The following is a 553626-nucleotide window of genomic DNA, read 5'->3' as shown; positions in this document are numbered from 1 at the left end:
CATTGACTGAAAAAAAAGAATGAATGGATAATGTCTTCTATGTTTGCTACACCTTGAATGAGTGCAGCAATTTGAACAAAAGGAGAGTATTTAAAGTTCAATGTAAAGAAAGAACCAATAAACAGTAATGAGATGAATTTAGGTAACTAAAATATTAAAAACAGTAATACGATGATTTCTATTTGTCATGGAAATAAGGCTGATTTGGGGTTAGATAACCAACAGCACTTACCAAACCCTCTGTATACATGCGACACTGAATCTAGTTGTTACTATCACATGGAATCAAGTTTGAAGTAAGAAAATGATCTCAGTTTCATTCAACACTCACTTGGATACTATTTTCAGCTTAAGGCACCTTTTAAGTTTTCAAATTGGGAAAGGTACACCAACGCTTTCAGGAAGGCTACATATTCCCAGGCAGCAATAAAAATAAGTTTACATTTCCAAGAAAAAGAAGAACTATTCAGCTGGGCCAGAGCTGTGGAATGAAAAAGGTGTTTAGTTAACATCTTTTCCAGGCATTAGCACAGAACCAGAAGGCATTTTTTCCTCCCACATAGTAAAAACACCTGGAAATATTAGGAGTCTCTGTGATGAGAAATATTCTTTCACTTTTCTGAATATTTTTGCAGTTCTAGTTGATGCTGAAGGGAAATTTCAGGGAAAAAAAAAGTCATTTTCACTGACTTCAGAGGAAAAGAAATTGATCCCTTCAATATTATTTTATCCCACAGAATAGACCTTTAATTCTTAAAGTAGTGCTCAGTTGCTAATCAATTAATAACAACAGGGAGGACACAATCAGGAGTAGCTAAGTGAACTATGAGGCCAGAACAGTGAACTGTTTGTTAAGAGGTGGGGTTCTGTGGCCAACTCAGCCATCTGATAGCTGCATGATCTTAGCTGTGCCACTTAACCTCCCGACTTTCAGTTTTCAAAGTGGCATGGTTGGAAGGAATGTTGGTTCTTTCCAATTCTAAATTCCTAGGATTATCCATTTTTTAGTTATCTACCTGAAGTAATAAAGGGAATAGGGATATATATAATACATATTTTTAAACCTGCATAGGCTCATATATTAGACATAGAAACAGTGGAATCTCACATTCAATCTTTTGATAGCAGGCATTTATATAGAGAGCTATTTTACGTAGCAAAATTTCTAGAAGTTAAGAACATATTTCATTCACACACATTTAAATTTTATCTCTGCCTCCAGGTATTTCTCATTACACAGGCTGGTCTCCTAAAGCTGTACTCAAGGAACTGGGACCACTCAACTTCCTCCCCATTGAGGCAGCTCTCCAGGTCTTGTTGTGCAGTGTATACTCTAGACGGCTCTGTTTTCCACTACACTCAAGATTATTCCAACTATGGCTTGGATCCATTCTACATACATCAGAAGAAACAGTCAGAAGAGAGGTCATCTAGGCAAAGAGAGATGTGTGGCAGGTGTCTTACTGATGACTGAGTCAACAGGCTTGGTCTTATATGTATCATCTGAGAAACTGATAAGTTTAAAGGGAATAATAGTAACATATAAGAACCCATATCAGGGCTGGACATTTTCCCATAATAATAAGCAACTAATACAAAAAAGTTAGTGCTATCATAGAAATTATAAGGATTGTAATTTATTCCACTAGGCAACTTGTCATTAACATTTTCTTATTGTAATGAAAATTGCCAGCATGACAGTGAAGAAATTCAATACTACCAACAATTTTATTTGATAGAAGCCTGGTAACCAATCTGAATAACTTACTGTGAATTGGATATGGATTAAATTGCCTTAGATAAAGGGAAAATGGGTAAATGAGATCCTGGGCCAATAACCACAAAGAGGAAAACCTGTGAAACTTGAGTGACACCAGGAATGTTAAAACTAGTCCTTGAAGAGACTACAACTCCTTAGCTCATCTCTGGTTAGCTCAGTCAATGACCACTTCTCCTTTCACCTTCTGCTTAACATTTTGTTTTTTAACATTTTTATTGAGAAATCTTGACACATGCAGTTCATTTGCAGCGTACAATCATCACATAGTTGATGGCTCACAATCATCACATAGTTGAGTTTTCATCACCATGATCATTTTTAGTACATTTACATTACTCCAGAAAAAGAAATAAAAATAAAAAATTAAAACTCATACATACCACACCCCTTACACCTCCCTCTTATTGACCACTAGTATTTCAATCTATCCAGGTTTTTAACCCCTTATCCCCCTATTATTTAATATTTTTCCTTATTTTTGTTGAACTCATTCTTTCCTTTCACCCACTGCGACACCATACATCACACTTCCTTTCCAGCTTTGCTTGAAATAGTCAAATTACTTGTTTCAGTCCCCAAATAAGTCATTTTGGCATTCTACATCAAATTAAGCTTTATATTCAAAAGTTCCTGAAAACATATTATTAGCACTGCCCCAGTGTACTGAAAAGAAATTTAACACAATAGGAACAACTTGTTCATTGTTTTATAATTGTTATCATAATTTTAATTAATTCTCTCCCTAGGATTATTTGCAATTAATTGGATATGAGTGAGAAACAGAGAGAGGGTATTCCTTCTGTTAAATATAAAGCTGTAAAATGGAACAAGAGGATATTAATTAAATAATTTAACATATATAGTCTTATTTTCATTGTGTTCATTCATCCAAAGCATTATTTTCTTTTTTTTTTTTTGCATGGGCAGGCACCGGGAATCGAACCTGGGTCTCCAGCATGACAGGTGAGAACTCTGCCTTTGAGCCACCGTGGCCTGCCCCAAAGCATTATTTTCAATGATTTAATGCCAAAAATTCTTTAATATTCATGAACTAATACATAACTGAAAAATCAAACTCATTCACTTTCATTCTGAGTAGTTGTTGTATCAGTAACTTTCCATAGAATATTTCATCAAAGACGCCATTCTTTATATGATGCATTATGTTACATACCACTGAGAAAGATTTTTTTCCCACACAAGGTTGGAATTTGGAATGTTTCAGCATCATCGTGACTGCCTTGGCCAACAGAGACTGCAAAATGCCATGGATTGTAGTGGTTTCAAATTCATCAAAGAAACTGCACAAAATATTTGCCTCTTAGAATCAACAATCTATGATATCTTACCTTATTAGTCCTTCAAACAATTTCACTAGGTAGAAATAAATCACTCACAAAAGCCAGGCAAATAAAACCAGATACGACTGCTAGTAAATTACAGAGTTGGTATTTGTGCACAAAGTCAGTTTCTTCTTTCAGCACAGAACAAGGTCAAATGGCAAAGAAGGAGAAAATTTCCTGTGCTCCTTCATCTTCTGTTTCAGTTATTTCTTCCCTGCTATTTGTTCTCAGGTAACCCAGCTTTCTTTGATTTAGCTTGAAGCACTGGATTATGCCCATGTACTTACTTTAGCAACAAGCACCTGCCTGGAATCACTCGCTCATTCAAAACACGTGTTGTCTTCTGTTCAGTGTTCTCAAAAATAATGACAGGTTTGAAATTCGAGGAGAAATACTCCAAATGATGTCAGGCTTGGTTGGTGCAGAGTGTGTCAGGTAGGCATAGCAGTTCTGATGCCTCCCCACCCCTGCCCCTCACCCCACCCAACATTGCTTCCACTCTTTTGCTTTCACAGGTGTTATTCCCCATAAACCTGCTATACTCCTAACTTAGCTCAACATCTGCTTCCCTGAGAACCCAACCTGTGACATCTTGCTATTTTGTCCACTTGAAATGCCCTTTCTCTTCTCATCCATACGATTAAATCTTCCACATTTGTAAAGACCTCCCTTAGACTGAGGGTTTCCACAACCTGTCCTGTTTCTTCTAGTCCATATGAAAAATCTTGACAGTCACAATTTATGTTGGACTTATAGTCACAACTATTTAACAAATTCTTGCATAGCGCTCTAATTGTTTTGTGTTTTGTAGGTCTTAGCTGCAGTTTCTCGACAGCTTGATGGCATCTGCCATGGGTGCCAGACATCACTGGTGCCCTGCCTTGGTCCCCTCAGATTTCTTTTTGCAATTCCCATTGCAAGAGGTAGAGCCCCTTTGGTGTACTTTCAAAGACCAGTGCTTGCAAACCTCCTTCAAGGCACCTCCTCAGGCTGCTGGAGTCGCTTTGTTCTCTACACAGGTGCAGAGTCAGAAGTCCCTGGATATTTTTGTCTACTCCTGCCCCCATCCACTTCCCCCTCACCGTCTCTCCCACTTGCACTCCTGAAGCCATTATCCAATCACTGCTGTGTTGAAAGCCCAGACAACTCTATAGTGTAAGTTCAATTCCATCCTTCTCCTGTATAATCCAAATAGTCCTACTCTCTGTGGGTCTTGAGCCTAAAATCACACAATTACTTAGATTTTCCCACTCCCTGTCCTGCTTCCTATACTCCCATGTTGGCATTCCCTTTTAAAATCAGCGGCTCACAAATATTCACCTCAAAGTATATTTCTTGGAAATTCAAACTTAAATAGCATATATTTTCTATGTACTGCAATATCTGGTATTATATGGGATACATTAGTTTGAACCATCTGAAATTATTGCTATTCAAATTTTTAACCTATAAAATGGAAATCTCATAAGATTCATTCATTAGTTTCTGTTCAATATTGAATTAAGAGGAAGGAGTTAATTTGCAGGAAAGGTAGATTAGGCTAGATTCAGAAACTGCCTTTGTAAATTTAAAAATATATATACATAGTAATAGTATATAGGCATACACACAAAAACGTGATAGAAATCATGATAAGTACCCACTTTATTTTCACTTATGATTGATGAGGGCAGGAAACAAGTTTAAATCAAAGGAATGTACATTTCTGGTGACTTAACAGGAAAAAATTATTATACTTTTGGATCACTGGAAGGAATTTACCAAGGCTTTTCCTACCAAGGAAACCATTAATTAATTCTGCAAAATAGTTACAAAGATCCATTACATGAATTGCTTGACATTATATAAATTCAACAACCAGAGCTTGGCCATCGTTTTTATTTCATTATATCATGTTCTAAAAGTGTATAAATAAAGCACTTCTTTGTTTTCACTGGAGATTTTATTCCCTCTTACGCATGCCATCCAGTTCACTTACCTTCAAAATGTAACTTGAATACCTGCACTCCATAGCCATTGCTTCCACCCAGGGCTAAGCTTCCATCAGCTGTTGCCTAGATGATGGTAATAGCTCCCTAATTGTTCTTCCTGCTTCCACACTAGATTCCTTTCCCTCCAATGGTTTATTCTTCACACAGACCAGGAAGTCAAGGGCATGCCTAGTAGCCATCTCCTAGCCCTCACATACCCGCCCCTTCTTTTCTTCTCTTGATTTTTTGCATGCACCTGTTTCAGTATATTTCCATTCCAGCATGAGGGGGTAGGAGACATTAGGTCTCAACCATGAAAAACAAGCTATCCAGAAATGGAATGGCCTTACTGTATCTTGAATCCAAAACCAAACGCAAGCGGCCAGAGCTGCTTATCAGGGTGAGAACTCTGCACAAAATTTACTTGATACATGCTCTGTGCTCAGTGGCAGAGCCCCCCACCTGGGGTGTATAAAAACCCAGTTCATTGAAGATGTTTATATAAAAAAGGCAACTTTTAAAAAAAAATAATTTATTGATCATCCTGCCTAGAAGTAGCTGATGAATCTAATGGTCTCTTGGGGCTTCTCTAGTCCTACAACATAAAGGCTGTTTGGAAGACTGAAGAGGATGTACTTTCTCAACATCATCCTCTATTTTACTTTCACACTAAAATAAGAAAGTTTGGTTCCCTGGTGATTTCATAATTAGATATTATCACAGCTGTGATTGAGATTGATCTGTGGTCAGGGAATGGAACATTCTCAATTCCTAATATAAAAATAGTTGACTGTCTCACTAAAATTACCCATTGCATCAATGGGAACACTTCAAATAAAGCATTTGTCTGGAACAATTAAATTTATGAACTAATTGGTATTTAGTTAATTGTTTCAATAAATAATAATTGAGCACCTTACTGGGTAAAAAGTACTAGCCTAGGCAAAATAAGGGATGCAAAGGTATACAAGGTTAGGTGACTGTCTTTAAGAATCTTAAAGATATGTGTTTTTGGAATCACTATGAAAGACATATCTGAAAAAGTAGAGGCCAGATTTATTCACTGGAAAATATTAATGTAGAATAATTTATCAAGTGAATATAATTCTCATATTCGTAAGTTTCCCTTGGGTACATGTACTGTTTAAGAAATAGTATTGAGACTTCCAGAAAGGTGTCGGAGCTAATTCACTCTTGCTCTGTGGAGTAGGTAAGGGATGGGGAGATACTGACTTGGACCGTGGTCCCGCTGGGTGAGTAACCAAAGCGGGTCTCCAGGGTGTTCTGGGGAAGGACAGAGGGGAGCTCAGGACAAGGAGAGCAGTGTGCGTTGGATCCACTGTGATCCCCACTGGGGATGGGCTGTGTCGCCCATTGAAGGGAACTGACCATCCCTCCCCTCCAACCTGCCCCAGGTGCTGGCTGGGGAGACTTCCTCCAGTAACTCTGCAACCAACAGCATCCATGGGGAGCCCAGACATGGGCACGGTCCCCAGGCGCTGAGAGCAGTCGCCCGGCCAGGTACCAGGAGTAGCCATTCCAGTGGGCATGGTGTGTGGCAACTGAAGCCCCAAGCCATGCGTGCCAGCCATCTTGCAGCCGCCACTGCAGTCAGGGAGGCATTGGCCTGAGGGCGGAGTTGCCTCAGGAGTGTCACCTGCTGGTGAGAAGGGGTAAGTGCAGGCCAGCTAACTCCTATCTGCCTAGGCTTTATTATTATTATTATTATATTATTATTTTATCTTTTCCCTTTTTAAAAAATATTTTTCTATATATATATTAGTAGTAGTATTGCTACTTTTAGTTTTTAATTTGTATATATATATTATGTATTTATGTTTTTATTGATTATTTTTTATTTCTTATTTTATATATACTGCTTATTATAAAATAAATATTTTATTTATTTATTCATTTTTATTTTTTAATTTTCTCTCCATTTCGTGGGCACCATCCTGACTTCATTCCCAATATATCTTGGGGTTCCTGATGTTGGCGCCTACTACTATTGAAGTGTGTTTGTGCTGTAGCTGCTGTCGTTGTCGTTTCATATTTTTATTATATTATATTATATTATATTTTTTTCTTTTCTGGGAGTGCATAGTCCAGAAATGAGCCCAAGTCTCCCACATAGTGGGTGGCCATTTTACCACTGAAATACCCATGTACCCTGACCTAGCTTTTAATAGACCCTCAAATTGAATTGTAGCCCCTGCCTGAAATCTGGGCCTTGGTTTGGCAGGGAATATCTGACAAGCTAAGTGCGAAGGAAAACTGTAACTCAAGACCAAGTAAATACAAACCTTTAGATGAGTGAAGGAAACCAACTTGCAAAATAACCTTACTAAGATAATCATATGCCCCAAATACAAAAGAAAACCACAAATTGTAAAGATCCAAGCAGACATGGGCCAGCAAATGACCAAATCAAAACTCCTGAGGGGACACATAACATAGAACAACTACTAGATGATATTTATAAAAATGTAAAAGATATCAGGAAGACACTAGAAAAGCATAAGGAGAATTCAAAAGATTAAATAGAAAAATTGCAGATCTCACAGAGATGAAAGATACAGTAGACCAAATTAGAAATATACTAGAGATACACAAGAGCAGATTCGAAGAGGCAGAGGGAAGAAGTGAGCTAGAAGACAGAACAATTAAACTAGAGCACACAAAAGAACAAATGGAAGAAAGATGGCAAAAGTGGTACTGAATCTTAGGGAAATGATAGACAACAAGAGGCACATTGGTGTCCCAGAAGGAGAAGGGAAGAGTAAAGGGCTGGGAAAGTTAGTTGAAGTTATAACTAGGGAAAACTTCCAAACCCTTATGAAAGAGACAAATATGCAAATCAAGGAATCACAATGAACTCCAAATAGAATAAATCCAAATAGGCCTACTGCAAGATACACACTAATCAAACTGTCAAATGCTGAAGAGAAACAGAAAGTCCTGAAAGCAGCATGAGAAAAGCGATCTACTACATACTAGGGAAAACAGATAAGACTGAGTTTGGACTATTCAGCAAGGCACCCTGGAAGCAAAAAAGCAGAGAGATGATTTATTTAAGATCAGAGCGACAAAGGCTTCCAGTCAAGAATTCTTTATCCAGCCAAGTTGTCCTTCAAAATTAAGTGAGAAATTAAAATCGCAATCAAAGACTGAGAGAACTAGTCAATAACAGATCTGCCCTACAAGAAATACTAAAGGCAGTCCTGTCAGCTGAAGAAAAAGACAGGAGGGTGAGGTCTGGGGGAGGGCAAGTAAGAATACCAGCAACCGTAATTTAAAGGATAAGAAGAGAGAGAAGGAAAAGAATATAGAGATCTGACTACTAGAAGCCAAAAGATAAGATGGTAGATTCAAGAACTGCTTTTACAGTAATTTGAATGTTAATGGATTAAACTCACCAATTCAAAGATACAGACTGGTAGAATGGATTAAAAATATAATACATGTCTATGCTTTTTTTTTTTTTACAAGAGATGTGTAATGGATCTAAGGACACAATTAGATTGAAAGTGAGAGAATGGAAAAAGATCTTCTATGCAAGCTGTAACCAAAAGAAAGCAGGAGTAGCAATACTAATATCAGATAAAATAGACTTTAAATGTAAAGTCATAAGGGAAAAAGAAGGACACTATATATTAATAAAAGGGACAATTTACCAAAAAGAAATAACAATCATAAATGTTTATGCTTCCAATCAATGGTCTCCAAAGTACATGAAAAAAACATTGGCAAAACTGAAGGGAGCAATAGATGCTTCAACGGTAATAGTGGGAGACTTCAATACATCACTCTCCACTATAGATAGAACAACCAGACAGAGGGTCAACAAGGAAATATGGAGACTTAACAAAGGAATAAATGAATCAGACTAATAGACGTGTATAGATCATTATACCCCCAAAACCAGCATATACATTCTTCTCTGGCACGTATGGAACATTCTCCAGCATAGATTATATGCTGTTATGCAAACTGAGTCTTTGTAAATTTAATAAGATTGAAATTATCCAAAGCACTTTCTCTGAACACAACAGAATAAAGAGGAATTAATAATCACCAAAGAATCAGAGCTTTCACAAACATATGGAGATTAAACAGCATACTCTTAAATAATCAGTAGATTAAAGAAGAAATTGCTAGAGAAAGCAGTAAACATCTGGAGACAGATGATAATGAGAATACAACATATCAAAACTTATGGAATGTAGCAAAGGCGGTGCTGAGAGGGATATTTATTGCACTATATGCCTATATTAAAAAATAAGAATAAGCAAGACTTGAGGACTTAACTGATCAGCAGGAGAATTTAGACAAAGAACAGCAAAACCTAACCTCCAAGCAAATTAAAGTAGAGAAATAACAAAGATTAAAGCAGAAATAAACAAACTGGAGAAAAATAAAAAATAGAAAGAATCAACAAAACAAAAATTGGTTCGATGGGAAATCAATAAAAATGATGATGGATAGGTCTAGACTAACAAAGAAAAAAAAGAGTGAGGACTCAAATAGACAAAATCAGAAATGAAAGGGTTTCTTTACCATGGAGCCTGAAGAAATTTTAAAAATCATAACAGACTATTAGGAACAACTTCATGCAAACAAACTAGACAACTTAGATGAAATGGACAAATTCCTGAGAACACACAAACAAGCTACACTGACTCAAGAAGAAATAACAGATTTCAAGAAACCGATTACAAGAGATTCAATCAGTCATCAAAAATCTCACAAAGAAAAGCCCAGGGACCAGATGGCTTCACAGGGAAATTTTATCAAACATTCCAAAAAAGAACGAACATCAATCCTGCTCAAACTCTTCCAAAAAATAGAGGAAAAAGGGAAGCTACCTAACTCATTTTATGAAGCTAACATCACTCTAATACCAAAACCTGATAAAGATGTTACAAGAACGGAAAAATACAAACCAATCTCTCTAATGAACATAGATGTAAAAATTCTCAACAAAATACCAGCAAATTGAATCCAATAACACATTTTAAAAATTATATGTCATGACCAAGTATGGTTTATACCAGGAATGCAAGAGTGGTCCAACACAAGAAAATCAATCAATGTAAACAAGCACATCAAAAAATTGCATGATGTTGAATGAAAAGTCATTCAACAAAATTCAGCATCCTTCCCTGATAAACATACTTTTAAAGGTAGGAATTGAAGGAAACTTTCTCAGTATCATAAAGGGCATATATGAAAAACCCAAAGCCAGCACTGTGCCTAATGGTAGAAAGTGAAAGCATTCCCCTAAAATCAGGAATGAGACTAGGATGCCCATTGTCACCATTATTCAACATTGTTCTAGGAGTCCTAGCTGGAGCAATTAGACAGGAGAAAGTAATAAAAGGCATCCAAATAGGAATGGAAGAAATAAAACTTTCATTATTTGCAGATGACATGATCCTATACTTAGAAAACCCTGTAAAATCCATGATAAAGCTACTTGAACTAATCAGTTCAGCAAAGTGGCATGATACAAGATCAATGTATAAAAATCAGTAATGTTTCTATACACAAGTAATAACCTATCTGAGGAGACAATTAAGGAAAAGAGTCCATTTAAAATAACGACCAAAAGAATTAGGTATCTAGGAGTAAACCTAACTAAGGATGTCAAGGACTTGTACCCAAAAAATTATAAAACATTGCTAAAAGAAATTAAAAATGACCTAAATAGAGGGAAAGACATTCCATGCTCATGAATAGGAAGTCAGTTAAGATGTCGTTAAGATGTCAATTCTATCCAAACTGATCTATAGATTCAAGGCAAAACAAAATCCCAACAACCGACCTTGAAAACTTGGAAAAGCGAGTCACCAAATTTATTTGGAAAGGAAAGACACCCCAGATAGCTAAAGATATCCTATAAAAGAAGAGTGAAGTTGGAGGACTATCATTTACTGACTTTAAAGTTTTCCATAAAGTCACTGTGTCAAAACAGTATAGTACTAGCACAAAGATAGGAGAGTCCATCAATAGAATTGAATCAAGAGTGCAGAGATAGACCCCCAAATCTACAGACAATTGATCTTTGGGGAGGCCCCCAAATACACTGAATGGGGTAGAGAGTCTTTTCAATAAATGGGCAAGGGAGAATTGTATATCAAAAGCTGAAAGAATGAGAAAGTAACCCTATCTTACACCCTATACAGAAATTAATTCAAAATGAATTAAAGACCTAAATGTAAGAGCCAGTACCATAAAAGTTCTAGAAGAAAATGCTGGAAAACATCTTTAATTGCTAGTAATAGAAGGTAGCTTCTCAAACTTTACAGCTAAAGCACAAGCAGTGAAAGAAAAAAATAGACAAGTGGGAACTCCTTAAGTTCAAGAACTTCTGTGCCTCAAAGGACTTTGTCAAAAAGGTGAAGAGGAAGCTAACTCAATGGAAGAAAATATTTGGAAACCACAAAGATAAAGTCTTGATATCCTGTGTACATAAGGAAATTATACAGCTCAACAACAATTGTAAGAAAGGCAGAGTATATGATTAGACACTATTCTGAAGAGCAAATACAGATGTCTAAAAAACACACAGAGATGCCCACTTTCATTACCTGTAAGGGAATTGCAAATTAAAACAACGATGAGATATTACCTCACACCTATAAGAATGGCTGCTATTAAACAGAAAACTACAAATGTTGAAGAGGGTATGGAGAAACTGGAACACTTATCCACTCTTGGTGGGGATGTGTAATGGTGCAGCCATTGTGGAAGACAGTTTGGTGATTGCTCAGAAAACTAAATACCGAGTTGCCCTATGACTGGCAATACTAATACTCAGTATATACCCAGAAAAGCTGAAAGCAGTGATACAAACAGACATTTGCACACCGATGTTTATAGCAGCACTATTCACAATTGCCAAAAGATGGAAACAATCCAAGTGCCCATCAACAGACGTGTAGATAAACAAAATGTGGTATATACATACGATGGAATATTATACAGCAGTAAGATGAAATAAGGTCCCAAAGCACATGACAACGAAGATGAATCTTGAGGACATAATGCTGAGAGATAAGTCAGACACAAGAGGACAGATACCGTATGACTTTGCTATTATGCTCAGGTAAAGGTAATCTCAGAGTTTACACTGTAGAATATAGCAGACCCAGAGGTACACAGAAGCTAGAGATGGAGGAAAGACTATCCATAGAGGTTGAAGTTAAATTCAAGGGAACAAATAGAAGTGAGGGTAACTAATTAGGGGGGTTATAAGTAACATTGTCATATTGAAGGTGCATATGATTGAAAAAGGATGCATAGTGCCATATTTCCCACTGATTAAATCTACAATTATAAATAAGTTCTCACATGAACTATTTCAACGGTTCGATAGGGGACAAAGAGTCAATAGTAGAGGGATGCAGGAGGAAAACTAAAATGTATGCTATGGCCAATAATTAACAGGAAGACATCAACAGTACCACAGCACTACCAGGGATAACTAACTGGGGTGGGGGGGAGACAAGTGATAAGGGGTAGTTTTGATTTGATACCAGGTGACATTGTGTTTGTCAGTTTTTTGTCATTATGGACCGCGAAATGAAAATAGTCTGAAATAGAGGGTGCTGCTGATTGTGCAACCAAGCAAAGATTCTGTCTGACATGGTTTGTTTATTTTAGACATTATCCGTATTGCCTACTAGATGGAGGGAGACGAAGGACACAATGACTGAGAAGCACAAGGGCGAACTGTGATGTATTTATATGATGGAATATGGTGTGGCTACAAAAAGAGAGGATGTCAAGAGGCACACAACAAGCTGAATAAATTTTGGGGAAATGTGTTGTGCAAACTAAGCCAGAAACAAAGGAAAAGATATGCTAAGGTCTCTCTCAGAAAATATTTATAAGAAAATGGAAGCCTAGATTGCAAGTCCTTATAGCACACCTAGTCTGAAGTTGCAAATATACCATAGACCCTGAGACACTGACCTAAATGTGCATCAGCTGGTATTTCCCTGGAGCTTTGAGTAACTCTGTGACACCTGAGACCCAGAAATGGAGTGCTGCAGCCCTGAAAATTAGCATAGCTATATATAATAACAGTTAAAGTAACCGGAAAAGAGAGTAGGCCTCAATTAGAGTCTGAAATGAAGCCAACCTGACTGAAGCTCAGGTAAATTAGAATGCAGGGTAAGAGATGACAGTGTGTGCACTCTAGACTTTCATCTAGTATATGAGATGAAAGGCAGAGAGATTTATTACATTTAGAACCTAAATTTTCTGTAACACATATTCTAAATCAACCTTTCTGGATAGTGCATTTAAACAATTCAGACTCCTGGAGTTCAGAACAGGAATGAGCCCTTGTAATTCTGTACAGCTTAATATAATATCAGGATACATCTCAGACTATGGTGGGATGATATTTAAAAAGCATTGGTATTCTTGCCTGCCATGCCGGAGACCCAGGTTCGATTCCCAGTGCCTGCCCATGCAAAAAAAAAAAAAAAAAATATATATATATATATATATATATATTGGTAGAGTCCCTTCAAGGTCTGAAGGGCCATATATATATATATAAATATATGGAACTATTAAGCTTTCCCATCTGGGAAACCCTTAGTATACTTTCAACCATTGGGGACTCCCAAGGAAATAGGCTAAGCCCTGGATTTTAAGGCCTGCCCTTATGAAACCTATTTCTATAAGGGAGATGCTAAGACTACCCATAATGAGGCCTAAGACTTGCTTGCAGGAAGCCTCTTTGTTGCTCAAATGTGACTTCTCTCTCTCGAAGCCCATATCTGCAAGGAAAATTGTTGCCTTCCCCTCTACGTGGCGCAAGCCAATCAGGGGGCGGAAATCTCCCTGACAATGTGGGGCATGACTCCCAGGGATGAATCTGGCCCTGGCACCATGGGATCGATAAACCCTTCCAGACCAAAAGGGGGAAAAGAAGTATAATAAAATAAGGCATTAGTGGCTAAGAGATCAATGGAGTTAAAAGGCTATTCTGGAGACTACTCTTATGCAAGCTTCAGTTAGACAGTACTAATTGCCATGATTTGCTAAATCCCAATCAACATCACTCCTTTTGACTCTTAAGAACACCTAGGGCTCTAACTAAGACTCTATAAAGGTTTCATTCACTAGGTTTGCCTTCCTGGATCCTATAACTCCCAGAGGGTTCCTAAGTCAGATAAATCCTGAAATGCAGAGGGACCAGCCTCTCCAAGATTATCAATTAATCAGATCCCCCTATCCTTTTATGTTGACACCCCTTCTCAACATGAAAAAGTCAGAATGGACATTGCCCAAAGATCCCTATAGACTGGGAGAGAAGACAAAGATTCCTATAGATTGGGAGGTATAACAGGAAATAGGATATGGTAAATGAGTATGACTATTGAATCACTATATTAATATTCCTTCTGGCTTCCAGTGTTTAGGAGCAGTTGGAAGGAAAAACTTGAGATGGTGGATTGGTAGCCCATGACAAATTCTGGGCTCTGTTCAGTAATTACTTATTGAAGTGTGCTTTGAAAAATATTGCTTTTTTCTTTCTCTGCTTTGTATGTATGTTATAGTTCACAATAAAAAGTTAAGAAATAATAATAATAAGTGTTGGCAAGGATATGGAGAAATAGGAACCCTCAGACATTGTTGGTGGCAGTGTAAAATGGTCCTGCTGCTGTGGAAATCAGTTTGATAATTTTTCAGCACATTGAGCAGAACTACCATATGACTCAACAGTTCCCCTTGTAGGTACATACTCAAAAGAACTGAAAGCAAGGTGTGTGAATATATCTCAATAACGTTGCATTAAAGAAAAAAAAACTTATAAAATAATAAAAGAGAGAAATAGCATCAAGTATTGAATTGTTAGATTCCAACTATAAATATTTAAAAACCAAACTTCCAGATTATCATTGGCTGTTAGTGAGGGTGACTAATTTCAGGGCTAAACCATGATGCATATTTCTCAAAGAACCCTCTTACTTATTTGATGTGTTTCCAAATAGCTAAGTCATTTTTCCCTCTTGCTGATGCATTTTTTTCACTTCTCACTCTAGATATCGTCCACAAACAGAAACGCTATTGAAGTCTAAGGAATCTGTGTTACCACAAGCTATACTGCTTCACAAAAACACATGGATTTTTAACTTTTTAAATTGTGTTATTTATTTTTACTCCCAACATTTGCACATATGTAATACCTGCAGGAATGATGGTGTGTAAGATCAATGAACTTTCAAAAATATTGTGTTATTCGCCACTTTAAACTAAAAACCCTGGGAGACACTAATTGCATAGTCATTACTTCTACTCAATCAGCTGAACAAGACTAAAAAAATGCATCTCATTTTTAACTTATGATCAATATTTTCAAGTGAGTTCTTAAGACTGCCAGTGTGCATACTGTTTTCTCCCAGCCCAACCACTCCCCTACTTTCCTAGTTGATTATTTCATAACTACTTTTTCCTCAGACATCAACACCTGCTTCCAAATGCTCACCCACAGATGAGGAATTTCTTCCTAGCTCACTGAGTTAAATTGATATCAGTTGGAAGATAAATTCCACAAGCTCATGTCACCAAAACTGCCCATTTCTCTACCTTCTTTCCTGCTAATATGGATGTATGGATTACACATCTGTGTTTCTAATTGAGGCTGATCCTCCTAGCCCCACTCATCTATTCAAGGACAATGCTCTTTGTATTCTCCCTTCTCTTTTGGACTTAATCAAGTTTTCCTTATCCACTGGCTCAGCATCAAAACATGCTAGTATAGCTCCCATCTTTTAAAAAAAAAAAGTTGTCGCTGATCAACTTTCCCTTTCACTACCACACTTTTTGACTCCTATTTATAGAAAATTCCTTGAAAGAGTTGTCTGTGTATATGATGGCTCCATTCTTATCTCCCTGATTTCTAAACACTGTGTGTCCCAGACTCCATTTTGGACCATTTCTCTTTTATGTTTACACATAGATAAGAGACCTCCTGGGTGGTTTCAACCAGACTCTAGGTCTAAATACCATCTCTATGCTGAAGACCCTAAACTTATAGTTCTAGCTCCTCACTGTCCAAGAAATCATATGTGTGCTGTATGGTTTGAAACTTTCATGTACTCTAGAAAAGCCGCACTTTTTAATCCAATCATATGGACCAGACCTATTGTGGGGTGGAGGCTTTTTATTAGGTTGTTTTCATGGAAATGTGATCCACCCAATTGTGTGTGGAACCTTTTGAATAGATGGAAATGTGGCCCGGCCTATTCAAGGTGGGTTTAAATCTGCTCACTGGAGTCCTTTAAGAGATGGACATTTTGGAGAGGACACAGATGCTTGGAAATGCAGACAGAAGCGCCCTGAGAGATGCTAAACAGGGATCTGCAGCAACTGAAGGAGCCAGAACCTGGAGAGAGCCAAGGGAAGCAAAAGATGAAATCCAGAGTTTGACCTGGAAAATCTAAGAGAGGACCCACAGATGCTTAGAGAGAGAAAGCCACTGGAATCAGAATCTGAAAGCAATGGACCAGAAATAAGGACCAGCAGATGTTGGCCATGTGTCATCCCAGCTGGCAGAGGTGATCCAAATGCCAGCAGTATTTCTTCAGAGTTCAGGTATCAACTTGTTCTTAATTTGGACATACTTGTGACTTGAGAGCTGTAAATTTGTAACCTAATAAATCCCCTTTGTAAAAGCAAATCAATTTCTGGTATATTGCATTCTGGCAGCTTTAGAAAACTGAAACATGTACATACATATGGGTATATATGATTTATTTAAACATAATTAAGTGTTACACTATATACACTATTGCCTACTCAGAGTCTTTTCTTGGATGTTTAATTGGGACAGAAAATTTTACATGTCCAAAATCAAGTTATTGCTATTCCCTTACCCCAATAAAACCTGTTCTTCTTATAGTCCTCCCCATCTCAATAAACAGCAAAGCCATTCTTCCAGAAGCTCAGGCACCAAACCTCAGGATCATCCTTGATTCCCCTCTTTCTCAGTCCACATTTTATCTATCAATGAATCCTATCAGATCTACCATCAAAAAATGTGCAGAATTTGAGTGCATCTCAACATCTCTACTATATCCCCAATTTAAGCCATTGTCTCTTGCCTGGATTGCGAAAGCCACCTAATCAGGTCTCTCCACTTTTGCCTTTATTCCCCTATCTCTATTCTTAACAACGTAGCCAAAATAATTCTTAAAAGTAATGAATTTCCTGCAGAGACATAAAATCTTATTTTAAATGACCTGCAATGAACTTGCATTTAAAATGACCTTGTATAACCTGCAACCCCCCCACCTGCTTTTCTCTATTTTTCCCCTTTAGACTCTTCTCCCCCTTGCTCACTCTGTTACAGCTACATTGAACTTTTGCTCTTTGTCCAAATTGCCAGGTTTACTCTCACTTTAGCCATTTTGCAATTTTTTTGTCTCCAAATATAATTTTTAACAAATTAAATATTAAACAATATCGAACTATAAATGTCAATAATTTATATATCTTTACATTCATAAAAGTAATGATTCATTTTCTAGATGAGGAACTGAGGCCCAGAAGTTAAGATGGTTAGGGATTCTCAATCTCTGCTGCACTTAGAATCAAGGGTTGTCATACCCAGGCCACTCACATTAGAATCTATGGGAGCGGGGCCCTTGTGTTATCTTTTTTCCAAGCTCTCCAAGTTAACTACCTTGGAACTACCTAAATCATCAAACTACCCTGGACTAACTAAATAAAAAATCACTGTGAGCTTTTTTTAAAGTTCATGATTTTCATGCCCAACCTATACTATTAGGAGGGAGCTCTCTAATAGTATGCCATATGGTATGTCCCTGGCTCTACTTGGTTAAATTATAGGGTAGCAGATTCCAGATTAGGATGGAAAAGCAACTTAAAAATTTAAAAATATCTACTCAGCAATACAACAGTCTGCTTTAAAGCAGTGAACTCCCTGTGGCTGGAGGAATGAAGAGGTTGGATTATTATCTGCTGGAAATCATGTCAAAGGATCCCTAAATTCATTAGGTAGTTGAACCACATGATATTTAAGGTTCTTTCCAACTCTTTAGTTTCTTTATCCAGAACCTGTAACAGATCACTCACAGTGGATATTCATATTTCTATGAAAACTCACAATTTTACCAAAAGCATGAAAATTACTCTGCCTCTAAAGCAAGTTGGAATTCAATAGTGTTAATGGAACAGTTTCACTGGTATCAGTATTTTTTAGAGGAATACTTTTCCGTACTTCTCATTAGGGACAAGGGAACTTCTTAGGAGAGAGAAGTATGGGAACAAAAGTTCTTTGGATCCTCATCTACTTTTTCCCATCAGAGAGATGTCTTATGTGATTGATGATATTGGGAGAAGAAACTGAGCATATTCCACAACCTTGAGAGCTTCCTGGTCTCATACTGCAGAGATGGGACCTCCAATCAGGGAGAAACACTAGAAGCCTAAATAGGGGACAATCTTGTTCTCTATTTCAGTTTCATCACTAATAAAACTGTTATTTTGATCTCCCTCTGACTCCTGTGTCTTATCTTTCAATTTGTTCCAAAGTAAAATGGTGAAGAAGGGAGTCACCTATTGGTGTCCTTAAATCCCACAAGCATCACAGTACAGTCATAAATTGTAATTGACCACGGCCATGCTACTTGCACTCTGAAATAGCATCCCATTAGTTTTCAAGTCAGTGAACAATTATATCTTCCTAAAATGCAAAAACAATAAAAAATCATACTCATATAAAGGCCCTCTTTCTTGATTGGCATAAAAAAATTAGGGAATTCTGATTGCTCAGTTGTCTGCCTCTAGGAAACATTAACATTTTTCTTGTTTCTACTTTATTGAGAATAATTTTAGTCATGATCTGCAGAAGTTGGTCCAGAGCAATTTGATGTTAAATCTTCTTTATTGTCAGAGACTGTTCTACACCAAATACAATGTAGATGTTCTTCTCTTAAGTAATAGTCAATATTTGCAATTTTTCCAGTATACTTAAATCTTCACTCTTATATTCACCTCCATTATGTTCTTTTTCTTCCTCTTCTTCATTTTCCTGTTCAGGCCTCAACCAGTGCTATGCCTCTCTGGGAACCTGAATATCCTTCTGAGTATCTAATTGGTGACGGGCTTGCTGGCTTCTCTTATGATCTCCTCCTAGCTTCATTTGGTTTTGCTTATCTTAAGTCTCATTTGAAATTGTTCTGCAGCTTTTTCTTCAGCTTGGTTTCTCATACAAATCTTTCCTTTGTAGCTTTCTAATTTTTCCTCAGCTTTCCATTTTAATAATGCTTTAAGACCAATTTCACTTTTCCCAATGTATTAGGGTTCTCTAGAGAAACAGAATCAAAAAGAAATACTCATAAATATAAAATTTATAAAATTATCTCATGTAACCATGGGAATGGAGAGTCCAAAATCTGTAGGGCAGGCTGTGAAGCTGATGATTCTGATGGAGGGTCTGGATGAACTCCACAGGAGAGGCTCACTGGCTGAAGCAGGAAGAGAACCTGTCTCTTCTGAATCCTCCTTAAAAGGCTTCCAGTGATTAGATTAAGCATCACTCATTAAAGAAAACACTCCCCTTGGCCGATTAAAAATGGAATCAACTGTGGATATAGCCGATGTGATCATGATTTAATTCTATGAAATGTCCTCATAGCAAAAGACAGGCCAGCACTTGCCCAACCAGACAAACAGGTACGACCACCTGGTCGAGTTGACACATGAACCTGACTATGACAGTCCACCCCTTGTCAACTAGGCAATTATACTTATCACCTTAAACCGTACCTAATTTCTAAATAGAAAACAATAAGACAAAAAAATTTTTTTGGTTTGTTGATCCGGGGGCATGAGTAGCCCAAAGTTGACCAGATGACAGTCTTAGATTCCAGTTCAATGGAATCATTGTTGTTTCTCCTGGTGGAAGCACTTCCCCTTTTGGAACTAAAACCTGTAACCCAATTCAGGGTTACAGGGACAGGAATAAAAATTTTTCCTAGTGGATCACTAGGGATAATAGTGGGTGGTGCCACTCCCATTTCCACCCCTTGGTTCCTGGACCCATGGATCCTGGCTATGGGAGAAACAGCACCATACAGCGGACACTGATTCAGAGCATATACTTCTTCCTGGAGAACATTACCCCAGCCCTTAAAGGTATTGCCACCTAGTTGGCACTGTAATTGAGTTTTCAAAAGGTCATTCCACCATTCTGTCAATCCAGCTGCTTCTGGATGATGGGGAACATGGTAAGACCAGAGAATTCCATGAGCATGTGCCCATTCCCGCACTTCATTTGCTGTGAAGTGTGTTCCTTGATCAGGAGCAATGCTGTGTGGAATACCATGATGATGGATAAGGCATTCTGTAAGCCCACAGATGGTAGTTTTGGCAGAAGCATTGTGTGTAGAGAAAGCAAACCCATATCCAGAGTATGTGTCTATTCCAGTTAGAACAAATCACTGCTCCTTTCATGAAGGGAGTGGTGCAATGTAATCAACCTGCCACCATGTAGCTGACTGGTCACCTTGTGGAATGGTACCATATATGGGGCTGAGTGTGGGTCTTTGCTGCTGGCAGATTGGGCACTCAGCAGTGACTATAGCCAGATCATTCCTGGTTAGTGGAAGTTCATGTTGCTGAGCCCATGCATAACCTCCATCCCTACCACCATGACCATTTTGTTCATGAGCCCATTGGGCAATGACAGGAGTTGCTGGGGAAAGAGGCTGACTTGTATCCACAGAATGCGTCATCTTACCCAGTTGATTATTAAAATCTTCCTTTGCTAAAGTCACCCTCTCGTGCACATTCACATGGGACACAAATATCTTCATGTTTTTAGCCCACTCAGAAATATCTATCCATATACCTCTTCCCCAGACCTCTTTGTCACCAATTTTCCAGTTATGTTCTTTCCAAGTCCCCCCATGACACCTGGTTTTGACATTGAGAGGAATCCGTTCAACAATGTCATCTCCAATCTTGCCAAGAGCCTGACCACTTTTATAACCCCTCATCTGGAGCAAAGCAAACCCTTTGCTTTCATTCCCTGGTGCATTCTACAATCCAATGTCATGTCATTCTTATTCTTATTCTTTTATACACTTCTGCCTATTTTTCAAATTAGTCACCAGTTACTTTTCTTCTTTTTGACGGGCCTTTTGGATTTGCCTCAGCATTGGCAATCCTGGTCTGATATCTTCTTGGACATTAATAAAGGAATTAGACATGTAGTCCTCTTTTTCTGCTGTGTCCAACTTCATATAGCAATATCACCTAGAAATCAAATAGATGTCAATATCGTCTGGCATCTCCACTCACTCTTAGCCCAGCCACTTTGTACTTTATATACTTTCCATGAGGTATGTTCTTCCCCTAAATAGCTGAAGCTCCCCCCACTGTTGAAATCAGTTTGGTTGTCCCTCAGAAAGTTGAAAATAGAATTATTATATGACCTGACTATCCCATTTCCAGGTATAAACCCAAAAGAATTGAAAGCAAGGACTCAAGCAGACATTTAATATACTAATGTTCATAGAAGCATCATTCACAGTAGCTAAGAGGTGGAAGCAACTGAGTTGTCCATTAATAGAAAAACGATAAACAAAATAGGGTGTATACACACAATTAAATATTATTCAGTTATAAAAGGAATGAAGTTCTGATACATGAGACTATTATGGCTAACACTTGAAGACATCACGTTGAGTGGAGTCGGCCAGATACAAAAGGACAAATATTATATGATTTTTTTATCTGAAATAGCTGGAAGAAGCAAATTTCTAGAGAGAAATAGTAGATTACTGGTTACCAGGGGTCGTGGGAGGGGAGTTATTATTTAATTGGTGCCTAATTTCCATTTGGGGTGATGAAAAAATTGGGGTAATGGATATTGGTGATAGTAGCACAATATTGGAAATGTAATTAATATAACTGAATTGTACCCTTGAAAGTGGTTAAATTGGGAAATTCTGAATTGTACATATGCTACTAAAGCAAAAAGTTGTACAAAGAAGCAAAACATATGGTCATTTATTTCCTTTAAAAGTAGAAAAAGCATATAAAACATGACTAAAAGGGTCTTTTTCACTAATACATTAGATTGGGCCTATTTATTTTCTTTAAGTTTATGTGCACTTCTAGACCTCATTTATACCAATTGGTTCTTGGGGTGCTTCCAATCACAGGTAATTGGAAAACTAATAAAAGATGGCATAAACCGTAGTCCACAAAACAGTAAGTCTCAAGATATTGAAAATTCAGGTAAATCTTAGTGGATCAGCAATGACATCCGTCATCCTTTCTTTTTGTGCCGTCACCCTCACACTTTTGGCTTGGGTCTCAAGCTTGTCCCTTCATTGTCATGAGATAGCTATACCAACTCCATGCTTCACTGACTTATGTAACTCACCTAGAATGTCCTCAGGGAGTAAACTATGTCATTTACTCCCTATGAAGAGTGAAAAGAAAAAATTTCAGAAGCTCCCTGCAGTCTTCCTCACAATTTTCATTGGCCAGATATATGTTGCATGTCTATGTCTAAGCAGCTATTGGAATTGGTACTGTGATTAACATGGCTGTTAATTGGCACTGTTAATTGCCATTCACCTGAGCATATGGTCAAGAAAAGAAGGAACTAAATCAGTATTTGTCAGTACAGAATGGATAAGGACAAAGAATTTGGTTGGGCAACTGTTCTAGTTTGCTAGCTGCCAGAATGCAATATATCAGAACTAGAATAACTTTTAAAGGCGGGAATTTAATAAGTTGCTAGTTTACAGTTCTAAGGCCAAGATGTTCCAATTAAAGCAAGCCTACAAAACGTCCAAATTAAGGCACCAAGAAAAGGTTACATTCACTCAGGAAAGGCTGATGAAGTTCAGGGTTTCTTTCTCCACTGGAAAGGCACATGGTGAACATGGTGACGTCCATTAGCTTCCTCTCCAGGTCTGTTGGTTCTTGAAGCTCCCCAATGGCGTTCTCCTTCTTCATCTCCAAAGGTTGCTGGCTGACTCTGTGGTTCTGTTGTCATTCTGTCATGGTTCTCCTGCTCTCTCCTTATTCTCAAAAGGCAAATTCTCAAAAACGTCTCCTCTTTTATAGGACTCCAGTAAACTAATCAAGACCCATGTACAATGGGTGAAGACATGTCTCCATCTAATCAAGTTCAATATCCACAGTTGATTGAGCCACATCTCCATGGAGATAACCTAATCAAGTTTCCAATCTATAGTACTGAATAGTCATTAGAAGAAATAGTTGCTCCCACAAGATTGAGTAGCATTAAAGCATGCTTTTCTAGGGCACATAAATCCTTTCAAGCCAGCACAGCAACCAACAATACATTCTAGAATGTGTTTAGAAGGAAAATTCTTGGAAATCACAGAAACTTCTGCTAAGAGATTTTGGATAAGACTAACTCCAAAGCCTATGGCTGTGTCAGGATCGAATTATTTTTCTTGTGAAAACAAATACTTTTCTCCAAATTTTATTTAATTGCATTCGACAAACATTTGTTGAACACTATCACTTGCCAGTCCTGTTCTTGGTGCTGGGGATACAGAAATGAACAAACTTTATCTTGATGTTTGCCCTTAAGGAGACAACATAAAAATAAGTTGAACACTTTTTTACGCTAGTGTTAACCTTTGACAATGTTATATATAATAGGAATGAAATTCACCATGAAATGTCTTCTGTGGAAACATTTCATCATAATTCATCTCTGGTGCCCATTGGTTGAATTGATAATGGACAAAAAGATGTTGAATATATTCTTTGTCAATCATTCTACACCACTGGGATGCATGTAAACTTCAATAATATCTAAGATTTTGAAAGTGGATTTTCACTAAAAGTACAACAAGATAGAACCACTCAAGAGAAAAAAGTATTTCTTCTATATGTCACATTAAACTTGGCAAATAACAGCTAAATAGAATTTAGAAGAACTAAATACTTCTATAATGCATGTGTTAAAAAATGTAGCCATATATTACATAAGCTTATAAAACAGACTTCTTTTCTGTGTAAGAGTAGTAAGAAGCCTGGATATATATTGGGGAAAATCAAAAGCTGATGGTTATCCAATATTTAAAATTCCTAGGAATAACTTATGCATAAAATGTATGAAATCTACATAAAGGAAAATATATTAATGTGAGTCATCGAATTAAACATCAATGAAAAGAGGACAGCCTACACAATGGGAGACAATATTTGGAAATGACATATCAGATAAAGGTCTAGTATCCAGAATTTATAAAGAGATCGTCCAACTCAACAACAAAAAGACAGCCAATCCAATTACAAAATGGGAAAAAGACTTGAACAGACACCTCTCAGAAGAGGAAATACAAATGGCCAAAAGGCACATGAAGAGATGCTCAATGTCCCTGGCCATTGGAGAAATGCAAATCAAAACCACAATGAGATATCATCTCACACCCACCAGAATGGCCATTATCAACAAAACAGAAAATGACAAGTGCTGGAGAGGATGCGGAGAAAGAGGCACACTTATCCACTGTTGGTGGGAATGTCAAATGGTGCAACCACTGTGGAAGGCAGTTTGGCGGTTCCTCAAAAAGCTGAATATAGAATTGCCATATGACCCAGCAATACCATTGCTAGGTATCTACTCAAAGGACTTAAGGGTAAAGACACAAACGGACATTTGCATACCAATGTTTATAGCAGCGTTATTTACAATTGCAAAGAGATGGAAACAGCCAAAATGTCCATCAACAGACGAGTGGCTAAACAAACTGTGGTATATACATACGATGGAATATTATGCAGCTTTAAGACAGAATAAACTTATGAAGCATGTAATAACATGGATGGACCTAGAGAACATTATGCTGAGTGAGTCTAGCCAAAAACTTAAGGACAAATACTGTATGGTCCCACTGATGTGAACCGACATTCGAGAATAAACTTGGAATATGTCATTGGTAACAGAGTCCAGCAGGAGTTAGAAACGGGGTAAGATAATGGATAATTGGAGCTGAAGGGATACAGACTGTGCAACAGGACTAGATACAAAAACTCAAAAATGGACAGCACAATAATACCTAACTGTAAAGTAATCGTGTTAAAACACTGAATGAAGCTGCATCTGAGCTATAGGTTTTTTTTTTGTCTGCCTGTTTGTTTGTTTGCCTTTTTTTTTTCTTTTTCCTTTTCTTTTTTTTTACTATTATTATTTTTATTTTTTTCTCTATATTAACATTCTATATCTTTTTTCTGTTGTTTTGCTAGTTCTTTTCCTAAATCGATGCAAATGTACTAAGAAATGATGATCATGCATCTATGTGATGATGTTAAGAATTACTGATTGCATATGTAGAATGGAATGATTTCTAAATGTTGTGTTAATTTCTTTTTTTTCTTTAATTAATAAAAAAAATTCTACCAATCTAAACATACATTTACATATTTAAAAAAAATGAAAAGAGGACTGTGCATCTTTCTGGATGGAATGATTGAATACTACTCAGATGACAGTTACTCTCAAAGTAACTTAATTGGTTAATGGAATGCCACTCAGAGTCTTCATGTGTTACTTTTTTGAACAGTATAAAATGATTCTGAAATTAATTTGCAGAAATAATTATTATAGCTAAGAAAAAATAGAAAAGAAGTGTAATAATGGGAGCCAAAAGTGGACTTTTCTTTCTAGCTCTTTATGTTTTACAGGTAAAATACTTAAAATGGAGTATATTTTGTGTTAAGAGAAGATATTTACATCATACCACAGAAATGGTAGCTCAAAGTCAGGCCTCATATTCTAAATTCAATACATTTTAAAGATGATGTGCCAGGTTGAATCTGTTGTGTACCCAGAAAAGCCATATTCTTTAACCCTCATTCAATACTGCAGGGTGGGGGCTTTTTGATTATCCATGGAGATGTGACCCACCCAATTGTGGGTGGTAACTTTTGATGAGATGGTTTCCATGGAGATGTGTCTCCACCCATTCAAGGTGGGGTTGCCTACTGGAGCTCTTTAAGAGGGAACCATTTTGGAAAAAGCTTGAGAGCCATGGAAGCCCAAGCAGCCAGAGACCTTTGGAGATGAAGAAAGAAAATGCCCCCAGCAGAGCTCATGCAACAAGAAGCCTGGAGAGAAAGCTAGCAGATATTGCCATGTTGGACATGTACCTTTTCAGTTGAGAGAGAAACCCTGAATGTCATCAGCCTTCTTGAACTAAGGTATCCTTCCTTGGATACCTTAGATTGGACATTTCTATAGTCTTGCTTTATTTTGGACATTTTCACGGCCTTAAAACTGTACAGTTGCAATTTAATAAATTCTCCTTTTTAAAAGCCATTCCATTTCTGGTATATCACATTCCAGCATTGCTAACTAAAACAGGTGGCAATGGAATAATTAGCCAACCATATTCTAAATTAAAAAAAACTATGTAGGGCTTTCTGATACCAAATACTAAGTGAGTTTTAGATGCAATAAAGACAGATACATTTTAGAGATAGAGGTATACTGATAGATAGATGGTATAACACAAAATGAAAAAATCACAAAGGAAAAGGCTGATAAAGTTTACTGTATTTTGTATACATCAGAAAAAATAAAAATCATACAAAATTGGGAAATATCTTTTAATTTATGAAAAAAATTAATAATCCTTACTTTAAAAGAAACTCATACAAATAGGCCAGAAAAATACTAATTGCTCAATAAAAATAAACAAATGATAAGAAAAGACAAGTCATATAATTAATAAATACATAAAAATGGAGTTTAAAAGTTCAAATTCACAAGTGAGCCATGAAATGTAAAAACAGTAAAACAATGAGATATCATTTTCCACCATTTGAAATGGAAAAGGCTTTATAGACGATAATGTTAGGGAGGGTAGGTTCCCCGGTACGCTCCTGGTGGGCATGTAAGCTGACATATTTCTGGAAGCAATTTGCACATAAGGCTATCACATCTGATTATATAGGATGTTCTTGACCAAGGGGAAGAGTAGGGTAGGGACTGATATCCAAACTTCTCTCCATTTGTGCCAAGCCACGATCCCTGACATACTTGAGTCATCCCATCTAAAGGGATGCCTTTTAGCTCACACAAGGGCACTGTATGGGCTAATGGTGCCTCCATCTAAAATATGCACAGTTCATATATTTTGTGACAGTAAATGATTAATAGGGAATTGTTCTGAATCATCCTGTAGTTAGTCAGAGACATATCTATATGAGGATGTTTATTTCAGCTATACTTTTTTTACATTGCTTCCTTTCTCCCTACACATTGCTCTTTGAAAAATTAATTTCAAGTTGCCCATCTGGATATGCAGCTTAAGCACAGCTCTCACCTTTTCCATGCAGAAAATCACTTGCTCAGTTAGCTAAGTAGCCTATTCAAGGAGTATATAACTGTAATATCCATATGCATGATTTAATTAATTCCACAAATAAATATTGAGTTTTTACCATATACCAACCTCTTTTTGAAGTTGGAAATACAGACATGACCTAACTGGACAGAAATCCCTGTTCTCAAGAAGAACATATATTAGACTAGAAAGGTAAGGCTATGGGAGTAGTGTATGAGTCCTTTGGAATACCACTTATGGTTTATACCTCCAGGGAAAGTATAATCTCTCCTTCAACTGATCTGTTTGTGCCCTGTAAATCAAGTATACGGTATGTATGTAAAAGGACTAAGGAATAATTTTAATAAAGGAAGATGGTAAATAGGTAATATTAGATTGGGTTGAATAACATTTTAGATAAGGTAGACAATGAATGTCTCACTGAAAGGATGGCATATAAGAACTGAAAGGGTGGGAGCCTGCCCATGCAAAAAACAAATAAACAAAAAAGAACTGAAGGAGTGGGTGAACCAAGCATATTTCTGAGAGAAGAGTATTCTAGACAGAGGAAAGAGCCATTGCAAAGGCCCTGATGAGGGACCATGTCTACTATGGTCAAAGAAGAGCAGGTGGATGAGTGTGACTGGAGTAGAATTAGTGAAAGGGAGTGTAGTGGGAGATAAGGTCAGAAAAGTAATGGGAGGAAAGGGAGCCCATCATATAGGTCACTGTAACAGTGAAAACTTTGAATTTTACCCTGAGTGTGATGGGTAAGCTCTCCCAGCATTTTGAGAGGTGGATTCACACAACCAGATTTATTTACTGCTCTGGTGGTTGTGCTGGCATAGATTGAGGGAGCAGAGGAGTGCAGAAGCAGGGAGACCAGTTAAGAGGTTATATAAGTAATCCTGGCAAGAGCCGGTAGATTTGAGGTGGTAAAAAGTATTCAAATTCTAGTTATATTTTCCCTAAGAATTTATTCTGAAATTTTTCAGACATAAAAATTGATAGAACTTTACAGTGTACTCCTATAAATCTGCCATCTCAATTCTACCATTAATAGTTTACTATACTTTTTCTATCATATACCTATGCATCTAACCTTCCCTTCATTCATCCACCAATCCATCTAATTTTTTGCATATCTCAAAATCAATTGTGGGCATTCATATACTTTCCCCTAAGTAATTCAGCATGCATATCAACTAGAGTTCAATATATTTTACAGTCTTTTCTTTTTATATGAAATATCCATAAAATAAAGGACCTTTTAAAAAAGTAGAACAATCACCCCAAAACTGTCATCCCCAAAACTTCCCTCATGTTATTTCTAGTCAATTCTTCTATCCCAAAAAGTAATGATAATTCTAATTTTTCCACCAAAGATTATATCTTCCTAATCTTGAAATTTATATTAATGAAATCATACAGTATTTACTCTTTCATCCAAGGCTTCTTTCACGAGCATATTTGTGAGATTCTTCCATGTGTTGTATGTAACAGTTTCATTCTTTTCCAATTCATTGGTATAAAACTATGTATCCCACAAAAACATGTTCTTAAATTTAATCCATTCCTATGGTGTGAACTGATTGTAAGTAGGACTTTTTGATGTGGTTACTTCAATTAAGATGTGGAACTGACTCAATCAGGATGGGCCTTAATCCTATTACTGGAATCCTAGTGAGCAGAATGAAATTCAGATAAAGAGAGAAAGCCATGACAAGCAAAAAGCTGAAGATCAACAGAACCAGGAAGAGAAGGGAGAGGCCAGGAGAGACCACACTGTGCATTGCCAAGTGATAGAGGAGCCAAGGACCAAGGATCATTGGCAACCAGCCCCAGGATGCCAGACTTTGAGAAGAAAGCATTGCCTTGATGATGCCTTGATATGGATTTCTCCTAGCCTCAAAACCATAAGCCAAGAAATTTCCATTGTTTAAGGCAACAATTATTGCATGGTGTTTGCCTCATCAATGAGGAAACTAAAAAAATTGGCTTGACCTAACTCAATAATTGTAGAGAAAATTCAAAACATTTTCCTAAAAGATATGGTTATCCAAAGTAGCCTGTAGAACTAAGTTATCATTTTTCAAATTACATTGTTCTTTAAAAATACAATTGAATGGGGGTTCAAGGGTAGTTTAGTGGTAGAATTCTTGCCTGCCATGAGGGAGATCTGGGTTCAATTCCCGGTCCATGCTGTTCCCCCAAAACAAACAAGCAAGAAAACAAACAAAAAACCCAACCAAACAAATAGAAAAAAATTCAACAAATGGTGCTGCACTAGCGGGATACTCACATGGAAAAATAATGAAATGTGGTTCCACTATACAGCATACAAAAAAAAGTCACAGTTATCTTTTGTGAAATAAGTAGTCCCAGATTTAGTGACATTATTAACTGATATCTCCGTAGATTCTTTTGAAACAAGGAATACAACAAGGCTTATTAAAACCATTCATCCTCTATTTTGTGAAAAAGCCTACTTATCCTCTATTTTGTGATCCCAGTGATAATTATATTCATAACTTTATTACCTGTCATTTATTTCCAAGGTTCTTTAAAAAATATTATTTTTACAAAAACCAAACAATTGCAAAACACTATTTCAATGACCCACACTTTTGAAGTGGCCAAAGTAGAGTTTAGAAGATCCTTAATGGAAGGGATCAGATCACTTTGTTTGGTGCCCCTTCCCTAAAGAGGCTGGTAAAGACAGGGTTTGGTACAAAAGAGACACTGTCCACAGGCAGCTCTTCATTGACTCTACTAAGTAAGTGCATGCAACACATTGTTTGAACACATCTTTAGCTGCAAATTATAAACTAGGTTTGAAAGGGAGTCAACACCTTTATTTAGAAGATGATTTCAACCTGAAGATGCTAATGTGCTTTCCTAATCAGAAAATCAGAATAATCGGTACTTCAGAGTCAAGAGCAGATTCCAGATGTCCTGATTTCAAGTTCTGTGATGGTGTTTTCAGAGTGCTGTGAAGTAGCAGCTTTTAAGCTATAATGTACAGGGTGGCTTGAAAGTGCTATACAAGAAAACTACATGTTTTTTTTAATGTTTTACAAAAACTCTAAATTGGCTTATTTCTCCCGTATGGAAATGTTTTGTTTCCCATGACTGCTGAGTACACAACCCTGTCTGATAATGACCATTAATCACTTAATCGGAAGATTTTACCTTGAAGAAAAAAGGTGTGACTTCTTGCTTTGATCCAGATAGAAATATAAACTCTTTTTTGCAAATAAAATTCTTTTTTTGCAATTGTCTGTTTGTTCTACTCATGTGTTTGTATGTTACTTTGAAGATTACTACTCAAGATGAAGCTAAAGATACTTTGGAAATGAGTTAGTCATTTGTGTGGCTGTGTCTGTGCTTAACAAAGGCAGGTTCCCTGCCATGGATGTATGTAACATAGTGTTTGTTGCCAAGACAATAACAAAGCAGAATAGAACACAGCATGATTGACCAGAAAATATAATTTCTTATTCTTAATTTTCAGACAAATCTTAATTTTCTACACAAATTATAAAGCAAAGTTACCACTAACTCAAAATTACCATGAGTTCAACACTATTTTAATTTTATTTTCCAACGTACCATGTTCTACATTTTGCTAGTAAATATCTTTTTGTCACTAATATGAACTGAATTTGCCTGAACTAAGCATATTTTGATTGGCCAGGTTAGCGGAGATCATTATGGAACCTATCATTTAGAGGAGAGAAATCAACCCAAGATTTTTAAAACATCTGTGAAAAATTTAAAGATGTTTAATGACCTCCATTTCTGGGAATGAAAAGTGGGCTAGGCTTTCCAGTTATGAAAGTTAGACCAAATTTTTAAAACAAAAGACAAAAATTTTCCTGAAAGCATCACGGGGCTGAGAAGATAGTAAGGAATTGTCAGGCTAAATCCAGATGAAAAAGAAAGAAAGCAGAAACAGAGTGTGAAGCCATTTCTATCACAAAGATATTTGCCTGTCCACGTGAAATTAAATTTTTGTTTTTCAGTTCATGGGGAAGGGGAACAGAAGGAAAAGTCTCAATATTTCCCACAGAATTCCATAAATCTGCAAGGCCAGGGACCTACAAGGAAGTTTTGCCTTGAAACTGCAGGAAGGAGATGTTATCCCAAAGAACTTATAACTCAAAGCCTAGCACTGACACAGATATCTGGATAACTTGCCTTCTCATAATGATACATAGAACCACAAGTTATGAATTTTGGCAAAACTTGTATGTAGTATCCCTAGATGCCTGACAAGTACTAATACAAACTCTCTCTAGAGAAATGATCTTTATCCTAAGCCTCAAATAATTTTGTGGAGAAATCATTTCAGATAGAACTCCTAGCAAAAAATATCCAAGTTACACAGAGAAAATAAGATACCATAAGGAAAAATCAATAGAAAAAATTAACGGGAAGAAACAGTCCATAAAATCTTCAGATACTGGAATTATCAGACATATATTATAAAGCAACTATATTTTTACTTTTAAAACAATATACAAAGAGCAATCTAACAATTATCTGTAGGAAAAAGAAAACTATAAAAATCGAACAAGCCATATTTAGAAGAATCCAATAGTATTTCAAGAAATAAAGTAATAATAAGAAGTTCAGAACCAAAACAATTTGTTTAATAGCAGATTAGACTCAGCAGAGTAGAGTAGTGAGTTGGAAGATAAACCAGAAGAATTTTTCAGAATGCATTATACAAAATAAAGAATAGGGACATATGAAATGTAGATTCAGAGGCATGAAGGATAGAGCATGGAGATCTAAAATGCACCAGGTTTAGAGTCCCAGAAGGAGAGGAGAAAGAGAAGGAGGCATGAGCTAATACCAGTCCATAGGTTCCAAAAGATGAATAAATCCTAAGCAGGATAAGTAAAAAAAGACGTCCAAACATAGACTCATCATAGTAAGCTAGAGAAAACCAAAAGCAAAGAGAAAATTTTAAAAGTAGACTGAGAAAAAACATGGATTAACTTCAAGAGCGCAACATTTACATTGGCCATTGACTCCTCAAAATCAAAAACATGTGTCAGGAGATAGTGGAATATTCAATATGCTGAGATAAATGAGATACTCATCTAGAATACAGCATATAAGTATAACATTAACTTTCAAGATTTAGTGATTAATGACATTTCAGGCAAACAGGATATGAAATTGTCTGCTATAGCAGGCTTTCTCTAGGGGAAATTCAGGCAGAATATAAATGGCTAAAATAGCTCTAGTTAAAAGACATATATTTATAAACAACAAAGTTTCTGCTGGGGGTGATGGAAAAGTTTTAGTAGTAGATGGTGCTAATGGTAGCACAACATTGTGAATTTAATTACCACCACCAATTAAATATTTGAATGTGGCTAAAAGGAGAAATTTTATGTTGTATGAATGTTAGAAAAATAGAAATTAAGAAAAAACATAGGCCTGCATGACACAGCGAATTTTAATGTAAACTATGGATTATAGTTAATAGTATAAATATAATAATATGGTTTCATCATTTGTAACAAAGGTGCCACACTAAGGCAAAGAGTTAACAGGGGAGCGGTGAGGGGTTCTCTCTGGGAACTGTGTATTTTCTGCATTTTTTTTTGTAAACCTAGAGCTTCTCTAATTAAAAAAATATACAGAAGATTTGAAAGTTACAAGATAAAAGTATGGGGTGCACAGGTGTTTCAGTGGTAGAACGCTCACCTGCCATGAGGGAGACCTGGGTTCGAATCCTAAACCATTTAACACCCCCCCCTCACACACACACACACAAAAGATAAAAGTATACAATTAGATAGAAAGTAAAAACTTAAAATAAAACAAAAGAAAGTAAAATAATGCAAAATATGTAACAGAGTAGAGCTGATGTAGCTATATTGGCATCACTTCAAAGCAAAGAGTATTGCTAGATATAAAGTACCTTCAGAATTACACATTTTTTATTTCACTAGGAAAATATACCAATTTTAAATCTGCATGCACCTTATAGCATAGCCTCAGTTCATATGAGGCAAAATTTGCAAACTACAAAGAAAACTAAACAAACTCTCAATTACAGTGGGGAGTTTTAATACAAATTTTTCAGAAACCAATAAATCAAGTAAACAAAAATTGACTAAAGTTGTAGAATATCAAGCTACATGCTTAACAATATTGACCAAATTGATATATCTAGGATACTGTGCTGAAAAAATTGAATGGTGAACCATATACATTCTTTACAGATTATATGAAGCAGTTTACAAATTGATCCTATCCTGGAACAAATCAAAAAATGTAAAAGAAAGAAAATTGTATATGAGCAGCAATTAGCTAAATATAAGACAAGAATACAAGGATGATCAACAAATCCAGAAATCAGTTCTTTGAAAAAAAATAATTGACAAATCTCTGGCAATTTCAAGCACAAACAAAGAGAAGGCACAAATAAGCAGTATCAGAAATGAAAAGAGGACCCTAATCTAGAGATGTGGAGACATTCAAAAATGAGAGGATATTATGATCAAATTTATGTCATTAAATTTGAAGATCTCAGTGAAATAGATTTCACCAAGAAATAGAAAGTACTATTTATAAAATCTGACTCAAGGAGCACAAAACCTGAACAATATTAAAACAGAGAAATTGATTTAATAATAAACTTCTTTCACACACACACATGCACAAGCCAATGGGCCCAGATAACTTTCCCTTCCAGTTTTACAAATAATTAAGCAGCAAATGATTCCAATCTTTCATCATCTTCCAAACAACTATAAAAAGGAATATTACCAATTTATTTTATAAGACTAGTATGGCCTTGATACTAAAATCTGACAAGAATTTTATGAGAATGAGGAGGGAAGATGGTCAGCTTTTCTTTCTTTTACAACTTTTTGATATATCACATTTTATTAAACTATATATTGTGAAAGTCAACCCCTCCCCTTCAATTGGTGGTACAGAAAATAAAATTACCCACTTATAAATAGTTTCTCTGCTTTCACCTTCCCACCACACAACTTTATTTTTTAATATAATATTTTTACTTATATATTTTTAATATTTTTATTGAGAAATCTTCACGCACATACAGTCCATACATGGTATATAATCAGTGGCTCACAATCTTATCATACTTGAGTCCTCATCACCATGATCATTTTTAGAACATTTGCATTACCCTATAAAAAGAAATAAAAAGAAAAAACTCATATATCTAATGCCCCTTACCCTGGCTCTTATTGACCACCAGTATTTCAATCTACCCAATTTTTTTATCCTTTATTCCTCCTGCATTATTTATTTATTTTTTATCCTTATTTTCTTACTTATCTTTCCATACCCTGGATAAAAGGAACATCAGACACAAAGTTTTCACAATCACACAGTCACATTGTAAAGGCTAAATCGTTATGCACAGTCGCACTGTAAAAGCTATATCGAAGTTGAAGTTTTGAAGTATGGACCATATATCCTTTACCTTGTATTCTAATTTACCTCAAGATACAAGGCTACTGGAATGCAGTTTCAGGTATTTCCCTCCAGCCATTCCAATATGCCATAAACTAAAATTGGTATCTATATAATGCATAAGAATAACCTCCAGGATAACCTCGCGACTCTGAAATCTCTCAGCCACAGACACTTTACTTTTTCTCATTTCTCTCTTACCCATGTGGGCGAAGAAGGCCTTCTCAATCTACTGATGCCAGGTCCCAGCTCATCCCGGGAGTTCTGTCCCACATTGTCAGGGAGCGATTTACACCCCTGGGAGTCATGTCCCACACACTGGGGAGGGCAGTGAGTTCACATGCTGAGTTGGTTTAGAGAGAGAGGCCACATCTGAGCAAATAAAGAGGTTCTTTGGGAGTGACTCTTGGGCCTAATTTTAAGTAGTCTCAGCCTATCTATTGTAGGGATAAGTTTCATCAGGACAGACCCCAAGATCAAGGGCTTAGCCTATTGATTTGGTTGTCCCCACTGCTTGCATGAATATCAGATATTCTCCAAAGGGGGAAGTTGAATATTCCCTCCTTTCTCCTCAGTCCCCTCAAGGGGACTTTGCAAATGCTTTTTTTATTCACTGCCCAAATTACTCTGGGATATATTGGGGCATCATACTAACCTGGGCAAATCAACAAGATCTCAAGCCCTATTCAAGATTCCATGTACTTACGGTGTTCAACTAAACTGACCATACAAGCTATCACACAGAAGTTGAAGTTTTAAAATATGGACTATGTCATCCTGTACCCTGTATTCTCATTGACCTTAGTCCTATCCAGACCAGCTTCATTCATATCTCTAGTCAGTCTGATCACTTTTTCAACTTTTAAAACAATTGCTGTATGGGGTAAGGTTGACTTTCATAGCTTCAGAGCTCTAACTCTGAGTCCCAGGTGTCCAATAAATACCTGAAGTTTCTGGGAATGAGGGAAGGCCAACTTTTGACTAAGAAGCACAAATATATATTTTTTTTCAGAATTAACAAACAACTGTAGCAAAATGAAAACAGTATAACAAACCATGACCCAGTTCATCTTATTTTCTTCAGCAATGTAAGTGTCTTCATTAGAAGTTCAACTGCTGTCATTCACAATGCTAATAGATTGAAGGAGAGGTATCATGTTTATCTCAATAAATGCAGAAAAAGTATATTTTAAAAGCCATTCAAGATTTAAAAAAAAAATCTCTTAGTAAATTAGAAATAAGCTTATCTGATGAAGGTATCAACCAAAAAATCTATAGCATATATCATACTTACTGATTAATAACTGAAGTTTTCCCTTTGAAATGCAGAACAATCTCTCTGTCTAATATCATCAAGGTCTCTGCCCAGCACAAAAAAAGCAAAGAAAAAAAATACAAGGTTGGAAAGGGAAAGGAAACCTGTCATTTTCCAGAGATAAAATAATTACATATGAAAAAAGATTAGAAATAATCTATGCTAAACTTTTAGAATTTGTAGGACTGAGATTTAGCAAGGTTTCTAAACACAAAAATGAGTTAGGAAATGAAATGTGCTAACACCTATTACAATGGAATACAAACAATGATATTGTCTTAGATCGGTTCCCTAGAACCAGAGCCTGAGACAAGGATTAGGTGCACATAATTTTATTGAAGGGGTGCTCTCAGGAGAAAAGGGAGTAAAAGAAGCAGGAAGGACAAGCAGAAAGAGCTAAGGAAGCATGTTGTTTCAGATGGAGCTTAACTTCAGCCTGCACATATGGAGAGCTCTGGAGTTGGTCCACCTGGAGGCAAGAGGCTCAGCTTTTTGTGTAACTATGTCCATTTGTCACCAGCTGCCGACTGCCTCCAGGGCAGGGTTCGGAGTCTTGTATTCCCAGGTGAAGCATCTCCCACTCTGAAGACGGCAACTGTCTGGAGACAGGGGCAGTTGAGAGAAGTCAGGAGGAATACTTACAGCAACAGGGAATGAGTGCACTGACCTTATAAAGACAATCTGTGCGAGGCACCAGTAGGGCCCAGCATTGTCTACCCTTCCTGCTTCTTTCACTCCTTTTGCTTCTCAGGTGCAACTCAGATCTACTTGCTGCTCATGTGAAGTTCATCTAATCAAGGCACAGTTTCCTCCCTATTTTTAGTCCCAAATTCTTGATTTTTAAAAGGATTAGTGAGACGAACAACAGCCTCCACTGCTACAGTTGGTCCCGAGTCCGTAAGTGACACGCATCAGCTCTCTTCTCTATCACTCATTCTAGATTCCCCTCCCCCTCAGCTAGCACTTGTTCTTTTTGGATATCTCACCTGGTGGAGTGACCCTGCCCATCAGCCCTAAAGGGACTGTGCCCCAGTTATCACACACTGACTAAGATATTTTATAAAATAAATGAGATCTTCACGGTCATTTTCAGAATTCAAAGATTTACTCTTATTTGGCAGCAGATTTTATTAAATAGTCAAAAATCTGCATCATTTTATTACTGAGCAATTCATCTGAAACATGACCTTTGTTGTCAGAAGTCCACCGGCTCCTTTGGGTGACTGGATTAGCAGCCATCCAGCACAATGGCACCTCTGTTTTGCTCCCAGCACGACTGTTTAATTGGCATTACTGCTTACTCCTGATTTCACAGTCTTCCCTTTTTCCTTCTGAAACCCAGTTTCTTCCGAAAACAAAATACTAAAGGAGAACAAAATGGTGGGCTAGGAAACTTTTTCAATTACCTGCAAGGTTTGCGTCTGTGAAGTCCACCCTTATTTCTACACAATGTTATTTCCTAGGCCTGGTTTGTTTGTTCTCTGCAATCCCTTTCTATGTCATTCGGCAGTTTATTTTTCCATAAGTTAACTCAATTGCATTTCTTACACCAATATACTTTGGCTGAATTTAGAAGTCCCTGCTTCTGCTGTTCTTGGAGTTTAAAAATCATCTTACCATGGTTTTCCTTCTTTTCTTTTCTGTTGAAGGCAATCCTAAACCTATTTCCTGGAGCTGGCTTCACTGCTAGTAGGAACTACTAGAAACCTTATGAAACCATATGAGAAATTTGTAAAGACCTCACATGTAACTCAGCAGACGGTCTTTTATCACCTAGTTGATATCACATATTTTTTAGTGTTTCAGTTAACACAGCAAGAACAAAAGTACGGGCACACCAGGATTCCAGAACTGGCCCAATGCCTATATAATAATGTCCAGAACTGGCCCATGGTCCATATGATGACGGAGATACTGAGACTTGGAGGAGAGGGTAGATGTATTAGTCAGGTGCTCTAGGGAAACAGAACTGACAGCTTATATATGTAAATAGTAAGAGATTTTTATAAGAATTGTCTCATGTGACTGTGGGTGGGCAAGTACAAATTCCGTAAGGCAGCCCACAAACTAGGAACTCCTAAGAAGGTTTTCCATGAATTCCCCAGGAGAAGCTGGCTGGTTGAAGTGGAGATGGACCGTCTCTCCTCTGACTGCTGAAATCATCACTTCTTTTAAAGCCTTCAACTGACTGGATGAGACGTCTTTCATTATTAAAGCAACTCAGTTGATATTATATGTACTCAGCCATAGATGCAATCAATTTACTGATGATTTAAGTCCATGAAATATACTCACAGTAGGAATCAGCCCAGTGTGTGCTCGACCAAACAGGACTCCATAACCTGGCCAAGCTGACACATGAACTTAACTATCACAGAAGGAAGGGGAGTGAGTAATGTTACCCTAGGCCTGTTAGGAAAGGAATTCCTGTGAATAGATGCCAACTACAAGAACCAGCCTGCTCAATGTGATATTTGCTTTACTAAAACAGATTTTCCATGCTTGCATGTCACATCTCAGAGTTTCTGAATTAGAATCTCCATGAAAAATATTTAAGATACCCCCAGGTGATTCTTACTATCTGATCAGTTTAGAAATATTGCCTTAATGAAAAGGTAAGATGTAAGGCACCTCCAGAATCTTGTCACATTTAAAATGATTAGAGTAAGCAGCAATGAATGATTTATGATGGTCTGGAAATACTGATTCATAAAAAAACAAGAACTTTTTAAAGGTTTCCATCTAGAATACTGTGGGTGAGAAAAGACCACCAAGCAGCAGGTCTTTCCTCCATGGAAAACAATTGTATTTGTTAACTCTTTCAAGATCAAAGATAAGGCTAAGTAACATGAAATAGGCCTTTGAAGCTGTACAACTTAGCAGTATCTTTTTTGGTTATCTCTTCCCTTTCCCTAGAGACACTCAATACTTTCATGCTTCCTGCTATGGAGGTCCAGTAAGCACACTGTGTTAAAAATATCCCAAGTTCTCTATTATCAAAAAGTACCTCTTCCACAGTTTGTTTAGCCACTCGTCTGTTGATGGACATTTTGGCTGTTTCCATCTCTTTGCAATTGTAAATAACGCTGCTATAAACATTGGTGTGCAAATGTCTGTTTGTGTCTTTGCCCTTAAGTCCTTTGAGTAGATACCTAGCAATGGTATTGCTGGGTCGTATGGCAATTCTATATTCAGCTTTTTGAGGAACCGCCAAACTGCCTTCCACAGTGGTTGCACCATTTGACATTCCCACCAACAGTGGATAAGTGTGCCTCTTTCTCCGCATCCTCTCCAGCACTTGTCATTTTTTGTTTTGTTGATAATGGCCATTCTGGTGGGTGTTGAGATATCTCATTGTGGTTTTGATTTGCATTTCTCTAATGGCCAGGGACATTGAGCATCTCTTCATGTGCCTTTTGGCCATTTGTATTTCCTCTTCTGGTAGGTGTCTGTTCAAGTCTTTTTCCCATTTTGTAATTGGGTTGGCTGTCTTTTTGTTGTTGATGGAATATTATGCAGCTTTAAGACAAGATAAACTTATGAAGCATGTAATAACATGGATGGACCTAGAGAATATTATGCTGAGTGAGTCCAGCCAAAAACTAAAGGACAAATACTGTATGGTCCCACTGATGTGAACGGACATTCGAGAATAAACTTGAAATATGTCATTGGTAACAGAGTCCAGCAGTAGTTAGAAACAGGGTAAGATAATGGGTAGTGGAAGCTGAAGGGATACAGACTGTGCAACAGGACTAGATACAAAAACTCAAAAATGGACAGCACAATAATACCTCATTGTAAAGTAATCATGTTAAAACACTGAATGAAGCTGCATCTGAGCTATAGGGTTTTTTTTTTTTTTTTTTACTATTATTACTACTTTTATTTCTTTTCTCTATATTAACATTTTATATCTTTTTCTGTTGTGTTGCTAGTTCCTCTAAACCAATGCAAATGTACTAAGAAACGATGATCATGCAACTATGTGATGATGTTAAGAATTACTGAGTGCATATGTAGAATGGTATGATTTCTAAATGTTGTGTTAATTTTTTTTTTCTTTCCGTTAATTAAAAAAAAAAAAGTACCTCTTCCACATAGACTAAAGTCCATTTATGTTAGTCTGTGTTAATAAGGTAGCATGCACTAGATACCTTCTAGTTAGCCTGTGTGTCTGTAAATATATATGTGTATTTAAGCAAGTCTTCTAGACCTTTACTTTCCCTCCACAAAATATCTCTAACAGAGCAAACTCATCATATCAATATTTGGTGGAAAATGGGCTGTATGTTAGCCCTGAAACACACCATATATAAGCAAGCATACACAAATTAAACCAATCTTAACAAAAGTCTTTTTAAAAATTGGAAAGCCTTGGGGGTGGGCCACAGTGGCTCAGTGGCAGAGTTCTCACCTGCCATGGTGGAGACACGGGTTCGATTCCCGGTGCATGCCCATGCAAACAAAAAAAGGTAAGAAAGCCTTGGTCAGTTACCCAGGTATAAACTGCCTATAAATCTAATCTAACAAGATCTTTTTTCCAGTAGAATTCAGTGTATATATTACCACAGAATACTTATTGATTCCCCCTACCCCCAATGGATTTTACAAAGCTGTCAGCTCATGTCGATATCAAATAGGATACAATTTTTGGTGGGGAAAAAACAGTAGGAACAGATGAATTAGTGAGAAACAAAGATCCTGTTTTCATAAAATCCCTTCTATCTCACAGTTAGTGCTTACTTCAACCCAAAGAACTAGTTGATTTATGTATACAAATTTCTCCAAGCCATATTTTACATTGCCCTGGCTTCACTCTCTGTGTTATCAAGTTCCTTGTAGCTTGTCTGTTTTCTCTGTTTAGCAATGCCTCTTTTCCAACCTAATCACACACTCAGTGTCTCCTGGGATGGGTCATTGAAGTAGCCTGGGGAAACTAGGACAAATGGGAGACATAAGTCACTTTAAAAGAGACAGCTTTTACATCAGCAGCTGCTCTTGGTATGGGGAAATGTAGGCCTGACCCGACCAGATGTCCCTATTTTTCAAGATAAGGTAAAAATCTTGTGGTTTTTAAAATTTTGGTAGCTGATCGTAAGATTTCAAAAATATTTTGTTAGCCAAAGAAAATACACCTGTGAGTTATACTGAACCATCAGGACTCTTTCACTCGGTTACCAATTATTATAATTACAGAACCTGTTGAACCTGAAAAATACATTTGACCTTACTTAGTCCATCTTCCCTAATTTGTCTAAGAGAGTAGATGGACTGATGAGCAGATAGAAGGTTTAAGGTGATATTTGGGACATACATACCTGCCTTTTGGGAAGGTTGTCTACTTCCATGTACAGTGAGTTTTACAGATTCCAGGATCATGGAGCCTTGTCACACAGCGATCCACAATCCACATCCATCATGGACCGAAGTCTTGCAGCCATCAGCTTGATGTCCATCCTCCTTGATACCCTCCTCCTCCATGTTGTCTGCTACCTTCCACTGAAGGGTTAACCAGTACCCTGATTCTCAGGGGCAGATTCTTTAGTGTTGTTTACTTGTCCACCCAATTAGCAAGGGCTGAACAGGTGTCTCCTCTCATGAGTACTAGGGAGACCAAGCCTGCAGATACCCTCAGACTGTTTCCACCATGCATGGAATTACATGATGTCTAAGCATGGATTATAGATACTTAAATAAAGGCAGTCAGCCCTTGACAGAGAAGGGTCTGGCATGCCTATTGGGTGAGGGGTGGTGCTGAGATTAGTGCAATAGCTTCATTTGGTTGCTGTCTTTTATCATTTCATTCAAACATTTATAAATGCCTTGGTCCTTAAATACTGTGTTGATATGATCACCTAACAGATCATTTTAACTTGATGAATCCAAAGAATGATAAGTAGTTCTCTTTAAGAAACAAACTGAAATAAATTAGTATTTAATTAAACAGTTGAGAGCTGTGACTTAAGATGATCAAATTGATAGTTTTTCTTAACAAATTGGTATATAGATTTGTCACTTTCCATATTGTATTATGAGGAATATTATGATGCAGTTTTATTTTCATCATTTTTAAACTTAGTTTTTATAAAATTGATCTTTCTGAAATATTCAGAAATTAAAAAAATTCCACATAGTTCTGTATTTAAATACCCATTAGTTTTAAATTTTGTGTAAACAATCAAAAAGCACTAAAATGGGAATGGCTTGTGAATGGTTTTTTATGGTAACAATTAAATATACATAAACAGAAAATACGTTTAAAAAAATTTTTGGTGTATGTGTAATTTTATTTCCATCCCTAGTGGTATTTTGTAATATAGAATTGTTCTGTTTTAGGAATTCTCATTTTTCTTTTAGAGGGAGCTTCATTCAGTTTTCTCTCTCCCTTTATTTATGTGCCTGTGTGAAGGATATCTAATTATAGTTAATGGTTCCTTGGTGGTTTTAGTATCTGACTACATGGCAAGACGCCAACCCACAGTAAACCTTTCAGAGGGTGCGACTGAGTGTGGGGACGCCCACTGGGCCTTAGATTGATGCAGGGAACGAACATCTTCTTAAACCTGCTCTATTTAGCCCCAGGAAACATCAGATGCAGCTTCTTGTCGGGGTATATGCTACAGGGCAGGGTTCAGTCTTATCCACAGTAAACAAACAAATTTAAAAAAAGCTTTTTATTTTAAGGTAGCATATCAACATATTTAGAAGACTATCATAACTGCGATGCATTCATGATTTCTCAATCTCATGGACGTGATGAAGCTCGTCCACACGCTCAGAAACCGTGTACAGTAAGGTAAGACCGCCCCCCCCCGCGCGCGCGCGCACAGACGCACACGGACGTGGCGCTGCTTGCTATCTAGGCGCGGGCGTTGCGTGTACCCCATGTGTGCTGGTCTCCTGGGCACACGGCTGGCCGTGATTTGTGAACACCAGAGTCTACAAGAGCGAGTCCATAGAGTAGACCCCAGCTACTGCTATGAGGCTGACTGCCCGTGGCAGCCAGAGAGAAGGACCATGTTAGTTCCGACCCTCCCCACCCTCACCCACTGCGGAGCAGCCTTCTCTGCATTTCCTCCCTGCAGCCCACGGCATCACCGCAGCCTCCGCAGCACGGCCACCTCAAAAAAAGGGAGGGGAGGGGAGGGAACCTCAAATCTCTGACCCCCTAAAATTCTTGATCCCAAGTACCCCTCCGCCGTCCCTGTGGGAGCAATACATTAATTAATAAAATCAAAGCAGAGGCGCGGCCACCAGCCCGGGTCGAGCGCGCAATGACGGGAGCTGTCATAGGTAAGGTGCCCGTGTCTCCGCCCGGGTGTGGGTGCCGCGCCTCTGACTGATCCTGCCCGCCGCGCCGCTCGGTGTCGCCGCTGCCGCCGCCGCATGTCGCGGTCACCATGACCGTTATGAGCATTAGGGCTACAGGTTGGTTACTGCCGCTGGTACCTGGGGAGACTGCGGCTCAGCGGGCCGCGGTGCCCAGCCCAGGAGGCCTGGGACGCGCCTTTGCTAGGCTCTCGCCAGGCTTGGGCCGGAGCAGGGCGGGAGGGGAGGAGGAGGATGGGAAAGGAACTGGGGGAGAGAGTCGCTCCCACCTCGTCGTGGGGCGGGGGACTCCCCATCCGCCAGGCCGTGGCGCGAGGAAGGGGCGCCGGGACCCGCCATGCGCCTTCGCTCCCGCTGCCGGGCGGGCGGTTTGGACGCCGGCAGCGGGATTGCGCTTTTCCTGGCCTTTGAAGGGCGCAGGGTGAGCGCTAGAAGCCTAGGGACCGCCAGATTTCGGCCTGAGCCACTGGGCGTCTAGCAGGTGTGGGGAGCGGGGGTAGGGGGAGCAGGTGGTTGGGAATGAGGTTGATGCACCTCGCCATAGCGGCTGCACGGGCCTCCGTCGGAGCCGCGGCTCGGGTAAGCCTCAGGGCAAACGCGCAGGTGTGGGGGAAGTCCTGCCCCAGCAGGTTTCAAGAGGGGCCCTAGTCTGGTCCCCCGTTCCTACCCCCATGCTCCTGCGAATTGTTATTTGCGTAATATCCCTCATTTTATTAATTGGCCTGCTGAGCAGCCATCATTAGGGTAGCCACACAATAATCAAAGCCGTGTCCTGCCAAAGCAACACCATTTGGTCAATTGAAACCAGACCACGGCTGCGAATCATTTGGCTCGAATCCTAAGGCCTGGTGGGCCCCCGAACCCTGAGCAAAGGGTTTTCTTTCTGTACCTTCTTCTTTCGGGAAGGTGTGATAACTCTGAACCCAGACCCTAAGTTCTTGAAACACCACAGGATAATGTCTTTCAGGCATAACTGTTGAGAGAATATATGATTAAGGTTGTGTGTACACACACACACACACACACACACACACACACACACGGATTCAGGCCTTCCGTTAATCTTCTGTGTGGTCAGCCAGATAGACCCAGATTTTTTGGTGGTGAAATAGGAGCTGAGTATTAGTGACTGCAGTGTATTAAGAGGCCACGCTTGGTAGAGAAAACCTTTAATATGTGTTCAGAAATAAACAGGGGGCTAATTTTCTTTTTGAGATTAATTATTGCTATTTTCATAGCTGCATCTGTGGTTGAAAATGGAATGGGAGAGGAGAGGGTGGGCTACCGCAGAATCCCTAAACCAAGGATTTCTGGAGGATTGGCTTTTTTACCTCAAAGATTAAATCTGAACAGTTCTAAGTAAAAATCATGGCTTCTTTAACCTTTGCAGCAACAACAAAAATGAATTTCCTAGCTGACTGGCTTGTATTCTGTGGACTTTTCTGTATTGGGTTTTTCCTAATTGTGCAATACATTTTGACCCAGCCATTGCTAAAACCAGATAAAATGAAGAAAATATCAGGCTTTGGAGAAAAACTAAGAATTTGAAAGGCTTTGTGGGCCTTCTTATATGTTCAAAGACCCAACACCTCGGCAGAACTGGTCTGATATTACCAATATGCTAGAATCTCTATAAAAGTTGAAGTAATTTATTACAAAGTGGTGGTAAGATAGTTATCATTTTGCTATAATTTCTGAGATATTCAAAAGTGGAAAAATACTATACCTTAAAATGAAAAAAAAAATCTACTCAAAATATTGCAATTTGCTGCAGTTTAGAGAATTGAAGGTTTGATTGGCATTTTCTTCTTTGGTTATGGGTGTTAGTTTGAAAGGTGTTCCATCTGCCTCTTCTCTCTTTCCTGATTACATTGTCAGTGTGTGGGTTACATGTATGTTGAGCTAATTTAAGAATTTTCATATATTTATGCTTATGCATATTTATGGTTGTATATATTTGTCCCAGGGCAGAAGATTCATATGAGGATTTTAAGTTTGTGAAGATAAATTCACATCTACCCACATCATTATATCCTAATATAAGCCAGGCATTGGGTCAGGAGATCATGGTTCAGAGTTGAAAAGAGATGCACCCAGAATCTCTGAATCTATCAGGAAAGATACGTATGTAAACAAGGGGGCACACCAGGATTTTGAGAAAAGGAAGTGTTTTATTGTGAGGTCGACCATGAAGGAAATGGAGGCATGCTCAAATATGTCTCCCCAATCCAAGAACTAAGGAAGATTTAGAGGGTGGAAACAATGGGTGGTGAGGACAGTGATGGGGCTCCAGGTTGTTTATAGTACTATATATATATATATGGTAAATATGTAGTAGAAATATGCCAGCAGCCACATCCTACTTCCCCTCTGAAGGTCCTTCACATTTTATTTGCTTCCCATGACTCCTCAACTCTGTAATCTTGGTTCCGACAAAGGTGATTTTTCTTCCTAGTTTCTCAGGGGTTGTTGAATAGGCAAGGGCACAATGTGTCTGTGTCTGGGCATGCTCCGTCAGCAGCTGAGTCTGACTGGCTAAGTTTGACTCTGTAAGACAAACTCAGGAAAGAATTTTAGTAATAGGAGAGGAAGAAATTTTGATGAGCAGCAGGCTTGGGCCTGAATCTTGATTATTGTTAGGACTCTCAGCTATCTCATCCTCACTTTCAGAAATGAAACATCTTGCTTCCCAGGAAGTCTGCCTTCCTCTTCCAATTTAGTGTTATTTCAGTTTTTCCTATTATTGGGTAATGTCAAGGGTTCTATTTTTCCATACAAACTGTGAGGGAAAATCCAACTGTGGAAACAGTCATATGAAAATGATTCTTAAAACCCACATTTTCAGGAGTACTCTATTTTAAATATTTTCTGCTATTATCATGTCCTATATTCTGGTTTTTCATTTGGAGATTGTGACCTTTATATTAAAGAAATTATGAATTGTCCCACAAAAATGGAATCAACATCTTATACTTTTACTGTCATGTTATATGGTCCTTCCCTGTCTCAAGGACCTGTGCAAGAAATTTTCACAATTTCAAAACTCTGAATACAAACTTTAAAATTTTTAAAATTATTTTTCTAATTTTAAAATAATCATCAATAATGTTATAGACAAAATAAAGATCCAGAGTTTGAACAATCCAATGAAAATGATTGTAATATTTGTATTTTTTCTGTACTCTTCTTAAGAGCATGGATCTTTGCAGTTATAGTGTTGAACAACTTTATGCTGATTTTTCCATTTAATATTAAATTTTTCTATTTAATATGAAAAATAAAATTTTCCATGTTCCTATATAGCTATCTTACTTAAAAATTGAAAATAGCTGCATAACCCTACACCTGTAAATAATCTCACTTATTTAACCACACCTCTATTATTGGCAATTGATTATTTCCTGTTCATTATTATTAATAATGTTTTGATATATATTTTTTGGCATGGGCAGGCTTGGAAATCAAACCCAGGTCTCCGGCATGGCAGGTGAGAATTCCACCACTGACCCACCGTTGTATCGCCCTGATAGGTGTTTATAGTAAAGAGTAGTTTTTATTTTAGGTTATTTTTCTTCATAATAAATTCCAAACAGTTGTACTCCTGAGGGTTGGGGAGTAAGCAATTATCTAAATTATTATGGATCATTATACATATTTATATTTTACCAAATTGGCTTTCTAAAGGATTCAAATTATAAATTTGAGTAAGATGCTCTAATGCTTTCTGAGGTAAATCTGCCTTCATTTAGTGTTTTTGGTTCACCTTGCCTCTTTTACATCAGTGAAAGAAGGTGAAATTGTAGCTTGCACTTAAGATCTTTGCACTATATAAAGATCTGACCTTTAACAAATTCACCTAAAAGCCACATAATAAAATACATCTCTTGAGTAAAACCAAAAGTGGGAATGCTATAAAAGTTGAAAGCTGAAAAATAAATAAATAAATCCAAAGCCTTACAGGAAAAACTAGTTTGAGCTCAAGAGTTTAATGCTGCTTTCTGATTTCCTACCCAGACTTCAAATAAATGATCAAAGGAATTTATTGAGCAAGAAACCTGTATTCCCACTGGCAAAAAGAGAAGAAAACTATTCCTGTATACAGACTCAAAGCCATGTCTGGTGGATTCAATTTAGGCAGAGTTAGACTGAAGGGCAAAATTGAGTTTCAGTTCACAGTTTTCCTTCTAAGAACGTTGTACATAAATGCAATGTGGAGCAAGTTGCTGTATGGTGACTTGTGGGAACACAAGCTTAAGCACAACAGAAACTTTCCAGCAAATGACCACCTTATTAATTACATAGCACAAAGAGTCGAAAAGGGCAGGGGTAGAGATTCCATCGTGTCCCAGGAGAGCAACTGCTAGAATCCCCTACTTGGCAATGGAGAGAAGGGCAGGGCATTTATATAATCCCAGGAGGAGGGGTCCTTGCCACTGAGAGTTCTTACTCTGATAAGCAGCTGGAACTGCTATTCTCAGCTTCCTGGTTTAAGATATGGTCAGGCCTTTTCATTAGATTTAACATCTCCCCTGGGCTGTGGAATGGAAATACACTTAAGCATCTGCACACAGTATAAAAGGAGGCAGGGAGGTGAGGGGTGCGAGATGGCTTGTAGTAATGGCCCTGACTTCCCCAGCCATTGGTAATAGAGTGCCTGGCAGAAATCCTTGTTTTGAATGGGTGAAGGCTAGAGTTTGGAGTAGACTCTCGGTAGGACAGAATTACTTGACTTAGATACTTTTTCACTCCTGTGGATGAAAATATTCTGCAACAATTTCCCCATGAGGCCCCAGGGCACACGCAGTCCCAACCTGTGGAATATTCCTGGATGTCACGAACTGAGCTCATGGCCCTAGAGGGACAGAGGGGAGAGATAGGGAGGGAGTGGAGGGAAATTATAAGTCAGAAAAACCAGAATACTGCAGCCAAGTGAATCGTTTATGTGGAAATCAAGAGTGAGAATTATCTCTAATTATGCAAAGGAAAAAGATTAAAAGAGAACTTTGTTTGAGGAGAGGATGATATGTATGGAATATAGCCAGGGGAACCTACCATACAAATAAGCAGTCTTCCTGACAGAGAGAACAGAACAAATGGAAAAAAAAAAAATAGGATGACTTTTTCTTTTAGATTAAAAAACACCTAAATATGCAGATAAAAATAGGCCCTCATGTGCCAGGAAAAAATAATAAAAAGGAGCCATAAGGGGGTGCAAGGGTAGTTCAGTGGTAGAATTCTTGCCTGTCATGCAGGAGACCTGGGTTTGATCTTGGCCCATGCACTTCCCCAAAAACAAGCAAGTAAAACAAACAATAATTCAACAAGTGGTGCTGAAATAAGAGAATATTCACATGGAAAAATAATAAAATGTGACCCCCTTTATATATATATATATATATATATATATATATATATATATATATATATATAAAAGGGAGCCAAATATCCTGATTAACACTTTGAATTTGAAAAATAAATAAGGAAAATACTCCACAGTATTCTGACCAAGCTCAAAAAAATGTTACCTATCCAAAAAGTGAAAATTTAGGTTGACTTTGTGTTACCAATCAAGAGCTCACTGCCCAATGAGCACAGAAGTCAGTGCAATGACATTAGGATTTAGAGAAAAGAAAGTGCTTTAAGGCAAGGTTCACTGTCAGGGAGACAGGAGCCCCACCTCAACTCCCAGATTAAATCTGTCTCCCTGAGTCTAAAGAGATTAGGGCTTTTATGGGATTCAAACAAAGGGAGGTGGAAATAGTGACTTTATTTAAGTCGACATATGCTGATTGGTTATGTTTGGGTTTTAGTTAATAGGGTGTGTTTCAAGAGCTAAGAAGCTCTTGAAAACTGGCAAAAGCCAGCTAGGATAAGCACAAGGTGGCTATAAAAGAGGACATCTGGTTAAAACAGCATTATAAATTGCTCAGATAACGTAAGATAACAAGTAAAGGAATGAAAATAAACTAAACTAACATTTGCAATAAAAGTGAAATCATTGTGGTCAGTGGTTACAATCCCCCCCTTATCTTTGTTCATTTCTCAGTCTTGAAGGATTTGGAACATGACCACTCTGGCTGCCTCAGGCTGAGGAGGGACGTAGATATTATGGGACAGAGGATTGTAAGTGCTTTGCTTGAAGTGAAGACATTTTGGAGTTTTTGATTGTTACCTCTGGGCCTCAGCACTCAATCAGCATAGGAATTCCAGGAGGCCCTACTTTCTGAAAAAACAACTTAAGGGAATTTAAAGTTATAAATTTGAGTAGAAAAAATAGAAGGATTATGACTAGACGATTCCAAAATGACATATTGGAAAATAGCTTTTCACAGATTCCGAGGTAAGAGCTTGGAGTGTTGACTCCATGTAGCCATGTAGCTTGCTTAGGATGCCTTTGGTTTGCAGGAACAATGTTGCTTGGCACTATGGTACCATGAATACTGAGACCTACGTAACAGTAACCCCCAGAAGGCCCTCCCCCATCTATTTGAAATCTCTTAGCCATAGAAACTTTATTTTCTTTTATTTCATTCATCATTTCCCCCTTTTGATCAAGATATTTTTTTGACAGCATTGTTGATCAATAATTGGTGCTAATCCCATGGTGCCAGGAAGTTTCATTCCTGGTAGGCATGTCCTATGTAGGGGGAAGATAGTAAGTTTATTCGCAAAAATTTGACCGAGCATGAAAGCAGAGAGTGGTATGAGTGGGTGGAGCACATTTGAGCAACAAGGAAGTGTTCAGGGGGTTACTCTTATGCATTAAGTATAACTAGACTTAGTTTGTCATTATGGAAATAAATATTATAAATACAAGCTTTAAAATTGAGAGCGCTTGAGTTCTTAGCATATTTTTATGTGGCAGGATTTATATGGGCGAGAATTTATTTTCATAGGTCTCCCTGTTATGAGTTTAGAAGGGGATTAGTTGTTTCCTAAAAGGAGTAGATTTTAGCTCTAGACTTTGGTTTTTTTTTTGTTTTTTTCCCCCTCCATGGGCAGGCACTAGGAATCGAACCCAGGTCTCTAGCATTGCAGGCAAGAACTCTACCTCTGAGCCATCATGGCCTGCCCAGCTCTAGACTGTATTTTTTGTGCTTTTAGTAAATTGGGAGCCCTTATAGCTTGAGAGAACAGCAGGACTTCTCCAGGTAAGAAAGTGATCATTTCATGCTTTTCTTTCCCAGTTCCTTAAGGGATCTTACAAATAAATAGTTTTTTTTTTCATTTTGTGCCCAAATACTCTATAAAGTATCAGAGTATATGTTAACTTTGTCCAGAATATAAGTTTCATGTTAAATAAAACTGAGCTAGGTTGTCTAAATAAACTGACTATACAGGTTTCTAAGTGCTACAGAAAATTTAAATTTTGGGACAAAATACATTTTCCCTCCTTTGGTCTTACACAAAAATTAAAGTTTCAAAATACAGACAATATCACCTTTTATCTTGTATTTTAATTTATCTTGGTCCTAACCAGATCAGCCTCCCTTATATCTCCAACTGAAGTTTGATCCCTTTTCCAGCCTTTTTAATAGTTGCTGCGTGGAGTCATATTCTAGAATTAATGCAGCTCCTTCAGTACCTCCAGAGCTGGAGAGCTCCAATTCTGAGTCTTAGGTGTCATACGGACACCTGAAGTTCCAGGAAGCTACCAGGTCACACACAGAAAGCAAAGCTCCTTGAAATTTAGAAATAACAAATAAAACCCAGCAATAAATTTGACTGCTGCAAGAGTTTATTATTTAGGCCCTTATTCCCTTGTGAGTATTTTCCAATTGAAGCTATTTGTAGAAACAAAAACATTGTGCAATTAACTTATATTGAGGTTATGTAAGCAGAAGCCTTTTCTGTTTCACCTTTACACTTTTACCAGGGTCATATTAATTAATAGATAGAACATGGTGTATATACTTGCCTTGTTTCTCTTTTGAAGTCTGCTTTTATTGAAGATGAAATTCTGACCTAGAGTTGACTGCATGCACTTTCAGAGAAACCACAGACTAATGTGACTCATGAGGAAATTTGGTTGTTTCTGAGAAATGTAACATTAAAAAAATAACTAACCAAAACCATGACCAACACCACCATGCTGTTGTTTAATATCATATAGATCAGTCTCAGGACATAATATGAACAGTGAAAACATTGACAATACTCTAGGAATTTTATACATTCATTAAATATTTATATGAACATTTCACCTATGCAAAATTAATTAACAGAAAGAAAATCCTTTTTAATTTTTTTTTTGATTGGGTAGTCACCGGGAATCAAACCTGGGTCTCTGGCATGGCAGGTGAGAACTCTGCCTACTGAGCTAGGCATGGCCACCCCCTTTTAATTTTTATAATACCTTTCTTGTAACTCATAACACATCAAATGAACCTGACTATTTTTAGCACCTCATTTTTTACAAGGTGAAAGGACAAATCTTTTACAACAGTTTGAAATTAAAAGATATCCTTTAAGGTTTGGTTTTAGGTAGGCAAAATGTTAAAAGTTGTTAGGTTTGATTAGTATGTTGAATAGGAAAATGGGCCATTAGGAAATAATAATTTTAATCAAAGTGACAATAAAAGAGTAAAATAAGAGTTAATATGATTGTAAGAAAAACACAGTTCCATTAAAAGTGAAAAGACTTTTCTTTTAAAACAATAAAGGATAAAGTTAACATAAACATCAGCAAAGATATTTTGATATGACTTAGAACCTTTGTCTTCTAGGCACAATACTCAAAAGGTTAAAAAAAGAACATTTTTATAACCCCACATCAGCAGCAGACTGATAAACCAATAAAATTGTATTATTTTAACAGAGAAAACTAAATTTCAGTTTTGCATGAATATACAGTTTGATATGAAACCTCCTAAAATATATTATAAATAAATATATCAAATCCTATTCAGAATCACCCACAGAAAATAAAATTCATTTCCACAACCCTTCACAACTTTCTGTATTCATCTAGCCTTTGTCCTACACATCTTTGCTTCTCATTCTGTGAAATCCAGTCATTTTACTTTAGGACAAAGCTATACTCTTTTCCTTAATAAAATATATTTTGAGTAATTTATATACCTGCCTACCTTAAGTTACTAAAAATATATTTGAAACTTTTCAAACATTCTATAAAACATTTTTAAAATAAAGGTTTTCAAAATAATAATTTTCATTAAACATAATTTAACATTTTTCATCATCTTAAGGTCTAATAGATATAATGCTAGCTTATTTTATCAATAAACCTGTCTAAATTTAGGGAGAACATAGAATAAAATTGTATGCTTGTATTGCACTTAGTGATAATAGTTTAGAGGACATAATAATTTTAGGGGATGATTTCCAGAAATATTACTTTGCTCAATTTGCCATTTTGCCAATATTCCTGTGAAGTATATTATGAACAATTTCCAAACAAGCTTTCTGGAGGCAAGTAGGGATGACAGGTTTAAAGCCATGATTTATTTGCAAGCTTATAAAATCAGCAAGCTTTTAGCATTCCTTTTTAATATTTCCAATAGAGTTGTTTGGTTCAAAAGTCATCACAGAAATAGGAATAGGACTCGACCGTTTTGCAGCAGTATTTACCTCATGGTTAACAGTGTTTCCCTCTGTATCTGTCTAATAATGAACAGGAATATTTATTATAGCCAATACCTTTGGTCATCCAGCAATTTTTGATGTAAGAAATGTTTTTCATTTTTCCTCCACTGGAAGTTTAAAAAAATCCTCTTTGTTTCCGTATCCTATACGAAGAACTCCAAAAGCATACTGACTAACAGGCTTTGGAGAATATACTACAATTGTTTAATTTGTCCCAAGCGTAATTCAGGAAAACCTTTCCATAACTATCAAGAACATTTTCCTTTACCTATTGGGCCTTTTGAAATTTGGCTATTGGATTTTATTCAATAACCCTCATCCCAAGGCCATAAATATGTTCTAAATACTAATTTGTCTTCTGCAATGACATTTGCAAAGGTACTATTAGGAAAAAATAATTCCAAATTGCGGAATTACCTTAGAACTCCACAACATGCAAAACATGGCTTTCTCTACAATACTTCCTCTCTGCCTGTTACCCCGAACCCCCAGGCCCAATAGAAAGAACTTTAAACCAAATGCATACCTCCCTCACCTTTCTCTACCCAGCCCTTTACCCATAGCTGCCCTGACTGGTTTGTTTATTCTAGAGGAGGGACTTAATCCATCCCACTTTAAACAAGGTATATGAAATAGAGCCATCAAAGAAAAACTGGGAATTTAATGTTTATATTATCTTGCAAGGCCAAATTTTTTTTTTTAATTGATGGTTTTGGTCCTGGGAGAAGGGAGAGTTATAATGCTTTGGATTTGGCTAAGGTTTAGGAGAAGGCTCTAGAGGAAGGGATAGGTGGCTAAATGGGTCGGAAATAGTATTTAAAAGAGGATGGAATTTAAAGTTTACTTCTTTGACTGAAAGGATGGGAATATGTATAGAATTTATTTCTTTAACCTGGTCTGTTGAATCTGATTTTAAGAGTGCAAAGGAGGGCAGTGAGATTTAAGACAGATAAAGTAGTTCTGGTATTAGCTAGAACTTGTATGCTCTGTTTTAAATTATCAGATCTATTGTTCAAAGACATGACACAGGCAATTGTAAAAAGCCTTTAACCTTTCCAGGAGCAGCCCTTCTTAGGAGGCAAAGAGCGTTAGAGAGGGGTTCTGAGAGGCCTTTGGGGAATTCTAGGCAGTTTCTTCCTAATGTCCAGGTTGTTTACAGTAATTACAAGTACTAACACTCTGAACTTTAGTCTGAACTCTAGTTCCTAGAAGTATTATTGGGGCTTATATAGCTGGGGAGGAATTTTGGTTTTTTTTTTTTTTTTTTGGCTTAATATTTTTTCTATCTAGATTTCTGCATGACCTTCATTATTATTCCTGTAAATTAATTGATAAAGCGCTGAGTATCCAAGTTCATAAGTCTGAACTGATAAGATTGAAATTTTTCCAAAACTCACTGAGCTTTCAGTAGGCTTTGGGAAATCTTACCATTATAAAAGGGGAGATAGGCTAAGTCAGGACACAGAAGGAACAGGTAGGAGGAATTCAGAGAGCACAAGAGACTCCTTTTCTCCAATTTCGGGACTCCAGGAGTACCAATTTAAATATAAGCACTTATTAATCTTTAAGCAATTTGAATAGAATTTTTCTAAGAATGATTTTATTGGTTAATTTGCTATTACCGTGTACAGATAGGAAAATACAGGTCAAAGAAATAGACACAAATGGGAAGTGTGTAGCTTCAGTTAGAATCTTTACCCATGAGTTAGACACAATAAAACTTATTAAACCATAATTTTGTCGTTTTTGTAAATTATCATTCTGATATAAAGACATTGTTCCAGCCCAGTACAACCCTGAGACCAAAGAATATACTACACAAATAAATTTAATTAGGGGCTTAGGGATGGAAGAAAGATCTTCCCCTATTATGGCTGGCTGGGAGATGAAAGTCTGCACTCTGCCCAAAGTCAAGAGAGGAAAAGAGAGAGAGGGAGGTAGGTCCAAGAATGGCTTATAAAATTTAGCAGTCTCGTGAGATTTGGTTACAATGGCGTTCCAGCAGATGCTCATGAGTTTTGTTTATTGGGGGAGAGGCTTTACATCCTTGGACCTTTAACATCTATCCTGGCCATGTAGGCAGCTCTGTGACTTGCTCTCAAAATGGAGCAGGGGCTGGGGCCCAGACCCTGGATCTTACAGACCTAAAAGATTGAACATTTTGGATTTAATTCTATTTTTTTTCTCTTTTGCAATATAAACCTAATTGAAGGATATTATAATTTTAAAGTTTATTTTTAGTTTAGTGTTCCCAGATTAATTTATAGTGGGGCCAGGTTGTGTTACAAAAAAAAAAAAAATCTTCTTTTTCATTGGACTAAACATAGACAATTATTTACAATGCATTTGAAAGGACTGTAGTTAGATGTACTTCTAACATTTCCCATGATTATCTAAAAACACAAATGATTTTATAATATTAACAAGTATTGTTTCAGACACAATGCCACAACTTTACAGAGATCGAAATAGCCCAATAAACAGACCAGAACCAGATCAGATACAGAACCCAACAGCCAGACAGGACCAGATCAGATAGTGAGGTGGGGCAGAGGAAGTTTTGGAAGATGAAGGGATGTGGGGACTTTTAACCCCAGTTTGGGACTTGAACCCTGGGTAACCTTCCTGGCCACAGTTCTATATTCCCCCTTACTCACTGATGAGACATCTGTTCCCAAAAGTTTCTTTCCTAACAATAGACGGTAACAACAAATGATCTGGAGCTTTGGCCAGAGCAGAGGAAACCCCCCAATCATTGAGCCTCTAGACAAAAACAGGTCTAGGTGGCTATTTGGGGTTGGTAAGGGGTGGCCCACACCCTGCCAGGGCTGCAGTTCCTGGAGAAGGTGTCTGGAGCCCATTTGTACTTTCATGGTCACCAAATTGCTACTGAACAAAGGCTCACTGTCTGATGTGCACAGAAGTCAATGCCATGACATCAGGATTTGAGAAAAGAAAGGACTTTAAGGCAAGACCAACTCAAATTTCTCTTCCCAAGTCTAAAAACTTTTGGGTTTTTATGAGATTCAAACAAAAGCGGGTGGAGATGTGATGTTATTTAAGTTGGCATATATTGATTGGTCATGTTTTGGTTATAGTTAATAAAGAGTATGAAAGTGTGGGCCCTAGAAGCCCTTGAAAACTGACAAGACCCAGCTGGAATAAGCACAAAGTGACTATAAAAGAGGGCTGTAAATGAGGGGGCATCTGGTTACAACAGTGTTGTAAATTGCTCACTTGACATAAGATAATAAATGAATGGAAATCAGCTAAAATGACATTTACAATTATAAGTAAAACTGCTGTATTCAATGGTTACATTTCTGTAACCTCTCCAAATATAAATATCAGCAAACAACGATAGAATATCTTGAGGACATGTAGTCTTGAAAAATACTAGGAGACAATTCTCTTATGATATTAAAATAGGTCAATAATGAAATATAAAGGAGATGGAGAAATTACATATTAGGCAATCACTACCAAAAAACTATTGCTCAAGAAAAAGTAATTAAATGTGAGCAAAGACCTTAAAATTACTTATCTCTAATAAAGTTATAATTACAATCCTCCTATATATACTAAATATATACTATGTATAGCTGAAATTAACCTTGTCAGTATTGATGTTTGGAAGGTGTTGCCCATCTTCTCAAAGGATTCTGTAACCTATAATGGTATGAAAAATCAGCATTACTGTTTAGTAAATTAATGAAAAAAAGAAAGAGGTAGAGAGAAGGTAAAAATTTTAAAAATTAAAAAACTGAACACATTCATTGTAAAATAGAATAGCTCTAGATCTACAGCATTCCAGCCTTTAAGTAATTAATATGTAGCTATCTACAGGATGTTTTCATAAGCCAGGAAATGATGAGAAATGTGGGATCAGTGAAAGAAGGTACTAGAGAATCCCAAACATAAAATTGTAAGAATGAGGAACTGGAAGCAAGCTGTTGCAATGGAAATGTAGAAGTGAATGGAACAGATTTCCAACCCAACCCAACCCCAAGACCAAAGAACACACCAGGCAGAAAATTACTCATGAGTAATTAATTTAAACGCATTAATTTAAACTCATTACTCATGAGTTTTAATTTAAAACTACTAATAGAAGATTCTTCTCAATGGTGGCTGGTTGAGAAATGAAAGCACTCCAGACAAAACCAAAAGGAGGAGGAATGCCAAGGGACAGCTTATAAGTTTAACAGAGTCCCATGAGGTTTGGTTAGAATGGGGTTTCAGCATATTCTCATGAGATTTGGCTCAGCAGCTGTGAGAGCTGGTTACCAACAGTGATTAGGAGAGGAAACCTCTAATGTCTGTGCTCTGGTTAGGCAGGTAAAGAGCACCCGGCCCCAGGTGGCAACACTCTTCCTCCCACCCTCTGCCTCCAAGGGAAACTCACCCTTTCCACATGTATGGGTGTGTACACTCTCCTGGTCCAAAATTTCTTGGCTTCAGACCTGAGCTTCCATGGTTCTGCCTTTTGAAGTATTTTTTTCTTCAACTTGTCCATTTTCTGTCTCTTTTAGTCCAGACTGGCTGTGGTTTATATGGGTCTTGCAAGAAACTTGTCAGTTTTCCATGCAGTATACATGTATCATACCCTTGGATAATAGGTCCTCCCATAAATCCTTTCTGGGTAACTCCATTTCCAATTCTGGCTTTTTCAGAAATGGCTGACTGGTTTCATGTTTGGTTAAATCCTCATGTAGGACACTATTAGCTGGGATCTCCCTTTCTGAAGTCCAGAATTTACCTGACCATCAATTTCTGGCTTCTTTGTACCCAAGAGTACAGTTCTCAGCTTATCTCTTTCCTGTCACATTTCACTATAAGCTGCAAGGAGAAACCAAGCTGCATTTTCTCACATTTAATTTAGAAATATCTTCAGTTAACTATCCCATCTTATGGCTTTTAAATTCTCTTTCATCTAACACCAGTACTTAATTTTGCCAGTTCTCTGCCACTTTAAAACAAGTGGCAGAGAATTGGCAAAATTCGTCCAGTTTGCAATGACAGATTCCTCATTTCTGTCTAAGGCCATATTGGAAGTATCTTTAGCATACATATTTCTACCAACAGTCTCTTCAAAACAATTCAGGCCTTTTCTATCAAGCATATCACAGTTTTTCCAGAATCTTCCTCTTATCTATGTAAACAGACATTACAGCGTGTTTGGTATTTGCAAAACACAGCACCCCACTTCTCTGGTACCAAAATCTGTTTTAGATTGCCAATGCTGCTGGAATGCAATATGCCAGAAACAGGTTGGCTTTTATAAAGGAGATTTATTAAGTTATATGTTTACAGTTCTAAGGTCATAAAAATGTCCAAAATAAAGCATCCAGAGCAAGATGTCTTGATTCAAGAAAGGCCAATGGCATCTGGAACACCTCTGTCAGCTGGGAAGGCTCATGGCTTGCATTTGAAGTCCTTGCTTATGGTTCATTGCTTTGTATTTCTGATTCTGGTGACTTCCTTTTTAAGCCACTTTGGGTCTTGTTTAGATGCTCCAGAGCAAAAGTCTGGGCTCTAGATTGCTTAGCATCTCATGGGAAGGCACATGGCGACATCTGCTGGGCTCTGCATCTTTTGCATCTCCAGATGTCTATGTCAGCTCTGACTCTTTCTTCCCCCATGAGCTCTCTCAAAGACACCAATAAACTAATCAAGACCCACCTTGAATGGGTGGAGTCACATTTCCATATAATCAAAAGGTCACACCCACAGTTGAGCATGTCACATCTCCATAGAAGTAATCTCATCAAAACATCATACCCACATTAAAGGGGTCCCTCTATCACTGTCAACTTGTGTGGAGACCCTGAAGAATGCACTTATCTTTGCTAAACAGTACATTGTAGCTCTTTGGTTAGCTTTTCCTACTGGGAAGGGCAGCAACAGTCCAGTGGCTATGTCTATGGCTGTAAAACCATATTTTGACCTCTGGATAAGGTAAGGGGCCAGATATAATCTAGCTGCCACCTGTGGCCAGAATCTGCTCATGGCTGATGTGATTGAGTTCATGAAGAAGCATCCTTGGGCACCTCAGTGAACAAAAGAGGCAGACATCCATGATTTCTTTCAGTTGTTGTCTGATGATGGGTAGCTGGAATTACTGTGCCTGTCTCCACAGAGTCTGGTACCCTTGGTGTCCTCTCTTACTCTACAATCATTAAGCAGCCTCATGCAATGTTGGCTTTAAGTAATGATTTTTTGCTAATGTGTCTGCTTCAATATTGGCAGGTAAAGAATTAGTGTTATGGGAAGAGACATGAAATACAGTTACCTTTCACTTGTGACAGGTAGTTCACATATCTTCCCACATTTCTTTCTCCCATAAGGGTGGCCAGAAACAGTCCATTGCTCTTGCTTCTATATGGCCATCCACACTGTCAGGCCTGGGGGGACTGCCAAATTGTCAGCACAAATAGTTAATGCATCTCTTGGTTCATGAACAGTAACTATCCATACAGTCCTTAGTTCATCCTGTTGGCTCCTTTTCTTTCTGATAGTTTCCCACCATATTGTCTGTGCTAGCTTGCACGGCTGCTGCCATCCAGGTGGCAGGTTGCCCATGTGCTGATCCTTCAGTATACCAGGCAGATTCAGGTATACTGCAACATCTGTCAGTGGTGGGCACAGTAACAGCCACATTAGGAGGATCAGCAGGGAGGGGCAAGCATTATTCTTCCACATAGGAAACTGGCCTCAGGATATCATTTAAGGGGCTGTTGTTGAAAATGTTGCATTATAGCAGATAAGCTTTCCATTTTGTTAATGTGCTTAATTGTGCACTGCCAGAGTGAGGTTTAATGGCAGTGACACATATCCACCCCTGTGTGGTGATGCCCATTCTTAGTTGAAACTACTAAATTCACAGGGCATTTTTGAGTCCTTCAACTGGCGCTTTGGTATACAAGCAGCATACAGTTGTTTTTCTAAGAAAGTGTGCCACAGTTCAGCTCCTTTCCAAAGTTGAAACCAAAAGCCAATGAGGACCTGCTTTTGCCTGTTGAAAAAACTGGTATCAGTACTGACCATATCTAGTTCACAAGGCACATCTGGGTCCATTGCCTTAAAGCCTCAGCCAGTGCTATAGCCCATTCAGCTTTTACAAAAGCAGCCTGCTAGGAGATATTCCATTGTCAGGATCATTTTTCCTTATCAAATCATACACTGATTTTAATATTTGGGCTAAATCAGGAACAAAACATTTCCAATTCCCTAACAATCCCATGAAAGGTATTACTTGTTTTGGTGTCTGCAGCATAGGAAAACATTGTACCTCATCAATTACTATAAAAGGAATAAATTTTGCTTTTCTCAACCATCCAATACCCAAGAATTTGCAACAGTAACCAAGGAATTGCACTTTATCATGATTAATTTCCCACCCTAACTGTGCAGATGAAATAGCAATGAGCCTAAGGCTTCTTTTAGCTCTGGAAGAGAGTTACTGGCTAACATGACATCATCAATGTAATGAAATCGAGTTACATTTTTACACTTAGCCAAATCCTTTGCTATAAGCCTGTGGTAGATGGTTGGACCATGTAAATAGCCTCATGGGAGCACGATGAAAATCCTTTGTTCTCCTTCCCAGGTGAAGGGGAAATCGGGTTGACTGGCCTTATTTAAGAGACTACTAAAGGAGACAATTTGATAACAACATAATTGAATGCTAATTCCTTGTAGTAATGAGGCAGCCTTGGGAACTGCTACACACAAAGATGGTATTACTTTATTTTCTACTCCCAAACCTCTTCTTTTTTCTCCTTTTCCTCATTGGATGAAAAATCTATGGAATACTAAGCATTTGGGTCTGAGTCAAGGGAAATCAGGATATGCCTCACTTGCTTTTTGGTCTACATACACCCTCTTACTCTAGCATACTACCATGCCAATATTTCTAAACTGTCTACATGGCATAGCCTCTCATTTGATGCATGCTTAAAATTCACTGATTTCTCTGTCTTTCTGAGACAGTCTGCTGTATCTGGCCATACCATACACAATGACCAACTGACTAAGTGTAGTCAAGTAAGTGGTTGATCTCTCCCCACATCAAGGAAGCAGGCCACCGTGGGATTACCCTGCAGAGTGTCCTTTCCCAGTATTAGGGGTTTACATACAAGAGAAATCATTTCAGGCCATCCCAGGGTTCCCCCTGGGCAATCTTCCTTCCCCATACTCATGCTTTTTACATGCTTTTTACATGCTTTTTACATGCTTTTAACAGTAGGTGGCTCTTTGGTCTCCTGGCTGGTACACCAAATGTTCCAACCCAACCCAACCCTGAGACCAAAGGACACACCAGGCAGAAAATCACCCATGAGTTTTCATTTCAAACTTATTAACAGGAGAAGATTCTTCCCAATGGTGGCCGGTTGCAAAATGAAAGGCAGCACCCTGCCCAAAACCAAAAGGAGGAGGAGCATCAAGGGAGCAGTTTATAAAGTTTGACAGAGTCCTGTGAGATTTGATTATAATAGCAGGAGACTCCATGAGATTTGGTTCATCAGAGTCTCATTCAAGATGTTACCAACAGTGATTAGGGGAGGGGACCTTTAATGTTTGTGTTCTGATCACGCAGGTGGCTATGTGCTTAAGGCTTCATTTACTCTTTCTCCCTAAGGGAGGGTACCCAGATCCTCGGGTTGCCATAGGAATGGATGCTAACAGGTCTTACTGAGGAATCAATAGAATGAAAGGGAAGGTTACATTAAAAATAAATGCAGGACTTCAAGCTTAGATGATTGCTGATAGTTTTGTTACATATTTTGTTACGTCGAGATAAAACAACTTATTACTTCTTAACCTTTCACTTAATCTAATTTAAATGTTTTCTTCATTATATTTTTCTTTTTGTTATCTTTTTCTTATTATTATGAAATCTACATGAAATCATCTTCATATCTCATTTGAGGAATAAAGGAAAGAACTTCTAAAAATTACTTATTTCTCAAAAGTACAAATTTTGAGAGCACTGTATCAGGCATGGTATTAATCAGTGATGGTTTAAAATGCTGTTGAATATATTGAATTTTGCCTGTGTGTAAGAAAAAACTCTAAGTTATGTAGAACTGGGATGGGAATCTTTCAAGTGCAAATACTTGCTGAACTGTTTTTCCCAGGAAATGAAGTTCAGAGATTAAAATATATACTGAAAATGAGGGATTTAAGTCCTCAGGAATGGAATTTATTGGATTTGGAAAGACCTTTCCTTGAAAATGAATCATTTTCACTCTCCTCAATTCAATATATGTCAATATTTTTTCTTCTTTTAACATTCTTTTATTATGAAATATGACTTATACACAAAAAAGCAATACATTTCGAAATACATTGTAACAAGTAGTTATAGAACAGATTTCAGAGTTTGGTATGGGTTACAGTTCCATGATTTCAGGTTTTTCCTTCTAGTAGCATCAAGACACTGGAGACTAAAAGAAATATCAATATAATGATTCAACGGTCATACTCATTTTTAAATCCAATCTTTTCTGTTATAACTCCTCCTCCCTTCTCCCACTCTGTAGAGGTATTTGGGCTATGCTCATTTTATCTTTTTCGTGTTGGAAAAGGTGTTGACAATATGTGATAGTGCAGATGGAATTAGATAGATGTGGTTGGAGAGGCTGGCCCCTACAATCTGGAGATTGTAGGTTTCTGGAAAATAATCTTAGTGTATGAGACTTTTGTAGACTCTCAGGTCGAGTACTAGGTGTTCTTTAGACTTGACAGGAATGGTGTTGTTTGGGTTTGGCAGACCATGGTAATTAGCAATATCTAAGTGAAGCTTACATAAGAATAGACTCTCAACTCTATTTGAACTCTCTCAGCCACTGACAACTTCTTTTGTTACATTTTTTATTCTCCTTTTGATCAGGAAGGCATTGGCAATCCCAAAGTGCTAGGGCTAGGCTCATGACTGGGAGTCATGTCCCACATTGCCAGGGAGATTTTTATCTTATATGTCAAAATTTCTTGGAGAAAAAGATATTGAACTATGGAGAACATCAAATACCATTTTCTACTGTTAATTAAGTAAAACATTAAAGCCATTTTTAAACCTATTTCGTTGAATGAGACAATTTGTTTTCGTTTTCGTTTTTTTCCATTGAAGATATTGAATAACCATTTCAAACGTACAGTCTAGACTAGATAATTATAGCAGAAAATCAAGGAAAAAAATTTTTAGCCTTTTTCCTAGAAAATAAAATTTTATTCTATTATATAAAATATGTTTCATTTAGAAAATTCTGAAGTTATCTGAGGAAAACATAATAATAAATACCTACCTACATGCAGTTATAAATCTGAATTGATGTATCAGATTTATTTATTGCCTGTGTTGTTTATGCCTAGACTTTTTTTTTTTTTAATTTCTAGATGACCAGTCCTGTCTATGAACTGGGAACTCTGTAGATGTTAGAGTGTCCATCTCAGCATGTACTCTAGTGAATCCCATCACTCATTTTGAAACAGTATGGGGAGAGGTGGATAAAAATCACCTGGGGAATATTTTTGAAAAATATCACTCTGCATACTCCATCATTGAAGATTCTAATTTAGTATATCTGAAGTGAAGGAGGCCTGGCAGTTGATTATGTTTAAAATCCTCCTTGGGGGGTACGCAGGTGGTTCAGTGGTCAAATGCTCACCTTCCATGTGGGAGACCCTGGACCGTGCACCCTCCAAAGTAGTTTTAAAAAATCTTTCCTGGGGACAGGCAATGGTGGCTCAGTGGCAGAGTTCTCACCAGAGACCCAGGTTCAGTTCTGGGTGCCTGCCCATGTAAATAAAATAAATAAATAAATAAATAAATAATAAATTAACATCTTTCCTGAATGTATCAGATTTATAATAAACAAATCTAGAAATTATTATTTTAAACAATTGCATTCTTTGTCCAAATTTTGTGGATTCATATTGCAAGATTTAAAAACCAGAATAAAAACAGATAGCTCCTTTTCTGTTTATTTTTTACAGTATTTAAATGATAGTAGCAGTTCATTAAAATAAACTACCTGCCACTGAACTATTGGATGATGAAAATCATTGATGGTTCTGCCACTACATGGAGGATGGAGGGGCTTTTAGGGAAACTAGGAGATTAAGAAATCAATACAAGACTTGTTTCTAGTCTTACAAAGTCACGTGCTCAACAACCCTGATAATCATTTCTTAAAAATATCTGATACCTATATTGTACTCAGAATAAGTACAAAAATTATAAATGTATACATACACACAGATATGTGTGCATGAATTCTTTCTAAATGAAGTGAATGGCAGGTGCTTGTTATATGGATTAGTGGAACTTTCTGAGTAGTGGCTGAATAGAGGCTGCTCACCCTGTGTGTGCCATCTGATTATCCCAATTTGTAATCAATACAATGATTTAGATAGCACAAACACTGCCTAGTCCTTCTCCTTCTACTGGGCTGTTTTAGTTTTCCATGCAGGCTGCAGTGATAAAAAGATGTGGGTGCTTCATAGTCTGAATTCCTTTACCAAACTTCATCATTTTTAACAATCAAAGGAGAATTCATTTTCACAAATAAAAAATGAAACAGAGCTGAGTTTTTGGCCAAGTAATGACACTGTTTTGGGGTGATTGTAGAGCCAGGGGAAAATGCTGCTTTTCTTGGGGTTTTAGGAAGAAGAATTGGAATAAAACTGGGATTAAAACTAGGGAAACATTTTCTGGTTTTAATCAGTATGTTGACAAAAGGAAAAGAGAAAAAAACAGCCTGTCTCTAGAGATGGTCTTTGGAAATATTCGGTTTCCTCTGTTCAGTCCCCCGTCTTGGGTGGCCCTTGCAGCACTGCTGGGACAGGGTAGTACAAAAAACACTGTTTTTGCAGAACTGCATCCTAACCTAGTGAGACATGGAAAAGTAAGTACCCTAAATGAAAAGTGGCATTTGGACAGAGAGAGGGTGGGGAGAGGGAGGCAGGCAAACAAAATAAATTAAGACATTACTTTCTTACAAAATCAAGTAAAAAAATCAACCACAGCAATTCTATAACTCCAGGAGAAAAAAAAAGAGACAGCTGTTCCATTGCAGAGAAAAACAGTGCTGCTTTGTCCCCCAGGAGTCGATAAGTCAGTGATGTCTTAGTGCACCTGAAAAGGCGAGTGGTTATGCTGTGTGTGCTGGGGGACACATAAGGACTTCAGACCACACTGAGGAAAGAAAACCATCCAGCTGCCTGCCTCTCTTTCTCCCAGGTAGATGCCAGATTAGAGGAAAGATGTATATATTTTGCTCATTAACGTTCATGAGCAAAAGATATTCGGAGTACAGACGAGAGGCTTGATTTTGAGTGACTTGGAAGGACTGCAATCACTGTTCTAGTGGCAGGCATGGCTTTTTTAGTTCACTGCTTAGATATGGGAAGGGCGAGGACTTGGAGCCTGCCGGTCTGTATTCTCTGTGAAGGAGCAGACTTTATTCACAAAGCCATAGAACAGTACAATTGAAAGAAAATATAGATACCAGACTATCATTATAAAAAAAGATCCATAAGACCCAAGCTCTCTCAGGCTTTACCACAAATGATCTAAATGAGCTGGGTGGGGAATTTACCTTCTCTAAACCTCTGTTTCAACAGAGATACCTGCCTCATGGGGCATGGTTAGAAGGAGATGAGAAAATCCTTGCAAAGCTCTTAGTCTCCCACATAATAAACCCTCAGAAAATGTTAGGTATGATATGCTTAAATTTTAAATTAATTAGTTTGCATTTTATTTTTTAGAAGCAATTACAAATGAAATACATCAATGTTACAAAAACATTTGAAGAGTTTAAAAGTTCTTAAGGTTCAAAAGTCAAATTCTCCCTCCCTCCCTGTTCCCCATTCTCCCAACAAATCAGACAAACCCTGGGATTTGTCTGGGATTCAAACCCTGCCTCCACCTCATGCAATTCTGAGCCTCAGATTTTTTTATTAACTTATTTTTTATTAGATAAGTTTGAGATTTATAGAAAACTCATGAAGAAAATTCAGAGTGCGCGTATACCCACTCCATGCATGCCATTTTTCTCTGTTATTAAGGCTATGCGTTAGCCAAATGTACCTTTAGTTACAATTGATGCAATTAAGGCTATGCATTAGCCAAATGTACCTTTAGTTACAATTGATGAAACAATATTGTTATAATATTACCAATAATCTGTAGTTTACATTTGGGTACATTTGTGTTATTCTGTCATGTTTTTTTCATGTTTACTCTAGTAACATATGTACAACCTAAAGTTTCTCCTTTCAACCACATTCAAATATGTAATTCAGTGGTGCTAATTACATTCACAATATTGTACTACCACCACCACCATCCTTTACCAATAACTTTTCCATCGTGCCAGACAGAAACTCTGTTAATCAATTAAGCATTAACTCTTCATTCTCTACCCATTCCCTGCCCACTGGTACCTTATATTATAGATTCTGACTCGATGGATTTGCTTACTTTTATTATTTCATAGCAGAGAGATCATACAATATTTGTCCATTTGTGTCTGGCTTATTTCACACAATATAATGTTTTCAAGATTCATCTGTGTTGTAGGATGTATCAGAATGTCATTCCTGTCTAGAGCTGAATATAGAGTCTCTCTATATTTTATAGAGATATAATTACTTTCTTATCTATTCAATTATTGATGGACACTCACTCAATTGCCTCCATCTTCTGGCTATTGTGATTATGCCACAATGAACATAGGCATGAAAATATTGAGTCCCTACATTCAATTCTTTTGGGAATATATACCTATAAATCAGCTTGCTGGGGCTTTCTCAGCAACTGCCAAACTCTTCTCCATAGTGGCTGTACCGTTTTATATTGCCACCATATCCTCTGCAATACTTATGTTCTATTTTTTCTTTTTTATTTTTAAATTTACCCATTCTAGTGGGTGTGAAATACCTTTGATGTACTTTTTCTGAATGGCTAATGATGCTAAGCATCTTTATCATGTGTGTATTGGCCACTTGTATATCTTATTTGCAAAAATGTATATCTTATTTGCAAAAATACTGTAAAAGTATTTTCATATAGTACCATGTTGTTTTGATTGCAGTGGTTTTGTAATGAGTTTTAAAATTGGGTTGCGAGAGTCCTCCACTTTGTTCTTCTTTTGTGAGATGGTTTGGGCTATATGGGGCCCCTTACCCTTTCATAAAAATTGATGATTGGCTTTTCCATTTCTGCAAAGAAGGCTGTTAGAAATTTTATTGGAATTGCCTTGAATCTGTAGATCACTTTAGGTAGAATTGGCATTTTAACAACATTTAGCTTTCCAATCCATGAACAGAGAACGTCCTTCCATTTAGGTCTTCTTTGATTGCTTTTAGTTTTGTAGTTTTCCATGTATAAGTAGTTTACAACCTTGGTTCAAATTATTCCTAGATATGTGATTATTTTAGTTGCAATGTTCTAGCAGCTTTGTTGTGGACTTTTCAAGATTTTCTGTACATAGGATCATGCCATCTGAAAATGAGGAAGGTTTTACTTTTTTCTTTCCAATTTGGATGCCTTATATTTTTCTATTTCTTGCCTAATTGCTCTGGCTAGGATGTCCAGTATAATATTGAATAGCGTTATTGACAATGGGCATCCTAGTCTTTTCCTGACCTTAGAGGGAGAGATTTCAATCTTTCATCACTAGTATGATAATAGTGGTGGGGGGAGGGGGTTCCTATATGCCCTTTATCATCCTTCTATTCCTAGTTTTCTAAGTTTTTTTTATCAATATATGTCTGAATTTTTGTCAAATGACTTTTATGCATTGACTGAGGTTATCATGATGTGGTTTTTTTGTTTGTTCTATTTTATGTGATGTGTTATATTCATTGATTTTCCTGTATTGAACTACCTTTGCATACTTAAAATAAATCCCACTTGATCATGGTTTATAATTCTTTTACCGTACTGTTGAATTCTGTTTGCTAGTATTTTGTTGAAGATTTGTACATCAACATTCATAGAGGACATTGATCTATGATTTTCCTTTCTTGTGCTATCTTTATCTGGACTTGTTTTAGTATGATACTGTCCTTATAGAATGAGTTCGGAAGTATGCTACCTCTTTAATATTTTGGAAGATATTACACAGGATGATACCAATTCTTCCTGGAATGTTTGGTAAAATTCACCAGTGAAGCCATTTGGTCCTGGGCTTTTCTTTATTAAGAAGCTGTTGATTCCTTATTCAATCTCTTTCCTTGTTATTTATCTGTTGAGATCTTTTCTTTGTTAATCTTCTTATTTTTGTGGCACTGGTAGTAATGCTCCCCCCTTTCATTTTTTGATTTTGCATCTGCTCCATTTTTTTCACTTTGTCAGCCTAATTAAAGTTTTGTTGATTTCAATTGATCAACAAAAGGGAACAACTTTCAGTTTCGAAGATTCTCTTTATTGTTTTGTATTCTCTATCTCCACTCAAATTTTTGCCAGTTCCTTCCTTCTACTCACTTTGCATAAAGTGTGCTCTTCATTTTCTAGAACCTCCAGTTGTGTGGTGAGATTTCTGATTTGAGCTCTTTCTTCTTCTTTAACATAAGCATTTAGAGCTATATGTTTCCCTCTCATGCTGCCTTTTCTGTATCCCACAAGTTTTCATATGTTGTTTTTTGATTTTCATTCTCAATATAATTGTATTTCCCTTGTTATTTCTATTTTGGCCATTAGTTAAGAATGTGTTGTTTAATTTCCACATATATGTGAATTTTCGATTTTTCCCTATTATTGATTTATAGCTTCATTCATTATGGTTAGAGAAGATGTATTGTATGACTTCAAGATTTTTGAATCTCTTGAGACTTGTGCTGTAAGCTAGCATATGGTCTATCCTGGAGAATGATCTATGTGCACTAGAGAAAAACATGTATTCTGCTGCTATTTATTGAAGTATCCCTTATATTTCTGTTAGGTTTAATTGATATATAGTATCATTCAAGTGTTCTATTTCCTCATTGATCTTCTGCTAAATGTTCTCTCCATTATTGAAAACGGTATATTGAAGTCTCCTATTATTAGTATAGGGCCATCTATTTCTCCCTTCAAACACGTCAGTATTTAGTTCATATCTTTTGTGGCTTTGTTATTAGGTACATATGTCTTCATAATTGTTGTATATTCTTGTTGAATTGACCCCTTTAGCACTATATAGTGGCCTTCTTTGTCCCTTTAGCAATTTTTGAGTTAAGGTCTGCTTTATCTAATATTTGTATAGCTACCAGGTTTCTTTTATTTCTTATGTGCATGATATATGTTTTCAATATTTTCACTTTCAGTCTCTTTGTGTCTTTAAATTTAAAGTGAATCTTGAAAGCAGCATATAATTGAGTTATATTGTTTTATTCATTCTGCCAATATTTGCCTTGGACTGAAGAATTTAATTCAAGTACATTTAAAATAACTCCTGGATGCATGACTTTCTTCCACCATTTGCTTTTTAGTCTATTAAGTCTTATATTTTTTGTTCCTCAATTCTTCCATTAATGCCTTATTTCATATCTATTTGATTTTCATAGTATAGCAGTTTAATTCCATCTCATTTTTTCTCCTGCATATATTTTTCCTGATGTTTTCTTTGTGATTGATTACCTTGGGGCTTAAATTTAACATCTTAAATTTTATAACAACCATATTTGATTTTATACCAAGTTAACTTCAGTAGCATGCATATACACTGTTCTTTTATCCCTCCATTCCCCAATTTTTTTTGTTGTACTTGTTATAAATTATATCCTTATTCATTGTATGTCCTAAACCATAGATTTATCATTATTTTTTATTTATTTGTATTTTAGGACCTGTAAGAAGTAGACAGTGTAACATACCAGGAAATGTAACATTTAGTTGTGCTGGTTTGAAAGTGTTGTGTACCCTAGAAAGGCCATGTTATTTAATCCTCATTCAATATTGCTGGGTGGAATCTTCTTTTATTGTTTCCATAAAGATGTGACCCATCTAATTGTGGGTGGTAACTTTTGATTATATGGTTTCCATGAGAATGTGTCTCCACCCATTCAAGCTTACTGGGGCCCTTTCAGAGAGAACCATTTTGGAAAAAGCTTTAGAGCCAGAGGCCCCAGCCAGACATCTTTGGAGATGCAGAAGGAAAATGCCCCTGGGGATGTCTTATGAAATCAGATGAGAAAGCTAGCAGATGTCACCATGTGCCCTCTCAGCTGAGAGAGAAACACCAAACTTTATCGGCCCTTTCTTTTGAATTAAGGTATCTTTCTCTGGATGCTTTGGTTTGGACATTTACATGGCTTTAGAACTGCAAACTTGTAACTTAATAAATTCCCCATTTAAAAGCCATTCTATTTCTGGTATATTGCATTCTGACAGCTTTAACAAACTAAAAAACAGTACTAGCATTTATAATTACCATGTGTTTACCTATATCAGAGGTCTTTATTTTTTTATGCCACTTCAACCCAACTGTCTACTATCCTTTCTTTTCAGTCTAAAGAGCTCCCTTGTCAGCTTTTCTTAAAATCTGAGAATGTCTTAATCTCTCCCTCTTTTATTTTCCCCTCATTTTTAAAGAAAACCCTAACAGAAATAAAATTCTTGGTTGGCAGTTATTTTCTTTCAGGACTTTAAATATTATATCCCACTTCCTTCTTGCCTCCTTGGTTTCTGATGAGGAATTAGTAATTCATCTTATTTGGATTCCCTTGAATATACATGTTATTTTCTCTTGTAGTTTTCAGAACGATCTCCTTGTTCTTGTCTGAGTATACTTCTCTTTGAGTTTTTCCTGTTTGTATGCTCATTGGGATCCTAGAATATGTATGTTCATTGCTTTCATTAAATTTGGGGAGTTTTCTGCTATTATTTCTTTAATCAGCCTTCTGCCATTTTCTCTCTTTCTTCTCCTTCTGGGATTATTATAATACATATATTAGTACACCTGATGATGTCATTCAGATTCTTAGGTTCTTCCTACTTTCTCTCATTTTTTTTCCTTTCTTCCCTAGCCTGAATCATTTCAGTTGTCTTGCTTTGAGTTCATTGATTCTTTCTTCTACCAGCTCCAGTCTATTGTTGAAACCTTCCAGAGAATTTTTCATTTTGTTTATTGTAGTCTTCAGTGCCAATACTTCTTTTTAGTTCCTTTTTAAAATTTCCATTTCTTTATTTAGATACACATATTGGTCATTCATCATTTTTCTGATATAGTTTTGTTTTCTCTGTTTTCTTTTACATCTTTGATCACATAGAGGATCCTTTCTGAAAAGTCTTTGTCCAGTATCCAAAATCTGGTCTTCTTTGCTGGTGGTTTCTAGATTTTTAACTTTTTTCTTTGGGTGGGTCATCACAACCTTTAGATTTTTCCTTGTAATCTTTTATTGCACACTGTACATTTTAATATTTGAAAGTGTGGACCCTGGGATTTAGACCCTGAGCAGTCTGTTCCTTAAGTTTGTATTAAGCTAGTGATGTGTAGAGATTTTCTTGAGTGCTAGGAGCTAACAAAGACAAAGCAATTAAAAAACACCTCTCACAATCTTTGTAAATTGGCTCTGTGTTGGCTCATTCTCTCTTTCAGAATTTAACCCTCCTATCAAGAAGGTTTTCCCAAGATGAAACTGATGTACAGGGTCCTCTCTGTTTTCTGAGCCTGTGTCTTGTCATGGGTTTTTGTTTGCTTCTGGCCTCAGGAATTCCCCCACTTACAGGAAATGAATGTCCTGTCTAGTTGCTATGAAGACTTCTTCTCCTGGGTGCTCTATTGGTTTTCTTTAAAAAGTAGGTAATCCTTTGCTCAGGTGGACATTGACTTAATTGTTTCTTACACTGCTCCAGCTGTCTGCAAGCTATTTTTCAGACTGCCACTAGATGGATTGGGACCAAGATACGGGCACTGCAGTATGTGCACAGGGGTTACTCTGCTTCCTTCAGAACAGGGTCAAGGACCCAGAATGGCAGCACAGGCTGGCTCCGTACTGCACCACGGAGGCATTGGGGGGTGGCAAATATGTCAAGAGTTTGTATTATTTTTAAATATGTTTTTTCTTTATTCAGCACTTGTCCAGTTGCAACCTTTTAACTGTTCTCCAGAGTTCTGAGGAAGATGGCTATGGCAGTTCTTGTCAGTTTTTCAAAGATTTTGTGGGAGAACAGCACCCTGGGGCATTATGCTGCCACCATGGTTGACTGGAAGCTGTAATGTCCTGGGCTTCTTATTCTTAATGTATATAGAGGGGATAATGCTAAAAACTATTTCAGAAGAATGTTAAGTATTTGGAATAGTGCCTGACACAGAGTGAGATTTCAAGAATGTTTCCTCTCATTATCTCTTAGTGAGAAAAGACGAATACTCAATATTTAAGTTCTGTTCCATTCTAAAATTATGTATAGTGATTTATAGAGCATCCCCTATTCTAAAATTAATAAAATGCACAAAAATATGAACAACTTCAAGAGTCTAAATTTTATAAATGGAAGTCACTGTAAAGATCGTCTATTGCAAACTATCAGATAGAACAGAAATCCTATCCACAAATTTTACAATGTTTTGTCATTCTCTCTGTGAGCATACAGAATGAAGAGGGTAAATCCTGTCTAGATAGCCTAATGCATTACTGGAAACTCCTTTAGATCAGAAAATTCTTTAAGTTGAATAAACAAATACCTCTTGATAGCTTTTTATCAGTAACTTCCATTTAATTTCTTTCCTTTACTGGATACAACAGAGGATACTAAAATATAAATTATAATATTGATTGTGTTTTGACCTTTGGATTTTGAGTATCACCAAAGAAGAAGGTTCTCTCAATAAATTCCTTCTCTCTGTCCTAGTACAATCTCTGCAGAAAAATATGCACTCTGTTAAACGCTTATAATAAGTGGAAACTATTTTCTTTCTTTTACATTAATAACATATTAAATCAAGGATTTATGAGACTAATGTTAACTCTAGGAAATTAATAAATCTGTCTTTACTATGTGACATGAGATTATGGGATAAAGGTTAGTAAAGCTGTTTTTCTCATTTTTTTTAATTTAGAGAAAAGATAATAAAAGCTTAATAGAATATTTCTAGAAAAAAAGCTGGATAAATTAATAATGACACTGAAACTTGAAACGACAATTTAGATTTGATGAAGTTTATGATTTCATATTAGAAAAAAGATGAATTTTTATAAATGTGTGGTGGAAAAAGGTATAAAATGAACCATTTCATAAAACAATTCAGTTAAAAAGAGGTAAGAGTCCTGTCTGAGGTGCTGTAGCTTCTTAGCTTCTAAAACAAATGCCATACAATAAGTCACCTTAACATTAGGAACTTATTGGCTCGTGGTTTCACAGGCTAGATGGCTTGCTTCCTCCCAGGGCTGGTATCTTCTGGCTGGCCAACAATCTTTGTGACTTCTTGTCTTTTCTGTCACATGGCAATGCACATGGTGTAGGGAGGGGGGCGCTCTTCTCCCTTCTCTTGTGAGTTCTGTTGACCTCCAGCTTCTAGCTGCTCCCTCTAGTATTTTCTCTGTCTGATTTCCATTCTGCTTAGAGAGGACTCCAGTAATCTTGATTAAAGCCTAACCCGATTCTGTTGGGTCATATACCTTAAATGAGATGACACCTTGAAGAGATCTTATTTATAGTGGCCCACACCTGCAGGACCAGAGGTTGGAACCTGAACATGCCACTTGTGGGGGACTACATTAAAACCCAACGGATGTAGTGAAAAACTGGGGTAATGTGTGTAGGTGATGGTAGCACAATATTGTGAATGCATTGAAATTTACTGAATTTTACACTTGAAAGTGCTAAAAATGGAAATTTTTTGAATTGGACATATGTTACTACAGTAAAAAGTTTTATAAAATGTAGGCAGCATGAAAAAAGAAAGAGAAAGAGGCTAGCATCCTTTTTATAGACAATAACTGATTCTGAAAAAAGTTTATAATTGTCAGGTTGTATGATTGAAATATATTGCAGAAGTTTTATTTTTTATTTTTGTATCAATTAATTATTTATTAATTTATTTATTTGGGGGAGTGCAGGGTGTGGGAATCGAACTCAGGTCTCCTACATGGAAGGCGAGCATTCTATCTGAGCCACCTTTGTACCCAGTTTTTAATTTTTAACTTTTTTATTATCTATTTTATGACATGCTTAATTTTTAATTAAATAATTATGTAAGCCATGTTGTATTGGTTCATATCCTGGCTCATCTCTATGCCAACGTTTGCTCATTTTTAAAATGGTTATTGTAAGAATTAAATGAGATGATGTATGACATGCTTGGAACAGAGTCTGGAACATGTTAAGGCCTCAATTAATATTTTTATTGGAAGGAGTCTGTTTTTACATGGCAGTAAACATAATTTGGAAGGAAATCAACTTATGAGTTCACTATTTTACCATGAAAATTTCTGTGTCTTGCAAAGCATTTAATCGCATTTGTTTGTGGTATTCTTTGCGTATATGTTCTACTGAGGGTTGCTTTCCTTTTTATAAAGCACTCAGATTGTGAAAAACCTGTTCAGTTTTGCATCAAATTCTATTTTAAACTTTTTACCTTAGAATATTTTAATTTTTGAAATCAAAAGAAAATTAACTAAGCAGCTACTTAAATGAGAGAAACTCCAGCTCCCTGGAATCTGGTGTGGGCAAGTGTCATGTGCAAGGTTATAGAGGCAGTGAGAAGTGACCTTACGGAGGCAGCTGGTGAATGTCAAGGGAGACCAAGACAAGGAAGTCAGGATTCACGGCAGTGAAATAAGATGGCTCTTCGATGACATCTGGGCCTGCAGATTGAGGGGAATTTCAGTTATTAAGATGAACTTAATGTGGGATATGACTCCCAGGGGTGTGAATCTCCCTGGCAACATGGAACATAAATTTCAGGGATGAGCCAGGACCCAGCATCATGGGATTGAGAAAGTCTTCTTGACCAAAAAGGGGAGGAGAAATATGAGTTTCTGTGGCTGAAAGATTTCAGAGTCGAGGGGTTATCCTGGAGGTTAGTCTTATGCATTATATAGATATCCCTTTCTAGTTTATGGTGTAATTGGAGTGGCTGGAGGGAAGTACCTGAAACTATTTAACTAAATCCCAGTAGCCTTGATTCTTGAAGATGATTGTATAACTATATAGTTTTTACAATGTGACCGTGTGATTGCGAAAACCTTGTGTCTGATGCTTGTTTCATCCAGGGACTGGACAGATGAGTAAGAAAATTAGGATAAATAAATAATTAAATAATAGGGAGGGGAGGATAAGCAATAAAAAATGATTGCGTAGATTGAAATACTAGTGGTCAAAGAGAGGGAGGGGTAAAGGGTGTGGGATGTATGTTTTTTTTCTTTTTACTTTTTATTTCTTTTTCTAGAGTGATACAAATGTTCTAAAAAATGATCACAACAATGAATATACAATTATATGATGAAAAAATGTACTTGGAAATTTACTGCTTTTCTCTATATATGTTTATATTTCACAATAACAATGTTAAAAAAAAGAAGGAATGAGAGGACATCCAACTGGACAGAAGGAGGTGCAGTCATGAAAGTGTCTGATACAAAAATGTACGCTGAGAGCTGGAGAAAGTTTGAATAGTCAGGCAGGTTAAGCATCAGTTGGATAACAACTGATAACAACTAGAGGAAGTTGGATAACAGAAAGTTACACCAAAATAGTGTGTGTTTCCCTCTAATTTAAAACCATGATATAAAATATATTATGCTATATTCATTTGTCCTGAATGGACTTGTCTAACTTTACAGAAACAATGCCATTTTGCTGTCAGAAATAATCATCCCTTTTTGTCTTCAAGTTTTTATTATAATATACTGAATTATAATTAAAAATATAAAAACACCTTTGGGAAAAAGACAGGAAACTTGTGTTCATATATAATTAGGCATTAGTGTTTTGCTGGTGAAGTTCTGTGGCTACTATAAAAAGGTGGGAGGAACTAGCGGTACTTGAAATAAGAATTAAGATTGTGATACTCAAATCAACAAATTGATAACATCAATCTGTCTCCCAAAGCACTGGGTTTGCCACCTTTCTCAGCTACAAATCAACACTGTGGTAACCTAATCTACAGAAATATGCTTATATCTGTATAACTTTCAAGGCTTGGCATGTTTAAGAATGTAAATAGGCTTAACAGCCAAGAAAGACAAGGAATGAGCACAGATGTTTGAAGGTGGTATTTATTTACAGTTGGGATTTTCTGTGCGTGCGTATTTATTAACAGAGAAAGATGTTCACAGAATGCTGCTGCATGAAAATCCTGGCCACAGAACAGTGCGCAGGCATCCATTTAAAAATACATATGTGCAAAGACATAAAAGCAAAAGTCAGGGATGAGGAGTGAGGGATATTTAACTTTCTTTACCCTTAATTACCTTCTCAAAGTGTGACAGGGAAACAACACAATGAGCTAAATGCCCATTGTTGAGTATATGTGTATGCGTGTATGCATGTATTTGTGTGTATGTATCATGAATAGGATGGCAGATAAATAATTTCACTTGTATTCATAACAGCCCCACAATTCGTGTATGTAAATGATCAAAAGAGTAGTTGTTGATGTTGATGTGTTGACAATTCTAATAACATAGAATAATTAAAAATAAATTACTGACTTCTGTCTTCTCTAAGGGCTTCTTAGAATAAAATAAGTATTGTGAATCTACTAAAGTGGTAGTTTCTCCTAGTCACATGCTAATTCCTAAGCATTAAATCTTTTTGTTATAACAAACAAATCAAACACTCAGACAAAAATTCTTCATGAGTTAAGTTAGGGAGTTTGGAAAACCTGATATCAGATTGGTAGTACAGAGGCCACAATTGGAATGAAGGATTTGAAGCAGAAGAGAATAGGTTGGAGGATGGCAAATAATGATATGTTTAACCAATTCAAGTGGATCATGTGGATGTAAGTATGAAAGAAAGTGAAGTAAAAACCAGTGGAACTAGTGTCCTGGAGTCATAAGGCTAAATAAAACAGGTAATCTATAGACTCCAAGAATTGTTGTTTACTGGTATATCTCCAGTGCCTAGCATAATACGTGATACCATAGTGAATGCTTAATAATCACTGTGTGAATGAATGAATAAGTGAAAAACAAGTGGGCCACCGGAGAGATAGTGTCAGTGTATTGGGAAGTTGATTTTTTATATATGTCCTTTAACAGCCATATTAAAATGGCTCATGTTTCTGGCAGTCCAGATGTGAGGTATCATGACCAAAAAAGACCCTAGTAAGGAATAAATTAAAAGAAGCCATTCGACATACATGGAATGAATAAGAAGTTATCTTTGAGAATAGGTATAAAGGGTGTTTTTGCCATCCTTCTGACTGCATGTGGGGGTGGGTGGAGGGGCAAAAAATTATGATGCAATAAGGATCTGGGAATTTATAGAAGAGCATAAAGCAGAAGGATATCTGATTTTATGATGCTGAGTTTTAAGGATGATAGTGTTGATATGGCCTGTATCTGAAGGAGAAGCAGCACAGATATGTGACTCATTAATAGTAGCTGGACACCAGCTGATAGTAATGGAAACTTTAAGAACATATGATGGCATAAATATAGAGGATAGGCACAAGAGACAGCAGGAAAAGGACATGCTGTAAACTATAATTTAAAAGATAGAATGAGACCATTCAAAAGACTTGAATGTGTACCCAGGAGAGTTACAAAGAAAGGAAATTACCTGTAGAATTACAAGCACCTCACAGTTAAACAAAACTGAATATTGTAGCTTTTGTTTTGTCAAGAAAGAGCTTAATGATCTAGAGAAAATATATGCCAATAGAAATAAAATTGCTATCATAGAATACAAAATCTTAAAAGAGAGCAATGAACCAAAGTTTATTTTCTCCCCAAGTTGCTATAAGCCATTTCCAAGTGAAAGATTTATCAATAACCATATTGTAACCGTGCAGCCTCTATCTCACTATTGAATTATTTAAATACCAATTTCTTTTAATACATGTGAAAAAGCTGTTAAAAGCTGTATTTTTCAAATTTAGTGCACTGCCTTGTGAAGGATACTTCTATAAACAGAAAAGATATATTGGCTTTTTCATACATAATAGTGATAAGACTAGGATAACACAGAGCAATTTCCCTTCAAAATAATGAGCTTACCTGGGAGACTTAGCTATCCTTACCGGTCCTTATCAGGGGAAAAATAGATTTGCTGCAGTCAATTGTGTTGATTCAACATGTGTGAATTTTTAAAACTACACTTCTGTGTGCAAAGGAAAAGTATTAAAACAAACCACCTCACATCTATTTGGATTCTTTAAATGTTTGTAACAAATTTATTTTGCTACTTGAATGCTTTATATGAATTATATATAACTTAATCATTCAAGATTTCTCCAATTTAGGAGATAATTGCTGAGTTTTTTTTATATATATATAAATTAACCAAGTTCCTTTGAAGTTTGTAAACATAGTGTCTTTGACACTTTTTGATTTGGTAGCACCTTTGCTGCAGATAAAATGAGGGTAAAAGTGGGTGAAAAATAATATCATTCATTTATACTTGTACTGACTTGGTTATATATTAAATATAACCAAACTGAGGACGTTTAAAAGAAATTCTGCGTGTGTCCTTCTCTAGGTAAGCAAATCAATAAACGAAATCATTTTTGCTTCAGGTGGTATATTCATAATAAAAGGTACATCAAATGCATGTGTTAAGGTGACACTTTGTACATCAGAAATTTTCCTGACCATAAATGATTGCCAGATCATTGCAAATAAAGGGCCATCTTGAAGTCTCTACTCCTGGTGAAGGAAGTATTGTGTCTAGGCCTCTAAAATTTTCTCCTCTAATCCTTAAACAACATTGTGAAATTTATTTTCTGTTCTCCACTGTTATAAGATTTCTTTAAAAAATTTACATCCAGTCTTTGGATACAGGGAAGACTGTTGAAGAGGCATCCCAAATTGGCACCACCAGATTTTTACCACAGTAAATCAGAGAACAAGGATCATTTGAATATTTTGCTTATATTTACATATCGGTGTCAAAAGTTGCTAACTCCAATTATGTAAAATAAAATTAATTACTGCAGCTCACTGCAAAGCCCATATTCAAACCCAATATTCAGAGCCTGACAGACTTCAAATACCAAGCATATCTGAAAGCCAATAGCTTGATTTCATTGGGAATTGGAGGGCCAGGCAGCCCACATGGATTAAGAAAAACACAGAAACAGAGGAGGACACTCAAACGTGGGGAGACAGATTCAAAACAGCTTTGCCTTGAGCTTCTGCATTGTCATTTTTTCCCAGTGAAAATTGTGATTACGCACATTTATGCATCCTGCACCCTCCTATACCCATGTGAACACATTCTTGCTTTTTTGTGTTCTGGTAGGTACTGACTGGCATTCTTGTTCTCAGTTAGTTTTCTTCCTCTAGTTCCTTGAAGCAGCAGAGAACAAGTCTAGCTTCTTGGTGTTAGAATTGCTGTTTTCCCAGCAGTGCGTTTCCACAACTGTATGCTAGCTGGAAAGCCCTGTCCGTTTCCTTCCCTGCCTTTAGAAATTCTTCCAGTCAGTCCTCAGAATCAGCGTGGTTGACTATAACCAGCTTAGACTTTGTTGTAAGACAGGGCTTGTTTTAAATTTCAAGTTTGCTTAAGTGGGCTTGGTCAAGTTGTGGCCTGCTTTGAGGCTGGGATTTCTTGTGCATCCATACAAAGGAGAAATATTGCCTCTCCAAGGACTGTTACAAAGAATAAATAAAAGATCATTGCTAAGTGGCCAAAACCTAGTTTATATTAAAAAATCGTTTCTCTCCTTCCTTTAAGTCTTAATTCAGGTGTTAATCAAGTGAGAAGTCTCACTGTGGACTCGGGTAATAAGGTACCACCCCCGCAGCTTTTATAATGTCTCTTCTCACATTAAACTGCACTCATTTGCTATGGATGTCCTGAAGGACATATAACAGGCCCTCCTTCAATGGCTACTGAGTTCTGGAAGGTAGTGATGATGGTCACAGGAAGGTGAAAGATGTAGCAGGATGCATATTATACAAAATTGTGAAACTTAAACGACAAGCGGGTGTCTCAACTCCCTCTGCAAAGTAATTTGATAAGGGATTTACTTCAGAGTAGCTAGAAGTTTCGGAATAATTATAGCATTCAATAAAAAAAAGTGGAGGAGGCTAAAGTGGAGGAGGCTATGCCCCATTCTCTCTGGACCCTTTACTCTTGGCAAGGGTGAAATTGAGAGATTAATTTGGGAATACCATCAGAATAGAGAGATGTCTATGAGCGCCATATTAAATTAACTCAGGAGAAAACCCTGGGGGAGCTATATGTATTTCATCTGGATTAGACAGTACACTGGCACAGTCCACATTTAAATGGATATAGCTCCTGGTATATGTACACATACCTCAGCATTTCCTAATAACACATGTGCTCTAAGAGGCAAGCATATTTTACTCTAGCTGGGCTTGACCAGTGCTGTCTTAACTGGGATCTACCAGCAGGTGCACAGGTGGCCTGTTGGATTGGGAAGGAAAAAAAATGAAAGCTTGTGTGAATATTAATTTTTACCACATTCTTTTAAAATTTTGATTTGCATGTGTTTTATTATATGCAATATAGTAGAACATGTATATATACTCTATAAATGCATAAACATGTATAGGGGACTCCAACTTTGTTTGTTGATAAGGGTAAAGATGGTTCGAATGACTAATACAGCTTTCTCTTTCCTTTCCTAGACTGTTGTTTTGTACTTACTAGCCTAAGCTAACTTCAGCATGCTCAAAAGGAAGCAGAGCTCAAGGGTGGAAGCCCAGCCAGTTACAGACTTTGGTCCTGATGAATCTCTCTCAGACAACGCTGACATACTCTGGATTAACAAGCCAGTAAGCTTCTTTTTTGAAGTATAGAGGAGCACATGCTCATATAAGGAAAATTTGATTCATATAATTCACAGATCATGTACCCTTGGCTTTGAAATGTCTCTTTGAGCTGTGGTAGAGTAGGATGAGATTTGGGGTCTGGGGGCTGAGGAAAATTCAAATGAAATTGAGGTGTCACTGTGAGTTACTCATATGGGAACATATGTGAGGCACTCTGGCTCCCCCCTCCCCCATCTGCACACCCTGTCCCCAGGATCGCATGCCAGATAGAGAATATACCACACCTCAGGCTGGTCCAAAGCTGGAGGTCAAGGTGAGTAGCCTGTTCTTCACAAACTTTCTTTACTCATAGCTTGCAACCTGCATAAAAATCTGTGAGAAAATAATCAAAAGTGTGGAATTTAAGGTCTCCTTCTGAGGTGCAGGTTTGACTACAAATAAAGGTTAATGAATTAGCGAATAGTGTCAATGAAGAACTTTGTGACTTTCTCTGATGAGAAACTGGGTGAGAACTTGAGGGGAGGATCTGCTATAACAGGCATCGTTGTAGACTAGACAGTATAACAACCAGAACTAAGCTGAAATGGCACATTAATGGGTCTTGGAAACTCGGCTCTAAATACAAAGTAGGAGCAACTTAATTATTAAACTCATAGTGGAGGCTGAGGTAATGAAATGACAGAACTGCTACCATTCTCAGTCTCTTTCCCCAACTATGAGAAATGCTTCATCTCCCTGCCCTTTCTGAATCTTTCATCCTCCAATCTTTCTTCTAGATTACTTCCCCACTTGACTGAGATTTCCTTCTACAACCCAGATTTTCTCACATTACCTTCTGCTGTACAATCAGTGAAACATCCCTATTGCTACATTGTAACATTAAATGTGTTAGTATTGCATTCAAGACTCTTTTTCTCTGGCTCTCAGCTGTCCGGTGACTGCCCCTTTCCCTTATCTGTACAGTCTATGCTTGAGTTTCCTCAGGTGACTTCTTATTCCTCCAAGTTCTCAAGCTGTTTGCATTTGCTCCTTTTGCTCATGCTGTTCCCTTGCCTGGAAAGCCCTTTCCAAGCTCCTCTGATGAGTGAAATCCTCTTCATCCAATAAGGCCTTCTCAGATGTTACCACAGCCTCAAGTCTCTTTGAAAGCCTCCTCACTTCACCCTCCTCACCACAGATAAAATGAACTTTTTTCCTCTGCAGCAATTATTCTATTTTATATTTGCCTATATGTAATATATATATATATATATATATATACATATATATTAAAAAAAATATATACACACACACATATACATACACGTATTTTTTATTAGACTATGAAATAGTAATGGGTCAGAACTGTGTTGTTTCCATTTCTATGTCCTCAGAGTCCCACATAATTTCTGACACATAGTATAGGCCTTCATTTATAGAAAATTGAAAGATATAGAGAATAAAGGGATCAGAGCCATCAGAAAATAGGACCTTCCACAAATCCTTTCTTAATAACTTCATCTCCAATCCTCACTTGTCCTGTAATGACCGACTGGTTCCATGTTTGGTTAAATCCTCACATGGAGCACTATTCTCTGCAGTTTCCCTTTCTGGAAGCCCCAAATTTTCCAGAACATCAATTTTTGGTTTCTTTATACCCAAAAGTTCAGTTGTTAGGTTATCCCTTTTTTGTCACATTTCACTAAAAACTGCAAGGAGAAACCAGGCTTCATTTTCTACATTCAGTTTAGAAATCTCCTCAGGCAAGCATCCCAGATCATTGAATTCAAATTCTCCCTTCCATCCAGCACCAGCATTTAATTTTGCCAGATTCTCTGCCACCTTAAAACAAGGGTCACCCTCCTTCCAATCTGCAGTGACACATTCCATATTTCTGTCGAAGGCTTCAATGGAAGTATCTTTAGAGTTCATATTTCTACCAACTATCTCTTCAAAGCAATCTAGACTTTCTCTATCAACCCCCTCATGATTCTTCCAGAATCCCTCCCTTATCCATTTAAAAAGTTGTTCCAACATGTTTGGTATTTGCAAACACAGCAGCACCCCACTCCTCTGGTATCAAAATCTGTTTTAGTTTGCTAATGCTTCTAGAATGCAATACACTGGAAATCGGCTGGCTTTTATAAAGGGGATTTATTTAGTTACAAACTTACAATTCTTCAGAGGAAAGGCAACTAGCTTTCCACTGGGTTTCTCTGTCACATGGAAAGGCATATGGCAATGTCTGCTGGTCTTCCCTCCCAGCTTCTGGGTTCAAATGGCTTTCCCCAAGGCAATTCCTTTCTGCATCTCCCAATGTCTGGGTCTAAGCTCTCTTCTTACCACTCTGTTTTTAGCTCCCAGCTAATTAAATCAAATTTCACTCATTGTGAAAGGCACTCCCCTTAGCCGACCACAGATGTAATTAGCTATAGATGAATTTCACATCCTGATGATTTAAGTCCATTGCGGCAGAGCAACTGGACACCATCCCCTCACCAGTTTGGCACATGAACCTCAATATTACCCCATATATATAGCTTTCTGAGAACTTCTGAAGAAAATTGTATTCTAGCTGTAGCCTATGAGTCACTTACTAAAACATTAATGCTTAATTTTTAATTCTTCACATTTTAAAACTGGATATTATAGAGAAGAATTCACCTTTGAAGTTCATTCCTATAATTAGATCCATTATGTTGGAAACCCTCATGGTGCTAAATTCATACACTGATTTTTTATTTAGAATAAAGAAAAACATTTTTAATTGTGAAATATAACAAATATGCAGAAAAGTTTTAACTTTCAAAGCACAGTTTAACAAGTAGTTATAGGCAAATTTCAAATTATGTTATGTTCCACAATTTCAGGTATTTCCTTCTAGCAGTTCTAATATACTAGACTAAAAATACATATCAATGTAATGTGTCAGTAGCCATAATCTAGTCAGTTACACCTCCTCCATCTCATTTGATCCTTCTCCCATTGTTCAGGTATATTGGGGCAGTGACCATTCTAACTTCTTCATGTTAAAAAGGGCACACTGATGTTTTTTGAAGCTCTTTCATACTGCATAAAAAACATCAACTCTTAAAATCGATTAAATTACCAGTGACTTACTTGGTAAGGGACTAGTAGCATTATCTCTTCATGCAAATATTATAAATTCCCGATAAATATTATAACCTGCTCACCATTATGAGAGCATGAGTTTCCTCAGAGTTCTTATGTTTTCTATCATTTATCTTGGATGCTTACTGTTTTTCATAGCTGCAGAGTTAATGTCCATCTACTAAAACTAAGTTAAAACATCCATTTTCAGGAGCAGCATAAAGAATTAGCATGACTGCATATATATCCAGAATAAGTGATAAATAAAATATTTAAATTGTTTAAAGGTAGATTTTCATTGTGCTGGAATAATTAACTAGTATTATCAATTGTGTGGTTTTAGCATATAGATACAAGTAAGTTATTTTTTATCCTAGGTATTAGTTTTAACAATAAAATACTATATGTAAATGATTGTATTTCCTATACATGTACACATACATATTTATATTTTTAATTTCTACTTCTTTATGATGGAGTTAAGGAAAATTGTCAGACAGTGGGTTTGCAGCTAGGATTGCATAGAAATACTGTAAAAATTTGGAAGCAATGTCTGGACTAAATTTGCATAAAACATGTCCTACAAAATAAAAGGTGAAAGTCCATTTATTATCTTTTTAACATGTAAGATGAGATAAGATTTAGAAACCTTATTTTTATACAAGATATTACATACACATTAGAAATAAAAAAGAAACCCCTACATATGGGAAATGTTATATATCAATCCTTTTTTTTTTTTTTTTTTTTTTTTATTTTCTTATGTTGAACCATCCTTGCATACCTGGGGATCAATCCATTTTTAAAAATTTTGTTCTACTTGGACAGGCCATTGTGCAACTAGATTTCAAGGAAGTTACCGTAAATATAATATGGTCTCTGACTCTGAGTGCTCATACTATATTTAGAAAGTATAAAAATAAGAGCAAATCAAGTTTCTCTAGGAGTATACTAATACATACCATATTGAATCAATGTCTTACCTGTATCCCAATGCATTAGAAAGTATTAGACAGAGCCTTTGTGGTAGCCTGACCAGGTTCAAATCTAGGCTTTGACTCTTATTAAGCCATGAACATTGGAAAGTCTTTTAACCTTTCTGAGTCTCAATGTGTTTATGTGGAAAATGGTTTGTTTTGAATGTGTGAAAATATTTAGCACATTATACACACTTTACAAACATTAGTTTCCTTCTTTCTTGCCTCTATATTAGAAAAATATTTTAATCTCAGTTTTATAATGTTCCCCAAATAGTATGATTCATAAATACAAGTTTAAGATATGATTTTATGGTGTCAAATGATAATGTTGGACTATTATTGCAGTGGGTTCACTCTTTGCTACGCATCTGTGCCATCATCAGTGTCATTTCTGTTTGTATGAATACGCCAATGACGTTTGAACATTATCCTCCTCTTCAGTACTTGACCTTTACTTTGGATACTTTACTGATGTTTCTCTACACAGCAGAGATGATAGCGAAAATGCACATCCGCGGTATTGTCAAGGTGAGTGTTTCCATGTTATTTAAACTAATAACCAAAATGCACTGAAAACCTTACTTTCCATAATAACTTCAGTAAAACAAAACATCTCTAGATTTTGTCACTTTTGAAATCCTTTTAAAAAAAAAGTCAGGACTCCAGAGATAGGTTAAAGTATAATGCTTAAGAACACCAAAAACCGGTAATGTGTGACATAAAGCACACAACCTTGGATTATGAGGGTTAGAGTTAGATGCCTAGATTGCCTGCTTTGTGAAGACCAGTGTCTTTCTTGTCACCTCAGGAAGAGCCCATGACCTGATATAGTGACTGGCCCAGAGTAGGAACTTTGTTATTTATTTATAGAATGCAAAATAAATGTTACATGATAAAATTAGAAAGCAGTGATTCAGCAGAATGTCAGTTACCTGAGGATTTTAAAGATATGAAGGGATAAAAATAAAGGACATGAGGTTGCAAGCAATTCCAGGACTATAAGAAAAGAAAATCTAGTATGAAATTAGAAGATTTGGAAGACTCAAACAAAGAAAAGCAAAGGAAATGTCCCAGGATATCTCTTCTTTCTGAAGCAATAACCTTATATAGCATTTAAAAATATGTAAACTATTTCAAATTGTACTGTTTAGGGAGAAAGTGGTATAATAAAGCAGCAGGATGACAAATTTACAAATCCTGTATCATTGATTTACTGTAACTGTATCATCATCTCAAGTTAGTAACTTTGGTAGAAAGATGCCTCATTCTTTACCGGGATTTGAGAATTGAATGAGATCATGCATAACATGTAATTATTGATCATTTCACTTGCTTTCCTACATTCACTTTAAGCTGTTCTTTAAAAAGTGTGATCAGAGACCAAGTGTTAATGTGCTCATCTTTTTTTTTCTCTTTACTTTTTAATGGGCACTTTTACACTATTAACAATAGTCTATAGCTTACATTAGGTTTTGCTGTTTGTGTTGTATGCTTCTTTTTTTAAAAAATTTATTCCAGTAACAAAAATTCATCTGAAATTTCCCCTTTTAATCAAATTCAAATATGTAATTGAGTGGTGGCAATTACATTCACAATTCTGTGCTACCATCACTACCATCCATGGCCAAAAATATTACATTACCCCAGTGGAAACTCTGTAACAATAAGCATTGACTCTCCATTCCCTACACTACCCCAGCCTCTGGGAACCTGCATTCTAGTTTCTGACTGCATGAATTTGCATATTTGAATTATTTCAAATCAGTGAGATCATACATTATTTTTCCTTTGGTATCTGGCTTATTTCACTCAACGATATGTCTTCAAGGTTCATCCGTGTTGTAGCAAATAGCAGAATTCTATTCCTTTCTATAGCTGACTAATAGTTCATTGTATGTATAAGCCACATAAGCCACACTTTCTTTACCATTCATCTGTTGATGGACATGAGCTATTTCCATCTTTTGGAAATTGTGAGCAATGCCACTATGAACATTGGCATACAAGTATCTGAGGCCCTACTTTCAAGTTTGGAGGGATATAAGTAGAAAAGTCATATGGTAATTCTACACTTAACTTTGAGGAACTACCGAACAGTTTTCCACAGCTGATGCAGCATTCTACATTCCACCAAAAATGAACAAGTCTTCCTATTTTTCCTCGTACTCTCCAACCCTTATTTTCCATTTTTAAAAATAATAGCCATTCTACTGGGTGGGAGATTATTTTGACTTGCATTTTCCTAATGGATGATGATGATAATGAGCATCTTACCGTGTATTTCTTGGCCATTTGTGTATCTTCTTTGCAGAAATATCTACAAAAATCATTTGCCCATTTTTTAATTGGTTGGTTGTTTTGTTGTTGAATTGTAGGTTGCTTTGTATTTTCTGTATAAGGGAAAAAAATGTGGATTCCAAATACTTTCTCCTGTTCTGTGGGTTGTCTTTTTACATCCATGATAAAATTCTTTGATGAAAAACTAGTTTACTATTTAAATTTTGATGAAATACCATTTATTTATTTTTTCAGTTGCTTGTGGATTTGGTATAAAGTCTAAGAAACCCCATTGCCTAATGCAAAGTCCTGAAGATGTTTCCCTATGTTTTTTTTCTAAGAATTTCATAGTTTGGGTTCATATAATAGGTCTTGGATCCATTTTGAGTTAATTTTTGTATATGGTATGAGGTAAGGTCCATCATCATTCTTCTGTATATGAATATCTAGTTTTCCTACCACCATATATTGAAGACTTTATTTTCCCATGAATGGATTTGACATCCTTGTCAAAAATCAATTGGCCATAGATATGAGGGTTTATTTATGAACTTTTATCCGATTCCACTAGTTTATATCTCTATACATGTGCCTATATCATGCAGTTTTGATTACTGTAACTTTGCAGTAAGTTTTAAAATCAGGAAGTATAAGCCCTCCAACTTCCTTCTTGTTTTACAAGATGGCTTTGGCTATTTGGAGCCCCTTACCCTTCCATATATATTTGAAAATTAATTTATCCATTTCTGCGAAGAAAGTTTCTGGAGCTTTGTTTGAGATTGTGTTGAATTGTTGGGTAGAATTGACAACTTAAATATTTATTCTTCCAATCTATGTACATGAATGTCCTTCCATTTATTTAGATTTTCTTTTATCATTCAGAACTGTAAATTTGCCTCTCGGTACTGCTTTATCTTCATACCATAAGTTTGATGTTACATTTCATTTTCATTCACCTCAAGATATTTTCTAATTTTCCTCGTGGCAGTCTTCTTTGAAAAATTCATCGTTTATGAGTGTGTTGTTTAATTTCCTCATATTTGCAAATTTTCCATTCTCCCTCTGTTATTGATTTCCTAACTTCATTCCATCATGGTTGGTGAAGATGTATTGCATGGTTTCAGTATTTTAAAATTTATTGAGACTTGTTTTGTGTCTTAAAATATGTCCTATCCTGGAGAATGACCCAGATGCAATAGAGAGCAATGTGTTTTCTACTGCTGTTGTGTGAAGTGTTCTATATATGTCTGGTAGTTTAGTTGATTTATAATATTATGGCTTTTATATTTATTTCCTCATTAATCTTCTGTCTAGATAGTCTATCTATTGATGAAAGTGATGTGTTGAAGTCTCCTACTATTAATGTAGAACCGTTTATTTCTGCTTTACAATATGTCCTTGTTTGCTTCATATACTTTTTGGCTCTGTAGGTCTGCACATGTTTGTATGCTCTAACATAATCTGGTAACCCTGGAGTATTTGTCTTCGGAAATTTGGTAGGATTCCTCTCAGAACCCATCCAATTCTAATTTGAGGGTCAGAGTTTCCTTTATACTACTCTCTACTATTCTTGAGATTCCTAAATATGCTGCTTCATTGATTTCTTATAAGAACTATTGCTGCTGACACTTGCTTTGTCTATTATCTTTACTATTTTGTAAAGTATACTTTTCTAAGAAAATATCCACTAGGTAGTTTCTTTAATTTTTTAACATAGGCTTGCTTAAAATTGCTTTAGTTTTCTCTGCTTGCTTGATATTTTATCCTTGTCATTTGTCCTTTTTTTGTTATTTGACTAGTATTTCTTTTAGTTAGATTGGCTAGTAGAGCTTTTTGGTTTTTGTTTGTTTTTCTTGTTAGCCAATTGGTCTACTTATTTTGTTTTGTTTTATTTTATTAAATTATTTACCTATTTATTTATTAGTTCTCCTTCACTGATTTTTGCTTTATCTTCATTAAAGTCTTCCTTTGCTTTGTTGGTTTCCTTTACTGGTCTTTTCCAGCTTTTTTGAAGGTCCTTACTCATATTTGCATTTCTTGTGATTCCTGAATATCCTGCATCATTACCTTCTCACATGAAATGCTGTTGCCAGTAACATTGTTTCCCTTCTAAGTCACTTGATCTTTTCCACTGAAAAGAAAGACTCTTCTCCTTTCTTGTTAAAGTCCAGATGTTATACTAGAATATATCTCTTCGATGATTATTTGGGTAGACTTTACTGTATGCATCATGTGGTAGTTATTCAGTTCTAATGCTCTGCTTTTCTTCTTGAAGACTCCTTTTATATTCTAATTAGACCAGGATCTTCATTTCGGTCTTTTATTTCCACAGCTTTCTTCTTTTTCTAAATTTTTATCTTTTCTAAATCCATTTTCCTTACTGTATTCCTCCACGGTATCCATTCACTCTTGTGTCCTTCTAGTTTACTCTTTTTTCTAAAATGATTTTTTTCATTTCTTTCTAATTTTCCAAGCCCTTTCTTCTCTTTCCCCCATCTCCTATTATTTAGACACCATTTATGTGCTATTACATTTTAATTATGTGACACTTTTATATATCCTATTTTCCTTACTTTCCTTTGGGTAACTTTTAGTATTCCACTACAATTTTCATCTTTTTCATGGGGGTCTTTTTGCATGTCTTTTTTGCGTGTCCTTTTTATATGTGGGTACATTATTTGGTTCGTTTTTATCTGTGGTATGGCTATTAGAGTCTGAGCATAGTTTTTTTGTTTTGCTGTTCTTGTTAATCATATGAAATGAGAATTTCTCTAGCAGAGTGGGTGGAGTAGTTTTTACCCTCAGTTTGAAGGTTGCTTCCTCTGTAGTTGTCGTGAAATGTATAGAAGCACAACTTCTCTGTGTTTTTTTCCTCCACTCTGAGTTCTGCATTTTCTGGACAACTGTACCTGTTTTCTAACCTTTTTGATCCTTTGTCCCCAGTGTCCCAGTCCTACCTTATTTGGTTTCCAAGCCAGGAGTTTTTCTTCCATATGGGTCCATGTGTTTCTGCACATGGGAAAGGAGTTTTTGTTGGATATACTTGTGAGATTAGTATGCTCCAGTACTTCTGATTTTCAGACAGTTTCTTGTTGTTATTGTTTGGGTTTTATTTGATTTTTGTTTTTGTTTTTTATTCACCTGTGATTTGTAACTAAATCTACAAATTTTGACAGTTGTTCTCAGGTTAATTATCTGAGGTGTTCGTTAAGTGTTCCACTAAGAATTTGTTGATAATTTCTGCATTCTGGAATTCTTGAAAGTCAGAACTTTCCTATACTCTTACCTCCACAACCTCCCCATCCCTGCAGTCTGGAGGGGATCCCAATATTATCATGGTCAGGTCTTTATTTGGGGGTACTTAGTCACTTATTTATTCAACTTGATGTCCATGAATATTCCTCTTTTGCTATCCCAATTGCTTTATCTGTTTTCTTAGGATATTTGGGAAGATTAAAATAAAGCACCACCAAGATCTCACCCAACTTTCTCTGAAAGATCTTACATTCTAGGTGGAGCACTTGGTGATTGAAATGAAAAGGTGCTGATTTTTTAAGTTTCCAATATGAATGGAACACATCCATGACATGTTCCTAGAATAAAACTTTTGTTTTCTAAGTTATTTGATGAATTATGAACTTGGATTTCGCATCATAAAAATGATAGTAGGTACCACATAGCCTAACAATAAAAAGACCAGAGGTGAACTTGATAGATAAATTATAGATTCATTCCACATGAACCCAGCACTAAATGAACAAAGGTTTCAATAGTTGACATAGTAGAAGTTTACATAGTAGAAGTTGAAGCAATTATTTTAAAATAACTTAATTTAAAGCCAAGTTATTTTCAAAATTCTATAAATGAGCCATTTCCAGTATTTTTAGAATTTCAGCAGTATTTGGATGAGCTATTTACTAAAATGAGAAATGCTTCTCATATGTACATTAGGCAAGAATTGAAAATTAAAAGTTGTCAGATATGATTTTACTGGTTTTAATTTAGGAATAATTAGATTACATACTAAAGTAATGCATATTTTTATAATATTGAATTGTAAACACTATCTTGATTTAAACAGCACAGCTTCATATCTCATTAAATTGATATTCAGGGTTTAAGTGCTGGCTGAAGTTTTGTTTAAATATGAAGTCTGATTATCATAAACCAGTCTTTACATATATCATCTCACTGAATTTTTACCATATGGGCCGTAACAAAACTCATTAAATTATTAATATCATTTTGGTACAATATACTTGAGCAAAAATTAATGTTATGACATAGACACAGATTAAAGAGCAAATTAAACTACTTTCTTGTATTTTAAACTTAAATTTTTAATCAATTTTAACAAAAAGCCATCTGTCATCTTAAATTTATGCTGTTAATTTAAATCTTAGTGGCTTTGAATTTTTATTTGTAAATTTGTTTTAATTTTATAGTCGTATGAGAAATATGGCCATATTGTCGGCATTAAATTACCTCATAATAAAAAATTAATTTTATTTTAAAATACTTTACAAAGTATTTTTAAATTCCTTATAAACATTTAAGGGCTCTATGACTCAAAGAGGACACTATGACAATTTTTAAAGGGCCTATTCTTTTACTCAAGTTTTTTGCTGTTCTCTCCTCAAATAAACCTACTATAATTTTTGAAACTTTTGTTAAGCAACTTCCTGATAAAAAAACCTACTTTTCATGAAATATTTCTACACTTTTTATACCTTTTTCATCTGTCAACAACACCACAGTTACTTCTCACTCATTTTTCTCCTCTTACCCAGAATAATTCAGAAATATATGTTTGTGTTTGTTTACTTCTAGGACTTAAGCTTACATTTATTCACACAGGTATAGGCACTTAATAAATATATATGCATCCACTTTGTCCTATTTCGAGCACTGGGCTACACTTTTAAAATAAATTTTCACATTGTTTGAACAGAGTTTATCCAAATTATTAAATATTTACCATGCTTTGGTTTTCAACTAAAATATTTCTAAGAAACAGTCAGATTTAGTAATTAAGCAAGTAAAACTAGTCCTTTGTATATCATCTTGTGGAGCAGTATATGAGTTGATATGTGATTTCTGAGTGATTTGGGGAATCCTGGTCTCTAATGTTGAAAGAGTGTTTTCCATGCATACAAATATAGCAACCCATAATAAAATATTTACAGGAAGAAACCAGTATGTTGATGCCCATCCACCATATACAACTTTAAAATTATACTTAGCCTGGTTTGTTATGATACAACTAAAATTCACATTGAATGCTTAAAATACTGTGATCTAATAATATCTACTATACAATTATGTGCAACAAACCAAGCCCAGAAACTATTTTTCAAGACAAAAAGTCCTGATTTTTTTCTTTCATTATTTTCTAGACTTGATCAGTAATTTTATGAACTTAGTTGTCTGCCAGATGCATTCACATGTGTTTCAAGAGAAATTTACATTCCCAAGCACTGATCCAAGATTTCCCTTTAATCACTCAGCAAACATTCAGTGAACTCTTTTACTATGCTAGTCCTGCCCTAGGACAAGCCAGCCCCTGCCCTCGCAAAGGGTACCTGATCCATGTTGTGAAACAGACCCAGCGCGTGAGGCACTCCTTTTCTGAATCCAATCACTTCCTAAAAACATGCTGGATAGCATATTTTCAGAGAATAGAAACCCATATTTCATTAATTTAAATTTGCAAACTAATGATCCATTGCAACCCCAATGAATTTCTCCAAAGAACAAGAAAATACTCTTTCACACCTACAGAATAATCCATCAAATGTTCTGCATGATATGAAAAAAAAGCACTTAACACCAATTGCTCAATTATTTACTGTTAATGAACACAGGAGTTGATGTTTTGTATGTAATACACAAAAACAGGAACATGTCCTATTCTGTAAATTAGCAGATAAATACTAGGTTAGAGTACTACCTGCCATATTCCATTGAATCTAAAATGCCTTCAATTTTAAGATGCATCATTGCTTTATATACCCTTAAGAAAATGCTGCTAATTACATTCTGATGATAAGATGTAAGATTATAATTGATGTGTCAATTACAAGATGCATCCTAACTTTGGAAATGTTAAACCTCACAGAAAAAAAAAAGCGATGCCTTATAATAGATGGAATGTGGTAAAATGGACATGGATTGGTTGACTTAATCAAGTACTAGGTTAAAGAAGAGGCTAACCTTTAGGGAAAAAGTGGGGAGTAAAGAGTAGTGGCTCGCAATATAGTTAAATAACACCATATATAAGATTTAACCCAAATGGAGAACAAGCTATACCTGCAATGTACACTGCACTTTCTTGTCAGGATTCATGCACAATAAGTTAAAGTTTCCATTGGTGCACGTGCAGATTCATTCTAGTAGTCCTTCTGGTCACACAGTGGTTTAGGAGTAAATATTTTCTGCAAATACAAATAGCAAATATTCGTACAGTATTCAGAGTAAGAGATAGACCTACAGTGTTTTGTGAAAATGCTATAATAGTGGTCAATATAAGCTATGATGGGATGCAAAAAAGAGTGAAAAATCCCACTTGGTGATATCAGAGGAGTCTCAAAAAAAAAAAAAGAAGAAGAAAGCTAAGTTGTGTCATGAAGGATGAGTAAGTGTGGTGTTTGGCAGGATGGTGGTGGATGGAAGCAAAGTATTTCACAAAGAGGCAGAAGAAATGCTCTGTGGCACACAGGCTTGGGAGGAGTCGGTACTTTGGATTGCTCCAAGTAGTCAGTAGAAGTAGCTGATGGGGTGTGAGTAAAGAGCAGCTGGAGAGGCACTGCCTCAAGGAGGCCTTGCATGCCCCACTGAGGAGTTCAGACTTCCTTTGCAGTCAGAAAGGAGGCATGGAGGATTTAATTCTGAGAGTGACATGATCTGTGTTTGAGAGCTTCACTGTAGAGGTCAAGTGCTTCATGCACTGAAGGAGAAATTGAAATAGAAAGTCCTTCAGGCAAGAAATGTCTTTATAAATTTTTGAAAGAATAACACATTTGTTTTAGAATTTTACATCTTTTATAATGTTCCCCAAGCTTGTAGGTGGCTGCCAATTAATTTCTGCTCCTCAGTAATTTGTTGCAAATTGCCTAACTGTCTTGACCCAAGAAGCATTCTAACTCACCAAATCCCTACAGGTAAAAATAAACCATTTGGATGATGTGTGTTTTTGTTGTTGCAAAGCATCCTTTGTATTACCAACTGTGAATTCTTCAGACTATTTTCAGTCACCTGTTTTCATCTGGTACTAGACCTAAGTAAACGTCACGTACACTGTCTGATCACTGTTGAAGTAATAAATAATAACGCTAAGACACAGTGACAGATGGGCCCTGGGAACTTACAACAATAAATGATGTGTTCAGGAAACTAAACCAGTGCATATCATTTTATAACTGAAAAATACATCCACATAAATGTCTTCAGGTAGATGTGCTTGGTTTCTCTCCTTGTTAAATACTTGCATGGCAATTTAAACTGCTCTCTTATACTGTGTAATTGATTGGCAGCCTCCAACTATTTAGCTTCATAAAAATTGACAGACAGCTCTTGAATAAACCATCTCCTCAGCCACCAGTGAAATAATTTCTGCCCCTAGCTCAAGCACTCTCTGTCTTCTATTTCTTGTTGATAAAACAGACCTTTCATTCATATTTGAGGCATTAAAACTTCTCAGACATCACTGGGCATTCATGGGTGCTTCAGCCTAGTTACTGTCTCGTTTCAATCTAGTTTTGGAGACAGCATAATTTATTATTTGCAAATAGGATAATTAGGACATTAATATCATAGGATTATAAGAGGATCTAGACATAACTATAAATTGAGGCACAGCCACTTTTAACCAATTATGATGTGAGAAAGAGATGATTTAATAAATATGCCTGACACAAAATGAAATTGATTTAACGTGCCTGGTTTCAAGCCGTATTCTATTTATTAAAATGTATTTTAAAGTTATCAAACTTAAATATTCATTAATAATTATTAAAATCATAATATTATCCATTGATGTTTGCATTACATTGGAGTGCACAAATTATATAAACTTTGTTTCTGTTTTTATTTGTGTGTCATGTTCAACTCTGCTTGCTCACTAATTCTGGAACTATCCAAATGTCATCTACATACTCACCTATAGTCTTTCCATTATCATAGGAGAAAAAGATTTGAACTTAAAATATTAGCCCAAAAGATACATTTTTTTCTCTTTTGTAGAAGGTAATCATTACTTTTCTGAAACAACACTAACACTTTCAATGAAAGGATGAATGAATGGACATATTCATTAAGCGTGTTAATTGTCCCCTTGCTGTATGCATTGTGTCCTACAGAAGCTCTCTAATACATGAGTCGTGCTTATTTAATAGTTCATTTAATATTCATTATTTTTCAAACACTGTCACACATTTATTTAACATCCCCATGTGTCACACACTAACTACTGAGGATAACACCCTAAACTGTCCAGTTTAAGTTCTCAAGATGTCACCCATGTTCAGAACAAATTCACATATTTACAATGGGAAACAGACTTTTATTTTTCTAATATAACAGCAGAGAATACGTTCAGCGAAGTTTTAAATAGGAAACCCAAATTCCACAACTAGAGCTGATAAATTGGAGAGACTAAAATATAAATTCATAAAACATCCACATTACAAGGGAAAGGAATATTCTGTAAGTAGCATGCTTACAGTATGAGTTAAGGCAGTGACCACAGAGGGCTTGAGTGGTAAACATATAAGAGGCTGGAAGAAAAATTCAGCATCGACCTGGGAGGATTTTTCAGGAAGAAGGAAAAGCATGAAGAATAATGAAAGTTGAAGAGCAAAGAGAGAGAAAAAAAACAGGATAGGGAAATGCTGTTTCTGGTCTTTGTATCCCAAGTCACTGTGGTTATTGCTTATTAAAGGTTTTTATAAATATCAAATGAGTCTGGGGAACATGAGCCAAATAATAATATGTAAAACATATGCCCTGTGTATTGTTTCATACTATTTTACCAGGAAAATGAAAATAGATCAATTTTAACTATCTATTACATTACACGCCAGCTAATCTGTGGGGGGCAAATGCCATTATCAATTTCTGGAGAGTCTAAATCAGAAAACATTCCAAATGATACGATGACAATTACTTTCTAATTCAAAAATAGTTTTCTATGTAATAAAGCATAAGTTTTGATAAGTCAGTTTTCAAAAACGAGGTCATTTGATTTTAGAAAAATTTTGTATATGCTTGTTTTATTCAGCATCATCATTGAAGCTTCTAAAACTTTAAAATAATCCATCTTTTTTATGTAGCTCAAAATATACTGTAGACAAAACACAGTGGCACTACTGGAAGAAATATCACAACATTACATTTTTATCTTAAAAGACAAGCAAACTTTCAGGGTTGATAAAGGAATAAGCTTGTTTGAGACTGGTAATCTTCTGGCAGTTCAGAAATATCTGGATATTTCTGGAAAGTGTAGAGAAGCTCTTAGATTTTAAAAATATCTCAAAATACATTTAGGAAAAAAATTGTAAAAGTTCTGCTTATAAGTTTGTCTCCAAATAAAAGAAACTTATTGGAGTACGTTTGCAGAAGGAGTCTAAACAAAAATTATACAGCTTATTAGAATGCAGGAATAGAGTTCTAAATTTTAATTAAAATTATATATATATTTTATATATATATAAATTTGTGCTGATTTCGTAATTGTGCAGTTTGTTTAGTTTTTCCTTACTTTTAAATTCCAACTTAAAATTGTAAGGTTTCAGAAATACTGAAAGTTTATCATGTTTAAAAATAGAAAAGCATGAATTCAGGCTTTAAAATGATTTTTGAATTTGTATTTTATATTGTTTTATCTATCTGTCTTTGTAAGCAGTCTTTAGGTTAAAGATACTTCTAACAGGTTACAGTACATTTCCTCTGTATATAAATTATATGGGATAATAGAATTCATAAACCATAATATTCTTTGAGAGCTAAGCTTTAAATTTTATTTTGTGTCCTTTCACAAATACATTTGTGTATAACAGAAAGTAGCTACTTGCCATTTTGACATCAAATCATTTGGGGAGGCTTAGGCAACCAGACATCGTTTAAAACAAAATGTTAACTTATATTACATATGTATCTATCTTTTGTCAGAGGTCTGTCTCTCAGTTCTTGATGTATATTATTTTAATCATTCTATGCCTTAATATGCTTGCAATAAAAGAATATTCAGATGTGTGAACATAAATATATATTTTTTGAGAGAAAAAACCAATAAGCATTGGGCTGTGGTAGCCAAGAGCTATAGGTTAGCTAAAAGATCAGGATAAAATTCAATTATTTTCTTAAATCATATTTTTAATACAAGCAGAACCAGACTTGTCTAACAGACTTTCCATCCACAAATATTATGTGCAAAAAACTATTGCTTAGTTGTCTTTCACATTATTGCATTTGCTAGAACTGCTAAGAGGACTGTATATATGATTTTAAACCTGAATTAATTAAGTTTAATATCCTGATTAATGTTCCCAAAAATGATCATTATAGGACAGTCTTGAAAGCCTACCTGTTGGCCATGGTGTGTCCTTGGTTTTTGTGGGAAGAGAGCTGGATTACAGCTGAATCTCCCTATTCAGTTGATTGGCCTTTAGTTCCTTAAGTGGTAGGCTTTATGTGGCAAACAGAAAAAAATGGGTATATTTTCCCTTTGAATTAATTTAAAAATTTATGACAAATTTCTGCAATTCCTCATGCTTCATAAGTTGTTTTCCTTATAAATAATGTCATTGGACAATGCTAAAAGTATTGCTTTTGAAAATCTGTTCAAGTATGATTCAAAAATGGTGGCAAGTTTTGACTGAATTGACACAACTATTTCCTCCACAGATACTCTTTTAAAAAATTAATTTTGCCTGATCATTCCATATGAATCTTATTTTTAGGGGGATAGTTCCTATGTGAAAGATCGCTGGTGTGTTTTTGACGGATTTATGGTCTTTTGCATTTGGGTTTCGTTGGTGTTACAGGTAATTATGTACTTTTAAATTATGAGATAATTTCTGAAATGGGTGTTATTTTGCATGAAAATCTAAATAGAAATATTAATATACATATAAAGAATTGTATAATTTCATTCAATGTTATGTTTATTTTTTATAGAGAAAAAGTCTAACTGTAATATCATAAGTCACATTTATAAATTCTCAATCATAAATGCGAACCAATATATGGGAAATTATTTCTGATTAAATGGATATAAAAAACTATATTCATTGACATAAAGGAAAGAATATGGTGTGAGATTTCTGTATATAGATAATCAATGGAATTAAAAATAACAATTTCAGTCTTTTATGTGGCTAACTCCTCCTGAAAAGAACAGCTAAGTAGAGATAACTGGGATATAAAATAATGTAAAATACTATATCGCAAGTATAAAATGCTTTACCAGGATAATTAGAAAGCATATTTGTAAAAGTCTAAAAGGACGAATTTTCGTCCATTTTTTGGACATGATTTTCCATTTAATTCAACTAAAAGAGTATATTCTACATTAAAGATTTCAGAATAAAAGAAATTCAAACTCTATCCTGCCAAATTATCATAGTGTCTATTAATAAGCTGTACATCCTTAGTTTTTATAAAGTTCCCATCTCCAAAAATCTAATTTTATCCTGTATATCAGGTGTTCTTTTCCATTTAATAACTATTGTGTGATAGGCATCCATTTTCTTAGTTATCATTTTGTGTGGTGTGGTAGGAGAAAAAATGGTATAACTCTTTTTTATATTTTTATAATATTTTAACCCTTTTCCCATTACTTTATTTTCTAGATATTAAAAAGAGTCCACCAAAGCATATCATTAGTAAGGAGCACTTAGCATAATTATTCTGTATCCTAAGTTGGCACTTACTTTTGTAATAAAAGCTGTATCTTGGTAAATTATGTGGGCAGTGAACAAGATTAATTGTACTTTAATTAGTTTATGTATTTGTTTCTATGAAGATAATTATATCTTCATAGTTTGCTCCAAAGAAAATTGATTTCAGCGAAAAATAATGTAGAGCTAAATTTAGGATAAAGGGTACACTTCCTGATGCTATTATCAGTATATTCCATGACTACAAGAAATGGTAAGGGAAATCTAAACCTGTTTATTTATCTTTTCATTTATAGGTATTTGAAATTGCTGACATCGTTGATCAGATGTCACCTTGGGGCATGTTGCGGATTCCTCGACCACTTATCATGATCCGGGCATTCCGGATTTATTTCCGATTTGAACTGCCAAGAACCAGAATTACAAATATTTTAAAGTAAGCATTGCTTTTCCATAAGTTAACAGTAAAAGTTTATGAAAGTTTTGTAAAGTTAACCTGTTTTACCTATTTTCCCCCCTAGGCGATCAGGAGAACAAATATGGAGTGTTTCAATTTTCCTACTCTTCTTTCTGCTTCTTTATGGAATTTTAGGAGTTCAGATGTTTGGAACATTCACCTATCACTGTGTAGTAAATGACACTAAACCAGGGTAAGTTATTCTACTAATTGTATTTTAATCTACATGGTTATTACCAGGATGTTTCTTCAATTCTCATGAGAAACACCTTTTTTTTTAAAAATGGGTACGTAATTTCTGTTCTATATTCTCTGTTCCCTCAATCTTGTTTTGTACAATTTTTCAAAACAAGCATTCAAAACAAGCCAGGCTGAAAAACGTAACCCAGCAGAAAAGTAATTAAGTGACTTGAAAGTGGACATGTTGAAACCACTGTAAGAATGGTAAATGAGAATGCACTAACACGATGCCGATAAAATGTTTCATGCATTAAAATGGGTTCCGTGTAAGAAAACAAAACCTAATTTTATATTAGCTCTGGTGATCCCCCCTAAAACAGTTCCCTAAACAGTTATTTTATAACATCATTTCTCCATAGGACATTAAAGTCTGTTGCATTTATGCATAGAAGAATGTAGGTCATATACATACGGGTATTTTAATTGCCTATTATATGTTGTGCAGGTAGGGGATCTGCCTCTCCTATTGGGCCAATTGTTGTTAAATTACAGCCCAGGGAGCAGAGTTATGGGAAGAGAAAACGGAGTGGGATGATGATCCAGAATGTTCCATTAAGTGTTGACTGGAAATCAGACTTTGGGACAACCCAGAGATACAACAGAAATGGCTGTGCCATACTTCAGGACAGTGGGGGAGGCAGAGGTATTAAAATTGAACTCATTTACAAAGTGTTGAAAGAAAAATCTTGATTCAGATCATAAAACATAAAACATAAATTTAAAACACTGTTTATTAAATTCAAAAGGTGATCAGAAATAGCTATCATCCTTAAAATATTGTAATGTGTCAATATCTATTTACACATCAATGTGCTATATTAATATCATTACATTCTTAAAAATATTGAAATGTTACTTTGTGTTTTCTGTACTTGGAGAGTTTTTTCATAAAGCACATATATGTATATGTATGTCTGAAAAGTAGGTAACCAACAGATAAATGAATATCCCTGTGAGTATATACATCTTGATAAAATTTCATTTAATTTCAGTCTACCACTTACTAGTTGCATGACTTTGCATAAATTTATTTGGTTTGCTCCTTTGTGAGGTTGATATCACAACAGAAACTACTTCCCGGAGTTGTTTGGAAGATTAATATTGAGGCAATGAAGGCAGATTTTAGTAATTTATTAACACGTAGTGAAAGCACTTGCTATATGCTAGTTATCATTGCTTCTTTGTCATAAAGAGACATATACATAGACTTATATCCTAGTAACATGTATATTCCATGTTGTAAGATTGTGTCCTCCAAATGAAAGATAAAATGGTAAAAAGCAGAGTAAAGATCAATAAAGTAGACCAATTTTTGAACTTATAAACATGTAGAAGGAAACCATCTCTGAATGATTATGACAATACTATTTTACTAATAGAGTAACTGAATTAACTTTAAGTTCATTTCAAATTTGTCATGGTCATCTAGCTTCTCCTGGAAATAACCTATTTATTAAGATTTTTATTTCTAATTTATGCATATACAGTAGAATTTTATTTATAATAATCAGTTCAAAATCCCCAAAATGATTACAATTGACAGAACAGATAATAATACAAAGATGCATTCTAAAATATTTGCCTTTAATCCAGACAGTTTGATATTAACGTAAGTTCTGAATAGAGCCTATCATTCCATATACAAATGGTAAATCATATTAATATTATTGTCAGCCATATGTGAAGCTGTTAGGGCATTTGTCAAGGTAAGCCTCTATTGTCAGAAGTCTAGCCAAAGGAAATTACTGTTAGTACATCTGGGGAAAAGAACGCAAACATTAATCATGGGCCCTTTGAGCATATGGGCAGTTTGGCTTAAGCTACTATAGGAAAGTTTTCAACAATGAACTTGGATTCCCAAATGGGAAATTCCTCCTAAATGTTGAGCAACTCAGAAAACAGGAAAGTAATATAAAGTATAAGCAATTTTGTCCCGTGTCTTCTCTACAGTCCTTTATTGCTACCTCCTTCCCTCCATACCACTCACACAGAACTACTATTTCATGAACTTTCTAGACTTGGTCCTACCTCAGAGCCATTGCTCAATCCCAGATAGGATGATCTTCCTCCAATGATCTGCCTGGATAATTCCCTCACTTCCTTCAAGTCTCCTCTCAAATGAAGAGCTCCTGATCTTCTCATGACAATTTCCGTTCACCCTCTCCTCCTGCAAAGCACATTCCATAGTTTTTATGCTGCTCTATTTTTTTACAGCACCTATGAACTTCTAATACACTACATAATCTACTAAAAACTAAAAAGCATGTTTTTATTTACCATATCTCTGCCCCCAAAGAATGTAAACTTTTCAAGGATACAGATATTTTTCTATGTATCTCCAGACCACAGACTTACACAGAGTCCTCAGAAAATATGTATGAAGGAAATAACTTGTGAAAGCGTCAGTATCTTTTCATTAGTCAAATGTTAAACAGCAGATCACTACCTATTTAGTCAATGTTTTAATTATTTTTATTTTGTTTTAATTTAGAAGGCATATGCATGCATGTAACATCCGTTTAGAGAAATTTCCCTTAGGTGCATATAAGCGTGGGCAGAAACCATACACAGGCATAGTAATTTGTTAAAGGGAGAAATCCATTAATTTTGTCTATTAGAATTAAATGTAAAGAATGCTTCTACTTACTGACATTTATGATGATTCTCAAGGGAATTTTTTTCTCTTTGCATGAGGTAAGAGTCAAAGTACATTCTTTTTCCATGTCTAGTGATGAAAGTAGACATTAGTATCTTGTTTATGATCTTAGAGGAAAAGTTCTCAATCTTTCACTTAAGTATGATGTCAGCTATAGATTTTTCAAATGAAAAAGTAACCTTTAATTCCTATATTGCTGAGAGTTTTCATCATGAATGTGCATTAAATTTTTAAAATGCTTTTATATTGAGATGATCTTAAAATCCAGATATTGATATGATAATATGGTTTTTTCCTTTATTCTCTTAAATGTGGTGAATTACTTAAATTTCTGTTTTTCACCTGACTTTTATTTTTATTTTATATTTATTGTTTTTATTATCCATTTTATGGGTTGCAAGATTTAATTTGCTAATATGTTGTTACAGATTGTTGCATCATTGTTCATAAGGAGTTTTAGTCTATAGTTTTATTGAAATGTCATTATCAGGTTTTGATAATGAGATAATGTTGACCTTATAAAATAAGTTGGAACCTGTTTCCTGCCCTTTAATTTTCCATGGAGTAGAGTTCATGTAAGAATGGTATTATTTTTTTCCTTAAATGTTTGCTAGAATTCACCAGTGAAACCTGCTGGGCCTGAAGTGAACTTTGTGAGGTTTTCCTTTAAGAGTTCAACATTTAATTCATATATGGTTATTAAGTTTTTTTTTCTTGTTCTATCAGGTTTGGTAAGTTTTGTTTTTCAAGGAATTTACTTACATCTAATAGATTAACAATATATTGGCATAACGTTGTTTATGATACTCCTTGATTATTCTTTAAAATCTCTAGGATCAGTGGCAATAAGCCATTTTTTATGCCTGATATTAGTAATTTGTGTTTTTTCTCTCTTTTTGCATCATTCCTGCTTTTGAATTACATTAATCTTTTCACATAAAGTACTTTTGGCTTATTTACTTTACTGCTAGTCTGTTTGGATTGTATTTATATTATATCTATTAAAGTTCAGAAATATAATTCTGAACTTCAATTATTTCTTTATACTTTTTGTGTTTTCGTATGCTCTCTTTTGTTTCTTAAGATGAAACCTGATAGCAATGTGTTTAAACATGTCTCTTCTCTGATACAAGAATTTAAAGTTAAAATTTTACTTCTAAGCACTGACTTAGTTTCATCCCCCAAATTTCAAACATTGTATTTTCATTATTGGTCTGTTAAAAATATTTTCTAATTTTGACTTATTCTTAAGCCCATAGGTTATTTAGAGGATGATTTTTGGAAGGGGGTTTTTCTAAAAATATTATCATTGTTAATATGTAATTTTATGCGCTTGTGGTGAGACAAAAGTCCCTGCAGGATCTAAACATCTTGAGATTTATTAAGAATCCTTTTAAGGACAAATTTAAGGTCTACATTTGTGAACATTCCATGTAAATTGCAAAATAATGTATCTTTGGCAGTTTTTGAGTGTAATTTCTTTAACTGTCATCTAAATCCAGTTGGTTGATAGTGTGTACGAATATTTTCATTCACTTTTGTTTTTTGTCTAGTTGTTATATCAGTTACTGAGAGAGCTGTATTAATATTCCAAATATGACACAAATCAATTTCTCCTTTCATTCTATGAGTTTGGGCTTTATACAGTTTGTAATTCATAATTAGATGCATAGACCTAAAGTGTGGTTATGTGTTTCTTATGAACTGACCCTTTCATCATTATAAAAAACCTTTTTTCTTTCAATCTTTAGTCTTGTCTTAAAGTCTTCTTTGATAGTAGTATATTAATAATAGTTCTTTTTATGATTACTGTTTGTGTGCTATGCAGTTCTCCATTCTTTTCCTTTTTATCTGTCTCTGTATGCTTACTATATATGTCCTTACATTCAAAGTGCATCTCTTTTTGTCAGAATATAGTGGGTCTTCCTATTTAAATCCAATCTGATAATTTCTGCCTTTTATACAGATTTAGTCCACTTACATTTAGGGTAACTATGGATAAGGTTGACCTTAATTATATCATTTTATTATTTTTCTATTTGTAGCTTCTTATTTTATTCTCTGTTTCTCCTTTTCAGTCTTTTGGGCTAAACAAATATTCTAAATATTTCCTGTATTTTCTCTTTCGCTTTATCTCTCTGTATTAATTTTTAGTGGTTGCTCTAAGGGTTACAATATGCATCTTTACTTATCACAGACTACTTAGAATCAATGTTATACCATTTTATGTAAACATAAAAACCTTGCAATGGTATTTTTCTGTGTACTCCACCACTATTTCTTCTATTGTAATATATTTATTTTACAGGTACGTATATTATAAACCTCTTACTACAATGTATGTTTTTCTTGCAGGCAGTCAGTTATCTTTTAAAGAAAAAGGAGAGAAAGAAAAATAATCTTTTGTTATTACTTATATGCTATGATTACCCAGTGACAAACTAAAGTCTGAATATAGGCTATTGCAACTGTGGCTTCCTTTTGTCATTTCATTCTTTAGTCTCATCTATAACACTTTATTTATTACATTTACTTAGATTATAATTAGATATCATTATGCTCATGAAAGATGATTATTTGGTGTAAAATAAATTATAGATAGGTGGGAAATATTCGGTTTAAATTGAAGGAGGAGCTAAAAAATAAAAAGAGTACTTAAACAATTAAAGCTGAATGCGACAAGTAATTATTCTGCTTCCTTAGTAGAAAAAATTGGTTAGCACGTTTCCAGAAATTATTTTGTAAAATAGATTAGAATGTAGTTTTTGGAATCCTCATTCGAATTTAAAGCATCTGGACTATTTTAACTGTTTAAAATATATTTGAGACCTAAAACTACCTTTGATTTTTAATTTTGTAATTAAAAGTTAAAATGAAAAATGCATTGGATAAAAGCAAAGAGGATGGATTTCTTTTTCTTCAGAAGCAATTGAGAGTAATTTATAATCTATCATACAGTATTATTTTTACTTTAGTATAACATTAGGGAAATTTTTCCTGTGAATTTAATACTATTTTATCTGCTCTACATCTCATTTTTCTGAAGATAGTGATGTTCTGTCCTTTTTGAACTCACACGGTTCACCACGCAGCTCATCACATTTCCTTTCAACTATTATCAAGTGGATCCATATGTGATTTCATTCATATTGGTTCTGGTATGAGCTAATGAACATTTTAGATTATTCTTGATTTACTTGTGGTCATACATTTATGTTCTTAAAATACAGAAAAAATAATACCAAAGAATATAAGTTAATTTAAAAAAGAAATTGGCAAAAGTGATATATCGGCCTCCTGTTACTTGTCACTCGTTTTATACACAAACTTTTCTTTTGATAGAAGTGAGGTATTGTAGAAACTAAAAAAATAAAAAACACGTGCATCTGTTTTAAGTTGAAAATCTCCACAAGTGTAATCATGCAAATAGATATACAAATTGAATCATAAATGCATATATGAGTTTATCAGACAAGTATATAAGACAAAATTTTGATATATTAGTAAATGTGTTACTGTGTTCCAGTAGTTGTGCAAAGAGAAATACAATAATTACAGGACACATATTTTATAATTTTGAAGTTTATAGTTTGAAGAGATATACTATATACATGCATACAGATTTCAAGGGGTGTGACAATCCTGACATTTATTTAAAAGTATATGTATATATTAATTACAAGTAAATGTATATATAAATTAGATTAGGAGGATTATTTAACTATTTGGCTAAAATATACTGAATTAATTTTATAGTTATCTTCTCAATTTTCTGGGACTTTTGTCCAACTTAAGACTGTCAAATGTTCCTGACTAGAGCAGCTGAAATAAAGTTAAAGTTTAGGCATCTTATTTTTCTGCCAAAAAATGCAATATATCGAGACTTCACCATCTGGTGATATAAACTCATGATTAAAAGCCCATTAATATATATCTTTATGCATTTTCACATTTATGAATAAAATTTATGAAAATGTACTGTAATATTATCAGTCTCTATTTAATTTTAAATATTTAAAACTTGATAGGTATATATTCCTTCAGTTACCAACTGGTAAAGAGAGATCATCTAATATAAATTTGAATTTTTTCACAATTAATGTCTGTGCAGTCAGTGAATGCGATGAACCAAGAACATGATCTTTCAAATTTCCTTTGAAAAATAACAATTAGATTTTATGTTAAAATATTTGTTATTTTGATTTAATGAGCTTTTATCTTGCTGTCCACAATTACTTAAAAGTAAGTGCACTTTAGACTATTCCTAGGCTGACAATATAAAGGAAGCATATGGCAAATTCTGAGTTTTAAAGCATGAAGCTATAACTGAGCTTGGCCTGGTGTCATGCAATTAAACTGATTAAGGGTGAAGTGGAGATTCCGTGGTAGTGGAAGCTGGACCAACTGGTCAGGTGGCCCAAATGACACATCTCATTCCACAGCTAAAACCTTAGGGCTTCTGTGTTTTTAAAAAGAAGGAAAATGAATTCATCTATATAACCAGTAAGTGTCTGCCAAATTTATTTTGCCCTCCCTAGCAATGTCTAGTAAATAATATTAAGAATGAGGAGTAGCTGGAACTGTCCTACTCTGCTCTTGGGAAAGTAACTACTTTGAACAAATTTGTTAGATTCTTAAGAAGTTGAACAGATACTTGTCATTGTCCCATTCATCCCTTCCAAGGTATTTAACCAAGAGAAATGAAAATATATGTCTACCCAAAGATTTACACATGAATATTCACATCAACTTTATTCTGAATAGCCCCAAACTGGTAACAATCTAAATGTCCATCAATAGGTAAATGGATTAAAAACTATATATTGTGCTATATCCATGCAGTGGAATACAACTCAGCAATGAAAATGAATGAGCTATTGATAAATAAAACAATCTGGCTGAATCTCAAAATAATTATGTTGAGAAAAGGGAGCTGGGTGAAAAAATTACGTATTCTATGATTGCAAGTATATAAAATTCTAGAAAATGCAAGCTAATTTATGATGGCAGAAAGTAAATCAGTGGTTGCCTAGACATAGGGGTTGAAGTGAGAGGAAGTGATTTCAAAGGGGGCAGTAGGACATTTGGGGGGGAATTTGACATATGTCAAAACTCATCAAACTCTATACTTTAATATGTGCAGTTTATTGTATGTCAATTATACTTCACTAAAACTTTAAAAATCTTTAATGTGAAGTAGAAATCTAATGTTTTCTTATGGTTACTTAATTATCCCAGCACTATTTATTGCATGTTATTATCCATTGAGTTTAATGCCACCTTTGCCATTTACTGAATTTTGTATATGTTTGGATCTGTTCCTATGGTCTCTATCATATTTGATCTATCTATTTGACTCTGTCCTTGGCAGTATCACCCTGCTGTGAACACTGGTGTGTTTCAGTAAGTCTATATTATCCAGATAAAAAATTTAGGGCACACACTTTTCTACTTTATCTTCCCTTGATGTTTCTCCCTCTGCTTCTCCAGCGTATCTTTTTACTCCATTTTCTCCATCTTTACTTTCTCCTCCCCTTTCCCCCCTTCTCATCTTCCTCTTCGTTTTCTCTAAAGAATTGTCTTGAGTGTTTTGGGCTCATTATTTTAGTTGGTCTCTTGATTGAAATTTCTTTGAATCTGTTGAAGGAATTGGGGAGAATTTTCATCTTTATGGTATTTATTTTTCATCCATATCCTTGGCATACTTCAATTATTTTTTTCTTTTACTTTGACCTATCATGATGTCTTCTACTTTTCTTAAATATATGACAACAATTTTAGGTTTAGTCTCAGAAACTAACCAGGTTTGAAGCTGCTGTTATATGCCTACATACTTGTATATGTATAATATATGTAATGTTTCCCATTGCTTGTCTCTAGTATAGAGGAAAATAGTTTATTTTGTACATTGATCTTGTGTCCAATCACCTTATGAGGCTGATTATATTAACATATATTAGTTATGATATTATAGTATATAATAGCATGTATTAGTCTCTTCTAGAATTTCTATGTAGACAGTCTTTATGTATGCAAATAATGACACATTTGTTTTTGCCATTCCTGTAATCGTGGCTTTTATCCTAATAGAAATGTGGGGGCATCGTTTTGTTCCTAACTTTAAACTATTGCTTCTGGTATTATACCATGAGATAGATGTTCAGTAGCTTTGCTTTGTAGCTTAATATGTTTCCTGAAAAAATTGTATTTACTTTAGTTTGTAAGTACAGAGTTTATACCTATCCCCTGGATCAAGCTCACTTATTTTTTGCTAAAATCTATATGCCTATTTAATGTGTTTGTCTGTTTCATTAATATGATGAGAAATGTTAAAATTTCCGACATTGATTGTGGACTTGTTAATATAACCTTTGAATTCTGTCACTCTTTATTCATCATCCAGTGAGTTCTTTTTTCGTATTATGTAATGTCTCTATCTCCCTATAATGATTTTCTGTTACTATATTCTCTTTCTAATATCTGTTTCTTAATAAAGCCTATGTAGCCCTATGATTAAGTCTGATATATATTTTTCATCCTTTTTGTTTTGATTTTGAATGTCATTGTTTGTAGGTGAATCGCTTGCATTCAGTATATCTGTGGTTTTTTATTTTAATCTAATTCAAGATTGTCTGTTTTATAATTAGATTCATTTACATTTATTGTGAAAAATGGTAAGCTTATACTTTTGGTACCACCTTAGTTTGTGCCTTACACTTATACGTTTTCTTTGCTCTTTTTTTTTCTCTTGTTCTGCTTTCTACTGGCTGTCTTGAGTAGTTTTCCTTGAGCCTCACTTTGCCCCCTCTAGTGGTTTGTTACTATTCTGTCTGGGGGAGTTTGAGTCATAAAGTCTGTCTTTGTATTCTTGAAAAACGTCTTGTTTAGCCTTCACTCTTGAACAACAGCTTAAGTGAGGATAGATTTCTCGCTGGGCAACCAGTTTTCATCAGATCTTTGAAGAGATTTCCCATTGACCTCTGACTTCTGCTATTGTCATTGCTTATAAACCTGGTGTTATTTTGTTGGTAACCTGTCTTTTCTCTCCAGTTGATCTGTTCTTTCTTATTCTGAGGTATTACCATGATGTTTCTAGATGTGCTTTTTTGTTATTGTTTCTGGGTTTTTTTTTTTGTATGCTGTGTGGTGGGGGTCACATTTCATTCTTTTTCCATATGAGTATCCCCTTATGCAGCACTATTTGTTGAATTTTTTTTTGTTTGCTTGTTTGTTTGGGAAGTGCGTGGGCTAGGAAACGATTCTGGTTCTCCCACATGGCAGGCGAGAATCCTACCACTGAACTACCCTTGCATTCCCATAGATGTGGTTTTATTTTTGTTTGGTGTTCATGAACTTGTTATTCTTAATTAGGAAAATTCATATTGTCTTCAATTCTAGAAATTTCTTCGGTACTGGTCTCTTTAAATACTGGTATTATACCATGTAATGCCTTTATCTTCATTCTCTCTCTATGCCCTTCTTTTTAGTTATAACGTGGCTTTATTCATGGGGTCACATCCCCAGTTTCCACCCTTACTGGGACCCTATATTCTGCCCAGTGTGGGCATTAAAACCCAAGTTCTGAGATGCTAGATACTCAGCCCCCATTCCTGCTGCCGTTTGGTCCACTCAGGTGCTTCCATCCTTAGATTTTAGTTCCCACTTACCCTTTGACATTGTGAAATTTACTTTTCTTTCCTGTGAGGTGAGATATGCACTTCTAAATATTATATTTTACCCAAAAGACCTAGTTATTCATAGCAGAGGAGTGGAATTTAACATAATTCACCATTTTGCCATCAGGCAATCACAGCTACTTTCTTTTCCTGTTTTTTTCATTATACTGTGAGTTCCCTGAGGGCAAGTATGGGTAAGTGGGGAAAGGATACTATCTACATTCATCACTTTATCCCCAGCATTTAGTATCTTAGCACATGTTAAATACTTAGCAACTATTTATTGAAGCATTGGTGATAATATTTCTTTTTTTTTTTTTTCAATACATGGGCAGGCACCGGGAATTGAACCCGGGTCTCTAGGAAGGTGGGTGAGAACTCTGCCACTGAGCCACCGTTGCCCCCCCCCAATATTTGTCCTTTTGGCAGATAGTAATGACACTATGATAAATTGATAAAGAAGAGGAAACAGAAAATGAAAGAGGAAGAAAAGCAAGTCAATAAATAAAAGATAAGGGGTTACAAATAGAAAAGCAATATTAAAAGCAAAGAAAAGCAGGGAATTCATACAAATACAACAGGGTAGGAAAATATTAGGGAAGCAGTGAAGAAGGGAGGTGTCTGTGTGGGTGAGAGAAGAGACAAATGTGCAGAAGAAAAACTGTAGGTAGTTTTTTTTTTTTTTATCTTTCTGAAATGTCTGTAGGTTGTAGAATTTGTCTAAATTGTTCCATGAATGAGTATGAAGGTGGAAAAAGATATCGGGTGGGTGGAAGACAATGGATATGGTGGTGAAGAACAGAGGTTTCTGGATAAAAAAGCAGTTGTGCTATAACTGTAGAAAGTAACAGAAGGTAGGTTTAAAGTTACAATTTTGTTAAAACAGAGTGTGAAAATTAAAAAACTATATAGGTAGAAGATCAGGCATCATGCAGGAAAATTAAACTTAACTTTGATACAAAAAATATAACACATATTAGAAAGGGTTCCATGAATGCTTCCCGAATTCAGGGCCCTTAAAACACTTTAACAATTGCTCTATACTAGCTCCATCCAATACTCAGTACTAAGAAAAGAATGTCACTGAAAAAATATTAAAAGGCCTCTTGTATCCTGAATACTAGCATCTCCTCATTACTTTATCCTAAAAATAGAGTTCACAGTCTAGATGGAGCTAAGGAATTTCATAGCAAAGTGTTAGTAGAATTTTCAGTTACTCGAGACATAGCAGTTATGAAAGGCTGCATTTTTTTCTCTCTCCCATATTTGCAAATTCTGCTCATTAGCATTACGTGCATGCATACATTTTGCCTTCTTTTTATGTGACTCTTAATTAACTACTTGAGAAGAAAACACTGGACCAGCCACATGGAATAACAATTATCGTACATTTGATGATTCATTTTAAGAACCAACCATTTAAACCATTTTTCTTTTAAATTTTCATGGAGTTTGAAAGTTCTGCAAATAAGAGAAAATTGTCAAAATTATTTTACCACTAGTTCCAACCCAGACATCAGTCTGTTTTGTTTTTAGTGATTCAGAAACTATCCAAAATAAATGAAAATCCCAATTAAAAATAAATGCCAGTGCCTGTCCATGTAAATAAATAAATAATAAATGCCAATGTTTTTGTTTCCTTTTGTTGCTTCTCAACTAGGGCTTTCTCATAAACATCCATGAATCAGAAAAAAAGCGATGGTATGGTGGGGTGGTTTTGTTTCTGGCGATCAGTATTGCCAGTGGCTGTCCTGACCTCACTTCTCTTAATCATTTTCTTTTAACAGCTATTGCAACTTCGCTTACCGATTTGCATGTGCTATAGCCTAATAATGGGAGAGTTTTCAGACAAGAGTCCTGTTTCTTCAGAGACTTGCATATATGGGCTAGTCTAGAACTGATTATGTTTAAGCTGTAAGGCAAACAAAACAGGAAGCAGCTCAATATATGGCAGTTTCATTTTTAAATGGAGCTGATTTCTTTTAAAGCATAGTAAAGGAAATCTTAGCTATGTCTTCAGTAGAATTACTCGAAAAGGTTTAGATTTTTCTCTGATAATGAATGATGACCTAAGGTAATTATGGAACATGAAATGAGATTTGACTATGCAAAGCATTCATATCCTATGGAAATTTGAAAAGAGCAATGGACTGTGGCAAAAACAGGTGTTGCGAAAATGCCAAATGTGATGGCAGAAATTTCTTTGAAGCTAAAAAAGGAAAATGTGAAAACGAGCCAGTAGGTGAAACAGGAAAGAAGACTTGACACCTTATTATCATTCCTGAGGAAGAATGGACATTTCTTCAGACGTTACCAAATAATGAAATCTTATTGCTAAGAGTAAGATAATTAGAAAAGAATTTGCGTCAAGTACATTTAGATGCTAAGTATATAAAAGTTCAATGTGTAGAGCTTAACTCAGCCAGGAGTCAGGGAAAATATGTTTGCTGACTGGCCCGTTAGCGTCAAGACTCCAAGGGATGGTGTCATATCATAGATACCCAACATCAGGATGGCGAGTACATTATATGGTCACCCCAGACAGGGCAACTTCTAATATTTTATAAAATATCACCAAAGTTTGTATCTGAGGCAATATAGAGTTGGATTATTAGCACTTTGCTATTGCTGGTCCAAGTAAAATGTTTATCCTTTAGGACACTTGGCAAATGAATTATTGCTTTATAAATTCTGCTCATAAATAGTGAGGTTTTTTTAAATGAAAAAGTCAGAAGAAGTAAAAATAGACAAGAAACTTGATGGAACTTGGAATATTAATCTTTAATTTCTGTACACTTTATCAAGAGAGAATTTTGTAAAATATGTAAAATCATAAGTGCCTTAAACTCATGCAAAGGCCTATAAAATTTTCTCAATTCATATTTAAAATTCTTTTGGAAGGATGAAGACAGATTGCTATATTTAACTTACAGGGTTTATCCACAGACATCTGCCAATGCGATATAAAGAACTTGCCTGGAGAATTAAACATTGGGAATTTTTCTTCAAAATATTTAAATAGGAAATGAAAAGATTGATGATGCATGCAGATTTCCAATTAAATTAATGGTGTCATTTGTTGATCATCTCTTATATTCAAATAATTTTTCTTTTGTAATTAATTTTTAGAACAATCTGAAAGATAGGAATTATTTCCCCCACTTTGCAACTGAGGAAACAGTCCTGGAGAGGTTAAATAGTCTGGTCAGCTGGCAAGTGAGAGAGCCAGGATTTGAAAACAAGTTTAACTTCAGAGCCCATGCCTTTTCATCAGTTGAACAACATCTGCAATAACATAATTGCATATTTATAAGTCTTTGTACACATACATATTCAAATACATATAATAAACTCTGTATAATATATAATATTAAGTAGCATATCCCCTTTTTTATAGAGACAATTGAAGTTCATATTACCTCTGCTTTCCATCTCTCGTAGATGTTATGCTCCAGTGGATACAATCTCAAATGAATGTAAAAAATAATGATATGTAATCTATATTTTATTACTCTATATTATAATCCCTGTTTAAATTATTTTGCATATCCATCTCAAAGATATGAACCACTTGAGCCACCAATACAATCTTCCATGTCAGATAATAATTAAAAAAAATAAATCTAAGAATTTATTTCAGAAAGTCCATCTGGAAACCAATACCAGCATGATTTTCATCAGAATAGCAAACGCATTGGGAGAGCCTTAATTATAGAAGAAAACCCTACAGTTTGAAAATGCATCTAAGAGAAATCAAGTGATTTTCTTTGATCTATTCCAATACAGCACTTTTTAAAAAATTTTATGCTTACTTCCTAAAACGGAGTTAGGATTATGTGCTAATATAAGACTTTTGCTTATTATTAATAGTAAGTAATCTTTAGTGAGCAATTTTTATCTGTTGTTTTCTCATTTAATTCTTATAGCAATGCAATAAGCTATGTTCTATTTTTACCCTTTACATTATAGCTAAGGAAACTTAAGCTCAGTAAGTTTAGATAAAATGAACAAGATGAGGAGTTTATTAGTTAGAGAGGAGGACTTAAGCCCAGTTCTCCTTGTCACTATTTTTCTTTTTCTTTTAAATATTCAGTTGTGTCTTGTTCAATATTCTGAGATGATCTTCGACATTTGTGCAAAACAGTATCTTTGGACTGAATGTTTAGTTTTCTTTTGGTCTCCAGAAGCATGTACTTGGGTGATAAGTTCTAAATGGGGCATTTCAGTAAGTGTTTAAGATTGTTTATTTTAGAATTGAGTCTGTACTAGAACGTCTGAAAATGCATGAATGTGAAATGTGGCCCAACAATTAGGTCTCTGGCGAATAGTATTTACTCTATTTGCCTCAATAGAAATCATATTTACTTTCATTTTGCTATCTGACAAGCCTATTTTTTCTCATCATAGAAACCATGATAACGCAACTATTGCAGGGCTACCAGCAAAAAAGTAAATTTTGTAAATTGGTTTCTAGGATGAAATCTCTTTGGAAGAAACCCACACCCATCCAAGCCCCCAGAGAACATTGCAAGCTGGATTTCTAGATTCTCATTTATAACCTGGGGTTCTCAGAATCAGCCAGGTTAAATATCAATGACTTAAAACCTTAGTTTTATATTAAAACTCTCAAAGATAAGGTATAGAGTAGAACAGGAAATCTGGATGGCTTTTTAAGAGAAACATTTTGAGTCTTCAAAGAAAAGTTGTGCTTTTAGCTAGCAGCTTGAGGCTGTGCCTGAGGATAACTTGAGTTTCCTCTTCCCTTAAGGGAATGTCCCTAGAAATGTCTGAGAAGCACTAGAGGAAATTAAAGCCTCTTGAATTCTCCTGGCAAAGAAGCAGTTTTCTCTCTGTGTTCTTGGAACTTCAGCCCAACCCTCTCAATTTCTCTCATTCAGTGTGACTTAGGTATTTTGGGGGCTAGCAATTGAATTAGATAAGCACAATTTATGATTCAGGGGCTGGGGATTGGAAAGTGAGTGCTCCTTAAATCTTTCCCAAGGCTTGACTTTTCATGTAATTTTATTTTCTAGCCATCATGGAGCCCTTCGAATTGTGTAACTATCCCCAAAAGGACAGAAGCATTTGAGAGTTGGAAAATTTGCAGCACTCCAGCCACACAACTCAGTCAAACCACACTCAGTAAACATAAATGTATTTTGAGCTCCTAATACGTGTAAGACAATGTCTACACATGATTTCTAATTCATAAGGCAATATCATAGATATTATGGTCCCTATGAGAGAGAGAAAAGGGAATAGATTCTTGCCACACATTAATTGGTGGAATCACCAACCAAAGTCCTGTATGTCTGGCTCCAAATTCTGGTGTCTTCTTTTCACCAGGCCACATGACTCCCCTTACAGATAACTTCTCATTCAGGTTCTTTGAGTCCTGAAGCAAAGGGAGAAGAGTTTCTGCTTAAGGAGCTGTTGGCCCAGTTCAAATTGACAAGGGTAGTGCACTGTCAAATAACCTCAAAACAGTGTTCACATGTCCAGTTCAGAGTTGATCACTGCATCCTCTGCATCCTGATACTTTTTCCAGATACATCCATATACCTCACATTGCCTAATCCCAACCCAGGTTTGCTGGTCTACCAAGCTTCATTGAAACGTTCCTCTAAAATAAAAATTATATATTGCCATTTTAATTTCAGTCACAAAACTTGAACAATATTTAATTTTACCAGTTTTGCACACCATGGCTACAGTTCTTTACTGCTTTTGTTTATTTAGCCATAAAGGGATGGAGGAAGGAATGAAATATCTGTATTGAAATACAATAGAAATTTGCTTCCTTCTAATTCCTTAGAAAGTGTGCCAGATTAACTTGTTTATAAAAAGAGGTGTGATGTCAATATTATTTTCTGCTTCAGACTATTTATCTTGTTTTGCAGCCCTTCTAAAAGCCCAGGCAGAGCAATTAAGTGCTTTCAAAAATCAATAAATAATTTCATTTCTGCAAAAAAGACCGTTGCTTTCCAGGGTGGGATTAGTTTCCCAAAGCATTCAGCGTTAGAATTAACCAGGCAAACTCTCGGAGTTTTTAATTAACCCTGGTAAGAGAAGGAAGGCTAAATAAGGCTCTAAAGGAAGCCAGATAATTCTCTGGAATGAACTCCAAAAGCAGGAAATAGCCAAAATAGGTTTGCTGTAAACACATGCAAACAGAGAGATAACCTCTAAATGGCAGGGATAAGCTTTTTATTTATTTCTTTTAAATATCTTCGATTATAAATGGAATATCTGTGTGACATTGGGCAATTCATTTAGCTTTTCAAAGATGTCTGAAACTGATATAAAATGGGAAAAGTACCTAGCTTTGGGTGGTTTTGTAAATACTAAAGGAGATAAAATATTTAAAACATTTAACCAAGTTCCAGGCATAGTATAGACATCCAATAAATGGAAGAGAGTAATAATTTAATAAACTATATGTCTAATTCTGATGATTATTTTAAGACCTTTTCCACAATAGACAGAAGGGAATATTTACTAATATTGAGATATTAGTAAAATATTAAAGTTTGATTTAGTAATACATAGACAAAGCAGACAAATACATTCAATCTCATTTCTTATGAAAATTAGGGTAGCAAACTATAAGAAGTAAGGCCTAAGTATGTACATGAGGAGAATGAAATTAATTATTGCAAAACAAATTATCTGGACCTCTGTTTGCTTAAATACAAGGTCTACCGGAAAGTATTTTGATCTTCTAGAAGCCTAAACTCTTGGAAGACAATATTAGATCTGATCTTTAGTTTCAGAAAATAAACCCTTGGCTCTGTTTCTAAAGCATAAATAAAGAATTAAATGGTTAAATGATTAACATGAGTTCAGCAAATATATGCAATTACATGTTTTACCTTAATTCATGCCATTATATAATGGCTATCAAATAATACACATAATTGACAGATTTTGCTTTCTCTTGTCTGTAGATAATGTTAGGGTAGACAATGAGAAATATCCTTTATATCTCTCAATATATGTATTGTATTATTTACATTTTTTGAACTTTTTTATTGTATGGTATAACATATATACAAAGCAAAGAAATGAAAACACCATAGTTTTCAAAGCACTCTTCAACAAGTAGTTATAGGAGAGATCCCAGAGTTTGTCAGGGGCCACCATACAGTCTTGTCAGATTTTTCCTTCTAGTTGCTCCAGAATATAGGAGGCTAGAGGGATTAGGTATTTTTTTATTCTTCACAATCAAATTTTTTTCCTTGTTTTTCTGTGAAAAATAACCTATATACAAAAAAGCAATAAATTTCAAAACACAGCACCACAGTTAGTTATAGAATGTATTTCAGAGTTTGACATGGGTTACAATTCCACAATTTTAGGTTTTTACTTCTAGCTTCTCTAAGATACTAGAGACTAAAAGAGATATCTATTTAATGATTTAGCAATCATATTCATTTGTTAAATCCTATCTTCTCTGTATAACTCCACCATCACCTTTAATCTTTCCATCCCACTTTTTAGGAGTGTTTGGGCTATGGCCATTCTAACTTTTTCATATTGGAAGGGTTTGTCACTAATATGGGGTAGGGAGATGGAACTTTCTGATGTTCTGGAGAGGCTGGACCCTCTAGGTTTCAGGACTTATCTGATCCGGGGACCCATTTGGAGGTTGTAGGTTTCTGGAAAGTTACTCTAGTGTGTGAAATCCTTTTGGAATCTTATATATTGCCCTAAGTGTTCTTTAGGATTGGCTGGAATGGTTCTGTTTGGGAGTTGGCAGGTTATGATAGGTAGCAGTGTCTAACTGAAGCTTGCGTAAGAGCAACCTCCAGAGAGTAGCCTTTCGACTCTATTTGAATTCTCTCTGCCACTGATACTTTATTAGTTACATTTTTTTCTCCCCTTTTGGTGAGAATGGAATTGTTGATCACATGGTGCCAGGGCCAGATTCATCCCTGGGAGTCATCTCCCATGTTGCCAGGGAGACTTTCACCCCTGGATGTCATGTCCCATGTAGTAGGGAGGGCAATGATTTCACTTGCAGAGTTGGGCTTAGAGAGAGTGAGGCCACATCTGAGCAACAAAAGAGGTCATCCAAAAGTAACTCTTAGTCACCCCTATAGGTAGTCTAAGCTTCTCTGCTACCTATATAAGCTTCACGAGAGTTTTAAGCCTCAGGATTAAGGGCATGGCCTATTGATTTTGGTGTCCCTAAAGTTTGACACAGTATCAGGGGATTCCCTGACAGTAAGGCTTAATAGTTCCCTGTTCTTTCTCCCATCCCATTATTTACATTTTTGAGGTGTTACTGTATTTTTTTTTTTAGTAGAGAAGTTATGGATTACAGATCAATCATGCATAAAATACAGGCTTCTCATATACCACTCTATTATTAACACTTTGTATTGGTGTGGAAAATTTGTTACAATTGATGAAAGCACATTTTTGTAATTATACTATTAGCTATAGTCAGTGGTTTCGTTTAAGGTTCCATGTGTTGTGCAATTACATGGACTTTTTTTTTTTTTTGCATGGGCAGGCGCCGGGAATACATGGACTTTTTAAAAATTTTTCATTCTAGGACCATATATACGATCTAACATTTCCATTTTACTCACATTCAAATATGTAATTCAGTGCTGTTAAAAACGTTCACAATGCTATATTACCATCACCACATCCATTACCAAAACTTTTCCATTTTACCAAATAGAAACTGTACATTTGAAACCTTAACTCCCTTTTCCCCATCCCCATCCCATCCCCTGGTAACCTATTTTCTAGATTCTGATTCTGTGAGTTTGTTTATCCTAATTCTTTCATATTAGTGAGATCATAATATTTGTCTTTTTGTGTCTGGCTTATTTCATCAACATGATGTCTTCAAGGTTCATCCGTGTTGTCACATATCAGAACGTCATCCTTTTAGGTCTGAACAATATTCCATTGCATGTATCTCCTGCATTTTATTTATCCATTCATTGATTGATGGACACTTGAGTTGCTCCCATCTTTTGGCAATTATGAATAATGCCACTATGAGGATCAGTATGAAATTATTTGCTCAAGCACCTGCTTTCAGTTCTTTGGGGTATATGCCTAGAAGTGGGATTGCTGGGTCATATGTTAATTCTTAGCTTAACTTTCTTAACTTTCTAAGGAGTTACCAGACTATCTTCTACAATGAATGTACCATTTTACATTCCTAGCAGCAGTGTGTGAGTGTTCCTATTTCTCTACATTCTTGCCAACACTTGTAATTTTCCTTTTTTAACAGTAGCCATTCTAGTGGGTGTGAAATAGTATCTCATTGTGGTTTTGATTTGCATTTCCCTAATGTCTAATGATGTTGAGCATCTTTTCATGTGTTTTTTTGCCATTTATGTATCTTCTTTGGAATAATGTCTATTCAAGTCTCTGTCCATTTTTAAAATTGGGTTGTCTGTCTTTTTGTTGTTGAGTTGAAGGATTTCCTTATATATTCTGGTTAAGGGATAAGCTTGTGAGTAGAAAAATGGACCATTTTCATGTCTCCACTGAGAGCTAGACAAGCACCATTTTCACTATATTCTTACATACAAAAGATTCTGTGTATGTGTTTATATCTACAACTCAATCCATGAGTTTAACTAGAAGTATGATCTTTAGTGTATGATTACTATCTGGACGCTGAAAATACAAATACCAAAAAAAAAAAAATACTTATGCAATGAATAACAAAAATGTGTGTAGTGTTTTTTCTATTGCACATGGATTTGTTGTGTTATTCACTTTCTTCTTTGCATCATTGACAATTTGTCACAGAATGCAAACTTCAAAAATATGTCATATCTTGGCCTCTCTGAATATCTTTCTCAACAAATTAATAAAATTTGGCTATTGAGAAGTCAACATTATCTTATTTATCTTCGATGGAAAAACAGTAACAGTATAAACAAAATTTCAGTCTATAAATTTCCATCATAGGTATATTTGTGCTCAGCTCATAGTCTACCACCCACACAGAGTCAGTTTGGGGAAAGCATAGATCTTTTTTCTTGTTCCCCAACCTGTAAATCTCTAACAGATGTGTTTTCAAAATGGTCTGGTATGAAAACAATCATCTATTTACAACCACTAAGCAAAAAGTATTAACAGTATGCCTCCCAATAAGAGGTTACTATCCTTCTCTCTCTCCCTTTCTCACAAATAAATGTTTTGACATTTCTACTTCCCAGAATACTGTTTTGCATAGTCTATCCCTAGAAGTGGTACCTACTTGTCCTTTAACAGTCCCACTCCAAGCATCTACCTCTACTGGAAGATTTTCCTAATATTCATTACCCACCACCATCGTCATACATGGTGTTTCCACTCTGTGCTTCTGTAGCACCATGAGAATAGAAATATCTCTTAAAGCATTTGTCCCCTCTCCTATAGTCATTATTTTTCTATTCTCTCTTTCTCACTAGACAGTCAAGTCCCTGAGTTGGAAATATCTTCTTAGTTGTCTCTAGTTTTAGCATGTTGTGTGGTGAAGAGTAAACCTACCAAAAATGATGTTTTTGAATGAATAAACAGACAAATGAAACAGTTGCCCTGCTAAATACTTGGGAAAACAATTCCTGAAAAGAAACTAAAAAATAATAGGCATTGTTATTTCCATTAAAGAAAGTAATTACAAAAGGCCAACACTAAATGCATTGCAACAATGCAATGCAGGGGTAGTAGGTTGACTTCATTAGAGAAAAGCAACATTGTGACTAGTGAAAAAAAAGGATTTGAATATCAAGTCTTGAGCTATTACACTTTACAGTGAGTCTTGTATACAGATCTGAAGAATATACAGTGATGCACATTTTAAATTATGGGGCATGTGGTTTCACTCTGATTACTCCCCCTTCCCTTTGTATGAAAGTATACTGACATCATTCAGCAGCGTTATCTTAAATCCTTACCTATTTAGCTGGAAGGTTTCTTATTTTGCAGATGAGGAAATGGAGGCTTAAATGGTTAAAGTGAATTGCCCAAGGTAATAAAATTGGTTAATCGATTGAGATGATAATTCTTGGGTTCGATTATACAGCTCAGTATTCTGCACCATCAGTAGTAATGATCTACTTAAAACCATAACGTCTTAAATACTGAGGTATTGTTTGGGGGTGTTATTATAACCAATTTTAGCAACAAGCTCAGAACATATTTTCCTAGATCTCAAACTCCTACATAATGTTATTTGTAAATAGGAATTTTGTTAAGAATTCAAAAAAATAAAACATATGCCAGGCAGATAATTAAAGCCTTTGGAAAAACAATTAACTGCTCCAAGGGATTCCAGTAATCATTTTGAAACATGGAAACTACTAAAGCCAGACATTTTAAAAGTGAAAATCCATGCCAATTTCTAGCTGTCACAATAAAAAGAATGCATAAAAAGAACAGGACCCACTTGTTTAGCAGTTGCTTTTCGAATGAATGAATGAATGAATGAATGGCCTTAGATATAAATAATATCTAAGTGGAAAGACATATTCACTTTGCTTATTCAGAAAATAATTATAAAAGCATCTACTAAATGTCAGTTCCTGGGTCACACTTGGGAACAGGGAAAAGTTGAAAATTTTTAAGTTTGGGATCAAGTTTGGAAGACATCCAAGGAACAGATAACCACACAGACATGAATTACACTTGTCCCAAGTGCCAGAACTGAAAAGTGAGAGTACTTTAAGAACTTATAGCAGGGAAAACTAACCTAGCCTGAGGGACTCAGGGTGGCTTCCCTGAGAAAGTGACATTCAGGCTGTGGCCCAAAGGTAATAAAGGAGTTAACCGAGGAAGATACAAGAAGAGATTTCCATGCAGAGGAAAAAGGCTTTTAAGCAGAAAGGAGAAAACTGGGAGAAGGTCAGCTTGTTGGACACTTGGACATTTGGGAAAAGGGGGTGCAAAAGGATGTTTCACGCATAAGGAGGAGTGAGTTCCTTTAAAACCTTGTACAGCATGTTAAGTACTTGGAAATGTCTTAAGATGCCACTGATGACTTAAAGCAGGACAGTGACGAAGAAAAATCTCAATGCTAGGTGGGGAATGGACTGGAAGGGGTAAGAAAGGCTGCAGGGTGGGCAGTTAAGAGGCTACATCATGGTAAATAGAAGGTGGAGATGTACAGAGGTGAATCAGCTCAAAAGATATCCATGGAGATCTTGGCAATAGGTCGTGAGGAATAAGGAAAAAGGACATAAGTGCGATTTCAGTATTTCAAGCTTGGTAAACAGTTTGGATGATGGTGCTATTTGTTGTGAGAGAAAGTTGGTGAATGAGTCTGAATTCAGTTGGTGCATTGTGGCATTTGGTATATCTATATCTGATGTTCAAACGAGATGTTTGGGATGAGGGGGAATTCTGTTTGATATTTGCATTTTTAAAGATTATTCAAACTATGGAAGAGAATGGAATTGGTACAAAAAACAGAGGAAGGCCAACCAACCAAGTTCAGAACAGCTTGATATTAAACTTGGAGGAGTGTCAAAGGAGACTGGCCTGAGAAATAAGGATACAAGTAGTATCATATCACAGAGACCAAGTCTTTCAGTAAGAAATGATTGAACAATCGTGATACTTTCTTTTTGCTACTGTATCAAATTATCACGTTTAATAACTTAAAGCAGCACAAATTTATTTACTTACACTTTTTCTAGGTCAAAAGTCTAAAATGGATCTATCTCCATGGGCTAAAAATGAGTGTGTCAGCAGGGCTGCATTGCTTTCTGGAAGTTTTGGGGGAGGATGTTTTTCCTTGCCATTTCCCACATTCCTTGGCCCATAGTCTCATTCCTCAAACTTCATGGCCAGCATTATGGCATTCCTCTGTACCTTTTTTCCATGGTCACATTTCCCTCTCTAACTACACCCAGGAATAGCTCTTCTCTTTTTAGGATTCCTGAGGTTGGATTGAGCACACCTGGATAATCCCCCCAACCCAAGCTCCTCAGCAGTAATCACATCTGCAACTTGAATTCCCTCTTGCTATGTAATATGGTTGCAGGTCCTGGAGATGAGGATGTGAATAATATTTGGGGACCATTATTCTGCCTATCACAAAAGCAGCTGTGTAGAATGTTTCTCAGAGATCAGGGAAGGTAAAAACTAGAAAATTTCCAATTGGATGTAGCATGTGAAAGCAAATAAGAACAATTTCAGTGGACTGGAAATCAGGGGGATGGGCTGAAAAAAAAAACTTGGGAGAAAACAAGTCAATGAAATCTGTGAATATAAGCAGTAAGGCAAGTCTTGATGTCCACTTAAATATGAGTGGATGTTTCTTATGATGGGGGGAATCCTGTCTCTTTATGGGGTTTGCCTGGTTGGAGCAAGAGTTCTACTCCCTAATTCCAAAGAATCCCTTGTTCTGTTCTTAAGATCTGAGGGGAAAGGATCAAGGAAGTAATTATTATTAACAAATCAAAATAGAATTCAAAAGATCCTTATTCACTGAGAAAACAAAACTCTGATAAATAGCAAATATATATTCAGAAACTTGACGTTCATTTCAATTCTTTAAAATTACAGTTACCATATGGTTTTAGATACATGTGTTTCAGAACGATTAATCATCTAATAAATGTGTCTCTAATAAGCATTTGCTAAAAGCTTGATGTTGGCAAAAATAATCTGTTTCAAATCGGCTGCTTCTGAAGCCAAAAACTAAAATAATATCTTTGCTCTTAACAGGTCTGCTTAAAATGAGAATCAGTATTAATCTGGAAGAATAAATAAATGGAGTTGAAAAAGGAAAAAAATACTCATATCTAAAAACTAATGGAAACATAAGCATAGTAGTTAATTACTAAGTGATTATCTTGTTTCAAGTACTATTCTGGACATTGTGCGTTAAGTAATTTAATCATTAAAACTCCCTATGAGCTAGCTGAAATTATTATCCCCACATTAAAAATGCAGAAACCAAGGTGGTATATGCCAGAGCTAGGTTTTGAATCTAAGCAATCTACAAATCTCAAACTAACAATAACAATGGATAACCTAGCACATGCTTCCACACACCATTGAAAATATTTTACAGATATAAGTCATTAATTTTTCACCACTGCCCCATGAGGTAGGTGTTTTCACTCCATCTTACAGATGGGGAAACTAAGGTACAGATAGGTGAAGTCACACATGGAGTAAGTGGCTGAGGCAGAATTCACACCCAGGTAGTTTGGCTTTGGAGTCCAGAGTCCCGATTCTCTATCTAAATATCTGAAAAGTGGTACATCATGTGCACAGATTATTTTCTCAGACATTGCAGCTGTTTTTGTTTTTTTTTAACTTTTTTTATTGTATAGTATAACATGTATGCAAAGCAAACAAATAAAAAAGCAATAGTTTTCAAAGCACTCTTCAACAAGTACTTCCGGGGCGGATCCCAGAGTCTGTCATGGGCTACCACACCATCATCTCAGATTTTTCCTTCTAGCTGCTCCAGAATATAGGAGACTAGAAGGCTTAAGTTTTTTTTTTTATCACCACAATTAACTTTTTTTCTTTCTTTTTTGTGAAAAATAATATATATACAGAAAAGCAATAAATTTCAAAGCATAGCACCACAATTAGTTGTAGAGCAGTTTTCAGAGTTTGACATGGGTTACGATTCCACAATTTTGGGCTTTTACTTTTAGCTTCTCTAAGATACTAGCAACTAAAAGAGATATCAATTTAATGATTTAGCTATCATATTCATTTGTTAAATCCTATCTTCTCTTTCATCTTTCCATCCTGCTCTTTAGGGGTGTTTGGGCTATGGCTATTCTAACTTTTTCATGTTGTAAGGATCTGTTACTAACATGGGGTAGGGAGATGGAACTACCTGTGTTCTGGAGAGGCTGGATCCCCTAGGTTTCAGGACTTATCTGATCCAGGGACCCATCTGGAGGTTGTAGGTTTCTGGAAAGTTACTGTAGTGTGTGGAACCCTTGTGGAATCTTATATATTGCCCTAGGTGTTCTTTAGAATTGGCTAGGATGGTCCTGGTTGGGCTTGGCAGGTTATGATAGGTAGCAAGGTCTACCTGAACCTTGGATAAGAGCAACCTCCAGAGTAGCCTTTTGACTCTATTTGAACTCTCTCTGCCACTGATACTTTATTAGATACATTTCTTTCCCCCCTTTTGGTCAGGATGGAATTGTTGATCTCATGGTACCAGGGCCGGATTCATCCCTGGGAGTCATCTCCCATGTTGCCAGGGAGACTTTCACCCCTGGATGTCATGTCCCATGTAGCAGGGAGGGCAATGATTAAACTTGCAGAGTTGGGCTTAGAGAGAGTGAGGCCAAATCTGAGCAACAAAAGAGGTTATCCAGAAGTAACTCTTAGGCATGCCTATAGGTAGTCTAAGCTTCTCTGCTTCCTACATAAGCTTAACAAGAGTGAGCCTCAAGACCAAGGGAATAGCCTATTGTTTTGGTCTCCCTACTGTTTGACACAGTACCAGGGGATCTTCTGGTGGTAAAGTTTAATTGTTCCATTATTTTTTCTCCCATCCCTCAAGGGACTTTGCCAATACTTTTTGGTTATCTGCTTAATATACTCTAGGATATATCCAGAATTAAGCTACACAGGATTAAAGGACCTCTTTCTTATTCTGGACCGCCTATGGTTCAATTGTTCAAATGAGCTATACAGATGGGTTGAGTTAGATTATGTGCTATAGAAAATTTCGGTTCCAGACCAAATAAACCTTTCTTCTCAAAGGCCTCAAAGGGTATGTGGCCTCAAAGAATATGTGAGGTTCTAAAATATAAACATTGGTCTCAAAGAGTATGTGGGGTTCTAAAATATAACGATTGTCTTCCTTACCCTGTGTTCTTAATAACGTTAACCCCAACCTGATTGGCTTCATTCTTATCTCTAAATATCAGGTTATATATGCATATATACAAAACAGCCTCTCAAAATCCAGAAATAATAATTACCATTCCAGACTAAACATGTCTGCTATAAAAGCTTAAAATAAAGGCCCCTGTTTTCTTGTAAGCATTTTCTGAAGGAGACGATACCATTGTTGTTCTTTTGTTTCTAGCTTATTTTGTCTCAGCAAATGTCCCACATGCTCATTCACATCATTGCATGCCTCACGACTTCGTTCCTTTTTTGTAGCAGCACAGCCTTCATTCAGAAGTCTACACCATTGTTCGCCAGTCTACTCCATCAGTGCATCCTTCAGCCACCTGCATTCATCGAGCATCATGTAGAAGGCCCAAAGTCCACAGTCCATCAACATTCTCAATTTTAGATAGTTTCATTGGTCTCAAGAGAAAGCAAACACCCTCGCCAAATAGGAAATCTAAACTTCCTTTTAACTCTTGTCCCCTCCCTCATTATTTACCCCTGTTGTTGCTGTGGTAGTGCTGATGGTTTCCTTTTGCTGTTGTTGTTTTTAAAGTATTTGAAATGAAAAAAAAAATTATTACTATTGGTGGGCTAGTACATTTGACCCACTTTGAATTCCATCTCACCTTCCTCATTATAAATGAAGAACTAGGTGATTTTCAAAGTTGCATTCGGGGCCAAAATTCTGTGAACAAAATGCTTTCAGAATCATTTGACGAAATATCTTGTCTTCTTGCGATAATTTTTTATGTCTTTACATGCCAGGATTAATGCCACGTTTTTATTATTGTAAATGACTACTGCTAACATCTATCAGGTACTTGCAATATGCTTGATGTTATGCTAAGTTCGTTACTTAGCTTATTTTACTTCTGCTTTTAATTATGATTGTTCTCCTTATTTTATGGATGAAGAAACTGAGTCTGGAGAGGCTTCGGACCTTATTCAAGTCACACAGCCAATAAATGTCTGGGGTCAAACCCAGGAAGCCTCGCTCTGAAACTCTGAAGCCCAGCCTCCTGACTGCTTTGTTCTAATTTTGTGGGTCCCAAATCAGAAATATGGAGTCACATTAGACATAAGTGAAGATGGATTGTCTGGCGTATATATTAGTGTGAAATGAGGATAATTAAGCAGCATCCTAAAGACATATTTTTCTGAGTCACCTAAGTAATAATTTCCACAATTAAGAGCCTTTCCCTTGGATGTTGCATTCTGGAATCTAAAGGACTGACTTAGAATATGACTAGAGGGAGCAATTATTTAACCACTTATTCCCAGAAAACTGTAGACAAATTAGCTTTCTTGCAGCTAATAGAGGGCAGAATCCTGAAGGAATAAAGCAGGGTATCTGAATTAAATATGAGGCTGCTTGAGGTTTGTTAATGACTGAGAAAGAATTGGGGGAGTTATCATTGGGTGGTATGTGTGTGTGAGAAACTGTGTAGGTGTGTATGTATGTGTGAAATTGTGTAGGGGTGTGTGTGTGTGAAATTGGGCAGGTGTGTGTGTCTGTGTGTGTGTGGTGGCCTTAAGAAGACAAATGATTGTGACGAGGTAGGCATTAGACTCTAGAGAAAGAATATAACATAAGGGGAGAAAAGAGTCAAATTGAATGTAAGATGGCATTAAAGAAAAAAAAATTAATACAAAAGTTGTCTGAATTTGGCCATACTGAGGGATGGAGATGCCCTAGGGCTTAGAAATTTTCTAAGAAATGCTTAGAGACATTGATGTCATGGAAAATGACTACAATAAAACCAGAGGTTTAGACGGCTTGTGAAATCATATAGCTTAGGTTTGGCCTCCCCACTATCCATTGAATTACCTCAGATAGCAGTCATTTGGGGCCCATTTTTAAGATCAGTCCAGAATGAGATTCTGCAACAGCTATTCCAATGGTTACCAGTACTTGCTATCAAGAAAGTTGTTGCATATCTAAATCTTTCTGTATCACCTTAATCTCTAGTCTGTCCTTACGAAAGATAAAAAGGAATTATGTCACTATCCACCTAGAAGACTTTACTATTCTTGGAACTGCTGCTAAATCACCCCATACTCTCCCTCTTTCTGATGTGATACATTTAGGTCCTTTAAACTCTCTGTAGAAATATGCCTGGTTTTCTTTCTGAATGCACATCTGGCCAACATAGCAGAAAGTCAAGTATAACTATTGAGACTTAATATTTGTATCATACAGTAGATGACCATCATCCTGTCACCAGGTAATGTGATTAGGAAGTGAAGAAGTAAAAAATCAAAACCCACAGAGGACAGGTATTTTTGTGAATATCAAGGAGGGATCCCCAGACAAGTTAACATGTTGTGCCTATCTATAGGAAAATTCCTTCACTTATCTGGGTCTTGGTCTTCAAGAACATTAAAAGGATCATAATATTCTTATAAAAAGCTATTAGGAGGATGAATCATGTGGCATTTGAAAATATTTAATATGTCATTAATGTTGTGAATACCATTCATGGATCATGAATCTTATATCTGTGTCCACACACAGCAGTTACTAATGAAGAGTGATTACATTATTCATTTTAACCAATGCTTGCTAGTGTCGAAGTTGTCTAACCCTTTTGTGTGTTGTTCACAGAAATGTGACCTGGAATAGTTTAGCTATCCCAGATACACACTGCTCTCCCGAACTGGAAGAAGGCTACCAGTGCCCACCAGGATTTAAATGCATGGACCTCGAAGATCTGGGACTTAGCAGGCAAGAGCTGGGCTACAGTGGCTTTAATGAGATAGGTCTGTCTTACTGATAAAACACATTTTCAGTTTCTATTTTTAAATGTTTATGAAATGGAGAGAATGGTTGCTTAATTGATACTTTATGTTCATACGCAATATAGTATTTTAAGAAACACAAATACAAATTTTAATTCTGTAGCTGTACTGTAATGTATTCTACTCTATAGTCTGCAGCCCACAGGCTGTGCCTGTGTATATGGCAGCAAAGTCTTTGCAGAATAAAATAGCTCTAATTTCAAACTATTTTGATTCTTAGTTATAGCACTTAAAAATATTTGTGGAGCAAATCTCGGGGGTTGGTGATTCAAAAATAAGCAACATTTGAACTCTTTCTTCACATAAATATACCCTAGTGGGAGAGATAAATTTTAAATAACTGTCCTATTAGGCAGTGATGCATGTATGAGAGTTGAAAAGTGCTCCTGGAACAGAAGATACCTAATACCTTAATAGCTAATAAAATGCTTCATGAATATGAATTCACCTATATAATAAATGCCTGAGAAATGCTTATACATGAATATGATGTGCTAAAATGAATATGTTTCTCTTGGCTTATCCTATTAAGTCCTGAAATGTGCCATTACACACAATAATGAAAGAACTTAGTGTTTTAATTTATTTATATGGTTTTATTATAATTCTATGCAACTTGCACATATTTCATTATTGAAGCAAAAAAAAAGCAAAGCAAAACATGGAATTCAAATAATTATTTTTTGCCTGAAGAATATTTATGAATTTTTTTAAAATGATTTTTCCTTCAAGTTTCAAGTCCCAGATACACTTAAAAGAGTTCTGGAAACCTTTACTGAGGGTCTAAGAGAAAAATCCTCCAAGAAGCTGGTTGTGATTTTTAGAAAACCAAATCTATTTGCTGACTTTTAATGTGGTTTTTGCACCTGTGGGGCAGCTGTGTGGTGGAGGTTTTCAGAGCCGGGGAAGACAGCTTCAGCCACTGTCCACTCCGGACAGGGATGACTGTGAACCCAGCCAAGGAACCTCCCAACATCAGAAAAAGGGCCCAATAAATTCTTATTCCCACTCCAGCCATAATACTGTAGCGGCTCCAGGATGGTGTTCTGCAGGATGATATATTGAGCTCCAGGCTAAGTTTTGGACTCTCAGAAAGAATATATGAAGGTCTTTCATTGATTCTGGTATAATCTCCTGATGAATGAACTGAGCGACACGGCTATGGCCTGGATACAGAGTGTAGTACTGAACTTTGCCTACAAAGCACAAATAGTCAGTATAGAGAAACAAAACCAAATTTTGCAAATACCATTGTAAAATTTTTAGTCTTATTTTTTAATATGCCCTGATACAGGAAGCAACATATGTTTCTCGCATTGTAGTAAGACAATACTCTTCCATCTCTTTTAGCTAATGAAACTGTTTCCTGTTTCACAGAGAAACTAGAAGCCGTCAGATGTGAAGCATTTCAGTTTCAATTTACTGCACTCTCTTCAATTTATCTGCCTTTAGAACCAATCTGACATCCTTCCCCCATCACAAAAACACAAGGGCCTCTTACAGACTGTACCAAATGACTGTGAGGGATGAGCAGGGAATCACTGAGGTGGCATGGGAGATGAGATATATTGATTTGGTAGGCTGTGTTGAACAAGATCCTGCAATCTTTGTATGTAAGGTACAGACTAGAATGCATGGCTTGCTAGAGCCCACAATGCTTTATTTCAGGGGACTAACTTGGCATATCCACATCTTATATGAACAGATAACGGCATTCAGGGGTGAGGCTGACCTTGCACAAGAAACCTCCACTCCTTTTATGTCATCTTGCTAAATTAAATCACATCTTGACCATTTAAAGCAGAAATTGTGCCTCATTTCAAAAGGCTGCATGATAGTCAAGTTGCGTCTTCTTTCTTTATTGTGACTTGTAATGGCTTCAACTAATTTAGGGTAAAATCTCTCTTTCAGAGAGAAAGTCTTAGAGAGATCATGGGCTTGAAAGACCTGTTCCGGGGGAGTTGTCCTGGGACAGTGGGACTCTGCTGAAGCAATTAGCTTACTGTAGCTGTCCTGTTTATTTGCACATTTCTCTCCCAAGGATTGAAACGACTTGAAAATAGGAAGGGTGCCCTTTCATCTTCATGTCTCCTGGGCCTGAGGCAAGGCCTGGCTCACAGAGAGACCTCCATAAATGTGTACTAAGTGACTGAACAAAGTTTCTATGCTTTTGAATTCACTGGTAACAGGTCCAGATTGGGTTAGGAGGTAGACATAATAGAAAATTAAGTTGTTTTCTTGCTGTTCTATACCCTGAGTTTGTCTGATTTTTGTGGCAGTGATTACTATTCCTCATGGCTTCCCCTTGTATGCAAGCTTCACTGGGTCTGTTTGCTTCTTTTTCTCAAATGATGACTGAATTTATCTTCATTATGTGGCCTAGAGCTAGATGATGAAATGTTGACTATAATCAAAAACTTTAAAAATGACCACCATAGTACAGGTTACAAGTGATAGCTACTTCCTGGTGTTAAGTACCTCTGAACGTACACAAACTGCAGTTTTAGATTATTTTTAAAGTTCTTACTAAAACAAAAGACAATGTTTCCTACAAAACGAGAGAAAGAAATGATTTCATTAGACCTGTTAGTCATCTCTTTAAGCATGAAGTTGAATTTAAGATGCAATTAGGTACCTAATTGTGTGTATAAATTGTCTGATGTACTTGTATATGTAAGTAATCACTATTAATTAAAAGGAACCACATTTCTTTTCCTCTTTTTATTACTAATCAAATTGCCATTGAATTTCAACTCACTTATAAAACTTCATTCATAAATAGCTTTATGTCTCATTAAAATTTGATAGTAATGATGTTGAGCACTCAATTTTAAAAATATTTTAAAAGCCAAAGTCATTAAGTTGAAAAATTAGAGTCCCTATTGTAAAGTTACAGGGTACAGACATCTTTGCCCCACTGCATCTCTCAAATCAGCTGAACATTAAAGAAACGGAGAAATAGAACTGCAAATTCCGTCTTAAAGGATAATCAAAAACCTGTAACTATAGACCACAACATTAAAGGACCAAGACTTTGATAGTTCAGGGATTAGAAAACTTCCTGAAAGGACTCTGGCTACTATGGATCTTAGAGTTGGGAGAATTAGAATACTGATATTCTAAAATAGCAGATTGGACTGGAAGAATACAACAGTCCACTATGTGAGACAAAAAATCTGAGTTTGTTTTGTGATAAGTATGTTTGTATATGTGCATGGCAAATATATTTGTTTTCTTCCCTATCTCATCCCCTTATCATATGAAATAAGTTGTGTTAGCTTCATGCCATAGTATTTAAGTTATAGTATATCAGTTTTAAGAGTGAAAGCTACCCAAGGACTTGCACCCTATTTGGGGAGGTTTTGTACATTTCCAGTTGTACACAGGACAGTTGAGTATTAGTAGGCAAAACCGTAAGTTATTGTTTTTATTTAGAGATAAAGTATGGTTTAAAGTGCTGTGTATGTTTTCCAGGTTGATAAGGGATGGACTGTGAGGTTAAGTTCATGTGCCCACTTGGCCAGATTATGGTGCCCAGTTGTTTGGTCGAGAAAGCATTAGCGTGATTGTTACTGTGAGAACATTTCATGGACTTATATCACCAGTAAGGAGAGTGTATCTAGGGCTGATTACAGCTCCAATCAAGTGATGAGATTGCCTTCCACAATGGGAGGTATCTCATCTAATCAGTTGAAGTTTCTAAAAGAAGTGATGATTTAAACATTCAAAAAAGAGATACTTCATCTCTACTTAAGCCAACCAGCTTCTTCTGGAGAATTCATCAAGGACCTTCATCAGAACCTGGCTTGCAGCCTGCCTGACATAGTGTGAACTTGTGCATCCCCAAAGTCATGTGACACAATTCTTATAAAATCTCATAATATTTATAGATATCTTCTGTCAGTTCTGTTTCCCTAGAGAACCCTCACTAATATGGTTAGTAAATGGATGTAGAGCAAATCACACTGAGACATATCCAAATATAGTTGCTAGAATTCAAAGCTCAAGTTTGAGTATTGAGAAAAAAATGATCAAATCAACTCTAAGAGGGAGAAATCAGAGAGAGTTGAAAAGTCTTCAAGTCAATAAATAACTCTGGGATGTAATAATACACAACCACAAAGACTTTAGGAAAGAACATGCCAAACTGTTTCTGAACACTTTAGAAGAGGCAAGAATTCACATTACATTTCACATGAAATCTTCTTATAGAAACTCAGCCAATCAAAAGACGAAGGTAATTCATCTGTAAAAGGGACTGGTTCTGAGCTTAGTATCTATTCTATGTAGGAACAGAGCCAATACAACTGAGGGATTTAGAGAATATGATGCAAATATAATAAATTATGAATATTTAGAATAGAGCGGAAGACAAACAGGGAGGTGGTGTAATGATGTTGGTGGCCTTAATGTTTATACTTAGCCATAAAATGTGCATCATTTATACAGTACATGAAACATTTAATGGAGGAATATGTATATGTGCCATGTGAATATATTAAAAAGCCAAATATTAATTCTATAAAGTAAATCAAAATAATGTTAGCTATGCTCATGACCCAGAAAGTCATTTCCATAAGAGTAAAAATAATGGAATCAAGTTTTCTTAGACCTTGATTTTGTCTTTCAAAAGAAATGTAATATTAATATGTTTTTAAAATCTAAAGAATTGTATTCTCTTTGCTACAGTGTATTTGAAAAGAAGACGAGCATAAGACTCCTTTTTAGTTGAGTTCTGCTCAAAGCCCAGAGGTTCAAAGCAATGGTTCTGGGGTTTGGATCATGGTTCTGCTATATGGTGGTGTGGTGACCTTGAGAAAAGTCATTAACCTCTCTTGCCACAATTTCTTCATCTGCAAAATGGGGTAATAGACCTAACACAGAGGTTATACGGGACAGTGTCTAGTCCAGAGCAAACACATAATGGGCTAGAAATTAGAGCCACAATGGAATTCATAAGTGCATCTTTGCCTGTGATTTGAAGAAAAACAACTTTATAAGGGAGGGCAGGATATAGAAGCTAGCAGACTAACACGCCAGTGTCTGATGTTTCCTTTTGCTTACAGCAGTTTACTACTCAGGGTGTTTAGGACTCCCCAGCAAGAAAGAGTAGAGAGGAAAAGGGACAGGGGTTCTTAACCTTGTTTTAGTCCCATGTTAATGACTATCCCAAATTATATTTACTTCTAATGAACGCATAGAATTCTAGAGGGCAAATTTGTGGTGCTGTTTGGTCCTCATTCATCAATTATTTCTCTCTGGCCACTTTCAGAAATGCCCTCTCTTCTGTCTTTATCTGTCTCTTTAGAATCTTAACATTTAGCCTGGCCATTGAATTTTCTATAGTTTCCATTAAGTCTCACAGGTATTTAATTTTATTTATTCCTTTGTATTTGAGGTAGTGATCCCTTTCTTTTAGCAGCCTTGCAACAGGCCCTCCTACACAGAGGGATAGAAAAGTGCCTGTTGGGCACTGTGCAGAAGCCGAGGCCAAGCAATTTCATAAAGCCTGCAGTGCTCAGTGGTTTATTTTCTGGTGTCTCTTAAATCATCATGCCAACCAGAGATGCTGGCTCTGATGGTTAGGCTCTGGGGTCAGCTTGGCCAAGCGATGATGCCCAGTTGTCTGATCAGGCAAGCACTGGCCTGACCATTACTGCAAGGGCATTTTGTCATTGGTTGATAAATCAGAAGGCTGGTGTGTTAAATCTTCAGGTAGTCGATTGCATCTGTGGCTGATTACATCTGCGATCAACCAAGGCTTGTCCCCTACAAGATAATCAATTATTTGAAGGCTTTTAAAGAAGAAGAGAGACTCTTTCATTGCTTCTTCATCAGTAAGCCTCTCCTGTGGTGTCCATCCAGACCTTTCATTGGAGCTGCCAGCTTCACCACGTGCCCTATGGATTTTGGACTCTTCCATTCCCATGGTTGCATGAGACACCTTTATACATCTCATATTTACAGATCTTTCCAGTTGGTTCTATTTCTCTGGAGGTCCCTAACTAACACACTGGCTATTTCTCTATTACTCCCTTCCATTTCATACACCCTTCTGTCCTTATTTCTGGGTATATTCCCTATGGCTCATTCTTAAATATGCTCAACTAACACATTCTATATAAGACATTAGCCTATGAACTTAAAATGTCATATCTCCCAAGTTCCAAACCCACTGAGGAATTTATATTATTGAAAAATATTTGGAGATCTTTTCAGCAGATGTTCACATTCCATGATTATTGTGAGCTTGTGGAAAAGTGGGGAGTAATCTTAAAGTGAGAAGTTTTGGAGACAGGTGAAACCAAAAAATCACAAGAAAGATGTGAAACCAAAAAATTACAACTTATCCTATTTGGAAATTTTGTCCTACTTCCATTTTCTGAATGCTACCCCACTTTGAGCCTCTCACATCTGTATTATTGCATGCTTAGAAACATGTGGAACATGCAGCCAGCATAACAGAGAATTCATTGAAATTTTCTGTACTAGCACTGAAAATGAAATTACAGGAATTTAGAACTCTAAAAGATGATACAATCATGTGGTTTAATTAAACAGTTTTATAGTTGGGGAGACAGAGCACCAGAGCAAATGACAAGTTACAGCGAACTTAGAGGCAATTCTCATGATACACAGATTTTTGCTATAACTTGCTATCTCCCCCCCCCCAATTTTTTTACATTTCAAATCAATGTTTTATTATGAAGAAAATTCAAATATAATTTTCCAAATTTAGTTTTGTCCTTAATTTTGTAATAGGATATTTACATTTTCACCATTGGTGGAATACTGATGGAGAAGACAACTATCCAAACAAATATGATATTACAGTTAAAAAAATCAACAAATCTACCTGGGAAAGGAATCACAGCAACATCATTAAATTGGTAATCTTCTTGTCATGCTCTTTCAAAAGAAGGTAAGAAATGTGGTACAGGAGATCAGTACAAAACTAGTTGTATTTTGAACTACCCATTGATTGTACAGTCAGGTATCTTTGAGCAATTTAATGTCAGTTAGTGATTAAACTAACCCTGGGAAGTCACTTTCAAAGTAAATACATATCAGACATTTTTCATTAATCATCTTTAGAATCTTAAGGATAAAAGACAAAAGCCCAATTAAAAAAAAAAAACCAGAATAAATTAAACCTGATTGAAACAACATACACCAGATAAAGGAAGCACATGAGCAAAATCAAACTATAAATCAGGAAATTCTGGACATAGCAAATAAAAAGACATTTAAATTATATTGCTTTTTAATATGCTTTTAATACTACATGAACTGTATATAGTAGACTATTTTCCCTATTATTTACATATAGTAATCAAAAGTAGGTAAAGCCAGGAAATAACAAACATGATGCATGTTCTTACGTTGACTATTGTCCAACAACCAGTTTTTATTATTGTAATTAGTATCAGTACTTATGATTCCCACTGCTGTCATTTATTGATTGCTTGCTATGTATCTGGCACCAGGCAAAAGGCTTTCTATGCCAGTTTAAAACTACTATGTACCCCAGAAAAGCTGTGTTTTAATCCTGACCCAATCTTTCAGGGGCAGCCATTTCTTTTAATCCTGATTCAATACTATAGGGTGGAAACTTTGATTAGATTATCTCCACAGACATGTGATGTGCCCAACTGTGGGTATGACCTTTTGGTTAGATGGAGATGTGACTCCACCCATTCTAGGTGGGTCTTGATTAGTTTACTCAAAGCTTTTAAAAGGGGAAACATTTTGGAGAGCATTCAGAGCTGATGCAGATGCTTGGAGAACAGTTGCTTCAGAGCTGACAGAGACAGGATGTTTGGAGATGCTTGGAGTGCTGACAGAGAGAGCAGATGTCTAGACATGGGCAGAGCCCAGCAGACACTGCCATATGCCTTCTCCAGAGATGCTAAGCAAATGGGAACAAAGAATTGTGTCCCAGAGGAGCTAAGTGAAGCCTACAGATACTTAGAGAGGAAACCACTGGCATCAGAAGCTGGGAGCAATGGAACCAGGAACAAGGGTCAGCAGATGGCAGCCACGTGCCTTCCCAGATGACAGAGGTGTTCCAGACAGCATCAGCCTTTCTTGAGTAAAGGTAACCTCCTGCTGGTACCTTAGTTTGGACATATTCATGGCCTAAGAACTGTAAACTAGTAACTTATTAAATTCCCTTTTTAAAGGCCATTGCATTTCTGGTATATCACATTGTGAGCCATTGACTGTAACCATGTCAAGAATGTTTGTATGTCGAGAATGTTTGTATGTCAAGAATATTTGTATGCTTGTTCATTGTTTGTAATTAAAATATTTTTTTAAAAAAAGGCCATTCCATTTCTGGAATATCACATTCTGGTAGCATTAGCAAATGAATACACTTTCCATCCATTATATTTTTAATTCTCAAAATAAACTTGTAAGTTATCATTATCCTCAACTGATAAGTGAGGAGAATGAGATGATAAAGAATTAATCTGTCCAGAGTCACCCAGTGGCCACATACAGGTGCCGAGGCTTAGTGCTTGTGAGCTCTCAGGCTACAAACACACCGTTGTTTATGAAGGCCCCAGTGGGTAACCTTCATTCCCTGCTGTTTGTCAAGGAAGCTAATCTATCTTAGAGTCAAGGAGAAGAAATATGTCCTCCCACATAATAATCTATCATCTGCCTTTGCCTTCTTCTCTGAAGTTTTTGTGCAGAGGCATGATTCCAAAGGAGAAGGGCAACTTCCACTGCAAACGAAGGAGCTCTGGCTGCGCATCTACCTAATACTTTGCATTCCATGTGACAGACAGTTGGTACATAATAAATACTGCTTGCATATATGAATCTAAATATAAATAAATTATATACCTGGAAGATGTGAAGTTTTACAAGATGATGTATTGAGTGTGGGCATTTGGCAAAGATTAGAAGCAATGGTAGAAGAAATGAATCACTTTGATTCAGAAAGAGATGATACATAATATAGTCTAGAAATATCGAAGAGAATGTGTTGAAAAAGAAAAAACGTTATTTGCTATATTGGAATCAGGCTTACACTAGCTGGTACTAAATTCAAATTTTAATTGTAAGATATATGTATTTACTATATGTAATCTGTAGCTCCATGCATTAATTTCTTCTGTTTTTGAATTTAATCTCTCACTTTGATATATAAATATTTGATTTTATTTTCTAAATACCTCAACTAAAACAGAGTATGATTATATGTACTCTGATTTGAAAAATACGTATTATTTAATTTCTTTATTAGAGATGTGATACAAAGAATATTTATCTTATTAGTCCTCTTTATTTAAATAAAAACATGGTTTTCTTAAAATTTTTGGTAGAGAAACTATAGATTAGCTGTTTCACAGATGTTAAAGTGTGGATTTTTAGATATGTACACAAATTTAAAGCAATGACTTGTAATCTTTCTACATATTTTCTGAAGACTGTAAATTAACTAGGCCTTAAAGAAAATGGGAAAATCCGTGTGGTCTATAGCCTGTGAGATTCCCATATACTCTCAAGTCATTTTTGAAAAAGGCTTTTATGGACATTGAAATTTGGCATTGGCCTTTTTTTTCCGAGGGGAAATATATCTAACTGTTGCTTTTTTGGTACTTTCCCCCTTTGACCTGGGTAGTATTGACTGTAAGATATGACTCAGCTCTCTGTGGGGGTTATAAATCAGTTTTATTACATATTGATGAGAAATAATAGGTCTAATGTTTCCGTTTTAACCCAGAACATGCTTCACCTAAAAGTTCATTCCTGTGTATTTTTTCTCTTGGCATTATATTATTTTTAAAATGACTTGTTTCTTATTACATCTGATATTAAATAGGGTCATAAAATATGACAAAAGAAAATTACTTTCACTCAAATCATAATAGAACATAACTTAATTTTGTTGGTGATGCTATTAAAAATTTACTCATCAGATATGAACACCAATGAACCATACCTCATATTGCTATATGTGGTATCAAATGAGAATTTTAAGAATGAATATAAAATAGAAAATTATTGCATATCTATAACTGTGATTCATACAGAATGTACAATTTTATTCCATTTACAAAAAAAAAAAAACCACAGTAAAGACTAATATGTAACTATGTAACTGAGATTTGTAATATTTTCCGAGAAAGCAACAAAGCATTGTTTTGCCTGCATTTATGTTTCATGTTGCCACTGGAATCACTTATTGATTTTTATGAAAACACTTATGAAAGAGAGAACTAGGGCAATAGAATTCAACAAAAAATGCTTTCTCTAAACTATGATAATTCTATATTTAATTTCTGAAGGAAATCCCTTATCATGGACAAGGGATATATGTTTGTTCAATAGAGATGAAAATCAAGAAATTTCACACGATGAATATTTGTGAGACTCATTGGTCAAATCCAGGGGTCTTATCCCTGGCGCCATGGATTGGTAAATGCCTATGGAGTGTATACAACAGTGACTGTTCAGACATTTTTAAGAGACTGTATTTTACTTTCATTAGATTTTCGAACCAGGTCAGACTTACTTAAACTGAAGTTAAATGTGTGAATATTATTCAAAGTGTTTGGAAGAAAGGAGGCTTAAGGGTAGAAAATGCAAGGTGATTAAAAAAAAAAAAGGGATATCCAATGCCTGGTGTCTAGCCACAGTTCAGGAGTTCTTGTTAAATGAATTAGAAAAGACAGCTGCCGGAGTGAGTTTTTCATCAGACAATGACAGAAGGAGATTTTTCAAAGTGGATTTCTGAAGGCATAAAGTAATGATTGTTTTCATATTATATATAGAAGACAATATTCATTAGCAATATCTAGGGATTTCCAAGAAAGCATGTACATAGTTATATTTCACATACTTGTAAATTTCAAAAGTAATACTAAAAGTAATATAGAGGTAGTTAATGAAAAAAGTAATAAATTCTCCTATGTATATTTCCCCCCATCCCTCCCTCTTTTCCTTTCTTCTTTCTTTCTTCTTTATCACTTTCATGTGTGCCTTCAATTGCTCCTTTGTTGATAGACAAGTGGTTTTCAACCTTTTACTGAAATAAGCAATGTGATGAATGCACACTTTACAGACACACACACAGAGATGACTTATGCATATCTGTAAGTATTCTTTGCAATAGATTCTTAGAAGTTGAATTTCTGGGTCAAAAGGAATGCATAATTTTGACATAATAACTGCTGGTTTCTTTTTTTAAAAAGTTCTAGAAATTCATAGTCCTCTCCATATTTTATGGGAATGAATTAAAAATATATACTAGGTATTTTTTCCATATACATAAGTAAAAAGAGATGCTGTCTGTACTCTGTATTCTTCTGAACACCGGTAGGTCATTCTCTTCTCCTGGGTTGTTTGGACCACTTCTCCCGGAATGCCTCCTTCCTCCTCCAGGCCTGATACCCTCTGCCTGCTGCCCTCAAGTAACTTCCCCCACCACATCAGCTGGGGTTTGTTTCCCTGCCACCTGAACTGTGGCAACAACATTTGTTATGAAAGTCAACATTTCACTCTGTTTACCGCTACCTGTTGTTGCATGCGTGCGTGTGTGTGTGTGTGTGTGTGTGTGTGTGTGTGTATTACCCTTGTATTCCCAGTTAGCTCATCGCATCCTAGGTGTCTTAAGGAGGAAATAAGCTTGATACACATCTTTTGGTGTCTCTGCTAAATTTCAGTGAGCTTCATGTACCCTTGAAGACTGTTGGATTAAGTTTGGGAGAATTTTACATTAGCTATATTGCTGTATTTAATCATCACTCTGTGGAAATTTTGTGATTGAAAATGTAAATACAACTCTGGTATTTTAAATTCTTTGTTCATTTGAAATTACATGGCTTCTACATTAAGCCAGATACTCAAGTGAAACAAATGTGAATAGATTAGCACAGATTTTGTATTGACAAACAAAACTTGTTCAAGAATCTACTGAAAGCAAATTACAGTCTCTTTAAAAATGCCTGAAGACTCACTGTTGCATACTTCCTGTGGGCATTTACCAATCCCTGGAGCCAGGGATAAGGCCCCTGGCTTTGACCAATGAGTATCACAAATATTCATCCTGTGAAATTTCTTCATTTTCATCTCTATTGAACAAAAATGTATCAGGTTTCCCTTGTTCCATGATAAGGAATTTCCTTCAGAAACCAAATATAGAATTAACATAGATTACAGTAAGCATTTTTTGTTGAATTCCATTGCCCTAGTTCTGTCTTCCATAAGTGTTTTCATAGTCCCATGTGGCTCAGGTTAGAAGCACTTATTCTAGAAAAGTTTCTCTTATGGGGTAGAGCGTCTTCCTTTCCCCAGAACAATGTTGGCTAAGCTGGAGCTAATTTGTTAGGAGAAGGCAGCAGCAGGAGAGCCAGCAGTCACCCCCACGTTGGCCCTCATTAGCCTTGAGATAAGAGCTGTGCCAGAGCTTTCCTAAATGACATTATTCCTTCTTGCCCCACCTGATTAGTTGGTGAAATTGATTCAATTTCATACAGTGTCAAGGGAATTATGTTCCACTGACTATCATTACTAGTTCTAATACAGGACCAGAGATGGATGGCCTTATATATTTTTTTCACTTTATTAAAAATCATTCTTATTTATAAGTTGATTTCCTTATAAAAGGTGAATCTGATGGCTTATTTCAGGCTTTGGAGCACCAGTTGCATGATTAAATTTTTGGCTAGCCTTAAAGATTGTACTAGATTTCAAAAAATAAATTGTCAAACAGGATTTATCATTGAAAGTTTTTTTTCCCTTGTAAACAAGAATTATGATTAAATGGCAGATCAAAGAAATAAGGTAGATAGACTTTGTCAACACAAACTTGTTCAAAATGGAAGTGTGAATCATAACATTACTGAGGTAAATTAATTATCGGGACCTAAAGGGTGCTACAATTCAACTTAAAGAGAGACATAGCTAATGAGAGGCCACAGAATTCTAACTTCTATAACATTCTAATGAACCTTATATTCCATTCCCAAGTAGGAATCCACAAACTGGTACTACGATGGTTGCATCGTCCCACATGCACAGTATATTTTACTAAGTGTGAGGTAGGACCTAAGAATCTATTTCTTAAGTAATAAGCTTTATTTTTAGAGTGGTTTTAGTTTACAGAAAAATTGTACAGAGTACACAGAGTTCCAAGATTGGCTCCCCATCCCCTCCCTCACATGCATAGTTCCCCCTCTTAGACACATCCCTATCCCCACACTCCACTAATTATTGAGTGTTTGCAAAGGAAACTTGGGTGGGTTATGGGAACTCTGTATTTTATGTGTGATTTTTTTGTACATTTACAACTTCTCTAATAAAACAAAAATCAAATTCCGGGGAAAAAAGAGAATGATTTACAACATTATTCAGCCATGACTTCAGAATTTTGTCTAATGACCTATTACTGAAAAAAAAATTCAGATAAAAATGTAGGATTTTGAAGTGATGTGGAACGTTGAGTGCAGCCTTTTGCAAAAACAGCAATAGACCAGGTGATCAAAACTTTTTTCAATAGATTAATACTTGCAAATACATCTGATATAAAAGATGTTGCTGCTGAAAGTTCTAAAACAAAAAAGAGGAACCATGTAGGCAAAAATAAAATCTAAACTGCGTTCATTACTAAGAAGAGATAATTTAGGCATCAGCAGTTTGTAAAATTCCTTTTTTTTTTTTTTTGTCTTTGATCAAACTCTCAAGTCAAATAGATTTCTAAACCAAAATTGTTTTCCTCTCTTAATCAGTTTAGAAGGAATGCCTTGTGCTGGATTTCATTGTTGATAGCAAACTGACTTTTACAAAATTCTGGAAAACAATGCTAGAATTAACAGAAATGAGTCAAAATAGTGTATGACATATCTTGCATGTTCATACCACCTTGTGTCCTAGCCACACCACATTTTAACCTAAGGGGAGACACCTGGAGGGGTTAATTAGCTTGCAGCTGTCTATGATTACTCTGCAAAAGCAAAAAAAAAAAATCAGCTATAAGAAATTCACAAGTGGTGGCCTGGAAGATGAACAAAGGAAAGGAGCAGCTGGTGGGGAAAAGCGTTTTGCTGAGGCCATTATAGAAGGATTGAGAGGGTTCTGGGCCAATGACAGTGGAACCTCACAGGAAAGTCTTGATGGCAGATAGTATGGAATAACGTGGCAGAAGCTGCCTGGTTTGTTTGAGGAGCAGGATTCAAGAAGATTTAGGATTGTTGGGTTGTACAGTGACCATTAGGCATTTTAGAAAGTGGAGAGGAATGAACATTTATTAAGTGCCTCCACTGTGCCAAGCTCTGCAAGAGGTATTTATCCCTAGGTTAGTTAACATAATATTCAAAGCAACCCTTTAATGTAAGTATTAGTTCCTACAGGTAAAGAAACAGGCTGAAAGAGGTTAAATGCCTCCCTTAATATTATCCACTTTGATGAAAGAATGACAGTTAAAGCACAGGCCTGTCTGATGCCCAAAACAAGCTTTTTTATTCCCTTGACAGTGTCTGTCCTATTTGGAAGCATATAACTAAGGCATAGTTTTGCAAATAAGGTCATAGTTCAATTTTCAGAGAGAAAAGTTTTGTTTTCCTTTCAAAGATGTGCTCAATTATAAGAAAGTAAGTTTGGCAAGTGTAAGCTCCTTTGGTCAACTCCGTTTATACATGTGTTTGAGATATTTTACAAAATCAACCTATTTATTAATCTGTAGTCATCACTGTCTCATGTGGAAGATGCATTTGTTTTGAAGTTTTCCAAATAGATCAATAACTAGAGGGTTAAGCCACCATGAAGCTATGTGAGATGTTAATGTTGCCAGGAACCAGATGTCCAGATGTTTAATCTTTTGAGGAAAAGTATAGCAAGCACAATATCCATTGTTGAGAAAGAGAGAGAGAAAGTGTGAGAGTGTGCTGAGAAGGGGGAAAGGAACAGAGAACAAAATTTATTTACTAAATAACTAAAAAAAAATTTTTAATTCTGGCATTAAGTGTTAATGGCTTCTTATTCTTTTTAGAAAAGGAAAGCCCACTAAAATGTTACACATTAATGTTACTGTGTAATTAATGTTACACAGTAAATGAAAAGAAATTTTCATTTACTTAAATTAGAGTCGAATGCTTGCATAATGATATGAATTCCATATTTATCACTTACTCTTCTATAAGTCAGTTGAGGTGTTTTATGAGTTCTCAAATTATTTGAATTGGCCAAAAGTTATGGAATTATCACGTATGTAGTTAGTTTATCTTTGGTAATAAGACTTGACTCCAGGGTTGCATAATTAAATAGAATTGTATTGAAATTCTATTTCCCAAATGTTGATATCATATAAAAATTATTGACAGTTTACGTTTCACTTACCCTTATGTGCCAGTGTGAAGCGATCATGTACCCCAGAAAAGTCATGTCCTTTAATCCTCACTCAGTATTTCTGAATGGAATCTTTTTATTGTTTCCATGGAGAATCAACCCACCCAATTGTGTGTGGTAACTTTTGATTAGCTGGTTTCTATGAAAATGTGTCTCTACCCATTCAAGGTGAGGTTGCCTATTGGAGCCCATTAAGAGGGAATCATTTTGGAAAAAGATTTAGAGGCCACAAGAGCCACCAGAATCAACAAAGCCAACTGAACAACACAGCCCCGGGGAAGCCATGAAGAGAAAGCCAGCAGACCTCACCACATGCCTTTCCAACTGAGAGAAAAGCCCTGAACGTCATCAGCCTCTTGAACTAAAGTATCTTTCCTAGGATGCCTTAGATTGGACATTTTTATAACCTTGCTTTAATTTGGACATTTTCATGGCCTTGGAACTATCAACTTGTAACTTAATATATTTCCTTTTTTTAAAAAGCCATTCTGATTCTGGTATATCGTATTCCAGCAGCTTGCAAACTAGAACAGATTTTGGTACCAGAAGTGGGGTGCTGCTGCAGTTTGCAAATACCAAAATGTTGGAAGAACTTTTTAAATGGATAAGGGGAAGATTCTGGAAGTGTTTTGAGGAGCTTGATAGAGAAGGCCTAGAATGCTTTAAAGAGACTGTTGGTAGAAATGTGGACTCTAAAGATACCTCTGGTGTGAGGTTCTAGACAGAAATGAAGTGTGTGTAATTGCAAACTGGAAGGAAGGCAATCCTTGTTTTAAAATGGCAGATAATCTGGTGAAATTGACTAGTGGTTCTAGTAGAAGGCAGATTTTAAAAGCCATGAACTTGGATATTTATCAGAAGAGGTTTCTAAATTAAATGTGGAAAGTGCAGCCTGATTTCTCCTAGCAGCTTATAGTGAAATGTGACAGGAAAGGGATAAGCTGAGAACTGAAGTCTTGGGTATAAAGAAACCAGAAGCTGATGGTCTGGATAATTCTGGGCTTCCAGAAGGGGAGACCCCAGAAAATAGTGCATCACATGAGGATTTAACCAAACATGGAACCAGTCAGTCATTTCAGAAATAGCCAGAATTGAAGATGAAGTTATCCAGGAAGGATTTGTGGAAACTCCTTTTGTCTGATGAGCATGATCCTTGCCTACTACATAGAAAGCCAACAAAAGTGTTCTGGGATCTGTATAAAAGGAACTACTTCCAATCTGGACTAAGAGGGGCAGAAAAGGGACACATTAGAGGAAAAGTAACTTCAGAGGCAGAACTATGGAAGCTAAGGTCTGATAGTTAAGAAAACATGGACCAAGAGAGTGGACCCACCCAAACACTTGGACAGGGTGAGTTTTGCCCCAGAGGCAGAGGGTGGGCTTTCCATCTCATTGCAGTGGAAGAGTTGTGCAACCTCAGGCCGTGGACAGGGTGGAGCACATTCCTTGGGGAGTGGGAAGAGCCTGGCTACCACCACATTGTTGTGGAGGGATTGAGTGTGTACCCCAGAGATAGCAGAGAGCCCAGATGCAACCCTGATGCTTGAAGAAGGTGGAGACTAGAAAAAGGTGGTCTCCCCAGTGTCCCCCATGGGTTGCATTCAGAGTGAGGCAGACTGCTGTATATGCCTTTGGAAAGGGTGGGACTGCTGCTTTCTAAAGCCCTGAAGATAAATGATTCTCAGACTTTGAAATCTGATAGAGTTTGCCCTGCAGGTTTTTTTCAAAACTGCTTGGGCTTGGTGACCCCTGTGTTCCTTCCAATTTCTCCCTATGAAAATGGGAATGTGTATCCTATGACTCTCCCTCTTTTTTATGTTGGCAGCAAATAACTTGCTCTGAGTTTTAGATGTCCACAGCCAGAGGAGAATTTTGCCTTAGGATAGATCATGCCTATAGCTGACTTTGATGAGATTTTGTACCATTTCTGGCCTTGTATTGTCTTTGTACTGATACTGAAATGGTTTAAGGATTTCTGATATTGTTTTGGAATGAATGTGTTTTGCATTTGGAAAGAACATGTCTTTTTGGGGTCCAAAGGTTGAAATTTGCCAGTTTGAAACTATTATGCATGCCAGAAAGACATCTTTATTCAATATTTCTGGGTGGAATTTTTTATTGTTTCCATGGAGACATGCCCCACCTAATTGTGGGTGTTAACTTTTGAGTAGATGGTTTCCATGGAAATGTGTCTCCACCCATTCAAGGTGGGATTGCTTACTGGAGCCCTTTAAGAGGGAACCATTTTGGAACAAGCTTTAGAGTCATGAGAACCTACAGAACCAAAAGAATGGACAGAGCCCCTGGGGAAGCCATTGAAGAGAAAGCTGGTAGATCTCACCATGTGTCTTTCCAGCTGAGAGAGAAACTCTGAATGTCATTGGCCTTCTTGAACCAAGATATCTTACCCTGGATTCCTTAGATTAGACAGTATAATAGATTTGTTTTAATTTGGACATTTTCATGGCCTTAGAACTGTAAATTTGCAACTTAATAAATTCCTATTTTTAAAAGCCATTCCATTTCTGGTATATTGCATTCTGGCAGCTTGCAAACTAGAACAACTGGTTTGCTGGATGATGGGGTGTTTTGATGGACCCAAAGTTACAACTGTTCTGTGCAGATATGTGCTACTATTCGATAAAGGGGCCTGTCTCAGTCACTGCTCTATCAGGCTACAATGAAATGGCACAACAGAAAATTTGGAATTTGGGAGAATGCCATATTTTACCAAACACAAGTCTTCAAACAATATATAGGTATCCAATCCACAATATCAGTATTGTAGGAAAGAGATCACCTGAGAACTATTCCCCCATATTATCCCTGTAAGTGCATCAGCAGTCATGAGAACTACTTGTTCCTAGACTGCTAGAGTCCATTACAAACATTTCATTTTTAGAGGTTGTGGATTGTAATCGATAACTTAGCTGACTATTTCAGATTGTAGACAGAGGGTAAATTTATAAGCGAGATTTTGCTGCTCTTTGGATTGGATTCACTTTTTGAGAGTGTTATTTTTTCCCCAGTTATTGGCTTTAAAACAATCATCATGCACTAAAAAAATTAAATCCTAAAATTAAATTTTGAAAAAGATGGAATATGAACAGAGGGTCTGTGGAAACATAATCCAAGAACATGTTGTACTTTTGCTGAATTAGCCAAATTGCATTGCATTGTTCACATTGAGAATTGTTGAGTACGGATTGATTGGTAATGCCAGAAGATTATTCCACTAAAATTGTAGTTTGTTTAGCAAATCTTGACATTGCAGAGACATTTATTCTCCTTAAGACAAATGGCTGAGGTCTATAATTATGAGTTATTTAAGCCTCATCATCTGCTAAGAAATTTGGCAAGTTCGTTATTTATAAGCCTTTATGTGACTGCCTACTATACCAAATTAATTATTTGTTTGACTAATGTTTAATATATTGATACATTTAAAAGTAAGTTGTTTCTGTTAAGTAAGCATATACAAAATAAAATCACAATATTATTTAGATTATAAGAAACTGTTCTTAAAAATTGTGAGTTGTGTTTGCTATTTTGTTTGAATATACTTTTAGGTTTGTATTAAGATTTATCTGACAAAATGGACTTGTCTTATTTACTTAGAGATTCTTAAGTATATTATTTTCAATAATTGTATAGCAATTTAACAAATGGTTTCTCTATATCATAAATTATAGAAATTAGAGATAAAACCAAATAGATCATCAATTTCATCCTTCTGCTAAGGCATAAGAGACTTCAAGTAAAAAGTACATCAAACATTAAACAGATGATTTATTTCATAAACTACTTAAAGATAATTAATATACCAAAAATATTTTTAAATTACTGTTCATTTGAGAGTGACATAAAAGACATCTACTTTAAAATAAACAGTTTGTACAGTGATGCTGTTCTAGTTTGCTAGCTGCTGGAATGCAATATACCAGAAACAGAATGGCTTTTAAAAGGGGGAATTTAATGAGTTGCTAGTTTACAGTTCTAAGGCTGAGAAAATGTCCCAATTACAAAAAGTCTATAGAAATGTCCAATCAAAGGAATCCAGGGAAAGATACCTTGGTTCAAGAAAACCGATGAAGTTCAAGGTCTCTCTCTCAAGTGAGACGGCACATGGCGAACACAGTCAGGGCTTCTCTCTCGGCTGGAAGGGTACATGGCAAACATGGTGTCATCTGCTAGCTTTGTCTCCTGGCTTCCTGTTTCGTGAAGCTCCCTGGGAGGCGTTTTCCTTCTTCATCTCCAAAGGTCACTGGCTGGTGGACTCTGCTTCTTCTCATGGCTGTGTTGTTCTGCTCTCTCTGAATCTCTTATTCTCCAAAAATGTTTCCTCTTTTATAGGACTCCAATAAACCAATCAAGACCCACCCAAATGGGTGGAGACATGTCATCCCTTAATCCAGTTTAACAACCACTCTTGACTAAATCCCATCATCCAGGGAGATGATCTCATTACAGTTTCAAACATACAGATTGAATAGGGATTATTCTACCTTTATGAAATGGGATTTATATTAAAACATGGCTTTTCTTAGGGGGCATACTTCCTTTCAAACCAGCACAGATACTGATGAAGATATATACTATTTACCCTAGTAAATGTTACATACTTAAAGATGCACCTTATACATTCAAATGACTTGCATACTATTTGCATATTTTATATTTGTTCATTGTCAATTCATTAACACACTTAAAAAGACCAAAGTAATATAATTATAAATATATTCATGGAAATTCCCTATATTCTACATATGTATATGCACTTACATAAACATACACAAATACTCCCCATGAAACTAGCTCTAAGTAATGTATACAAGGATATTCCAATTAAAAAATAAATTGATTGAAAAAATCCTATAAACATCTAGCTTACCCTGATAGGAAATTCTAATTTGAGAATGGTTATTATTTTTATACCCATTGACTTATAAAGTGAAGGACTTGTATAAAACTAGTATTAAAGGGTATCTGCCTTAAAGCTCATGTAATTCTTGAATTAAACAAAAATCCGTTGCGTAAGGATTAATCTTATCCTCTCATTAAAAATAATAAAGAGCAAAAAAGGGTCTTTTTTCACAACTACTTCCAATTTTGGTCCCCTCTCCAGATTCTCTACGGTAATATTACTATGAGTTTGATCTGTTTCCTTTAAGATGTTTAAATTCATGCAATTAAGTATGCATATGTATGTATAAATAGAATATTTGGAGTGTTACTTTGCATGCTACCTTTGCACTCTATTCATATGGATAAATATAGTTCTACTTCATTTAGTTAAACTGCTGTATACTCTCATTTCTATGGTTATAACTTATTTTATTCAGTCACACCATAATCTTTGAGCATCTTTCTCATTTTTTGTGAGTGTTTACTGACATTGGAGTACTAAATATTCTTGCATGAATTTCCTTCTGCACAGTATAAATGTTTGTCTACAGCTGATATCTGGAAATAGAAGCGCTGGACATGCACATTTTTATTTTTAATAGATATTCCAAATTGTTCCCATATATTTCCAGCACACATTTGGAGAGTATCTGTTTTTCTTCCAACTTGTCAATATTTGATATTAAATTTTAGCCAATTGAATCAGTCTGAAAAGCATCTCTACACTTTTCTAGTAACTGGTGAATTTATGAGTTAAGCATCTTTTCATGTGTTTACTGGCCAATCATGTTTCCTCTTCTGTGAATTGCCAGTTCATATGCTTTCCCTATTTTTCTCTTGGATTCTTTTTCTTATTCTCATATATATATATTCTGAATATAGTATTAGGCTTTTGTCTGTTATTTGTTGTAAGGTTATAGTGTTCAGAGTTAATGCAACTAGGAAACACTAGAAGCTTAGAACTCAGAAATGCACATGTAATTCTGAGCCGAAGACACATTCCAAATAAGGTTTTGGCTTGTGGGAAAAAAATAAAAGGAGTTTGGAGTATGATGGATGAAATCTTAGTACTATGGACAACAAAAATCAAGAATTACTTTTTCATAGCATGGGTAATGTAGAATGATATTGTCATCCATATCATATTCAAGAAATTAACAGTGATGCTCGCTAGACCAGTAAATCATGTTACTCTTTCTTCTCACCCTGGAGAAAATATCCCCAGAGTCAGACAAGATAAGGGATATAGGATTACTTAAAAGAATGTTAGAATAAAAAAAGAATGGAAATAGTAAGAGACAGACTTGATATCTGTCTCCATCCCAAGAATGAAAAATAAAAATAATAATGGGTAAGTTCATCTTGGGTGCCTGTCAGGAATAAGGATAGAACTCTGAAAGCTGATTGCAGTCAGTAACAAAAAACCTTTGAGACCAATTCCAGGAACCCAAAGGACTGGTAATGGTCCATTCCTTACAATCAGTGTCTTAAAAGGCAGTAAACCATCTAATGGGATATAAAAATAGAGCTTTTTCTTCTCCCACCCTAATATTCTCTTACAAAAAAAAAAATCTAACTTTATATCACACTGGAAAATAATAGCACACAGCAAGAGCTACACTTTGTGGCATTATTGAGCATCTCAAGTGTCTAAAAGGTACAGAGCTGTAAATCAAAAGCCTCCAGCATGGAAAATGTCCCAGAATTTGTGATTTTGACTTCTAAAATGGAAATGGAGGGGGGGAAAAACCCTTAATCTACAGTCAAACCTAAAATGACAACCAGCAGCTTTCTAGTTTGTATTTTATTTTAGAATACCGAGAACTTGCAATTTCCTCACATTTTAAGTTTAATTTTAGTGAATTGCAATTTGAGAAACATGAGAAATTTTTATAAAATCCTTCGTAGCTTTGAAGTTGTCACAGACACATGCAAAATTTGCTCTTTTGTTGTGGTTCTTTTATGTTTTGTTTTGTAAGCTGAATATCTGCAGGTACATTTTCGTAGGTTAAATTACCTTAATAAACACTCTACACTAACAGGCATTGAAAAAGATGGGAAATAGAACTTATAGAACACCAACAAGTGTTCTCATTGTACCTTAGTGAGAAATGAGGTGGGCAGAAAGAACAAGAGCCAGTGACCATCATGAGAAACATAGAAGGAATTTGGTCTCAGTGATTATTTGCTTGGGGTCAAATTGAAAATAAACAGACCTGTTTTCAAATCCAAAGATGCCTAGGAAATATAATAGCTATTTTTAAGAGATCATAGTTTTTTAATGATAAATTTTCACAGCAGTAGGCCATCTACTTCATATAAAATTAAAATTACAATTAGATATATTTCCTGATATTATTAGAGTCTACATTTTAAAAGCCTACTTAAGTCCAGCCTTCTCTGTGATATATTCAAGAATATCCCTTTTCCACACTAATGTTGAAAATGGTTATTTTCTAGCTAAATGAGTGCTAATGTCTGTATAAAATATACATGGCTTCCTGATTTTAAATATTTTTTCTCACTACAAGAGTAAAAGACAGGCTTTAGAGGAATGTTTGAAAATGTGAGTATGTTAAAAAAACGATCACTCTGAAATCATGGTTTCTATATTTTCCTAAAATAAGATGAAATATAACAACAAATGTTTCAGGCCAATATTCCGAACATGATTAAGACTCTTCAATTCAGAAGGCAATCTTTTTTTCTGAGTATTTCATTATTCAGAGCAAAAATGTCTCATCTTCCAGAAGTGTAATGCTGGTCTGGAAGGTCTGTATGATTGAGTCAAATCAACTCTCACACCATCGCTGGTTCTGGCCTGGACAAAAGACTAGGAGGATCCAAGACTGCCAGGCAGGGGAGGCTGGAGAAACTGAGAGGTCCTGATGAGGTTTACTGGATATAGCAAAGTAAGACTGAAGAGCCCTATTGCCAACAGAGAAAAGAGTTTCTGCACACTTTATGTATCTGCTGCACCTCCCGGAGCTTCCTCTGCTTTGGTATGGACTTGTGAGGTGTGTGCCTGCTGAGAGGTGCTCCTAACAGCACTGCACTTCGCCTTCATGTTTGGTTTGGGGTGCATTTGATCGGTGGATTATTTTCCCTCTTCTTGTACCCAGTTTAATATTCCCAATCTATATAACTCACAGAAACATCCACCAACACTTAAGCCGGAGTGGGATATTCATTGGGTTTTTATTGAATTCCCCTTTTCTTGGTCCAGGTTTTGAGTTTGAAGGACAGGCAGGTATTTCTGTTTTTACATAAAACCTTGTTCAAGTCCTCTAGGTGTGAAAATAATCTTGCCTCATGCCACATTGATTTTTACAAATGCCTTACATTTAATTGTACCCACCAAGATTTTTAAAATTTAAACCTTATCTTGGATCTCTTATTGGTGACTTTCGAATACTATGCTTTCCCAAAGAGTTCTTTAGTCTAGACTGCATTCATTGCATATAATTCTTGTCTCTTTATCCTACTCAGGATAGTAGAACATTTGATAGGGTTATATATATGTTTCTTAGGTTAAAGTGAATTTCTTGGGTTAAAGTGCATTTGGGGGTTAAAACACATACTTTTTGTATTGAAGTATATTTTTCTGTTCAAGTGTCAAGTCATTTTAAAAAATCAATGTCAAATAAATTTTTCACAGCTAAGGGTGCTGGATGCTACTTCACAATCATATTTTCTCAGATCAGAAGCACTATTTTCTGATTACAATGGAAAATGACAAATGTACTAGCTTCACTGTTTTCCAACAGTGTCCATGTTTAAGAATCATGGACTTTTTCTGAAAGAGCAAATGGAACAACACAACATCATACTGCCCTTCAAGTATGAAGCTGTCTTAGGATACAGCCTATCATCACTTACATTTTTCAAACATGTATTTTGATATTTTGAGCATTCAAGCAAGGATATATCCTGTGGATGGAAGGAAGAGTAGGAATGGAAATAGAGCAGATTAAGGAATTTATGATTTAGTTGGCAGATAGATTTATAAGGAACATACATATGTATACTACTAAATCACAAAGAAATGAACATTTTTTCCCTTAACTATCAGGGAATCACCACAAAGACTAAGTACGGGGTGGTGCTACAGTGGCTCAGTGGCAGAGTTCTCGCCTGCCATGCTGGAGACCTGGGTTCGAATCCCAGTGCTTGCCCATGCAGAAAAAAAAAGATGAAGTAGGAAACTGTTAGTTTTTTTAAATAATGGGATAATTAATACATAGAAAAAGAATAAACATATGCAACATATATGTTAATTAAGTGAACAGATGTAGACATAACAACAAAACCAACATTGGTGAACCCACTTACTGAAATTCCCTACTGAAGTTCCTAGAATGCCCTGCCCCTGTGGAGGCGGAACCACTCTAGGAAACGTTGTGAAAGGTGGAAAAGGGAAGAAAGGACATTCCACGTTTCAGGAATTATCCAACTCAGAAATTACAATGCAGGCATCTTTAAATGATTAGTTTGATGGGCTGTATTACAGGGAATCTTTAGTGAAACAGGAGCATAGAAGGCTCAGTAGATAAGATGAGACAAATCATGGAGGGCTATGCTGAGTAATAAAGTGTAAATTAGACAGGGAGCCACTGCTGGTTACCAGAGTTACCTGGACCTTATCATATGGATTTAAATCAATGATCTCACCTGGGGAAGTCAGCTTTTCTGAACAATGGCCCTCGCACTCATTTTTCACATGTAAATTGGTAAGGCGGTGCCTGATGAGTGAATCAGACCAAAACTCTTGCTTACTGATTTTGTAGCATCTCCAGAAGATACCTAGCTCATGATTAAAATTTCTTACCTTCATGAAATAAAATTAGTCTTAGAGTATCATCACTTATAAAGATTTTCCATATTAAATATTAGTGTTCATATCTTTGAAAGGACTGACTTTTTAAAAAATTAACTAAGAGGAAACAAATGTAAATATCCAGAACAGCCTTCTAAAATATTTGGCTAAACAATATCAGAAGCTAATATAAAGCAGTCAACTTCCCCAACTGAATTTGAGTTTGGTTAATTTATAGAAAGCTGTAAAGTGAGGTTAGAAGGAGGAAAAACATTGAATGATGTGCATTTCATTAAGGTTTTTACAGAATGTAATTAGAAAAAATAAAGTTAATTATGCAAGTAGTTATATCTTATTAAAAATGTAAAAAAAAATTTGAACAGTCTAAAAAAACATATCAAATACCTCTATATTTATCATTACAAAATTCAATTATCAGGCAGGCCATGGTGGCTCAGCAGGCAGAGTTCTCACCTGCCATGCTGGAGACCTGGGCTCAGTTCCTGGTGCCTGCCCATGCTAAAAAAAAACCAAAATTCAATTATCTGCTTCTATCAATGAAGTAATTTTTCTCATAAGGTCATTCCATAGTAATGCACACAATGAAAATTTTAAAATTAACAAGAACTGTATCAGTCACCTGGTGCTAACATTTGAGATCTCTATAGAAAGTAGGGAACATATAATCTGAATGTTCATCTTTTCTATTGAAATGTGTGCAAGAAACTAAAGGAAAACTTTTCCAGGATACAGATATAAAAGAGTATATTATTTGCAAGAAAGCGTGTTGCTGAAAAATGGCTAAAAATTCCATCTAAGAAAAATTTGATATTGTGGAACTTCAGAATCTCATATTTGAAAAATTTCTTGGCAGGACCCCACATAATATTTTCAATGCTGATTGGAGGTCAGGAAAGCCTAATGTGGAAACTAAGTGTCTTAAAGAATGCTTTAAATAGGTAATTTTGAGCAGTTACCAAGTATATCTGTCCAATTCAATATGGAAGGCAGCATTAGTCTTCCGTGTAGATGGAGCAGCTCTTTGTAAGGTTCTCATTCGAGGCAATTTCTGGAAGCAGAACTTTTGCACCTACACAGAGTTGTCTTCCACCCACTAGTGGGAAGTTTGGTGACTAATAGATACACCTTCAGATACGAACATAAGTAGAGACCATCCAACAGATCTTCCAGGCATCCAAATGATGCATTAAATGTGAGCTTTGCTCACCTACCTTTGTACAGAATCCTGCTGCTATTGAGTTTAAATGGGACTTTAAAGAAGGGCCCACACTGCATTAATGGGAGGGTCTTTGATTTATGAAATTCACCTTGATCAATATGATTTGTGATTTGTGTTCAGTTGAGAAATTGTTCTGTGGTTTACTCAAGTAGAGAGAATAGGGAATTGAGTGATTCCTGGGTATCTGTTGGTGATGATATTGGAATAAAATGGGCTGGCTATACTGTAGCTGCCCTCTGGATATGGTTGCATTATACTAGAAACCAGAGAACTCATAGTGAGGGGACTCGGCATGCTGTGATATATAGACACCATCTGCCGTAGAGAGGATGTATTAGGGAAATGCCACCTGCTCCTACGTTAATCTGGCTGCTGTCCCCAAATTTCACATATATTCATATGTTTTGTTTGTTCCTCTTTCACTATTCATACTGCTAGCTAATGACTAATGAGCTTTCTGTGCATTCCACACATGAGATTCTAGTTCAGTTCAGGTTTTTTTTTTTTTCCGGTGTATGAGTATGTGAATGCTTTACTGTTTTCTATCAGCTCTCTTTCTGGCCAACCAATTATCTGAGAAAATATTTTTATTCATTCAACATACAATAGTTATTTTATGAGTACCCACTATATGCTAAGAATTCATTCTCAATAGTAAAAAAAAAAAATGCTTGTCTTCATGAAGCTTAGAAATTCTAAAGGAGAAAGAAAATTAAGATAAGCAAATATCCATCTTGACATTTAGCACATATAGCGATCCGTGTTAAGGAGAAAAGTAACACAGGCCCGGGGGCGGGATGTTGTGAGGTGAGGATGCAATTTTAGATAAGGTGGCCATGGAGGCTTCCCTGAGAACGTGATATTTAAATAGATATGATATGTGTTGGAGCAAGCCAAGTGGCTACCGAGGGAAGGTCCCCGAGCAGAGGGATTGTCCAGCGCAGAGGCCTTGAGGAAGATCAGCCTGATATGCTCCCCCTGATAGGAGGAGGCCAGGGTGGCTTGAGTGAGGAGAGGGAGAGCCTAGAAGGGAAAGTGGGCAGATGGGCAACAAGGAGGCAGAGCAGAGAGAGCTTTACATTGCAGGTCAATGTCATGACTTTGGCTCTTGCTCTTAAGTGAGATGGGAAGCCCCTGGCATGTTCTGAGAAGGAGCAACCAAACTGATGAAAATCGTGCTTCTTGCTGAGTAGAGAACAGACTTAAGGAGACAGCAGGGGTAGGAGGGAGATCGGTTAAGAGATTGTGGCAGTAATCCTGGTGAGAGATACTGGTGGCTTGGACCAGGGTCGTAACAGTGGGTGTGGGGGAAGATTCTGTCTGTGGTTTGAATGTTGAGTTAATGGGATTTACGGATGGATTGGCTGGGTGTTAAAAGTGAAAGATCACTCTAAGGTGTTTGGCTTGAGTGATTAGATGGAGTTGTTCTTCACTTCCAGAAGAGTTGGGATTATATATAAGAGCATGTTTGGGGGAAATATGAGAATTCCAGTTTCTGTCACATTATGTTTGAGATGTCTGATAGACATCGTGATGGAATTTTTCAAGAGTATTATAGATTTGAATGCTGTAGTCTGTGGGTGTTTATTCTTTTGTCTTTTACTTTAATACAGAAAACTTGATTAGACAATGCTTAAATTTAAATAACTTACCTTTTTTTTGACCCAGCAGTGAGTCAGTGAGACTGATTTCATTTTGGTCAAAAATGCAGTCAGCACGGTGGGCCACAGTGGCTCAGTGGCAGAGTTCTCACCTGCCATGCTGGAGACCCGGGTTCGATTCTTGGTGCCGGCCCATATAAAAAAAAAAATGCAGTCAGCAGTGGCTGAGAGAATATTTCTGATAAAATAAAATTATCAAATATGCAAAAGCTCGGCTAAATTATGTGATTCTCACTTAAACCACACTTAATTATCCTAGAGTCTTACTAAAAATCATGAAAAATACTGTTCTAAGAATTCTTTGTTAATAGATAGAATAAATACAGATTGGTTGATATTCTGAAATAGCCAGTAAGTATTTTTGAGTGACAAATAAGAAAATGCATCCCTATGTTTCATCAAACTATGTAATGTCAGATATATGTCCCTTGGAGTTAGCCATCATTATGATCATACATTGTGCATCCAAAGAACTTGCTGTGCTTGCCCAAATACTTTCTGTTTTAGTACTAAAAATTTCTCATATTTCCTCATATTTCCTTTTGGCAGTCATTTCAAGTTTGTGAATTTCTGTGGGTATGTTTTGATTTTAATAATGTTGGATCATATGTATGTGTATTATGCTTGGGACTTTGTCTTTATCTTAACATATTTCTAGTAAGAAATAGCTCTCCTTTGAACAACTTTTTAGAGTATTGAAATGAGGTAAATTAAAGAATAACTGCTCATTCTTGAGAATAATTTATGGCTTCATATTGTTGAATCATACTGTTAGTCAGGAAATTAAAAACCTGTATTTAAAAGGTAACAATCTCATGTTTAAAGTATCACCTTTGAACATTTCAGAGAATCATAAAAATGTATTTATGTGACATTAAATTGTATATTTTACCTTGTTATTTTAGATCTATGGATATAATTCATTATCTGGGCTAAAAGTATATGTAGGGTATTAATGCCAATAGTTCAACATGATAATAGTAGAGGGCAAAGTTAATAGAGTAGGTTTTGTAAGAAAAAAGCTGTGTTTTGGAAACCTTCTTGAACTTTCCCTTGTTTTGTTTCTCTGAACTATCAAATCTACCTCATATATTTGAGTTAGAACCTGTCTTTATTAGTATTTAGGGGGCATTTTCTTTCCAGACTGACATCCCCCAAAGCCATCTCAGCTACTTCTGAGAATGATGCCCACGAAACACAAGCTACTTTGAATATGATTTCAAAATATTGAATATATGTATTAGTTGGAAAAAAGTAAGATCTATAGCAGAGAGCCCAAAAGGCAATGGCTAAAATCAGATGAACGTTAATTTTTATCTGAAATTATAGTTCTGTGTGGGTGGATGAGTGAGTTTTGCCCTTATATATCTCGAAGTTCAGGCATGTGCAGCTTGCCCTGGGCGTCTCTATTCTAGCTGGTTGGAAGGGAAGGGAGGCATAGGTCCAAGGAAAGTGTCTTTATAGATGTCTTGGAAATTGCGCTTATAGGGGAAAACTTGGTCACAGGGCCACAGCTCATTGCAGAAAGTTCAGGAAATAAAATTTTCTAGCTCAGCAACCAAATGCCCAGGAAGAAAAAAAAATTAGTCTGGAAGGTCAACCAACAGTATCTGCCACAGACTTTAAGTAAAGGATAAAATTCCTGGTCTAAGATAAATACATTCCAAAAATTTACCGTGTAAAAAATCAAAATAAGTTTACTTTTATGTAAGTAATTTATCTTAGATGCCATACCTCTCCAGTAAGTATATAGTATTGGTATCACAGAATGCAAGTCACAGTTATAATTTGGTTAGTATTACTAAATAAATATATGGTATACACAACAATTAAATGAGTCTCTTTTGAATTTTATGTTGTTCTGATTTACCTCATAGCTTCTGCTCATTAGTGAAAGTAATTCTAAGTTTGCTATATTCAAAGTTTAAAATCTGGAGCTATGGTTAGAATTCTGCAACTATCTAAAACCATCTCCACCTACTCTTATTAGACAATAATATGGAGAACATAGATGGAAATGGAGAGAAAGCAGAGAGATAGTTCTCCTCCACCCCAAACAAAAATACAAAAGAGCCATTGCTAATCCAAATGCATAGAGAGGAATTTTTACCTCCTCTCCCTTTTCCTGTTTAATTTTATGAGCAGAATTTTTTCTTTCACAAAGTATCCCAGAAAGGAATTTGTTCAAATTCCTCAATGCCCAGCCAAGAAAAGTTTCAGAAAGTTCAGACATGCATGGCCTAGTGGAAAGAAAATAGTTTTTGGAGTCAAGCACAGAAGCACTATACTACAGCGCCAACCACACACTTCTGAGTCAATGTGGAGATGTTTCTTAGCTTAATTGAACCACAGTCTCTTCCTTTATAACATTGGGGGATAAGAATGACCTTGTGGGTTCGTTAATATATAATTGACATGTACCAAGGGCCTTGCTTGTAATAAGACTATTCCCTCTGATCATCTGTGACAAGTCCTAGAGAGCCCCAGGTCATTATTCTTTTGCATTTCTTGCCAGGAGTTGTCTGTGGTTTCCTGGTTGGCACTGTCAGATGAGGCCTAGACTGCCATTGCTTTGCCCTGAGACAGACTCTCACTGAGGTATTATTTTTTCCATGTGACAAGAGGAAGCCCCACACTCAAGTAAATGGAGCTGAGAATGCTCTTACCTCAAGTGCACACAAGGACGGCCCACAATAAACAGCTCGCATCTGCTGGTTCTTATTACTGGAACAGCATAAACCCAAAGCCTGCCTAATACTTGGTTCTTCCAGCAATTGAAGGACTCTCTTCTGAGGCCCACCCTTTACCTCAGAAACCTGCAGGAAGGAATGTGGCTTCTTACAGGCCAAGAAGCTGTACCTAATATAGCACGTGAGTTGCTCCAACGCAAGGAAAATTAGATAGGAATAGGAGTTCAGGCATTAGTTGAGTGAGGGGGGGATCAACACACAGTGCCTCTACACCGCTGTGGGGTTCAGGCTCTTCCTATCAGGAAGCCTAGCCCATAGGGGCACGCCTTTTCTTTCCCCGAGCTGGAAGAATTCTTGTGAAGGGAGATGAACCTTCTACCTCCCCTCAATATGAGGGCCACCCAGTCTCCCAAAGAGATATCAAAGGGCAGGGAAAGAAGATATCTTTTCAAGTGTCACAGTTCTGATCATCCCCAGTAGGCATCCAGGCTATGGGAGCAAATGAGGAAGAGAAAGCTTCCCCAGGGGACAGCCGTGTTCCTGAGGTGGGGAGATAAAGGCTGGTGCTTAAAAGAAAGTAGCAGTGCCCTGTGAAGTTGGGGAGCTCAGGAGAATGACTTCTACAAAGAATGTGAGCTCAAATCCCACTTCTGCCACTTCCCGTCATGTGACCTTCGGCATGTTACTTCACTTGTTTCAGCTCTAGTTTCTTCATCTTCAAAATGCAATTAAGGGTGGGCCATGGTGGCTCAACAGGCAGAGTACTCGCCTGCCTTGCCAGAGACCCAGGTTCGATTCCCAGTGCCTGCCCATGCAAAAAAAAAAGAAAATGCAGTTAATAGTACTAAGGTAGTTGTGAAGATAAAGTGAGTTAAAGCCTGGTCCACGTTGATCCACTAGAGATGTTAGTAATGTTTGCCCTCCTGAGGTGGGGTAAGGCAGTATCCTGCAGCCTGGTGTGTATCATTAATATGCTGAAGTCACAGAAGCCACAGACCTAGAGATAAAAGTCAGCATAAGGGCCAGCATAAAGGGATCCATAAGGCAAAGGTGGACGCAAGTCACAGACCAGAGAAGATCTGTGAACACCTGTTCTACTGGACCTAGAGGAACTTAGTTAAGTGGAGAATAAAGCTGTGGGTTTGTCCACATCTCTGAGAACCCATAGGAGGGAAGGGTCTCATGAGGCAACAAATTATGGGTCTACAGAGGAAATGGAAGCCAAGAGACTGGAAGGATGTTGCTAGCAATAACTGACTCTCTGGGGAGGTGGTGGGGAGTAAATCAGGATGTCTAGTCAGGAGGTGGCTGTGTCTGGCAGTGATGTCCATGAAATATCATTAGGCAAAGTGGGTCTATTGTCATGGGCATCGAGAGCTCTGGCAATTCATGTGGCATCACCACCAATTGGCCCCTGGCACCAACTCTTCACAGAAGTTAATACAGACACTCCAGGTCTGTATTATCTGGAGCCCCTCCAAGATAGCAGATGAGCATACTGGCTAGCTTTCAAAGTCTGTTGACCTCTATAATTACTGTTCGTCTCATTATCCAAAACACTCTTCCCTTTATGAATGTTTTCTCCTTATATGTTTCCACCAGCTCATCTCCCTGAACTACTTTCTGCTTTGTTTCTCATTTATTCACTTAAAATATATTTACATTTTTGCCCAAATTACCATTTCTTTATAATTTGTGTGAGGCACTAGGAACATAGCAGTGAGCAAAACAAAGTGGCTGTTCTTCTGGAGATTACAATCTCTAGGGAAATAGAGAAAATTAACAGACTTTAAAACAGAGGAAATGTTTTAAAATATTGCATTTTACAAATGAGATGAAATAAATGATATATGATCTACATTGCAGAGGTTTAATACAATCCTCCAAATCAAAGTGTTGGGGAAAGAGAAGACGAGATATTGTTGAATGAGGATGTGTCATGCAAGTGACATTAAACCTTAAAAATAAATCATTTGAGTACTGACTCTTTTTAAAGTAAGAAATAGTTAGGAATTCTAGGTCAAAATATAAGAGAAAAATGTTGTAGAAAATAAATGGGCTAAATGAAGTAGCCTTCTTACCAAAACACCTATACAGATGATGAAAAGTCCTTGCATCCCTTTAAACTGCAATAATTTGGTCTGGAAATGTGATAGAAATCCATGAGGCAATAGCAAATATATTCAAATTTAAGAAAATTACATGCCACAGTTACCATATGTATTACTTATTTCTAATCCACAAGTAACCACTGTTGGTTCTCAACCATTGTTGAGAAGGCAAAGAGTGACTTGGGGTTAACTAGATACTCCATTTCCTTATCTCACAAAATAGGCCACAGATGGAGATTCATGAAATTCTCTGTCAATGGTATAATGCTGGCTTATATTAAGAAAAATACATATATACTAAATTCCTTTAAAATTATTTTAGATATTTCTGTACATCTTTTTTTTTTTAACATGGGCAGGCACTGGGAATCGAACCCGGGTCCTTGGGCATGGCAGGCAAGCACTCTTACCTGCTGAGCCACCGTGGCCCTCTGTACATCTTTAAACTGAGGTTATTAAAGCACAAATAATCGGTATAAAAGTATTTATAAGTCATACACACACACACATATATACACATTACACAAAAAATTCTGAATACCTTACTTTAACTGATAAGGAGGAACAAAGAGTCAGACTTAAACACCTGCTAAATAATGAATTAAATAAAGATAACATAAAGCTTTAAATGACCACTCCATCTTTCAGACATAATTCTCTGTGTGGGGAGTGTTAGGTAGCATTTCTGAGGATGATTTCACTATGCTCTCCTGGCTAGGGATAAAAATGTTACGATCACCCCATCAGCCACAGTACAAATGCCTGATTGCTCTCTCCATGTCATTAGCCCAGATACCTTCTAGAAAGATATGATTGCTGGCCCGATGAGCTCTGACCAGGTGCGGCAGTCTTGCCAAGATGCCTAATGAGAGCACGGAGAGCCACTTCATTCCAGGCATAAACAGGCAAGATAACAGCTGCCCCAGGCTCAAGGCTTTGCTTCAGTTTGTTGTGCTATTATATAATGGGCCTTTGAACCACATCCCATGAAATGCTGGGTGTGTTCTTGTTTTTTTCCTTTCTCATTTTCCACTGTTTTGTTATCAGCAGTGTCTTTGTCTTCTTTTGCATAAAAGTCCTTTTGTTAGTCAAATAAAATAGCGGGTAGATATCTAAAATATGAAGAGTTATTGGGAGGGTGGGAAGGAAATAGAGCATAGTAAAGATTGTGACACAGTTGCTTGGGGGTAACCAGGAATAGTTCTGCTATCACAATCCAGCCTTACCCTGTGCCGATTCTGGCCTTTACATGAACCCATTCCTGTTACTAGTTGCCCAAGCCTAATTGTGACCAGGTAGCCTAGATACTACCTGAAAGCAGAGAATCATAACTTTGCATATGTTAATTTAAGACTAATTTATTTGACAGTGCTCATTTATCCATACTATTTCTCGTTCATATCTTAAAAACAAAATAAGTTAATTTATTGCTAATCTTTCACGTTTTTGTCGTGCCCGTGTAGTATTCTGGTTTATTATGAAATGCTGTGCAAGTAGGAATTCATATTAATTTTCTCCCTTGGTGGCATAGTTTTTAATACGTGAAAATATTTTTCAATCAGTATAATATTAATAAACCTAAAACAGAACCTGAGACTCATCCAATAAATAAATCTAAACCAGTTGAAAATCATGTTTTAAAACATGGTCCTAGGCTTTAGAAGTTTATGGAAGAAAACATACAGGAATAACTCCCTGGATGTTTTTGCACACACATATATAAATGTAAAGGTATAAGACAAAAACTTTTTCTCCATATATCATTTTTTTAATTTTGCCAATTCAGTTTTAACTAAATTTCCTATTTGATAGAAGCCATTAAATTATAATATTAGTAGGAATGACTTTAGAACTTGTCCTTGTTTTTAGTTTGCATTACCAATGTTAATTTTCAAATTAATGCAATTAAACCTTCATTGTAAATAGTATTTATCACAACACAAATGAGATGTTTATTTTGAGTGAAATCCATATTTCAGAAAAAAATGTTGTTTGTGTATCTTACCTCATATTTATTGAAAATTGCAATTGGTCAATATCACTCTGGCATCCTTAATCCTTTCCCCCAAACTTGAAATCAGAACCTCAACAGAGATCTCTCTCAATTGAGGGATGACTCTGTAAACAAATGCCAATTACTTATTTCTGATCATGACTGGTCTTTGATCCTTACTATTTAGAACAACCTTAGTATTAACAATAAAACTTGGTATTCTGGCACTTAACCATGAACTAACCAAGTCTACCTCAAAGTTAATTTTTATTTTCTTTGTTTGCCCATGATAATGCAGAAATATGAACCATGTGTATCCCAAAATATGAAGACACTAAAGTCTTAGTAGTTTTTCCAAAACTTGGTTCTAATTTTTTGGACTATTGTGAAATTCTAATGTTACATGAAGTCCTGGACTTTTGACATTGATTTCCTTTGATTGTAGTTCCTAATACGTCTTTCAAAAATGGGTGACAGCTAAAGCATTTTAACTGAAACCATATTTCTGGCATGATATTTTTTGCTTCCTTTTTTGAGAAAAATTTCAAAGCTGTTATTGAACACTTATTTAGTGCTTTAGTAGTTACAAATCTTATTTCTTCCTTGCAGAAACCCAACTACTGGCAGGTAGCATCATTCTCTTAGTCTATAGATGGGAAACTAAGATCTAGGTTGTTTAGCTGGCTGATCCAATGTCACAAGTAGTGGACAAGTAGTTTGAATGTGAGAAAAAGTAAATGAAAGTGAGTGATAGCTAAATGTAGCTTCTTTGAAGTCAACTGACAGAAATAAATTTGCAAGAATCTCTTTTCAACTAAAATCACTCCTCCTCAAAAGTAGAGAGGTAATTGGTATCCAGCATAAACTCTCCCTTGCTACTCTATTCCCAGCTTACCTGGATATTGCCCAATACCAAAAGGGAGGAAATGTTTTAACTGGCATGTGGGCTCAGCATCCTTGGAACTGTTCTTCTTTAATACCTAAACTTTCCTGCCAATGTCAGCATTCGGCCTTGTCAATACTCCTTTTCCATTTATGAATACTATAGTTAAAGCATTCACCTCTCCTTTTCTAGAGATGTTTTATATCTAGAATTTGGGAGCTTAAAATTTTTCTAAGTTTGAAAAAAAACATCTTTCAACTAGGAATTTTTGTTATTTATAAAAGTGTTTATTTTTTTAAAATATGTAAATATACATATGGTTTTTGCTATATTACCTTTGATCTTATTGCAAGATTTTAGCTCTACAAACAGTGACGTTTAAGATAACAGCTGTGCAGACAGTGAAGTTTAAGGTAACAAAGTGATCTTACCAGTGAGTGAAGGTTGTACCCAAAAGTTGCTTAAAAATAAAACAAAAACAAAAAATTCTCTATGCTAAAATTCAGCTCAAAACATAAAATGAATAAATACACTTTAAAGTATTTAGAATAAAAGTATGTCCTTCTGTCTGTTTGTTCTCTGCTCTGGGACAGCACTTTTTTTTTATTCTACTGCCACACGCAATTCACAGGCTGAGTGTGTGTTTATCATTAGTTGATCATGTGCTCAAGTCGTGTTGACAATCATAGTCACAGAGTTACATTACTACCAGAGATGTACTTGTGTTAACTATTTTGCTGTTTGTTAAAATGAAATATTAAACAAAATATCATTTATGAGAGTTTGTTTGAGCAGATTACAATTCATCAATCGGGCAACATCCAAACCACATGTGGAAAGGAGCTCTGCCATCCAAGTGGAAATGGGAAGTGTCTATAGACCAAATGTGGAAGCAAGTGAGAAGATGTTCTAATTGGCTGATGTTAAGTTTCCATTTTACATAGGGGGTCTTACAAAGTGGGGAGCAGATATACATGGGATAGTGTGGTATGCTTGTCCATTCTGAAAAGCTATCCCTGCTGGACTGAAACTGGTTCCCAGGTGTTGCTTATCTGCAGCTCTGTAGGGTATGTTCCATTATTCCTTTTTCTCAGAAAGCCCCTGCATGTCAGTTGTTTTTATCTTCTGGAAAATCCTTTCTCAGAAAGGTTCCTGACCAGCAGTGCCCAATGCAGGCAGCCATTTTATTTTACTTAACAGTTTTTAATTCATTAGAAAGGTGACATCATCCCTAATAATTTAATGCTGGTTGATTTGTTGTTCAATAAATCACACTACAATTCAAGTTCTGCATTTTCTTGCTGACACTAGTCTACTCACCTTAATTGCACTTGCTGTGTGTTGATCCATCCAGCCTCAGTGCAAATGTTTACTATATAGAATCCAGGTATCAACCTTTTGAATAAAGATCTCTCAACAGAGGGACTGCGAGAAGATGGCGGAGGATGGAACTCCAGGATTCAGTCCTTTCACCAGGACAACTATTAAACAGGCAGGAAACCATCTGAGACAAATGTTTGGAAACTCCAGTGGTCAGAGAACACTGTAGTGCAAGCTCAACTTGAGGAAACTGTGGAAGAAGCCCTTGGCACTCTAACTGATCCTCTTCCCAGAGTAAGTTGGGGCCGGTCTGCCTTCCCTGCTCTCAGCTGAGAAACAGTGACTTGGAAACTTCTTTCTGGTGTGCCCTTCCTCTAGGAATTTGCCCTCCAGGTGAAAGCAGCTTGAGACAACAAAAGATGTGTAAGAAACTATAGAAGTGGACAGTCTGCAGAATGTGTTTTCAGCTTTAAACACCCAGGTTGCCTCCTGGGACGAAGAGGGGACAACCGAACACTTGTAGCCGGGGAACTCCAAAATAACTAACAATCAAAAACCCAGGATAACACACAGGCCAAGAAAGACAGGGAAAACCTGCACACTGCATTTTCCTTGGGCAGACCTTCTTGGTAAGAGGGCTGAAGCTTAATAAAATCCCTCTTATCACCATCCAGATACAAAATCAAGAAACAAACATCTCAGGGAACAAATTCTAGAGCTAACATTTTAAAATATCAAAATTTATATAGAAGAGTACAAGACAAAGAAACAAGAAAAGAGGGCTTATCCAAAGGAAAAAGATATAAATGCAGAGAACAATTGAAGATGAGAATGTGGACAGACCAAAGTTTTTTTTAAAATTATCTTTATAATGCTCAAAAAGATTAAGAAAAATGCAGAGAAAGAACTAAAGGATATCAGAGAAACAATGAATGAACTAGGTGATAATCTTAGTAAAACGATAGACATTTTACAAAGAAACTAGACTGAACTACTAGAGTTGAAAACCACAAAAACTGAAATGAAAAATTTCCAGGAGGGTTACAAGAGCAGGTTTGAGCTGACAGAAGAAAGCATCAGACCTCAATGAAAAAATCCTTGAAATGAGCCAGGCTGAGGAGCAGAAATTAAGAAGTATTGGAAGTAAAAATAGTGTAAGCCACCTCTGGGACACCATTAAGTGCACAGATATAGGTATTATGGGAGTCCCAGCAGGAGAAGAGGAAAAAACAGAAGGAATATTCAAAGAAATAATGACAGAGAGCTTCCCAAACTTAGCAAAACATATGAATATGCACATCCAAGAAGCCCAGAGAACACCAAACAGGGTAAACATGAAGAAAAATATAACATTCAGTATACTGACCATACCATCATCTGCAAAGCTCCAAGAGAAAAACAATGTGTTATGTAAACAAGCGCCACAACTAGTGCCAGTTTCTCATTAGAAACCATGAACGCAAGAAGGCAATGGGTTAAAATATTTAAAGTGCTGAACAAAATCAACTGCCAACTAAGAATTTTATATCTTGTGAGAATTTCTTTCAAAAATGAGGGAGGTGGGTGGGTGACGGTGGCTCAGCAGGCAGAGTTCTCCCCTACCATGCTGGAGACCTGTGTTCGATTCCCAGTGCCTGCCCATGCAAAAAAAAAAATGAGGGAGGGATTAAGGCATTCCCAGATAAACAAAAGCTGAGGGAGTTTATCACCACTAGACCTGCCATACAAGCAATGCTAAAGGAAGTTCTTCAGAATGAAAACAAGGACATTAGAAGACAGTGGTTCTAAGCAGCATAAAGAAATAAAGAGCTGCAGTAAAGATAGTCATTTGGGTAAGTATAAATACCAATATTATCGTAGTGTATTGTTAAGTAACTCCCCTTATTTCCTACATGTTCTAAAATGCAAATACATATAGAGTAATGATAAATTTATGGTTTTGCACGTACAATGCAAAGACAGAAGTGGTAATAAATATATACAAAATACATGGGGGGGACACATAAAGTATATGTGTATGCTATTGAAGTTAACTTGGTATCAAACCAATATGATTATTAAATATTTAGGATGTTAAATTTTAATCCCATGATAACCACAAGGAAAACAGATGAAAAATATATCCAGATAGGAAAGAGAAGGTACTCAACATGGTACAATACAAAAAGTCAAATAAATACAAAAGAAGGCATTAATGGAATAATTGAGGGACAAAAAAGGTGTAAGGTATACAATGGCTAAATAACAAAATGACAGAAGAAAGTGATGCATTATCAGTGGTGATTTTAAATGTAAATGAATTAAACTCTCTAGTCAAAAGGCAGAGATTGGCAGAATTTATTCTGCCAATGATCCATCTATATGCTATATATATCCATCTATATGCTATCTGCAAGAGACTCACCTTAAATTCAAAGATACAAGTAATTTGAAAGTGAAAGGATGGAAAACAATATACCATGTAAGTAGTAACCAAAAGAGAGCTGGGGTAGTTATAGTAATATTAGATAAAATAGACTTCAAGTAAAAAAAGTTGTAAGGGTCAAAGACGGTCATTACATACTGATAAAGGAGACAAACAAGAAGATGTAATAATTATAAATGTATGTTCCCCTAACAGCAGGGCCCCAAAATGAAGCAAATATTGACAGATTGGAAGGGAGAAATTGACTGTTTGACATTAATAGTTGGAAACTTTCATGCACCACTTTCAGTAATGGGTAGAACATCTAATCAGAAGATCAGTAAGGAAATATAGGGTTTGAACAATAGTCTAAACCAACAAAACCCAAGAGACATATATAGACCACTTCACCCAATAAAAACAAAATATATATTCTTCTAGAGTGCATATGGATCATTCTCCAGATTAAACCTTAAATTAGGTCACGCAAGTCTCAATAAATTAAAAAATATGTTGAATCTGCTCTGACCACAACAGAATTAAACTAGAAATCAATAACAGAAGGAGAAATGGAAACCACATAAATATGTGGAAGTTAAATGGTATAATCTTAAACAACCAAAGGGTTAAAGAGGAAATCACAAGCAAAATTAGGAATTATCTTGAGGTGAATGAAGATGAAAATACAACATATCAAACGTTGTGGCTGAAGCAAAGGCAATACTGAGAGGGAAATTTATGGCTCCCGATGCTGACCTTAAAAAAGAGACTTCATATTAGAAACCAAACCTCAAAACTGGAAGAACTGGAAAAATACGAGCAAACTAAACCCAAAGCGGCAGAAGGAAGGTAATAACAAAGATTAGAGCAAAGATAAATGAAATGGAAAAAAAAAAATAGAATCAACTGCCACCTTTTTTGGTCGCAAACATATTTTAAGTGAATTTAAAAAATCAACCAAGCATCCTAAAGTCTATTAACTAAAAATCATTTCTTTTTGTTCCCAAATCATCTGTATGTATTAGTCAGGGAAACAGAAAGAATGGGACACACACGGTCACACACACATATATACATATGACGTGACTATTATGAGAATTATTATAGGAATTGGCTCACGTGATGGTAAAGGATGTGAGGAAGTCCAGATTCCAGAAAGCAGGATGCAAGCCCGAGAGCTCCTGTGAAGGTCCTCAATGAATTCTCTAGGAGAAGCAGGCTGGCTGAAGTAGAAATGGAAATACTCTCTTCTGGCTGCTGAAATCATCAATTCTCTCTTTAAAGCCTTGAACTGATTGCATGAGACTTCAGTCATTCTTGAAGGCGATCTCCTTAGCTGATTGTAGATGCAGTCAGCCATAGTTACAATCAAATTAATGACGATTTAAATCTATAAAATATCCTCACAGTAACAATCAAGCCAGAACTTGCTTGACCAAGGAACTAGATATCATAACCTAGTTAAGTTGACATATGAACTTAACCATCACTCTGTGTAATTTTTGTTTTGAAGAAAGATTGATTGAAAAGGAAAATAATTAAGCAATGGCTTCATATGACTTAATACTATATGGTCATTCTTTTATTTATTAATGGTTTTTGAGTGCTTCTAAATGCCAGATGCAGAAATGAAAGATACAGTTTGAGTTTCAGAGTGTTCTTACCTAGTAAAGGGGACAAACAAGGTAATAATTCAGTGTAATAAGTGACCTGATAAAGATAAGCATTGGGTCCTCCGGCAGTGCCAAGGGCTGGGACCTAGTTTGCCTGAGAGCAAAGGATGTCAGCTGAGACAGCCATGGAGAGTCTAAGAGAAAAAGCAGAGATATCAGGATGTTGAAAAGCTACAGATTTTTCTCAGGGCTGTCTTACTTCCCAGGTAAAAAAGAAGATCATAAATTTGATTTTTGCCAGCTTAAATATTAGGCAACAGCTATTAAAATCTTTTCAAAAGTAACTTTCTTTTCCTCTTTTTTGCAAAACTAGCAGTAGGAAAGTGATGAGGAAAGATTGTCTTATTCAATTGCCTTTGCTCCTGCAACTGGAGAATCATCTTTAAAACCGACTTACCTAGTGTAGTTCATATATATGTGGGAAATACTTTTTTCCAATAGTGAATTTTCCTTGGGGAGTTTTCTGGTTATGTTTTCACAAACATTTCATCTCTTTTTAACAAAACCTGCTCTTTGAGCTTCACTGTGGTTTTCGATTTCTTTTTCATGTCAAATTAAGGAAAATGGAAGTAAAAGCTTCAATTTACTTGTTGAACATCCTATATTTTAAATTTAATTCCAAATAGGATCTTCCCTGTAGAGTGTAATAAAGAAAGATGTAAACTAGGCGAGAGAGGAAATTTTTCAGTGTTCCTCTCAAATTTAATCATATATTGAGAATCCCATATTTACCTAAAAATGGTCAATTGTAAAGGTGTTAAATGTTAATGGTAATTCATAATGGATTTCTGCGGCAGTTTTCTGTTTAGTTCAAATAACTAGAAAAAATAAGGGACATAAATTACTTATTTTACTTCAAAATTGTTTTTCTTATCCAATCCACAAAAGCAAAAAATGTACATTTTTTACATATGAGTAATTCACAGGAACAATCTTTTCTATTTTCTGTTGGCCTTTTGTTTATTGCACATGCTGCCCTTCTCTGGACCTTATTTTTTTTTTGCATGGGCAGGCACCAGGAATCGAGCCCAGGTCCCCAGCATGGCAGGCAAGAACTCTGCCTGCTGAGCCACGGTGGCCCGCCCTTGGACCTTACTTTTGAAAAATCATCTTCTTGTATGAGTTCCTTGATATACTATAAACTTAGCAGTCATAGTGGCTCAGAAAAAATTAATTTCATTTGAATTAAGAGCAATAAGAGAAAATGATAACTTTTTAGTGTCTGCATCTCAAGCAAGAGAAAATACATAAGTAAAGATAAAAAGATTTTTAACATGATAAAGATAAAAATAACTTAAGGCCTGGGACCTGATGATGTCAGTTTAGTTTCCAGTTCTATCACTTTCTACCTCAGGCAAGTTCATTAAACAGTGACCCTCACTTTTCTTTTCTGTAAAATATGATTGGTAGTACCTGTCCTCGTACCACCTACCTACTTACCCACCTACCTAATAAGACAGATTCCTCTGGAATTTAAGTATGTAAAAGAGCCTTGAAATAAAGTGTTACATTGCCAAGTGGTACGGCAATGACTTACCAATATACATGGTATGATTTTGAAAATGAAAGGCAGGGCATATGCAATGTTATGTTTTATATAAAGTACTTAGCACATACTAGTGGCTAGGAGGCCATCACAAAACAGTAACATGCTTTCCTTCTTTCTCTCATCTTTTCTTTCACTCCTTTTTATTTCTCACTTGTGCTTATTCACTGCTAGGCTTTTTGGTTTTTCTGCCTGCCTTGATGCTCATTGATGCTCTGATTATTCTTCTCAGAGGGAAAGAAAGGCTCAGAAAGACTCTGCAAGAAACAGCCAACTTAAGCTACTCCCTCCTTACTTTGGACATTGTGATCATTACACATTCTAGATTACAATTTTAGTTTGATTAGAACATATATGAGTGGATATTGGTTTTATATTCAATGATAATTTAATAATTAACATAACATAGTGTTATAAAGCATATAAAATTGTTTTATAAACTACTTTAATTCAATACTATACTTTTTAACAACATACTTTCACAAAATATTGTGCAATTATTTTCAATTTTTTTAATAATAATAATGATACCTAACTTAATAAGCACTCACCATATGATAATGCTTTATAGACATTAAATCGGTTAATCCTCTCAACACTCTGAGGATTTTTTCACCATTTTACCAATGATGAAACTAAAACGCATTAAAGTTAAGTAACTTGCCAAAAGGATACACTGATAAAAATTAGAGAAACTGTAATTGACCCAGTCTGGACTAAGATCCTATACACTTGAATGTGATGATATCCTACCTCTTCTACTTATGTTTTCATAGCAATAAACTTGTCCAGTATCTTCACATAGTCTATATTTTTCTAAAGTTCATAATTTACTATTTCATATATTCTGTATGCTATGGATGATAGAAATATAATGGAGTTATATTACTTTATGTCACCCAAATAAAAGAAGGTATTATATCCATTTACTGGTAAAGAAAAGTATAGCAATAGGACATCTGTCCACAAACATACAAAAATTTAGTGATTAGGAATGCAGACCTCTGAAGCTGTAATCTAGAGTTCTTTCTACTATGGTATGATGAAACCATCTTAGTCTTTGACGTCTGAAATGCCAATTCTATTTCCAGTTTCACCATTTACTAGCCATGGTAACTCAGATAAATCACATGATCTTTCTATGTTTAACTTATACCCTAAACAATGAAATAATTAAAGCACTTGGATGAGTGTATGTGTGTGTGTCTGTGTTAATACATGGTGTTGCCTCTTTTATCTGGAATATAGCCTAAAACAAATGATGCAATTTCCACTCAGTAATATAACATTATTATATGGAGAATAATAAAACACCCTTTTATTTGAGTTCCTGCCTATCATTCCCTAGATCAAATATTGCTTGCTCTCCTCTTCCCTCGCCATGTGTCCTATTTTCCCTGCAGTGTGTGATACTCAGTGAATGCGTGGGTATTAACTAGGCAAGAGCTAAGCTTGTGCTATTTGATTGTCTTATTAGAAAACAAAACTCACGTATGTAGGAAATAGTCAGCAACCAGAACCAGATTCAAGTAGATGAAGAGCCAGCCCCCATTGTGTGTTTGCTTCCTCGATTGGTATTTGTTTTGCTTTGCTTTTTTTTCCCCCACAAATTTGCCCTAGCCTTTCTGATGTCTAGTAATTTCAAGTTTTTCCTATATGGCATTTTAGATTCTTTTAACCAAATATTCAAAAATCTGTCAGTGTATCATTAGCTTCTCTTTCTTTCCACTATCAGAAGTATTTTCAGGGAGACAATTCTCCCAGCAGATACAAAATACTCTTTGATGATTTATTACTCTGCATTTTGGTTTTCAGTAACCACCACAGAATCCAAAAGACAGACTCTATCATATTAATTTTGGGAAACTAAGATATTTCAGTCTCCCAAGGAAAAAAAAATATTTCAAATGAAACCCAATTCTTCAATTCTCAGAGTTTCATTTTGTTTAAAATTGTAGCAAGTGCTTTGGAGCACACTGAAAATGTTTAAGCCCCAAGTGGCAAGCTTACATGGTATGCATTCTTTTCTTATTATACCCATACACAATTTGAAAACTAGTTCCCGTTTCTCAACTGCACTTAACTGCCTGAAGATATAAAAGTATTTTATTGCTACAGATATTGAAAGTGCCCTTGCTTGAAGTCGGAGACAATTTTATCAAGATCCTAAGAATAAGAACAATAGAATGTTAGGTATGATTTTAATCTTGTTAGAAGAGCTTTGTCATTGAGAAAATGAGCATGGATAAGCACTGATTATTTTTCTGAAAACTGTTTTCTCGTTTCAATAGTCAATTGTAACTCAAGCTGCTCTTCTCTCTGTTGACAGGCACCAGTATATTCACAGTCTATGAGGCTGCCTCCCAGGAAGGCTGGGTGTTCCTCATGTACAGAGCAATTGACAGCTTTCCCCGTTGGCGTTCCTACTTCTATTTCATCACTTTAATTTTCTTCCTTGCCTGGCTTGTTAAGGTACTGTAACAATTCACACTGATGAAGTGTAGGTTTTGTTGCAATTTCTGCAGATCTTTTGTTTTGGGTTGCCTACCACTTCCTTGTTCCCAGTCTTTGGTAAACGCGGTTTGTAATTTTCTTTCAGAATGTGTTTATTGCTGTCATCATTGAGACATTTGCAGAAATCAGAGTACAGTTTCAACAAATGTGGGGATCAAGAAGCAGCACTACTTCAACAGCCACCACACAGGTACAGTATAAGCAAGATGAGACAGTAACCCTCTCAAACATATACATATTCAATCCTCAACATCAGTAGAACTCAAGGAAGCCCTGTTAGAATGTGTTATAATGGGCTTCTACAGTCAGACTCCCTTGTGGAGCTCTTGGAAACTACAGGTGCCTGGGCCCTGTCCCAGAGCCACCAAATCAGACTTTCTGGGTGATGAATCCAGGGTATTTGCATTTTTAATAGCTCTATGGGTGGTTTTGATACAAAACCAGGATGGCTGATCACATTCATCATGTACCTGTGATTTAATGCTGTCATCACAAGTCCTCAAATGGTTTGCAGATATGTATATAGCAACTGTGTAATTCCTATTTTTATAAGTATATATTCACATTATTGAGAGCATATAAAAGGGCCTATTTATATATAGGATTCAAATTTTTTTAATGGAAGATGTATTTAATTCAGAACTAATCAATCACAGTATAATAAACCCTGAAGAAGACCCATTTCCCCCAAATGCATGCTTCTGACTTTTATGAAATTACAACATATCCAGAAGAGTTCCCTTGTACTTCTGAGAAACTGAAAGTGTCCTAGAATTTGACTAAAAACAGCAGGAAAGTTATTACATAGGAAGGTAGTTTAGAACCTTCTTCATTTTGATTTTTGGTTTTATTTTGTATATTTGTTGTGGGGGGATTAGAAAGAGGGAGGACCGGTTTACTTATCATTTCCTAGTATGAACTTGAGAGCAAATAAAATTTCCAAAAGCAAGGATGAAATAGTTTAATACCTTGTTACTATTATTTTAATATTAAATTTTAAGAGAAATATTGCATAAATTTATAAGTAGTTATATAGGCCCATTGTAACAAATGTATCCATGAAAGATGCAAAGCAAATTTAACTCAGGAAACCTTCAAATCGAACTTTTAGTATTATGTGATAAAATGCTACTAAACATGCCAATATTTGGGAAAAGCCTTATGCAGCATCTTTACGATGTTTTAAAAGTTTGAATTGCTTAACCAGTTCATTACAGATGAAACAGTGTAATTGACATGGTGGATGAAACAACTATTCAGACTTTCTTATTCCCATGAAAGATTTTTTGAAAGGTTAGATCATAGAAGTCATCTGTTCTTATTTCTTCTCTCATCTCTTTTAGCAAACTGTGAACAATAATAAAGTTCCAAATCCATTCTGACATTTCTTTTAAGTAGGACAGAAAATGACCGAAGAGAAAAAGTTTCTTGTCTGGTCATCACGTGAAGACCTACATGGTAACATAGTGCTGTGGGCTGAATGCATATTTCCCTTTGGTGCTCCTGAAAGATGACCTAAAATGTCTTTAAAACAATTGATTGTTATATTGTGTTTATTAAGTAGCTCTTTTATATGAACCACAGCTGGAAGAGGAGTGTTTAGAAGAACCACGAAACCAGTCGGCAGCTATAAAAGAAAGGAAAATGTGAGGCGAGTTTGAACAAAGTTGCACAAAATCATCTTGATGCAAAATTGTTCTTAATCAGGAGGAATAAGTTAGTAATTCAGAGGGAAGGCATCTAGATATTCAGCAGAGGTAATCACACAGAGAATTGTGGAAAACCTTCATTAAGAGGAAAGCTGTGGCTGAGGGACCCGGTTGCTAAGCAACCAAAGCTCCTGCTGTCAGCCTCTTGGTAAAAACACCATTTAGGCTGCCTAGCAACCGGGCTCCAGGCCCCGCCCCACACCTCACCAGCCACTGGCAAGTGGCCCTGGATGTTTTTGTGTGTGTGGCATGGAGAGACATTATTTACCGTGCTTCTAATACATTTGTAAAATCTGACAGAACCGTGTGCACAAGGAACTCTATTTAAATGATTTCAAACTGTCATCAAAACAATTTCATTAGAAATCAGAAATTTCCATTTCCAATAAAACAGATGAGCTTTAAGAAGATGAAAATAAACATGGCTATTGTAATGTAAAGAACATAGCTTTTCAGAAATGGAGCCAATTTTTGTCTTTCTCTCTGTGTGAAACCTTGGTAGTTGCTCTACGTATGTAATTCCTCACAGCTGTCCTAAGACAGTGTGTGGCGGGCTAAACATGTTCATGTCTGGAAGTCTATGGCCTTCTCATTAGGCCCATATGTTTAGAAAGAAAATGATACAGGTTAACAAGACAAGGAAGGTGTTTTCAGACATCTCAGGCAGGTCTATAGAAATTGTCTCCAATATTATGGATCAATCAGAGGCAAAGAGAATTCTTTTAAATCGCAAAGCAGCATTTTTCAACTGAATGTTCATCACCAAATGCCTCAGAGTCACAGCAGTAAACAAATTACATAAAAATTAATAGCAAAGGTGTTATGGAGACCATAATGCACCATGCAACAGGAAAACAAAGGAAATGATGTGGAAAATTTCAAATGAGGAATCATGAGTCTGCGTGAACACTGTGGGGATTGTGACTTTTATGTGTGCATAATTATTAGAAATGGGAAACTGTCCATGAGCTCAGCCATGTGTTGGGTTAAACTGCAGGAAAGCCATTCATCCATGATGTAATGATCCTTTGTGTCAGCGCATGGTGGGACGACTCATGCCACAGCACTGGGTGCTGTGATGTGCAGATGATGTGCTAGAGGAAAACGTTCCAGGCATAGCACGTCTCTGGCTCAGCCTCTATTCCCGTTCCTTAGATGCCTTATTCAGGTACCTGTTGCCTGTCCTGTTGTTCTCTGCTCCAAATTGATTCATTGTAGGGATAAGCTTATTACACATTGCCTAGAGTTGGATTACAAGAACTACTAAGTTTTAGGACCCACCAAGTATAATTTTCTGCTATGGATACTGATGAAGCAGACTTCTGGCAATCAATATGTGGATCCTGATCCAACAGGGTCATACAGAGGGGGAATGGTAAATAAATATTTTGACCATATCAAGAGCAGTAATTTCTCATCTGTCATTATCTCTCATGAGCACACTTGCTCACACATGTTTTCCTAATTAGTATCCCCTAATTGAGATAGAAGACTGAGGAGGGTAGGGCTGAGTAGGGAAAAAAAGGAGATTTTCTTCCTTTATGGCATCATCAACATTCCTAGGACATTGATGCCTAGAATGCCTAAAGCAATCTTTTCATAAATGTGCAATGCTGGATTAAAAAGCAGAAAGAAATAGATGGAAATATACTTAATCAAAAGTGGAAAGAATTAGTCTATGTATAACATTTATAGCATTTATAATACTTTAGTAAAATTTAATTTTTACTGCATTCCAAGACCCTTCATTTCCATTTAATGTATATATATCTATACTATGTGAGAAAGTAATTTAATACATGCTATCACTGGGAAGGGCCATTCTAACACGGTGCAATGGTGAGCTCCTTCTATTAAGAAACCGTAGTAATGGAAAATACATTAATCACAGGAATTAAATTTTGTGAGCATGAGTCATTAGACACATTATTTAATAGTGAAATCAAGCCAGGTGTCCACTTTCATTATTTTGTGTAATAATAGCTATCACACAGTAGTTTTTGAAAGAGCCCAAAAAGCATAAAAATTCCAAATAAATTTTAAAATTATCATTGCATTATATAATATATATATATATATTTGGCACTTTTCCTTTTGGTTTGGAATTTTAATTCAGTTGCTGGTGGTCTCCCTTGTTAACAAGATTCTTTCTCCTACCACCTCCCATTAGATAACCCATTGTTATTAATGATGACAATGGTATTTTGCTATAATGGAACAATTCCAAAACATTTTTAACAAATTTGAAAATCATTTACCCTTTATAAAACCCTAATGGTTGCAAACAGATAAATCTGAGATAATCCTCAAAACTTAAATCTTGATGGGTTTCCAAGTGATTGTACAAAGTGGAGAGCTCATGGCATTTAATTTGTAGTGTTATTAGTATTGCACTAATCCATAGCATCTTATGACAGTAACGAACATAATTGAGCCACAGACATGCTAATGTCTTTACAAGTACTCTTATTTAATCCTCACAATAGTATTGCAAGTTATATACTATTATTGTCTCTGCTTTGCAAATTAAATTTTAAAAAGCTTAGAAAGTCAATTATCTTTCCCGATATTATATTACTGGTCTTCAAATTTCAAGAGTCTCCAGTTTTACTTACTAGGAGATGACACTTCCTTATAATTCACCCCTTACAGGCCCTGCCATTCACATCCTACCTTTGTTCTGGGCTCTTTACTTAAAAAAAAAAAACCCTCATTTTTGGCTCAGAAATGGAGAAGGAGGCACTCTGACATCATTAGTAAGTGTGTAAAATGGAATATCTTTTCTAGAAACCTGTTTGATATAATATGGATCAGAAGACTTAGAGTATGTACAATTGACCAAAACATTCTACTTCTAGGAATTTATTCTAAGAAAAAAAAATTGGATAATTTTCAAAGATGAGCATTCAAGTATGTTTATGAATATGTATTTTTACATTAGTAAAAATTGGAACCATCCTGAATTTCTAACAACAAATTACGAAATGGAAATAAAAGAGGCCACTAAAATCATGATTGAACTTTCTATATTTGACCTGAAAATATGTTAATAACATATTAGTGCAAAAAAAAAAAGAAAGATCCCATGTTGTTCATGTGTGTGTGCATTAAATATCTAAAAGGTTAATTTTTAGCTGGTAATTTGTGTTTCTGAGGGGTGAGTTTAAAATTTTGCCTGATATACATTTCCTAAGTGTTTATCAGTAGACAGGCATTAATTACAGAGTGAAAGGGCAAAGTTGTATGTTTAAATTGAATGGTATCAATGAAGAGTCGGTCTGAAATCACCTGTGTTAATTAAGTTTGGTTCAGCTGCGAGGAGCAAAAAGCCCAAAATAAGTGGCTTGAGTAACATAGAATTCCTTCCTCTCTCATGTAAAGTTGGAGGCAGGGTTGGTGTGATGGTCTGAATTGCCACGGATCTAGACTCCGTTCATCTTTTCTGTTCCACCTTGCACAATTTCCAATCCCAAAGTCACTTTGTGGCCTAAGATGACTGCTGTAGGAAATAAGTCAGACACAAAAAATATTGTATGAACTCGCTGATTTGAAATAATTAAAATAAGCAAACTCATAGAGTCAGAATCTAGAGTACAGATTCCCAGGTTATGAGTGAGGACAGGGAATGAGAAGTTAAGGTTTAAAATGTACAGAGTTTCTATCTGTAATGATGAAAATGTTTTGGTAATGGATGGTGGTGATCATAACATGACATTGTGAATGCAATCAACATGAAATATTTATCTGAATGAGATTGAAAGGAGAAATGTTATGTTCTGTGTATGGTAATAGAATAAAAATTTAAAAAACAATCCAGGTACCTACACTATATAAACAGTGAACCCTAAGTTAAGCCATGGACTACAGTTAATAGTACAGCTATAGAAATGTGCTATCATCAATTGTAACAAATATTTCACCCCAGTGCAAGGTATTAATGATAGGGTGGTATGTGGAAATGCTGTATTTTATGCATGATTGCTCTGTAAACCCACAATGTCTAAGGAATTAAGGAAGGAAGGAAGAAAAAGATGACAGCTGAAGTTTTCTAATCCTCACATTCATATTCCAGAGAACAGGAAGGAAAAAAGTAGGATGAAAGGGAAAGTTTCTGCTTACATCTGATAGACCAGTATGCAATTACATGACCAGGCTGAGCTTCAAAGAGGACAAGAATTAGTCTTTATTCTTGGTAGCCTCGTGTCCTAGTAAAAACTCTCTATGGAAGACGGAGAAGAGATAAAGAGGGACACCTGGCAGTCCCTGACACACTTCTCTTAGAACTGTGAATGTCTCCCTCACAGATCTACTGTTCTATTAACCAGTCTAATTGCTGTTTTATAATTCAGAGGACTAAAGAGAAATCGAACATGGTTTCATTTTGCTTCTAAATGATTTTGACAGCACACTTTTACTAACAAATATATAGATTTATTTCATTTTGGTTTACTGGAAAAAAATGATATAACAGGGAAAATTAGTTTGCCACTGATCAAAGCAAATAGGTACGTCAGGGATTTTTTAGTGCCGTGATAAGAGAATATGTGATACAATAGAGGGTTTTAGCTAGTGACTGACAAGATTGATTTTTGTCTTTTGTCCTTAAAAGGAGCATTCCAGCATTTTGACAGGAAATTTGAAAGGCACTTTAAAAGGTTTACATTTCAGCCAATGTATGGTTTGTGTTCTCAAACTGAGCCTATTTATGAAGGATGGGCTGTGCTAGATTCTACCACTAAGAATACCTTTTAAAACTCATTCTAAAGGTATAAGAAGCCTGTAAATGGACAGCAGAAAAAAATAATTTGTAATTGGCATCTTTGGTCAAAGAAGCTTTGTGTAGATGTGTACCTGATTTTTTATATATATGGAGTGTACATATACATATATATGTATATTTCTTTGCACACATTGATACATGTACAAACACACCCCACACACACATGTATATGACTTTTGGCACTCCTCTATCACCACCTAACATATTTTATAGAGGAAAGTTTTCTTTCATAAAATGACCTACTTCCTCTATTTTGGGGAGTTTAAAGTTACAATCATAAATCCTTGATCACGGAATTTTAGTGTCATCTCATTGTTCTATCAATATTACCCTTTTGAACACACGGTTAGACTAACAAATGATATAAGTAAGAGTGGTAAAGAAAATATTTGCATTTATTGAGCAGTGTCCTTGGGCAGGAATAAAAACAGTAACTGCTATTTAGTTAGCATCTTTACTTATAAATATAAAAACCCTTAATTCCACCCTATCCCACTACCACCTCTGTCTGCACATACATACCCCTAAGAAACTATAAAGAAAGCATATTGGTGAGAAAATATAAGTGGGATATTAGTCTTCTTGCTGGGTATAATATTGACTAACTTTTTAGGGTAATAGAATATGCCATAAGATAATAACCTAGACATCCATTTCAAATAATTTCAGATTTTAGCAAGCTTGTTGTACCCTGAATTTCATCACCTATGTCCTGTAAGCCTGGAGAACTACTTGTTCCTTTCATAACCATATATATAAAATTTCTGCTGAGCAAAATCTGGTTAAGTAATTTCCCAAAGTCTAGTAATTTTATGTCAATCTCCCTCCATTAAAATAAGACCAGTCTCTTTCTCTGGGCCACATCCACACTTCTATTTATCTTACAAATATTTTAAAATTCACCCAGCAAGGAATGTCTGCTAAATAAAAATTTAAAAATTACCACCTGTAGAAAAAACACACTAAATACAATGCTTTGGAATTATAATTTTCATTTTCTCCAAGCTATAATAAGTAATGATCTATATAATGGGGGTAAAATACTTACTTTAGAGTCTTGTGGAAAAGTATAGTTGAGCAATTGTCGGCAAAGCGTTTGCAAGGCACAAGTGCCTGACACATAGTACGTGCACAATAAATGCAATCTATATATTGTCATTATTTTTGTTATTGTTCATATTATTAATTTAATATTTGAGGGTTAAAATGAACATGATTGAGAGGACTCATGTTCTAAACAAAAATGCATTAAAAAGGCAGTTATAATTTATACATTTATAAAAGTATAAAATGCTGGAGACATGAAGTTCGAGTTCCCAGTGTTCCTTGTTAAGTGTCTCTGACTCATCTCCCTCTTTGTCTTGAAGATGTTTCATGAAGATGCTACTGGTGGATGGCAGCTGGTGGCCGTGGATGTCAACAAGCCCCAGGGACGCGCTCCAGCCTGCCTCCAGGTGCAGTACGATGCTGTTTTTAAAATCACCCAGCAAAGGTCTTTCTTTGCCTATTATTTTATACATGGAAATCCACAGCTCTCCAAGCTCAGGAGTTGCCCAAATGTATGATTCTGATGTCAGAAACAGTATTTTATTCCATTTTATATTCCCAGGGCCTAGCATTTTTTCAGATAGTTGGGATTTGGTAAGTTTCTGACAGATGAATGCAAAAAGGTGATTGCATTCCAGCAGAGTTGGATAAACGAAGAATTTTGTTGTCATATTATATCTTTTCAAGCTATTCTTCTACAAAGGCTGACTTGTTTGTTGGAGGCAGGGGGATCGGCCACAATTCATTCAATTTAGTACCTCAACAAGTACCTGGGGAGAAAACATTTGTTGCTGTGTGGCTCATTGCTTTGCATTTGCCAGCTCTCAGAGCTATATGATAGAGAGGCATTTCTTCACAGAGTGCACCCGCCGCAAACAGGAAGGGTAGGCACATGGACCCTGAGTCCTGGAAGGATTCTCAGAAGAACGTGGCCTCTGGTCTGGGAGCTTTCTGGACTCGTCATTTGCTCTGAGCTCTTCATGAGGCCAAATAAACACCTTCATCTCTTTTTCAGTGGACCGCACTGGCACCTTCTCTTACTCTCCTCCTCGCCCACACCCCACTCCCCCTAATACTTTAACTTAGTCTAAATAACTTCAACTTAGCAAGAGATGCATCTGAAACATTTCATAGTATTTCCACTCTTTCCATTCCCCCTCCTCCTTGAAGGTGCAAAATCAAGCAGCTCCACTCATGGAAACAGAGAACTAGTTCTTCTTCCTGGGGAATTGTATTTCCTTCATGCTTTTTTGTTTTGTTACGAGTCCTCTTCTCACAAGGGGCTGATTTTATAATTCTTCATATTCCCTACCATAATTTGGGGAAGTATTATGCATCTGTTTTGGGGTAAGAGCATACCTTTGCACATTTCAAGGATTGGTGTGTGGGAAGCAAATCTTTTACTCTGTGTCATGACTGTGGACAACGCTTACAAGGGCATTTTGTTTCTATGAGCTGAAAGGAAAGAGGAGAAAAATGAAATCGTTTATAATTAATATTTAATATATATATATATTTTTTCCCCTTTCTTATATTTTAATAGTGACAATGCTGCTAATAGTAATGTTATAATTTCTACTGTAAGTAACAGTAGTAACAAATACAGTAGTATCTGCTTGCCTAAAAGCACCTTCTATTACATTATTCATTAATCCACTCAACTGATGTTTACTTGAATACCTATGATGTTCTATGATACAAAGTATTATGTAGTCCTGAATAAAATAAGCACAGTTCCTATCCTCATGGAGCTCACAGTGTGCTTGGGGTTGGCAGTGAAAAATGACAATGTTGAACTAGCAATTACAAGAGTAATGAGAGTTTTGAAAGGAGAATGCAGGATACTATAGGAACGTGTCATTAAAAGTCGTCTCTCTTAGTTTGGGAGGTCAGGGAAGGTCATCCTGGGTAAAGATATATTTAAATTGGGACCGAGAAAATGAGAAAGAAATACTCAGAATGAGATTCACTACCACCGTGTGATGTGGAAAGGCTGGAGTGCATTATCTGCATTTATACATGAAAAATCTAGGTTCAGAGGGCTTAGGCAGGCTTCCTAACGTTACTCATCAGCCAAACAGAGAAACCAGGACTTGTACCTAGGTTTTCTGGTTCTAGTTCCATGCTTTATTCAATTGTAAAAATATGCCAAGGAAACATAAGTTTGTAACAGAAATCAATTATCATGATTGCTATAAATACCAAATCACAGTTTATTGAACCCAAAATGCATTTTTTAAAAATCTATTAAATGCTGGTTAATAGATGCTTCAAGATCGCCTCCTTAACAAAGATTTGAGGATGGCAAGATATAAATGGCAAGGAAAGTGTGATAGAGCAGACAACACTGAGCAGGGGCTCAGCAACATAGTGTACTGGGGGGAAGCTAGCCTTGAGGTGTGAGGATGTGGCATCTGAGAGAATGTAGTTATGAATATGGCAGCATGCTTGATAATCTTTTTGATATTTGTTTCATTTGGTTGGAAATTAAGGGAAAAGTATGCCAGGTAATTCAGTCAGTAAGAAGAAAGTTCCATTCAGCTCAGTTTCACATTTGACCCTAAATCAAGCTTTCCAGAAGGAAAATGTCATTTGAAAGAGAATGGTTAAACAATGGGATGGCCAAGATGCAGTCTATTTGTAGTGAGCAGTGACTGTGAATGGAAAGAGCACATTTCCATGTCTGAGCCAAAAAGATAAATGGCATAATAAAAAGAATGAAATAAAGAATCATATTTAAGATAAAATGGTCTTGAATTACTCACTGGCTTTCATGAACCATTAATGCTCTCTAAAATAAGCAACTAAACTTTTCATCGGAAACCACCCTTTCACTGTCTTGGATTTCAATGCTATCTCTCCACCAAGGACAAATGGCAGCGTGTACCATTTCCTTTAATTTTTAAAACAAGAAAAATATGGATATGTTCTCATTAAAAAATTAGAAACTATAGAAATAAAAGTGAAAGTTAGTTTACACCCCTCTTCTACCATATCCCCCATCATTACCTTTCCCACAGGTAACCACAGTTAATGTTGAGAGCCAATTCTTCAAGACCTTCTGCTCCTATATCTGTCATAATATATAATTTATATACATTATATATATAAGTATATATACATAAATATGTATAAATTATGCATACGTAATATATCTGTTATTAAAAAAAATCTACTTTCTCTTCCTAGAAAATTCTTCTCTTCCACTCACCCTTGAAAACTCAGCTCAAAAATTTTTACCTTAAAGAAAACTTCCTTATCCTCAAACAATAGGTCAAATATCCCTATTATATGTTTCCATATAATCCTATACTTTTCTTCTGTGCTTTTAATAATCAGTTTATAGCATAATTAATTATTTCAAGTCTACTCAAACCAGAGGGCCCTCTCTGACCGTAGGACCCATCCCAGTCATGGTCATGGCGAAAATTACATCTTACATCTGGAAGATGTTCAATATGTGTTTATTAAATGAGAGAATGACCACATGAAAGAATGAGTCAGCACTTCTTGGCTTGTGAAAACAGTTATTTGATTTCTCACTTAGAAGCTCCTTTTATTGTCCCCTCGGTCTTGCCGCCAAGAACTTAAAATAGAGTAGATTGTGGCAATGACACCTTTACTGTAAAAACATTTCTTCCATATACATGTCTTTGGGTTATAAAATAAACAATATAGGTGGAGTTTGTTTGCAGAAAATACCTTTCAACTCTTGCATCGCTTTGGGTAACTTTGAGTAATTTTGCAAGCACATCTCTTCTAAAGCATTGTGGTAGAGGCTTCATAGAACATAAATCTACCCTCTGTTAGATTTCCCCTCTCAGTAGTCTTTTTAGCTTCTTCAGCATATGAAATAAATAGGCCTATGCTTAGAAATATGTCTTATTTAGGAATAACATGGTTGAAAGGAACTGAAACCATTTATATCTTAAGAGAAAAGTAGAATTCATTGGAATGAAACATTTGAGCACCTGTAATTAAATTCCTCATAATTTTGCAGTTGTTTAAAGAAATTAGATAATTTAGATATTGAACAACTTCTGAGGAATGGCAAATTGGTGGCCCGGAGTCCCCATTTGACTTTTAGAGATTTTCAGATTTTTTTTTTCTTAATTTGACCCAAAGTTTAAAAAATAGATTTCACATGAAAATCCACATTATCTTCTCCACTTGTAAAACAGGACTCTGGCAATTCCAGGTCCAAATTGCCACACAGCTGTAACTGGTTGGAGGAGCATGGTGGTTGCCCCTATTAGCCTGGACATTCATTCCCCATTTTGCCTCAGTCTCCCAACTTCATTATGGTCTCCACAGCACTGGAAACGAGTGTTTCATTTATCCATGGAGTTGCCCAATTAATTTTCTTACAGTAGAAAAATGTTTCTCAATATTTATGATTCTACCAATGGTGGAAAATGATAAATGGAAAGATGGTAGATAGATAGATAGATAGATAGATAGATAGATAGATAGATAGATAGATAGATAGATAGATAGATAGATAGACAGACAGACAGATAGATAGATAGATAGATAAGTAGATGATAGATCATTTTAAGCGCTTCTGGGTCCACTTTTTTCATTTATGTTACGTACTGGTCTCAGAAGGCTTTTGTATAGGTGACTCATGATTTAAGTGACTTTAGATCACAAAGAAAAATAATAGTAACAAATAGTACATAAAATTTAATTATCCCAAATAGTCTTTCCATATTTTTTTATTTCTTCAGAACTTCAAAATTCTAAAATCATAACAGTATAAATGGAGACTGGCTGAACTTGTTTTAGCCTAAATTGCTTCTGATTCTCTCACTCTTTTCATTTTCATTTTCTTTGTTTTTTTCTGATTCTTATCTAGTTTATTGGAATGAACATCTCCCTTCCCTGCTAACTCTAAATAATTAGGTAATTTTATAAATAAGAGTTACTGATGTGGCGTAATCTTCCCCATAACTGTTAAATTAAATTAAGATGTGACTGATACTTCTATGATATTGTGGTGTTTGATGTGAAATCATTTACTATTTTCATCTAAATATATTTAAGTTTAAATAGTAGATACAAAATTTACATATATGTTTGTGTATATATATTTATATATGCAAATACAGGATTAAATCTATTAGGATTCCGTATATTCTGATGAGCAGTCCTGGGATCTGAACATTTCCCTACGTTTATACCTGCACACACACACATTTTACCTCTTCTTGAATATTTCAATGATTGTGGCATTTCTGCTTCCTTTTTACATGTATCAAATTATGGAGATATGCAAATTAATTAGGAGGTCTTCTTTCCTTTCTACAGAATAATAGGTCCTATTCATAGAGGAGAAAATAGGCAGATTTGCTCTGAAAATTGAAACTCCACAAATTTCATTTTGTGCTCTGAGATATAAAATATAATTATGGCTATAATTATAATGAGAGTAATAGGCAAGCGTGCAAGGGAACAATTCAATTTGGTGCCCTTGGGGTGGTCTTCTCCGTTTTATAATAAATGAAAATACATATACTCTTAAATTTAATTGCAAAACCACAAGTTCAGAGTTGTAGGAGGACAAGTAGTAATATAGTATTGACCTGGTAGGTTATGTGTAATGAGCAATTTCTGAAGCCACTTGAAATTTTTAGTTAATGATGTTAATTTTTCCAAGATATCTTCATGTTTATCCAGTTATGCATGAAAGCTATACCAGGTTTAATATGAAATTTAGCCATGATAAATATGTGTAAGTGCTAATAAATGAATTCCTAAGTTAAGGACAAATAAATGAATGCCTTAGCGAAGTCCTGTCCTGCCTGAGATGTCTTTCTGTTGCTTTATCCACATCGTTATGCACTGCTGATATTGTTGTCAAATAAGATGCCACCCCTTTCCAATTTTTATGCTACCTTTGGTCCATGCTAGGGAGACAGAATGTTGGTAGAAGATAGACATACTTCTGCTGTGCAAGAATATATATATCTAATACAGTCATATTAACAGTATGACTTTGGAAATATTTCTGTAAAATGGGGGGGTGCTTCCTTCATGGGTTTGTAAAAATTAAGTGAGTATTTATGTCCTGTTAGGAACTTTTTGGTTACAAGAAATATACCATATGTTTAAAGGGGGCATTCATTACACATGTGATCAGACTTGCTAGTTGACTAAGCTTTCTTTGCCTTTCTCTCACTCTCTCTGTGCTACATGATTTCTCATCTTTGTTCCTGTATTTTCATCCACTTCTGTATTTTTTCTCCTTGAAAACTAGCTTTTTTCTGTTTCTTACATATTGCCCAATCATGGTTGATTGTTAGTGAGTGATTAAGACTAAGCAGAAAACTTCCTGAAGTAAAGATAAAGCTGGGAGAAAATACAACCGTATAGCAGGCCACCCAAACCTGGAAACATTGGTCAGAAGCAGTAGGACACCAGAATTGAAATGGAACCAACAGGTTCACTTAAGCAAAGTACAGAAGAGGGTTTTCCTATAACATGAACCAAAAGTGATTGTAACCTCCTTTCTTAAACCCCTCTGGAAACTGTGGTGTGTCCTCATCTGCTGGAGCCACTATTCAACCACTCACATCAGCTTCATAGAGTGGGTAGAGGATAGAAAAGGGACATAACTGATCATATTGAGTAGTGGGAAGCTGTATTAGTTATAACTCAGAGAAGTTTTCCTTATTAAGTTTTCATTTTGTCTTCCAGCAATTGAGAAGTATATTTTGGGCCAAATAGGCAATTACAGTCTAACCTGAGGATCAAATCACGCATATAAGATAGTTTATTTGGAGACACATCACTCAGTCTCCATGCACCCATGAGAGAACACTTTGTGAATTGGGGCCATTTGATAATATAAATGTACAATCATTTCCTTGCATTTCATTATTTTTAACTTTTTTTTTATTGTATAGTATAACATATATGCAAAGCAAAGAAATAAAAAAAAGCAATAGTTTTCAAAGCACTCTTCAACAAGTAGTTGCAGGACAAATACCAGAGTTTACCATATGAGCCTCTCATATTTTTCCTTCTAGCTACTCCAGGATATAGGAGGCTAGAGGGCTTAAATATTTTTTTTTATCACCACAGTCGAAGTTTTCCTTCTTTTTTTGTGAAAAATAACATACATACAAAAAAGCTATAAATTTCACATCATAGCACCACAATTAGTTGTAGAACATATTTCAGAGTTGGACACAGGTTACAATTTCACTATTTTAGGTTTTTACTACTAGCTGCTCTAAATTACTGGGGACTAAAACAGATATCAATTTAATGATCCCCCCATATCAGTGACAGACCCTTCCAATATGAAAAATTTAGAATTGCCATAGCCCAAACACCCCCAAGAGAGGGATGGAAAGATCAAAGCTGATGGTGGAATTATACAGAGAAGATAAGATTTAACATATAATTATGAATGCTGAGTCATTAAATTGATGGGCTTTGGTTTGTTTCCATCCTTTGGTGATTGTGAATAATGCTGCTATGAGCATTAGTGTGCAAATGTCTGTTTGTGTTGTTGCTTTCAGCTCTTCTGGGTCATACCAAGTAGTGCTATTGCTGGGTCATAGGGCAAGTAAATATTTAGTTTCCTAAGAAACCACCAAAAAGTCTTCCTTAGTGGCTGCCTCTTCACCTTTTTGACAAAATCTCTTGTGGTACAGAAATATTTGATTTTGAGGAGTTCCCATTTATCTATTTTTTTCTGTGTTGCTTGTGCATTGGGTGTAAAGTTTAGGAAGCTAACTCCTATTACTAGGTATTGCAGATGTTTCCCTACATTTTCTTCTAGAAGCTTTATGGTGTTAGTTCTTATATTTAGGTGTTTGATCCACTTTGAGTTAATTTTTGTGTAGGGTGTAAGATAGGGGTCCTCTTTCATTCTTTTGGCGATTGATATCCAGTTCTTCCATGTCCAATTATTCAAAAGACTATTTTGTCCCAGTTCAGAGGACTTGGGGGCCTTGTCAAAAACCAGTTGACCATAGATTTTGGTGGTCTGTTTCTGCACTCTTGATTTGATTCTATTGGTCAATGCTTCTATCTTCCGAATATTGAAAGTAGGGTCTTGGAATTTTGATTGGTACTTATTGAATCTGTAGATCAATTTAGGGAGAACTGACATCTTAACTATATTTAGCCTTCCTATCCATGAGCAGGGAATGTCTTTCCATCTATTTAGATCTCCTTTGATTTCTTTTAGCAATGTTATGTAGTTTTCTGTGTAGAAGTCTTTTACATCCCTAGTTAAGTTCATTCCTAAGTATTTGATTCTTTTAGTTGCTATTTTGAATGGAATTTTTTCCTTAAGTGACTCCTCAGCTAGGTCATTGATTGTGTATAGAAATGTTACTCATTTTTGCACGTTAATTTTATATTCTACCACCTTGCTGAATTTGTTTATTAGCTCAAGTAACTTTGCTGTAGATTTCTCAGAATCTTCCAAGTATAGTATAATATCATCTGCAAATAATGAGAGTTTTACTTCTTCCTTTCCAACTTAGATGCCTTTTATTTCTTTGTCCTGCCTGATTGCTCTAGCTAGAACTTCTAGCACAAGGTTGAATAATAGTGGTGACAGTGGGCATCCTTGTCTTTTTCCTGATTTTAGGGGGAAAGCATTCAGTTTCTCTCCTTTGAATACAATGCTGGCTCTTGTTTTTTCATATATTCCTTTTATCATATTGAGGAAGTTACCTTTGTATCTTATCTTTTGGAGTGTTTTTTTTTTTTTTTTTTCAGAAAAGGATGCTGAGTTTTGTTGAATGCTTTTTCGGCTTTATTGATTTTTCCCTTTTGATTTGTTAATGTGCTGTATTGCATCAATTGATTTTCTTGTGTTGAACCAACCTTGCATTCCTGGTGTAAACCCCACTTGGTCATAGTGTATAATTCTTTTGATGGGCTGTTGGATTTGATTTGCTAATATTTTATTGAGAATTTTTGCATCTGTGTTCATTAGGGAGATTGGCCTGTGGTTTTCCTCTCTTACAGCATCTTTACCCAGTTTTGGTATTAAAATGATATCAGCTTCATAAAATGAGTTAGGTAGAATTCCTTTTTCCTCAACTTCTTGTAAAAGTTTGAGCAGGATTGGTGTTAGTTCATTTTTGGAATGTTTGATAAAATTCCCCTGTGAAGCCATTTGGCCCTGGGCTTTTCTTTGTTGGAAGATTTTTTATGACTAATTGAATCTCTTTACTTGTGATTGGTTTGTGGAGCTCTTCTATGTTTTGCTGAGTCAATATAGTTTCTTTGTGTGTCTCCAGAAATTTGTCCATTTCATCTAAGTTGTCTGGTTTGTTGGTGTATAATTGTTCATAGTATCCTCTTATGATTTATTTTATTTCTTCAGGGTCTGTGGTAATGCACCTCTTCTCATTTCTGATTTTGTTTATTTACATCCTCTCTCTTGTTTTCTTTGTCAGTCTTGCTAGTGGGCCATCAATTTTATTGAGTTTCTCAAAGAACCAACTTTTGGTTTTATTGATTCTTTCTATTGTTCTTCGTTCTCCCATTCATTTCTCTCTGCTTTAATCTTTGTTATTTCTCTTCTCCTATTTCTTTTTGAGTTAGTTTGCTGTTCTTTCTCAAGTTCTCCAGGTAAACTGTTAAGTCCTCGATTTTTGCACTTTCTTGCTTTTTAATATAGGCATTTAGGGCAATAAATTTTCTCTCAGCACAGCCTTTTCCACACCCATAAGTTCTGAAAAGTTGTGTTCTCTTTTTCATCCCTCTCTAGATAGCTACTGATTTCTCTAGCAATTTCTTCTTTGACCCACTGGTTGTTTAAGAGTGTGTTATTTAATCTCCATGTATTTGTGAATGTTCTCTTTCTTTGGTGGTTATTGAGATCTGTCTTCATCCCATTGTGATCAGAGAAAGTGATTTGAATAATTTCTGTGTTCTTAAATTTATAAAGACCTGTTTTGTGCCCCAGCATATGATCTATCCTGGAGAATGTTCCATGAGCACTAGAGAAGAATGTATATCCTGTATTTTGGGGTACAGTGACCTATATATGTCGGTTAGGTCTAATTCATTTATCAAGTTATTTAACTTATCTATTTCCTTGATGATCTTCTGTCTGGTTGCTCTATCTGTAGAGAAGAGTGGTGAATTGAAGTCTCCTACTATTATTGTTGAAACATCTAACACTCACTTCAGTTTTCCCAATGTCTGTCTCATGTATTTTGGAGATCCTTGATTGGGAGCATAAACATTTATGATTGTTATATCTTCTTGATGAATTGACCCTTTAAATATTATATAGTGTCCTTCTTTGTCTCTTGTGATCTCTTTACATTTAAAGACTATTTTGTCTGATATTAGTATAGCTACTCCTGCATTCTTTTGGTTACAGCTTACATGGAAAATCTTTTTCCATCCTTTCACTTTCAATCTATTTGTATTCTTGTGTCTAAAATGGGTCTTTTATAAGCAGCATATAGCTGAATTATGTTTCTTAATCCATTCTTCCAATCTATATCTTTTAATTGGTATGTTTAGTCTGTAAACATTCAAAGTTATTACTGAAAAGTCATTTCTTGAATCCACCATCTTATCTTTTTTTATTTTATTTGTCAGATCTATATATTCCTTTCCCTCTTTTTCTTTGTATTCTTTAAATTACCATTAGTCATACTCTTCAATTCTGTGCCCTCCTCCAGACCTCCCTCTCCTGTCATTTTTGTTTGTTTGTTTTCAGCCGGCAGAATTCTTTTTATTATTTCTTGTAGGGACGGTATCTTGTTGAAAAATTCTTTCAGGACTTCTTTGTCTGAAAACTTTAATCTCTCCCTAAGTTTTAGAGGAAAGTTTGGCTGGGTACAGAGTTCTTGGCTGGAAGTCTTTCTCTTTCAGTATCTTGAACATATCATACCACTGCCTTCTCACCTCCAGGGTGCTAGTTGAGTAGTCTGAACTCAGTCTTATTTGCTTTCCCTTGTATGTAGTAGATTGTTTTTCTCTTGCCACTTTCAGGATTTTCTGTTTCTATTCAACATTTGACAGACTGATTTAGTATGAGTCTTGGAGAAGGCCTATTTGGATTTATTCTGTTTGGAGTTTGTTGGGCTTCTTTGACATGTATGATTATGTCCTTTATGAACATTGGAAAATTTTCCCCCATTATATCCTCAACTACTCTTCCTAGCTCTTTAATTCTCTCTTCTCCTTCTGGGACACCAGTGATTCTTATATTTGCTTGCTTTATTTTATCTATCATTCCCCTGAGATCCAATTCAATTTTTTCCATCTTTTTTGCCATGTGCTGTTTTGAGTCTTCGAAGTCAGCTCTCCTGTCCTCTATATCACTTATTCTTGCTTCTGTCTCTTCAAATCTGGTGTTGTGTACCTCTAGTATGTTTTTTATTTGGTCAACAGAGTCTTTAATCTCTGTGATATCCACTGTTTTTCTATTTATTCTTTCAAATCCCTCTGTATGGTTTTCTACTGTCTTCTTGATCTCCTTTATGTCATTTTCTATCCCACTTATTTTATTAAGTAGAGTTGTATGAACATCTTTGATTAGTTGCTTCATCTGTGTCTCCTCTGGTGTTTTGATTTGGTCATTAAGCAGGGCTTTATCTGTCTGCATTATGATATGTTTAGTGATCTTCTGCTGTCTTCGAGATATGTGAATATCTTGACTGATTTGCTTTGGGAGTTGATTTCTTTCAGTAGTCTAAGGTCTTGAGTTTGCAGGATGTTTGTACAACAGGGAACAGGGCACGGGATGGGCACTCAGTGTGGTGATTTGTTTCAGGGCAGGTATGGACGCAGGTTGGGGATATTATGCTGATGCTTGTAAATGTGGACCGCCAGTGGCCATGGAGGATGTAGTTGTGTGGGTGCAACGATCTGGGGGACATAACCCTGGTGTGCACTGATCTAAGGCACAGGGCCCTTTGTGTACATGCGTAGAGCTGTGGCAGCAGGTCGGCATTATGCCTTCATGGATTGGGGGCAGATGTGACCTGGCAGCACAGGTCAGCACTTTCTCAGAGCTGAGAAGTGTGGCTGAGGGCTGTGCACATGCATGGTTCTAGGGCTTCTGTAAAGTCCAGTTCCCAGAGTTGAATGATGTGATTGGGGCCTGTGCGCATGTGTGGACCCAGGAGTGTTGTAAACTGATGCGCAGAGCTCAGTGGGGGTTGGGTGAGGCTGTGTAACATTATGTGCGGGGGGCAGGTACAGCCTATTTATGGAGGTTAGTGCCCACAGCCTTTATGCACTGGCAACAGCCTGCAGGGAACAGGGAGGGAGAGGTAGTGCTCAGGAAGAGTGCAGGAGAGGTAGGTTGGGCTGTACTTGGGGTGAGGGTGTGGAACAGCTATGTGCACTGGGAACTGGTGGGGTAGGGGTGCCTGGAGCATGGGGAATGGATCAGGAATAGGGTTTGGGTGCATGGCGTGTGGGGTGCGTCGACAGTCACAGGGCTGTGCTGGTGAGGGTAGCACACCCAAGGAATGCAGCCTGGCTTACTTCCTAGTCTCTGGCTCCCTTTCATGCACTCCCGTGGGCTCCACACTTCCGTGCCAGGCTCCAGCTTTCAGCCCCTCAGTTCTTCGGCCTCTGCAACCAGGATTCCCTATGAGATACAGAAGGCTCTCCCAGGTCAACCACACTCCCGAATCACCACCTCAGTCACCCTCCTGTCCCTTCTCTAACTTTTCCATGGAGCAGGGCTAATCTTGAGCTACTCTATTAGGCCATCTTCCCAGAAGTCTGCATTTCAGCTTTAAAATATATTATGAAACAATTTAGAAATACAGAATAAAGAATACCAAGATGGGCGCACAGGTAGTTCACTGGTTAGACTGCCTGTCCTCCATTCAGGAGACCTGGGTTCGATTCCCAGACCATGTACCACCCTCTCCCCCCACCCCCAAAAAAGAGAATACCTATGTACCCACCATTATAAATAACAAATAATAGGTGACATGAATTAACTACAGGATATGTGCCAGGTAAAACGTGTTTTATATGTATTAAATTATTTAATGCTCACAATAATGATATTGTGATTCAGCCATTATAATCTCTTTTTTACAACTGAAGAGATTGAGGCACAGAGAGGTTGTTACTTGATTAAACTCACATAGCTGGTTAATGTTTGGGAATACACATTTTACGCCTCTAGCATTCTCAAAAAATGTTGTGATTCTCTTGTTTGTTATGGGCAGACAAGCTCATATTTTTAACCACATCATTTTCATAACTGTATATTTTTCCACTATTAAAATATACCACTTTGTTTGTTTGTTTGTTTATTATTCTCCTATTTCCAATTGTTTTTGCTATTTCAAAGAATTCTCGGGCAGGCCATGGTGGCTCAGTGGCAGAGTTCTTGCCTGTTATGCCAGAGACCCAGGTTCGATTCCCAGTGCCTGCCCATGCAAAAGAAAAAAAAAGAATTCTACTAAGATTCTTCTTCTGCATGCCTTTTTGTGCATGTATGTGAGCGTTATTCTAGGGTTATAGCTAGAGAAGCAACTGTTGGGCTGAATACCTTCAAGTCTATGTGATGTTGCCAAATGGCTCCCAAAATGATAGTGCCACTGTTTACTCCTACTAGCAACTTGTAAGTTCTCATTGCTTCCTATATCCTTGCTCATACTTGATGTTATCATTTCCAAGTGTTTAACACTTGGTGGGTGTAAAATAGCTTCTCAAACTGTTAAAATTGCCTCTCCCTGGTTATGACCTATGGATGTTGCACCCTTTCTCATGTATTCATAGATCACACACATTTTCTTTTCTGTGGATTGTTATTCATGTCTTATGAGCATTTATCTGTAGATTTTTCTTCTTGGTTTTCAGAACTTCTGTGCATTTCTGAAGAGCATGTTTTCCATGTCTGACTAAGTAAACAATAAAATATTAGATAAGCAGATAAATCCAAAATATTACTGCTTGACACATGAATATGCATTTTACGTCTCTAGCATTTTCAGGGAATGTTGTGATTCTTTTGTTTGGTATTGCTCAAACCATCTAGAAAGTTTCTTCAATGGATACTTAAATATGAGTCATCTCAGTGATGCAAAAAATTATAATTGACTCTTTTTACATCAAGCAAGTTACTTAGCTGTTTACTTAGCTGTTTAAACTCTGTTTTAGCATAAGCAACAGCTGTGTGAAAGGGTCACCCTAATGCACAATAAATGAAATTCTATTAAATTGGAACGTCATTCCTCAGCTGCTGCTGCGACAAGCCATTCTTCCTTGCCTCTCAGGTAAGAGTTTTCATTTTTTGACAGTTTGACAAATGTGGCTGTGCAGTTTTGAGCCATCTTCTAATGCATTCCCAGTGATCTATTATCTTGAAGGAAGTCACTGACAAGGAAATGAAAGCATACATAAGACCTGACATGCTGGAGCTCAGTTTCTCTTTGGTAACTTCCCATTGTATGCCTCCTCCTTTAAAGAATAGAGATAACAGGCTCTTACTATAAGTAGGTCAAATTGTTGCAAAACTATTACTCTAGTGTTTTAATGTTCTTTGAGAACATTTCCATTGAAGGTGAAGATCGGAGGGAGGTGAACTATCTGATATGCGAGTTTCACATGATAAAGTGACATCCTAGTCAATTCTTAAAACTTCCGTCTTCTTAATGAACCTTTCTACAAACTCAAAGAAATTTTCAAGAATTTATTTACCACCTGAGAATTTAAATTCTATCCACAAGCTAAGCTCTTCTATGTTTTCAGGCTAGTGTGAGAAGACAGTGTGGTATGGCTAAGACTGTGACAGAGCAGAACTTCAATTTTCTTCATCTCTCTGAGCCTCAGTTTCCTTACCTGACAAAGGGGGATGATATAATCTGTGTTTTAGTTTTCCAGCAGCTAAAACAAATACCATATGAGTTGGCTTAACAACAGGAATTTATTCAATGTTGGTATCTTCTGACTGGTCAGCAGTCTTCGGGGTTCCTTGGCTGTTCTACCACATGGGAATGCACATGGCAGTGTCTTCTCCTTTCTCTTCCAGGTTCTGTTAACTTCCAACTTCTGGCTACTCTTTGTGGCTTCTCTGTCTGTGTTGAGTTTCCTTTGTATATAAAGACTTCAGCCATTTCGAACTAAGGCCCACCCTCATTCAGTCTGCACACTCCTTAACTAATAGCATCTTCAAAAGTCCTATTTTCAAATCGATCCATACCCACAGAAACAGCAAATATTTGCAGTACACATATATATGTTTTCATGTTCAGACTACACAGTCTTACATAGAAGCAGGCACAGATTCTTAGTCTCCCTTTTTGCAGTTGCCAAATTATCTTTCCCCAAACACATACCAATACACACACACACACACACACACACACTCATTTCCCAATTCCCACAGCAGAGCATTATACAAAACTGGCTTGGAGGAAAAGTTTTGGGGGGAAAAGCAAATTTTAAAACAATTATTTTACAGTTACTTGGAATGAGAATTAAAAACAGGAATAAGAAAATAGGGAATAAGAAAACAATACAAAGCAGGTATAAGAAGGGAGACTAAAAGACTACTTAAAAATGACCCATTGTAGTCTTGAAGCCAGATATGACCAAATAAACTAAAAAGAGGGATCAATTGTATAAATCTTTATTCTAATATTCAGTTTCATGGGTTGAACTTTGAAATACATTCCAATTGTAATGCCACTAATGTGTCTAAAGAAAAGGTAATCCATTCACTTGGTGTGTGTGTGTGTTGTATGTAATGATTATATTTAGAATAGTTAATAGAATGTCAGACATTTGATAATAAAAAAAGATAAAATCATTACTGCTGATTTATTTATTTGTTTAAATAAAATTTGTTTAAAAAAATAAAATTCTTAAATGGTTTTGCTTCTTTGATTTTTTAACCTATCAGAAGAAATCTTCAAAACCTTTTCAATTTACTTGCATTTCAGATTATCTTGAACTGGATTCCTGTATCATTTTATATTTTCATCTGCTAGTTTGAGTAAGCCCTGGGTACTCTCTCACATTTGTAATCATAGGAATCAGGAGACATTGACTAACTCATGCTAGGCATTCACAGTATATTCTTGGAGACAAATTTCCATCACAGATTTGTTGTATTGTCAGTTTTGGAAAAAATTAAAGATAAATTGTTTTCCTTGCAAGCCTTGATTTCAGGGTTAAATATGCAACCCTCTTTATAACCTTAAGCCAGGTTTGAAATTACCATGTACTTTCTCCATGTTCAGCACAATTACTGCAATAGAAGGGGTTAGAGGAGTAACGCGACTTCTTCTGTGCTATAAGGCTGATGACAGGTTTGAGTCTAGTCAAAACTTTTAGCCGCTTGGTATATTTCTCACAGTTCAAAACTTTAAATTTGTTTTGCTAAGTGCTTTGGCTACATCAAAATGAATTTTCCACTTCATGCTATATAGATCAAAAATTAATTATTTATGCATTTAGAAAATATCATAAGTGACATATTACATTGCATTATATATGGTGTGTAAAAAGGAAAGCTTTGGGTTTTTTGAGGGGTGCATGGTCCGGGAATCAAACTGGGTGTCTCCCGAAAACGAAAGTGTCTTCAGGGATCTTAAAACCATTATGCTTTTAAGTTTCCCCTGACCAGCAGTTCTGCTGAAACTCTCTCCACCTCTTACAAAATGCTCACGACAACAAAAGAAAGCAAAAATTCACAACACTGAAATTCAAGAAAAGCAAAAATTCACAACACTGACAGCTAAAACTGAGTAAGCACCGTTTGTCATATAAGGAAAAACTATCCAGTAACTAAATAGTTGAGCTCTAGTGAGAAAAACATAAGATGTGAGGGCCTGCACTCGGGCATTTCACTGATGATAGGTTATGATTCAGAATTCAAAGGATAGTGTGGTGGGGCACTCAGGTGACTGTCACTGCCAAAGGCTGATGGCTGAGATACTCCTCAGCCTCTTCACTCTTGGTCCTATTGTGGCCAGGACTGAAAGATGCAAATAATTAATATTATCTGAAACTTCAGTGCAAACTTGCGTGTCCTACTTTGTTTTACTCACCTTGAGTTAACACACTGTAAAATTGGCATCAAGGGGTGAGGTCCTGGGATCTTCATCAGGTTTCGTGTGTCTACCTTCTCAGAGTCCTTGCCAAGCCACTCAGGGTAACTGCCTTTCTTGAATCTGTGGTTGACCCAGCCAGTTCTGTCAGGAGGACCTGTTGCATTCATTGAATACGGCAGATAGAGAAGTAAAGACAAGGTCTCTGTTTCAGTTTGCTAAAGCTGCCAAAATGCAATATACCCAGAAATGAGATGGCTTTTTCTATGGGGTTTTATTAGGTTACAAATATACAGTCCTAAGGCCATGAAAATGTCCAAGTTAAGGCATAAAGAGGAAGATACTGTTTCTGAGGAAAGACTTCCGGCATCCAGGTTTCCTCTGTCACATGGTAAGGCACATCACATAATCAGCTGGTCCTTCATTCCTTGTCCTGGTTTCAATGGCTATCTCCCAGGGTCCCTGAGTATTTCCCTCTCTCTGTGTCCTGCACTTGGTTTCATCTGTCTCTTCTCTGTACCTGTGTCTTTGTGTCTTCTACCTTTATTCTCTCCATAGAGGACACCAGTAAAAGGATTAAGATCCACCTTGAATTGGGTGGGTCACATCTCCATGGAAACAACCTAAACAAAAGGGCTCATCCTTAGTGGGTCTGTACCCACAAGAATAGATTAAAAGAATATGGCTTTTCTGGGGATACATAACAGCTTCAAACCAGCACAGTCTCCTTGAGACTACTTTCCTTAGAAGAAAGCCACTTTTGGGGGAGACTGTCAAAAATATTGTTGAATTACCATGTGCCCAGCACTGTAGAATTTCAGGATTGAAGCCTATAGGAACACTTGGCTAAATGCAATATGGTGTGTTTTCATTTTCTTCTTATACTACTCTTCTTTCAGGCACCAGGGAACATATTATGGAAGAACTAATACTTTGCTTATTATTATTATCCTTGATCAGCAAAATAAGCAAGGTGAGCACTGTGTTGTTGAAAAGTCAAGATTTTAGCATTGTCCTTTCTGATTTTTTTTTCCAAATGTCAATAATGAAGTCATGGGGGGGCTTTAAATTCTTAAATCTAAAATTATAGTTTAGCTAATTGAAAGGTTTTTGTATGTCTTCATTTCTTCTCTCTCACTAATGCATAAATATATTGCCACAAAGGGTGAGAAAACAAGGAGATATTAAGTAGTGTTCTGTAAGTTAGTTTAAATGACGATATTCGCTATGACATTGTACACTGGAAATTGCACATTGTCCTTAATTGAAGCTTTCGTAAACAAAATGTACAATGGTTTAAATCATTTCAAGAAAGACAATATTATTGAACAAGTAATAATAAAAGCTCCATTTTGAAGATTCCTTACTTTAACTGATATAGTCACATCTCTGTAGTCTTAATGACAGTCTCCCCATATCCAATAATGGCTTTTGTGTGCCTTATAACATCATATCTATTGTGGGCCTTCTAGCATTATATCACATCATTTATCTGTCACATCATATCTATGTGAGTGCCATGGCATTAGGGGCCATGGTGAACCCTAAGTATCATAACAGGACTCTATATGTATATAGAAAGACCCCCAGTTTGACAAGGGTTGGTGCCTTGAAATAGCCCATTAACTGGCCTAACTTTCCCACAAGGATCATTATTTATGTTTAAATAGGAGTTTTAAGATAGGCCACAACACACTACAACTTTAAGAAAGTGCCATAAAGAGCCTGGGCAGCTGGGGTGGAGGACAATGCTTTGCTGATAAACGTTTAAAATGTTTAACAACCACATTGAAAGTGAGGGAGCCCTGACTGATAGTATCTTCCAATTTCCCTGGTGTAAATACTCCCACCATGGCCAATTTCAAGCTAACAACTTGGCATTGCTAGCTTGAAGTTGAGGAGAGTTGCACATAATTGCAGCTCCAGCACCCCACAGGTTGGAGCATATCATGTTCCATACTGTAGTGGTTAAGTTCAGGTGTCAACTTGAACAGATGATGGTGCTCAGTTGTTCTGTTGCTGTGGACTTAAATCATCAGCATATGAAATTCATCTATGGCTGATTACATCTAAAGTCAGGTAGTGCCTTCCACAATGGAGTGAAATTTTAATTTGACCATCTGGAGGCTTAAAAGGAATTCAGAAGTGAGAGTGAGCTCAGACACAGGTTTGGAGATGCAGAAGAGAAACGCCTCAGGGAAAGCCATTTGAACCCAGAAGCCAGGAGAGAGTGCCAACAGACATTCTGTGTGCCTTCCCATATGACAGAGGAACCCAGAGAAGTGTAAATTTCTGACTAAATAGATTCCCTTTATAAAAGCCAATCCATTTTTGGTATCTTGCATTTCAGCATCCATAGCCAATAAAATACATACCGTCTTCAATCAGAGATGTATATATATACTGTACCTCTAAATGCATTGAGTGCTTTCAAATACAATATAACTAGAATTATGGAATGCAAGTAGCTTTCTAGGGGCCAGATTCTACACTGCATAATGTCATTTGTACTACTACACTACATAGCTTATTACAACCTAGAGAGATAAATGTTATCAGACCCATTCCCATTGGGAAAAAACTGAGTCACAAGGGGGTTAAATCATATGCAGATCCAAGATTTATACTCAGCTCAGCCTGTCTTCAAACTTGACATTTTACCATTACACTGTGATACTCTTGTACCTTTCTATAAGGAACTGATTTTTTGAGCTTTCAAATATAGATCTGAGTATTTATTCTTTCTATTGAACAACAAACACTTGAATGTCTCCAAGCTTACAAAGGAGGGAGAGTAGTGACTTTACCATCAACTCCCATAACTAGGCAAGTCTGAGTGGAGGTAGGTCCAGAGTAGGTAGGCTTAGGAAAGAGTAAGTGGCTCTCTTTAAATAAGAGCTCAATAATCTTACCTGCCATGTCAAGTGTCACCAAGGCTCCTCTAGGTTGGTGGTCAAATGTGAATTCAGCTGAGCCATAAGCAACCTTGGGCACCCTCACTCTTCTTCACTTGCCTCAAGCAGGGCTCTGTGTGCTTCCCTCCCCCTTCAGGAGACAGTGCAGTCTCTGGGCCCAATGCTCATGTTGCTGAAATGGGTGCCCAGCAATATCTGACCTTTCTAGGAATGCAGTCTTACATTTGTGTTCTAGTTTGCTAGCTGCCAGAATGCAATATACCAGAAACTGAATGACTTTTAAAAAAGGGAATTTAATAAGTTGCTAGTTTACAGTTCTAAGGCCGAGAAAATGTCCCAGTTAAAACAAGTCTATAGAAATGTCCAATATAAGGCATCCAGGTAAAGATACCTTGGTTCAAGAAGGCCAATGAAGTTCACGGTTTCTCTCTCAAGTGGAAGGGCACATGGCAAACACAGTCAGAGTTTCTCTTTCATCTGGAAAGGCACATGGTGAACACAGTCAGTGTTCCTCTCTCATCTGGAAGGGCACATGGTGAACACGGCATCATCTGCTAGCTTCTTCTCCTGGCTTCCTGTTTCATGAAGCTCCCTGGGAGGCATTTTCCTTCTTCATCTCCAAAGGTCACTGGCTGGTGGACTCTGCTTCTCGTGGCTATGTCGTTCTGCTCTGCTCTCTCTGAATCTCTCATCCTCCATAATGTTTCCTCTTTTATATGACTTCAGAAACTAATCAAGAACCACCCAAATGGGTGGAGACACACTTCTACCTAATCCAGCTTAACAACCACTCTTGATTAAATCACATCCCCAGGGAAATAATCTAATTGCAGTTTCAAACATACTATACTGAATAGGGATTAGAAGAAATGGCTGCCTTTACAAAATGGGACTAGGATTAAAACATGGCTTTTCTAGGATACATACATCATTTCAAATCAGCACAATTATTATATCTTTTTTGGCTTCCACTGACATCCCCTGAAACAGGACTAGGTTTTCCTCTTTCTCCTGAGTGATCTCCCTTAGCTTATTATAGTTAACTGGCTTGGTGGTACATTTTCTCCATGCCTTTTTAGCAAATAAGTTTTAAAAAGGGATTGTCAAGATTTTATTTCTAATAGAAATTAAAACATGGGCATAACATAAGCAACAAGTCCCTCTCAGGTTCTTGTCTTGATAGAGAGCTATAAATACATCTGGGCATATGGAATTTTTTACTACTTTTCCTGTCTTATACAGACTGGAGAATTGTATTGTAACTGAGATTCCCATTGGAGAGCTGCACTTCCCCATCTTTTAGCTTATATTGACTGATGGCACTTCCCATTTTCTCTGGAAAAGGAAATAGAGGAGCCTCATTAATCCCAATGTGGCCGTGTGGCATCCCAACACATGTCAGAGCTGGGCGTTTCCCTCTCCACCAGCCCAGTCTCTTGGAAACATGGGGAATAAGGTCATTGGCTCTCCCCAGGATGTGTCACTGGGCATCCCTGGGATGTTCCTCCCAAGGAGATGTCTGGACCTATGCTTCTGTTGGCACAGGGGCTCCACTTGAGTGGAGTCTAGGACAGTATACTCAGAAATACCTTCATCCTCTAGTTTCCTGTCTCCTGAGGACTAAAAAGGGAGAATGTTCTAGAAGAAGGAAAGGTTTATGTTTGGCCACAATGGATTTCAATAGAGACAAAATGATCAAAGCCTGGAGGGGAGGAACTCCCATAGGAAAATACCCAATTCCATGAGTGTGGACCAGAGGTAACTCCCTAGGCTGTCAAAGAGAACATCTTATTTGGTAAAGAAACTTAGCCCAGAATCCTGTTTTACAAAAGATGGAATGTCTTAGAAGGCACTGAAAGCCAGACAGGAGAAAGAAGGAGATTCTCATGGTGGCAGGAGCCAGGACTTCTGTCAAAGAGGTGAAAAGAGGAACAGATTCAGCAGGTAGAAGGGTCTGGATCCCCAGAGGGGAGAAAAAGGAGGAATTGGGTAAATCTCTGAGAACTTGGGGTGGGGGTGGGGGCATGAGAGAGACAGACAGACAGACAAGGACTTGATTTGGCTTCCATTGAACTCCTGCTTGACACGGGGAGAAGTCTCTGGTCAGGTCTCCAGAGCAATATCACCTGCTGCTGAGTCTCCTTGGATCTGCATAGTTTATAGATGGGCTTCTGCCACCTCTGAGGAGGTAGCCAGAGACTCAGAGTAGACTGAGTTTATGTCCTGGGGAAGCCAGATTAGAGTCCCTAGACACAGAAGCTAAGGAAATGGTGAAGTCTTAGAGAGCCGAGAGAAAGAGAGAGAGAGAGAGAGAGAGAGAGAGAGAGAAAGAGAGAGAGAGAGAGAGAGAGAGAGAGAGAGAGAGAGTTGCATGAGGACTTAGGAAAGATAACAATGAATCAAAAGAGAAGAAAAAGTGAAAGCACATGGCCAAGCCTCCCAGTCAATGGCCATGATTTACCAGTCCAGACAGTTGTAGAGAAGTATCTCCTGGCTGGCTCACCAAAATATGTTGTTGGATTCTACTTCCTATGTTCTTGGCCATACCAAAAGAAAGAATTCAAGGGCACAGCACCGCCTAGAGTAAGCAGGTCAAAAAATGTATTAGGAAAAATGTATTAGGACATGCGGGCACTCTCAAAGAAAATGGAGTGAAGAAATGAGAGGCTTTGGTTTCTATTGAACATTTTGACTGTTCAATAGAAGGGAGAAGAGCACTAACTTTAAAATAAAAAATCTCTAACCCTAAGAGCTTGAAAATTGACTTATCCTTTCTCTATATGTAACATGGGAACCATAAGTGTACCTATCTTACAAGGTTACTAAGGATTAAATGAGATTCTGATGTCAGCATGCAATATGCTTGGCATGAAGCTTGGCAAAAATCAAGCACCCAGCAAAACTTAGCTCTTATTTTTATAATATAGTCTGTTGACATTGACTTTATTTGAGTGAGGAGCTCTCTGCAAGTGTGGCTTAAACTTCAGTCCCTTGAGTCCTTGCTTTCATGGTAGGACTCAGAACTAATATAAAGAAAAGTAACCCTTATTCTTCTGCTTGAGAGTGGACTCGAGAGTACTGATGTTCCAGACCTATAGTCTCATTACATTTTCTGGAGTAAAGGAAGGCATACATGTTCCTTGGTTAATGATAACTTTTATAGTTGTCATAATACATTTCACAGAGACCTCTATCAGCAAGTTACTTAAGGTGGAACCCTTTGGTCAGGTAGAATTTTGTTAGACTGAGTACTTTTTATATGCAATCATGTTTTAGAGGAGATGATTTGAGTTGGTGTATGTCAAAATCACTAACAATGTTGTATTAGTTTCTTATTGCTGCTGTAATAAATTACCACAAACTTAGGGTCTAAAACAGGATGAATTTATTATCTCAGAGTTCTGGTGGTCAGAAGTCTGAAATGAGTCTCACAGAGCTAAAAGCAGGGCAGTGTTGCATTCCTTCTGAGGCTCTAGGGGGAAAAATGTTTTCTTGCCTGTTCGAGTTTCTAGAAGTCACTTGCATTTCCTGACTTATGGTTCCTTTCCCATCTTCAAAGCCAGAAACATAGCATATCTTCCAAAATACCTCTCTCTCTCCTCCTCCTCCTCTCCTTCCTTACCTCTCCTCACTTCCATCATCACATCACCTTCTCTGACTCTGACAATCCTGCTTCCTTCTTTAAAATCCTGTAATCTTTGTGATTGCACTAGGCCCACCTGAATAATCTAGGATAGTCTCCCCATCTCAAGATCCTCACTTTAATCATGTTTACAAAGTTCCTTTTGCCATCTAATGTAACCTATTCACAAATTCTGGGTATTAAGACATGGACATCTTTGGGGGAGGGATTATTCCACCTAGCACAAAAACAGTGACATTTCTTATTGCTATTCCTGCCTATAGGTACTTGGGACAATGGCCAATAGCACTCTGAAGCCTTTTCCATTCACTAACTGTGACCTTGGGCAAGTTACTTGTCTTCTCTGTGCCTCAGTCACCTGACCTGTAAAATGGGAATGATAAGATATTATTTTCCCCCAAATCTTGTCATAAGTGTTGCATCAGTTGAAAGATGTTAAGTATATTTAGTTCATACTAAGTACTCCCAAAATTAGCTATAATAATGTTATATTTGTCATTAGTAGTTGGAGTATTATTATCGTACTTATCTCAGCTTAACAATATTTGTTGAATATCTTCTATAAGCTGTGGCTTCAGGGTGGGAATGAGACAATTTGATACCTACGGATAATTTATTATCTTTACCCATTTGGAGAGATATCTTTTAAGTATTTGCTTAGCATATATTTGAGGGAAAGCTTGAAAGTGCTAGAGGTTCTTACATTTTCTGTTGCCCAGAACGATTTAGCTCTGGCCCCAAATCTGCACACCCACTTCCAAGCTGGGATCCTGGAAATGGGCCACTGTAGTAAGTTGGATGGAACCTCAGAATGTGACCTTATCTGAAATAAGCAGATGTAAGTAAGGTAAACATCTCAAGGTGTGATCATCCTGGATTAGAGCAGGCTCTGAATCCAATGGCAGGTGGCCTTATAAGAGATAGAAAGGGCACAGACACATACAAACATGGAGGACAGGCACCCAGACACAGCGAAGAAGGCCATGTGAAGATGGAGGCAGAGATTGGAGTTAAGCTACTGCAAGCCAGGGAATGCCAAGGGTTGCCAGGAGCCACCAGAAGCTGTGAGATGCAAAGAATGAATTATCTCTTAGAGCCTCCAGAGGTTGTGTGGCTCTGCTGACACCTTAACATCAGAATTTTGACTTCCTGAACAGTGAGAGAATAAATTTCTATTGTTTGAAAATACCCAGTTTATTGTAATTTGTTACAGCAACTATAGGAACCAAATACAATGAGAATAGGTTCCTGGTTGGAATTATATGATTGTTTTGTGCCTCTTAGTGGGAGTTTTTACTAGTCCTCAAATGGCTAATTGAAGTGTTGCTTTCAACCACATTTATTACTTCCCTCATATGTGATTTGATAAATGCAGTTTTCCTATGACATTTCATATCTGAGGATATTTTAGAGACTGTTCTTAATGCCCAAGGCAGCTACCTACTGACCTATCTATAACCTGGCTTTGGTACAGTTACATATATGAATAAGGCACAGTCTGTGCCTTCTCAAACTTTGTAAGAGATGCAACATATAAGCAGATCATTTAAGCATAAGGGTCAATGAGGAAGAGGACCAAGCAGGGTGGCAAGTATTGGAGAATAAGGAGTTTATCAATAAAGTAAGGGGAAGGGATGGCAATCCAGGCTGGGATAGCAGCACTGCCACAGCCATGAGGCCATTAAAATGCTTGTCCATGTCCAGGAACCTCAAGCAGGTCCATAATAAATACAAAATATGTAGCTGAGAGATGGAAGATGAGCCGAGGCTGGCATGTTAAGATAGGGCCAGCTTTGATATTGGAACATTGAGGCCAAATGCCACTCCGGATTGCCCCATTTCACTGAATAGTTGGAGCTCGTTTTGATTTTTAAAACAGTATTTTCTTCTCACAGATGTACTATATTTCATCACATAAAATGAAGAAAAACACACAGGAAAAAATCGTAGTCCTCACCAGAGTGTACTAATAATATCTTGATGCATATTTTTTAGTGTCTTTTCTATACTTTCCATGTCATGATACAAATTGGAGGAAGCTGCTGGAAGGAGTTTGATGTCAGTTAGGACACCAGAGTGGTCAAAGCTGCAGGTTGCAGAAGGAAGATGAGAATGGTACTACTTATGTTTGAGGAAGTAGATAAAGGCCAGGTAAAGGGATCCTCATTAGCTGGGGTAATGGGGCTTGAATTTTATTCTGATTGCAACGAGAAGCCACTGGGAAGTTTTAAAAAGAAGTTTCAAAATGTGTTCATGGGCGGGCTACGGTGGCTCAGCAGGCAGAAATGCTTGCCTGCGATGCCAGAGGACCTGGGTTCGATTCCGGGTGCCTGTCCATGTTTAAAAAAAAAAAAAAATGTGTTCATGCTTCAAAAAAATCAATATGACTATTGTGTGAAGAATGGTCTTAAGGAAGACAAAGAAGAAGCCTTGTTAGCAGGCTGATCACCCAATGCACTCAGAGATACTTTATTTCTTAAATACTGACAGCAGGCTCACTGTAATTTCAAACGTTTTCTTTAACATACTTGTTTATTTCCATTTCTTGGTTTTATGAAAAAGTCTACGGTGATTTCTATTAATGCCCTGAAATGGGTGAGAAAGAACACATACTTTGGTCTTCATGAAGCCAACCTGACCTAGCTGATTTCTCTTTTTAGTCTTGGGATTGCAGTGAGTAGGAGGGTAGGCATTTATTTTTCTATGCAAATTTTGTATTGCCTTATTTTAAATATCCCCAGCCAATATTTGTTGTGTTCTAGTCCAGCAGTTGCAGGCTTTTAGGATCATGGAAGCGTGAAATTATAAGAGATTTCATAGGTCACCCAGTTAAACCCTCAATTCAAAGAGTACCTTTTACAACAGCGCATCTCAAGCTTTAGTAATTCCTACAGATGTGACCTGAGGACCTTGTTGAAGATGCAAATACTGATTCCATATAGGCCTGGGGTGAGGGCTGAGATTCTGCATTTCTAACAAGTTCCCAAGAGATGTTGATGCTGCTGGTCCCGGGACTGCACTTTGAGTACCAAGAAATTAGAGCATTTCTGACAGATGTTGCTCCCTGGGGAATGATTCTGTTATAGTCTCTCCTTTGCATTTTGGTAATTCCACCTGTCTCATATACAAATCAAAGCCAGACTACAAATATATTCCAGCTTGCCTGATTGTTTTTAAAGTATAAACCAAAATGACATTGCATGTCCAGGGAACTTTTAAAAAGTTGAACAGATATGTAGGGTCTGAAGAGACTTATATTAAATACATGTTGTGTGTGTGTATGTGTGTGTGTGTATATATTCTACATCCCTATTAAATAATGCAGTTGTACAAACCTTAAGTTATATAGCATTTTGTCACACTCAACTTTAACATTTTCCTTTACATTAATTTTTATAAGAAAATAAAACACTGAAAAGTAAAAATTTGGGCTTCCTAACAGATATAAGCATAAGTCAAAATATAATGTTACTAGGCCTTTTACATTAAAGTTTGAAGTACTGGATGAATTGAATTGAGTTGAAGTAGTCTTTGTCACTAGCTCTACTTTTAAAGCTGAAGCTACTGTTAATATTTAAATTTAGCTACCACACATACTTATGTATCATCTTAATTCTTATTTAATCAGGGAAAGTTATTACTTTGGAGAAAGTTGGCTAAGCAATGGTGATTATAGTGTATCAAAATCCATTGTAAGTGATTATTTTAATGACTCTGTACCAACAGGGACATGTAGACATTCAGACAAAAAACAACCTAATTATAATGACAGCACCAAAGTGAAGCTATGACAGTTACAAAACCAATTTAAAAGTTTTTTGACAGCCATGGCTAAAAGCTTTGTTTGGACCTTACAGTAATAACAGTTTATTTAAGACATAAATTCAGAGCTAAGGAAAATAGAAAGAGAAAGTTGTGGCTTTTCTGTCATGCAGATAAAATGGAAATCAGTTGAAATGTTTTTAATAGCACATTATGTTGAAAAGAATATAGAAAAAGAATAATAGTTGTGGAATTTAATTCTCACAGAGCAAGAAAGACTAAATAACAATAAAAATTTTAATGAGAATAAAATCTCACCAACTGATTTGCTTATCTGTGTTATGAAAAGCAATAGCTCCTGCAAGACAATTGATGGGCATTTTACCATGTTGATTGGCAGTTCTGGAATTTGGTTTTGTATTACTATAAAATAATGTCAATGGAAAATGGTTATAAGAATGCATCAATAGCCATGGTGACATGAAATTTTAATATCTCCTTTCCCAATGGTTCTGAAACTCTCAAATTATTAGAGCCTTATCATTTTTATTTATCTCCCCTCATTCTGGATTCAGTCATTTATATGACCTTAATTAATTCTTTGACCTTGGGCAGTTAACTCCTCATTCCTGAACAGAAAATTATCAGATTCACAGAGCTGCATATATTTTTACCTATATATAAAATATGTATGAATCATTTTATATATCAGAGCCTGGTTCTACCACGTACTTGCTGTCTGACCTCATGCAAAGCCTTGATAAAACTCTTATAATGTGGCAAGTACTGTTCTTTGTGCTTTAAAAATATTGATGCCTTTAGAAGTGATCACAATCTTCAGAGTAGATACTATTATGTCTACTTTACTGATGAGAAATCTGAGCCACAGAGAGATTAAGTAACTTGCCCAAGGCCACAGTTAAGAAGCAGTCCCATAGGGTTTATACCACACCCAGGTAATTGGTGCCATAGTCCAGGTGGTTTATCAATATTGTGTGGTGATAAAGACCACAGGAAATAACCCAAGTGGATGAGAGACGATGGCAAAGTTCTCAGGACGCTGTTGTTTTTCCTTATGCTGTCCTCATATCCTGGTTTAATTAGGTCCTTTTAGTTGCAAAGACTGTGCTCACGTCGGATCAAAGTGTAAGGATACCTGTCCCTAGATGCCAAGGAAAGCTGAATGAGGAGGCCTCGGGAAGAGAATGCAGCTGGCATGGAGGAATGTGGCTCAGGGGTTGTTGTTAAACCTCAGTTCCTTTCCATTGGTCAGCTTCCCTCTTCTCACCTATTGCCAGGGCCTTCTGCCTCTCCTCTCTCCATTCATATATCCTCTACCCCCAGAGGGAAGTAGGTTCCAGAATGGACGTTAAGCAACCTTGGGTACCCAACCTGGCTCTGCCGTTTACTTGCTGTCTGACGTCACACAAATAACTTAATCTATCTGAACTCATTGGAAAAAGTGAGCAATGTCTCCCTCCTGGTAGGGCTGTAGCAGAAACTAAAAAGTAATTGAATTAATAATATGCTTATAATATGACCTAGAATATAGTAAGCATTTAATACATGGTATCCATTATTATAATAGTCATTATTTTTGAATACCTAATTATCTCCATCCTGCTGTAGGCAGAGATCCACTGGGTCCAAATCAGTCTGACCGAATTTCAATAATTGTGTGATGATGGGAAAGCTATTTAACTTCCATTTAACTTTCTCAAACCTCTGTTTCTTTATCTATAACTTCCTAGGGCTGTTAGTACATGTGTTAATTCACATAAAGTGTGTTGAAGAGTTCCAAGCACATAGTAAGCACAATATAAATGTTAGTTATTACTAGTTGTAATACAACTTTCAATAAATATTTGTGGAAATAATAAAATAAAAATAAATGGGTATTAGTGAAAAGGTTAGAATGGGAATAGCCCGAATACCCCTAAAGAGTGGGAGAAAGATCAAAGGTGATGGTGAAGTTATACAGAGACGTTAAACATTGTTAACAAACAAATATGATTGCTGAATCACTATACTGATACTTTTTTAGCCTGCAGTACCTTAGGGCAGCTTGAAATAAAAACCTAAAACTGTGGAATTGTAACATATACCAAACTCTGAAATCTGTTCTACAACTAATTATTGTGATGTGCTTTGAAATTCATTGCTTTTATGTATATATGTTATTTAAAGAGAAAAAGACATATAACAGAGAAGATAAGATTTAACAAATGAGTATGACTGCTGAATCATTATATTCATATTTTTGTTGGTCTCCAGTGCCTAAAAGCAAAAACAGCAGCTAAAAGCAAAAACAAAAACTCATAGAACTGTGACCCATACCAAACTTTAAAATCTGTTCTATAACCATTTGTTAAAACGTACTTGGAAATGTGTTGCTTATTTGTATATATGTTTCACAATAAAAAAAAAGTCAAAAAAATAGTCATGATAAATAGGTCATAGATTCCTTCCATTTTTCCAGAAGTTTCAAAATCACCTCTAAAATATTTTCATCCAGAGTAGCTTCCTCTTTTAACTCAGAATAAAGCAATACTTTCTTGTTACTGGCTTTGTAAAAATTATTTCTCCATGCAGTCAGAATTAAAGTCAAAAATTAACTAAACAGCTAGTGAATTATAATGCAAACTATACCCAAGTTAACTGAAATATATTTTCCATTTTTAACCAAAAGCCTCTGAAACTATCTTTCCTATCACTTTTTAGCTGCCATCACTTTGCTGGCACCACCCTGCAGTAAATGACACCCATCAAGTTATCTTAGAAGCAGTGTTTTGCACACCAACAAATCTCAAAAAAGACCTTGTAGCTCAGGGTCTGGGCGCACTAATTCTATTGAACCATAAAGCTTCTCTTTTTTTAGGGTTTATCTGTTCTTTCCTCTTCAGAAAATGATGCGGTCGTCCGTTTTCCACATGTTTATCCTGAGCATGGTAACCGTGGATGTGATTGTGGCTGCCAGCAACTATTACAAAGGAGAGAACTTCCGAAGACAATACGACGCGTTCTATCTCGCAGAGGTAAGGGGTTCGCCCCAGCACAGCACACTTCCCACGGTAAAGGGGAACCGCAGACAGAGCCTTTTACAAATATGAAAATTGATTTCAACTCGTTAATTACTTGACTTAAACCAAAGCTGATTCATTGCTGCTTTTAAGTGGCTCCTTGGTCACGGTGTGGCCTGATTCATTTCCTGTCACCCTGTGCCCCAGCAATCTTCCTCACCGGATGTCACGTTGCCAAGGCAACCATTCTTTCCCGGGTCTTCCTCTGGTGCTCTTGCTGTTTTCTTAGCCACCTCTCATTTTTTTCTCCCTTTCTCATGGTGCCTTAGCCTGCTTCTACCAAGTGTAAGCAAGCACATTTCAGAAGATTGTAAATAAGTGTGCCAGTTCAGTGTCACCGGGGAAGGGCTGCAGGGGGACTTTAAAGAGATAATGCAGTAAGTCCTGTAACCTCTGTCCTCCGCTGAGGTGCTGACCTGCACGAAAGATTATAAAGTCAGAAGCAGGCAGGCTTAGTGGTGAAGTATAAAAAGTACCCAACGTGCTTATCCTAGCTTTAGGATGCTATTTCTTACTTATTCAGTAACTCTGTTAATATTTGATTCTTAAATAGCTTTCATGATTTCCAGAGACCAATGTTTTTTCATCGTTAGAAGTTATTTCTAAACTGTATCTCAGAAATCAAAGGGAAAATATGGTTGGTATTGTTTATGGAAAAATTGATTGACAAAAAACTCCTTCGAAATGCATTCATCATAAAAGTGAAGTATATGTATACAGCTGCTTCACTTCCAAATTTCAATATGTGAAAAAGGAGAACTTAAAAAACAGAAAAGCTGCAATTTGATTAATTTTATTACCAAGGTATTTTTCACATAAAAAAAAAAATGATTTCCATACAGTTGAGCTCCCTTAGATACCCAGAATTCTCCCAGTGCATTTAAAAATAGATCTTAATAATTCAAATTCAATCTACCCACACATAAACTTTTCAGAAAAAAAAATTGATTGCATATACCTATAAAATATAACCTCTATGTGGCTATCAAGAAAGTTTTGCAGAGTTATTTAGGAATACCTCTCTTCATGGAAGATTATTTCCCAAACAAAATATCATGAATACTGAAGTTTTATTTGAGTAGAGCCTCTGTGATGTTGTGCTATCTAATTGCTCCCTGGTATAGAGCTTACATGTTGACAAGAAATATGGACAGGAAACTAAGAATTTTATGTTGTGAAGAACTAATGACATAGGCTTATAAAGAAATAATATCCAGCCCAACCCCTGAAAATTGGTATAGCTTTGCTACAACTCTGTGTCCACAGAAAATGGAACCTCTTTCATTAAAAGCAGAAGGGATCACAGATCAATAGTAATATTTGCAAGTTTCTAAAACAGGTATAGGAAGTTGAAGGAATCTCCATTAAGCAATGTCTGTTTTTCCTGGGAAGTAGAAAACAAGGTCTGCATCGAGCTTGATGATGAGAAAATGACATAGGAAGCTGAAGGAGAAAGAAGGTAGTAAATGGCTACTATGGAGAATATATGAGAGTTTATTAAAGATATATCAAATGCAATGTTAAAGATCCACCTGAATTTTGAGACTATAAATCTATAGTGAATCTAATTTAGACAGATTGGTGACTTTCTTAGTTCTTGTACAAGGGGGGAGAAAGGCAACATTTAGACTGATCCAGTATTAGGGTTTCATCAAGCTAGTGGTGCTGAGAAACAAGGAGATAAGGGATTAAAGGTGGCTGGCAAACATGTTGAAATGATGACCCTGTAGTCTACATTGGATAAAGAGAGTAGTGAAAATAAGAGACTAAAAGAGAAAAAGTAGAGGGATGGATGGAAAATATGGTTGGAGTGACAGGATAAGAGAACTAGAAGATAAGGCTGTGACCAGAGCGTGGGATCCTGAATTTTACAATCCCAGAGTAATTCTGGGTGACAAAATACAAAATCTAGGTAGTCACATAGATGTGGGTGACTTAAATACCATGATGGAGTAAAGGCAAAAATGGCAACAAACTGGCAAAAATGGCAAGCGAAGATGCAGGCTGAATCTTCACATGGACATCGCAGTCTCTCAAAGAGCGGTCAGTTCCTGGGGAGAGAGATGTCGTCAGGGGTCAAAGTCAAGGAACAGGAGAGATGACTGACCAACAGAGTAATAGGGGAGCCCCAGGGAGTGCAAGGAAAGAGGATGTTTCAGCCCTATGAAATTCATCTCAAAGGCTGAGGTTGTCCTTTAGCATTGAGGACAGGGGCTTGGACATGGTAATGTGGCATCTCTCCCCCACACACGCATTATGCTGCCTGGGACGTAGGCAACATGCAAGTCCTTTCGTGGGGAGGCGTGCCTCCAGGAGAGAGTTGTTTAGTTCACTTAATCAACTATTTGGACATGATTTATTCTTATATTACTTGAGCATTCGGAATTTATTCCACTTCTATTGTATAGTTTTGACATTTGGGTTTCCTAAAGTATGTTCAGTCTTTATTCAAATTACATTATCACTTTTCCTTGTTGGCTGGAACTTGTACACAAGTCAAAGTGGTTTGTTTCAAATGAGAATAAATAAGTCATTTTAAGTAAATTTATTTTTAATAAAATATGCTTTACAATAAAAAGCTTATAAAGATGTTTTGAATTTAAGCCAAGGGTCAGCAAACTTTTCTTGAAGAGTCAGATAGTAAATATTTTAAGCTTTGCATGTCAGACACTCTCTGTCTCAACTACTCAACTCTGCCTCCTGCCCTTGTGCAAAAGTAGCTGCAGACAATTCTGATAGTGGTTGCATCCTAGTAAAATTTATTTTAAAAAGTAGACAATTGAGCTGAATCTTGATTTAAGGTTTAGAAACGGATCATGTTAACTAATGTCCTCATGTGTAAAATGTAAATTTACTAATATTAACAAGAATAATAGTGACCATTTTTCAAGGGTCTACTATTGACCAAGTGCTTAAAGAAATTAAATGATTCCTTTTAATCCTCAAAACAGCTATAAAACTATCAGTTAAAGCTTATGGACTATAATGAAACAGTATTTAAGGCAATAACATTATGTAATATTTTAGAAATTTTTATTTTTTAAATGTACCACAAAAGCTTTTAGAAAGTGTTTTGTTGAGTTCCCACAGAATAAAATAACTTAGAAAATCCAAAATAAACCACTCTACCCATGAGGCGTCAACTCACAGTCTTAAAAAATTATCCTTTAAGCATAAATTAAGCTGCTTAGCTACTGCTTTGAAGCTGGAGACTTATGTTGTTGCTTTGGATTAATTAACCTAAATTTAGAAGTAGTTAACAAACAGGAAAAAAAAACATATCTTTATTATCTAGGCTGTACATAAACATAAAAAAGTAAAAAGATTTATTTTCTTTTGTAAGAGTTTTCATTTCTCATTTTAGCCTAAAAGAATGTATTGTTATTAATATAATACATAAAATCATATTTTATGAAGAACATAATCACATTATATAATATATATTCTCATATTCTTAATAATAAAATAAAATATAAAATTTTTCTTCTATATTCTTATGTAAATATATAAATATATAGCTGTATATCCATTAGGTTGGCATTTAAGAAAAATGTACAGCACAGTGAGAAGGTACAATGGTGCAGACACTGTGGAAAATAGTTTGGTGGGTCCTCAAAAAGTTAAACATAGAATTACCATATGACCAGGCAATTTCACACCTAGGTGTATACGCAAAAGGAGTGAAAGTAGAGCTTCAAAAGATAGTTGTCAGCGGGGTACAAGGGTAGCTCAGTGGTAGTATAATCGCCTGCCATGTAGGAGACCCAGGTCCCATTCCTGGCCCGTGCTCTCCCCACCCCCCACTCCCAACAACAACAACAAAAATTCAACAAATGGTGCTGCAATAACGGGAGTAGTCCCAATAAAAAAAAAATGAAATGTGACCCCCACTCTACAGTATACAAAAAGAAAAAAATAAAAGAAGAAAGAAAGTTGTCCACCGATGTTCATGGCAGCATTATAAAAAGTGAAAACAATCCAAGTCCGTCAGCAGATGACTAAATAGTAACACATAATGGGATATACACATACAATTAAATATCATTCAGCCATAAAGAAGAATGAAATTTGATGCATGCTACAACATGGATGAACCTTGAAAATATTATACTAAGTGACACAGGCCAAACACAAAAAGACAAATATTGTATGATTCAGTGTATATGAACAGTCTAGAATAGACAAATTCATTCAGACCAAAAGTAAATTAAAGGTTACCAGTGGCTGGGTGGAGCAGGAAATAGGGAGTTATTGCTTAATGAGTGCCAGGGATTAGGAAGATGAAAGAGTTTGGGAAATCAGTTTTGGTGATAGTTGCATAACATTGGGAATGCAATTGAATGCCATTTAATTATACACTTAAAAATGGCAGATTTTACTTTATATATATATATATATATATATATATATATATATATATATATATATATATACATATCTCACAATAATTTTTTAATACTTCTATTTCACTTCCACAGCCAAAGGGAAGTAAATGTCATTCACCTCAAAAAAAAAAAAAGTATCATTCCAGGGTAATATATAGGGAGTTAAAGATTTTAACAAAATTTCTCTTGTAAGAAAGCCACAAAGTAGTGGAAGAGACGTGGCAATGAGGCTGGCAGTTCTCACAGAGAGGAAATCTGTTTAATAGCCCAGAGTTACCCCTGCTGGTGCTCAGGTCTCCAAGTCACTCTAGTCTCCTCTGTCCCTACCTGAATGCGGGTTCCAGACCCTATTCCAGCCTTCAGGTGTTGGGCTGTGAGGAGCATTGCCCATTTCCTGATGAAAGCAGAGGTGAGATAGAGGAGGGAATCTATGCTACACACCCCACAATAACTTAACTAAAACTCCCCATCAAGAAATGCCTCTTCTGGCAAGTCTGTCTTTATCTCCTTCCCACCCACCCACCCCTCCCAGCAGGGAGCCAGGTGGCTCTCTCCACCTTCCTTCTGTACATCAATTCTACTCAGTACCCACATGTTCTTTGCACAGCAAAACAAAAGGCCCTGCTTTAAAAGGATGTAGACTTTCAAAATACAGTCTTGTCATCAACCACTGTTTCTTAAGTACTCTCTTAGTGCCTCATGTCCCCTACAGAGCATTTCTTCCAAATACATACAATTTCCCTTCAAAGATATCATGAGTATAAAATTCTTCATCTCATTCCAGCTGTGAAGACAGAGAGAGCAGAGTGGATGGAGTTCTGACTACTATGTGCCAGTTGTGCTTTGTGATGGAAAAAAGTCACAAGTGAATAAAGTGAGAAAGACCTGGTCATGAATCTATAACTCCTTCAGGGACTTATCTCTACTTCTATGCTGTCTAGAGCTGGAAGAACCTTAAAAGAGTATCTATTATATTCCTGGATGAGGTTTATATCTTCAGTTTGTAGGAATTAAATGATATAAAGCAAGAAATGTTAGAGAATTTAGGAGAAGATGGAATGATTCCCAAGCCAGGGTTTGTCTCAACACTTCATATCTGTGTGAACTGTTTTAGCTCTCAAGTCCATGATTCCAGTAGATCTTCTAAAAGCATACTCTATTGCAGTAAAGATCTAAATTATTGGGAAGGCTGTTTTCTCAGAGATGATAAGATTCATAACCTGCCAAAGGCACTCATTATTTGAAAACACCTGTAGATTGAAAAATTGATGTTGTTTCTAAAAGGGATTGGTCAAGAGAAATGGCTGTAAGAGTAAATTAATTAATCAATATGATTTATTTTGGGACAGTTTGGACTTATTCCCGTCAAATACTTAGGAAGTCAAATGCAACCATTAGCCTCATTTTATTACATCAAAATATATTGCCAGACTCTGTTTTTCTATATTTATCTTTTTATTCTTTTTTTGAAGATGTTATCCTTTGAAAATATGATTTTTTAAATTTCTTTCTTAATTAATAATCAGTACATATATTCCCACAAGTAAAGAAAATTATATAACCAATATCTGGGTATTCACCATACAACTTCATAAAAAATAACTTTCCTTGGTTGCTTCAGACTTTTAATTCAGAAATAAAATATTATAAACAGAGTAGATGTTCACTGTATAACCCTCCTTGAGTTCATCCTTCTTCTGATTCTACAGACAACCAAATTTATCATTCCTATGCATGTTTTATAAGAGTGTTTTGGAAATAGATTATGTTGATAAATTTAGTATTTGTTTATTTATTTTACATATAATGGCAATGGATATTTCAATTGCTTCCACACTTCTGCTATTGAAAGCAATGCTTCATTAAGCAATTTTTGAGTTTTTATGTCACTTTTGGGTGGGTCTTTCTAGGGCATACACCTAGACTTGAAATTGCTACATTATAGGATATGATCACATTCAACTATGCTAGATATTGGTAAATTGCACTTCAAAGTGCTCATATCTGTTTGCATTCCCACCAGGATGTATGAGCAGCCCCATTTCATGCTAAACTTCCTTATATTCAGAATTTTCAATTTTCTATCAATCTGATAGAACTGATCATTTTAGTTTTAATATACATTTTCCTGATTATTATGGAGACTTGATTTTGCTTCATATTCTCCTGGTCCTGGTTTTTCTATTCTGTGAATTTACCCTTTCAGATCTGGACTCTAGCTATTTTTTATTCAGCTATAGGATGACATGATTGAAGAATTTCATCATTTCATGTCATTTTCCCAATAAATGTTATTAATTTAATATTATAAGATTTAGCAGCCTTTCATTATTGGGTTGGCTCTTTTGTGTCTTGTCTACCTCAGGGTCACTAAAGGTATTCTCCTATATTAATACCTAAGAGTTATGAAGTTGGGTTTTCACACTTCAGTCTCCAATACACCTGGAATGTATAAGGAGTCAAACTACTTTCTTCTTTTTCCTACATGTAACCAAATTTCCCTCTACCCTTCATTAAAAAGTCCATCTTTCCTCACATTTGCTGTGCCACTCCTGTCACATGCAAGGTTTATACCTGTTTCTATACACCCTGGTCTGTATGTCTATATATCTAACCTTTACTTGATAAGATATCATCTTAAGAACAAGTCTTTCTAATAAACCCTGATATCGGTTAGGGCGAGTGCACTGATTTTGGTATTGTTCTATAGATTTATTGTTTTTGTCCTTTATCATGCTAATCTTGCTCTAAATTAGGAAAATTTAACCAGTTTTACCAATGAGATTTCACTGATATTAAGGACATCTCTGTTTAGTTATTTGTGTCTTCTTTAATGTTTCTAAATAATGTTTTGTAATTTTCTCCATAGGTCTTATACATGTTTTGTTAAATTCATTCTTGGAAATCCTACAGTTTCTTTTATGAAGGAACCTATCACATTTTAATTAGTTATTAGTGAAGTAGGAATGGTATTGACTTGTCAATGTTGATCTCATAGCCAGCAATTTCACTGCAATTTCTTATTTGTTATAATGTGTCTATATATTTGCTTGATATTTCTATATAAACAATCTATATTATCATCAACTAAGGAGATTTTCTCCCTCTTTTTCCAATTCTTGTGCCTCTGTTTGTCATCCTCTTCAATTGTCCTGGCTTGGGTCTCTAGTAAAATGCTGAAAAACAGCAATGACAGTGGGTAGCCTTGTCTTTTTCCTATCTTTTATAACATGAATGCTTATCATTTCATCATTAATGGTGTTTGGAGTTTTTTTATAGATGCCCTTTATCATGTTAATGAAAGTCACTTCTATTGCTAAGAGTTTTTCTCATAATGAGTTGCTTTTATCCAATGTTCTTTCTACATCTATTAGGCTATATAGATTTTCTTCTTTAATTTCTTATGGCAGCAGATTATAATAATGGATTTTCTGATGCTGAACTATTTTAGATTCCTGGGCTATTTGATTTTGAAGCATTATTATTATTATTATCCATGTCCAACTAGCTTCCATTATATTTAGGATCTTTGAATCTCTGATCATAAGTGTGGTTGCTCTGTGATTTTATTTTCTTTTACCTTCCAAGTCTGGTTTTGTTAGAAAAGTTATACTTTTCTTCGTAAAATGAAATAGGTATTTTTTCCCTCTTTTTCTCTTCTGTGAAAGAAATAAAAAAGCTCCCCTGTGACACCATCTGGCCTTGGTGTTTGCAGTGAGGACTTTAGTAGAATAGAGGGAAAAGAGAATTTGATTAATGATTTGATTTCTTTAGGGTTTATTGCTTGGTCTTTATACTTACTAGTTTTAACTAATATTTCATATTTATATAGTGTTATCTTATTTTTTTAATTTCAGCTGTACCAGTCTTTGTTCATAATATTGTTTATTTGCAACTTCTCTTTTTTATAGATGAATTTTTTCCCCAAGAAATCAGCTTTCAGTTTGGCTGATAGTAACAATCCCTACTCTATCTGAAATCATCCGGTTAATTTGTTCCTAATATTTTGTGTTGTTAATTCCCTCTGTTTCTGCTCTTACCTTTGTTATTTTCTTCTTGTTACTTCTACTTATCTCTTTAGTCACCTTAAATAAAGTTTTTTAAATGTCTTTGACAAGATTAATTTTATCTAGAGTGAATTCATAGTCTGACTTTTTAATTTTGTTGTCTTTCTTGTCATTAGAATTCTCATGCCTTTTTGAATTTTGGCTTGCCAGCCTATTTTTGGTGAGAGATTTCGGTTTTTTCTCTCACCCTCTGTGCTCACCCCTACTTTCTTAGTGATACAGTAGTTGCTTCTACACAGATCCTGGGTCCCCTCCCAGAACCAAGTCTTTAGTGTCATTGGAGGCTGCTGGCTACCTGTGATATTGAAATATCATATCTCTTGTGACTAATCAGAAGGAAGCACAATCTGATCTTTCTTATGAGCTGAATAGTTATCCTCCTTAGGTCCCTAGAATTGTAGCTCTCCATAAAGCTGTAGCCCAGACTGTACATAGTCTTCAGCTTCATTTCCCAGTCCCTGCCTTCAAGCCATGGAAGTTCTTGTCTTCACCTTACCTGGGACACTTCTGTCCCCTTATTCTATAGGAAACACCCTCCAGTCCAAAATTGCCTACTTCCTGACCCGGCATGCATCTCAGTTGCATTTCTGATCAAAAGGGAGATTTACCTTGTTTAGAACCAAAAGATGTCCTCTGGCTTCCTGTTTTATCTTTGATTGCTAAGTGTTTAGAACAGAGGGGCTTTCATAAAGCATTGTGTCATCTTGACAGGAAGTTCTCTTATCTAGAAAAGTAATTTCTGTATTCCTCTGAAACCATTTGGTTTTGTGATATTTATTAAAATGAAATTAAGTAGAAGGGCCATTTATTTTCATTCCAACCCATATTTGAGTTCATTAATCATAAGAAATGACCACATTAAGAAAGTAACCCATCTTGCCCCAGCAGCAGTCTTTGGCATTAAGGTTAATTTCGTTCTTCTGGGAAACTTTAATTAAATAGTTTTCTTCTGACAATTACAGATTTTTCAGTTTCTAAAGAATGTAGGCAGTATCTTGTTAGGTAGAAATAATGAATGATGATATTTTGGACTATTCAACCATCCACCTCAAAAGTCTACTCTTTAACCATATAGAATACTGAAAATACATTATAAATTAAGAGTAGGTGACTTTACAGACACCCCGAGGATGATGGAGATAATCACTTACTCTGGAATTACTAAATCTAAATTTCATCTAGGGGAAAAGGTTTGTCTGAACTGAATTTCTTGTGAATTTTGTCTTGTAACTTTCCTTTGTGATGAAAATGCATTAATTTCCTCAGAAACATCATTCTATTTCTTTGAGATTATGAAATAGAGACTGCAGTAAAAAAAAAAAAAACTTGGATAATAAATTTCAAATAGTTTTCCACATACAAGCAGTACCTCTCCAATTTTATCATCATAGACCCACATGGCACAATAAGCTAACTTATCATTTGTCACCTATAAATGTTCATACATTATTCACTGAATTAAAAAGATGGAGCAATTTCCATTGTTCCACTTATATTAAACATGCCATTTTCCATTCAGTTACTTTTCTCCTTAGGTTCAGAGCTTTGGCAGTCTTCTTGTTTTTACCTAGTAGCCTCACAGATCCAGTTACAATTCTTTAAGAAAATAAGCATTTGAAGCTAATTCCTCACGCTTCTCACTCCAAAAAAAATTATTTTATGAGTTATGTGCTGTCCTGAGAACAAACAGAAATAATGTTGTTTCCCAGCATGATAACTCCTTTATTGTTTTTATCCGCCTTCCATTATTGATTGTTTTCTTGAAGACAAGAGGGTTTGCAATATATGCAATAAATAGCATATGCATTATTATAAAATGAAAATTTTGGAAAACAAATAATAAAATATAGTATTTAAAGTATTCATAGAACCTTCATTCTTAATAATGTTAATTAAACTATTCTATGATGACATCAAACCAGGAATATCTGTGTAGCTTGCAGTCTCTCAGGGAAAGAAAGCACCCCAAGTGGATGAACGTTGGCTCTTGGGGGTGATGAAAAAACCTCTCTTTATATATAAAACACAGATAAATAGGCATAATATATAAACAGATATACAATACATCTGTAGTACTCACATTCCATATGGGGTGATTTTTGGGGGGTTGAGTCTTAAAAGGCTCCTTAGGGGAGCAACAAAAAGTTGGGTATTGTTGGGAAACACTACTTTTAGGAATTGTAAAAGACAAATATTTTATTTTTTCAAGTATTGTTTCCAATTTATTTTCCAAGTAATAAGACAAAAATACTTATGGAAATTCATTATGCACTTACAAATCTTTCTTTAGCTCTCATTACAAATGTGACTTTCAACTTATAAGTACCCACATATGGCATCATGTACTGCAAGGAGACGAGACAGAGGGAAAGCACTTGGTGTAGGAGCTGCAGATAAAGGGCACAAGCCATTGCAACGCTCCCAACCTACCCCCTTCCACACGCTGCGCTGCTGACAGCTTGGGATTTGCAGAAAACCCCATGCTTGGATACATGCTTAGATGATTGCTGTGGGGAATCTTTCCAGGTAATTAAGTTCTGCAGATAGCCCAGTAGCCTTCTTACTTTTAGACAGTGAACAGCTGAGCCTGGCAAGTTCCTTATAGTCCAGCTACTGGCAGGTTGATTTCACTGAAACAGGCTGGAGTCACCCGTGGAGAAGTTGTTTCTCCAAGTTTGCTTCCTTACCACCTTCATCCACTTCTTCTGAGTTGTTATATTTTGTAATTAAATCCTATGCTAAATCCTATCCATAACCTGTACTAAAATAACTAGCAATCACTTGAGCTAATTTAATTTTCCTAAACCCTTCATTTAATTCCTGACATAATTCTCCCCTCTGCCAGAAAAAATGCATAATTTCAAGTAAGTTAGGCGTATTTTTATGTATACTGTTTTCCTTAGAATTTTATCACTTTGGAGCTAATAGTCTTTTTAGAGAATTAGAGTGTTAGTTTATAAAAATTAACAAATTATACCAAAAGTGAAGTATTTGATCCGAGAAGAATCTGGAATCTGGAATTAGGAATTCTAGAAAGAAAATCAGTGGGAATGTGGGCACTTAAATGTAATCAGGTAATACTTTGCTAAATGTTTTTTAGTGCTTTTCAGTGTCTTTTAAAAGTTTGTAGTTTCCCCACAGAGCAAATAAAAATGCAAATGGCTCCAGCTGCATATTTTACTATTAATTATGGTGGTTAAATAGATTATTCCACCTGTCTTTTTTATAGCAAATGCAAAGTTAGTTAAGTGATTAATTGTATTTATATATAATTAAGTAGACAATCTGTTTGGATATATTTCAAGTATTTATTAGTATTTTTCTACTTAAAAAAGAAAGTCCATGTTAGAATGGATTACCACTCCTTCCTTTAGAAGGAAAATTGTAATCTGACAACACAAGTGGAGGGAGAGAGGGTGATGGAAGTTCTCACTGTTGGTCCCTCTGGGAATGCACCAGCTAAGCTAGGCATGTGGATGGTATCTTCAGGGTATGAATGAATTTCAATTTCTCCCAAAATCCCCCAGGATCTCTGGGGGAGAGAGTTTAGACTGAACTTCCCTGTACTTATTGCAGCCCCTGGACTACGAAGCCACTGCTAGAGAGGAATTGCCTCTTGTTAGGACTTGCGGCAAAGGCTTCCGACCTCTGATTCCCTAAAACTGCTATTCAGAGACAAAAATATTTTGATCCTCTTGCAGAGTATTTGCAGCTTCCAGCCCTGTTGCTTTTGGTCCAGGGGTTCTGGCAGAATCTTGCTGATCTCAATGACCCATGAAGTGAACCTCAGAGGAGGCTGAATTTCTTCCAGGAAGGGCTTGGGAAAGAGCTCCCCTATCCCTAAGGAATCCTGACCCAGAGCCAATTCCTCCTGATGCTCAGAGAGGACAGTCATCATGCTTCCTACTGTGCCTCATTTGCCACTCCTCAAGGGACCATAGACCATAAAAGACTAACCATGAGCAGACAGAGAAAAATTATTTTCACCCAAAGGGACCCAGAAACTGAGTTAAATCTATAGTGATCATCAGTTTCTCAATCAAGTAGACCTGATGAAAGAGACAGGAGAGTTTTGTTTGTTTCTTGTTTTACATGGAGAGGAAATTAAGGCACAAAACAAACTTTCTGAAACTTGAAAAATTTCAAAACTGGAGCTGAAAAGAGAGTTTGGTCATTGTTAAGAAGCTAATTGAAGGAAAGCAAGAAATTAAAATTTCCCTGAACTGAAGAAAAGCATAATTTTTTAGATTTAAAGGGTTTATTAAGTCTCAGAGATTAAATGAAAACAGGAACATTCCTAGGCATTTTCTAGTGGACTTCCTAGCTTACAAGCATGAAGAAAAAAATCTTTTTAAATTTCTGAACAGACATAAGTAACCATAAAAGTGAAGATAAACATATTGTGCATTGGGGTACACTTACAATATTGGGAATTAGTAAGAGATGATGAAGATAGGCAGGTGGGGGGGGGCAGGGAGAGAGAGAAAGAGAGAGAGAGAGCTAAGAGAAAAGAACTGCAACACAAGATCTCCAGACAGCTAAACTATTCATCTGCCAGTGTTAAAATGCATTTTATATGTGAAGGGATTAAGAGAGCATACAACTTTTGAAATTTATTTGAGGAAACTACTTCAAATTATGCAAAAGATAAGTAAATCTATAATTCAAGTAAAAAAAAAAACTAAGAGGGGATGAAAAGGAGAGAAAATTGTTAGGCATTGGATCTAAATAGAAGATAGTAAGAAAAATGTTAAATAGGGATCTTTGAAAAAAAGAGAAAAGAAGTGCAGTTCAAGAATTAGAATTGAAATTATAAACTACCTCAGCAAAATCAAGAGCTGGGAAGGGATGTGAAATCAATGGAGTGTGGGATTATGGAATTGTATTATAAAGATTGCACATTGGCAGGTGTGTGAGGAATGAGTGAGCAAGCAAATTTGTGTGGGAGAGAAGTTTGCAATTATTCAACTTTGAGACAATAACAAAAAGTATAGATTGATTTATGACCAATATAATTTAAACTAGGGGTAATAACAGCAGTGTAGAATGCCAAAGTAAAAAGAGAGGGGGAAGAATTTGACAAAGCCAGAAATATATGAAAATATTAATTTATAAACTAGCAATGATATACAATAGATATGAAACATAAGACCAAGTTTATCCCTAGCATAACAAATGTAAACATGTTGAATTTTCCTATCAAAAGACATAGATCAAAGTAATTCCTATTCAAATTCCAACAGACTCTTTTACAAAAACAATAAAGGCTAATTCTGAAATTTACATGGAATTGCAAAGGACCCTCCATAGTAAAACATTTTGAAAAAGAAGAACAAATTTGGAGGATTCACACTTTCAGATTTTAACACTTAATACAAAGCTGCAGTATTCACAACAGTGGTGTAAGTAATTAAAGTACTACAGTACTTTTACTACAGTAAAATAATACCTCAGCAATGAAAGGGCTAGCTTAAGGATAGACATATAAACCAATGGAATAGAATTGAGAGTCCAAAAATAAGCCAGTACATCTATGACCAAGTGACTTTCAACAAGGGTGTCAAGACCACTCAATGGGGAACATATAGTGTCTTCCATAAATGGTGTGGCACAACTGGATAGCCACATGCAGAAGAATGAAGTTGGATCCCTACCTTACACCATGTACAAAAATTAATTCAAAATGGATTTAAAGGGCTATGCAACTGGCCCCTGCGCAAGGATGACACGCAAATTCATGAAGCGTTCCATATTTTTAAAAAAAAAAATATATATATAAAGGGCTGTGCTATGGTGGCTCAGTGACAAGAATTCTTGCCTGCTGAGCCAAAGACCCAGGTTTGATTCCCAGAGCCTGCCCATGCTAAAAAAAAAAAAAAAAAAAAAAAAAAAGGATTAAAGATCTAAGTATAAGAACTAAAACTGTAAAGCTCCTAGAAGGATAAGTAGAGATAAATCTTTGTGATCTTTGGCAACAAATTCTTAGTTATGACACCAAAAGTGCATGCAACAAAAGAAAAAATAAATAAATTAGACTTCACCAATATTTAAAACTTGTGTATACCAAAGGTATCAAGAAAGTGAAAGGACAACTTTCACAACAGAAGAAAATATTTGCAAATCATATATCTGATAAGGGTATAGTATGCAGAATATACAGAGAACCCTTACAACCCAACAACAAAAAGATACCCTAGCTAATTTAAAAAACAGAAAAAGGAGTTGAATAGATATTTTTTCCAAAGAAGCTATACAAATGGCCAAGAAATACATGAAAAAAAATGCTAAACATTCATGCTCATTAGAAAATGCAAATCAAAACCACGAGATACCACTTCATAGGCAGTAGAATGGCTATCATTTTAAAAAATAAGTGTTGGTGAGGATATGAAGAAATAGAAACCCTCATAAATTATGGGTAGGAATGTAAAATGATTCAGCTACTGTGGAATACGGTTGGGTAGTTCTTCAAACAGTTAAACATCAAAATACCATATGACCCAGCAATGCCACTCCCAGTCGTACACCTAAAAGAATTGAAAAGTGACAAACACATGTAAATGCATTTCATAACAACACTATTCACAATAGCTAAAAGGTGAAAACAACCTAGTTGTCCATCAATAGAGGAATGGATAAATCAGTTGTGTTATATGAAAGGTTTAGGAGGTGACAGGGTGAGAAAGAAGAAAGGTACACCAGGAAATTTAAAGTGTGGGGGGGGTATTTCTGCACTCCTGGGCAGAACTCACCAGACCCAAGATGGAGGGAGGTGAGTGCGCACGCGGGCTTCGGTGCAGGCAGCTTTTAAGGATGGAGGTCAGGTGATGTCTGGAAGGGGCGGTTCATTAGTTCCGGAAGTCAGGTTGGGAGGGCTGACACAGCCTCCGCAGCTCCAGGTGCAGTGCCCTTCCCCATTCCCCCGACCTAACATTTAAGCCTTTTTGTGATAATAGGGTGCCGAGATCTTTCTGGTCTCTTCCTGCTGTAATAGGGCGGCGTGGGGTTATAGGCTGGAACTGTCATACCCAGGGGAGTGGGGAGGCTGGCTGTAGGAATCTGGTGAGGAAGGCAGATGATGATAATGATGCGGGGGCATTTGGTTGACTGCTACCCGGATAGTTCCTTTATGCATCCCTGAAGGAAGTTGAGGAGGTAGGGAGCTAGGAGGAAAAAGAGACAGATTAGGTTAAAATACTATGTCCCAGCGCCCCTCCTGCTGCAGCTGAGGCTGCAACTGAAGCAGTTAGGCTGATGCTTACTAGGATAGGAAGAAAGGCAGCCCTTTTTGAGCAAGGAAGGGGCAGTAGCCAAGCATGGTCCTGGGGCAGTGGAGTGAAGGCACTTGGTAAGAGTTCCATTACACCAGAAATATTGTCCTTTGGGGGCATGGGTGGTGTTGTGGATAGTGACGTTAGTCTGGCACTTGCTATGAAGTTTTGTATGAGGGTTTTTTATCCAGTGTAGTGAGGCTCCTAATTTGGCAAGAAGATCTCGCCCCATTAGCGGGCTGGGGCAAGAAGGCATTACTAAGAAAGAATGTATAATGGGGTACCCTTCTATTAAACATGTAAGTGGTCCAGTAGTTAAGGGGCACGAAGGACAGCCGTCTATGCCCATAACCGTGACCTAGGAAGGAAGGAGTTGACCTGAGTAAGAGGGGAGGACAGAGAAGGTAGCCCCTGTGTCCACTAAAAAGGAGGTGGACTTACCCGCTACCTTGATTGTTACCCTGGGCTCGACGAGGGTGATTGGGGTCGCTGAGGCTGGGCGTCGTCAGTCGTCGGTGGCCAGGCCCAGGACTGCCAGCGGTGGGTTAGGGGTTGGAAGGACGGCCCCTCCACGGCCAGGCGCCGAGGGGCAGTCACTTTTCCAATGTCCCTTTGTACCACAGAGAGGGCATGGTCCCTTGGGCGGTTGAGGATTGGGGCACTGGTGGGACCAGTGTCCGTCGAGGCCACATTTGAAGCACTTTCCTGGTGATGGATTAGTCGTAGCCGGCTTCTTCTCCATTGAAGTGAGCCGCAGAGCCTCAATCAGGGATTGGGTTTGTAAATCCGCCTTTCGGAGGTCTTGGGATTCCTTTTCTGCCCTCTCTAGTTCATCACGAGTATTAAAAATTTTAAAGGCCGTGTTTACCAGGTCACAGATAGGGGCCTGAAGACCGTCCTCAATTTTTCTAAGTTTACACCTTATATCTGGAGCCGATTGGGATATAAAGTGTGTGGCTAAAACAGTTTTACCAGCCTCCGAGTCGGGGTCTAGGCGGGTATATTGGGAGAGGGCTTCTGTGAGCCGGTGTAGAAAAGCAGCCGGGTTTTCATCAGGACCCTGGGTAATTTCCCTTAGCTTATGGAAATTTACTACTTTATGTGAAGCTTTCTGCATGCCGGCTATGAGGCATGTAAGCATTTTGTCCCGTCTAGTCCACCCGTTCCTCCCCGCTGGAGTGTCAACCTGATATTCCCACCCTGGCTCTTGGCCTGGCACAGCCTCGGCCCCTACCGGCATGGTGTGGTCGGTTATATGCACCTGGTTAGCATGGGCCCTGGCTGCACTGAAAATGTGGTCCATTTCATCTGTAGTTAGGGAAGAAGAGCAGATTACATGAATGTTATGCCAGGTTAAATTGTAGACATTAGCTAGATATTGGAATTCCTTAGTATGGGCGGTTGGGTCACTGGAGAATGAACCTAGCCGTTTCTCAATATTAGAGAGGTCAGCTAGGGGGAAAGGGGTGTGTACTCGAACTCACCCCTCAGGTCCCGCAACTTCCCGTAGTGGACAGTAAAGAGTCCTTTGAGCCGGTATGAGAGCTTATAGGTGAGGAGGGCAAGGCTGTTGAGGACAGTGGGGGAGTGGATGGAGATGGAAGGGGAGGATAAGATGGTGGCTGGAATGCTGCTGGAGCGGGGGGAGGAAGAGAGGCTAAGATGGCAGCTGGAGCGCTGCCAGCGGAGAAGGAGGAAGAGAGAGGCAAAATGGCAGTGGGAATGCTGCCTGCACAGAGGGGAGAGAGGAGGGCAAGATGGCGGCTGGGACGTCACCGGAACAGAAGGAGGAAGAGAAGGAGAAGATGGCGACTGAGATGTCGCCAAAGCAGAAGGGGGGAGGGAAAGGCAAGATGGCGACTGGAGCACCGCTGGAGGGAGGGGAGGGTAGGGCGAGGGAGAGGAGGATACAAAGGGAGGGGCGGGAGTGCAGAAGGAAAAAAGCCTGGACATAAGGGATTTCGGCCCATTTGTCCTTCCTCTGGCAAAAGTTGTGGGGGTTCGTAAGGATATTAAAATTGAAAGTCCCATCCTCAGACCCATGAGAGAGGACCTGCTGCCCATACTGATGGGTCTCAAAGGAGAAAGGACTGGCCCAGGGGGTGTCGGCGTCCCAGCACCCTGAGAGAGTCCTCGGAGCTCTTACAAGTGGGGACTTATCTCCCCAGGGGACGTCTCACCCTGGTTTGAGGCCCTTTCAGGTCCTGGACCTGAATTTGGGAGGGAAAGGAGAAGCGGGGTGTCCCCACAGATTTTCGAGTCCCGGAAAAAGGGTATGAGGCTTGCGGGCATCCCTGTTCACCTCAGCCCTCGGAAGAGAGCCTGACGTGAATTCATGATTTTCGGAGAGTAGTTAATGGACAGGCTCTCTCAGAACCGTGAGACCCGGCAGCAGGACTAGGAGGGAAGGGACTTACCCAATCTGTGGTGGATGCAGTGGCAGCCGAAGGATCCCTTGTCGCTGGCCATGTGGAGGAAGGAGAGAGAAAGCCGGGGCGCCTCTGGCCAGGCAGGCGGCACCCGCGCTCCTCTCCGGGTTTCGGCACCAGACGAAAGGTTTAGGAGGCAAAAGGGTGAGAAAGAAGAAAGGTAGACCAGGAAATTTAAAGGGGGGGGGAGGTATTTCTGGGCTCCCGGGCAGAACTCACCAGACCCAAGATGGAGGGAGGTGAGTGTGCAAGCAGGCTTCGGTGCGGGCAGCTTTTAAGGATGGGGGTCAGGTGACATCTGGAAGGGGCGGTTCATTAGTTCCAGAAGTCAGGTTGACAGGGGTGACACAGCCTCCACAGCTCCAGTTGCAGTGCCCTTCCCGGTTCCCCCAACCTAACATTATATACATACAATGAAATTCTATGCAGCCATAAAAATAAATGAAGCACTGACATATGCTATAATCCAGATGACTTCCAGAACAATTATGCTAAGTGAAGGAAGCCAGACACAAAGTGTCACATATTTTGTGATTCCATATACATGAAATATCCAGAATAGGTACGTGTTAGCTTGCAAGCTACCAGAATGTGGTAATACCAGAAATGAAACAGCTTTTAAAAAGGGGAATTTAATGTTACAAGTTCACAGCTCTAAGGAAGTGAAAGTGTGCAATTAAGGCACCAGCAAGAGATTACCTTCACTTAAAAAAGTTCATTGGGTCAGCTGGGAAGTCATGTGGCTGATATCTGCTGGTCCCTTGCTACTGGGCTCCTTTGCTTTCAGCCTCTGTCCCTGTGGAGCGTCCTTTTTTTCTTTTTCTTTTTTTTTTTTCTTTCTTTGCTCCTTGCTTTCATCTCTTGGCTTCCCTTGGCGCTCTCTCCAGGTTCTGGCTTGCTTAACATCTCATGGTGATGTCTGCTGGGCTCCAAGCATCTCCAAACATCCATGTCTCTGTTCTCTGAAGCAACTATTCTCCAAGCCTCTACATCTTCTCTCTCTGTCGACTCTGAGGCTTCTGTCATTTTGGAAAGAATCAGAGAGACTCCAAAATGTTTCCTCTTTTAAAAGATTCTGGTAAACTAACCAAGACCCACCTGGAATGGGTGTAGTCACATCTCCATCTAATCAAAGGTCACACCCACAATTGGGTGTGTCCCATCCTCCTGGAGATGATATAATCAAAAGATTCCAACCTACAGTATTGGAATAGGATTAAAAGAAACAGCTGCCTCTACAAGATTGAATCAGGATTAAAACATGGCTTTTCTGAGGTACATAACTTTCAAACCAGCACAAGGTAGATCCATAGAGACTTAACACAGATTTATAGTTTCCAGGGGCTGAGGGTAGAAATGATCAGAACTGCTAATTGGTGAAGGGTTTTCTTTTAGGGTAATAAAATTGTTTTGGAACTAGGTATAGGTGGTGGTTACCAGCACTGTGAATGTGCCAAATGCCATTAAATTGTTCATTTTCAAATGGTTAATTTTATGTTACTTGATTTTTACCTCAATAAAAAAGAGATATAGGAAATCAGTTTATGTTTAAAAACAAAATAAAATAGTATACTGTTTATAGGAAACATTTATGCAAAAGTTGACTGAAAATCATCTCTCTACAAAGCACCTAAAAGTAGCCATAAAATATTAAAACCTCATTTTAAATGCCTAGCAGGATGTAAAAAAAACAATTAAGGAAAATCCTCAAGGCAAAAAGTTAAGTTGTGACATGAGTCCCTAATGCCAGTTGGACATCAAAACCAGTAGCTGCCCTAAGGGTATTAGCATATCCCTGTTACCTAGAACTCATCATTTCAAAGACTGTACAAGGATGGAAGAAAAGGCTTCAGGCTTGTATAAGTTAAAAAGTCAGAATAGAGACTCCATCATAAAATCAGGACACATGAAGCCTGCACCTCAATGAAAGAAAGAAAAAAACTCCATAATTCCATAGGGAGATGATGAGGACACAGACCTAACACTGAAGTTAAAAAACAAATCTTTGACCAAGGAAGAAATAGTTGCAAGTGTAGCAGAGATTAAGGTCCTTAATATCAACAACTCCAAAAACTGACAAGAAATGTAAACAACACCATAGAAAATTGCCAAGGCTGTGAAGAGGAAGATTATTAAGAAATAGAAAGTTAATCTAAATGACCAGTGGACATAGGAACAGTTAGTAAGTTTGATTCCATCTGCTGCTGATACAGATTTAGGTTGAGACACTTTCTACCTCGCTGGGAGACAATAACAATGTGAAAATAATCTCTTAACATTGTCTAAAATTTGAAACACACAAATCTATCCTTTGCTCCAGCAAGGAATTTATCTCTAGATGTAAAAACCTCGGTGGATGCTGATATTATATAAGAATGATTATTTCAGTCTTGTTTTTGAAGTAGCAAAATACTTAACTCATGATCTGAATCAGGAGGGAAAATGTTGAATTAAATAAATGTTGCATACTACCAGAAATTATACAGCTGATAAGAAAGAATAAGTAGGATCTGTATTTCTTAGCCTGTGGGGTTGTCAGTGATAGTGAATGAGAACTGCAAGTTGCAGAGTGACAGAAAAATGCAAGCCCATCTATATGGTTCTTTATGTCTGGGTGAGATGGAGATGGCTGAGGAGGGAATACACAAAGCGGTTAACATGAAACCTCTCAGAAAAGTGGGCAAGAAGTCTTATTGACATTCTTGTGTGTACTTTGGATTATTTCAAAGTTAAAATGTATTCCTTTTTTTCTCAACATCTTTTAAAAAGAGAAATGCCAATTAAAATTTAAAAGCAACTTGGCATTACACAAATGCTCGATTTAAGAGGTAATGCTAATTTCTTCATCACATCTAAATTAGCCATCTGCAATCCTTTTAATGCTCCATTCCTAAAAATACCATTATTAAAACTCCATTTTTCTCCACATTTTCCAAATATGGTTGGGAAAACTCCCTTCTGATATTCCATATTTCCCTAGAAAAAGATGAGAAAAGCTCTCCTTTATTCCTGTCTTCCACTAAATCATGTGACATTTTCTCAGAGGTATATATTTTGACTAATTCCAAAACTTTGTGCTCTTTAGTTAGAAGTTCATTTTATATTGCACATTTTGATTCCAATACAATCTTCTTTATAAAATGAATATTTTTACCCTTAGGAAAGGTAAAGGAAAAATAATGTGTGTTCACTGCATGTATATCTTACAATATTGGTATTTGTAATCCAAAGAAATTATATGCTAGAGTAAAACGTGAATTAATGTATTAGTTACATGTATATATATTTATATGTAAATTGCTTGCTATAGAATATTGATTTCTCTTCTTGTCATATATCTAAAGCATAGAAGAATACATGATATTTTAATCTCTTGCCTTGGCTTAATTATGGTTATGACATGAAGTAATTGTTTTATATTATGCAATGCATATTAAAGAAACTGTCTTTAGAAAATACAGATTACTTAACTATATTATACTTAACAGAATGTACACTTTCTGTGTATACATCGATTATATAAATGACAATGCTTTTTAAATAATAGATCAAGAAATAATAATAAAACATTTACAATTTTAACATATGTTTTGCTTATTACTTAAGGTAGATTTAATCTGCCATGTTCAAGTTGGTGTGCTTGAAAAACATTTTTTTTATAAAATACAGTTCTTGACATTTGTGGGTTCCTCATTTATATTGATAGATCCTGAAATGTATGCACCAACAAGTGTATGAATTTTTTTGAAATAAATTGTAGTTTTAGATACCAATTACAATGTCTCTTTGTTCCCCTAGGTGGCTTTCACAGTTCTTTTTGATTTGGAAGCTCTTCTAAAGATCTGGTGTTTGGGATTTACTGGATATATTAGCTCATCTCTCCACAAATTCGAACTGCTACTCGTAATTGGAACTACTCTTCATGTATATCCAGATCTTTATCATTCTCAATTCACCTACTTTCAGGTAGTATAAATAATGATATGTCCTCAGAATGTTTTATTCTTTGCAGAGTAAATACAGCCCCTGAGAGCTAAATTCTGTTTCGACGAGTTAAAGAAATATTAATTTATCAGAATTGCACAGATGTGCAGAGGCTCTTTTTATTAGAATTTGGGATAGGACTCAAAATTACCTGGACAAATTTTTTTAATACTACCTCATTTTTATTTTCTGTAATAACAGACATTTAAGCACAAAACAAAGCAAGCGAGCCCTGAGTGCCAAGGGCCTATATAGGCAAAAAAATTAAGCCCCGATAATAAAATGGCATCGATTCCAGAAATCAATGCTTTAGGGAAGGATACACTGCCCGGGAGGGGACACGAAGTTAAGCCTTAGCCCCCTCACCCCACCTGAGGCTTAAGCGAAAAAACGGAAGCACCCAGGGTTGCCATCCCGCGCAAGAGGAAATGCTGGTCAACACAAGCAGGGATGGAAATTCAGAGTTGGCCAGTAGCACAGCCAGGGCACCGTGGGCTTCGGAGCAGGCCCTCTGCCCCGCGGACAGGGAACACTCGACGAGGGAGAACCTGAGCAGAGGCTTCCAGACCTCCTGGCTGCCAGCGCCGCCGTCTCTCCAGCACCGCGGGGTTCCTGCCCCACCCCCACCCCCACCCCCACTCCACCCCTCTGCTCCCCACCTCCACCCCCCACCTCCCCACCCCCGCCACCTTTGCCTCGCCGCGCAGAGGCCGGTGGAACCCGTGCTCCTGCTCATGGCGGACTTACACGGTTTTTTAAATACAATTTTAATACAAATGGAGACACATGCAGTACTGGAAATTTGAGCTATAAACCAGTTAAATTATTACTGTAAACTTACCTGGATTCAGCTATTCACTATTGGATGCCCAATCATTTATGACTGAGAATAGACAAATCCGATAAAACTGAAACCATTCCAAATACCGCCCCTGGATACTGATTTTCCATTAATATTTAATAGTTCTTATGATAAAACTGTTTGCCTATTATTTGAAAAGATGACCCTCATATAATATGTTCTTATGTAGGAATCTAGGTTAAGAATTATAGTAGGAAGAAGTGGTGGTTTAACCTTGTGGTTTGGCACTTAATGTGGTAAACATTACTGCGCCTATAAATTTTCTTCTTTAAATATTGTTAACTATTTTAAATTAGCATAAAGAAAATATGCATTTTCTCCACTTTAAATAATTCCTCCATTAGCTTACTAGACATGCTGCTGTGAACCATACCGTTGGTTTTTCTGCAAACAATAGGAATGAGATTTGCCATCAACATTTTCTATTAATTCAAAGTCTAGGGAGTAAATGTAGGTTTGGTTCTGGCTAAATTCAGAGGTTAACCTGATAAGAATTGGACTCAGTCTCTGTACTCACTGCCCTTTCTTCTGTTTGGTTTTGTTATTGAGCTGACTTTCTCTGTGATGGTAAAGTTGACTCCCAGGCATTCCAGCGTGACATGCCTCCTACAGTAATGCTAAGTGGGCATAAAAATAACAGAGCCCCACGTATAGGTCCAGCGAAAGTTGTGAGAATGACTGAGCTTATTGTGAGCACTCGGGCCAGGGCTAGCTCCTGGGAATTTGGAAGTTTCTCTTGACTTCATGGACTAAGAGTCTAAGAGCGTAGAAGGAATGATTTGCCAAAGGGAAACCAGAAAGAGTAGGGAGCTGGGGCTGCTGGAAAGGCAAAACCAAAAGTATGTTATTTTATACATGAAAAAATCAAAATCTTGTTTTTTGTAAAAATTCCTGTTTTCTAATGGCATTCCAAATACATCATGCTTCTTCTCCTCAGAAACCATTACAGGCAACGTAAGCACTTTGAATCTAACCGTTGTAGACTGCCATATACTCCTTACCCTATTTCATTTATGCCACTGTTATAAATTATATATATTTTAATATCTCTGAAGTATGCATCTGTCTTATAATCAGTGGTATGTTATATTTTAAGTGGCAGTATTCTTTTTTTATTTCTTAGAGGTATGTAAAAAATGGTTGACGTCTTAGACTTGATGAACTATGCCATTTTTTCCATGTTCTCTACTTCAGTTTTTGATTATATTTTAATTTATACTTTTTAATCAATAATATGCCCTGAAGGATTGTATCTTTCTATTGTGCTCCCTTTGTAATAGAAGGCATTCAGTGGTATTTGTCTAGCACGATATCTGACACATAATTATCAATCAGTATATTTTAAATGAATTATGAATGAATTAACTGATTAATTGCAGGTATCATTTTGCATTTTAAAATTAATAATAATAATAGTCATAAGTTAGTTTAGGTAAAAGCTAAGAAAATGTAACAAAGATCCAAAATTGCCAGGCTTGCATAAGATAAAAGTTTGTTTCTATCAAATAGTTGGTGGGTGTCCAAGGAAAGTAGATGGCTCTGTTCCATATCGTCAACCAGTAAGCCAGCCTGTTGGGTTGGGGTATATCTGTCATCATCTGTACCAGCCTTCTATTTCTGGTGTATTGTGGTTGAAAAGTAAGTCCTTACCTGATGCATGCAGAGCCAATCCATAGGATTTTGAGAAGAGAAAAGGTTTATTTAGCAAAGGATAACCTCGCCAAGATGGGAGGGCAGTCCTCAAATCTTTCTCCCCAAACTGGAGAAACTCTCAGTGTTTTATAGTATTCAAACAAAGGCAGGCAGGCTTAGGATAATAAGTACGGTGATTTGAGATGAGGCGATCAGAGATAGTCTAATTACTAGGTATGTAGAGAGTGATTACAGACTTAGGCTACTGTGTATGTCACGTGTGCAACCTTGATTAGAACTGGCATGGCTCAGCAAGATAGTTTAGGAATTTGAGGTGTTTAGCTCTCAGCTGACTCATATTAATCAAAAAGGGGCTACATGCAAGGATACCTGACTTCAGCGACTAGGTGCAAGGGCAGCGGACTTCAGGGTTGCAAAACAAGATCAAGGGATACAGACAGGGCCAGTCACGAGTTGTCTTGTTGTTGCCCAGTTACAGGGTGTAGTTTCAAAGCATAAAACCAGAAAAACAGGGCCTCTGGGTTACGCTGTAGAGAGTGTGATTGTTGCTGTTATAATTAGGCAAAGTTTTCTTCTAGGCTAACCTTCTTTTTAATTGTGCAAGTCTTCGCAATTAAAGCCAATGAAGGCTGGTCTAGCTGGAGCTGTTAAAAACAACAGCATACCTATGAGATGTGTATGTGGGGATTTCAGAGATCAGAGGAAAAAGAAATGGAAACTTTCACAACCTAGTCAGGGAGGGAGCTGCTTTGGAAAGAGATCAGAGGTGGAATATGAAAAATGGGTCAGGGTCTGCTACAGTACCAAAGGGGTACTCCAGTTGTTTCTGTTTCCCAGCCAGAGGAAAGGAGAAAAAGAACAGCCAAGGCAAGTTTATTTTATTTACTATTCCAAAAATTACACAAGTCACTTCTTTTCACATCCCTTTGTACTGAACCTAGTTCACATGGCCGTACTTAGCTACAAGTGAGACTGGAGGCAATGGCACCGAGTAGACATTTGATAGGCTAAAATTCAGGAAGACCCATCATTTAAAAGAAGGAGAGAATGGATACTGGGCTAGCAGCATCAGCCACAAATAAAGACTCTGTAATGGAGTCTTTAATTCCTTTATGAATGTGTAATAATAACTAGAAAAGCTATTTTATGAAAAGGTGAATGTAAATAGCATTGAGTTAAATATTTTTAGATTTTGAACACTAAAAATGTTTTATTTTACCAGTATGTCCTAGTTAATGCTGTTTTGAATGATCACATTATATATTAAAACACTTGGAACTGTTTTCCTTCATTCGTTTGCTTGGGGTTTATTGAGTTTTTGATATATGGTGGACACTGAGCTAGACTAACATCTTAGTTATTTTGCTACTTCCGGTCTCTAGATTCTTAAATAAAAAGTGCAGTTTTATAAAGTATGATAAAAAATGGAATTTTAGTATGAGCTCATTTAATAGTCAGTGTAAATAAATGATCAGATATGTACGTTTTCTTTCCCACGATAGGTTCTTCGGGTAGTTCGGCTTATTAAGATTTCACCTGCATTAGAAGACTTTGTGTATAAGATATTTGGTCCTGGAAAAAAGCTTGGGAGTTTGGTCGTATTTACTGCCAGCCTCTTGATTGTTATGTCAGCAATTAGCTTGCAGATGTTCTGCTTTGTTGAAGAACTGGACAGATTTACAACATTTCCAAGGGTAAGAGTAAAAAACCTGTCAGTTTAATTCATTATTCTTATTTTAGTAATAATGATGAACATCAACATAATTTCATTTTAACGGTGGTTCAAAAGCATTGGCATGTTTTTGATGACTTGGGATAATTCAATGTTAATTTTTGAAATGACCTGTTCTGCAGGGTGCAGGTGTTTGAGCACATTTTCAGCACTCTTAGATTATACATCATTCCGAAAATTCTGTAAGAATAGAAGTGGAGGCTAGGGTTCTTAATACTTATAAATGAAAATAGAATGTTAAATAAAGTTTACATTTTTTGATTGCTTGTGAGAAGTTTTACAGTCCATACATTTATACATCAGGCATAATCTGAAAGGAAACTTTTGATTTTCAATTTAATAATATTCATAGAGACTTCTAAGAATTGATGTGTCTTTAGGAAGTCATCCAGTTCATTCATTTAGACTAAAAGGGAAGTCATAAATTGATCATTCCACAACAGAACTCATGTAGAAGATGCAGTCTTTAATGAGAAGCATCCTGAAATTTAGTTCCATATAGACTTAGAAACCATGAAAACATCATAATAACCAAGAAAAATAATGTATATATTTTTCACCATAAGCTGAAATAAGGCCTAATTGTATATGAATAGTATAATTGGGGTAAAACAGCATATAATATATAAAAATTAAGCTTTGAGGACATGAGTTATTATTTTTTTTAGAAAATCTTGTGCTAAACATCTGTTACTTTAGCTACCAGTATTGGAATGCATCCTTTAATGAGGCAGATTGCCCTTCATACATTGCTACATATTATTGAGTGCCTGTAAAGAGCCCAGGCCATTTTGGTGTTCCTGGGGATATAACATTAAAACAAGTTCCCAGTGTTCAAGGAATACTCAGCCAAGGGGGTAACTACTAAGTAAATAATAAAGTCTGGCAGGCCTTGAGGTAGGGCCTATAACGGAGAATGGAATAGTGTAGGAAGACTTCTGGGAGCAGGTTGTTTCTGAAGAAGAGTTGGATCTGGCCAAATGAAGAGGAAGAGAATAATGTTCCAGATTGTGGAAACAGTGTGTGCAAAAGGTCTGAGGTGAGTGATCTCTTGTTCCAGAATTTAAAGGAGAAAGAACGTGAGCAATGGCAAGACATAAGGCCAAGGAACTTTTAAATTGGGTGCAAATGTGTCTGTAGTTAAATGTTGATAAGGGAAAGTATTGGGTGAGATTAAAGATGTGTGAGATATATGTGATGGCAGAGGCCTTCTAAGGCAGTGAGAGATGGTAGCTTCCAGAGCACTGGGACAAAAATTAGCCTTACACAGGTGCTAAGCTGTCCAGGTGTTCAGTTAGGACAGTGAGCTAACCTGAAAGTAAATCAATCAAGCCTTCTTTCACTAACTGCGACTGTGTAAGCAAGAAGCCAAAAGAGACACTGGCTCCCAATGTTCCATGTTTTCTTATGGAACGGTACCAGGTGAGGTACCATCAGCACAGATGGGGTGGAAGAGTGAGGGGATATCCTGTTACTTCCAAGGAGCTCTGAACAAAAGACTCCTGCCATTTTATGGACCTGAGGGGACAGAAAGGGGGAAGAATGCAAGTGCAAAAGTACTGAGTGGTGGAAAATACCTCAGCCAAAAGTCCTCTAATAAGGGGTTTCCTTGGAAGTGCCTGAAAAGTACCTCAGCCAAGGTGCTTCAGTAAGAAGGCCTCCAAATGGATGTGCAACGCTCCAAATGGATATGAGCATGACTGGCATTGGGAGCTGCAAGGCCTGACTGCGACTCCTTCCGGAAAACCGTAATATACTGACTGTGGCTCAAGCTGTCTCCCATAAGGCTTGCCAGGGATAGCTTTGTAAATGCCTGTGATCGGGCCTGAAGGATAATACATGAGAATTTGGACTTGATGCAGATTCCTCAACAGAAGAGTCAACTCTTCTCCCAGAGCTGGAGAGATGAGAGCAGGGATGATAGCAATTACATTTAACCTACCTTTTCTTGGATTGTCACTTCGAGGGGTAAATAAAAAAAGCAGATCACCATCTCTCATATAACAACATTAAGATTTTGTCATGGTCCATCTTTCAAACCAGTTTAAATTCAGGACACATTATTCAAGGCTCATTAATAGTTGATCATTGGGCACTGGATGAAAAAAAATAGCTTTTTAAATCTCAGTTTCCTTCTTTAATTCCAGGGTCTTATCTTAATTTCATGTCTTATAATCTTCTTTTACCATTTCCTCTAATCCGACCTCACTGGTTTTATGTCCTTATCCAAAACCCCTTTGGGACAGATGATTTTTGGAGTTCAGGGTTTTTCACATATTAAAAAGATAATACCACCCCCCAGAGTAGTCTGATTCGGCACCCTATAATCAACACAGAAATATTGTACAGCAAAACAAGGTCATTCAAAGATAAAGACAATAAATAAATCTTAGGTGAGATCCAGACTTTTGCCACCAAATGAGCTACAAAGGAAAACATCTTTCAGTGTTTTCAGAAATTTTTGAAATTTGAAATTATGAATAAGCCTGTGGGCCTGTATTAAAAAGCATTGAAGATAAGAGTATGCATTTCTAATCATACACATCTTATTTCACTTCACTTGTCTATCACATTTTAATTGTCACTGGATAAATTATTCCTTAAGCTTTTATTTTCCTCACATCTAAAATAGAGACAAAAATAGCATTTTTCTCATACCGTTGGGTGGATTGAATAATACAAACACAGGGGAAAAAAAGCAACTGGTGGACTTAAAAAGCATTTAAAAAAAGTTAGAATTTATACCCTGTATAACATTTTTAATTACTCAAATTGTCATCTGTATAAAAGACAAAATTGCTTTAGATCCATCCATTACTTAGCCTCTTTGGGTTTGCTGTTTTCCAGCCATAATAATAATCAAGCGGCATTACCTTTTCAGATCACTTATTCACTTGTGCCATTCTGCCTGATTACTTTGACCGTCCTGATGAAAAAAGCCTAGCGATTTTGAAACCCTGATCAGTTATTCATCAGATAACAATGTTAACAGCTGAGACGTGTGAAGAGACTGGAGTAGATTTTTCCTTCCACAAGAACAATTTAAAAGTCAAATCCCTGAAAAACGATGACGACTTATAAGGAATGTTTAAAAATATTGTACTTATAAAAAATAGTCACTATCATTCTTAATCAGATAAAGTACCATTTATGGATGGTACTTGTTTGGCAGGGAATCATTGGTAAAGATGATTAAAGACATGATACCATTGAAACTTCATTTCTAGTCACATCCTCATCCATGGATCTCTCTTCATTCCCTTCTATGAGGACATGTCCCTTAATATCCAGTGATAATTCAGAGGAAAAATAGGAAAATGCATAGATTTTGGAATCATGCTTAAGCACTATAGATCAGATTTGTGGTCTTGGATGCCTTATTTTATTTGTTTGAGTTCCATTTTCAAGTGGTACTTTAAAATGGTAATGATATCTAACTGGTGAATATGAAGCCCTATTTACAGATAATAAAACTGAGACTCATAGAGATTGGATGACCCATACAAAGCCACATTGCTTGAAAGCTGAATTTCTAGTCATCTACTGCCCCCATCAACCATTATCCCTTGGGGTCAAGTACCCCTGGCAAACCCACTGGAAAGTGGCCATTCAGTCAGCAATACTTACCAAGGACTCAGCACAGTGCAGAATAGAAGTACCCTTGTCAATCCGTACCTGGAAAGGCAGTGGAATAATTTATCACAATCTTTCTGCAAGACTTACTGAAAGCAAGAAGTTGTGTCAGGCATTAAAGTTGTTGGGACATAGCTTGCTGGTAAGGGTAAGAATCTTTCTCAAGATCCTGGGTCTGTACCTGCGGTGGTATTCTGTATCCCATGGCAGAAATGGCATTTGTCATAGAAGCTCCAACATAAGAGACAGATGAAAGGTCTGCCCAAGTGATGGCAGGGTGTAGGCAGGAAAATGATTGGTTCGATGTTAGCAGGAGGAGGTAAGACTCCTGGAAGGAGAACTCCTTGAAGCAAATGTAACTGATAGATTATCCATTGTATTTGAGCATTTGGGAAAACAACATTGGTAGACATAGGTGGATCCATAGGAGTATTTGGAGAATATTAGAAAAATATCAAATATGGAACAATTATTAACCTAGAAAATGAGATATTCACTTATCAAGAAATTATCCATTATCATAAATATAACTTGACTCAGTTATGAACACTGTTTAAAGAGTCATAATTATGTAAATACTAACTACTCCTGCTGGGAAGATAAAGTTCACAAGTGGTGGTATAAGAAAGCTAAATCCACTTCTACTTCCCTAAGAAATCAAATATAATTGATAAATCCATAATCAAGATTTATCAGAGAAATGATTTCCAAACTTAAATCTTTAGCCCAGGATACCTTCTGAGCTCCAAACATTTATTACCTATTACTTGTATGTCTCATAGACATCTGAACAAGGCATATTGAAAACTGAGCTCACTGTTTTCCCCCCGAATAAACCAGTCCTCTTAATGTATTGCCTAAGAGGAAAGTACTATATTTACGTAATTACCCCTGTCAGAAAAGCAGGACTCATCCTTGCCTTCTGTGCTAGTTTGAAAGGATGTATGTCCCTTAGAAAAGCCAGGTTTTAATCTAAATCCCATTTCATAAAGGCAGAATAATCCCTATTCAATACTATATGTTTGAAACTGTAATCAGATCATCTCCCTAGAGATATGATTTAATCAAGAGTGGTTGTTAAGCTGAATTAGGTGACGACATGTCGTCACCCATTTGGGTGGGTCTTGATAAGTTTCTGGAATCCTATAAAAGAGGAAACACTTTAGAGAAAAGAGATTCAGGGAGAGCAGAGCAGAACAACACAGCCACGTGAAGCAGAGTCCACCAGCCAGCGACCTTTGGAGATGAAGAAGGAAAACGCCTCCCAGGGAACTTCATGAAACAGGAAGCCAAGAGAAGAAGCTAGCAGATGACGGAGTGTTCACCATATGCCCTTCCAGATGAGAGAGGAACCCTGACCGTGTTTACCATGTGCCTTTCCAGATGAGAGAGAAACCCTGAACTTCATTGGCCTTCTTGAATCAAGGTATCTTTCCCTGGATGCCTTAGATTGGACGTTTCTATAGACTTGTTTTAGTTGGGACATCTTCTTGGCCTTAGAACTGTAAACTAGCAGCTTATTAAATTCCCCTTTTAAAAGCCATTCTGTCTCTGGTATATTGCATTCCAGCAGTTAGCAAACTAGAACACCTTCTCTTTCCCTCTTTTTCACTTTCCATCCCCACCTGCCACAATACAATTATCCAGTCATTGAGTCTTACCAATTTTACATCTTAAACATCGCCCTGTTAAGTACATGTTAGGCATGCTCGTGGCCACTACCCTATTCCCAGACCGCTATTCTCTCTCACTTGCACTACTGCCGAGGCTCCTTAAATGGGTCTCCCTGCCTCAGTCTTGCCATACTTCAGCCCATTCCCCAATGCCAATGTTCTCTTCTGTGTAAAATGCTTCAAGGCTCTCCTTTCCCTCGGGATAAGGAACAAATGTTTTCATGTGGTTTTCAGTATGTTTTAGTCTCTGACCCATTTACCTCTTTGGCTTCTATTTCAGAATTTCCCCCGTCATGCCCTTCAAAGCCAGAGATGGTGTGTGTCCTTCTTGCTCATTAGATCCTCAATGTTTAATATGTGCCACAGAGTAATTAGTGATTAGGTTTTTGAAGGAAAAATGAATAAGTGAATGCTGAACCAAAACAAACTCCTGTGACCCTTAGACACTGTCTCTGGCTCAACATGGCAGATTCTTTCTTCCACTATTGTTCATTCTTCCAGCAACCCCATTATCCTTCAGTGATCACTGCTCCTACCCTATCCCATCAGCTCTGTCTATATAATTCTGTTGGAATGCTTTGGCTCCAAGGACCAGAAAATTTTACTCCAACTGACTTAGACAGTTAAAGAATTTATTATCTCACAAAATTCAAAAAGGTAGGTAGTTGTTTGGGAAGTCAGGACTCTAGATATTTCACTGAAATTCTCTCAGTCGTCTTCTCCATGTGTTGGTTTCAAGTGTAAGCAAAACAGATAACATTTCCAGGCTTCATGATAACATCTAGAGGAAGAAGTATCTACTCTCTCTGCCTGGGACTCCTCCTTGGTTTCACTCCTCCTCCTCTCTCAGAAAACTTGCTCCCATCTCTTGTGGGCAGAATTGGATAGCATGGTTATTCCTAAACAAGTCACTGGCAGGATGGCTGGAATTAAAATGACTGGCTTAATCATGTGGGAAGGAAGGAGGGAAGACAGACGGGGAAACATTGGCATACATTCCCATGAGACGAAAAATAGTTGCTTGAGAACTGTTAAGTGTTAAATATATATATATATTGACAGAATGTAAGAAATCAACTCTGTCATCTCAAGCCAATAACTTTCTGTTCTAGCATGGACCAAACTGACATACTGCTAAACAGAAATAAGTCAGATTATGTCATGCTGTGAAGTGATATCTGGCAAATTGTATTGTTCAATTTAAATGATCTTTTCATGATGGCACAGTCATACAATTCACAAGACAGGTTGGCATGGGTAAGAACAAACCACAGGCTTTCTATACCATCTCTGAATTGCATGTTTTCCCACAGTTACCTGACAAAAGCTCAGAAGCACAGTTTCACTATTGTTTAGCCCAGTTTTCCCTTCATTTGTTATATAATACAACTTGTCTCTAAGTTAATAACATAAATACAGTTACCATCCACTGTACCAGCTTTAACTAGCTCAGTATTTTGATTTCTTTTAATTTACCATCAAAATAATAAACAATTGTCACTTGTTTTTCAGTTCTACACATAGGGATAGTTTTTATTCATAAATAATTTGCTAGCATGGCCCCTGCTCACGGATTCGTGAAGAATTCATATTCTTTTTCTAATTTATTATTAATAAAATATATATATTACAAGAAAGAAACACAAACATTCTGAATATATGCTCATTCTGTTCTACATATATAATCAGTAGTTCACAATATCATCACGTAGTTGCATATTCATCATCATGATCGTTTCTTAGAACATTTGCATCAATTCAAAAAAAAAAATTAAAAGACAACAGAAAAATAAAATGAAAAAAATTTTACATACCATACCCCTTACCCCTCCCTTTCATTGATCACTAGCATTTCAAACTAAATTTATTTTAACATTTGTTCCCCCTATTATTTATTTTTATTCCATATGTTCTATTCAGCTGTTGACAAGGTAGATAAAAGGAGCATCAGACACAAGATTTTCACAATCACACAGTCACACTGTGAAAGCTTTATCATTATGCAATCATCATCAAGAAACATGGCTACTAGAACACAGATCTGCATTTTCAGGCAGTTCCCTCCAGCCTCTCCATTACATCTTGGATAACAAGGTGATATCTACTTAATGCGTAAGAATAACCTCCAGGATAACCTCTCGACTCTGTTTGGAATCTTTCAGCCATTGACACTTTGTCTCATTTCACTCTTCCCCCTTTTGGTCGAGAAGGTTTTCTCAATCCCTTGATGCTGAATCTCAGCTCATTTTGGGATTTCTGTCCCATGTTGCCAGGAGGGTCCACACCCCTGGGAGTCATGTTCTACATAGACAGGGAGAGGGTGGTGAGTTTGCTCATTGTGTTGGCTGGAGAGAGAGGCCACATCTGAGCAACAAAAGAGGTTCTCTTGGGGGTGACTCTTAGGCCTAATTTTAAGAAGGCTTGACCTATCCTTTGTGAGGTTGTTTCATATGAACAAACCCCAAGACTGGGGGCTCAGCCTATAGCTTTGGTTGTCCACACTGCTTGTGAGAATATCAAGAATTCAACTTGGGGAGGTTGAGTTTTCCCCCATTCTCCATATTTTTTAAAGTAACTTTGCGCAGTTAAAAAAAAAAAAATTACTAGCCTCCAAAGCATGAAGCACTTGAATTTATATATTAGTTATTTTCTATAAATTTTCTTAATTTGCATTCTCTAAATATTAATCACTTGCTTTATTGGATTTTCATTTATAAAATCATGTCCTAAATATTTAGCATACAATATAAGCAATAAATGCTATAAAAAATACTTAATTACAAGTTAATTTCCCCTGGTTCCTCTCACCACTAAAAAGATTAATCATGCTTTTAGGTATATTTGAAAAATTATCAAGAAATGTGAAAAAACCACCTGCTCCTTAATATTTTTTTCGTTATTTTCCAGATGTACTTAGAAAGTCTGGCTTTATTTTCAATAAATCCGAGGTTCATTTTATCTTCATAAATATACATAGTTCAATTAACATTGATGACATACTTATTAATTTTTGCCCTGCTGTTTTGCCTTTCACTTATATTTAATTGTATGATAAATTATTTCAGACATGCAAAGAAATATAAAGAATAATAAAATATACGCTTGTGTGGTCACCATGCAGCTTAGCAAATGCATTAGCAGTCAGCCTGGAGTCCTTGGGTACCTTTCCCTGATCACTCTCTTCCCCCTCTCTTTCATAGGGAACCACTTTTCCGAATTTGAGGTTTAAGATCTTATTAGATTCCTTTACCTTTTACTGCATATGTAGCTATATTTCATTAATTTTCCCTGCTGTATAATACGTAACTAGATAAATGCTACATGATTAATTTGTCCATTTTCCTGTGTGCTAGGCAGATTTCTAAGATGGAGTCCAAGATTCCTGCCGCTGGAAAATGGGCTGTACATAACCCCTTCTCTTGGGTATAGAACTTGTGAATATTATGGGATTTCACGGATGCAATTAGTTTGCTAATCAGAAGACTTTGAGTCAGTAAAAAAGCTTTATTCAGGTATCTCAGCAGTCTCACCTTTCAAGGACCCAATACTGTCTCTGTACCAGATACAGCATTAAAAACCAAAGTCTTACAAAGAGAATCAACACCCCAGGGCAGTTGACTTTTCCGGAATCAAGCTGCTTATTAATTTTTGGTCCCTGGAGTTTCCGTTATTTTCTCGTGATCTTAATTATAGTGGTTAAAAAGAAGTCTGTTGCATTTTATCTGAAATTTCCTGGAGTTTTTTAAATCAGTTTTTTTTTCAGTATATGATCAGAAACTGAGGCCCACTAACAAATTAGTTAAAAGAAAAAATGCATTCTGTAAACCATCTTTCAGATAGATAGATGTTTTTCTATAGGCCATCCCAATGTTTGCCTTTACCAACTGCAGCCTCACGTTCCTTTGCTCTGTTTGTGTTAATGACATTATCCCATCTTTGAGTTTCATGTCCTCATATTAACCCTCCCCTAATCTGCTACACTGCTAAAAACCACTCTCCACAAAGTAGCTAATACATCCTTTCAAGATGGCAGCTACACAAATCTTACGCCTGTTTTGTTGTCATTTGTGATTCAGTCAGCATTCTCCATGTGATGGAGTTGTAAAGATGTATAGACACAGATAACATGTTACCTGCCCTCTTTAAGTTATTAGGTAGTGGAGAACATAAGAATTCAACTTTTAAAATAGTAGAAAACATAGAAAGTCAAATAAACCAGAGGTGAAATAAGCTGCAATAGACTTCATCAGATCTATAGTAATACGAAAGAGGGCCTGGAGGACCTCTAGGAACCCGCCATGTGCCTAGCATTGTGCTAGGTGCTTTCCAAACATCATACCATGTTAATAAGATGAAGAGACTGCTTCTAGCCAAGGATGTCTGCAAAGTTTCATGGAGGGTATTGGAACATGTCCTTAAGGGATGAGTATGATTTCAACAGGTAATGACTGGGACGATGGCGTTAGAGGAGGGAATTCCATATAAGAAAACTGAACAAGTAGATCGGAGAGGTGGAGAATCATAGGGTGTGGTGGTTCGGAACTGGACCATGGAAGGATCTTCAGAGGTTGGAATTGTAACACTTGGGAGCCATTGAAAATTTTTATTCCTTCTTTTTTGTGTGTGTTAGGGAATAACAGAAGAGTTATTTTGGGAGAAGTTTCACTGGAGGGGTATTTTCATTGAACAAAATTCATTTTTATTAACCAAAGACAAAAATTTATGATCAGCTTGAGGAATTCCAGGCATCTTCAGAGCGTTATGGGAAGTCATTTTTTACTTTTTATGTGAGGCCATTAATGCATCAATTCTTTCATAGTCTCATAAAATCAGTCCCAGCTGAGGCTTGGGGCCAAATTATCATCCGTGCCTGGACATGGCTTTGCGATAGAAACTAGAAATTTGATTTCACTTTTAAAATAATGCCATGATATAGCTTAATGCACCCCCCCCCCAAAAAGAAACCTGTAAAATTGACTTTATTTCCTCTCTGCTATAACATCAGAGGTTATTTTTTTCTTCTACTTAAATTTATTTTTTCTGGTGACTCATCAGTGGCATAGCGATAAAATAATATCCTGTGCCATCCATTTTAGAGGATGATTTTGATGCTGCATGAATCATATGTAGATGGTCATCTTTTCCTGTGACCATGCATTAGTATAATTGGTCCACTGAACTGTAATTATCAGAAATTATTACTTTCCTTGAATAAAGTATCCTCATATTTCTCTCACTCCACCAGAAGTCTACTCTTTGGGAACAGGATTTTGGTACATCAGATTATTTCAATTTCCCAACTATTAAATGCCATACTAATTACCCTTGTAATAATCAATCTACTCCCTTGCATCGACTTCATAAATATATGATCACTAATGAGAAATATTTTGGGGTCTCTCCCCATAAGATCAATTTCTATAAGCATGTTTTCGCTGACTAAAAAATGACTATTGTTAAGTATTTTGCTGTGCCTTGACTACAAAAAAGCCCACTCTATGATAAGGACATTTTGATATTTGTTCTCTCATTGCTATCTACAATTCTCTACCCATCAGAATCAGTTTAATAATACATATTTAGAACATTATTATCAGGATTAATGGGGATAGTGTACAAACTAGCCTGCCATGTAGCAAATAGTAGCAGCTAATGCTGTGCTTATAAGTAAGCAGCTTATAAGGTGCCATAAGACTACACCTGTCCCCAGGGGATGTCCTCCCCGTAGTGCTATCAACTATCATTTATCTTGACAACTCCCAAACCCGTCTCCTGACTTGAACTTAAAAGTACCTGAAAGATACCCCAGTGACACATCATTGTCCCTCACCTAGACTATTAGCATGATCAAATCTTCACCCTACACCAGGCACTCACTTTTAATCCGTCTTCCATATTTCTGCCATAATGATCTTTCTGAAATGTGTGTTTGATCCTATTATTTCCCTCCCAACATTCCTAAATGGCATGGAAAGCCAACGTCTTAGCACAGCACAGCAATCCTATTTTTCATGTCCCGGTTGCTCATGAAGACTCGCCAGGCTCCAAGAAGCCGTGCACTGTCATATGTGCTGCATGGCTTTGCTATTATTATTCCCTGGGCCTGACATTCTCCATTTTATCTACTTTAAAAATCTTACTTATCCTTCCAGACTGAGTCAGATGGCATCTCCCTTATTTAGCTTCCCTTATTGTTCCAGCTTGATCACTGCTCACATCATCCCAGAGTGTGCAAATGTAGAATATAATAAAAGCCCAATAGATGCATATTGGGTCATATAAGTGCTTATATAAAAAATATAACATATTTATTATGATTTGTTTACCTACAATTTTTTTTCCATTAGTCTATGAACTCTTGAGATCAGAAATCTTGTTCAGTTCACTTAATTCCCAAGGATTAGATGGTACAGTATACAAGGTGCCTCAGTGAATGACTGGGGCATGAACTGAACCAAGGCCACTTTATTTTCTGTATTACACGGGCAGTTTAAAACTTTAAAAATAGCCCCCAACTCCAGGTTAGAATATCATTCTTAATCAGCCCCTTGTGACTTACCATAAAAATACAAAAGGTAAAAAATCATATTATGAAAAACTAAGATCAAGGGTGCAATTATTGCCAACATCTGAAATGACTTCCCGTTAACTATCTCATACAAGGAACTAAACAAAGAATCATTTAATGACTGATATATAGAGTCATCCTTTCCCTACTGCCCACTCCTTGGGTATAACACATAGAGACTGAATGAACCAAAGAACTGAGCTGCCTACGCTCTACAGTGATGTTCTCCAGACATTTTTTTCTGTAGGTTAATTTGAAAACTGCAATTCCGAGAAAAGGAGATGAGATAAAGTGCATGGGCTGTGCAGCATGAGTGGGCTCATAGCTAAGAACTTGGTGTAGACCAGGGAGTGGATGAGGGAGGTAATGGGAGCTGCTCTAGGCCAAGTGTGGAGCTAACAGCTGCTTCTTGTTAAATTAGATCGTCCAGGCAGGGACTGACTGTAGAAAAAAACATGGTAGCCAGTTCAGGCTGAGGTCTGTAGAGTTGTTGCTACTGTTTTTGTTGTTGCTTGTTTTGGTTCATATTTTAGATTTCCATAAGCCATCCATTCAAAATTCCAGAGAAAAAGACAGTAAGCATAGGACAAAAGTCCCGCCCCCGTACAACAGTAATCTACCTGGTAAACTTCTATAGGTGAAACTCAAGAAATTTGGCTGTAAATTGTACATTTTAATATGAACCACCAAAAAAGAAAATTCTGCTAACTGCCTAGACAAATACCACCTTTCCTGTCCCTTGGGAAAATCCAAGTCATTTCAGGTTAACTAAAAAGACGAAAAAAAATAAACATGGGGATTATGAAAAAGTACCACCAAATGAAGGATAAAAACACTATTTTGGGGGAGTGAGGAAGAAGGTATTTCTGCCAGATAGAAATATTCAGCTAAACATTCTTAAAATAACCTTATGTTGCTATCAACTCACCAATACATGAAAAGAATGTTAATTATATTTTGCCTTGTTCCAAACAGAATATAATATATCCAAAAAAGATTCATAGGCTATAGTAAGGTAAAATAAATTTAAACAAAATTTAAAATAATAATAACATAAAGGAATATAAGATCAAAATTAAGATGAAGGCACCAATGAAACTCAAAACACAAAAAGTTCACTGTGAGGACATCCATGTTTCCTGGAGTTTGGCACAAGTGGAATTCTAATTTTTCTAGCAGATATGCACCTAATATAGGTAGATAAAAGTGCTCATCTAAGTTCCATAGTGATTATGAAGTGAAGACGAAATTGTATCTAGGGATGTGCAATTATGACTGATAGATTCTAGAAAGACATCTTTCCAGTGGCCAGTATTGATAATGGTAACAATTACTGTATATAGAGTACTTTTTATATATAAGGCTCCATACTAAGAACTTTACATAGATAGATATATACATAGAGACTCATGCATAAAAATATTTATACGTGCATACATACATGTCCACATAAATCTAATATAATTCTCAAAACAACCCTGTTAACTAAGTACTTTCCCCGTATTATAAAGGTCAAAATAAAAGAATCATTGAGCAATAACGTTAAAATAGATGAAAACCAACAGGAGAATGTAAAGGGTGCAACCATTAAAACAATGTGATTTGTGGTTAACATACAGATCAATGTATAAATATAGATCTTGTATTTATTGAGACAAAATGTGGTAAAGAATCACAATGAATGGCTAAAATATTATTAAACACGTAATATCGGGGGCAGTTTGCCTACATCAAACCAATGTTCCAAAATATATTCCTGTTGAATTAGAGCAAGGATTTTTAAAATTTGAAAGTAGAGAAAACTAGAAGAAAGTAGAAATTTTAACCAATCTTGGATGGTAAAGTACTTTCTAAGACTAAAAGAATGAAATGAATTATAAAGTAGGATAAATTTGAATTTTAAAAGTCTAATTTAATAGATGTCAGTAAGGAAATGTCAAATAGACAGGATTTATTTATTTTTACTTTTTTGGGTTAAGGGTGATTCACACTGCTGGCAAGAAGGCACTAAGATGGCCCCTCTGTATATTGCCTATAGCAGTGTAAGTTTGTATAACTTCTCAGGGAATCAATTCTTCATTATATATCAAGACACTGAAGGCATTTCTACTCTTTGAAGTTGTAACTGAACTTCTGTACCCTAGCTAGGAACTTGACAAGAAATATGTGCAAAGATTGAATTTCAAAAATTGCTCATAGAAATATTACTTATTGTAAAAAGTTTAAAACAACTTAAATGTCCAACCATATAGAATGTTGAAATAAATTTTGTATATGGTGGCATATCATGCATTCATTAAAACTATATATTTAATAGACTAACTAATGAGGTTAGTCATCAGTGAGGTACTGGATATGGATAAAATTTTAACCCGTAGTTTGAATTACAAATAAATTATTCTTTTCTTTACACCCTTCAGTGTCTTTCAAATTTTCTACAATGAATTGCTTCTCAGTTTAAAAAATGGGTATCTATATATATAGAGAGAGAGATAGGTAACTACATACCTATATGTTTACAAATATATATTTGTAATACAAAGATATACAATTTGTATTATAATAAAACTTACCATAAAAATGCAAAAGGTAAAAACTCATATTATGAAAAACTAAGATCAACATTTGAAAAATCAGTTTTATTAAAGTAAAAATATTTCATTTAAATATTCATTTGCAAACAACTATCAAGTTTATTTTTTCACATCAGATTTTATTTCACTTGTTATCTTTACAAAATTAAATTGGTTTTTACTCAAAGTGGACATGAGTCACAATATAAATTAAATCATGCCACTTTGCAATAATTAAAGCAGAATTAGCTAACCAAACAAATAGAAAGCTTCTTATCATTACTAAATGTAATGGAAACATTTCAAGCTGCTTTCAGTTCATTTTGTTTTGTTTCTATTAGAGAAGTTCTAGGTTTACAGAAATTTATTTTTAAGGTACTAGAGTACTAAACAAGCACTATCAAAATAGAAGCAAGATGTTGAAATGTATGTTTGTATAACAGAAAAGAACAGATAACAATATAAATTACAATACATCCCTTTATATGCCAAATCTGATAATGGAGAAAAATGAGCAATCCAACCAAATTACATAGGCTACTTTACACATGCCAGAAAATTATAGAAAGGATGGAAGTAAGAAAGGAAGGAAGGGAGGAATTGGAAAGAATTTCACAAAATCTCAGCTGTGATACTTTTAAAACTTGAGCACTCTTCTTGTTGGGAACAAGGAAAGAAGCAAGGAAAACAGTACTCACATTTTCCATTTCGCATAGAAAGAAAGCACTAGAAAAACTCCATATCTAAAGTGTTGTTTATTTTAATGTGCAAAAATATAAGCATTTTTCTGGCCGAAGTTGCTTTCTGTTTGAAGTCAAATAGCAAAACCTTATTCTTGAGCATATTATACAAACAGATAGTAAGAGAAGCAGTGAGATTTCCTGTATAGACTAAGAGGTATTTTAATCACAGATTTCTTTATAAATTGTCAGTTCATTTCAGAATAAGAAATTCATCTGTGTTTTTAGGAGCACTGTCTATTTTGTATATGTCATTAAATCTTTATTGCAGCAAAGGTAAAATATCAACTCTCATCTGCAATTTCGTAGCACATATTTGCCAATGAAATGCATCATTTACATTATGAAAATTTAGTATGACTGACATTAGCAAAATTGCTAATTAAGAAATAGGGCATAAATACTCAAAGAAATTTGACAGTCTGTTCTATGAAGAAAATTAATTCAGAAGTCCTCCATTTGCATAAATCTCCAGGTCTCATTTTCACAGCTGTTTGTTCTGTCAACTAGATGGTTGCATTTCAAAATTATTTTAACATAATCGGTGGGAAGTATACCTTTCAACTAAAAATATCTTGCTTGGCAAGAAAGATTATTACTGGGAAAATATAAGTTCATTTAGTTTGTTTTGATATTTTCCCTTAAAATAAATGATTCTAATACAGTAACTTTAACATTTAAGTCTTAAATCATTGAAATCTTTTTATAATTTTAGATTCACATAAAAATGAAAAGGTTAAGTCTTTTTCAAATGTAAAAATATTGGTGAGTGGACCCTGTTTTAGCAAAGAATAAAGAATACTGGAGATACCTATTAGTCATTAATTACTTGAGCACAATATTGAGTTCTGACATGTACCCAGTACTAAACAGCCAAAGGTGATGAAAATTTTAAATATTACTGGGAATAGGCCTGTTCATTTTAGTAATTTACATAATGAAAAGAGATCAGCAATTATTAGCTCTTAAGATATCTGAGAGAACAATAATAATTTGAAGTCAGCAGATCCCAGCCTAAAAAACCAGCAGCACGATTTGCTGCCTGTCACGTGGGTTAATCATTTACCTCCACACTGCAGTTCCCCGTTGTCCAACAGGGGCTATGCTACCTGCAATAAGAACTTCACAGGGTCATTGTGAAAATTTTGTTAGATAATGGACAATTAACCTCTTTGGGAGCTGTAAAGCACCATGCAAATACCAGTCTTGACTGTCCCTGCTCATGTCATCTTCATCTTAGCTGATAAAAAATCCTAGGAGCCTATAACGGTCTGTGATCTTGTCTACATTATCATTTATGATGTTTTATTTAAAAGTTAATCCAAGCCATTTAAGAGGCAATTTGATACACCTGCATATACTTTTATAACTATAAAAGGATTCACTGTTTTCTGCAAATGAGCTTCTGCCCTATTTCTTTTACTCTTGGAATTATATTCAAGTGTAGTCTCTACTGAAAATACCTTGTTCCTGGAATAAATATCATGTTCTGATGTCTGCTTTGCTTTTAATTACGTTCAAGCTCATTTTGACATCCAAGTCCAATTGCATTCATTTAGATGTAGTAAGACTTTTCCATAGTAATCCAAAATTTGACCAATGAACAATTTTTCCTCTCTCTTTTTATTCAAGTGAATGCTTAGCAACAAATATATTTTAGGAATTGTAAAAGCAAATAAGTAACATGGATTCATTTCTTTAGACAAAGCAAAGAACCTCTTGGTCTTTCTTGCCAGTATAAGAAAGCAGTCACAGAATTCATTGAAACCACTAGTTTCAACCTTTTTTATTTCTTTCTAAATCACAGAACATAGGGTATACAATAATCATCTTACAGATGGATTGATATTTTAAATATTTCACTTTTATTAACAATAAAGGTAATGGATTTCAGCAGATGTCTGATTTCAAGAGTTCATTCATATAGAAAGACATCTATGTCTCCAAAAACCATATCATTTTGGAGTCACTGGTGACTAAGCCCTCCAGAAGAAGCCTTACAATAAAAGTTTTGTTGTATGTTAATAAGATTCCAGTATATGTGATGACTTAAAACACACAAGTCCAGTTTACTTAATTCTCTATTTTCAGTCTGTTCGCCAGCACTGAGGTCTCCATTGTTTATTCAATAAAATACACTGGTGATTTGAGAGCCCGAAATGGCATTTTAGAGTACCTATTAGTAACAAAATATTCTCTGTAAAATTGACTGTAAAGAATATTGTGCAAAAATATCGTTTTCCGCCCGATTGCCAGTACTAATTAATAGATCAAAGAAGAGCAGATGCTTACAGCTAGAAGATGTCTCAGAGGTCATTTAGTTCAAAGAGAAAAAAAATCACCCATCTAAGACAATGCCAGACTCTCCCCAAAAGCACATTCTCTAAAGGAACCATTTTCTTAAAAATATAGTTTAGCCTATATTGTGTCCGGGTTTTATGAAAATTGAGTCACACTGAATATAACAAAACGTTTTAAGTCACAAAAACTACAGAGGAATTCCAAAATCCAAATACGTGTAATACAAGTTGTTTACCCTTACTGACAAATTGTCAGTGTCTTTGAGACAGATGTTTTTTATTATTACCAACAATATTACTTGCATAGTGCTTTAACATTTATAAAGCACTCACACGTACTTTATTTATTTTGAAGTGTGATAATAATATGAGCACACACCTGAGCAAGGCTGGCCTGAGAAGCTGCTGAGTGTTTACCCGAAGACACTAAACCAGTCTGATATCATCTCAAAGTCAGGCTCTCTGACTTTGTAGGAGCGGAGCGCCTGGTTCTGTGCCTCACAGCTCTTCTGACTCAAACTTGGTCACGGTCTTCATAATCAGCCCATTCGATCCACTCCTAAACTGCAGTTCTTCTTCCATCCCTTCTAGAAAGGTCACCTCTTGAGAGTGAAGTCAGAGAGAGTGGTGGCTGAAATTAAATGAACTGAATAAGTATTTTTTTTAGAACAGTTGTAGGTTTACAGAAAAATCATGCAAAAAGTGCAGAGTTCCCATATACCGCCCCCCCACATCCAGTTTTCATTATTATTAAGAGTTTGCGTTAGTATGGTACCTTTGTTACAATTGATGTAATTATACTATTTACTATATAGCCCATAATTTACATTAGGGTTCACTCTTTGTGTTGTGCAGTTGTATGGTGGGGTTTGTGTGTGTGTGTGTGGTAACTTATATTCAACCTATAAGTTCCCATTGAAAAACTTCTGAAAAGTTTGTGGCTGATAATGCCTGAGAATGAATTCACCAAAAGAGGAAAGCAGCTTGCCTGAGAGCATTGAGATTCCTTTAGAGGTTGGAGGCAAAGGGAGCCCCTTTCCCTGTGATATAACTTCCTCTAGGGTACAGCTAGCTAGGTAGGTGCAGTCATGGAGAATTGGACTCACCTAGACATTACGACTATTCCTGACAGTTTACCAGAGGACATAGAGAGATGAAGGAGTTTGGAGAACTGGCGAGATTGTAATTGAATTGGTAGATCAGGAATTCCATCTAAATCAGATACGGAGGTGTTGGAAGTAAAAGAGCTCCCGCCAATGACACTGACATTATAGTGCAATGCTTTTATTCCAAATTTCAAAGCCACAGCAATTGTATTTATGTACAATGTGCACATTATTTGTATTTATATATTTATATTTATGTAAATTATCCACATTTAAAAAAACATGAAAGCTATTTCTTTCCCTCCAGCAAGTTTTGTGGACATATTATCTAATGCCAAATAAGAAGTAAAGAGATTTGTTTACACTCCACCTTCTCAATATATGACTAAGAAAGGGCTCAAGATTAAAATAAAGATTAAAAATATAAAATGTATATGTATATTGTTATGTACAGGGCTAAGGTGTGAAAAAAAGTCACATAATTACATTCAAGACCTGCTAAAATAACACAATGGAAAATGCAAGTTATTAAAACATTATCTTTAAAACCAGTAAGGGATGGTTCAAAATCTTTCAGAAGTACAGAAAAATAAAAGTAGAGAATGTAGCACATGAAACATGTGGGCCCGTCAGCCTCAGCAGACCATGAGCTCCAGAAATTCTCCTTGAACTAGTACAAAAAGTGCGTCTGGAGAAAAGTTTCCCACTAGAGTTGATTTGTACCACCAAACAAACTAGAATTTTGTCTTGGGAGATGTGGTTCTTGTGTGTTTTATTTACTGTGAGTTTTTAAATATATTTCATGCCGCATTTATTGTTTTTCCCAATAAATTCTCCATAAGTACTGCTAATTCTCCATGAGACCTTATGTCTTGTCAGTAATGGTTTTGCCAACCAATGTGCTATTCAGAAATTTTGCCCAGAGATTAGGTAGGTACAACATTTACCATACATCAATGTCCTTTAAAGTTGTGTTAAGGCTTTTGAATAGTTGAGTAAGTTTTCAAGAAAAGGAACTATCCTACAAAATATTAAAAGATCATGAAGTCACTGAATTTTTCAGAAGATAGAACTATTCTGCAAATTATAGCTATTCAAGGGAGAAAAAGAAACAAGAAGATTGAGTAGGTGAATAATTACGGCACCAAAGGAGGTGTCACTTTTGCACTTCAGTGAATACCATCAAGGCAAGCCTTCTATTTTGAAGCTGTCTGGTAGTAAGACACAGCAGGGACACACTAAATTAAAAGGTTGAGCTACTATATAACTTGTCAAGTGGACTTCATTTTGAAATCAAATTCTCTGTAGGGAGAGAGTTCTTGCAACCAACTAAAGATTTAAAAAAATAGGTGCAAGTTATAGTGTAAAATGTAAATCGCACATGGTTAATGTGATTTATATTCTTCACCACGTTTTAAATTTTTTTGTGCATAGTTATTTTAAAAATAGAAGAAATACATACTCTTACAGGTATTTAGCTCCTTCCTTAGCTCCTCAATCCCTCTCATTCCAGTGCTCAGAGTTGTCAGTTTATTTTATATATTTTCAAGCATTTTCATGCATACAAAATCATATATACTTATGTATTACCACGTACCCAAGAACGTGGTATACTCCGATTAGAAGTACTGACTTCTTTCTCCATTAGGTGAAAATCATTGCACAGTCTTCATTCAAAGCATTTTCTTTCCCACTTAACTTCTGTTTATTCTGAGATTTTGCTTACTTGTAACACCAACATTCTTAGAACTCTGACTTGGCAATGATTTCGTCTTCACTCCCATTTATCACGTGGCCAGTCTCCACCATTCACTCAGCTCCGGATCCTACTACTGATGTGATTTTTTTTCCCCCGCAGTTTCCATTTGAAATTCCTGAGAGTGAATTCATTCGAGTTAGGTTTGGCAGCTCTATGTCTTCCCTCATGGTACAGAGTTCTTTGTTCCAGATCACTTCATATGCAACGGACTCGTTCCCAGGGGCTGCTCATTCCTGGTTCAATTAGCTGCATTCAGATTAAAATAGCATTTGACCTGTATAATAATATTTAATACATGATTATGACATTAGAACTTTAAAAAAAAAAAAACTCTTGGAAATAAATTTGTTCTCCCTTATTTAAACCTACAGGTTTGGACTTGGGGAGTACAATAACAAAATATAGCAAAAACACAGCTCTCCTGCCCCCCCCAAAAAACTAAGGAAATGAATAAAACAATTAGTTATCAACTTGCAAAAAATACACCACAACAACCACTCAAAGGAAGGACCACAATTACATGCCATTATCTTTGAATAACAGCTTCCAGGGCAGGGAAGAAGGCAAGGAACGGGTTGGGTAGACAGTGAGAGTGAGAGGAAGACAGAGAATGACCTAACTGTAGAGTCATCTTTAAGCCTACTTCCCAGAATAAGGTGGCAAGAAATAAAGTTGGAGAGGGAAATCCTTAAAAAATCTAAACACATCTCCCAATCTGGAGAGACTTAGGCTGAGAGGATATACAGAACCCTAAAACAAATAGACCCCTCAAAGGTGGACATCACTTGTTCTAGCACTTTTCACCAGAGGTGATACAAATGATTAGATCCCACCATGTTTATTTTTCTAGGTTGGGAAGAAAAGATGAAAATGAAGGCAGAATAATAATAATTTCTAAAACTTCATTATCACTCACAATAAACAAACTTTTAGCATAACAAATGTATGAAGACAACAAAAGGAAATGCCTCAACAGGGCAGGAGACCCAGAGAGAAGAGGGATGAGAGCCCCAGGAGTTGTGCTTTCCTCCAACACTGAGGACGCAAACCACCAGGGTTCATTAGACTTCACCCTCACCTGGATGCAGTGGTGTGAGAATGACGATTGGAGAGGACTGTGAATTTGAGGAAGTGAACACCTGGCACAGATTGACTCTGACTGAAATGAAGATTTCAGGAGTGCCTGAATTGGAGAAGTAGCCAAAGCCTCATACTTCAAGCATAATTGCCCATAACCTCAGCTAGTAGTTCTCTTCCTGCAAATGCTTCTCCACACACTGAGATAGCAAAAACACAGAGAAGAAAACCTGACAGATTGAACACTCAGTGTCCATGGGGGCGTGAGGATGAGTGTGACAGCACTTGCAAATCATCTGGTCAGTGTGTGAGGTGGACATGAGGGTGCACCAGAGACCCAGGAGTCCATGTAAGAGGATCCAGACATGAAGACGGCATACGTGAGCTGCTGAGCCAACACAGGGGGCTCAGTTATTAACTTTCATAACTGGGGACAAGATTCTGGGAGCATTTTTGACATTCTATTGAAAAGAATAAAAGATCTAGAGGAACAATAGAGAGAGAAGCAGCAGTGAGGTGTCAGGTCACGTTGTCAAAACTTGAACCACAAAGAGAAATTTAAGTACAAAATTTGGGAGTGGTCAAGAAAAGTGGGTGTTCTAGTTTGCTAGCTGCTGGAATGGAACACACGAGAGATGGATTGGCTTTTAATAAAAGGGGATTTATTTCATTAGTTCTTCAGAGAAAAGGCAGTTAACTTTCAACTGAGGTTCTTTCTTACATGGGAAGGCATAGGGCGATCTCTCCTGGCCTTCTCTCCAGGCCTCTGGATTCCAACAACTTTCCCCAGGGTGATTTCTTTCTGCATCTCCAAAGGCCTGGGCCGAGCTGTGAGTGCTGAGATGAGGTATGCTGAGCTGCTTGAGCTGTGCTTCATTGGGCTCTCTCATTTAAGTACCAGCCAATTAAGTCAAACATCATTCACTTCAGCAGGCATGCCTCCTAGCCAACTGCAGATGTAATCAGCGACAGATGAGCTTCACATGCCATTGGCTCACAACAGAACTAGGCCAAGTCAGAGGTGAACATGTAGTAGTTAGGTTCAAGTGTCAACTTGGCCAGGTGAAGGTGCCTAGTTCTGTTGCTGTGGACATGAGCCAATGGCATTTGAAGCTCATCTGTTGCTAATTACATCTGCAGTCAGCTAGGAGGTGTGCCTGCTGCAATGAATGATGTTTGATTTAATTGACTGGTGCTTAAATGAGAGACTCAGTGTAGCACAGCCCAAGCAGCTCAGCATACCTCATCTCAGCACTCACAGCTCAGCCCAGGGCTTTGGAGATGCAGAAAGAAATCACCCCAGGGAAGTTGTTGGAACCCAGAGGCCTGGAGAGAAGGCCAGCAGAGATTACCCTGAGCCCTCCCATATAAGAGAGAACCTCAGTTGAAAGTTAGCTGCCTTTTCTCTGAAGAACTAATGAAATAAATCCCCTTTTATTAAAAGCCAATCCGTCTCTGGTGTGTTGCATTCCAGCAGGTAGAAAACTAGAACAGTGGGCACGATGTTATATCTGAACTAAATCACACATCATAGCAGAATTCTATGTCTGAAGTGGATAAATCAAGGAACAGTGAATAGAACTACAGATAGCATCACCAGAAGTGAAAACAAGAACAGTTAAATTTGGTGGTCCCTGGGAAGCAGAACTGGGATAGTTAAGCATAAGACTTTCTTTTCATTCATGGAGAAATCCATCATAAGGTTTCTTTACTATTTAATGTTTCAATCATATTGTATCACCTTGTTTAAAAGTTTGAAAAATAATACTAATATGAGGATAACAAGAAATGAGCAAAAACTCTGAGAAGGAATCTTTGATGAGAATTACAAATGCAGATTAATAAATAAAAATATGACTTAGATTGAGAACACTTGAGAAACAATATCAATTTTTTATTAAATAAACCTAATGTGATACATTCTATCAAACAGTAGGTTTGGGGAAAAATTAAAATATTAAAATCGATAAGAAAATTGTGGAAATAAATAGTTATGATGAGGGGCAAGAACCCTACCAGAAATCAATATGTCCAATTTTTAGTCAGTTTGAAAAAATATGAAAGACTAGAAAGTCTGGAAATAGAGCCAAAATCATGTGGGTATTTGATACATGATGAGAGAATATTTCAAATTAGTGAAAAGATATTATTCAATTTGATTGTGCTGAATCTACTGATCAGCTACTGAAGAAAAATTTGGTATTGATTCTGTCTTATTCCTTATACCAAAAAAAATTGCAGGTTTAAACTGATGTAAGCATGATAAAATAATGTAACTATAGAACTACTAGATGAAAACATGGATAAAATATGAAAAAATGGGGGGGGGTTTTTTAAGCAAAATAAAAACTCCTTAAACAAAAATAATGACAAATTAGACTACATGGAAATTTAAAATTTATGCTCTGAAAAATACCATAAACGGGGTGGGCCATGGTGACTCAGCAGACAGAGTTCTTGCCTGCCATGCCAGAGACCTGGGTTCGATTCCCTGTGCCTGCCCATGCAAAAAAGAAAGAAAGAAAGAAAAAAGAAAAAAATGCTATAAATGGATAGGGAAAATATGTTAAACAGATATAATAAATAAAAGATTTATTTTCTCACTTTATAAAAGAGCTGGTAGAAATCAACAGGAATAAAATGATCAACAAAATAAGAAAATGATATAACACCTGAACAGATAGTTCATGGAAAAAAAACAACTTTCTTTAGGCTTTTGTGCATATCCACCTTCTCTACTGTTGAAAGATGATGTCTTCTTGCATAGCTCAATTGTCATCATTTCCCCCAAAATGTTCTTGACATACTCGAGAAGTATAAATTGGTATTCCTTTATTATCCCTTGGTGGTCTTATCTTTTTCACTTATACACCATATTTTTCATCCTTTTCTTTTTTTTACATGGGCAGGCACCGGGAAAAGAACCTGGGTCTGTAGTATGGAAGGCGAGAACTCTGCCACTGAGCCACCATTGCCCGCCCCATCCTTTTCTTTTGTTAGAACTGGCCATATACACCTTTGTCTTTCCCTCTTGATTATAAATTTCTTCAGAGAAGAAATATTGTCTTACTCATCTCAATCCCCCCAGTACATCAAATCTTTAGTAAGCACTAATAATCTTCATTTGAATAAACGCTATGGAAAAATAAGTCAGTAAGTGTTCTTGATTCATAATCTCAAACAATCATTTGAATTTAAATTTCTGAATAAATCTCAACAAAACAGCAAAGGCCCCTTTAAGCAGGGCATGAATAAATTTTCAGGCTATAATAGAAGTATTTCATGGCATTGCCTTGCATTGGTTTATTCATGCAAACATCTATTACAGGGGTTCCATTGTAATATAAGGCTTTGCTCTCAAGTATAATTCGGAGCTTCTCACAATATGAACTTTCAGGTTTTTGAGCTGTGCGGAAATGAGATTTTTTTTTCCTCCTGAGACTGAAAAGAGTTCCGGATAACCCCAGTGTTCCTGCCCACATGGCTCATCTCACAACAACAGGTTGCAATCCCACTGTTCTGCATCCCTGAGCATTTACTAAATGCGTAATAGCTGAGCACTCATGAAAGGCAAGGCAGAAGATGAAAACAAATTAAGTTGGTTTGTGCTTAAGGCAGCTGAAGGGTGCCCCAAAATTTTTGGTCTCTAGGTACTAAGAATAAATCTATTAGACTTAATCCCAAGCTTTCCTGTTACTCCTGGGGAAAAAAAATCCAGTGCCATTGGAATTGCTTTTATTTCAGTAGGTATTTTGACTCTTCCCGTTACTGCTGAGTCTTTAGAATGGGCACACACTTTCACAGCGGTGACATCTTTGTTAGAAAACACAGCAGTTTGATATTTTTATATGCATCATATTTGGAAAATGTGTTCCTTGCCTTTGGATGCACTAAATATTCAGCAGAAAAAAAAAATACAGGGTATAAAAATAATTGCCCTCAAAAATAAGTCCTGGCATTCTTATGAGGTCAAATGATGTGCTGAAAACTCCCTGAAGCATTTTCAGCATGAATTAAAGCTGGTTTTTTTGTGTGTGTATAGAGAGTAGTCTTCTCTTTAACACACAAGCAAGGAAAATATTTTATTGTCCTTGGCAATGCTTAGGTTAAGTATCAATAACAACATCCCTCATACTTTCATGAGCAAAACACCTTGTAGGATAATCAAATTGTGGAAAACTTAGCTCAAGAAGTTAATTGTTTCCCACATGGACAGAGGGTAAGTAGAAAAACTTGTCTTCTAGTTCAATATTCATTTAACAATTAATTGCTTCTTTGTTCAAATGGGTCCACTCTGTGCTGGGCATTGAGCGTGGTACTTCCAAAAGTTAACTTAATTATCCCTGGTGAAGGAAACTATGCTGAGGGAGCTTATGAGTAAATAAGACTGGTTAGTGGGTAAGTGGAAAAGATATGAGACTTCACAGATCACAGGATGCAATACTTGAACAGTACTGACTTTGGAGTCATGAAGCCTGAATGATGCTTATGCTAGTGCCACAAATTAATAGAGTGCCTTTGGGCTAATCACTTAACTTTGAGCCTCATTTCCCATATCTTCAAAGGAATCTGATTAGATTATTTTTAGGATTAGGTCGTTTGGTTCTAAGATCTTAGCATGATAGGGCTTTTATTTGTGGGCTAAGTCCATTTTTATATTGTCTCAGACCCTATTTCTTGGAATCCTAACATTCAGTTAACACCCAGTTGAATCCTAAATTCAACTTACACTTTCATTGTTCTAAAACCTATGAAGATGTTTTTAAAGAGTCACTAGAGTCCAACTGTCGCCTGGCCCAGACATCATAATTCTCATTAAGAAACACTTACAAGCTACTAATACATACAGGACACATGAGTCAGAGATGCATATAGAATCATATATTCAATAAGAAAAAATATAAGAAACAAACTAACCAAAGAACTTTGCAGAAGGAATATGAGCCTTTTAGTTTGTCACACTTTTGTTAGAATACTCTATTTTTTTGCTCTTGGCTTCTGACATGATCTTGACTCTACCTTGAAAACTGAACATTTGTGAAAGATGTGTTTGTCTATATTAAATTGCTTGGCATGGCAATATTATTTAGAAATACTCCTTTTTTTAAAAGTCACATGTTTTTATAATGATAATGGAAATAGTTTGATAGATGAGTACTATAAACATAAAATTCAGGTTATTACTCTTTTATATGCCTAGACAATCAAATGGAATTCACCATAAAAAGTAAGTTGCTGTTGGAGGCAAAGAAAAAAGAACAGCAGCAGTCTTTTCGAAATATTAAATAGCTTGCTTAAAAGGAAAAAATTTTAAGTAAATAAGCAAAGATCCTGAATTCTTTTCTACTTTTCTCAATAGTATTTGCTATCAACAAGGCTAATTTTAATTCAGGGTCTTTATTTTAATTTTCTCCGCCAAATAGATATGAGCTCTAAGTCCTTTAGGATCTTTGTTCTTAGCCTTTTTCCTACCTCTTGAATCAAAACTGTGTTCTTCCCTTGATCAAAGAGATAAAGAGCAGTACTGTGAAGATCAAAGTTCTCTCTACTCTATAGTACCCACTACCAGATATGCTCTCATCTGGAAACACCGTATCCTCACTTTAAATTGCATATGAGCCCGAAGCTGGTGTTTAATGCGTCCATTCTTTTCCTCTGCAGGCGTTTATGTCCATGTTTCAGATCCTGACCCAGGAAGGATGGGTGGACGTGATGGACCAAACTCTCAATGCTGTGGGGCACGTGTGGGCACCTGTGGTTGCCATCTATTTCATTCTCTATCATCTCTTTGCCACTCTGGTGAGTTTAGCATTTGTTTTCCATTATATCTTGGAATTCATAACAGGACGCCATCAACAGTTCTTGGGCCCATTGCCCGTTTCAGAATGCGAGCCTGGGACAGATGCAGAGTAGTCATGTTGGATGAGACGGCCTCTAAGGTACTTCCCGTTCTAGATTTCCATGACTCAGATTTAAGTGAGAAGTTTGTCCTCCATCTGGTACAGGTGTTTAAGGAGAGAAAACAAGGCAAAACAAAACTGAAACCCCGCATTCACGTACCAATTTAACCAGCCCTAAGCAGTCACACTTCAAATGATCTAAGGACCAAACTGGAACTTCATTATTATTATTTTTATCATGTGGAGACACTCTCTTCAATTTCACGGCATCCTCTTCACAGCTGTAATTAAACTGAAGACAGAAGCCGGAGGCCTGAGGGTGTGTTCAGTTAATTAGAAATCAGCTAGTGTTTTGATGTTGTGTGCAACAGAAAGAAACACATGGGAAAGAAGAAATAACATAGCTGCAAATATTACAAATATTGTAATAGCACAACAAAACTAAATACCAAAATCCAGGAAAAACTGACTTCAGTAACATAAACAGACTTTTCTCTTCAATATATTTCTATTAAAAGAAAGAAAAATATGAAACGCAGCCTACGATATACTAAGGGATATAATTTGCATATCTTTATAACACAAAATGCAAATCTCCATATAGTATATTTTTGCACATATTTAAGAAGCAAACTCAAGCTCTAATATTAAAAGTTCCAAGTTAAGGACCCAAAATGTTACCCTTTATCAAGAGCACATGAAACAAAAACAACAGCTATTATTTATTGAGAGGCAAATGTTTTACATATTTTATCCCTAATCTTCTCAACAATGAAGTTAGGTAATATTCTCACTTTACAGCTTATGAAATTGGGCCTCAGAGGAATTAAGTAAGTTGCCCAGTGTCATGCAGTGTATAAATGTTAGCACCAGAATGTCCCTAGGTCTCTCTGATCTCAAAGTCTGTGATCTTTTAACTAATTATTGCTGCTCTCCTCGATAATGAAGCTTAAAATTGTCACTGAAAATGTTTCCGTCAAGTTGAACCTCTGCCCATGAATCATTAGAATACAATAATTACATATCATCTCTGAAATCCCTCTCAGTTCTAAATATCTATGAATCAATGAACAACTTGGAAAACCAGATTTAAGTTAGAGTTTGCATTTGCTAGAGGCAAAGGCTTTCAAAGCTCAGACACATCCACCAAAAAGGTATGTTCATACATTGTTATGTGGTGAAGTGCTAAATTCAGAAAAATGAATCACATAGAAACAGTTTTGGTATATGCTACTTGTGGTTTATTATTAAAATATTCCTAAAAGGAAAGGACATTGGGTAGTGGGAATGGAGGGCAGACTTTCAGAGTCAGTTTTGGCTATGTGGGTGCTTGCCACTGTTTGCCAAACGCTTAGCTTTGGGGTCTTTGCATCTTCCCTTCCAGGACCTTTTAGTCTGTGTCATTCAGTTATCATTCATTTTTTCATCCATCCAGCCATGCATTCAGTCATTCAATTAATGTTTTTAAAAGATCTACTATGGGTTTAGTTTATTCCAAAACTATGGAATTGTTTGGAGACTATTGATTGTGTGTCAGATTCAGGACAGATGTGATTGAAATTATCAATATATAGCAATAATAGATCTAATTAATTTTCTTTTAAAACAATATAAGTGTTCTCTATGATCATTAGAGATTTTTTACCTTTAGAAATAGATTTGATTCTTAAGTCAGAAAGTCACAAAGTATGAGAGCTGGAAAAAAATGATCTAATAAATTATGTAGCAATGTAATATTTTTTCTAATGAAATTCTATAGTAGTCACTAATGCAATAAAAAATATTAAAACTGGTACATAGCCTTCTTGGGTAATTTAAATCTTTATTATTGGGCCGAAACATGGCACTGGTTTTGGAACACTTAAGCACATCCAAGGAGTCCCAAGGTTTACCTAAGCCTTTAGGAATCCACAGAGCACAGCTTCAAAACCCATATCTAATTCCACCCCTTCCTTTGACTGATTTGAAATCTATCAAAAAAAATTATAGGGTGGTGCAATGGTGGTTCAGTGGCAGAATTCTTGCCTGCCATGCCAGAAACCCAGATTCGATTCCCGGTGCCTGCCCATGCAAAGAAAAAAAAAATTATAATATTTTTCACTGTTATTTTCAAAAGATTGTTCTAAGTTGCAGGTGAAAACTTTTTCTTGTATTCATTTTTTTTTTAATCTTAAGCAATTGAGCATTGACTTGTCTCCATGTCAATGAAAGCAGTTTGGTAAATACGGTATAAAACAAAATTTTTGGAGTGCAAAAATCTAGATTTATGCTCTAGTTCTTCCGATCACTAGATAATGTGATTTTGAAAGACTCAGGTAGCCTTCATGATCTCTGTGTTATTTCTGAAAATGAGGATAATAATGTCCATCATACCTGGTTTCCAAAGTTGCCAGCTGCATGTAACTTAAGCTTATATTTTTATGGATGTTTTTGCAATGGTATAAGAGGATGATAATAACCAGTACCAAAACTGAATTCTTTTAAGTTTAAATAAGGTGATATGCACACTTATAGTTACATATTAATAAATGATAACTTTTTGTTGTTAGTTCTGATGTTTTTAATTTATAGAAAAAAAAGCATTATAGATCAATTTGAAGCATCATTTATATCCTTTCCTATACCAGTTCTCCTCTGTCCCTTCTTTCCTTCCCTCACCACTCCCTTCTTCCAGGCAACCATTATTATGAATTAATTATAAGTTTTAAATTCACATTTCATTAACTTTAACATATTATCAATTACAAGAAGACTCTTGTGTAACATCAAGTGAGAAAAAATACCAACAACTAACTGTAGACATAGATCATACGATGCATCTCAATTTCAGAGTTGTTAAAATGTGAAGAAAAAAAAGTGCATCTTAAAATCAATGAAATGCAGTAGTTTCCCACACACATAGGCATCCATTAAAATGCAGTATTTTTTATTTAAGGGTATATACCCATCTAAATATGTTTATTCAGTTATTAATTTTTAAGTTAATATTTAATTTTTAGTTTGAGAAATATTGCTCCGGTCCATTAACGGCTGTTCCAGGAAAGGTACTTGATGGACACACTCTCTCCCTATTCTGTCCAGACTCCATGCTGAAGCCAAATGATATTTGATCATGCATTTCCCTACTTACAAATAATTAGCGCCAGTAATTTTCAGAATAAGTCATATCAAACCGTATATATATTCTGCAGTTAAGTTTTTCACCAAAGATTGTTTTTGAGATCTTTTTATCTTAATACATAAAGCTGATTCAGTCATTAAAACTGCTATTTGGTCTATCCCATTGATTGGATATGCATGTTTCTTTATTCCCATTCTGATGGATATTTAGGTTGGTTCCCATTGTTTTACTCTTTTCAGGCTGCAACCGATAGCTTTGTATTTGATGCTGTGCCCACCTGTGTGAGAGTGTCTGTAGCACATATGCCAGAAAGTAGAATCACTGGATCCTGGGTCCTGGACCGATTGCTCTAGAGAGTTGCCAAATCCAGTCCACACACCAAATCTGGATGACCATCCATATTTACATGGTCTGTGAGCTAAGAATGGTTTTTAGATTTTTTAATGGGTACATATTAATTGGTTATGTTGGTACCCACATATTCTCCTTGATTTTACCTCTTGGTCCTCAAAGCCTGAAATATTTACTCTCTGGACCTTTAAGAAAAAAAAAGAGAGAGAGAGAGACCCCTGCTATGGGAAAACTATGAATTTTCCCTTACTCGACTTTTAAAATTTTTAAAAATTTTATGGTTTAACATATTTCCATAATTATTAATCAGGAAAACCTCTTCATTAGTTTCTTGACTATTTTCTTCTCTGTGACTTGCCTGATCCTATGTGTTACCTAGTTTTCTAAAAGCTAGTTTGTCTCTTTTAATTCATTTGTAGGGCTGGTATATATATGTTAATGCTAATGCCTTTTCTACTAAATATATTGTATAAATCCTCTCCCCTACAGTATTTTGTTATTTAAATATGCCTGTGATATATTTAACCATTATATACTTTTTATTTTTATTTTATTTTTATTGTCATTCTGTTCAATATAGCCAAAACTATCACTTTTTTATTCATAGTCTAGGGTGAACTCATGTTTAAGAAATTCTTCCCCACTCTGATATAATAAAAATATTCCCCTCTATCTTATTGTTTTAAATGTTCACCTTTTACATTCAGGTCTTTAATTCATTCCAACTGAATATTTATATCTAATATAGCAAGATGAATATATTGTTTAAATAAAATTCAACTCAATTTGTCTCAACCAGATTTATATGAGGAATTTAAAGCTTTGAGACATTTAGTTAGTTCTCTGATTATGAATCTGAAACAGAAAGATACGCTATTCTGATTTTTAATTCATAAATAATTTATTAATAATACAAATAGGTGCATGGAGGTGATAAGTCTGTGTTATACATCACAGATGCTTAAAACTGAACATCTAGAAGGTTAAATCTCTATTCCATAATCCTGTCTTTGGACTTGAATTTACCTTGAAATAAGCATTTCCATCCAATTATATGTTTCTTTTTATAAAATACCTCAAAGTATTTAAATATACAAACTCTGATTGTGTCTATTATCCATTCTGGCTGGTAGTAGCACACAACCTGGGGAGTTCCTGATTTAGTCTTCTCAGGACAGGCACGTGCAAAGCAGCAAAAAATGTTTAGCTGCAACCTCTTCTGGAGTAAAAAAACCAGCAGGCTATGCCCCCCCTGGGAGCACCAATTTGTCAGCCCACAATGAAAATCAAGCTTAAGTGTGTAGCAAATGAATATTCATGACAATTATCCATTGTCCCTTTAAAATATCTCTCTCTTCCGCCAGGTACATAGTCTGTATTTCCGGCCTGACTGATTGCAGACTCTTGTGAAATTAATCTGTTTCTCCTTTGCCAATGATTTGGGAATACAGAATATAGGTCTTAACTGGTTGACTCTATTTCTTTTCTCAGTGTTTTTCCTTTTATTATTGCTTCAAGAGAAAACCTTGTGATATGAATACTGAAAAGAGAAAATGTAATTAAGCGTTCATTGTGGATGGTTTTTTTGTTACCTTTGATGTGCTTAAATTAACAGCGATCTCTTGATTTTGCCTCTATTGTGGCAGCTCTTTGAGAATAGTGGCATCTTGCTGACAAATATGGGTATTCCAAAGTGTAAATTAAATAAGTTGATTTTATAGAATTCATTTAAAAGTGCATCTGTGTGCAACAGATCCCATTTTACATTGCTCTGATTACCTTTGACTTTTTGTTGACCTATATAAAAATTGAAATCATCTCAAACTACAGGCTGCAAGACAGCTAATCCTATCACATTAGGATAATGTGATTATAAATGGTAAAAAGGAAAGAAAATGGTAAAAAGGAAAGAAAAAAATGATTATGAAGTTTTTTTTTCCACATTCCTGCTGCACTTCTTTTGTATGCTTGAAAATAATTTGAAAAATAGAAATTATTAATGAAGTTCACAGGAGAGAAAAAAAGAACATTAAATGAGACAGTTAGGCTATAGAACCATCTTAAACGATATAAAAGGAAAAGAAGATAGTAAAAAATACACTTTGAGGAAATAAATGGCAATGAAAAGTGAAAGATATGTAGAACAAGTGTATGACTATATGCAGAGCTACAGAGATTGCAAAAATTGGATATGCTGCCACAGCGAGAAATTCGCAACCCAAGGAAATCCATTCTAAAGGGATAAAGCCACCCACCTGTAAAAACAAACCATGGTGTGGATTATTCTCTAATCCAAAAGTGAATCTTACATAGAGCAGATAAGAATCATAGTGTGTTGGGCAGAATGGTTTTTGTCACAACAGAATTGGAGGAATTATGATCATTGGAAACCTATCATATGCTTCAGTAATTTACTGAATTTTACTGAAACTTATGAGTAAATAGAAGAAAAACAAGTTGAGCTGTCTCAAGTCAAATGTAAACAATTTAACCACAGCAAACCCTTAGCTCCAGGTGAATTGGGGCTTTTTCACAGTGAGGAGTGGGAAGAGGAAATGAAGGAGGTAGAGAGAAGAGGGGTCATAACGGATAACACAGTAAGTGAACATCTGCTGAGACACGGGGTGCAGGAGCCACGTTCCATCTGGAAAATGATGCTTTCTGAAATCCATTAAGGTGGAAGATCAAAAGTCTACCAATATGGCATTCATAAAAATTCTAAGAGGGAGACTCCTCAGGCTTCCCAGAGACCTGTATATGGCACTTTCTCATCAAATTCATCATCATATGAAAAAAAAAGAGAGAGAGAGATCCCTTGGGGCTAGGCATTAAATCTGAGAAAAATAAAGAATTAGATATCTGCATTAATCTAATAGCTATCTTCTATGTTTTCATTGAAAACAGTGATTCATAATGTATCAATACTGACCATAAAATAAGGAAGTGGAAGTACTACATTAGCTGTATATTATGTTGTGGAACAGATAGTTGTGTTGCATGTTAATCTAACAGGAAGCTGTAGACCTGTTAGAAGTGGCAAGTAGCTAATGCATGAAAAAATGTCTATGAATTTCTTTTTTAAAAGCATTGCACAAATTAAATACCACTGTGTTGAAATATCTGTGTACTTCAACAAAGTTCAAAAGGAAATGAGTGGATGTCTCAGCCTTTTTCTCTGAAATTGCTTCATTGAATAAAAATCAGTGGTCTAGTATGCTGTGCCATATTATAAATTGAAATAGTATATAAACCTAAATATCTAAAAAATAAATACAGCAGAGAAAGTTGATTGCATAATTTATGGCAAACTGTAAAGGTAAAAGCATTTCATATAAAAGATACAGCCCTTGTGATTCGATATGGCAAGTCCCTGTAAAACTTTGTATTATAATGGAAATCTGTGAATCATACTTAATGGGTAAGGAAAATCTTTTGGCAAGTCCATGTGGCACTTACAGTAGGTAAACATGGACTGAAAGTAAAACTTATGTGCTGATATAAAGGGTTCAGATTATTCACAAGCATTACCTCAGCTTTCTATAAAAACAAAATGAACAAAACACGCAGAGAATTGAGAAATGGTTCTTGCTTTCAGAATTAAGATTTGTCACCCACTCCCATGACTTTCAATGTCCTTTATTGACTAAGTGGCCATACCCAAGCCTGCCTGCTCCCACAGTCCAATTCTGTACAACATCGTTTGTAGGGAAACACTGCCTTGTTGAAATGTAAATTAAATATAATGCAAACCAAGTCGCCATCCTCTCTACACTTCTATCTCTTGATCACAGTGATTATTGGCACCTTATCATAAAGTCTGAGAAAAGAACTACGAAGTAATTCTCACCTCCTCACAATCGGCTGCAGACCAACCCTGCCTCTCCTGTCTTCCATTTGCACTCCAACCACACAGCTAAAGCTGTGCCAAGTTATCCGTTTCTCACAGTGCCCCACACTTCAGGACCACAGTGACGAGATGGGAGTGGTAGGCCACGAGCAAAGGATCAACTAAAAGCACAGGATCAAATAGAGTTTCAGAAGGAAACTCAAATTCCACATGCACATTTTAACTATCGATTCTGCTTTTGCCATCCCGCTGTCGTGTTAATAAAACAGTGGAGCCTAAATACGGAATAAATGATCTTAGGTTTAATGACCCTTGAAATCAAACTTCAGACTTTCTCATATTATCCTTAAATATGGTGTCAAAACCCCCTACCAACAGTTTTTCTCAAGTCTGTAAATATGGGGCTTGCGGGTGGAATGCCCTTCCACCCTTTTCCTAGCAAATCCGAGTTTTCCCTTTGTGAGGAGTCTCATCTTTTCTCATCTACCATGAAAATCAAACTTTCCATCTACCATGAAAAAGAGAAAATGGAGATAGCATCCAACTTTGTCTCTCCTTCTTTCTACTCTGAGGGTGGCTTTTGCTCTTTCTTTCAAGAAGAATATATAAAAAGGTACGGATTTTTTAAAAAATAAAGTAACCAAACCTTATATGTTTATATGTATATATTTACATGTATCCCTGTGTATGTGCATCGTATCCTTTTGTCAAACTGTACTTAGCACTGTATCTAGTTACTGTTTCAATGAGCCAGTTTAAAGTGACTACATGACCTGCAAGAAAAGAAGAATACCTGAAAGGAAAAGTCTAACAGAGAAGACACTAATGTCATCATTTCATAAGTATCATGTTCTCCCGCTCTGGTCTCTGGACCTCCCTCGTGGCACTCTGGGCAGCCTGCCAAGCCCCTTGCCTGCATTTCTCCCCTCCCCCAGCATCCTCCCTGAGCGCCGGGCTCTGGCCATTACTCAGCTGCTCACCAGGCCCCAAACAAATACAAGCTTCCCGGCCCCGATGCCCAGGCTCACACAGCGTGGCATGCCATGCTCACAACTGTCTTCTTGTCAAAATCCCCCTCTTCCTTAGGATGGCGGAATCATAGCCTTGGCATCGTTATCAGAGCCGCACCATCTAGATATATAGAAGCTACACCCTGACCCACTCCCCCACCCAGGTCAGCTCTCCGAAATCGAAATGCCCCCATGGTACAGAAGTCATTTTTGAGACCATGATTGGGTATCCAATTACCACCCCCACTCCAATTTACCTTCACATTCCTCCTTTCAGAGAGGAAATGGGAACCCTTTCTGGGATGGGGCATGACGGCAGCAGAAGCGCTTGGAGACAAAGCAGGAGAGGGAACACATTGGGATGGTAGCGTGGCCCTCGCCTCACAGCCCCGACCGGAGTGCTGGCAAAGCCTTAGGTGTATTCTGAAATCCAAGAGGCCCGGACTCCTTGCCTGGAACTTGGGGAAATAGCTTCAATGAATAAGACACAGTATCAGTACAGCTGGATAGCTGCCTGGGAGAGAGGGATCCTGAAAGATGCCTCAAAAACAAGTCTCTAATTCCTACTTGGAATGGCAGAACTTCCAAGTTTTCCTGAGTTGGGAGCCGGTATCTGTTGTAAGAACAGCAGCCCAAGCTGAATACCAGATGGAGGGTGGGGAAGGTTGAATGGTGGCAAAATGATACGACCATGTCCTGACTCCCGGAACCTGTGACCATGATCTCATTGGGAAAAGGGTCCTTGCGGATGGAATTAAATAAAGGATCTCTAGATAAGATTATCCTGGATTATCCAGGAAGGCCTAAAATCCAAGAACAGTTGGAGAAGATGAGTAGAAAGAGAAGAGGAGAAGAAACAGGGGGGAGGAGAAGAAGGTCATGTGAAGACAGAGGCAGAGAATTGAGTTATGCGGCCGAAGCCAAGGGGCAGAACTGCTGGAACCACCCGAAGCTGGAAAAGGAAGGAAGGGCTCGCCCCCTAAAGTATTAAGAGCAAGCACAGCCCTGCCAATGGACGCCTGGATTTCTCAGACTTCTGGCCTCCAGAACTGTGAGAAAAAACTTTATGTTGGTTTTTTTTTTCTAACTTTTTATTTTATTTTTTTATTTTTATTTTTTTGCATGGGCAGGCACCGTTTATGTTGTTTTAAGCCACCAAATTTTGTGCGAATTTATTATGGCAGTCCTAGGAAACTAATTCTGAGGGTATGTACTGTGAAGCAGATAACTTACCCTGACTGGCGGGGGCTGAAGTGGTGGCCCCATCAGCAGAGAGAAGGCCCAGAGTCCCCAAAACAGTTACCATCGCTGTCCTGATAGAGGAATGACGGGCATGGGGCCTGGGTCACAGTGGACCAGACCCCGGAAGACATGCACACCCTGGAAATTAGAGCATTTATTCAAAAGTAACTCAGGTTTAAATGACTAGACTGAATTGCTATAGAAAGTTGAAGTTTTGGGACATCAGCAGAAATGGAGGGCCTATGAGTTAACGAATTCATTTACAGAGAAATCAAGAACATTATTTTGGTTTTGCCTACCCCAGCTTATGTTTGAATATTTTTATAGAGGCTATATTACACATCAGGGTTCTCGGGGAGGAGTGAAGGGGAAAATGATAGCTGCAATTTATTGAGCTATTATTATTATATCAGCAATAGCTTCCAAATGGGGGCACTGAAACTCAGAGTGGGCCAGTGGCAGAGCCTGCGTGCTAACCCAGGGCTTCTGACTTCTTCCCAACCAGCCTGTGACTCTGTGTCTTCTTAATTTGATTGTGGACTTCATAGTGGTGAGGACCACATCGTATTCATTTTCCTGACCGCACAGCGCCTGACACATGGATGGAGCCCAATCACCTGCTCACCCAGTGTAACTGAATAGCGTAGCATTGCTGTCCTTGGTAGGCTGCCATCTGTCTGGTGTTGGGAAAACAATTTAAAATATAATCTCCTGCCAGCCCAGAAAACCTCTCCACAAAGGTAGAAGAGAAGTAAAACAGCTTTATTACTGAATGAGCCTCAAACCAGACTGTGATGCACATTGCAAGCAGTTTGCTTAAAAGGCTGCCAAGACAGAAAGAAATCTCGCCCTTTCATCTAGTCAGGCAGGTGCAACGCAGAGCACACGTGTTCTCAGGATAAACAGTTACTAGTCCTCAGGTAAGGGGACTTGGCAGCACCATTTGTTAGACATAGTGCATCTTAATTTCACCTGGTAATTGAGGCAGTCATTGGTGTTAACTGGTTGCCTTTATACAAAGGAAGCTAAAACTTCTCTCTGATAGGAGAGAACTTGAAGCCATCAAAATGGGGGAAGCAGGGAGGTGGGAACACCATCTTCCTTGATGCTTACATTTCGAAGAGGGAGCTTCCAGCCCTTAGCCAATTGGGGGGGGGGGGGGGGGTAAAAATGATGTGATTCAGGCAATGCAATGGTGGCTCAGTGGCAGAATCTCCTCACCTGCCATGCCGGAGACCCGGGTTTGATTCCCGGAGCCGGCCCATGCCAAAAAAGAAAGAAAGGAATGATGAGACTTGTTTAGCTTTCTAAAAGATGCCATACATCTCTAAGGGACAGAGGAAGAATATACAATTGCAAGTTCTCTAAAGGTAATGCTCTAAGACCAGGGAGGCATGGTTAAGTCTCTTTCTCTTTTTTCACCAGAGACTTTTTTTTTTTAATTTGTTTTGTCCTTTCCACTAGGGAGATAAGAAAGTTCAGTTAAGTTGGGAGACTAGGCAATGCCTGATGAAGTATCCAATCAGTAATAGAAGTGCAGCACGATACCTGATACTGTCAGGAGGATGCTTTCAGGCAGGCATCGCTGAATTTGGGTTGAGGATGTAGGAAGGTGGTCCTTCCTTGATATTATTTCACTGGACTTGAGTTAAACTTGAAGTGCCCATGAAATCTCCAGTTTAGAATAAAGTCTAGTTTAGATTAAGACTGAGTGTATCTGTGTACAGGTTTTCCTGATTTGGGAGACATGGTGACATCAGTAAAATTCTCTGTACCTTCTTTAAGTTATGGTAGGAGCCAAAGGACATGGCTATTAAAAGAAGGGGTGTTGGCCCTTGTCCAAGCCAAGCATATCCTGTCACAGTTAAATAATGTTTGAAGGCTTTTTTTCCCTCATGCTATATGCTCATTAAACTTGGAAAAGAACTAGCCATTAACTTCTGCAGAGTAATCTCTCTGGTACTTAGATGTCATTGCTGAATTAGCCTCACTTTCTCACCTTCATGCTTTACAACCTAATATTATTAGCAAATGGGGATTATTTGTTAAGAGGAAATTGAACAGAAGAACATAAAGTAGAAATGAAAATGATTACCAAATGAATGTGGGACTTAAGAGAATACAAATTGGACGAAAATCAGATAAACTATTTTTAAAATTCTACCTCTTTTTGTTTTCTTTCTTTTAACTTATTTACCCATTCCAAAAGGCATATATTCCCTTCTTTTTTTTTAATTTGGGAGAAACTAGGAAATACAAAGAAACGGAAAATGCCGTTATTTCATTACTCAAATGAAGGCAGCATAAACATTCCTAAATTACCTTTACTTCCTTCCAGCATTTTCTCTATTTTTCTCACTTGCCCTTGTACCATATATAAATAAAAATGAAATATGGAATGATAAACATTTTTAATACTCTTCAAATGTATAAGTACATTACTGTTTATTTATTGCCATGTAACAAATTGCTCCACACTTCAAGTTCTCACAACAACAAACTTTTATCCCACATAGTTTCTGTGGGTCAGGAATCTGTGTGGGTCTGTCTCAGAGTGTCCATAAGGTTACGGCCAAGATGTTGGCTGGGATTCTGGTTATCCAAAGGCTCTGCTGGAGCAGGAGTCTCCAAAGGCACTACTGGGGCCACTCACTTGACTATTGGAAGGAGATTCCATTTCCCCACATGGACCGCTCCATAGGGCTACCTGAGTGCCTTAATGACGTAGCAGCTAACTCCCACAGAACAGGTGACCCAAGAGCCTAACCTTATACATCACACACCATTGCTTCTGTCACTTAATGGTTACACCTGTCAATCACAGCCAATGTGGGAGGGGACTAAATAAGGGCTCCAATACCAGAAGGCAGGGAATCGCTGGGAGCCATTTTGGAGTCCAGCTTCCCCACTGGAAATTTTTAATAGGCTGCATGAATTCATAACATAGCTCTCTATAATTGTGTTAACTGTTTACACAAGGTTGGATATTTATATTATTTCTTATTACAAATAATATTACAAATAATACTCTAACAGGTATCTTTGTATTTTAAAGCTTTTCCTCAATATTTTAAATCATTTTCTTAGGATTCAGTCTCTGAAGTAGGATTGCTGAATCAGAAAAAAACGTTGTTTCTTTAATTTCCTTATTAAATAGGCTTCATAAAACAAATCAATATTTTATATAGTCTGTTTCAATTAACATATACATTTCTTTGAATGTATTTGTGATGAACACTTGAAAATGCGAATGCATGGATACACAACTGCATGTTTGTTTTTCATTTAATGCATTCTAGATACAGTGTATTTTTGGTAGATATCTAGTTTATGCATAAAATATTTTAATACTTATGGCGTGTGGGTTTTTTCATTGTTATTTAACCGTTTTATAGATCCTCCTGAGTTTGTTTGTTGCTGTTATTTTGGACAACTTAGAACTTGATGAAGATCTAAAGAAGCTTAAACAAGTAAGTAATGTATGGAGGATTTCTTTTTGGTCTACATTTTATAAATAGGGGCAAAATACGTGCTTACAGATAATGTTAAAGTAGTTTGCAATTTCAAGTAAGAAATAGAAGTTAATAAATTAAGGCAGTCTGGGTTGGCAAATAGTTTTCTTTCTTCTTTAGCTTTTGTCCAATATCATCAAAGGAAATTTTTACTGCTGTATAATTATCCTTGGAAGAGTTTTACATTAACATTTTAATGGTAAGATGGACATAGTATAGTAAATTGGATTTGGATACCATTCTCTTTCTGCCATTATATGAAGTTGGTTTGGAAATGAAATACCTTATGTCCAGATTGCCATTTTCCATAATTTTATCAAATGATCATCATAAAACATTATTCAGCAACTTGCCTGTCCTCTAGACACTAAAAAAAGAATTTAGTTGGTATTCCCATAGTGATAATAAGAAGGAAAATAGAATAAGTGATCAAATGCATGCCTGGTAATTTTGAAAACAGAATGGCCATTATAATGTAAATAATTATGCACCCCCCAAAATGGAATTGTTGAGGGTTTTGCTATAGGTGACCAAAAAATTACCAGTATGACCAACCACATCCCTAGTTTCAGTTATATGATATATGCTTGGGATATTTGGCTTTATCTAAGACTATATATAACTCTTTGAGAAGCAGAGTTGATATTCGTAGATCACCCACCCCAACACTGTGAGAATGAGAGTAGACATGTCAACAAGGAGAACTGAAATAAATCTTGTTGGAAACTATATGAAGACCCTACACAGTCACGTTTTTCAAATTGCATCTGAGTTGTCTATTTTTAACAGCGCGAAGACAAACCTATTTAATTTTTGTAGCATTTCTATCTTTAATGGTCACTTCCAGCATTTCATATTATTACTCTTGTTTCTCTCTAAATCCTATGCTCTTAGCTAAGAATTATCAATAAGGAAAGAAAAGAAAAAATATATATTTGACATAAAGATTGCTTCTGTGAGCATTCAAAGGAAGGTTTTACGTTATTTCCTGCCCTGCAGCTAGGCAGGCAAAAGCATTATCTGGGTGAAGTGGACATTATTTCTTCCAGATCTTTTCAATTTGTGGCAACAGTGATGAGTTCTTCAAATGAAAGTTGGGAAGGTCTTTTATACCACGGATGCAAATACTTTCTATCCTTCCAGTGGTAATAAACAATATAATAAAAGAAATCAAATTAAAATTCATCAACCATATAATTAAGCATAACCAATAAAAACCCTACCATTCTATAACCACCTAAGATTAGATTTTACAAACCTGATGTTTAGAGGTGTGAATTTCCTGTATACTATGTTTACAATGCATAGGTTATTAATAACCCCTGATAGGATACATTAAAATGTGTATGTTATAGATAAAATGAAAAATATTCTATTTCTTCTAACCAGTTCTTATACCAGCTTCAAAATAGTTTTAAATAACCACTGGCCAAGTAAAATGCCATATAATTCCACCCCACATGGATGAAATATTTTTTATGCTGGAAAGAAGTAAAATAAATCTTTCTGGGGAAGATTTTTCCCCAAAGTTTGTGTAATTTAAACCTAATATTTTGCAGTGTTGATTCTTCACTATTTTCATTAATTTTTGGTAAATGTATTAACCCTTTTGCTGACCCCAAATGAAAAACCAACGATGAAAAAAATCTGAACTGTAATTGGAATTTAACTTTCTTCCTTAGACCGTGAACTTTTAATAAACTGTTCAGCTCTTTGCCTTGAGTATATGTCATTTTTTATCGAATGCCTTCTATTTTAGTAGTTGCTAGATATTAGCAATGCTTTGTATTTCTGGAAATTCTGTATATCAAAAGCAGATTATCCAATTTATCTGACCTGAAGTTTTGAGTAGCCTCTTGGAATATCTAGAGATATTTGAGCTTTGAAAATCTTAATTATAAATAAAGCAGTATATTCATTTTCATTAGTTCTTTTGCCATTGTTCTTTTTTCATGATTGGCTTGAAACTATTTATGTATCAAATTGGTGTATTTATTTTTATCCTTGAAACTCTTTAAATTTCTAAGGACCAAATATTATAGTAGTAAGCTTAATTATTCCTGGTGCACTTCCTTCCATTTTTGTAGGAGAATATTTTATTTGTATTTTCACTAGTTTTCAACAATTATGCCATTTTTTGTGTCCCAGGTTTCCTTGCTTCCCATGAACTTAACCTTTGAGGCAGGACTTATTTACATAGATTCTTCGAGAATAAGCACATACACACTTTCAAGCAAACACATCTAAACGCTTTCATACATACATGCATGAAATAATATGGAAACCTAAAACTTTGGATTGCCTTTTACAGCTTTTTTTAGACATCTAATAAATGTTATCTTGAAATATTTGTTTATTTAGTTTTCCATATCCTGGCCCAACCGTATGCATTAAAATGCATATAATCAATTTTTACTATTTTTAGATACAGAACTGAATGAGGAACATGAAAAAAAAAACTGATTTTCTTAAAGTTTCAAGTCCCAGAAACTACTTATGTTTTCCAAATTGTTCAGTTCAAACTTTGTTCATTTTTACTTTCTACCAACTAATCTCTAGTCTCTTATATCTGCTGTAGCATTTGTCGAGTGTTTGTTCCATGGCAGATACAATTATAATTGTTTCATAATTATTACCTTACTGAATTTTCACAACAAGCATGTGATGCAAGTCTTATTATTATATCCACCTTACCAATGAGGAAGCTGAGGCACAGAGAAGTTAAGCAACTTACCCAAGGTCACACAGCTAATAAATGTCATCACTAAGATTTAAACTCAGACAGTTTCAATCAAAAACCCGGGCTCTTAACCTCTGAACTAAACTGAGTTGAGAAAAGCTGTATCAATGGCAAATATGAGTCATGCATGCACAAAACTATTTTTTTTAAATTAACTAACATAGCATTTAGAAATCATTCCATTCTACATATGCAATCAGTAATTCTTAATATCATCACATAGATGTATGATCATCATTTCTTAGTACATTTGCATCGATTTAGAAAAAGAAATAGCAAGACAACAGAAAAAGAAATAAAATGATAATATAGAGAAAAAATAAAAATAAAAAATACAAAAAATATATTTAAAAAAAACTATAGCTCAGATGCAGCTTCATTCAGTGTTTTAACATAATTACATTACAATTAGGTAGTATTGTGCTGTCCATTTTTGAGTTTTTGTATCCAGTCCTATTGCACAGTCTGTATCCCTTCAACTCCAGTTACCCATTATCTTACCCTGTTTCTAACTCCTGCTGGACTCTGTTACCAATGACATATTCCAAGTTTATTCTCGAATGTCCGTTCACATCAGTGGGACCATACAGTATTTGTCCTTTAGTTTTTGGCTAGACTCACTCAGCATAATGTTCTCTAGGTCCATCCATGTTATTACATGCTTCATAAGTTTATTCTGTCTTAAAGCTGCATAATATTCCATCGTATGTATATACCACAGTTTGTTTAGCCACTCGTCTGTTGATGGACATTTTGGCTGTTTCCATCTCTTTGCAATTGTAAATAACGCTGCTATAAACATTGGTGTGCAAATGTCCGTTTGTGTCTTTGCCCTTAAGTCCTTTGAGTAGATACCTAGCAATGGTATTGCTGGGTCGTATGGCAATTCTATATTCAGCTTTTTGAGGAACCGCCAAACTGCCTTCCACAGTGGTTGCACCATTTGACATTCCCACCAACAGTGGATAAGTGTGCCTCTTTCTCCGTACAGAACTATTAAATACTTGTTTTTAAATAACCATGTCATTATAGTCACCAAATGACTGTTGAAATAAGGGGCAGTTTTCTGAGAACTGAAGGTGAGTAAAACAAAGCAATCATTAAAACTATCCAAAAGAGTTCTTTGTTTTCTCTTATAAATCAGATGATCTAATCAGAGTAACTTGAGATAGGACTTTTGCAGAAGAGCTAAGAGTCTTATTCACTTCACAAGATGGCAAATGCAAGTCAAGAGGACCTCTTCTTCTAGTCACTTTCTTGGAATAATGATCCTCCTTAGACGCATACATAATGTACTTGCAGCATATTAACATTCTAGTGGAGCCTCTAGAGATTTTTTTTTTGGCTCACAGAGGCACTTTTATTTGAGGCAAGGAAAAGTCTGGCTGAAAGGAATATAATTCCAAGCAAACCAAACCCAACTTTAAGTGACACTATTTTGACATTATAGATTTTTTCTCCTTGGTCAGAAAGGGGTATTCAACTTGGATTTCCTAGTTGGGCAAAAAAAAAAAAAAAAAAAGGCAAAGAGAACTGGAAGAGACTTCTAACCCACAGATAATTGCTCTTCGGATCCTACCATCCAGCTGGATTAGTCGGCAGGCTGCTAATGTTCTGCGGAGAAACTCGAGTCATACAACACTTGCAAGAAAAAAGGGGGCAGGAAAAAACAGGAGAGCAGGTCACTTGGGGAAGAGCCAGCATCCACAGCTTCAGAACTCAGTAGTGAAGAGGGTAATCCTTGTGGGAGGAAGCACTTCCCAAGGCATGGAGCCTCGAGTTCCTGTTGTAACTGAGCAAAGTATCATAGCCACATTACTTAGTTCAGAACTGAAGCCCCGGAAGTCCTCCACGATGCGTTCAGGTGTCACGAGTTTGGGGACACCGCCATGATCCTCCGCGTGGGGAACCAGATCAGCACCGGGGCTGTGGTTCTATTATGCTTCGTTGCTATTCCTTTGATCCCGGAATATTCCAGTAGGGAAGGGTCCTCTCGCTTGGCCCAAGGTCTGTCAGGAGAGCCAAGGGGCCCTATAGGCGGTCACCACGATGCCTTCGGACTGACGGTTCTGCAACAAATTCTCCTGAGTTAGGTACGGTTAACCGCAGGCTTAAATTTTAAGCCAGGTTTCTTCAAGATCCTCTCCATTTGGAAATGGTTGACGTTAGATACTCCAGTAGCTTTGACCAGCCCTTAATCCACCAGCTCTTCCACGGCAGCCCAACATGTTCACAAAGTCGGTGTCGCTGGGGGTTGCGTTGCCTGCCTCATCCAACGAGAAGAAACTCCTTCCCAGTCTGAAAGCCTGGAGAGTGAATGCAGTGGAGGTCCAGGGAGTCCAGCGTGAGGTCACTGAGCATCTTCTGGCAAGCTGCTTTCGCCCGGCTTTTCTCCCGGTGTGTGCGCCGGAGCTTGGGGACGATGAGGGGCCTTTTGCTTTTTGCCACCTGCTCCTTGAGCGTCTCCCGGACGGCCGCCCCCACTCATTCCCGTTCTGGTACATATGGGCGTGGTCAGTTTGGCGGTACCCAACATCACTGCTACCTTCACAGCCCCTGTCACTTTGCCTGACGGGGCCTCCTGGTGCCCAGCACAGGACGGTCGCCTTGGCGCCACTGCAGGGCACGATGAGGGTAACCATAGCCACCAGGCTTCATTGGCCCCGGCCCTCTAGAGACTTTTAATGTATTTTATTATGTTTATGTTAAAAACAGTTGTGTCAAAATATACTTTTTGGTTCATAGATAGTTTTAAGGATTCATAGATTTCAGGGCAAGTTACTTCTAAAATGGAGAAGTCAAATATGAAGCACTAAATGGAGCTGTTAGAAAGAGAAAGTCAGTTCTCAGGCTGGAGAGAGGAAATTTGACTCAAGCTAGAGAAGATATGAGATGATGGTAAAAATCAAAAGGCACTAGTGGAAAAATTAGAATTGAAAAGAGGAAGAAAAGTTAAAAAAAAAAAGAGAGAAAGCACCCCATATTTGGAATTAAAGGAAACTGGACAGACTATGATGACACCCCAGTAATAAGGAGCAGGAATGGACGTTATCTAGAGATAGGAAAATGATTAACTCAAGTGGTCAAACATCAAAAGACACCAGAGCCTTTCAGTTAGAAGTTTCTTGAGGGAAAGCATGATCTGATAATCAGTTTTTCGAGGCATTCTATTCTTCTTAAGTAAAAACGTGATGCCGTTTATGAATTTCACATTATTTTCTGAAACTACCTCATGGCTTCAAGACAGTCATTTCCAACCAGGGACCCATTGACTCTGTGGGATCCTCAATGGAAGCAATGGAGCCAGCTAGCCATTTTTAATATTTCAAGAAACCTAAAAAGAATTGTGCATTTACCCAATGTATACTGGATGTGCTATATAAAGTGTGAAGTGTAATACTTTTAGCTGGAAATCTGTAAATTCTGTGTGACAGCACTGCTTCCCTAATGCCAAAGCTCTGAAGTCTGTTCATATATGCCTTCCGTTATAGAAAAAGAAAAGAAAAGAAGCAACAATAAATTGCTCATTACTTAATAAAGACATTTTGATAGAAAAAAATTTTAAAAGCATAAGATTCAGAAATGAAAATTGCAAAATGGATCTTATGGAATGAACAAGTTTGAGAGCTCCTGACATAAGTACCCATCTCTTCCACCCAGGTCTTACTCCATTTGCAAGCAAAAATTATTTCCTTTTACCATCCTCTCTTTTCCAAGATACCATACTGTTATACCATGATGTTCATTAATGTGGCTTTTCCTTTTTCATTCTTCAAAATAAAAAATGTTCTAAAAAATGACCTCAAATATACATCTACGTGAAGGTCGTCTATTGCTTTCCCTGTGTGTTGCATAAAAGCACAATTGATTCCTAGCAGCAATATAGCAGTAGTGATTTTCTCACAGCTGCCATAACTGACATGACCCCAGCGATAAGAGACCATGCCTCTCTTTTCAGTACCCCCCAGGTATAAAGCATCCTTGGTCAATATGATACTGTGAGTAGCAGTAAGAGATCATGACCTTGACTCTCAGTGGTGTAGGGATAGAACTGGGAGTGTTGGTGGAGTTTTACAGACTTTGAAAATGAAGAGAATTTTTACAGCTTCAAGGATTTTTGCAAATTAAGTGCAAGACTGATAGGTTTTCTTTTAAGCACTATAAAATTCATTAAACTCTAAGGCAAAAAAAAAAAAGAGAGAGAGAGAGAGAGAACCAAAGGGAAGCCTCAGGGAAAGAACCATTGCAAAGGGAAGTATAGATGGTATGTGTAGATTAAATTCAAAGCTATGAAATGCAAAACCATTTTCCCCAGCTCTATGTCAAGTCTCATTTGAATTCTGAGCCAAATTTGATGACTTTTGGCCTTTGATGGTTTCCACTGCATAGTAAAGGATGAATACATCAAAAGCCTCTTAATGACTATGCTTTTTTTAAAAAAAACAGAAACAACAAAAATCGTATATTCTTTCTAAAAATATTTTTCCTTAATGTTTCTCCTTAGCCTTACCCCAGAACTCTCATTTTCATCTCTTTCTTGTCTCCTGTGTTGAGGTCATTCCACATTGAGGGCATAGCAAAGAGCAGGGTGCTGTTGGCAGAAGCCCTTTAGCTAACCACCAGACAAGCCTTCTTAAGGCAACCCTGTAATTCCCGTCTCATGTTCTGAGCTGATCCTTCAATGGTCTCAGTATTTTTTCAAACTCTCTCGCATGAACCCAAACAGCGTAACCTAAAATAGTGATGTAACTGCTATAACAATAAATACCAACTATTTAAAACTCACCTTGTGCTAGGCACTTCATTTTAATTGTCATATTTAATCCTGCAAACTAAAGATATAGAAACTAATACTCAAGAGATTAAATTTCTTGCCCAAGTTCACAAAATAAGTGCCCGAGTCGGGATAACATGGACTCTCTGACTCTAAAGCCATTTTCTCACCTTAATATTCCACAGTGCCTCTTTAGAGAAACAGTTCATTCATTTATAATGAGAAGCATATCTCGAAAGTGGATTGGATGAGATGCTTCCATTTGTGGATCAGCACATTCTCTCCCTCTGGTCATATATACAGGAGCCCAAATTATAATCAGAATATGCTTAGCGAGCCAGGAATCATTGTGGAGGGGGGAATTGGGCAACTCACAAACTTAGTAGCATCAGGGTAGGCTTGTCTTAGGTGCCTGCAGTTTCAGTATTCCTAATGCTGAGACTCGTTCCATCTATTCTGTAAGTCTAGGTTCTGCGTATTCATCTACTGTCCTGCAGGCACTATGGTAGGGGCAGGAGACAGAACGGTGGCCAAGACAGTTCTGCCCTCAAATAACATGTAGGCACTTCCAGTTCAGCAGTGACCACTACAAGAGGTCTGGGTTACACATAAAAAGCACAGCAAAGCACACTATGCAATCAGAGACCTCATTTCACAAGTGTTGTATGGACTATAACCTGAGCACTGAGTACTGCATATCCGGTTAAAGAGGTTGGAAGAAGATGCATGAAGAAAGGCACTCAAGACTGAGGGGACTGAATAATCAAAGGCCTTTATGCAAAAAGACAAACAACAATAAAAAAAAAAAAAACATAGTGCCTTTTTGGAGGTCATTAGACATTCGCTGTGCTTAAATGTGGAACAAAGGAGAAAGTAGTGGCTGGGAAAATCAGGCACCAGCAAATGAAATTCTATTAGTGGTGCCAGACATTTAGATATTATCCTAAGGGTGGTTTAAACCAAGGTGTGACATAATTGCACCTGTATTCTGGCTTCAGGATGGAGAATGAACTGAAGAGCACCTAGACTGAAGATGAGGAGACTGTTCCTAGGGCAAGAGAGGATGGCAGCCTGAACTAAAGGAGAGAGAGTTGAGGGAACAGTCAGGAGGGGAAAGGATTTGTTGATTAGTTGGATGTAGGAGATGAGATAAGACAGGAGACAAGGATGGCACCCAGGTTTCTAGATTTCCCTACATGTGCTGAGATAGAAAATACGTGGCATGGAAGAAATGAGGTTCTGTTTGTTTTATTTTGAAGAATGGGAATTGGTCATGTTTCCCATGAAATGCCTGGGAGCTATCTATGCAAAAACATCTATGGAAAGATAAAAGGTAAGAACTTAGGAGGAAAATCTGGTCTGAAACATGTAGATGGTGACTTAAGGCTTTACAGAGCATGAGCATACCAAGGGAAGAATAGTTCCCTAAGGAATGACAAATGCTATGAGCCAATAAGGAAGAAACTAAAAATGTGAAAGTTCACAACCCAAGAACTAGGAGTAAAGCATAGAGTGTTGGTCATCAAAACCAAAAGGTCAACAATCTCAAAGACTTGAAAGAGGTCAAAATCATCCACCACATTAGCAATAAGGATGGGGTTAGGGATAATGACAAGAGCAGACTCAGCAACTATGATGGAGAGGAAGTCAAGTTGCAGAGGATGAAAAGCGATCAATGACTAAGGAAGTGGAGACAAATTGCCACCCATTTCCTCATATACTTCTTGGACTCTAAGTTTCCAGAAAGACCACTTCTTTTCTATTTCTTAATTTTTTAGGCATGTTTGTACTATTTACTATAGAGCTACCCAACCATTTCCCTTATTGTATGCATAGATAATGATATTTGTACAATATGCTGGGGTTAACAGGTGGTTAATAGATGTCAGTGACAGGTATCTAGGATTCCTGATGCTCCAGGCTTCACTTAGCTGCCCAGGGGCTGGAGGATCATTACCCTGAGGAACCTGGAACCTAGAAATCAGTCCAAGAGCTGGAAACTGCATTTTACTCAAAGCCATTGATGCAGCTCATTTGATGCACACTCTCAATCTAGAGATAACTCTTTTGTTGTCAATTTATGTACTATTACTCATCATTTTCCATAATGTAAATCTCAAAAGATCTTCTTATATAGCATTTTTTCTGTGATTTCTGAAATAGTTCCATCAGTGTGAGGCCTGTCTTCCTATAATGATTCCTAATGTCACATTAAGACATGAACATGTAAAGACAAGGTAGCTAGGCCTGAGAGATGTGCAAATCAGGGCTCAACCCAGGAGGCCACAAGCAAAGGATCAGATATGGGAATATCTGTTTTCAGCATCAGGACCAAAGCCTAGAAATCTAGAAGTCAATGCAGAAGTGGATCTTTAGGACAAACAGGGATCCAGGAAGTAAGAGAGTTATCTGCTAGAATTTCGATCCTCCTAAGCCTTGTAATCTGGTCTCAGGAAGAAAGAATCACTTTGGAAGCTGAGAGCATGGCCCAACGGGGTACAGTGGACATACTCTCAGAAGGTGAGACAATCCTTCTTCAGCCATGAGCAGCTTTCCTCAACAGTAGGAGTCATTTCCTTCTGCCTTAAATCACATAAGTTCCATGATAGTAGAGTTTATAATTTGACACTTTCTTAGAAGGATTTCTATAAACCCTTCCAAAATTTCATTCCATGTGCAATTGGCCCAAACTAGATTACTTTTAGAGAATATTATTTTCCGACACCTTGTTCCTTTCCTTATCCAGTGGCACTCAAAGACTTATTTTATATGTTAAAATAAATAAAATAAAGCCTTAAATCTCACAGGCTGTTGAACAAATGAAACTACATGCATAAGACTTGTGTTCAAGCTTACATGGGTGAGTTACTGGTTGCCTTGCTCTTTATGCCAATTCAGAATTACTTTATTACAGTTTTTCACAGTACTCTGCAAGAGAGCCCCTAATTTTTTTCTACTTAGAAAAAGCGAGACTTGGAAGGAAAATATGCCCAAACCATGGGAGATTATCATGCTTCAGCTCTCCCTGAACTCAGTGTGACCAGACCTTAGCTCACTGCTGAGCTATGGAGACCCTTTCATTTTTGCCTCCTTTAACCAAGAGAACATTTTTAAGACAAATGAACTTATTGCATGATCAAAAACAGCAAGGATGAGAGTTAAGGGCACCCTAACAGCACTTTTTTTCTTCACATCCTGTCAGACAATGGAAAACTAGATTGTTACAGTTCTAAGAAAAAAGTGTGACAACTGGTTTTCAGTTTTATGCAGTGTCTGACAGTTGAAGAACTGCAAAAAGGCTTTTCCTCAGCTGTGTTAAAACTTGTTAAAAGGAGTTACAGTAGTGAGTTTTACCCTATTTATACTTAAACACTAAACATGAATACATTAAAGGTTGTTGTTACTGCCTTGATTCCTTTTGTAGCTCAAGTTTCACACAGACCATCTGTTTCTTTTTCTAAGTAGTCCATGTACTTCTCCATTCTTCCTAAAGCTTTTTACTATTTGTTTGTTTGTTCATTCCTCAAACATTTGAGTCTCCTCTGTGTTTCAGTTTCCTCCTTGCTGTAGCAAATACCATGCAATGGGCTGGCTTTTTTTAAAACATGGGACTTTATTGGCTCTTGGTTTTGAGGCTAGGAGAAGCTCAAAATCAAGGCACTTTCAAGGTGCTCCTTTCTCCCAGAAGACTGTGATGCTCTGGGCTGGCTACCAGTGATTCTGAACCCTTGGTTTCTCTGGCACATGACAGCACATATGGCAGCGTCTCCTGGCTTCTTCCATCTCTGCCTTTGACACTCAGTTTCTGGCTGCTCCCTCTGGCCTTCTCTCTTCTCTTCCTTCCCTATAAGGCCTTCAGTAAGACTCTTCCTGAGTCTGTTGGGTCACACCCTAACCGCAGTAACCTCATCAAAAGGTCCTGAACATATTAGATTCACACCTGTAGGAGTGAATTAAGTATAAGCACATGTTTTTCTGGGTATGCAGCTCCAAGCCACTTCACTGGGCCAGCGATTAGGGAGAGAAAATTAAACAGATAAGTTCTCTACTCTCATGAAGCTGATGATCTATTGAGGGGGTAGGACATAAATCAAATAATTAAACCAATTAATACATTTTATGAATAAATGAATATTTGCAAACTGAGATGAAATTTCTTCAGAAAAGAGTAACACTTTAAGAGTTGTTAATAGAAGACCCTGAGCCAACAGAAGGTCAAGAAAGTAGTGAAGGAGAAAGTACACTTGTGCTAAGTTATGAGTGAGGAGCAGGAGTGGACTTCATGGAGGTATTGATGGAGAGGGTAGTGGAGAGCATCCTAATGGGAGGGAAAAGCATTCAGGACTACCAGGCTAAAGTGAACACAGAAAAGTAGGTAGGAGGCAGATAATGCTGTGTTTTAAAAAAAATCAGGTTAAGGATTTTTACCTTCAACATAGAGAGTGAAAGGAAGTCATTGAAGGCTTTTAAGATGGGAGGGAGTGGCGATTTGGAGAGTTACCTGGCAACCTGGTGATGGTTGCATTTAAGAACTTAGGTGAGAGGACCCAGCTTCAGGTTACTACAGTTGGATGGATGATGCTACTGGACTAAGGAACAGTGACACAGAACCGCATGTGAAGGGAAAGATCCTCAGTCCAGGCCTCATCATGTCAAGTTTGTGATGCCTTTGAGACATCTAAGCAGAGATGCCAAACAGACAGTTGAATGTATAGCTTTGGAATGCAGAGGAGAGGGCTGGCTGCTGGAGCTATGAGCGTGGAAGTTGAATTTAATTCTTAATTATTTATTAGCACTTATCAGATGCCAGGTCCTGTTCTGGACATTTGAGATAAGTCAATGGGGAAAAAAAAACTGTCAAAAATACCTGTCCCTTTTGAGGTTTGGTCCTATAAAGTTATTTGTATTTGCATAATATTGGAGGCCATAACCCTGCCTGAGATTGTATAGGGGGTGAAGAAGAGATACTGGAGCCTTGAAACTGCCCTTAAGGTGACTCAAATAAACTGCCTCCATTTTATCCAGGTGAATTTAAGCCTTCAGGTTACAGGTCAACAATCTCTCTTAAGTTCAAACTCTCTACAAGAGAAGATCTGATTGGTCTAGCTAGTCAGTATCATTCATACCAGGCAAGCATTTCATCTGTCTGCCTCCCAGTGTTAGTCAACCTTAGATCATCCCTCTCCTTGGCCAGGTCTCTAGCCCAATCAGCTTTGAGGATGACAGGGTCACCTGGTACTATATGGCAATTTCCATGAAAGGAACACTCTCTTAAAGGGGCATACAACTGGCTGACATTCTGAGGGCTTATCTGGATGCTACAGGCATCCAGCAGAATTCAACAGTTTAGGCTAACAGAAAAGAAGAGCTGAAAAAATACATTGTCTCTCCAACCACCCATTCAGGAGAAAGTAGATGTCAGCACCTAGAAAAGTGGTATGTCTATTTTAGGTGCTGAGTGAGTATAGTTCCTGCCCCTGCCCCATCCTCTTCCCTGCATCCTACCAATTACATCTCCTCAGATCTCTCGTTTTCACCTTATATCTCTCTGCTTTGTGATATGTAAAGAAGGAAGACAAGGGATTCAGCGAAATGGGTAAAAGAAATGTTAGAGGGGACATTGCAAACATTTACTTCCACTGAGTGGTCACTGGAAAAAAAGAATCAAAGCTTTTCTCTTACTGATGAGCTATGTGATTCTGGAAATACCTCTTCCCTTCTCTTGGTTTGTTTCCTCAATCTAATGTGAATACCTTTGGATCTGATGTGCCTTTTTTTATTTGATGTCCTGGGTCCTAACTCTCTCTATTGTCTTGCCAGATTGTTTTGTACCAATCTGGCAAGATTGTTTTGTACCATCCCTATTTGCGCATTTAGTTTATATTGCTGCACCCATAGGCAGTTAAGTTTGGACCCTATACTAAACTCTGTCTAAGGTCCTTTCTGGATCCAATATTCTCATCTGGAAGAGATTCAGCAGCTAACATCACTAGGGCTGGCTTTAGGTGCACACTATTATACCCAGATCAGTTGTTTATGTCCAGTATTCATTCCGATTGGTTGGTGCTGATGCTATGTTTAAAAATAGATTTCTAACCTCTCACCTGTTCATTTCTGGGAATTTCTGCTCTGACTCTTCCCAATCCGCATAAACCTCAGCAATATGATAATAACCATCATGCAGGAGGCGGGAGGCAACCTGTCGGCAAACAGCTGCACCCGTGATGGAACCGAGCTGTGTGCCAGGCTAGAGCACTGAAGGCAGGGGCTGCTGACCCCTCTGGCAGGTGCTGTCCTCTAAGACAGTAAGACTTTGTCAACAGATGCAATTTTTCCTTAACAAAAATCTACGTTGCATTAATAAACAGTGCCAGACATTCTTGTCACTATTTTTTTTAAATATGTGCATGGATAAAATGGAAGGATGAGAGTCAAGAAAAAAATGTATTGAAGCACACACCTTGCCTTTGCTTAATGTACCCTCAGAATTCACCACTTTCTATGATTTTTTTTCTCTCTAAAATTTGAGGAGAGGAAATTATATGAATACCTGGATCCTGATATGACCTCGACTTAAATTTTTGATTGGGCCATTTCCTCTTATCCTAGACTTGTGGCTAAAATCCCAGAGCTAAGTGCTTCCCCTTCTAAGGAAAACTGACAACAACTGGAGCCAAATTCTACCTTCCAGAGTTAGCCAGGAATGGCACTCTTGTTCCTTATTTTCTCCCCCACTCACCACTGCCCCCAGCCCTGATAAGAAGAGTGCTGTAGGAATGAAGACGTGGTATTTAGAGTCATCAGGAGTGCAGCATTTATGTAGAGAGATTATTTCTTCCTTACTCAAAGCTAAGTGGAGAGGAAGACTTAAATAAAATTTCTTGTGGGAATAAGGGGTGCCTGTAAAAAAAAGGAGACTGCATTTTTCCTCTATCTGAGAACTTGCTGAGCTGGAGAAACTTGTAGGACTGCCCAGTACAGTCAATAGATTGGATCAAGGTGAGTTGATTGTTGAAAGAAATTGACATCTTCCCTCTGAGATATGGTGGACATGGAGGAGTGAGAATAAGCCCATATGTGGCCTAGAGATTCCTGAAAGTAAGAGGCAAGCAAGAGTATACCTAACAGTGGAGTTTGCAGGGTCTGCCAGAAAGAATACTTCCTGAGATTAATAATGAAGGACCTCAGCATTTCCTAGCCCTCTACTGCCTTGGAGATTGCAGGGAGAACTCAGTGGCTCCCATATCTGCATATTAGGGAGTCCGTATGTTGGGGGAAAGTGTGGGAGTTAGTGCACTTCTCAGAGGTCAAGCCAAGAGATGCTCCAACTTAGCACTAAGGGGAATGGCCAAAGGAAGACAAGACTCTTAAGGAGTCTATGATACTTGATGGCTGGAGTTGAGGCTGTCATTAAAAAAAAAAAATTGAATCACACATCCTACATGGAGACCCTAACAGCAAAGGCCATTAGCTTCAAACAATTCTAGACCCAGACCAAATTAGAAAGAAGCCCACTCTGACTGGCTTCCTAATATAATTCCTTTTCCTAACTCTCTCCTTGGAGGAGCTAGACCCAGAGAAGACAGGCATGGAAAAGTGAACGATCTCCCCATGTCAAGACCATAAGCCACAATTGTCGCTCAGTGGGTGGGGCTGGGGGAAAGGTGGATGTTTGAATCAGATTATGGAATTGGACTGCACTAGACTAATATTTAGTAACTAAAGTTCATCTATCTAAAAACAGCAGCCAATCTGCTTTTTCTTCATTCGTAGTCCAGCTACCCTGTATTGAGGATTACTGATCTCAACATGGGCTTTTCTTTATGTCCCGTTTGATGCATTTACTCACTAGCATTCCTGGTGGGAGATGGAGTAGCTCTCGGTTTCTCACACACAGCCATATGCCTACCAGATATTTTCTACTCTAATATGAACGAAAGACCAGCTTAGACTACTTCTAGGAAATGAGAAGCATACCTTCATGCTATTTTGTTTGGTGTTATCCCTCTTTCTCTGTTGTTTTGCATAAAATATGTTGATTAACATGAATTTTCATAGTGCATCTAATAAGACCTTTTTACAAAGTATGAAAAATTTAACAACTCTACAATCTACCACAAACATACTCAGGATTGATACTTAGAAAATGCATAATTGTTGCCTATAAAGGAATTACTTGAGGGAACAGGGCACCCCTGAGATTCAAGGTACCAATGTGTAGATTCCAGTCCAAAGTATCTAATAGTGGGTATCTTTCAAAGCTCTTATCTCATACTTAAGCTGAGATTAGCTTTTCTTAAATTTTAGAAATAAACTAGATGGGAGGAGGCTGTCCACTGTAAGGTGCTCATATTGATCAGAAAAAAAGTTGTAAGTTCTTGCATTGGGATACTGTTACCTTTTTTTCTAATCACTATCTATAAGTTTTCTCAGTGAAAATATTTACCCTTATTTTTACATGTGTTATCGTATAGTGGATATTAGCATAGAATGGACCAAGACAAAGAAGCATGCAGTCAACAGGACACTTTTCTTCACTGCAGCTTAGCTTGAGCAGAGTGGCAGAGACCCCTGCCCAAAAATATGTATTTGTTCAGTTAACAAACTTTTAACAGCAACATACTTTGTGCCAGACATATATACAAAGATGTACAAGTAATAAATAGTCCCGTTAGACATTCACAGCTAGCTTGGTAAGAGAGAAACAGAGTAAATAATTCTAAGGTGTTAAGGGGGCAGTGAAAGTGGACAGAGGGTATCATGAGAACACACCAGAGAGGCCCTGAGATGTAGAAAGCAGCGTTTTCCTGGAGGTTTCTCTACTTCAGCATGATCAGACATTATTAGGTGGAAAAGAAAAGAGATGCACATTTCAGACAAAGGGGAAGAGCTATGCAGAAAGATGAGAAACCTTCTGAAAGGAGAGAGTGAGTCAGTGCAGGAATGAGAGGTTACAAGCAATTCAGTGACACTGGAGCACAAAGTTTCAGGTCCAAAGTGGCAAAGGCATTTATTGTAACATATTTTGCATGTGTATCTCCTATTTCTATGAAATTTCCCTTTATTGTTATTAAATTAATTTATTCTTGTGAATTGTCAACTTGTAAACTTTCCAAGTCTATAAGCTCCTTGAGGTAGGAACCATGTCTTAGGCTTTTTTATATCCCTGAATCACACTGGACATTAGAGCAGAAACAGAGCTGAGAAGTCATTTCTTCCAACCCCTTAATGTGAAGGGACACATAGACACAAAGGCCCAAAACATGGAGTGTCTTAGCAAATGTTATGTTGATATTTCTGTCACAGCCCAGCATGGAAACCAGGTTTTCTAGGTCCCTCAGTATTTTATCCTCTACGTAACAGTCTTTTGGAACAATAAAATACATTCTGCCATTTATGAGAAATGAGACTTACTTTGAACAATGAATCACCCCAAAACAAAGATTTTTCAGTATGAAAAAGTAAAATGTCCCTTAGACATTTTCAGCACCTATTTGCAGGTGAAAAATGTTCTCTCTTTAACATTAAAGAGAAAATTTGTCTCTAAAATTAAGATTAAAAATTTACAAAAGGAAATAGGAGGAATAGTTACATTTTGAATGTTTAAGTATAAACTAGCAATTATTTTAAAGCATTTGGTTCATAAACATGGAAGTAAACGGATGTGTTAGCTTTCCATAAACACATTTTAATTGTTCTCACTTTAAAAAGTCAAGAAAGGAGTAGATGTCATCAGAGCCTATAATTCAAGAAAATAGGAACTGACTACTTTCTGTGAAACTGGATCAAGGATTGATATAATTATGGACTAATCCCATAAAAATAGTGACAGTTAATCAAGAACTTGTACTTTAATCAATGTCTACTATAATCTTTTTACGTATGAACTCTCAGCTTCTACTACCATGATCCACAAAGCTCAAGAAAATGCAGAAGGAGAGCAAATTTAAACCTGGGTTTGTATTGATTTTAAAATGAGGCAATTTATTTTTTCATGTGACTAATAATCTCAATAATATGAAATTGTTAAGGGCTGGTATTATATCGCCTATTTGGCTTTGAGCCAGTTATACCAACTAATAACACTCATCTTTCAGACACAGACTCTAACGAAATAAAAAAGGAAAATAGAGCACAGAACACAGTTCTTACCAAATTTCTCATGAGGCTACCAAATATCCTCAAGTTTCTCCAAAGCTTTCCTTAAGGATATCTGTCTATTCATTCTAATTGAGCAACAACACAAAGTAAAATCTAATGGCCCGGATAAAGTTGTTTCGTTACCATTTGAATTTTTGCCTTAAAAATAGAGTAGGAATTAAAGAGAACCTCGGCATTCTGAAAAGGAGAACATTTTTTGAAAGATTCAAATGACTCAAAATCAAGACATATTCTAGAGCTACAGAAAACAAATCAGCAAAAGGATAGGTACATAGGTGAATGGAAAAGAATAGAGAGCCCAGAAATAAACCCACACACCGTCAACTGATTTTTGACAAAGATGCAAAGGCAATTTAATTCAACAAGTGCTGCTAAAATAATTAGACATCCATATGCCAAAGAACTGAAGTTTGCTATACTCACATCTCATATAAAAATTAACTCAAAATAGATAATAGACTGAATGTAGAACTATAACATTTCTGGAATAAAATATAGGAGAAAATCTGTGGATCCTGGATTTTGCAAAGAGAATTTTAGATGTCGCTCTAAAAGTATGATCCAGAAAATTAAAAATTGATAAACTGGACTTCTACAAAATTTAAAACTCTTGCTCTGTATAAGACCTCTGTATAAGAATAGAAATAAAAGCCATAGACTGGAAGAAAATATTTACAAACTACATATCTGATAATAAGCTTGTATTGAAAAATATAAAGAACTCTTAAAAATGCAACAATAAGGAAACAAACATCCCAATTTTTAAGATAAGATAAAGATCTGAGCAGACACTTCCCCAAAGAAGATATACAGATGGCAAATAAACATATGAGAAGATGCTCGATATCTTTAATTACTAGACAGATAAAGATTAAAAGTACAGTGAAATACCTCTACATGTTAATTAGCATGGCTGAAATTTATACCAAAAACTGACAATTCCAAGTGCTGACAAGGATTCAGAGAACAGGAGTCCCACATTGCTGGTGAGAATAAAAAGTGATATAGCCACTCTGCAAAATCGTTTGGCAATTTCTACAAAATTAGGCATGCAGTTACTATCCACTGAATACTGTAAGATTAAAATAAAAAAGAACTACCTGCAAACACTGTACTCTAACATTTGTTTTTTTCTAGCAGTATGGGTTAACAATTCTGACACATTTTTTATGTATACTAATGTTAACAAGTAAGGAAACTTATTGTAGATAATGAAAGCCAGATTTCTCACTGTTAGAGAAAGGAGATACAAATAAGCACAGGGAAGGTGCAGAATGAACCCTGGGGAGCGAGACTGAAGTAGGATATATCAATATGAACTCAGTTTTTTATAAAATGAAGAGAAAGTGACAGAGAGAGAGAGAGAAACAGAACTAACTAAATATGGGTACTTTTATGAGCATGAGTTAGTATACATACATATGTTACTAGCTCTCTCTGCTGGAGGAGCCTACAAGCTGGAACATACCAGTAACATCGAGCAAACCTAATGCTCAAGTTGGAACAATTTGAGCAATAAAATAAGTAACAATAGTATTATATTATACTATATATTTTATATGTGTATTTATCATAACCCCAATAAAATCAAATGTATAGTCACAAATCCATACTTACATAAATAAATGATTGGATAAATAAATGGAAGACAAGGGACAACTCTTCCTCACAGAGTAATTCCAAATTATAGACATAAAAGGCATGAGGAAAATAGAGACTTACCATGAGAACACTGCAATCATATTTACTACTCATAGAATGTACAGATGAATGCTAAAATTAATGGGTAAAACTTAAAGAAGAAATGGGATATTTTCATGACCTCAAAGTACCATGCACACACATGTGTACACACACACACACACACACACAAATTTTATTATTTTGGTGGTTTTAGCAAATGTCCACAAGTTTTGTAAATGCCTAGCTCCAGATGATGGAGCTTAATTCTTCCATCATTCAGTATGTGTATTGGCATTAGTGATTCACTCCCAACTAATAGTGTTTGAAATGGGAAAAACTTCAACTTTATTGTGAAATAACCTGGCAGACACTTCATTAACCGAGTAATCAAGGTTAAGACTATCAATAATAAGGCATATTGGCATCATGTGCTCCCTGATGTAATGAGAAGAGGACAGCATCTCCATCATATCCTTCTGAAAAATGCATAACCTCAGCCTAATCATGAGCAAACTACCGGCAACCCCACATAGAAGGACATTCTGCAAAATTCCTCGCCAGTGCTCCTCAAAACTGTCAAGGTCATCAAAAACAAGGGAAATCTAAAAAATTGTAACAGCCAAGAGTTGCCTACGAAGACATGACAATGAAATGCAACAGTCTCCTGGATGAGATCCTGGAAAAGGAAAAGGACATTATTGCAAAACACTGGGGGACTCCAAATAAGTTCTGTACTTTAGTTAAAAGTCTTGGGCCAACTTTAATTTCTTAGGTTTGATAAGTGTTCTGGTTATATAAGATGCTAACATAAGAAAAACAGGGTCAAGAACAACAAGAACTCTCTGTACTCTCTTTGTAACTCTTATGTAGGTCTAAAATTATTTCAAAATAGAACAGTTTTTTAAGAGAAAGAGGATAAAAATTTTCTAAGATAAACTCTAATGATGCAACTTATAAATCAGTTACTGAGTTGCCCTACCGAAAGACACCTTCTTACGTGAGGTTTTAGGCCATAAATATCTTGCATACAATTTATATTTAGTGATGCATTTGTGATCCTATAAAGTTGGGGCACACTGTGTCAGGAACCGAGCATTTTTTATGATTTTGTTTTTAATAGAAAGTCCAATGTGACTTATCAGTTTTCTCCTCATTTTTATAACACTCATCTGAAATTGGAAGAATTTCCTATACTGGTTAATATAGTTGATTCCATGTTGTAAAGAATCTAAGAAATCATAATGATGAGAAATAACACAGATAATCCTACTTCAGCTTGTTTACAGGAAACAGTGGATGTCATCTTGTCCTCTTTCTTCTTTGTCTCATCACCACTGCATTATTGCTACCTTGCATGTATAAATGGACAGGTGAGGCCATGGGACCACAAAGTTTTTTGCCTTTGATTAAAAATTTGTAACTTAGCAGGGAAAAGATGCCCATAATTAGAAAGTTATAGTAAAAGTTCTATGTGCTAGCTTGAGGGCAAAGCACAAAAGAAGAGACGCCTAATTTAAGCTCTAACGCCTAACTTAAGGCAGGTCAGAAAAGTAGGAGAAAAGTCCCATACTAAGGGAATAGCAGGAGCAAAATTGCACAAGTAAAAATATATCTATTGCTTGAGAGTATTGTTTTAATAAGGCAATGTAAGCTCAAGTTCTAGATTCAGAAAGATGTGTTCAAAGCTCATTTCTGCCACTTCTAGCTGGATGACCTGAAGCCACTGCATTAAAGTCCTTGGGTCTCAGTTTCCTTGCCTATAGCACAGTATAATATGGCATTAATTATGATACCTACATTGGGAGGCATGTATTTTGAGGATTAAATAATGTTATGAATGCACAGAGGTTGGCATGGTATATAGCACACATAATTACTACTAGTATTCTTCTACTGATACTATTAGCTGTTGTTTTCATGAAAAATCTTCCTAGAGGAGTGATTTTTTTTGGAGAATGTGTGGGAGGGAGACAAAAATTCAATAGGCAATGGAGGATACTTAATGTTGTGATAAGATTAGAATTTATTCTATATATGACTGATCATCCTTGACTTCACCTTAGGACCAGAAGAACATGATGGTATCTATCTTTTAGGTGTGCTGAAAGATGTATTTAAAGAGGCAAGACTGAGATGGAACCAGTCAGGAAGACTTAAAAAGGTGCAGTGAGGTAACACCTGGATGGCCAGTTGACCGCTGGAGTCAGCAACCTAGGAAATATTGGTGCCCCAGGCAAGAGCAGTTCCAATAAAGTGGTGGGGAGAGAACTGAGATTGGAGAAGGGAAAAGGACGAGTGAGAAGTGAGTGTAGACAAGTATTGTAGATGACGAGTGTAGACAACTCTTTAAAGAATCCGTTTGCAAAGGACATGACCACACACCCATTACAATAACCAAAATCCAAAACACAACAATTCCAAATACTGACGGGGTTGTAGAGCAACAGAAACTCTCATTCATTGCTGGTGGGAACGAAAAATGGTACAACCGCCTTGGAAGACATTGGCAGTTTCTTATAAATATAGGTTTATCATATGATCCAGCAATTGAACTCCTAGGTATTCACCCAAAGGAGCTGAAAAATTATGTCCACACAAATAGCTGCGCATGAATGCTTATAGCAACTTTACTTATAATTGCTCCAAATTGGAAGCAACCAAGATGGCCTTAAATAGGTGAATGGATAAACAAACTGTGGCACAATCCATATAATGGAATACTATTCAGATATAAAAATAAATGAGCCATGAAACGGCAGGGAGGAACCTTAAATACATGTTTCTAAGTGAAAGAAGTCAGCGTGAAAATGCTGCATACTGTATGATCCCAACTGTATGAACATTGCAGAAAAGGTGAAACTATAGAGATAGTAGAAAGATCAATGGTTATCATCATTTGGGGGCAGGTAGAGGGAAGGAATGAATAGGTAGGGCATAGGGCATTTTTAAAGCAGTGAAACTCTTCTATATGATATGGTTATGGTGGATATAAGACATTATGCATTTGTCAAAACCTGTAGAACTGTGTACACATAGAACGATCCCTAATATAAGCCATGGACTTTAGTTACTAATGATGTATCAGTACTGGTTCATCAGTTGTAGCAAATGCACCACACTAATGTAAGATATTAATAATAGAAGATACTATGTTTGCATTGGGGGCAAGGGTGCAATGGGGAGGGGAAACTCTCTGTACTTTCCATGCAATTTTTCTGTAAATTTAAAACCATTCTAAAATTAAAGTTTTTTTTAAGTGAATGAGAATAGGGGAGAGCAGAAGAAATATTTAACCCTCTCTATTTATGTTTTTATTTTATAATCAAAAGTCTTGAGAAAATCAATCAACACAGGGAAGGGGAAAGAAATGGAGAGGTTCAAAAAGTTGAAATGGTCCCAAGCTAGGAGGAACTGAAGGAACCAAAAGCACACATGTGCCGTTATCTTCATTTATCCCCAATCATTAGAGAAAATTATTTTCATGTAAAGCTAGCAGTTACCATGTCTTAAGAATAGCTTTCGTTTTCATAGCACATATCCTGTGAGTAATCCAAATCACAATCAATTTGCTACCTCACTTATATATCTGGCGTTTATATACAGGAATGAAAATTTTCATTTTTCATTTGAGCGCACGGACATCCAAAGGAATTATAAAACTGAGCAAAAATGTATATTAATATATTCTTCCCTTTTCACTGTTTTTATTTTGACTGTGCTGTTCCTATGTTTTCTAAACCAAGAAAGAGAGGACATTGTGTGAGCACACCCTATATTTATAATCTGAATTCCCTGTGGCATGGGTTTTTTCCCTATTACTTATTGACTATTCATCTCATTAACAAGAACCAAGTATCTAGTTTACATGGAACACCAATATAATTTTGCCTGAAGTGAAGCAAAAACTGCATTTTTTATCATAATGAACATCTTTCTGTGACTCAGTAAATTCCCTAATGGAAACAGTTGTGTCTCAGTTGAATAACACAAGAGAGATATGATGTAAAATAGAGGTGTTTGGAGCCCAGAAGAGAAATCCTACAAAGTAGGCTGGATTCATTATCACTGCCTCTAAGAAATCATTAGCTCCATTAATGGGATTTTAGGGAACAATAATGTAAGGAACATGTCTTCATTCAATATAATTAGGTATTCTAGTTTTTTGGTAGGTTTTCCCCCACTACTGAGCTATTTGAGCTGGCTTAGCCTTGATGCAAATATTATTTTCATTGTTGTATAAAGTAACCTTCTGAAGGACATTGAAAGCTTGTAAAATCTTAGGTTCTGCATTGAAAGTAAACATTTCATGTTCATCTCAGGGATGTCATAAGCTGTTGGGAATGCAACCACTCTTTAAGTGCTCTGCTGAGTTCCCAAACTGGGAAGCACCGAAGTGTACATTAGTCCCCAGTACATCAGCTTCTCCCAGCACATTGCTTCTCACCCCATTTACTTAGTGGCTAGGCTGGAAGGAGTGACATATTGAAGTTTATCGAGAGATGTAAATGTACATGTAGAAAGGAAAAAACACATATAATTTGTCAGCTGATGTTTGAAATTATTTTAAATGTGTTCGAGGCACCAGCTTTCATGGCACATAAGCTAACAAGAAATTAGCCCTTCAATTTACATTGGTGGTTTGAGTTGATGTGCTTAAGTAGTTAAAACCCCAGTTTGACCTGAAAGTTCTGGCTTTATTTAAAAATTTTTGTAAAAGGCGGGGAATCAGTGACAAAAGAACTTTTTAAATTAGAAGAAATATTTCTAAAATAACACAGTATTTCTGTCTGATATGCAATCATACAGACTGGCTGCCTTTTGCCCTTGGAAACTTTATTGGCTTTAACGAACTAGTGAGGGATGTTCTTTATATTTACATCAAGGTTTTATAGTGATATGGTAATAGTAATAAAAACCAACATGTTTGATTATTGTTCCAGATGCGCCATCTGTTTAACCCAGAAGCCATGGTTGCAACACACATTCAAAATGGCAAGAGAAACTTCCTTAAGAAATAATATTTAATACTTTAGGAAGAGTCTGTATTCTGAATTACTGTGTCATATGTAGATCCAAAAGAGCGGTAAAACATTGTTCAAAGAAGCAGAGAATATTCGAGCTTTGATTTATTTATATAATAATGAGAAGGAGGTCCTTTCTCCAAAATGAACATAATATGGTCATTTGCCATATATTTACCCATCAAAAATATTCTTCAGTTACACTAACCCACTAACCCAAAGATACAGATCTTTGTGCATTCTTCAAACTAGCACTGGACTGGATTTTAAAATTAGAATATTTTCCAAGTCCGAATCTTGTTTACCTTGTTTCCTTTTAGAAAATCACACACACACAAAATTGCAAACATTTGTATTTAATATAATCCTTCAATTCAATTATTTGTGGCCGCGTTCAGAAAGGAGCTGAAACCGAGTAATGTTTGAATATTTTAACAGAAGAAAGCACAGACTGAAATATGGAAGATTTGAGCGATGAGGCAGAACAGGGATGTGTCATGCACAGCAATTACACCCAAACTCTCTTGAGAAGCACAAGTGAAGCAAAAGGCTTTCAGCCGCCCAATGTGTAATGATATCTCGGCGAGACAGATGCTGAGCCATAGAACAGCACTGAGCTTAGACGATTTATTTTTTTTTTAAAGCTCGAGGTTTGGGTTTTTTTCTTTGACTCTGATTCTTTTTTGCAAATATGCTTTTTACCATGCGGTAGTCCATTACAAAGCTATCATCTCATCTCTCCGTGGCAGTGAGGCTTCGTGCTCAGTTGAAGCCATTATAGACCCCTCTCCCTTTGCACTGTTCTTTACATTCTGTTTTTCAGTATAGAGAATAAAACTTGGGGTTCTCTGCCCTATGTTCCTTCCCTTCGGGGATAAAAATCTTTGAGATATGTTTTTAAATGTGTGTATTTATCATTACAATTTCTTTATAATATATCTCTTATGTCAGTAGGTCTGCTTTTGTGGGATAGTATAATGATCTTAAATTGATAACTAGTTCTTATAATTTATAGTATTGACTCATTTATATTAAAGTAGCTTTGAACTTTAAAAATCTGTGCTTAATTGCAAGGAGAAAGAATTTGGATAGAAGGTAGAATACCATTTTATCACATTTTTTAAAAACTTCATAGTGTTTTCAAACTACCATGAAAACTGTCTATGTATCCTAGTTGCCTTATCCCCACCTCTACTCAACCCACCCCCTGCATACTCTTTAATCCCATCTTACTCTTTCTTTTTTCTGTTTTTGAATCTTGGTCTGGATCATGGATGGGGGAAGGAGAAATGGTCAAGGTTGTGGTGATAATAATGGTGGAGTAAGAATTTGATGGTTTTGCTCAATTGCGTCATCTGCCTTTTTTATTTTAAACTTTTTACATATGGAAGTGGTAGTTTGCTAAATTTGTACAAACTGAACACGACCAGCATCCAGATCAAGAAATATTGACTGTACCCAGATGTCCCTCTGCATTCTCTCTTCCAATCTTTATCTGCCACCCCCACTCCCAGAAAACCAAACTCCTGACACTTAGCAACATAGATACGTTTTGCCTGTTTTTAACTTTATATAAGTGGAATCATTCAGTACACACTCTTCTGCGTCTGGCTTCTTTCACCCAACAGAATGCTGTGACATTCACCCAAAAACTTATGTTGGCTTGCAGTTCATTCCTGCAAATGTGTAAACGAACCACATTTTATTTGTCCATTCAGTGGCTGAGGGGCAGTTTGACTGCCCTTACTTTGGGACTCAGTGCTGCGATGAACACACCAGGAGATGGCTGTGGTGCACAGGTGCTCACACTTCTCTTAGGTACAGTTGATGCTGCTAAACTGTTGTATTAGTTAGGGTTCTCTAGAGAAACAGAATCAACAGGGAACACTTGCAAATATAAAATTTATGAAAGTGTCTCACGTGACCGTAGGAATGCAGAGTCCAAAATCCACAGGGCAGGCTGCGAAGCCGATGACTCCAATGGATGGCCTGGATGAACTCCACAGGAGAGGCTCACCAGCCAAAGCAGGAATGCAACCTGTCTCCTCTGAGTCCTCCTTAAAAGGCTTCCCATGATTGGATTTAGCATCACTAATTGCAGAAGACACTCCCCTTTGGCTGATTACAAATGGAATCAGCTGTGGATGTAGCTGACCTGATCATGACCTAATCCTATGAAATGTCCTCATTGCAACAGACAGGCCAGCGCTTGCCCAATCAGATGAACAGGTACCACAACTTGGCCAAGTTGACACGTGTCCCTAACCATGACAGTCCACCCCTTGTCAACTTGGCACCTATACATATATATCACCTTAGACCATACTTAATTTCCAAATGAAAACAAATAAGCACACATTTTTTCTTTTACCTGACAATACTCAACTGTCCTGCATATAACTGGAAACACATTAAATCTCTCCAGAATAGCGTGCAAATCCTTGGGCAACATTCATTCTTAAACTTGATATCTTACAACTTAAATAGTATAACACAAAACAGCATTACAGTCCTCGTTTCTGTAACTGATCACGTGGTCGAAGTTCATATTTATCACTACCTTCTTCCACTACCCATTCCATGTTCCCTTTCCCCTCAGCAAGCACTTCAGCTGGCCGTGGTTCTTTGCCTGGTGGGGTGACCCAAACCTTCATTCCTGAAGTCTCAGAGCCATTAGTGGTCCTGCCTGGATTGTGTTGTTGCAGTTTTCCATTGATTTTAATCACAGGGCATGGTAGTACTAATAGACGCCCCAGGGGATCTCCTATATTCCAAGAAAACTCTTCTTTACCTCCATTATGTAGTTGCAGTCCTACTTCGTTCTGATAGTCAGGGTCAATTACCCCAGACAATAATGTAATCCCCTTCTTGGTGGCCCATGGTTAAGCATTCAGTCTCTACTAAGGCCCAATAGCAGGCCAAAAGCTGTTTCTCAAAAGGAGAGTAGTTATCTGCAGCAGATGGAAAGGCTTTGCTCCAAAATCCTAAGGGTCTGCATTGTGATTCTCCTATAGGGGCCTGCCAAAGGCTCCAGACAGCATCTCTATTTGCCACTGACACTTCCAGCACCATTGGATCTGCTGGATCATATGGCCCAAGTGGCAGAGCAGCTTGCACAGCAGCCTGGACCTGTCGCAGAGCCTCCTCTTGTTTAGGTCCCCACTCAAAATTAGCAGCTTTTCTGGTCACTCGATAAATGGGCCGGAGTAGCACACCCAAATGAGGAATATGTTGTCGCCAAAATCCAAAAAGACCAACTAGGCATTGTGCCTCTTTTTTGGATGTGGGAGGGGCCAGATGCAGCAATTTATCCTTCACCTTAGAAGGGATATCTCGACATGCCCCACACCACTGGACACCTAAAAATTTTACTGAAGTGGAAGGCCCCTGTATTTTTGTTGGATTTATCTCCCATCCTCTGACACGCAAATGCCTTACCAGTAAATCTAGAGTAGTTGCTACTTCTTGCTCACTAGGTCCAATCAACATGATATCATCAATATAATGGACCAGTGTGATGTCTTGTGGGAGGGAGAAACGATCAAGGTCTCTGCGAACAAGATTATGACATAGGGCTGGAGAGTTGATGTACCCCTGAGGTAGGACAGTGAAAGTATATTGCTGACCTTGCCAGCTGAAAGCAAACTGTTTCTGGTGGTCCTTACTAATAGCTATTGAGAAAAAAGCATTTGCCAGATCAATAACTGCATATCAGGTACCAGGGGATGTATTGATTTGCTCAAGCAATGATACTACATCTGGAACAGCAGCTGCAATTGGAGTTACCACCTGGTTGAGTTTATGATAATCCACTGTCATTCTCCAAGACCCATCTGTTTTCTGCACAGGTCAAATAGGAGAGTTGAATGGGGATGTGGTGGGAATCACCACCCCTGCATCTTTCAAGTCCTTAAGAGTGGCAGTAATCTCTACAATCCCTCCAGGAATATGGTATTGCTTTTGATTTACTATTTTGCTTGGTAGGGGCAGTTCTAGTGGCTTCCACTTGGCCTTTCCCACCATAATAGCCCTCACTGCACGAGTTAGAGAACCAACGTGGGGATTCTGCCAGTTGCTCAGTATGTCTATGCCAATTATACATTCCGGAACTGGGGAAATAACTACAGGATGGGTCCGGGGGCCCACTGGACCCACTGTGAGACGGACCTGAGCTAAAACTCCATTGATCACCTGGCCTCCATAAGCCCCCACTCTGACTGGTGGTCCAGAGTGACGTTTTGGGTCCCCTGGAATTAATGTCACTTCTGAACCAGTGTCTAATAATCCCCGAAATATCTGATCATTTCCTTTTCCCCAATGCACAGTTACCCTGGTAAAAGGCCGTCGGTCTCCTTGGGGAAGACTTAGAGGAAGGTTAACAGTATAAATTTGTGGCAGTGTAACAGGTTTCTACCCCATAGGGACCTGGCCTCCCCTTCATTCAAGGGGCTCAGGGTCTGTAAACTGTTTCAAGTCTGGAAATTGGTTAAGGGGCCGTGACTCTGTGTTTTTGTAATTCAGGTTAGACTTCTGTTCCCTTGACCTAGAACTCTTTTGTTTATACAGTTCCAACAAGAATTTAGTAGACTGCCCTTCTATTGTATTTCTAGGCACCCCATGATTTACTAGCCAATGCCACAAATCTCTGCGTGTCATATAATTTTGATGCCTCCTTTGAGTTTGTTGTCTATTATAATACCCACGTCTACCCTGTCTTTGGTGATTAAGTGCTGCCACCTGGCTTCTGCCAACTCGGGATCCTGTCATCCCCATTGTGTTTAAGGATTCCAGCTCAGTGACAGCAGTTCCTACAGTAATATCTGACCTACAGAGAAGTGCAACCACAGAGCTCTTGAGGGATGATGGTGCTAGTCTCACAAATTTATTTCTCACTGTTCTGGTAAAAGGTGCATCCTCTGGACATTCCTGGGGTGTAAGAGCAGGCTTTGCATGATAAATCCACTCTAATATCCCAATCTCTCTAAGCCTCTGGATCCCCTCATCTACATTATGCCAGGGCAGTTCTGGCATTTCAACCTCAGGTAATGTTGGCCACCTTTTGATCCATGTTTCAACCAACCACCCAAACAAGCTGTTAACACCTTTTCTAACTGCTCTAGCTATAACATTGAATGCAGAATCTCTGCTTAGTGGGCCCATATCAATAAATTCAGCCTGATCCAGCCTTATATTCCTTCCACCATTATCCCACACTCTTAAAATCCATTGCCACACATATTCCCCTGATTTCTGTCTATATAAATTGGAAAACTCACACAGTTCTTTTGGAGTATAACGTACCTCCTCATGTGTGATACTTTGTACCTCACCTTTAGGGGCCTGTTGGGACTTTAGTCTAGTTATAGGTCTAGAAGAAATGAGGGGTGGTGGGGGTGGGTCATGAAAAGAATTAGAAATATCTTCCAAGCCATTTGCTTCAGGGCTTTCATTTGCAGTTTCATCTGGTGAAACAGGATTAATAACTCTAGGGCTAATCCCTTCAGGAGGAGGTTGGGTGGCCAATTCCTCAAGGCAGGCAGGAGGTGGGGCGGCTATGTCCTCAGGGCAGACTATTACAGGGTTATCTAAAGAAGGCTCAGCATGGTCTAGGGTTTCAACCTCACCCCCAACATCATTATCAATCCATATGTCACCATCCCATTTTTCAGGGTCCCACTCCTTTCCAATCAATGCCCTCACTTTAACGGCAGACGCCATGCAAGACTGAGATTTCAGTTTACGTTGTAAAGTTGCTACTCTAACAATAAGATTCTGAGTCTGATTTTCAGAGATCTCAAGTCTACGGCTACAGGAAATAAAATTTTCCTTCAGGATACTCATAGAAACCTCTACATCTTTCAGACGGCACTTAAGCTTCTTGTTTGAAGCCTTAAGCCCATCCCTTTCACCCTTTAATGTAGACAGTGTATCTAACAACAACCAACCAACATCTCTATAACTCTTATTTCTACAAAACTCTGTAAAAGTGTCAAAAACATTATCCCCCAGAGTCTGGCTTTGTACAAGCGAAGCATTAGGAGAATCGAATGATGATATTTTGACTATCTCCTTTGCCAACTCAGTCCATGGATTGGGAGTGTCATTCTTATTACGGGAATCAGAGTCCTTAGTGTCTCTGAGCCCAGTCAGAGTAGAAAACCATTCATAAAAACCCATTTTTAAGATTCTGCTCCTTAAGAACCACTCCTGGTACCAAGATGTATTAGTTAGGGTTCTCTAGAGAAACAGAATCAACAGGGAACACTTGCAAATATAAAATTTATGAAAGTGTCTCACGTGACCGTAGGAATGCAGAGTCCAAAATCCACAGGGCAGGCTGCGAAGCCGATGACTCCAATGGATGGCCTGGATGAACTCCACAGGAGAGGCTCACCAGCCAAAGCAGGAATGCAACCTGTCTCCTCTGAGTCCTCCTTAAAAGGCTTCCCATGATTGGATTTAGCATCACTAATTGCAGAAGACACTCCCCTTTGGCTGATTACAAATGGAATCAGCTGTGGATGTAGCTGACCTGATCATGACCTAATCCTATGAAATGTCCTCATTGCAACAGACAGGCCGCTTGCCCAATCAGATGAACAGGTATCACAACTTGGCCAAGTTGACACCTGTCCCTAACCATGACAACTGTCAACAGCAGAAAAGAGCTCTTCAGAAAGGAGTCCTTCCTCCTCACAGTGCATTCAGTTCAGCGCCTCCGCAGCAAGAGCTGACACACCAACCGATCAAGCTATCTTTTCCCTTTCCATTTTAACTGGCACTTTTGCACAATGACTGATAGTAAAAAAGAAGATTTTCAAGATCCTGAGGAAACTTCTTAGTCATCAAAAATAGCTTCTCATTTGCTTTATAGTTTTACTGATCAATGTTTAACTCATGCTGAATGCTAATGCATTTATTCACAAACACTTAGATTTCTACTCTTTGGCAGGTGCTATATAAGTAAATTAAAAATGAAATCTTATCCCTAAGGAGCTTACAGGACTTTGGGAAAATATTAAGCATGAGTATAAATGACTCTAATACAAATTAGAATGTAATGAGTTCCATTAAAAAACATATAGACAAGGTAGCTAATTTTTAATATAGGGAACCTACATATGCTAAATATTATACTGTAGAATATTTGATTAATTTTAATTTGCAATTTACCCAACATGTCCCTTCGCAAGATTTTATAAGTCTAAACTTATTCAGCACTTTATCAATGACAGACACCAATTCAGGTTAAATGACACTGGGGTCATATTGCACAGCATTCTGTGAGTGTAGGGAAACCTACATTCCACACCAACTATTATATGCAAGCAATAAATTGATAATGCTTATCTCTCTAGCTTTTTATACCTTTTAGTATATACGTAAAATCCTTTATCTTATTTTCCAATAATCTGCTGGGAATACATCTGCCACCTAATCAGTACAATTATTTTTTCAACAAATGTTTGTTAAGTGCCTACTTTGGGCCAAATCTTGTGCCAGGCACCGGATATGGAATATTAACTAAAATTCAATACAGTCCCTATCCTCCCAGAGTTTACAGTCTCAAAGAAAATAGATAGAGTGTTCAAGCGGTTGCACAATTGAAATTCAAACTATGGTATGTATCAGGTGGAAGCATAGGATAATGCAGATTTTTGACTGCTGTGACCGATATAAACAGCAGTATTCTATGGTACAACCTAGTATATTATGAGCTTGAAAAAGGCAGATCCTGTGGGCCAAAGAAAACTTCTCTGTAGAATTGCTACTAAAACTGAAATCTGAAGAACAGATAGGAGTGAATGAAGCAAGAAGAGAAGGAGGAATAGAGGAGCCTCCCCAACAGAAGGAACTATGTGGACAAAGGTTGTGAGTCAGAGAGCCCATGACACTTTTGAAGAACTGAAAGACGACGAGACTGGGGGCATAGTGCAGACACAGGACAGGGTGAGGCTGGATTGGGAGGGAGGAAGAGCCCAGATAGAGCCCGAAAGCCAGGATTTAAAGTGTTGTTTTAAGAACAGTGGGACTCCATTGAAAGGCTTTAAGTGAGGAAGTGAGATTACTATGATCACAGAAAGGAGAGCAGATTAGAAGGTGCCAAAAGGCAGGGGATCACATGATATTTTGACTAGGGAAGCAGTGGTGGAGATTGAGAGAAATGGGCAGGCTAAAAGGGTTTTAGGAATGAGCTTGAAATTTTCATTTTGATGAAGTACCCTGATTGATATATCATTTGCTTTCTATCTCATCAAAGACATTTAATTCTCATAAAATATGCATACCAGTCCTTGTACGTCTAGATCCCAATGTTGACTAACATAGTTTATGTAGCTATTTTGCTGCACAAGAAATTTCTTGGAATAGAGGTAGCACCTTCATTTTTTTCTTATTTCTCCCTTTGCTCCCTATTCTGAGAGCCCACAGCAGTGTTTCATATCCCATCTAGAGGAGCTATCAGATTTTATCACCATTGCCTGTTTATAGAACCATCTACTTGGTTATAATGTGTGCTTAGTAAGGGCAAGTGCTCTGTCTTATTTATTTTTATACCCCTGGAACTTAGCATTATACCTGACCTATAGGATATGACTTAAAATGACTGCATCAATGTTTAAATGAATGAGTCAATGAATGAGTAAATTAATGAATTCCTTATTTCCACTCTAACTCATCAACCTGTCTTTGGCCTTATATAATTGCCTTACTCTCTGCTCTGACTTAATAAATTAATTTTTTTTTTCTTTTTCTGTGTGTTCTACTTATATACCCTTACCATAGATAAATATTTTTCTACTGGTTTATCAATGGACTTTTGATAAGCAAGTCTTTCACTGGTTGTATATGGAGTCATTTTTCTAACTGCCTGTCTCTCTTGGAGATGTTAGCAATTTTTGCTTTGTGCCTTTGGGAGCTAATTCTTTATCATTGACATCTTCACAACTATCAAACTGTTGAGGACAGGCCATTTTGCACGCATTGCAGTGTTCAGGACTTCTGTGGGGGGGGGGGGTGAAGACCAGCAGTGGCCCCTTCCCTAAATGAGATCACCATCTAAAACAGAGAGAACCAACGGCCACCCACAAGATTAAACGGCCCAGAAACGACCATGGGAAAGATTTCTATTATTCCAAACAAAATGGTAGGAGCCACTTCTGTAGGAGAATGAAAAAAGAGGCAGGCTTTCTGAACCAGAAATCAGGACACACAACCTCACTATGATCCCACAATCAGTTGGATGGACAATTGAGTCTTCTATAATATCGAAACTTGGAGTCCCCCTTCCCCCAAAACGCAAGACTCCCATTCTCTCTGGCCAGCTTGGACATTCTTATAGGGGAGGAGGGAGGAACCCCGCCTCTTTCAGGAACACAAGCTCTCTACTTCCAATATTAATCTTCCCATCACCCAGGACAAAATTGTAACTGTAAAATGAAAACATGCCCAACAAGGGGATAATAAGCCTCTCAAAATGTTGCCTGAATTAGAGGAACTGATTGAATGGAATCAGTGTTACAAGGTGCCTTATGGCATGCCAGGACAGGAGTCAGTGTACACAAGAGAGGTGAATTCCTGTGTGTAAAGAGGCTTGAGAGAAGACAGGAGTGGAAAATGGAAGTAAGGAGGCCCTCAAGAGAATACAGCACTGCGAGGGGCCAGAAGAGAGTGTAAGAAAGCGGAGAAGGCTGATGCTTCTAGCCCAGGCTCAGCGTCACTTCAGGTGTGCGATGTGTAAGCCTCAGCTTCCCTAAACCCCAATTGTTAGAATTATAAAACCATTCTTAAAGGAATCAAGCAAGCCAGCCTGCCGGCAGTTTGCTTCCCCTTTCTCACAAGAATAATTTATGACAAATTAAATAGAAGATTTTGCTTTGTGTTCCAGTTTGTTCTTCCTGAATTGAGATTTCCTTTCTTATCTCTGCTAGAATAAATGATCAGTTTTCTTAAAATTTTATCTTTTTACAAGCATTTCCACTAAGCACGATTCTGTCATTCATATTTCATTCATGTTTCAATTTGCTTTTGTTGTTCTGATTTCTACTTTTATTGCATGTATCAGCAAAACAAAACATATCACTTAACTAGTTTAGTGATAATAAATAAATAAGCAATGAAAATAATGTGTAAGTTGATAAGCTTATATTTGGGAATGAAATAAGAAAGTTTTATTCTCATTGCTTTTCTTTTTCTGGTTTAGTTTTTGTTCTGCTTCGTTTCTGTTTGTGTTTGCGTTTGTATTTTCCCATAGCTCGAAGGGTTTTTTCTGTTTGCTTTATTAAAGAAGTTGTAGGCTTTCAGGAAAATCATGCATAGAATACAAGTTCCTTAGCATTAACACCTTGCATTATTTGGGACGTTTGTTGCAATTGAGGAGAGAAATTTTTATAATTATACTATTAGCTATAATCCATGGTTCACCTCAGGGTTTACTGTTTCTGTTGTACAGTCCTATGGATATTCTTGTATTTTAGTGATATGTATATATAATCCAAAACTTATCTTTTTAACCATATTCAAATATATTTTTCCGTTAATTATGTTCACAATATTATGTTACTATCACTGCCACCCATTACTAAAGTTTTTCCATTACCCCAAATAGAAACTCTGTACAATTTAAGCGTTAACTTCCCGTGTACTACCTGCACCCCAGTTACAGTCCTGGTAACCTATATCCTAGCTTCCATCTCCATGAATTTGCTTATTCTAATTATTTCATTTCAATGAGATCATACACTATATATCCTTTTGTGTATATGGCGTGCAAGAGACTTATACGTGGTCTTTGCTGCCATCTTCTGTTTCTTTGTATAATTACTCATTGTTTCTTTGATTCTAAAAATCTAATTTTCTATGACTATACCGTATGTCCCCCTTTTCTCTTTTCTTTTTATGTTTTTTTTTCTTTAGTTAAAGCAAAGTGAAGCAAATGCAGACACCAAAGAAAAGCTCCCTTTGCGCCTTCGAATCTTTGAAAAATTTCCAAACAGACCACAAATGGTGAAAATCTCCAAGCTTCCTTCAGATTTTACAGTTCCTAAAATCAGGTATCATAGTATTTCTTTAATTTTTTTTTTCTTTTTTTGTGGAGGGCAGTGCATGGTCCAGGAATTGAACCCGGGTCTCCCATACGGAAGGCGAGCATCCTACCACTCAACCATCTGTGTCCCCGAGTATTTCTTTAATTGGGTATCTCAAATACATTGTAAAAAATTCATCTTAAATCAAATATGACCCTTCTTTCAAACTCATGTGTGTTTTCTTCTATTTTTAATGTATTATCTGTATTTCTACTCTGTCTGCCTCTGTTTTAAAAACCATTGATTGAATAGCTACTAATTGCTCTCAGTTGATGCCTTCAGACAATATATTCAGAGAAGAGTCACAGTACAACTGCAGTAGTCTCTTCCACAGGTTACTTCCCACTGCTTCTCTCTGAAATGAGTCCCTGGGATTTGGCTCCCCAGCTTACTAGAGAAGGTATTCAATGTTACATGGATGACAGATAGGTATCAGCCTATGACTCTTAACTGTGTAAAGATAAAATGACCTTTGCGGCCCTTTTGCTTTCAAGCGGTTTGAGAAACCACCCTTGGCCAGTTTTGCTTTACTACAGCTTAGAATGCTGTGCCTGGTTACACCTTAATTTATCTTCTAACTTTTAAAAGAACCATGGCATTTTCTGCCCATACTGATCTAATTTTCTACTGAAGTTAAGAAAATGCATAAAAGATTTTTTTAAAACATCTATTTTATTATAATTAAAAGTCTTCCCCATTATAGCTTACAGATTACAAATAGAATGAAAATAAGATGAAATCTGTACTTAACTAGTTTTGAAAAGAATTTTGTATGGAATTATAAAAGTACAGAGATTTGATGTGTTACTACATTTCAAATTCAAATGGAAACATATTGGCATTTCTGATTTTAAAGAAAGAAAATTTAAATAAATACATCTTAAAATATGAAGTTATAAAAGTCATAAGTTAGATTCAGGAACAGTGGTTATTTGAAGAGATGCCGTTTGAATTCTCACCATACTTTGGAGATCGGATGAAGTTTCTTTTGAGTTGTTTTGAGTTTTTACACGTAAAATCATCTCTCAGGGATTCTTATGATGAATGGAAGATCAGCGAGAAACCAGTTCTTCCATTTCTTAGAGGAAAATAAAGTGTCTTATCATTACCACGATAGGATTTTTTAAATGCCATAAATTACTAAATAGTAATGCTTTGAAAATATTTCAGGGATTTACTTTTTTTAAATAGGAGCGCTGAAGATTCAGGAAGCTTTCCCAAGTTAAATATTTTGGTAATTAAATCACACCACTCTTTATATTATATGTCGTATTTTCTGTGATCTTTTGTCATTGCCTTATCATAGCTCAAGCAAACGCACCATTGCAAAATGCCATCTCTTGCTCCATTCCACTAATAATGCCTGACATATGTATACTTCATTTGCAAAGGGAGAGTTTTATGAAGCAGTTTATTGATCGCCAGCAACAGGACACTTGCTGCCTCTTAAGAAGCCTCCCTTCAGCCTCTTCATCGTGCGATCACTCCAAACGGTCTGCAATCGAAGACAACAAATACATTGATCAAAAAGTAAGCACCACCATCTCAAATAATCACAGCTTATTTTCTCAAGCAGATATGTTAGAGAAAAGAACCACATAACTGTGTAGAACTCTAGAATCTAATGTCTCTGGAAAATTACGAAGGAAAAAGATTTATTTGTGGAAGAAATCATTGAAACTTTCATGCTTTTCCAAAACAGTTTTAAATTTATGAATTTCAATTTTGTATTTTGAGAAGCCTGCTTTTGAGCCCAGCCACGTGGCCACTGCATGACTTTAAATTTAAAGTCGAGAGCCACCCCAGACCTCCATTTCCTCATGCAGAATGAAAGGCTTGGATCTCTAAAGCAAAATCTAGGACCAGCTATGGCCTCTCTGTGGCCTTCTAAACGTGACCACGCTTATGTCCAATTATTATATCATGGAGAATAACAAAGCAGGTTTCTCTAAAATCAGTAAAAAAAAAAAAAAAAGATATTACTCTAATTATTGAGTGCTTAGTAGCTGACTACTAAAAATTATCTCTGGGTACATTATCTTATTCTTGCTCTCATGTATCTATTTCTTTATCATATGAAAAGTAGAAAGGGAATTTTTTTCTCAGATTTCCACAGTAAAGTATCAGTAGGTAACCACATGTATATAAGGCAAATTTAATCAATATTTTTTAAAGAAACGTAAATATTTTCAACTTATCCACTTTTTAAAATAAGATATAAAACATAACACTCATTGCTTAGGTGCAATGAGTAAATATATACATAGTGATATATTTGTCAGTTTGATAGTATAATCAATATTAATTCAAGAGTGTAATTAGTTACAAAAATGAAGGACTAATGACAGAGTTTGTAAAAGAGATTGAACATTAGAGTTTGGAAAAGCACCTAACCCACTTGCAAGGATTTCACTTTGGGAAGCTGTAGTATTTTTTTAGTCTCTTAAAGTGTTACCATCCTTTGTCTATTGATTGTAATCAACTACATATTTCTTTATTATCATTAGGAAATAAAATATCAAATCTTTCATCAAGATTCTCTGTTCTCTTCCTTTTCCCTTCACCTCACAAATACTAGACTTTTAGAGTACCTATGCCTTTCTCCTCTCCTCTGGCTTTTCCCCACCTCTCCCTTCATGAAACGCTTTTGCCTCTCCACTTTATCTCTCCCCCAATTCCTAAGTTCTGTGCTGTAGTTAAAAATTGTAGTTCTAAATCACCATTGTGATACCTTTGCAGTATGTCTCTTCTTTTCCAAGAATTTCCATGTATTTATTTTCTTTTAGTAGTCTGGATGCTATTCCTTTGTCTTATAGCTTCCAAAATTGGAGATGAGAAGTCAGTTGCCAATTTTTTTTTTCATTGGAAAGTAATTAGGTTTTTGTGTGGTAGTTAGCTTTTCGGTTGGTTTGCTTTTGGGGGAAGCTTGTAAAATTTCCTATGAATTCTTGGATTTCAGAAACTTTGCCAGAATATACTTGAGTTGCCTTTTCTGTCTGCAGACTCAGATAATTTGGTCAGAGAAATTTTCATTTGTTATTTGTCCAATTACTTGTTGTGCATCTTTGCTCCCTTTTCTTCTAACTTCCCTTATAATTCCCATCTCTCTATTTTTTTGTTCTGTGCTTTGAGATATTTTTTTCCATTTGGCCATTCAGGTCACTAACTTGATCTCAACTGAGACCATCCTGAATTTTGCACCTGTGCACTCAATACTCAACCTTCCTTAAGTGCTTTTATGTATTTATTATGAAATGTGTCACCTCTCTTCTCTACCATTCTTTTTCACTCAGTAGAGTGTATGGGGCATGGATGCAAAGTTCACATATCAGTGGAAAATCAGATGGGGAGAATAACAGCTTGGTTTCAGCCAATCAGTCTGAAATTGTATTTTGTATCCTAGAAAGCAGAGTGCTTTATATTTTTAATTTATTTCAAAAGCAGACTCTGAGCCGAAGTGTGACACTTACCTGCAGTCTGGGCTGCAGTTGTGACCATCTGTCTTCAGGAAGAGGCCAAAAGCTGATGTCACTTACGCCAAAAGTGGCAAAGCCACATTTCTTTTTTAAATTGTTGGTTACAGTATCCCACTGGAAACACAAACTTGCAATCTTAGTCCATGAAAATTCATTTTCCCTCTAAAAAGAAATATGACCTTCTCACTCTCCGGAAATGCAGTGAGGAAAGAAAAAAGGACCTTGGTCTGTTTGGGAAGGGCAGGCCAAGCTATCTTCTCATGGGTTCACCAGTAGCCCTCCACAAGCAGTTGCTGTGTTGGGTCAGGTTCACAGACCCCAAAATGTCATTTCTGATCTCTATCATGGCCTTATATTTTTGTAGCTTCTTTTCATCTCCATCTTCCCATCTAACAGTTATTTTTAATTAACTAGAAGTAACATAACAATTATAGTTTTATTCTATAATCTTACTCTGGAGCCTCTATCATAATCTCCTAACATAATGAACTAGTAAGGACAATGCTTTTTGATGATAGCCAAGCCGTGTAGCACTGAAAGAGACTAGAAACGTTTGAAGACTGCGGGCAGTCTCCAATCTGTATGATCAGTTGATGCAAATACATAGTCCTTGATCTTATACAAAGAAAATAATAAATAATGGTTAGGCTTCCCATTATCGCATATAAGCCCAGGTGATCCATAATGTAGATAAGCTACAATTGGAAGACCTACTGCTTAGCCCTTAACAGTATTGATTGTCCTCCAGTTGGGAAAGGGGAATGTAGAGAACATATTTCTCTTCATCTCAGCAGCAGAGTTAGGCAGTAAGAAGACTTTATCTGTGCTGCCATCCACCCTTAAAGCTTTGACTTTGTTTTTTAGAAAAATAGACAGCAATTCCTTTTCAGTATCTACTGTTTTCATCTTCAGCTCCAATCAGTTTTCTGATGTTCCTGGTGTACTTAAAATTTTTCATACTTGTTGATTGTCATTGAGCCAGAGAAACTTGAAACAGAAAGTGTCACTTAAGTGAATATCAGTGATGATGATTTAAAGGCAGCTGAAATAGGAAACAGTTTGATATTTATATTTTTTACATGGCAAGCCTTTTTTGTTTTTATTAAGAAAACCTAAAGCCACTTAAAAACAAAAACACATAAACATATAACAAAAGCCCTGAATCATAGCATACCACTGTTAGCTCCCTTTACAAAGTATTTTTCAATGAACATTTGAAAATTTTAATGAAAACCCCAATTGCCTTTGGAAATGACAATAAGTATAAATGGGGTGCAAGACCCTCCATTCTACCTGAAAAAACTCTCCTAGCACCGTGCAATGTAAATTGAGGCTTTTTTCCTCAAAGCGTGGTTTAAAAAAAGCAAACTAGAAGCTGACTTATCACTGATTCTCACAACACAAAGGGACAACAAAATAGAACCCTTACAAGTTCCCTTAACCATTACTTTTAAAGGTTCTGACTTCTACTACACGAGAGGGAATCAGCTTTCTCTTCTCAGGGAAAAAAGTGAATCCCCAGGAATCAGAAGATTACAAGCAAAGAAAAACTGTATCTGACAACAATAACTAAAGGTGGGGGGATGTTTTGATAATGCATGGCAGGAACTGGAGAGCATATGTTAGGCAAGCTTTTCTTGGGGTAATTACCCTGGCTTTGAACAATCATAAGTAATTCCCATGGCAACCTCACTTTGTAGAACCCATGTTCTCAGAAATAGCCCTGTTTGATCACCTTTATTGCACATTTTTAAAATACGTGTCTTTCACCCAATAAACAATGAACAAACAAAACTGTCAAATCTTTTATCCATTCTTGGGCCTACCCAGATCCTAATGTAAAAAGACAAAAGAAAAAAACAGTGTTTTCCTTCTTCACCTTGTGATGAAGAGCTGTCCTTCCAGATGGGATGGAGACCAGGTTCCCAAGTGGCAGGTACCACATTCCTTGCGCATTCCACTGTCCAGCCCTGGGATGGGCTGAAAGGAGTTCCTTTCCTTCCTGATGGACAATAAGCCTGTACATCTTAGAGTTTTTCCTAGTCTTCAAGAGGAAGGAACTCAAGTAATGGTTTTCTAGTCATATTTTTTTCTCCCTATTAACTCTAGGGTCCAAGATTAAACTCTAGGGTCCGAAAGCAGAGCTCTTGCTAATAAACTGAGAGGTGAACTTGGCTTTCCCTTGAGCCTGATAATAAATCACCCCACTCAGTCCTCAGAAGTCAGTTACCTCAGTAAGGGGAACGTTTCCACTCTGGTTGAGTCTGGGCATTCTCAGCACTCTTCAGCCTGAGCCCCCTGATCTCTCTCCCCTGCTGGCCTTGCTGGCATGCCATTTCCAGACGGAGAAACTTTCATTGTCTGGGAAACGTACGTGAACCTCACAGCCCCATCAGCCTGAGCATGATGGAGAGGCATGGCGTGTCCCAGCCATCCCCTTGTGGGCCTAGACCCATCAGAGGTTTCCTCCCTCTTCTCCATTACACACACTGATCAACACACTTGATGAAGGACTGTGCTTCCTTTTGTAGTGCCAGAGCCCATGACTGGGTAGAAAGAACAGTGACTATTTCTCAAACAAAAGGACAATGTCTGGTCTCTCCTTTATCTGACCCCTTTCTGCTAAATATAAAGTTCCCCTAATAGCTACCTATTTACAAATTAAGGAGGAAAGGGATAAATGTAGTTACGTTTTTGTTTACCCTTTTTACTTCCACTTGTCTTCATTAGTCATTCAACAAACATTTATGGGCCACCTGTTATTCATTTGGTGATTTTCTGAGCCCTGGGAACACAACAGTAAGCAAGATATGAATTGGGGCCTTAAGAAGCCCAGTGGAGAACAAGCACATGTAAATGGATGAAAGTGAAAAGGATTACAGGAACCAAGATGTAGGACCCACCCACCCCACCCCACCCCTGGTCTGCCTTACAGGAGAAGGAACATTGAGAGTTAGAGGAGGAAGGTGGTCCAGGCAGAGAGCACAGTGTGTGGGAAGCCACAGAAAACCAGCCGGCGTAAAATGCTTGGAATAGCTGTTTGAGAGAAGCAGGTTAGAATAGTGATTTTGACCAGTAATTGTGATTAAAGTGAGGTCCGTTCCAATCCTCAGTTGTAAAATGAAGATGATTCTTATTTCCCATGCTTGCTATGAGAATTAAATAATATATGTCAATTGCCTAACATCAGCCTGACATAACATATGTTATCTGCCTAGCACACCAGAGTAAGGATACTGTTAGGAAACTGAACCATGACCTGGCAGACTTAGCAAATAGATTTATATTCATCAATCAAGACGTGGCTTCTACCTTAAAAAATTAGCCTTCAGATGCAACAGTTTAAATTAGCACAATGTATGAATTACTGATTTTCCTTATGTACTTGAGTCAAATATGTATATTTTTTAATCTGATCCTTGATGATGACATTTCTGTTGCCACTCTTCCTGGCCACCCAGTGTCCTAGACTCTCAAAAGTAAATTAAATTGTGAGGATTTACTCTTTGTAAAGCCTTGTTGATTGCAGTACAGCATTTGGTGGTTTTTCTATGTGATTACAGAGTATTTGATGATTTGTTCTAGTGGTTCTGCATTTAGCATGTTACTCAGCCTGATATGTAATTTCCAGGATGAACATTTGCTCACTTAAAAAAGACAGAAAGAGAGTGAAAGAGAGAGAGAGAAAGAGTACAGCTTTTTCCCTTTGTAGGACTTTTGCTCTTGTGGAAGAACTTTCTAAAATAAAAGCTTAGCATCTCTGCAATACCATTCAAGACCTACCCCCAGGAGAAACGATGCCAGGATACGACCACAGAACCATGTGCTGAATCTCAAAGAGAAAAAGCAGTGGGACCCGTGGAGAGAAGTGGTGTTCATCATACCAAATACAAAAACCCTACGTACTTCTCTTTTCAGCTTAAAAATGTTTTATAGATAAATGATTGTTCATTTACTCACAATAATGGAGAGGAAATTAAAAGATACATAATGTGAAATCAAAATACTTTTTCTTTTTTACTTTTACTTTTCTTATCTTTGCAATAAGCGTTCTTCTTTTTTTCTGTTTCTAAACTCAGAATAAACTATGACTGCTTTTGAATGTACATTCTTTCATTCAACAATCATTTATTGAGGACCTTTCGATGCAAAAGTGTGCTGGGTCCTGGGTGAAAACATTTTGTCGCCTTCAACTAACATGAGTAGGGATTCCCTAAACCGATTATTTTTGTAGAATCTTCCATTGTGTAATCATTTTAGTTTGTGATTACACGTAATTGCTTTGTATTCCCTAGGCATATGTCCATTGAGGATCAAAGGTAAATCATTCTAGGATTAAGAAGCCTCTGTAGGTAATATGAAACGTTTTAACCAAGAGTTTTCTATAACTGTCTCCCAAATAGATATCAGTTGGATGAGGTTGCTGCTAATCTTATATTTAAAATTTACTTATTGGTCTTTCCTTCAGTTTGCTAAAGCTGCCATAGTGCAGTATATGCCAGAAATGGACTGGCTTTCATAAAAGTGAAAATGTCCAAGTCAAGTCATCAACAAGAGGATACTTTCTCAGAGGAAAGGCAGCCAGTATCTGGAACTCCTCTGACAGCTGGGAAGGCATGCAGCCGGCATGGGCTGGTCCTTGCTCCCAGTTATTTGCTTTCAGCTTCTGTTTCCAGTGACTTTCATGCTGAGCGGGTGTGAGTCTCACTTAGCTTCTCTTGCACAAACTCTGAATTTCATCTCTTAGCTTAGCATCTGCAAACATCTGTGTCTTGCTTTCATTTCTCCGCTCTCCAGGTCAGTTCTGAGCTCTTTCTAACTCAGTGAGCTCTTTTAAGAACTCCAGTGAACTAATTAAGAATGGGTGGAGTCACAGCAACATGGGAATAATCTAATCAAAAGGCTATCCCCACAGTTGGGTGGGCCAATTGCATCTCCCTGGAAACAGTCTAATCAAGAGGTGCCATCCACAATAAGTCTACACCCACAAGATTGGATTAAAAGAGCATGGCTTTTCTGGCATACATAACAATTCCAAAACAGCACTGTCTTCTTTTTTTAAAACTTTCGTCTTTTTTTAACAAAATTTCACTTCTAAATTTTATTTTAGAATAACTAAAACTAGCCCATCATAGTTCATACTGATGCCATTCTTATAATTTAGATCCCATGTTCAAAGGCATTTTGAGTTATATCCTTGTTTTATCAGCATGCCATAGATTTTAAATTCATAAGCACTGGCATGGGTCAAAACATCTGGCATTTTCTTCAGAATCATAGATCCAGTCACCTTTTTTTTTTTAACTCTGTGACAGCTGACAATGCAATTTTCAATATTTTTCTTTTCATTTTTATGACACATAAAGTCATTTTATCTTTTAAATCTATAATTAAAATCTACTTAGCATGTATTTATAGTTTCTGGTTTCTGACCAGTAAGAACTATATATCAAGCATATCAAATTTTTTCAATAATTAAAGATAAGGCTTCTCCCACATCTTTTGTACCATCGCTTATTATTCTATTGGTCTGGATGATGTGTAAGTTGTTGGAAATTTGGACCCCAGGCTATTGCTTTAGTGACTAAAATATTGTCATAAAATTCAGGAGCAGAAAGTCAAGTCAATGACATTTCCAATCATTTATTTTTCAGTTTTACAAGATCTTCGTACATATGGAGTGAGTTGATGCATTTTAAAATAAGCAGTCCTTCTTCACAAGTCTTACCTTCCTTCAGATTTGTTATTTTAGAGATAAACTATATAAGAAAAAAATGTACTCCAGAAAAGAGAGACATCTCTTAATATGCTGAAATTAATTTCTTTCTTCAAATATATTTTGTGATAACTATGCGCAGTGTAGGTAAGGGATGGAAATGGACCGGACAAGGGAGACATGGTCCTTGTCATATGGAGCTCACAAGCCAGTGGGATTCACATGAAGATAAGGCGCTTCATACAAACAACAGGGGACGAGGTGTGCCAGGTGCCTGAAGCTCCAAAGAAGAAGGAGAAGATTTGGGATGTGAGTGTGTGTGGGTGCCTGAGTGAATGCTTATATGTGTATGTAGAAATGCATATTTTAGTTTTCATTCCTGTTGCTTTATGAAGGGGCATCATTTATAAGGCTGCAATAACATAATATCAAAAATCATGATCCAGTTAGAACTCCCTTTTCACAAAATGCACATTCAGACACATTTCACAGCTTTATAATGTGATATTACAATGCTATTCACCTTTATATACATTGCAGTATATTTTAATCTACTGGCTACCTACATTAATCACTTTTTAAAATTCTTCCTTTCCAAGTTGTGCTGTTTTGAAAGGATTTATGTACCCTAGAAAAGCCATTGTTAGTCCTCATCCAGTCCTGTGGAGGCAACTGTTTCTTCTAATCCCTATTCAGCACTCCAGGTTGGAAACTTATAATTAGATTATCTCCACAGAGATGTGACTCACCCAATTGTGGGTATTAACTTTTGAAAAGAGGAAAATGTGACTCCACCCATTCCAGGTGGGTCTTGATTAGTTTCCTGGAATCTTTTAAAAGGGGAAGAATTTTGGAGAAAGCTGCAGAATGACAAGAGTCCACCAGCCAGCGACCTTTGGAGATGAAAAAGGAGAATGCCCCTGGGGGAGCTTCATGAAGCAAGAGGCCTGGAGAGGAAGCTAGCAGATGTCACCATGTTTGCCATGTGTCTTTTAGTTGAGAGAGAAACCCTGAACTTCATCAGCCTCTCTTGAGTGAACGTAACCTCTTGTGGGTGCTTTAATTTGGACATTTTTATAGACTTGCTTTAACTGGGACATTTTTATGGTCTTACAACTGTAAACTTGTAACTTATTAAATTCCCCTTTTTAGAAGCCATTCCATTTCTGGTATATCACGTTCTGGCAGCTAGCAAACTAGAACACAAGTAAAATGTCAATTCCATTAAGAGTTCATTTTGTAGGAACATCTTCCCATGATGATACACTTTGGGTTTAATTTTCAATTCATGGGTGCATGAAAAAATCAAGTACAGTCAAATGAGATGCACTTTCAACCTATGTAATTTTCAGTAATTACTTATTTCCAATTACTATATTTTATGTGGGAGACATATTCAATAAAGTGGCGTATTACAATAATTAACACTGCACCTTTCTAGCAGAAATGACATACATCAAGGCTAGTTTCAGTGGACCAGCTCTTTGTGCTTAATGAGCATATGTTTTTATAACCACTTTCCCATTTATTAATAATCTGTTAATATTTGCAAAATTAGAAAAGAAAAATAGGGCCTCCAAAACTTTTTCCCAGTTGGAAATTTTATCACTATGAATCAAGAAGTTAATTGCACTTACCATGTTTGCGGTGTTGTTGTTGTTTTTTAAGAAATACTTGAAAAATATTCTGAAGGAGGTTACTAGGGTGAAGTCACAGTTCTTCAGCACAAAGCACTGCAGCATCCCAAAGGAATCTAATATCCCCTAGTAGGTTTACAGTAACTCCTAGGTGATTACATTCATATCATGGTTAACTGAAAGTTGAGATAGATCTCTGATTTTAAGGAATCAGTAAATGTGAACTATAATTACTATAATCAGACTGGCTTAAGTGGGTTAGAAAAGTTCATTGACCACTTTTATGTTTAGGGTCATTATTCTAAAAACAACTATGTATATATCGAACAAAGAAGAAGAACGGTTAGTTTAGATTTTGTGCTAGGATTTGGAAGAAGTAAGAGTTTGCTACATGTGTGCTAATTCTCTTAAGTCAAACAAGCAACATTTTGTTACCATATAGTTTAGAAAATGCTGTTTCTATACTGTTAAGCCTATGATATTTGATTCAAACATCAAGATTATAGTGAAAAAATTTGAATACTGAAGCTGTATGATCCAGAGTTCTAATTATAATTCTGCAATTTATTGTCTGGGCGAACTTAGGAAAGCTTATTCCTGTGAACCTTGAACTTCTCATCTGTTAAAAAAGGATAATAATACCTATCAATCGGGGTTATTTTGAAGACTAAATTTAAAGCATATGTTTAACACTCCAGTACATGATTGAAGTGCCAAGAATGTTAATAAGGGTTCAGAGAATTTGAAATATACGGTTTATCAGCTTTGTGTAATGGCATTTATAGAATTCTAAATGCAATAACAAATAGCACTATCCTAGAGAAAACATTATTTGACAAAAGTATAATAAAATTAGAAAACAAGTAACAGGAGAATAGCATTCACAAGAAAACACCCACACATTTGGAAATTTAAAGACAAATTCTGAATACTTTATGGAGCAAAGAAAAAATTACAGTAGAAATAAGGAAGTACTAGAACTGAAAAATTATGACCACAGTATATATTGTACTTGTGAGAGGAAGCTAGAGGCATATGAAGAAACTGTATGCATATGCAGTAAAGAAATAAAGGCTGAAACTTAATGTTCTAAGCATCCAACTCAAGAATTTAGAAAAAATCCAACTAGAAAACACTAACAGAAGATAAGATAAAAAGAAAGATAAAAGCAGATAATAATCAAATAGGAGAAAAGAAGCAATAAGTAAGAGCAACAAAACTGAAATGTTGTTGTTGGAAAAGACTAATAAAATGAATAAATCCACATCAAAATTCACCATGGAAGATTAAGGAGCCTTCTGGAAAGCATGAGCATAACTTTTGAATTTCCTTGAATTCCCACACGAAAACAAGCAGGATGCCTATATAGCAAAACCAAAAATCCATAAACAACATTTACAACAAAAGTAGATAATCAGAGAGCCCCACATAAATCAGGTGTGGAAAAACCAATAAGTTGGAGTTTGTATCTGCATGGGAAGGAGCCAAGGTTAGTTACAAGGCACCTGATATTTCTGAGAACTGAAGAACCCCCACTTAGCACTATACTGAAGAAAAACTTCTGAGAGTGGAATCAAAATTGAACAGGTCAGGGACAATAGTGATAAAGGAAAAAACAGGTCCAGATAAATGTGGTTGTGGAGTGTGAGGGAGAAGGGGAAGAAACAGAGCCAGGAAACCCCAGAAAGTAACCATATATTGGCCACTGCTTTAGTCTGCCAAAGCTTCCAGAATGCAACACACCAGAGATGGATTGGCTTTTCATAAAAGGAGATTTATTTAATTAAAAGCAAATAGTTCTTCAGAGGAGAAGCAGCTAACTTTCAGCTGAGGTTCTCTCTTACATGGGAAGGCACCGGGTGATCTCTGCTGGCCTTCTCTCCAGGCCTCTGGGTTCCAACAACTTTCCCTGGGGTGATTCCTTTCTGCATCTCCAAAGGCCTGGACTGAGCTGTGAGTGCTAAGATGAGGTATGCTGAGCTACTTGGGCTGTGCTGCATTGAGCTCTCTCATTTGAGCACCCAGCCACTTAAATCAAACATCATTCATTGCAGCAGGCATGCCTCCTAGCTGACTGCAGATGTAATCAGCGACAGATGAGCTTCACATGCCATTGGCTCCTGTCCCCAGCAACAGAACTAGGCACCTTCATCTGGCCAAGATGACACCTGAACCTAACTACCACAGCCACTGTATAAAACAAAGAAGAGGAAGTTTAAAGAACTCACTGAACGGTTACTCCTAACCATTCAGAAAACTAATTTGCATAAAAATGAGCCACAGAAAATTTTCAAGGACCAATTCCCTACCAAAGTTATTATAAGATAAAAGAAAATAAGGAGCAGACAGTTGAAGCATACAATAAAGACAGCCCATCAATAGATTAAACTGTAACATACTATTTCAAAATGAGTTAAAAGATATTAAAAATTAGATAAGCTTGAAATAGCAACATAAAAAATTCATAAAAACTCAAAAATAAGGTGCTAGAACTCAGAAAAGAATTATGAATTAAAGCAATAAAGACTAGAAGGAACATAGAGTGAAAATATACAACAGATGATACCTTAAGAGAAATAGAAAATAAATTACAGGAGTCCCTAAAGAAGAAAACAAAAGCAAGAGAGCATAACAAATACTAACTTTTCTGAAAAACAGAGCAACCTTGTGCCTGAAAATATCAATCTCAAATGACCCAAATCAAGACTTATTCTGGACAATTCAGTTGACTTTCGATTTAAAAATAAAAAGTTCTATTGATATCTAACCAAGAAAGAGCAAGTGACTTATAAAGGAAAGAACATTCTATTATCATCAGACTTTGAGAGCAGTAGCCTATGTCAAAAGAAAGAGTAACAAATTTAGGTTATCCAGGGAAGGAATAAGTGATCCAAGTGTTTTATATCTAGGAAGACTGACTTTCAACTATAAAGGGCAAGTAAAAACTGTTAAGAACACTAGTACTATTGTTCCATGAGCCCTTCCTGGGAAACATACAATACATGCTTTGGACAACCCAAATGAACAGGAAGATATTGACGTAGGAACTAGTAGTAAGCATTCAAAATAAAATTGAGACTAAGTGAGGATTAAAAAGGAGCGTATCATATGTAATGACTGTTCACTCTGATAATGTAGGACAAGTGTACAAACGTGGTAGGAGAATGTGCAGATCTGCGTAGACACACATTTAATATTCATTAGTTATATAGATGATGCTAGTATAGGTATCTTTAGTCTGAAACAACTGTCTTTGAAATGTTGGAGGAACGTAATGAGTACTAAGAGAAAGTCTAAGTCCATTTAATCATTCTGTGTCCTTGATAATCAAGTCTCAATGCAGAAACAAAAGAGAAACAAGTGTTATATAGAACAGGTTAAGTAAAAACGCTGTGTCCTGAATTGAAATTGAAAGTATAACCTAATCAATATTGATATATTAATATTAATCAATGTTATTAATATTAATATTAATAACATTTTGTAACTGTAATGTTAATATTAATGCATCATAAACTTGATAGTTATTTGATCTTTAACAATAGCTCCCAGTGCTGTCCAGGCAAAGGCCTAGAAACAATGGCCAATAGCAGCAATGAGAATTTCTGGACTCTAGATTATGTTCTTGAAGCACTGTTTCTCAATAACAGAAACCAGGGTTTCTAGAAAGAAATTGTTGGTTTGGAACAGAAAGTATATAAGATAAGTTTGGAGTATTTTGTCATACTTGAAAACAAGAAAGCTTTGCCAGAGACCCCTAGGGTCACGTCCAAAGGCTGCATGGGCTAAGGTGAAAAGGCCCCCAAGGGATACCATTTGGATAATTTGATCTCCAATAAGGACAATCATTGAAATGGATGGAAACCCATCAAATAAGTCCTTGAGTTCTTAATGACATCTTAAAAATAATAACTGGTCACCTTCAGAGGATGATAGAAAACTATTAATTACACAAAAACTAGTAAATGAGGGTAATGAATCAAGCATTTTTTCTTCCCTTTTCCTGATGAATAATACATGAGGGGAAGCATCTCTTTATAAAAGTATTCCGACTAGGAGATGAAAAATGACAATCGGGCAACCTCAGTGAATTGATGGATCAACGAATTAATGAACATCAACACTGCTAATATCACAAAAAGAGAAACAAGCAATATGTACCTCATGGCAAAAGAACACTGCCCCCCATCTATGGCCCTACCAAAAAGATCAGACCTGCATCTGAAAAAACCCTTGGTTTCAGCTGCCAATTTAGGCTGAGTAAAATCCAGACTCTGGAAAACTAGAGGTCAAATGGCCCAGGTTCTTCAATAGATAAATTGTTAGGGGGAGAAAATGGGGAAGCTGTAGATTCAAAGACTTAAAAGACATTCCAAAAAACTCAGCAAGGTTCATCCACTGAGGTCTCTGTCCTCCAGCACCAAACTGTTCAGCTACAAATGAGTCTATGCAAATTGAATTGAATTCTCAGGCTCTTGAATTTCATGTAAAAAATTATGGAAACATCTTTAATACTTAAAAAATATATCATCTCTGTACTTGTTTAAAAATTTAAATTTAAATGATTTGTTTTTGATCATTAATTCAGTCAGAGAGTAGATATCTTGTGGAGCCAAATGTATTAGTTTTACAAACCAAAGAGTCTTTTTCAACAAATCTTTGAAATATTTTAATGCAAACTGGTTTCCAACTCTGTGCAAATGTGTCACCCTACTCTTTCTTTTACATTTCTGATATGTTTAGATCCAGAATGAGTAATTACTTACATCTTTCATAGCTTGTATTTTCAATTTCAGATCTAAAATTATTTATCATGAAATACATCTCTGTGTTCCTCAAGCGTTTTATGGTTATTTTAGGTCGTCAGTATTTTGGGGAGCCCAGAAGAGGGCACTGCAGAGCAGTTCAGCTCTGACATTTGTCACTAACACAGCCAAAGCATCTTTGCTAAAGGAAATGTGTGAAGCTTTACTAAAGAACTAAGAAAAACTGGTGGGAACAACTAAATGACCACCATAGGCCTTATTGGCTTACTAGAAAAAGCAGGACAGTTAAAATATATAACTAGTTAAAAACATATCTAGGATATCATATAGATGCATGTATATATACATGTGTGGGTATATGCACACAATGTATATATTGTGCCTTTAAAATTCATTATCATGAAATATATAGAGAGATCCTTTCTTTCTTTTTTCAGGAACATCCCAAGGCTGAATCCCAAGTTCTTTTATTATAATATTTTATTCTGCTTTCACTGTTAGTTATAAAAACAATTCTCAATTACTCCCTTGTAAAGATTATTACTGTATTTTGCTTCAATCAGTTCAAGTTTAGGACAAAAGAGATTGGGTAGCCCTTCAGTAATTTTATGCAGTGCAGAAATAATTTAGGAAGCAATCGACATGATCACCAGTTTCTGAAAAGGTTTTTCTTAACATGGAGAACATCGTTTGAAGCTTCAACAGAGGCAGTTGATAGGAGATTATATTCAGATGGCACCTTACACTAAAGGAAGGATGACCAAGGTATGCCATTGTCCTCTGAAGATGACAGAGTATGGTCTGCAGTTCTCTCCTAAAGCTTCCTGTCTCCACGGCCGGGCAGCCTGGAGACTTTCTTATGGCTGTGTGTATCAAAAGAGCAGATGTTCTGGCATGATCAAGACCCTTCAGCTGAATATTCTTTCTCCAAAAGTGACCCTAAGTAAATAGCGCAGCTAAATGAAAGGAAGATTTAGGAAAGGTTCATGATATGTCTTTTTAAATAGCCTTTTGTGTGCTATTTAAATCCTGAAAAATTTCTGAATCAATAGCATCCATTCTTACCTCCTTATCCACATATTAACTTATTCTCCTAAGAGTTCTAGTGAATAATGAAACCAATACAGTTTTTCACTATCAAAACAACAAATGAGCGTACCACCTCTCCTCGTTGGGGAAGATTGCCAGTGTGTTCAATGTTCCTGTCCTGTATTAGAGATCTGCTGTGAAGTATGAAAATTACATTGCTAATTATTATGTTACCTTGGGTTTCAGTTATGGCTGAAAAGACTAATTTGTGTCTATCAGTTCTTTTCCAGCTCTCGCCGTAAGGAATACAAGCTGACAAAGCATTGACTTATAGATTTGTTTGCAGGCTAGTGCTCTATGGCTTTGCATCTAAAGTTGCCTTGTTTAAAAGAAACTAGATGGTTTATTTTTACTGAATACAGAGCTGCTCTGTCTCCTGCTTTTTTTCCTCTCTCAACTCTGTTTGAAGCACAGTATGCCTTAACATTTTCATCTCCACTTGCTTTGCTTACAGATTCACCTTGCTCGGCTCACAGATAATTTGCACCAAATTAACTTGCCCTTTGTACATATTCCCAACTTCAGTCCTTCACCCAAGCTGCCTCCTTTGCCTTCATAAATCTTAAAACATCCTTCCAGGCCCTATACAACTTCCATTTTTTCAACTGTCCTTGATAACTATTCTAGACACACTGAACACTCCAACCCAAAATCCCAAAGTCCCTCTCATCTTTTCTTGTGTTGAACTCAGGTGCCCTAGTCTTGCCTTTCTCTTTAGACTATTCCATTCTAGAAAGCAGGATCTCTGATTCTTATTTATCCTATGTCTCTGAAAGTCACTAAAATTGTACCAAGCACTCAATAAATCTAATCTATTAATCAAAATGAGCAATTCACTCCCCATTACTATCTTTAGTTCAGTCTGACTGCTGGAGTTACACATTCTAGTTCTTTGTTGTTATGAATCTTCTCATGGTGGTTGTTTCCTCGTCCCTTCTCTGCCTTCTTTCTGCCCACAAAGACTTGGAATCACCCATGTTGGCTCCCTGTACACTCGCCAATAATATAACTGCTGCAAATAGCAAGCAAAACAGAGCTGAGTTTGGGGGAGTATATCTTCTGGTTTATAGCCAGCCTGCAGGATATTTCTCTTAATCCTCTTCTCTAGAGTAATTCTATAATTGTCTGTAGGCAAAACAACTCCCAAACCCATTGGACAAATTAGTATAGGTCACAGATGAAGGTCCCAAAGGAGACCAAAAGTGGGTGAGTTAACAGTTTACTAAACAGTGGTGCATATAAATTCTAATATTAGTTCCAACATTAATTCTTTGGAAACTGTCCGCACGTAAGACAATATTTTTACTAGGGACACATGGCCAGTCAGTGCAGCATTCCCAAAGTCTTGACCTGCAACCCTGAAGTTTTTCTGCTGTTCTGCTCAAATAAAAGTAAAAATAGAAAATAAAGCTAAATAATAGAATCTATTTATGTTGATGCTTTAGTAAAAAACAAATATGTTCAGAGTGTTACTCCTCGTTTGTTCAATGACTTGTCAATGTAATTATTCCATTACATTTGAAAAGTGTATTCATGCTCTTATAACTTTTCAGCTTCGCAAGTCTGTTTTCAGCATCAGGGCGAGGAACCTTTTGGAAAAAGAGACTGCAGTCACTAAAATCTTAAGGTAACACCAATAAGTGTTGATACATTTAAACACAAGTTGATTATATTAAGCAAACATTTTCTAAAATGTAAACTAATTTTTTGGCATCAACATATACTTGCTTGTACTAGAAAGTAGGTTTGAGTGTATGCACTTATAATGTCAAATACATCATTAATGTCTTTCCTGAAAGAATATTTTTATTAGCTCAACAGACCGCTTTTTATCCTTTATGTGTTTTAACATAAGTTGTAAGTATAAACACTTACAAAAAGCTGAAGAAATATACTGTTATTCTTACAGTTTTATGTCTTTCATGATATTTAAAATACAAATTCCTGTCTGAAGGAAAGATGGAAAATGGTAAGATTTTTTAAAGTAATTATGCTTTATTAATTTATTAAGGATAAATTTATCAAGAAATTTTTAAGAATGACAAGTATACCCATCTTAGAATACTTATATAAACATGTCATTTTTTTAAAAAACATGTCATTTTTAACACTGCTTTCTAAAATCTGCCTTGAAATTAAGTATCAGTAGGAAAACTAACCTAACCACTTAAGATTACTTAATTAAATTGCATTTTCTAATATAGAATAACATGATTTTGTTATAAAGAGGTATGAAAACTAACCTAGCAACCTTAAGATTACTTTATCAAATTACATTTTGCAATATAGAATGATTGTTATAAAAATGTATAAGCATTTGGAACATCACGTATGGATGTATATGTTACATAGATATATGTAAATGGAACAACAAGATATTGAGAACCGGAGTGGGATGGCTGACTGGGTAAGTGGGACCTAAGAGGAAGCCCTTTCCAACCCTGTGATAAGTGGACGGAGTTAGATTCTGCTCTGCTCCAACTTCATAACTAGGAATTGTCATTAAAGCATTTTCCCCAGAATCTGTATGACTTTAACTTGGATGACTATAAAGAAGAAATAAGACTAAGTATGTATGATTTGAGAAACTTTATAACACTACCCGAAATTTATGTGCCCCAAAAGTCCTTCCTAATCTAAACTATATTCTATGTATTTTCTGTTTATATTGGCCGATAATTTATGGCATAGAATTGAATATGTGTTGTAGGAGCTTTTAGGAGCAGAGAATAAATATTTCTGGGGCTTATATATTATCAACACAGAATATTGTGAGATAAGCATTAAAGATCTCATTGAATTAGAAAAAGGAGGGCCTCGAAGCAAAATTATTATAACAACCTGTATCCCAACTTACGTTTGCTTCAGACTGGCTGGTCACCCCATCCTGGTTTTACCATCAGAGTGACTTTGAATACTACGTGGTATTTCAGGACAATTATTCAAGCCTCTGTACTGGACAGGTTCATAGCAGGGAATGACCACGAAGCCCAGAGGTCTTGAAGACTCTCCCTTGCTTACACAAAACAGATCATCTGCTGGGCTAGTTCTGTTGAAGTGCTGATCCACTCACAGGGATGAGAAATTCTAACTCAGATGGGAAACAGCCACCTCCAAGGGGATTGTAATACTCTGAATCTGTATTCAGAATCTGTCTACCAAATTAGGAACAAAATGGCCTTTCTCACCTGCCGAGAGGAACTGCCTAGAGCAGGCATGGGTAATTATAAGAAACGATTTCCAAAACCTCCATTTCCGTGCAAATTCTTTCCTAAAAGTGATCTGCCAGTTTTCCTTCCACCTCCCTTTCCATAGTCACCCTTCTTGCCACTTATTAAAATACAAAAAAAAAAAAAAGATAAAACTCTTACCCATCCAGAAACTAACTATGATATATATCAATATGACATGTAAAACCCTCTTGGTTGCCAAAGAAAGATATTCCAAAGAAACTTGATCCAAAGAGTCCCATAAGTCAGCACCTTATTATTTATCCAAATTTATGACAAATTTGGGGAAAATCTTCCAGGAATCATCTACTTAAAGTTAGGACTTGGAAATAAGAAGGGTGTATCAAGGGCATGCATTCGCATGTTGTTTGAATTGAAAAGTAAAGTCAGATATTACCTGACAGATTTAGCTAATTGATTTAACAATGAAAACCATCTTAATATAGATGATATCACAAAAGTGAATGGATTGAATTAATCAGACCTCCAATGTTTTCTCAAAAATATATTAAAGCACATGTATAATAATGCTAGATATTAAATCCTTTACAACTATTTAATATTGTTAAGACAAATTTTAATAAAGATTTTAAAACTATAGAAGTGTTTTTAAAAAATGCTATAGAGTTCATGGGCTAAATTGTAAGAGTATTAGAAAACAGGGACCCCCTTCTGTACTTACCTAGCAATTGTATAATTTAGGGGAAACCCGCTGCCATTCACATTGTGTTACGGTCCAGATTACAATTTCAGAGTGAGCGCCTAAGGGCTACCTGAGATTCTGTGACTCTCAGCAGAAAAAGAAATTTAGAAAAAACTTAGAAAAGAAATTTAGAACATGATTTTTTTTTTTATGGAACAAAAATTTGACCTTTAAAAAAGCCATTTACTTTTACCTTCCTTAAAAATGATTTTCTCATTGCTGCTACACTCCTCTGCATGAACTTAGGCCAAGCGCAAGATGTCAGACTGATAGTTTCTTTGGGTAGACTTGCGTTCTGTCATTAATGATGCTGATGACAATAATATCACGCCTGCATAATGATTTCATTCATTAGCTAGAAATCCAAGAATAGACTGGGAGGGCATTACATAGGAATCCATGGGCATTGTTCTTTGCTGTTTTCCTGAGGCAAATAAAGAGAAAAAGAAAAAGAAAGAAGACAGGAAAAAAGAAAAAACATTAAAAAGGAAAATATTTACAGTGGCCTCAGAGTAATGGATTCATATATCACTACACAAAACGGGGAAGTAAGAAGGTTCCCCCTATCCTCTCAACATCGTTTTCCCTCATGGAGGCGCCCCTCTCATAGGCTCTAGACTTTCTCTGTTAATTAAATTCTGCAAGGATTCCTTGATGACTTACAAGTGATGCCTCTTAAAGCCATTTGCATTTTGAAATGAGACTTTTAAAGAAGGAAAGGCCCTTCAGACAAGGAGGATACAGATTCAGTCTTTCAACAAATGGGTCTGCCTTGCCACAAAGGAACAGGAGTCCAGCTGAGTCTGTTGTCTTAGTGTGCTGTCACACTAGACTTCCCTAGGATTTTATGTTCATATAATTATTGGCTTTAATTTAGAATAATTAAGAGGTTCCTCATCAGGAAGACAGGTAGGAGAAGTACGAGGAGGTCTGAAAAAAAACCTGAGCTGAATTATTTCACCAACTACATCACATGTTGCATCTGTCCTGGATTTGGATGCAGAGAGATGTAAGTCACTTAAACTTGAAATCCAGGGTAATGCCTTCGATGCCCTGTCCATCCACTTTGAATCAACTTTTCAATCAGTTATTAAAATGGAGTTTGTACTTCTGTTTTTCACTGTCCTTTTTGATTTGGGGTGATTTCTGAGAAGAGGAACGATAAATGGTGACTTTACACTGCCATGTTCAAACCGAAATCTCTATTCCCTTCTCTTCTTTTGATTTTTTTAACCATATATATATGTATTACCTGCTAAAAATAAATAAAACTACTTTTTATAAACAGCATTAAAAAAATGGTTTAAGATTGATGCACCCAACTGTGTGAGCATCTTGGCAGGACTCTCAATAGGTACCAATTGTTTGTAAGTGACAGATTTGACTGGTTGAGCCACTTATTGTCCAGAGAAGGGATAAATGGATTTGGGGAGAAGAAGAGAGAGCTCCTGGGGCGAACAATGACATTACTTACTGATTTACAGCCTTGACTTAATGGGCCAGGATTTCCTGAAATGAATAGTAAAGTAATATTGATATAGGGGCCTTAGTTCCTACTTCTGATAATTAAGCTTTGGCACTGCAAATGGTCTCAATTCTGAGGGGACACACATTTCAATAGACATCTTCCATATGGAACAAGATATACATTCCAGCAATGACGCTGCCACATAAATTATTATGAGCAAAGAATTCAACCCTAGTAAAGTCTTTCTAAGAGAAAGGGCCCTGGGGTCTAAAGTATTTGAGTCATGAAGCAGAATCACCATTTCTACACATACTCATCTTTAATTTGTGTACTTTTACTTATTACTTTTTCAAATTAATTGATGTTTCAAGACATAGAAAATTATATCTGGATATATTTGAGGATTCTCTAATGAAAAAAAAACATGGGCCCATTTTTACAGAACCTGAAAATACTGTCTCATACTTAAATGCAGGTAATTTGCTTGGCACAGACATCTGTCTTGTTTTTGCAATAACTACCTGAAGAGTGTTGTAAGAAGGAGGATGTTTCACTACTTGAATTATAAAAATTCAGAGTTGCTATTAAATTCACTGTTGTTCTGACTTGGAGAATATTGCTCAGCTCCACTAAAGAAAGCTTGCTTCAAAAGGCAATGACCTTTTCAGTGCATCAGACAGAATAAAAAACAAATATCAACGTGTTTTCAAAAGCATCACCACCTCTACTGAGATTTCCTCTAAATCAAAGCCCTGAAATTGAGCAAAAATGCATTATCATTCCTACGAGGCTATGAAAAAAGAAATGTCAAAATAAAATAAACATTTTACATTATTTTAGAAAATTCTGTCCTTTTGTGGTTTTCTATCAGTACCTCATTCGCTGGGACTGTATCTTGATAACCTTTTTGAATGCTCAGTCTGATATGATATTTGCATTCTCATATTTAGGTTAATGACATAATTTGCTTTGCTATGTACTTATAATTAATTTTTCAGAAGTCTATGGATCTTCCCCCCTTCATGGGACATGACTCCCAGGTATGAGCCTGGCCCTGGCATCATGGGATTGAGAATGCCTTCATGACCAAAAGGGGGGAAAGAAATGAAACAAAATAAAGTTGCAATGAATAACAGATTTCAGGTAGAGTCTAGGGGTCATTCTGGAGCTTACTCTTAGACAAGCTTCAGCCAGACATTGCAAATTGCCACAGTATGCCAAGCCCCAGCCAACAGTATTCCTGAAAACCCTAAAGAATACCCTGTGCTCTATCTAAAACTCCATAAATGTTTCACTTAGTAAGTTTATTTTTTCAGAAACTTAAAGCCTCCAAATTTTTCCTACATCAGATAAGCCCTAAAACCCAGAGGTACCAATCTCTCTAAAAGACATCAACCAGTTTCATTCCTCAACCCCTTAAAATTTACACCACTTTCCAGCATGAAGAAGCTAAAATGGTCATTGCCCAGATATCCCTGAAGATCAAGAGAATGATCAAATGAGAGGGAGGAGGTGTGACTGAGAAGTTAAGATTTAACAAATGACTGTGACTACTGACTCATTATATAGATATTTCTTTTTAGTTTCTAGTACCAGAATACCATAAGGAAGTACCTGAAATTGTTGAACTGTAATCCAGTAGCCTTGATCTTTGATAATTGTTTAATTATATAGCTTTTTCATGTGACTGTGTCATTGTAAAAACCGTGTGATTGACACTCCCTTTATCCAGTCTATGGATAGATGAGTAATAAAATAAAGACATGCATAAAAAATAAAATATGAGCACTTACTATATGTCAAGCCTTATACTAAACACTTCATGTATGTGTGAGAAAAAAATAATTTGAGGTATTAGTATGTTCTGTTCACCAAAAAAAGTTTAGGTAGTGTTCTTTAGTGAAGCATATGCACTACAAAAAAAAAGCATCGCATAGATTTAATGATATATGAAGGGTCAGTTATCACCTATTCATTATTTTAAGAAAATAATTTTTGTTGGCTACAGATACAGTTTATATATATACAGTTAAATATATACACAGTCACTATATATTTTTAAGCTATAGTTTAAAAAATGTTGTTAGCTGGATTATTTTTCCTTGATGAAAGTGACCCCTGGGATTTCATTCATTCAGGCATTTTTTTTTCTAGATTTTGGACGAATAGATTGTTCCCTCAAGGAGTTTACTGGGTTTGCCCTTAGAAAATATTTATGATATTAGTTAGATGTAGGAACCCTACTGAGTGAATTTAACAATAAAATCATTTATCTAAAATGTGCCATAAAGTAAAGTGAACAACAAGCCAATATTGGTGTTTTGTACTTTAAAATATATTTCAATGTGCCATGGAAATGCCTTTTTACATGAAGATGGAGGAGGAGGAAGAAAAAGGAGATGGAAGAAGAAAGGAGTACATTTATTGAGATTTATGAATTGTATCAAGCTCTTAAGTATATTATCTCCTTTAATCCTCACAACACACCTATGCAGAAGAAAATACAGTTACTCCCATGTTATGGATTACAAATACTGAGTCTTAGAGGGGTTAAGTAATTTTTTCCACTAATACATTCTATATAAACCTCTCAGGCATTACATCAGTCGTCAATATCAGCTACAATGTGATTTCTCCAATAAGCAGCCATATTTGTGTGTCCTCAAGAACCCAGGCAGCCGAGCTCTCCCACGTATTGGAAAATGGCTGTGTGCTAAACACTGTGCTGAGTGTTTTGCAAGCTCTCTTCCATTAGATTGTCCTATCAACCCTGAAGGATAAGTATTACTAGTTTTGTTTTAGAGATGAAAAAATTAAAGCTCAGGAAGGTCAGGTTACTTCTCTGAGGTCCTCCTCTCTGGTGAATCAGGGAGCCAGGACTCAAATCCTGATTTGAGTGGATCCATGACCCATGTCCGAACCACTACTCTGCTTTTAAATGACAGACGATACAACCTTCTTACCCTTATATTGTGAAACAATAAATTCCATTTTTTCCTATACTTGTGACTTCTTCTCAGGGTCTCCACATAGCAATTATTCATGATATAAAGTTGCCAGGCTAAGGGGACAATCAGAAGTTAACACTCAGCCCTTATTTACCTGCCAAGCCATACCTTGCCAAGCGGTACGCCCTGGCATGGGCCACATCCCTCAAGAGAAAGGGGCATCGGTTGCAACTTGCACAAAGGTGCTGTCTGGGCTACTCATGTCCTTGCTGTCTGTTACGGGTTGAATTGTGTCCCCTAAAAGGATATGTTCAAGTCTTAATCACCAACCCTGTAAATATGACCTTATTTGTAGGTAGAGTCTTTGAAGATGTGATTAGTTAAGATTAATTAAAATGAAGTAGGGCTAGCCTAACGCAAGATGACACGTGTCCTTATAAGGGGAAATTTGGGCACAGAGACAGACAGACACAAAGGAGAAGGCCATGAGAAGACAGAAGAGGTGGAGATTAGAGTGAGCAAGCCAAGGGACACCCAGGATTGCCAGCAGACCCCAGAAGCTGGCAGAGGCAAGGCAGGATTCTCCCGTTTCAGAAGGAGCATGGCCCTGTCAATACCTTGATTTGTATGTCTGTTGTTTTAAGCCGTCGGTGGGTGGTACTTCATTACAGAAAGGCACATTTGGCTCATCTGAATCACATCTTCAAAGATACTATTTCTGAATCAGGTCACAGTCATTGGGTTGGAGGTTAGGAAGCTAAGACACTGCTACTGACTCTTTGGGGGCTTTCAAATAGGACAATAACTATTTTCAGTTCCTTCTTTATTTCCCCATACCCAACACAGAACTCCCCACGGCAGAAGATATTGGCATATGGTTGTAGGCCAAATCTCAGACCCTGGTAGATAAGTCATCTCAGGCTAAGTCACTTCTGGGCTGAAAGTCATGGCCTCCCTGACCCTCATCTACAAAGGTGGCCTCATTTCTGCTGAGGTCAGAACAGTCACCTAGAATATACTGTCTGTGTAGTAAAAATGGAAAGAGGGCAGGTTTTGAAATCAACCACACTTGGCTTTAAATCCTCTGAGCAGCAGTGAGTCCTTGGGAAAAGCTCAGTTTCTTCATCTGTCACTAGGGGGATAAAAGCAACCTCGTGCAGTTAAATGAGCAATGTATGTCAGGTGCCACTGCTAGGTAGCTTAGTGGTATAACTGTGACGAACAGACAGTGTAGCATAGGAAAGGCTGGCCCCTGGCACTAAATGGGTTAGATTCCTGGCTCCACCACTCATTAGATGTTTGACTTTGCGTGAGTTACTTACCTCTCTGCACCTCAGTTTTCTCATCTGTTAAATGGGTCCCTCATGGGGAAGAGTTAAATGGGTTACTATCTATAAAGCACACTGTAGGTGATTTCCATTATTATTAATCAGTTTAGGACAGACCCACAGTCTCCCCAGAGATGCAGGCAATTCACAGTCCTTTCAAAGCAGATCCTTACAGGTGTGCTGAAGAAATCTCCACTGTTGCCCAGCAGGAGACGGGATCCAAGGAACATGAAAAGCTTTGGGTAAATTAGCGTACCCTTTACTAAGCTGGACTCAAATTTCTTGCTTACCCAGCTAGAAATAAAAAGTCTATCAGCTACAGCTTTATACTTTGTTAAGTCTATGCTGGGCTTGCTAACATCTTCAAGGTTATCATCAAACTTGTTCAGGAATTTGCTGTATACTTATTTGGTGGACATAATCCTGAAATAGCAACATAGATCCACCTACAAAGATTGGCATAGCCTAACGCCTCCTGGAAGTTGGGAGTATGGAGAACAGTGATCTTCCCTCTGATGCCTGAAATGCGGCTATGAGGTCTCATTCTGCTTAGATGTACCAGGAAAAACAACAGCCCAATCTCAGGAGTAGGAGACCTACTATGTTTTAGCAAGAGGCCTAGTGGGACAGGTAGAGACCAGCACTTAGCATGGACACTGGCAAAGGAAGAGGTCACATATATAGGTAAAGATAGGGCTGTTTGACATGGCAGGTAGAATCATGATTGTGAGGATTTAAATCAAGAGCGTTGGATAAAATGGATTGATGATCAGGGCACAAGGAGCATTGAAACAGAATCTGGAGCAGCAGTCATAGCTACCACCTGCAATAGAACCGTGAGCGCACTGACTGAGACAGCGTGACATCAGCCCTGAAACATAAAGCATGTGGTCCTGCTTTTCTTCTGGATGGGCTGCACTTGGCCCCTAGAAACCTCCAGTATATACACCACGATGGAGCGCTGTAACTTCTGGGCAAATCGAAGACTTAGCTAGGGGCGGTCTTTCATGGGCTGTGGGCTGAATGAGAAATGGTTATTTTAGTCCTCTGGCTTCTTCTGGGGAGTGCAGTTCTTCCCAGTCCTTTCTCTCCAGGGTCCGAGGCAGGTGGACTGACCCCTGTGCTCTTCTTAGGAGATGAGTATTTGGGACATCCTCTCCTAGAAGAGAGGATGGATCTGATATTGCAAAGATTGTGATCATCGAGCTTTGAAGGAATACAGATTAAATCTCGACGATTTCCTCCAAACAACCACCTAATCTAGTGCGCATAATTAGTTACAGGACAAATGATATCTGTGGGAAATCATAAAAGCCTCTTACTCCTTACTCTTTTCTCCCTTGTTGAGTCACAGAGCTGCCAATTCTCTGAAGCTAGCCCAATCAAATGCAAAGTCTGAGAAAGCTCACCATACCAAACATTAGCATCTTACCCTATTTCATTTTCCCATTTTGCAAGTTTACCTTTTAAAATCATTGTTTCATCCATTAACCCAGGAATCCCACAACTTTGGGTAAGGGCAGGTTATCTCTCTCTAGCTGCGCATTCTGGGCAGTTAGCAAGAGAACTGGGCACCTCTGAGAGCACTGAGTGCAGGGCAGGAGCCTGCAGAGTGTGCACTGCATATGCGTGCTGGCCCCCCAGCGGGAGGCGGCCCCAGTGGGGGAGGGAGGGATGCTGGAATGGCAGTGCTGTGGAGAGGGGGGTGGTCAGGCACTCCCCAGGTCCAGGGTTTGGGTCCACCCGGTGACACATGCCTTGGCAATGATAACAGCTGTTCCTTTTGACCCGCGTTTCCCAAGACTAAATGGAAGTTCTAAGAAAAGACAGTATTGAGCATGAATGCCCCAAATATTTATCTTTATGATTCCATTAGGACTGCCTGGTTGTTATTGTTGTTTTTTCTTTATGAAGACTTTTATTACACTTAAAAATTTTGCAGATTAGTTGAAGGGCCATTTGGAGATTAACACGAAGTAGTTAGATGGAAACTAGGTATATTCAGAGAACTGGAAGCTAAGGAAATAAGATCTGTAGGTATGTGCAATTGCATAAAAAGTAAAAGGTAATGAACGTTTTTAAATGACAAGACATAATTTACTTGAACTAAGTATCTTCTGAGGATATTTTCTTAGTACCTTATTTGTGGTAACGTATACATTATATTTTATTGAGATAGTACATGATTTGTAGATTATTTTTAGATTAGTCTGAAAGAGTGATTGTAATAATATGATTATACAGTGATTGTAGTGGACAAGTATAGATAGCTACTGCCAAACTTTCCTTAGCAGATGCTGGAAAATATTTTAATAATGTTTTTCTTTTACTATTTTACCATTTAGGAGAAAATAATGAGCAATATAGAAAAGTAAATAGGTATATCTCTAAAAACTTTGTTATTGAGTTTCTAAAACAATTACAGAATTTCACTTTAATTGAAAGTTCAGTTTTTACATTATAACTTCCACTTTTCTGTCTGAGTCAGTTGTTGGGTTACTGGATTTGTGCCCCAATTAATGGTTTGGGATTGCAGACATTTTATTTTCTGAATTTTAGTGGATGCAGTAAAGGCACAAATTTCCCATGACTTAATCTTCTTTTTTAATTAGAGTAATTACAGAAGACAAAACACTAAGGCTTCTTTTATTTTCTTTTAAAAATCTATAACGAGGTTTTGGTTGCCCGTGTATTTACATGTCTCTATGTGAAAACATGTTTATGAATAACCCAAGATTAGAAAGAAAGAATCTGCTGTTGCTTTTAAAGAGTCTTATCCATTTACTCAGGAATGGGCTGATTCACAAAGGAATGGGGTATTCACTAAAATAAAAATGCAGTCTTTTCCTCATCTCAGCAAGAGACCATTACAGAGGAACAGCATCCGCTCGCTAGTTGTCTTCACTTTGGACGATCACACTGTCGCTCTAATGGAATCAGGTAAGAGCCATTTGCAGGAAATCCTCATTATCTATTCTTTGACACAGGTCTACAGCCAGTCGCAGTTTTACATAATTATCACTGAAGGAGTATACTCCTGTTGTCTGTTGATACGATTGCATTATGTTAACCAACATCTAATAACACTTTAAAATGAATTACCTTGCAGAGCTCAAGATTGGAATAAAATCCCTCAAATGTAATGCTCTGCAAAGTTAAATTGCAGTTCTTTTTGATGGTACTTACATTTAACACCAGATGGTATCGTGTAATCTAACTTTTTTACAATGAATGGTAGGTGAAAACAATTTGAAGACTCATATGGGCTCTTTCTTTCATTGTAGAATATACAGCCTTTTCCCACACCCTTGTCCTGGAACATTAAAAAAGAAGACATGGAGACGGAGAAGAAAGAAACCGAAGGCCCCCTGCTACTGTTTCTATAAACAACTAGTGGTGTTTAAAGGCTAATAAAGTTCCAAAGATCTGTCTTATAACCATAATCTTAGGGCCAATTTAAAAATATTTTAGATGGAGGAATGTCAAGGAAAATATAGCCAATTTCTTAAGACATGATTCTCTTCCCCCATAAAATATTATATATATGTGGCTGTCATATAAGGGGCAATTGAAATTCCACAGCACAAAGGCAATGCAGAAGAAAAAAAAAAGGAATCAATCTTTCATATGTTTTTTCAGAGACTTGGCAAGAAACCAGGGGTAATATTTTTGCAACTGGGAATGTGTGTTTGCTAAAGAATATTCCCACATTTGAATCATCATCAGGGGTCCTCGGCTTGTTTTACTTTCAAAGGTAGTGAGGGCATAACATTAACCCCAACTGGGAAAAGGAAAATGCCTCACTGTAATTCTCCTCCAGGGAACAGGAATAAAGGGATTACATATGCCTGCATAATGGAGAATTTCCTCACTCAGACAAGACAAAAGACTTCATTATTTTTCACAAGACACTTGAAGCCTTATGCCTTCGAGTTCCAGAAGCCAGGCTGACAGCCCCAACTTTTCACGTTAGGCCACTAGATGGAGTTTCTACGGAAATGGCCTTGATTCCACTCCCCTGTCCAGTCTTTCCACTGAGGCCAGTGAGCCCTTCCTTGGTCAGTGTGTTTTTTTCAGTACCATTAACTTTGCCTTTTCTGTAGGCAGCAAATAAATGAACATTTCCAGTCCAGAAGATGCATATATTTTCTCCCTGTATGAAACTAAAAGGTCCCTAGATTCTAATAAAAATTTTAAAGTGGCAAAATACAACTTAATCGAACATGCAAGAACTTCTTCTGGGTAGATTTATTACCAACTGGGCAGCTTTAATGATGTGTTCATCTCGTTTGTTATTGGTAAAATATTAGGAGTCACAAATTCCTTAGTCATTCGCTATTTCGGCTTGGCAGTAAATTTATATAGGACAAGATACACTGAACACACATTTCCAGTTACAAATCAGCTCTCCTGTTGAAGAAGCTGAAATGAGTTTAGCTGTTAAGACTTGGCTCTAAGTTGCCTTGGATGTTTGCCCTAGTAGCCAGGGTATTTTTCATGTAGAACATAGATAAAAATTTACAAATTTCAAGTCATGAAAAGCAGTCTTATTTTTTCATTACTCTCTCAGTGTCTCATCAGTTATAGGTGCTCAACACATTTTTGAGTGGCAGGATATTCTGATTTGAGATAAAATTAAAGTCACTTAACTTCCTCCTTAAGAAGTATAGTTCGAATACATGCTGTTTTGTTTGTGATTATTTTCATGCTTCGAAAGCATGAAGTGATCAAAAAGTAAATTAAACATTTGATTGTCACAGGATTTCAGGATTCATTCACTCAACGAATATTCATTGAGCACCTACTATGTTCCAATTACCTAGGAAATAACAGTGAATGAGCTATAAGAGATAACCCTGCTCCCTTTGGAGTTTGGCATATGTGAGGAACAGCAGGGCCAGAGAGGATGGTAGGGAGAAAGGGTCTTTATGGTAAACATGAGGCCGAAAAGGAAGTTGGGGGCAGATGCTACAAAACTTTGCAAGCCATACTGAGGTTTCATCTTGGTCTTTCTCTAAAGAGCAATAGAAAGTTGAAGGTTTTATGGCAATGGAGAAATCTGTATTAGTGATCAATTACTGTGTAACAAATTGCTCTCAAATTTAGTGATTTAAGCAGCACCATTTATTATCTCACAGTTTCTATCACGGATACAGTATAGCTCTGGGTCTCTCCCAAAGCTGCAAAGTTTTCAAGACTTGCATGGGAGAGATGGGCTTCCTAGTTCACTCCTGTGGCTATTTGCAAGATGCAGTTTTTCATGGACTGTTAGATTTGGGTACTGCTGAGTTCCTTATCAAGTGAGGCTCTCCATACAGAGGATCACACAACATGGCAGCTTGTTTCATCAGAGCAAGCAAGCAAGAAACAAGAGAGAGCATGAGATGAGAAAGTGTATGTGTGCTAGAAAGATGGAAGTCCATGTTTTGAGCCTCATCCCTAGAAGTGATAGTCCATCACTTTGGCCTCCAATTCTTAGAAGTAAGTCACTAAATCCAGCCCACTTCAAGGGTAGTAGATTAACACAAAAGCATGAAATCAGAAAATAAAGATTATGTGCGAACTATCTTACAGTCCTGACTAGCACAAAAACATTATTAAATGTTCTTTTCTGAAAACACTTTGCTCAGGAGACTGCATGGAAAGTAGATGCATGGAGACCAGTTGACTCTATTGCAGAAAAGAGTTACCTTCTGATTTGACACTCTGTCAAACTTGCTGTTCAGTCCCCAGCCCTCTGTAGAATGTTTTAACATCAACCATGATGTGGGGCAAGATAGAAAAGTAAACAGTAGCAACCAAATTTTAGATAAAGTATCAATATTTGCAAAGCACTTTCGAGAAATTGATTTCTTCCAATCCCCTATAAAATTAGTAGAAGAGGTATTATCATTCTCCACATTTTACAGATGGGAAATGAGACTCTAAAAATGCACATCACTTGCCTAAGGTCCCACACGAGTAAAAGCTGAAGTCTGAAATGTGTGATTTTAAATGTTGTGTGTTCTCAAATCATCTGCTCTATTAGGCCCCCAGACAAAGGCAGGACTTTGCATCAGCAGCTACACTGCTGGGTGTTAAACTGTAAATCCAATGGGCTACTTTGGACCCTTGGGACTAGCAAGTCGTAGACCCAGTGACAACTCTTCTTTCATCTTCCTCTATGCTTCCACCTCCACCTTTTCCTTTTCTATCTGTCAGGCAATCAGCTCGTCTGAATGCCAAGAATGACCCTTCCTAGGAATATAAAGATGATGAAATGGTCCCTAAAGAATTCCCACTCTAATAAGGGACATAACTAATGATGACAAAATGCTATATTAAATAAACTGAGTTAATGACATGCTATAGAAACATGGAGTAAAACAAATAATTTCTCTGTTCATTCACATAGATAGACTATTCTTTTCTAACTTTATATTATTTATCGGAATCCATTTCTATCAAAGTTTGTAACTGCCTATTTCAAAACACAAAATTTGGTAGTTTCCAATTTGAGTTATTATATATGCTTATTTATAATAAAATTGAATTTCCTTTAACAGGTTCTAAAGCCAACTTTTTGTAGTTTTTGCATGAAGCTTAGCACATTATATTAGACCATATGTAACCTGTTAGTAGAATCTGATCATGCTTGATCGAAGTTAATAATTTTCCACCTAACTTATTTATTTTCCAAAATAGCAAAACACTTTATAGACCAAAGAATGTGGCAGTGACTCATATACGAGGATGTTTTAGTTGTGCAGAAATGTCCTAATGTGGCATTCTTTCTATGCCTGTTTCAATATCCAGGTGTTTAGGGACAAAGTATTGTGCATCTTCCTTACCATCACCTTCCTCATTACCTGCCCCCTGCCACCCAGATTTGCATCCTTTCATACCAGTTCCTTCCTCTATCCACCAGGAACCCTTGTTTGGTAGCTGGTCTCCTAGTGTAATGTAATTAAATCTTTCCCATATGTTTTCTTTTACATGAATTTATGTACCTGTAGAAAAATTGCTTAATCTACATCATCACCTATTTATTCTGGGGTGGAGTAATCATTATAGATGCCTTAGATAAATAGTAATTATTAACTATAGTGGGCACAGTGCCTAGAAAAGTTTTTTTTGTTTTTTGTTTTTTGTTTTTTGTTTTTTGTTTTGCTTATCCCCACTGAATGGAAGACAAAAACAAATAGAAACAACCATGGGAGCCTTCAGATGAACTTTCACGTTTTCTAAAAAAATGTTTAGCAATTTTCTAGAAAAATAAAGCACTTTGTCTTCAGCTAAGAAACTCTAGCACTTACCTGTGCGGTTTTCCAGTTCAAAGGCCATGGGGCATCCTGAAAGGAAAGAACGAGATCTCCGGGAATTTTATCCAAGAACAGATTTTCAACAAGAGCACTGATAAAGGAAGATGGAGACTCTTTGTTTACCTTTCTCTGGGCACCAGGTGTCCTGAAGCTTAGAGTGCTGGGGTCTGGGACACACTATAAGATAAGAGTGCTGACAGCAGCAGCACTCGCTGAGCCCGAGGCACCAAAGCTGACCTCTGAACACCAAGGCTAAGAAGTTCACCAACTGCCTGTTGATTTTACTCAGATACCCCGGGGTCCCTGGAGCCATAGCTAGGGAGGAGGTGGGCAAATACCCTCTACTCAAAGGACAGGAAGACTCTTCTTAATAAGGGAACTGAAACCACTGAAGTTGTGCATTGGAAACTGAAACACCGAGAGTTGTGCTTTGCTCACATGGAATTCTGACATCACTTGTTACAAGATTTACTTGGCTGTTAATGAGAATGCCTGTGTTTACTGAGCATTTTAACCTTTTTTTTCTTATCATTATCCACTTTGAAATCTTTCTAGCAAACAGTATTATAAACACAGAAGAAAGTGGTAGAATAAGAAATTAAAGCAGGTTGTTTTGCATATTAAATGCATTTGAATAGCTGTCATAGACGAAGTGCGGACTTCCTGATCACAGGGGTAGAGCAGAAAATGACACTATTCCCCACCGCCTCTTCCCCTGCCTCCCGAAAAGATAAGTGAATCATACAGACCACGAAGATTCCCACTGTATATCTGAAACTCCATCCATTTTAATATTCTTTTCTGAAATCTTCAGGTCCAGTGGGAAAGACATGAGCAATTCTGATTCAAAGAGGAAAAAGGGGTTATTTTCTAACCACTGTGCCAGCCACATTACTGGAGGAGAAGGTGGAGGGGATGGGCGGGGGAGCTTTCCAATGGCCTGGGAGTCCCCGGGGAAACCAGGCACCTCTTCTGTGCAGCCAGAAGAGGGAGCAGGACCTTCCTGAAGCTGGCCCGGGGTATTCTGTTTACTCAGGTGCCCAAGATGCTCATTAGACCCTGGAGTCAAGTGCAGTATGCTTCTCCAGGAATATGCCCAGGACTGAGCAAGAGGATAAATAACCAGCAGCCCTTTACAAGATAGGACTTAAAGCCAGTTAGAATCTCCCGTTTCAAACCTACCAATGACACCCAAACCCAAATGTGTATATTATAATCAAGTTGCATCCATTTTGTATTTAAGGCCGGCAAGTCTTAACACCCTCAGGGAGGACCTCGTGACAAAAGAATGAAAGTGACCAAGACAACAACGGAAGGTTAAATCTTGATGAATTACACAAATGGCAGGGAAAATACATTTGTGCCAGAATAACATAGTTATTCCAAATAGATTTTCTCAGGATTCCTTCATGATTTTCAGTCTTTTGTCCAAGAAACAACACTAAATACACATAATATGAGATCTTGCCATATCTTTGTCAACCAAGCCTAACTTAGAAACGCATCTTTCTATGATGAGAAAATCAGTATTGGTGCTGCAAAAATCAATGACTTCATTCCAGATCTGGAAATAAACATGATCTCTGTATATCAGTGTTATATATTCCTTGCTATTCAATAAAATTTTGTGTTTGATCTAATTGCAAAGTTGTCTATGCTTCTTATTAAACCAAGAATAGTGATTGCTTGTGCTTAATTTCCAGTAATGCATTTACATTCATTGAATTCATATGATTTTTCATGGATATTGACCATAATTATCTTCATCAGTAACAAAAGCATTTCTAAGCGTTAAAATACACATACGGTACCATAAGAGCTGTTGTTTTATGTATGCTAAGCAGATACAGATCTTAATTATGAGACATACAGTAATAATATAGTTCAAAGCTATCCTAGAAATCTTAAGATATATAAATATGAAAGCATTACACAAAAAAATGGCAGAAATACATGTGTTTAGGTGTTTAACAAGTATGGAGTTATAAGTTCGTATATCATATATCAAGCGTTTTAAATCTGAGTTATTTAGAGATCAAGGCCTTTCCATTTTACAGATAAGGAAACTGAGCCCAAAGGTCACCTAACTCATTAGTGACAGTGTAATATCTGGAGCACAGCTCTTTTAACCTCCTGTATTATTTTCTTGACTACTTAACTACTCCCTTAAAGGAACTTCTGTCATTTCCAATTGGAGAGAACTTTCTGGAAGGGAAATTTCCTTTTCTCACTGGCATCATTCATACCACATGTGTTGGGTTACTGAGTTGTCTTAACTCATTAGCAAACCCGAAATTAACACAAGCCAAGTTATGGACTAAAGAGAACAAGTCTTAAAAAGTCCTCATGGTTTTGTGAACGCAAGGGAAGTATAACTTGTTACCAGTAAGCCACTGGCTTTAGATTGATGTTTCCTTAGGTATTAATTCCAGCCTTGGCTATTTCTCTTCACTACTAATTTGTACCTCTACCTTTATGCTTTTCTGTTTTCCTAAAGTTTTGCAAAATCTCCATGGAAACATAGATATTTCATCATACTAGGGGCCTGGGTTGACAAATCCTTCCCTAAAAGCCTTTATAAGAAACCTCTCCATCTAAATTCAAAACCACTATCAAGGTTACCTGTCGTTGGGCTAGCCTCATCGCTCACAGAATTCTGATAGAAACTCTCCTGTTTGGCGGTGGGGAGGAGGGGGCTGATAATTTTCTATTTATTTTCCATCACCTCTCCATAGCTGTGGCAATTTTGCTTTTGTATGTGTCCTTGACATAAAGCCTAACATTAGTTTTTCTTATGGTTATGCATAGTTTGCTCTATTTTGCCTTATCATTGGTGTTTCCTTAAAAATAATAAGAGTAATGAACAGTTATGTATTATTCATTTCAAGTGTACAAATCATACATTAATCTCCAGTTCCTTTTTCTTCTAGAGCTTGCACTCGACAGCGCATGCTGAGCGGATCATTTGAGGGACAGCCAGCAAAGGAAAGGTCAATCCTCAGTGTGCAGCATCATATCCGCCAAGAGCGCAGGTAAATTCAGGGAAAATGGAGCTTCAGAGAAACTAAGGACAGGAATTTTACAGGAAGTGTTCATGGTACCCAGTCAAAGCCATCGGCCTTATTAGCAGACTGGCGTGGGTGAGGAGCTAAGTTGTATTTGCTGATGGGTAATGATAGTGAAACTCACGATGAGATTCAAATGGGAAAAAAAGTCTTTACTTCAAAAACCTCTTCCTTGGTGATTCCCAAATGCTCCCTTTAAAGATGCAAAGGAAAAATTCTGAATTTTGTTCGATGGGATCAAAATACTTGAATAAACTATGAGCTTTTGCTATAAAAAGAAATAAGTTCTTATGGTGCTAATATTTGATACACACAGATATGAGAAAAATTGTTTCATTTTGTTTTTATAAAGGACACTCTAAAAAGTCAAAATTTGATCTTGGGATTTATTAACTGGTTGATGATGATTGTTTTAGGTCTCTAAGACACGGTTCTAACAGCCAGAGGATCAGCAGGGGGAAATCTCTTGAAACTTTGACTCAAGATGTAAGTCCTAAGTAATGATTTGGATTTTGGAAACCTTATTATGAAAGTGTATTTCAATGACTGCCTCAATAATTACAGCACCTGGGTCTCTCTGCTGTATTGCCACATCTCTTAAGATTTCATACCAGAGGGAACCAGAAAACTCTGGAAATAAATTAAATGTCCAGGTACAGAAAAGTGTCCATTCACTATAAAAAGTCTAAACACCCCACACAAAGCATATGTCTTAGTTAAAGTAGTAATACAAAAGGGATATGTAAGTTGCATTTGACTGAAGTTAAAAACATTTGGAAGCATTTTACAGGAATGATTGGCATCATTAAATTTGAATATTCACTAAATTCCAAAAACTCTAGAATCTTGATCCAGTTCCTATAATTTCAGGGCTTTAGATGTTACCTGTTATAACCAGAGGCTATACTATATTCAGAATATGAGAGTGTTGGAAAATACATATTAAATAATTATCATTAGTGAAGTCCTGATTAAAGTATAGGTCTTAATTTGAGTCTGGATGACCTGGCTAAGAAGGCAGAGTCTTCAGTGTTGAGAGCCAAGGATGATATTTGAGGAAGGAATCCTACCATAGGCTTTTTTGTTTACCTCTTACTTCTCATCTCTTATTTCTTCAGAGTTTCTGGGGTTTTCAGCTTACATGTGCTTTTAACCTATAGAAATTGCCATTTTAGGTCAAAGAAGGCTCTGGATCTATTTTCCTTATTAAGTGTCCTGGACAAAATTGAGAACCAGAAGAAGCTGGTGATGAGAACACCTGATATCTCCATTACACAATTTACATGGTTATGTATCTCATTAGTGCAACATCTATCACTGCCAGGATTTTTAATAATCAGCCCTCTGACTGATTGGCTACCATACTGTCAACAGAATTGTGTTAGATTCAACAGATGACCTATAATTTTGGAGCCAGGCATATTGCATGGAGAAAAATTCTAGGTGAAAACTCTGAGGTGACATTAGTTCCAAACATTTTCGTTCAATTTGATTCATTAAAAATGTACTGTCTGCTTAAGAATCAAATTAGAACATGGCTTTGAAAATATATGTTTAAATATATGCACAACCAGAAGCCCTAACCCAATAATTCCAGAGGCTTACGTCTTCTCCAAAGAGTTTTTATATTTTCCATGTAGATATACAACAGAACACTAAGCATCTTCTCACATGCTGACCTGTTTTCTTAATTTTTATCTTCCCCCACCCCCAACAAAAACATTAGTCCTATGAGAGCAGAAATTTTTGGAATCTTTTTTTTTTCCCTCTCGCAGTATCCAGCACTAGAACAGTGGCTGGTACTTAATAGGTTCTCAATCAATATGTACTGAATGAATTACCTGTTAGAGGAAAAAAGTTTCCTTGCTAAAACAACTATGTAGTCATTAAACTCTACATAAACATATTAATTTTTATGAATGATAAATAATCTTATTTGGTCTTCAAAAAAAAGGTCCCATCTTAATATGTCCCCCTTTTAAATTTATTTCTAGCATTCCAACACAGTGAGATATAGAAATGCACAAAGAGAAGACAGTGAAATAAAGATGATCCAGGAAAAAAAGGAACAAGCAGAAATGAAAAGGTACTAAGTGTTGCAATGTTCTGTGGCTCTCTTCTTGGAGTGGCCAACTTTCCCTTAGCCTCACTCTCCCATGAATTCCCCCCCCTCAAGGAAAGTGCAAGAAGAGGAACTGAGAGAGAATCATCCGTACTTTGATAAGCCACTTTTCATAGTTGGACGCGAGCACAGGTTCAGGAATTTTTGCCGGGTGGTGGTCCGAGCACGCTTCAACGCGTAAGTATGCTTCATTTCAGCCCGGTGTTCAGCCAGAGTCTCACAAACAGCAGGGGGTGGGGTTGTCATAAGAAGAAGAAACATGTCATCCTAATGGGGGTCACAAAATAAACTGTGGGCTAATTAATTATGTTGCTCCACTTTGCAGAGCGGCTGAACAGGTGGAAAACAAAGGTTGCTATTGGCTAACATTATGTTAATCTCTCCCTTGTAAAGCGCTTAGCCATTTTTGTTCATGTAAACAGTCGCCCAACACATTTATATCAGCAGTATTACCTCGATATTTTATATCAAACATATCGAAACAAAGGAACACTAAATGATTTAGTGAAGGTCATTGCCTGATACTGTCTTTTAGACTTGTAGTTTCTCTGTGGTCAAAATACCCCTATTGGTTTATTCTAGAATAATGTAAAATAGAAAAAAAGTTGACTAGTGCTTCCATTACCAACTGCTATTTGAAGAGACTCTCCTGGCTGCTGTCAGGAGTCTCCTCAGCAAAAAAGAAATGCCTGAGAAGCTATCAGTATGGTAAACCACAAGGACCCTGTGTCTGTGGCCCCTTGTGCCTATAAGCCAAGTTTAGCCAGCAGACAAGGGACGAAGTAGATGTTTTGGCAAGTATAACTTTAAGTCAATGTCCTGAAGACGTTATGGGTCTAGAACAAGAAAAGTCCATTACTTCCCTGGTGCCAACATTTAAGCAAATTAATCTCTTCTGTTGTGAATCACTATCATGACATTTCAGGGCTGGATGAGATCTCTGGGATCATTTGGTATCATTGGTAGATACAACAGGAGATGACAGTGAGGTCCCTTCAACAGGAGATGACAGTGAGGCCCATGACAGCAGCTGGTGCATGGCTCTCTCCTGATGGCAGGCTATTGTTCTTTCCGCTGCTCTGGAAAGACTTTCACAATTCAGAGCACCTGGGTAATAATCATTAAACACTTCCCTCTGTTTTCATAAAGTAAGGGAAGAAGCTGGCAGTTTGAAAGTTGAGTCGATCAATTCCCAAAGTGGGTTTTCATCTTGAATTATCCTGTTGGCTGGCTTCATGTTAACTTATAATTGCTAATTCTCCACTTCATTTGGTGTGGTGTAATTCTCCTTTTGCTGGCAATGCAGTTAATGTTGAACACAATGGAGAAAGACTTTGTTTTAATTGGGACTGTCAGAGGCTTCACTGGAGATTGGCCGCAGGCTTCTTTAAAAGTTATGAATCTTGATCCTAAGAAATTCTATGTAAATTATTCCACATGGTTGCAGTTAAATAACAGTGTGAGGAATGTGGAATGTTTCATTAAATAATTATGAGAAATATCCTTGAGCTAGTAAGGTGAAGACTTTAGATGAGTGTTTTTCAATGAACATCAAAAATTAATTTTGTAATATCCATGACAGAAATTAATGAATGGAGTCACACATTTTTAAATCAAGAACTTTGAGGAATGTAAAAGTTCACTTGGATAATCATCAATTACAAACTCTTTTGACTTTTTTTGTCATCTAATATTGTCTGTCTTCCAAGTCACATACAGGTAAAATATTTCATAAAGGACTTTTTATAGAGGGTATAGAGGAGATTTTAGGTACATGTGACATACATAAATACTATGCTCCTAAGTTATAACATGCTTGCTGTGTTGCAGAATTTTATGTTTGTTCTGTCTTACAGATCTAAAACCGATCCTGTCACAGGAGCTGTGAAAAATACAAAGTACCATCAACTTTAGTAAGCATTACAAGCTCAGTTTTCCATGCATGTTTGAAGTTTCATGTACTATTTTATGCTTCATAAAAACTCTCTTTATTTTCTTGCAACATAGTGCAATGAAATAGATGGTTGGGGACTTATAAAAACCACTAGTCATGGTAATAGAGTCACAGAAGCCATCCTCACTAACTTAGCAGCCTTTCCTAGAACATTTGTGATTCTTCTTTGGTTTGGTCTTTGGCAGTGATTTGCTGGGATTGGTCACTTACCTGGACTGGGTCATGATCATTGTGACCATCTGCTCCTGCATTTCCATGATGTTTGAGTCTCCCTTTCGAAGAGTCATGCACGCACCTACTTTGCAGGTACTGCTGCTAAATCTCAGCTCACCGCTAAGAGGAAAAACACTGACCTGCAACTTTTCTGTTCATTGTGACCAAACTGACTTTTGCCCATTTTCAGATTGCTGAGTATGTGTTTGTGATATTCATGAGCATTGAACTTAATCTGAAGATTATGGCAGATGGCTTATTTTTCACTCCAACTGCTGTCATCAGGGACTTTGGTGGCGTAATGGACATATTTATATACCTTGTAAGTCTTTGGTTATTTCATAAATGTAAAATATAGTGATTCTGTAAAATCCCTACTTCAAGAGAATAGATGTAGTTTGGTATGAAAGTAAGACATTTGAGTCATGAAGATTTAGATATCATAAGTGAATTTTTAAGAATAGTCTATTTTATGCAAAAAAAAGATACACATATAAAATGTAAATAAAATGCATTGCAAATATCTATGGATTATACACCAACCACAGCTTTATGTATGAATGAGATATACGTTTTATGATGGTGAGTCTAGCTTCCATCCAACAATTCCGTGGCTCCTATTTAAAAAAACAATCTGTATACTGTAATTGACTAACAAGGCCATATTGTTACAAGAGTGTGTTGGACTTCTCTCCTGATCCCAGTGCACTAAGTGTCTGGCTTTTCCTGGTGACATTCAATAATTAAGCCAACCTAACTGGGAAATCATAGAAAGAGACTCAGAGAAGTTTCATTTTTTATGCCTAAAAAGGCACAATATCTATGTCTTTTCAGACACAAAAAAGAAAATTTTGATCATTAACATATGGCATGTTGCACACCGTTAATAAAATAGTGAGTATCAGGTCAAGTCAGATATTTAGTATCCTTGATAAAAGGAACTTCAATCCAGTTGACATGAGCTGAGCCTCCAGTGTAGTAAGTTAAAAGAAGGAGCAGAAGGCACTGATGGACACACAGGCATTTTGCTGGGCAATCCCATTTTCATTCCTTGCATTTATCTGACTGCTTTCATTTAGGGCCTCTAAAAGCTCCAGATGGGCTCATTGTTTAAAGTTGAGACTACCTATACTGGGGAGGTATCTGTCCTAAATAGCAGGCAAATCTGTGCTAAATGAAAAGCTGTGTCCAGCTGGTTCTCAGAAAAATGTAATAGCAGAAGGTAAATTGTATAAATTCCAGAGATTATGTTTTTCCTCCAGGTGAGCTTGATATTTCTTTGTTGGATGCCTCAAAATGTGCCTGCTGAATCGGGGGCTCAACTCCTAATGGTTCTTCGGTGCCTGAGACCACTGCGGATATTCAAACTGGTGCCCCAGATGAGGAAAGTTGTTCGAGAACTTTTCAGTGGTTTCAAGGAAATTTTTTTGGTATGTTTACAGTTACCTTTTGTTTCCAGTCCACCTCGGCCCAACTTTGTAATGTAGCTAATGAGGGGAAAAAGCCCCTCTTGCTCCTAGGTAAGTCTACACTTCTGGTTTTTGCCAGAAGCTTTTAGCAAAATCCACCACACATTCAAAACCTTTACGTGTGGATTCTTGTTTACCTACATATTTAACACAATAAACATTAGTAAACTAAAGAGAGGCACTCTGGAAAGTAATGAAAATGAGCATCCAAAAGGATAGTAACTGCTGACTTTTTAATTCCTGACTCTTGACCCTAATTCTACACTGGGCTTTAGGTTCCACTTCTGGAAATTAAGGATAAGGAGATTTAACGCCATCTACCTCACAGATGTGATTAAGAATTAATATGTTTGGAAACATAAGCTCATTCTGTGTGTTCTCTAAAGCACATGGCATAGAATTTGGCTCTAAATCTTTGGAGTATTAACTTAAAACAACTTAAAAATGTGACATGCAGTTATACCCTGTTTTAAGTAAACTCAAAATACAGTAATTAATATTTACAAGTATGATTGAGGTGAAAAACATTCTTTTTAGGGTCTCCTAGGAAAAATACTGCAGATAAAAAGAATCAGTTTTGTTGTTCACAATCTGTCACAGAAGGAGTGAGCAAAGGATTCTTTTTTATTATTAATGAGTTCCCCTTGTGAATGAAAACCATGAATTAATTTACATAAGCTTGTTTTGTATCTTGCTGTCCAGAAACACATCTATGGTAAAAGAATGTCTACAGTTGTGTTGAATCAAAATTCTTTTAAAGACAGGTTGTGATGTAAATATTAGCTTGTTAATATTTTAAAACATTATATTAAAATTCCGTATTTTCTTTGAGCTAAAGCCATAAAATGGTAGCTTTTCCTATAGCTGGAATCAAAGTAAAAAGGAATATCAAATGACAGTTTATCTATGTGAATCTTTTGACTACTGATAGATTTTAGAAAAGAATTTGTTTATGCCTTTTTCCCAAAGATATTTCTGCGTAATTTTGGTACATTTATGCTACATATTTAGACTTTTCAACCAATACAGTTTAATAGTTTGCTCAGGATTTTGCCCTTTGCCATTTTCCTCTGCTAAGATCAAACTCGTCAGCCAGCAGAGGGAGCAGGAGTAAATTAATAGCTTTCCTTTTCAGGACAATTACGTAGCAACCTCTGTGCACAGCACACTCCCTATGCACACTCGTGTGCACAAGACAGCAGAGCAGTGCTACATCTCATTTATGCTCTGCTAATAGAGATCTTAATCTATTTTGAAAAAATGGGAAAAATATTTTTAAAAATTTTTCTTTCATTCCATTAAATTAAAATAGAGCAAAGTGTTGACGTTAAAGTCAGCAAAATCCGAGTCATATCTAAAACACCTTAGCCCATTTTCATACATGAAAGCCATATGTTTTTTATCTTAAAAATTCAAAGTCTGTTGCAAGTTCCCTTCATTTTACATGCCAATAAGACTAATCGAATGACCTATGGTGGAGAAGTCTAAAGATATTATCAGCAGACCATGCATTTCATACAATGTGATCTAAAAAAGGCCTGTCCGTATCGCTGTTTAACCTGAACTTGTTGCTTCCTTTTTACCAAGAAGTTTAATGTTTCATCAATTTATTTCAGGTCTCCATTCTTTTGCTGACATTAATGCTTGTTTTTGCAAGCTTTGGAGTTCAGCTTTTTGCTGGAAAATTGGCAAAGTGCAATGATCCCAACATCATTAGAAGGGTAAGATGCTTCTCTCTGTCTTTCAGAATAAAATTTCAGGTTGTTTACCCTCCCTTTCAAAGCATGTGGTACCATCAGTTGCTGAGGCTCCTTCGAGGTCCCTCTGACAAAAATCTAGGAATTACTTTCCCATGAACCCCTTTAGTTTAAGGCAAGTTTCTTCTAAATAGTAAAGGTTTATAAAATTAAAAGCACAGGGCCACAGTGACTCAGCAGGCAGAGTTCTCGTCTGCCATGCTGGAGACCCGGGTTCGCTTCCTGGTACCTGCCCATACAAAAAAAAAAAAAAAAAATGGTGGCATTTTGGGTGGGCCACGGTGCCTCAGCTGGCAGAGTTCTTGCCTGCAATGCCAGAGACCCGGGTGTGATTCCCGGTGCCTGCTCATGAAAAAGAAAATTTTTTTAATTAAAAGTACATCTCAGGAGGAACTTCGCAGGCAGATAGCACAGTAGGGAGTTCCAGGACTCACTCCTCCTCTAAAATAGCTAGTGAAAAGGGAAGAATTGTCTAAAACAACTGTTTTGGGGCCAGAGAAACACTGTACCACCTCCAGGGAAGGGGGAAGAAAAAGGATGAGAAACTAACGTAAAGGACTCTGAGTAGCCCACTCTGCGGCAGCTGCCAGCACACATCCTCTGCTCTGGAGGCCAGTCATCTCAGGCTCCAGTCCCTGGGTAGCTGCTGCAGACAGAAAGAGAAATAAAAATACTCTTCCCCAAGAATAGGGGCAGGGAGGCTTTCTCTAGCACTGATCATGGTTTTTGATTAGCAAATGTAGAATGCAGTGTCCCAGCTCTAAGCCCTTGTTTCAACTGGCCCGGGACAAAGACAGTCACAGCCATTATTTCACCCCTCCCCTAACAGAGGTAGTAGTGGTAGAGATTTAAAGACACAGAGCCCTCTTAGGGCTGTGGGGAATAGTTTTCTGAAAGGCACCATCTCCTGTGCAGACCAGGAAAGCACAGCTTTGGGGAATCATCAAAAGGCTTTTGGTCTTTCCTGACCCTCTCCCCAGGGCATTTTGAAGCTGGTCTGTTCCCACTTTATGGGTCCCTAGCCCTGTTCTGGCTGGGAAAAAATCAACTAGAGGCAATGAAAGGAGTGTAAAAATAAATAAATAAAACTATAGCAGCAAAACAAAAACAGAACAGATCATGATTCTCAGTGAAGGAGCAGAGGAAATGAAACTTACCCCTGAGGGTGCACCAATTGCACAAATAGCATAATTTTCAAAGATTTTCTACTGCATATCCAAGGCAAGAATCAGATGAAGAAGAGCTGCACAGATCTGATCAGTTATACATGGGCAATTCTAAAGGTCTAGAATAAGTTGAAGCAAATAACAAAGAGGAGCCTTAACACAAAGCCTATCAATAAAACCCTAGGCAAGAGAGAGAAACTGACCTTCAGACTAAAATCATCAAGGTAATCAGATGCCTAGATATCAGCAAAAACTTGAAAGCTATACTAAGAAACAAGAAGATATGGCCAAGTCAAAAGAATAAATTAAAACTTCAGAGGAGATATAGAATTTGAAGTAACTACTCAAAGATGTTCAAACAATCTCCTAAATCAACTCAAGAAGGTGAAGGGAAACATGGTTAAAGAGGTAAAGGATATTAAAAAGAACTGGTAAGCATAAAGAAGAACTTGAATGTATAAAAAGAAACAACAGAAATTATGGGAATGAAAAGCACAATAGAAGAGATTAATATACACGAGAGGCATAGAAGAGAAGATTTGAACAGGCAGAAGAAAGATTCATCAAACTAGAAGACAGAAGAATCAAAATCTTACACACATAAAAACAGATAGAGAAAAGAATGGAAAAAATTCCACAGCATCTGAATGACCAGTCATTCTGAATGACAGAGTGGAACACCTAAACATATGCACCATGGGTGTCCCAGAAGAAGAGAAGGGAAAGGGAGCAGAAAGCATATTTGAAAAAATAACGGTCAACAATTTCCCAACTCATAAAAGGCTTAAATATATATGTCCAAGAAGTGCAACATACTCTAAACTGAATAAATCCTAATAGACCTACACTGAGATGCATACTAATCAGAATGTCAAATTCCAAAGATAAAGAGTGAATCCTGAGTGTAGCAAGAGAAAAGAGACCTCTTAGATACAAGGGAACTACAATAAGATTTAAGTACCAATTTATCATCAGAAACCATGGAGGTGAAAAAGCAGTAGTATGATATGTTTATGATACTAAAAGAGAAAAACTGCCAACCAAGTATTCTTTATCTGGCAAAACAGTCCTTCAAAAGTGAGGGGGAAGGCACGCAACTAGGTGAATGAATCTTAAGGACAGTACATTGAATAAAATGTCAGAAAAAAAGACAAATATTATCATGCTTTACTTATATGGATTAGCATGCCTTATTTATATGGATTATATGAGTTTGTATGATATACAAACTCAGAGAATTGAAGTCAAGAGCATGGATTATCTATGCCCAAGGTTGGAACCTACTGTAAAGGGTCCTAGATTGTAATCTCTTAGAGCAGTCACAGATCCTCAGGAGTTGTAACTGATATTTCTAAATTCTGAGATACTGAACTATTTGTATATAACCTAGTCACTCCCTGAAACTTCACATATTTATGTGACACCTGAGACTCAGAGTTAGAGCACTGAAGCTATGAAAGTCAGCATTACCCCATTCAACAACTGTTTAAAAAGCTGAAAAAGTGTCAGACTTTATCTAGAGATATGAATGACCCTCATCTGGGTAGGACTAAGGTAAATCAGAACTGAGTAAAGGATGATATGGCCCATATTTTCAAACTTCAGCCTCTGTTGCAAGGTCAAAGGGAGAGATGTTTCTTTGGTGCAAAATTTATATTTTTGGTGGCACATTATCTAATTTAATTTGTATGATCAGTTTACTTGAACACCATAATTACATGGAATCTTGAATAGGGCATGAGATCTTGTTGGTTTATACAGGTTAGTGTGATACGATATATCCCAGAGTAATTTGGGCAGTGAATAAAAGAGTTTTTTCAAAGTTCCCTTGGGGGACTGGGGAGAAAGGAAGAAATATTAAACTTCCCGATCTGGGGAATTCCTGATATTCTCATAAGCAGTGGGGACAAACAATTCAATAGGCTGAGCCCTCGATCTTGAGGCTTTTCCCTATGAAGTTTATTCTTGCAAAGGAGAGGCTAGGCCTACTGATGATTAAGCCTGTCATCCCTGGAGAGCCTCTTTTGTTGCACAGATGTGGCCTCTCTCTCTAAGCCAATTTGGCAGGTGAATTCACTGCTCTGTCCTCTACGTGGGGCATGATTGCCTGAAGTGAAAATCTCCCTGGCAACGTGGGACCAGACTCCCAGGGATGAGGCAGGACCCACCATCATGGGGATGAGAAAGCCTTCTTGACCAAAGGGGAAAGCGAGAAATGAGGCAAAATAATGTCTCAGTGGCTGAGAGAAACTGAGTCGGGAGGTTATCCTGGAGGCTATTTTTGCACTTTATATAGATATTCCTTTTTAGTTTATGGTGTATTGGGATGGCTAAAGGGAAGAATCTGACACCGTTGAACTGTGTGGCAGTAGCCTTGATTCTTGAAGACCATTATGTAACTATATAGCTTTTACAATGTGACCATGTGATTGTGAAAACCTTGTGTCTGATGCTTCTTTTATCCAGGGTATAGACAGATGAGTAAAAAAAAAAAGAAAAAAGAAAGAAAGAAATAATAGAGGGAGATAAAGGGTAAAAATTGGGTAGATTGAAATACTGTGGGTCAGTGAGAGGGAAGGGTAAGGGGGTAAGGGATATGAGGTGTATGAGTTCTTTTTTATTATTATTTCTTTTTCTGCAGTGATGCAAATGTTCTAAAAATGATCATGGGGAAGAATACACCACTATGTGATGATATTGTGAGCCATTGATTGAATAATATGATTGGACTGTATGTATGTGGTGATTTCTCAATAAAAGTATTCTTTTTAAATGAGGGAGTTTACAATATTCACAGAGAAACAGAAACTGAGAGTTCATCAACAAGAGACATACTGTACAAAAAATAATATTGGAGTTCTACAGGCTGAAAGGAAAAGAGAGAAAAGAGAGGCTTGAAGTAGAGTATAGAAATGAAGATTATCAGTAAGAGTGACTAAAAGGGTAAAAAGAGGTAAAAATAACATATGACATAAAAAAACTAAAGGATAAAATGATCAAAGTAAGAATTGCCTTTACAGTAATAATATTGAATGTTAATGGATTTAGCTCCCAAATCAAAAGACACAGATTGGCAGAATGGATACAAAGATATGATCCAACTATATGCTGTCTACAAGAAACTCACTTCAGATACAAATAAGTTGAAAGTGAAAGGTTAGAAAAAGATATTCCACAAAAAGTAACCAAAAAAAAAAAAAACAACAACAAAAAACAAACAAATATGCAAAAAACCTGGGCATAGCTATACTAATATTGGACAAAATAGGCTTTAAATGCAAAACTGTTAAAAGACACAAAGAAGGACAACATCTCTATTTATAAAACAGTCCAACAAGAAGAAATCACTATCATAAATATTTATGCACTTAGCCAGGGTGTCCCAAAATACGCGAGGCAAACACTGGCAAAGCTGAAGGGAATAACAGACATCTCTACAATAATTGTTGGAGACTTTAATACATCTTTCTCATCAATAGATAGGACATCTAAACAGAGGATCATTAAGGAGGCAGAGAACTTGAATAATATGATAAATGGAGTAGACCTAATAGACATTTACAGAACGTGGCACCCCAAAACAGCAAGATATACATTTTTCTCAAGTGCTTATGAATCATTTTCCAGATTAGACCATATATTGGGCCATGTAACAAGTCTCAATACATTTTTTAAATTGAAATAATATAAATACTTTCTCTGGCCATAATGGAATGAAGCTGGAAATCAATAACAGATGGAAAAGTGGAAATTTACAAATACATGGAGGTTAAACAATACACCGTTAAAGAATCATTGGGTCAAAGAAGAAATTGCAAGAGAAATCAGTAAATATATCAAGATGAATTAAAATGAGAACATAGCATATTGAAATTTAAGGGATGCAGTGAAGGCAGCACTGAGAGGGGAACTTATAGCTCTAAATGGCTATACCCCTCCACAAGGAACAGCTAGAGAAGTGACAGAAAAACGACCAAGATAGCGATTCCAGGGTATAGGTGACCTGTGGGGTTCTTCTGCATCACACAGGGAGGCCCTGGTTGCAAAAGCTGAGGAATTGAGACGCAGAGAAATGAAGACCATCCAGCTCATGCAAACAGCCTAAAGAGCCCCTTTCTAAACAGAGGCCTGGAGCCCATAGGAGTGCACAGACAGGGAAACGGGGACTAGGAAGAAAGCAAAGCCGAGTTCCTAAACGTGCTCCCCCACACATGCTGTTCCCTGTAACCAGCGAACCCTGGAGCCACAATAAACCCGCCACGTGACTCCCCACCCACACACCCCACCCCAACCCCCCGTGGTTAAAACTGTATGGTAATGGCACAAAGCTAGAAATATTGACCAACAGAATTGAATCAATAGTGCAGAAATAAATGACCCAATCAATGGTCACCTGATCTTCAACAAGGCCCCCAAAGCACTGAAATTTGGCAAAGTAGTCTTTTCAATAAATGGTCATAGAAGAACTGGATATCAATAACCAAAAAAATGAAAAAGAATACTTACCTTAAACCCTATACAAAAATTAACTCAAAGGGGATCAAACACCCAAATATAAGAATTAGTACCATAAAACTCCTACAATAAAATTTAGGGAAGCATCTTCAAGACCTAGTAATAGGTGTGTGCTGGTTTGAAAGGATGTATGTCCCCTGGAAAAGCCATGTTTTAATCAAAATCCCATTTCATAAAAGTAGAATAATCCCTATTCTATACTATATGTTTGAAACTGTGATTGGATCGTCTCCCTGGATGATGTGATTTAGTCAAGAGAGGTTGTTAAACTGGATTAGGTGACAACATGTCTCCACCCATTTGGGTGAGTCTTGAGAAGTTTTTCTGGAGTCCTGTAAAAGAGGAAACATTTTGAAGAATGGACGATTCTGAGAGAGCAGAACAACATATCCATGAGAAGCAGAGTCCACCAGCCAGTGACCTTTGGAGATGAAGAAGGAAAATGCCTCCCAGGGATCCTCATGAAACAGGAAACCAGGAGAAGAAGGTAGCAGATGATGCTGTGTTCTCCATGTGCCCTTCCAGATGAGAGAGAAACCCTGACTGTGTTTGCCATGTGCCCTTCCACTTGAGAAAGAAACCTTGAACTTCATTGGCCTTCTTCAACCAATATATCTTTCCCTGGATGCCTTAGATTGGACATTTCTATAGACTTGCTTTAACTGGGACATTTTCTCAGCCTTAGAACTGTAAACTAGCAGCTCATTAAATTCCTCTTTTTAAAAGCCATTCTGTTTCTGATATATTGCATTCCAACAGCTAGCAAACTAGAACAAGGTGGTAGTTTCCTAAGCTTTACACCCAAAGCACAAGCAATGAAAGAAAAATAGATAAATGGAAACACTTCAAAATCAAATGCTTTTGTGCCTCAAAAGACTTTGCCAAAAATGTGAAGAGGCAGCCAACTCAATGAAAGAAAATATTTGGAAATCGCATATCGGATAATGGTTTCATGTCCTGTATACATAAAGAAATCATATAACTCAACAACAAAAGACAAACAACGCAATTATAAAATGGGCTGAAGATATGAATAGGCATTTTTCTGAAGAGCAAACAGAAGAGATGCTCAAAAGCTCATGAAGAGATGCTCATTTTCATTAGTTATAAGGGAAGGGCAGATGAAAACTACAATGAGATACAACCTCACATCTAAAAGAATGGCTGCTATTAAACAAACAGGAAACTACAAATATTGGAGAGGATGTGGAGAAATTGGGACACTTATGCATTGCTGGTGGGAATGTATAATGATTTAGCCACTATGAAAACATGCTGGCAGTTCTTCAGAAAACTAGATATTGAATCGCCCTATGACCCAGAAATACCACTGCTTGGTATATTTGCACACCGGTATTCATAACAGCATTATTCACAATTGCAAAAAGATGGAGACAACCCAAGTTCCCATCAACAGATGTGTAGATTAACAAAATATGGTATATACATACAATGGAATGTTATGCAGTTGTAAGATGAAATAATGTCCTGAAGTACATGATAAGATCAATGAACCTTGAGGACATGTGCTGAGTGAAATGGTCCAGACACAAAAGGATAGATACTGTATGATTTTTTTTTATGGCCATCGTAAAAGTAAAGTCAGAGGCTTAGAATACAGATACAGGGGACCTAGAGATACACAGTAGCGAGAGATGGGTGAACAGTGAACTAATAAGGATGAACTTAAATGTAAGGGAATAGACAGAAGTGAAGGCAATTCATTAGTGGGTTTATAAGTAATATTACCATACTGAAGGAGAACATGATTGAAAGGGATTGTATGGCCTCATGTGTCCACCAACTAACATTATAAATATTAATAAGTTCTTGCATGAACTAATTCAAAGATATGAATCTTGTACAAAGATATATACAAGATGTATAATATTGGTGCATAAGGGGAAAACTGCTATTACATTCTATGGCCTTTGTTTAACAGGAAAACATCACCAGTACCACAGCAGCATCAAGGGTAAATAATGGGGAGGGGATAAGAGTTGGGGGGAGATTTGGATTTCTTATTTAGTGAGGGTGTGTTTACTGGTTATTTTTCTCTTGGGAACAATGAAATTATAAAGTTGAAATGTTGATGAGCTGTTGATTTTGGACATTAGACATGTTACCCAGTGAATAGAAGTGGCTGAAGGATACACTGACTGAGAAGTGGAACAGCAAACCGTGGTGTATACAAATGATCATGTATTGTGCTGCTTCAGAAAGGAATGAAGTTGTGAGGCATGCACTGTTGTGAATGAACCTGTGGGACATTTTGTGAGGCAAAATAAGCCAGAAACAAAAGTGCAAATATTGTATGGTCTCATATAGAAAGTACTTAGAAGAAAATTGGGGCCTAGGTTGTAAGTTCTTATAGCAGTCACATTTAGTTTGGGGCAGTAATAGTTATTTCTAGATTTTGAGAGGCTGTGCTATATATGCATAACCTGGTATTTGTAGATAAGAAGGAAGCCAATCAGGTCGGGATTAAGGTAATTCAGAATGCAGTGGTAAGGAAGACATTTTCTGTATTTTAGAACTTTACCTACTCTATGAAACCAAAGGACAAAAGTTTCATTTTGTCTAGAACCCAAATTTTCTGTGGCACATAGTCTAACTCAACCTGTCTGGACAGATCATTTAAACGCAAGGAGCCCAGAATGGGAATGAGGGCCTGTGTTTTAGTTTGCAAGTTGCTGAAATGTGATACACCAGAACTGGAATGGCTTTCAGAAAGGGGAATTTATTAAGTTGCAAATTAATAGTTCTAAGGATGTGAAAATGTCCAAATTAAGGCAAGACTATGAAAATGTCCAAGTTAAGACATTCAGGAAAAGATACCATGATTCGAGAATGCCAATGATGTTCAGGGTTTCTCCCTCAGCTGGAAAGGTACATGGCAATGTCTACTAGCTTTCTCTCCAGGAATCTTCAACGGCTTCTCTTGGGCTCAGTCTGTTCCATTGGCTCTGTCAGTTATGGTGGCTCTCAAGCTTTTTCCAAAATGGTTCCCAGTAAGCTCCAGTAAGCAACCCTACCTTGAATGGGTAGAGACACATTTCCATGGAAACCATCTAATCAAAAGTTACTACCCACAATTGGGCAGGTCATATGTCCATGGAAAAAATCAAAAAGATTCCACCCAGAAATATTAAATGAGGATTAAAGAGCATGGTTTTTCTGGGGTACATAACAGATTCAAACCAGCACCACCTGTAATCCCATATGACATGGTGTAATGCCCAGATACATCCCAAAGTATGTTAAGCTGATAATCAAAAAGTCCCTTGAGGGGTGGGTGAAAAAAATATGGACCTATTAAACTTTACCACCAGGGAAAACCCTGATACTCGGTCAAACATTAGGGACACCCAAGTCAAATAGGCAAAGCCCTTGATCTTCAGGCTTGCTGTTATGAAACTTATTTATGTAACAGAGACGCTTAGCCTACCTATAGTTATGCCTAAGAGTTACTTCCAGAGGACCTCTTTTGTTGCTCAGATATGGCCTCTCTCTCTCTAAGCCCAACTCTGCAAGTGAAATCATTGCCTTCTCCTCTGCATGGGACATAACATCCAGGGGTGAAAGTCTTCCTGGCAACATGGGATGTGCCTTCCAGGGATGAGCCTGACTTTGGCACCATGGGATTGACAACCTGACCAAAAGAGGGAAAAGAAGCTTAACAAATAAGGTATCAGTGGCTGAGAGAGCGCAAATAGAGTCAAGAGTAGCCTCTGGAAGCTACTCTTATGCAAACTTCAGCTATACCTTGCTCCTTATCATAATTTGCCTAACGCCAACCAAAATCATTCCTGCCATCCCTAAAGAACACCTAGGGTTTTATATGAGATTCTGAAAAGGTTCCATGCACTAGGGTTATTGTCCAGAAATCTCCAACTCCCCAGATGGATTCCTAAGCCATGTAAGTTCTGAAACCCAGGGGCTAGCCTCTCCAGAACATCAACTAGTTCCATCCCCCATTCCCATATTGTTGACAGCACCTTCCAACATTAAAATCTTAGAAAGGGCATAGCCCAGATAACCCTAAAGAGTGGGAGAATGATCAAAGGACATGGTGGAGTTATATAGAGAAGATAGGATTTAACAAATGAGTATGAACTCTGAATCAATATATTGATATTTCTTTTTAATCTCCAATGTCTTGGAGCAGCTAGTAGTAAAATCCTAAAGTTGTAGAATAATAAACATACCAAACTCTGAAATCTGATCTACAACTAATAAAAAAATAGAAATTAAAACAAAAGAGAAGAGGAAAAAGAAAGAGCTAAAATCTAGGACCTAACTGCATACCTGGAGGAACCAGAAAAAGAACAATAAACTAATTCCAAATGAAGCAGGAAATACATTTTTTAAAAAAGGTTAGAGTAGAAATAAATGAAATTGAAAATAAAAAACAACAGAAAGAATTAACAAAACCAAAAGTAGTTTCTTGAAAAGATCAATAAAATTGACAAGTTTGTAGCCAGAAAAAGAAAGAAGATGCCCCAAATAGCCGAAAATATGTTAAATAGGAAGAACACGGTTCGAAGAATCATTCTTCTTGATTTTAAAGCATATTACAAGCTTTAGTGGTCAAAAGAACATAGTACTGGAATTAAGATACATACATTGACCAATGGAACTATCAAATGAAAATTCCAATGAAATTGAACTGTGAGTTCAGAAATAGACCCTCACATCTATGGACAGTTGATTTTTTACAAGGCTGTGAAGTCCACTCAACTTGGACAGAATGGTCTGTTCAGCAAATAGTGCTGGGAGAACTGGATATTTATATGCAAAATAATGAGAGAGGATCCCTATCTCATACCTTATACAAAAAATTACCTCAAAATAGATCAAAGACCTAAATATAAGAATCAGTACTATAAAACTCCTGGAAGAAAATGTAGGGAAGCATCTTCAAGATCTTGTAGTAGTCAATGTTTTCTTAGACTTTACACTTGAAATACAAGCACAAAAGAAAAAATAGATTAGAAAAATGGGACTTCCTCAAAATTAAAGACTTTTGTGCTTCAAAGGACTTTGTCAAGAAAGTGAAAAGGCAGGTTACTCTATGGGAGAAAATATTTAGAAACCACATATCTGATAAGGGTTCAATAACTAGAATACATGAAAAAGTCCTACAACTCAACAAAAAAAGACACACAATCTAATTTAAAAATGGGTAAAAGACTTGAATATACTTTTTGCTAAAGAGGAGATACAAATGGCTAAAAAGCACAAGAAAAGATGGTCAACATCACTAGCTATTAGGGAAATTAAAATCAAAACCACAATGAGATATCACTTCAAACCTACTGGAATGGCCAGTATTTTAAAAACAGAAATTACAAGTGTTAGAGAGGATGTGGAGAAATCATACTCATTCATTGCTGGTGGGAATGTAAAACAGTGCAGCAACTTTGGAAGACTATTTTGCATTTTCTCAGGAAGCTAAGAATTGCCTTATGAACTAGCAATACCACTATATACCCAGAAGAACTGCAATCGGGGACTTGAACACAGACATTTGCACACCAATGTTCATAGTGGTGTTATTCACAATTGCCAAAAGATAGATGCAATCCCAGTGTCCATTAACTGATGAATGGATAAACAAAATGTGGTATATACATATGATGCAATATCGTACAGCTATAAAAAGGAATGGCATCCTGGGCAGGCCATGGTGGCTCAGCGCAGCGTTCTCGCCTGCCGTGCCAGAGACCCAGGTTTGATTCCCAGTGCCTGTCCATGCAAAAATTAAAAAAAAGGAATGGCAGCCTGATGCCTGCAACAACATGGATGAACCTTGAGCACAAATGTTGAGTGAAATAACCAAGACGCAAAAGAACATTGTATGCTCTTTGTGGTGTGAGCTGATTATAATAAATAAACTCATAGAACTAGAATCTAGAAAATAGGTTACCAGGGGATAGAATAAAGGTAGGGAACAGGGAGCTGATGCTTAGTTTGTGCAGAATTTCTATTTAGCTTCATTGTTGATGTTTGGAAAGGGATAGTGGTGATGGTAGCACATTAGTTCATAGTGTAATGAACATCACTAAATTATGTGTGTGAATGTGGTTGAAAGGGGAAATTTGGGATCATGTAGGTTACTAGAAGGAAAGTTAGAAGATAAACATGAGTTTGTATAACACAGTGAACCTGGTTGTAGATGGTAACAACTGTGGCTAGTGGTACAAGTATAAGAATGTTCTTTCATGAATTATAACAAATGTAACACCATTATAAGGTATTAATGATAGGATGGCATATGGGAAAATTAAATGTCAACTATGGACTACAGTTAACAGTAATATTTTCATATCCTTTTATCAATTGTGACAAAGGTACCACACTAATGCAAAGTGCCAATAATAAAGGGATCTGTGGGAACATTGTATTTTTTACTTCTCTAATTCAAGGAATAAAGCTGTTTTTCTAAAAGCACATCTCAGAGAATTCTACTCTTCCTTCTCATTCCAACGTCAGTCCATTGTTGATATCTTCTTCAGCATGGTCACTCAAGATTCCACATGTTTATAACTGTGAGCTTTCCCTTTACATATTTCCTAACTTAATCCTGATTCTTTTGTCACATAAGACTCACATCAGCAAACAGCACCATGCAAAATACAAAGGAGGTAAAGTTTACTTCTCACACCACTTTTCCCAATTTTTACATTATTTCTCTACTGTCAGCATTCTCCATATTAGGAAATTGCATTGCTCTCAGCTGCCCCGAATCTTCCCCATTATGATAACTGACACAGACTCCAGCAAAGGCCCAAAGTTGAACACCTTTTCTGCTGCTTTTCTATGTATTTTTTTCAGCCAGCATTAGTAGGAGGAGGCCAGTTGCTATAACAATCCCAATATTTCAGAGGCTTAACATAAAAAAAATTTTATATTACACCTTGGATAGGTTCGTCAGCCTTCCACCTGGCCAAACAGAGACTCAGATTCCTTCCACCTAAATCCTCAAAGTTTTCTCCCTTTAGCTGGCAGATAAGGATAGGGAACCATTCTTATCCGAAAGGGCAACAGGATAAGCCTAGAAATGATGCGCATCACTTCTACCCACATTCCACTGCATGGAGCATCTCACCATATGGCAGAGGAAGCCAGGACATGTCATTTGCTGATATGCTCTAGGGAAAAAGGGACACAGTTTGGTTAATAATGAGCCAATCTCTGCCATACCACCCAGTCTCATTTCCTTAGGATCCTGCCCTATGTTAGAAATAAATTAATAAAATAAACCAAGTTCTGCTGATGTGTAAACTAACTGAGGAACTTTATTTCCTACCCAGGTAAAATAATGCCTCAGATCAATTAAAATGCATATCTCTAAAAGTTCTAATAGAACTGATCTACATACAGTATTACATATTTCTGGCAAATATGGCTATGTAGGAATTTTTATGCTTCTAATTATAAAATGGATGAATTTTCTAAAAGTTATAAAATACAGATAGTATGACATCTTTGTCCAGTGAAAATATATTATCAATTATATTATCAGTGAGAATTTCAGGAAGTGACAACCTTGGGAGACATCATTAATTTGGGCAGACCTTGTATTATTTCACAAATCACCTCGTAGATGGCTGCTTCCTTCACACTCCTCCCCAGAGTTTCCAGGAGCATCAATAACCCTGAGAAGGCATAGCAAAGAACATGGTATGAAGGTCACTGTGTACCAAATTAGCTAATGAAGTAAGTAATGAAGAGCTAATGCATTAGTCCACAAGCTTCTATGAGAAAAGATGGGTTATTTTAGAACCACAGTGAAAAGAGGCCAGAAAGATAATAACAACATTTCAAGACAAAGCCTGTTAGGAATCTTGGGTGACTCAGTATAATAATAACAGCCCAAGACTTCTGTGATTTTATGTGATCTACACGTACCCAGCCCAAGCTAAAGATGGATGACTTGTATGGGGACAAAAACCCACAGTGGGATGGATGAACACACAGACATCAGGATGCATGACCCTCTTTCCTAGAGCAGTGGGAGTTTCCTAAGGAGGCCTCAGAATAGTTCACTCTTGTAGAGACCAACAGCATCAAGCAGAATAATTGAAAAAAAAGTTCATAGTGAGAAGTGAGTGGTCTGTGCCTTTACATCAGGACAAGCTCTTTTCTAGTCCCAATAGAAGAGGCCAAGGACAAGAACATCATGGAATGAAGAGGACACCATGTCTCAGAGCTTCCGCCCGCTTTCTAAAAGTAGAAACAAACTCAGGGAAAAGCAGCAGAAGCTAGATATGCCAATGTTTGATCATGAAGCCCTAGTTTAAATGCAACCAAGTTTCAGTTATGGGAGCTGTGTTTTTCAGTTGGGGGGTATTATTTTCCTGACATTCGCCTAAGCACTTCCCTCCTCTGCTCCCTTTATTACAGCTTGGCCAGCAAATATTAAGACCACTGTAGTTAGAAGTATGGATCCCAGAACTTAGTTGTCAACACTCTGTAAACAAACTCCAAGGACACATTTTGACAAAGAATATTAACTGCCAGTTATGTTCAAGGCATCATGGTAGGGAAAATGAGGAGAAAAATGAAGAGATCACTGCCTCTGCTTTTGTAACATGTTCTGTCCAATCAGAATGTGTATTTCATTTTCAAGCAAATGTAATATGAAGTCAGGAGTTAAAAAGAGCCTGAGAGAAGCAGAAATAATGTTTAATTTTATTTCAGTTGTGGGAAAGACCATTGTGGGGCTCCTGCACAAAGGAAGGTTTTGTGGAAGAGGTAGAATTTGAGATGACAGGAAAGGAACTTCCAAACAGGAAGATGTAAGTAGAAGGAGAGAAAATGTGCAAGGAAGGGTGCATAGGTAGTTCAGTGGTTAGAATGCTTGCCTTCCATGCGGGAGACCCAGGTTTGGTTCCCAGACCATCAAAAAAAAAAAACTGTGCAAGGAAAAGTTATTGGCACAGTGAAAAGGAACAGAACAGGGATGAAATGACTTTGGAACAAGGAACAAATGGCTTTGGAGTCCGGGCTTCAATGGGAATCCTACTTTAGTAAATGTGATAGCTATAAAGATTAAATTAGCTTCCTTACATATAAAGTATGGACCCTAACCTCCAAGAGTAAATTTTGATTCCACTTCCCTCCTATGTAGAACAGAATTGAAAAAAACAAGGTAAAAAATGTAGGTGAAAGAGAGATCCTGGAGGACCTTGAAGACTAAAGTGTTTGGAATTTCTCTGATGAGAAATGAAAAGCCATTGAAGGGTTGTGAGCAGAGGAATCACAGGCACTTCTTATGCTTACGATGGATGCAGCTCTGTCTCTAATGCTACTATCCTTGCCCGCATTCTATTGAAGAGGAAAACAGGACAGAAAATTAGAGTAACTTGCCCAAGGTCACCCCTGGGGTACGTAGGGAAACCAGAATTCGAGTCTAAGCAGCATGGCCCCATAGCTTAGGCTCGTAACCTGGACACCAGGCTGCCTTATCCAACCCAAGGTGGGCTCCATTGGGCTTAGAAAGACAAACCAAGCAGACGCACTGAGACCAAATACATCATGGGGGCCGCTATAGGGTGCACTGTAGTGCAGCCATTGAGATAGTATAGTAAATGAATATGCATGGTTTAGCAAAGGTAGTTCCAATATATTTTTGACCAAAAAATATAAGTGGCTGTAAAAGTGTAAATCTCTGTGATCTCACATACATGCATAGGAAAAAAAAGCCTGGAAGGATATACACCAAAACATTCATAGTGTTTGTTGCTGGGTATGTAAAGTTTGTTTGCTTTATTTATACAAGTTAAATATATATTATTAAGTTAATGTCATATTATTTTGCAAAAAGTGTTTTTTTTTAAGAATTTTATTGATAATCCTAAAAAAGGTAATGTTGGCATTGACAGAATAAGTGAAAGTAAGTGTGGAAACATAGACCATGAAGGGTAGGGAAAAGCGCACAACCACTCAGGGATTTTGATGTCAGATTACTGGCAGGATGCTGGTGTTACTGAAAGAAATGGAGAAGCTAAGAAGAAGCAGGTTTTAGAATTAAAGATGACTTTAAACAGATTATAAATCTGAAGTTCGGTTGAAATATTAAAGTGATCAAAAAGTTTACCATATACACTTCCCCAGAAGAGAGTTTTAGGCTCAAATATCTGAAAATCATAGTCAAGGTTTAAAAATGTAAAAAGGGGAAAGTATACTGCCTTTATTTTCTATAGGCAAAAGATAAGTCAAAAACATCTTACTAATGTTTTCAGCATCAATTTTTGTCTAACTATCTCCAAAGTCTTGTTATTCTTTGCTCCATAGCTGGCCACATTCCTGTTATGATTTAAAAGACCTTTGTTATTCTATGTAAAAAATGTGTCCTGTTTTTAATCTTTTCTGAACTCACTTTCTGACCAGGTTTCCCCTCTTTTTTTTTCCTATTTTAGGAAGATTGTAATGGCATATTCAGAATTAATGTAAGTGTGTCCAAGAACTTAAATTTGAAATTAAGACCAGGAGAGAAAAAGCCTGGATTTTGGGTACCCCGTGTTTGGTAAGCAATTGTTATTATTAAAAAAAATAGTCTGAAGGATGCTAGATTTATCAGTATAAGGTTTTAAAGCAGTGTAATATGGCATGCAACTAAGCATAATTCTGTTAGGGAGGTTAAAATGATTCTAAATAATACAAGACAGCACTGAATTACAACTGAATGCAAAAGCAAGTAAATCAGAGAGAAAGTGGCACATTGAACTTCATTCGCTTCACTGCAATTCATGAAATATAACCTCAGATAAGCAATATGTTTCTGTATTCAAATGACTTTAAAAATTAGTGCGACTGAGAGGTGCCTGAGTCATTCAGTAGTAAAATTCTTGCAGGAGACCCGAGTTTGATTACTGGCCCATACACTCTAGAAAAAAGAAAGAAAGAAAGAAATTCTGCTACTGTTGTTCCAAGAAAGGGATGTTCACATGGAAAAGAATAAAATGTGCCCCAACACCACCACCACTGCACAGCAAATGGGAAAATTAGTGAGACTACAAAAAGGGGGTTCTATCAAATTAAAACCAAATTCTCCAAGATTATCGATTGATTACATCCCTGATCCTTTAGTAGTGACACCTCTTCTCAACATGTAAAAGTCAGAAGCAGCATTGCCTAGATCCCTGTAGATTGGAAGAGGGAACGGAGGAGAAGGAAGAGGTACAACAGAGAAACTAGGATTTAACAAAGGAGCAGGACTGCTGAATCACTGTGTTAGCATTCTTCCTAGCCTACGGGGTTTGGGAGCAGTTTAGGAAGAAAAATCTGAGATGGTGGAATGGTAGCCTGTGACAAACTCTGGGACGTGTTCTGTAACTACTGGTTGAAGTGTGCTTTAAAAATTATTGCTTTTTCTTTCTTTACTTTCTATGTCTGTTATATTTTACAATAAAAAAGAAATGTTTAAAAAGAACAAACAAAGCTAGTCCGGAAAAAAATATTTAAGAAGGTAACTGAGTTCTTCCTAACAGTTGTAGAGAACTCTAAATCATGAAGCTATTTCAATTTTAAAATCCACCTACATCAAAGGATTTCCATTTTTGAAAATACAGAGGGAAATAATCAGTAATATAATTGATCATGAGATCTGAATCTCTCTTTAAAATTCTTTCTTCTTGAAAATAGTTTTCAAAGCATTTACATCAAAGCTAGTAGCACCGATAATTTCTTTATTGCCTATTTTACTAATAAGCAAAAATAGAATCTCTAAATCTGCCTCATTGATGAGTATTCTGTCAATTCCCTTTGTCCCTTTAAGTTTTTAACTCTATTTCTTTATTTTGTTATAGCCTCTTAGAATAATGAGTGAGCAAAGAAACTACTCTGCTTTGTCACAATTGATGTCCACTCCTAAATATCAAAACTCTTTAAAAGGAATAACATTTAATCCAGCTGTACCTTAGGACTCATTGTTACCTTGCTTTGGCATTTCCATAATATGAAATTCATTTTTATAAAAAAGGTTTTATACAACTTATATTGGATTTTTATTTTTAAAACACCCAAGAACTATGAAAAAAAAATCAGTGATTGTGTGCCTTGAGTTTGAATAGAGAGGAATATAACACATGGGGATATCCCATCCCAGTGCAAATGGAAAAGTAATCTAATATATATTAAAATAAAAAATTAAAGAGGCATAAAAGTTTTTGTGAAATGAAAATTCATTATTATACTATAAATAATGTATAGGGGACAGTAAATGAGATTTTACAGCAGGAGATATCTATAAATATAAGATTTATGAAAGTGTCTCATGTAACCATGGGGATGTAGAGTCCAAGGTCTGTAGGGCAGGCCATGAGCCGGCAGTTCCAATGATGGTCCTCAATGAACTCTCAGGAAGCTGGCTGGCTGAAGCAGAAAGAGTGATTGTCTCTTCTAAATCCTCCTTAAAAGCCTTTCAGTAATTAAACATAACTCTTTGCAGAAGGCATTCCTCTTAGCTGATTACAAATGCAACCAGCTGTGAATGCAGCCAATGTAGTCATGATTTAAGTCCATAAAGTGTCCTCATAGCAACAGACAGGCCAGCATTTGCCTGACCAGACAACCGGGCACCACCACCTGGCCAAGTTGATACATGAACCTGGCCATGACAAGGTGCGTCATACCCCAGTTATGAGGACCCACAGGAGGACCACTTGATATCAGAGATTGGCAAGGCAAGGAGAGATGTACCAGTGGGCAAGCTGTTCTTCATTATATTACAGGATGGGATTATCTTCTGTTACCTGAGAGCCAAGTAGTCATTCTCTAGATTCACTTGGTGGGAGTCACCTTGATGGAACCCTGCTACAGAGGGCTAGCTGCCAGGGAGAGGATACCTTCACCCAAAGAAGTCTGTTTGTATGTTTCCACGAGCAGGGGTTATATAGACCAAAGACTGCACACTCACTGCAGGACAGGAACAATGGGGGACCCCCTGTGTCAGGACTGTTTTGAAGGAATCCAGAAATGCACACCATGCCATAACAACAGCTACAGTGGCCAAATTCCAAGGAGCAGAAGATGCACCAGGCTTTAACTGCATCTCTTTAATTGACTATACCCTACCACAGTCTTGTAAGAATCAGATGATGGCTTGAAAAGGAGATGGGACACTTCTTCCTATCTTGACACATGACTCAGGCTTGAGCTGCTGAGGATGGGGTCATTATATGCATTAATCAGATTTAAAGTGGACTGAAGTCTTTTAGAATGACACTGATCTTAAGCTGAAAGTGACGAAAAATCCCTCCCCAGGAAGGAAGATGGAATATACTTGAAGACACTGTTGGGAGAAAATTAAACTTTATTCTAGTTGTCCCCTATGGTATTCAGTCTGCTCCATGACATCAGCTACACATGGTTTTAAATATCAGAGTTAATTGAACTGAGATGTTTTGTGTAAGTTATTATTAAGGATTTCAAATTCAATGACCTTTTAAAATCATAAGAGAATAAAGGGCATCCCTTGAGCATCATACCAGTAGCATTTGTCAATTCATTCAGGATCTCATGTCTTGGATTAGTTGTAGTGAAATAAAAATCCTTGGTCAAATAAAATGCCAAATGTAATATGATAATTTTTACATTTTCCTTTTTCAGAAAGCTCATCAGGAGTTTGCAGCCACAATTTGTGTAATTTTATATTGCCTTAATCAGATCTTGTGATTAAGAAAATAAGTTATATGTGGGGATTGGCCTAGAGGAATGCTTTCATAATTATAATTTAGGACATAAATATGCAGTATCTAATTCAGTAGAAAGCCTGGTTTCTGTATTCTCTCTTCAGAAGAATAAATTCATTTTCTACTGAATCATTCTGAGATTTGATGAGATCAAAATTACCTCAGTAAAATGGAATAAAATATAAATATTGTGTGTTTTATTTTAAGCAGAGGACTGAGATATAGGAAAATTGCATACATGGGAGAAAAATCAACAAAGGATTCCATTTTACAGTAAATATTTATTGAGTGTTTACTGTTTGCCGGTTTATTATACTTGACACCTGGGTGCAACCATAAGTAAGCCATGACCACTGACCCTGGGGGCTTGAAGTTAAGAGAACAGAGAAAGAAATTACCAATAATTTAATATTAAATGTTAATGGATCTGATACTATACAGTTATACCCTTAAGCTCACCTCTAGTTCACCAAAAGCTCACCTCCATGTAATTTGGGATCACACAGTCATCATTGTATTTGAGATTCTGATTTAGTTGTTTACTAAATTATACATAAAATTATATATATATATATATATATATATATTTTTTTTTTTTTTTTGGAGGGGGTTTGCATGGTCTGGGAATAGAACCTGGGTCTCCTGCATGCAAGGTGAGCATTCTACCACTGAACTACCCATGTGCCCTAACCACCCATGCACCCTTAAATTATATTTTGATATTCTTTTCCTGTAAGCTCATTTATCAAAATTTAACACCCATGATTTAATTGTATGAAAGTACAAGAATATTCTCTTAGATTTTTTCCTATCAACGTTTCCTTTAGGGATTTTCATTTAAATTTAATATACTAAATTAAATACAAATATAAAAAATATAAATCCACTGCGTGTGTAGACAGAAGATTCTGCAGTGGGAGCTACAAAACTGTCAATTGAGCACACTCAGAGTTTATAAGAGAAAATATCAAACTGCAATAGAGTGATCTGAAACATTAGACTGTGAGCAAAAATCTTTTGCCAATTCAGTAACTTCTAACTGCATCATTACTTTACAACATAGCATTCCTAGTGATGATATAGAAGGAAATAAATGTAGGAGGAAATAAATATAGAAGGAAATATAGAATACCAGATTCTACTCTGTTTACACTTTTTGTACTAATACAGAAATTCTAATGTATGTCTTTAGCAGGGTTTTCATTTATAAAAGTATTTTAAAATTCACATTCAAAATCCAAGTTTCCAAAAACAAACAAACAAACAAAATCCAAGGTCCTATTTTTGAAAATCTTCTATACAATGTCTAACTAGAATATATATGTCTAGTCTTCAGAGTGACTAGAACAAGCCAGAAATGTTGCAGAACCTGTAGGGTTTTCAACGCCACCCATTGTAAAATGGAAGTTGTTTAGCATTTTGTTGTTTTAAATTTAGAACACCATTATTACCCAAAGAACATAATAAATTATACCACATTAATTCATTATCATTATTTAGCAAATGAATTCCCTATAACCCACCTTCCCAAATATATCTTGCACCCAAATTGGAAAAGATCACAGATTTTTCCTTAGGGTGCTTCTCATCGGAATTTCACACCATGTTTCTCTTTCTGAATTGCAGGGCAAATCCCCGGAACTTTAATTTTGACAATGTGGGAAATGCTATGTTGGCATTGTTTGAAGTTCTCTCCTTGAAAGGCTGGGTGGAAGTGAGAGATGTTATTATTCATCGTGTGGGGCCGGTAAGCAAGCACATCAAATCTTTTCAACGCTTCAAGAGCTGCCTTCATTTTCTTTGATGAATAACCATATTTTTCATTTATGCAGATCCATGGAATCTATATTCATGTTTTTGTTTTCCTGGGTTGCATGATTGGACTGACCCTTTTTGTTGGAGTAGTTATTGCTAATTTCAATGAAAACAAGGTAAGAATTCTTGATTTGAATACCACAGATAGTTCTTTTTCTAGCCACTCACTTTGAGGTATTTTTCCACACACGGCATGAAGCCACATTAAACTGTAATGTGACTGGTGTAAATAATCTCTATAACCATTTTATAAGCCACCTCATTGCTGCCTTTCAGACGCATTCTTTAGAGTACAATCCTCTTGCTAAATTTACCCTTTTGGTAGCGCTGTCATTAAATCACTGACAACACATCGCCTATTGTTCAAATTGAAAGGATGTGCAGCAAGTTATTAAAATACAATAGCCAAAAGGGATTCACTGATTGCAGGAAATTCTACTTTCACAAAATGTAACTCCTATGCTTTTTTTTTGTAGCTAAGTAGGTGAACTCAGAATTTTGAAGGGGTGGGGGTTCAGGGGGAATAAATTTTTATATCCTAAAGCACAGAATGAAAAGAAGAATTGCTAATTTCATATAAACCGTATGCACTTTATGAGCTCAGGAAACAAGGTGAGTTCATAACTGCTCCATATGATCAGTACAAGGACTCACAAATGAGGAAACAGCAAGTGTGGTTTCTTCTCAAAAAGTGAATTTGTAGATAAAGCTTCTGTTAGAGCTCCTTGATGAGATGCAGGGATTTGTCCCAAACACCACTGATGAGCGCCCTTCTGGGTCAGCGTCAGTCTTTAGGAATCACACATCTACTATTGTTGCGCGAAACCAGGGACAAGGCTGCAAGCCTCCAGGAACTCAGAAACAGAACAAACAAGGGTTGAGACTCCGAAGTTTCAGGAAATAGGGTTTATTTGTTCATGGCCATAGGGCTCAGCGGAGTAGCCTCTGAAAGCCTGAGACCCAAACAGGGGCTGACACAAGACTTTCTTATAGACAAAATGGCTCGTTTGGGACAGGGATTTTTCAAATATGGTAACTGGTGATGTTTGAGGGAGATGATTGGCTGCATGCCAGCCATCAGACCCAGAAGGATTGCAAAGCTGAGTTTGCAGAAGCGGATGAGTGGTTGTGGGAATTCTCAAAACTGCAGTTTTGACCATCCTCGAGGCCTGGGAGACTTTTCAAAGAGGGAATGGCCCGAGTAAACAGGGGCCTACCTGCTGCAATAAGAAGTGGCTTTAACAAACAGGGGCTGCCTGCAACACCATGCATTAAGGGTTTACATCTATCTCTAGCAATGCTCACAACTCTGAAATGCATGAAGAAAAAGAGGCATATGGAGGTTAAACGACTTCTCTGAGGTTCATAAGGAGTAGAAAGTGGGAGTAGAATTCAGAACCAGGTCTGCATACCATAGGGTTTGTGCTTCTTCGAATGCAAGAATATAAAAATGTTGGCCATCTTTCTGCACTGAATTAAAGCTAGATTTGCCTACAAAGCTCAGGTTGTTAGATGTTATTCACACCCCCAAAGGATTTGTGCACATTCACACGAGAGCTCTTTGGCTTGTGTAGCTGCTTATGGGACTGTATCTTTCACTGTCTGTAGATGTAACGTGTGTAGTAGCATTTAATCATGTCTACAGCTGCCACCAGTTGATTGCCACCTTTGAAGTATGGCCTAATAAGTATGTCATTTCATCCAGACATTCAAAGAATGTGATTTGAAAATCCTTCCTTTGGGCCCCAACGCTACTCTATATGGACTTTTAGAGTTAGAAAGCGTGGTAGAGACCCTGTGGCCCAGCCCTCCTCTTTTACTTCCTAACACATTCAGAGATGAGTCTCTTTAAGCCCTACAGTAGATTCAATTTAATGCCAAGCAGCAAGAGGAAATGGGTCTTTTTAGATGCCTTTGAGCTGTGTGATGGAACAGACACTGGGAATTTCAGAATCTGAGCAGAAGTTAATCAGTCAATTAACAGGAGAGTTTAGGCTCTGCTTGCTCAAAATGCCTGTGGACCAAACGACTTCCTCTGTGCCGTCACCTGACTTCAAGAGCTGTAGGTCCTAGGGGAGTCCAAAATTCAGCAACATGAACAGAAAGACATAAAATGTTCAATAAGTGGGAAAAAATGCGTAATTAATTACAACTCTTGAATTTGGCAGAATGGCTGAAATAAGCTGGATAACCAGAGAGGACATGCTTACAAAACTCATTGTATTTAGCACATAGGAAGAAAGAAGCCTCATGGCTGAGAGAGGGAAGACATATCTTAAGCTCAAATGGGTGCTTAGAGAAAGAGGAAAATTAGAAAAAATTGTGTTATCTAACATTACAGACTTCATTATTTAATTTGAGATGAAATTTCTAAATGATGGGAACCTTTTAGAGATATCTTTTCTGCAGGCTTTTGGAAGGTAACACATAAGTTGTTATTTAAGTCATGTATTCATTTATTATTCACTCAGATTTATTTTGAGCACCTGATAGGTAGAAACATGGGTCTTGGTGCTGAAAACATAATGGTGATACTAAACAGATAAATATATCTGTCCTCATGGAGTTAGTAGTCATATCTGGAGATATTGTAATAGATTTCCAAACATATAGGTAATAGATATAAAGGTATTGGAAATAAGGTACGGCTTGGAGGCAATATTTTCACAATTCAGAATTATGCAAGGCAAGACACATAGACTCTTGGTTCTATAAGAATGTCTTCTTTAGAGAATGGAATCTTCTTTTAAAAGTTCAAAGTCCATACCAGTAATAATATGGTTTTTAACTTTCCCTACTGTAAGACAATGTTTGGATTAATAAATTTATTTTGACAATACTAAACTATAAGAATTTTTCATATATTAATGTTCAGAAGAAAACTTCATGCTTGTTATTCTTTCAAATCCTTTCATAGATCAACTTTCCAAAGTATCTTCTTTTGTATAATATCAATTTCTATAATGTCCAAAGAACAAGTATTTGTTTTCAGTTTGTCATCAAAGTGGTTTAACAATAACAATCTCAGAAACATTAATTAAAAACAAGTATCATTAGCATACATAAAGTGTTATTAATTAATGATAAAAGAAACTAATAACCTAAAAGATACAGAATTCTTGCCCCTTAAAACGTATGGAGCAAAAATTAACCAAATTGTGAAAAGAAGTTAACAAATTGAAAATCATAGCAAGAGATATTATCATGTGTCCCCAAACTCATAAATCAGACAGGGGAAGAAAAGAAAATATGAGGGGCAGGTCACGGTGGCTCAGCAGGCAAGAATGGTTGCCTACCATGCCAGAGGACCTGGGTTTGATTCCCGGTGCCTGCCCATGTAAAAAAATAAATAAAAAAAAGAAAATATGAGATTTGGACACAATAAAGAAATTTGGTTTAATGGACACATAAAGAACACTGAAGACAACAATATGAAAATATGCATTATTTTCAAGTACAGCGTGCATCCTCTACAAGACCATAAAATAATCATCAAAGAATCAGTACTACAGTGAATGTGTTCTCTAACTATAATAGAAGAAATAGCAAAGAAACCTCATACCTCATAAATATTAAGGCACCATTCTATATAGTTTATGGGTTGTGGTAGTTAGCTTCAGTTGTCATCTTGGCCAGGTGAAGGTGCCTAGTTCTGTTGCTGTGGACATGAGCCAATGGCATCTGAAGATCGTCTGTCGCTGATTACATCTGCAGTTGGCTAGGAGGCATGCCTGCTGCAATGAATGATATTTGATTTAAGTGGCTGGATGCTCAAATGAGGGAGCTCAATGCAGCACAGCCCAAGCAGCTCAGCATATCTCATCTCAGCACTCACAGCTCAGCCCAGGCCTTTGGAGATGCAGAAAGGAATCACCCTGAGGAAAGCTGTTGGAACCCAGAGGCCTGGAGAGAAGGCCAGCAGAGATCGCCCTGTGCCTTCCCACGTAAGAAAGTGCCTCAGATGAAAGTTAGCTGCCTTTCCTCTGAAGAACTATATATTTTTAACTAAATAAATCCCTTTTTATTGAAAGCCAATTCGTCTCTGGTGTGTTGCATTCTGGCAGCTTTGGCAGACTAAAACATGGGTTATAGAAGAAATTATAGAAAATCATAAAACATTTCGATGTACGTAACAGAAAGTACATCACAAGGTACAGTTAAATCAACAATTCAAGGGACATTTATAGCTTAAAATGTATGTTAGGGAAAAATCAGAGATTACATAGTAATATATCAAATATCCAAATCAATAAATTATAATAAGAACAACAAAGTAAAACCAAAGAAGGTAGGAGGAAGAAAATAACAAAGATAAGGACAGAAATTGATAATAAGGACAACAAAACAACCAGAGAAAAGTTCAAGAATGACAAAGGCTGGTTTCTTCAAAAAAAATGTCAATAGATAAACCTCTAGTAAGACTGAACAAGTGCAAAAATGTAGAAAAGTAAGCAGACTATAGTAATTAAAACAGCACAGGTATTGTCACAGGGATAGAAAGCTCCACAACACAGCCATGCATTTATAAAACAGAAGTATCATAACAAATCAAAAGGAGAAGACCATCAATAAGTGATGCTGGATATCTGGCTATCTATATGTGAGAAACAAAACTCAGATCCCTAATTCACAGAGTACTTACAGATGAACTCCAGATAAGTTAAAGACCTAGATTTGAAAAATAAAATTTAAGCCATTTTTTAAACCATGCAGAATTTAAGACTCTGGAGTAGTTGTAGATTTTGTGAACTTAAACAAAAAAGTAAAGTCCATATGGAAAAAAAAAATTACAAAATAGTTTACATTAAATTAAAACTTCTGAATGATAAAATACATTATAATCGAAAGAAAAATGCAAGCTAAGATTAAGAGAAAATATTTGCAACTCAGATAACTGATATAAGATTAAGGTCTAGAATATACAAAGAATTTCTCTAAAACAGTAAAAAGTAAAGAGCAAAATAAAAATGAGCAAAGAATATGAACATGCAGTTCACATAGAAAGACATGGAAATCACCAATAAACACATAAAAATATTTAATCTTGTTAATATTAAAACAAAATTAGATATATTTCACACCAATCAAAATGGCCAAATAAAAATGTTTAGTTATGTCGCGTATGGACAAGAATGTAAGAAAATGGAAATACATATATACTGTTGATAGGAAAATTTTTTGGTTATTGCTCTTATGACAAAGATTTACTATGGAGAAATTTTCATAGATATTTACCATGAGATAGTACATGTATTTATTGCAGCATTGTTTATAGTTCATGAACCTAAAATGAATAAATTGGGCCATGTGTGTATAGTAGACTACTATACAAGCAGTTACAATGAACAAATTAGACCTAGCTATGTGAAGAAACATACTTTTCAATGAAAATAAAAACAAACTGCAGGGATAGTGCGACGGTGGCTCTGTGGCAGAATTCTTGCCTGTCATGACAGAGACCAGGGATCGATTCCCGGTGCCTGCCCATGCAAAAAAAGAAAAAAAACTACACACGTCTTGGTTTGCCAGGCCTGCTGTAACAAAGTGCCATAAACTGGTTGGCTAAAACCACAGAAATTTATTCTCTCATGGTTCTGGAGGCTAAAAGTCCAAAATCAAGGTATCAGTAGGACCAAGCTTCCTCTAGAAGTAGAGAACTCATTCCGTACCTCTCCCCTGGCTTCTGGTGTGTGACCAACAATCCATTCCATTCCTTGGTTTATGGCAACATAACTCAATCTCTGCCCTGTCACATGGTTGGCTCTCTCTCTCTCTCTCTCTCTTACTGCCTGTGGCCAAATTTCCTCTACTTATAAGGACACTATGTCATAATGGATTAAGGGTCTGCCCTAATCCAGTTTGGCCTCATTTTACTCATAAATCTTCAAAGATCCTATTTCCAAATTGAATCACATTAACTAGACAGGGAGATAGGAGATATATAAAGGGGGGGGCATATAATTAAATCCATAACAGCACATAGGCACATAATGGATACCATTTATACAAATTATTAAAATTCAAAACAAACACATTCTTATTTATTTATACATACGTAAGTAGCAAAAGCAAGGAAACATAAAATGGAGGATGTACTCCTGAAGAATTGTCATCAGGTCTGGGAAGAAAAGGGAGAATAGGGTTAGAAGTGGGGGTGATTTTAGATACATCTATTACATTTTATTTTAAAAAAAGTAAAAAGATCTGAAACAAATACAGGAAAATGTTGGCATCTCTTAAGTCTGGGTGGTGGATTTCCAGGTGTCATTACTTGTTATATTTTCATGAGGTCAGAGAGTTAGGTAGGCCCTAGTCTAGACTGGACCATATAAGTCAGGATAGGGAGTTTGGATTTTATTCTAAATGCAAGGGAAGCTATTGAAGGATTTAAACAAGTGTCATCAGATTGAAGGTTGTGACCAGGTCGCGCTGGCTGCAGTGTAGGGACTGGATCATGGCAAAGTTGGAGACAGGGGGCAAGGAGGCATTAGAAGGCTGTGTTGGAGCCTGAGTGAGCGATAGGGGGCCGCATACATTTTGCCTTATTGGCAATCATTACCATGGCCATTCTTCAGAATAACCACAGGAGCTTTAAAAAGTACCCATGCCGGGGCTCTTCCCCCATTATTCTGGTGATTTTTCTCTAGATTGGACCTCAGGCATAGATATTTTTTAAAAGCTCACCAGGTGAGACCACTGCTCTGACAGCCTACTCCTGCTCTAACATTCTGTGATTCTTCCCGCCACTTTCACCAGCACACAAAGTGTACCCCACCTCCACCCCCTTCACAGTCCTAGCAACTTATAGTCTCAGAAATGGTCAACACAGATGCAAATCTTCATGAAATTTCCAGAGATCTTGTAGCCCTATAGGCTGTTCCAACTACCCAGAAAAACCGTGATTGATACTTTCTATAAATGCAAATTTTAGGTTTTATTTCTATTGCCCTTCTTGGTTCACTATTAAAAAATGTAATCACTAAATAATAAGCTCTTTGATCATAGAATCTATATTATTGTTGCTCATAGAGAATGCTACCGTTGATAATCATAAATGCTGTTGAATAAGTGAATGGGGGGCAATCATTTTTAATAGTTGAGAGTTTTAAATACTGGCCAGCTTAACCACACAAAAAGGTGTCCTAATAAATAATTTTAAAGAAATCATTAAAATAATAATTCATAACAGTTTGCATCTGCCAAATTCCCAGAGATGTTTTAAAGATGGTAAGTACCCAGGGAAGCAGAGGAGCAGAGGGAGAAACTCTCTCATCCACTGCTTTTGGGGATATAATCTGACGCAACTTTCTCATGCAATTTCGAGTTCTGCTACTTGAAATTCTAAAGAAGTAATTACGGATATGTGAAATTCAAAGATATTTATTGCAGTCTAATTTATAAGAGCAGAAAGTAAAAACAACTTAAATGTCCAAACGAAATAAAATCTCCTGCAATTATTAAAATAATGTTTAAGAATATTTTAGTGCCATACATTCAAAAAATCAAAATATTTTAGATGGGAAAATATGTTATAAGTGGCATGCACAAGATGATGCCTTTTTGTAAAATATTTGCATGTTAAAAAAGGGTCATATAGGTAGACACAGAAATGTTAATATCTTGATGGTAGAATTATGAATGATTTTGTTTCTTCTTTTTATTTTTAAATGGTTCTACAATGAGAGCATATTACTTTTGTAATAAGAAAATAAAAGATGTATTTTGCCAGATTATTTAAGGGCGAAAAATTCCATGAATCTATTTCATTCATTATTTGAAAATCTTTTCTGAAAACTTCTTAAAAAAAATTTCCACCTTCCTATTATATTTCTGACTTTAATATATTATGATTTGATATGATGTATGATATAATATAAAGTAAAGTAATATAAAGTAAGGAATTACTTTATATTAAGTTACACTATATTATATTCTGTGAATGTACATCTTAATCCACCACTCTACTACATAATACAAATGATCTTATCCCATTTAGCCAGTTGTCATAGCACTAATTTTTTTAAAGATCAAATTCTATAGCTTCATGCCACTTAAAATAGCTTAATGATTAAAATTAAAAAAGACAAAATACCTTAAGCTCGAAGCAGCAGCATTGACAAATAGTAATTTTACTGCATCTTCTACAATGAAATGAAAGGAATACAGTCATATTAGACTTAGTATCCTTCTTTGAAAATTTAATCATATAGAAAACTGTCTTTAAATTTTCACAAACCTGAACATTATACATCTACAAAGATACAAATTAAAGGCTGCTGAATACTCTCTGATACACGTGGCTTTCATTTTTTGGAAATTTTCCTCAAGATCAGGTTTGAGAATCCTGGACAAGTGTTTTTAAACTCTTGAGGTTTTTGAAGAATATCTTTATTTTAAACCCCGAAATTGGTTTTGTTTGTCTCACCACCCCATTTGGAAGGTTCTTGGTGTACAGTACATGACAAAGGGTCTTTTTCTGCTTTCCTATGTTTATTAAGGGGACGGCTTTGCTGACTGTAGATCAGAGAAGATGGGAAGATCTGAAGAGCAGACTGAAGATTGCACAACCTCTTCATCTCCCACCTCGTCCGGGTATCAAAGATATTCTGATTTTATTCATGTTGGGCACTAGTGTTCATGATTCCCCAGGAGTCTAAGATTTAAATTAAAATAATAATCGTGAGGCCACTAGGAGGTTGTGCATAAGTTAATATAGAAACAGGCTCCAAACTATAGATCTCTCCATCAGGCTATTAAAATCAAGCCAAAGGCTGTGCTTCAGTGCTTTCAGGATAAGCCTCAATGAAAAAAAAAAAAAAAAGAATTTTTAAATAAAATATATTTGTGCTTGCCTTTTAAAAGTATGAGTGAACTGTATTAAACTGACAGAAATTAAATGATGTGATTCTCCTTCCAATAAGAGCGGCGCCTTGCACTGTCGTTTTAAATATTCAGAGCCAGCCATTCCTGCAAAACACTTCACAATAGATTGAACTGTAGGGAAAGAAAAAAAAAGAAAGAAAGAAAGTAATGGGTTTTCAGATGAGCATTAAAGAAAAGGAAAGACAAGAAAGTAAGTGTGACCTATGTCTAAAATGCCCTTGCCTAAACCTTTCTTTTACAGATAATGATGGTTTTAGAGCTAAAATGTATGACATAACCCAGCATCCATTTTTTAAGAGGACCATTGCACTACTCGTTCTGGCCCAGTCGGTGCTGCTGTCTGTCAAGGTATTTTGTTTCACACAAAGACTCTGGGAATGAATTTTTTATCCATTGGTACATCCAGAACTATTGAAAGCTGCCGTATGCATGTACAGGCTGTGCTCTTCAGTATTAAAATCATAATCCACAGTCATGTTAAAGTGGGAAGGGGGGAGGGCGGGGGTCTGTCCGGGTCCCACCGATGCAGGAAAAGCCTTGTGTGCTTTCTGTTGCAGTGGGATGTTGAAGATCCAGTGACGGTTCCTTTGGCAACCATGTCGGTTGTTTTCACCTTCATCTTTGTTCTGGAGGTACGGTGATGAGTCAGCTGGCTCTGGGGGATGCCGTGCACAATTTTAAACTGAAACTATGTCCTCCTTTGAAGCCCTTACTCTCAGCTAAGCGTCCCACTGCCTTTGAAGCCTTTTCGTTTTTGGTAGCATGTTCTTACAACATTTCCTTTTCTAGGGTGTTTTACTTAATTTGAACAAAACCTCGCTTTATAATTTAGATTTTGTTAACTGCAGAAAAGCTGCTGTGGTTTTGTCTAAATGTTGGACTGTTTGGTTATGTGAGCTAAGGTATTTATAGCAAACTACACAATCCACTATAACTCAGGGACTCAAGTTATAATGTAGTGGCAAAGGGAGCTGGCTCAGAGGTATTTGTGCTTGGCCCAGCCAAGATCGTTTTCATATAAGGGCCATATCGTGTTGCCTTCCAGGCCAATCCTCTTTGGAATACAAGCAGACTTTTATTTCACCGTGCACTGGTTGGTTATTACCCAAAATCCATGGTCTGTCACTCGAAGAAGAAAAATGTCCTGCTATCAGAACTAGTCATAAAGCAATGAGAAAAGCATGTGGGGAATATTAACTTGTAATTTGGTTGGCTTAAAAAAAAAATCGTATGGCTCAGTAGTAAATGTTTCATTTTGGTTACCTCGTCCTAAAAATATATATGACATGTTCTGAACACTCAGCCTGTATTAACTTCCTTCACTTTTTCCCCCAGGTTACAATGAAGATCATAGCAATGTCCCCTGCTGGCTTCTGGCAAAGCCGAAGAAATCGATACGATCTCCTGGTGACGTCGCTGGGCGTGGTGTGGGTGGTGCTTCATTTTGCCCTCCTGGTAAGCGCGTAATTAAATTTAATTTTAGTTCATAATTTCAGTCCACTTCGTGTCTACCTGGTATCCCTACTTCCAGTCTCGTTTCAGTGCTTGTCAAACCACTCGTGGGGGTTACATTAACCTCCCTAAAACGTAGCTTTGATGGGGACGGCCCTCAGACCTGCTTGCACATCCATATGCACACACACGTGCACGCACACACCTACACTCCTCACAAGGGCGGCCCCTGACCCTGCAGTCGTAAAGGGTGTGAGCTGGGAAGAGAAAGACCTTGAAGGTTTTCCGGTTTACCCCACTCATTGTACCGAAGGATGGAAATGAGAGAGAGAGAGGCAGGGTGACTGAAACAGAGAGATTAAGGGACCTCTAAATCCACGCATGCTGCCATCAATAGGTGTAAACCCAGGATTTTGGAGCTGAAGTGTATAATCAGTATTTCACATCCAGCTGCCTTTTGTCCAAAGCACATCATTCCTCGTCTCTATACCTGTGTTCTCACTATTTTGCTTAAAATGCCTTCAACCTCTCTACCCTCCCTTCAGTCTGAGGTCTGCTCAAAATCTCTAGCTCTTGGTTTACTTGATCAGGAGTAACCTGGAGCAGTGTTGTCCAACAGAGATGTGATGTGGTGCACAGATGTGATTTACAATTTTCTAGAATGCACACTAAAAAAAGAAAGAAGAAACAGATGACATTAATTTAATAATATATGTTAACCAACCATATCCAAAATATCAATATATTAAAATTAGAAATGAGATATTTTACTTTTTTTGTTTGTACCATCTTCCATTTCAGGTATATTTTGCATTTACAGCACATCTCAGTTTGGATCCGCCTCTTTTCAAGGCTCAACAGCTGCATGTGGCTAGTGGTTACTGTGTGCGACACAGCCCAGGTAGAGGAGGGCTAGCACCTAAGTCTCTATAGACTCCACCATGTCCCAGCCTTAATCAAGCTATTTGTCAGCAATGATCCTGCGTTTCCTCATTTTAAAGTTATATCCCTGAACTTGGAGATGTAACTTCATAATCCACCACCTACCCCAAGCAGACCTTACAAAGATCAAGTGAGATCATGTATATGATGCTTTCTCTAACTGTTAACTATATTACAACCCCTTTCTTTGATCCAGCCAGAGGTAATAGGATGCATTATCAGTTTTACTTGTTTTTCCCTGCTCCCTTCTATCCATCTACCCTTTTCCCATTCACTTTAATATTAATTTCAATTTAATATTTAATAGCCAGAAAAGATCCATAAAACATAGAGCCCATTACACATCAGAAAGGGCTAGCTTCGGTATGCACCTGCTGTGTCCATGAACTAATTGCGTGTTCCTCTTTGAAACAGTGTTACTTCCAGCATGAGGGGCTGTGCTGAGCCTGGATGAGCTCCGGGTTATCCTGATTCATTTCCTCAAGCAGTACATGGTTTTGAGTGCTAAAGATGTGCAAGGCGCTGCATTAGGAATTGAAAACTGTAATGAGCCAAAACAAAGGCAATTGCTGCCCCCCTTGAACCTTATAGCCTGGAAGTCTGTATAGATGTTCATGAACAATAAAAAATAAATGAGAATTATGGCTATGGTGAAAGACATGAAGGAGAGACGTGTTCCTGGGACGGCATATACTGGCTTCATCAGAGAGGGCCAGAAAGGCACCCGTGAAGGAGTGATGATTGAGCATCTTCTGTAGGAAGAGGAAATGATATTTCACGCAGTGTCCTTATGATGAAAGAGTGCAGGAACTTAAAGGAGGAGAAAGAGCGTGACTGGAATAGAAGGAGCAAAGGGAGCATAGTACAGGCTTTAGATGGTTAAGAAGGTGGCAGACTTTGTAGTCTAAGCTAAGGATTTTGGTCTTCATCTTAGAAACTGGGAGAAGGTATCTACAACAGGCCTCGAGGTAACATGGGAAGAAGGAAAAGCAATGCCCATTTTAATCTTTCTCCAGCCAAATAATGTCCCAAATCTAATTTACCCATCCCAGCAGAGGAACAGAGGTTACCTAACCCTGGATGTCCACAGAGGGGAAATCCTAAACACAAAACACCAACTTGCCTATTCTGCCGAACTGCTTTTGTTCTTCTCCAAGAACTTCTGGTCTTAGAGGGATGTGCATTCTCCACTTTATTTTGCAGTGGACTATTGTGAAGGAAGGTGCAGTCTTTGTTCACATTCAAATACACTTATGTGTAGACATGGACACATTCATTTACTTGTACCTCACCACATAGCTCATGGGCCCCCCTTCCCAAGGGTCCCTCTGACTGTTGTTTGGCTAGTCAAGCCTCCTAGGGAATAATCATTCTTTGGCATCAACTTAATACCAAAGTTATTATTCAGTCATAGCCAGTGGGATCTTTGTTTCTTGGATGAGGCAGAAGCTTCCTTAGTCATAAGGGATATGGAGTCATTTCTTGCTGCTAATCACACCCTTGAAGAAAGAGCTGGACGTGTTCCTGAGACATGAGGACTTCTCTGAAATCAGCTTAGGATAATGAAGATGTAGCCAGTGGTCTTAGAAGCCTTCAAAATTCTTGAGAGAGAATGAATCTGACTTCTGGCAGTTTTTTCCAATGTCAGACAACCCTCTTTGCCAGGATACCTTTATCCCCTGTTTCACCTTTCTTGGGCTGCATTGTTATCCTATGTATTTCTCTTCCAGAGCTCAAAGGAGCTGGTTGCTAGTTTATGTAAAATAAATTTTAAAGCACAGCATTCAGCTGAGCAAATCAGAACCCAAAGTTTCATTTAAGATTTCATTTATATCTAATATTTATTCATGAGTTTTAGCAATGACCTTTTCAGCACCTTTTTAGATAAATTTCTTATCTATTTTATTAAACTAATTATTCAGTAGACTTCACAGAAGACTTAAAATGAAAAATGGAACTGTGACAAAATCTTTTGTGCAAATTATGAGAGGCTCTCTTCTGTTTAAATTTCAGAATGCATATACGTACATGATGGGCGCTTGTGTGATTGTCTTTAGATTTTTCTCTATCTGTGGGAAGCATGTAAGTACACTGTGAAGAATCATTTCAGAGGTTATATTCACGTGGAACAAAGGAACTGTAATGAACTTTAGCTGTCCTTCTGGGTCCTCAGTCTTTGTCAGTCAGGACTGTGGTCAACAAATTACTAGAAATCATAAATTAAGATGAACAAATATTAAATATTAAAATGAATCAGCAGTTCAGTTATCTTGTGATATGTTTCCTACCACTTAGGTTGTTTAATTTATTCTTTATATTTTCTACATGAATTAATGATCAATAAAAGAGAAAGTACCAACTGTGAAAGCAAATGCCAGTAGTCTTTTTTAGTGCTTCTTTTGTTGTTGTTTTGAGTAAAGTTAAGTAACTTAACTGAAAGAAAAATAATATTCATTTTTACATGGTTCTCGATTTCTTTATATTCTTTATTAGTGTTCATGCATACATTCCACATAATTTTTCCCATTTTAAAAATAGCATCTCCTATTTTGTTACTAATATTATTTCATGTGTACATTACACATATCCAGGTAATCAATATATTTAGCATTTAACAATCCTGCAGTATCACAGCATTGATTAAGTTTGTTTTTATGAAAGTCTATTTGTGGAAGAAATCTAAGTCTACTTGCTATAAGCCAAAAAATGGAAATGTGTAGGCCTTAGCATAGAGAACTGGGGAGCATGAAAACAGAAAATGGAGGCCTAACAGGCTTAGGGCATTAACTTTCATTTGACTGAAGAGACCCAACATCCTAAAGTATGAGTGGATTGTATCTATGCCTGATGGTTTTTGAAGAGTAATCAGATTTAATACCTAATTGCAAGCAACTTTCATATGCTGTCTTTGAGAGTCACTCTGGTGCCAACCTGCTTAAGCACTGTTTATTGCTCACATCTTGCCTGGCTTAATAAATTGAATATACTCGCTCTCTTCCCTTCCAGGTGACATTAAAGATGCTGCTGCTGACGGTGGTGGTCAGCATGTACAAAAGCTTCTTCATCATAGTGGGAATGTTCCTGCTGCTGCTGTGCTATGCTTTCGCTGGAGTTGTTTTGTTTGGGACCGTGAAATATGGAGAGAACATCAACAGGTCAGTGTATATTTATCCTTCTATTCAGTTTTCAAGGAAACTTATTTTAATAATAAAGTCATGATTTAAGACCTGAGTGTGTTTTGTCAATCAAAGACTAGGAGGGCAGCAAACAATTGGAAATGAAAATAAAATAAAATGGCCAGGTTTTGAAAGACACTTTTCTAGTTGAAAAAGGCATGCAGGTTTACTTTAAAATCTTTAGAACATTTTCGGAAAAAAAGGAAACACAAAAAGAGCCCATAACTGCTCTGCTCGGGGACAATCACTTCTACCACCCTGGTGAGTTTCAGCATTTTTTTTCTACCCATAGGTGGCCAAAAATGTATATATTCTTTTTTTAATTAAATAATTTTACATGGCTTTCAGGATTTTTTCTTCCTTTTTAGCAAAACTTAAGAAGTGTGAGCACCAAGAATAGTTATTATATATGAAAAGCATGTTTCAAAGCTAATCTTAAGTTTTATGGAAGTATTTCATGTTTTAAAAAAAACTTGACACAACTAGATGTATACAGATGTGTCTTGTTGCAGAAATGTCTTATTTTTGCTACATGGCTGTCCCACCTTTTATAGCATCATCTATATGAACAAAGGAATCATTTTTCATTGCCAAGTCTTGCTCACTCAGTCACTCGAGATGTATGACAAGGGATTGATAATTCTCTGCTCAAGATGGGCTATTCAGATTGCTAGGAGAATGGGGGCAAACATAAATAACAAACAAATAAGATATAACTTTTATAAATGTTAATTTAGGAACACATTTGCTGTAAAATCGTTTGTTTTGGTGGTGATGAACCATACAATTCACATCCTGGGTTTTTTTTCCTCTTAAATTAGGCATGCAAACTTTTCTTCAGCGGGCAAAGCTATTACTGTCCTCTTCCGAATTGTTACAGGAGAAGACTGGAACAAGATAATGCACGACTGTATGGTAACTATCCCTTAATCATTAACACTGCCTCGATTTAGGATGAGGATGAAACTCTTTAGTAGTACATTATCAGTAGTATAATCCCTCTTTAGCATCAACTCTTTGTGTACAAAAGTGTATCCTAGCCTTTTAGTCTATAACATTCCATTCTTTTATATTGCAAGGTATGAATATTCAGGGGAAAATATTCAATTAACTCTCCTTCAGCTGTTGCAGTTCTATTTAACAAACACTTATTAGAGGAGCATTTCTCTTATCTTCCCACCTTTAACCTTCTCACAGTCAAGTACAAACAGGGGAGTTCCACTTCTTTAACTCTTTCAACAGATATTGAGCCCCTGGTTGGCAGTAGGCTATATGCTAAGTGCCAGGAATAATAGGAATTCAACAATTCCAAGGTATTCTCAAGGAGCTTAGGCCAAGGGCTCTGAACTGCTTTCCCTGTACTAGCCTTCCTTCACCAGGCTAATGCCTCATCATTCTCAAGTCTCAGTTTAGCCATCAGTTCCTCCATGAATCCTGCACTAAGCTAAGACAGCCTGTTGTGTTTTCTTATAGCACTCTGTAACTTTCTTTTGTAGCACTTCTACAACGGCGGTGAATTACTGGCTTACATAGTTTATTTAACATCTTTCTTTCCACCTAGACCAGTCTGTCCAATAGAAATTTCTGCAACGACGGAAATGTTCTCTATTTGTGCTGCCCAGTTCATTAGCCACTGACCACACGTGGCTCTTGATCGCTTGAAATGTGGCTAGTTCAACTGAGGAATTGAACTTTTTCTTTTATTTAATGTCATTTAGGGCTAATTAATTTAAATTTAAACTTAAATCACCACCTGTAGCTAGTGGCTACCAGGTCAGACAGCACAGCTGTAGGCTGTCAGCAACATGTGAGAGGGACATGCCTGTGTCTTGCTCGCCAGTCTATGCCCAACACTTGGTATAGACCTGGCACCTATTAAGAAGTCAAGAACTATATGCATGAGTGCGTGTGGGCAGAATTTACCAAAATAAATATAATAAAGGGCAGAATTCAATAAATTCCAAATAAAAGTACAGCAGAATGCTGTGGCATGTAGAAGGAAAAGCTAGTCTCTTTGAGAGAAACCAGGAAGCTTCCTTTTATTGGACCCCTAAAGAATGTTAAGGCTTTCAAGAACCTTAGTCCTGTTCTATAGGATTCTCAAGCACCCCATAACCACGCCTTAGGAACAGAAATTGTTGGCTTCTTCTTATATAGTTAGAGTGTGAATTTGCTATGCATAGTCTACTTTCTTAAATTCTAACCCATTACTTAGTCATAAAAAATTTTTAAATGCCTTTTTATTTGGAGACTTTCTGCAGTTTGCATCACAGTGACTGCCTATCACTTGGGAATGGGTAATGGAGGTGGCAGAAAGAGTTTCTAGTGGAGCTAGTCAGTTCATTTCCATGCTGGTTCAAAAACAGGGCAGCAAACTCGGGATTATTCAGAACTGAAAACACAGCCTAAAGAAAATATTCATTTTTAATTTTTCGTTCAGTCAGCGCACTCTGTGTATGTGAGATTTTGCAAGATTACTTCAACATTAATTATATTTTGTATGGTTAAGAATATGTTCACTAACTGTAGTCACTTAACAGAAATGTGTATCCTTCTCTACTGTCAACCTCTCTTACCTCTTCCACCCACTGCCCCAAAGGTTCAGCCTCCCTTTTGCACTCCGGATGAGTTTACATACTGGGCAACAGATTGTGGAAATTATGCTGGGGCACTTATGTATTTCTGTTCCTTCTATGTCATCATTGCCTACATCATGCTAAATCTGCTTGTAGGTAAGTGATGTTCATTAAATATAAATTTTTTGGTCTCTTTTAACTCAGGTGCTTAAATAATTATGTACAATTTTCGAGTAATTATCCTGGATTGATTGGGGCGGGTGTTTCATGGCATTAACTATAAATTGTTGCCTCTCAATCCAGAAGCTGAAAAGACCTTTGAAAGGTATGTAAATGACAGTTGATTGCAATTTCAAGAGTTGTACTATATTTTTTGATCATTAATTTCAAAAGACATCTTCTCATACATTGAGTTGAACAAATATCAGGGAGGGCCACCTTTACAGTCTCAAAATACCACATTTTTGTTTTTGAAAGATACACATTGTTCACCCAGCCTTAGGGCCACCCAGAGCTCAATTTGACCTTTAAAAACTGCCCAGAACTCTCAACTAAGAGTTAAAGCCAGCTGGCATGAATCTCTACATACACAGAATGTGTGTTTGTGCTCATGACCCTCCTGTTTTGGAAAGGCAGGCGCTGGATAAATAGCTCAGTCTAAGTGTAAAATATGCCCACTTGGAAACCATACAAAAGGCACTTAAATTTTTTGGCTTACGATGTAGGTGACAAAATCCATTATTTATAATAGATGTTTTACTTTTTCTTAAAAATAATTAATTAGCTTAATTTTCTAACTTCTGAATTTTTTTTTAGCCATAATTGTGGAGAATTTTTCCTTGTTTTATTCCACTGAGGAGGACCAACTTCTAAGTTATAACGATCTTCGCCACTTCCAGATCATATGGAATATGGTGGATGATAAAAGAGAGGTAAGAGTGTGGGTTATTGTTTCCTGCCCCCTCCACACACCCTGCCCAAGAGGACTTACTGTTGTATCTCAAACATTTAAATAGTTTTGTTGTTCACAGTTGACGTATATTGAATTTTAGATGGCCAATGGTGAATTGCGTAAATCTGTTACTGACAATTCACCAGAATATGCTAGTAGGGAAGAGGGAAAATGGTTCCAGAAGAGTTCCAACTATGAACATCCCCTTCAGACTTTCAAAAGATCAGGTAGGCTAGGAAACCAAGGGAGCTCTCTAGAAATCGGCCTTGGGATCAGGGCAAGAGAAGGGATGAAATTACAACTGCCAAAGGGACAGTATACGACATATTCATAATTTTCTCAACCACAAGCAGCCATCCTGATGGAAAGTACAAAGAGGTTATTTAAGCAAGATCCACTATTTATTGCACTGAATTATTTTTGAGTTATGTTAATGCTTTAATCATCAATTTTACCCAGGATTTCCTGGAATTAGCCAAAGCAGCAGTAGCAACTTCTTCTTCCTCTGTTTCTTCTTCCTTTTCTTTTCCTCCTTCTTCTTCCTCATCCTCTTCCCTCCAGGAAACATTCAGGCAAGGTTTTAGACACTGGGGTTATAGCAATTAACAAGATGGAAAGATCTCTGGACTCACAGAGGTTAGATTCTAATTGGGAGAGATAAACAATAAAAAGTGAAGTAAGAATAATTGCAAGAAGTTATAAACACTTTGAAGAAGTTACTATGGTGGAGAGTAGTGATGACTTGGGAGTGCTACTTCACCCAGGGTTGTTATGAAGACCTGTCTGAGGAGGTGCTATTTGACCTATGACGTATATCTGAAAACTGAGGAAATTTCAACCATGGGAAGATCCAAACATAGTTTCAGAAAGAGCTGACTAGGATCACAAAGGCCAAGGAACTGGAACTGCCTTAGGAAATGAGGAGGTGGCTGGACTAGAACCACAGTCTACCCAGGCAGTGCATGACCTTCTCCATCCCCTCTTTGCTCTCCCTCTCCTTGATGTCCCCAACCTCATCCAGGCACCAGGCACTGTCAGATTTTTTTTGTGAGATGGTAGCCTGAGGATGGGGGTGTGTGAACCTAGCTGTTGAGTCTCATCTGTATCCACTTGTATGCTCGGGACTATTGCCCATAGGAACCTGCTTTCACCTCCCTTGCACATTGGAAACATCATTCACATTAAGCTGTTAGTGACTGATGGAATTCATGGGCTCCTATGCCTCTCACCCAATGCCTTTATTCTAAGAAATAGTCAGGGCTGGCATGTTAGGTTTTGTTGACAGGAAGGTAGCAATATATATTCTTTAAATTCTCAGAATCTGGATCTGCTCTAACTCAGGAAGAGGGGCAGAGCTATAAGCCAATTCTCTTGTAGAAAGCTGTTCTTATAATGGAGATGACACTGAAAAAGGAGCTATCTTCCATTTAGGAGAGTACTTTATAAAGGTTTAGAAGTTCTCAGTATTCAGATTAAGTGAAAAGGAGGATAGTGCCTACATTTTCCATTTTCTGTACCTAATGCAGTAATGACACATACAGCTTGGGTGTCAGAGAGAAACAAATGGGCAAGGGCTGAGTCAATGCAGTGGACTACCTGGGCACAAGCCTGGTTTAGGCAAATGACAGATCCAGGGGAGGGAGAGGGGCTGGGGGCTTTCTGTCCTCCTAGGCTCCAAATGAAGCACCGACAGAAACTGTTAGTGCTCAAGTCTTAATTTCATGTTCTTCTTAGTGAGGTGAACAACTTTCTGTGCACTTGTGCTAATTATGTGATGTTTTGAGAAATAGCTCCCATTTTGTTTTGTTTTGTTTTGTTGCCTTTTGAAGACAGAATCCCAATGAATCATTATGGCCTAGTGATTTACAAGTGATTGTGTTCTGCTACACAGGGGGTGATTCCCACTTTCCGCGTGAAGTTCCTGCTGAGGCTGCTGCGTGGGAGGCTGGAGGTTGACCTTGACAAGGACAAACTTTTGTTTAAGCACATGTGCTATGAGATGGAGAGGCTGCATAATGGCGGCGATGTCACTTTCCATGATGTCCTTAGGTAAGGTGGGTTTTTTCACAACTCTGTGTCACAGCGCTAAACTACAGCTGTGATCATTAAAGGCCTTGTGAAATAAAATTAGCAAGTATATTAATAACCCAAAATGCCCCATCCACCGTGGTGATGTGGATGTGTGTCACACAGCTCAGGTGTGAAATGGCCTTTCTCACTGTCCTGAAGTGCTAATTTCCCAAGTTGTGCAACACAGAAGGGGGTGAGAAGCAGAGGCACGATATTCCCAGAAACGCCACTTACTTACTGTAGAGGTCCTGAATGGCCGTGTTGGAAAGGGTCCTGGAGAGTTCTATCCCTTCATTTTGCAAACGAATTGTCCACAATTAGTTGGCATCTGTGACAAAGCTGGAGCTAAAACCCAGATCTTCTCACTCTGAGGCATCAGAGTAGAGTTTGCCTGGCCTGCTCCATGAAGCTTGGTTGGTTAAGAACTACATTTTTCAGACATTTAAGGAGCACCCAGACACAATGAGTACGGCAGAGACCGAGGCTCTGTCCTTCCTCTCTCTGAAGTGATTCTTAAACAAAGTCTCCATGGATAAAATTCAGGGGTTCATGGACTTGGAAGGGAAGACAGTCACACCATTGTTTCCACCAATCGCTCACTGAAATGCAGCATTTCCTTCAACAAACCACAGTTGTATTACCGTACCTGTGTCTATCACCAATAGAAATCATAGATATTCTCAATTATTTCTCTCATGGCTGATACCTTAAAATATCATTTATGCTCACCAGTGCTTCAGAGCTACAGTTGTCCTTTGACCTCAGCTAGCTAATATTTAATGCTGTAATAAGAAAATACAAATGTTACTGTATCACAACCTTTATAAAGAAAATAACTTGAGAATTGTGCTTTAGCTAATTGGTTTCCTGTGTACTGATGTGTATTTTATATGATGCCTTTAACAGTTTTTTCTAAGAGCATTCCATAGGCCCCATATCCCACAGAAAAAGTTAAGAACCCTGAACATGGAGCTATTTTAATCATGTTGCAAACATTGAACAAGTTCAGTGCTGGGCATCAGGTCACAATTCCAGGCACATTCAGGTATATAGAAATGTGCTTGTGTTTACTGACCCCTCCCTGTTCCTGTAGCCCAATATACAATACAAACAAATTAAGTAATGACAAGACTTTTGGTGAGACAGGAAGAGAGGAAGACCAAACATATTTTTGCCTCCATGATGAGAGGAGGTTCTGTTGAGAAGAGAAGGCCAGTGCACCAGTGTAGCATGGGGAAGGGCCCCTCAAGAGCCTAATGTTTTTATTTGGGCTCCAGTGGTGGAACTGGGCCCATAGCTGGGAAAGTCAGGGGCTGGGCCGAGGTGCACCAAACTGCCAGAAGGGGCTGTATTCTCCTTTGCCTGTGGGTCCCTCAGCCTGGACACACTAGGAGTTGCCTGATTGCCCGTGAGCCCTGATGCAACACATCAGTTTTGTTAGTGTTTTTCCACTGTTGGGCATATTATACGAAGGGCTAAATAGAAGTGAGTATTCAATCCTGACTTCGTATCCATTTAAAATTAATCAGGAGGATATCAAAGAAACGAATGAGATAAATTGACAGGGAAACTGGGTGGAGATGCAGGCATGTCCCACAGCTAAGCATATAAATGATGACCAATTGACCTAAATGCGAACAAAGTATGAAGGATGGATGGAGCAGTTTTCCTTCTGTGGGGAGAATACCAGAGTCCTTACTTAAACAGCTCTCGGTGGAGATCAAGCTCTAGGCTGGATCTTTTATTTTACACACACTTATATCATACTTATAAGTGACAATCAACTCATTTAACCATTTGAATGATTAAATATTAACTCTCGAACATTAGCTATTTAATTATTTCATAAGGTAGGTGCTATGACTGTCCCTGTTTTACAGATGAGGGATGAGAGACACAAAGAAGTTGTATAACTTGCCCAAGGTCACACTGCTGATAAGGGGTGGCATCAAAATGCTATACTTGCTGGGTTGAGTGTTGTACTTTCTGAATTTTAAAACATTTAAGAGCCCAGAATCCCCGATGAATCAGACCTAAGATTGCCGTTGTATTTCCACACCAACCCCCTGCCCCCAGTATGCTTTCCTATCGATCAGTTGACATCCGGAAAAGTTTGCAGTTGGAGGAGCTCCTTGCAAGGGAGCAACTGGAGTACACCATAGAGGAGGAGGTGGCCAAGCAGACCATCCGCATGTGGCTGAAAAAGTGCTTAAAGCGCATCAGAGCTGTGAGTAGAACAAGAAGCATTTTGGGGTGTTCTGTTTTTCCCCCTCTCTCTTTTGAAGAGGGATATACAAAAGAAAAGCACTAACAATGGGGTTAGATCCTTAATGTGATTTAACCTGGTATTCCTTTTTCAACTATCTCAATTTCATCCATTTATGATCAGATGAGCATTCAAACCTTAACTCTAATCCAAATTCAAGCCTTACTTTCCCTAGCAGAGTCCATAAGAAGTTTCACTTGAACCACATTTTTATAATGTGAGATGAAGTTTTTTAAAAGAGGTTTATTAATATTAGAATAGACGGTCTCTGTTTATTAAACTCAACTGTTCAAAATTCCAAAATCTATACCTATCGATTGGGGGCAGAACTTATGAAACTACTTTTTAATTGCTCCCTAAAATTCCAACATGGTATGGATAATGTTGTTCAGTCTTTAATTAAAGACCACCTCCTGGGAATTTAATGATCTTGTTTGCTGCTTCCTAAACTATAAATTTATAAGAACCTCTAACTGATAAATCAATGAAAGTTATATTATGTTAGCGTATCATGTGATTACAATGGACATTTCTACCAAATAGTTACTTTTATGAATACTTTTGACCAGATAAAGGCCCCAGAGAAATGAAATACTCCAGCCTCCTATAGCAAGACCAGCACCCACTCGACTTAGTCACAGCTGGTCCACCACAACTCTGCCAGCTCTAGGGACCAAATCCCAGTCCCCACTGGCCCTGAGCAGACCACCAGACTATCATGGCCTCAGGATGTGCTGAGACAATGGCCTGGTAGATTAACCCACACTAAACCAGAATGAGTCAATAGCAAACATTTCACAGCTCCAGCCAAAGATCTCTGTCTCTTATACCTTGAGAGGATAGGAGCAGTCTGCATTGGCTTTATAAACATCACATAAAATCAGAAGAGAAAAAATAAAATGTTCACATTAGTGATTAAAAGTTCTATTTTATTTGGTTTGATAATAGGAAATAAATGTTTACCAAGTTCTATTTTAAATAAAACATGAGCTAGTATCGATGAACAGGAAGATTCCCATTGTTAAGCAAATGAAAATGGAAGGGAAAAGCAATCCGTGAGTCTCTAAGCCCTCAGATGTTACCAAGCTCACAGTCTTTTTTGGAGAGAAGAGAAGAAAATATGATATGAGTGGCAGAGTGGCAGGGAGATGTTAGGCTTAACTTCCCTTTACTCAGAAAGCAATAATATTTCCACAGAAACAGCAGCAGTCCTGCAGCATCATCCACAGCCTTAGAGAGAGTCAACAACAAGAGCTGAGCCGGTTTCTGAATCCCCCCAGCATTGAGACCACCCAGCCAAGTGAGGACACAAATGCCAATAGTCAGGATAATAACATGCAACCTGAGGTATGGGTCTTCAATCAAAGGTATTCTCTGGGCCTTTTTTTTTTTTTAATAAAAAATAAGTGGGTACTCGTCAACATAAACATTGCAAACAAGATGACACCACTTCTAATAGGGATTTTTTAATTGAGGAACAACAATGGGAATGTGGGAACATGTAGATCCAGATTATGTTTGTGGCGTTGCCACCCAGGAACCAGCTGAGGTTGTTTTGAAAGATTCTGATTTGTATAAACACTAAATAAATGGTAATGCCTTGAGCTTAGCAATTCTGTTAATTTTGGTCTAAAGAGTTTGTATGATGTCTATAAGGCTTAATTTGAGTCCAGAAATATTATATGACTAGGACAGCACCATTTACACGAAACATCTGCCCTGAATGTTTTCTTCCCCTTGCCAAGCCCTAGGAATTTGTAGTAAACCCAATGAAAATGTTTCTAATTGGCTTTCAACCTCCTTAATTAGTCAGACCCATTAAGGACTCATCCTTCCTCAGTTCAGATACAACAGCATGTGGAATTCAGAGAGGATTAACTTGAGGAACATCTATTTACTAGGGTATGGCTTATTTTCATATCTTAACTCAATCCATGTCTATAGAAAAAAAAAAAACATGGAGTGTCATCAGAGGCCTGGAGAGCCTGTACTGTGAGGAATAGCTAGCAGGGAAATCCTCCTCCTCTTTGAGGGCACAATTATTATTTGAGGTTAGCAACGTGAAGCCAACCCAGCTTTCCGAGAAGAGCCACCTGGCAGCTTGAAACTTCACGGTGTGTGGCGATACAGAGAGGTGCCGGGGATAAACACTGAAGCCTCCAGCTCCATTGGCCCAGCAGGACGCTCCAAGAAGCCCTCTTGTTCCACAGCCCAGTTGCAGGTGGATTTCACGTTGTTGGTTCCCCATCGCGTAAGAATCAACTGCCACCAACTATGGGGACTTGTGCAGGGAGTCAACAAAAGGAGGAAGTGGGTACTCTGTAATATCCCTGCCACCTGCCTTCCCTGAGGATAGCTGGAAATGGCACATGTGTGAAAGCCCAGATAAGGTAAGGAAAGCCAGTTAGATAGGGCTGAAAAGCAGGGGGTCATGATGATGGCAGGTCTCTGTTTTTAGGTAAAACAACCAAAGAGGTAACCAAGAACCAGAGATGTGAAGACCAAGGCACATTGATTGGGGAAAGGAAGATGACAGGAAAAGCAGAGAATGTATAAATGTGTGTCTCAGCACTCCTCCTTTGACTTGAGCCTTTTATTATTATCAGCTTCCTTCTCCTCCAGGGCCCATCAGAGAGTTCTGTCTGCTAAGAACTCTTTTCCTGAGCTCTAGGTACTAATTTCCAGGTTGGCAAAAATATAGCACTCCCAAACCAGGCAGTCCAGTCCCCACTGCCCCAGCTTCCTTCCTGCAGTGCCCCAGTTTCCAGCCAGAATAGGGGAGGTAAATGATGATCTTTCTCATCGTGGCAGGAAAGCCTCAGTGGGGCTTACTGAGGAATACCAGAAAGGTTCTATCTTGAACGTCACCTCCTTTTTCACAATTTTCTCTTTTTCCCCATTTTCACTTTTCCCTTCCCCATTGCTAATACTAGGTATTCTACTTATTTTCCTGCCATATTTTCTTCCTGTCTTAAAATAAAATGAGAGTCCAGTCCAGCACAGAGAGGAAAACACAGCATTAAGCAAAAGCCGTAACTGCCTAATACTTCTTCCGGCAGACGAGCAGCCAGCAGCAGCTTCTGAGCCCCACCCTGTCGGACAGAGGAGGGAGTCGGCAAGACTCAGCAGACGGGAAGCCCCAGAGGAAGTTTGGGCAGTGGCGATTGCCCTCAGGTATGTGCAGCCAGTCGTTTCCCTACTGGGGCATTTTAAATGTATTTACTCTCTGCATGTGTTTGGGGTTTTAAATTTCTAAATGTTAGTCTGTATCTAAAGTTTTTCCAAACAGTGAAACAATGAAAGATGTACCCCTTTGTCAAAAACATTCCCCTCAAAATAAATGGACTTAAATATCACTATATTGTCCCTCATTTTCAGCTATCACATTTGAGAAGGCACAACCTAGGACCAAAGTAAGAGATGATAGCTAAGTCCTAGAAGGAAAAGAGGAAGAGATTTTATCCATAATCAAGGCATTCTCACACATAGGCAAAAATTATCTTAAAGTGCGTAGATGGGATGGATATAATCATCCTCAAAATGATGATTCACATTGTTGGTTCCCCATCGCGTAAGAATCAACTGCCACCAACTATGGGGACTTGTGCAGGGAGTCAACAAAAGGAGGAAGTGGGTACTCTGTAATGTCCCTGCCACCTGCCTTCCCTGAGGATAGCTGGAAATGGCACATGTGTGGAAGCCCAGAAGAAAATGCAGGCTGCTTCTCTAGGTCAGCACACACTTTCATATGCCTGGTAGCTGGGCCAGTCCCGATCTTCATGTAATCTGCTCTACCTCCTTCACAATGTCAAAACAACAACACACATTTATATACTGCTCCCTGTGGGCTGATCAGTATGCTAAGCATATTACACGTGTCCTCTCATTTAATCCTCACAATCCTATTATTTTCCACATTTTACTGATTCAGTGTGAGGATTTTCTTCTGGAGAACATGGGTATTTAGAGAGTCAGAACTCTCCCATTAAAGACACTCAAGGGTAGAGGGAAAACTGCTCCCAAGCCCAGTGTCCTCTGTACGTGGTTTCCCCTGTAGATAATTGAGCCTGCCATAAAGGATGGACTTCATACTGCTGTATTGTGCTCCTGTTTCAGCCCAATCACAGTCAACATAAATGACATGGCAAGCTCTTCCGTTGCAGGTCTATTCCACAAAGTAAAAGACAACATAACTTAGATTTTAAGTCTATAGTTGTCTAGTGGCCTTAATACCACAGAGGAAAATATCCTTTTTCACATCCAGGAATGTATTATTCAGGAATCAGAGAGGACTTAGTTATTTAACCTGATTAAATCAAAGCAAGGAGTGATGGGAAAGAAGATTGAGTTGGTAGTAGGGCCAGGCCATGAAAAGCTTTAAATTACAGGCTGGTAGTTTCAACTTTATCCTGTAGGTGATTGGGATCCAATGAGGGTGTTTGAGCAAAATATGACCTTTGGAAACCATATTTCAGGAAGACTGAATTGACAGCAGTATGAGAGTAAACTGTCTTTGGCCATAGCCTGGAGGAAAGGTTCTGAGTCGGAGAGTGTTGTAGTAGTCTGGGATGAGAACCTGGACAGAGCTGGTGGTAGCGGACAAAAAACTAAAGGGACAGATAAAAGAGAGGACCTGGGGGAAGAATCAACAGTCCTGAGTATTCACTTAAATGGATAAAAGAGAGCACGGTGTCAAAGGTGACTCCAATGATCCAATGGGGCCCCAGTGTCAGAAATGGTGATAACTAAAGGGAAATACTACTGGGGGCACCCTGAGTTTGAAGAGACAAAGAGGGAAGAAAGAGAGGATGTTATGGGGGCACTAAAAACATACCAGGTGTCATGCTATGCATTTTTCTTAAGTTGCCTCATTTCATCTAGCTTAATCCTCATCATAGCTTAGTGACGGAAACAGTATTTGCTTCATTTTACAGTTGAGGAAACTCAGGTTCAGAGAACTTGTCTTGTGAGAATTTGTCTGTGGCCATGTATCATCTACAAGTCAACGCTGGACCCAAAACCATGACTCTAGGGTTTCAAAGCCACGAGTGTGTTAACAAAATCTTCAGAACTGCTTTACTCAGATACATGGATGGGAAAAAGGAAGTTCCTGTCTAGGAGTCTCTCCTTTTCTGCTCATGCTACACCTAAATTTACTTTCACAGAAAAAAGTCATATTTATCTTCCTTGATTATTTTTACCCACATCCTTCTTTCCATACTTCTCCACATTCCATCCTCTCCGCTTACCATCTGTTCTGCTTTTTTCCCTTTTCCTTTTTTTTTTGTGTGTGTATATGCACAAACTAATGAACACCAGCTCACATACACATTTCTAAGATACTTATTTTTAGCAAAATTAGAATATTTAGTGTTTTTCTAGTTTTCATGAAAATCTCAGCATAAAAGGGAATGAGCATTTTTTCCCAAATGGTTTCACTGATTGTCCATTAGCATAATTTCAAAACCGAGTGATGAAAAAGGTTTCATATTTAACACTTATGAAAAGGACTTGTTAGCCAAAAGTACTACTAATCAGAATATCATGATTTTTCAGGAAAGATTTGCAATGGGATTAAGCTTCACAAAGTTGTTCATAGGACTTTTTTTCAATTCCACAGCACCAAAACCAATAAGCCATTCAGTGTCTTCAGTCAACTTACGGTTTGGGGGGCGGACAACAATGAAATCTGTAGTGTGTAAAATGAACCCCATGACTGATGCAGCTTCTTGTGGTTCTGAAGTTAAGAAGTGGTGGACCCGACAGCTGACCGTGGAGAGCGATGAAAGTGGAGATGACCTTCTGGATATTTAGGTGGAAATCAATGCAGATGAAAGTCTAATGATGAAAACTGTTTTCTGATCATTTCCTTGATTGTCTAGTGAGAGATTCATGATTTTTGTCACAAGATTTTTTTTCAATTAATTTTTGTCCTGTCACAGGAAAGCATAAAAATTTGTGTTTCAAAGCTGTGTGTGTGATGGGTTATTATGGCATGTTCAAGAAAATGTATATATTAAACATGTATATTGGCAGTATGGATAACATTAGAAGCTATATCGATAGCAGATGTAGATCATTTTAAAATGTCATATATTCTGTCTCTGTAAACTAAGGTGTATTAATCATATGTGCTCTTATGCATTACCACCCCCAAAAAGCGTGAAGCCCAAAGTGGCTATTCATGGTACAGGAGCTAGAGCTTTATTGTGTTTTCCCAGTTCAACTAGAAATACTTCTACTGGGAGAATTATTTATGATTGATCTCAAAAGGTCAGCACTGAGCTCATGCTAACATGATAGCAATTTTACAAAGTACAGATACAGAATTTAAATATCTCTCTCTATATATATTCCTTTTCTTATGTTATTTTTTAAAATATGCACAAGATATTTAGCAAATAGAATAAGTCAATTTCTGACCTTAGTTACCCTAATGAAACTATTGCTTGCTTCCAAGAGAATTGTGTGTTGCTGGTACCAGGCAAAGAATTTGGCCCAACGACCTAAGTGGCTTAAAACAAACCTGTTGGTGGATCATTTGGGGGTATGATTATGAAAAGTGTTCCATTTCTTTGGAATTCTCTTAATAACTGAGTTTAGCATAAAGAGTAAACTCTACATGATTCAACTTATTTTTAAAAAGATCTCTGCATGTATGTTATCATTAGCTTCACTTCTTACCCAGGTTATATTCATTTGGCCATAAGCTGCAGAGGGATTGTCAGTTGATCCCTATGCACCATTGCTGTTTGATTCAAAATGACTCTCCTACTATCAGAATTTCCTATGGAAATAGTGGTACCCTCAAAATCTCGCTCTGAACTCAGTTTAGGTATCTGTCGACATAAATCGAATATGTTTCACATATCAGTGGTCCACATCTTCTTGGAACATTAGAAATGTAAAATGATTACAGAGTAGGGTTGGGCCTTTTAGGCTGGATCAACCAAATGGAAATGAGCTTGGACCTTCAACTACATTTATTCTTGATTGGAGATTTATTGTTTAGGTAATTTTTAAAATGAGAAATTATCTCAGAATCCTTCCTCCCACGATGCTTTAGGATCTCTTTTCTCTATTTAAAATTATTAACATAGCAAAATTTTCCATTCTTTCTGTATAACAAATGTATCATTATGGTGACATTCAATTGTTTTTAGGATTAATTGTGACTATGCAATAATGGGGAAGTACAGTCAGTGTGGCCAAGAGGATTTTATGTGCTTTTAGGTTCATTTAGAGTTTCTCTTTTGTACATAAGAAAATAAAATAAATATTGGGTTTGTAAAAGAATTTAAGCTGAGTTACCAATAATTTTCAACCCTTTTTGTGTGTGTGTGACTCAGGGTGGGGCCATTAGGTAGCTGACACTTTGCAAATCCTGTATTTGAATATTCAGTCCATAATTAGTTGGCAAAAGCTCTGTCATTTCATTTCAGCTCAGTTCCCTGAGCCAGAATGTTCCTTTCACATTTGTGCTGATAAAGCTGAGTGAATACTCTATGCCTTCCAAGCCTACAATGAAGCAGAAAAGGCGCTTACATGTCCAGGGCATAGGCCTGTACTAGTGCTGCATAAAAAAGAGATTTTTTTTATTTGGCTCATTACACTTGAGTAATACAGCTTCATTCTCACAAAACTGCTGAGCCCTTCCTAAAATGTCTGTAATTGATGTTCAGCAGCTCATCATTGTTGTTCATTCTGCAGTAAAGCTGGGGGTAGAATAGCAATGCATTTAAAGCCATACCACCTTACACTTTCAATTAAGTGAAACAGCCGAAAAATGCCTCTGGAATTCACATCTACTCTTTTCGTAGAGCAGACAGCAAGCCAGAGAAGATAAGGGCCACCTACTTTTAGGTTTCACCTGTAGGTACATAGAAATACAAACAATCTTGTACACAAATGGGAAAACTTAGGCCACAAGGTTCCCTGGTCCTTAGAGAGCCAGACACTGGTACTAATCCCAACAGCATGCCACCCACTGCCTTTAATTAAAGGCACACCATTGGATTCAAGGGCACTAGAAAGCGTAAGGGGTAGAAGACTTGACACAGAGTCCCCAAGAGAGGACAGACCACACATGCATCGCCCATATGGCAATTCAAGAGGATTCAAAGGAAATGAGGATGTACAGAATAGCACTCCTGATGCTATTCACTTTCTTTTTAATGGTGGTTCCAGACCAACACCCATCAGCAGTGACTGGCTGTTTGTGCCCTGCCCAGGTTGAATAAGACAAGGGCATGTAGAAGAAAAACCAGAGTTATAGAGGCTTAAACAAAAGCAGTTTCCAAGCCAGCTGAAGGATTGTGTTTGCCTATTCCTCTGTAGGAAGTGGCATGCTACAGATGAGCGGTTTTCAATATAGCTGTTTAGCAGTGGCGCTCTTTCAAATCAGTCCTTCCTGGAATCCCCAAACAGTAACCATGTCAAACCAAGGCAACCGTAGTTGAAGCTAAAGTAAAGATGAAGACCCCACTCACGTGGCATCTTCTCAACCCCCAAGCCCCTACCCACCCCCCAAAGATGGCTCCAAACCAACCTAATGCTCAAAAAAAAACTCAGTTTGAACAACGTTCATATAGACTGAAGGAAGATCATGAGCTTTGAAGTTCGACAGATTTTTTCAAGTCCTGAATTTATGTTACTCCCGCTATAATCTTAAAAGAATTTCATACTCTCTCTGAGTCAAAACTCAGTTTCTTCCTTTTAAAGAAGGAAGGAAGGAAAGGGAGAATCCATTCACTCCATTCACAAAATCTACTACGAGATGTGCTCAGTCTGAGTTGACCCACAACTAACCCCAAATCATTAACTAGCTGTCTGCACTCCCCACCACCTCCCTTGACTAAATTTTTTAACTTCTATTTTCTCAACTATCCTTGTGATCAGGTTCAGAGACTACATTAAGCCAAGATTTAAACAATGATTTGATTTGGGGGGTGGTATTTCTGAAGAAGCAGTGCTATTCTTTTCTTTAAAGCAGAGAGTATTTTTGTCAAATGCCTTTTATGCATCACTCCAACAGTTCACCAAAATAAGTATTTGCATAAGCTCTGTATCTTCTTACATTTTCCCCTTCTCTATTCAGGAACTTCTTCACAGTATGGCAACTGGATAAAGGGAGCAATTTTTAAAAAGAAAGTGTCCTAAAACCTTAGTGCTCAATTTATTGTGAGCGTCTCCTAGTCTCTTAGGGTGAGTTCAAACTGAACAAATTTTAGCTTCCATGGCCCCCTCCAGGGATGGGACAAACAAAAATGCAGATGACAAGTCAAATGCTATGACTTGTCTCTCTCCCTGGGAAGGACCTGCAGAAAGAGTTTACCAGTTCCCATTATGTTCTCTGTTGGGTGGACTAAGTGATTGTCCTAGTTTGCTAGCTGCCGGAATGCAACACACCAGAGATGGATTGGCTTTTAATAAAAGAGGATTTATTTTGTTGGTTCTTCAGAGGAAAGGCAGCTAACTTTCCACTGAGGTTCTTTCTTATGTGGAAGGCACAGGATGGTCTCTGCTGATCTTCTCTCCAGGCCCCTGGGTTCCAACAACTTTCCCCGGGGTGACTTCTTTCTGCATCTCCAAAGGCCTGGGCTGAGCTGCTAGTGCTGAGATGAGGAATGCCGAGCTGCTTCGGCTGTGCTACATTGAGCTCTCTCATTTAAGCACCAGCCAATTAAGTCAAACATCACTCATTCCAGCAGACACACCTCCTAGCTGACTGCAGATGTAACTGGCAACAGATGAGGTTCACGTACTGTTGGCTTATGTCCACAGCAACAAGACTAGGTATGCTCACCTGGCCTAGTTGACAACTGAATCTAACTAACACAGTGATCTTTCAGGTTCCTGACAGCTTGAGAGTTCATGAAATGTACTGTTGAGCTTGTGGTTTTGTGCCTACATTCTTCCCACGTCTTTACTCGAGCAAGAGAGGATCCACAGAAGTTACTCTCCACAATACCAATACTTGGAGGCTGATAAGGCTGGAAAGGAGAGCCCCAAAAGCCCCAAGTAATGTTGCTCAGGATAGGTATGCTGTTCCCAATATCTTTACATCAATACATCTCTACCCTTCCATATCCCCATTGAACATCTCCTATTAAGTCAAGGAAGATGTCCCTCTTCCTCTCTCATGCCAACCCTTCCACCTATAATGTAAGTTCCAGCTCTTCCTGTGTCCTGATGAAAACTACACCCACATTGTTCTCTCCCTCCTTGGGCCCATTAATTTCTTCTTCTTCCTGCAGAGTTCTTTCCTTTCTACAGACCCAGCCTCTACCTATTCCCATCCTCAATCATACTGCTCTCCTTTTGCTCACTCCATTTCAGCCTCACTGGATGCCTTTTATTCTTCTCCAATTTTAAGCCCACCTGGGTCACCTTCCTACTCCTCCACCTTCAGGACTTAGCATAATTATTCTTCCTCAGGGCAGCTTCCCCTATCTACCAATTCGCATTGCTCCCTATATATCTTTGTAATACCTACCATTGTTATGATTATAAAATCACTCATGTAAGTTTTCTCCTTTGACTAGTGCCTTCATTGGGCCCCAAAGACCAGCAAGCCCAGGAACACAGCGATTGTTCATCGGTCCTGGCACATGGTAAGTGCTCAACAAGTGTTTCATGTATGAATAAATGGATGGATGCATGAAGATGAAAAATCTAATGTGTCCCTTCAAACTGACACTCTCTCCCCCTTTGTGTCTTTTGGTCAGTGCCCTTCAATGCCCATCCCCGCTGTGTTATCTTCTCCTCACAGCTCATGTGCCTGGGAAGTTTTGTGTCTTCTACTCTACTTCAACTGCTGTCTTAGTTTGCCAGGGCTTCTATAACAGTATATCGCACAATCTTGATTTAAATAATGGGAATTTATTGGCTCACAGTTTGGGGGCTGAAATCCAAGTTACAGCAGGCAATCCTTCTCCAAAGTCTATGGCCTTCTGGTAGTAGCTTGCTGGCAGTCAATCTCTGTGTCAATATGTCTCCTTCTTCCTCCTCCTGTAGCTTGTCTTCCATGTCCAAATTTTCTTGGCTTTTAAGGACTCCAGGCATGCTAGATTAAGGCCCACCCTGATTCACTTAACACTCATCTTGATAGGATCTTTGAAGACCCTATTTATAAATGAGTTCTCACACACATATCTAAGGATTAAGACTGGAACACGTCTTCTGGGGGTTCAGTATTCTTTTCACATTGCATCGCTCTGACCCCCTCTTCTGCTTCCCTCTTCCACTTTCAATTATATCATACCCATCCAGATAATCCAGAATAATTCCCCATCTCAAAGTCTTTATTAATCACATCTGCAAAGTCCCTTGTACCACATAAGGTGACATTCACAGGTTCTGGGGATTGGGACACGGACATCTGGGGATGAGACATTCTGCCTACCACAGCAGATTTCTAGCTTGAAGCAGGCCTGAGCTGACAGAAGGAAGAAGATCTGATATTAAATCAAGTTCAAGCGGGACCATTCCAATTTCTGAATTCAGACTGTATTTGCTACCTACTGAGACAACTGGACAATTCTAATAACTAAGAATGAACACAAAAGTTGTAGGCTGCAGGAGTTCATACCCAGAGCTAAGGGAAGTCTACATCACTGAATAAATTTTAAAGAGATGATGGAAAACTTAAAAAAAAAACCTGTTTTGACTACAGCTTTCATTCGACTTGTTTAACATACCAATTACACATTAAATTGAAGATACCTATTAGATTTCAAAGAACAGAACAGAAGTTACATGGTTGAGGAAAAGGCTGGGGATCAGCAGAGAGGAATCCAAATTTGGGAGCATCAGCATGAAGATGGTATTTAAAACCATGAACTAGATGAGATCTGCTAAGAGTATAGATAGACAGGAGGTCTGAGAGTCTATTTTCCTGGCAGTGCTGAATATTAGAGCTTGCCTTTCAGAGGGCAGAAAATGTGTGCCCTGAGCCTCCCTGAGCCCTGCCTGGAATGTTCAACACCGACTTTTCTCCCTTCCCAGAAGACCAAAAATACACAGGATCCGTGTTCCCAGAGTTAATAAAAAGGTCCACAATCTAATTTGGTATGTAGAAGGAGACAGCCACAAAGCACTGATAACTTTAAATCTATGTGTATAAACACACAGCCAGAATCCTTCTTTCCCAATCAGCTCAGCTCCTTACTTTCAGGTAGTATCACCCCCACACCACTATCTCCAATAGATAAGAATGTCTCCCTTTAAAATTACATACTGTCATCTGATACTAAAAATTACTGGCTGAATTGAAATGACAAAACAATTCCAATGCCATACTTACATTAAGCTTCTGTGGTTTCCTGTTTCCTATATCAGGCAATTTTCTCTGGTTTAAGTTTTGTCTTGTGGGCCCCTGGCTGAAAAAGGCGTCACTGTGATCTAAACTGCAAGGCTGTTTCATTATTTTCGCACAATGCTGTGTATCTTTGAAAATCACTCTAAAGTAAATATCTGAATTCTATTTGAACTCTAGGGGACTAGTATCATCATCTATTGAATTAAAAGCCACGGATGGTTTGTTTAGAGACAGATTTGAAGTTGTTTCTCATTCTCCTTTCTTGGATAGTAGTTCAATGTCAATGTAAAATTTTAAAGCTTGGTTAAAGAATCAATGAACCTAGCAGAAAAATTATGTAGCTTCATTGTGTTCCTTTCCCAAATTGATATTTATCACTCTATTTCCTATACGATGTGTGACCCAAAAATAACACTAAGTAGAAACATTTGTTTTTATGCATTGTTTACAGCAGCATTCCTAGTACCTTCTTAACCATTGGGATAGTTAGCATTTTAAAAAGATCAAATCCATTTGTAAGTACAGAAATGGATTAAGGCCCATGGGCTCTCTACAAATAAATACATATTAAAAGTTCGATTCCCGGACCATACACCTAAAAAAAAATACATATTAAAAGATGGTAGTTTTGCTTTCTAAGCCACACCAAAACCATTTAAAATAATAAATTAGCAACTTGAACAAGATCTGCCAAGAACAGCAGGGAAACACTTTCTAGGAACATTTTTAGAAGCCAAGATCTCAAGGAAGGGTTTTTTTTACCCATAAATTACACCAAAGAAAGATTGCTTTTTGGTTTGAATCTTCTGCATACTTTCAAGTACTATTTAATTGTGACTTTGTAGATGTAAATGTTTAAAAGTAGGTAACATGCTTGGAGCATCAGAGTAACTTGGAAAAATTAAGATAAGGAGAGAAAATAGGGGGACGGGGAAATGGGAATTAAAATAGCCTTATTCTAGCCCTCTATTTTTGGAAATAGGTCATGCCATCTCATGCTTTCAGGGAACGAGGCTAAAATACTGGCCAATGGTTCTGGCCATAAAAGGGCACATCATCTGCAATAAACAGGAGTATCATTTTATGCAGTTTTGTGCAAACTTAGATATGGACACTTGTCTGCCCAAGAATCCAACCCATTCTCTTTTTTCCCCCAGAACAAGAAGCAACAAAGTTGATGTAATTCACTAAGCTTCTTGCATTTCTCCATAACAGGGAAGTAGGGAAGGCAGATTAGGAAGGAGAGGCTCCACTGACTGTTTTTTAATGTGTTTATGGGTTGTAAAGGTGTTAATCCTAATGCACAAGGCTGTGTCATGGGAATTGGGGGAATATCACTCTTCCTCAAGGTACAATCTTGACCTACTCTGTCTTAATTGGTCCCAGGTGCTTTGGGAGTGTTGTCATAGGGTATATCAGACTTGAGAAACTGTTTTCTCTTTCAAAGTCTGCATTTCACTTTAGCAACATCATGTAAGACCCTATGAAGGGAAACATTGCAAGCACAACATCAAAAACCAACTAGAGAACACCAGGTTGGCAACTGGTTGATAAAGTATTTCACATACTGTAGGGAGACTTGTAACAGTGAACCAGTGCTCTCTTCTGCCATGGAACACTCAATGTAGTGCTTTCCCAGGTACAGAGGAGAGAACTGCATGCTTCTGTTCCAGTTTGACCATGAGACAGGGAAGACAAGGAGTCTGTGTTCTCTCAACTCCCTTGATGGGGCCTGCTGATTAACTGACACATCCTTTAAGGATTCTTTCAAGTGGTGTGCCAGCCTCTTCTCACAAATTGTCTCTTCCTATATTCTTCAGGGAATTGCCCAGCTCTTGAAGCCTGCCTTTGTCTCCATGATGCCAGACAGTCCTAAATGCCTCTCCTCCTTCTCCTACCCATCAATGGCTACAGAGAATACCTTATTCCCATGTTCTAACTACTCAGCTTCAGAGCCAAACCCATGTAGGATTTCAAGTAGGGTACCCATTTTTGATCCAGTGATTTCTTCCCCAGGGCATTTCAGGGCCATGGAAAGGGGCCTTGCTCCAGGCCAGGTCAAAAGATAATTGGGAATTTTTGCAAAGCTCTAATGAGCACAGTCTGAAGGTCCTGGATGAGTTCTCACTCCCAACTGCCATCACACATCGACATGTCACACCATGGGCCCTGATTCTCCTATCCAAGGGTCTCCCAGCCCAGGCAGGGTCTCTGTCCTCTTCTGCAATTGCCTCACACCCTTGTCTAACTGTTAATTAGATGCCTCATCTCTTGGCATGTGTATGGGCTTCAGCCATCTGCTTATTGATCATGTTCTTCAAAATATATTGGATTTTAAAGAATCCTGCCACAAAAGCAGGTTATGCTGCAGGTGGCCCATTGCGAGGGTTTCTCCAGAACAAGCCTGAGAGTGAATAATGTGTGGTGACCTATAACCACATGCATAAATCTACAAGCTACAGAAATACTGGCTGCAAAGCTCAAAGACTGTCATCATCATAAAGTGATATAATAATAAAATCCAAAACTTCTATCTGAAATCCTTCCATTGTAGTTAATATTGCAGAGAGGGAAAATGTGTGAAATGGGACTAGCAAGCTACGCAATTACTGAGATCTCTATATAGGAACTAAAGATCTGGTCCCCTAATTTGTGGGTGGTCCTGAATTTGGCTTCTCCAATCTGGCTTATATGTCTGAATCCTCCACTAGACTGTAAGGCCTTTGAAGGCAAGGATGCCCTGTCCATCTCTATACCTCCAGCATCCCTAAGCAGCATACTGGTGCAAATGTGGTCCTTGAAGATGCTCTTTAAACTGAACAGAATGGAATTGCTTTGGATTATTTGTAATCCACCTCTGTATAAGAATATCCGGTAATCATCCCAAGCAATGTGGCAACCACTGGAAAGATTTCTCCTTTTTTGTTCCTGCATTCCTGTTCCACTCCTCCATTTAACCCATTCTTTTGTTGGACATAGATGAATTGTTCCTGGGTGAAGGTAGAACAACAGCTTAAACTGTAGCGTGAAAACCAGGAACGAGGCCACAGGCCTCCAGGAACGTTCCGCAAAGTTAGAACAGGCTGAAACTAAGGATCTGCAGTTTCAGGAAGCAGGTTTTATTTTCTGTCGCCATGGGGCTCAGCTGAGTAGCCTCTGAAAGTCTGAGCCCTGAAAAAAAGGCAACCTTAGCTTTTATAGACTGTATGACATGTTAAAGACAAGGTAAACAATTGGCTGATTTAAGTTGAGAATGGCCCAAAGCTGAACTGTTGAGGGGCCCCCAACCCAGGAATGTTTCATCTTGCCTACATGCATCTTCACCAATTCCTGAAGGCTTGGGGGGTTTCTATCCCAGGAATGTGTCTTATCTCACTTGCCTGCAAGGAGAGGGGGTTTGGGGATTTTCCACAGAGAGCACAGCTAAACCAGAAAGGAGGGGGGAGGCCTGCCTGCTACAAAACAAATTAAATAAACCTTCCTCTGAGCTCAAAATGTCCCTTGGGAGGAGGGTTGGGGACATAAATGAAATCAGAAAGAAAGATAGATGTTAAAGATCGAGATGGTATAATCTAGGAATGCCTAGAGTGTATAATAATAGTGAAATGTACAAGGTACAATTTTAAAAATGTTTTTGCATGAGAAAGAACAAAAGAATGTCATTATTGCAGGGTGCTGAAAATAGATGGTAATTAATATTTTAAAATGTCACCTTATATGTGAGACTAAAGCAAAAATGTTTATTTGTTACAAAATTTATATTTTGATTAGTGCATTTCCTAATATAACTTATGTAGATAGTTTGATTGAATGCCATAAGTACTTGGAATCTCAGGTAGGACATGAGATTTTGCTGGTTTGTCCAGAGTGATGCCCCAATGAATCCCAGAGTGATTCGATCAGTGAGTGGAAAAGTATCTGCAAAGTCCCCTTCGGGGAATGGTGAGAATGGGGAGAAATTCAACTTCCCCAAGTTGAATTCTTGATATTCTCACAAGTAGTGTGGACAACGAAAGCTCTAGGCTGAGCCCCCAGTCTTGGGGTTTGTTCATATGAAACTTAACCCCGCAAAGGATAGGTCAAGTCTACTTAAAATTTAGGCCTAAGAGTCACCCCCAAGAGAGCCTCTTTTGTTGCTCAGATGTGGCCTCTATCTCCAGTCAACACAATGAGCAGTCTCACCATCCTACCCTTCTCTACGTGGGACATGACTCCCAGGGGTGTGGACCTTCCTGGCAATGTGGGACAGAGATCTTGGAATGAGAAGAGATTCAGCATCAAGGGATTGAGAAAAAACCTAGAATGAGCTGAGACTCAGCATCAAGGGATTGAGTAAACCTTCTCGACCAAAAGGGGGAAGAGGGAAATGAGACAAAGTATCAATGGCTGAGAGATTCCAAACAGAGTCAAGAGGTTATCCTGGAGGTTATTCTTATGCATCAAGTAGATATCATCTTTGTTATTGAAGATGTAATGGAGAGGCTGGAAGGAACTGCCTGAAAATGTAGAGTTGCATTCCAAAAAAATAAAAAATGTCCCTTGGGACTGCTCTTCAGTTCTTTTCAAGGAGGTTCACTCGAAGACTCTGACAGGGCTCAACGTAATAAGAACACACACACAGAGACATGGGAGTCAAGTCTGGAATGAGTAAGGCCTAGAGTTGGGGGCCACAATTCAGCCACCCACCCTGGGCAGGTGCATCTGCCAGGTCTTGTAGGTGACCAGAGCTGGATGTCTGAAGGCCACCTGGGATCCTCAGCCTGTGACAAGTCAAACAGCAAATGCAGACTCAGGGAAGGAGAAACTATTTGAAAAGACTATTGCCATAGGGAGAATGTTCCAAATGTATAGTCTGTAATGTCTCAGTGGTCAAGCAGAAAAGAATTTTCTTTAGAAGGAGTGATAAACAAGACTAGAAGAACTGGGTATGAGGAGTGGGATGAGTGATCAGCATCCTCAGACAGTTGAGCAAAAACTGTTTTCTCTTTAGGTGGTCTAATCTTAGGCAGTAGCAGTTAAGGAGGGGTTGTGCCACATAAAAGGCCTAGGGGAAAGCAAAGAAGCTTAACTAAAGCTTGGTCAATTAAGAATAGCGGGTATTTTATCAAGATTGGTAGATGGGAACAAAAGTTCAGCTAATCATTTAGGAGGCAAAGAATGGGAATCTGGAGGGTCTACATCTGGGCTTTCATAGTAAGCAAGTTGTCTGCAAGTCTATGTAAGTCATAGGGAGGAGGGTAGCTCTTTGCAGTAAGCTGTTTCCCCGTACACAAAAGCATGGGAGGATTTCTTGATAGTAGCTGTTTCCCAGGAGCAGAGGGCTCAGACCTCACCCAGGTCATGGCATTTCTCAGTGTCTCTCTGTTTCAATCTGTAGAAAAAAATCAATGTCCCTGGACAGGAAAGAGGGAGAATATCTACAGTTGCATTTTTTGGAATGCAACTCTACATTTTCAGGCAGTTCCTTCCAGCCTCTCCATTACATCTTCAATAACAAAGATGATATCTACTTGATGCATAAGAATAACCTCCAGGATAACCTCTTGACTCTGTTTGGAATCTCTCAGCCATTGATACTTTGTCTCATTTCCCTCTTCCCCCTTATCTGTTTTACCTAACTTTCATTGGGTTTTAGATAGCTAAATGAGACCATATTCATAAAATATTTCTGATAATGGCTATTCAGCTCTATTGTTCACATGGGATTCAGAGATCACCCTCAGCTGTCATTATATTCATAAAGTTTCCAAACTTCTTAATAAGTTAGCTACATGGGAAGCAGGAATGGGAAAACCCTGAGGGCCCTCAATATACATCAAGATTAGACATGATTTCCCCAATGAGCCCAATTCCACAAAATAGGGCCAAACAGGTTGTCCTGGGCATGTAACTGAGCCACAGAAAAGTACTATGTCAGTCCAGGGAGCTACTGAATTGCTTACAAATAATTGCAGAACCTCACATAAGGCGCCATCTACCACACAGAGATGCATAAAGCAAGCACCTGTGAGAGGTTTTATGTCCTCGGAGATCAAATAACTTTTCCTTCAAAGGGTTTGCATTGCTCATGTCACAAATTCAGACCACAGTTGCTCAGAAGTAGGAGCTGGGAAGCACCTAGCAGCAGGTGTGACATCTGCGTGGCTGGGAAACAAGTGTGAATAATACTTCGGTCAGCAAACCAAATAAAAATGTCTGGGGATTCCCAGTGCCTGCCCATGCAAAAAAAAAAAAAAGAGTCTGGGAGCAAAGCTGTTTTAGAAACCCCAGGAAAAAAATCAATGTCCCTGGACAAGAAAGAGGGAGAATATCTACAGAAAAGGGAAATGAGTGATATGTAATGCAATTTCAAGATCTTTTTTCCCCCTTCAAGCTGTTGACTCAAAACAAGAGTAAACTAGAAAACCTCTAGTTGGGAAAATGAAGGCTTAAGCCACCTTGCTCTCGTATTGACTGGCCACTGATTCACCTGGCCACTGCTGGTATCTGGGCCTGATTTTTGTGCTTGTTTTCATTTTTTTTTTTTATTTATAAAAGTAGAAACTATATGGCTCTTCCAACAATGGGACATCAAGTTCATATTTGGAAAGAATGTTAGGTCAGTTTACTCATTCTTCTCCCTGTTATAAACAAAACTGAATTAAATATGACAGCTTCAAAAATGAGTGCAGAAAACAGCTTTGCAACAAGGTCTTGATAACCACTTGCAATCTTCAGAAGCAATTTCATCAGAAATATCCTAGAGAGCATATCCATTTTATGCATTTGTTTAAATGATTATGATCAGGGTATGGATAGTTTTTCCCAAGTGATTAAATCTGGAAAGTCAATATTACAACTATCCACAGTATTGCCGTTACACGGCCGATGATGGGGAGCGTGATTTGGGGATCTTTGCATGCCATCGCTAGGCGTCCATTCCCAGATGATGAAATCAGCATCTTCGCTTGTCACATGAGCTAGTGACCACTTTGGCCCAGCAACTGCTTCTCCTTCAATATCCACATGGTTTTTACAACTTATCCTCCCTCAATATATGATGGGTTTAAAAAGACCACTCTAAATATCAAGGGCACAAGATGACTTAGCTTACTCCTGCAGCTCTTCCTTATATATGCCTGAATTTTCTGCCTGTGAGACCACAGCAGTCTATGAAAACGATAGCCAAATAGTGATTTCTGTCAAATATGCTAGAAATATTCTTTTAGGAAAGATTGTATTAGAATTGACAGATTGAATGTTGAATATTTTTACTGTTAAAACAACCCACCTTTAGACCTTTAGAATAAAGGTCTAAAACTACTGGCTGTGCAACTGCTGTGGAAGAATTCCATGTTTGTAACTTGTTAATGTTTGACATTCCACATTCTCTTTCAAATCAATGGAACACAGCAGCATCAGATGTCCAAGGGAGCAAAGACTTTCAGTTCTTATTTAACTTCATTACTATTCACCATTATTGTTATTCATCAACCAGGAGCCCCTAGAAATTCATCTTTCTCTTGCATTCATTTATCCTCTAAGATCTGAAGGCTTTTAATAAAATTTTCCTGACCAAAGTGTAACTTTTTAAAAAATTGTTTAAATGGTATACTACATTCCAGATTATAGCAGAATTGTTTACATCTATAGGCTATGAACAAGGCAACAGGCCCAAGATATTGTTGAATTTCTAGCTGTTATTTTATTTTAACAAATGGCAGTCCCTTCTTTACTGACAAACTAACTGCCGAGTTGGCAGTGTAAGGATAGATTTTTATTAGATGCAACTTTTGCCTCAAGAGCAGAGGGAAGAAAAATGGTGAAATATTAAGGGACTCAAGGTAGAGGAGATTTATGTGTAAGCATTCTAGCAGACCATGCCAGGAAAAATCTAATCACTAGTCTTCATCCTGACTTTGAAAAGATCATAGCTTTTTAATTGCTGGTACACATTCTCACAAACCCCATGTTTTCTTTGCATTAGAAAAAAAAAATAGGAATGATTCTGAAGCTGGTCAATGGCAGGATGTTTCCAGAATCTGCTCTTAAGCTTTATAGGTAGGAGCAGGCTAGTGTCCAATCACCAATGTGAAGTGTATCCACACTGTTTGCCAAACTTTCCTGTCATTTCTCAGAAATAATCACGACTGACTTGTAATTCAGTACAAAGTTTTTGCTTTATGAATTATTTACTTTTAAAATCATGTTTCAAAATTCAATCACTGGGGCGGGCCGCGGTGGCTCAGCGGGCAGGGGTGCTTGCCTGCCGTGCCGGAGGACCTCGGTTCGATTCCCGGCCCCAGCCCATGTAAAAAACAAACAAACAAACAAAATATAATAAAACAGGAAAATGTTTAAAGATGTTTCCCTTTCTTCCATCCTTCCTTCCTTCTCTCTGTTTTTCCTTCCCTTCCTCCCTCTCAAAAAAAAAAAAAAAAAAAAAAAAAAATTCAATCACTGTTTTAAGAATAATTAAGTCCTGAATGAAGTGCAGATTTCAAGCTATAATTAGCATAACATGTGAACTGTATTTCTACATAGAGCGTCTTGAAGGATTAAACATTCACATCCTATCTGTAATTACTCTGCTAGTATCTTAATTCTTCTCTGATAAATTTGATTCCAAATCAGATAATGAGAATTTTCTAAACAAGAAATTAGAGAGCCATGGTGGTATAAAGGGAAAACTCCAGGATTTGGAGTCAGGAGACCTATTTTTTCCATCCTGAATTTACTTTTTGCACCAAAAGGTTTGTTCAAGATCCCATAGACAGGATTCATTAAACATTCTCAATCCTCAGTCTCATTATCGAGAAAAAGAAATGAGTTCTAACTAAGGGGTTCTTATGAGGCCAAACAATACAATAAATATGAAAACTCTTTGATAACATTGAAGTTTTCTAATACATTGGTTTTTACAATTGAGACAAGTTAGCAAAGTAGTTTTAATATGACCTTTGGAGTCAGGTGAATCTAGATTCAAAACCCGGCACTAAGACTCCTTGTGAGCATGTGATTTTGGGCAGTCTAGTAGATCTAATTCTAAAATGGACTCCCCCTGCCCCTAGATGTTGAACCTGTATCACTGGGACTTGAATGTGATGAGATAGCACACATGGCAAAAGGGTTTTTGCAGATGTTATTTAGGTTACTAATAAATTGACTTTAAATTAATAAAAACGGAGACTATTTGGGTGCTCATTTAATCAGGAGTCCCTTAAAAAAAACTGAGTTTTCTTTGGCTAGTAGCAGAAGGGGAAGTCTGAGAAATTCAATACATGAGAAGAATTCAATGTATGGTGGCTGGCTTTGAAGATGGAGAGAATCATGTAAACAGGACCTGAGAATGGCTTCTAGGAGCTGACAGCCGGCAAGAAAACAGGGACCTCAATTCTACAGTGGCATGGAACTGGTTTCTACCAACAATGTGAATAAACTTAAGAATTAGACCTACTAGATTGCCCAAAATCACATGCTCACAACTGAAGGAATGCTGTGACAGTTAGAGGCTTCTAAGAGGCCTTTAAGGAAACTACAATCTCCTGTAGCCACAGGGCAGACTGCATATCTATTACAAAGACCTCACCTGTGGCAGGTTCCTCACAAGATGATGCTTCTTTCCCCAAAACCTCCAGATAAGAGCCCAGCCCAGGCTCTTGATTTGGGCCTTTAAGACCCACTTAGACTTCTGACCTACAGAACTGGACAATTCTGTTTTAAGCTGCTAAATTTAGGTTAATTTGTTATGTAGCAGAACTAATACAGGCAAGTTTAAGAGAAAGTGAATTAAGTATCTAGCTAAGTGTCCATAGCTAGCAAAGGAGGAACTCAGTAAATGTCATCCTCATTCCTTCCTTTTAGAGCCCCATTTCTCAAACTTTAATATGTCCTTCAATCACAGGGATCTTTTTAAAATGTAGCCTCTGGGTCAGTAGGTCAGGGGTGCAAACCTGAAATCTTGCGTTCTAACAAGCTCCCAGGTGATACTGATACCACCATCTGGGGACCATACTTGGAGTGCCTGGGAGCTCACTTACATAGTGGATCCTCTTCCCAGCTATACACTAAAATCTCTAGGGGGTTTCAAGATGCTCAGAAGCCTGGACTCTAGTTCTAATTTCATTAGTCTCAGGAGGAGCAAGGGATTGTTTTTTTTGTTTGTTTTGTTGTTTTTAAATTCTCAAAGTGAATTTCCTCGCAGCCAGAGTAAGAACTATTGATACTCAAAGTGTGGTTTCTGAACCAGCAACACCAGTTTCATCTGGGAGCATGTTTGTTACATATGTAAATCTGCCCCACTCCAGACAGATCAAATCAGAAAATCCAAGAACAGGGCCAAGATTCGTTTGACAAGTACTGCCTTAGACTAATAATCTCATTTTACAGATGAATAAAACCCAGAGAAAATTAATGATTATCTTAGAAGTTGGCACAATACATAGCCTGTGGGCCAAATCTGGCCAGCTGCATGTTCTGTGAATAAAGTTTTATTGGAACACCACACACATTAATTTACATGTAAACAATGGTTGCTACCATGGCAAACAGTGGCAATAAAGGCCATTTGATCTACAAAGACAAAAATATTCATTCTCTGGCCCTTTATTGAAAAAGTTTGCTTATACCTGCTATAAGAATACACTTTAAGTTAGTGAAAGAAAACAGAACACTAGCTATTCTGCGGTAGGAAACTATGAGGACTCAGAAGACGCAGAACCTTCATCTGAATAATTAATGGATATGCTTCAACCCTGTGTTTGCAGGGTGGGAAGGGCTATGAGATCTGACCCTGATTATTGGTCTGGAAATAATAAGGAGTGGCAGGGACAAGTCTTGAAGAGGAGAAGCATCATCTTGTGAGGAACCTGCCACAGGTGAGGTCTTTGTAATAGATATGCAGTCTGCCCTGTTGCTACAGGAGATTATAGTTTCCTTAAAGGCCTCTTAGACGCCTCTAACTGTCACAGCATTCCTTCAGTTGTGAGCATGTGATTTTGGGCAATCTAGTAGGTCTAATTCTTAAACAAACTCCACCCCACCCCGCCCCCAGATGTTGAACCTGTATCCCTGGGTTATTTTTGCCTGTAAAGGCAAGATAATAAGTCAGTTGGCTGATACGAGGATATCATTTCTTTTATTAAGGCTTTCAATGCATTTAACAAAAACCAACTTATTCCTTGATCCTTGTAATTACCATTGTCAGAACCCATTAACCAATGACCACCAGGAATCACTTGTAATCAAAGCAAAGTGAAGTTTATTAAACTCACGAGGGAAAACACATCACTGAAACATGGGATGTTTTGGTAACATGGGGTTGAGAAGGACTTCTTACAAGATTTGGATTCGCACTGGGTGCCTAAGGGAGAATTTAAAGAAGTGAAGGCAGTACTAGATGGAGTGTTATCAAGGTTTATGAACCATTCAGTAATTGGACACTTTGGTAGCTTTTGATCTAGGAGAAGGAAGATTAGAGCAGGGCTAGAGTTGCAATTGGTAAGAAGTGATAGTCTTCCATGTTATTTGGAAGAGTTTGTTGTGTGGGGGGGGGTGGAGTGTGGTGTTTGTTTTGTTGTTATTCTTACAGAGTGACCTTGTCTCTGTCTTGTTTCAGTTATGGAGAAGCCCTGTCTCTATCTTCTTCCAACACAGTAAAAAAACTGGCCTTGTAACTAATTGTTTTTTATATTCTTTGAGTGTTGTTCATGTTTAAGTTTATTGGGAGCACTGTGAGCTGCCAGCTTCCATGGCCATTTTCCACCTTCTAATTGTTCAGGCACCACCTTATCACCTAAGCCAAGGGTCAGCAAATGTGGCCTATAAAGGCAAGATAGTAAATAGTTCAGGCATTTGGGTTGTGTACAAAAAGCCTCAGATGCATATTCTTCTTATTTAAAATAATCTTTCAAAATATAAAAACTCACAGGCCATACAATAAAGGCTATGAGGGCAATTCCCTCATAAAGCAATATCCCTGACCTAAGTCAATACTTCTCCTTCCACCTGCACCACATCTCACTCTACCACAGGTTAAATAATGTGAAGCTATTGCATACCAAGGATCATCACTTCTCTTACCACCAGCAATGGGGTCCTTATTGCTGTTTGACTTTTGAGTTCCCAGCTTTCCTGACTCTTATCCTCAGTCTTCCCCAAAGCAGTCCAAGTACTTTACTGGGGAAGGTGATCCAAGGAACAAGAGCGAGAGAAAGTAAAGCATAGAAGGAGAGTCAATGCAAAGATATCAGTGCAAAGAATTGGCCACCACAGCAGGCAACTGGTTTCTCAATTCTGCAGAACGCTTTATCCAAGGGAAAAAAGGAGGAAGCATTTATCCCTCATCTCCTACCCCTCTCTGACCATTAGCTGTCCTACAGGAGATAACTCCTGTGCTGAACAGATTCTGGTGGCTGTTCCACAGTGCCATGCAACAGAGAAGTACCAGGACATGAAGTAAGAGCCAGCTGCATGGGCCTGAGGTGAGGTGCTGTCAGTTACACCTACTTGAAGGTGGTTGGATCTGGTACAAAACAAATTTCCCTAGCATTACCCAAAACAAAAGATAAGGTCTACAGGATTTGAAGTGGTACTCAAGAGATGAGCAGTATGCCTCCCAACTCTCCATGAACTAACTATTAGATGAAAGCATCAGGGGAAGGAAGGCTTCCCTTGTCCTAGAAAAACTAGAAATTCAGTTCAGAGAAAACTAGACAGAGCTTTTTTTAATACTGACCACTCCTTCCTTCAAACTCTTGTTTCAGCCTTGACTTCCATGACTTCTCTCATTGTTAATTTTCCTTTCATCATTCAGGTTTCTACTTTTCAGTCTCCTTTATTGAATCTGAAATATTTATGTTCCCTAGGATTCTTTCCTATGTTCTTTTTTCTGCTTACCCCAAATGTTCTACCTGGGAGAATCTTACATATGTTTGTTTTAGTTTGTTAATGCTGCCAGAAATGCAATATACCAGATATGAGTTGGCTTTTATGAAGGGAACTTATTAAGTTACAAATGTACAGTTCTAAGGCCATAAAAATGTCCAAACTAAGGCAACCAGGAAAATATAACCTTGACTCAAGAAAGGCCAGTGGGTCCAGAAAACCTCTGTCAGCTGGGAAGGCACATGGCTGGTATCTGCTGGTCCTTGTTCCAGGTTCCATTGCTTCCAGCTTCAAATTCCAGCAGTTTCCTCTCTAAGCATCTGTGTGCCTTCATTTAGCAACTCTGGAACACAACTTGGGATTCCGGCTTGCTTAGCATCTCACAGGAACTCACATGATGACATCTGCTGGCCTCTGCATCTTCAAATGTATGTATATAGGCATCTTCTCTCTCAGTCACCACTCCAAACATCTCCAAATGTCTGTGTGTCTGTTGACTCTGGTTCCTGTCTAGCTTCTGCTGGCTCTGTCAGCTCCTGGCATCTCCTATGGCTTCTGCATTTCCAAATGTCTGTGTCTGTATAAGCTCTGAAACAACTGTGTTTTCTCCAAAATGTTTCCCTTTATACAGGACTCCAGTAAGCTCATCAAGACCCACCTTGAATGGACAGAGTCACATCTCCATCTAATCAAATGGCCACATGCACAATTGGGTGTGTCACTTTTCCATGGAAACAATCCAATCAAAAGGTCCCATCTACAACTGGTTGTGTCCCATCTCCATGGAAACAACTCAGTCAAAGTTTCCACTCTCCACAAAATTGAAGAAACATGGTTTTCCCTACAAGATTGGATCAGGAAAAAAGGACATGCTCACATAACAGCTTCAAACCAGCACAATGTTCATGCTTTAACTATAAACAGACAACTCTAACATTTGTTATTCTTTACGTAGCAGGCCTCTGGGCACCTCATTATTGCCTCAACTTTCATACCAGCAAATATGGCAAAGTCATAACTGGATGTATCTGGAAAAGTAGAGCCTGAGCTAACATTGAGAAAACATGAATAGCCAATAAATGTTTTCCTCTGCGTACTCTATCCCCAGAAGCATTCTAAATTAAAGCAGTCACTTGGTTCTTTCAACACCCAGTGATCTAGCTGTCACTTGCACTGACAGTGGGTCAGTAGCTTCCCACCCAAGGTCTCTATCTGTGAAATAGAGCTCTTACATGGAATTGATGGGATTTTGCTCTACTCAGGCATAAGCTAATAGAGTTGTTTTTGCCTCCCTTGATCCCAACACCAAATACATTGAGAAATGGGTAGGAAAGTGTATATGGAGGAAAATTTCCTCTTTTTTTTTTGCTTTTAAATAAGAAGAAAATGTGATTGGAGGAGGAAAGATAAAGTGAGTGAGAGAGAGTGTGTGTGTGAGAGAGAGAGACAGAAAGAAAGAGAAAGAGACTTAGAGACTGAGGGAGATAGTTGACCATTTAAATTACTATTTAAGTTGAAACAGGAAACACAGGGGCAGTGAAACAAGAAAAGGAACTAAGAGAAGAGAGGCATGAGTAATTTTATTTTGGAATGTAAGACATACATCTTATCTCAGGATTCCTCAGATTCAGAGATTACCCTTTTGGAAAGAACATCTATGTCCAGTTTGTAGAAGTGCAGGAAGCATTTATTTTTCTGTCAAGATTGGCTGAATGGAGTCCCTAGAAAATCTAATACTGAAAAATTCTAATTAAGACTCCCCTCTCTAGCCCATGACTCCACAACTTCAGTTGTATTGTAGGGAACTCCTGTCTCTAAAGTGCCCCTGAGAGCACAACCTTCTCTCCTAACAGTAATGGGACAGAGAGACTGCTGACTTCCTGTGAACTGTCATGGCTGCAGCTGAGACTTATTAAGTCTCTTTATCTTAAATAGCACTTATTGCTATGGGTGCTCATCTTATTTGAAACCCTAACTCTATTTAGTGGGGTGGATTATGAAGACAATGTGTAAAATCTAAACACCAATTACTACAAGTAACTCCCCCCCTTTGACTTATTTCATTAAATCCGGCAATTTATACACAGACTATCCCAATTTTTAAAAATTAATTTTAAGTGCCTGAAGGTATTAGAGCTCTGAACACTTACAGAAATAAAAGGCCACACAAAAAACAGGATTGCTGATTTCTCAACCGGCGACTTAATTTCTTATTTCTTTCTTAGACAAATAGTAGGTCTAAATATAACATATGGTGACCTCTGCCATTTCCCCTCAGGGCTGATGCATCAATGCCTTGATCTCTTTTTTCCTCTTTTCTGTTCAAGAAAACAAGGATTAGTGAGGGCAGTCTAGATGTCAGGCAAGACATTGCCAAGTTATCCCACTTGACCTCACCAGACAGTATCTGTGAGGGGAAATGGGAGGACTTGAGCTTCCTCAGTCCCCTGACACTGTGAACAAATTAATTAATGGTTCCAAATTTAGACTTTTCAAGGCAGCAACTCTGAGCGGAGTGATATGGCTGATTCATAGGAAGCCCAGCTTGTTATTTCGGGTAATGCTAATTGATAGTCAGTGGGCCCCCATAAATACAATAGTTATGGTAGCTGACAAGAATCCATGGAGCAGGCGGGAACGGTGGTCACTTCCTTGAGATAGGCTCTCACACTACTAACATCCAGCAACATACAAATATGGATATCTACTGAATCTCTTGATCTAGGGCTGACTTCCCTTCTAAGGTTAAGCTTCCTGAAAATCTCCAACTGCTGGTCCTAAAAGTAACTTTCCCCCAAGACAACCTAGAACTGTCTAGCCTAGCTACTCTATTGTTTATTTCTTCAAACTGATGTCCCTCTAAAATCAAGGAAACCACTTGGGGCTTGTACAATCCCCCCACCTGGCACTCCAGTTCATAAAATCCTCCTGGCTCTTCTCTCTTGCCTATTGCCCAACTTGTTCCCACCTTTCCTGATGCTTCAACATTGCATTTTGGTTTTGTACCTGTTTTTTGCCAATGTGGTTTGAACTCATTTTCTAGTCTTTTACCTCAACAGGCTTCTAGGATATTAATTTCTGTTTTCCCTTTTTTCCTACTCCTTGTGCAACCCTGAGTGAGGGGTCCCCTCACCACAATACCGTCATCCCTTGGGATGAGGGGTGATATTCAAAATATTTAAAAATTGTTGCAGCATTGGCACTGTCCAAACAAACTGAAGTTCAGTCATAATGATGGAGCCACTATAACCCATTTATTAATAGGCTGATGGTAGATTAAGGGGTCTCAGAAGAGACTATGGGGGGGTGGAACTACAATGGCAAATGTCTTGTGACTGAAAAATTTACCACAGGCATATTTTAGTACTTCCATAATCTGCATAGCCATACTTGTACGAACCAGCTGAGTATCAGTATGCTTGATTTGTGTAACTGACCAGCTAGCATGACTTCATTCTGTACCTCCATCTAATAGGAACAAAGCATCATCATTTCCCACTCTCATGGTCAGGTTCATGTGTCAACTTAAACAAGTAGTGGTACCTGTTTATCTGGTTGGGCAAGTGCTGGCCTGTCTGTTGCAATGAGGACATTTCATAGAATTAAATCATGATTATGTCAGCTGCATCCACAGCTGAGTCCATTTGTAATCAGCCAAGGGGAGTGTCTTCTGCAATCAGTGATGTTTCAAGTTATAACAGGAAGTCTTTTAAGGAGGATTCTGAAGAAACAGGCTCTTTTCCTGCTTCGGCTGGCGAGCCTCTCCTGTGGAGTTCATCCAGACCCTCCATTGGAAGTGTCAGCTTCACAGCCTGCCCTGCAGATTTTGGACTCTGCATTCCCATGGTTATGTGAGACACTTTTATAAATTTTATATTTGTGAGTGTTTCCTGTTGATTCTCTTTCTCTAGAGAAACCTAACTAATAAGACTTGGTACAAGGAGTGGTTCTTAAGAAACAGAATCTTAAAAATGGGCTTTTATGAATGGTTTTCTACTCTGACTGGACTCAAAGGCACTAAGGACTCTGATTCCCATAATCAGAATGCCACTCCCAACCCATGGAGTGAGTTGGCAAAAGAGATGTCAAAATATCACCATTCGATTCTCCTAATGCTTTGCTTGTACAAAGCTAGGCTCTGGGGGATAATGTTTTTGGCACCTTCATGGAGTTTTGTGGAAATAAGAGGTATAGAGATGTTGGTTGATTGTTGTTAGATACACTGGATATGTTAAGGAGTGAAAGGGATGGGCTTAAGGCTTCAAATGAGAAGCTTCAGCGCCGTCTGACAGATGTAGAAGTTTCTATGAGTATCCTGAAGGAAAATCTTATTTCCTGTAGCTATAGATTTGAGATCTCTGAAAAGCATACTCAGAATCTTATTGTTAGAGTAGCAACTTTACAACATAAACTGAAATCCCAGTGTTGCATGATGTCTGCTGTTAAAGTGAGGGCATTGATTGGAAAGGAGTGGGACCCTGAAAAATGGGATGGTGACATGTGGATTGATAATGATGTCGGGGGTGAGGTTGAAAATCTAGGTCATGCTGAGCCTTCTCTAGATAACCCTGTAATAGTCTCCCCTGAGAACACAAGCACCCCACCTCCAGCTTGCCTTGAGGAGTAGGCCACCCAACCTCCTCCTAAAGGGATTAGCCCTAGAGTGATTAATCCTGTTTCACCAGATGAAAGTGCAAATGAATGCCCTGAAGCAAATGATTTGGAAGATATTTCTAATTCTTTTCATGACCAACCCCCACCATCCCTCTCTTCCAGGCCTATAACTAGAGTAAAGTCCCAACAGGCCCCTAAAGGTGAGGTACAAAGTATCATACATGAGGAGGTGCATTATACTCCAAAAGAACTGTGTGAGCTTTCCTATTTATATAGACAGAAATCAGGGGGATATGTGTGGCAATGGATTTTAAGAGTGTGGGATAATGGTGGGAGGAATATAAGGCTGGATCAGGCTGAATTTATTGATATGGGCCCACTAAGCAGAGATTCTGCATTCAGTGTTAGAACTCAAGGGGTTAGAAAAGGTATTAACAGTTTGTTTGGATGGTTGGTTAAAATATAGATCAAAAGGTAGCCAACATTACCTGAGGTTGAAATGCCAGATGCCCTGGTATAATGTAGATGAGGGGATCCAGAGACTTAGAGAGATTGGAATATTAGAGTGAATTTATCATGCAAAGCCTGTTCTTACACCCCAGGAATGTATAGAGGATACACCTTTTACCAGAACAGTGAGAAATAAATTTGTGAAACTAAAGCCATCATCCCTGAAGAGCTCTGTAGTTGCACTTCTTTGTAGGTCAGATATTACTGTAGGAACTGCTGTCACTGAGCTGGAATCCTTAAACACAATCGGGATGACAGATCCCGAGTTGGCAGAAGCCAGGTGGCAGCACTTAATCACCAAAGACAGTGTGGACATGGCTATTATAATAGGCAGCAAACTCAAAGCAGGAGTCAAAATTATATGACTCACAGAGATTTGTGGCATTGGTTAATAAATCATGGGGTACCTAGAAATACAACAGATGGGCAGTCTGCTAAATTCTTGTTTGAGCTGTATAAACAAAAGAGTTCTAGGTCAAGTGAACAGAAGTCGAACCTGAATTACAAAAACATAGAGACACGGCCCTTAATCAATTTCCAGACTTGAGACAGTTTACAGACCAGAGCCCCTTGAATGAAGGGGAGACCAGGTCCCTTTAGGAGGAGAACCCTGTTACACTGCCACAAATTTATACTGTTACTCTTCCTCCAAGCCTTCCCCAAGGAGACTGATGGTCTTTTACCACAGTAACTGTGCACTGGGGAAAAAGGAAATGATCAGATATTTCAGGGATTATTAGACACTGGTTCAGAAGTGACATTAATTCCAGGGGACCCAAAACGTCACTCTGGTCAGAGTGGGGGCTTATGGAGACCAGGTGATCAATGACGTTTTAGCCAGGTCCGTCTCACAATGGGTCAAGTGGGCCCCTAGACCCATTCTGTAGTTATTTCCCCAGTTCCAGAATGTATAATTGGAATAGACATACTGAGCAACTGGCAGAATCCCCACATTGGCTCTCTAACTCATGCAGTGAGGACTATAATGGTGGGAAAGGCTAAGTGGAAGCCACTAGAACTGTCCCTACCTAGCATAATAGTAAATCAGAAGCAATATCGGATTCCCAGAGGGATTGTAGAGATTACTGCCACTCTTAAGGACTTGAAGGATGCAGGGGTGGGATTCCCAACACATCCTCATTCAATTCTCCTATTTGGCCTGTGCAGAAAACAGATGGGTCCTGGAGGATGACAGTGGATTATTGTAAGCTCAACCAGGTGGTAACTCCAATTGCAACTGTTGTTCCAGATGTGGTATCATTGCTTGAGCAAATCAATACAGTCTCTGGTACCTGGTAGGCAGATATTGATGTGGCAAATGCTTTTTTCTCAATAGCTGTTAGTAAGGACCACCAGAAACAGTTTGCTTTCAGCTGGCAAGGTCAGCAATATACTTTCACTGTCCTACCTCAGGGGTGTATCAACTCTCCAGACCTATGTCATAATCTTGTCCACAGGGACCTTGATCATTTCTCCCTCTCACAAGACATCACACTGGTCCATTATATTGATGATATCATGTTGACTGGACCTAGTGAGCAAGAAGTAGAAACCACTCTAGACTTACTGGTAAGGCATTTGCATGTCAGAGGATGGGAGATAAATCCAACAAAAATATAGGGGCCTTCTACCTCAGTGAAATTTCTAGGTGTCCAGTGGTGTGGGGCATGTCAAGATATCCCTTCTAAGGTGAAGGATAAGTTGCTGCATCTGGCCCCTCCTATGACCAAAAAAGAGGCACAATGCCTCATTGGTCTCTGGGTTTTGGTGACAACATATTCCTCATTTGGGTGTGCTACTCTGGCCCATTTATCAAATAACCAGAAAAACTGCTAATTTTGAGTGGGGACCTGAACAAGAGGAAGCTCTGCAACAAGTCCAGGCTGCTTTACAAGCTGCTCTGCCACTTGGGCCATATGATTCAGCAGATCTAATGGTTCTGGAAGTGTCAGTGGCAAATAGAGATGTGGTTTGGAGACTTTGGCAGGCCCCTATAGGAGAATCACAATGCAGACCCTTAGGATTTTGGAGCAAAGCCTCACCATATGCTGCAGATAACTACTCTCCTTTTAAGAAACAACTTTTGGCCTGCTACTGGGCCTTAGTTGAGACTGAATGCTTAACCATGGGCCACTAAGTTACCATGAGACCTGAGTTGCTTATCATGTCTGACCCACCAACCCATAAAGTTGGACGTGCCCAGCAGCACTCTATTGTAAAATAGAAATGGTATGTAAGAGATAGGGCCAGAGCAGGTCCTGAAGGCACAAGTAAGTTACATGAGGAAGTGGCCCAAATGTCCATAGTCTCCACTTCTGCCACATTACCTTCTCTTTCCCAGACCAGAGCTATGGCCTCTTGGAGAGTTCCCTACAGTGAATTGACTGAGGAAGAGAAAACTCAGTCCTGGTTTACAGACATTTCAGCACAATATGCAGGTACCACCTGAAACGGGACAGCTGCAGCACTATAACTCCTTTCAGGGGTGTCCTTGAAGGACAGTGCTGAGGGTAAATCCTCCTAGTGGGCAGAACTTTGATCAGTGCACCTGGTTGTTCATTTTGCTTGGAAGGAGAAATGGCCAGAGGTGTGTTTGTATACTGACTCATGGGTTATTGCTAATGGCTTGGCTGATGGTCAGGGACTTGGAAAGACCATAATTGGAAAATTGGTGACAGAGAGGTCTGCAGAAGTATGTGGATAGATCTCTCTGAGTGGGCTTAAAACATGAAGATATTTGTGTCCCATGTGAATGCATACCAGAGGGTGACTTCAGCAGAGGAAGGTTTTAATAATCAAGTGGATAAGATGTCCCATTCTGTGAATACCAGTCAGCCTCTTTCCCCAGCAACTCCTGTCATTGCCCAATGGGCTCATGAACAAAGTGGTCATGGTGGTAAGGATGGAGGTTATGCATGGGCTCAGCAACATGGACTTCATCTCACCAAGGCTGACTTGGCTACAGCCACTGCTGAGTGCCCAATCTGCCAGCAGCAGAGACCCACACTCAGCCCCCAATATGGCACCATTCCCCAAGGTGACCAACCGCTACATGGTGGCAGGTTGATTACATTGGACCACTCCATTCATTGAAGGGGCAGCGATTTGTTCTAACTGGAATAGACACATACTCTGGATATGGGTTTGCTTTCCCTGCATGTGATGCTTCTGCCAAAACTACCATCTAAGGGCTTACAGAATGCCTTATCCATTGTCATGGTATTCTACACAGCATTGCTTCTGATCGAGGAACACACTTCACAGCAAATGAAGGGCAGGAATGGGCCACATGCTCATGGAATTCTCTGGTCTTATCATGTTCCCCATCATCCAGAAGCAGCTGGATTGATAGAATGGTGGAATGGCCTTTTGAAAACTCAATTACAACGCCAACTAGGTGGCAATACCTTGAAAGGCTGGGGTAATGTTCTCCAGGAAGCTGTATATGCTCTGAATCAGTGCCTGCTGTATGGTGCTGTTTCTCCCATAGCCAGGATCCATGGGTCCAGGAACCAAGGGGGGGAAATGTGAGTGGCACCACTCACTATTACCCCTAGTGATCCACTAGGAACATTTTTGCTTCCTGTCCCTGCAACCCTGAGCTCTGCTGGTCTACTGGTTTTAGTTCCAAAAGGGGAAGTGCTTCCACCAGAAGAAACAACAATGATTCCATTGAACTGGAATCTAAGACTGCCACCTGGTCACTTTGGGCTACTCATGCCCCTGGATCCACATGCCAAGAAGGGGATTACATTACTGGCTGGGGTGATTGACCCTGATTAGCAGGGGGAAATAGGACTGCAACTACACAATGGAGGTAAAGAAGAGTTTTCTTGGAATATAGGAGATCCCCTAGGGCATCTTTTAGTACTACCTTGCCCTGTGATTAAAATCAATGGAAAACTGCAACAAATCAATCCAGGCAGGACTACCAATGGCTCTGAAACTTCAGGAATGAAGGTTTGGGTCACCCCACCAGGCAAAGAACCACAACCAGCTGAAGTGCTTGCTGAGGGTAAAGGGAACATAAAATGAGTAGTGGAAGAAGGTAGTGATAAATATGAACTACAACCACGTGATCAGTTACAGAAATGAGGAATGTAATGCTGTTTTGTTCATGTTATGCTATTTAAGTTGTAAGATTTCAAGTTTAAGAATGAATATTACCCTAGGACTTACACCCTATTCTGGAGAGATTTGATGTGTTTCCGGTTATATGCAGGACAGTTGAGTATGGTTAGATGAAAGAAAAAAATGTGTGTTTTATTGTAGTTTATTTAGAAATTAGGTACAGTTTAAGGTGATATGTATAGCTGCCAAGTTGACAAGGGGTGGACTGTCATGGTCAGGGTCATGGGTCAACTTGACCAAATGGTGGTACCTGTTTGTCTGGTAGGGCAAGTGCTGGCCTACCTGTTGCAATGAGGACATTTCACAGAATTAAATCATGATCACACCAGCTGCATCCACAGCTGGGAACATCTTCTGCAATGAGTGATGCTTAATCTAATCACTGGAAGCCTTTTAAGGAGGATTTAGAAGAGACAGTCTCTCTTCCTGCTTTGGCCAGTGAGCCTCTCCTGTGGAGTTCATCCAGACCCTCCATCAAAACCATTGGCTTCACAGCCTGCCCTGCAGATTTTGTACTCTGTGTTCCCACAGTTACATGAGACACTTTTATAAATTTTATATTTGAGAGTGTTTCCTATTGATTCTGTTTCTTTAGAGAACTCTAACTAATACACCCACTTCAACTAGCTAGAATCCTCCATAGGATTCTAGGGAATCTTTGGTTCTTCCCTATCCCTCATCATATTGGTGACTACTTCTTGTTGATTCTATTTTCCTATTGAAATTCAGTTCATTATCTCTTGCCTTCACTAGTGCAGTGGCTTACTCACTGGTTTTCCCCACTGGATTCTCTTCCATCCCACCTAATCTTTGCTTTCATTCTAGAGCTATCATGCCAAGAGACAGTTCCCATGAAATCACTTCCCTTCTCAAGAACAATAAATAGTTCCCTGTTGCACACCAAATAAAGTGAAAATATATGAATCTATATTTCAGGATCATCTATAACCTGATCCCAGCCCACCTCTCATTCCACTCATTCATTCAACAAATATTTATTCAATCCTACTAAGTGACATGTACAGAGGTAGGCACTGGAAATACAATGATGAGTAAGACATAGCCTTATAGCCCTCAAGTTCCTTACATTCTAATGGAGCAGAAAGGAAATTATGCCATAGCATGAGAAGCGATATAATTGAGATAAGTGCAGTGTGCTTTGGGAACACATATTCCAACTCAGTGATGACACATGAGCTCCTTCCCAAATGACCAGGAAAAGTTGGCCCCTTGACCAGGACAAAGGGAAAGCATTCAAAACAGGGGACACTGAATGAACAAAAGCCAAGAGCATTATCATTTTTGTTAAATGCAATGGAATTAGGAAAGTTTTAGGGTAAATTTCAAGGGAAAGAATGATGCGACATGGAACTCAAGAGACAAGCAAGACCCAATTCCCAAAGGACCCTGTGAGTCATGCTAGGGAGTTCGGACTCACCTGAGGGTCCTTAGAAGTAATGGAACGTGGTCAGACTTGCATTCTAGAAAGATTCTCCTGACCTCAGTAGAATGCAAGGAGTGGAAAAGTACAAGACTGGAGAGCATGTGGGCACATTCAGGAAGGAGCCCTCAATTAAGGGAGTAGCAGTGAAGAGTTAAGAACTCATCAACATGGCAATGTAAACAGCTACTGAAAACCTCTCCCCAGAGATTCAGCAAAAAAAAAAAAAAAAAGGACAATTCTCACTTGTTCAGAACTCTGGGGAACAGTATAGACTGGAGAAGGATCCCACAAATGCTGAATTGAAGAAAGAGGAAAATATCAGGTAGGAAACTTCCATTCCAGACCAGCCAGTGCTCCCCCACCTCCCTTCACTCAGTCCCATACAGCTCAGTCCTAGAGGCAGTGGCCAGGATCTCTCCCACCGCCTACTGGGGACACGGACTATAAAATCTCTCAAAGCAGTGAGACAGATCTATACCTCTATCTGGAGACAGAGAACCAAGCCCACAGGGACCCATGCAGGACATAAGCTGCTGGGAAAGGCAGCATATAAAAGGGCAACCAGAAGGAGTTTCCAAAATGGAGGTTTAGAGAGGAAATGCAGAATTTTTCCCCAAAGCAGCAAGTAGCCAGGCAGAAGCACTCTGAATCAACTGTGTGGCCACCTGGGGGACAGAGAAAAACACTTCAACGTCCAGGTCAGTGAAGGACTAGGAATATGAGAAAACCTGGACAGAGACTTTACTTCCAGCCATGGGTCCTGGTGCCTATCCTCCATCCTTAAGAGAAATAGCAGTGGGTGGCTAGATCCTTGCCTCAGGGACAGCTGCAGACTGGGAGAGCTGGGAGAATCATCTAGAGCAAGTAAATTGGGGGACACAGACCTGCACTGAGCCAGATTTTGACTGGCAAAATGAGGGCACAGGAACCTGCAGTTTCAACCCTGCATGGTCAGATGCTGAATAGCTTCAGGAAGCAAACAATTTCTGAGGACGATTAAGTCACCAAAGGGCAACATCTGCTTGACAGGCTGGAAAGTGCAAGGGAAATGCAGGACTTTTCAGAGCCTCTCCAGACCATATCCCAGGCCCATCGCAGCTGGTTTACACCCCCTACATGGGTTCTCGGCTCTGTTTGGGCTGAGAAATATGGATGATCCAACTGACAAAGCAGTACTCTAATACAAACCCAGGCAACAACTAAATCCTAGAAGAGAGACAGAAATCAATCCTCAGAATAGATGCATCAAGATAATCAGATGACCAAATATCAGCAAAAAATCACTGGCATGCTAAAACTCAAAAAGTAATGGCACAGTCAAAGGAACAAATTAAAAAGTTGGAGAAGACACAGAATCTGGGACAACTAATCAAAGATGTGCAAACAAATCTGAATCAATTCAAAGAAATGAAAGTCTGTATAAAGAGATGAAGGATATTAAGAAGACACTAGAAGAGCATAGAGAAGAATTTGAAAGGTTACATAGAAAAATAGCAGACGTTATGGAAATAAAAGACACCATAGATGAAGTTAAAAATAGACTGGAGACACTTGATAGCAGATTTAAAGAGGCAGAAGAAATAGTCAACGAGCTAGAAGACAGATAAACCAAATTCAAGCAGACAAAAGAACAAATGGAGAAAAAAAATGTGTTCTAGTTTGCAAGCTGCCAGAACATAATATACCAGAAATGGAACAGCTTTTAACAAGGGGAATTTAATGAGTTGCTAGTTTACAGTTCTAAGGCCGAGAAAATGTCCCAATTAAAAACAAGTCTATAGAAATGACCAATCAAAGGCATCCAGGGAAAGATACCTTGGTTCAAGAAGGCCGATGAAGTTCAGGGATTCTCTCTCAAGTGAGAAGGTACATGGCGAACACAGTCAGGGCTTCTCTCTCAGCTGGAAGGACACATGGCGAATACGGTATCATCCGCTAGCTTCCTCTCTTGGCTTCCGGTTTCATGAAGCTCCCCGAGAGGTGTTTTCCTTCTTCATCTCCAAAGGTCACTGGTTGGTGGAACTCTCTGCTTCGTGGTGCTGCAGCATTCTCTGCTCTCTCTGAATCTCTAATTCTCCAAAATATTTCCTCTTTTATAGGACTCCAATAAACCAATCAAGACCCACCCAAACGGGTGGAGACATGTCGTCACCTAATCCAATTTAACAACCACTCTTGACTAAGTCACATCTCCAGGGAGATGATCTCATTACAGTTTCAAACATACAGTATTGAATAGGGATTATTCTACCTTTATGAAATGGGATTTATATTAAAGCATGACTTTTCTTAGGGGGCATACTTCCTTTCAAACCAGCACAAAATGGAAAAATTTGAGCAGGTTCTCAGGGAATTGATAGACAGCACAAAGCACACAAACATACACATCATGGGTGTTCCAGAAGGAGAAGAAAAGGGAAAAGGCCCAGGAAGAATATTCAAAGAAATATGGCTGAAAATTTCCCAACCTTTATAAATGACATAAAAATGCAAATCCAAGTGGCTTAACGTACTTCAAAAAGAGTAGACCTGAATAGATCCTCTCCAAGACATATACTAATCAGACTTTCAAATGCCAAAGAGTAGGAGAAAATTCTGAAAGCAGCAAGAGAAAAGCGATTCACCACATACAAGGGAAACCAAGTAAAACTAGATGCTGATTCTCATCACCATGGAGGCAAGAAGGCAGTGGTACAATATATTTAAGATACTGAAAGAGAAAAATTGCCAGTCAAGTATTCTATCCAGAAAATCTGTCCTTCAAAAATGAGAGATGGAGAGTTTAAAACATTCACAGATAAACAGAAGCTGAGAGTTTATTAATGAAAGACCAGTCCCATGAGAACTACTGAAGGGAGTGCTCTGGCTGAAAAGAAAAGACAGGAAAGAGGTCTAGAGATGGGTACAGAATTGAAGAGTATTAGTAAGGGTAACTTACAGGATGAAAAGCAAGAGAAAAAAATAAATCTGACAAATAAAAACCAAATGATAAGATGGTTGAGTTACAAACTGCCTTTGCAGAAAAAAAGTTCAAATGTTAATTGATCAAACTCCCCAATCAAAAGACACAGAGTAGCAAAATGGATTTTAAAATATGATCCATCTAGGGTGGTGCAACAGTGGCTCAGTTGCAGAATTCTCGCCTGCCATGCTGGAGACCTGGGCAATTCCTAGAGCCTGCCTGTGCCCAAAAAAAAAAGATCCTTCTAAATGCTGTTTACCAGAGACTCCTCTTAGACCCAAAGATACAAATAGGTTGAAAGTGAAAGGATAGAAAAAGATATTCTATGTAATTAGTACCCAAGAAATGGTTGGATTCTACTGACATTTAGGAAAGGAATAGGAATCAGAGGCTGATTAAATTTAATTCTCCTCAAGATTAAATTTTGAGGAGTTGAGGGAGAGGAATGACTTCCAGGTTTCTGAACTAAGCAGCTGAATGAGAAATGATGGCGTTTTCTGATCTAAAAGAATCAGAAAGGAGAGCTGTTTTGGTGAGGGAATATGAGTTCAGTTTTGGACATATTGAGTTTTAGATGGAAATATCCACTAGGCAGGCAGAGAAATGGATCTTGAGGTTAATGGAAACAGGTGGGCTGCAGATATAATATTCATTAACCTTATCATCTACAACTTTCTACATACCCATCAGTTCAGTCTCACTAGACCACCCACATACCCCAAACACACCAGGCACCCCCCCTGCAGCACTTCCTTAACTAGTACAGTTCTACAGTGAATCCTTTCTGCTATTTCCTCCTCCTTCCCCAGTCTTCACTTGTCAAAATTCTACTTGTCCTTCAAGATTCACCTCAGATGTTATCTCTTCTATGAAACTATATGGAATTCCACTAATCAGAATTAATTGTTCCCTGGTTTTTGTTTACACAAAAATTCACATCTGTCTCCCTTACTATAGATTATCTGTTCCTCAAAGAAGCTTGCTATCATTGCCTCTCCTCTTATCACAAAGCCCAAAAGAGAACACAGGAATGGTCATTTTTATTGGAATGACGAGATAAGCCCATGAAAAACAAGGACTGGTTATTAAGTCAGGATGTAGTTAGAAAAAGAATAACCATTCCAGGTATTCCAATACAGAGAGTCAGTTATCAGGTAAAGAAAAATTTGAGATGTCAAAGGGAATAGTGAGGCATCCTAGAAATTACCTATGGCAGAAAGTCATTCTTTAGCTGCAGTGACCAAGCAATATTACTGTAACCCTAGGAACACAGCTCTGTTGGTGGATGCTGGAACTATGAAGGACCTTTCAGAACACAGCTGAAGCTGGAGCCCAGTAGGGGCTAGAACCACAGAAAAGACACAGCTGCTGCTGGAGAGGCCACCCAAGGCAGAGAGAGGAGGAGAAATAAACTGGCTTCTCTCTTTTTCCCTCTCTCCTATCTCCTACCATTCCCTTCTATAGGCTAAACCAAATGTAAGCCAGTTGACATGTGAGCTAAGGAAACACACCTTGCAGGACCTGCTCTCTGTGAGAGGATAAGAACAGAGTAGAGGACAAACAAGGAATGGATCTGAGAGCGAATGACCTGCCCAGCTAGTAACCACATGTTGTCAATTCATTCCACAAGTTTAAGGAGTTTATTATCTGTCAAAGGGAAGAGACAAGAATACGGTTATCTATCTCAAAGGTGCTTTCTATGTAAGCCACTGAACTGGGTTCCTGGATTTCAAAAGGAGACACACCCCATTGTTTTGCATCTTAAATCCCAGAGCAGGCATGTGGAGATGAAATGGACACATGGCAGAGTGAATAAAGGCTCAATTGTGAGGGAAGACGTGTGATGGGTTTTTTAAAGATACCCAGGAGACTCAGATCATGCAGAATACATGAGAGTATTAGAGAGAGAAAGAAAATTGTCATAGGAGTTAAGAGAAGAAAGAAAACATTTCTAGCTGGAGGGCTCAGGACAAAAATCAATGAGAAGTTAAAATTTTGAGGTAGACTACAGTCTAATGGTGGAAAATGAGGTAAAGGAGGAAGCAAAAGTTGAGAGATGAGTAAGAAAAGGCACACTCAGAAAAATGTGCAATTGTTTATTGAAAACTGGGACCTTCAAATTAAGAAAGCAACATTCTCTCTTGTCCCTTCCTTCCAGAAAGAAATATGTTTGCCCACAAGCATACTTTGCTGAGAAAATGGTCCCTGTTCCTGGGATTTGGTCATATATCTGATATGGGGTCACCTTACCTTAACAAAGGTCTCTTTTCCAGATCTATTACCACCTAGTGACTTTTAGATGATCTCGTGGGACAATCCCCAAAGATACGCCGGCACTCCATGAGACAGTGTTCTGAGGCAGAAGGCCAGTGGTGTGCAGGGTGAACCCCTGTTCCTTCAGGAAGGAGACTTAGGGGGAAAGAAGCATGAATTTTGTCCTTCAATATCCAGTGGCACAGCCAACAGGTGTCCTTCTTGGGAATGATGGTTTCTAATCCACTGGAAGCTTTGAAATTTGCACAAGCCTTGTGTATACCCACAGCAAAATTCTCTAAATCTAACAGCCAGAGAAAAACAATGCAACTTTCATGGGTACTATTCTAGTTTCCAAGCTACTAAAATGTGATAGACCAGAAATGGAAGGGCTTTTAAAAAGGAAATTTGTTAACTTGCAAGTTTATATTTCTAAGGCTATAAAAATGTCCAAATTAAGGCATTAACAGAAAGATACCTTAATTCCAAAGAAAGGAGGGCTGATGAAGTTCAGGGTTTCTCTCTCAGCTGGAAAGGAACAAGGCAACATCTGCTAGCTTTCTCTCCTCCTTTCATAAAGCTTCCCCAGGGGCGTTTTCCTTCTACTCCAAAGGTCTCTGGCTGCATGCACTCTGTTGGTTCTGGTGTCTCTAAAGCTTTTTCCAAAATGATTCCTGCTTAAAGGGCTCCAGTAAGCAGCCCCACTTGAATGGATGATGACACATCTCCATGGAACCATCTAATCAAAAGCTACCACCCACAATTGGGTGGGTCATATCTCCATGGAAACAATAAAAAAGATTCTACTCAGCAATACTGAATGAGGATTAAAGAAAATGGCTCTTCTGGGGTATTTAATAGCTTCAAACTGACACAGGTACCTTTAGCCAAAAACCTCATTAAGATGCTTCAAACCCTCACTACTGGAGATTGAAGGATCTTCCAAGATACTGGGGTGCAATGTGTTCCAATTGCAAGTCTTCCTCTTCACCCAGGAAGGAAATCCATGGTGCCGCTTGGGTGGGCTCTTTCCCTGGGCCAAAGAAACATTCACAGTGATACTTCAGTCACTGAGTTCCCCCTGGTCTGTAGGAAGCAGTTTCTGATTTCTAAGCAAAAACAGAGCCACAACTGAAGGATCTGGGGGAGAAATGTAACATTCTAGAGGAAATAATGAGATGTCCAAAAGTATGCTGCTGCCAGTTTGTATTCCTGTTTCAAGATAGTCCTCTTTATTAGTCCATCCTGATGTTTTGTTGTGTTATTCCAGACTTTCACGAGGGACAGCGTTCCTTGACTGACATCTTCCACCGCCTTCGCTATAAACCAATCCCAATTACAGTTGTAGTTGGTTCCCCATTGTAACAGGGGCAGCTCACTCAGAGAGTGAAGCACAACCATTTCAGTCCTCAAGAGCAGTTTCACACTGTACTAATCCCCTGATTCCCGCTGTACTAATGAGCAAACTCCTTACCAAAATTATATATTGTTACTCTATTCCACCTGTCATATTTTGGACTACTTTGTATGCTTAGTCATTGTTCTCTCTTTTAGCCCCCAGGACCTAGCAGTTTCATAAATTCTTTACTGTCCCAAGCTGAGAGGAACATCGAATTCTCTGCTTGCTGATGGACAGCAGGTCAGTCTGGTGTGGCAGGCTGGGATGGGGGGAGCAAAGGGCAGGTTCTCTGCTCTAGTTTCAGGTGGGAGATTACTCAAGCATCATCAAAGCTTGAAAAGTTAGTTGCAAACAGTCGAAAACAAAGGTCAGCAGCTTTTTGTGTGTTTTATTCCACTAATTCTCTTCTGCCCCTGGAGAAGTAGCACTTTGAGATGTTTCAAGACATCCATGAGCAAGCTAACTTCCTGGCCCTTTGTTGTTACTGAATGGACAGTATGAAATCTGCTTTGTAAGTGGTGTGTGTTTTGTCGGCAGCCAGACCGTATATTATTACAGACAGGAAAGTCAGTCAATTTGGTTGCACTGTTTTGGTCTCAACATCAAAGAATGTAAAGAAAGAAACAATGCAACATAACATCTCTTTTTCTTGAGAGAAGAGACTAGAGAAATTTATAGAAGCTCTGTTTATCCTCTGATTTGATTCTTCCCTAAGAGAGATGTTGTCTTTATTATTCAATTGCATGATTGCTCCTTCTTAAGTTTATGATTATGACTGATATATTCCTGTTTGAAGGTTCTTGCAGAAACTCTTACAACCTGTTTTAGTATTCTTGCCAAATGTCATTAGGTATTCAGGAGTTTCATTTGGGCAAAGTGCCCTAAAAACCTCTACAAATTCTGATTTTTCTCTCCAGTTCTCAGGAATGGAGGTACTTTGCCCTGCAAATGCTGTTGGTGGGCTCTGTCAGCATAACTGCATTTTGAATGCAGGTAACACAAAATGGTTTTGGTGTGTATTGAACCTGTAGCCATTTATTCCTTGGAATAATATTTTTATTACTTTCTTCTTACTGAAAAGCTATACTTCTTCCCTTCCCTAAAAAGACAGACAGCTGAAATTTTATTAGGCATGGAACTTAAAAAGTGTATTTGTATATATTTTCTAGAGGCTAAAGAATGCTCACTCCAGGCATACTATTTCAGAAACAACTAAAATATGAATAGGAATACATGAAATGCTAAAGGAAGAATTCAGAGCTTCAAGCCAAGGCATGATAAAGCAAAGAAGAAGTTGAAAAAGCAATTAGAAAACTTAACACTGTGAAATTTCTGTCAGCTCACAGTTCTATGTGAAAAAAGCCACACTAATAGTTGTATGCTATGTTGGAAAGGAGGACAAGGTAAAATTCAGCAAAAAGAAAGGAAACATACCCATTTTGCTTTTTGTTTTGTGTTGTTTTAATGAATTGGAAAGTCAAACCTAGAAAGGGCCACAGGTGTGAAGAGAAGTGTGTTCAAGATAAGAATTTTAAGAAGGTGAAAGGAACTTCAAACACAGAACAGGACTTTAAAAGAACCAAATAGTAAATATTTCATTGGCCAGATAAAACTGCGGGCCACAATTTTTAGAGGAGATTGCTACATAGAATTAATTTGAGATCTGTTTTTAGTTTGGAGTTGTTTGTGGTGACAGGTAGGGTTTGTGGCTGATACAGAAGAACCACACCAAGACCAATATTATCCCCAATTTTACATCATATGTTGATGCCTCCTCCAGCAAAGACCACAACCAAAAAATTGAGTTAAATTCAATATGTCGCTTAACAGACAAGGCTCCCTCAATCTCTTAAGAAATGAAAACCTTCCTCCTTAATTCTCCTGCTTCTTTTTCATGCTCTTTTTGATCTTTCTGTTCATTCTCCTAGTCGTCAACAACTTCTTGAGGTCACTAAAGAACAATTTTGATGACAAATAGCAGAAGTTAACTTGTTCTTAATATGTGTAGATCAGCTTAACCTAAAGTAGGGCTAAAACTCCATGCCCTCTACCCCAGATCTTCATTAATTCCTGTACCCACATAAAGGGTTTCATTCTTTGAGTTCCACATAAGATAACTCCAATCCATATATTCCAAGAAAAATTAACACCAATCTTGCTCTAACTCTTCAAAAAAAATGAAGAGGGAACACTTTCTAGTGCATTTTATGAGACCCATGCCACCCTAATATACTCAGCCAGATAAAGGTATCACAAGAAAATTACAGACCAATATCCCTTATGAATATGGATGCAAAAATTCTCAACAAAATATTAGCAAAATGAATCCAACAGTACATAAAAAGAACCGAGGGGGATTAATTCCCATCATGATCAAGGGGGATTTATCCCAGGTATGCAAGAATGTTTTAACATAAGAAAATCAATTAATGTAATATAGCAAATTAACAGAATGAAGGAAATAAAACAAATTCCAGCCTTTCTTCTTGATAAAAACACTTAGAAAACTAGAAATAGAAGGAAATTTCCTCAACATGATAAAGGACATATATGAAAAACCCACAGCTAATATCATCCTCAATAGTGAAATCCTGAAAGCACGGCCTCTAAGATCAGGAACAAGCAAAGATGCCCACTGTTACTACTGTTGTTCAACATTGCACAGGAAGTCCTAACCAAAGCAACCGAGGAAAAAAAAAAAGAAATAAAAGGCATCCAAGTTGGAAAGGAAGAAGTAAAATTGTTCCCTATTTGCAGATGGCATGATCCTATAAATAGAACATCCTGAAATATCACAACAAAGCTACCAAAGTTATAAACAAATTCAGCAAAGTGGTGGGGCACAAGGTCAACATGCAAAAATCAGTAGTGTTTCTAAACAGTAGAAATGAGCAATCTGAAGAGGAAATTTTTTAAATCTATTATATTAGCAACTGAAAGAATCAAATACCTAGGAATAAATCTAACCAAGAATGTAAAAGAATATACATGGAAAAGTATAAAACATTGCTAAAATCAAAGACAGCCTAGAAAAATGGAGTGACATTCTGTTTCCACGGATTTGAAGACAATGTTAAGATGTCAGTTCTACCCAAAGTGATTTACAGATTTAATGCAATCTCAGTCAAAACTCCAACAGCCTTCATTGTAGAAATAGAAAAGCCAATCATCAAATTTATATGGAAGGGTAAGAAGCTCCAAATAATCAAAACCATCTTGAGAAAGAAGAATGAAGTCAGAGAACTCACATTTCCCAATTTGAAAATGCTTTACAATGCTACAGTAATCAAAACAGCATAGAACTGACGCAAAGACAGACATATAGACCAATAGAAACAATTGAGAGCTCAAAAATAAACCCTTACATCTATAGCCAACCTATTCCTGACAAGGGTGCAAGACCACTCAATAGGGAAAGAATTGTCTACTCAACAGATGGTGCTGGGAAGAACAGGATATTCATATGCAAAAGAATATAAGTGGGCCCTTACATCACCCTACATACAAAAACTAACTCAAAATGGATCAAAGACTTAAAATAAAAGGACCCAAACAATAAGACTCCTAGAAAAAAACATATTGCATTGTATTCATCTCCAGAACCTTGTGGTAGGCAAAAGCATGAGAAACAAAAGAAAATTTGTCAAAATTAAAAACTTTTGTATATCAAAGGACTCATCATGAAAGTAAAAAGACAACCTACAAAATGGAAGAAAATATTTTGGAAATTATACATCCAATAAGGGTTTATATCTAGACTATATAAAGAAACCCTACAATTCAACAACAAAAAGACCAAAATCCAATTTAAAAATTGGCAAGAGAGTTGAAAAGACATTTCTACAAAGAAGATATGCAAAGTACTAAAGAGTACATTAAAAGATGCACAACAGCATTAGCCATTAGGGAAATGCAAATCAAATCCATTAGATACCATTTCATACCTACTAGAATAGCTACTACTTTTTAAAAAATGGAAAACTACAAGTGTTGGAAAGAATGTGGAGAAATAGGAACACTCATTCATTGTTCTTGAAAATGTAAAATGATGCAGCAACTGTGCAAACCAGTTTGGTGGTTCCTCAGAAAGAGCTTTAGAATTACTTTATGACCCAGCAACCCCACCTCTAAATATATACCCAAAAGAATTGAAAGCAGGGTCTCACAGATATTTGCACACCAATGTTCATAGAGGCACTGTTCACAATTGTCAAAAGATGGAAGCTCCCCAAGCATCCATTAACAGATCAATGGATAAATAGAATGTGATGCATACATATGATGGAATATTATTCAGCCACAAAAATGAATGAGGCTCTGATATGTAGCAACATGGATAAACCTCAAAGACATCATGTTGAGTGAAATAAGCCAGGCACAAAAGGACAAACATTGTATGATCTCACTGATATGAAATAATTAGTCAGAAAATTCATTGTCGTAAACTAGTATATAGGTTACCAAAGCTGCAGTGGGTGTAAGGATTATGGAGCTAATGCTTAATTGGTTCAGAGTTTCTGTTTGAGATGATAGAAAGGTTTTAGTAATGGAGAGTGGTGATGGTAGCACACCCTGTGAATGTACTTGACACCACTGAATTGTATACTCGAGAGTGATTAAGAGAAGGACATTTTAGGTTCTTTATATTTTTAAGGAACTACAGGACTGTACAACACAAACAGTGAACCCTAATGTAAACTGTGGACTATAGTTTATAGTGTAATTATAATAATATTGTGTCATTATTTGTAACAAAGTTACCACTCTATTGCAAAGTGTTAATAATAGGGAAAATGGTGCGTTTAGGGGCAGGGGGATATGGAAACTTTCTATGTTCTGCATGATTTTTCTATAGATCTACAATTTCTCTAATTTAAAACTTAAAACTAAATTAAAAAGATAACTCCATAAACCCCATGATAAAGCTCCCCCACTCACATACATCAGCCCCGCTTCCTTGGAGACACCTCCCTCTATAAACAGATAATACTTTCCATTTTAATCTGATGTGAGCTTCCTCCAGCCCCTTGATATATATGAGCCATGAGGGTATCAGGCTTTAATGCTTTTGAGTCATGCATTTACATATATTAATAAACAGCAACAATTTATCAACTGTTTTTGTTCTCTGATTTGATTCACTAGCCTGTAACTCCTTTTTCTAAAATGTTTATGGACAAACTGTACCCCAGTAAGTCACACTGTGGTGAGCAAATGAAATTCATGACCATAATTTTACATAATATTCATATGCAAAAAGCTAGCTGCATCTCTTACAACACATAATTTAATAAGCTGTTCTAATAATACACTGGAGAATTTAAATGTATTAAGCAATTCTAAACTTAATAAAAAAAGAAAAGTAGATACACTCTCTTGGACCAATAAGCAGAACACAATTAAACATTCTTAGTGCATTTCTGTACAACACAAGAGTGGTTTTCCCCTTCACCCCTCACAAAAGGGTACGAAGAATGATAAATCCTTTGATTTTGTATAAAGCTTGGAAATATAGTGTTAATTTTAGCTTAATGTAAAAGACATTATTCTTTATAATATAAAGAAAGCATATTGCAGAGAAGGAATAGGACTGTGCTGATTTAAAAGGATTTGTACCCTAGAAATGCCATGTCTAATTCTAATCCAAACTTGTGGAGGCAGCCATTTCTTTTATACCCTATTAAGTACTGTATGTTGGAAACTTGATTAGGTTATCTCCACAGAGATGTGATTCATCCAATTGTGGGTATTAAACTTGGATTAAAGGGAGATGTGTGTAACTCCACCCATTTCAGATGGTCTTGATTAGTTTACTGGAATACTTTATAAGAGGAAGCATTGTGCAAAGGTATGAGATTCTGAGAGAGCAGAGTCATGAAGCAGAGAACCCACGCAGCTAGAGACTTTTGGAGATGAAGAAGGAAGATGTCCCCATGGGAGCTTCATGAAACAAGAAGCCTGGAGAGAAAGCCAGCAGATGTGGCCAGGTGCCTTTCCAGTTGAGAGAGAAACCCTGAACTTCATTGGCCTTTCTTGAGTGAAGGTATCTTTTCCTGGATGCCTTAATTTGGACATTTTTATAGATTTGCTTTAATTGAGATATTTTCTCAGCCTTAGAACTATAAACAAGCAACTTATTAAATTCCTCTTTTTAAAAGCCATTCTGTTTCTGATATATTGCATTCTAACAGCTAACAAAGTAGAACAAGGACTGCACATATGATTAAGAATTCTGAGTGCCTGTGATAATGTCATACTCATAGGGATACCAAACGTGATGTGTTCGTTCTATTTTTCAAAAAGAGGTGCTATGTTCCTTTCCCACTACAAGAGAGAATTAACTTTAGAGGTAGTGTTAATATTTGCCCAAAAATGACCTGCGTACATAGCCAACCAACCAAGACATGCTATTTGTTAGGTCTGATTTGTTTTTATTTTGATACATTTTCCACATGCCAAACTACTATTACTAGTTCTTTACAATTACCAGCTGCTTTCTCCCTAACATTTCTCCAGCAAAAACTCAAAAATAGTGTAACAAATCAAAATTGGAAAAGAAAAACATTTTAAAAAATCTCTCTCAACATCATGTAGCCCTGCACCTAAAGTACACATACCATATTCCTCCATGCAATGTCTTCCATTTGTTCTGACATAACCTTTTGCTAGGGCCCTGCCTTCATCTGCCAGAATTATTGCCAGAGCTATGACAAATGCATACACTGAGTTAGCTTAAACAACAAGCATTTATTGCTCAGGGTTTTGTAGATTAGAAGTCCAAAATCAAGGCACTGACAAGGCCATGCTTTCTCCCTAAACTATGCAGCATTCTGGATCTGCTTTGTCACAGTCCTTGATGCTCCTTGGCTTCCATCTCTACCTCTGTCACATGGTGATGCCTCTGTGGTTTCTCTTTATAAGGCCTCCAGTAATAAGGACTAAGGCCTACCTGATTCAGTTGGGCCACACCCAGTAGGATTTTAGAAGATCCCGTTCACAAATGAGTCCACACACTGTAACTGATAATACATTTTCAAAGGCCCTGTTTACAAATGGGTTCACATCCATAGGAACACAGATAGAAATCAGGGTTAAGAACATGTCTTTTGTTGGAGTATGTCATTCAATCTACCACAGACCCACTTCTAGAGAAATCAAGGGCCTTTTTCTCTCACATTCCCTTCCTAGGTATCCCTGAACACTCCATTCATTATCCTCCTTTTGCCACTTGTAGACCCCAAAAGGGATTGCGTCATTATAATCTCTCCACTGAGAGAATGCTCTTCAAATTAGCATTAAGGACAGCTTAGCTCCTTGAACTTTACTTTGGAAATTTTGTTTCAGGCATGTTTTAATTTGCTAAAGCTGCCAGAATGCAACACCCCAGAGATGGATTGGCTTTTAATAAGGGGATTTATTTAGTTACAAATTTACAGTTCCTTGGAGGAAAGATAGCTAGTTTTCATTTGGGTTTCTCTGTCAGATGGGAAGGCACACAGTAATGTCTGCTGGCCCTCTCTCCTGGCTTCCATTGGATTTCTGTGGGGCATGTCCATTTTGTATCTCTAAGTGTCTGAGCTGCTCTGAGTGCCTCTCTTCTGACTTCTTTTAAGCCTCACTCATTGTGTAAAGCACTCCCCTTAGCCAATTGTAGATGTAATCAGCCATAGATGAAATTCACATGCTGATGATTTACGTCCGCAGCAAGAGAACAATTGAGCACCATCACCTGGCCAAGCTGACATCTGAATCTAACTATGACAATGTGTTCTTCCGAAATTAAAAAAAAAGTAGAGCTCCCCACCAACAGGCAATATGACCCATAATTAAGAGCATTAACTCCAAAAATCAGTCTACTTGTGGTGAATGCTGACCCCATTACCCCCTAACTGGGTCATAAATAGGAACACCCAAACAGGAATGTGAAAAAAGTTAATTCCATCTCCTGTCCTATGGAGATGGCTAAAGACATTCAAGATGTTTGTCTTGGAGGGACCAGAAACCGAACAGACAGAATAAATGAGTCTTTCAGAATTTGATTTGAAGAAGCACTGGACATGTTCTGTAGAGATCTTGGGAAGCTGTAGGGAGGGAACTGTAACTGAGGACTTAGAATTTAACTACAGAATCATAATATAAACATTCTTTTTTCTTTCTGGTATATTGGAGTTGACAGAGGGAAAATACTTGAAATCTCTGACGTGTAATCCAACACCCTTGATCTCTGTTAATGATTGTTTAGTCTTTATCTTGTACCTTTGCTTTTTTGTTTGTTTGTTTTTGCCTTTAGTGTCTTATAATCAGTAAAGATAGCCCCTAATGTTTATTAATGAAGGGTCTTGGGTCAGTCCAGAACTAACCCACTCCAAGTACAAAGATATCTTGATAACCAAAACTGGATCTGACTAAAATGAGCCAACCTAACATGCACAGTAGCTTAGACTTTAACTTATAAGTCACCTATATCCCATTATAATACTAAAAATCACACCCATCATCAAATTAAGGCCATCATATTCTTATATACATTTTATAACTAAACATGTAATTAATCTGCATATGCTCAATGTTCTACTTTGCTAGCTGCCAGAATGCAATATACCAGAAATGGAGCAGCTTTTAAAAAGAGCAATTTAATAAATTCTAAGTTTACAGTTCTAAGGGCATGAAAATGTTCCAATTAAAGCAAGTTTATAAAAATGTCCAAATTAAGGCACCAACGAGAGGTTACCTTTACTCAAGAAAGGCCCATGAAGTTCAAGATTCCTCTCTCAACTGAAAAAGTCATGTGGTGAACATGGTGACATCTTCTAGCTTTCGCTCCAGTTTCTGGTTTCATGAGGCTCCCCTGGGGGCATACTCCTTTATCTCCAAAGGTTGCTGGATGGCAGACTCTCTGCTTCTCGTAGCTATGTCATTCCATCATTCTGACAGCTCTCGTAGCCATCATTCTGGCCACTCTCTCAGATCTCAAACCATTTCCAAATTCTTCCTTTTTAAAGAGATTCCAGTAAAGTAATCAAGACCCACCTGGAAGGTGGAGACACGTCTCCATCTAATCAAGTTTAATACCCACAACTGATTGAGTCACATTGCCATGGAGACAACCTAATCAAGTTTCCAACCTATAGTACTGGATAGGGATTAGAAGGGATAAGGATAGGGATTTTGTAAGGAATTCCTTTCAAACAGGCTCACTCAATAATTAGATCACCTCTGATTACATCATCTAAAACCATTGTGTTCATTATCCTAAAACCTGCCCATCTTTTGATGTTATAAAACTGTCAGAATTACTGCAGTTTGGAGAAACAGATTTTGGGGGGGCCAATTGGCCAATCTGATCTTCTTCTTTATGCCTAGCAATAAACTCTTTCTCTCTTTGAAACCCAGTATCTCAAGAACTGGTCATTTCAATGCATCAGGCAGAAAATTCACTACCTTTGTCTAATAACAATTTGGGAAGCCCCAGAGGGGATGCTGCCCAAGGCTCTGGAGCCCCAGTAGGACAGGTAAGTGCAGTAACTGAGTCTTTCACAGCCATTGGACTGTATTTAGTCTACAGGGTCAGCAATTGGGTTTTTCTCTGTTCTGCCAGCACTCCAGACCTTTTTGGTGCCTTAAGGAGCTTCAATGAGAGAAACAGTTTCCAGCTCCAAGTCTGGATATCTGACTACTCATCAAGGTAAAAACGGATCAGGAAGTTAGCTGAGTGGTTGAGTCCCCTAGACCTAGGCCTGAAGACCTGTATCTCACTTCCTCTACACCTTTCTGTTTTCTGGATATGTTTGTACAGGGTGTGAGGCTCTGATCTGAATTTGTCTGCTGAGTCTACTCCTGGAAAATAAGCAATCCAACAATGAACTGGAACTCAATTAAATTAAGTATACCTGTTTAACTGTTAACTGGTTTGTTACCTAGGTATAGTAAATGTTTAATGCTTGTTTAATTGTTAATCAGTGTGTTAGTTAGATGTGGTAAGTGCTTAATGCCTATTTATTTGTTGCTCTTGGTCTAGTTATTAATGGGCATGTTACTTAAATATGTAGTAAATGTTAAGTTCTTTAATTTTGTTAGTTGGTGTCTTACTGCATTGTATCAGTCAAGTGTTTCTAATTGGAACTGATTACAGAAATTTTTTAAAATAGGAATTTTGGGCTATATTGAAAAATTTGAAAGATTTTAGTTGTGAGTCTATGGGGGAAAAAAGGTTTATTTCTGTAATAAAATCTGGCCTCAGTATGATTTAGAATCAGGAGAGAAATGTCCTGAGAATGGCTCTATGGAAAGATACTACCATTACAATTAAAGTTACAGATATTACAGTTAAAGTTGTTCTGCAAAAGAGAACAGAAATGGGATGCAATGATGTATATTCAATATTTTATTTGTCCCTCTCAAAAGAATTTCTGTGTTTCTGTTTCTTGGTGTCTAGCTTTTTATTTATGTCTGACTGCAAATTAGCTAAAAATTTTTAAAGAGCTCTATTCAAATTGCTTAAGAATAAATAAGTACTTTTATAAAAATATATAAATTAGTACTCCAGAAGTCTGAATTTAAAAAAAAAACCTTCTGGGCAGCAGGGTTCAATGCCTTAGTTTTTGTAATTACTGTGAACAAACCTGGACATTAGAGAGAAATCACCCCTGGAATTGCCCTAAGCTACCAAAGGGCTGCCTCAGAGAAAAGCAAAATACCTTTTCCAATTGTCTGGGTTACAAGTTTAAGTGAAATAGACCTAATAATTGGAAATAATTAAAAGAATGGTATAGGAACTCTCATTCTTCTGCCATTATTTAAAACTATTAAAACCAAGTTCAACAAGCCAGGCATTATTTTCTTCTGTCTCACCTATCCCTGCCTCCAGGGCCTAACCACCTAAACCAGCTATGAAGGAAGGGCTGGGTGCAGAAATATTGGGGGAGGTGTGGATTAGAATTCTTTCAACTGGGCCTGGAGATTAGAAATGGTAGGCATAGGAAAAATATGTTTTAGAATAGGCCATGTTTGTTAAAATTGTTTTTTCCAATAATACCATTGCAATAGTAACTGTAGTGAACAAATCATTATTAAAATATATATAGCCATGGGATAAGAGTAATTGAACAAGTTCTAATTGCCACAGTTCAGTGAGGTAAGTAAAATGAAAGGTTCTTGAGAGCTATGGAAAATTTTCCTGGATTTAAGCTTGGGACAAATGAAACAGTTGCAGTATATTTTCCAGAGCTTGACAGTCATTGTACTCTTGAGGCTGTTCACAATTTTAGAATATTATGAAAACAAACAGATTTTTAACCTCCAATAGAAGGAATAAAAAAGAAAATACAGCTGCAAAAATTGCAGTAACAAAATCTACTCCAATTTTTGTTTTTATGATGACTTTTGAATCAACCAAATGCAATTTTATTCTGCTTAAGTATGTTCTCCCTACATTAATACAAGCTTACTGACAAAATAAGTTAGTATTGTAAGTACATTCTCAAAATTCCTCCTAAAAATTGCCTAACTAGACAGGTTGCTTAAACTGAGCAATATATCTGGTAATGATGACACATCAAATATAATTAAAATAAAGATATGCTGATGCTTCAGATATATCCTATTAAAGAAATTAGTTAAGTTTAGTAAAAAAAATTTGATATTTTTGTAACTTTGATTATCTGGACTTCAAAGAATCTGGCTTTTTAATTATGTTGCTATTTGTTATCCCAGTATGTGGAAGAATTTGAATTTGTAGTTACTTTGTTAATTTCAATCAGTATATTTTTGTTAGTAAGTGCTGTCATGAATTGGAAAGATACAATTCTTAGCTTCTAAGAGCTTATATTCTAGTTAGAATGTATATGTACCAGGGCACAGTAGAAGACAGTAGTAATAGGAATAAAATTGATAGAAGAATTTTAAAAAGCAGATAAAGAATGACCTAAGAAGATGTGCCAATTTGAAACAGTTGTGTAACCAAGAAAAGCCATCTTCTTTAATCCTGATTTAATACCGAAGGGTGGGGTCTTTTTGATTAAGTTGTTTCCATGGAGATGTGACCCACCCACTTGTGGGTGGGAACTTTTAATTAGGTGGTTTCCATGGAAATGTGTCTACACCCATTCAAGATGGGTCACTTACTGGAGCCCATTAAGAGGGAACCATTTTGGAAAATGCTTCAGAGCTGACACAGACAGACACATTTGGAGGCATAGAAGGAAAATGCCCACAGGGAAGCATTTTGAAATGAGAAGCCAAAGGACCAGCAAACACCAGCCACATGCCTTCCCAGATCAGTCTTCTTGAGTCAAGGTATTTCTCTAGATGTCTTAGTTAGGACATTTTTATGGCCTTAGAACTGTAAACTTGTAACTTAATAAATTCTCTTTATAAAAACCAACCCATTTCTGGTATATTGCATTTCCAGCAGCATTAATAAACTAAAACAGAAGCCCTCATAGCAGAGATGACACTTGTAAGACCTTTAAAGAAGAGAGTAGCATTTCAATAAATACAATTCTGAACTATTTTTTCAAGAGTCATAACTTAATTTTGTGAACTAACATATTCTTAAATTATTTAGAATATAGGAATAATGTTGAAAATTTTGAGTTTGGGGAAATATAAATCTCCTAATTATTGAAAAACTGATTATATTTCAAACTTGGGCTGTTCTGATCTTTGAAGGTAGTGCTGGATTGGACCAAGAAATTTTAGGCATATTGTGAGGTAATCATCTGTGTGTTGTGAGCATAAATATATAAATGCCTGGCTGCATTCTAAACCCAAGCATAAATTTTTTCTTCTTCCATTATGTTGTATCTCTATCTGTTCTCCCCTTCATGAATACTTTTAGTGCAAGGTAGTAGGCATCTTCCAAGAGCTTTGTAAATTTGTTGTCAAATTTATTTCTAACTTGTATGCAGTCTGGATGAATAAAGACTAAAGGTGAGATGATAGTATTTATATTATTTTCCATGCTAAGGTGATCATATTTTCTGACTAAAGTGAATTTTGTTCATTGTAGTCATTGCTGACTACATACCCTGAATGAATATGGAAAATTGTAGAAGGTTTGAGAAAGTGAATTTTGTTTGTTGTAGTTATTGCTGACTATAAGCACTGAATTGATATCAAAAGTTGTAGAAGGTTTAAGAAAGAAAAGTTTCTTTGTTGTAATCATTGCTTCCTACAAGTCCTAAATGAATATAGAAAGTTGTAAAAGGTGTATAAAGGTGAATTCTGTTTGTCATAGTCAATGCTGACAAAAATTTGATAAACCTGGTTATAAATTTTTAAAAAACTTTGTGTCAAACCCTGTATTCATACAAAACTAAATTTTAGTTTTCTCTCTGTTAAATTAATGTGGATTTAATGTTAGTCTGCTGTTAATTAAAAATCATAAAAAGTTTTTCTTAACCATTGAAGTACCCTGTCTAGAATACAAAAGCATATCAGAATAATATCCTTGTTGATGTTTATTTTAACCTTATCATCCTTTATTTCAGAAGACAATTCTCAATTTTAAAGGAAAACTGTTACAAATGATTCGTTCTTTCACCTTGTAAAAGTCAGGTACTAAAATAGTTTAATATATTACATAGGTGTTTAGTAAGTATTTCAATAATTAAAAAGGATTTTCTATCCTTCTGTTAGCTAAATTTGTGTGTGTGAAATGTTATTCATATATTTAGACATTGTATAAAAATTCCTAAAGACTTAACATTGTTCTCATTGTCCATGTTATATCCTGATGCTGATCTGTGCGGTGTTAGACCACAGTATGATATTCTTAGACATAGTCTTATTTATTCTTAGAAAAAGGTTACAGATAATAGAAACAGTCAAATTTATTTATCAGTCAGATGACTATCTCTAATGCTTCTCTAAAAGTATATGTGTGGCTGTAAATCATAACTTCATCTGCAACAAAAAGGGACTTTAAAAGAGATGCAAGACAATCTGAGCTATAGGTTTTTTTTTTGTTTGTCTGTTTGTTTGTTTGTGTCTTTTTTTTCTTTTTCCTCTTCTTTTTTTTTTTACTATTATTATTATTTTTATTTTTTTCTCTATATTAACATTCTATATCTTTTTCTGTTGTTTTGCTAGTTCTTTTCCTAAATCGATGCAAATGTACTAAGAAATGATGATCATGCATCTATGTGATGATGTTAAGAATTACTGATTGCATATGTAGAATGGAATGATTTCTAAATGTTGTGTTAATTTCTTTTTTTTCTTTAATTAATAAAAAAAAAGAGATGCGAGACAAATATGTAACTTTTATCTATGAATTAACCTAACTCGGGCAAACGTATACAGGTGAAATAGGACAAAACCTCTGCTGTGGCTTATGGTTGATCACCCCAATTTAAGAAAACTGTCAAATGACTTTATTTCTAAAAAGTTTCATTTAAAATTGCTTATAAGAAAATTAAGGCTTAGACTGTAAGCTCTTACAGCAGTCACATTTACTCTTGAACTTTAAACATTATTTCTAAATTCTGAGATGTTCTGTTCTTTGTGTTACCTGGTAGTTCCCTGGCACTTTAAGTGTCTGTATGGCATCTGAAACTCAGAGCTAGATTCTCCAGCTCTGAAAGTCAGCATTACTCCATACAGCAACTGTTTAAAAGGCTGAAAAAAGAGATCAACTTCAATTAGAGATGTGAATGAAGCTAATCTGGTTAAGACTAAGGTAAATCAGAATATAGCTAAAAGTTGATATTTTTTTGTACATTAAATTGTTAACTTCTGTGGGAGACCAAAAGAAGAAATGTTTATCTTGTCCAAAATTTAATTTTCTGTAGCACACTATCTAGTTTAACCTGTCTGGAAAGTTTATTTAAAAACCCAATTCAGCTTTATTTGATATAGAGTGTAGACTAAGGAGTAAAATCTTAATAATCTGTACAAGTTAATGTTATACCTGATGCATTTCCAGAATATTTGGAGCAGAAAATGAAGAAGTATTTGCATAATCTCTTGAGGGACTGCAGAAAAGTAGAACTACTAAACTTTCCCACCTGGAGAACTCCTGCTATTCTCTTAAGCAATAGGGACTCCCAATTTAATAAACTAAACCCTCAATCTTGAGGCTTGCCCTTTTGAAACTTATTTTTGTAATGACAAAGCTAAGACTATTATAATTAATGCCTAAGAGTCACCCCCAGAGAACCTCTTTTGTTGCTTAGATGTAGCCTCTCTCTCTTAGCCAAACCCTGCAAATAAACTCACTATCTTTCCCCCCATATGGAACATGACTTCCAGAGGGCTAAGTCTCCTTGGCAATGTGGACAATGCTCTCAGTAATACACCTAGCCCCAGCATCATGAGATTGGTTGACTAAATGGGAGAAAAGAAATAAATAAAATTTCAGTGGCTAAGAGGTTTCAAATTAAGTCAAGAAGTCATTCTGGAGGTTACTCTTATGCAAGTTGCAGACAAATATTGCAAACTGCCATGGCAATCCCCAAACAATAGTGTTCTTGGAAACCCTACAGGGTACCCTAGGCTCTATAAAAATTTATTTTTCAGAAACTGAAAGGCTCCTGAATGTTCCTATGCCAGATAATCCCTGAAATCAAGAAATACCAATTTCTCCAAGAACAACAATAACCAGTTTTATTTCTCTGCCCCATAATGTTGACACCTCTTTTCAGCAGAAAAAGTCAAAGCAGTAACCATCCAGATATCCCTCAAGATTGGGTAATTATCAAATGACAAGGAGGAATTGTAACCATCGAGTTAGGATTTAATGAATGATTTTAGCTACTGAATCATTGTATATATGTATTTTTCTTTCTGATATATTAGAGTAGACAGAGAGGAAATATCTGAAATCTCTGAACTGTAATCCAACACACTTGATCTCTGAATATGATTGTATAGACTTTTATCTTGTGCCTTTATGATTGTAAAGGCCTTCTGACTGACCTTCATTTGTACTCATTTTATGTTTTTTTTCTGCCTTTAGAATCTTATGATCCTGAAAGACAACCCCTAATGTTTATTAATGAAGAGTCTTGGGACAGCCTAGAACTAACCCACCCCAATTTCAAAGTTATCTTGATAACAGAAACTGGATCTAATCAAAACATGTCAGGGCCTGCCTGACATGTGCAGTAGCTTAGCCTTTAACCTATAAGCCACTTTTACTTCATTAAATTACTAAAAATCACACCCATCATCATATTAAAGCTGCCATTTTCCTGCATATATTTTGCAACTAAGCATGTTATCAATCTGCACATGCTCAATAATTAGATCACCTCTGATTACATCACCTACAGCCATTGTGCTCATTATCCTAAAACCTGCCCATCTTTTGATATTATGAAACTATCAGAATTATAATTTTGAGGAGACAGATTTTTGGCCAATAGGCCATCTGCTCTCCAGCTTTGCACCTAGCAATAAGTTCTTTCTTTCTTTGAAACCCACGTGTCTCAGGAATTGTTCATTTGCTCACATAGGGAAGAAATCCAACATCTTTGTGTGGTAACAGAACTCTCAAGAGCCCAGGCTTTTCACAAGGAAATGGGCTGCCTTCAAATGTAGTGAGGCCCCATCACTGATATCAAAATACTAGGAGAATGATCATCTATAGGGTATGTTATGGAGACCTGGTTTGAGCATCAAAAGAATGAGAGATTATGATGCCCTCTCTGGTTTCTTCATCCCCAAGAGCCTATGATTCTATGGAATGAAGACAAGAATGCCACAATAACGTGTGGTCTGAGCTGAAATGAGTCATGGGGCAATAATGAAGAGAGAAGGACGGGGCAAGATTATGGAGCCCCCTTATCTCCAATCTACGATCATCAATCTTTATCCTGCAACTAATAAAAGAAAAAAAAATTAGATAGACTATTACAGATATTTGAAGCAACTATATTTGACTTTAGTTTGCAATGGGACAGTCTAGCAGTCAAACTGTTGGCAGTGCCTGTGCTAATACCGTCACTTTATTCTGTATACACTCAGCAGGTCTGGGTCACTTCTGGTATTAATTTTGGGGAGTTATGATATTACAGGACTCTAGAATTAATCATACCATGTTGCATAAATTAAACTAACAATTATTTTTCTTCATACTGGCTATTTTTTTAAATAGAATGGTCTATCAGAACGTATACAAGCTCACTCAGAAAGTAACTTGGATTAAAGGCATCTTAAAATACAAATAAATTATATCTAAGGAAAGTCACTGTTTGAAAAATAAGACATTAGGGCAAAAATAATTCCAAGAAAAGTTTGGAGGATGTTGTCAATAAAGAAAATGTAGATGGAGAAAAGGAAGAAATTCAGAGGGTGAGTCACCTAAAAATGGTCAGAGTCACAGAAAATTACATGCCCCACACACAACCTGGCACATATGTGGACCTTTTATACACAGAAGTTTGCACTTATTGCCTTACTGAAATGCTTCATGTCAAATCATTATTTTCTTTACTAAACAGCTTGGAACCCTGTTTGCCACACTCACAATTCATCTGGCCACATCTTTAATGAAGGTGCACTATAGCTCACAAAATCCAGTGCCACTATTTTTGTTAAGAAATTACTTTGGACAAGCCAATCTCTTGAAATTCTTCTTTAGCTGTGATTTCCCAAGTGCTTTCTAAAATGCTTCTAGAAGGTTCAAAGTAACCTGTTTGCATATTAATCTGTTAATTTAAATCCCTTACTAACTCATTATTATAACAGTAATTATTATTGCAACTGCTATTTTATGACTCCTTAGAAAATTTTCGTTGCTATAATTCTATTACAAATTTACTAATAGCTTATACTATTATCATCATCAAGTATCATGAACTTCATCACGTACAACACAGGAAATAACATGTAGATCTGCAAACAAAGCCAGAGTTTAGAAATGCAAACTAAAACATTCCTTTAATCTGCTCAGTCTGGATGTGAGAGACTAGTCTCACCCAGAGGAGTTTGTTTTTCAGTCACACAAATTGACTAAAAGCCCTGAAGATACAGAAAGCAGTAGGAAAGTCTTACTATAGAATAAGTATTAAGAGTAAATTTTTGCTTTAACAGCACTAAGATCTTTTGGATACAAATAAACATAGCACAAGCATTGACTAGCGTGCTGGTTTGAAAGGATTATGTACCCTAGAAAAGCCATGTTTTAATCCTCATCCAACTTGTAGAAGAAGTCCTTTCTTTAAATCCTTATTTGGCACTCAAGGTTGGAAACTTGATTAGATAATCTCCACAGAGATGTGACTCACCCAATTGTGGATATTAACCTTTGGTTAGAGGGAGATGTGACTCCACCCATTCCAGGTGGTTCTGATTAGTTTACTGGAATCCTTCAAAAGAGGAAGCATTTTGGACAGAGCCATGAGAGGAGAGAGCCATGAGACCCATGAGAGCCCACATAGCGAGAGACCTTTAGAAATGAAGAATGAAAATGCCCCTGGGGAAGTTTCATGAAAGAAGCGTGGAGAGAAAACTAGCAGATGTTGCCATGTTTGCCAAGTGCCTTTCCAGTTGAAAGAGAAACCCTGAATTTCATAAGCCTTTCTTGAGTGAAGGTAACCTCTTGTTGGTGCCTTAATTGGACATTTTTATAGACTTGCTATAATTGGGATATTTTCATGGCCTACGGATTGTAAACTTGCAACTTAATAAACTCCTCCTTTTAAAAGTCATTCTGTTCCTTGTATATTGCACTCCAGCAGCTAGCAAACTAGAACAACTAGTCATAGTTAAGAATTGAAAGGGAAAAAAGGGATTGAGCTTTTACTTAGATTGTTCTGTTTCTTCCAAGTATTCATGGAAGTCTTTCTCTCCTTAAACATAAAGACCCTAAAATTAGTAAAGTACAGTCTCCAATCTCTAGGGACATACAAGCAAAGTAGGCATGGGGAAGCAATGAGGCAGACATGTAAATCTCATTTGTGTGTAGATTTAAGCATTGTAATGTGATGGGAGCAGAGTGAAGTGATGCAAGCACACAGACACCAACCTAACTTTTGGATCAGATAGCAACAATGAATACTTAACAGCATGCTCGAGCAACAGGATTTAAAAACACCCCTTTGTTAAATGATTCTGGTTCATTGTAGACATATATGTCCTATACTTAAGACTCCATCAAAATGTTAGTAAAGCAATTTTTTTTTATTTTTCTAAAAGTAAAAGAACAAAACCCACAAAATAAATAAAAATGGAAGAGGGAAGAAGCAGAAAATAAAGAGATTGAATAAATTTCTAGAAGACAGTGAATGGAAATATGTGCAGAGAAGGCCACAGCCAAGGAGGGAGTCAGTCTTTCCAGTGGGACCTCAGAGGAGCTTCACAGTTGGGATGACAGGTGCAATAGAGGGAGCAAGAGTGGGCAAGGATATTAATTAAAAGTCTGTATCTGGAATGGCTAAAATCCTCAACCCCATATACAGAATGCCTTGTAGCCAGATATTCACCCATAACAAAAAAAATGTGAAGCATTCTTCTCTAAAGAAGTAGACAAACTACAAAGGGATAATCAAAATAGTTAATGTGGGTTTTGTCAGTCTGGAGGAAAGTCATTTCATTCTAGCATTAGGGCAAACGTCTGCTTAACAGTTAGTTCTATAACCTAAAATAAATTCCTGACAGTTAACAAGCTTTTCCAAGGAAATAGCTGTAGTCGTTATTTCTGTAGCTTGAATCTTGATATGATCGGAAAGCAAGAATCACCAGAAATCTGAAGAAAACCTGCAGGATATAAAAAATGACTGTGATAAATGGGTAGAAAAACTTATCCCAGAGGAAAAGGAGGCAAGCTTACAAAAAATTCTAGTTAACATTTTTAAGAGACTTTATTACAACTAAATAAAAAGAAGAAAAAGAAATTATGAAACAAGAACAAGGAAAGAAAAATCAAGAGCACTTAGAAATCAAATATACAATTGCATAAATTTTAAAATTCAACTAACTGATTTGACTATTAAGTTGAATAAATTGCCCAGTACATAGAAATGAAAGTTCAAGAGATGAGAAATATAAAAGAAGACATAAGAAACAAACAAGATATATACAAGAGGCTTGATAATTGATTAATAAAAATTCCTGAGAGAGAGGAGAGGAAATAATAAAGACAGTGTTATCAAGGATATATTGGAGATAATTCCTCAGAGTTGAATAAAGATAAAAAATCTTCATATTAAATTGTCTTAAAGACCCACAACCAAATCAGAGAATTGTGAAATTTCATAACCCCAAGGGTGAAGATAATATTCTAAGCTCCAAAGGAACAAGAATTAGAATGACATAAAACTTATTATCTGCAACACTGGTTGACAGAAGACAGTGGAACAATGATGAGAAATAGAGTTATATAAACACTGGACTACTGCAAATCAAGTTTGAGGACAGAATACAGACATTTTCAGATATGCAAGACCTTAGATAGTTTGTCTATTTGTTTTCTTAGATGAAGATATTCTTTGGTTAGGATTAAAAAAAGAGGGGGGGGGTGGAAACAAACAAGAGGAAGACATGGGATTGAGAAGAATGGATCCAATGAAGAACAGTGAAGAAAAAACCCAAGATGGCAGCCATGTTGCAGTACTAAAGAACAACCCTACTGGAGGGAGTATGAAAGGGAAAAAATAAGACAATTCTGTGTAACAGACTTGTGCGATTGAAGATTTTAAACAAATTGAGGCTATTGTAAAAGCACAAAATTTAAGAAAAATTGAAATGCTCACCTGGGTCTTAAATAAAATTGGATACCAGTGGGGAAAGAAGTGGATTCTAATTAATCAAGCAATATGAATAAATGTGTCATTAAAAAATATTAGGGATATAGAAAAAGACATACTTTTCTAAAAAAAAAAGTAATCAAAAGCACCAAGAAACTCAAAGCAACAAATAAAACAGAAGTATATAGTCCAAATATGAGACAAACTAAAAAGTGTCCTGATTTTTAAGCGATTGGTAGACAGTAAGAATGAAGAATCCATTTGAACCTTCTTTATAGTGCATGGGGGGTCATGACATTGGAACAATTGAGAAGGAAATGTAATCATTACAAGGTGCTTGCTTCTCTACAAATAAAGTTTAAGTAATCATAATAGAAATTCCATTTATTCATTCAACAAATGTTTATTGACTAGCTACCATGTGTCAAACATTATTCTAGACACATGAGATACATGACTGAACAATAGAAAACAAGCAAGACTTCCCATTGAAAGTCACATTCATAAGACATACCTCCTAGAAGAGACAGCATATTATAGATATAACCACTGAGTAAATTATGTAGTATTTTAAACAGGGCTAAGTGCATTGGGGAAATGATAGAATGGGGGGAAATGGAATGGAATGTGGGTTATGAAGCAAGAGGCAATTTAAAATGTGGCAGGATTATGTCATTTGAAGAAAGATTTTAAGGTGAAGAGTTAGCCATATGAAGACAAATGAACGACTTTGGTGCAAAAGCTGTTTGCCTGGCAAAGAGGCAAGATAGCTGACCCAGAGCAATTGAGAGAGGGTCAGAGAGGGCAGGGGAGAGGTTTGGAAGGAGGAGGTGCAGTGTGTAGAGCATTTCAGGGTCCTAGAAGGACTTTGGTTTTCACTTTAAGCGGAAGGTTCCATTGCAGGGAATTGGCCCAGCAAGCGACATGATCTTCAACCAGGTCGTTCAGGCTGCCACATTGAGAATAGATTAGAAGGGGCAATGGTGGAAGCAGAGACACCAGTTGGGAGGCTACTAAAATTTATTCTTCTTAATCAGTCTTTATCCAAAGCACAGAAGACTTAATCATTGTTAAACCTTTATTTGGAAATGATAGCAACCTGACAAGATAAAAGCAAAGGCAAAGCTCACACATTGGGAAGGTTAAAGCAAGTAAGAGAGGGAACAGAAGACTATTGATTTTCACTGTAAGATCTTTAATACTCTTTAGTTTTTAGCTACATATACAAATAGCTGATTTAAAATATGTGTGTTAAATATGCGTACTTTAGAAAGTTGTTCAGGTAAATGATATAATTATTATAACTGAATTTCTTTTTCTTTTTTTTGGCATTTGAGGAAGGGTTCATTTCCTACAGCGGCTTTCCAAATTACTGTAAAACATTTATTTGATCACCTCCTTGTGGTAATGTGAGCATTTTCTGCCATCTTGATTTATACATTTGTAGCACTCAGTATTAAAAAGCTGACATTAAAGTGCAAAGAAAGCAAGAAGCTTACCAGCTTTAAATATGCAGCATAACATGGTAAAAAAACAGAGGACTACAAATCCTGTCACATAAAAGCAATGTGCTCCTTTCTAAATATCCCTAAGCACCTGTAAAATGAGTTTGAGATTAATGTATAGCTTGAGGATTGTTTTGAGCATTCAATAAGCTGATAGATGTGAAACGTGTTATATTTATATAGTTCATGTTTCATGTGTCACTTATCATTAAGACATTACATAATATTTCATAAATTCTGTTTTTCTATTCCTTAATTCTTTATAGTAGTTGTGAAGGTATGCTGTTAAAGTAAAATAGCAAATTACCGTGAACTTGGATTCAGATGTGACAGGAGCTCATCCCATCAGTCACCTCATGATACTTCAAATCTACTTTCATCCTTTCAATTTTAGGTAAACATCATTTCTATAATGGATTATTATATTTTGTTTGTTTGTTTGTTTTTTACATGGGCTGGGGCCGGGAATCGAACCGGGGTCCTCCGGCACGGCAGGCAAGCACTCTTGCCCGCTGAGCCACCGCGGCCCACCTCTATAATGGATTATTAATATCAAGTGAAACAGTTTAAAGGACTTAACTCTTATTCTGTGCAAAAAAATATTCTTATAAAAGTGAGCTTACTTTATCATGCCACTTGTGAGTTGGACTTTATGACATGATATTTTGCCACATACTTGAAATCTAAAGAGAATTATTTCAATCACCATGAAATTTCTCTGCATACATACTATAAAAGAAGTTGCCTATAGTCATAATGCATGTGTGAAAAGAATAATTCATCCTTCCAATCCTAGCCATTCATAGTATCAGGACACTGAATATCTAGAAATCAAACTTTTACTAGCTTGCAAGCACATAATGTTTGGCTTGACTGACAACAAGCTTTTTAACTACACATACTTGCCAAAAAAAAAAAAAAAATTGGAAAGATGGCCTTATATTTAATTTCATTAAAGTGCTAACCTTTCAGCAAGAAATGGCATTTTAGAAATGCCACATGCAATTTAACTCTTTTTCCAGTTACTAATGGCAAAGATGACCTATCAAGGAAGATAGGGAAGAAAACGTGTCATTATTAGCCATGAAATAATCTCAGTTTTTCAGGCTCATTATAATCCCATTTTTTCATTTAGGGCAATGTCATTTCATTCGTCAATTCCTGCCAAGAAATATTACTTTCTGTTACTATCATACTGTCCCCGGAGACTTTAAGTCTTAAAATCCTATAAAGACCCCACTTCCAATATCTCTTTTCCTAAACTTTCTCTTGTCAGGTTAATTAAGAGCAATTTCTTCTTATCTTCAACTGTAGAACCTATATTCATATTATAAAGAGTGAGAGGGGACAGTGCATTGGTGGCTTGGTGGTAGAATTCCAGCCTGCCATGCAGGAGACTCGGGTTCGTTTCCCGGTGCCTGCCCATGACAAAAAAAAAAGAGGGTGAAGGGAAGAGATTTGGCTTTTTTCACCTCCGAAAGTATCTCCTTAGAATAATTTCAGAGATTCTAAAATGAGAAGATTGTCTATTCTTTTTATTTTTTCCTTGCATGGGCAGGCACCGGGAATTGAACCTGGGTCTCCGGCATGGCAGGTGAGGTTGTCTATTCTCGTTTGAAGAACAATTTACAAGCAAGATACTCTGCTCTGTTGAGTCATATGGATTTGGGAAGGATGTAAGTAATGACAGTCTCTTGCTGGATCACACATATTAACCAAATCAACCAATGGAATGAAAGTCGAAGCTTACAGTGCAGCCAACATTTGGAACTACAAAGGGTTTAAGTCCAATGCACAAATGCATTCATTTTTTGTTTCACTCATCAGATACCAATTAAGACATAACTATTCACGTCAAACATTGCTGTGGCTGATAGGAATAGCAGTGAGCAAGAGACAAGTCCTCGCAACATGGAGCGCACGTACCTGGTGAGGTTTAGGGATAGAGTAAGGAGGCTTTGGAGAGCCTGGTGTTGGTGGGATATTGCCAGTATGCATGTAGTGATAGAAAATTTCTGTCCTTTCTGATAAAATGACATTTTGGAGAAGTCTAAAGAAAAGAAGGAAGTCAACCATGAGGGTTATTACTTCAGAGTAGATTTCATCGTTCTTTGATTGCCTTTAAAATTTAAATTTCTTCACTTATGCTTATCTTATTTTGGTAAAAAACAAGGATTAGGCAAAAATAATTATTGTTTTCCCTCTATAACATCAACTTTTAATATACAGAAGCTAATTAGCTAAATTGTGTCTTCTACGTCTGTTCCCAATCACATAATCACCCATCACACACAGAGAAAGTGAAGGCCAATGTCAGTCCTTGTGAGAATATGCAGTTAAAATCAATTTGGTATCTGGATACTCTATTCTGATGGGAAGGTTTGCTGAGAAATGGGATAGTAATTATGGGTTGCAATGAGACGTGAGAACTTACTGGATTTTCTTTGTGCTTTCCTTGAAGCCTATTATCATGGATTGAATCAATTATCATTGACTGAATCCTTCTACTACACCTGCATAACGGAAACAGGACCAACTTTTATCCATTGGGCATTGAAAGCACAGTGCCCAAGGTTCACAATATTTTCAGGGTCCCAGAAAACTGTTTCAATTTTTTATAAAATCAGACTAGGAAAAATGATCTTTTCATTCTAACAAAATATTTTAATATATAAAATTAATATATTTGTCTTTATACCAATGCAGTAGTAAAATATATTTTTGAATATTTTTAGGGAGCAAGGGGCCCATGAAAGCAGAAGTTTTGGGACCCATAAAAGTTATAATCTAGCCCCAGGGCCAGTTTCATGGATGTGTGACCTGTGCTGAATCCCATGGTCAAAAAGGCCCCAGGCTTGGCTTAATATACTGCTATTGCTGTCTCAAAATTCTTAAATAATTTTATTTTTGAACTTGGTCTGTAAGTGAAGTCCAATGGGACAATGGAGCATGCACATGAGCAGCAGAAATAGGTGCACTATGTGTGTCCACCACTGGTTCTTGTCGCTCAGTTCATGTATAGCCCTCACAATGCTCCATGAGCCCAGAATTCTAGTGGGCACATGATGTGTGGGAGTTTAGCAAGGCCTAAAGTGAGTATAGCTGAAAAGTGGGGCACTGGCAGCTCTGAGAGAACACATGGCTTTCAGTTCCAACCAGAACTTGCTTCAAACACAGAAAGAAGTAATGGCATTTTAAGACACACAAATATAATCTCTTACTTGTTCCTTCCCTGTATTAGCCAATCACTTATGTTGAAAATTATGACATAGAAGGGAAGAGAAAGACAGGGCAATCCATAGTTTCTTTACTTTTCTTTCCTTCCTTACTCATCAATAAGTTAAAGATACAGTGTTTTTTTGGCATATTCATATATCAAGAAGTAAAATAAAAACAGTCAAATTTGTTTCGTGCAGCAAATCTACATTTCTAGTAGGAATGGAATACATATATGTGTATGTCAACTATGGAATATAAATTGTATAATTTCCATGATTCCACCTATGAGTTAAATGCTCTTATACTTGTATTTGCATTTGCATTAAATGCTTTTATATTGGTATTGCACAATATGAAAACAGTAAAATGTAAGCTAATACATTAGACAAGGTCCTCTAGGAAAACAGAATTGACATGAGATGTGTTTTTATTGTATATTATAAATAACGTAAATGTTATGAGATTTTTTATAGGAATTGGCTCATGCAACCGTGGAGATGGGCAAGTCTGAATTCCATAGGGCAAGCTACAAGTGGGGAATGTCAATGAAAGTCTTTCATGAATTCCCCAGGAGAAGCTGGTTGGCTCAAGTAAAGATGGAAATTCTTCCTTCTGACTGCTGAAACCATCAGTTCTCCTTTTGAGGCTTCAACTGATTGGGTGAGACATTTCTCATCGAAGGCAATCTCCTCAGTTGATTATAGCTGTAAATAGCCATAGATGCAATTAAGTTACTGATGATTTAAGTCCATGAAATATCCTCACAGTAACAATCGGGCCAGTGCTTGACTGACCAAACAACTGGATACCACAAGCTAGCCAAGTGAACACATGAACTTAACTATCACAGCTAATAATCTAAACTTTCTTTTTTTTCTTTACCTAGAACAACATTGTGAAAATAAATGAAGACCATCCAAATGAAAACAAGCAAAAGCTATTTTTCAGAGCTTGTTATAGCAAGGCAATAATCCACCATCATTTGCATTTCGCAGAAAGTGGGAAAGCTTTACAGTAAAAATAAGGGAAGATTTTTAGGTATGCCCTGATTGGCGGTTGTTGACATGTGGAGTTGGATGTGAGCCAATTAGAAGCAGAACTATGTGACTGGTTAGGGGGGCATTTTTGTCTTTTTCCAGTTGGTCATGAGTTTGAAGTGGGAGCTACATTAGGGAGACTGGAAGTTATTGACCAAGTCCTGATTGGCTGGGTACTGCAGAGATTGCAGACCTCAGTTCTACTGTCATATATGGTCTTGCGATTATCAGTCTATATAGTCAGTGTCTCAACATTAAAAAGCAAATAGAGAGCAGGCCATGGTGGCTCAGCAGACAGAGTTCTTGCCTGCCATGCCAGAGACCCGGGTTCGATTCCTGGAGCCTGCCCATGCAAAAAAAAAAGCAAATGGAAAATATCATGACAAGTTAAGAAAGAGACTAGAAAAAAGAAAAAAGCTCTGTATTTTAGTATCATTAACAGCATTTTTTCCCAGCTTTTGAAGTAGGGGGCCCACATTTTCTTTTAGCACTGGGCCCCACAAATTCTAAAGCTGGTCTTTTGGGACCCTAAATAAAATTCTATAGCTGGTCTTTTGGGGCCCTAAATAAAATTTGAATGAGATATGTTTGACAGCAATCTCATGTTGAACCATAGTTGTTTGATCAGAACATCCTCCTTCTGTATTACCAAATGGCCAACCATATCCCACTTCACCATTCTTCCCACCATGTAAACCAACCAAATATCACAGCCTGACCACTGCTGCCCCCTTCACCTAAGGCAGCACAGCCAAGAACTCATGGATGGTATTGTATTTATATATTGAGGAGTTTCTCATTTCATTTTTATTCCTAAAGGACCCCACAAGGCAAGATTGGCTGCCTTCAGAGTAACTAGAAAGCAGAACCATACAATGCATATTCTCAAAATTCTGACTAGCCCAAATAGTAGAATTCAACAGCAAGTGGTCAATTTCCAGCGCTTACTCTTTGAACCACTCATCAAACTTTTGTATTAGTCAGGATTCTCTAGGGGAAAAGAATTGGCAGAAGATGTCTGTAAATGTTATGACATTTTATAAGAATTGTTTTACCTGATTGTGGGAATAGGCAAGTCCATATTCCATGGAGCAGGCTGCAAGCTGGGAACTCCGAACAAGGTTTTTGATGATTTCCCCAGGAGAAGATGGCTGACTAAAGTAGAGGTGGAAATTCTTCCTTCTGTTTGCTGAAATAATCACTTCTCCTTTTAAGACCTCCAACTGATTGGACGAGACTACTCACTGTTGAGGGTATTCTCCTCAGTTAATTGTAGATGCAAACAACTATAGATGCAATCAACTCACTGATTATTTTAGCCCATGAAATATCCTCACTGTAACAATCAGGCCAGTGCCTGCTTGACAAAACAACTAGACACCATAATCTGGCCAAGTTGCCACATAAACTTTGCCCTCACACCCACTTTGACTTATCTATGGATCCTAGCCACTAGATCCCAAATCCTCCCACTCTACGTGAATGGTATGTAAAAACAAGAAATATTTGAGAGCAATTTTGTGTTGAATTGCAGTCATTAAATCAAAACAGCCAAAGAATGTCCACCAACCATTCACATCACCATGAGCCCCACGTAGCCCACCCCGATTAGGTCATTCTCCCCTTCTGGGTAATTTTCCATGGCATAATTCCTAAACTTGTCTGCTGCATTTGCCATACATATGAGTTAGAATCATCTTCTATATTTTATGAAATTTTCCACTCTACCTCTAATGTGGCCAGTCCATTATATTAGACCTGACTTCTCAGTATATAAAGGGCTGTGGCTGCATCTACTGCATGTGATTCATTTTGAATATCAACTTTGGATACAGTTTTATTGGGTTACATATATCATTTTGTTTATTAAATTACATATTTAATAAGTAAATTTATATTTACATATTTGATAAGTCTCTAAATGAGCATGCAAATTTTTCAAGCAATACATTATTTTGCTTTCTCTAGCTTCATCATTTGTAAACCCTGAGAATTTTACATCTCATTATATTTATTTATAGTTTACATGCTACCCACTAATAATTTATATGCTATCCAAAAAATATTTTGCATGACTTATAACAAAGACATGTGTAAGATAAAAATAAAGTGAGAAAATAAGTCTGAAATCCTATATAGAGTAACAGTTCTTAAGAAGATTCTTGAGATTCTAAAGTGTGTGTAGATAGACTTTAAGATGTCCATGAACACATGAAATTGCTTCCAAAATTTGGAATGGGTGTATTTTTCTAGGGAGAAATTTACTAATTTTCACTTGATTCTCAAAGGTGTCCAAGACCCAAGAATGTGCTCAAGTCACGAAAGGGCATGAAGCAAGCTCTGATGCATATCTCAGATAGGCAGGTTATTGCATTTGATTATTTACGTTGGTTCTGAAGATTCTAGTGGCAAAAAAGGAAAATGAGATCCTGTGCCAGACAAACAGATAAACCTGATATACAAGACAGAGTTTCTTTTGGCCATTTGCCATATAAGAATCATAATCGTTGGGGAAAAGACTTACTAGATCAACCATCACTAAGAGACCATAGTACTGCAAAGTCCTAGGTCATTCTATTCCCAGGAAATAATTTACACATTAAATAAGGGATGGGAATAAAAGTATGGGATGTACTGCCATCTTTGTATTTTGCTTTTTGTATCTTTATACCTTGTCCGAGAATGTTTTCACTTTTGTTACTTTGTAATCTCTCAGTGCACCCTTTGTAACTGGTACATCTACATCAGAGTTATCCAAAAGAACTTCTTATGGAGATGGAAATTATTTCTTTCTGCTCCATCTAATACATAGCCACTAACCCATGTGGCTTTCGAGGCCTTGAAATGTGGCTTGTGTAATGGAGGAACTGAAGTTGTAATTTTAAAATTGACATTTAAATAGCATGTGACTAATGCTCTCCATATTGAACAGGTTAGATCTAGAGCCTCTAAATGCAAAATCTTCTTGCAAACTTATTATGCATAAATACTAAAATAGATCATAATATATGTATGGTTGGCAGAAATCTTGTTGTAAGCTGTGGTCATTCCATCAAAGCAAAATACTTCGCTACTCCCTAGCAATGGCCAGCTCACCCCCAATTGAATCTCACAACTGTGATGCAATAACCAAGATATGTTCATGAGGCTTCACCTAAATGAATCCACTGCTTGTACATAGAAAGGCATCAAGTAAAAGGATGTCAGAAACACAGGGCTGAAAACAATGTACGGAGAATCTAGTTATTAATATTATCTTGAATAAAAATGAAAAGGGAATCTGTTGAAAACCCTTTTTACCTGATGCCCCTTTCTTGGAATTTTCTTTCATTCACTGACTAGTAGTAAGAACACAATTAGTTGATATCCTAGCAAGGTAAAGGGAGTCTTCTCTGATCTGTGGCCACGAATTCTCCTAAAACACACAGGTTATTAGATTATACAAAAACACAATATAATAATTACCTACATTGGGAAATTTTTGAGTTCTAGAAAGCAATGACAACTACATATGGGAATTAACTCTCCCATACTTCCATAAAGGTGAATAAGTAAGATTATCTATAGCAACAAACCATCACCATCTACTTTAGGTTCCAGGGAACCTTGTATAAAATTCAAAGAGACACAAAGAAAGTTCTCGTAACTCAGAGGCACTAGTCTGTTGTAGTTGGAAGAAAAAGGCATACAGAGAAAGGGGCAACACATGAGGAAGAGCGGGTGGCCCCACAGGCAGGACCCCTGCTGAAAACATAATAACTGTAGATAATCTTCAGGCTTTCAGGCTTAGAAACTTGATTTTTAGCATTCTGACCTCCATTTTTCAGCAATAGGCTCATGTCAATCAAGCTCGTGGTTATTTTATAGCCAGAATACAGTAGATTTCTCAAATGACTACTCATGATTCCTAACCAGTATATTCTTTCACTGTAGGCAATCTCAAAAGGAAAAAACAAATTATAATTAGGAGTTGGTGGGTGGGATAGTTATTGCAGTTGCTCACCAAATATTTCCAGCTCATCAAGTACTTCCTCCAGGGCATATGGATTGCCCTTTCTGATTCTCTAGTGGGTGCGTTTAGAGGAAATCAAGGACATCTGCTCCAAAAATCCACCCAGATTCCTTCTATCTTGTTGCTTTTCCATCTCCTGAGTTGTCTCCATTTGCATGGTTGGAACTGGCTCGCTATGGGGTGGGGAGAAGCAAGAGATGGGATTCCAAATATTTTTCATGAATGTAAATCCCAAATCTGACATGTCATTCCTACCAGTACCCCAATGACCAGAACTTATTAAATGATCACTCAGCTGCAAGAAAGTTCATAAAATCAAACCTCCAGCACCTGAGCTGTGTCTAGCTAACATTCAGAAAGTTATAATAGTAGAAGGAAAGGTAAAATGGAAATTGGAGATTAATTTATAGGCTTTACCATTAATAGTAATCCAACTTCTATACTGCTAGCCCAATGTAGTGATTGTCTTCTTCTGGTCCATTAGTAGACAGAGCTTCTCTTAGGAATATTATACTCTACCATTCTCCTTATGGTCTTGGAGGCCATAGACTCACCACGCATGCACACATACTCAGCAACCATTTCTCATTCTGGATCGGGTAGCGCCTCAACTTCCCATCTCCAAAACTGACCCAGGAATGAGAAGGAAAGGGCTTCTTTCAGTTCCCTTTTCTAATAATACATAGTTTTTAGAATCGGGATGGATTGAACCTATGAATGGTATTTAAATCACTCTATATTTGAAAATTAGGGGAAACTGAGGCAGAAAGCTTTAATACTATTTTAAGGAGGATTTGTGTGGCCAACAGAAGGTGGTAAAGATAACTTTAAAAATTACTACTACTATGGACAAATGTTGAGTAGACACAGTCTCTCAAGCAATGTAAAACAGGATATTATGGCAATGACCTGGAAACTGGCCCCAAAGTGTATCTTTGTCATGTCTTCAATGTAATTGGCCATTGACACCTCCACCAGAAAAATTTGAAGACAGAAACTAATTTAAAATATTAAGAGTAAAATCAAGAAATATTTACAAGTAGGTTTAAATAACTGCCTATTCCCCATATGATAACACTGTGCAAATTATCACCTGCCCACATGGACAAGGCTTAAAATAAAAGACACCAAAACCAAAGTAAATCTCATCTCATTACAAAAGAAAAAAATAATAAATGGATTTTTCTCACCCTACATTTCTCCTTCAAGTTCCTTCATTCAGTGAGAGGATGAAAGTGTTTGGGGAGTTGTTTATAATGGCAGGTGTGTACTGTTTTGCTTATTCCTTTGTTTGTTGGCAGTGTAATTGGGAGTATCAGACCCCCACAGTCACCCCGATTGTGTGCATCTTGGTGGGAGGAAAAAAGCCCAGCATCCACTACGGAAGGCAAAGTGCCCAGACAATTTCTTCCCTATTATTCTGCGCAGAGGGCAGGGATGTAAGCTATTACTCCAGGAAACAGTTCAGTAATATTGGTGACATCTAATATCGATCCATAGTGGTGGTGTCAAGAGGCCAACATCAGATTATTCAGAAACAGCACAGCCAGGGCTGCAGCATCCTAACGGACTCTTCCTGGGTCCTGGGATCTTGACTATGTGTGCTTTTCGTCCACCCATTTTTGGTTTCTGCCCATTTTCAGAGCCTATTTCTCCAGGCTTTCTATACCTATTTCAACATATTCCTTTCTGCTTAAATTGGCATGGGTCGATTTTTGCTAGCAACTGAGAACACTGACTACTATAGATGTTGGTAGCATTTAAATGGTTGCAGGCACAAAGAAACTGAGAGAAATGGAGAACTGTTGACCTCTTTTAGTTGGTGCCACAGAGAGGGAAATCTCATCAGTATTCAGCAATGGGAGCCTGGGAGGTCATGGCACCCCCAGGTGAAACAGCTAATTAAATGAGAATTTACCCATTAAAGAAGTTAGGATTGATAATAATGGAACCCAGTTTATTGGGGACTTCCATTAAATAATATTGGCATGGCAAAAATTCCTTGATAAAATACAGAGAAATAACTTCAAATATTTCTAAGCTAGGACTTTTAAAGTAGGCTAATCATGAGTGATCCTCTCACCCACCATTCAACCATCCCCTAAGAAGACGCAGATGACCTTTCTTTCGTGAGGCTTGAGAAATACATGGGTATGTAAAGGGCCCGCAGTTTCATCTGTATGTGCCAGGATGCTGTGTGGGACATACTCCAAATGTCTTCAAGGTTTTCTCTTGACATTTGGTTTTCAGCAGTTTGAATATTATGTATCTGTGTGTGTGTGTGTATGTATGTGATTCTTTTGGATATTTATCCTTCTTAGTGTTCTCTGAAATTCTTAGATCTGTGGTTTGATAATTTTCATTAATTTTAAAATCAGCCATTACCTCTTCAAATACTTCTTTATTCCCATTCTTTCTCCTCTCCTGGATTTCAATGACATGTATGTGAGATCATTTGCTACTGTCCCACAGCTCTTAGATGCTTTGATTTTACTTTCTTTCCTCATTCTACTTTTACTTTGTATAATTTCCATTAATCAGTCTTCAGGTTCACTGATTATTTTCCTTGGCTGTATTGAGTCCACTAGTGAGCTTGTCAAAGACATTCATCATCTCTGCTACACCTACTTACAATACTTTCATTTTTCACATTTCCCTTGGATTATTCTTCTTAAAGTTTTCATCTCTTTGCTGAAATCTCCTATCTATCCTTCCTCATTGTCCACTTTTCTACTCTATCCTTTAACATATTAACCATAGTTATTTTAAATACCCTATCTGATAGGCCCAACATTTGGGTCATTAATTCTTTTGTCTCTTAAAAGTATGTTGCCTTTTTTCTTGCTTCTTTGTGTGAACTGTAGTGTTTATTAAAAGCCAGTTATCTTATGTGAGACAGTAGAGATGGAAATAAATTGTGTTTATACCTGGAACTCAGCGTGCCTCTTCTTTCGCTAGACCTTCATTGTGTGGATTGAATCACTCTACCGACTTGGGAGTTGAACTGGGTTTGTGGTTTGTGTTGCTCTGGTTACCCTCCATAAATCACGGGCTTCAAATTCCTCAGGCATTACTTTTGTCTTTAAAATGAGGCTGGATTGCCACAGCTTCCCTCAATGTTCCTGTTTTACCCTCAACTTCAGGCTTTTCCTGTGAGCCTCTTTCATAAAGAATCTCTCAACTCTCACCACAGTGGACAATGGTTGTTTTTTACTTGATATTTGTGGGAATGGGAGCTTTCTATATCCTAAATGGAAGCCAGAATAAGACTGTAGTTTATCTATTTTTCACTTGTTTCAAAGCAAAAATATTCAGTATTGTATTGAATTCCCTTTATTAACTTGTTATTCCTGGTTTATATTTCATTATTTCCTAGTTTTTACCTATCATTTCCTCCTTTCTATATTCTTTTATTTTATTCTGTGGTTTTTTTTTCCTTCAGATATCTTCATTGGATGCAATTCTTATTTTATAGTCCTCTTTTCTAATACAGAAATTTAGGCTACAAATTTCTTTCTAATTACCACTTTAACTGCAGCTCATTAATTTTGTTCTGTAGCTCTGTAGTATTTTTGTTTTCATTCACTTATGGATATTAGTGGATTTCCATAATGATTTCTTCTTTGATCCAATTGATATTCATAATTGTATTTTATGTGTCTAAATTATGGATACAAGTTCATTTTTGTTATTGCTTTCTAATTTAATGGTATTGTGGTGAGAGAGCATGGTGTGTTTGATATTCATTATTTGGTATTTATTGAAATTTGTTTTGTGACTTAGTATGTGTCTCTACTTATGAACCATCCATGTGTCATGAATGCCCAGGGGGTGCATGGGTGTGGAATATATAGATCAAGCTTTCAAATTCTTACTCAAGTCTCCCATATTCTTTCTAAAATTTTTACTTGCTTAGATTCTGAATTATTGAGAATAGCATGTTGAAATCTCTAAGACTGTGAATTTGTCCATTTCCAAATGTAATTTAAAATGTTTGCCTCAGGTAGATCCAGGTAATACCATGGGGACACAAGTTTAGAATTCTTGTATCTTAATGTAAATGTAAACTTTTCCTTTTTCTTTGTATAGTGATTATCTTTATCTCAAAGATTTTTGCCTTAAAGTCTTTTGCCTGATATTAATACAGTGATATTTTGCTCACTACCAACACAAGTCACTTGTGCACTTTGAATGAAAATAAATTAACTTTCCCTCCTCCACATCACTGCTAATTCATGGCTTTTATTTCCACATGGGAAGCTCCCCTGTCCTAGGGAATGGAATTCAAATTTATTTCGTGCCTATCACATTTAATGCCAAGAATCATGATGGCTGCTCTATATACATTTCTCTGTCTAGTCTCTCAATAGTCCTGTAACTATTATAGCAATAAGAGTGTCCCCATTTTATGAGGGAAATAGGTGTAAGGAATGGTAAGCAGCTTAATACAAGGTCACAAAGCTAGTAAACAAGATAGTCAAGATTCATACCCAAGACTGAATGTATTGGTTTATTAAAGGCTGCCAGAATGAAATGTACAAGAAATGGAACAGCTTTTTAAAAGGAAATTTATTGTTACATTTTTAAAGTTCTAAGGCAATAAAAAAGTCCAAACTAAGGCATCTAGAGAAAGATAACTTGACTCAAGAAAGTCTGATGTATGTCGCATGGGAAGACACATAGCTGACATCTGCTGGTCCTTGTTCACATTTCTGTTGTTTCCAAATTTTCACGTCAGGGGTTTCCTCTCTAAGCATCTGTCAGCCTTCACTTAGCTTCTCCAGGACACAACTCTGGTTTCTGGCTTGCTTAGCATCTCAAGGGAAGGCACATGGTGACATCTGCTGGACTCTGCATCTCCAAACGTCCCTGTTGAGGCATCTGCACTCCAAGCATCTCCAAATGTCTGCATCTCTGTCAGGTCTGAAGCAACTATTCTCCAAGCATCTGAGCTTCCTCCAAAATGTTACCCCTTTTAAAGGACTCCAGTAAACTAATAAAGACCCACCTTGAATGGGCAGAGTCACATCTTCATCTAATCAAAAGGTCATACCCACAATGGGTGTGTCACATCCCCATTGAAACAATCCTATCAAATTTTCCACCCTGAACAATTTTGCCCCCACAGATTGGATTGGAAAAGAAAACTCAGCTTTTCTGGGGTATATAAAAATTTCAAACCAGCACACTGAAGGACTCGAAAGTCCATCTTCTTCATGCTTTTTCCTTCTAAAGACCAAAGGAAAAGAATCCAGTACAGTAATTACAACCAATATCCCCTCTTGGTGATCATGCTTGTACCATTGCCCCTGATGCTAGTTCTTCACAGGGTGGCCAAAGTGACCATCGAAAAATATGAAACATTAGTTTGCATCACTACCCTACTCACCACCTTTGAATAGCTTTCTAGGCCATGCAGAGTAAAGTCTTAGCAACTTCCACAGCAGCCTGTGGGGCCCTGCCAGCATCCTGCCTTCACCTGCTATTCTAGTTTGAATCTGTAATATACCCCAGAAAAGGCCATGTTCTTTTAATTCATTCTTATGGGTACAGACTTATTGTGGGTGGAACCTTTTTAAAGTGGGTCATAATCCTTTTTTACTGGAGTCCTTTATGAGAGAATAAATGACCAAAAAAAGCCTAGAGAGAAAAGTCCCAGAAAACCTAGGAAAGGACCCACAGAAACACAGAGTGGAAGTACCACATGATGAGCAGCTGCCTGCACTGGAACACTAACAACTTTGGGAGGAAAAATAGCCTTGCCAACATCTTGATTGTGGACTTCTAGCCATCAAAGCCATTAGACAATAAATGTTTGCAGTCTAAGCCAAGCCATTGTGTGGTATTTGTTATTGCTGCATGGCAAACTAAAACAAACTCACACCACTGTACATCTTTGTGACTCATTCCCTCACTTTGAGTTTCTACTCAATATCATTTTCTCAGAAGGGTCTTCCCAATACTCTACTTAAAACTGCCCCACCCCAAACTCCTCAAAATCAAATGTTTCTGCACCTCAAAAGACTTTTTCAAGAAGGTGAAGAGGCAGCCAACTCAATGGGAGAAAATATTTGGAAATCACATATTGGACAAAGGTTTGATTTCCTGTATATATAAAGAAATTATACAACTCAACAACAAAAGAAAAAACAACCTAATTATAAAATGGGTTAAAGATGTGAATAGGCATTTTTCTGAAGAGCAAATACAGACAACTCAAAAGCACATTAAGAGAACGGGCCACGGTGGCTCAGCAGGCAGAGTTCTCGCCTGCCATGCCAGAGACTTGGGTTCGATTTCCAGTGCTTACCCATGCAAAAAAAAAAAGAAAAACGCATTAAGAGATGCTAATTTTCATTGGCTATAAGGAAAATGCAGATCAAGACTACAATGAGATACCACCTCACACCTATAAGAATGGTTGCTATTAAATAAACAGGAAACTATAAATGTTAGAGAGGATGTGGAGAAACTGCGACACTTATGGGATGTATAATGGTGCAGCCACTATGGAAGACTGTTTGGTGGTTCCTTAGGAAACTAAATATTGAGTTGCCCTATGACCCAGCAATAGCACTACTTGGTATATATCCAGAAGAGCTGAAAGCAGTGACATAAACAGACATTTGCACACCGATGTTCTTAGTAGCATTATTCACAATCGCCAAAAATGGAAACAACCCAAATGCACATCAACAGATGAGTGGATCAACAAAATGTGGCATATACATACAATGGAATATTATGCAGCAGTAAGACAAAATGATGTCCTGAAGCACATGACAAGATGGATGGGTCTTGAGGATATAATGCTGAGTGAAATTAGCCAAACACAAAAGGATAGATACTGCCTGATTCCACTTTTATAACCAGCATAAAGGTAAATCAGAGGCTTATAATACAGAATATAGGGGACTTAGAGATACATACAAGCTAGAGATGGGTGAACCATTAGCCAATGATGTTGAACTCCAATGTAAGGGAATGGATAAAAGTGAAGGTGATTCTCTACTGGCTCTATAAGTAATATTACCATATTGAAGATGAACAAGATTGAAAGGGGTTGTTTAGACCTATATGTCCCACTGACTAATACTACAAATATGAATGTGTTCTTGCAAGAATTACTTCAAAGATATGATTCTTGTATAAAGAGTGTTTAAGTCCACGGTATAAGGGGAAAACTGCTATTGCATGCTATGAGCTATGTACAAAAGGAAACTATCAACACTACCACAGCAACAGCAGAGGTAAATAATGGGGGAAGGGACAAGAATTAAAAGAAGGTTTGGATTTCATATTTGGTGGGGGGGGTGTTTATTGGTTTTCTTTTTCTTAGGAACAATGAAATTATCTAAAATTGAGAATGTTGATGGACTGGACTTTGGACCCTCTACATGATGCCCGATGAATGCATGTGGCTGAAGGATGAAAAGCAGGATGAGAAGCAGGATGGCAAACGATGGTGTATACTTATAAACGAAGGTTGTGCTGTTACATGCAACGATGTGAATGAACATGTGGGACATTTGGTGAGACAGAATAAACCAGAAACAAAAGAACAAGAATGGTATGGTCACTTTTATAAAATGCTTATAAGAAAACAGGGGCCTAGATTGTAAGCTTTTAGAGCAAACACATTAAGTCCAGAGTGGTGATTATTATTTCTGGATTTTGAGAGGCTGTTTTAAATATATAACCCAATATTTAGAGATAAGAATGAAGCCGAACAGATTGGGGTTAAAGTAATTCAGAGCATAGGGGTAAGGAAGACAGTGTCTGTATTTTAGAATGACACATACTCTTTGAGACCAATAGAAGAAAGGTTTATTTGGTCTGGAACTGAAATTTTCTGTAGTGCATAATCTAATTCAACCTATCTGTATAGCTCATTTGAACAACTGAAACACAGGGAGCACAGAATAAGAAAGAGGTCCTTTAATCCTGTACAGATTATTGTAATGCCTGGATACATCCTAGAGTATATTAAGCAGATAATCAAAAAGTATTGGCCAAGTCACCTTAGAGATGGGAGAAAGAATATGGAACTATTAAACCTTACCATCAGGGGATCCCCTGATACTGTGTCAAACATTAGGCACACCAAAATCAATTGGCCATGCCCTCGATCATGAGGCCTACTCTTGTGAAACTTATGTAGGCAGTAGAGAAGCTTAGACTACCTAAAGGCATGCCTAAAAGTTACTTCTGGAGGACCTCTGTTGTTGCTCATATGTGGCCTCAGTCTCTCTAAGCCCATCTCTGCAAGTGAAAGCACTGCCCTCCGCCCTATATGGAACATGACATCCAGGGGTGAAAGTCTCTCTGGCAACATGGGAGATGACTCCCAGGGATGAATCTGGCCCTGGCACTGTGGGATCAACAATTCCATCCTGACCAAAAGGGGGAAAAGAAGTGTAATTAATAAAGTATTAGTGGCAGAGAGAGTTCAAATAGAGTTGAGAAGTTACTCTGGAGGTTGCTCTTATGCAAGCTTCAGTTAGACCTCACTACCTATCATAACCTGCCAACCCCCAACCAGGACCATTCCAGCCAATCCTAAAGAACACCTAGGGCAATATATAAGATTCCACAAGGGTTCCATGCACTAGAGTAACTTTCCAGAAACCTACAACCTCCACATGGGTCCCTGGTCCAAATAAGTCCTGAAATCTATCCCAACCTTTCCAGAACATCAGATAGTTTCATCTCCCTACCCCATATTAGTGACAGACCATTCCAATATGAAAAATTTAGAATTGCCATAGCCCAAACATCACTAAAGAGAGGATGGAAAGATCAAAGGTGACGGTGAAGTTATACAGAGAAGGTGGGATTTAAAAAATGAACATGAATGCTGAATCTTTAAATTGAAGTCTCTTTTAGTCTCCAGTATTTTAGAGCAGCTAGAAGTAAACCCTAAAATTGTGAAATTGTAACCTATGTCATAGTCTGAAATATGTTCTACAACTAACTGTGTGCTGTGCTTTGAAATTTATAGCTTTTTGTATATATGTTATTTTTCACAAAAAAAGGAAAAAAGTCCATTGTAGTGATAAAAAATATTTAAGTCCCCTAGCCTCCTATATTCTGGAACAGCTGGAAGGAAAAATATGAGAGGATCATATGGTAGCCCATCAAAAACTCTGGGATCTTTCCTGTAACTACTTGTTGAAGAGTGCTTTGAAAACTATTGCTTTTTTATTTCATTGCTTTGTATATATGTTATACTAGACAATGAAAAAAGTTAAAAAAAAAAAAAAGAAAAAAAGAAAAGAAAAAAACCAGCCCCACTTCTCTCTCTCTAAGCCAACTTGGCAGGTAAACTCACTGTCCTCCCCCTACATGGGACAGGACTCCCAGGGGTGTAAATTACCCTGGCAACATGGGACAGGACTCCCAGGGATGAGCCTGGCTCTGGCATCATGGGATGAGAAAACCTTCTTGACCAAAAAGGAAAAGAGAGAAATGAGGCAAAATAAAGTTTTAGTGGCTGGGAGATTTCAAATAGAGTCGGGAAGTTATCCCGGAAGTTATTCTTATGCAGTATATAGATACTGCTTTTTAGTTTTCACTGTTTTAGAAAAGCTAGAAAGAAATACCTGCAACTATTGAACTGTAATCCAGTAACCCTGATTCTTGAAGATGCTTGTATAATTATATAGCTTTATACATTGTGACCGTATGATCATGAAAACCTTGTGACTGACACTCCCTTTATCTAGTATATGGTTAGATAAGTCAAAAATAAAGTCAAAAAATAAATAAATAATTGGGGGATAAGGGGTATGGGATGTTTTGGATATTCTTTTTCATTTCTTTTTTTTTTGGAGTAATGAAAATGTTCAAAAACTTATTGTGATGATAATGCACAACTATAGGCTGATACTGTGAACCACTGATTGTACACTTGGGAAGATTATATGATATGTGAATATATCTCATTAAAGTTGCATAATAAACAAAATAAAATAAATAACTAAATAAAACAGCCCCAGCCCTAGGGTTTTATTTACAGAGTTTATTACACAATGGAATTTTTTTAATTTTAAATAAAAGAATCATAAATACTCAGAATATGGATGGTGCTTTAATAATCATTAGTAACATATCTGCTATATCATAATGACAGGTAATTTTTGAATGCTTACCATATGCAAACTATGATATAGATTATTGTAGTCTGATTTTACACAAGAAGGAATTCAGGCTCTTGGGAGAGTAAGCAACTTGCCCAAGTTTACCCTGCTTGGAAGTGGTTGAGCCAAATTAACTCAAGTCTGCTTGACTCTGAAGCCTATGCTGTTATACATTATTTTATGTCATTTTAAAACTAGAAGGAACCATGCTTTGAGAAGTAAAAACTGAGGCTCTATGTGACGGTAAAGTTTCGCAAGAAGTCAGTTTAGGGCCCCGAGTTAACAGCTGTGCTCCTATGAGTTTTGGAATGCCTTGTCATGCTGTTTTACTTACTGATTTATTTTTAAGCACCCATACCCTAGTGAACATGCCAGGGCCATCTAAAAAACTTATAGCTTTTTACAATGTAAAAGGCATATAGTTATACAGGCATCTTCAAGAATCAAGGTTACTGGATTACAATTCAATAGTTACAGGTATTTCTTTCTAGTTTTACTAATACAGTAAAAACTAAAAAAGAGTATCTATACACTGCATAAGAATAACATCTGGGATAACCTCTAGACTCTATTTGAAATCTCCCAGCCACTAAAACTTTATTTTGTCTCATTTCTCTCTTCCCCCTTTTGATCAAGAAGGCTTTCTCATCCCATGATGCCTGAGCCAGGTTCAAATCTGGGAGTCCTGTCCCATGTTGCCAGAGAAATGTACACCCCTGGGAGTCGTGTCCCACGTCGGGGGAGGGCAGTGGGTTTACCTGCCAAGTTGGCTTAGAGAGAGAGAGATGTGGGGCTGGGATTTTTTTTTCTTCTTTTTTTATTGTATAGTATAACATATGCAAAGCCAAGAAATAAAAAAGCAATAGTTCTCAAAACATCTAAAATGTTTCCTTTCCAGAGAGTGTTATAGTTATAGAGCTATGAATCGTATTCGTGAATCCTAGTATTATTTTCACATTGAAACAATGCCAAAAGGACCAAGGGAGCCTGTGAGTTATCTCTAGCCACTTACATTGTAAGGACAAGGCTAACTGCTCCATTCTTCATGGGGCCAGTCAGTGTCTTCAAAGATTTTCTTAAGCAGGTACTTCAGTGGATTTTCTTGAGAGACTAATAACAAAAATGAATTACCACAACTTTCAATTTGCAATCCCTTTCAAGGGGCCTTGTTAAATCTAAAGACTCGAAGGAAGAAAGAACTACACAATACATCAGCAAGCATTTTATGTGCTGCTTTTGTGAAATTGGCTATAACAAACTGTCCAAGTCAAGAATCATTCTGCACATACTAGCTACCACTGCATTTGTACTTTAAATGTGCCCAAATAAACTTAATTCTGATTATATATCAATGCATTTAAGACCGAGCAACAATAAAAATTACCACTTGGTTTTCTGAAATACTTGTTTGTCAAAATTTTTTAAGCTAACCAATGATTTGAATTATAATGGGAAAGTTGAAAATAAATTTTTGCATAATCAGGCTTCTAGAGTTCTATGCCGTCATAGAAAATATACATTTGGATGTTGCTCTGGATCTCAGCTTTGGCTCGTTATGCTATTTGTCATTCCAATATCCATTCTTTTTCTTCATTCTTACTAGGAGAACTTGAAATTTGATCAGGTTTGCAATATTTCCAGCTAAAAAATGTTGACAAACGTTGAGACATAAGCTGAGGGATTCTGAAAGACTTTTGCTGCCCTGATCTAAACATCACTCCTTCCTTCACCCTCTCCTTCTTTTTTTTAATTGTTTTGGGTGGTGGTTTTTTGTTTTTTTTTTTTATTGGTCTGAAATACAGACACAATGACGGGAGCAGCAGCAACCATTATATATCCATAAAGACCAAAACATGGCACTAGGAATGAGAGTAAAGGAAGATAGAAGAAGGCTAATACAAAGGTCATCAAATCTATTTTGATATCTTTTATATGGCCAATGTTCTAGTTTGCTGGCTGCCAGAATGCAATATACGAGAAACAGAATGGCTTTTTAAAAGGGGAAATTTAATGAATTGCTGGTTTACAGTTCTAAGGCCGAGAAAATGCCCCAATTAAAACAAGTCTATAGAAATGCCCAATCTAAGGCATCCAGGAAAAGATACCTTGGTTCAAGAAGGCCGATGAAGTTCAGGGTTTTTCTCTTGGCTGGAAGGGCATATGGTGAACATGGCATCATCTGGTAACTTTCTCTCCTGGCTTCCTGTTTCATGAAGCTCCCCGGGAGGTATTTTCCTTCTTCATCTCCAAAGGTCGCTGGCTCGTGGACTCTCTGCTTTGCAGTGCTGCAGCATTCTCTACTCTCTCAGAATCTCTCATTCTCCAAAATATTTCCTCTTTTATAGGACTCAAATAAACCAATCAAGATCCAGCTTAACAACCACTCTTGACTAAATCCCATCATCCAGGGAGATGATCTGATTATAGTTTCAAACATTCAGTATTGAACAGAGATTATTCTACCTTTATGAAATGATATTTTGATTAAAACATGGCTTTTCTAGGAGCATAATTCCTTTCAAACCAGCACATCCAATGAGAAAAATGGCTTATATAATTTTTAATAGGTGGTGGGGGGGGGAGTCAAAAGAAGAATAACATTTCAGGACATGTGAAAATCATATGAAATTCCAATTCCAGTGTCCATAAAAAGTGTATTGGCACATAGTAATACTTGTTTGTTCACATATTGTCTACAGTTGCACTTCAAGGGCACAGTTGAAGCGTTGTGACAATCTGTATGGCCTGGAAAGCCTAAACTATTTATTCTCCAGCCTTTGCAGATGAAGTTCACCAGTCTCTGCTCTAATGACATCCTTGATCACCTAATTCCAGAATCCTTACTGTGTGTGAGAAAAGTAAATCTTTTGCTTATATAACACATCATTTTTCAGATTTTTTGTCACTTGCAGCCAAAGGCAATCTAATTGCGGCACAGCTAAGTGAGACTTGATGAACTGGAAGAACCAAGGGTGGGTAATGAGGAAAAGGAGCTAGAGGACGTTTCATAAAAGTCAGGACTCCTAGTCCATTTTCCTATAATTTCCCAGGAACTTTAAGGCTTTCATTTGAATAAAAAGGGCTAAATCTAAGGCTGTGGCTGAGAGAATAGAGAGGAAGGAAGAGGTAAAATCTTTAAAGAAATATAAATCTCAAAAGGACTTGGTAGCCAATTGGATATACAAAATGGGAAGGAAATTACTGCAGAATTATAATAATACCTCAATCCATTAGTTATCCATTGCTGCACAACAAATACTCCAAAACAGGAATATCTATTATCTCACATTTTCTGTAGTTCAGGAACCTGGGCATGGTTTGGCTGGGGTCTCTACTTCAGGTTCTCTTATAACTGAGAAATTAACAATTAACAAATAATTAAGATGACTGAATTATTATATAGATACTTTTTCCTTACTTTCTAGTATATTGTAAGATAGTCAAAAGGAAATATCTGAAATTATTAAAACCCATCAAACTATAACCCAGATACCTTGATTGTTGATAATGATAGTATAACTAAATAACCTTTATCTTGTGATTGTAAAAACCTCGTGACTAGCCCCGCTTGTACCCCCTTATCCTGTTTTACAACTTTGGAATCTCATGATCACAATGACAGCCCGTAATGGTTATTAATGAAGGAAGTTGAGCCCACCAAGAGCTAATCCTCCAAAATTCCTAAACTATCTTACTAGACAAAACTAGGTCTAACAAAATTGGCCTGCCTAACATCCATGGTATCTTAAACTTTAAACTATAAGTGACCTGTACATCATTATAATACTAAAAATCACACCTATCATAACATTAACCTGCCATTTTCTTACATACGTTCTGTGACCAAGGATGTAATCAATTTGCACATGTTCAATAATTAGAACATCTCTAACTTCATCACCTTGAGCCATTATACTCATTATCCTAAAACCTGCCCATCTTTTAATACTATAAAACCACCAGAGTTACCACAATTCAGGAAGACAGATTTTAGGCCAAAAGGCCATCTGTTCTCCTTGTTTTGCATGGCAATAAACTCTTTCTGTCTTTGAAACCTTGGCATCATAGATTGGCTGTTATGTTTATGGGGCAGAGAACCCTGCCTTTGATCAGTATCACTCTCACAGCTGGCTTAAGATGTCAGCAAGTCTGGAGTCACCTGGAGGTTCAGCAGGGAAGGGCCTACTTCCAAGCTCACACCCATGGTAGTTGTCAGGACTCAGTCCTTCACTGACTGTTGACCTGGGACTGCCCTCAGCTCCTGGCTACATGGAACTCTCCATTGGGCAGCTCACAACATGACAGTTGGCTTCATCACAACAAACAAGCAAAGAGAGCCAAGGAGAAAGAGAGTGTGAACAAGACACAAGTCACAGTCTTTTGTAACCTTATTGGGAACGGACATCCCATCATTTTTACAGTGTTCCATTCATGGAAAAACAGTCACAGGTCCAGCCTACACTCACTCAAGAGGAGGGGATTACACAAAGTCAAGCATCCCAGGAAGTAGGGATCTTTGGGAACCAAATCAGAAACCCACTATCACCTTCACTAAAGTTAGTTTGCAAAACAGTCATGGATTATTTTCACTTGGGAAACCTTCGTTGTCAGTCTTTGGACCTATTGGGGAAAGGAAAGGAAGTAGACCCCAGCCGTTCCCTTCAGGCAGCCTCAGGGTGTTGCATTTCACTACCCCAGGGCTTCTGCTCACATGGGACACTCTGTGAACAGCACTCCCTGTAAAGATTCATGCCCTCAACAGAAGGAAACACCTGCTCCCACCTCCCCTCAATACACATAGTCCACCTCCACCCTTTCCATTCCCACCTAGTTTCTTGTCTTAGCCAAACAAACAAGAAGAGGAAAATTCTAACCCTGCCACCTATAATCAGATTCTCTGGGAGAAGTTTCTCCCTGTAGGTAGTACACCTTTACCTTCTGACTTAAAAACATATTGATGTTTCCCACCAATTAAGTTCATTGTGCAAATTGGCTTTCTCCTAAGTACCTACCACCTCCCAGTCACCTAAAAATCAAGGCACACCTAGATTCCCTTAGCCTAAACCTTCTACCTCCACTTTTCCTCCACCACTTTTCTCCTTAGCTTTTCTCCTCCAAAAGAGGGCTCCCTCACTTCACATTCCCTTTACCCAGTGGGAAGCAATTTCTAAAACAAAGAAGCCCTTGCCCCAGCCCTAAGTCTGCTCAAGTGGCCACTTGTGGCCAAATAGGCTTCAAGTTGGTGCTACAACTATCTGAGTTAGACTCTTTCAAATGCACAGTGCTTCTTTGATCTTGGCAGACAACAGCCCTCATTTGAATGCCCCCTGCCTCTTCTTCTAAGCAGACACTTCAGCTTCTCTTTGCTAAAATGAACCAAAGAGTTAATCAAACTCCTGAAATGAGTCCCAGGGAGTTGAAAACATGGCATCATGCCCGCTTGTCTATTTTGCAAATTTAAAAGCACTGGACTTCCAAATAACTGGTATTTGAGGGTCATTTAAATGCCTAGAATACTAAATGATCTGGGGGTTTTTCTATCATTACCCTGGAGTAGCTGAAATAGGAGCATGAAAAGGAAATGTAAACTATTTCATTTTCTCCTTTCAGCCAGTTCCAGTTGTGATTTAAAAACAAAATAAATTAACAGATTCAAGTAGAAAAATATGCAGATACATACATATCCAACAGTTGTTAATTCTCTTTCTCTCTCTTTTTTTTAATTAATGCAACACTATAGGAGACCTAATCTGTATGGCCACCCAGGAACTGGTCCCTTAGAGGAGCCACCAGCAGAGAAGTTTACATGAGGATCCATGAATCCCTGAGAAAAAAAAGAGAAATGGGGAAGAGGATTTTGAAAACTGATAGGATTAAGACTTTCAGAGGAACAAAAATGTAGAGGCAAATCTTATTCCCAAATATCTGGGAGAGGTGTCCCAAGAAATCACGGTGCTTACTCTGAATTTTCCATTGAATTTTCTGGTTCCCAGGCACAACTTTATGATTAATGTGGAGGGAGCCTTATTAATATAACAGTGGAAGGGACCAGTCAACTGACCTTTGACTCAAAGGAGAAAGAGGTCTGCTAAAAAATAGGGCAAACAAACCTGAAAAGGCTCGAGTATGTTCATATACGTAATAAAAAGCCTAATAAAAATATTTCTATCGAGAGTGCAAGAGAACCTCCCAGGTGAGACCTGCCTGGAAATCTCTGCCACTCTCACTGTAACTGTGTGCTGCATCCTTGTTTGTGTCCCCCAAGCCTGAGATGCCCTCAGAAAGAAACTTAAATTGTTTCATCGCAAGTTCAAGCACAGATTCCTCACCTCGATTTTGCTCCTGGATTTCAGTGCTCTTCAGCGGGTCTCATAACTCCTTAGCTCTTCTTGAAGCAATTCTTTTTGAGTTCTGGACATTAACTTAGATGGTTTATGTACTTTATTCATTTAGCCTTGCTTTCATTTGTTTCTTTTCCATCATATTGCTGTAAGTTTATTTTACTTCCTCAACTAGAGACCACATCAGTCTTGGTCTATGATTATTATGCTTACCCGAAACCTTGGAGAGAGCTCTGCACACTGAGAGCTTCTGATATCTAATATTAACTAACTGACTTTTAGAAAAGTCTTGTCTTACAAGGATTTGATGTAGACTGATCTTTGCACATGCAAAGGCATTCATCTGTTTTAAGAAAGGTGAGTCTAAAATTATTTGTCATGGTGAATCAAAATAATGTCAAATACTTATCTATTAATTACAGGCATGAGCTGTTTAGTGATTTAGTTAAGGAAAAATTAACTAAGGATGTAACAAATAAACTCTACATTTCAATGGCTAAGAGAGTAGAGTTTATTTTGTTCACATAAAGATTGTTCCTTATCAATGGCAGATCTCCTCCAAGCAATGCTGCAGGGGCTCAGGCTCCTCCTAGCTCTCAATTCCATCATCTTCAACACCCCAAGCTTGCCATACTTGTCTACATCAAGCCAGAGGGGAAAGACCACTACAATCATGAGTAAAAGATTTGCATGAGCCCAATCTAGAGTTATGACTTCTAGCACATTCCATTGGTCAGATGTCAATCATGTGGCCACACCTAACTGCAAGAAGGAAACCGAAAAATGTGGCTGAATTCTGGGCTCACAGGGAAGAAAAAGTGAGTTTGGTTAAGAGCTAACCAGTTTCTGCCACATTTACCAAGGCAAAATTTTCCTTGCAAATGCCACTCCCATACCCTGCCTGGCTTAGTCTCTGGAAAATGTACACAGGCTAAGCTCTAAATTAGATTCTTCATACATCAAAGGATACAGTAAAGCTCTCGATAGCTTCAACTTCTTAGACACGAAGGATAGCTAACAATGACAACAACAACAAAAAGTCCTGCCAATATCCCCTGTCTTTTTAAAAGAGTGCTGTGCTTTAATTTCATTGCTCCTAGAAGCATTACAGCTTTCATGAGCCAGTGAACTAGTTAATTGGCTACAGTAATAACTGGGCCTGAAGAGGTGGCACATAAACAAATATTAAGAAATTGGTTCTCTAGAGTATGAACTTTCAAGGACATGGAACATGTCATGGGTCAACATGATACCCTACATGACAATTAAGGACAAGGGAGGAAATAGCATTTTTGAAATGGAAAAACTCTGTGGAAATGTGAGGATTTGTCTCACATTCAGAGTCATTAAAATAATACATCCTATACAGCTATTTTTTTGCTACAATTAAAATATAAAAAGGAGATGGGTTTTTTGCTTGATATTCTGTCTGCCTCCCCACCCCCACCCCATTTATGTTACATATAGAAATCTAATTAAGGAAGCTAATATAATTTTAAAAGTAATTGAGATTTCCATTCTAAGGCTAATGTTGGCTTATTTTGACTTATTTTCAGATTTTAGCCAAATGATTCAAGCCTTCCTATAGAAAGGAGATGTCAAGATTGCAAGAAATGCTGCATCATATCAAAGATGGGTCACAACCTGTCTCTTGGCCATTTCACTCATATAGTCTTCAAGGACAGTTAAGGTCCTGGCCCCTTCATCAGACTGACATGTCCATGTCTATAGGAATAAAAGTTGAGAGCCATACACAATCTGAATTCTCCCTTGAGTTCAGCAAAAAGTAAGAGCTACTCTCAGGGGATACCTAAGAAAAAGATCAATGAATAAAATGGTGTGGCAATTTTTTTTTTAATCTGGGAAAATGAGTAAGATACATGAATATGTCCTAGGCAAACCTGGGTCTGCTTTCAATTGTAACTGGCCACAAATCAGCTCTCAATTTTCTGCTTGTTGTATTTTCAAACACAGTTTTCGCTGCCTCTGCCAATGACCAAAATGCACACCATCTCTGGGTGATTTGGCTTCTCCACCTTCCCAGTCTCAGGCTATAGAGCAGTTCAATTGCAAAGTTACCACAGCAGAGAGTTTTAATACCTAAAAAACATGTATGAGTGTATTATTATTTTTTACATTATCTCATTACTTACTATCTTGTGTTACTAGTAACTTTTCTCCCGTCCATTAGTGCTGATAAATTGCAGTTGATTATCATTCAGTTCCTTTTCTAGTGGGTTAAGTGCAGTAAAATGAGCAGAAAAGTAACACGCAAAGCCTCCAGGTGACAACACCACCCTGTAATGGCTGATTTTTACCTCTAATATTTTTGTAGATAGTTCTGCCTTAAAGTCTCCAATTTGGAGTAATGATGCTGAAAGTGTACAATATGAGAATTGAGGGAAGAAGCAATAGACAAAGGAGATGGTGACAGAAGGTTTATGCATTGATTTTTAAAAAGCAGCTTTGTGTGAAAGGCTGATCAGGCTTAAGATGAGTCTCCAGTCAATGGTTCCATCAGTAAAATGAGTATTTTTTACATTTATTTTTTAAAAAGATAAAAACAGTATATCTGGCAGTATATTTATAAATAAGGGAGCTGGCTCCTGGGTGAAGAAAACCATTCTATCAGCAGTTCTCCAGTGAACTGGGATCTTTCACTCGGAGTTATTAGCCTCTTTAGTGCCCTTTTTTTTGCTTCAGAATTTTGGACCCGATGTCTCATTGGGTCCTCTTGGAGCTAATGGAACCTCTTGGTGTGATTCCAGACTCAGACAATTTTGAACAACTCTACTCTAGAACATGAGGGCTCATCTCTTTATTGAAAAAAACCTACACCCCAACTTTTGTTTCTTAAGGAGCTTTATGTAGAGAAATTATGGTCATGATAAAATGCTCAGGAGTGGGTAGAGTGAGAGAGATTAAATTTAGGCAAGACCTGAAATCTAAGCCAGTGCCCACAGAATGCTTCACCTGGTATCTCTCCCATTCCGTGCATGGACTGAATGAAGCTCCCCACCAACTCCAAACCCTAGTCCCTTGGACACTCTCTAGTCTCCAATTTTACAAGTCCCATTTTACTTCAACTAATTCCTGCTGAACAACTCTGAACCCTGTGCAGAGCTATTTTTTTTTTAAGTCCTTTGCAAAAACTCTGAATCTTCTCACCTCTTTGAACTTTACTTACACCCAACATTTCTGGGCAACCCTTCTGACGAATTTCTTCCTATTCCATCCTGAAATACTAAACATCTCACCATAAAACCACAGTCACATATTAATGGGGTCCCCTACAGATTCATGTAAGACGTTTATTCCTCTCTTTTCTCACAAAGATGTTCCCTGTATAAATTATTGCTAACTTATGGATATTGCACTTGTTCAATATCCACTTTATCCTCCTAAACTGTACTTAGGGAGCTAGAAGAGCCTCTATATCTGCTCTCCCTGTCCCTTTTATTTCTAAGGAAGAGGACTTGATCCTCCTCTAAAGGCCCACATTTTCTGTTTGTGCTTCTGATTCTATGCCCTCATACCTTCTCTGGACTTTGCCTCATCATTCCTTCTTCCCTGTGCATTTCTCCCTTCTCAATATCTTCCTTCTCTTGAGTGATTCCCTATGTTCAATAAAAAGGAATGTAATGAGAGAAAATCTCTTTCCTTGACCTAACTACACATAAGCTGCTCTTTTTTATTCCTCCTACTGAAAAATGTCTTGAACTAGATATGAACCCAATCTCTCCCCACCAATTCCACCAGCGAAATTCACGATGTTCCTCTCTGCAGAAATGCTCTCTCAAATACCAATGATTTTTTTAAAAATTTTTCTGGGTCATATCATCAAACCCAGATCACTTTATTATATACTGAATTTTGATTGCTTTTCAAATTTTTCATTGAAGAGCAATAAACCTATTGAAAAATGTATAAATCATTTGTGAAAAGCTCAAGGAAATTTACAGAGTGAACACACTTATACGCCAACAACACCCAGACCAAGAAACAGAACATTACTAGAATTTCAGACTCCCTGCTCATGCCTCCATTCACTTACCACCAACACTTGCTAGTAAGGTTAATTACTATCCTCACTTCCAAAACCATAGACTAGTTTTGCTTGTTTACAAGTGTTCTATAAATGGAATCATATAGTAGGGCTCTTCTGTACCTGTCTTCTTTTATCCAAACTTATGATTGTGTGCTTACCCATTGTCCTGGTTTAAAAGGATTATGTGCCCTAGAAAAGCCATGACTTGATCCTAATCCAACTTTGTGGAAGCAGCCATTTCATTTAAACCCTATTCAGTACTGTATGTTGGAAACAAGATTAGATTTTCTCCATGGAGATGTGACTTGCCCAATTGCAGGTATTAACTATGAATAGAAGATATGACTCCATCCATTCCAGATGGGTCTTCATTAGTTTACTGGAATCCTTTAAAAGAAGAAGCATTTTGGAGAGAGAATGACGAGAGAGTCATGAGAATCTAGAGCCCATGTAGCCAGAGACCTTTGGAGATGAATAAGGAATATGTCCCAGGGGAGATTCGTGAAACAAGAAGCCTGGAGAGAAAGCTAGTAGACATCGCCATATTCACCATGTGCTTTTCCAGTTGAGAGAGAAATCCTGAATGTCACTGGCCTTCTTGAACCCAGGTATCTTTCCCTGGGTGCCTTAGATCAGACATTTCTATATACTTGCTTTAATTTGGACATTATTATAGCTTTCAAACTGTAAAATTGCAGCTTAGCAAATTTCCCTTTATAAAGACCATTCTATTTCTGGTATATTGCATTTCAACAACTAGCAAACTAGAACGCCTATGTTGTATATAGCTGTAGTTCATTCATTCTTGTACCTGCAAGTATTCTGAAGTGGAAATACGTGGTAATTTATTTATCTATTTCACTTTTGATGGCATTTGAGTAGCTTCCAGTCTCAGGATTTTATGAATAGTTTATAACCTACTGTGGGAGACAACAAATACCAACAACAAGTACTGTGTGAAATACATTATCATAGAAGTTCACAGGGATAACATGGAGGCACAAAAAAATGCACCACAGCAAAAGGATAGAAGTGAGAAGTGATATAATAAGTCTACCCCTATGTTTCAGTTTGCTAATGCTACCAGAATTCAATATACCAGAAATAGATTGACTTTTGTAAAGGGGATTTATTAAGTTACAAGTTACAATTCTAAGGCCATGAAAATGTCTTAAGTTAAGGCACCAACAAGAAGATATTTTCTTGGAGGAAAGGCAGCATCCAGGTTACCTCTGTCAGCTGTCAAGGACCATGGCTGACGTCTGAGTCCTTGCTCTCGGTTCATTGCCTCCAGCTTCTGATTCCAGTGGCTTTCTTGGCAAGCATCTGTGGACCCTCACTTAGTTTCTCCAGAGCAAACTCTGGATTTCATTTCTTAGCTTAGCATCTCCAAATATCTGTGTCTGTGTTGGCTCTCCAAGCATCTGAACCTTTTGCTCTCTGTGTTGACTCTATTAAGGACTCCTGTAAACTAATTAAGATACACCTTGAATGGGTAGGGTCGCATCTCCATGGAAATAATCTAATCAAATGTGCCACTCACAACTGGGTGAATCACATCTCCATGGAAACAACCTAATCAAAAGATCCCACCCAACAATAGGTCTGCCCCCACAAGATTGGACAAGGATTAAGAGATCATGGCTTTTCTGGAGTACATAACAGTTTCAAAACAGCATAACCTAGAATATGATACCTGTGATGGTTAGTTTCAGGTGTCAACTTGGCCGGGTGATAGTGCCCAGTTGTCTGGCCAGGCAAGAACTGGCCTAACCATTACTGAATATATATTTTGTGGTTGGATATTAAATCATCAGTCAGTTGATTGTCCGTGGCTGATTATATCTACAATCAACTAATGGTGTCTCTTCAGCAAATGAGAGAAACCAATCAGTTAGATTTTATTCAATCAGTTGAAGACTTTTAAGGGAGAAGAGAAATTTTCACTTTTTCTTCAGCCAGCCTACCTCTCCTACGGAGATTGTCAAGACCCTTCATCAGAGTCACCACCCTCCTAGTCTGCCCTACAGAATTTAGACTCTTTCATCTCCACCATTGCATGAGACACTTTTATAAATCTCATATTTACAGATCTCTCTTGTTGGTTCTGTTTCTCTAAAGAACCATGACTAATACAGCTTGGTACTGGGAGTAGTTCTTGAAGGACAGAACTTTTAAAATGGGTTTTTACAATTGTTTTTATACTCTGATTAGATTCAAAAGCACTAATAAGCGCCAACTAATAAAGATGGTACTGAGAATCTATGGCATGAGTTGGCAACTCAGACATGCAAAATATCACTATTTGGTTCTCCTAATCATACTCTTACATGAGGCAAGGCTCTGAGTGACAATGCCTTTGGTACCTTAATCGAGTTCTGTGGAATCGAGAGGTATAATGATGTTGGCTAGCTGTTCTTAGATACACTGGATTATGAGAGAAAAGGATGAGCTGAAGTCTTCAAATTGTACCTTAAGTGCCAAATGAACAATGTAAAAGTTTCTATGTGTGTCCAGAAAAAAAATCTTATTTCCTGTGGTAGCAGACTTGAGATCTCTGAAAACCAGATCCAGAGTCTCATTATACAAGTAGAAGATTTATAATATAAACTAAATTCTGAAATTTGCAGGGTATCTGCTATTAAAGTAAAGGCTTTGGTTGTAAAAGAATGGGATCCTGAAACTTGGGAAGGGGACATATGGGTTACTAATGATGGCAGTGGGGACATGAAAAACATGAACATAAAAAACAAAGACTGCTGAGTCTTTGCTAGCTAGACCTGCAATGGTCTGTCCTGAGGCAACAGCCACTCAATCTCCAGCCTGCCCTAAGCAGACAGCTATCCCACCTCCTGCATGCCTGAAGGAAACAGCTTCCAGGCCTGCAATCTACCCCGAGGAGTCTGACATCCAATCTCTACCTAAAAAGATTAAACCTTCAGTGCCCGCAAAAACTATAACTACTTCCCCTGAGGAAATAGCCCTCACTGCTCTGTCTGAAGAGGTTAATCCTGTTTCCCCAGTGAAACTATAACAGACACCCAAAGGTAATTGGCTTGAAAGACACTTCTAATTCTTTTCATGACCCACCCCCACCACTTCTTTCCTTTAAGACCTATAACTAGACTAAAGTTCTAACAGGGCCTGAAAGGTGAGGTACAGAGTGTGACCCATGAGGAGGTATGCAATACACCAAAAGAACTGCATGAGTTTTCCAAGTAATATAGACAGAAATCAGAGGAACATGTGTAAGAATGGATATTAAGGGTAGGATAATTGTGTAAGGAATATAAAGTTGGATCAGGCTGAATTTGTTAATATGGGCTCACTAAGCAGAGATTCTGCATTCAGTATTGTAGCGCGAGGGATTAGAAAGGGCATTAACAGTTTGTTTGGGTGGTTGGAAAAAATAGGGATCAAAAGGTAGCCAACATTACCTGAGGTCAAAGTGCCAGAACTACCTTGCTATAATATAGATGAGGGGATCCAAAGGCTTAGAGAGACCAGAATGTTAGAATGGATTTATCATGGAAGATCTGCTCACATACCCCAGGAATGTCCAGAGGACACACCTTTTACCAAGACTTTGAGAAATAAATTTGGGAGACAAGCCCCATCATCCCTGAAGAGCTCTGTAGTTGCCATTCACTGTGGGTCAGATATTACTGTGGGAGCTACTGTCACTGAGCTGGAACCCTTAAACACAATCGGGATGATTGGATCCTGAGCTGACAGAAGCCACATGGTAACAGTTAATCACCATAGACAAAGTGGGCATGGCCACCATAATGGACAACAGACTCAAAGTAGCAGTCAAAATAATCTGACTCACAGAAATTTATGGTGTTGGTTAGCAGATCATGGGCTATCTAGAAGTAAAATAGATGGGCAGTCTACTAAATTCTTGTTTGAGCTGTATAAGCAGACTTCTAGATCAAGTAAACAAAAGTCTAACTTGAATTACAAAAACAGAGAATCACAGCTCCTTAATCAATTCCCAGACTTGAGACAGTTTATAGACCCAGAGTTCCTTGAATGAAGGGAAGGTCGGGTTCCTTTAGGGAAGGACCATGTTCACTATCAAAAACTTACTCTGTTAACCTTCCTCCCAGCCTTCCCTAAGAACACCTACAGCCTTTTACAAGGGTACTGTGCATTTGGGAAAAGGAAATGATCAGATATTTCACAGATGACTAGATGTTGCCTCCGAAGTGACACTAGGAAACCCAAAACATCAATCTTGTCCACCTGTCAGAGTGGGGTCCTACGGTGGTCAGGTGATCAATGGAATTTTAGCTCACGTCTGTCTCACAATAGATCTGGTGAGTCTCCAGACCAAATCTGTGGTTATTTCCTTAGTTCCAAAATGTATTATTGGAATCGACATACTCAGCAACTGGCAGAACCCCCACATTGGTTCCCCAACTCATGGAGTGAGGGCTATTATGGTCAGAAAAGCCTACTGGAAGCCACTAGAATTGCCCCTACTTAGCAAAATAGTAAATCAGAAGCAATACTGGATTCCTGTAGGGATTGCAGAGATTAGTGCCACTCTTAAGGACTGAAAGGATGCAGGGTTGGTGATTTCCACCACATCCCCATTCAACTCTCCTATTTGGCCTGTGCAGCAAACAAGTGGGAGTATTGTAAACCAAACCAGATGTTGACTTCAATTGCAGCTGCTGTTCCAGATGTGGTATCACTGCTTGAGCAAATCAATACAGCCCTGGTACCTGGTATGCAGCTATTAATCTGGCAAATACTTTTTTCTCAATAGCTGTCAGTAAGAACCACCAGAAATAGCTGACTTTCAGCTGGCAAGATCAGCAGTATACCTTCACTGTCCTACCTCAGAGACACATCAACTCTCCAGCCCTATGTTACAATCTTTCCAATAGTTACCTTGATCATCCTCCCTCCCACAAGACGGCACACTGGTCCATTATATTGATAATATCACGCTGACTGGAACTAGTGAGCAAGAAATAGCAACTACTCTACACTTACTTGTAAGGCATTTGTGTGTCTGGGGATGGAAGATAAATCCAACAAAAATACAGGGACTTCCACCTCAGTGAAATTTCAAGGTGTCCAGTGGCGTGGGGCATGTGGAGATATCCCTTCTAAGGTGAAGGATAAGTTGTTGCATCTAGCCCCTCCTATGATCAAAAAAGAGATACAATGCCTATTTGGACTCTTTGGATTTGGGAGACAATGTATTCTCCATGTATTACTCTGGCTCATTTACTGAGGGACCAGGAAAGCTGTTGTTTTGAGTAGAACCTGGAGCAAGATAAGATTCTGTGACAAGAAAGCCTGCTGTGCAAGCTGCTCTGACACTGGGGCCATATGATCCAGCAGATCCAATGGTGCTGGAAGTGTCAATGGCCAGTGGAGATGCCGTTTGGAGCCTTTGGCAGGGCCCTATAAGAGAATCACAATGCAGGCCCTAAGGATTTTGGAGTAAAGCCTTACCATCGTCTGTATATAACTATTCTCCTTTTGCAAAACAGCTTTTGGACTGCTACTGGATCTTAGTACAGACTGAATACTTAACCATGGGCCACAAAGTTACCATGAAACCTGAGTTGCCCATCATAAGCTGACTGTTGTTTGACCCAACAAGCTATAAAGTTGGGCATGCACAGCAGCAATCCATCATAAAATGGAAATGGTATATAAGAGATGGGGCTTGAGCCGGTCCTGAAGGAACAAGTAGGTTACATGAAGTGGTCCAAATGCCCACGGCTCCCACTCCTGCCACATTACCTTCTCTTTCCAAGCCCAGACCTATGGTCTCTTGGGGAGTTCTTACAATCAGTTGATAGAGGGAGAGAAAACTCGGTCCTGGTTCACAGGTGGTTCTGCACGATACGCAGGTACCACCAGAAAGTGGACACCTGCAACACTACAGCCCCTTTCTGGGATGTCCTGAAGGATAGTGGCAAGAGGAAATGTTCCCAGTGGGTGGTACTTCCAGTACTGCACCTGGTTGTTCATTTTGCTTGGAATGAGAACTGGCCAGAGGTGCATTTGTATACTGACTCATGGGCTATTGTTAATGGTTTGAGTGGATGGTCAGGGACTTGGAAGGAGCATGATGGAAAAATTGGTGACAAAGAGGTCTGGGGAAGAAGCATATGGATAGACTTCTGGGTGGTTAAAAAACCTGAAGATATTTGTGTCTCAAGTAAATGCTCACCAGAGAGTGACTTCAGCAGAGGAAGGTTTTAATAATTAAGTGGATAAGATGACCTGTCCTGTGGATACAAGTTATCCTCTTTCCCCAGCCACTTTGTCATTGCCCATTGGGCTCATGAACAAAATGGGCATGGTGGTAGAATGGTGGAATGGCCTTTTGAAGACCCAATTACAGGGTCAACTAGGTGTCAATACCTTGCAGGGCCGAACTGGTGTCCACCCAGTGGTGCTAGTTCTCCTATACCCTAGTGATCCCCTAGAAAAACTTTTGCTTCCCGTCCCTGCATCCTTAAGCTCTGCTGGTCTATAGGTCTTAGTTCAAAAAGGAGGAATGCTCCTACCAGGATACACAACAATGATTCCATTGACCTAGAAGTTAAGACTGCCACCTGGCCACTTTGGGCTTTTCATGCCTCTGAATCAATAGGCAAGGAAAAGGAAGACCATACTGGCTTGGGTGATTGATCCTGCCTATTAAAAAGGAAGAAGGACTGCAACTACACAATGATGATAAAGAAGAGTTTTTCTGGAGTACAGGAGTTCCCTTGGGGCATCTCTTAGTACTACCATGCCCTGTGACTGAAGTCTATGGAAAACTGCAACCACCCAATCCATACAGGACTACAATGGCCCAGAAACTTCAGGAATGAAGGCAAAGAACTGAGGCAAATAACTGAGGCCAGCTGAAATGATTGCTGGGAGTAAAGGGAACATGGAATGGATAATAGGAAAAGGTAGTGATAAGTATGAACTATGACCACGTGACCAGCTACAGAAACAAGAACTGTGATGGTATGAATATTTCCTCCTTATTCTGTTATGTGTATGTTTGTATTTGTACATAAAGCAAATACCTTGTTTTCTTATCATCCGTATTGTTCATGTTACAGTATTTAAGTTATAGGATATCAAGTTTAAAAGTGAATGTTACCTAAGGACTTGCATCCTATTCTGGAGAGATTTGGTGTGTTTCCAGTTGTGCACAATACAGCTGAGTATTGTTAGGCGAAACATATGTTTGTTTTTGCGTTCTATTTAGAAATGGTTTAAAGTGATGTGTATAGCTGCCAAGTTGACAAGGGGTGGACTGTGAAAGTTAGGTTCAGGTTTCAACTTGGCCAGGTGATGGTGCCCAGTTGTCTGGGTATGAAAGTACTGGCCAACTGTTACTGCAAGGATATTTCATGGCTAGTTTATTAAATCATTAATCAGTTGATTGCATCTGTGTCTGATTACATCTACAATCAACTAAGGCTGTGTCTTCCACAAATGAGAGAATCAAATCAGCTGGATTTTATCCAATTGATTGAAGACTTTTAAGGGAGAAGAGAGAATTTTCACTTTTTCTTCAGCCAGAAAGCCTCTCCTGTGGAGTTCACTGAGATCCTTCATCAGAGGTATCAGCCTCACTGCCTACCCCTATCCAAAAGTGGATTTTGGACACTTACATCCTTACTATTGCATGAGATACTTTTATAAATCTCATATTTACAAGATATCCCCTGTTGGTTCTGTTTCTGTAGAGAACCATGGCTAATATGATACCTAAACTCAATCTAGAAAATTTTTCAGAAATTATCTAAGTAAAGAGTATAAGGGATGGTATTCCATAAAAAGGAACCTATGTGTGCAAATGCATGGAGAGCATGGCATATATAGTGAAATGAAGGAGTTTAATATAAGTCAAGGGTAGGGCATAAGAGAATCAAAAAATATGGCTGAAAACATATATTAAAGGGCTACTATACTTTGCTAGGGAGTGGCTAAATCGATAATCAAGGAATCCATAATGTGTGGAGTGATATTGTTTAATTTGCTGAAAAGATCACATCTGAAAAAGAGATCCTATTTTAGTACTAACACTAAAGCAGCCATATGCCATGAGTTTTCCAGTACTCTACTGATTTAAAATATTTTGACTTATCAGACCATGTGTCAGAACACAGTTCAATACAGGGTTAAGAAAAATTTGTCACCATAACCTCACTCCATCCCACACACCATATTGTTTTTCCAAATAAATGATGACATTGTTTCTGGTTAGTATCCTATACAGAAAATAATGCTGATTTGTGAGTTTGCATTTCCTACTTATGAATATTCAAATACACAATTCCAAATAAAGCCACAGCCTGTGCTACAGACATGGAAAATAATTTTTCCATAGCTACATTTACTGATTAACAGTTTATAGCCTAAAGGCATAAGAAACAGAATTGATATCTTGTTACCACCATGTCATCTTGCTTCTAATTGAGTGTGTGTGTGTGTGTGTGTGTGTGTGTGTGCATTTTCAATTAATGAAGTATTTTGAGTTTGGTTTCTATAATAGCAGAAACTTTAGCTATTTAGGGTAATTAGATTCAGTCCTCATCTATGTAGCAGTTCACATGACTCAAGTCTCTTCGGTGAGTTAAGTGCCAGGAAACATTATCCAACAATTAGAGAAATTTATGAGGAATTCCAAACTTTATCTTCCCAATTTATCTAAGAACAATGCACAGTTCCAATCTATATCCCACAGCAGCCACACACTTAAAAATCTTCCCTCCTCCATACCCTCTTGCATCCTGCAACTGTTCCAGGGTCTCTCCCTTGCCAAACTCTTTACCTTCTCCTCCCCTCTTCTACTCTAACTTTTTACTTTGGAGATTGTCTTGGCTTTGCCTTTAGCTTTCCTTGCCCATTACCTGAATTCTCCACTACAGAAGACATATGTAGTGTAACTAAACAAGTGGGAATCTTTTTCCATTTCTTCCCACCATTTGGGTCTCTTCTCTACCCATTCACCTGCATCTACTTTATAATCAGCCTGGAAAGCAGGAGGGCAAAGGCCACCCCCTCTTTTGAAGATGAGAAAAAGGTAAGTAAGCAAGGATGATGTTTTGTTGAAAAGTTAGTGAGAAGGAGGGAAGAAAAGTTGTTAATAGCATCCTTATTCTATGGGAAAATTTTAGGTAGGAGTGAACTGAGCTGTCTGTATAACATAGTTTCTTATGTTTGTTAGAAAAGTGTAGAGGTTAGTTATCCTATAAAACATTTGTATGATAAGTAGGTTTCCACCTATAGCATGACAGAGCCTTCTTATTCAGAATGCCACTTTACTGTTGAATGCTTTCATGTTGATCATGTTGTGTGTGTGGGGGGGGTTGTTTGTTTTTTTTGTTTGTTTTGTTTTATTGGCATGGGCAGGCACTGGGAATCAAACCCGGGTCTCCAGCATGGCAGGCGAGGACTCTGCCTGTTGAGCCACTGTGGCCCACCCCATGTTATGTTTTAAGGTTGTTGTTGTTCATATTTGTAAAATATGTTTTCCAAGTATTATATTCTGGAAAAATACTGGAGAGGCAAGTGAACAGAATATTTTGCCTCCATTTCTCCCCACAATTGCAGAAATTCCAGCCATCTTAAAGGCATATTCCCAAGCAGTTCAACAATTCCCTGAGACTTATCTGATTTATATTTACCAGGGCTATGGCCATTCTTCTCTTTTATTTGAGCCATTGGAGTGATATCTTCTGTTGCCCACAGAAGCTACCAGTGTCCCTGAATCCACAACTTTGTGTATCTGATACGTCCTCTCTTGCTTCTTCTCTGTCCCACATGAATTCTGATCCACCATATTGCCTAAGCTAGGGTGTCAAGTTTTCTCCTTTCACAAGGCAAAGCTTTCATGGTGATTTTTGTATACAATGCCAAAATCTCTATGAAATTATCTTATAATTCTTTGTCCTTACAGGTAATCTGCCAAAACCTACCCTAAGCTATGAAAAGAAAATTGAGAGATCTCCTTTAATGTCCATTATTAGATGGAGCTTCTCTAAAAAACTAATTGCAAAGCCAAGTTCTTTTCCCTAAATATTGATCATCTTCCATTGCATATGTTCCACAAACCATGATAAAAGTAAAAGCCCACATGAAAGTGAATAGGTTACAAATTATTCCTTGGAAGAAAAAACTAGAAATAAATAATTTAAGCAATGTTTAACTTCTTGATTTAATAGTGCTGTCTCTTAATTATTCCAAGCTTGTATGATTATTTTTCAATATTACAAAAGCAAATGGATATTGTTTAATTTTTTATAATGTCATCAATATTTCTAGAATCATTTGGAAAGAAAGAAATTCAGTCTATTAAACCACAAGTTTCTTCATTTTTTGATTTAACATTTTTAAGGGAATTCTTTATAAAAATACATTACATATACATTTACTAAATCTTGCAGTAAGTGAAGGAAGAAGACAACTGAGGTGGCGAACAGATTTACTAGAATATATGATGGTGCCTTTTGAGACAGCCCTTTTAAAATAAGGCAAACATATACGAGATTGTGTAGCAAATGGGAGGTAGGAAAAAATGAAAGTTAATTATGACGAAACTTTTAAGGTGCCAATATACTAGGAAGAAGAATAAAAGAGATCAATTGCTCACTTGGATATATGATCAAGAAAGGTTTCTCTTTATGAAATAATCATACCTGAAATAATTGTAGAATAAGGGGAAGAAATAAGGTATGGGAAGGTATAAACTAGCCAATAAATAAGTGAGTTGTTATCCTCTCTACCCCTCTGTCTTCCTATTAGCAAATCCTATCAATTCTGCCAACTTTCCCATTTTTGTCAATGTTTCTACCACCTTTTCAATCACTATTGTTCAAAAGTTTCAAGTTTACTATTTCCTTTTCTTCTCACCTCTCTCTACCTGTTCAAAAAATTCTGCCAATACTTCTTTCAAAATGGTTTTCCTTTGTAACTCCTTTCTTTATTCTCAATAACTACTACCAATTTCATTTGTCTCCTCATTTTTTATTCCTGGCTACTCCAATAGCTCCTTTTTTTTGTTTGTTTCTTTGGTTATTTTACTAATTTACAAAGACATAATTTACAGAATATGGAATTACATATATTTAAATGTATGATTTGATGAGATTTGACATATGAATACATCCGGGAGATAACCTAAACAAGACATTGAACATGTTCACTCCCCCCAAAGCTTCCATATTCCCTTTGCAATCAATCTGTTTCATTTCTGCCCCCACAATTCCCAGGAAACTACTGTCCTTCTTTCTGTCACTATAAATTAGTTTTCCTTTTATAAAATTTTATATAAACAGGACCACACATTATCACAATATGTACTCTTGCTTGTCTGTCTTCTTTCATTAAAAAAGAATGACTTTGAAATTCATCCATGTTGTTGCATTTATCATTTGCTTGATCCTTTCTATTGCTGAATAGTATTACATTACATAGATATACCACAAATTGTTGACCCATTCACCTGTCAATATGGATTGTTTCTATTTTGTACCTATTATAAAGCTGCCATGGCATTCATATACAAGTCTGTACATATACATAGCTCTCATCTTTCTTGGATAAATACCAAGGAGGAGAATGGTTGAGCTATGTATATACATGTGTTTAACTTTTTTTTAAAAAAGTAGTTTATGTTTAACTTTTAAAAAAATTGCCAAACTGATTCCAACTTAGCTGTACCATTTTACATTCTAACCAAGCATAAGAGAGTTCGAGTTGCTTTACATCCTCACCAGCACTGACTACTGTTTGTCTTTTCAATAATATCAATTTTATTGAATATACAGTGTATCTCATTATGGTTTTAATTTGGATTTCCCTTATGGCAAACAACACTGAGCACTTTTTATGTGCTTATTGGTAATTTTTATGTAATCTTTTTGAAGCATCTGTTCAAATATTTGCCCATTTTGTTTAGTTTTGGGTTGCTGTCTCATTTTTTAGTTATAAGTTTTTTCTTTTTATTCTCAATTCTAGTCTTTTGTTTGATGTGTTTGTTGTAAATAATTTGTCCCAGGCTGTAGGTTCATAATCATCACTGGCTCAATAAATCTCTGTACTTTTTTCTCAAGCCATTTAAGCAGTGGAATACTTAGTCAGAATAATCAATGGAAGAATACAAAGAGAGGTTGGAGTATTTTACCAAATTTGGAGGTGGCTCCAGAGGCTCTGGTTTTAACCACATTTACAGTGTTTCTATGGATCAACTTATTTAGAATATTTTTTGGAACTTCAGTAGATATGCTAGTAGAAAGAATGTTTTCCATGAAGCTATGGTAAAATCTCTTTTTCATCAGATAATGGAGATAATATTATGCTGCTGAATGTGTGGGCAGGCATGAAAAATCCAGCAAACAGTTCTGATTCAGCTGTTGTCACCGAGTGGGGGACACTGTGAAGAGGAAACTATGGTAGGAGGAAGGTGAAGGCGTGTTGATATGAGGAAGAGAGGCTTCAAAAGGCAAATAAACTAGAAATTTAATCTCTCCCCATAAAGAAAAGAAACAAAAATAATAATAACCAAAAGAACTACAGTGGAGGAGGAGGGCTCAACTGCCAGTAACACACAACACACACACACAGTTAGGAGATGAGAATACAAAAAAACAAATTTGCAGTCTGCTTTCTTTTTTCTCCTACAATCACACACGTCCCACTGGTAGATTGCAGTATATTCCAGGTATTAGAACATGCAGCTGACTATTAGGCTTCCTTTGACTTTTCAAAAAAAACAGAGAATATGTGCAAGAGGAAGATCTCTAGGAAGTTGAAAGCCACAAAGCGACTCACTCGTCAGTGAGAAGCTGGCCCCTTGTTTTAAATAAACTAAGTGAAGCCAAGAACATTCCTTTGAAAAGGAATTCCGAAATGACTGGTTATTCTATAGTCTCTCCGGTCACCTCTTCACTTAATACTCTATGGCAGCAAGTGGGAGTGGGTGTTGGCATGTAAAAGGCCAGGGCCGTTGGCTTCAGATAAACCTGGATTCAAATTCTAGATTTAAATGTTTAAATGACTCTGAATTTACTTACATGTCTTAAACTTAATTAGTTCATCTATAGTTGAAGATAAAGCATACCAATACCTGTTTGATTGGATTGTGGTGAATATTAAATGAAGTCAAATATGCTCATTTCCAAAAAGAAGTCCTAGTACAAAGTAGGCACTCATTAAATGTTAGTTATTCCCTCTACCTTGGCTTCTACTTACTGTTAGTAAGAATGTTGTTTGGGATGTCCAAGCCTTTTTTGAACATCAGAAATTCTTAGGATGGCACTATGGGAAGCAAAAGAGGCTCAGCCAACAAAAGCCATGTTCCATAAAACTTCAGGTTTTACCTAATTTAATGCACCCATATTTTTGCCTTGGCTTCCAAGCATCTCTGAACGAATAAAAGAAATAGAGAAGCCTGAGACTTTGGTACATGTGTTTCTTCATCTAACCACATAGTAAAAATAGCTTCTACTTTTTAATTTCTTATGATAAGCCAGCATCAATTAAATTCTTACAATAAGTCAGCAATAATTAAATACTTCTAACTTAACAATGACCCCATGATGTGAGTATATTATTACCTCCAACTTAATAGAAAGGACTAGGACAGAAAGAGGTTAATTTTCCTAGGGGGTGTTTGACTTCAAGGCCTGTTAGTAGTACTGCCTTCTATTTTGAAGTGTTATCATACATCTTTTACTGCTCTGATCCTTTTTGGAAGTAGAAGTGCTACATATAAATATTCCTAAGACACCTAAACTTTTAGAAGCCCAGAAATCAAAGCTAGATAAAGACAAGCAAGGCAAGCCAGCAAGGAATTAGATTTGGACAATAAAAGCATGCATTTGAAAATACAGCCCATAGGTGCAATTCGCAACCAAATGCCTAATGCTCACTGCAACAGATTTGTGTTATTTATGGGAAACAATAGAAGGTCTATCTTTCTAGCCAAAATAGCAAGTAAAGCTCAGATATCTAGGAATGAGATTACATAAAAGGATAAACTTAGAAGTGAGATAGATACACAAAAGTTTGGTAAATTCAGAATCTGTTAGAATCTAGCCCCTTCAAAGTATATAAGAAGTCCATGTAACTCATCTGTCCTTCTTTGACTGATAGAAAAAATGAAATTATCTCATTTCTTCACCATAAGACCCTGATGCCTTCTAAAATGCAAACATTCTGGGAAGGCTAACATATTCCATCTGCCATCGAGAACTTCATGAAATGACTGTTCCCTTCCTCAGAACAAGGAAAAAGAGCATGAGACACTGCAAGTAACTAAAAATAGACAACTGTTTCTCAGTTTTGACTGGAGTATACTCAGGGATACTTTTGCCCTGCTTGAACTAATATTCTTCAGTCCTTAAACCTTTTTAGGAAAAGAAGCTATCAGATAGAGGGCTGAAGTGTTCTCATTTACAGTCTCGTCAATGTGTAGTATAGTCTGCACAGCGCAATGCTACCATTTAACCTAAGTTTGGGGTAGGATGGACAGAGTTGATTTGCCTTTTGGTCTTTTGTGATTCGTTATTAGAAGTTTTGGACTGCAGAGGGCAATTCTATAGTGGTGGCTACAGATGTTATTGCACCCTGTTATTCTGCTATCCTGGTTCTAAAACAAAGTCACTAAATGGCAATATAAATGGACCTGGATAAGGTTGTTAAAAAGTTTTAAATGCATTTTCTAAAGAATAAAAAGAAATGTGAAATAGAATAGATTAGTATATGAAAAGGAATAAAATAATTGTTGTATAGCTTCATGAATTTCCAGATGAAAATGATGAACTGAGTTTCCATGTCTATTTCTTCTTCTTCCGAAGACTTCATTAATCTTATGTAAAAGAATGAGCTTTAAGTCCAGAGTAGATTGGATTATTGTTCCCAATTCTTTACTCTCTCCCTTAATAGAATTATACACACATGCCCTTTGCTATGTCTTTGTGGTGCCTCCCATTCTGGACAAAGTATAACTTCTTTGTCCCACTGGTTTTGTGTTTGACCATTTAACTTGCTTTCACCAGTAGAACGAGGGCAAAAATGACAGAGGACTCATTCTGAGTCAACCCCTTAAAGGAATCCCTTCTAGTTATCCTCTTGTATTTTTACTATTTTCCATAAGAACATGCGCTGGTAGCTGCTAGTCATAGAACAAGAAGATATGTGAACAGATAGAACCCAACCCACAGCATGGGGCAAACCCAATCAAACATGATTGAGCCCAGATGACCCACAATTGACCTATAGATCCATGAGGGAGAAAAAATAAATATTTGTTACTTTAAGTCACGGATAAACAATGTGGTCTTTTTTAAAAAACAGCATTATTGGAGCAAGAACTGATTAATAAAACCCATAGCATAAAATGATTATGGGAAGGGACCCATCAAATGACAAGAGATTTCAATAATACATGGGCTATGGAAGAAAATGTAGGCTCAGTAATTGATGGACCAAGATGGAAGAAATCACAGCCATGTGGAGGAGTGGCAGACAAACCAGTAGGTCTAGAGATTCTCCAGCCCTGAAAATGCTAAGGACAGAGAAACTCAGGAATGAGACATGGGTCTCAAAACAGGGAGAATTCTATTGAAAGTCATGCTGACTCCTTTATTCCCAAGTGCAGGACTAGATGTCTACTCTCTTTGGGGAAAGAAAGCAGGAAAAAAGAAAAATGAAGGGAGTTGAGAGGAAAGGAAAAGAAAAAGGAAAGAGAAAAACAAAGATTTCTCCTTACAAAAAAAATCTGTCTGTTAAGAACCAGGGCAAATTCTAAGTGTAGGATCCTCAAAGCAAAGTCTTCCACATTCTGAATTAATGTGTTTGCGATGACCCTAACAGAATGACTGGCTCCATGCTTGCTTGTCCTGAACCAAAACCTGGCATTCAACATGAACACAAACATGCCCAACATTTTAAGGCAACATTTAAGGCAGTTGAGAAACAGTTTGAGAAATTAAAATGCTAATTAATATTTTCAGAGAGGTGTGGAAGTCATACTATCAGACAATTTGCAAACCAAGAACAGGATGATGTAGGAAAGGAACAATTGGAGAACAATAAAGAATTATTGGAAATAAAAAATATGATTGTAGATTTTTTTAGCGTAATGAAAGATTTGGAGTATAAGGTTGAGGAGCAAAGTACAAAAACTAGTAAGATGGAAAACAGGGAGGAAGGCTTATAAGAGACAAAAAGGATCAATCCAGAGGATATCATCATCCAACTTCTAGGCATTCCACAAAGAAACAACAGAAAAACAAAAACAGAAAAGAGAACATTATCAAAGAAACAATAGAAGATAATTTTGCACAACTGAAGGCTACATGAAGATTCAGATTTTAAGGTTTTTTCAAATTCCTAACAAAGTGAATATGAAAAAGGATTATAACTGAGTAAGTTATTTTTAAGTTTCAGAACACCAAGGATAAAGATAATATCCTGAAAATTGAAAGGGGGGGAAAAATGGTCATTTAAAGGACAAAATTTACATTGACACCAAATTGCTTATCCACAGCATTAAACACAAGAATATAGTAGAAAGTATCTTGAGGAAAAATTATATCCTGAAAACTATCAATCATTTACGAAGACAGCAAAAAGGTATGTTCAGAGATATAAGACTCAGAAAGTTTCCATTTCACATCAATTACTTAAGAATGTACTCCAGAAAAACACATCTTTGATTGGGTTCCCTACATGCAGAGCCTGTGACAGGGATTCTTGTTCAAGTGGTTTATGGAGCAACTGCTCTCAGGAGAAAGGGGGTGAGGTACACAAAACACAATGGGAGAAGGAGCTAAGCAAGAAAGCCATCTCAGCCAAGACTAGCTTCAGCCTCATCCCATGGGGCACAAATTGTTCCAAGGAGTTGCTAACAACTTGAAATCTTTTGTAACGCCACACCATGAGGTCCCGCGCGATTGTCTGTGTTGAAGGGAGCGGTGGTTAAAGTCGGTAGCCTTTGAGATGAAGCAGCTTGGTTTGGCCAAGGGCAATAACTCCCTGAAGAAGGGGAATGCTTCAGATGTCTTCAGCTTAGTTACTTAGTTACTTAGTTCAGCTGGAGGAAAAGCAAACTGTGGGTAAAGGAGATTGGTGTGTGGTATGAAGCACAGGCACCATACTAAGGAAGAGAAAGGTTTGGTATGATAAAGAGAAGTCTTAAGATGGCAAATGTTTCTCAGGCTTAGAGGTCAGCCAGTCCACACTGGGCTCAAGACAGGGAGGAACCATGGAGGCAACTCCCTAGTTAATAAAAAGGAAGGTAGGACAGCAGTGCCCAATAGTGATAACAAGGGTGAGAATATAATAAAATGCACCCTTGATTCTCGCCTACCATGCCAGAAACCTGGGTTCGTTTCTGGTGCCTACCCATACAAAAAAAAGAAAAAAAAAGAAAGCACCCTTGAGAAATTAGAAAACTTTAAGATGAGGTAAACATAGACAATCGAAGGAAAAAAGTTACTAGAAAGTCTGTGAAAAATAAAGTTGTACAATAAAGGAACTATGATCCATTGCCCATAGCAAACAATCTGCATTGAACAATGTGTTCATTTACACAATAATTTAAACCTTTAGATGTAACTGAATGAGATAGTATCAACCTTAACAATATAAAAGACCAAAGACTGATGGCAGAATATGAGAAACAGAAAAAGTGAATGGAGAAACAAGAAATACTAGGTAGTTGATCGAGAAATAAAAGACTGGGTATATTAAAACATCAAAGACACCTAATGAAAAGACTGAAAATAATGATATAACTGTCTTGAGGAGAAGGCACAGGAGATGAAAGGGTAATATATGTGAAGGTCTAATCTGGAAAAGCAGAGAGTCAAGAGTTAAAAATTAAAATCAGAGTGAATACATGGTAATATGGTCATACCATTAAAGAGATGAAGGGAACCATAATAAGAGTTAAAAGAAGTAAAAAGTGATTGCCTCTGGAGACTAGGACTTGGAGTGGGGAGAGATATAAAGTAAGGGATATATATACTATAGAGCTTTTCATTTTAAGCCCTTCCATACAATTATGAGCACTTTGATGAAAAAAAATTTACTTATTTTTAAAAGAAAAGTGCTTCAGTATCTTAGTTTGCCCAGACTGCTATGACAAATACCACACAGTGGGTTGGCTTAAACAACCATTTATTAACTCATAGTCTTGAGGCTAGGAGTCCAAAATCAAGATATTGGCAAGGCTTGCTTTTACCCAGAGCCTGCAGGGTTCTAGTGCTGGTTTCTGACAGCACCTTGGGGTTCCTTGGCTTATATCTCTTTATACAAGGCAATGTTCTTACTTGTGTCTGCTCTTCTGATTTCCACCAACTTTCAGCTTCTCCAACTTCTGGCTTCTGGTTTCTTCTCTCATAAGGCCTCCAGTAATATGGATTAAAGACCACCCTCATTCAGTTGGGGGACACCTTTATTAAAAATAACATTGTCAAGAGATGCTATTCACAATGGCTTCATATCCATAAGAATGCAAATTAAGATTAAGAACATACCTACATTGTGGTACATAATTCAATCTATCACATCCTGGATGTTGGAGGTACTGGCAGTTCTGTAAGGATTCTCAGGAAACAGGAAAGAATGACCCCTTCTTTGACAAACATCAGAGAATAACCACTCTCCCAAAATCTCCCTAAAGTATAATCCAAGGTTGACGGTTCACAGGCAAGGGGTCATAAATGGGAGCTGGAGGTCAAGGGGTTGATAGAATCAGATCTCCGAGACCTCAGTCATGTGGTAACCACCCAACTCCACTGCAAGGTTGGAGTAGTGGTAAAACTGCAAAGTATGTGGAGGTCATTCCAAGTGCTGAATCCATCACATGGGTCTAAGTCTGGATTCATTGTTGATGATCCATCAGTCCTCCTCATCAAGTATCTCTTGAGTCTGTTCCAAAAACAGTCTCAACATATTCTGGAGAAAGCATAACTCCCACATCCAATTCATCTGCAAGGCCACCCAGTCTACTTCCAAAAAAATGTCCACGGAGATATATATTCACCATCTTCACTGCCAATAATCCCCTCCTCCTCCCAAACACTAACCAAAACATTATTTATTCTGGACCAGTGCAGTATCCTCCTAAATGCTGCGGCTCATTCACATTCCACCAGCTTGTTCTGCACTCATCATCCAGAGAGACCTTTTAGAATTAATAATCTAATGTGTCTCTCTCCTGCTTGAAACCTTCCAATAGATTCCTCTTACTCTTTAAATAAATCCAAAATTCTTCACATAGTTACAGTCCCCTGTATGATGCAGCCCTTCTCCAGTTTATTGCCCTACTCCTCTGTGAAGCTCCAGGCATGTTTTAGTTCCTGTTCACCCCAGGATCCCTACATATGTTCTCCAATCTTCCTGAATGCTCACCCCTCCCACAGCACACACCTCTATCCTTATCTGGATGATTCATTAGATCCCAAGTTGAAGAATATCTACTCAGGGAAGGTTCTGCATCCACATCCCCAGACCAACTTAGATCTCCTGCTGTTCTCTTGCTGTTTGGTCTCCTGTTTTCCCTTAAGAACACTTAGCAAAATTATAATTAATTTTGTTAAGTATTTGTTTGATTTCTCTCTCCCTCACTAGACTGTACACTCCATGAATAGGGGGAAGGACTGGAGGTATCTGTGGACTACAATTTCTTCATCCTTTCATTTGCCACATAGTAGGTGTCTCATAGGTATCTGTTGAATGAATAAATGAATGATTATAAAAATATTTCTGTCTTTTCTTTAAAAAGCCTTATAGCTAAACATCTACTACTTTTGCAAGCAAAATTTTAAACTTTTATTTTTAAACTGCTTACGAATCTTAATTAGTACTTCACAGGGGAAGGAAAATAAAGACATATAGCACAATGCCTCAAGGGAGGAAACTCATTAAACAGGAGGAAAAGGCCTTTAAAATAGGGTTCTTAAAATTCTATGCACTGGTGCATCTGCTCCAATTACAAATAATCAGTTTTAAAACTGACAAGTGATTCTGAAGAAAGCATTTTAAATAAAGAACTTATTAAATTTTTTAAAAAACTACAGGTTATTATATTGTTGAACTTCAGAGCACAATCACATCGTTAATAGAAAGCTGTGTTGCAAAGCCCACAATAATTTGAGGTGTGATTTGAATTATTTGAAGGAACTAGCTTTATCACTCGGGCTCTTTCCCTATCAGAATGCTGCACATGTAAAGCAAAGTGGAAACTTTACATAGCAGTGGATTTTTACCAAGAGCATGTAAACTTTACAGGTCCCTAGTCTTTACATGATCCAATTTTTCATGGTTTTCTTAGACTCAGCTACACATTTGCCTTAAGCTAGAATTTGACAAGGACTTTGCAATAATTTTCAGAAGAGCAATATTGAGAGGGCAAACTGGCAGCCAGGGCAGCTCCGGGGCTGGACAAAGGTTGCCACTTACGATCGCTGCTGTATCTGCCCCTTAACCATGTTACATTTGCATAGTGAGACTCATTCTCTGGAATGTTTTCATGTGACTATGAGAGTCACCCTGATGCTGGGAAAAAGGGGTTGTAGACCCAAATCTTTTGATATGAAATAATCCAAATAAGCAAACCCATAGAGTTAAAATCTAGAATATAGGTTATAGGGGACGGTGCGGGATAGGAAATAGGGAGTTAAGGTTTAAAAATTTTGGTAATGGATGGTGGTGATGGCACAACTTGTGAATGTAATTAGCAACACTGAAATATACATTTGAATACAATTGAAAGGAGGAAATTTGGGGTTGTATATATGTTACAAGAATAAAAATTTTTTTTGTAAAAAAATCCATGGAGCAGCACAACTCCAACAGTGAACCTTAAGTTAAACCATGGACTAGAGTTAGTAGCCGAGTTACAAAAATGTGCTTCCATCAATTATAACCAATGAACCACACCAATGCAAGATACTAATAATAGGGTGGTATATGGGAAGCCTGAATATTATACATGATTTCCCTGTAAACCCATAACTTTTCTAGTGAAAAACAACAATGAATTTATGCCATCAGAGTGATCATATTTTAAAACTTCCCCTACAAATGTGTCATAATGCATGCCTGTTGTTCAGCATAATCTCTATTGAAAACATTTCCGTGACTGACAAGTTGATTGGCCCCAATTTGAAAAGCATAGTGCATAAAAACATAATTCAGGTGGCCAACATTATGACAGATTCTATATTCTGCTCATATTCAGAAATGGTTTGAACTGTTTGGGGAATTTTGGTAGTGCCACAATGCTTGTGGCAGAGAAAATGGGCAAGATAGGAGAAGAAGGGAAGGAATGGGATGGAATCAACAACTAGTGGGCACCTGTTATCAGCTAGGCATTGTTTGCATGAAAACGGTGGAGCAAGAGGATGGATTGATAATCAGTGTTCTTGCAAACAAATGGACAGCACCATATAGGTGGAAAGAATATTGACTTTGTAAGTAGAGCACTGGCTCAACACCCAGCTCCGTCACCATGTGACATCAAACAAATCATTTCACTTCTCTGACTTTCAATGTTTCATATATAAAATGAAGATAAAAATAAATACTTTCTAGGTAGTTGTGAGACTTGAACTAGGTTTTACACACACACACACACACACACACACACTGAAATGAGCTAGGATGGGCCTAGCTCATTTCAGTCTATAACAAACAGTGTAGTAGGGAGGCTCCAAAATGATGTGGAAGGTACCATGGGTTAGACAACCAAAGGAAAAGCACCAGTCATTTCTGCAAAGCTGTCATGCAAGATACCGTTGATTGAATAGCTTAGAGATTTGAAAGGACAGACAAACCCAGCATAAATTCCTCTCTTCTACTCACTATGTAACATCAGTCATGTGTAGCCTCTCTCACTTGGTTGCCTCATTCATTTTTGAGTTTATCTCAAAAACTATGGCCTTGTGGGTGAAAAGACACCATTTTCTTATTTATGATAAGAAAATAAAGATATAGTAATGAAAAATTTGCTCGATTGTTTGAGGATGAGGTCATAAAGGATCTTTTTAAAAATTCTTCAGCAGTTTTCTACCAATATACATCTTGCCCTGTAATAAAGAGAAGCATATATAACAGTCTCTTCTGTAAACTGTTGATTATTAAAGAATCTGAATCTTATGTGGCTTTCCTTTTCTTCAACCTGCTATGAATAACAGTAACTTTGAGGAACGACTTCAAATCTTGGATCACAACCATGACCCATGTAATAGACATGCTAATTTCCCCATGCAAGCACGCAGAGAGATGGAATGTGATAGGATCAAGGCCAAGGACAAAGAACTATGGTGCTAGGTGCTGTAGCTTAAGTGGTGACTAAAGAAGATGCTCAAACCCTGGTTTCTAAATGGAAAAATCTCTGCTGCTGGACATGTCTCCTAGCTGCCTCTTGCTTGGGAGATTGGGGGATGTGAGGGAAGCGGGGCTTAGGACAGTTCTGCTGTGGCCTTAGGGGACAATACTCTACCCTTGTGACCTTTTCCTTGGGTTCATCTTTTCCCACTTCTTTTTTATATCGCAGGGCTAAGATTCAAGAGTAAGATCAGGTGTGAAGTAAGGAGAAAGGAGCCATGTTTGCCTAGGTCCCAGACTAGAGAGACGAAAGTAATTCTCATGGGGTGCAAGGGTAGTTCAGTGGTAGAATTCTCTTATGCCAAGCAGGAGACCCAGGTTTGATTTCCAGTCCATGCACTTCCTCAAAAACAAAGAAGCAAAGCAAACAAAACAATTCAACAAATGGTGCTACGATAACGGGATACTCATATGGAAAATAACGAAATGTGACCCCACCATACAACATACCAAAAAAAGAAGTAATTCTCATGACATGTGTATCCTAGACTAGCTCCCAGAGTTATCTGTGTACCTGAAGCAACCTACAGCGGTGAGGGAGAAGGAATCAGAATCACCTGGGCGGGGGGAACTTAGGAGGAAGGGACTGTGACCTTTTCACCTAGCAAACTGGCTGTGCATACATGTGTGCACACACAAACACATACTTTCTATGCTTCTCATATTTTTCTACCACAAATACATTATTTTGACATTATAAAACTATAATGAATGCCATAAAGATGAAGACTATGACCTAAACACTTAAACCTAAGGTAAGTTACTTACTCAGCTAACCATATTCCACAGTTTTCAGATTCACATCTCTCCCACTGCTTCTGAGGTTTGAACCATTTAATGAATAAATGCCACTCACAGTTCATGGTGAAATATTCACTTATTACCTCTGGGCTTTGGAACAGATACAACCTATCTTAATATTAGCTCATCCCTTATTATGATCAACTGAAAAGCACCACATAGTTGCTTTTGTTTTATTCTACTTGAGATCTCTTTATTTACACAAAATATTGGAGACTATTTTTAACTCTGGTAAAATACATATAACATACACACAATTCACCATTTTAACCTGAAATCTAATTGTTGAGTTTTAAAAAATGTACAGGGTACAATCTATCATCTATTAGATGATAAAGACTTTGAGAGAGGACATAACATTTCAGCAGGTAGTGCTTGACAGAGTCGAGTCTGAAACTTGAAGTCTTAGGAAGGGATGAGATACAGAATGAGCAGCATCCAGAAAAAAGCAATGCTAGGCATGTGTTTGCCCCCACTGATTCCTCACCCATTGAAATACAGCATGAGGACCAGGAAATCCTAATTTGAGCATATTCGCAGCAGAAAGCTGCACAGGACTAGAAAGTGGGAGACTCACTGATGAATCTTGAGGCTCAGGGACACGTTGAGTATGAATGGACATGAAAGGTAATATTGAACTACTGTGGGGGTTTGATGATAGAGGTGATACTGTCAAAGCAGCGGGTGAGAAAAATGAATTTGGCAGCTGCGTGAAGGATTGACGGCAGGGGAGCCAGGCTAGAAGCAGGAAAGTTGATGAGGAATGGGTTGTAATTATTGGTCTTGGAACATAAGCATTTCCTTGCCATTAAATTGATCTTACCACAATAAGTCACAGTATTTACCCAGTCCTACAATAAATGGCTCAGTATTTTACAGTAAGATGTCTCCAAGGAAACCCCAATATTAAAGTCCCAACAAATGCAAAAGGAAAAGGTTGAAGGAAGAGAGGCTCAAAAGAGAGATAATGGGGAGAAATAAAGGGACTAAAATATTAGGGACAACAATTACAAAATTGAATGTTTTTTATTAGAAAGGAGAGGATTTTGAGTACTATGTAGAGAAGGCAGTAGAGATAGCAATCGGTGTCTGCATAGATATAGGAGATCAGTGACAAGGAGAAGGTAAAGAAGACTACCCAGTTTCTATGTAGAGAAACTAGTGGGTGGTGGTAAGGAAAATTCCTTTCCTTAAAAAAGCTGTACTATGTAACTTTAGCCAAATGCAATTTATCAACATTTTTCACATTGATGAGTATTTCTTCTTAATACTGTTGAGTGACCAAAAACTCTAGTAAAGTGGAAATAGCAATGCCCCCAAAAAATTACGGAAAAAAAAAGTACCGAACATCTTACAGGATGGTCCCTTTCCCAGTGAAGCACCAAGTACGAGTGAGAGACAGGTGGGGGAAAGTACAAAAGAAGAACAGGTATGGCAAGAGGGATATGGTGGGAAATACAGCTTGGAACCAAACTGACCCAAGGAGAGTATGATGCTGCTGACCGGCATGTAGACTTTATTGTTGAAGATATTTGCAGGTGAGAATGAGATAAAAGAGCATGAATGTGGCTGAAAGTGGGAAAGAGAGAAAGGAATGATGTGAAGTGTGTCATTAGGTGAGGTCAGGATGACTGGTTGACCCGTAGTGGAAGGACATCCACTGGTTCCCCAATACCCAACCAGGGAATCCTGGCAAAAGCAAAAACTATGCCTAAGGCCAGGGATTTTGGTGCCAAACTAAGATCAGTATGAAGAATGACCAAGTCTCTCCATTCCCATGGGCCCAGTCTATATTACTGTTATTTTGACCGCATATTGCAAGCAGATATTTCAGCTACCTCCAGTGGCCTGGAGTGGCCATAAAACATTTTCCATTCATCCAACCCTTTTCCTGTCCCTCAGCTAAGCATGCCCACCACCGCCATGTCAGATGCTACCACCTCTGTCAGGGAAGACAGAAAATAGATTCAAAATAATGGTGCTGCTCAGGGGAGATTAATATGGGTCAGGTTATCAAGGGAAGTCATATAAGCACAGGCTTGGTATAGCCCTCAAAAGAGAATTAACCATAGACAAGTGAGAATGGAGAGGGCATCAGGGAAGGGCATAAGCAAAGGAGTGGAGGAGAACTAGAGGGTTCCAGTGGAGAGGAAGGGAACAGACTGCAAAAGCATAGGACAGAACCAAGTTCTGAAAGATATAAAATGCCAGGCTCACTCTGCAGACAGTAGGACTGGTTTTAGAATTGAATGATACCATGCAGAAAACAGAATTTGGGGAATGTTAATTTGGCACTTTTAACTTAAGCTGCCCCACCTAAATTCTCCTTGCCCCTCCTCCACGCTACAGTCTATTCTGAAATTCATATCTCCCCTAATAATACAACCACCTACCAGTTTCTCTACATAGAAACTGGGTAGTCTTCTTTACCTTCTCGTTGTCACTGATCTCCTATATCTATGCACACACAGATTGCTATCTCTACTGCCTTCTCTACATAGTACTCAAAATCCTCTCCTTCTCTCTATCCCAGCAACTAATAGTATGATTCAAGCCCTCATCATTTCTTGGTCACCTTGCCTCAAATTTTAGAACTCTTCAATTTATCCTCTACATTGCCACCAAGCTGATTGCTCTGAAATTCCGATTGCACCATGCTACCACTCTGCTCATACCATTTTACCAATTCCCCAGAGCTTTTATAAGTCCTTTGCTTATCACAAGACCTTTCATGTTCTATCACTTGCCTATCTTCTCTGTCTCATCTACTATTCTTTTCCTGTGTTGGCTTGGAAGCACTCCAGAAAAACATGTTCTTTAACTTAGTCCATTCCTATAGGTGTGTATCCATCATAAATAAGATCTCTTTAAAGTGTTACTCCAGTTAAGGTATAACCCAAGTGAATCAGGTTGGGCTTGAATCTGGAGAGAAAAGCCAGATGGATTAGCCAGAATCTGAATATCAATGGAACTTGGAAGGGAGAAGCCAGGAGAAGCCACAGAGAAGCACTCTCGTGTGATGGAAAAGCCAAGAACCAAGGATCAGCAGTAGCCAGTCCCACATACCCAGTTTTCTGGGAGAAAGCCTTGCCTTGATGATACCTTGGTTTTGGACTTCTCCTAGCCTCAAAACTGTGAGCCAATAAATTCCTATTGCATATTTGCTTTAACAATGAGGAAACTAAAACACCCCCATAAACAACTCGTTCTCTAGCCAAATTATCTGATATCTCTCACTCCTTGAATGGGCCAGGCTACCCCATACCTCAGGGCCTTTGCACATGCTATTCCATCTTCTTGGATCATCATTCTATTCACACCATATCCGTTATCCACCAGACTAATATTAACCTAATTCTGGAAATGAAATAAGCATTACGTAATGCTCCTCTGGCAGCTGGGGCTGATTTAAGGACCTCTCTTTCCTGTCTCCATGGTGCACTGTACTATTGTCAGTATAGCACTATCTCAGTGGGTAAACCTGTGGGTTTAGGTGTCTGTATCCCCCCACTGGGCTGGAACTCCCAAGATCAGTGACTGTTTTATCCAGCCAGATGTTCCGAGCACCTATCAGAGTGCTGGGTTCATATTAGATATTGAAATACTGTGTTGCATGTAACATAAGAATAAATAAAATCTGTGCCAAACAGAGCTATTCCTTGGAACTCTTCTGGTTTTATAATCTGAGCTTCTCTCTTTATGGAAATTTCCAAAAGCAAAATAAAGCCATACCTGAAGAGAAGTTTTATTGAGGCCAGGTGACGTAGGAATTGGGCATCACCACTATTAGTGTCAGATTATAAAAAGGAAAATAGAAATATCCACTAAAAAAAAATGTGGATTGGTTTTATTCTTACTTTAATCTGTGTTATTGGGATTAGCATGGCCTTCACGTATTTAAGTTTGTCATAAATGAGGAAACTGGAGTTATTCTTCAAGTAACCTGAGAGGTTTACTCAGAACTTTCTATCCAGCATAGCTGGTGTCTCTATTGAGCCCTCTGTCCCACCACCACCACCTAATGCCCTTCCATCCTTGGATGTGGAATATACCAGGATGTCAGGACAGACCCTCTCCTGTCATGCCAGGCTCTGAGCCATCCTGCAGGTGCTACACAGCCAAAGACACCCTCGATTGTCTTGAGTGCTTCAAATGAACCCAGAAAGACAAGTGTAGGGCAAATATAACAAAAATATGCACCTGCAAAAATAGCCCTCTAATAACAGCAGCCCATGAGCTCGGTGAAAGATGTAACAGATGGCTACGTCTGTCTAATTTTCCAGTCCCCAAGGTTGTACCTCTCTGTTTCACGTCCGTCTCTCTTCTTGAAACATAATTTTGGCAGGCAGTGGGGTCCCTTGGAATCAACAGTATCCTTCAAAGTCATCCCAGAATTGTATGGCAAACAAATCCAACCCACATGGTATGCAGCACCAGAAATGAGTCATCTCTAATGCAAGTCAGTGACCTTGATAGGAAGTTCCTGCATTGCAACAAAGTACATTAGGAGATGATCAATGTTCTCTTTAAAAGTAAAGACAGGAAACTGGACTCAGCCTGAAGTCAAGAGTTGTCTAGGCAACATTATTTGCTGATTGGCATTGAACCCCTCGGCTCAGACTGGCCCTGCTGGACTAATTACTGCCGCTGCGATTGACTCACGCGTGACCTCCAACAGACAGCACCTGTTGGCCGATCAGTTTCCTCACTTATAAAACGGTCTGGAATTTTAGGTCTGCGTTGGCCGAAGCTGATCTTCCTAATTAATGTTCCCCAGAACAGACTACCAGTGTCCTGGGAGATACTGATGTTTCTGAATACTTCATAGTGATAAAAATGTAAAACCCAGTGTTCTAAAACCACTCAAAACTTATTTTTGAATTCCATTTTTATAGCCTCTCTTGTAAACTTCCTAAGTTCAATAATTGAAAGACTGTATTTCAAAGTTGTTTACAAATATTTACTTCTCAATACTTTATTTTCCTTACCATAATCATAGAGAATAAATGAAATGTACTTAATTTTTTCATCAGGCCCCATATAGATGACCATATGTTGGCCGCAGTGTTTCATATAAATATTATCACTTTCTATGTATGTCAGGAGGTAAACAAATTTAGGGGGCGGCAGGTTAAGGAAATTAAACTTAATCTGTCCACTGTTTATTGAGCTAACCAAGATTTATGTGAGGCCCTCTACAATTACATTGATGAGGGCACCACTGCCACCATTACAGAGCTTTCCATCCAATGAAGGAGATAAAAAATGAATTCTGCTTTGTCTCATTTAATCCTCACAACAGCCCTCTAATTTGTACCTTACCATCATTTGAAAGTTGGGAAAATTGAGGCTCACAGAGGTTAAGTCACTTGCTCCAGGTCACACAGAGGAAATCATGGGTCCTATATGAGCCCAGGTCTGCCCAACTTTATAGCCTTTCTCTTTACTGTACCAAGTTATTCCTCAATAAAGTAGTAAACCAAAATGCTGGGATGACTAAGAAGGAGAAATTAGTTTCAGTTGGGCGGCTGATGTTAAAATCAGAGAATGCTTCATGGAGGAGATAGCATTTGCACTAAGACTTTAAGTAATATGAGTAGTTCAAGAGATACAAAACACAGTGGAGAGAATTTCAGAATAAGGAATCCAAAGGGGTGTGAAGTTTGTGAACCAGCAGTTATGTGATAGGGTTTTGGAATGCAAGGAACATGGAGAGATGGAATGGAATATTAGCAAAATTACTTTGCTGGCAAAAGGCACGGCAGGCTACATACTACAGCATTTGCTACACAGCAACCAGGCAAGGCACATGTACCCTCTCTACCTCATTCATTGTGGATTTTCCTTTGGCTATTTACACCACTAGTTTCTCCTTCCTCTTTCTATGATTTTTTCCTAAAGTTCTTTCTTCCTGTTCCAAGCAGATATGATGAATATGTGAAAATCAGAAGGCTTTACAAAATTCCATTGAGACTGCACAGCATTTTTGCCTCCCAGCCACTCAGAAACATCTATTTATCTCTAACCATCTGTAACAGATACTTCCAAACTCCTGGTTTGGGACACTGTGACCTTCTGCTGTTTTCTTGAGACATACTTACCCATCCAAGAAATTAGAAGAGGAGCCGGCTTTGCAGTTACATAGAACATGTGAGTGAAATATAAGAGAAAATCATCCTGAGGTCACAACTTGCTGGGCATGCTATGGAAGGAAGTTGCTCAACTGCACTTACTTCTAGGATCCTTCTAAGTTCTAGGTTATTCCTATGGAAGGAGGACAGATTGTCCTAATGAGACCAATTACACTTTGCATACCAAAAGAAAACAGTATACAGAAGGGTGGGGGAGAAAAACATAGCATGCTACAGATGATGTTGGCCACAAAAGTACAAAGATGGGTGCAGGAAATGAGGGCTCTTTTGCTGGTTTCTGTGAGAATTCTGGGTCTTTATTTGTATTACCCAGTCCTTAGGAAAGACCAAGTGGTACAAATAAATGGGAAAGGTCATTTGTCTCTCCCATTCATAAAGTATGGACCTGGGGGCAATAGGCAGCACTTACTATAGCTTAAGGAAAAAAAATATCCATCAGCACAGTATTGTAATGGCCTAGGAAAGAGGGTATTATAGGTTGAACTGAGTCCCCAAAAAAGATATGTTGAAGTCCTAATGCCTGATGCCTGTGAATATGACCTTATTTGGAAATAGGGTCTTTGTAAATGTATTCAAGTTAAGATGAGGTCATACAGAATTAGGGTGGGTCCCAGCCCAATGTGACTGCTCTTACAAGAAGAGGAGGAGAAGCACAGGGAGAAAACGGTCATGTGAAGACACAGGCAAGACTGAAGTAACATATCTGCAAGCCAAGGAATACCAATGATTGCCAGAAAGTCACCAGAAGCTAGAAGAAGCAAGGAAGGATTCTCCCCTAACGTGGCCCTGCCAGCATCTGATTTTAGACTTCTGGCCTCCAGAACTGTAAGAAAATAAGAATCTGATGTTTAAAGCCAACTAGTTTGTGGTACTTTGTTATAGCAGCCCTAGAAACCTAGGATAGAGGGATTCTTTGGTATGCTGAGGTGGAAATAAGATGGTAGTGGGTTACAGTGTGAACAGGAGATAAAGAATTCAATGAAAAATGTGTAGGAAACTGAACGATGTGAGGATAGATGGAGGCAAGTGTTGCGGAGGCAGGACTGCCATAAAATTGAGGTCATTCCCATCTGACATCCACTTCTCAGGTAGTCAAGTCTGTAGGGAAGATTGAGAAAGCCTTGAAGTTACTACTGTGGGAGGCAGAAGAGAGATGACTGAGGATTGTGGAGGGCTTGCTGCCGTCAGTTGAGGTTGGGGAGCATGGATTTGTAGTAGCCACAATCTAGGCATTTCACGATTTTCTCCAACTGTGTGTCCTAGATCGGGTAGAAGCAGGGAGGATAGATTCACCAAGTACTGACCTTTCTCTAGGTGGGTGGGGCAGAAGTTAGAGGTCAAGGGAGTTGAGGGTATTGGCAAGAAAGTTGTTGAAATGTATTCATTCATTCAACAAATATACACTGAGTGCTAGATATGTGCCAGCGCTGCATTAAGCCTTAGAGATACAGTGGTGAACAAAGCAGGCAGGGTTTGTTGGAGGCCCCGCACAGTGGAGGTAGACAAGAAACAGATAAGTAGACAAGGAACTCAGAATTGACAATAGCAGTAAGGGAAGACTGCCGAGACTGGTGGTGGAGTAGAACACTGAAAATCTTGAGGAGGGGTCAGACGCAGAAAGTGAGAATGCTGGAAGCTAGAAAGCTGAGGTTAAAGCAGGGTATAATTAAATGTTTTCAGAAGCAGAGCAGGTCTGAGTGACAAGGTTGAAAGGATGACACTGGGCTCAGTAAGACTGTTGTGCTTTTCTCAGGATTGCCATGATGGCCTAAAGCTGAGTATAAAAGTAATAAGAACCAGGTGAGCCATGGCGGCTTGGCAGGCAGAGTTCTCGCCTGTCATGCCAGAGACCTGGGTTCAATTCCCAGAGTCTGTTCATGCAAAAAAAAAGACTAAGAACCTCACATTTTAAGTTCAGAGAAAGTTCCAGATTGGGGGCGCACAAGGCTTTCAGAGGTGTCCTTGCAAATAGAAGAGCAGCAAAGAACAGAGAGAGGCCGAAACCTTGATACTGGCAGACAGTTAAATAGGAAATACCGCCTCCTTTTCACCCTTACACAAAAGCTCGTTGTCCCTGCACAGTAGAGGGAAGAGAAGCCCACACCCTCCCCTCCATTCCAGACTGTGGTGTGCTGGGTTTGAAGAGATGTATGTACCCTAGAAAAGCCTTGTTTTAATCTTAATCCCATTTTGTAAAGGTGGTCGTTTCTTCTAATCCCTATTCAGCATTATATGTCTGGAATAGTAATTAGATCATCTTCCTGGAGGTGTGATTTAATCAAGAATGGTTGTTAAACTGGATTAGATTGAGGTGTGTCTCCACCCATTTGGGTGAGTCTTGATTAGTTACTGGAGTCCTATAAAAGAGGAAACATTTTGGAGAATGAGAGATTCAGAGACAGCAGAGAAGAATGACATAGCTGTGAGAAGCAGAGCCCACAAGCCAGCGACCTATGGAAACGAAGAAGGAAAATGCCTTCCGGGGAGCTTCATGAAACAGGAAGCCAGGAGAGAAAGCTAGCAGACGAAGCCTTGCTCACCATGTGCCCTTCTGGCCGAGAGAGAAACCCTGAACTTCATCGGCCTTCTTGAACCAAGGTAACTTTCCCTGGATGCCTTTGATTGGACATTTCCGTAGACTTATAATTGGGACATTTTCTTGGCATTAGAACTGTAAACTAGCAACTTATTAAATTCCCCCTTTTACAAGCCATTCCGTTTCAGGTATATTACATTCCTACAGCTAGCAAACTAGAACATGTGGTAAATCACAAGGCTGGCCTGGACTAGATAAGGAGAACTTTAAATCTTAGACTACAGTTTTAAAAGGATGAGGAATGGAATAATCCTATATCAAGAACAGAGAGTGACTACAGAGGTTTGAGAATCATGCTAATAAAATGTTGAGAATGTCCATTCTTTGGTAGTAAGACTTTTAGAAAAAGAGCTTGTTTAATGGGCTATACCCCAAACAAGTTAATATTCCATAAAAATTATTTTATGACCTTAAGGTAAGATAACTAAAGAAAAGAGAATCATTTGGGTTTGTTCTTTCCTTCATTCAACACACATTTATTTAGCACATACAATGAGCTGAGCTTGGTTTCAGGAGGTGAGGAAGCAGAGGTAAGCAAGACAGATAAATCTCTGCCCTCAAGGCACTTAGGTTCCAATGGAGGAAAGAGACCTAAACAAACAGGCATGGACACTATAGTTCTGGTTGTAAAATGTGCACAAGTCAGGATTGAGAGTGGTATTGGGGCAGGTGGAGGAAGGAACTATTTTAGGTAAAATGATCAGCAAGGGCTCTTTGGGGAGTTGATATCTACACAGAGAGTGGATTGGAGTGAGGAACAAGCCAAGTGAACATCTACAAAAGAAGGTCTCCAAACAGAGTCCTGAGGAGTAAATGAGCTAGGCAAAGTGGAAGAATTCCAGTACAGCTGATATTGGGCAAGGTGGACAAGCTAGGAGATAAGGTTAGAGACCTGATCACAGAGGGCCTTTTAGGCTGTGGAAAAGCTTGGGATTTCAGACTCAGTGTGATGAAAAGCTCTGAGAAGGTTTTGGGTAGGGGAGTGACCTGGTCTGATGCATTTTTAAAAGATGCCTCTGGTAGCTATATGGAAAACTGAATATAGGGAGCAAGAGGAGAAACAGGAAGCCACTAATGAGCTGTGAACACACAGGTGAACGATGGTGGTGACCTGGACAAGTTGGTAGCAGGGAAATGGTAAGATTTGGTATATACTTTGATCGTAGATCCTACCAGGTTCCTGGTCTGTTAAGGAAGAAAAGGGACTCAGGGCTTAGCATGAAGGGTATGTTATACATACCCAAAGCATGATTAAATCTGTGATGACAAGGACAACAAGACCAGCAATTTCCTGAAGAGGAGGAGTACCCAGGAGATACAGTGAAGGAGTAAAGATCTTCAGATGACATCAGAGCAAGAAAGAACCCAGCCCACCTCCAGACTAGAAGGTACCCAGGGTGGGAAATGGGAGGTGTCCACTTATGGGGAAGGCTTCGGTTAAAAGCAGGAAATGGGTGGTGCATCCTATGGCTAGGTTCAGGGGTTGCATGAAGTTGTTTCGCCACTTCATAAGGTTTCTAAAGAATACTGTAGAAAAGTTTAGGAGCAGAATAATTGTATCTGGTTCAGGGAGAAGGAAGCACAGAGTTACACGGGGTTAGGACTTGGAAGAGGATGTTGACTGGAGGAGCTTTTTTAACTTTGGATAATAAACATAGATGAGTCATGGTGGGAAAAAACTGACTAGAAATTTCCACAGTACTGGAGCCAGCATAGTCTGATGGATTGGAGGACTTGGGGTTCTCTGGAAGAAGCCAGCTGCTTCTGGAAATCCTAGGCCAGGTGGACTGGCAGCAGGATTGGTTGGTTCCCAGGAATCTTGCAGAGTATTGGAAATAGCATTCCCTCCAGATGGATGGGAGGCCTTTCTGGAAAGAATCCATCACAGCTTGTCTTAGCTGTGACTCCAAGGGAATAAATGAAAATGGAGTCATTGATTTTAAAACAACTCCAGGTAAGATAGCTGTCTGTACTGTCTGTTTCCCTTTACTCAACTAACACTTCTCAATTCATGGAAATCTGCCTTCAGCCCACTTCAGCTCACCAAAACGGCCTTTGCCAAAGTCACTAGGGGCCTCCATGTTGCTTAATCTAACCGGCATTTTTCAGCTCTCATCTTACCTGACATCTCAGTGACATTGACCCTTCTTTGCAAAACACTTTCTTCCTTTGGCTTTCTAGTGTGCTAGCCTTTCTTGATCGTCCTCCTGTCCCTCTGCCTACCCATTTTCTATATCCTTTGCACCGTCTTTAAAATCTTCATTTATTTAGACTTTAATTGCTGGGGTTCATTAACTCTTCATCCTAGGCCCTCCGCCCCACTCATTTTACATCTTCCCTCTAGGCAGTGTCATTCAGATCCATGGTTTTGACTGTATAATAAAGCAGAGGTATAAAAAGTGTTATAAGGGTGTTTGGACCTATGCATGCTACGAGGCATATGGGAGATTCTTTGAGTTTGGGTCTTTGCTGTGCAGATGGTAAGTTTAGCCTAAGCATGGATGAGGTAGCCCAAGGAGACTATACGTAGAAGGAGTAAAGAGAATCCAAGTTAAAATCCTGGAAAAAGCTATTCACTGGTTTGGAAGAGGAATAGGCACCAACAAATATAAATAATTGTCATTAATATTCATCATGATTAGCATTCTTATGCAAGTGTCCATCTATACATTTCAAAACCTGTATTTATAACTTATACATTAATTTTTATTAGCATTTTATCTGAATTCTATCCATCACCTACCCAAAATATTCATGCTCACCTTACACTGGGCATACAACAGGCTTTGACTCATCAATTCAATCATCACCAGTCATTTTTATTGATTGCCTTTAGGATGTATGGTAATGCTTAAAACACTATAATCCATCTCTATCCTCAAAGATTTTGATGGAGTATTTCAATAACCTTACTAGTTATTGTTTCAGATTTTTCATCAGTGTCAATTAGAAAATATGTGAAGAAACCAAATGTTCATCACTTATTTTATCAAGGGAACAAGTATAGAAGCATTACTTGCAAGTGATAAACAATCATTACTGCATGCAACTAAAAGGGGTATGATCTATTTTTTACTCTTTTAATCCACAATATAGCCAACTTTCATGTACACACAAGGCAGTTATCTACAGTGTATCTTGTGGCAAACCTTGCTGTTAAGCTTATTGATTTGCTTTAGTGAATTACCTGTTTTGTTGACATCTGCAGTCTTCAATTCCAAAGCTAATCACACATTTCATTCATAGCCCAGCTCTTCATTTCCAGTTATTTTGCATACTCGCTGCAAAGGCAATATGCTTTTGAGAACATAATACTTACCTTGGAAACAGAAGGCCTGGATCCAAGTTTTGACTTGTAATTCATTCAATCATGCATGAAATCTCATTTTCCTCATCTCTATATCTGTGCACACAATTTTACCCCCAAAAAGGCAGATGGCATGATTTGGAAAAGCTTTGGCAACCCAAGCACTTAGCCATCGCTGTTGCTCAGAGGAGAGCTTAAGAGGGAGCAATCTATTCTCGGTTGCCTTTATGGCATGGACTGCAGGGAATCACCTCACAGAGGTCACCATTCATTTATTACAAGTGCATTTGCAGAATGAGAGACTCACCAGTATTCAGGTGTAAATCTGCAGATATGTTCCATTCAACATGATTCCCATAATTACCCTGTGAGATAAGTAGGGCAGTTGCTATTTACGTTTTGCGAGTGAAAAAACAGAGGTTCAAAGTTTAGCAAGCTGACCAAGCTCACAAAGTAGAAAATAGTCAAACCCGAACTCAAGTTCAAATTTTCTAATTCCTGTTCCACACTTTTTCAAATGCTCTAACCACGTAGAAAAAAACAATGCACAAACCACTTCTCAGTGCAAGAAATGATAATTTAATACCCCAAGAGAGTTAATGAACCTCTAAAAGATTTGTTTCTCCCCTACATACATTAAAGGGGCCAGGTCTATTCAAAATCTCACTAATTGATTTGTAACAATCAGGAAAAGGCTCATTAAGCTTACCCTACACAACAAAAATTATTGGCATTCATACCTTACATTTTGTTTTTGACAACAAGCAATTAAGAATTTGTTTCATTGATGGCTGGATGACCATTCTAATTATTTCACAATACAAAACACCTAGACTGACTTCCATTTTATTGGGTTTTAAAGACCAATTTAACAAAACCACTTTAAATGTGCATAACTCTGGGCCTCATTCTAGTAGAACCTAGCCTCTAAATTTTTGCCTTTAATGCACAATAAGCCTCAATAAATTATACTCTTTGGCTTGATCACATTACTAGAGGTCACTCACATGTGCTGAATTTCTTAGCCATAGATAGAGAGCACACAGTGTATTCCAGTCATTACCACTTGTGACACAGAAGACTGCAAAATCGTACAATGATTAAACATCCACAATCCCTTTGACTCAGTGAGGTGACACACCATGGACCTCAGTTTGAATTCTTCTCAAGGTTTCAGGGAGAGTGTGATTCCAAAGCAGTCTACTGCAGAGATTTGTCCGCATGGCTAAAACATGAGATGGCCCTGACACAACTGGTGATACTTGCAAAGTGAAGGAGAGTCTGAGGCAAGAGGATTTTGATGTGTAAAGTGGTATGGGTGACAAAAGCCACATGTTCAGGCTCTCTAACACGACCTGCCAGATCTTTGCTTGGCTACAGTTCTCTCTTTTGTTTTGTCTTTTATAAATACAAAGTTCATCAACAAATGAAAGAGAAGACCCAAGCCCACCTTTTTAATTACAAGATGTTACTCCATACCCTACAATTATTTCAGCACTGAAAGCAATGTCATCATTGTAATTCCTAGTAGCTTGCTTCTGTCTCCACTTCAATAGATATCCTGTAGATGGGAAGTCACATAACAGCTTTGTGTCCCATCAAGTTACCGCCACCCGAAAACAGCTGCAATGCTTATCTAATTAAACCCCAGCACCAAACTGTGAGCTTCTGCATCAATCATTAATATTGCATTTTGGAGCAGTTCAAATTCTAACGGGGCCTAGGTGGCTCCCTGCACACTGGTCTCCAAAGGAGATTTTTTTCAAATCATCTTTAAGCGGCATTGAAAAAATAAAACAAGCTGCCTGCTGTTAGACGAGAGCCCCACTACCCTGCTGCACCCTGATTAGCTGTTAATACTAATTGAGAGATGAATATTGCTTATTCCAAAAATGCTAAAGAGTTTTTTTTTAATGATTATTCAAAGGAAAACACAATTTTCCTTGTCTCAAAAATGTGGCTCCTTGCCAAAATTTTAAACAGTGACCAGAGAATGGTGGTTTCCGGGACTCTGTCTCCAGCTTGCAGAGTCATTATACTGAATCACTTCTTTTCTCTGGGTAGCCATCCACAAGTTAGTGAACTGTGATCTCCACGTGGGGTTTGCACATGCATGGCCTACATCTGGAACTTGGAAACACTCTTCACAGACATCTGATGGCCCAGAAATATTTATGTAAATCTCTGTCCTAGAAAGACACATGTTGATACACTTGGGTTTAAGCTCCTAAACCAAGAGGAACAGTTTCCTACATGCCTATTCTACGAGATTAAAGCCAACAGACCAAGCCAAATGGGACAATTTAAACAAAAAGAGACTGGCAAAAGCCAAATGAATATCTGCTTCCTTCTAGCATTCTAGGAAAAATACCAAGCAGCGATGCCAAAGCATACTGCTTTTCTTTGTCAGGAAAATACGCTGATCTACTTTAAATCAGGAAAACAGTCAGGACTAAGTCCAATAGAGACGTAGGCATGATAGACTTCCTAAAGAGGAGCAATCTACTGCAGAAACTCAGCATGGACCTAGCTCAGCATATATACAACTTAAAAATAATAAGGAAGTAGGACAAAGTGTAGGAACCACAAGGTTCTCATTCTCATAAACAGAGACCTGACTGGGACTTTGCCAGGATACTGCCTGGCACCCAGCCACACCAGCTGAAGAGACATGGGGAACCTCAGAAAGAGTATAAATCAGAGTTAAGAGGAGGATTAAAGACTAGCAAAAATATAAGGAAAAGAGAGAGTGACTTGCTGCAAGGAAAATGTGCTAGTTTGAAACTGTTGTCTACCCCAGAAAAGCCATGTTCTTTAATCCTAATTTAATATTCTAGGGTGGAAATCTTTGATTAGATGACTTCCATAAAGACGTAACATGCCCAATTGTGGGTGTGATCTTTTGATTAGATGGAAATGTGACTCTGCCCATTCAAGGTGGGTCTTGATTAGTTTACTGGAGTCCTTTTAAAAAGGAGATATTTTGGGAAAGCACAATTGCTTCAGAGCCCATAAAGATGCAGAAATTTGGAGATGCTTGGAGTGCCAACACAGAGAGCAGACACCTAGACATGAATGTTTGGAGATGCAGAGCCCAGCAGATGTCACCATGTGCCTTCCCATGAGATGCTAAGAAAGCCAGATCCCTGAGTGATGTCCTGGAACAGTGAAGTGAAGGCCCACAGGTGCTTAGAGAAGAAACCACTGGCACCAGAAGCTGGAAGCAATGGGAACCAGGAACAAGAAACGGCAGACACCAGGAATGTACCTTCTTATGTGACAGACATTGGCCTTTCTTGAATCAAAGTATCTTTATCTGGATGTCTTAGTTTGGACATTTTTATGGCCTTAGAACTGTAAACTTGTAACTTAAAAAATTCCCTTTTTTTTTTTCTCCGCCGGCCCGCCGCGCGGCGCCCACGCCCCGCAGCAGCCGACCCGCCCGCCCTCCTTCTCCCCTCTCTTTCTCCACCGGCCCGCCGCGCGGCGCCCATGCCCCGCAGCAGCCGACACTCCCGCCCTCCTTCTCCCCTCTTCCCCCTCCTGCTCTGGCGGCTCTCCAACCACCACGGTGCCCTCTTCCCCCGCCTTCACCGGCTCCTCCGCCACCAGCCTTGACAGCCTTACCGCCCTCACCTTTCCTCCTCCAGAACAGCTACTGGGGGAGTGGAGACAATACAGAGCAGCTCCCGGAGCCACGACGGAGATCAAAGGGACAGCGTACCCCATCCTGGAACGGCTGACTGTCTGGGAGAACCAGCTCCGGTGAGAACACCGAGGGACGCGGGCTTTCCTGGGTGGGACGGCAAGCGGCCAGAGTCCCTCTCTTCCTCCTTCCCAGGCCAGCTGGCAGAATTGGGCAGGTGGTCCCCTCAGGCCGCGGCGGCTGGCATCCCCACCACGCGAGGCCCCCCGGACCAACTGAAAGAGTTGGGTCAGAAATCCCCAGACTGCGGAGAACGGTGACCAGGGGGTCCCTTCTAAACACGTGACTCCCTGGTCTGCCTGGGAACAGTACACTCTCCCGGGCTGCGACAGCTGGCGCCCTTCCGCCACGCTTGGCGTCCTGGGCCGACTAGGAAATTTGGTCGGGTGCTCTCACGTGCTGTGGCAGCCGGCGACCCTCCCCGCGTTTGGACCCCCGGGCCGGCTGGCACTCTTCCAAGATGCTTCGGCTGCCAAACCTCCCCTATGGCGAGAGTTTTCCAGAGTTAAAGGACCCACAGCAACTTTTACTGGTGGATCCCGTAGACAAATGTGTGCCACGAGCGCCACCTACTGGGCAGGATAAGAAAAACAGAACCCAGAGATTTCACAGAAAAATCTTACAACCTGTGGGGTCGAACACTCAGGGAAATCTGACTAAATGTCCAGATGCCAGCAGAAGATAACGGATCACGCTCAAATAATTGAAAATATGGCCCAGTCAAAGGAACAAACCAATAGTTCAAATGAGATACAGGAGCTGAGACAACTAATGCTGAATATACGAACAGAAATGGAAAACCTCTTCAAAAATGAAATCGATAAATTGAGGGAGGACATGAAGAAGACATGGGCTGAACATAAAGAAGAAATAGAAAAACTGAAAAAACAAATCACAGAGCTTATGGAAGTGAAGGATAAAGTAGAAAAGATGGAAAAAACAATGGATACCTACAATGATACATTTAAAGAGAAAGAAGATAGAATTAGTGATTTGGAGGATGGAACATCTGAATTCCAAAAAGAAACAGAAACTATCCGGAAAAGAATGGAAAAATTCAAACAGGGTATCAGGGAACTCAAGGACAATATGAACCGCACAAATATACGTGTTGTGGGTGTCCCAGAAGGAGAAGAGAAGGGAAAAAGAGAAGAAAAACTAATGGAAGAAATTATCACTGAAAATTTCCCAACTCTTATGAAAGACCTAAAATTACAGATCCAAGAAGAGCAGCGCACCCCAAAGAGATTAGACCCAAATAGGCGTTCCCCAAGACACTTATTAGTTAGAATGTCAGAGGTCAAAGAGAAAGAGAGGATTTTGAAAGCAGCGAGAGAGAAGCAATCCATCATATACAAGGGAAACCCAATAAGACTATGTGTAGATTTCTGAGCAGAAACCATGGAAGCTAGAAGACAGTGGGATGATATATTTAAGTTACTAAAAGAGAAAAAACTGCCAACCAAGACTCCTATATCCAGCAAAATTGTTCTTTAAAAATGAGGGAGAAATTAAAACATTCTCAGACAAAAAGTCACTGAGAGAATTTGTGACCGAGAGACCAGCTCTGCAAGAAATACTAAAGGGAGCACTAGAGTCAGATACAAAAAGACAGAAGAGAGAGATATGGACAAGAGTGTAGAAAGAAGGAAAGTCAGATATGATATATATAATACAAAAGACAAAATGGTAGAGGAAAATATTATCCAAACAGTAATAACTCTAAATGTTAATGGACTGAATTCCCCAATCAAAAGATATAGACTGGCAGAATGGATTAAAAAACAGGATCCTTCTATATACTGTCTACAGGAAATGCATCTTAGACCCAAAGATAAATATAGGTTGAAAGTGAGAGGTTGGGAAAAGATATTTCATGCAAATAACAACCAGAAAAGAGCAGGAGTGGCTATACTAATATCCAACAAATTAGACTTCAAATGTAAAACAGTTAAAAGAGACAAAGAAGGACACTATATACTAATAAAAGGAACAATTAAACAAGAAGACATAACAATCATAAATATTTATGCACTGAACCAGAATGCCCCAAAATACGTGAGGAATACACTGCAAACACTGAAAAGGGAAATAGACACATATACCATAATAGTTGGAGACTTCAATTCACCACTCTCATCAATGGACAGAACATCTAGACAGAGGATCAATAAAGAAATAGAGAATCTGAATATTACTATAAATGAGCTAGACTTAACAGACATCTATAGGACATTACATCCCACAACAGCAGGATACACCTTTTTTTCAAGTGCTCATGGATCATTCTCAAAGATAGACCATATGCTGGGTCACAAAGCAAGTCTCAACAAATTTAAAAAGATTGAAATCATACACAACACTTTCTCGGATCATAAAGGAATGAAGTTGGAAATCAATAATAGGCGGAGTGTCAGAAAATTCACAAATACATGGAGGCTCAACAACACACTCTTAAATAACAAGTGGGTCAAAGAAGAAATTGCAAGAGAAATTAGTAAATACCTAGAGGCGAATGAAAATGAAAACACAACATATCAAAACTTATGGGACGCAGCAAAGGCAGTGCTAAGAGGGAAATTTATTGCCCTAAATGCCTATATCAGAAAAGAAGAAAAGGCAAAAATGCAGGAATTAACTGTCCACTTGGAAGAACTGGAGAAAGAACAGCAAACTAATCCCAAAGCAAGCAAAAGGAAAGAAATAACAAAGATTAGAGCAGAAATAAATGAAATTGAAAACATGAAAACAATAGAGAAAATCAATAAGACCAGAAGTTGGTTCTATGAGAAAATCAGTAAGATTGATGGGCCCTTAGCAAGATTGACAAAAAGAAGAAGAGAGAGGATGCAAATAAATAAGATCAGAAATGGAAGAGGAGACATAACTACTGACCTCACAGAAATAAAGGAGGTAATAACAGGATACTATGAACAACTTTACGCTAATAAATACAACAATTTAGAGGAAATGGACGAGTTCCTGGAAAGACATGAACAACCAACTTTGACTCAAGAAGAAATACATGGGCGGGCCGCGGTGGCTCAGCGGGCAAAGTGCTTGCCTGCTATGCCGGAGGACCTCGGTTCGATTCCCGGCCCCAGCCCATGTAACAAAAACGGAGAAACAGAATACAATAAAACAAGAAAATGTTTAAAAATGTTTCCCTTTCTTCCTTCCTTCCTTCCTTCTATCCTTCCTTCCTTCTCTCTGTCTTTCCTTTAAAAAAAAAAAAAAAAAAAAAAGAAGAAATACATGACCTCAACAAACCAATCACAAGTAAAGAGATTGAATTAGTCATTCAAAAGCTCCCTAAAAAGAAAAGTCCAGGACCAGACGGCTTCACATGTGAATTCTATCAAACATTCCAGAAGGAATTAGTACCAACTCTCCTCAAACTCTTCAAAATAATCGAAGTGGAGGGAAAACTACCTAATTCATTCTATGAAGCCAACATCACCCTCATACCAAAACCAGGCAAAGATATTACAAAAAAAGAAAACTACAGACCAATCTCTCTAATGAATATAGATGCAAAAATCCTCAATAAAATTCTAGCAAATCGTATCCAACAACACATTAAAAGAATTATACATCATGACCAAGTAGGGTTCATCCCAGGTATTCAAGGATGGTTCAACATAAGAAAATCAATTAATGTAATACACCACATCAACAAATCAAAGCAGAAAAATCACATGATCATCTCAATTGATGCAGAGAAGGCATTTGACAAGATTCAACATCCTTTCCTGTTGAAAACACTTCAAAAGATAGGAATACAAGGGAACTTCCTTAAAATGATAAAGGGAATATATGAAAAACCCACAGCTAATATCATCCTCAATGGGGAAAAATTGAAAACTTTCCCCCTAAGATCAGGAACAAGACAAGGATGTCCACTATCACCACTATTATTCAACATTGTGTTAGAAGTTCTAGCCAAAGCAATTAGACAAGAAAAAGAAATACAAGGCATCAAAATTGGAAAGGAAGAAGTAAAACTATCACTGTTTGCAGACGATATGATACTATACGTCGAAAATCCGGAAAAATCCACAACAAAACTACTAGAGCTAATAAATGAGTACAGCAAAGTAGCAGGCTACAAGATCAACATTCAGAAATCTGTAGCTTTTCTAGACACTAGTAATGAACAAGCTGAGGGGGAAATCGAGAAACGAATCCCATTTACAATCGCAACTAAAAGAATAAAATACCTAGGAATAAATTTAACCAAAGAGACAAAAAACCTATATAAAGAAAACTACAAAAAACTGCTAAAAGAAATTACAGAAGACCTAAATAGATGGAAGGGCATACCGTGTTCATGGATTGGAAGACTAAATATAATTAAGATGTCAATCCTACCTAAACTGATCTACAGATTCAATGCAATACCAATCAAAATCCCAACAACTTATTTTTCAGAAATAGAAAAACCAATAAGCAAATTTATCTGGAAGGGCAGGGTGCCCCGAATTGCTAAAAACATCTTGAGGAAAAAAAACGAAGCTGGAGGTCTCATGCTGCCGGACTTTAAGGCATATTATGAAGCCACAGTGGTCAAAACAGCATGGTATTGGCATAAAGATAGATATATCGACCAATGGAATCGAATAGAGTGCTCAGATATAGACCCTCTCATCTATGGACATTTGATCTTTGATAAGGCAGTCAAGCCAACTCACCTGGGACAGAACAGTCTCTTCAATAAATGGTGCCTAGAGAACTGGATATCCATATGTAAAAGAATGAAAGAAGACCCGCATCTCACACCTTATACAAAAGTTAACTCAAAATGGATCAAAGATCTAAACATTAGGTCTAAGACCATAAAACAGTTAGAGGAAAATGTAGGGAGATATCTTATGAATCTTACAACTGGAGGTGGTTTTATGGGCCTTAAACCTAAAGCAAGAGCACTGAAGAAAGAAAGAAATAAATGGGAGCTCCTCAAAATTAAACACTTTTGTGCATCAAAGAACTTCATCAAGAAAGTAGAAAGACAGCCTACACAATGGGAGATAATATTGGAAATGACGTATCAGATAAAGGTCTAGTATCCAGAATATATAAAGAGATTGTTCAACCCAACAACAAAAAGACAGCCAACCCAATTACAAAATGGGAAAAAGACTTGAACAGACACCTACCAGAAGAGGAAATACGGATGGCCAAGAGGCACATGAAGAGATGCTCAATGTCCCTGGCCATTAGAGAAATGCAAATCAAAACCACAATGAGATATCATCTCACACCCACCAGAATGGCCATTATCAACAAAACAAAAAATGACAAGTGCTGGAGAGGATGTGGAGAAAGAGGCACACTTATCCACTGTTGGTGGGAATGTCAAATGGTGCAACCACTGTGGAAGGCAGTTTGGCGGTTCCTCAAAAAGCTGAATATAGAGTTGCCATACGACCCAGCAATACCATTGCTAGGTATCTACTCAAAGGACTTAAGGGCAAAGACACAAACGGACATTTGCACACCAATGTTTATAGCAGCATTATTTACAATTGCAAAGAGATGGAAACAGCCAAAATGTCCATCAACAGAGGAATGGCTAAATAAACCGTGGTATATACGTACGATGGAATATTATGCAGCTTTAAGACAAGATAAACTTATGAGGCATGTAATAACATGGATGGACCTAGAGAACATTATGCTGAGTGAGTCCAGCCAAAAACTAAAGGACAAATACTGTATGGTCCCACTGATGTGAACGGACATTCGAGAATAAACTTGAAATATGTCATTGGTAACAGAGTCCAGCAGGAGTTAGAAACAGGGTAAGATAATGGGTAATTGGAGCTGAAGGGATACAGACTGTGCAACAGGACTAGATACAAAAACTCAAAAATGGACAGCACAATAATACCTAATTGTAAAGTAATCATGTTAAAACACTGAATGAAGCTGCATCTGAGCTATAGGGTTTTTTTGTTGTTGTTTTTTACTATCATTACTACTGTTATTTCTTTTCTCTATATTAACATTTTATATCTTTTTCTGTTGTGTTGGTAGTTCCTCTAAACCGATGCAAATGTACTAAGAAACGATGATCATGCATCTATGTGATGATGTTAAGAATTACTGAGTGCATATGTAGAACGGTATGATTTCTAAATGTTGTGTTAATTTCTTTTTTTTATTTGTATTTTTTTTCTTTTTTTTTCTTTCCGTTAATAAAAAAATAAAAAAATAATTAAAAAAAAAATTCCCTTTTTAAAAGCTGTTCCCTTTCTTGTATATTGCACTTCTGACACCATTAGTGAACTAAAACCAAAATGAAGGCTAAAAGATTTTGGAGAAGTCTGAAAGCCTTAATGAAAGATTCTCAGGAAGGGAGGAATCAAGGGTTTCCCCCTAGTCCACTAAATAAGTCAAAACAGATAGAATGGGTTGGGGATTTGGAGCATGTTAACTTAGCTAAGCTGAAATTATATTTTCCAGAATTTCCTTCCTCACACAATCCTGCGTTAGCATGGACCAAGAGACATTTTGAGCAAATTTGGAAGATGGACATGAAGTTAGCAGCCATCTTTCTTTTTAGGCTGTGTGGATCAGAGTAGGGCAGGAAGTGCTGTTACAGCCTCCACCCTCAACCTCTAGTGCTATCATGTATTCACCTGCTTACTTGGCTGGTCTGGAGAAGCAGTGAGGGCTGCAGCAACTCCAGCTCCTACTTACTTCTCTCCCTCAACTTCTCTGACTCCTAGGCTAGAAGAGGGTTTAGCTTGGTGGCAAAGGGTATCTTCAAAATTGAGGACCATTCTTATAGTATGTGTGGGTTCTAGTTCATCTTTGTTTTTCCCCACTCATATACATCTTCCCTCCCAGGACCTAATCCCACATTTAAAGTGCAATTTTCTCCTTTGGCCATATTTAAAGCGCAATTTGGCCATATTTAAAGCGCAATTTTCTTTGTTCTGTAATAGATTAACAATGGCATCTTAGATTACTGGTTTTCTCACTTTTGAGGATTAGAGCTTGGGAACTGGTGCTAAAATGCTCAGGGAGTAATAAACAGTCTGTTCTTTGATCCAGAGACCTCATATTTATATATATACAAAATTAGGTGGCAGGCTAATTTGCTAGCCTATAAATAGGGTAAAGTATCAGACCCAACCTTGACACTTGCTATCTAGACTTCCACAATTTCTACACCAACAACCCATTCTTTGATAGTCTTAATTCAAGTAGAGACCTTTCCTCCCTGATTCCTCCATTTTCTAAGCAATGCAAGCCAAGAGTTTGCCAAGTTCTATGCCTTTACTAGAATGAAACAGCTCGGAGATGTCTGAAAAATTGACATCTCCCATCAGGAGTTTACTTTTCCTCTGTGCCATTTCTGTGATTCATATTAGGAAAGAACTATCTGAAGAAGTCTTCTGCTGGACCCTCCCAGAGCAATATCACTCAATGGAACTCTCAGAGTCAGAATATTTTGGTTTTGTATCCAATCTCATTGTCTACCTGATCAGCAACCTTGGGCAAGTTGTTCATATGAAAATTTGAGATAATGAGGTTTGCTCTGCCTATCTTTCAGGGTACAAGCCTCAAATGAAATGACTTATGTGCAAATATTTCACAATTGGGAAAGGAAATAGGACTCAACTCACTAAGGTTCCTGAAACGGTCTTGACTAGGTTAAGGCATAAATTAGGAGTTTCACTTTATTATAGTCAGTAGATCTGATACCTCTTGTCTCGGCTGAGAGGGACCCTGCTTTTCTGTCTCATCATTTCCAAGAGTCAACTCATTTGCCTGCCTGGTACTCCAGTTCTCACCCACTATAGGACAGGTCCTAACCTTGAACCTCAACTAGGCCTTAAGATCCTACTGGTTCTTGTTAGTTCTTTCTCTAGAGGACTCAATTCTGCTCCAAATACCCCATAGCTGCTACTGGCTGAAGTTTTTCCATGAAAGGACAAATAACCCCAAATCATGATATCATATCCTTCTCATTTCACTCTATTTTATAGATGAGGAAATACAGGACACAAATTTTCCAGTGTCATCAAGCAAGCAAGTAGGAGAATCAAAGTCTTTTGACCCTTGCCAGAAAAAGAAAGAAAAATCTCAGAAGTGGGAAAAATAACAAGCCAAAATATAAAACAACGTCAGTAAGTGCTTCAGGAGAAAGATGCCTAAGTTTAATTTATTCAACTTTGAATTAAGGACAACAATTTGGCAGTAGGGAGTACAATATGCATTAAATGTAATAGACTTAGGAGATGTAATAGGAACAGCCTCGCTAGTGTGTGATCATTTTCTATGATTCAGGAATTTTGCCTCTTGGCAGTCTTTTTCCATCACTAATAATTGAAACGCTGAACTTAGTAAACAATTCCATTATACTAAGCATTGCTCTTTTATTTGATTTTTCATTCAACACAAATATTTATTGATTAACGTCTATGTGCCAGGCATTGTGCACTCAGTTTGCCAGGCATGCAGTTTAGAGCCAGACAGTCTGGTATCTGAGCTTTTAAGGCCAAGAATTAAACACTTATGCCTGTCATTTTCTAATTAAGGAAACCATTTTTATGCAATATTTGCAGGCTTTCTAAATACAATGCATTTGGTAAAAATCTGACTGTACTCAGAGAAGTTGCCAGGGGATTCCCACGAAACCTGACTTGGGGAGGAGATGACTTCCAGGTCTAATTTTTTCATTCTTGTATCCTGAACACCAGACACAATGACAGGTATGCAGCGAGTAATTGGTTCTTACCATTTGCTATGCATTTGAATCTCCTAAGGAACGCTTTGAAAACGGGTAGGAGCAACTACCCTCTCCTCCCCAGGAGAGATTGATCCAATTGGTAGAAGGAGGGTTATGAGGGAGTTGTCTGTATTTATTAAAGCTCCATAGATGATTCTTATATATATCCAGTGATGAAAACACTCAGTCTTAGCACTACACATATTTTTCAATGTATGAAAAATAAATGAACAAACTTTTTTTATCATCACAGTTGTATATTCATCATCACGATCATTTATTAGAACATTTGCATTAATTCAAAAAAAGAAAACAGAAAAAAAATCATACATACCATACCCTTACCTTCCCTTTCATTGATCACTAAGCATTTCAATCTACTAAATTTATTTTAACCTTTGTTCCCCCAATTATTTATTTATTTTAATCCATATGTTTTACTCACCTATTGATTGATAAGGCAGATAAAAGAAGCATCAGACACAAGGTTTTCATAATCACACAGTCACATTGTGAAAGCTATATCATTATATAATCATCTTCAAGAGACATGGCTACCGGACCACAACTCTACATTTTCAGGCAGTTTTCTCCAGCCTCTTCATTATACCTTAACTAAAAAGGGGTTATCTATATTATGCATAAGAATAACCTCCAGGAACAAATGTTTTAAAGTAAATAGGGTACCATATTTTTAAAAAGCCATTTGGCATTGACTGGGTATAAATTCTCAAGACAAGATAAAGACTGGAGGAAGTGTAGGATTAGCAATATGCATAGGGAAAACAACAACACATACTTTCTTATGAGGTAAAAGTCTTACTAGAAGAAGGAAGCTACAGGGAGCGCCTTAAAGTTGAAAATGAGGACCCTTTTAACATTAGAACATTTCTTAGGCCCTTTAAGATGGTATTTATATTTTCTTATCCTTTCACTGAGATAATACATAAAAGCAAATTTCTATGAGTTTAATAAGGTTTTTAAATAATTTAACTTTCAGATTAGATTTTTAAAAAGCAATATGTATGTAGGCAAGATGATTTATTCAGTCTACAGACAATGCTTAGTGGGTATGTGGCTTCATGAAGTAACTCTGTGACCTACTGAAATTCATGGCCTAAAAATTTGGAACCACAGGCAAAGGCCACCTAACCAACAATAAGACTAAAAAGAAATGTTTAAACAAAAGACAAAATTAGACTATTTAGTGGTAAGGTGCATCTTAGATTTCTATACCATGGCAAAATAAAATCCGCTAGGCCCAAAAGTAAAATTTCAGCTGTGTTTGGTTTTTGTTTGTTGATAAGATAAATTACCATATCACAGAATAAATAATGTTAGAGAACCAAAGGAGAAGAAATAAATCAGATGAGGTTCGAGCAATAAAAAAGTGATGTCGAAAATATCTGAGGTAGAGCAACTCTAATATTTCTCAGAATAGTATTAAATTTAACATCATAATATCTGGAGAGACAGGGCTGAGGGAGAAAAAATATTTGATTATTCAATTTTAGGAGAAGAAAATATAAAATAATGGCATTGCATGGGGATATAATATCAAATGCATAGCTGAAAAAGTTCTTAAAAAATCTGTAAGTCAAACCTAATAATCTTTTAAAAATCTTATTGAGAGCCCAAAAGAAATAAAATTTTATTGTACTCCCACGATCAAGATGAAAAGGGGTTCTTAAATAGAAACCATCTCTGATTAACAGGAGGAAAAAAAAGGTTATCCTAGAAAAAATAAAAAGGCATATTATTACCAAATGGATAAGATGCCTACAAATAAAAATCATGGAAGGTCACCATGTAAAATCAGAACTGTTGCTCTGACTCCTTTTGTCCCCATGCTTTGCAACATGGTCCTGAACTGTGGTTAGAAAATTTCAAGGCTGGAGAAATGAACATAGTGATGAGATTAGGATTCAACAACAGCCAAGTCTCATGTATTTACAATTATACCTACTTTCCATACACACACATTAGCCATTCTACATACACAACCTCATTTAATGGAACCTCTCTTTTCTCCCATAATATATTCCAGTTTAATCAGAACCCAAATCACCCAAAAATGGAATTGTCTTCATAATCTATTCAACAAAATTTCCTGAACTCTGTTTCTCTGAATGGTGATGAAGAGGACCTTTAAAAAAAAGAAGGCTCTGTGATAAAATAATTTGCATCTTAATAAGTTTTAGAAATCAGATAGTTTAATACATATATTTAGCTTTGTTATCCCATCAATTACCAAATTTAATTTTACCTCAGATCCCCTTTATCATGTTATATTTATTAAAATTCCACAGAAATTGTATTCCTTGATACACAATTTGAAATATCTTACTGATCATGACCCTAAAACACTTTGAAATTTGCTCATTCAGTCAACAAATATAGACCTGAGCTTCGACTCTGTGCCAGGAACTGGTCTAGCCGCTGGGGGATGTGAAGGGCCACTTCCAAGGGCCTCAAGCAGCTCCCTTTCCAGCAGGAGAGAGACAATAAACACATAATCAAATTTTCAAGCACCTGATAATTTCAGGTCGTGTTCAGTGCTATAGAAAAAGATACGCCACAGTCTAGAAATAGAGAGTGGCTACAATGGGGGTGGGCTGTGACTTCAGGTAGGATGGTCTAGGAAGGCGTTTTCTGGAGAGGATGTTTGAGATCAGATCTCGATTATGTTCACTGCCATTTAATGCTAAGTATATATTACTAATTGTTTGAAAATTAGTGATTAAAAAGCAGTGAGGCAAAAATAGCATTTTAGTAATTTTCTGTCAACTAAAAAAATCAATTAAGCAAAATGCTCCTTCCCCACCCAGTAGACTTAAGCAAGCATGTATTGCTTTGAATTAAAAATTTGCATCTATCGGGACCTCACACACAGTTCTCATAGCAGGTGCATTGGGAATATCTGAGTCAAAGCATTAAATGGTAAAACAGGATTTCTAACAAACTCTATGGGCACTGAAACAATTCTTCTCTGAACTGGATGTGTACACAGTTGGATACCAGGCAGCTTCTTTTTGGTGAAGTGACAAAGGACAGTCATAGCCTTAGTGGCTTTTAATTAAGGATAGCAATAAGCAAAAAGTCAAGTTTGGTATCTAAAACTATGAAACACTTTTCACTAGTCTCAATTCCTACTGGTTGATTATTAACAAGACCCCAGAAACAGTGAGGAAAGGAACAAACAAAGTTGTATAAATGCTTTGGTATTCTTAAGGCACGCTTTAATGAAATGCTTCTTTACCACAGCAACAGACCTTCTCTGCAATCCAAGAAAATGCCCTTAATAAATAATCTTCATGCTGATCGTTGTGTTATTGATTGAAATGGTTTTGAATAATAAGACTTACCCCAAAAGGCTCTGAAAGATAAACGAAACTAATTCAAAAGGTGGTAGTGGTGGTGGTTTTGGTAATGGTTGTTTTTAATTTCTACGTGTTTCTGAGAAATTCACTTAAACGTTTGTAATTACAATGGCAAATCTTTAAGCAGACAAATGAAATTTTCTCTTCATTGTGCTTTGAGTAGTCAAATTGCACCCAGTATTGTAAAATGAAAGTGCTCTGTTGCTAGGCAATTCTATGAATCATCCCAAATCGGGTTTTCACCAGAATAAAATAGACCAATGTTCCCCCTTATTTTATTTTTTTGCTAAAACACAGTTTTTGCTTGAGCAACAAAATACGTGAACTGATCATACAGGTATACAATTTTGGGTAGCATAAAGTAAATCTTCCCCCAATAGTGACTAATAGTGAATGATACATATAATTTACTGTTGTGATGCATGGGAATTTAGAGATACTATGAAGTCCATGCAGTGATTTCACTTGGCATTAATTAGCCATGCAGATAATGAATGGTTCTGGGATCCACTTAGAAGAAGAAAGACTAGTAAGAAGCTGCTCTGAACTGCCTCCAGAAACACCTGGATTCGTGCTGCAAGACACCAGCCTTCAGGTCTCCCTGTTTTGAAAAAGGGCATCACTATTAGGCTACATCTTCCAAGGAGACTTACATTGAAGAAGGCAACATTCAATCAGCTTGCAAGTCCAATATATTTGCTAAAGGTTATTTTGTTCTTATATAGTTATATCTGATAATAAGAAACTCATCCATTTGTGTTATTTAGTAACAAAGTAAACATACTTAATCACACTCAAATCCAAGGGAATAAGGGTAAATGTAACATAAATAATATAAGTATATGACTATTAATGGAATCTTAGTATGCTTTACTATCTGAAAATTAATGTGTTTATTTGAGGATGGAGATATACGGGATTCACACAAACATTACACATCGGTAACAGCCTTCATTCAGTCTTTCAGCCTGCATATTCAAGTAGAAAGCTCCTATAAGGTTTTAGTATGATATAGTTCCTACTACTTACATGTTTATGTCAAATTTCTTCAATAAGTGATTGATCCTCTTTCTGCTAATGGATCAGAAATCCACTTTTACTTAGTAACTGCACAAACTCGAATGGTGTGGACCATCTTGCTATTCTTTTAAAAAAGCAAAGTAAAACTTTCAGACAGACTCTCACATTGACTTTTAGGTAGATTTGGGTTTTAACTCCTAATGTCTGTGAGCGATAAAAGAAAACTAGAGCAGAACATTTCCAAGGATATTAGGGGATTTAATGAACAAGAATAACATTTAAGGAAAGAGGGGAAAGGAGGAGTGAAAATGAACTTCCTATGCTTTCCCTGTGAGATGTAGCCTTGTAATTATACATGCATTTTAATTAAAATTGCATATTCATGTTTTGCATTTTCAGTTAGACTCGTACAATTAAAACTGCATCACATTTGATATATTTATAATTATAGCTAAGTGGTTAGGTTAATGTTCATCCCTTACATGCTGAAAAACAACAAAAAAACCCCACAAAGGACATTTTTTACTACAAATTCAATTTCCAGATACAAAAGCTCTATGAGAATACATTGTCTTAGAGATCAACAGTCACAGCTTTAAGGTGAGATCCAAATATTCTGATGCTTACAAAAGCACAAACCCAAACTACATTGAAGACATCTATTCACGGAAAAAAAAAAAATAGAATGACTCCTAGCAGGTCCAATTAAGGTCTTAGATAGGAAATCTCTCATCAACCTAAAGGAATTGACAAGAGTCGATTGTAACTCCTCAGGCACCAGTCACTGAGCCCCAAGTCCCCAAGTCGTTTCGTTAAAAAAAAAAAAAGTTCCTATTAAAATTTCAGTGTTTCCTCTTCTGAACGTAAAAAAAAATGATGGCCTAATTAATTGCTTGCTTTTATACCTTGACTGGGAAACCGTTTTCCTAACTTTTGCCAATAAAGGCATCTCAAAAAGAAAGCACTGTAGAATGTAAAACTCTGTTTTGGAAGTAGGAATTGACTTCAGACAAATGGTTCGGCTGTTTGGGGACAACTTTCTCAGTGGGGAGAAGTTCTGGACAAATGTTCAGCATTTGGAGGTTTATGGAACATGGAAGTTTAACTTCCCAGCATTTCTACTTGTACCTGCGTCCTACAAGCAGCATTAATCAAGGTCTAGCTTTTTTTTATGAAATTCAAGCACAAAGCCTGGTTGTGGAATTCACCTTTCTTCCCTTTGTTTTCAATAAAAACAAGTGAGAGAAAAATGTTCTCCCTGAGAGTTCATCCTCCGGCGCTGCAATCATTTGTGGTACCTGCACTAAAGGTCGCTAGGTTTGAACTGCAGGCGCAGGGACCCTGGGTTTGAGGTGGGGTCTGGTTTGCTGCCCTCCCTGCTTGTGCCGGAGAACAGAGGGTGCAGCCACTTGACAGGCCAATTGCCTGACGGGCTTTTCAGGCTCACAAAGCCAAGTCTGAGGGAAATGGGCTTGTGAACTGGGAAAGAGAACAAAGAAAAGAAAATCTGTAAAATGAGTACCCGTTCACAGACATTTATGCAGAACTAAAGAAGGTTAAGAACATGATCTGAAGAGCACAAATCCAATAGGACCACACACATAGATAGTACTTTATTACAATACCCAGGTCAGCATGCTGAAAGCTTTACTGACCATCAGCACCACTTATCTTGCTGGTATAATATTGTGCTAAAGGTACAAAGAGGAGGTGAATACACACGTCTAGGTTACGACACAATCCTAAGCAGTGATGGGGAGAAACACGCCTTGTGCAGAAAGTTGTATGACTCATGGTTTAGATTTATACCACTTTTTATTTTACAAAACACTTTCACATACATTTCTTGGTTTAATTCTCCTAACCAACCTATGAATATCACTATTTCATCAACGTAGATGGTCTGAAAGGTTAAGTGATTGCCCCTGGTCATACAGCAAGTATAACTTAAACCCAGGTCTTCTGACCCCACATTCCCTGCTATTTCCACTTTATTAAATTTGAGGTTTATAGAACATGGTAGACTTGACCAGAAGTAAGGCAAAAGCAATAGTAGTAAAACTCGTCTGCATCTGTGAAAAATAGAAATTGGAACCACATGAGGAGATTCATCTCTTTTCTTTACTACATAGGCATTATAGTTCTGTTATAAAATGAATATAATTTCTAGCCCATACGTAATTATTATGGAAAAGTGGTAAATGACAAAGAAAGACTAGGGCTTAGCACAAAACCTGTCAGCAATTGCAGAGTGGCGAGGCAAATGTATGCTTCCTTCTGGAAAGGGGATATCAGCGTGAAGAGGGGAATATTCAAAGCCTCCCCATAAAAGTTCAAACCATGAGAGAATCACATCGTATTAGGGACTGGACAGTGGGGTGAGCAGGACTCAGAGAATAACTCCCTAAAGAGCTGGACATTGTATATTTCTAGCCATCAAAATATAAATCTGGCATGAGGTAATGAGATGTCTGGACTTTGGAAAGATCCATAGACTGGTTTTCCCAGAGACAACCAGCTCCAGACAAGATATATCAAATTTTGATTCCCCCTCAAGCCTACAGAGGAGTCTTCTGTCATGTACCAGGCTGCCTTGGGCCGGGTCTGGCCATCAGTCATAAAGAATCTGCCAGCTGGCCAGCTCTGTCACACCCCCCTTCCCACACCCAGTTCGCTCTGGTCTGCAACAAAGCCCATCACCTGAGGCTCAGATCCTCTAAGGGGCTAGATTTGGATCTGCGTGGTCACTTGCTTACACTATCAAAAGCACACATTTATGGTATTTTGTGTAGCCCAGAGCCCACAACAGGCCATCAGAAAGGGAAAAGTCTCAGGAACCTGCTATCTCCCAACCCAGACGGGCACTCACTTTTACAGGATGCAGGGAAACAGTCCTTAACAGCTTTCAGTTACACAGACGTGGATTTTTAAAGGAAAGAAAGCAAAATGTTGAGTCCAACTGAAATGCCTAGTTTGAGTTAGATTTAAGGGTAGAAAACAGGAATTGAGATTAGACCAGATTCAGTATAATTCTCTCTTCAAACTCTCTGGAACCACTAAAATACAGCTTTACACAGTTTACCTTGACTGGGGTGAAGAATTCTTCATATTCCCTGGTCATATTTATTTTTGAACACCAAACTGAGGAAATAACCAAGTACCAGGGTATTCCTTTAAATATTAGACCCTACCAAGAGCTTTCTAATGTAATTTTTGTGTGTGTATGCAAAACAGGTTACATGCCTGAGCAATTTTTTTTGTTATAAATACTAGAACACATTCAAGGTAGCTTAAGCAGAAAAGCCAACAGACAAGAATTATATAGTGGAATTTTACAGAATGTGAGGGCAGGGAGAATGTGTAGCCAGACCCCTTGTGGGACAGGAACTAGGAACTAGAAAGTCTTAGACAGGCAGTGTCCTTCCTAGGGTACACAGTATTTCTTGCCTCCTTCTCTCTTTACAGCTATTTCACTCTTCCCATACTTTGAGCAATGCTCTCAACTGGGGGGTAAGGAGGGATGATTTCACTCCCCAGGAGACATATAGCAATGTTTGGAGATATTTTTGATTGTCATGACTGAGGGGCTAACTACTGGCATCTAGGGTGTAGAGGCCAGGATGGTGTTAAAACCTCCGGCAGTGCACAAGACCATCCTCCACAACAAAGTACTATCTGGCCCAAACTGTCAGAAAAGTCACAGTTGGAAACCCTGTTATCGAACAACTTTTCCATATACAGTTGGGTGTGGCCTGAGCATGGAGCCCCAGCCAGAGTTCCTTATAGTTGAATCTTAAATCCAATTTCCCAGGAGAGAGATTCTCATTGTCCCAAGTGTCCAAGTGTCCATCCCTGGCCCAGTTGCCTGGAGCAAACTCAGTAGGCCCCACAGGTGTGGTTAGAACAGGCCAAACTGATTAATGCATCTCCCCCAGGTCACCCACTCTCTCAAAATGGTTACCTATTATCACGGCGCCAGTTCTGATTGTATGCTTTGGAGGAAACTGTTTTCATCATGATGATCACCAACAATCAATATTTTTCCTCATTCAAATGAGGACACTTTATTTTAATTCATTTTCTTCTCAAAGTGAAATTCTCAGCACTGCTCCCACAGACCTGTCTCTAGAAGAAGGGAATTAGGGTTACAGGCTGAGCACCAGCACTGAGTCCTTTTGTTCTGGACAATCTCTTCAAGGATGTCTGTATAACATGGTGGGCTGAGAAAAGACGTCCCCATTCCAAAGCCCAGACCCTGTGAATGCTACTGGATACAGCAAAAGGGATGTTGCAGATTTGATTCAAGGTAAGGGTCTTGAGTTGCGGACATTCTGGATTCTCCAAGTGGGTCCTATAATCACAGGGTCCTTATAAGAGGAAAGGTAGAAGGACAAAGGCTGGAGAGGGCAATATAATGGTGGAAGCAAAGTTTTGAGTGATGCAGTCAGGAATTAAGGAATGCCAGAGCCTCTAGTAGCTGAGAGAGGAAAGGGACAGATTTCCTTCCAGAAGGATCCCACCCTACCAACACCTTGATTTTGGCCCCTAAATACCCATTTTGGTCTTCTGACTGCCAAAAGTCTAAAAGACTACATGTGTTGCTTCAAACTCAGTTTGTAGTAATTTGTTACAGCAGCAATAGGAGACTAAAACTTACAGCTAACAGCTTTGGAAGATAAAGATAGTATCTCCAGAGAGCTGTGTTGTCCAGTATAATAAAGACAATATCTCACTTCAGGACAAAGTTTGGGCAGGATGCCTCAGGGATTCCTAGGCTGTGATCAGGTTACCATGTTCAGCATTGATCTATGTGGCCCCTGTGTGTTTCAGAGTTCAACTAGAGAATCAGAAACACTAAGAGATGTGAGTGAGCGTGTGTGTGTGTGTGTGTGTGTGTGTGTGTGTAAAGGGATTTGTTACAGGGAATATGCCTTACTCAATTTTGGAAAATGGTTAAGCCATCTCTTTAGGTTACTGTCTCTTCATCTGATGCTGGAGTTGCCACAGGTCAAGCAGTCAGGAAGGGAAGATGAATATAAAGTGGAGAAAATCAAGGGCAGGCTGGAGCCCACAAGCACCAACTGGAACCCCATTGACAGACTGAAACTTGCATCGGTTCTTGTTGCCTCTGACCTTAGTGACCAGAGGAACCTGTAGAAGCCGGGGCCCTTCACCACAGAACTGAACACACAGTTGACCCAGGAGTCAAAAAAACTGGAAGAGAATCCAGGGAAAGGCAGAATGCTTGCAAGTCCAGCTGCTGCAGCATGCCAGTGAGGTAAATCAGCAGATCAGGAACAAGGTGTATGAGCCACGACATGGCTGCTACTTCCCTTAAGACTGCCATATCTCCCACTCTAAACCAGAAACAAACAGGAAAGGGAATTCCGGGAAATAAAGCACAGCCTAGCCAGGCAGCCACACTAAAAGCTTTGCTAATCAAGAGGAACCGGCACAAACGTGAAGGTCCTGCTGCTAGCTGAGCTGTGAATGAGAAAGCCATTTGTCTCTGACCCAGAAGTCTCATGTGTTCTGGCAGCATCCATGAAACTGTTGCAGGCTCACTTGTCAGTTTGCAAGCAGAATAAATCCCTGACTCTTCACAATTTTGACACCACTATTGTTAATTTAATGGTATGGGAAAAAGCTCTTTCTTAAAACTCTCAGAAAATTTTATATATTTTTTCCTTTCTTTCATTTGTGTTCTATTGCTTTTGCTCCAGATTTGTATACTAGTATAACATACTCTAATATTGGAAATCTTCTGTTGATTACCCTACCACTCTTTAGGCAATAAAAAATGTGTTTATAGAAATTATAATTTTTACTTTAAATTTCTAGGATCATAATGTTCTAAGTGCTAAAAATTCTTCCATTATGTATAACCTTTAAATTTACTATAAGTACACAACATAACAAAAATATATCTCAAATTTGAACAAATAATTAGTGAGCATTTAAAGA

At 37.5% G+C, this 553626-nt stretch overlaps 1 protein-coding gene, 1 long non-coding RNA gene and 1 pseudogene across 2 annotated transcripts; 2 read left to right on the top strand and 1 right to left on the bottom strand.

Moving 5' to 3' along the window:
• Positions 1 to 18970: 18970 nt before the first annotated feature.
• Positions 18971 to 21385, bottom strand: LOC143679521 (G patch domain-containing protein 11-like; annotated as a pseudogene).
• A 59578-nt stretch (positions 21386 to 80963) lies between these two features.
• Positions 80964 to 407940, top strand: NALCN (sodium leak channel, non-selective). Its single transcript, XM_077155855.1, has 43 exons — positions 80964 to 81095; positions 85508 to 85690; positions 98398 to 98481; positions 99633 to 99772; positions 99858 to 99986; positions 128817 to 128971; positions 173939 to 174081; positions 174209 to 174313; positions 181980 to 182066; positions 211901 to 212032; positions 234028 to 234195; positions 238231 to 238422; positions 265551 to 265688; positions 278756 to 278830; positions 314166 to 314302; positions 315727 to 315865; positions 332573 to 332646; positions 350928 to 351029; positions 351479 to 351548; positions 353057 to 353148; positions 353239 to 353361; positions 355041 to 355097; positions 355324 to 355444; positions 355542 to 355673; positions 356614 to 356781; positions 358437 to 358541; positions 374686 to 374792; positions 379585 to 379705; positions 379791 to 379889; positions 388272 to 388365; positions 388898 to 389004; positions 389214 to 389288; positions 389992 to 390111; positions 393064 to 393132; positions 394057 to 394205; positions 395048 to 395141; positions 396826 to 396958; positions 397619 to 397734; positions 399646 to 399803; positions 401901 to 402051; positions 403288 to 403437; positions 405150 to 405264; positions 407711 to 407940. Exons 1-43 carry the CDS (start codon positions 80988 to 80990, stop codon positions 407902 to 407904), a joined length of 5211 nt encoding a protein of 1736 aa, XP_077011970.1. The 5' UTR covers positions 80964 to 80987; the 3' UTR covers positions 407905 to 407940.
• A 36057-nt stretch (positions 407941 to 443997) lies between these two features.
• On the top strand, positions 443998 to 445579 carry LOC143679519 (uncharacterized). Its single transcript, XR_013173812.1, has 3 exons — positions 443998 to 444064; positions 444742 to 444826; positions 445504 to 445579. It is a non-coding gene; the product is annotated as an uncharacterized LOC143679519 (long non-coding RNA).
• Positions 445580 to 553626: the final 108047 nt, after the last annotated feature.

The sequence above is a fragment of the Tamandua tetradactyla genome, chromosome 4, assembly GCF_023851605.1.
Source record: "Tamandua tetradactyla isolate mTamTet1 chromosome 4, mTamTet1.pri, whole genome shotgun sequence".
Taxonomy (NCBI): Eukaryota; Metazoa; Chordata; class Mammalia; order Pilosa; family Myrmecophagidae; genus Tamandua; species Tamandua tetradactyla.
This window is presented reverse-complemented; position numbering and strand designations above follow the sequence as displayed.

What these genes read in the sequence shown, in the direction of transcription:
- NALCN (XM_077155855.1), top strand. Translation starts at nt 80,988, where the DNA reads ATGCTCAAAAGGAAGCAGAGCTCAAGGGTGGAAGCCCAGCCAGTTACA. An exon ending in CTTCAACAGCCACCACACAG is followed by an intron (nt 174,314 to 181,979) that starts GTACAGTATAAG and finishes TTTGTCTTGAAG; the next exon opens with ATGTTTCATGAAGATGCTAC. An exon ending in GCGCTCCAGCCTGCCTCCAG is followed by an intron (nt 182,067 to 211,900) that starts GTGCAGTACGAT and finishes TTTCCTCTTCAG; the next exon opens with AAAATGATGCGGTCGTCCGT.